Source organism: Dicentrarchus labrax, unplaced genomic scaffold (genome assembly GCF_905237075.1).
Source record: "Dicentrarchus labrax unplaced genomic scaffold, dlabrax2021, whole genome shotgun sequence".
In the NCBI taxonomy this organism is placed as follows: domain Eukaryota; kingdom Metazoa; phylum Chordata; class Actinopteri; family Moronidae; genus Dicentrarchus; species Dicentrarchus labrax.
In genome coordinates, this window is record NW_026136723.1 from 21,511,965 (window position 1) to 22,015,428 (window position 503,464).

Sequence of the window (503,464 nt, forward strand, 5' to 3'; positions counted from 1 at the left end):
AGATTAAAGTTATCGTTTAAGATCCAAGAAACACTTTCATGTCTTCTCTGTGAAATGTCCCCCCTCTTTTTTACTTTAGTCTGTTGGAGTCAGGCTTAATCCCTCAGCACTAGTTTTGGACCCAAACACTTTGTGACATAAAAGCCTTTCAATTACAGTGTAAAATGCACTTCTTTAAACATGAAACAGCGCCACACACTCTTGGCTTAGAAAGGCATTAGGCCACTCAATGGAGATGAATGAAATGGTATCATTTTATTCCACTTTAATGGCCGATCTCTGCTTCTTGGAACTTAAAGCTAAAATTACATCATGGGTCTCTGTTAGCAATTACTTGATTTATATCAGAGCTCAGCTATGTTTTAAACAGGCTGAAAATAGCTTTAGTTAGGTCTTTGAGAGCAGTTTATGGGAAAACATCACTTACTGTAGATGGAGGCTATATGTTCTGCTCTCAGACAATGCCACTTGTTGTTGTGAGAGTTTTGGTTTTAACACCAGTTTCATTTGTTCTCTCTGTCTGTGGTTGACATTTATTATTGTAAAAAGTGTTTCCATATTGTCATAAAGCTGGTCTTCAAACAGTAAGACTTTCTCTTTTTATATGTTAGGCACATCTGGGTGAGCTCTCACTGTTTGTTTTTCTTTTCTTGTATTTGTTTGTTAGGACACACTGAGAGCTCTACTGTTGCTCCCAGCTTCTATTCTCAGTTTGTTATCTCAGGAATGCTAATTAATGTCAGATATTAATTTGATATTGCTCTCCGTGATAAGCCCGTATGAGACAGTATTCCTCATTCCCAAACATTTCAGGTATAATTTGATGAGCTCCATTCATGACTGACTTCTGATTTAATCTTGCAAACACTACTACATTCCAGTTCAATTAAAAAGCCAAACATCGCTGTCATCGTTCCCCAGCAGCTGTGCAAAGGCAGGACAGATGCGTCCCAGAGCCTCTCCCAGTAAGCAGTTGGGATCCATCCATGGCAATTATAATCCACCACAACAGTTGGCTGAGTGTAATTCATTATCTTAAGGTAAGCATGAGCGCATAGTTTAATACAGGATTAAGCTAATTAATGATCATCAGCCCATTCTTGAATAAATATCACAGCTGTGCTCCTCCACACTTTAACTCATTCATTTCTACCCCTGCATGCTCTACCCTTACCACCCAGCAGAGGCCACTGTGGCCAAGCTCCCTTCACATCTCTCTTGCAGGCTCACCAAGGGACCTCAACTTGATGGAAATTGGCTAACACAACACTCAAAATGACAAAAATGCCTTGTAATGCAACACCATAGCTCTGCTGTAAATGAAAATTTGATGTCTGTCAGAGTGTTGGGTTCATGGTCATTTTTGAGGCTGTAGATTGTAGCGCTGTCAAGGAAATATCTTATTAAATGTCCTGCAGATATGTTCAGGATTTTTTAGACATTTTCTCTACTCCTACATGACCTAACTTTGCATCTGCTACTGAAGCACTGCCAGCTATTTAGGTGGTGACTACAGAAGATCACAATTATGCAGACAGCTACACAAAGGAGGCATGTCACATTTAGCATTTAGCAGTATTTGTCCTTAATAAGGTGAGGCAAATTGCTTTTACACGAGTGGGAATTAGTGAGGAAAAGTCTCAAAACTCATGACAACACATGCTAAAAGAGGAAATACCTCTTTAAGCATAAAGAGTTGACCCATGTGACAATAAAGCTCTTCAGAGGTCTGTTTAATTCCCAGTAAGCAAGACCTGTTGTGGCATCCAAGCAGGATCTAGTTTAAATGATGTTCAGACTATTTGGGTCCAGGTAGGGTACTGTTCTATTGATGTGGGTCTCAGGTCTGTGTTAAATGGAACTGACAGGACTCACCGTCCGCTCTGACAATATGGTGCATCATAACAATCAAGAACATTGTTTTTAGGCAAGATTGTGAACTATGAATTCAAGTAAAAAGGACCACAAATGCTTGCTTGTATTTTTTTTTTTTTTTTGTGCCAATATGTACTTTGAAATAGTTTGTGGTTGCTATAATCATTCTTACTGTTCATACTGGCCTTTTGGAGATGCTTTCATAATGTGCCTCCAGTGTAACTAAGTGATGGGAGACAAATCTACAGGCCTTGTTCTGTTCCAAAATACATTCCAAAGTTTATCTGAAGCTAATTTAAGGCTTGAGCAGTCTGAGTTTGACAAATCAAATCAAAAGTTAGTCTTTTTAATACTTAATTCTCTCACTCTTCCTCTACCACAGCTTAGGGAAACCGTGTCCCGGGAAGCACAAAGAGGGAATTCTGTACTCAGCAGACTAATTTGGGAAGATACTCACATAGTTCGACTAACAGAAACTGCTGCAGTCTCAAACTGAATATATTCTTGTGCAGAGCGAGGAGGACAGTGTGATCATTTCACAGCCAGAATTCCAGTGACTGATAACTCTTTCAATATACATACTGTATGCGCATGTCAGTACTGTTTTAAGACCGACTTGAAGAAATGTGAAACTAACCTAAGTGGGTTGACCACATTTTCGATTGTAGACAAAAAACAAAGACAAGATTGGAAAGGGCCCCCCTTTTCTGTCTGTTTTTGTGTGTGAAACCAAATGTGTGCAGGACTCAAAAGCATTAGCCTTCACTAAACTGATATGACAGCAGAAAAGTTATTGTAAGGTTGATGTGAAATGTATTATTTGTTTATTTTAGTTTAGTATATGGACTTCTGTTATATAACCGGAGGTGCAGGCTCAGTGCTCTGTAGAGTCTAGTGCATTACGGTTATGACTGCAACACAATAGTACCAGTGTTCTTTGATAAAGCTGAAGCCCCTTGTGTAACATCTTCTGTTGCTGCAAATTGAATGTTCCTGCACAGAGGCAGGAGGGAGTGTTTGCTTGCACTTACCATAATAATCTCTTTCTCTCTCTGTCATTGCATTACCTTTCACTTTACCGCGTGAGGACACTCCAGTGAGCAAAAACAATAATGACCGTCTGCGTATAAACAGCAATTTGCACAGGTACAGTAGCTTGCCGTTCATAGAGCAGCTACAGGAACAAGATGGATGGATTGACCAACAGAGGCTGAGAGGCAGTGTGTCTCCCCTCTGAACACAACTAATGTCCCGTAAGGAAGCAGGTGTGTGTGTGTGAGGGGAGGCGGATCGGGATTGAAAAGGATAGGTAAAGCTTAATGGACCCTCTCAGCATCTCTCCTTCGATTGTTTCCAATCCGTAATTTTGTTTTCCGCATGAAAGTGACAAGCTCGGGCGCCTCAGTGAGTCACAGCCATTGCTGCATTCAACCAAAAAACACCCTGGAAAAAACACAACCATTTGTCTTTGAAATTATCTAGCAAATGGAGTTTTATGCCTGTTTATTTTGTGGGGTGGTTTTTTTTTGTGAGGCAGGGAGAAAACGCAACACACTTGTCTGCTAAATCTCCTAACAATCTGCAGATCCACTGAGATGGAGCGACATTAATGATTTAAAGCAAGTTCACAGGCAACCAGTCTTTGTAGATAAACACCAAAGCCATTGTTTGCTGCAGCAGGCAGAGGCAAAACATTTGTCGGCTCCAGGACTGTAAAAGAAAAGACTGTATTCTCGAGTCTCAGAAGTTTTCAAGACCACTCCTAACCACATTGTCTTTGTTGGTAATGGGCTTGAAGCAGCAGCCTGCTTTGTTTCACGCAGTGAAATCAGGCGGTAGACAATTTGTCTAAAATGGAGAACTACATTTAAATAACAAACAAGCTTGAACAGCCAAGAAATATAAAAGAATTTACAGAATAATTTTACTTCAAAATTAATTACATTGCACACAGGGTTCTTCCAGGATAGTTTGAGTGTTTACAATCACAGTGTATAGTAGAGATTTATGGTGCCAGTATGCAGGAGTTTAAGATTGTTTCATCCTTGGTTGCTTTAATCCTTCTGTCATGTTTTAATAATGTGTGTAAAATAGAAGTTGTAAACAAGGAGTATCAAATCAATGTAGAGTGTGTGTATCAGAGAGAATTCGTACAAGGCGCTATGATGATGATGAAATTGGTGTGAAATCACAGACAAAAAAAAAAAAAGCACTTTGCATTTCAACAGCAAATCCTCCCCAGACAGACGTATTTGTTCTGTCGATGTTTTTGTCAGACGTCCCAGTAAGAAGACATTTGAAGTAAATCCCGTAGTCTTTCTGCTGCTTCTTCAGGTGAAATATCACTCCCGTTACCAGATGCCCTGACCCAAGCTCAACCCTCGTAGCGTGAAGCATGGGGTCGGCTGTGAAGCCGACCCCATGCTTATGTGTTGTCAGCGAGACCCTATAGACTGACATAATAAACAAATAAACTTCCCCGAAAATCATCATTCACCACATCTGCACCCCGGCCCACAAAATACATACATAATTAAAAACTGCAAAGTTTCACAGTCATACGTTCTTTTTGGCTGCAAGAGTAAAGAAAGAAAAACGGCAAAGGAAAATCAATGACCGCAACAGACACATTCTTGAAGTGTCAGGGGTTAAAAGGAGCCCTTTGGGTTGAGTGCACATGCTTCCAATTAGGTCTCAAATAGGCAAGAGGAAACAGTTGATTTAGGAATATTACTGAAGAATGACTTTAATTAGCCTAGAGACTAAGGGGCCCTGAATGTGGGTACCACTGTCGGCACCAAACAAGGCCAGACAGCATTAATCAGCAGCACCAACAGGGGCTTACTGAGGCTGAACTCGCTGGAAACGAGACAACTTGGGGTGATATTTGTTTATCATTACCCTTCTGATAAATCATATCTGTTAATGACAAGTTGAAAGAAGGATGATAAAAGAAAAGCACATGGAGGAGGCAGTATTGTATGAAAGGAACAAAGGTTCAACCCTCCTCATTGCTTTTTTACTCTGCAGTGGAAACCAAGCTATTGTCACTTCACTTTCAACTGGCACAGCTGGATTGTGACTGTGACTTTCAAACCATCAATAGGCTCATTTGAAAGGCAAATACAGCTGAATTGAATGTCAGTGTATCGCTCCATGCAAAGCCTCATCTTATTAGATTTGCGAAGGCAGTGATTCACGCTCTCTGAATATTTCAGCATTCAGTGTTATCATGTTGAATTAGGCTTGGTTTTTAAATTTTGTCAACCAAAACTGTATTTGTTGGCTTATTAGGCACTAACAGTTTGTGGTGTGTTTGAAATGTTCCGCTGAAGTACTTGGAAGTATTTTGAGATAAAGACTGGAGGGGATATAAGGCAAAGCTTATGATAGTTCTGTAATCTGTCATCACAGCCGATACTTTTAACTGTTACTTTGAATGAATCAGCATTTATGGGGTTTCGGTGTCTTTCACAAGGACACGCTGGCTTTCATGAGTGAAACGGTGTATTTTGAGGTAACTGTACTGTTTAAATTTTCATTTTATGCAACTTTATACTGCTACTACCGTCACAAGTTACATTACAAGTTATGAGTTTATATACAAAGCACATGCTGACTTTATAAAATAATGATGCACTGTTAGAGATTAAATTACTCAATAATATACAAAATAACCAACTTTTACTAAAGTAAAAGATCTGACCTCTGAATTCCTTCCCACCTGTCATTTAATGCAACTTTGTATTTCTACTACATTTATCTGACAGTTTTAGGTATTTTACAAAATAGACATGTTACGAAGAGCCAATAAAATATAATGCATGCATTACATACATAGATTAAATTACCCAAAAGTTTATAAATTAGACCTATAGCGATTAATCTATTAATCCATTAGTCGATTGACTGACTGAATATTAATAAAGTGGTTTTAAGTTGTGTGTGTGCGTGTGACGACGTGTTTAAGAAGACACAACAGTGGCAGCTGCTAAGGTGGTTTGGGTATTTGCTGCTAGCATCAGTTATATCAGTTACATGGTCAATCCAATCACCTGCCAGGTATTTTGCCTGCCCTTTTCCAAACAGTGTCCAACAATGACTTCTTCCCAGATGGTTATGTATAACAAATCATCTGGCACAGTCAGGTTATCCAACACTGCCTGTGCCCCATTACGCTAAGATCTCCCTCAGTCACAAATCAAATCTGTCAGCCACATATAAAGCATTTCTTTTATGTCAGTCACACCCTCCTGCAGGTATAATACTAATCATCACTTTATCAATTCAGTGTTATGTATTGCATCGGCAGCTCATCCGAGAAGTGCTTTGCTTTCAAACGAGCCACCTGAAACTAACTTTCCATGCATTTACATTCAAGCGCAGACTTAACCAGGTAGAGATCTACCTAAGATGACTCTGAGTAATTATGTAGCAATTCCTCAGCTGACTCAGTGAGCAAGTGGAAGAAGCAGCGTAATAACACCATTATGGGGTTTTGACAGCCTCTCTTAATTGATTGATGCACAGCAACTAACTAGTGATTACCATGCTGTGTGCTCACATGAATCATCTCACGGGGGGGATGCTTTCACATGCCACACATCACACTCCATAGAGTGGGACCACGTGGCATTAAAATTCACAATTACGGGAGGGTGTTAATGAATCCACAAATGCTTGAATATTATCGCGTGTGTGTGTGAGAGTGTGAGAGAATATGCTGGTCCATTATGTATAATAACCGCAGAGGTTCCTGTCAGAACATTTTGTCTCTTCAGTTGACTTCACACACTAACTATTTTATAAAAACCTGCAAAAACCTTTTCCTTGCATTCTTTAAATACATTTTCTTTTCTCAGGGGACTGGGCTCTCACAAGATTGAGGAACAAGTGGGCTGAGAGCGAATGATTACAGTGGCTTACCAAGCACAGTTAGAATTGAAGAAATGGATATGGTTTTACTCGGCCCCCTCTTCCTGATGCTGAGCATGTCATTACATTTCCAAAGGGATACATCATGGTAAAAAAAAACAAACCCAATTGTTTATAAAATGACAAAAGGTCATGAGCGTGTTTTGAACCTCTGGAGGTGGTGTTATTTTAGCCCAGTCATCAAGAGCCCCTACAGCTGATGGTTCAGCTCAAGTGCACGTGGTCAAGCAGGTCAAAGTATCAGGTGATACTGTGGCATGCTGCTGTTAAAGGAAAGTTTGACATTCTGGGAAAAACACTTGTTCACTCTGCTGAATATGACATTACAGGCAGGAAATGGTTAGCTTACCTTGACATAAGAACTGGAAACGGGTGATACAGCTGGCCTGGCTTTATCTGAACAAAATCCACTCGCCTTTAATGAATGTTTCTTCTATTTCTGGTTTTACAGGGGATAATGTGCCCAGCTATATCGTGGCCAGGAACAGTGACTTCCTGCAGTCTTCTTCTGTCAATTAAATGAGATGGTGTGAGATTAGAGGTGCTAGTAAAAGGGTTTAGTTACTCTTGGATAGAACCAGGCTAGTTTACCCCCTTGTTTCTAATCTTTATACTAAGCTAATTGAACTGCCTCCTGGTTCCAGCTTCATATTTGACACATTGACAAGAGAGTGATGTCAATCTCCTCATTCCCGGGAAGAAAGTTAATATGCCTCTGTACTATTTCTTAGTAAATCTACTTGTAAACACACACAAAACAACAAATGTACTTCATTGTGTTTGTAGATAGATCCTAAAATGACAAAGCAAGAAGTCTAATAAATACTTATAACCCAAACCTCGAAGCCCATCAGGACACGGTGGCATACAGCAACCATATCCCCTCCATTCATGTGCACTTTGTCCTACATATTTGTATATTTCTCAGAAGAAGCGGCTCCTCGGCACTCAAATGCTTCCAGATGTGGAATGCCACAGATAATCTGTCTTTTTGGATCTCAATGAGAGTGGGGTGTCTTGCAGAAGCTGAAGGTCCAGATCCAGTTCCCAGATTGTAGACCTACACGTGCGAATGGTAAGAAGTAGAAATGCACACGTGGGCACATGCATACCCCCTACACTACGCAAACACACCAAGGAACTCAGCCTTGAAAAGAAGTCAAAACTTTTGACTACTTAAATTTGAACAAATGAATACACAGAGACATTTTTATGAGACAAAGCCCAGTTTTTGACATAAAATACACACATAAATAGACATTTAGGTTCTGGCCCCTTCACTCTTTCCAATTCAGTTCCTCAGTGGTCTTTGTTACGTCACACATACTAACAATACACACACCAAATACAAAATGGCATTTGTTCACAGAAAGACAAATGACTTCCTTGTGTTTAAGTTTAGTATAGTGAAAAAGTCATACATTCTATAAACACTGTCAAGATGGTAAGTTTTCCTTTTTTCTGTTTTACACTTTGATTAGTATTTATTCATCCCGGTGTATAGTTTTTGAAGTGGTGTTTTGCTGATGGTTAACAGATGCTTACAGAGAGACAGATAGGGAACACAGGAAGCTCTCCCTGTTGAATGTGCATCATCAACAACACACACACACACACACACACACACACACACACACACACACACACACACACACACACACATTACAAACATGTCTCTGTGAGCAATGTGTTTGACAGTGATGGTTGCCAATAAAGCAAACATCTACAATGCATAGCAACGCAGACATGGGATTTCTGGATGTTTAATAAATGCTATTGACTGATTGGTTTTGTTTGGATTTTGAGGGGAAATATTCAGTATAGCATTTCATTACAGTTGGGCTCCTGGAGCTCTAAATGGCAAGCCTCCCATAACCAACATAAACAACCAATCCTGTAAGCCGGGTGCCAGGCATCACAGTAACCTAGAATGTATATGGCAACAGAACAGAGCGGGCACTCGGGCAAGTCGTCATCCAATCAGAGTAAAGTTTTCCAGACTGGAAAAAGTGTCCGGCACAATTATCATAGTTTAGACGGAAAAGCAGTTTAGCAGCAAACTGAACAAAAACTTTAGAAAAAAAGCTCCGTCACGAACATAAGCGAGTAGAGAATTAATGTCATTACTGTACATGTGGGTATTTTTCTGGCCGCAAAAACAAAAGATTGGCTTTGTCTGAGAGACCATTCATGTTCAAATTTCCCTGGCACCAGAGCAGTCATTACAATGTTTGGCAGCAGGTCGCCTTTATGGACGAATTTTAGAGCGCGATTCACATCCATAGAGGGGAATACCAGTCATCCACAATGAGCTGAGCTGGAAAATTTCCTAAAGTAGCCTCTTTAAAACAGCCATTCAGGCCTGAAAACACATCCACATCCTCTACCAACCTTTTGGCTCTTTCGTGTGAGGCTGCATGGGACGGTGAAGTATGTTATTGAAGGGTTCTCTTGTGGTAGAGGAGGCAACGTGTCAATAAGACACCAGATTGCAGATCATAAAGCATAACAAAGCTCACATTTCTGAAAACAGTCTGCTTCTGCTTGAGGGAAAATTGAAGCGTTTTCAGAGAGAAGAGAGGGGTAGAAAAAATATTCTGTTGGATGTTGGATTCCAGACTTCGTGGCTCACTGTTGTCTCTGCAGAAAGCATAGCAAGATCTGGGGCTCCGCTGCATAATCGCCTCTAAAGTCAAATGTCAAATTACTTGGTGGGTAACTATCCATAACTATATCAGAGTAGATGTAGTCTGACTTACAGTATAACTTCTGTATACTTCTGGTTGTGAAGTTCACAAGGTCGTTTTTTATGTGGCTCCCAGTGTTAACTTAACCCCACTCATCTTAGTTACTGTGCACTGCACAGATGCAGTTTTCAGTGATAAAGATAACAGATATGTTACCACTCGGAAGTTTTGAATTAATGGGTCCTTGATCTGAGACAAAGGTAGACAAAGCAGCTTCTCATTTCTTGCCTGCGATTTGTTAGTTGAAATGGCTCGCTAGCAGATTTTATAAGCCATATATAGCTAGATTTAAGCTAATGTTAGCACCATCATTTGGTTGAAAATGGTTTGGCTTCAAGCTGACTCATTTTAAAATCAGAACCCTGTAAAATATGCACTTGATAGCTACGTACATCGATATTGTGCTAAATGCGAAAGCTCTATGTTGCAGGCAGAAAGTCAGCATCCACAACGGTTGATGATCCATGTCGAAGACATTGAAATAAACAAGCAGTGTTGTTCTTCTTTAGATAGTGTGATAAGGAAAAGCATAAAATAAGATTATTTCATTCTAACGTAACCCTTAACGTAAGCTGCTTAGCTAACTGATGTTTCTTGACAAACTAAAAGCTAATTCGGGCATATATTATATTCACAATATTTTCTGTTTTTATCAGTATTCTCTGTCCAGTCATCAATTCACAGTTCAAGCTTCCTGTTACTTTTTCATCCTCATCTTCCCTTGCACCCTCTATACACCTCTCCAAAAACTATTATCTTCAATCTTTGCCGTACTCACGTTATTTTCCTCTTATTCTCGCTGTTGCATTACTTCTTGTTCTCTCAACATGTTTTTCATCCCTCCTATTGTGTATAGCCTTGTCTCATCTGATAACTCGCTCTGCTCTCTCCTCCCTAGCCTCCTTCCTCCCCTCTCACAGAGATGTGAGGAGCGCTGCTCCGGGTTCTGGCCCTGGAACAAGCGGTTGCCTTGTGAGGCTCTGTTTGCTTTGCGAGGTGTTTTCTCACATAGCAGCGTTTCACGGCCTTGCCTGGCAGATCACACCTCTCTGTGTGTATGCCTGTGTGTGTGTGTGTGTGTGTGTGTGTGTGTGTGTGTGTGTGTGTGTGTGTGCGTATGTGTGTTTTGGGATAGTCTGTATAAAGTACTTAAGCTTGAGAATTCATCTATAGTTTGTTCGCATCCTTAATTGCATAGACATAAGCCTGCATCTGTGTCTGTTTTGCTGCTTCCTTACTATATGCAGCATGTGTGTGCGCATATGTTTATTATGGCGAGTTGTGTATGTTTGGAATGAGAGTTGCCCCTGGGTAGTGCGTACCTAAAGCCTTGCTCACTGGGTAACTAATGAACCAAGGCATGCCTGCCTTCCTGTTTTCTTAATCAACAAACATTTAAGGGAAATCAGCGGGTCTTTACAAGGCTTTTTCAGAAAGACTTAGAGGGAAAAACACCATCTACCTTTAGTGGTCTCAAATGAAAACCAGGAGAAAATGCTCGGAAAAATGTACTGTGATAGTGATTATATCTCATGCTCTCAAAAACTGGCTTTTGTGCTAAATCAAGAAAGATTTAAAATTCTTCTTTGCAGCTGAAAATGAGTTTATCTGTGAATTATGCATATATATTTCATAAAGAGCTCCAGCGAATAGATAGCTTGACACTTTTGGACCTGCTAGAAATTGATAAAGTGTAACATTTTAATACAAAAGCAGTTGTGATTTTCCACTCTCTCTCTTACAGACCCTTACAGTAAGAATCCAGTCAAGTCAGAAAGGGGTGCAGCTGCTGGTTTTCATTCTGAGGTACATTGTATTGATATTGATATGACCCATAGCGTGAAGTAGCAAAAATATGAGGAATTTGGTATTAAAGCACATCTGAAAAGAGTCATCTGACTAGAGATGATATTAAAAGCTATTCTACCTGTTTAAACAATGATGTATTACTCTTTCCACATGCACAGTTGGAGCCAGGTAGCAGATGGCTGCCAGAAATGTTCCATACTTGGAGAACTCACACATTGTTCAAAGTCTCTCTTGTTTTGTTAAAGAGCTTTTGGGGGAGTTTTTCCTGATCCGAATCAAGGGTCTAAGGAATACAGGGTGTCATATGCTGTACAGATTGTAAAACCCCTTGGGCCTGATTTTGTGATATTGGGCTATATGACAAAAATGCTCTTGTCTTGACTTGGTTCTGTTACTTTCTTTGCTGAGCATGCACAGTATTCTTCAGTTGTGCTCTTTTCATTAGCTGCATGTCAAACACAGACTTCTGTTATGTGGAGCCGCTCAGTGGCTGTGTTGCTGGCTCAGCAGCATCTCCGCAGACGTCAGGTATTACTCTTATTTTGATCATACACGACCATGGGCTTTGTTTTGTACCTCTTCAAGCTGCAAAAATCCATCAAAAGTATGATTAGAATTTGAAATGGTGGCAAATTTGTCACAGTGTGTCAGGATTGATAAACACATTTTATTCTCAGTCCATATAGACACAAGCGTCCTTTTTTTACAGCACATTATCTGACATATATTGTCCATTCACATTTTTTCATTACACATTTGCTCAGAGCCAGCTATAATATTGATTTTGTCCTTTTTGCCAACCCCTGTCCATGCTGAAGGTCATGCTGCCTATTGATTTTGCCTCAAAATGTTACCACAGGGTATTGACAGCGACTCAGATAAAGACATTTATATACTCTGCTAATTTAAAATGCACCATTATATTGGAAACCGCTGACCTCACCTTAGCTATTGAGTTCATTTTCGGAACATACAAATGTGTTGAATAATAGTTGGGAAATGGTGTGTTTGCCTACACATGTGCTGTATGTGTGTCTATCTGCAGTGAGACAGCAGCCATATGAGGCATTAACAGCCACTGCAAATGCATTTTTCATCTGTCTGGACTAAACATATCAGAGATCCTTGTTAACAAACGTTGTACTGTATATGTCTCAGTGAGAAAAAAAAAGAGTAACACATTACATCACTCCCAAATCATGACACAGAGCCAGTGAGGTTCATCGAACAAAAAAGTATTCCTGTATGATGTCTGTTTATCACACCTGCCTACTCGACAGCCCTGGCCTCTCCTGAGATGTCTGAAGCGATGCTTTCAGAGATGTAAGCATTCCGAGACTCAACTCAATCTCAGGACATTTAGCACAAAATGACCTGAGGGATGGGATTTCCCCAAGATAATCTCTGAGGCAGGAATGGTAGGAAAGTGCATAACCACTTGTGCTTGCTGATCTCCCCTGACATCAAAAATACCTCTAGTGTCAAAACAATCCAAACTAGCAAGACTCAAACCTCACTTGCTGAGGATTACATTATGTCCTAAATTAAACTGTGTTTTTTAATTTTAATCTTTGATAAATCTGGTTCAATCCCACATCTACCCCTCTTATTATGTAGTTATAAGGAAAGATGAAAACGCAGACAAACCCTTATGCAACTTGAATTACAGCACCACCATGACCCCCCACTGATCAGCCTCTGCTGATTGCAGGTTTCCGGATTGGCCACAATAAGTGCTTATTTAACAGGGGTCGAAACATGACTTTGGCAGGGTTCTTGGTTTTTATCAGTGTCCCTTAGCACTGATATTTGGTATTGCTAAAATGAAAAGTTTGCATCATGTTTTAACCCTTGTGTTTGGTGGCCCACACTTTTGTATAAAAATAATGATAATGCCAAATGAACCTTTTCTTTCCTAATGTAAAGCATTAAAGTGGTACCTTGCTATTTGCCAAAACTCATTATGGACAAAAAGATGAAAACCATAAAGCAATGTTTACATTTTTAACAACCTTATGAGGGTTGCATAAACAAGCATATACTCTGAACAACACCCCCTTTTAATACAGCACCACCTTAAATGACTGAAGCTTTGGCTCTCCTGAAGAAAACATTAGATCTTTAAGGAGACTGTAATCTTCCTCCAATTAATAAATGAAAGAAACATTAAATGCCATATTATTTTCTACGAGGTTTTCCACCATTTGAAATGTCAGTGGTGCTCTTTATCTGCACTGGTTTAATGGTACCCAACAGGAGGATTGGAGCTCCCAGCTGTTTATCTTACTGATCATTTTTGTGTAATGATGGTGGATAGAAACACAATAATTCACATTTTCACTTGCTGATTTTCTGAAAGAACTTGGTTAAGATTGGCAGTACAATTGGATGGAAACCTACTTATTAGATGCCCTTTTAGACCCCTTTAGTACAAAATGTTATAAAATAGAACAGACATCTAAATCAACTTATTTGAGAAGTTGTCCATAAAAAGTATTAACACAAATTCCAGTTGCAGACTTTTGGAGAAAAAAAAAAGAAATTTGTTTTCCCAACTTGAGAATTTCATATAGTTGTTTCCAGTGGAGAGGAGCCATCTTTACGGCAGCCATCTCATTCTGGCTCTGCACTGATCAACACTTAAATGTGACAACCTACAGGTTCATACATCACAAGTTCCCATTTTAGAAACTTTTGCCCACACATTTTCCTTCGCCCTTTTTCTCACAACTTGCACCTCTGTTTTCCGTCTCACACTTTCTGTCTGTCAGCTCTCTCTCTCTCTCTTGCTCTCTCTCGCTCTCTCTCGCTCTCGAAAACACATATATACACAGGACTTTTCCTGTACTCAACTCCCCTTCCCAGCAGAGTGATGCAGCTTTGCTTTTATGAGATACCAGAGTCAGGGCTTGTGGCAGGATGACTGACTGGCTTGTAGAGAGGACAGAGGAACCATTTTGTGCCCCGCCGCCTGGCTGAATCCCTTTTAAAATATTCATTCATAAACTCTTGGAGCCTTTTACTCCACATCAAACATTCGACCCATAGGAAAAGCACTGAGCTGATGCATCCAGAGAGGAAAACAAAAATACAGAGTAAACAGGACCATGGGTTAAAGACCAAAATTAATCTAAATATTTATGCACTAAATATACTCTGATATATTCATTGTGTTTTTAGGGAAATGATTTGGACCAAAAGTGAGTCAACAGGATTTGATTTGGGAAAATATGCCAAAGCTGCTAAAACTGCTTACTCATTTTGCAGAACAGCTGTGTTTATCTCTGTGAAACAGTTCAAAACAATTAGATGGGGGTGTTTTTACCATGAAATAGCAAAGTGGATACAATTTTTATTTATATGCATACATGGTTAAACACGTGTATATAGTATTCATGCAGTTTGAAATAAGTGGGAAATATCAGATTATGTTAACTTAGCTTGCATTTTGAATAACAGTGTTATGTGTTGGTGTTTAATTCTGCATGTATCTGGTCCACCAACCAGCACTTATTTTAGTGAGAAATATAAACTTTTTAAACAGTTGGTCTCAATCCCACGGTCTTCTCCCACTAAGCATTGCTACAACAGAGGCTGAGTGAGTTTAGGAGACAACATATAAAGTTTGTATGGATATACAGTTTATCTTCATGGGTTATACTGATGCCAAAATGACAAGAGTACTATTGACATATGACACACTTTATCTTTATGAATTGTTAATGTCTTATTTCTTAAAGGGAGTTTGGCCTGATAGAGCGTAGGGAGCTTTACAAACTGCTATATATATTTATATAAGGTTTTGTCAACACTACAGAGACAGTTTAAAAAGATTGTCTTACATTGACTGCTGTTAAATATTGGTTTGATAAATGATTTAATAATGCGTGTACTGATACTAACGGTGGCTGATCAGGCTAATTATCGTCTAATTGTGTTCAGTTTCTAATGGCAGTACACAGTAAGTGGTTACCCCATGTGTGCATTTATATGTCACTCACTGCGCAAAGTACAGAACCCAATGAAAAACTAATATTTTTAATGTTTAATAATGTAATAACTGAGCTTTATAATTAAAGAGCAGCTTTACTGGTCATGATTGAAGGCTCTGTATTTCAGGAAATGGCACTTCCATATGTCGATTAAAAGATATTCCTGCCAAGATTATAGCATACCACCTCCTCTCCGCCATGGAGCCCTGACACAGGACAGAACACAGAATCGATCAGCAGAAAAGCACAATATAAACAAATCTTGATGTGATATGTAGTCTGTGAAACGTTGAGCAACATCAGGTGTTGCCAAATAGGTACAACCTGAGCCATACGACCTCCTCTCAACCATGAAGGCCTGGGAGAGGAAAGGCAACACAAACAGGCCTTCGGATAGGAGAGACAGACAAAGCACAAACAGCATATATGCAAACTACAGAGAGGGGACAGGCTGAAATGTCCTGGGGGACAATGATCCGGATCCAAATGTCTGGATGAGGATGTGAAAGCCTGCCATTACAGAACCCTTTGAGCTTTACAGGTGCTCGTTGACCTATTTTGTTACTTTGGACAGAGCTAGGCTTTCCCTGTTTCTAATCTTTATGCGAAGCTAATCTAAGCTGCGGCTGGCTCCTGCTACACTGGTTAGCTTTATTGTAGTAGACAAGTTTAACTAGATGAAAAGCAAAGTAAGAGCTGGAACACAAAAATGCGGCTGTTTTTTTTTTAAATACAGAACTGCTGTATTTCATCTTTTTTCTTCTTCTATTTTTCTGTCCTTGTCTCCCCACAAAGGACTCCTCTTTACAGAAGCTTCTCTGACATCTCGAATGTCAACCAGACTAACTCTGTGCTCACTTACTGCTCGGTTGTGCAGTACAGAGTGCCTGGGTGGCAGTGGGATCTCTTTATAGACAATATTACGCTTTCTGTACTGCATGTCACAGCTAATAGACCCCAGCGTGACAGATATATGAGTGTGAGGGCGGGCCAGACACGGGGGGGGAGGAAATGGAAAGGAAATCAGGGGTGATTGTGATTAAAGCGAGGCCCAAGATGAAAGGGAGGAATGCATGAGTGTAGGAGGGCAGCACAGTAGGGGGGCAGTGAACCTGACTGGTCAGTCATGGCTGTCATTCTAATGCCAGCCAATAAGACGATCATCTGGAGCCTTTTTCTTCAGTTTAAAGCTATTTAATGTAGTTTAGCAACAGCTTTTGTACTAAATACGTTTTAAATGAACCGCTCATGTGATGTGAGACTGGTTTAGCAGTAAATGTTACACTTTGTCATCATATATGAGAAGAGAAAAGGGTGGAGGCAGTAAAAAAAGCCTCCGTAAAATCTACATTTTTGTGTTTTTTCACAGTTGCATGTTCCTGAAAGCACCTTGGCCTATTTTTTATCCATGGCGTCAACACAGTTTGTCACGGCAGGGGCACCAAACATGCAGGCTGCCAAAACATCCCATTCTGGATGGGGTGTTAGATGGCTCCCCCTCCCTCTCCCCCTTCCTCCTCCTCCCCTCCTGCAGACATCATAAATCACCCAATGTCTCTTCGAGGTTGACCTGCTGATGAACCACTGGCTTTTAAAGAAGTCATTTAAATAGCTAAAGCAGGGGCCACACACACACGCACACACACACATTGACATGTACCCACTTCTGTGAGGTCAGAAGTTTAATATTTAATACCTTACTACTGTACTTCTACAGCTACTTACAGTGCAGCTGCACCAATATAAGCAAATAAAAGCTTCAATATGGCAACAGCAGTGACCTGATGTAAATAAAGTAGGTTAACTCAGAATTGGAAAGACTCACGTTTGTCAGCTGGCCACTGTTTGCTTCAAGGCATGTGGTTCATATTTCAATCAAAAAGTAATTTGCTTGGATACAGAGATGGTATCTCACCAAACTCTACTTTTATATATTAAAATTTTGTCTGTGAGTGAGTATTTTGTTCTGGCGGACAGAAACAATGTGGGAAGATCAGGCGGGTCACCTTCAGGTCATAGCGGCGAGGGGAGTTGAGAAAGAACGGTAGAAACAACAGCGAGCAAAAGTCAGAAAAATAGACGCGGCAAGAGACCTGCAGAGAGAAACAAACATCCCGAGAGAATAAGTGAGAAAAAGAGAAGAAATAGAAAACCAGAGGAGTGAAAAAGCAGACAAAATGTCCCGTGGCGAGGCCTGCAGGAAATGAAGTCAACAGTCTTGGAGAAATGAGAATGGGAAAAGCAGCTGTGGGGTCGCAGTCCTCTGCCTCTCTCCCCCCAATCTGTAATGCCTCTGAGGGCCAACTCCGCTAACACCACTTGGTTAAACCAGAAAATGACACTGTAGTTGACGACAGACTGTAATGAAGTGCTGATTAGACTGTGATTCTGGCTTTCCTTGTACCACAAGTGCTATAAACTGTTGATATAAGCTGTAGAAAATCAACAATACTATACTCTCGAGGATCGAAAGCTTTCATTGTTATTAAAATAATAAAATGTCAACTTACTATGGGACAGATTTAAAAATAGAGGCTTACAAGAGTTGAAATGAAATATATAAGTGTGGAAAAAATAGATATGCACACGTTGCCGGCTGGGATAATTGGATTATTAGACTTTGTTGCAGTAAATCCCAGCTTAAGAATTTTCATTAATGACATTCTGAGGTAAACACTTATGCAAATGTCAAATGTTTTCAAACTAGATTACAGTGAAATAGGGTTGCGTCCCGTGTCCTGTCTCTGGTGTAAGATTTTCTGCCCTTGATTCAAAATGTCCACAATCCAAAGAGGATTAAAAACATTGTTTGTAGCATGGAACAACAACAACAACAACAACAAAAAAAACTGCTGCAAAGAAGTCTCAACAAAGAGTATAAGAATGGAGGGATGGTTAGGGTCTTTTCAGTTGAGGATGAGCCCACACAGATGGGCTGGGACAGAGGGACGACTGATTAATGATTAATCTACCTTGGCCACAACAGAGAAGATGCAAACATGGCCCAAGAGGAGAGCCACTTCAAACTCTGGCAGAGAAAGGAGAAACACAGGCAAATATGCCATCATTCAGCGTGCTCACTGGACCCCGTGCACATTGTATCCTTAAGTGACGGACCAGTGAAAAAGAGAGCTATTTAAGGCCTTATAGAGAACATGCTTAAAGTGAGTGGGTGGTGTGGTGTGTGTGGATGTATATGTGTGTTTGTGTGTGAGGGAGATTGAGAAAGACCTAGGTTTATGGGAGCACACATAACGACGGAGGAGCTATCTTTTTTTAGTTTAGTTTATTTTAAGTTCTAAGAGTTGAAAATTATTAAAGGCCTCTGTTGATGTGATCTGTTGGATTTTAATTCAGTTTTTATTATTGTCATATGAGAACTTGAAGTTACTTAAATGTAGTGAGTTGGAAGAATTCCACTCTATTATTAGGCACTGCTGTGGAGTTAAGTATTATTGTTCTCATCATTATTATATCATTATCATATCACCTAAAGCACTCTTATAGTATATCATGTAACTTGACTACGCATACCCTCTCACCTCTGGATAACTTGTTCCTAACTGCAGTAGTTGTGTGGGGGGACAGTCGTGAGCGTAGCAGGACGACTCCGGTTTGAGCCAGAGAATACTGTGCCTATCCGATCCGTCACATCAGTATCAGAGCCACCACATTTCAGCGGCTCATGTGATAACCCACTTTAACTTAGTGCTGAAGCAAACAATCGACAGAAAATTTATTGTTTTTTAAACAAAAATGCCAAATAAGCTTCTCAAGTGTGAATATTTGCTGCTTTTCTTCGTCTTCCATCGTAATTAACTGAGTATGTTTAGGTTTTGGACTGTTGGTTGGACAAAACCTGAAGATGTTGCTTCTGTTTTTGGAAAATAAATAATTTTTTGCTGTTTTCTGACATTTTATAGGCCAAATATTGTATTTGTTAATGGTGAAAAAAAATCACAGATTAATCGACAATGAAAATAATCATTAGTTACCTACAGTAAAAACTTTAATGTGTTCTGTTAAGCTTCATTCATTTGTAAACTAAATTCCATCTGTTGTACAATTCAAGCATTGTAATGTCAAGGTGAAACCTTCGCTAACATTCCATTCAATTGACTGCAAATTTTAGGCGCTTTTTACCAAGTCATTTTGAAACATTGCATGGAAGAAATAATATGTGATTTGTTGTTTAACAAAGCTTGCTAAAGCAGAACAGCTCCAAAAATAAGGACTGATCTCATTAGCAACTTTGAGCTACTGGAGTGAAAAAGAAAACACTTACAGGAGCTGTGTAATGTTACCTTAGCAGATCTGCTTTGGTTTGTGAGAAAAAGGGGGAAAAAAAGACAGAGCCATGTACTGGTGAAGGGGTTTGGTGAACAAATGCAGGAGCATGTGATAAAGCAGAAAGACAGATAATGGCAGGTGCAGCCCAGCTATGATCACCATTAATGTTGGGGCAGCTCAGCACTGTTTAGGATGTCTGTATTTGTATTAAATACCACTATACCATTGTATGTGCTATATATACAGTATATAGGACGTTTAACATGATGATTTGTAAAATTTTAACTAGGGGTAATGCGTTATTGTGATGATATCTCATTAATTGTCCAGAACAATATCAATATCAACAATATATTTTTAAAAATGCACAAAACAGTGATTGATAGTGACACTTACAGCCTCATTACAAAAGAGCAAGGTTTGGTGTGCTTTAGAGCTGCAGAATTGTTAATAAAGGTAACTATTTCTCCAAGAGAAAGTATATCCCAGTAACATCAATCCAGGATTAGCGAATAATCGAACAGAAAAGTCTCGAAAAAGTGGAGGTGAAATGCTCTTCCTTCAGCTGTAGGATAATGAATCCACCGTGGATTTTTCTCGTTACTGCTTCTGTATCCTTCATCCGACAGTGGAGTTTGCTACAGCAGAGCTGAGGTGATTACTTCTCTTGGAGATGGACAAATCATGAGAACAGATTGTGATGTGGCCCTGCCAGCTGAGGATAGCAATAAAATCTGTGGGAAAAAAAGAATGGAGGTGGAGCGTGCAGCAGTGGGGATATGAGGGTGTTCATATAACAGATTAAAATCAAAACAGAAAGACATTCAAAATGAAGCCGAAAGGATCAGACTCCAGTCGGTGTTTGTGGTTTGATGGACTGTCAAAACACTTTTCGTGAGATTACCCACCTGTCACAGGAATGCTGTCGTGGACGTTATACAACACTGATAACATAATAGGATTCCTGTTATGAATTTTAGCTGTGCCTTCGAGAGGAAAAAAAAACAAAAAAACAACCCAGAAACACTTTTCACTATTATTTAGCTCTCTGTCTGTCTTCAGTGCACCTGCCAAACCGAGTCCTCAGTATGCCGCCCTGCCAGGACAAGCAGCAGCTGAGCCTCTCGCTGCTTACCTGCGTGAATCCCAGCAAATTGCACTCTATTTATGCTGATTTATTACGCCTTTTCACCAGTTATTAGATCACCGTGGCTCGCAAAATATTACTGCAGGTTTTTTTTTTTCCCCTCTCTCTCTCTCTGCCTCCTTCCCTTCTCTCCCTTTCCATCTGTTCTCACCAGTGGCTTCTGATCAATCTGAAGAGAAAAAGCTGCTAAAACTAATATACCCTCCCTGTCAGCCCAGCGCAGAGAATGCCAGATGCCAGCATCTCAGCTCTCTGTCATGTGCAAGCGACTGTCAGTCATAATCATTTTACAGATCCAAAACCAGCTCTCGCTCATGTGATATGTGTGCAGTTTTACAGTAGGGGGAGTTAACTGAAAATAGTCATCCATTACAGAGTAGCAAACATAGTGTTTTGATTTTTTGTCTTTTGATTCCTGAGCACACTCGTCCCTTCAATATTAGCGATCACATGTTGAATCCTGTCAGTCTCAATCAGTCCTTGCTCTAGATGTTTTGCCTCCCACTCCAGAGTCTTCCACTGCTTCTGAAGAGCCTTCCACTTCCATCACAGTTAAACTCCCTTGTCTCCCAACCCTTTGCCTAGTTAGGGATGTGCACTCATAATAGCGGTTCCAATACGTCAACTCAGGGCAACCGCTTGTACTGGCACTCTCATTTTCCTAAGTTGTTAAATCTGTATAGCTTAGTGTGTGTAACTCATTTTTATGTAACGTGAGATCAGAGATTACTGTGGCACTAAACAGTGACTGGTCAGTCCGCTGTGACTGAACGCAAAGCACAACAGCAACACCAGATGGATATGTACGTGATCTGGCTGTGTTGTTGCTTTAAGTTATTCCCATTGTAACCGCTCACTGTGATGCAGAGCAACGGTGGGCTACGCACGGACAACTTAAATAACAGGAATATCCAGGCAACTTCTATTTCACCTCGTCTCATTAAGGAATAGGACACTACTCCCGCCCTGTGTTTCTGTGTATTCACTCAGTGTGATATAGAGCAGCAGAAGGTTTGCAGCGGAGATGGCTTCATTAGATGTGTGCCACTGAAAAGGAAAATGCTCCTTAACCCCGTCTTCAGTCCAAACAACATCAGAAACTTGCTGGAGAAAACACAAGCAGCTTGTCACAGTTGCTGCGGGGCCCCTCCGGAGCTGACATACCTTTGGCTGCTGCATGCGTAGGCTCAGTAGCTACAGCCTAACCCCTGTAAAGCCCCATTATGTAAATGTTCTGCCTTAAAATAACAGCTTCAAAATCGTTTTGATGCTACACTGATTTGTAAAAGGTAAACTGTGAATGTAAATGTTGCCTCTGTCCCACTCTGTGTTCTTGCACCGTGGAACTTCGGGCTGCATGTTGGGACAAGTGCATAACGCTTTATTGCACTATGTCACACACACCACCAACTATGTCACTGATTTTAATTAAACTAGAGCGTCCCTATCAGCTAGTTTCCAGCCTGCATCTCTGTAGACCAGCCTTCTGCCTTTGTACTCATAGCCTCTGTTGTCCAGTTCCCCTGTGTCTAAAATCCTGGCCTGTAAATTTGCTGTGCCCATTTTGGGGCTTCTAAGCTTGGTGTCTTATGGGCTTCATGTTAACTCGTGATACCTGGGTCCAAGTGGGTTTTGTGAGGCCTCAGCAGGCATTATTTTGTTTCTCTGCTGCTCAGCATTTCAGCTTCTCTGCCTACATTATTACTTATTCTGTTTACCCGTTAATGATGTCTTTCCTGCCTGCACATTTGTGTTTGATAAGTTGGTTTTGGATCCTCATTTCTGTTGCCTGTGACGGGATTTTTCAGATATCAGATGTCATGTTATTGCTTTTATAAAAATATTCTTTTTTGTTTGTACACTGTATACTGATCCTTTATACCACTGATCCTCAGGTTCTGAGGTGTTACATTTGTACAAACTATTCGGCTATTCTACTATGAACACACAATCTTATTTCATTTGCCTCAACTTCCAATATTTTATAAGCCACGGAACACATTGGTCTTTATACAGTACTCCTTCTTGTCTGTGTTGTAACAGTAAACTGGCAGGAAATTGGAAGTGACAGAAAGGTGTGTCTGAGTGGTTGCAGGTCATTTTATTGATGTCAGACATGTAGTGAATAAATAGGGAGGCTGACTCAAGCCCCTTGGGATCCCTTTTCTGTGGTGTCGATTGGAGGAAGGAGCATACTCAGATCTATACAGCAAAACCGGACGTGTGTGTGTGTGTGTGTGTGTGTGTGTGTGTGTGTGTGTGTGTAGGAAACAGTCAAGTTAAACTCTAAAGCCTCTGAGGTCCCATGGGGTCTGCAGGATTAGACAAAGGAAACCAACGGGTACCCAGGAGACTTAAAGTCCCATTTATAGCCCTCACACACACACACACACACACACACACACACACACACACACACACACACACACACACACACACACACACAAAAAAAAGTGACAGTACAGAATCAAGCAAGTCGTCACACTTACACACACACCTGTGCCACACTGTGCACTGGGGTCGTACAAGGGTGCAGAAAGCAGACATGTTGTGTCTGGTGTTCTACTTTTTTACGACAGGTCCACTGTAACAGACATCCTCCTTTTCAGGGCCATTGTACTGTGACAGCACACACACACAGACACAAAACTGACTTGAAAAATATCTTAATCCTCTATCTCTGACTTCAGATTCTTAGCTGGCCAGGTTGGCAGGCTGTGCCAAGTGCACACAATATCATAAAGCTCATATTACAATATTGCGGTTACAAAGTCTGCCACCAGTAAGACCAGAATCTATGGTTTAATACACTCGCCTGTAGACTTTAAAGCAGCTGTGATCAGTAATTTTATATCAACAATGGATCACACAACTAAAGGGGCCATTCATAGTGATGAACACACAGAGAATTAGCACTTGACTCTGCAGTTACCCTCAGCCCACAGCACCTTTCAACTCATTGCTCATTGTTCTGCCCGCAACTTTACTGTTTCGATTCACTCTCACGGCTCTCATAGTGTTATTTTTTCACGACAGTAGGCAGTTGTTCTCCGTAAAACAGCTCTAAAAACCGACCGTACACTACCTGCACAGCACCAAACTGCAGACAGACAAAGTTAGTGACTAGCTGGTGAACATGGTGGACCATTTACTAAACAGCCAGAAATTTAACTCAGGATTGGTGGAGACCAAAAACACAGCTAAAAGGAGAGTGTATTTTCAGGTGACCAGAAACACAACAAATGAATGCTAATGTTGCTGCTGGATGTGTAAATAAGTGACTGCGGAACAATGGTTCTGTGTAAGACGCCCTCTAGCGCAGTCAGGTTAACTAAATATTGCAACATGGTTAATTTCCAGTTCTTTACCAATATTCAACGTTGGTTTCTTCTAAGCGTGAAGTTAACGCTAACTAAGTGTGTCTGGTGTCCACACCTAAGCCAATCTTAACTATAGTGGTCTTAGATCAGAAATGCTTTTTAAAAAAAATGTAATAGTGATTTGTAAGTTTTAAAAGACACTAACAAAATGATGTCACCCTGCTGATAGGCGCATCAGATCAGAAAACGCTTGCATGTGTTGTTCTGTTTGATTTGGAGGATTGTTTTTCAAATCTACAGGTGGCTGAATATTTGAGAAACACTATTATACAGTGTGTGATTATATGTTGAGATTAAATAAGGATAACTCTTTTTTTCAAATGTTGCAACACACTCAAAGGGATTAATGACACCATGGGTTATGAAACCTGCTCGTCATTTAAAGCGCCTTTTAAAGCACTTTTCTTGTCTGAAGTTAGAGGTTTTTGAAATGACAGAAGTGCCACAATCAGACTCAACACACACCCTCTTAAGACCACCTCATATTAGTGTCATTGAAACATAAAAAGCCAGTTGTGTGACATGAGGACAATACCTCCATGTGGTGAACTCCTCAAACCCACCCGCTGCAATAAGCCTACATCCTGCCATGGCATGTTGCTGCAGCACACAGATCAGATGGGTGTAATTCACATTGAAATTCAAAGATTAAGTATCTGCTTTTGTCTCAGTGCTGCACTAATATAAATACACTTTCATCAAAACAAGACACATTAAGCTTCCCATAGTGATACATGGAAAAGAAAAAAATCTGACAATAAAAAGCTGCCCTGTAGTGAGGCAGTAAGTCGATGAGTCATGGGTCCGGGAGATTAGACAGGAGGTTCTGTGCTGCTTCAGAGGGGATTACAGAGCATACATTCCAGGGCAATGATCTTTTGAGTTCACAAAAAAAGAAAAATTGAATGGTCATGTATGAAAAGACACTCTCCTCCATGAACCCTGGTGCTGTTCGAAGTGTCACCTTCCTGACAGCAGTCAACTCTCTCTGTGATTTAGCTCACTCACCAAAATGTATTAGACTGCAAAGTTCAACTGGTGAAATTCAATCCCGCAAATCTCCCCCTTCCCCTCAGCTGTGCAGGGATACGTGCGTATGCAAACACACACGTATGCGTACATGTATGTATGTATGCAACTGCTCACAAATAAACACACCTTTTCCGTTTCAATCCCACTCTCCCCTTCTCTTTCAAAATATAAGCGGCTTTCATGCTGCAACTTATGCAAGCTGAATGTTTGCGTCTGATATTGAGATTAGCAGTGCTGCTAAATGTGCTACCGCTGGCCTACCATGGCCTATTCTGGGTGGATGCACGTCTCTGTTTTCAGCAGCCAACAGCCAACGAACACCAGGCAGACAGCTCAGAGACAAAACAATCCACCATTATTAATGAGGACATTTTTCACCTCACTTAGAAAGGTAAATATACCCTCTGAATGCTAAGCCATATGTGCCGCTTCAGAGTACCTAGATCAAAGAGCATTCAGTGATTCGGTTTGACATCAGGACAGCCCCTGAAATAACAATGATCAGACTGGGAATTATCACCCACAAATTGCACTTGACTGGTTAACAAACATCACATTTAATATGCTTATAGTAGCTGCTAAACTATGAGATTGCTTCAAAAGGGATCATATGATGATCCTAAGCAAACAAACAAGCGCTTCATATCTTTACAGTGGGACTTTTAACTATTGTATGCATGGAGTAATTGGTTTCTAACCCAGTTACTCAAGTTATCTAGTAGGTAAATGTTATTACTTTTTACACCATGAAGTCTTGAGGATGAAGTTTATATTATTTTATGAGAAACTGTGTTTAGAGACCTGCCTTGCTCTAATATTAAAGAAATATTTAAATTTTGGAAGTAGGTTTTTTTGCAGAGTTGAGGCCAGGGTATGCTTGAAATGAAGTAGTTCGAAAAGTGTCAACTCACCATGACCAAAGGTAAAAGTGTTCCAAAAGGCCAGACACCAATGTCAGGAGGAGACGCAATCAATTGTACAAATTGTCTACAACGTCTAACTCTTGGGCAGCCTGTCCATGGAGGCATTCATAGTGTAGTACACACGAAGAGTGATACAAGTAGTGTGAAGTATGAAAACATACAGCTTGAAAGAGCTTGAAGTTCAAACCCTACTCTACTTTCCCTCTGCACACCTGACCAATTCCAGTGTGAAATAGGCAAACTTGTGGGATATCAGTTTTAAGTTACAGAAAGTGTCAGATGTAGCTCCACAATTCCAGTGTCAGAAAGGTTTGTGGGTAGTTTCAGAAGCTATTGTTGATCCAACAAGCACTCAATTTGAAGCATACTTACACCTTTAGATGAGAAGGCCGATACCTTTCTAACTAAGTATGTAAATAAGTATGTTTGGTATGGTGTCCTCGCTGGTTGCCTGGCAACCTCTATGTGCCAACAAGACTCCAGCGAAACTGGACCTGGCCATGTTAGTGAGCTTTAGAGGCGATGATAGGTGCATTTTTAAACTTTGGACCAGGGTAGGCTAGCTTGTTCCACCAACTTCTTGTCTTTATGCTAAGCTAAGCTAACCACATCCTGATTCCACCTCTGTACTTAACCCACAGGCATAAGAATGGTATTGATCTTCTTATTTAACTTAGCAAGAAAGCAAATAATATTTCTTTAATCATTTTCAAATTGTTCCTGTTTTGTTGTTTGTTGCATTTATGCAGCATAGGTTGATATACTCATTAACCTAGTGTTGAATTAGTTGCAAGTCAATTGTAATCTGCACACAGATAGTTGATCCCACACAACCTCACACACTAACCATCTACTCTTTCACACAAATGTACTCTGACCTGTGGTTCTGTATTGAGCTGACTGTCCAACGTCTCATGGGACAGTAGCAGTACATCCCAAGATTTGACATTGCGTGAGGCACTGACTGCACACTTGGCTGCATCTGGTATTTCTGTTATACCCAAAGACCCCAGTGCCGGGACTACACAGTTTCAAATTCTGGACTCTTTATTGTCTATTGGATTTCTATGAAACGCACATTCATTGTAGAAATATGACTCTCAGTAAAATAGAAAATATAGACACCACAGGCAAAATGATACAATAATTGAACTGAAAAACAATAAAAGAGAAAAATATATTTTGCCCGGAGCCATAACTTCACATAACTGACAGTTATGTTGACGGTGGACTTAATGACAAAACTCTGGAAAGAAAGGTAAAAGTTCCAGCGAGGACAAGGTGGTGAATGTCTTTTATTCAGGACAAGTCAGCTGATCTATTCTGAGCATTTGCTTCGCTGCGCAAGTTAGCAGGAAAAAGCACAGATCGATTAAGAGTTGTCATACTTGTATTCTCTAAGGCTACCTCCAAATGTCTCGCTTTTTGTCAAGGGCAACAACACATTTAGCTAGCATGTACCCTAGTTTCCCTCTCCCACTGAGTGCTTTGAGGGATAGCAAAGTGCTCGAATCACAATGCTCCATGAGAAATTTAACTTATGGATAGAACCATTATATCATGTTTCAACAGAGAACAAAGAGATTAATTAAAATCTTCAATATTGGCAATAAATCACATTACTCTTTCTTTTTGGATGATGTTATCAAATTGTAAATGTAGACTGCAGCCCTTAGCTTGCAAAATGAATAGCTAAAAAATATAGTTTTGAATTACTGATGTTAATTCCTACCTGTAGGTACAAACTGACGCTGGGAACACACAGTGCAGCTCCAGGCCATGGTGACATTTTCACAGACGCAAGCTAGAAGATTATATTAACAGCACACGTCGACCAGATCCATCTTTAAACCAGCCCACCATCCCCACTAGCCCAAGGCCACATGGCTTCTTAACAATGAGAGGCCTATTACAGTGCAGGACGGTAATAAAACCGTCATGGTTGTTAAATAGCTGGGGTAAGAAAGAATAAATGTTGAGCAAAAGCTAGTAATGATTATGGTTTTCACTGTTTTTATTATGTGTTCCAATAAGACCTTGTAAATTGATTCAATTGAATTTGACATTTGTGGACAATTACTTAAATGAGTATTCCAGTAAAAATGGTGATTGAAAGATATAGAGAAAAATGTCATGAGGGGAGTCTGAGTTAGATCTGTGTGGTTCTAGCAAGAGATAAGAACAGGCTTGTGTTTCAGGTTACTTTGAATTGGAAAATGTATGTGGTTTCTAACTGCAGATATTTACTGCTGTGTGATGAAAAGGAGGACTATAAGTTTAATGTGCATTTACATCAAGTAAATCATTTGAACAACAAAATGGGTCATTTTGATTTTACGGCCCACAACTTTACTGTTTGGTTGAGTCTCTCAGCTCTTGTAGCGCCATTTTCGGCCACAGCAGACAGCTCTTAAAACCCACTATACATGATCTGTTTAGCACCAAACAGCTGACAGACAAAGTAAGCAACTAGCTGGTGAACATAGTGCAGAATTTAGCAGCCATACCCATAGAGTCCCTCAAGAGTCACTGGACATCAAAACAGAGCGAAAGGAAGAGTAAATCTTGGATTTCTATTCAACAGGTGGCCAGAAACATGACTCCAGATCAATGCTACTGTTGCTCCATATCTGCTGGATGGGTTTTATAGGAAACTGTTTACCAAGAAGCTTCCACCTTTGCTACTGAGAGAAGACGGCCATTATTTGGAAGATAAAACTATACATAGCGCACATCGTTTTAAACATTTCAACAAACTCAATGCTGTTGAGTTTCTGGTGGGAGAAGTCTTACATTTAGGTTAGACTGTTTCTCAGATATGAGATCCAGGAAGTCTGGAAAACAGCAAATATTTTATCCTTTGTTGCAATCACAAGGTAAACAGCACTTATGTGATTGGTCACTACAGGACTGACAAAACTTACATAACACTATTCACAAAACATAGAAAAAGCTATCCCTGTCATATATTGTTTAAAATGATATGACAGAGGTTGAATAATACATCACAAGGACAGACACTATCTAAATAAACAGCACTCTTTCAGCACTCTTAGTCCGTCTCTGTCAGAACCAAAATCCTCTCATTGCAGGTGATTAGAAATAAATATTTATACCAACAGCTGGTGCTGACACAGTGTCAGCCATGGTGTCATGGAGGTCAGAGTTCAAACTGGCTGGAGCCACGGAGACACTGAGCCTGGGTCATCATTGGTCACAGCACAGGAAGAACTGATGGACGTCAGTGAGTCATTAGTCAGTCTTTAAAGGAGGGGTTGTTTGAGGGTCAATTAGTCAAAGGCATCAGTATTAATGCAATGATTTATGACAAAACAGTCAGACACACAATGATATCATTTCCCTAGTGTATGCTGAAAAATAAATCAAAGAGTGAACAATTTTTTGCCTCAAAGTTTTTCAGAAACAGCTTTTGTAGTCTGGCCCAACTTCTGTGTTGCAATGATTTGTAAGTTATTTTGGGGAGTTATGGTTAAAAATACCACCTACTACAGACATTTTCCTTCACTGTCTGAAGATGTGCCACAGCATATTCAGTAACTTCTTTATCTCCCAAGGCGCCACCGCAAGTTATGTTTAGAGCTTGAGTCGAAGTCACACAGAGGTTACGACCCCGGACAGACAGCGGGGTCACAGCCCGAGTGACCTGTCTACATTTCCTCCATATACATGTTATTATTCAGGTATGCAGGGAGGAGGCGGGGATCGGGTTACAGTGGACTACCCATTCATCAAGGCGATGGAGAGAGAGTGATAAAGCGATAGAGACGGAGAAACCAAAGGATGATAAATATCAGCAGGAGCCATCTATGAGCCGCAATCGCAGCAGAGACCCAAAAGCCGCAATATTAAACACACAGTGAGGGGGGGGGAATCAAAAAGTACAAGGAAATGAGAGAGCGATGCCGTGAAAAAACGACACGGATAACCAGCCTGTCGAACCTGAGACTTATTGGCACAAATCAGTGTCGTCAGCCGCCTGGCTTAAGCTGACCACAAGACCTGCAAGCTAATTTATAGATCGGTTTAGGTTTTCCGCGGCTGCCTGAAAACCCTCTCGCTCTATTATGAAATCCTTTGGGAAAGGAGCAGTTGTGACTGGAAAGTTATTAGCCCATTCTTTTTTTGCCATCTGGATTGTAACCCTACCCTTTTTACAGAGTATTCAGATTGGAAAGGTTTTATGTTCTTTATTCCTAGCCGCTGTATAAGTGAGAATACCCATGAATGCGTCCTTAACTAAGTGGCGGTTTATACATAATGCTCTCATGAGAATGCATACAATTGAAGCACTCTCACAGTAATGCTTTGTTTATTCTAGAGCATCTCTAATGCTTCTTCTCCAACATACATTCGGTGCCTCTTAAAAGCCCCCAGACTGCAAATTTAGGTGCAGGTATATGAATATTCAAGATCCAAACAATTTAAGTACTTTATGAATAATGCCGGCTGTATACAAAGCCATTTCCTGACTCATTGTCATTTGTCATACCCCCGCAAACCCCTCTGCACTGTTTATTGCTCTTTCTCTGTCTCTCGCCATCTGCCTACAGGGCAAATTCAGAAGACGGCTTCTTCTGGAAGATAATAGACAGATTTAAACACTGCTCACTGTCCTGGCTGACTGCCCGAGCCCCGGAAGACTTCAGGGGCTGGAATTTAAAATCCCAGGATAAAGACAGTGAGAGAAAGGGAGGGTAAGAAGAATGAATGTCAGGTGTACGAGGTAACGACAAAAACAAGACGTAGCAAGAGGGATGATGAAAAGCAGATATTAAGTAGGAAAAGCTGAAAGGTACACTTGATGATACTTGTGCTGTGACAGTAACAGTAGTTCTAGGGTTGGGCGGCGATACAGTAGTTGTCATAGCAGCAGTGGTTTTTGGGTGCGACTGGTTCCAAGAGACACTCATTAATTCTTTCCATAAACAGAGTTAAATGACTGACAAAGATTAGCAACTGCGTTCTGGTTCAGGACAAAAAGTTGAGGGTTCAAGTCCATGCATAAAAAGATGAACTTAAACATGCATTTTGGCAAGAAACATCCAATCACAGTGTTGACAAAATGTCTGTGATGCATTCAGAGATGACAGCGCTTTGTTTTGTTCCAAACTGCAACAACACACTTTAAATTGCTGCTCTGATTCATGTCTTCGACTGGGTTCTTCTCCATGGCAATGGGTATCGTAGTATTTAGAGCCATTCGCAATGCCAAACTGAGATAAGTTGAAAATAATTCAAACTGATGGCCGTTTTCAGGCTATAGGATCATTATATCTGAGTTAAATAATATTGAAGATATTGCTGAACTTTCTTTTTGTATAGAAGGTAAAAGCTGACTGAATGAGACAGAGCCTGAGATGGGAAATGTGCAAACTCACTAATGCTCTCCTCGCTTGGCAGCCACCACAAATGCACCCGTCTTTATATCCTGAACCCTCTTTCAACTCTTCTTTCCACCCCGCTCGCTGCAGTCCACCAACCACAGTACAATGAAGATGGAGTGTTGTTTCAGTCAAAATATTAACCTACATAGTAACCATCCAACTAATTGTTGTGGTATACTGTTTTTGCAGTCAGCGTACAAGAAAAACAACACACTGGACTGTTTGTGGAAATGATACAATATTTCATACATCAGTCAAACTCCCTAATGTCGCTGCCAATTAACCACAAAAAGAAAGGAAAACAGTTTTCAAAAATGATAGTTATTTTTTGTTTTCTGAGATGTCCCTGGAACTTTTTTTCCAGCAGAATAAGTATGTAGTATCGTATGTGGTATTACTCAACATAAACAGTGTCCATGTTATTCTAGACCATCTTCATTTCTTCCACACATTCATTTTCATAGGGACTACTGCTTCGGCAGAAAATAGTTTCAAGTTGTTTGGGTGAACCAACCCTTTAAATTGACCTCAGATGGAGTACCACCTCTTTACGGATGCAAACATATCTCCATATATATATATATATATATATATATATATATATATACACAGTACAAACATACACATATGATGTTTTGTACTGCAAATATATAAACATAGACATTCAGTCTCTTGCTTACAAAGGCGTATTAACAGCATGACACAGTTCCCCTTTATATTAATATAAAGCATGCGTGGTTGTGCTTGTAAGTGCAGCTTAATGTTCTTATTCTGCTGTATGAATTCTATAGCAGAATACTTTGCAGTACCCCTGTGCACAAGCGTTTCTATAGTAATATGCATACAGCCCAGAGTAATTATCCATTGGAGGAATTATGTATGTACTTAATGAATGTTTGTGTGTGTGTGTGCGCGCGTGTGTGTGCGTGTGTGTGTGTGTGTGTGTTAGATGTCTCTAGGTAGACTCTCTTCAGCTAGTGGTCCCTTGCAGTCTCATTAAATGCGGTCTCTGGCAGAAAGCGTAGTGCTGCACATTCTCAGGGTGTGGTGTCGCTGGCTTAAATTTCATATTTCTATGTGTATGTGTGCATGTAGACATGTGTTTGGGTGACTGTTAATTAGCTGTAGATGCCATTCTGCGCTCTGATTGATCCCATAACCATTCACTGGCTGGCCTTTTACCAAACTCATACTCTGGTTTTAATAACTTGAACATACACGCGACCCAGTTTTTTAACTGCCTGTTTATTTCTACACAAGTGTTTGTTCTGCAGTGTGTGTGTGTGTGTGTTTTATATGTGTGGCAGGCACAGATCTTTAAATAAAAATGTACAACACACTGAAAAGGAGTCTGGACATTAATGTAAAGCAATGCTGCCATAAAGAAACTGAACAAGCGGCCAAGGTAATTTGAATCTGAAAGCCTTGTGAAATGCTGGCAAGGAAGAAATTATTATTTAATACAATCCTCTTCCTGCTTCATTCCTAATGCTTTATTCTTGTGTTATTCTCCCGCTTGTGTCTGTTGAAAACCTTTCCCTTGTCTCTTTCGCTTTGTGTCCCATTTTCCTCTTCACTCCTCCTTCCCTCTCTTCATCTCTTCTTTGGCTGGCTCACCTCAGTAGAAGTTCATATTTTTCGTGTGTCGGTGTGGAGACTGCCACTCTGGCGCTACTTGTTGGGAGCATCTGACAAAATAGAGCCACAGCCGTGGGTGTCGGCGGCCTGTGATGTCTGAAGCAGCAGAGTATGAAGCTCTCAGAGAGCAAGAAATTGTTTGGCCTGTGACAGTGACACTCTGAGACACACATGCACTGTTTAGATAGGAGAAATTGACAACGCTGTCCTTGCTATAGCTGAAATTCTGTGACAATGCAGGGCTATAAGAAAGTCAATAACTCGCTTTCTCTCAGTGTCTATATATACAGTCTGTATATGTATGAGTTATGATCAGGACAACCAAAGAGTGATATTTCCCCATATTCCCCATTTAGGGAATATTATCTAAAAATAAACATAAATTTGTATAGCATTAGTTATTTTTTTCTGCTTTCCTGTCTTGTTAATGGACTCACAACCCCCGAGATTTATCTTGTGAGAATCACTGGGGGATACATTTCCTTACATTATATAGCAAAATATACAGTAGGTCTATATTGGAAATATAATATATTCACATACATATTCCCTTTTATTTACCATATAGATCTGAATATAATAAGTGTTGTCAGTCATATTTTGTACAATAATTGTTCATAATACATTATTGCCAAAATATTGGCACGTGTTGTATTTCCACATATTCAAGTCTATCTGTAATCTGTTTTATTATAGGTTATAAATATATATACAGTGTGGGTGTTTATGTGCAGCTGTATGCGTGTGCACCCTTGTGCATGAATTACTGTACATGAACATGTACATGTCATTTATGCACGCAAGCTATCCATTTATACTTGAGGTACAGCCGAGAACTGTCTGTATTGAGTGAACAGTTTGAACCAACAAATGAGCTGTATTTCTCCGGCAGGCTAACAAGTGAGTGACCTTGGATAGAGCCGATGTTTCTGGAGAAACATAAGGCAAGCATTCTGAACTTTGCAAATCTATGCACTTGGTTAGTTTAGAGATTAGTATTAGATTAAGATTTAAGTTGCGTATTCAGCCATATTTTGTTTGGAACAGACTGTAGGAGTTCTCTTTGAAGAAGCAATATACCCTTTATAGCTAGCTTGTATTTGATACTCACAGGTTTTGGGGGGGTATCATCACTGCAAAAGGATTCAGAGTTATGTGTATCTAAAAGCTGTCATTTGAATACACCTAGCTAAAACTAATGCAGTCTACTGCTCTGTAATAAATCCTGCCTTTGTGAAGTACAAGGCAGGATTCAGTACCACAAAGTAGAACCTCCAAAATGCTCATAAAGTTGAATCAACACTCTTTAAACCAAAGTTTTAGACAAAAGACTTAGTACAGGGCTGTTGTATTAGACTTTGTATTGGTTTTAATAAGGTGCCTCTAATAAACTGGCAGCTGACTTAATGTGTGTGCGTGTAGCCCGTCCACTGTCTATGTGTATCTGTGGTACTATGAGATTTAGACAGATACAATTGCTGCATGTGGCAGGAAGTGCAGCCCAGGTGAGTTGAAAAGTGCAGACAAGGTCAGTGTAAACAACCAGTGAGCAGCTGTGGCAAAAGACTAACATGACTAAAAAGGTGAGGCGCCAGCTCGAGCCGCATCACAGCAACAGGGCACATGCACACACATATATTATTGAACAACTCACAACCACACATACGTAAGCATGCTGGTATTCAGACATACACACACACGTCCACACACATACCAGGTGTGCACTTGACACATGGTGATAATGGCAGGCAGGCATGACTAATACACAGAGTCTTACTGGTGAGAATAGGGGTAAGCCTGGGCATATGGAGATCATCACTCACACCTAGTGATAGCGGTGGGAGAAGATCTATGGTTTTCAATGAGGGCCTGGGCTCCGGCCACTCAGTGCCAGAGCACATTACAGGCAATTGCTTATTCCAAATAAGCACACCAAGAGCTGATTAAAGGAGAGAGGTTGAGAGGAAAAACACAGATGGATGGCTGAGAGCAAGAGAGTTAAACCGCCTGAATCTTTGTGAGGAGAGAAACATCACACCTTCGTTAGTGGTTGCTCCCTCATCTGATCCAGGAATCGAAAACGAAGCAGGTAGAGTCTGATGGGACCAGAGAGGTGTCGTCCCAATTTATTTGACGGCGCCTCAGCTTAGTCACCGGCATTTTAAACTCGCCTTTTATCTTCAGATCCATCCTTTCCACAAAAGGGCCCCATCGCTCAGCGACCTCCGTGAATAAGATAAGCAAGGAAGATCAGAGTCAGATGAGCAGAGGAGAGGAGAGGATGAAAGGATTAAAGATAGGAAGAGGAGGGGAATTGTTAGATCTATATGTATAAGAAAGGTGCTGTCATTACACAACGGCCCTTGCTAGGAATATTCAGGATGAAGCAGCTCTTACACAGCGGGGCCATACAGTTCTAGCTTTGATTTGCAGGCAGGAGCTATAACACACTGTCACAAAAAGTAGACAATTTTTGCATTCTCATGCTCACACATCATTCTCTCCCATGAATTATGCTCATATGTACATATTTAGCTTTGGAAAAATATTTTTTGGGCGATGCATATTTGTTTTTGGAAAGTCACAAGGCCAAGACAAAAGTATGAATGTCACAATTATGTTTTTTTTTTTAAATATCCTTATCTTTTAATCTTTCAATAGATGCTGGAACTGAGTCTGATTTCATTTTTATTGTTTGCCACACTAGAACTTTGGCTCTGTAGAACTGTCTGTTGGTCAGTCCACCACTTTGACTGAAATATCTCAACACCTATTGGATAGATTACCATTACATTCATGGTTCCAATGCAATGAATTACAATGACTTTGATGATCATCTGACTTTTCCTCTAACGCCACCACAAAGGTTGGAAAGTGTGCTTAAGACTGAAATGTCTTGACTACTAGTGAAATATTTGCCATAAAGTAAACATTGAGTTGTCCACTGACTTTTTGTCTAGCACCGTCATCAAGACACAATTTGAGTTTGTCATATACCTTTAAAAACCTTCCCATCAGTTTCAGTGTAGTTTTTGGTTAGTGCTAATTAGTGGTGTTAGCATGCTAAACTAAGATGGCGAACATGGTAAACGGTACACCTGTTAAACATCAACATGTTAGCACAGACTCACACATCCGCAGCATGGCAAGACTCTTAGCATTTAGATTATATTTTTAGCACTATGTTTGGCAGCAGAATAGCCGAATAGCTGAATAAGTTTTGTATGCCGTGGTATTTTGGATTACATCTGCAAAGAGGAATTTTACTGATCTGTTGTGGCAGGGAAGTTTGGAGAGGATTTCGACAGCTCCTCCGCATCTCCAGCATAAATACTTTCAACCAACATCAGAACTTTTCAGTAACAGTAAACCTGCAAAACACCACAGAAAAAAAAACAAAAACATTCAAAGCTGCTGCAAACAATGTGTAGGGGATATATATATATATATTTTTTCTGCAGATAGAACATTAACATTTACTTAGCTGTGAAAAGTTCAAAATTACGTAACACAAACACCAGCTGCATGTCCTCACACACAACCGGTTTAATCACATGCTTCACCCTAACAGTACTGTAAGTTCCGGTCATGCCACTAAAGGTCATAATGTGGGCGATTCACTGTTCTCTCATTATCTATTTAACATCCAAACAAACTCCATTACTTTGGTACATACAATGCACATCATTATTCCTTGTGTTTGACACAGAATGGCGTTTATTGCTGTCTAAACAGAGGACGGAAAACACGTATTTCTCCTGTTGTAAACCAGATTTTAATAAACAGGCCAACCCTGAGGTTGTCATGGGAGCAGCATAATAAGCCCTGACAGCACTCCTAATAGGAAACATCAGTCTCCATCCCCGTGTTCAAGGGTATGGCCTTTGTTAGCCAGTTGGGCCTAATGGAGTAATTGCATTGCTCTGATTCTTTCTACAGTTGATCAGTGAATTGGCTCAAAAAGCCTTCTCTGTTTACCTGCACAAAACAACTGTCTTGTTAGGAATTATGATCAAATACCTTCTGCTTCTGTGAGTGTTATATAGAGGTTTGTGCACGAATAGCTGCTCAGACCATCATTTGTTGTGATGCTTTATTGAGACGTCAATTGAACTTATCCCGATAAACAGAAATCAGCAGCTTGTTTATGTTTCCTTCAGTCTAGCACCAGATAAAGAATTAATTTGTTCCACTGGTGTACCCTACGTCTATATCTGCCTAATTTCCCTTACATTCGGTACAAATTGCAATCTGTTAATGATTATGTTAAACAAAATATTGCTTTTGTCACAGTATGCCGACCTCCATGCAGTATCCATAAATAGATACAGGAAAAGAGGGGGGAAAGCAGAAAAATGACTGTACCAGTGTTGCCCCTGTTGTCTGCACTCAGATGTTTGTGATTATGTTACGTACGTACTCCCATATAGTTATATACTGTATCTCTATATCTCTATCTCTACTGTATATCTAAATGTATCACAAGAATAATTATAAATATATATCATTTATTAGTGTTTACCGGTAATTATGATTCATTAGTAATAATAAAAATCATAAATAAATCTATGTAAATTGATTAATTTTGATTTAATGATGCTGTAATATCATTTACAGTACAAGAAATACATTGTATGATTAATAAGTGTTTTTCTCCTTTTCTAAAGGAGATCTCAATTACAAAGTGGACTTTAAAAAAAGCTTTCAAATTGGACTTTTGTTATTACATTTAGTAATAGGCCTCTAATTTTCCATCTCACAATTCCTTTTCTTGCCTTTCTTTTTAGAGTTTTGAGTTTTTGAATTGAGAAATTGAATTAATATATAAACGCATGGAAACAGGTAAATGTAATAATGTTTTTATAAATATAGAAATGTAGTCATTGAATCGAAGCAGACACTGAACAAGCCCATATTTATTTTGGTGGCACACACTACACTCCATACATCTGTACCTGATTTCCCCCTACTGTGTGAACTTCCACAACCTGCAGCCACAACACTGAGTCACCCTACAAGATTAAATTGGTTGTTAACCTGTTGGGGGTATTATCAGTAGGATTATGTCTGTTTCCCTGCTGCATTAATTCAAATGTTAAATAAGTCAAACTTAGGGGAAACAGTTTCAAGGGAGTTTGTGATCTATACAAAACATCCAATGATTAAATTCTAATTTCCAGTTAGTGGTGGACGGACTGTTATCTGTTTCTACAGGTTTATCACTGCAAGCACAGCGAGGGAAGATGGGGTTGGGGGGGAGGGATTAATGTGCTCATTATAGGAAGGTTTCGGCTTATTTCAGTTTTGACGCTGATACTTGTAATCCAGCATTCTGCTAATGACGCTACAGCTGTCCTGATTGGATGTTTTTAATTGCTCTGTCGTGTCCTAAAGCTTGTTGCTGTGTGACAGTCCATATCCAGCATCTATAAACATTTAGCTATAAATTCAATGTGTGCACTGCTGAAAAAAAGCTGAAAAATGCAGGTGTTTAATGCAAAATACTTCTCTTATGTCTACTAAATATGTTGTGGTTATTATATTATTATTATGTATAATCATCTAAGAAAGAAAAAGACACTGGTCACACAAAAAACACTAAGGCAAACAATGAATCCAGTATTGAAGAAAAAGTGCTGCTGCTGCATGTCACATCTAGTAATACCCTCATAGTGCAGGTTAACAGCAGGGTGATAATGGAGCCGACAGGGTTGAAGGGGAGAGCAGGGAGTACTTTATCAAGGGTTGAGGGGGAACAGCAGTGACGATATAGAGGTGGCGGTGAAATTTGAGGGACAGAGGAGGCAAGAGGAGAAAATGTTCTGGGATCACGAAGGCGAAGGAGGAGATGAAGGAGGAGGTGAGGGAGTTTGCTGAGATAACAGCGGTGATGGTGGTACATGGTGGGAGCAGAAGAGTTTATCTGAGCCGCTGAATGTCCTCCATTGTTGAGGTCCCAGCATTCTGGCCTCCACACAGATGTGCTTCAGAGGACAGAGGGGAGGGGATAGGGGAGGAATTTGACAATCTGCAACGCTATCTTTCAATCTTCACCCGCAGCTGCTACCAACCGACATCCCTCCTCCCGCCTGAGTATGTGAAGCCATTTAAAGTGTCACTCAATTGACATGGTTATAACAAAACATAAGCAAGCATGCAAAGAAAGCAGTGGAAGTGCTTTTGATAGAGCAAGATATTTCTTATATATCATCTTTTATAAAGGGTTTCCAAGTTTTATATCTTTATTAATGTTGTTACTAACAATCATATACCACCTTTCAAAATAAAGTTATTTACAGTAACAAATTACATTTTATAAAAAGTAGATCCAAAACATAAGCTGTAAAACAGGTGATATAAAATAACTCAACTCCCAATAAATGATGACTGGGTGCTGAATTCTCAATAAGGTACACAGACTAGACCAGAGATTGTTGGTGCTGCTAGTGCTGAAATGCAAGACGGTGTAATTATAATAATGAATTATTCTGATTTAGAGTCATTCAACTGCAGGAAATTTTTGGACATCCAGTTCTTTATTTCAGTGAGGCAGGACATAATACATTGGTGGTACCAGGCTTCAACGGGACAGGCGGTTGCGTATCATCCTCGTGGCAATGAAAATAAATATAATGTCCATGCATGATTTGCCCCAAGGGTAGCATTTATATAGTAAAGAAGATAAATAGATCATTAATTACTGCTTTATAGATCTTTTATAAACCATTAATACGTTAATATTATTTAATAATCATTAAAGCAATAGCAAGGATAGGGCCCAAATGTATATAAAACAGGCAGCAGAATGACATCAGTAGTTTATTTGATGACAAGATACCCTTTTCAGTGCAGACGGCAGGTAGACCGGTAACAGGCAGACAAGTAGATATCTTTTGGTCCGGGAGACATAAGCCTGAGAGCAAAAAACATAAGGCAAGACAGGAACGTTAGTAGGACAAACTGACATAGGAACAAAGGACCTGGGCCGGTATAGAGAGTGCTTAATCAGGGAATGAGGTGCAGGTGGGCAGATGGGCCTGGAAGCTCAGGTGAGGGGAATGAGGTGATTGCAGGGCAGATTGGAGTGGCAGGATCTGGAATGGAAGGAGAAAAGTCTGGGGGAATCTGGTGGATAGGTAAAAAATAAGGGCACGGCCAGACGTGCAAATTCTCCTCTCTTCCTCGCGTGGAGTTTGACCGGCATAGTCACATCTTCAGCAAATAGCGAAGAAGGTGTGCGTTTGGCTCGGTAGGCGATGATCACTCCCCGGTATTCGCGCATGTGTGACTGTGCCGTAATGCTGATGGGGCCTAAGGAGATTGAGATGTGGCTGAAGAGAAGGATAGACAGTCAGACATTAAGACACGCTTTAGCCTACTTCAATCCTAAGGTTTGACCATCAGGAAAAAACAGGATTCTCAAAAGACTTTTATTCGCTTAAACTGACTCAACCTCTGACTTCCTGTACCGCATGTACTGTCGACCGGTTTGGAAGAGGATATGACAAATCTCATTGAAAACCACCTGCCAGCTGAGCCCCTGTCCTATAATAAGTAACTTATTTTGTCCAGTTGCTATGGACACAGATGGCACAGAACTAGACCGGGGCAGTGGTAATAGACAGAGGAGGTTGGTGGAAATGTGAATCTGTATGTGTGGATAAAGGGCAGTTACTGTGACATTGCTGTCACTGCTCTGATAATAGGCTGCTGGCTGGCAGGTAACAAACAGCAAACACACATGCAGTGTCAGTCGCGTGGAAGAAAAACATTGAAACAGGGGAGCAGAAAAATATTTTCCCAGAACCATAATCAGAATGTGCATAAAACTTTATTCCCCAGGTTCAGAAAATATACAAAAGAAGGACTTTGAGAACAGTGACAATGGCAAAATCACGGTAACAGCATTGGGAAAAGCAACAAAAGGAAAGTCAAGGAGAGGATAGACACACAAATACACTGCAAAACAGAAAATTACAAACAACCTGGCTTTTGTATGAAATAATAATAATAATAATAATAACAATAATAAAAGGTACAAGCTCATTTATTTTGCATTATACAGTACAACACAAGGTTGCACAACAAAAAGAAAGTTTTAGTTCTTTCATGCAAAACACATAGAACATTGCATCTGGGAGAATGTAAGCAGCAGCAGCAAGATCGTTATGATAATATTATGGGTGCTCCAATCAGGGTTTTTCAGGCTGATCACCGATCACTAGAAGCAGTATTGGCCAATACTGATCACCGACCACTGCGTCTGTTTCAAGCCTTATGTTTATTGTGTACTGTTATTTATTATTATTTACTATTCTTAACAACATAGTATATTAAATATTAATGAATGGACAACAGTGTATTCATTGGAAGGCGACATGTTCATCATGACACAACGTAAACCGCAGCCCTTCTCTGAGCTTAACAGTGTTTCCCACAGAATGACAGTGGAACTGTGGAGGGGTATTTCTATAGGTCAGTTCTTATTTCTCCTTTTTAATTCTTCTTATTTTGTTATACTTAGTTTCTTGAAGTTTCTTAAATTGTTGATATATTGCTATGTGTTACTTTTAACCGGAAGTAGAGATTGTTTTATTTTGCAAACTGTATGTGTTGCACTTCTGCTGGGTGCCATGCTATAAAGTGTTGTAAGACTGTGTCAGGAAGTAATTTTCCTCTATACAAAACAATTTTCCTGTGCAGTGAGGGATTATTGTCAATATGTCCAGTGTGCTTACTTGATAAACCGTAAAAAAAAAAAAAAAAATGGGTTAGATAATCTGGCTGAACTGTTGACTAGTTTCTGACCTGTCTGACCATCTGCATGCCCGTGTTTCTTGCCCTGTACGACTTTGTTCTAGTGTTGTTGGTAGATCTCAGCCATTACTTTGGTAATAATCAAATAATTATAATCATCAAAGCAACAAAATTAGGACCCAAGAAGTAATAAATCTGAATTTTTCTTAATAAAATGCACAAATTGCAAATATAACTGTCAAGTATTTAACTTGATGCTTTCTGGAAAAGTGTAGAACACTCCGGGTAAACAAAAAGCACCCACCCTGATATCATACTACTAAGGTGACCATATTGGGAGAATTGGGTACTGTACAAATAGTGTTCACTTTGTAGTTGTCAGTTCACTTAGATTTTTCAGTGGTTTCATACACCATTGTAAAAGTGTGTCATTTTGCAACTGCTAACAATAACTTTCAAACCAGACAAGTTTTTAATACAAGGTAGAGATCCCCTGTGGCATGGAAACATCCAGCATCACCACACAGTAAAGTGGGTTATTTGTTTATTGCAAGTTTGTCATATAATACTCTATCTAATCTCTTTCAATCCCTGTCACCTGCATTTATTATTAGTTTAATTATCGCGGGTTAACTATTTAACCCAGAGAAAATAATGTATTTGCCACCTACGCTTTGTATGAGCAATCAATATAATGAACAATTAGCAGTGACAGCAGCAGTATTCATGACGTTTTATCAACTTTTTGGACATATACTAACGAGTTGTTGTTTGCGAGTTTTGTTTATTTTTCATTGCGTTAATGCCGGCTGTTTTTACTAAATGATTCTGCTGTTTCATTATCTTAATCTTCTTGACAACAGAGTCCTGTTCTGTTCTATTCTAAGCTTTATGTTCATTCCCTCTGAACAGGATGCAGTGTGGTTAGAGCTGTAGAGGAACTATACTATTATGAGAATCCTGCTCGCTATACCATAACATAGTTACAAAGGAGGAAATACATTTACATACATTTACATAAAGTTATACTGTGGGGATTATAGTGCATCTCCTCTCCCTTATAGATATGAAGTGCTGCTGAGGGGATTGAGCAAAATGAACAAGCCTAATGGCACAATTAATGTTTTTGTTAAATGGGGGGGGGGAGAATATATAACCATTTATATATTATATTACATATTATTTAATTCCTCTAATGTGTGCACATATGAACACATTAACTGGTGGTCCATGTAGCGAGACCAACTGCTCAAGAGGTTCAGTTTGTGCTCAAAATGGAGGCATTGTTCCCGAGCTATCCACTGTGATTTAAATGTAAACCAGGAAGCGCTGGTGTTTCCTTGGTCCTGTGAGTCCATCACATGGTTAGCACAGTTGTTCCGTTTACACGCTGTGGCCTCAGCAGAGGATTAGCTGTACAATAACAGTCCCTGTGTTACTCACACACACACACACACACACATACACACACACACACACACACACGGATACACATGACATACATGACACAGGAATATCCTATAATGAGAGGAAAGGACAGACAAAGTGTTGCCACCTGTTAAAGATCAGTTCAAGGCCCCAGCCTCACTCTCCCATCAGCCTCTCTTCCTTCTCCCTCTTCACATGGAGAAAACAACTATTACCAAGTCACCTTGAGCTCTGACACTTTACTAGACAACTCCCTATTCTCCTGTGATGTCAACTCTGACCTCATGACAGCGCGGCTACTGTTTAACTAACACAAGCATGTACGAGGTGACATACAGGACATACGCTAACAATTGGATAACACCCCCAGCTGTCCTGTCGCGCTCACCTTCACAGCTGCTAAGCCTTGGTGTGTGTACATTACATTAGGCTAAGCCATGTGAAGTATTGTGCTTATGTTTGTGTGTGTGTGTGCATGAAAATATATACGCGCAACCACGTGTGTGTATTTTGCGAGCGGCACGTGTATTTCAGCCTCGTTGCCACAGCTATCCAAAGCAGCTTTTGCAGTTGCCTTTGACTCCTGCGGTCAGGGGAAGTATGTGAGAGATCATTTGCAGCACATACACACACACACACACACACACACACACACACACACACACACACACGCGTAGATACACGCTGACCACACACACTAACAGTAAAAAAAAAAAAGAGAAGAAATAGAGGAAGATATGGAACAAAGAGAGGAGAGGAGCAGATTGGGTGCTAGAGTAGAGAGGAAAGGGGCTCACTAAGCCATGCCGCTCGGCTCTTTAAGGGATGTTGAAATGAATATGAGTCTGCCACGTAATCAGCTTATCCCGGGACCTTGCTCGGTGCCTCGCTTACGCAACGCTCACACCATCTGAGAGCCTTTCATTTAGTTTTCATTTAGCGGGCTGAGAGACTGATATACCACATCCACTGGCTGGCCTCGCCACAGCTGGGCTCAGCCACATACATCCTGCTCTAATCACGCCTGCTGCTGTATAACTGTGCGTGTGTGGGTGGAATTGAGCTAGGCAAGGGGTTATGAGAGGTTGTGGGGCTTTTGCTTGAGTGTTTTTATTGTTCATCTGCAGATTGTGTGTATGTGTGTGCGTGTGTGTGTGTGTGTGCGTGTGTGTGTGTGTGTGTGTGTGTGTGTGTGTGTGTGTGTGTGTGCGCGTGCATGCTGTATGTGTGCCGCATCAGCTGCATCCTGCTGCCAAACCAAGTGCATATTTCAATCTTTTCGTCAGGACTGAAATGCTACATGTTCCTCTGATTCCTTCAGTGCATCCCTGGCTCGCTGCTTTAATAAGTAAAGAACCAGGCATGTTCTCAATGTTCTCTGCCTCTGCATTAATGCATTTATTTGCTTTAAACAATGGCATCATCTACGCAAACCTTTAAATAGACAGAAAGTGAAACACAAGCATCTAAAAAAATTCTTAATATTTGGTCTATTATACACAGCAGCAGGCAGACTTTTCTGTTTTTATGATGTGTATCTGGAAGCAACAAGACATGATTCAGGATTTAGTATCTTGTTACACATTAATTAGAACTGGTTAGTACTTGACTATCTTTCACTTCTTTTTGGCAGCAGCATGGGTGAAAGCTTCCCTTTTGGGATACGATTTATTCTTGGCTCTAGCTGCCCTTTTCACTTTATTTTTTAATGAATTTAACATCACAGATACACGGTTTGCTCCTTAACCCACTGAGCAACCGTGATGCTTTGCTTCAGCTGCTTTTATGAAACTACCTAAAACCCATCTTCTCCACAAGTCCAAATGAGCACTTCTTTATTACATCGTTCACAAAAGCACTGTCAACACTGACGTCAACATCTAAACTAGAACATATATGACATTTAAAAATATAGTTGATAATTATCTTTTGCATAAATACTTTAACGTACAAGGAATTCATGTGCTAGGCTTCCAGAATACAGTAGTAAAAACATGTTTCTGCTAGGCACAGGCCTTAAAACAAGTCTTGGATCAGAAAGCCACTTCTCTGGTAATTGCTGGACTGGATAAGCAGCATGCTGACAGGGACAAAAAAGTACCTCAAACCCGTATTTATCCAGTTAAAACACACATGCACAAGCTCCTTCTTAGCAATTGCCATGCTTCATCATTTAATACTAGCTGCCTTGTACAACCAAGTCAACGTTAGTGTTTTGCTTGGTGGCTTTAAAGTGTGACTATGTATCAACCACAAGAGGTAATAACACAAACTCATCTACTCGTGCTTCTGTCACACTTTCACACCTCTTTGCAACTCCTTGTCACTTCATTCATTTATATATCTATATTTGTAGTGACTAAGACAGTTTCACAGCCAGTAACAAAGAGCTGAAACAACTGACTTTATGATTTTAGTTATTTTGGGGGGTTTGAAAGTTACAGACTTTATTCACGGCCGGATTAAAGCGCTTCGGGGGCCTCCGGGGTAAAAATGAGCCATGGGCCCTTACTGTAATTTGTAATCCAGCCTTGTGTTTTTGCCCTTAAGCGAAAGGAGAGAACTTTCTAACCACATTCCTCAGACAGTGAGGATATTCAAGCCTGCATCCTTTTTGCAGCAACCATGCTTCTCTAACAGCTGTATTAGAGAGAAACTCTCAAGTACACCTACACTACTAATGTATCTAGAATTTGAGTTAGTTTGGGACATGATGAAGTTAATGTTTGTGTACCCACTTTCCTTCAACCCACCATCTATTTCTACTAAAAGTGACACATTTCTTAGAATGACTATTCAGAGTCTCGAGAGACGGGGTGCTGCTACTGCCACTGCTATGTGGTCAACTACAGCAAATATTTTGGTTTCTACTGCAGTATGATGTACTTCCTCTTGGGTATTTGTTAGAAAATGTGAGACATTTGCTCTTTGACTGTGTGGAACTGAAACTTGACCTTTAACACTGCTACAGTACAGCAAGTTCTGATGCACCTGCAATGAAGATTTGCCAACTTGTCACGCAAAAATGACAACAAAAACACTCAAATGGACCCATAAATGCATTGGCAATAGTACTAAAAGAACTCAAAGTGCCTTTTCCCCTTTGGTAGACAAGACAGATAGGAAGAAAAGTATTGCAGATAACAACGGAAAGAGAGAAAAGGAATTTTAAGGACATCTTGTACCATCTTTACCTGTGAAGTACAGAAATAACCACACAGATTTGATTTTGCTGATGCCAGACTTCATTAGTCTTGTGTATTTCCATTTGATCCAAAGTGCGATCACATCCGTCCTCATTAGAAAGCGTCTCTGTATGACATAACACATGTCACAAATCTGCTGCCCTAGCCCTGCCTGTCACACAGCAGTGATTAAAAAATCCTCAGTCCACAGAGATCTATGTGTGCCTTTGTAAACTGTGTGTGTGCATGTGCGTGCGCAGACACTGTATGTTTATCTTGATTAATGTGTATCCCGTCCTCGCATACAGTCATGAATACCAGCGATTCTCAATTACACACTTGAAGTCTTCCCTATTACACTATGTGAAAACACAGCTGTACTTTATGTGAAAGTACGCAGATAGATCATGTAAACAGGTCTTCAGTGTGACGCGTCCTCTACCACAAACCATTATGACACCTTTCTTCCAGTAAATGCAGCTATAGCGTTTACCATAGGTGGCGTATTGCCTATATAGCTGACAGCACTTGTATATGCACGAAGCACTGATGCAAAACACAGATGAAAGAGAATTAATTTAAGTGGAATTTCCCTTTTAAACTGGAAACAGAAACCCAGACTCATCCTCTGTCCTCCGCTCCACACAAGTGTGTCTGAAGCACACCCTCATGGTATGTTGATTGGATGTAATACAAAACCTGAGAGCTTTATTAGGGTCTGTTAGGTGTGCAGCCTAGACAAGGAGTTCTTCAAGTGATGGCGCACCCACGTCTCTTGTCTAGAGGAGAAACAAAGGAGCCTTTCTGTTCCCCGGGCAGTTTACCCCACTCTGGTAACAATAGAGACACGTTCCTCATCTGTGTGTGTATATACAAGGCCCGACTCTCAGCAGTGAGCCTCAGACAGTGGGATGAACTTCACAAGGTAGTCTTGATATGAAAGCATAGAGAGCAGGTATTTCTACCAAAGAATATAAATAAAAATAAAAATAACAAAGTAGCTGGAGTCCAATTATACAGACTAATAAATATGCAGTCCTATTTTTTAGTGTGTTATAAAAACAACACGCAGGGAGTACTTTGATCCTACTGGTTTGTTGGTGCATTAATACTCGATTGAAGGTTAAAGTGCATTGGTATTGGGGTCTCTTTGAAAGTAAACAGGTTGAAGGTTGTGTTTGTTTGAGAGATCAAAGTACCGGCGACAGATATCAGGAGCAGTCAGGGTACAAAATATGTAGATATTTTTTCATTTTTTCTAAACCTTACATTTTTAATGAAAACAAAACCCAGTTTTTAATATTATTTATGTTTGGGGGATGGCAATAGCTAGTGTGTTTACATTCAATAATTACATATTAGATTTCATTGTTAGTGGCGGAGTCCACCATTCCAGCAGGAGATTCAGATTGCATTTAAGATATTCACAGGAAATGATGCAGCATGTAATCCAGTATTACTGTTTGTAAGCCCCCTCAGAATTCTGGGTTCTGTAGAATAAGATTGCATTTGCTACCAGTAACAACAGGCTTTCCAAATCAACAAGGCCTGAAATCTTAAGGAAGTTTCATCATCATCATCATCATCATCATCCCTGAAATACCTGAAAATATTGCAAAAATTCAAAATTCTATTCAATTCAGTTGTATTCAAAAAAGTGTTGAGCAGACTTTTGTTACCCTACAGGTGCAATCACTTTATTTAAAAGTTTACAATACAAATAAGAATATTTGAAGAATTTGGTGACATTTACCAGAAAAAGAGTCCTGGCCAAGACAGGCAGCTGTAAAAGTGATTGTAAAAAGGAACAAAAGGCAGACAGACAGTATTACAATATAATACATCCCAAAGAAGAAGTGCAGTACAAGCTGTGCATGAAAATACATTTTCAGTTTAAGCACAGACACCCAAACAATTCTGTCTCCAGGTCTTTCAAAATGGAATTAAAAGCATTCAAAGAAATGAAGTCATGGAGTATGACTGCACTATAATCAAGAAGTCAGATTTTGTTTTACACAAGTTGGTTACTCTGGAAACAGGTTGAAAGTATCCTATCACAGACCGGTTTTAAAACTTTTAGGACCAAACAGCAGACAAAAAAATGACGATGATGATGAGATTAAGATTTTTGCAGTGTGGTGCTATAAAAATAACAATAATAAATCAGTAATCGAATTTTGTTTTTGGAAATGTTTTACTGTTTTTCCTTTGGACCCAGATTTACACCAATATAGTTTGATTGTATGTTAGTGACATGGTTGTCCTCGTGTGTATGAACTGGACCAGTGAAGGTTAAGAGGAAGAGGAATGATGAATATAATTTCATCAAAACCATGGAGATGGCAACAGAGAGAGGACAGACGACGGAGAAGAGCAGTGAAACTAAAAAGAATCAAATTCCAGGTCCCTAAACTTCAGCTTACCATGCTGAAACTAAATGGGTGTATGGCCTCCCATTTCATAACACTGTGTAAATGCCTAATTTGGTGCTAATAGGCCACTGTCTGTTTTTATAAGCCTATGCCTGCAACCACTAGAACTTTACAAGGGAGTGGTTTTGTCTAAGTGCCTTTGCAAGAAATGCAATTTTCTCTAAGAAGGGTATAGTTAGATGGGTGTGAGGGCGGTGGGGGTGAGTGGGGGGGGGGTAAACTGGTGCTATGGCTCAGGGTGGAGTCAAGGTCCAAACCACTTAAGCAATTCTTGACTAAAAACAAACTGTAATCTGTGACTAGGCCCAAACATAACATTTGAGAGCTAAACAGAAAGTTGGAGCTCAGAATAGTCATTGTGTGAAATGACTTCAGCGCTACAGTACTATTTACAGTATAAGTTCTTCATTCTTCATTCGACACAACACTGGAAAATATTGCAGATGTATATTGTCCTGTGTGTTAACTGCAGCAGACCTTATAGAATACAGCAAGGGTAACAAAGCAAATTGTGACAAATTGTCCACTGGCAGCAGCAGAAACAATGAAACATGAAGTAACATTAGTGTTACATAAGGTTATTATTTCATCTTTGTGTCCGCCTGGGCAAAATATTCACTCTTCTAGGGAATTATCTTGCTTTAAAACTCCTAAGGGCTTTATGTTCACTTGCTAGTCACTAACTTTGTCTGTCTTCTGTTTGGTTCTGGTTTTGGTGCTGCAGCTTTTTTGCTGGAAACAGCACTGTGAGAGTGGTAAAACCAAAATGGTAAAGTTGTGGGCTGGAAAACCAAAATAATGCGCTGAAAGACGCTAAACCCTAAAACGCTCCATTTACATCACATTTAAGTCATTTAATGCATTGTTAAAACAGAAATATTGATCAGCTTTAAAAAAAAATAGGATTATGTGATGTTGCGTGTAGTCTTTGTCGCTTTCTTTTGGTAAGATTTCTTATTTCTTGCCGGTGAAGAAACGGCTGTAGTACAGTCACCAAATGGTTAATCACACTCCACTCCACACCCTGACATCTCAGGCCACATGGTATCATAGCCTATTGAGAGATATTTTCTATATATAGTGACATAAAGATAATGCCACCTTATTTCTTCTCTTATCATTCCATGGTAGCATTCCTCAAACATTAGAGATGATACAAATTAAATGTATCTCTAATCCTGTGTTTTAACTGCTTGGAGGACAATCCGGGATTCCTGGACTTGTTTGTCCTTTATATCCTGAACCATACTGCACCTACTCCACTGCTGCATCTACTAGCATCCCAAGTAAGAGGTATCTATAGGGGTGAACATTTCTCTGAACAACTTGGCATCTTAATATAGATTCATGTGCATCAGACTTGGTTGTTCTGCCTTGGTTTTACAACCGAGAGAGAGAGAGAGAGAGGAAGGAATGGCGGGAGGCAGGGGAAGAGACAAAGCAGAGCGTTAGAAGATTATCTGATGTTCCTGTGAAATGAAAGAAAAAATATATTCATATTTTCACGGAGGTAAAGGAATAAAAGAATATTCACATTCTAACACCCACTCTTTCCTACACTACAAATGTGATTTACAGTCAGTCGTTACCACTAGCTTCGGGTAATAAGAGAACTGGGGAGCTCAGAAATGCATTATCATAAATAGAGGAGTGCTCGGTACCTGAAAACACAGAAAAGTGCCATTAAAGAGCGTGTGAACTCTATGACATATCTGAATAACTAGCAATAGAGAAGCCAGGAGCACATTCAACTCTCATTCCTCTTCTTTATGAAATGTGTCATTGTGTACAACAACCGCTGCTCGTCAAAGTAATTGTTGTGAAAAATGAGTAATATACTCCGACTAGAAGAGAAATGTGCAGAGCCCATCTTCAGCTCTGTGGATTATCAGGAGTCTCCGTCTTGCACAAGAGGTGAACGTATTTATTTTTCATGATGTTTTGGAGGTGAAAAGTGCATCGCAAAGCAATAAGTCAAAACCCGGAAAACAGCCGTGCCTGTGAGCGTGCGTGGGGTGTGTGGATATGTATGTGACAGTGTGTGTTCAGCTCCTCAGATGACGTTGCTCGACTCCTACCTTCGCTGCAAGTTGTCATTTATTTTCTTTTTTTTCTGTCTTCATTTTGGGTATAGGGCCTCGTTTCTCATAGAGTCTCAAATCTAAGACTTTAGAAATGATCGGAATATAACAAGTATCTCCTAACAGCGAGGCTAAAGACGTTTTCAGAAGCTCTTGAATCTGCAGGGAAAAAATTAAAATGACATGTTACTGAAATTCATATTGTTTTGTTTGTATTTAAGTTTTTCATAAACGCTGGTGTTCTCTGATAAGTGAAGTTCTTTTAAAATGAACAATGATGTTTAAATGATAAAACGTAAAACTAAAATAAAACCCACAAAAATGTATCGAACCATTGTTTGCGATTTTTTCATTGTTGCCCTCTCTCCTTCCTAAAGGGATTTTTTTGGGCCCTGGAAAATATTTTTTAATAAATAAAAAAAAAAAAAAAAAAAAAAATTAAAAAAAAAAAAAAAAAAAAAAAAAAAAAAAAAAAAAAAAAAAAAAAAAAAAAAAAAAAAAAAAAAAAAAAAAAAAAAATTTAAAAATAAAAAAAAAAATAAAAAAAAAAAAAAAAAAAAAAAAAAAAAAAAAAAAAAAAAAAAAAAAAAAAAAAAAAAAATATTAAAAAAAAAAAAAAAAAAAAAAAACCATTCATTGACCCTCTTACACTAATCATCGATCTCATTTCTTTTGACATAGAGAGCATTCTGTAAACTCTTTAAAAGACACACAAAAGACTTTCCCTGTCTCAAATGTAACACCCGCCTTTCTAAACAAGATAACCTGTCATATATTATGAATCCTTTTCTTTTTCACACCCAGACACCTATTCACCGTAAAATGTGACTGCATGGCTTCACTTTATCGCACAGGTCTACACATGTCAGGAGTGTGTGCATGTGTGTAAGGCAGGTAATTGTGTTGTTTGTGCTGAAAGTCCTCTCTTTTTGACATCTGGCTTCAGTGTGGTCCGTAGTTTGGGTGACAGGTACATTAGTGCCCACATACTGGCTCCAGGGTGGGAAACTAAATAAGGAACAGATCAATCATTTGGTCCTTTGTGTGGAGCTTTGGAGAAATGGTGTTTTCCAAGTCGCCTTACCTTTGTAGATTAGTCACAAATCGTCTATTTCCTAACAAAAGCTTCCTGTCAAAATCAAGTAAGGTTAAAGTAAAAACTGTAAAACAGTTTTTACTTTAACCAGAAGCAAGATTCACTGTAACTTGTGCTACTGACTCTCTATGTCATACTGTAAGGCCTACCAACATTGACATTTGGCATTTTCTCCCCCTTTTTTCCAAAAGGCCTGTTAAATCGGTTATGTACCGTGGTTATGTTAACACTCAACGTCTGCGAGTCCTGTTGTGCTGTTAAGTTTGTATTCCACTTAAAGAGTAAGCTGGCAGCAAGCTTTAACTCTGCCCATGAATGTATTAAGAAGAACTTGATACCACATTCAAAAATGGCGCCCCATTCATTTCTGGTTGCTCACTGGGCGCGTTAAGAGATAAAGCTTTGGGCTCCCATGGCTAATACGTTTTTGGTACCCTGAAACAGTGCAAATTAGTTAACCCAGATTGCTAAAGTTAGCACTGATTGCTACAAAAACATTCTTCGTTCATGTGTCAGCGCCATGTTTGGCCCATAGGTTACAAAGGAGAGAAGTCTAGCTAGCGTTAGCTCTCTTATGGGTCTAGTTGTGATGATAGCATATCATCAGATAGCAAATAAGTACAATTTACACCCAATGAGTACAATGAGCCAAAACAAACACCAAGAATACACACACTGATTTAAGATTGACTTCAGACAACTACAGGTTCAACAAAATCCAGCAAGGGTTCAGTATTAAATAGACAATATTATCATTCAAATCTCTTATTTTAAACCTCCCTGCCTTCTAAAGGATTAGACATCCGCAAAACCAAGGCAGCCAAATAAATATTTTAAAGCACCTAAAGTTAAAATCTCATTGGTAGACATATTCATGCCAACTCGAATATGGACACATACTGAACAGCTCACTTGATAAATACATCATTTAAAATGTCTACAGCCTAAAAATATGCCTCAGTGAATCATTTATGGGTTGACAATCAAAGTTGTTCTCCAGGCATGAGGCAGCACGACATGACTCAAAAACCTCAGACAACTTGGTGAGCAGCTGATAGAGAAGAGAGGGAACATTAAAAGAAAAGGAATTACAACAATCTTTTGCTTTAGTCAACCAGAAGAAAGTTTTTTTTCCCCCTGTGGTTTTTAAATTTAGGTTGTTACTGATTTTGTGTCTCATGATCTCTTAGACATTTGGGGTACTGTTACACAAACCATAGCCAAATAACACCTCGAATTGTTGTCATTTTATATATAACAGATTCTCAAGAAGAAAGAGCATCAAACCTTTGTCATATGTTCTCTGTAGAAAGCAAAACAGATTTATTTTTAGTGGTTTGATTTGACTGTTGCTTGCAAAAGATGGACTATGTATGCAAATTCCACGTCAGATAGCAGGATTAGCTTCACATTAAGTAACAAGACCTGGAGCGTTTGTGATTAAAACGTCCTTCAAAGACCTCCTTCACACTAAAAGAAGTGCACGCAGGGTTTCTGAACTGAGTGTAAAAAGGTAGATAGACTAAGAGAGAGGGAAGGGCGAGGGCGGCACGCTCAAGCAGGCAGAAGCAGAGTGAACCATAGCGCTGCGCTAATGTTTTCTTTCAACCCATTAATCTCTCGCTGGCCACGCCGCAAAAACAGGGCCTGGATGAGAAGGGGGCTGTAATCACACAGACTAAGCTTGCCAGTGGCTGACTGACCGTCCATGCCCTCCTGTCCCCTCCATGAAATCCAGAGTAAAAATCACGCATGCCAGCCACTGCTCCAAAAAAACACAACAGCACAGTGTTCAAGGCAAATGGTGACATAATATAATTAAAGTCACAGTCTAAACTAACTGCATGTGGCAGAACTGTAGGTTTCTTCTGGAATTTTGAAACAAATTTTAATTAAAAGGTTCCCCACTGGAGTTTTCTTGTCTACTAACACTAGATTCAGTGATTCCAGTGGTGGAATGTAACCAAGTCTATGTTGTTGTGTTGACCTTGATTTAAAAAGTAAAAGTCAGATAAAATTCAACTTGGATAGTTTTTTTTGATTAGTTTTGGTTCCCCTATCATTGTTAATGATAAGGCTAAAAAGACCAAAAGAAGGTGGGTGCCAGAAAACGTTTGAAAACCACTGAACAAAGTACATTTACTCAAGTACAAGTACTTATTTTACGCACATACATATATTTTTGTATATATTTGTATATATGCACACATGTATGTAGTATGTAGTACATGGGCTAAAACCTGTAGTATGGTCCTTTAAATGACTGCTACACACATCACATAATAATAGTTGACATAACAGAAAATATTGCAATCTGAAGTTAACTTCCCCTCACTTCAGATGCAAACCATGTGCAGCACAGTATATCTTCCTTTTGATAACACATGGCCTTAATAGATTGCTTCAGGCAGGAGTTCATAGACTGTATTATAGCGGGAGCTCACCACAGTGGAGTATACATCAATTAGCTGGGAGAGGAGTAAATGGAGAGCTGCTGTGTACGAGAAAGCAAGAGAAGAGGATGACCTGCAGGAAGAAGAGGAGGAAGAGGAAGCGCGTGGGAGGGTTGGATTGATGGGTGGACAGCGGCGAAATCGCCCACGGAGCCACTTTGTTGAGATAACAGAGTAGTATCAGTGCTGCAGGATTATGGGAGGGGAATCACTATCTCTTCTTGGATGCTGGGGGCAATGCTTGTGTTTTTCTGAATGTGTGTCTTTGATACATATAGATACATGTACCTAGGCAACCCATGGCAAAACACACATGCAAGCACCACCGACACCACACACACACACACACACACACACACACACACACACACACACACAGACACACTCATTTCTTCTTTCCATACCTTCCCCCAGCCCGCAACCCCCCCATCCTGCAGTCATGGGCTTCAAAGTCCTGCAGCTAACGGGATGGGACCACCACGGTTATTTAAGTAGAGACATGATCCATGTCCTGATCATAGAGGAGGACAGGAGGTGAAGGGGGTTGCTGAAAGGGGAGGTGGCAAAAGAAACCAGTTGCAGGAGAGAGGAGAAAAGAGGAGGTGAAGATCTCACATGGAATTGACAGACAAAAGGAAGGAAAGCGAGAGGGAGAGATGGAAAATGGGAAGGGAGAGGAAACGATGGCATGTCTTTGGAGAGGTGCTGGTCCCTTTTGAAGAGGACACGGGTGCTGCTCAATCACAGCAAACTTCAAAGCCTCTTCATTAAAGCCTTGCCTGGAGACGGGAGCCCTCCCTCTCCTCTCCCCTCCATCCTCATCCTCCTCATCCTTCTTTTCTTTACTGTCTGTCTCATTCACTCGCTCTTTCTTTCCTGCCTCCACTCAGCCATTAAAAACAGCAGGTAGAGGAGCAAGTGAAAGAGAAGAAGAGCGAGGGGGAGACAAAAGGGCACAAAGGGAGAAAGATCAGCCATGCAGGCAACAGAAAGCCACGGCTGTTGAGTCGAATGGGCAATGTCTTTTCTTAGAATCTGTCTTCTTTTGTTGTTGCTCGAGCTCAATCAGCAATGTTGTCTTGCTCTTCTTCTTTACGGCTTGAATGGTTGAGTCAGAAATGGATGAAAAGGTGTGCACAGGCTTGACTGAAGAATCAGAATAGAAACAGAGGCGAATGCTTCACAGTGCTTGAAGCCTGCTGTAGCAGGTGATGTGTCACATAACTTATCAGCTGTCACATGAAAACACAATGCTCCCAAAAAGTCAATCTCAGGACTCAAGAATCATGAGATTTGTCAATGCGTTTGACTTGGGTAAAAAAAAGTCCTGCGTATTAATTAAAATTCTGACTCTGCTGCCAATTAATAATCACTTATTCATCATTTCACTTTGCATATGTGTCACCAATTTGAATTGGTGATATGTTACGTGTTTGGTGCTGCTGATACGTTTGATCAGTGTTTTCAGACATGCATTGAACACATCAGGTCCAATCGGTGTAACGATGAAACACATGCCATGCTGAGGAACAATTCAGAGAGCAGCACAGTTGATCATTAGCAGGAAGAATACTACACATACAGTGCATCCCCCTGAGAAAACACACTGCAGTCTACAGATAGTGAATCAAAGAAAAAAAAGTGTCATTTTGCTCTGATCGGGCATGCAGGCGTGGACATCTGTCAGGCGGAATCACGAAAAGACAAGTTTTCTCTTGCAAATAGAGTCCCTGTCTGTCACAAATGATGAAAATGCATCAGTAGCCATGATGGAAGCAATGACAGAGAGATGTTAAAGCGTAGACAAAATCTAATCAGAGAATGATATAGCTGAAATGCCAGGAGCCAATTTTTGTATCACTACTTGAATGTTTGCTCAGGCTGTCACATCAGTAGCATTCTGCGTATACGATTCAAGCGCTTGTCAGCTCCACTAATCAGAAGTACAGTAATATTGGCATCAAAGCTGTTGTCAGCATTTAATATTTATCTAAACCATTACAGAAGCTTCGGGTAAGAATTTTGATTCAAACATGTAATATATATTATTAGCTTAGGGCTACAAACACAGCTTTTTAGCAGTTGAAACAGGCACAAAAGATGTTTTATTGTCATGTTTCATTTACCATCTAATCAAATATGACTTACACCTATCTCTAACATTAGGCAGTACATATAAAAACTTCCACAGACGGAACTAAGCCCAAATCTGGCTGATGAGGCCAGGATGCTCATTAGGTGGCGGTCCATATCTGACGTCAGATGTCGTGATTTGAATGCCTGATATATGGAAGACCTTTAGTGAGCACAGTGTCTCTGAGGCCCAGCAGCTCCACAGGTTCTCCGCAGCTTTTAACCACAGGGAGCACTGGACAGATCATTAACAGTCAGAGGGGAGCCGGGGCTGTTAATGATCTGTCCAGTCTGTCCTCACCAAAAACATCCTTGCTTCACAGAAGTGGCTTGCAGTGTTGGCCACGCATCACTGCATTGATCACCAGCAGATTAATGTGACAGGACTTCTCTGTAGCCCAGCTGCCACCAACTGCTGTCGTCAGGACAGTTTCTCCACACCAGTACAAATTAGTGATTAACATATTAATTTAAAGGGAAGATTTGCCAATTTTGCAACTTGTTTTGTATCATTACAATGTGAGTAGTATATGCAAATGAAAAATATGCAGCCTTTTGCCTCTCTTGAGCTGACTGTCAGTGGAGGCGGGCATTGAAATAATGCGAAGTACAATCTTTAGTTCGAACAACAACCCTAGAGTGTATCTGGCAGACATTTGCTGGCAAATGAGCAGGGAGCTCTGGGTGCAGGCAACATGGGGGTTGTTAAAGGTCCAGAGTGTAACATTTAGGAGACTCTATTTGCAAAAACAGAATATAATATTCATAGGTAGGTTTGCCTTGGTGTATAAACATAAGAATCATTGTGTTTTTGTTACCTTAGAATGAGCAGTCTATATCTACAGACGCTATATATCGCCTTCCATGGAGTCCGCCTTGTTGAACTACCATGTTTCTAGAGTAGCCCGGAAGAAGCAACCCAAACACTAGTTCTAGATATGGGTGTTTCGGTTTTTTGCACATTTCACAGCCAGTGAGTTTCTCTAACACCCTTGGAAGGGGATAGTAAAGCAACAGAGTTATGATTTGCAGCTACACCAATAGATGCCACTAAATCCTACACACTGGACCATCATTCATGTGCACATACTGCCCACATAGGGGTGGGCGATATGGGCAGAAAATAATATCTCAATATTTTTGGGGATTTTGGCGATAACGATAATCAGTCGATATCCTTTAAATTGTCATTAGAATTGTCTGAGTTAGGACTTGTGTCCACCAAAAGCGTTTTTAGCGCTGAGAGCGCTCAAAAACTCATTTTCTAAATCATCTGAAGTACCGGTAGCTTCAGGGACTGGAGGTGCTTGCATTTTCTCTCTACCATCACAACACGCTGCTAAACTGTTGCAAGGAGGATGCTAGCGAGAGGTCACGTGATCACGTCATGTGATCACTAGTTGTGTGACTGATGGTGCTATCCATTGGTCTCGTAAATTGCCCGAGAGAACGTGACGTAATTGCCTGGCTTGTACCACTTATAGCGTTCCAGTTGTCTTTGGGCATTACGAGTCAGAAAGAAGTCCAGCAGCTGTCTTGTTGTTGCTTGTGGCTCATCTAAACAGAAACACTAACATTTCAAGTAATTCCGTTATTGCAAGTCTTACATTTCAATAATATTTTGCCCTTTTCACCTATTGCACGCACAACAACACCGTGCAATAAATTGGTGACCGGACTAAAGCAGCAATGTAAACAAGTGTGTAGGAGCATTTAAAATCAACATTAAAACGACCAACGTACTACAAATACAAAGAAAATACATCTCAATATGGGCGCAGCCATCTTTGTTTTGCGGGTCGTACGTTCCTCCTCGTTTAGCTCGGTGTACTGTGAGGTACCCCGAGCTGGACGGCTGAAATTACGACCAAAAGGGGGTGTGTCTCGGTGAAATGTCGCGAGATAGCTGCGAGATTTACACTTTCCAACTCGGGCTGGGGGTTTACGAGACAAATGGATAGCACCATGAATCCTGCCATGCTGTAGAGAGCGTTGCTGCACCGTGTATTAAGTGGATGTGAGGAGTTTCTGTGTGTGTTTCAATGTTTTTGGCGAAGTAATTTAAATACTCGATAATGGAAATTTGCACATCGTCAAAACAACAATGACGATATTATCGCAAACGATATATATTGCCCACCTCTATGCCCACACTACAACGATACAAATGGTTGAAAATCTGCAATTTTTTCCTTTAAGCATTATGAGATATTTAGTCTGGCTACTACACTGGTGTATACATAATCCCCACTTTTCCCCATTTAGATTTGACTTCAAAGACACATCCCCTTCCTTGCCCCCTGGTTTTAACATCCTGGGAAGATGATTTATTTGGAGATATGAGTCTTTCATCATATTGCGCTTCAATGATTATGAGAACAAAGGCAGCAGTGCAAAGCCAGGTCTTCGAAAAGGTCTGCCGGAGTTCAGCGACTGAAAAGTATCCTCTTTCTGTGATGAATATATAATCAAACAATAAAAACGATGGGCTCAGCATGTTGTGACTTTACTGAACCGTCTCATTGAAATGTATGTATGTTTTATTATAAGCGTCTTTGAACATCAAAACTCAGCTTCTCTTATTCAGCCTTGATCTTTACGGGAAGAGTATAGACATGTCTGAAGTCATTCACTGTGCTGCTACACAGAATACTTAATGTAGTGAACAGTGAAGGAGTGCAGATGCAGTCTATGTTACAGGGCCTTAACACTACTAAAAACCGTAATTCAAACCATCACCAAAATAAGTATTCCAGTCCCAGAAAACGGAGTGTTCCCATGGGCTCTGAGCACAAATCCATATGACTTTTCTTCCCCGTAGCTTCAGATCTAATTAGTATATAATGGTTATAAACGTTCCCATCACGGGGACTCTAATCAAAAACAAAACTTCCATTTTCCCTCAATGGACCTCCAACGAGTGGGCTGCATTTAAATGAAATGATGGTAATATCATGTTGCAGGCTATAGCGGGGAAGATGAGACGTCTAGCAATTGGAAGTGTGTGTGTGTGTGTGTGTGTGTGTTCATGAGGGTACTGGGGGAATGAAATGATTTCCAAATCCTATCAAGAGGAAGGAAGGTGGCACATTGGCATTCATTATCAGGCAGCGTTTAATCAAGAAACTCTGTGATTAAGTGGCAAAGTGAGCAGCTCCTCGTTTCTCTTAATTGAGTTTGTCGTGTTTGTGTGGAAGGTTATATTAGCCATTTCTAAATTGTACCAGTCAGAGTTTTGTAACATGCATTATCCAACCAGCAAATCTGTTTAATAGCTATCCCCTTTAGCTTCTGGTGGTTTCTGAGAGAGCTTATTTTTAGCCGGTGTGACTGTAAGGATGGCAGTGTTGGTCTGTTAGATGGTCCACAACCTTTGTCCAGAGTTAAATATCTCAACAACTATTACATTGATTAGCATTTATGGACCCCAGAGAATGACTAGTGCCACCACAAGGTTGACATTTTGGGGTTTTAATGAACTATCTTATAAACTATAAGATGGTTTGCCATGAAATTTAGTACAGACATTCATGGTCCCCAGAGGATCAATCTGACTGACGTTGGTGATCACTTACACCTTTCCCTTTAGCTTGCCAAAATGTCAAAATGTCAACTTATCCAGTGACATATACTGACCTAAAATAAGTACACAAATTCCTGTTCCCCTCAGGCTAAATGGTAATAACTTTGGTGATCCCTAAACGTTTCATCTAGAGCCATCATCAGGTCAAAACATTACTTTGTCGAATACTTTGGTTTATGACCGAATACCTGCAGAACTAATGACGATCCCATCAGCTTCAGCTGTACTTTGTGTTTAGTGCTAATTAGCAAATGCGGTTGTAGACTCCTTGTCCTTTTAATATCTTGTTCAATGTCTTGTTGAGAAAGTAATAAGTAGAAGAAAATAGGCAGAATTAGATATTTTAAATGATCAGAGATTTAATACGTCCTCATTTGTATATTCTGCAGGTTCATGGTAAATGGTACAAGAGCTGAGTGTTTGTTGGGAGCTCTCCAACATTCAACAATGTAGCCTGGATACTTACACCTCTGACTCATGCCAATAACTCTAAATCATGTCAGAAAAACTGGGACAGCTGGAGGCTTTGGAGCAGAATGTCTAGATTTTATTGGCTCACAATGTTCCTAAAAACATTGCTGAAAATTATACTTCCTCTTTGTTTGAATAACCACGTAGAACATGTTTTGTCGAAGCTAGGGAGTGGTCATCCTTTGGGGGGAAACATACTCTTACAGTATGTACTCCATTATGCTTTGTGTGCTCACAAGATGTAATAACTATAACATTTACCTTTATAAATGAGTCTAGGATTTAGTGGCATCTAGCGGTGTAGTTGCAGATTGCAACTCTGGCGCTTCACCCTTCCCGTTCAAGCGTGAAGAAGAAACTATGGTGGCTGCGAATCATGTGACAAACACAAACAGCCCGGTCTAGAGTCAGTGTTTGGTCTGTCTGTTCTGGGCTACTGTAGAAACATGGTGGTTCAGCATGGCGGCCTCGATGGAAGGTGACCCACGGCCTCTGTGGATATAAAAAGCTCATTCTAAGGTAACAAAAACACAACAATTCTTATTTTCAGGTGATTATACACAAATTAAAACATAGTTAGGACTATTATATTCCATTTGCTGATAGATCCTCCTATAAATGTTACACACTGGAGCTTTATTTGTGAAATCAGTTTTAATTTGAGTGAATCCACTCAAACAATGTGAGATCACAATATCCTCTTATTCCTTCAATCCTTTATCTAGCCTGTTAAATTACAGCGACCCACATTAAAGTGGACCAAAAATTGGAAATTGGAAACTAAATCAAAACGTAATTCTGCTATCTGAAAAGTGTGCTTATTAAACAAGATTAATGTTTCAGAGAGATGGAACTCTAGAGCACTGTTGTTTCATGGCTTTGATTGATTTCTGCGTCATGTTAGCGTTTTTCTAACAAAGTGCTAGAAAACCTCTTTTCTCTTAATCAGAGATGTGTGTTAGTAGTAGTGATTAAATTTTTCTTCTGTCCCAAATGTTCTGTTCTTTATGCAGCAACGATGGCTTAATTGCTTAATGTTTAAACAAACTCAACAACCACAACCTTACAATAGCAGTCATCCATTGCACTCCCAACCTGGACCAACTCTGTTTACACTTGCAACCAAGGAATTAAAATTGCTAAAATTCCCCGGTGGATCATCCCAACTAAGCAAAATCGTTGCATAATTAGTTTATGCTTCCCTGCCTAATGTAAAAAGCATCATTAAGCTTTAAAACTTCAAGACCCAAATTACCTTTTTTATACATGACTCAGAGCTTTTAAAAAGTGGAACAATATTAAAGTAGATGGAGATTGAGCCCACACAAAACTGTACAAATTCAACACATTGAAGCAGTTTCTTCACAACATTTAGATATGATTTACCTCCTAAGCATATTTACTAAAACCTCTGATCCTAAGAAGCACTCAGCTGAGCTCACCTCCCTCGCAGAGGTGAATTACACTAGCTCTAAGACTGCTTTGCTTTTAGGAAAGGTGAGGATATACTGTTCATGCTGTTATCTGCCCTGTCCTATTTGACCAGTCAGACCTTAAATCCAGTAGGACATTCTGCAAAAGAATGCTTAGTTTGACTCAGGCAGGATAGAGAAGGGGTTTGCCAGTGCCAAGTGTCTTAACAGCAGAGGCATCCAAATATTAATTAATAAAAAAATATATATAACTAATATTGTTTTGTCTGAATATTTCTTTCAATCCCAATTTTATTTAGCTTTCCACCAACACCAAAGGCTTACCGGTATGCTTGTACAAGCCACAAATATGTTTTGTAGCTCTAGATTTTTGGGGGGTCCGAAAAATGGCTCTCTTGATGGTACAGGCTGCTGACCCCTGAGTTGGTGCAATGAGAGTCACAGTCAAACTGCTTTGTTTGAAGCTGTAAAGCACCGTGCACAAGTGGTTGCAGCTGGTAGAGTTGAGACTGAGGCTTGTGGCAATGACAATGATGACCAGCACCAGGCAAGAATATAGACTTGAGGTTGGAGCTTGGACCAAGACTTGAGCTTCGTCATACTGTAATTATCACAGTTGTATTTGCCGGGCTTGTGCATGTGCATTGGCGTGATGCGGTGCAGTGTTGTGCCTGCTCGCTATGCTGCTGTACTCTGTGTTTGGGTCAGCGAGGCGCTACGTGTCCACCCTGGTCGGGACCAGGCTTAGTCTCCAGCCATGAGCTCTTATGAGGCCTGACAGCCTGTTTACCTTGGACGCCATTTCCTTGACGTTTCTGCATGGTTTGGCGCTGACTACCAGTTGATGGCTGGTGGCTTTATTGAATTAGCTCTGCAGCTACAAAGGCAGAGAATGAAGAAAAGAGACAAAGGAAAAGCTAGAAAGTGAGCAAAAGAGTAAAAGAAAGAAGAAACGGTTTTAAAATTGTAGTCTAAAAGCCATCCACCTTTATCTTTGACTAAGTGTGGTTTACATTCATGTTCTTTCTCCTGACCTAAACACATACTGACCCCTTACATTAACCTAAACAAAACGCAAACAGCATATAAATCCTGGTTGCACTTCAACACAAACTGGAGAGCAAACGCGTGCAACTCAGCCGCATAGAGTGGAACAGACAGATTGGGAAATGTTGGTTACTGCATCGGCTTCAATATAAATGGCTTCTCCTATTGGTTCCCTGCTGCACCACCTCCCCCCCTATCCTGGTGGGGTGTCTTGTACAAACTGCCTCTGGGTAAATATCACATACCATATTAGAACATAGTGACCCGATTCCTTAGAAAAGAGTAGAAAGAAGAGTATTCACTTAAAACAACATGTCGTGAACCAGAGGTAGCTTTATTCTGTCCCCGGTGATCTGCCTCCCCTCAGGTTAGATACACGAACAGGCAAAATGCATGAACATGGATACACTAACACACTCATCCAGATACACACACACTTTGAGTATGCACGGATGCATGTATGTTCAGTTCCTCTCCTCCATTCTCATCTTCAAAGAGAACATCACAAGGTGGTATAGGCACACATGGAGGTCTTTAGGGCTTTCTTGAGTAAAGGCCATTGTGATGAAGCAGCCTGTAAAATCACGAGTCAGTATGGATCAAATGTCAAAGAAATAGCAGATATTCTATGCATGTTAGTTTTGCTGCAACTCTTTCGAGAGACGGACTTCAGCACATCAGGGTGCAAGCCCTGACGTGTTCTATGCAATAACTCTGAATAAATAAAGCAGTTAACGAGAATAAAATTGCCCTCTTGAGAGTTTTCTCAGAGTAACATGTCAACCTCTCTGGTTTCTCTTTCCACTTATGGCACCACTCAAGATGTGCAAACCTGTGGGAGATTAATCCCCACCGTTACTCTAATCTACCTCAGTAACAGGGCGAGATTAAGGCACTAAAATGATATGGTGGAGCACATTACCACATAAAGATTATTCATCTGCACATTGATAATCCCCTTTGACTTTAAGTAATGTTAAGAGTGCGAATGTGCTGCTGAGTATTAAAGGCAGACCTACTTTTTAAATGTTCCGTGTTCTATTTATAGATACAGAGATACTTTTTTTGATGACAGCATTGCTGTGGGGTATTTTTGGCTTTAGGGTAACCATAGTAAGAAAGGCTTACCTTTGAATAATTAGCCAAATGAGCTCTTTGTTGGAGACGTTTTTTAAAGTAGTTAATGAGCCGTGCAGCAAGGCGTCTGCTCTCAACTTTTCAGACAAAAACACTTGGTAATAGATCCCTGGAGAAATCTCTGCTTTATTGTATTTATAATAAAAAAGTATATAATAGTAAACATATGAACTTAAAGCTGCAAATGGAAAGCTGAGTTCTGCATACAGACTGGAAGCAGAGGGAAAGAGCCAGCTGTGCAAAGTTTTAAAAAATCTACCAAAGCTTTTACACGTTACATCTGTTCTCAACTTTTTACAAAAAAAAGGGAAATCTTTTCTCAAAGGTATTTATAAAAAAAAAGAAAACATATTTGATACCACTCTCATGTCTGTCCGTTAAAAGTCAGAGCTAGGAGTCGATTAGTTTAGCTTAGCCGTAGTCTAGCATAATGGAATTATATGGAATTAATGACTGGGAACCAGGGAACGCGCTAGCATGGCTCTGTCCAAAGTGAAAAAAAAGGTGCACTTCTAAATCTCACAAATTAACATGTTGTATCTTGCCTATTTAATCTTTTTTCATTTTACTCCCTTGTTTCATCAAGAAACTATGGTGACGTGAACGCCCCTATATAGCACCAGTGTTTGGTTTGTCCCTTCTGGGCTACCGTACAAACATAAACAATAAAAACATTATGCATATGATATTCAACTTCTTCAAATAGATTGCCCTCAATGTTACAAAAGCTGATGGTAACATCTTAAAAATGCTTGTTTTGTCTAACCAACAGTTAGAAAACCAAAGATTTCATATTTACAATTATCCAAGACATATAAAAGCAGCAAACCCTCAAATTTGACAAGCTGCAATGAAGTAATAACTGACATTTTTGCTTTTTTACAACTTAATGCATTCTATAAACTGTTTGCAATTAATTTTCACACAAGTCACACTGGGAGTTTTCCATCAACTGGAAATTTAAAAACACTTGAAAGACCCGTAACCTAAGTCACCACAGAGGTGCTACATCCTTCAAGCTCAAGATTCAATGCTGATTTACCAAGATATTATTATTATTAACTAATCAGGGAGGGGAAAAAAACAAGTGTGGTTTTAAAACAAGATGGCAGACACAGTTGGATATTAGGCCACAATGTTTATTCAGTAGTGTTGTTTCAACTTATAGGTACAATACTGTCAGCTTTTGTAAGACTAAAAAAAAGTTACCATTACAGTCATCCATGCTCACAGAATGCCAGTCAAGTCGTTTACACCCCTCCTGTGTGTACACACCTGCCACATGCTCACCTCGAGCAAGTACATTTCCAAATGGTAGGCACTTTGAAGGTTTAAAACATTTGTGAATATACATTTATATATATTTATATATCTTTTCATATACTAATAAGCAATTGGACTCAAAGGTCAGGTCTCTAATAGAAAGAAAAAAAACAACAAAAGAGTGAAGAAAAAGAGAATGAGGAAACAACATGATGTGGCCATGGTGGAGGGGGTGGGGTATGAGAGGATGGTGGGAGTAGAAATACTGTGAGTCTTTGGGTTTTTCAGTATAGTTCAGTACCTTAAGTTCTATGACGAGAACGGACAACAAGAGACGGGGGTAAAGAGGATGGAAGTGGACAACCAAAAGGATCCTAGACAGACTGAAACACGAGGGATAAGAGGTAGAGGGATGAACAGCTCTGTGTGGGTGGTGTTAGGAGTTTAGACAATGTGACAGCATCTACTGTATCTACTTCACATTACTGTACAGCTGAAAAAGGCAACTTCACAAACCTGCCGGACAAACGTGTCTCTTCAGAGCAAGTTAATGTAATGTTAGAAAAAAAAAAAAGGAGAAGACAGTAACTTGTTTTTATTTGATGTAGCTACGTGGCTATTTTGTAACAGCTATTTTGTGGCCTTTTATTCGGTTTAACTCAATTGGGGGATGCAAAATGGCATCAAAACAAAACACCTTGTGGAGGTTTTAAACCTGGTAAACAACCTCATCTCTCAACAGAGGCTCTTTTGAAATGCCTGCGCCTGACTGCTAAAGAAACATGAATAGCCCTCAACGTGAGTGTCTTGTCAAAGACTATTCAGACATAACACTGGAGTCTTACATTTTCTGTGCAGCCTTATTTATCAGTCCCTCTGAGAGAAACTGGGTTTCGGGGCGGGGGGTTCTTGTGGGGTTTGCTGCAGAGGTATGTGCTCTACATGTGGGGAATCAGTCCTGGCCTGGTTTTATTTGCGTCCAAGCAGTAGCAGGCCTTCAGTGAGCAGATCTTTGGGCCTAAAAGCATCAACACTGGGACTCGGACAATAACACCAGGCTACCCGGGTGGCTCCATGCAGCTGAGAAAGAGAGTGAGTGGGGGGGAGGTGGGGGTAGTTGGGGGTTGACAACTCGACTGGCCGTGCTCCAATCTGATTAAAAAGAAGGTGGGATTGAGGGAGGTTAGGGTAAACAGAGAGGGGTGCTAGCAGAGTTTGGGTGCAGTCAGTAAACTCAGGGGACGCATCGGGGAGGGAGGTGGCTTCGGGCCAAAAACACCACAAGCCATGGAGAAGAAAATTCACCCCAAAACACTTTGTACATACACACAAAGCTGCAGGACAGCACTGGGAAGCAAAAGCAGTGATTGTGCAATGTGAACGAGAATGCATTTAAATAGAAAAGAAGTTCAGCGAGACATAAAACAGAAGTGAGATTTGTGATTTTTCTTGAGCCCTGACACACTTATTTTTATCTTTTAAAGACCTGGTGTGAAAATAAAATGCTGTCGAGAAAAAAAAAAAAAAAAAAAAAAAAAAAAAAAAGGCTACACCGAGGAGAGAACAAACAAATAAACAAGACATAATGATACGCTCACGCTTGACTAAAAAAACTGATGAGAGCAAATAATAAACATTGTAACCTGAAGGGAGAACATTTACATTGACCATTAACAGCGTTAATATGAAGACCAAAGAGCTTCATCAAAACTACAAAGGCATTTTTTTTAACATCAGAGAAAAGATAAATTAATGTAATACACCTTTAGAGATCAACATCAGACATGCTAGGACAAAAGAAAAAGAAAAAAATGAAAGTAGGATTGATACAGAATAATTATATTCAATTATTTCCACTTTAAATTTTTTTTTCTTTACAAATAACATACTGCTACAGTTAAAAGTAGTCAGCGACTAAAAACAGCTCCTTTGACAGAAGACAGACGCGATTAATTTCCTCGCCTTTACAGATCCTATTTTTATTTTTTCAGCCTTTTCAAATAATACACAAAATGTTTAAATACACTGAGATTCGCCATAAAATGAGAAATGCTTGGTTTTCATTTTTAAAAAAAAAAAAAGAAGAAAGAAAAGAAAAGGTCTTAATTACAATACTCTATGCAAAAGCTTTCCTTTATGCTATTTTTCCTTAAATCAAGTTGTTTCTTGTTGTGTTTGAACAGGTTCGCTGTTGCCATGGACTGTTTCTGACAGTCACTCGCGATTTGTCGTTCTGATGACGGGGAGGGGCCAACTTTTATGCATAAAACTCCTTGGTTGGGGCCTTCTGATAGGCTGCGCCGGAGGGCTTCCTCTCTCCCAGGTCATAGCTGCCCTCATCCTTCTTCCTCATGCGGTAGACCAGGAGGAGGATGAGGAAGATGGCGAACAGGAAGCCGATCACACCACCTGCAATAACAGCTGAGAGAGGCAGAGACAGAAAAGGGAAGGTAACTATCGATGCTCAGACTGAATGCGTCCTAATGAGTGCACTCTTCTATCTTGTGCAATCAATTACAACACACGGTTCATTTTAGCTGTATCTGCTATTGTTGTAAATTGTTGCAGCACATTTCAGTTCCGATGCCAGCAAATTATCAAAACTGAAGGCTTATATGTGGTGAAACTAAATGGCAGCCGTCGCAGCTGATTGTTGAAACCCTCAATTTATCTTGAGAGATACAAAAGTCAACCAGTCTCTGTGTCGTTTCACGTCTTCTAAGGTGTGTCCTGTTGGTGAGTTTAAAAGTTAGTGTTCCATTTATAGGATATTATGGCTCTGATCCTTGATTGGTACACAGGGGCGTGTTGTCCAAGCGTGGCTGAGTCGATGGTCTGTATTCCAATCAGTGACTGCCGACTGGGGCTTAAGAGGAAGAAGCTGATGGTATTGGTTCCATTGCTTAGCAGTCGAATAAATCCAATGGGGACAAACAAACAGCAACCAGTCCAGCATGACTTGAAGTAAATCCTATTTCTATTCCCGAATTGGCTGATAAATCTCATCGCAAGTCTTAAATATTGACAGTGACGCAGAAAGACACCCAGCCATAAGATCCTTCATTTCTGATGAGTTCTTCTGGTTGGATGATTATAAAAACCTTTCATATATAATATATATATATATATATATATATATATATATATATATATATATAGATAGTCATCCTTTTAGGGATGGAATCATTTTTGTAGCAGACTTTATTTGGGGAGTTTGTGACAAATTATGATGTTGGCACTGTAATGATATGTGCAAGAGGTCATGTTCTTGTCTGAGAAATGTTTCACCACACGTCTGGGCTGGGTATGTGGTGCCAGATCTGGTGTAGGGTGTTGTGGGTCAGGTGTGACCATGCATTGTGCCAAGCTGTGACAATCGTGCAAGGGTGAACTGGCTGATTTGTTTGTGGATATTTTCAAGAACTTGGACATCCTAGATCCATAAACCCAGCAGATATCCATGCAGGGCCGTCATTGTTGGGTTAAACTTCCATAAAGGACACGTTGTATGCTACACCACCAACAGCATTAAGGTATATCTGAATAAAGTCCACCTGGGCTGTATTAAGAAATGCCCCCCCCCCCCCTCCAGCTTTGACCCTGACTCTCCTCACTAATGCTCCTAACTCGCCACATGGGCCAATTTCACTCTCCCTCCCAATTATGCCTGTATGGGTTTTTTTTATAGCTTCCTAATCTGTTTAAGGTCTCTCCTGGTGCTACAGTTTGCCCTCTGCTCCACTTTACATTTCCACATGTTGACTGGCCTCACAGCCCCATGGGTAGAGATCATGGCACACACCCTGCTGCTGAGGCTCCAAGAAGCAGTAACGCAATGCAGAGCGAATGAAAATTAGATTATGATTATAGAAGTCATGAGGGAGATGAAGAGTAATAGTTATAATCTAGAAGAAGGGTAGGACGTGCTAGAGAAAGGAGAGATCAGCGAACGCGACCCAGGTATAGGATATATGTATTTACTTTAAGATTTATCCGAAGACTTTTTACAGGCAGTGCTCTTTCTTTCTACCACAGTCCAACAACAATATGCAAAAGATGAAACGAGACCATCAATAGGAGAGAGATGTGAGCACAGTTCTCATCTAACTGAGCCTGTCCTGATTTGTCCTTGTTGATGTTGTTTCTGCATATTGCCAACACCAGATGGATATCACAACAAAGTAAAAGTGAGGTGCCAATCAATGTTTGCTTCAGACACGCAGGGAAAGAGAGACGGCATCAGAGAGCACAGTGATTCCGAGTTTGATAATTTCCTTTCCACCCTCTTATGTATTCAAAGCGAGCGACACACACACTTGAAACACCCACAAGGCTGTGAACTCTGCAAGGTCCCACGGAGGGACGCAGATGGAGTTTATTAAAAGTAATTATTTTCAGAAGTGGTTCAGGTGGGGTAGACATTAGTCATTTTTTTCCCAAGATTTCCGAGACTGAGCTGAAAAATATCGACGTGTTGTAACGTATAGGAATTTGAGAAACATTAGACAGCAAACTAAATAAACACAGTTAACCAAAATATATTGGTTGAGCATCAAACTGAAAGCTCAAGTCTTCAAATATTAAAGGAATAATTCCACATTTTGAGAAATATGCTTTCTTTTCAAGTTATGAATATGAAGCTAAGGCTGAGAGAAGTTTAGCTTAGCTTAGCATACAGACTGGAATCAGGGGAATTGTGTAAAGGTAACAAAATCCCTCTAGCAGCACTTCTAAAGCTCAGTAATTAAGAAGTTGTACCTACGTTGTTTAATTTTTACATAAACCAAAGTGTAAAAACAAGGTGTGGTTTTACAGGGGGTTATGGGCCATTTCCCCCTGTTTTCAGTCTTTGTGCTAAGCTATGCTACTGGCGGTAGCTTGATGTGTACCATACAGACAGAGTGGTAACAATCTTCTCATCTAACTGTTAGCAAGAAAGCTAATATGTGCATTTACCATGTGGAATTATTCCTTTATAATAGCCCTCATTATATCTGGGCTCATTTGTCACATTAAAGAGATCTGGGCATTGCCTTTGATAAAAAAGTTGCCATGCAATCCAGCCGATGTCCAAATATATTACGAGAACTTAATTTAGAGCACAAACTGAAGTACAATGAGACACGTATTTCTACTATTCATTTGACTTAAGCAATTTCCAAAGAAGAGATGTCTTTATTACGACACATACCTGCCAACACCTCTGTCCTTTGGAAGAGGTTTTCAGTGCGGACCTCGATGGCCTCCTGGGGTGAGCCGGGGGCACTAGTTGTACTAGTCATCTGGTTCCTTTGCATGTCCTCTGTAACTGGCACTGGTGCCTGCATGAGAAGAAGGAAGACAGGAAGAGAAATAGAAGAGGAAGAAGAGAGATTAAGGTTGTTTTATTGCCGGCCGACTTTTCGCATTCTGTCCTCCAATATTCCTTTTCTGCGTGTTTAGATGACTTGAGTTCATTCAGGTGTTCAGGCATAATCCCTAAATTCCTCCCCTGGTACATTCATAACTTAATATTTATGAAATTTCTTGACATTTTGGGAAATATGCCTACGTTCTTGCTGAGAGTTAGATGAAAAGACTAATATCACTCTCATATCTGTCAGTTCAATAGGAAATTAAAGCCAGCAACAGGTTAGCTTAGCTTAGCATAAAGTCTGGAAACAGGGAAACAGCAAGCCTGGCTCTGTCCTAAAGTAAGTAAATCCACCTACCAGCACCTATAAAGCCCACTTATTAACAGGTTATATCTGTTTGTTTAACTACACAAAAACTGATCCGTAAAAAAAAAGATAATTTGTGGTTCTACAAGACTCCGGGATTCCACTGCACTTGGCCAAGAAATACTCCCACAACAAACAAGATATAAACAACTGAGATACATTGTGTTAATTAGTGAGCTTTAGAGGTTCTGGTTGGTGGATGTTGTTACCTTTTGACAGAGCCAGGCTAACTGTTTTCCCGTTTCCAGTCTTTATGTTAAGCTAAGCTAATGAGCTGCTGGCTATAGCTTCTTATACAACATAGACATGTGATGGGTATCAATCTTCTAATCTAACGCTTGAGAAAGCAAATAAGGGTATTTCAGTAATAAAAAGGTTTAACTTTTTTTAACAAAAAAGTGAGGGTTTCACTGGTCCGCAAAATGGAACCTGGCCAGTGAGCTATAGAAGCAGGTCAGAGAAAAAAATGGAACAAATCCAGATTGCCCAAAAAGATTAGTGGAAGGCTAAAAAGAAAAAAAATAGGCTTAAAAACAAGCCAGTGACCCCAAGGTTTTTTTTGGAGTCTAGGAAAAGAAGCAAAGTATCTGGAATGGACCTGGGCCCATGTATCCCATGCGTTTTTCCAATAACACTAGAGAAGGGAGCAAAGAACCAAAATGGAACAGAGCCAGTGTATTTGGCTAAGGGAGTAGTGGCAGGGGCAAGAGGAAAAAAATGGAACAGGGCCAGGTAGGCTTGGCTTAGAGGGTTGAGACCTTGATGACTAATCCCAAACAGATGTAGTATCCAGTACAGTACAGTAAGAGTACAACACAGAAGTGAGATCTAGGATGGTTCCAGAATATGTGATTATGTCCGAGAGAGATGTAATCCTCCATAATTTGCAATGGAGCGAAAACATTGAGAATTGACATGAGCACTTGATCTTTATCCTGAAAGCAACCTCACGGTTCCTGGTATTACTGGGGATTTGATGCATACTAGGTCAGGCAAAGACATAGCGAGGTACTGTGTCGCTCTCTGTCAAGTCAGGAAAGTAAAAAATGTGCCACCATGATTATAAATGATTTTAAGTTGCATAATGTCATAATATAATAAACTTGGTTACACTAAAGCACATGGCAAGAGGTTCACACTAGAAGACATGTAGAAATTGTTTATGGATGGGATATCTTAATAGATTTCTATATTTTTAGTAGTTAAACATACTTTAAAAAATTGATTGTGGACCTTTTAAGCCGTTTAGAACACCCTGTACTGCAATACATCAGGGCATTAACAGTATCACACAAGTTGTCAAGTACAAAATGTCTACTTAAATAAATAATTCAGCATTTTGGGAAATGTGCTTGTTCACTTTCTTGCCAAGTTTTAGAGGTAGATTAAACTCTCATGTCCTGAGAGAGAGATGTTTAGCTTAGCTGAAGACTGAAAGCAGGGGGAAACAGCTAGCCTGGCTGCTGCGTATGGGGCTGTATAACATTATCACCACCAGGGTGTCCAGGTGGTCATAATGTTATGGCTGGTCGGTGTATATAATCATCAGATTTTTTAAACTCTCAAATATAAATGTCGGTATCAGCCCCAAAAAGCCTGTATTGGTAGGGCTACACTTCTTACCTCTGTTCTGAGTGGTTTCCTGGGTGTGCTGTCCCCGGCCTTTTCTCTGACCGTGGCTGTCTCCACCCTTGGGGTGAAATCTTTGGTGGAGTCCTGGGTGGGTTCTGCTGCATTGGGCTCGATATAAACCACACTGACAGTCACTGTTTCCTCAATCACTTCTTCACCTCCACCTGGGAGAAAGAAGGCGACAGGTAAATAATGTCTTTCCATTAAAAGGGCAGGTTGCAAAACGTTTGCTCGGTAAATCTGCAGCACGTGTAGGGGCAATAATTCACTCAATTTATAAATAAAGTAAGAAATGTAAAGATTATTTTGTGTGTATGTGGAAATATGGGCATGTTATCAATATTTTATGCCCACAGTCATACAATTTGTCTTGCTTAACTTCACACTCTGTGGATTTAATTGTAATATATTATTTACAGTTTGAATCTCCTATAGAATACAGAGTGGCAAGCAGAGAGCTATTGATCACAGTCCTGTCTCCTTTCACCTTGCATGACCTTCTCTCACTGCAGTTAAACAACTCTCTCAGAAAGAAGAGTTACTTTTGACAAAGGAACGAGCGTTTTAATGGTGCTTAAAGCGAGTAGAGCAGAGAAGCTAATAAAATAAAGACATGTAAAATTTGCACACTTTGCTCACGGCAGTCTGGGTGACAAGGCAATCTCAATTGAAATCGAGGGAGAGAAAGAGAGGCGGTGAAACAATAGACAAAGAGAGTAAGAGAAAGGGGAGAGAGGTGGAGGAAGGAAGTGATGACACAATTTTAGTCTGCTGGTGAAAGATGGAAAAACGTAGTGTTCATTAAAACGTACCTGCAGACTTGAAAATGAATGTCATCACGCCTCTTAGTAGTTGCCTGCTGAGCTTGCTAGTGTATGTGTGTCTTTACCCAAGGCTGCGTGTGTGTGTGTGTGTGTGTGTGTGTGAGAGTTGTGTGTAAATGGGACTTACCTGAGCCAGACCCTGAGTTAAAGTCGTCATCATCTTCAGGGTAGTATCCTCCTGAGCCTGTGTCATCCAGGTACAAGTCATCAGTCTGAGAGGAAGTCTTGGCTGCTTCTGCTATCTGCAAGACAACAAGGTGACAATGTGTTGAGGGTTAATGCTGGTCTGCTTACACATGTCTATTTATAGAAGTCCATGTGAACGTTTTCATTCTGCACCACATCACAGCAACAAAGTGAAAACCTTTTGAATGTTTCCGCATATTTGCTGTTTACTGAAATCACGCATTGGTTGTTTCAGTATTCACCACAGACAGACACTAGACTCTCTGATTCTACATTTTAATTCTAGCATTTAAATCATTAATCGCAGCCTCTTTTGCTTTGACACGACACTTCAGTTGGTGATTATTTCTTTAATTGGCAAACATAAAATCCTTTCAAGGCTTGTATCATTAGTCCACTTTAAATAGCACAAATATTTCACTTTGTTATGTGTGTCTGCATAACAATCTGTCTCTTGTATCTGCTATAAAGTAAGATTTAGTGCACAATGCAGACACAAATGTTAAGCTGAGTGTATGGCCTTAGAGATAGCTAGTATCAATAGATCAGATCTGAGCTATAAGAGCTTCCCATCAAACAAGACTAACTGAGGGATGCTGTACTTAGAAACACTGGTACTTTGAGCTAAATGCTAACTTTAGGATCCCAACATGGATGCTACATTGCTGATGTTTAGCAGGAAGTTGTTTACCATGTTAGTTTAGTGTGTTAGCATGATAATGTTTGCTATTAGTACAAGAACTTGTGTCAATCCATCCAGGAGAGGTTGAGGTATTTCACTGGATGAGTGTAAACTCATCTTCAGGGAACCATGAATCAGAGTATGAAATGAATGGCAATGCATCCAATAACTGTCGAGCTATTTCAGTCTGGTCCAGAGTGATGTTCAGATCAACGCTGCCATCCCTAGAGCGACACTGCTAGAATACTCATTCTATGACTTTAATGAAGTATGGCCACACAGGTAACTGTCCAATCAGAATATGTTGCCTCTCCCACAGCATCGTTGTCTAGACAACAAGCCTGAGTGGTGGGAATGTTTGTGTTCCGGCTTAATGGAGTGATTGGATGAAAAGACCACAGTTTAACAGTGCCTGTTTGTTCTAAAGGCACCTCCTCGCATGGCGTATAAGTTGGGGTTTTAATGAGAAATAAGATAATAGAATTGAGTTTTTGCTCTAAGTGCCTTTCTAGAGGCAGATGTATATTCGACACTTAAATATGACAGCTGTTAGTGTGTGTAGGGTACACGTAACTATGTGTTGAGTTGAGTGTGTGTGAATAGCTATAAATGCATCCATGGTAACATCCATTCAACTCCTATTCTGTGGTCAGCTTCTATACTGATAGTCTTGCTTGAGAAAAAAAAGAGAAAGTACAAAAGAGACCCCACAATATATCATCCCTGTGTGTTTGTGTCTACTGCACCCATTAAGCTGGTTGCTACAGTTCCTGGTCTGCTTTTAGGATGCTGTACCGATAAACCTGAGGTTGAATAAAGTTGGACTGGAGGAAATAATCAATTGGCTTGGCAGGAAATAAATGTTTTTTGTTAACCTTGAAGAACAGGCATGCAAGGGAAATAATCTCTTTCCTGTTTTATACATTATTTGTTTGGACGTGACTTGTAGGGTATCAGTGGTTTATATTTTTTCTTATTATATGATGTGTTAGGTATTGCTGAAGTTAAAAATAGTTAATAGAAAAATCCCATCATAATTTCCTAGAGATCAACATAGCATCTTCAGGTTGCTTGTTTTGTGGCCAGCAGTCCAAAGCCCTTATACATTCAATTTATAGAGATATAAAACACATTTGAGAAGCTGGAACAAACAAATATTGGGGCAATTTTGCTTGACAAATGACTTTAATGGTGAACTGATTATCCAAGTTGTTGCAGATTCATTTGCTGTTCACTTAATGGATGAATCAACAAATCATTTTAGCACTAAAAGCGAGAGCAGAGAAAATGTCTTCTTTCAGTTACACCCCTGCTGCATCTCAGCATTTCCAATTACTCTTAGTATTCTGATGTGAGTGTGTTGAGTAGTGCTTTTAAGTCATTGTATATGCATATGTGTGTTTGTGTGGAGTCATGAAAGAGAGGCCGGGCATTCTCCATAACAAAGAAGCAGGGAATACACACAGCTTACAACTGTGTGAAAAGGGAAAAAGAAAGACATGAGAGATGAAACACAACAATACGCATCTCCATCTCCCCTCTCTCAACTGGCTCTGACTTTTGTAAGAAAGGCCTTTCACCGCTGAGCCGCCTGATCAAAGAGAGAATTTGTTCAAAGCAACTTTATCTTAACCTTTCTTGCCTTCTTCTCCTCCAAACACAACCCCCTCCCCACCTCTAGAGCAACAGCCGGCAAACCAATTCATCCTCCCATGCGGTCCACAGGTCTTAATGCATTGGTGATATGAGCACAATGAACCAAAAGGAGGGAGGCCACAGATCAAATGGTGACAAAGGGCACTAATGAGATAGAGGCCACACACACATGCACGCATGAGCGGACAAGGTTTACAAATGTATGCAAGCATTCATTGATTATGCATACACACACATTAGAGTGAGCAATTGAGCATATAACATGACATCGCACAGACATGCATGGAAACGTGTGAAGAAATGCGTAAAGAGTAGTAACGTAAGTAAGTACGAAGCTTTAACTGCCCCTTGGGCCCATTAAATGTAGATTTCAAAGATAATGTAATTATAATGAAAACACTTTCTCCTGACTTGTTAAATGAATAAATGGATGAATATATGCATAGTGATGCACAAGCAGGTAGCTAATTTGGTTTTATTTTTTCTTTCTTTATCCAAGAAGCCCTTATGATACAGTATAAGGGCTGCAACTAACGATTAATTTAATTATCAATTAACCTAGTGATTATATTCTCAATTAATCATTTGGTGTAAAGAATGTTAGAAAATAGTGGAAAATGACAAGCTCCCAGAGTCCATGTTAGGCTCTTGAAATGGCCTGTGTTCAACCTGTAGTTTGAAAACCAAAGATATTCAGTTTACAATCATATAAGACCAAGATATGAAATGCAAGTGCATTGTATTTATGGTAGCGACAGAAAGTTTACAGAGTTCACAAGATTTTCTTTCTTAATGGAAAGAAAAACGCCAAAAAAAACACGAAAGCATCTCACAAAAAAGACCTTGGATATTATGCACCCAGACAAACAGAAGCTCAGTGATAGTAGGACCTGTTCATTTCAGACCCCTTTGTAATCTTCATGTTTCAACAGTTTGGACAAAGTGTGTATGGATTAGAGAGGTTCAACTGTACAAGCACCACGGCAACGCCAAATCAGTGCAGATCTGAGAGGAGGAAACAGTCTGTTTGACCTCGATAAACTTCACTGACTTTATCGGACACACAGGGACATGCACAAACTAGCAAGCATGCGTACACAATATAAACTTGATAAAGCTGACTTTCTCTATCACCAACACACACACACACACGAGCCCGATAAACTTCACTCTCTTTATCAATCCACTGACATTTACAGGTAGTCTCTGCTTCTGGGCTTATCGGACTCTGAGCTGAACCAGACATCAATCCGCCGACAAGTTAAGCAGACTGGACACTGAAAAACCAGTTAGCTGACAGATGCAGCCCTGCAGAGGACCCCACTTTTATAAGGTTGCTTCGCTATGGCAGTGGCTGCTCTAGCCTAAGGAGCAATTATCTGAAAAAACCCTGCAGCAGTGTTATTTGGAGAAGGGCAATGAGAGCTTGTAAAATGGATCTTGTTGGAAATATCTAATTTAGCAACTTATCATTTCTTTTTTGGCGGTGGATGTTCTCCAATGATGGAGAACAATTTCTAAATCCCATCTGAAAAAGTCTACTGACTCATACCTCCTTAGTTACCAAAACCTCATTCACTAAATATAAAACCTAATGTGATATTAAAGTTTTGTGAATCCATTAAAATAAAAATTTAAGACGTGCAGTAATTTAGTTTTGAATCTTAAGTAATAAGCAGCCATTAATTAATGTAAAGTAATTATTGTAGCGAAGGGATCTTTAACTAAGCTTTCTGAAGGCTTACTGGGTTGCTGTATTGATAGTAAGACTGTTGTATATAGTTGGCGAGGAGGATATGCTGTACAGTACTGTATGTCACATTATCATGTGGAAATTGAGGCGCTTGTTTGACTTTTATCAGTGAAAAAAGTACACAGAAAATCAATGATAATCCACAGTAATTGTTAATAACTAATCTTTGGTGTCTGGTTTTCACTGATTTGTAATTTCCGCTAGTCCAGTGTCCTTCTTCCGTGGAAAGAAAAAAAAAAAAGAAGAAGCCTTGGAGCACTGTGGCAGAGAGAGAGAGGAGGCAAACATCTCCTGAGTAACAGTGCATGTGCAGTATAGTTTAGATACACAAAGGATAACATTCTCAAAGCGACATGTCGCCTTGGTGTGCAGCAACACAAAAAAAAAAGGGAGGCCACGTTCATACCTACATTAGCCCTATGCAAAGTCGTCCATCAAAAAAGTTTAACCCGGCTCAATGTTTGCTGCAGTGTTGGCCAACCAAACTGGTACAAACACTTTGTAATAATAACGCAGTATTTCTGCTGTTTACCCAGAGTTGTATCATCTTTCATAGTATTAAAAAGAGGTTTTTTATACAGTGTTATGGTGTCTGATAAACATTCAAACTCACAAATCTAGTACTAATGGTGTTTCATTGTGCACTCCACTAACGCAGCTCGTTGCATTCTTATTATGGAATGCAGTCACATCACTGATCTCTTGAACTTTAAAAAGTCCAGTGTGTAACATTTAGGAGGATTTAGTTGGCAGAAATGGAATAAAAATAGTTAAAGGCATGTTTTCATGAGTGTATAATCACCTGAAAATAAGAACTGAGGCAACCATGTTAAACTGCCATGTTTATACAGTAGCCCAGAATGGAAAAACCACACACACACAAAAACACAGACACACACACACACACAGACACACACACACACACACACACACACACACACAGACACACACACACACACACACACACACACACACACACACACACACACCAGTTGCTCCTTATTGGGTAATGATGTTGTTGCTGCCGTTTAACTGACACTATCAAGTCATTTCTCTGACTTATTGACTCTTCTCTTGTGCCACTGTTAACACTATTATTCTGTAATCGTCACTTACCACAGCACAACAGCATACCTGATTCAAAACAGGTAAATCTGCATGTATTTAACTGAGTAATCGAGTCTTCTGATAATAAGTGAAGATCTATTCGACAGCCTAAATTATCAAAGCAGTGACCATTATTTCAAATTCTAGTTCCAATCAGCTTTGGTGTGGCCTTGCTGGAACTAACTTTGAACATGGGAAGGTTTCGCCCTAATGATGAAGACACACTCAAGGCCACATATGGGTATAAGCACACACACTGACACACAAAGACAGCCTCATTTGGACACCCTAACAAGCAGATCCTACATAGTCAGACCAAGCTCAGTGGTAGTGAGGGGGAAAGAGACATAGGGACCGCCACAGACAGAGCGAAGTGAAAGTGAACAAGAAGGAGGGTGAGCTGCCATAATGAGCGAGTAGCTAGCAATGTATGCCCTCTATTAGCCGTGAGAAGAGCTGCCGTTACTGGCATCCCTGCCCGCTAATGAACTAATAAGCCAGCGGGAGGGCAGCTTCCACACTGTCGGTCTGTCTGACTGCGTCTCCCTGTCACTCTGTCCGTTTGACCTGTAGACCCAACAAGACGGAGAGCTGCAGACCAAGACTTGGATGACAGAGAAGAGTCAGAGAAGGAAGGGCTGAGGAGAGCAGAGCGTGAGATAAAAGAGAGAGTGGGGGTGGACACAAAAGGGAAGAGGATGAGAAATAACCCACTGCTACAGACAATCCTGTAGCCTGGAGGTTGCTCTGCTAAAAGCCTGTCAAAATCACCGTGCCCATGCCCAGCAGGGCTTGAAAGGCACTGGGTCTGCATGTGCTCGCAGTGTGTGTGTGTGTGTCAATGTAATATTTACATCTCTCCCTCTTCTCCCTCTTGGATGGAGAGAGTGATGGGATTCGTATGGGAGGAAAATGGAGTCATCTAGAACTAACCCTGGGCTCCTGACTTTCTACTGTTGACACACCACTCTCACTTCTAACACAACAAATATTAGCTCAACTCCAAGTCAGACTAGAGGAAATAGTGTTCCTCAAAGGAATGCAGACACACACACACACACACACACTTGAACATCTGCGTGTCCATGAAAGCGCCCATGGGACACACATATGTGCCAACACAGACGCACACACACACACACAAACCCTTATCCAGCTCTCACATCTCAAAGGCGTGAGACGAATACACAGACACACATCATAACAGGGACTTCAGAGGGAGGGAAAAGGGGGAAAACAAGTGCGCGGGGGCTGGCAGACAGACAGACTCAGATCCTCCTTAGTTGGTCTGATGCTGTCTCTGGTTCTTAACTATTTCCTTAAGTAAATCTCCGAACTGCAAGGAGCTTAGAAAGAAGCAAAACCGATAGAAAACAACATCCCTGTCTGCATTGTTGCTTACAGTAGGTATTGTGCTTCACAACAACGCCGGCCCCGTCTCGATTTAATAGGGATATCTACAGTAAATGCACCAATATCAGCTAGTACATCTACACGTCGGCACCTCTAAATCTCATTTATTAACACATTATATCTAATTCTCTGCTCCCAGTCTTTATGCTGAGGCTGCAGCTGGTTAGCTTAGCATAGCATGAGACTGAACTCTCATGTGTGATATAATATAATTGTATAATGTGATAATAAATTATTATATAGTAGAACACAGTAATGATATAATGATATATTTATGGGAGGTTATGTGCTGGACTATTTCTTTGCCCCTACTCCCAGTCTTTATGCTACGCTAAGCTAACCATGTCCTTAATTTATTTCCCAAAATGTTCTCTATTTAATATCACTGTAAATTGATATCTTTGGGGTTTTGGACAATTTATCAGACAAACAAGCTCTTTGAAAATGTTACTTTGACTAAACAATTAATTGATAATAGTTAGGTGCACCCTCATTTTTGGAGGCACACTAGAGGCTCTCTTTGCCTCTATTTGTTAAGGTGTATTAACTTTCCTAATATCAAGGTGCTTCATATGCATACTGTGCTCTGTGGAGTGTGCCATCTGTTTTGTTCTGTCCTGTGCAAGAAATCTGTTCTCATTATCACAACCAGATGAACAAATATCTGCATCTATGAGAGAACTCAATAATATGTGAAGGGGAGTGTGTGTTTGTGTGTGAGAATGAGAGACGGATAGGGAGAGAGAGAGAGAGAAAAAGAGCCTGTTAATACCTAATTAACAAAGTAAAGGTGGCAGATTGGCCTGCTGGCTTTCACTTTATCTGTTCTACTTGGCCTGCCACAGATCCATACACAAGGTCAATACAGCAACACAGTCTAGCCGACAGCAACACTCGGGCCTGTTTCACTCTGCTGTCGACAAACCAAACTCCCTCCACAAGCCCACTCCCTTCTTCCTCCCACTGCCTCATTCTTGACCTGGACTTTATCACTGCACAGCAGACAGGACACTCAAAAACAGCAGAAAAGAAGAAGAGGATGCAGGGTGAGAGGGGTGTCTCAAAGGGACAGGTAGAGAGAGGTAGAATTGTGTAGTTAAGTGGCGATAAAGAGCCGTGACACTGGCCGAGATGCTAGTCCTGAATGTATTTGTCCCCACTTTGAATTTTCAAATTTAGTTTCCAAGATATCCTGTTTTTTCAGTTTGTTGTGGCGGCAATACTACCCTACACATGATCCCCTGTCACTGTTGCTGTGGAGAAGAAGCTGTAGCTGCTGAGTTAATCCAAAATTGACCCAGAATCAGAAAGTTGATTCATTTAAACTGCAGACTGTATTATTGGTTTTCTAAAACAGCATAATAGTGAGGTTTCCCCTGCCTTTAGCAGCACACAGAACAGAAATTCAAGCTCTGTTAATGCAGGTTCCGTGTCACAGCGCACCTTGGGAATCGTAGTTTACTTGTCATTGTCTGTTTTTATGTAGACAAGCTTATTTCTGTTTGTCAGAGAGCCGGTTAGTGCGGCTGTTCACTTTTTGTGATGATTATTCAACCGAGAGACTTTCATGCCCATTCAACTAATAGAAGTGCTCTATCTGTGAATCACGTAACAATGCCACCAGGAGAGTATTGCTCATTTTAAGCATTAATGTCAGGTGACTTGCAGTTGAAGCACTTTCAAGGCTATAAAGAAAATGTCTCATTCTTTGATAAAAATATACAAGACACTTTACCTAAAAAATGTAAAGACAAGGTACAACTTCCACATAAAATGAAGACATGAAAAATATTTTGTCACCAGCAAATGGTTTGAGTTGAACATTATGTTGCTAGTAGCAACCGCAGATGGCAGAGTACAACAGCAGTTCAACTGACATTGTTACATCCATTTCTATCTACTCCCCAAATGCCATTGTTAGAGCATTATCTGCAGGCACTCTTTTTATAATAGTTTATTTGAGACTTGTTAATTCAACTAACTTTTCTGCATTCAGTTTAATGATTAACAAGCTAACAAGTTTATGTGCACAATAATAATGGTAAGATTACACAGACTTCTGATGATAGATTCAGGAGTTTAACTTAGATTTTGCGATTAATATGAGATTAACTTAGTGACTATTGTGTGGATCTTTGTTCTCAATTGTATAGAAAAAGTGTTCTGATATCACTTAAACTGTGATTTAAAGGCTCTGGTTGGCTTCTTCGCCATAGCTATAAACCTGGTATACTCATTGGTATGACATTTAGAGCAATTTACCATACCAAACAGACAAAAAAATCGAATCTTCTCAAAAACAAAGCTGAAATAAATACAATTTGTGGGCATAGTGTCATTAAATTATCCTGTGTTTTTGTGTTCGGAATACAATTTGGAGAAAACCGTCAAATGATTTTAAAAGTGGTGAAGAAAACCAGAGGAATGGAGCAAGTGCCTCCCAGATGCTTGGAGAAGTGGACAGTAGGAGAGGAGTGACAGAGGAAGAGGAGTCCAGGAGAGTTTGATGGCTATATAGGGCGACAAATTTTGTTTCCCTGAATTCATGCAGCTCAGGCCATCAACAGCATAGACAGCTGCTGCCTTCATGGAAGAAGTATGAATAACAGCTGGATCTGTGATGATGTTATTAAAGAGACAAAAAACCATGACAGGAGGAGTTGGCAACACCCAAACATTAAATTTGTCCTTCCAACATCTGCTGATAACTGAACAAACTGCCGATAAGATAGACAGAAAAAAGGTCTCTGTAAGTCGTGTGTGTGGGTGGTGAGCATTGTTTGGAAAATGTAAATAGGAAGAAAAGGAAGTAACAGCCACCTACAGGACTGTGGGAGAGGATGTCCAAACTGTAACTCTAACAGGCCAGAAAAGGTTACTGTGTGTGTGTGTGTATGTGCATGTGTGTGTGTGTGTGTGTGTGTCTGCCTTTATGCTCTTTGAACCCACTTTAACTTTTATTGCCCTCCCAGGGATCATAATAAGGAACTAATTGATAGTCTTTGAGCCGCGGGCTGAAGAGAGGGGGAGTTCCTGCAGGAAGTCAACACAAATCAAACTCTCTCTGAGCCCTTAAGGCCTGGAGCTACTCCAGCAGAGTTGTGGTGGGTAACAGTCGCTGTGTGCATGTGTGTGCATGTGTGTGTGTGTGTGTGTGTGTGTGTGTGTGTGTGTGTGTGTGTGTGTGTGTGTGTGTGGGTGGAAGAGCGACACAGACAGTGAGCCGAGAAAGGAAATACAAAAGAGATTGCAACTGAGATAAAGAGACAACAATAGTCCTCAGTTGACATCTACCGTCTATTCCTCCGGTTGTTGCACCCTAACCTAACCACACAAGATTCTGCTTTTGACCAAATGACTTAATGCATTACAGCTATATGAGACACGAAACAATCAAACACATCAATATTCTACCAATCTTGCACGCAAACCTCTAAATATTTTACAGATACTTACAAAAAAATTCAATCTAAATGCTGAAGTCAACACACTACAACAGCTTTATTGTGTCTCAGAGGCTCAACACTGTACAATATGCTATGGAAATTTCATCCCCCGACTCTTTATTTTCTCCCTCCTCCAAAAGGGTGAGATCACGTTGCCTCGGTAGGTGAAAGGCCCCCCTTCAACAACCTGAGCACATGCTGAGCATGTGGGTGCGTTGGGCTCAGATTCATATCGTCTCCTATTCCAAAACAAACGGCCGTCTGACACAGAAAGGCATACGCCACATTCCACAGGGCTCAAGCCCCTCCATAAGGGGGTTGGCAGGAGCAGGAGGGGTTTCAAGCTCAAACTTCCAGGGGTGCATGCGCCATACTTTGCTGTGTGCAACTTATGGCCTTCCTAAAAGTGAAGGTGGACCACTGTCAAGAGAACGAAGCCAACAGTCAAATGATCTTACTAACAAGCTCCATTGTTGAGCAAAAACTATAACGAACACATCAGTGAACATCACTGTTGCACTGACTTCTATGTTCCTTCATTACAAAAAAAACTGCTCTGAAGTTTATTTTGTCAAATCTTACTTATTACTTAATAAATAGTTGGAATTGAACAACTTAAATGTTCAAGAAATTATATCTTTGGGATTGCTGATGCTGTTGTGGTAGGGGGTAAAAACAACTGCCCGGCGTTTCTAAGGGGTATTGGAAAGTTGGCGGTTTTAGTGTTAAGGAAAGCCTTTTTGAAAAGTAAAAGTCTATATTCTTGACCAGTTTTTAAAAAGGTTTACGTCTTGTGTACAAATGAAATGGCTTGGGGGTGACACAGACAGACAAGGGGAAAGTCAGAATGTATTGGGAGACAGACTACCACATTTTTGGTTTTGGTCAGAAAGAAGTCACAAACTCACACTGAACACTAGAACACAAACACTTCAGTGTCGCTCAGACATCCATCAGTCCCAAAGAAACAGAGCATGTGGACATCCTGTTGGAATCCTCTTTTACTTCCTGTCAAATCCAAGTCCAATAATAACTTGTGTTTTAGCCCTAGATGTTTGAATGTCTTCACCAGCTACTAAGTACTTGCTGACCCTCTTATTTTGCACTGACCAGGTGATGTACGGTTAGCTTGCATGCTGGCAGCTGTAGTTTTACATCACTGAATTAACTATATTAATTGGGAATTATGAACCACAAAACGTCTCACTATCATTTAGAGCTCCTCGAGATAGATTTAGAATTGTAAAAACTTCTGTGATCTCCGTCAACTCAGGACGACGGGCCGACAAGACTTTAACATGGGCGTGTGAATGCAGTTGAAACGATGAGTTACCCTTTCGTTTCTCTGACACTGCCCCCCGCACTGTCATTAAAAGGAAGAGGCCAGCCTTTTTACCAGTGCATTAGCAGAACTTTATGTCCCCATAAAGATTTAAGTAAACGGTCTAAGACTGCGGGACAATGCAGACTGCAGCAGGCTGAGCGGCTCAGGCCTGTTAACAAACACACACAGACTTTCTGACAGGTCACCTACCTCTATGTCTCACGATTTGAGCATTTTATGCCCACAGAGAGAGCATAAGAGAGATTTTTGGTTGATGGACAGAGTAAAATAATGAACCATCCACATACTAACATTGCCGTGCTGGCACTTTGTTTTTACTTGCGTTTCTTAGCTTTAAGTTCAGAGAGCTTGAGAGGGGCCTACTCTAGTTGTATATTACTCTAACTCATACCATGTAAACAGTGTACGTGGGTTGAATCGTAACCCTTCCTACCATAACATGCTGCTTTTGAACCAGCACCACATGTTCTTGTGTTTTTTCCTTCCCGCAAACCAGTAAGACACAACACGGAGTGGCTATGATTTCCTCCCCTGCAGTATTGCTTCCCAACAGGAAGAAAGTCAATTTCATGGTTTACAAGAAAAACAGACACATGCTGACTGACCACTGACGGCCAAGAGTGAACAATGGTGGCCTCTTTCACTCTCACCCCTACCTGTCCCGGGTTGTTTACAGGCAAATGAGTGTAACAGTGGAATAATCAACCACCACTAAAATTTAGAAGATTATGTGAAAAATAAAAGCCTTTCTGTGAGTGCATCAGTGTAAGAATATGGATTTTCTCACATGCTGCAACACATTACAGCTGATTTACTTCATAAATCAAACCACTAAATATTTCACCGCTCTAATTAAAGGCAGTCTGATCCTGTCAAGTGGCCCTCTAGAGGCCCCAGATCAGATTTAATGTAAAGTTAATGTAAACCTTCTCACTGTGAAATTTCTCCCTCGCCACTGCCAGAACTCATAAAGAGGGGAACAATGTGGAGCTCATGTGGCTTCAACATGGTACTATTTAGAGAATACCTCAGTGCTGTGGCATCCAGCTTCATGGACCGTAACAGGCTTTCTTTCTGCCTTCTGCACAAGAAGGAGCACTGCAGATTCCCAGGCCTAGCGAGCTCTGCTGCTCCATTCTACGAATCCGCCCCTTTCTCTCCTCACTCCTGTAAGCCTCCCTGCCTGCCCGTCCACCGGTTGGGAATTGGGGAAATTCCTCAGCTCCGTTAAACTTCTGATACGCACGGGAAAGCTTAGATTCTTTGTCAGCTGTGAAACTCTAGACACTGGGAAATGGGCTTCACCTTCCAGTCATCTCTGGTGCTGAAGAAGAGGGGAAACAGAAAGATTTGCTGCAGCACGACAGCGTTCTTCCCTCCAGACAGGAGAGAAATATGAAGCTTAAGAGAAAAGCTGAGCAGTGTAGAGGAGAGCAAATGCAACAAGAGATTTATATAAAACAGGTTTCATATTCTGTATCTCAAAGACTCAAATAACCCGAAAGCACTAAAGCGCAGCATGGGAACAATCTGGAGTTTCTCCATTTAGCTGGAAGTGATAGCACTGCCCATATCATGAATACCACATATCGGAGGCTCAAACCACTCGCAGGGACTTAAAATGGAGTCCAGCCATGTACACACAAATGTGAGCAGCTGTATGAATAAGAAACAGTGCTTGTTTAACAAGAGCTGATAAATGGAAAGAGGTTCCACCCCACGACTGGAAGAAGAGAAGATCCCTTCCTGGTCTCAAACTGTCACTGACACTCTACACCAGGTACAAGGTAAGTGTCTTTTTATCCTGAAAATAACTCCTTAATTCACCAATTTAAACAAATGAGCTTCCTTTTCAGAATTAAACCGTGTAGGGGTGATGATCTTGACTTTTTGTGTAAGACCTGACATAGGTAAGAATAGGACAAGATGGAGGCTAAACTATATTTTAATTTAAAATCTATTTTGGTTTAGAGCATATATTTTCATTATCGATTCATTTGCAGATTCTTTTCTTGATGAATTGATTAATCATGTGATCTATTAAAAAAGAGAGACTGTCATTTCAGCTCTGATTTAGTTTAAGTTTAGATGAGACAAACTCTAGAACTAGCTAATGTTTTCATGAAAAACTCAGTTGTTTGAAGGAAAAAAAGTTCTAGCTCTAATATGAACAACATTTCAATTACAAAAATACCTTTGATGGCAATCCAAGTTTACAAGGACTTGGAGGGCCACGGGCAACCTGTGTTTGTATGACCGTCAGTCTTCAAAGCAGCTCGCAGACTGAAGGATGAAGAAAAGCAAGCGAACAACAAAAAGAGAGGACGTTTGAATGCCCCAGGTAAAGGCAATTAAGGCTGACACAAACAGAAACACACAAACACACTCTTTCATATCACATCACCAACTTCTTCCTTTAATTAAGAGCCACCTCTGCCTCTCATGGCAACATTTAGCTGCTCTAAAGAGGTCTTTCCTGCTCCGTCCTCTCTCATTTTCCACCATATCGTGGCTGAAAATGACTAAGCCTGCAGTGCCCACTTAACCTGCGAAGAACATTAGCACTGTGACAAAAGCTTACTCTTTAAAAAAGGTCTCTGTGACCCTCCTCCTCTATTCACTCACTCTTAATATAACATGAAACTAATGGGCATCTGGCCCTCTATCGGTGCAGCGTTCTCATTTCTCTCTTGGCCCCCGAAACTGCAGATTTTCGGCTGTTCGCCTGCATCACATTAATACTCCTATAGCTTAACTTTCAGCCCACAGGTGCACACTATATAAGACCTAGCCTTTCGTCTACACAAGAGCAGGAAATTAATAGTTATGCTGCTAACTTAGCAGATATTCTCCAAGGAGCCGCAGTGTATATTAGAGAAAGGAGAATATAGAACTTGTATAACATTCCCCGTCTCTGCCTGTACCAGAGTTCTCATCTTTCAGGCCTGCTATGTAATACTCAGCTCAGTGGGCAGGAATGTGTGCGTATACATCCACCTCTATTTAAATGCATGTGTGACTGTTATCTACCTCTCTGTGCCAACAGACTTCTTGCTCCCTTGATGCAAGTGTACAGGGTTTGGTTGAGTACCATGTGGCCCAGAACTGAAGCTCTGCTGTGTTCAGCTGCTGTCAGACAGACAGACAGACTCTCCTGGTTTAAAAGCTGGGAAGGAGGGATATTTACAGAGGGTGCCAAGACCATCTGTAAGTGAGTGCGGGAGAGAAAACAGGTCCCTCTTTATCTCATGTCCTTGGACCAGCCTGCTAAGGGGATAGGGGGTGGATGGATGGAAAATGTTTCCACAATTACTTGAGGAAGCTAAAAATCAAACTTATGGAACAGTATTCTGTATATATTACACGCCTGGGAGTACTTGAATAAATAAAGCCATATTGTAAAAGGTTCTCTCACAAATTTCAGTCTATATCAAATCCCACAGCATTCGTCAAAATAAATGTCCAAGCCTAAACAGCGACTTTGTTGAAAGCCAATGAAATGTGTGTAAAAGTAATAAGTCACTGTAAGATCTGCGTCTCTTACTGACGAGGAAGTCTCCAATTATAGACACCAGGCGCTCGTTGTCCTCTGACCCCCACCAGTGACACCAGTGCATCACTGGTCCGCATATCTGCACTCTGTTGGTATTTGACTTTGACATCTGACCACTTCCTATTCGTTTCTGGAAATGTTCCGCCTGCCAAGTCGGCAGCATCGGAGAGCTGTGACATGCTGCCAGAATGAACCATGAACACCAAATATAATGCAGCCTGCCTCAACCTCTGAAACAACTGCCTTTATTTCACACTCAGTGCCGTTTCTTTTTTGGATTTGTGGTTGGACTTTTTTGCCACTTTGCCACCAGACTTTTTTTTTGCTGACAAACAAACTGAATGACGGTGTGATTTATGTCCATACAATTATTCAAGATGGATGTTATGTTAACCGTTTCTAGCTGATGAAAGTGTTGGAAACCAGGCTCCTGTATATGTGGAACATTTCCAGTTCAGTGTTTTTAAGTGTTTTGGATGCATTTATAAATCAGGATATCACATGGATTATGAGATGAATGGAATTATATTTTATTTGCATTAGAAAGCACACTCCTAAATAAATATAGCCACCATAATTCAACAACAGTAAAGGCTTCAAAAGCTTCACAGGGCTCCCAGTTGAGATCTATCACACTGTTTGTTATATAAACCTCTGCTGTGCATTCATACACCTGTGCCACAGGCAGAAACACGTTTTCAGTGCAGTGCCTTGGGTACATAAACACACACACACACACACACACACACACACACACACACACACCTCAGATATATATGTACACGTGAACCCAAGAGCTGCCACATATATAGACACACAAACTATAGACCAAGTTGCTTTGACCTGGGCATTGACTCTATCTTTATACAGTGCACACATACACAGCTCTCTCTTTCTGTAGCTCTCTCTCTCTCTCTCACACACGTGCACACACACACACACACTACCTCTATCAGGTCGTCAGTGTGTCAGTCAGTGCTCTGGAAAGGGATCAATGCAGTCTTTCAAGCCTCAGCGGGCTTACAATATCAACTGTTCCTGCACTAACACAGGTGCTGCTGCTGGATGAGTAAATTGAAATGAATATTTGTGTGCTCATGCAAATATAGTGGATACACGAGTGTGTGTGTGTGTGTGTGTGTGTGTGAGGTAATCTCTCTACACTCACATTATACATAATATACAAGTATCATAATCACCTGAGAGACACATGGGGTCAGTCAGAGCCCCGTGTTCAGAACCGCTGACTGCAGTTTGTCAACAAAGCATGCACACTACTGGAATGTGTTTTGTTTGAACCCTATCACTATAATTAGGCTTTGCGTATGCGTGTGCATTTGTTCCACGATGCCAATGCATGCTTTGTACTTGTACTCTTTGTTCTTGCACCGAGCAGTTGTTCCAATTGCTGGTCATGTAAACTACATGCTGAAGACCGCATACGCAAAACGTCTTTTGAGTTCAATCCGATGGAAACAACTACAGCGTGGTACTTCAGGCGTTTTGTCCTAAAGTCTCCTATTATCTGTTCCACCTCTGGCATGCGCATAAAGTCTAACATAAAGGGGGACTGCTAAGTGTTTTAAACTTGGTGCCCTTAATCTTTGAAACAATGGCATGCACATAGTTTCTGGCTCAAGAGGGGGTGCATGTCATTAATCACCGATCATGTGCTCCAGACTACGAGCTAAGCTAATCAACTTGTCTTATAACAATCAAGGGTCAACTCACTTCCAGCCCAGTCGAACAAGAGAGCTGGAAGATGTAAATTAGAAACACTTTGTTGCATACAAGAGAGACCAATTAGTCTCTCATTTGTCAGGAAACTGAATATGCAGAGAACTATTTTTCATATGTTATAATGTACGATATTATTATTCAGTTACATAACAAAGATAACCTGCAATAAAAAACTCTTTTTTGGCAGGAGTAGATGGATTGTTAGTGGTTTCTGTTAGTGGCGGCTGCCACAGTGCACTAGCGCTCCATGTCACAAAACGCGTCTTGCACACCTCACGCAGTCTGGTTTTCTCTGTCACTTTGTCAATGGAAGGGCATGGTTTCCATCAACGCTGCCTCTTAAAAGCCTGTGTGTTTCTCTTGTGTTATAAAATTCCCCGGGCGAAGTGTGTGTGATCGTGTGTTTAGCATCTGTGCTCACATATTGCATTGTACATGCACAACAAAGTGTGTGTGTGCTTGATGGATGAACTCCGTAACCAGTTTTAAATTTAATGTAGTCCAGCTTTTCCCCATTTTAGCATATCTTGGTCAATGTACTGTACGTGTCTCTGACCAAACTGTTGCCTAGAAAAGGAAAAACCCAGAGCTCTTCATTGCCAGGTCATTAACACCACAACATGAAAGCTCTCTGGAGGGCTGTAGGGGTCAAAGTTTGCCCCATGTCTTCCTCACCACATAAAATACAGGAGATAAAAGGATGGATTTGAGGAGGAGGAGGGGTACAGTGGCCCTTAAAATTCAATGCACTGCAACATTGGAAAACACAGACAAAACACAAGCAAATGAAGAAAACATCTTTAACATTTTGACATCACACACATTTAGAAATTTAGAAAATAAATAGAGTAGGAAAACACAAGAAAACATAGAAACCTGCTGCTAAAACAGAAGAGATAACCAAATATAGGCATGCTGCCAACACAACAGAAATGAGTTACAAAACCAGAGACACATTAAAAAGTAACTAGCTATCATTGGTGTTGGAAAATTATGCTATTCAAATTAGCCGTATGCTAACTACTAGCCAACCGATTCAAAAATTGAATTTGATAGAAACTAAAGAATTTCTTATTCCTCATTCCCATTAGGTGAATTGAATAGTTGTGTAACTCAGTACTGTACTATGACTTGCAGCAGTTCTGCAGTTGTGTTGGTTGTCTTTTCTCTTTTTTTTAAGAGTTTAAAGTGAGATGTGCTTATTTTATTTAACCAAACAAATTGAAATTGTTTTCCAGTTTCCAATGATCTGGTTTTATCCATTTACCTGGTGCATTTTAGAATTGAAGGTTGAATCGTAAACATGTAAGTACAGGAGTGGAAATCCAGATAACCAAAGTTTACAATCAAATACACCATATTTTTATGCCTGTTATGGCCATTTACGCACTTAAAAAAGATGTGCTACATTCCTCCATCCAGGACGCCAATCTCTCACTGCTGCCAGCTCTCACAAATAGAGAGAAGCAGATGGGGCAGAGGCATGCAAGGCGGAGGAGGTGGGGAGGGGGGAGAGCGATTTTGCTGCTTTGTTGGCTGATCTGGTTGAATCCTTGTGGTGCAGCGATTGAATTCCCATCCAAGCCTGTTCCTTAAGAGGATTTGGACTCAAGGGAGTCGGCAGGCCATACGACTACAGTGTGATGGGAGGAACTCGTGATGGGAGTGATGGAGGAGAAAGGGTGCAGGAATAAAGAAAGAGGATTGGAAAATTGCAGACAAGTAAATAAGAACCTGGAAGGTTACAGGGTCAAGGGTAAATTCGGCTCTCAGTATAGGCAAACGTGTTATCGCTTGTAGCAGGGATAATGTGTTAGCTATTTAAAGTTGGGGAAGGAAGCAAAGATGGTGAGAAAGGTTAATGAAAGGAGTCACACACATTAGAACTAATATCAGGAGAGATGGAACATGAAAGAGAAAGGAGACAGTCACAGTTTAAGGAACAGATAAACAGAAGCATTACAGAGGCATACGAAGGGATGAGATGATGGGAGAGGAGTGGCAGGTGGTGATCTCTGATCCCATTATCCAGGGCTAATCCTGACCAGCAGTGAGCATGTTTGCATGTTTGGTAGTTTACGTGTGTGTGTGTGTGTGTGTGTGTGTGTTTTAGCTGTTGGCATGATGCTACAAGTCGGTCAATCAACCTGTAGCCAGATTTGAGGGAAACATTTAGAGTAAGTTTTAAATTTAGAAGGAAACTGTGTAGCAACTTAAAAGACAATGCACTTGCACATAATACAACTAAAAAGAGAAGACTCTCAATTTAATAAGATAAAAAGCATGACACGTAACAGGAGGATTAACAGTTAGAATGGGCAATGTGGTGCTTGTATGTTCAACTATAACCATCTATTCATGGGGACAAGTTAGCAATTTTGTCGTCCTACCAATTCTTGTTTTTGTACAGTATACATTTTTTGATATTTTAACAAGCAATTTCTTCTTGCTACTTCTTTCTCCTTGTGTTTGTCTGCTCTCCATCTCACCCTCACTCACAAAGCAACTGGCTTCTGACAGCTCGCTGCTTGTCAGATGAAACGGTGCATGTCTCAGCTTGCATCCACAAAAAATAATAAAACTCAGGAGTAAACTTTTGGTTGAGAAACAGCAGATACAGTGTGATTGGGTGAGTCTGACGCTCGGTGCATGAGCACTGGCAGCCCTCAGTGAGAGTCCTAAGTGCCATCACCTACAGTACAGCATGCACAGGGTTTATTAATTGCTAGCCAGTATGTCTGGGGCACAATGTGTCTATGTAAAAAAAAAAAGAAAAAAGAAGAGGAAATGTACAAAGATTAATAAAAAAGAAATTAGAGTTGTTGTATTTTTTATGTTTATATGAATAATAATCAGATTTTCTTCTAGACTGAATCCTATCTTTCCATACTATGATCACAATAAAATAAACACTGTTATATAGATTAAACCAGAATTTTGCAGTTCTGTTACAGAAGGAAAAGGACCTCATTCAAAATTACATCTGTAATAATGCAAAGGTAAAGCCTTAAGGTCCAGCCATGAAACAGCTTTATTCAATAGTATGTTGTGCGGGTCACTCAATATGCCAAATTCTTTAAATTTCTTCTTTCCTTTAAAAAAAAAAAAATCTGATATCATTTATTCAGTGTTTTTGTTTTTCAGCAGCCACCATTTCCCATGAGCCTTAGACCAGTGGTTCCCAACTTTTTTCCTTAAATGACCAGTGTGTAGGATTTAGTGGCATGTAGTGGTGAAGTTGCACATTGTAACTAACTGAACATCACTTGTGTCTATATTTGACAATATTTGTATATATACACAATATAATTATCAAAGGTTGGGAGCCAGTGCCCTAGCATCGCAGGTTAAACATCACCAGCTAATGACGCAAGTCAATGACAGAGATTACAGCTACAATGTTAGGAAAATGCCATAGAAGAAAGTGTTGGTCCCTATTATGGATATGACACAGATATTACCACAATGTAAGTGCATTGCCACGCTGGTAAATTTTCATGGGAGATGTAGTTTTTAACCCAAACCACGAACTTTTCTTAAACCTAACAAAGTCGTTTTTTTGCCTAAACCTGATCAAGCTGTGATTGTTTCACAACATTAACCGTGTGTTTCTTATCGTTACCATGATGACGAAGGTCACCTGATTTCATCCTTACTCCAGGGAGAGTGTGTATTTTCAGAAACAACGGTCCTGCAGAGCATGTATTATTGCTTTAATCAAATTGAATCAAATGAGAACTACTACTTTCAATACATTGTTATGTTTGAAGAGGGTTTTATCTTTTGGCTCTAATCCAGTCTGGCCAACATTTCACATGATAAAGTCGGATGACTGCAGTTGCAGATGTAGATGTGCAGGTCATTATTAGTGTCATGCAAAGATGTTAAGCCTAAAAACAAAATGTCTGTCCAAAGACACTGTAATCCTTTATTATAACCACCAAGACAAATATAACATCAACCACTGACAACTAAATTACTAACACATTATCATAAAAATCGAAAAATATTAAGGATTCTGTAAAATGCTGTCAGGTGCTAATTTGAATTCAAATTTACGAACAACTAATTATAAACTCTTAAGGCGTAAAGTGGTCCTGTGGGGTGACGCTCTGAATATAAGCAGTACTGTAATGTCTCCAAAACAGCTCGGATATCCTCTACTCAAGTGATAATTAAATTATCAGAGTCTGCTTAAACATTTTAGCCTTTCCATGGCAGGACATCTCTCTCCAAAGTTGAACATCACGACAACTATAAAAGGGCAGCTCTCGGTGGGCTCCAGTATGAATAGTGACTAGATTCAACGTGGGCTAAGCATGACTCATGTAATTGCGCATTAATGACACGGTCTAATTATGGGTGCAGGAGCTGAACTGCGTGCCTGGCTCAGTGTAGGGTCCACAACCACACAGGTTTTTAAATTTCTCGTCTCCATCAATACGGAAACTTTGACCTAATATTTCCTTTTAATGCCGTGTAAACTGTAAAGCAGTAAAGTGGGTTACCTTAAACAGTATAGTCATTGACACTAAGCTCTAATTGAACAGTCACACTAAGGTACCTATATCTATATGATGTCTCGCTTCAGATTTCAGGCAGAGGGGATAGTAGCCACTGTAACAGGGTTACCTGTGTGGATTAACTGTGTCAGAGTCACCTGAGGTTCATCTGGCAGATGCTGAAGATTAGTCTGCTGTGGCTAGAGAGCGCTTTAGCCCTCTTAGCAGTGTCGTCCAGAATACTCAACTGCTACACAGTCTGTTCATGTAATGGTGTCAATGACACTTTGTTTGTGAGTTACAGGCACGGACACAACTCGCAAGTAGAGCTGAAACAATTAGCAGATTAATACCTAGTTGTTCTACAGAAACATCATTTGCTAGCTTCAATGTTTTTATTTTACAAGCAAAACACTTCCAGCTTCCCAAATAGGATGATTTCCTGCTTTTCTTTGTCATTATCATTGTCAATTGAATATCCGGTCACCTTGGACTTCATAGACTAAAATGCTGCTTGTTGCACCCCTCATTTCAAGATTTTGAACAGAAGGAAGTATCCTAACAATAAAACAAATCCAATGTTTAACAAAAGGTTCGACTGCACACATGCTGCAGCAATTTAGGCCAAACTGTAGCACTTCCTTTAGTTCATAAACCCGCCATTTCACCAGCATGAAATAACAAATGTGATTTTATTTGGAGAATACAGTCTGCCTTAGGGATCAAACACCAATCACACGGGGAGGAAGTCATTGTGATGACATCTGTGTGTCTCTTTGTGTATGACTGATGTTTGACAGAAACACCGCATCTCCGTCCGCTCAGTTCCTGTGCTTGTTGAAACAAATTGCCCCACAACAAAAAAGGAAAAATGCTTCCATGTCTTACATATGCACGCCAGCTGCTTGATGCTCTATGCATTCCATTCTTCTCTTATCAACCAAACAACAAAGAGCCCACAAGTAAGCCCAAAAGAATATAAGTAAACAACTCCCATCATTCTGGACGATATCCTCAAGGGTACATTACATGTTGCAGCTCAGCTTTGATTAGCCCCTAACTGGAAAGCCTTTTCTGAAGATTGCCTGCTTTTTATATTCTAAAATAAACTAAGATCACCCTCTCCCACTTTTGAGGATAAGGTGTTCATCCTTAGTGTTGCAGCATAACCATCTTGTCTTGGTTTCTTGGGGAGAGTTTGTGTGACAGTGTCATGGCCTCTGGCTCATATTTGAAAATGATGGGGCGAAATTCTTATTCACGTTCCATCCTATGTAAATAATTGAATTCTGGCAACCAAAATAGGCCCAGTACTTGAACCACAGCTAGGCTGCATTTTCAATCTTTAATGACTTTGTGGAAGAATAAGCTGGGACTTTGAAAGAGTGCCAATTTATCAAGACAGAAAACACACTTTCAGCGGAGGGAACACACAATTAGCAAGCAGCCAAATCCTTCACGTCGTTTGGATGCAGAGACAGAGATCACTAACAAAACTCAGCAGCTAAAATTGGCTCTTAATGCATCTGCCAAACCTCTGCTCCCTTCCTCACAACATAGCCTTTCCCAATTCTTTCCCCGTGCTGTAATTCTGCAAGAATGTGTGGTTTCTGAAGACTTCAGTCTGGCTTTCCTGAAAGGTCCAGAAACAACACAAGATGCTGGCCGACTGGCGCTCCACCCTGTGCCCCAGGTTTCACTTCACCACCTCCTTGCTGATGGAGCTGAGGATGCTGGGGTCTCAAGGGAGGCATCATAAATGGTTGTAAGAAAATCAAAAGACAAGTTTAGAGACAGCTGCGATGGGAACCTTTGAAAACAATAAGAGATCAAGCAAAAAACGTAAAGTAAAAACAGACAAAAATATGCTTTGAAAGCTGGGGGCAAGAGGTTGTGGTGGTACATCCCACACTAAAGAGGAGCAACAATCAAAAACCCACCGTGCAACAGATGCTTCCAGCTGCCTTTGCACTGCAGGTCTAACAAAACTTGTCATAAAACCTCTTGTGGTCACCAAGTCACACATAGCGAAGTGCAACCACACTAAACCAAAGCAGAGGCTGCATCAGTACGAAATCATCTTCAAAAAAGCCTCTTCAGTCGACTCCTCAGAGACCTGTGTTGATGCAGGCAATGTGTAGGCAGCACTGTTTGCCATACACAGATGTGGGGAGGTCAGTGGAGTTCATTAGATCCACACTGTAAGAGCGGGATACCATAATCACACTCCACAATGACTATAAAAAGGCAGTCTCTAAAGCAGAAGAGAGCTTAAGTAACAGCGGTTACAATGTTTTTCTCAGTGACAATGAAATATGTTCATCAGAACAGTCAGACTATTACAAAATATTGGTAGGACTCATGAGACAAAATGAATGGTCAAGTCAAAGCAACCATGGTTGAGACATTCAGTTTTCTTCCCATTCTTCCATAGCATGTGTTATTTAGACTTTCCCTGCCTCCAAATGCCTCCTAGTTTGTAAAGCAGCCCAAATACAGATATTTTCTCAGACTTGACAAAGATCCTCCAGAGCCATAGCAAACTATTATCATCATTTTAAAAGCAAGGATGACAAAAAATACCTAGTTTCAGATCTTCAATCTCACGAATTTGCTCCTTTCTTTGTGTTATGTGACAATATTTTTTTTAATGTTAGTTGGACTAACAGGAAAAAAAAGATGTCACCTTGAGCTTTAGGACATTGTCATTTTTCATCATGTTCTGATAATAACAAGAACATTAATAGATGATGAAAATGTTGTTGCAACCCTCATATTGATGGCACTTAATTATTATTATTAATATATAAGTCCAACAATTGTATTGGATGGAAATCCTTCCTCATAAAACATTTGGAAGGCAAATTTAAAAGAAAAAAAACATCTGTTTTGATCAGTCGCTAGCAATCTTGTTTTTCCCCGTCTTTGTCGGCACATTGCTGCACTTTATATTTATATAAACCACCAACTGTTGATAAGTGTAAAATGGGCAGCATGACCGAGTCTCCAATGTATGTCACAATACACCATACAGGGAGCCACTAATAAAAACATTACTCCATAGCGCTGCTAATGGTGAAAAACTCCACAGGGTACCTTTAAGTTTGACTGAGTTCAACAAAGACACTGAGAAAATGAAGAAAGTGGTTCCAGTGTTTGCTTAAAAAAACATTTCATGGGTTAATTGAGCAGCAATACTGCATATAAAAGACAATCACAAGTTAGCCAAAACGCAATGAGGCTTAAAGCTGTTCAAAGCTTCTGAAGATCTCTCGTTCTTTTTACATACACCATTTAATTCTTTGAGATGAATCTGAAAACCCCTACAGAGACCGCATTGGAAAGCCAATAGGCTCTAGTGTCTGCTTGCTACCCGGACAGAAAGGACATCCTGCTGACTCTGTGGGGTAGCGGCCATGCAGCCATCCCACTCACCCACCCAAATCACTTGATTAAACAAAATTATCATCATCAAAGTAATCAAGCTTTGCACCCTGCCTGCCCGCTTCCATTATACCATGAAAACCGGTTTAAGCATAGCATGGAAACGATAGAGATTATAAGTGAAGCTATGACCTTGGCTGATGTCACTGTCAAATGGGCTTATTTTTGGGAGAGTGGAAGTAAGACGGAAAGAGCCAGAGAGAAAGGGGTGAAAGCAAGAGACAGACCAAGATAGAGAAATCCAAAAAGAGACAGAGTGTAAATGAGGTCAGCGCGAAAGCTGGTTTATGTCCTCAAATTTCTGTAGGTTTTTTTATTTGACGCTAATCATGTGTTTGAAATCTTCCGTTTCAAATTTCCAAACCCCGAGCGCAGTAAAAGCCTGCAACCTCAACACAGCCGACCATGCAAAAATAGATTTCCAGTAAAGGGGTCAAAGGGTCAACCATGTACCTGACTGTGGACAAGACACGTTCTGACTGGCAGCTTCTGTTTGTTTAGAGACCTCTCCCTGAAATTTTCCACCCATCAAGAGGGCTGTGTGGTCGCGCTCGAAAAGGAGAGCGCTGGCAATGAGCGTGTCAGCGGTATTTGCATTTAAAATCAAAATGGATTCCATCTGACACGGTTTCTCTGGTCTAAAGCCTCTCTGGGCTGAATAATAAACCCAATCCCTCGGTGTAATGGAGGAGTGACTGCTGGGGCGCTGAATGCTGCATGGCGCTCTGCTGAAAGGGTTTACAGTTGGCGTTGAGAACACAGATGGCTGTTAACAGAATGCATTAGTAAAGATTAACTCGCCTGGTAGAATCGCTACATTAGTGCCTGTGATCATGTTAACAACTACGGCAGAGAGACAGTGTGTGGCATGATAAGGCGTGCAGTTTGACCTGGGGGCTGCGCAGTTAATTGTGTCTGTCAAATTTACTTTAGAAATTTATTTTTTTGTATAGAATATCAAAATGTCATACAATGTAGAATACCCACTGGAGTTGCAAACAGCAGTCAAGAAGAAAGGATGCAAACTGTGCCAGCGAATAATGTCATTCTTATGTGGATATAATGAAGTTTGGACATGTTTGTAGCCCAATAAGTCATGCATGTTATACATTAGATGTAAGAAACTAGAGCTGGAGCAAAAAATGCCAAAAGAAAGTATAAACAACATTAAGGCAACATAGATTCTGGTTTCTTTCATACAGCACAGGAGTTCACAGGTTTTACTTTTTTGCACTGCAAATCATTTTTGGGGAAAGAATGGTTAAGGTATGCAAAAAAAACAAAAAACCTGTTTTTTTTCAGATTGCAGACTATAAATTAGTTTCAGACTTGGTGTGAAAAGGCCCTCAGGACCAAATGAAACTCCGCTCCAAGTATTTTCTTTTTAAATTTTGTGCCCAGCAATGCCCCCTTTATATTTGCCCCCTTTTTCACTACTATTAGCTCATTCAGTCTTACAGTGTGAGTCACCGTCTGGACCGGTTCGATGATTTGGTCACAGTTTAGATATTCAAACACCGGATGTCTGCCACAACAGGAACATCTGGATACGGATCTAGGGTCTTGACATCACGGCTCCTCCAAATCAAAATAAGGAAATGAAGCAAACCTCAGCCAAGTCAGCCTTTGACATTAAACTAGGATTAAAAACTAGAACATGAAAAAACTACTGAAGACTCCAATGGGGTTATTTTTTGCCAGGAATATGGAGACGGATGCACATTTTTTCTAAGCATGGAAAAAACTGTCTCATTATTAAATTACAGGTTATGTGCTCAGAAGGAAATTATTAAGGGCTGGAAGCATTCAGGAGTCTGCTGAGAATACCCACGTGCAGGCAGGGATGGAAACACATCTACTTCCTGTTTTTTTTGTGATCACTCAATAATGAATATTCATTAGCGCTCAATTGGTGCTTTTAAAGTCACTGCTTTTCACTGAAATGGGATGAGTTTACACACCAGCATACATTTGGAGGAAGAAGTGCTATGTGCTTGGTGGGGAGTTCAGTAATGAATTCCCTTCTCCAGCTCATCAGCTTCCCCAAATATCCTCTGGAGTCTTAAAGGTTTCTCATGAAAACAAATTAAGTGACTGCATGGAGTATAATTTGCGGTTTGTGATACACCCTGCATAGAAAGCATGATTTACGCGCTTTAGCTCCTTCTGTGCTGTTTTGACTCGAGATCGGGGGAATAATGGAAACACCAGACATTAGAGGTAAATTTTTCTGCTTGGAGGAACGCCAGCGCAGATATCAATTTGGCGCCTTTTAGAGACGATAAAGCGTGCTCGTAAATATGAGTGAGCACAGATGTGTTAAATGTGCCGTGCCGTTTTCCACAGCAATCTTGGGAGTTGGATTGGAAAAATCTAGCTGACGTCATGGCTTCAAATATCTTTGGATAGTATACAGATGGAACGCATTTGGCCCCAAGATCATTGTCTATTCAGCAGAACAAAGTCGACCGAGACCGTTTCACAAGCGGCATTTGATTTCACTTCATCCTTTAACGAGGCGACCAACAAAACCTGAACTGACCACAACTACGCTAATGATATTTAATACAGCTTTAAAGGAAATGGAGTAAAGTGGCAAGCTGCCTAATGTCAGAATTCAGCTTTACAGTGCGTTGCAGCAACCCCATAATGTACCATTCTTATGTGCTTTGACGTCTCTGGACAGAAATAAATTCCACCCGACATCATTAGAATAAGGTGTGAGCTGAAACCATTAATCATTGACAGAAACTGAAACTGCAACTGCTTTAAAAACCGATTCATCATTTCATTCATTTAAATACTTTGCTTCTCAAATGTGAGGATTTGCTTTTTTTCTTTGTCTTATATGATAATTAACTGAATATCTTTGGGTTTTGGACTTCTGGACAGTTTTTCATTAGTCTCTGACATTTATAGACAAGAGAAAATGATCCGTTAATTGATTGATGACAATAATCATTTGTTACAGCCCAGTTTAACAAAGCATGGCTGAAAGAAAATCATTTCTGTAAAGTTACACCAGATTGTTCATGTTTAACCAGTGTCCAGCTACAGTTTAACGTGCTGCAAGTCAAAGCTATACTTTTCCATGACTGCAGAGTATTCCATGTTCATTTTACAGTAACAAGCCTAGATGATATTCATTTTCACCTCTCTCAACACATGGCATCACTGTATTTTCACAATTGCCAAATAGAATTAACTGATAATGGTTCGATAAGAGCGTGCTACAATACATTCAATTCTTCTTTTTTTTTTAAATCATATAAGAGAACAGTGAAAGCATAAAATTATCATTCAGTAATTACAAAAATAATAATAAAGGAGAACAGCCTGGACAAATTCCTAAAACTCTTACAAACTGTTACCAAAGCAGACCAGTCCATTAGTCACATACCAAGTACCATTAGTAGCACTCCGTTTACCACATGGGTTGGTCTCCATCATTTCACCCCCCGCCAAGTTAGACACTTTTCACACCTCACTCAGCAAAGACTCCAGACAGGTCCTGTCTGGCTTGGGAAAACCTGAACACCCAAAGGGAGGAAGGGGCTCACACTTTCCCCCCTCCCCCCCAACACTCCTTTTCCTTCATCTCCCAATTCTTTTCCTCCTACCAACTGAAACTGGAAGGCAGCAGGCAGTAAAAAAAAAAAAAAAAAAAAAGAGCGAGAGAGAGAGAGAAAGAAAGGAAGAAAACAGACGTCCTGACACAGGGTTTTCCCCATTTCTCTTTGTCACAACCACAATCCCCACCGCTGCAGTCCTGCCAAGGAAGTTTCCATTTGCTAAGCTAATTAAATAGAAGAAAAAGAGACGAAAGGGGCTGGGAAAAGAGGAAGAAACGAGAAAGAGTAATGTTCCAGGTCTAGGATGTCTAAATATTTTCATCCAAAATTGCCACAAGCACATGCAGAGGATTTTGTTGTCCACTGTTGCAGCCTATGACAGTCTGCTAGCTAAGGTGGCTGTGGCCCAACATAAACCAGTGCTGCTGTCGCCGGTTTTTGCTGCAGCCACATCTCCCTAATGTGTTTTCCCTATGCCCTGGTGTCTGGGATGACAGTGTATTTTAAACATGTGGCTATAAACTCTTACACACACACCCTGAGGGACATTAAAAAAAGGCATGGATGCACCAACCGGCACACACACACACACAAACATATGCACAGTCAACAGAGTTCGACTATTTGTGAGTCTTTACTAGTATGCACAAGTCCCTGCCAAAGTGAGAGCCTCTTCCAACTCGTCAACAAGAGAGAGAGGAGGAGGAGGAGGAGGAGGAGGAGGAGGAGGAGGAGGGAGGAAAGCAGCTCCTTTCAAACACACATAAGTCCTGCAGATGTTAGCAAATTCAGCGCAAGCACTCACATCTTTTAAGGGGAGGGAGAAGGGGGAAAAAATGGGGTGTATTTTGTGTGAGAAAAAAAAAAGAAATATATATCCTTTCCCTTCATTCTTTCCAGCTGCCTGAGCGGGAAATATAATGCCACTGTTCTCAGCCTAATTCAAGGCACTGTGGTAATGACAGGCAGCATCTTTGACCATGCTAGCAGAGAGAAGTGGCAAGAGGAGAGCAATGTAGAGAGGAACAGACAAAAACAACACGGGGGGGGAGCATGTGTGTGAATGTGTGTGTATCTACTGGTGTGTGTGTGCGCCTACATGGGGACAAAACAGGAGTTCATGCGTGTACACAGATGGATTCAGGGTAAAAAAAAAAAGGGGGGGGGTGTAGTGGTGGTGGTTTGCTGTTGTGCTTTCAGTGGACCAGCAGCCCCTGCCCCCTGCCTTCTGTAGAGTCCATTAGTGATTGCATAATGCTTGGCAGACAGGGTCCGAGTGAATGCACCCCCTGAAGGGTCGGACACCAGTGAGGAGGTGGGTTGCTCTGCAGCGCAAGAAACTCGATGTTCCCATGTGTGTCAGTGGTAGATTTATTAGAGAGATTAAAAAACGAAAGATTGCTGTGGCTTTTTTCACAGTCAGACATAACATAGGCAGTTTAATACAGAGGAGCTGGTTGTGTCTTCAGTTTGAGGAATTCTAGGTTAATGCAAAATAAAAGAGCATCATTAAATATACAGCAGGAGACGCTGCAGTCACAGCACAGCATCTGGCCTCTGCTTCTATGTGGCACTACATCCTTTCATTTCTCTGTTCCAGCATTACCCTAATATAACATAACTTGTATTACTCTGTATTCTTTATTTGTTCATTTTTATCCTTGCATATGAATCCTTGCTGCCCATCTTCCTATACATTTACTCTCTTACCCTCTTGCATACCGAATGACAGAAAAGGAGGGTAAATATTTTGTTCTCCACCTGCAGGCAGGCATTTTACTTATTCATTATAAAGTAGATTGGAAATGAAGTGCTTCAGATGAAGCATATTGCTTTTATCGCTGGAGAATGAGGAGAAAAATTCCAATGTGTACACCTCATTCAGGCTCTGAAAGCCTTTTGCTGTGCAGCAAAACGAGTGAAGCATTGCATTCAGTTCAGTAGCCTTGAAGAGTGCGTCGGGAGGATTAAACAAGCTTTTAGGATTCATATAGCTTTCATATAAATTTTACAAAAAAGGAAATAGCAGTGTGGGTTATTTGGTATTGGTGCATCGAGGATAGTGATAGACTAATTTGGGCCAATTATCTGGCATTTTCAGATAATCAGGATTGGCCGACATCTGTGCTCACAAGGCCAATAAATAAAACATGTCTTCAGACACATTTGCAGGCAGCCTTGTCAGTGTGGCGGTTATGCAACAATGTTGGTGCTCTGGTGAATTTTGGGAGAGTGGAGAAAAAAAGTTGGTTTCAAGTGCTGTGCTATAACTTTCAAGCAACCTGCTGTAAACCCATGCCTGAATTTCCTGTAAAACAGACGATATCGGCAACATATATTGGCCATTGGCAACCCAGTTCTCTAAATATTGGCGTCCGCCGTTGAAAATCCGATATCGGTCGACCACTGATCTAGAAGTGGATGATGCACGTGGATGTGGTTGTGTTTTACAAGTTATTGTCTGGAAAAATGCACTGGACAGCCTTAAGTTGAGAGGAAGGTCAGATTTGTGCGTCTCTGCTGTTCATTTCATTACGAGCAAATCAGCAGATACAAAACTAGCATTCAAGCCAGAAAATGAAACTCGAATACCGCTGTGGGACTTAGATAATACATCCGTCACAATACGCAGCCGGCACCTTTTCCCTTTCCTCGAAAATCCATCAAAAGGCTTCAAGTTGAAGTCTTGTATTTGGTGCCTTGGCCTTTTCACCCTTGAAATAATATAAGGGATTTTCTCAGGCTTAGCGTCTTTTCTTTTTCACTATTTGAGGGTAGTTTATCATAGCGATCCGACCTCAGTTTGCCCTTTAGAGAAAAGACTTAGCCAGCTTTCACCCTGCATCATGTTCATGAATGGGGTCAGTCTATAACACATTCACAGGATGAAAAAATAAACAGATATGTGAAATCTTCCTTTTGTTGGCTCAAAAATCCTCTGAACCTGAAGTCATTCCGTGTAATTTTGAGTCACTTTCTCCTCCATCTTCCTATTTCTCTCTCTTTCTCTGCCTCTTTTCTTCCGCCACGCTCTAGTTTTCCTTGGGAGGCAGGCTCATCCCAAATCCAGCCCTCCTACTGAAGTGATTCTTTTGAGTCTAGTGCGAGACAGCACTCAGAACCCCCCTGTAAATCACAGACGTAAAGGGAGGTGAACAACCCACGCTTCCCACCAAAAACATGACACAAATTACAGACCACAACATCTGGTGAGTGGCGTGCACCGAAACCCGGCAGGGCGGACTGCGCACGTACAGCCTCTCAGCCCAGTCGAACTCTTCCTCCTTGTTCACAAAAGTTCTTGCAAGCGGAGGAGTAGAGAACGTCACGAACACCGAGAAGAGTTGCAGAAGAGAACAGACCATCACAGTTCCACACGCGCTGTGATGACCTAATGAGAGATATGATAACACATTCTGCAAAACAGTATTTTCCTTCAACTAGAGGCTTGAACATGAGCAGAGACCTCACATGTTGCATCGCTGTCAGAGCATAACTAGCCAAATAAGATGGTAAGCACGCATGGCAACATTAAAAGAAAGCAGAAGAATGATTGTAAATGGTTTCTAGACAAAAGCACAACCGTTTTATACGACCGCACAGGACTGTGGGTGACTGAAAAACATCTCTGTGGTTCACTAATTTGTTTTTGAAAGCCAGGAGCAGTGAGTTTTATCTGAAAGTTTCCAAAAGCTGCTGAGAGTTACACTGTATCCCTGTGATGTGATGGGGTAATTAAAGTACAGACAGATGTGCCTAAAGCAGGTTATCAACCACTTGTCAACACCAGCGCCAATATTGAGAATCAATGTCACGTGTCAAGTTCCAGTGAGGCCTTCAGGGGACACAGATAAAGGGGGAGGCAGATATTGATCAGGTTGAAGTGTATGTCTGTGTGTGTGTGTTTAAAGTTCTCTATATGATGATGGTCAAGCACACCAATCCTGTTATATTCCTTGTCATTGAATACCTCATATTATGTCAAAATAAGGTGGGTTTTTAAAAAAAGATTATGGGATATTATATTCTAAATGACACATATATATATATATATATATTGTAATGTGATAAATAAAACTTCGGTGAAACTCTTAAGTGTTTGTTCTACTCTAATGGTAACTTTGAGGCTGTAATTTGTGTTACTGTAGCGCTGTGCTCTTATATTTGCAAATTTATGCCGTGTGCAATGGGCTAATACACGATTAAGTTGAAGTTAAGAAGAGATCCTAAGTACTGTAAACAGATACACAGCCCTGGTGTTAAAAAAGAATAACAAGAAGATAACAGAAAACATGTAAAAAATGCACTCTGGAGGGTGACCTCATGCACAACAATGAGTCATTAAAACAACAGTGTCTGAATCAGCTAATTGGACAACAGAGGAGGAGGCACTGCGCCAAGCGACAAGTCACAACCCACAGAGAAACAACAGGAGGGGACAATAATGACAGGGGCTGCACATGAAAGTGCCAAAATCTGTCATTCCAACAACCCGGCCAATTTGCAGGGTGATGCACACACAGTCAGGAGGCACGACACCGACTTGAACCTGAAACTGGCTCCAGGAAACAACAGCAGCAGCAGCAGCAGCAGCAATATGTGGGGTTTAAAAAGTCAACAAGGAAAAATTGAGAATGAAAGTTAGGATATTGCTCTGGAGAGCTCGATTCATTTAACTGTCAGAACCATTCGACCATTGCCACTGAAGAAGAGGTAGAGGGAGATTTATCCTCTAGTAAGGTGGATGGCTCCAATAATGATGACATTTACTCAATAATGCATCTGTTTCAGTGAGTACACACCTGCACAGCTGTCATAGGAATCAACCTCACAACAAAACACTGTCATACAGCTAAAACACTGTTATAGTAGTCGTCTGTGTGGTTCTCATATCCTTCGTTTCAGATGTCAGATAATCTAAAGCATTCCCATTTCATGTAATACTTCTAAAGCGCCCATCTAAAACGTGTCTTTAATGGGTATGCAATTACTTCAAAGCTTATTTTATTAATATTAAAGCTACAAATACAAGCAGCTTGAGTAAACTTCAACCATATTGGACCCTTTAAAGCATCCATGTTAGAAAAAATGAAAAACTGCAGCTGAACACCTATTGATTGGCAAGCAGTGAGATAAGTAACTGACCTCCGCAGCCTTTAATCCACACTCGCCATGCATATTTCAGTATATCTTATATGATATACAGAAAAACTGCTATAGGCGAAGTCCTGTGCAAAGTGGCAGCTATGGGGCCTCCCTGCTTGCTTGTCAGACAGATTCAATGGGCTGTCGGACTTCTCGGCAAACTACAAATTAAAACGTTTCTCGTTGTCTACTCCATCATATTATAGCAGCCCTTAATGAAAATAACACACACACACACAGAACAAGATTTTCCTCAAACTGTGTGTGTGTGTGTGTGTGTGTGTGTGTGTGTGTGTGGGGGAGGGGGGGAAGCAGCAGCGACTGGTCCGTACGTGGACCCAAGTTGTCCCCCCACAGCTATCTCCCCGTTTTAAGTTTGCTTTCCAACAACTTACCGTTTCCCCGGAGAGGAAGACGGTCAGCCCGAGGGTCAAAATTATCCAAACGTTCCTCATTATTCCTCTGTATTAATTAAAAACGCGTTGTTACGAGCGAAATGTCAAATCTTTCCCCCTCTTCTTCTTCTTCTTCTTCTTCTTTCTCCCTCTCGCTTTCCTTGCACCCTCCGCTCCAACTCCTGCCGCTTCTCTCTCTCAGGAGTGGGATCCCACCGGATACGTGTTGCGTTTTGGTTATTCCTCCCCCCGCGGCTCTCTTCTCTCTCTCTCCGGGGGCACTTCTCTCTTTTTTTCCCTGCGCAAATCGGACAAAATACATACAAAACAAAACGCGGTTTTAATTGCGAAGTCCTCCGCGCGCCTTGTGTGTGACAGTGAAATCCGCACGAGACACCTAGCTCTCTCTCTCTCTTTCTCTCTCTCTCTTTCTCTCTCTCTCTCGCTCGCTCTCCCTCAGCGCTCACTTGGAGTAACGAGGACAAAGTGTGTGTGTGTGTGTGTGTGTGTGTGTGTGTGTGGCGAGGCGAGGCACGAGCACGGCTGACGCGCTGCTGAGTGCGTGCGCTCCTTTCGGCCATGTCACCGCGAGACGGAGGGAGAACGTGCGACAAAAGTAGCCCAAAAAGGAAATAGTCAATAGCGCAGCCATTGAAACAAAGTACAGTTTGTTACTTATAGGAAATAGTGATTGTTGTATTGTTTTTTCCTTACGGGGGAGGTCTGATAACAAACTCCCCGAGGTAAAAAAAAAGCCCCACAGCTAATTGAGCCATTTATCTCCACGTGTTAGATAACGCTCATTAATTGCACCCTAATGAGGATTCCACCATTTCAGTCAGCCGCTGCACTAATTTACAATCGAGTGTTTGTTATGCAGCGATGCTATGATGAACACATCTGATTACTCGTTTATTGCTGCTGTTTCAGCGAGTAATGGAATCAATGCAGCACTTTTTGTATCTGTGAGTCAAGCACACAGCATCCTGTTAGAAAATACACCACATAACGGAGATGGAATAGAAACACTATAAGGAGTTATATTAGTTGTATGACTAGGAAGCCCCCCTCCCCTCCCCCTCCCTCCGTCCCACTGAGCTCAGCCATTCATGGGCAAAGTCTCCCCCTGCTGGTATAAATTGATAACCCCCCCCCCCCATTATTATCTACACAGAACACCATGTCATTCATTAAGGTGTGCTTGAAACTAGAGTACCCATAATCTTAGTTTTTGTAAGCTTTATCTTTTATTTTTTCTTGTGCAATTGTGTCATATGTTTGCAAATGTTCCAGGGTTTCTAATCATAGGCTGGATGTTTGAGCGGTTTTAAGTGGGAAATGATTAGGTCATTTGAACTGATTCTGTACAGACCATTAGTAAACTAGAGCCTCCTTGCTAACAGCTGGCAAACTGCCTCACTGTTCAAAGGAACTGATAAGTCAGAAGTGAAATGTCCTGCTGGACGGCTTTCTGAGGGGCAGGGGTGAAAAAGATTTAAAAGAAAAAGGGCAACAGCTGCATGGACTGCATCACTTTTTCTCCACCCATGATCCAAACCCATGGTGTTTCACTTAATGACACACAACGATTAACTGTCCCTTTACGGGTTGATAAAATTCACCTTCTTCTAAATAATTTAGCTTTTTCTGAGCTCATGCAAAGTTGACTTCTCACAGGTAAGCGTCACTACAAACATATGATCTTATACAATATGATGAATTGCTGTAAATTAAACTACCCAACAGTATATAAAATTAGCTCAAACATCTACAGCAGTAAAATGCAGCAGTAATATTAACCAAAAACATCATATGTAATAGTAAATCACAAACAGAGACCACTTTTAGGCAGAATGAGTAGTGCCCTCTCTCCCCTGTTTTCTTTGTAAAGCTCTGCATACAAACCCTATTAGAAGTCTGTAAGCACGCACACATACATATGCTTCACAGTTTCTAAAATGAAGCCTTTTTTTATAGGTTACTTAATGTACAAGTTCACAAAACTAAAATTACAGGTACAAATCATTTTCAAGTACATCTTTTTAAATTATATTTCACTAATAATTATAATCACTTCACCTAAGACGACCATTAGATGGAAGTTAACTTGCGGTGCACTTTAATGTGCAACTAATGCATGATTTGAGAGGCAATTTTGTAATTATTCAATTCATTTTAAAAAGGTGTGATTTTTCCACGGAGCAGCCTTCAGAAAAGGTCCACTGATTACAAGCTTGCCCGCACAATCTTCCACCTCACAGTCAAATTTCCAGATCACTAAAATCCATTCAGAACAGTGGAAAACAGCATTTTCCCAGAACCCTTTGAAAACCACTAATCCCACCCGATAACAGTCTGCCCTTTGTGCAAAGTAAACCCTAAACTCTCCTGATCACAAGTACTGCCAAACTAAATTCCTTCCAGGCACCATCTTAGCCACATATATTGCAGTTCTGCATACAGAACACACTCTGTAGTGTAGAGGAAATCGTGCATTGGTGGTGCCTTACATGTGTATATGCTCTTGCCTTGGTGGTAGACTGAAGCATGCATTAACCTTTAACACTCAGATGGTGAGAGATTTCGGTTCACAGCCAAATTATAAAGTTTTACTAACAAGTGCCAGTGCTGGGATTTCATTTATTTTGAAGAAGAAAAACTTTCAAGAATTTTGAAAGGCATCTTAAATCATCCTGACAGCTGATTAACAAGAATATTTCTGTGTGTACAATGAATCATCAATGTGCTGCTTTTATGCGGAGATATCAACCGGTATTCGCTGTTTGATTTAAAACCAAAACAATTTGTGCTTTTTCAATGGCACTTGACTTTTTCAACTTTTCACAGCAAAGAGGGAATGCAATCAATGGATAAAGACACTCACTAAGTTCACTGTTGTAATGTTTTGAAACCGAGTGTCAGGGACGATATTAGGTGGTGACATCAGGTAAAAGAATGCTCTGTTGAGAGTTGAAAAACTAAAATGAAAGCTCCATTAAAGGGCAATTCAACTACAAGTCAACACAAGTACAAGTACACAAAAGGTAGTTCTATAAAGTTAAAGTAATAGTTTGACATTTTTGGAGACAGCTTAATTTGTTTTCTTGCCAGAGTTGGAGAGACAGATATCAATCTCACATTTATTCCGTAGCAGATATGCACCTGTACAGTAAATATGTAGTTGCAAGCTTAAGTAGGAGTCTGCTTAGCATAAAGACTGAAAATGTGGAAACAGCTCTGTCCAAAGGTTAAAAAAAAAAAATCTGCCTAGTAATATTTCTAAAGCTCACCACACACATTATACATCTTGTTTGTGTAAAAACAATTTTCCAGTCCATGGGGGATTATTTAGGAGGTGGATTTTGTTACCTATGGACAGAGGCAGGCGAGCTGTTTCCAGTCTTTGTGCCATGCTAAGCTAAGGTTAGCAGCTGCTGGCTCCAGCCACATTCCCACACAGATTTTGTGGTATTGATCTTGTCACTTCACTCTTGGCGAGAAAGCCAATAGTGTCCACTGCCACTGTAGCACCTCTTTGATTATTCAGTCAGGCCAGGGAAAAGGACGTGTTAACTGATAAGGCAGGTTTCACTCTGTCAAGTATCTGACTGTTTGCCTGGTATTAGCCACACTGTACTGGAGGAAGAAGACAAGGAGAACAATTGAGGAGACAGAGAGGAAAAGTGAAAGTAGCCATCAGGGGACAAAGACAAGACAGCAGCAAGAAGAGGGGAGAAAGTAATAGGTCCCATTTGGTCTGAACCATTATCTTTGTCCTCATGAAAGTGTCCATCCTCTATGACATCAATAGACAAGTCATAGTCACATAAGTGATAAAAAAAAAACAGGGGAGTGCTTGACGCAATCGTTTTGGGTGTAGAACAGTGTAAATTTAACCCAAGAGCGTTTTTTAAAACTAATTTAAAATATATCTTGTGACCCATCCCCCACCCTAATGCACAAGCTTCCCAGGCCTCCTCCTCCTTCTCCTCCTCCTCAGAGGGCTTAACTCTACTCCTGGTGTCCCAGATTATGCAGCCAATTAGGGCGAAGGCAAAGCCCCTTCTGCTACCAATCCTGGCTAGAGAGTGATGTGCTAGAATGTGTGTGTGTGTATGTGTGAAGAGGCACTAGTTCATGATATTGTTAGCCTGCTGTGAAGCAGCGCAAGAACACAGAATGACTCAGTGGTCTAAAGGGAGGCCTTCAATGATCTAAATAAAAAAAGGTGAACACTGATCTGACAAATAAACTCTGCGTGAAGACTGAATAATTCAATTTCCCACATACATATTATTATCCAACATGAATTATGCATGCAATGTGCTGGACTTCCTACATTTTCATATGAAATGAATATCTTTCAGACTCTGTAGTAAGCGCAGACCTTCAAAGTTGTTATGGATTTCATTATATTTTATTCAACAGCACCACCAGCTGGCAAATAAGACACTGATTTAAATTCAGAAGCAAATCCCAACAAATACTATGTGTGTGATGACAGTCCAGGGAGGTGCTTTTGAAAATGAACCACACATGAGCAGAGTGGAATGAAAACTCAGCCACTACTTTCTCTCTGTTTTTGACCTTGTGGGCTTTGCTGGGGAATGCATTTGCACATGAAGTGTCTGTGTAATGCCAATAAAAATGCACACTCTCACACACACAGTCATTCAGTGTCTGAGGTCCCTGCCTCAATGGTAGCTGCAGAGCTTCCCGTGTTCATGTGGGTGGTGCTGCCATATCTGGCAAGGCCTGTCGACTTGAGGGACGACCTGCTACCTCCGATATGGATGCCAGGACGATCCTCGCTGTTGTTGCTAACGTCACTCCCCGGTTCATGGTCGTCATCTCTGTTGCTTTTCTGTTCTCCATAGGGTATCAGGGTACTGCAGCTGAATTGGCTCAATGGCTTGCCAAGAATCCCAAAGCTGATAGTAAATAAATAAAAAGAGATTGAACATGGAGTAAACTGGATTCACTTTTGTTTGTTTTCCACAACAAGCCATTCTCTCGGTGCAAACTTGGCATAAAAACACCCATGAAATACACACAATATCTGTACATATGTGGAAATGATTATCATTCAGTAGATTAAAGCTCTGGTTAAGTTAAAATGTTCTTTAATACAATATGACACTGGGGAACACAGATAATGGAGTAATGTAGAGTGGATGTGACCGCACATAATCCCAAAAGTGTTCAGTTTTGCCGTATTAAAATGAGTTTGTTTTGAGTAATTCTGCCCCCTAGTGGCCAAAAGTCTCTACTATTTGTCATGGTCGTACACATACAGTGGCGGTTACCATTATTTTGGGTATGGCAGCAGTGAAACAGATACATCATACACTTGATCATATATTCTATGATGTTGTAACCACCTGACACTGGCCAGCTGCTGGTTGAGCTCCTCCGCCAGGGCCTTGGTGTCACAGTGCTTGGCCTGCAGCGCGCTCTGCCTCCTAGCCCGGCTGCCGAGGAACAGATGGGGTGACCGTTCTTTGGGCGAGGGCAGCAGAGATACCATCAGTGGGGATCGCTGATTAACTATACTGCTGAGGGCCGGACGCCTCTGGGACGTTCTGGGGGATAAAGCCAAAGGAGCAAGGGCAAAAGAATGTAATGAATTTATTGTATATAAAACACCCCAGGGAAACGTGAATGCAACAAAAGAGACAGAGGTCAACAAGTGTGTACACATTTCTCTCCAATACAATTTATTTGCTCAAATGAGAGTAAGAAAATAACACAGTTAATCAAACCAAATAGTATAATGCTATCCTCAAGATCCAGGTTCTATTCTCGAACAAACACAAAACATATATAGTCTCTTTTTTTTTTTTTATTATACTTGTTTCAATGTCTGAGAGACAGCTGGAAGCGGTGCTAAAGCTCATCCAAACCATGTCATGTACATCCACCCCGAGGAGGAGAGCAAGCTTCAAGCTCAGCTTTTGATTGTTTGGTCTCAACCTGACAGCAGGAAAGAGCAGTGGGCCTCTGACAGCTTACACAACTGCCAGTCTTGTGTCAGACACAGCAATAAAACATAAAAACCGGCTGTCAGGCCGTCCCTGATATCGGACAAAGCTATGAATCTGTCTACATCAATCATATTCCAGTATGAGGTCTGACATGACATCCATCAAACGCACATAACTTCACTGCCATTAGTTCATTAAGTTATTGTATCTATAATATGTTGACTTGAAGGGAGACTTGTTAAATATATTGCTCGTTAGACAACAAATAATATTAGTTAAATATATAAATAATATTTTTATGTTAACAACGGATCGCATTACCTATTTCTATATGAATGTCCTCACTGGTAGTGGTTAAAAACCTGTTGTATGCTACTTGTCCAGCACCAAAATATCAAAGTTAGGAAGTATCTACTGAACACAGTGTCGCATTTAGTGTTCCTATTGGCAAAAAGTGTGTTCAACGATCATCAACTCAAGGCAACAAATGTGGAAATGTGAAAATGTGACTGCCTCCAAAGGTTATCCGGTACTGAAACTTTACTTACCACTCCAGAGAGCCATTACATATTAAAGCATACTCTCTCAGACTGGCCTGTAGGGGAAGAATTTCCTTATGGGCCATCAAAAATGTATAAGATAAGTTCACAGAGATATGACCCTAAAGAGCAGTGAAATATGTAGTAACTGAAGATGCAAAAACTTTTTGTCAATCAAAAATCCAGCTACTCTTAAAAAAAACATACTGCCGGCCGGTGATGGTATGACACGCCACCTCAACCCAACCTTTACTTCACTTTGGCGTACCTATGCCTGAACGGGCCATTACATCCTGTCTCCTTGGGGTCAGCCTCTCCCGTCTTCACTGAACCATTAACAGTAGCGAAGGTCATTCCTGAGTCTCCATCAGTCCTGTTCTTCACTGCCGTGGTAAAGGTGTCAGAGTAAAAGAGACGCCCCACCTCCTCTTGGATGTCCCTCAGGTCCTTCCTCCCGAACGTCACCCAGGCGACGCAACAGAAGAAGCTGTACAAGCACTATTAAACGGAGGTGGATGGGAAGAAAATGAGGGAGAGTGAAGAGTGTCACCATGCGTTCTTTACACTCAAATTAATTATTTCCTTAATTCATTCGATAGTTAGACATTCATGTATTCTGTTTATGGATTCGTCCCTTAATTCTGACTAAAAACCCAGGTGGCCACTTATTATGCTGTGTTTTTTTAAAAGATCACGACAGCTATTTCTGTCCAAAAAAGGTCACATACAGAGCACGCAATAAGCTGCTGCCGTTAGCGTGATATTTCTCTCCCCCGTCCACCCACCTGGCTAAATACTGAAGAGAGCCTGTCATAGCAAAGCACCTGTGTTGAGTCAACATCTCCTACCACTGACTAATTCATTAAGGCCACCAGGCATAACCAGCACTCAATGTTGTTCTGTTCTGCTCACTGCCGTCTGTATTCACAGATGGTGAACTGGCTTTCACTCTGACAACTGAAGGCTCAATTTTTTCTTTGCAGAAGAGGCAATGTAGTTTTCAATGTTTTCAACAAGCTGGTTTTGCAGGGAGAGAACTTTCAGGTCAGTTACGAGTCAAATTTATCAGATTAAAAAAAAAAAATAGGGGACAAATTAGGATCACTAAACACAACATTCACGATAACCTTACAAACATTCTTATTTGCAATTACGGTGATTAGTACCTTTGTAGCATATTGTAGTATTCTCATTGAACCTACCGCATGTAGCAGCCATTCTGTGCTGTTTGGCGACATCCGGCCCCTGGGAAAACACACAGAGAGCTCGGTATAATGGGGCCAACTGTGATTGGTTGACTTCTACTCATGGATGTTGAGATGATAATTTCAGAACCGGGTCTAACATTTTGGTTCAGAATCTGGGAGTTGTATGACTATATTCCAAACAGATAGCTATATTTCAACAGTATATAACTTTATTGAAAACAAAGGTTTTTAAAGAGAACCCTGAAGACCAATATTTAAAGTCAGAGCTGAGATGCAACTGCTCAACCAGTGCCCATAGTTGATCAAATATAAGTCAGAAAATCAAGAAACAATAAAGAAATAATAAAAAAGAACTGAGAGGGTCAAAAGACATCCAATAATACAGCCTTAAAATCTTCAAAACTAATGAAAGAATGTAGTATGAGACCTTGTCTGTAGTTTAATTCATTCATATACAGTACAGATATATACAGTAAGGTTAAGGAAAGGATATGTTACAACACTTTCATGTATGTATGTACATTGAAACAGTTTTTGGTCACTGTAGTTCTTCCTCCTGCTCATACTGCCCCTAATAAGATCCTTTCTTGATGTGATTCCAATGCAAAATCCACCCTCCTTGTTTGGTTCTGGCCTTTTTCAGTATCAAACTTCCTCATCGTCTTACTGTCCTTCCACTGCATCATGACAAGGAAACGTTTTTTAGGGAAAGCACAGAGTGGAAATCTGGTACTAAAAAGACTAATTTGGAAGATACCTACATGATCTGTCTAAGTCAGACGGCTGAAGTCTCATATTTGCTTCGACTTAACTCCAGAAGGCATTTTTGCACGGAAGAATTTTGTCCTCCATCTCCTACACTTGATTTGCATTGTAAAGCGACCTCTTCAAGGGCACTATGGACAGTCAATGTCGTATCAAGATAGATTTAAAAATCCTGTATGTGATTATTATACTGTACGCTATAGTAACATTCAACATTTACTGTAAGACGTTTAAATGAGAGAAGTGATGTGATGTACAGTAGCTTTGATGAATATCAGAAGATCTTTATCTTTCTTGTTAACTGGAAGGGCCATACAGCTTTGAAATATAAAAAAAAAAAATTTTTTACTGCTACTATAAATGTATAGTATTATATGGCTCTTCACAGATCTTACTTTGGGCTACAGCGTTGGTGATGGCTTTTGTGTCTTACTCCATTCAGATGGCATACAAAGCATACACAGATTCCAGAAATGAACCTAAAATCCTGCCCTTATTTGGGATTTCACACGTAAATGCAATCTTGGCTAAACCTTTTTCAGTGGCTTCCTCAGATCCTCTTGGGAACACGTTCACTGCCGCTATCTTATTGTATGACGAGTGATGCATCCCGGTTACTAGACAACTGTGAAAACACTGCAGAGGATATCATACTTTTTCTGTCTACCACCTGTTCTGAATCTGAACAAATACTCACTTGTAACATGGTGTGTGTTGATGCTGTTCTATCTCCAGGTCCATGATTAGGCTGAAGTAACAGACAGCCAGCTTCTTTTGAGCTATCTCCTTTTTGGCCAAAGCCTTCGCCATCATCCGGTGCTCTGTGAGGATGTCTACACTGGCAGGTTGGGTAGAAAGGGAGAGCGGGTGTAGAAATACAGGACAGAGAAGAAAGAAAAGAAAATGAAATAGATTACACAGACATTGGAGGATACTGCTATAAAAATACCACAACATTACAATAAGAATACTTACGCCATTAAAGGCTTAGGTTTATTCTCCAGAGACTTGTGTTCAAAGAAACAAGTCAGGTAAAGGAGGAGAGCAGTCAGGACTTCGTCAAGCTCTTTACTCCTGGACACAGACAGGCAATTAGAATCAGTGTACGGCTTATCTTACCCATACAGTGTACAACAATGCAGAACTGTATGTATGTATGAAAACATGTCTCTGCCTTCCTTACTTTAATACTTTCAAGAAGCAGAATGGAATGGGAAGCGAATAATTCTCCTGCAGCAAACTGACAGCCACCTCTACAACACAGAGGGCAGAGATCAGAAAAGGGTCAAAGGTCATCTAGAACCACCTAGGTATAGAAACATGATTGATTTTATATTAAGATCAATCATTCATGGATCTTAATTGTATGTTGCACAATGAGATAAACCTCAGTCTTTTTGGACGGGCACTCCAGGCATACCAACGCAAGCTCTCAAGTAGTGTTAGTAATCATAAATGCACACATAACAAACTCCTACTTGTTCGGGAATTACCAGTACAGGAACCAGAGAGGAGCAGCTGACTCAAGTCATGCAATACCATGTAATATTGTTAAGAGTTCAACAACATATTGACACTTGCGTTTAACATCATCAGTGGTGACGTGGTCCCCTGGCCTCTTCATCACTGAGGCCCTGTAAGCATTCAGATGAGCAGGACTCAGGCTCTTCCTGGTGCTTTGGCGCCCTCTTTGGTTCAAGGTACAGATCTCAGCCAACCTGAGGAAACAGCAAAGATGAACATGTGCAGATCAGTCACTAAATATGAAGAGCAAAACATCATAACAATAATAATACATTTTATTTGTAAAGCACTTTTCATAAAAGAATCTCAAAGTGCTACAGAAACCAAGAAACAAAATAATAATAAAAAAACACTAAGAGCAATAACACATTGAAATCAGCAACCAATAATAATACAAGTGATCAAATACATTAAGAAAAACAAAAAATCTAAAGGACAACTGCCTGAACAAGAAAGTTCATGTGCATTTACAAAAAAAGAGGCATCCATCATGGCTCCATTCAATCTGCCATGTGAATAATAATACACACAGCTGAACAACATGAACAGATATTCTTAGAAAAAAGGGCTTTCTGAAACGTGTTGACCCAGGCATTACCACTCTGCTCGCTGATGAAGATCGTTAAAATTCACATTGGTCTGCCTCCTTTTCGTCAAAACACCCTCCTCGGTCGGGCCAGAACTAGGAAACAGAGAAGCTGTTTTACATTGTAGTTTAAAGACGACCCCGCTGGCTGCTAGCAGGTGCAGTATCATCCTAGCTAGTAATGAATTGTGCTCACCTGACAAACTCCACAGTTCGAGCTTCTTCATCCCACACCCAGCGGCCTGGAGCAGGGACACTCACCTGAGAAGGTAAGCTGCTTCTTTAATGTCTAACCTTATGGTGAACTGTAAACATGTATCACTAACGCTGCTAATAAGACGCTAAATGAAGTTTAGCTGCAGCGGTTGTGATAGTTACCGGGTAAAAGTAGAACGATATCGATACATTTTTTAATTACACATTGTCTTTAAAACTGTCTGTGTTAATGTGGGAACTTACTTTTCCCGGCTCCTCGGGATATTTCGGCATTTTCTGTGAGCAGAACTTTCTACAGGTTAGCTTTGCGTTTCTTCCTCTTTGCCAATGTTAGGCACTGTATCCAGGCAACAGCCAATAGGGGAAGAAGTTGGCTCCGTGACGCGTTGTTACGTGACGCTTTTAAATTTAATCTAAACCTCAAAAACACATGTAAGTGATTAAAGTTTGCTATAAACATTACTTATGCTGAGGGTCTCAGAAATATAATATGCTCTGGCCTATATGTGTTGTATATATTGTATATATGTATATATTGTGACAGTAGAACCTTTTACAGTACAGAGTTGTGCAACTTTTTGTTCATGAAGGGTTAATATAAAATGTTTTGTAACTATAACTTAACTATACCATGCTTTTTGTAGGTTACATGACATTTTAGTTCATATGTTCACTTTCTTAAACTTATTGTTTGGAGTTCTGTGATAGACAATTCAATTAATGACACTTTGGGTGACTATTTAATATCCTATCTAGGGGCTATACAAACTCAAAAAGCTCTATATATGTGGGAAAATTACAATTATATGTTTTTGAGTATCATTTTTTTTTTTTTTAGTATCCTCTCTGTTTTAATTTCCATGTTATTGTGTCTGAATTTTATATCTTGCATCACGTTTTCTGTTTTGTTGTAAATACAAGTTGAGTTTTTACTCAAATATTAATATTCATGTATAAAAAATGCCCACAGACATTTTGTTATGAAACAAGTTTTAATTTGTCAATCAGTCAAAACTTTACATGTTACAGTTCTTAGGCTTTATGAAAATGAATGAGTTTAAAACTGTATTTAGAAATTCTCTTGACATTTTATTTCCATGCACCTTCACTTGATGTCTTAAGCATTAAAAAGAATACATCGGCAAAACACGCCCAAATCCTATGTTTGCAATAACGTGCCCATTATCAGGTTTTCTAAGCTCGCTAAATTTACAAGTTAAGATTTAAACGCTCTTTGGAGTGATGAGGTGTACATTTTCGGTTAAGTAATCCAGCCCCCAGGCTCGGTGTCTGTCTGTCAGGGCATCCACTGACTGCAGCAGTTCCATATCACAGCTGTTCCCTGGGGAAAAGAAATGCACCATTAAAAAACCGCAAATTAATCTCAGCCTCTATTGTCTATATCTAACAGGTATCCAAGTATCACTTCCTACAGTAAATTAATTTCATGTATTTCTACGTTTCGTGATTAGGTACAGACACACACTCACCAAACAGGCTGTGTACTTGTTCATCAGGCACAAAGAAGGGAGGACCTGAAAGACAGATAACAAATTGTTTTTTATGTTTCAGCAAAATAACAACCCCCTGCAGACATTTTAAAATCCAAAACAAATGAAAATAAACAGCAGGATATTTCCTTTTGTTCCAAGACCAGGAACGTGTATGACTCTACACAGTTACCTGTATATAATTCAGGATTGTACAACAAAGTGTCCAAAAGGTATCTGCAGTCTTTGGCCATGAGAGACATTATGAGAGCAGCATACCTGTGGTATTGGGAGAGAGAAGGTAGTAAGACAGCATGAAGTATATGTATGGTTTTATTACAAATATGGGTTATATCTAATAAATTACCTAATGTTAATTTCCTAGAATGATTTCAAAATTCTGCATTCAAATTGTCTCAAGACATTTTAATTTCATTTTAGAGTGATTAGGTGTCATGTTTTTCAAATGATGAACATTAAGTTTTAAAATCTAATCTCAAATCAAATCAGATCTCAATGGAGGGTTCAATCAAATCTTACTTTTCTCTGTCTCTTGGGTTGATGGCCACTAGAGATCCCCTGTCCCAAATTGCACCAAACTCTCCCTCAATGGAACTGTGGAAAGGAAAAACAGTTTACCCGTGCAAGTAATTTAATGTCTTTAAAAAAGGGATACAAACATATAGAATGTACATACCTGGAAAAGTTGTACAGGTCACATTGATATAGGGAGATATTTCTCTCTGAGCTCTGAGGAACAAAGACAACATGGATTAACAATTAAGGCCACATCTGTGTGTACATACAGCATGTTTTTTTCCCTCAGTGCATTTGAATCTTTAAGTGTCTCATTAACTTGACTCTAAAAGTGTGTTTTAGTCAATTTTTAGATAGATAGATAGACTTTATTAATCCCCAGAAGGAAATTGGGTTGTCATAGTAGCCACGTACATTAAAATACAATAGAATAAAATACAACAACAGAATAAAATACTTAGTTAGAAAAGATAAAAAAAGATAAATAGGTAGGTAGTAAAAGAGTTGTAGTTGCAAGATGGTGGTAATAGTACTGATGACATGATGGTAGTGTTATTGTTCATAGCAGTATATAATAACAGTATATAATGATAATATTAATATTTATAATAAAATAATAACAATATGTATATATGATATGATGACTGAACAGATATACACGTATACACATAGATATTATACATTAATATTTTAACTAATATGTGCAATGCATAAAACATTTGCACAACCTGAATGGATTTAGTGGTCTTTAGAATAAATGTTAACTGTAAGTATGACATGAGTTATGAGTAAAGAATATGAAAAGCATGTTGAGCTCTCCCTGTTTATGCATATGTATAGTTCACCCACCTTGTAAACCTTTGCTCCAGGTATGGCAGGGACAGGCTCCTCACTGTAGGTCATGTTGTTCTCCTCAAAGAACTGTTTTACAGCCTTTTCAGATATCTCTACCCCGACCACTGAGTGGCCCATGTCAGCCAGCCTGGGATTCACACAGGAAGTAGAAGGAATTTAGGAGTGCGCTGTAGTCATCGCTGAGAAAATGTTTCATTGTATGGTGTTCAAACACAGCAGAAATGATAAGTGAAAGTGTAAACAGCAAATAGGATCTGCCTTATTGGATATGGTATGCTTTTCTCATACCACTTCATGTCTACAGCTTTCCCACAGAGAGGGAAGAAGAAGCGAACTCCTGTCCGTCCGGCGAGAACTTTATCAATGTTGCTCTCCAGCATCCTGTTGAAAACAGCAAAACAAGAGACATTCCCGCGTATGTTCTTCATTGAAAGACACTTAAAAACATGCTCTCTCCGAATGGGGTGGCGATGTTCGGACTGAATCAGCCCAGTTCTCATAGTCCTCAGGCACCTTGCAAACAAGGGATTTTTATGGGATCACTGGAGGGGTGATGTGAATTTTACAGTTAATGTAATGTTGTTAAATCACACATGCATTTGAAAGACTTTTGTTTTCCCTAATTCCTCTGAGGGGCTAAATAAAAGTGGGGCCTTTTACTTGTGCACTTGAGGCTGATGGAAACCAATCCTGTCCGCCTGCCAGCGTTCCTCCCATTCTCCGAGCACCATGACCCGATCCGCCTGTGGTGCCAGCATGCTGGTTATGTTTGCCTGACTCCAACTACTGAGAGATAATAAAGAACAGAGAAATGGAGAGAACAGCATTCGTATGTGTCTGGAGACAGGGGTGAGTACACATGATACACACAGTCACACGTTCCCCCACATAAACACATGTGAAACAGCTGCACTGTGAATGTATGAAATCTCTGAGGGGGGGGAACAAGCCTTTAGAGAGCAGTTAACAAGCTTGTAGGGTTACAAAACCGTGATTCTGCTGACCCCAGAGCATTTGACTTTATTGGTAGATCATTAAAAGAGAATCAGCTGCAGCCAGAACAGGCAGAACTGAGGTCAAAGGTCATGTACATGTATACACAGTAATCCATGCCCTCTAATGTTCAAACACAGAGCAAAAGTGGAAAGTTGCAGCTTTTTCTGTGATTGTATCTGAAGAATAGAACTGGTCCAGCTTGTTAAATAATATGATAATGATAAAAGCGTTGTACTGTCACGTGAGTAACCAAACTGACGTCACGCGGCTTGCATACATAATGCTTGAATAACGTGAGAGGTTTTTATATATATATAAATATATATATATATAAATTAATTAAATAAGACCGATACGCTATGAAGAATAAAATCAATCAATATGAATTCAATAAGTCAGATTATGATCAGAAGCGATTAGACTTGTTGATCATCTCTCTATCGCGCTTACCCAGCAGCAGCCTGGCACACAACCAGCCACAGAACTCTTAAGAGAAACTCGGAATCCCACATATTAGTCAATTGTAAGCAGAGCGTACCTTTCCTGAATGCACACAGCTAATATTTGTTCAGCAACCCAACAGCGGCGGCGTTGATCATGTAACCGTTTTCATCGATACACGGACAAGGTAGATGGGTGGTTAGTGTCCTGGGTTCAGTCTGTCAGGCGACCCTCTGAACGCGCTACCTGTGGTTTGTGTTCGACAGCCGGGGCAGGGGATTGAATAATCATCGCCTGACAGGTAACGCTCGGGGATTAAAATCTCCCATATTAACCGGTTTTACTTCTGGTTTGGGAGGAGCCTGATGCTGCATTCACTAACGTGGGAGATATGGAAGATACCAGCATCCTATTCCTACTTAACAACGTTGCCTCCACTTTTAAATGCTTGCCCCATCGGCCTGGGGAATATTGGGTATTGGGTATCCTCATATATAAGAGCATGCACTCAAACAGGAAAGGAAAAAAAAATCATCTTATGCCAAGTAGGATAAATAGAAATTGCTTTTGTTAGCTGTGTTCTTCTGTGGAGACAAAGGTCTGTGAAAGGGTGCTTGGTAGTTGTTCAAGGATTCAAGGTTTATTGTCATTTACAATGCAAGGTTGTAGAATGAAATTCAGATATAGTTTCCTTTATGGTACCTAAAAAAAAAAATACAAATTGATTAATGAGTCATAAAAAAAGCTAAATGATAGGGCTAATTTGATATCACTCCATAGAACTTGATATCAGACCCCATGTTTTTTTCACACAATGCTGCTGTTGTCACCTCACACTGCTAACACAGTTGCTAACCAAATCCTGTTAATGTATAATTTGCAATAATCATAATCGATGTAGACTCATCTTATTCATCCACCTAGTGCCAGCAAACTAAACTGATCTGGAGGAGAGTAACCTTGAGCATTTATTCTTGGCCTTATTAAAAAGAAAATCTTAACTCAGCAAATGTTATCTTTGTTGTGTGGACTAATTGATTAGTCAGTTGACAGGAAATGAATCAATTGTTCTGATAATCGATTAATCATTGAAGTGATCTTTCTAACAAAAATACCATGCATTCATTGGTTCCAGACCCTTACATTTGAAATATGTGTCCTAAACTATAGCAGTAGTAGTAGTAGTAGTAATAATAATAATAATAATAATAATAATAATGTATGTAGCCCTAATTTCAATTGTCAGAGTTAAGTACAATTTATTTATTTATTTTCAATTATGACATTTTTATTCTTAATGCACTTATTTTTTCTTCTTGTTCTGTAACAGCATGCTGCAACCACATTCAGACTGTGACAGCTGTCACTAATCCTCAGAAAGCCTCTGCACTGTTGCTCAGTGATTAGTCTCGCCTGCCCAGTCTGCCTCTCTCTCCCCTGTTGGTTCGGTTCAGCGCTGCGCTGGAGCCAAGAGACAGACCCACAGATAACACACCCTCCCAAAGCAGTGGGAATCAGAGTGAGGGGAAGGAAGGGAAGGAAGGGAAAGGAGAATGACTGTATCCGGACACAGAGCGGCGCAAGAGTCTCAGAAATGCCTGTTTTCACTGTGTAAATGAGGCGCCCTGTCACTCTCAGCTCTGTTTCCAGTGATATTATCATGTTGCTGCACATTAAACGCCATGACAATTAGGCCGTCACAAGACTCTCTACAGCAACACGACATAAAGTATGTCATAGAAATGAGCTGCTCGTGGTGTATTTTAAAACAACCCAACATTGATTCTTAACACCCAGTTAGCTCTTCGGGCCTCCCATTGCAGATCCTTAATATGTGGAGCTCCTATAGGTGTGTATGTTGCTAAAATAAGAAACCCTGTTACTTAATTGAAATTCAATTTTGAGTTAAAATGCGTTGCATCACCTATTATCATCATTATCAGCCTATACCCGACCCCTCTTGACTCATGGAACCGCTAAAACACAGAAATCCTCCCATGACTGGTGTCCCTCATTCAAACGTGATAATGGTTGCCCGGTGTTAACGGGGATGTATTTGCAACCACACTTTCCGCAAATGTGACAAGGTTGTTATCAGCCACAATAAACAGCGGACAACATTTAAAGGGGCCTTCAGAAATGCGACGCCCCTCCACGCCGGTTCAATTCCTGTGCGTAATTCGGTGTTTCCAAAGCGCTCCAGTTGCGCGGGGTCACATCCAGATGTGTGTGTTTTTCTTTACGGTGCGACGAAGACGTCGAGGAGCCTCTGAACCAATCACTACCGCCCGGGGGCGGGTCGTGTGTGGACTGTTGTGGATATGGAAAATGGACAATTTAACACGCACATTCATCATTCATATCCCGACGGGGGAAACCTGCGCTCGGACGCTGAATTGATTCGCAAATGCCCGGTCGTGGCGTGAAAAGGAAAATTACGAGAGAGGGAAGAACGCGGTACCGCCACCCGGTAAGGGGGAGCTCTGTGTCGGGGAGAAGTCGGAGCGCAGTGGGGATCGTACTGGGTGATTTCTGCTGTCTATGTTTAGAGGCTGTGTTCATTGTTGATGCATCTGACTAATAACCGATGTTTCTGATGAGATTATTGGCTACATTTCCTGCATTCAGAGTTACAGAATATTCCCTATATGGCTCACATGGATCTGATCCTTTGGTCTACAGGCATCAATTTACAATTTGCTCATAAAACTACAACCAAAACGCTTAATTGCCCCCCTCCCGACAAAGCCTGTGGTAACAGCACAGGTTGCGATGGTGAAATTAGGAATATGTTTGTGTAAAGCGCGTTTTTCCACCCTCGGGCAGCCCTGTGTCAGCTCCGGCTGTGTTGTTCGCATGGCGCTCAGCAGCAGCGCACCTTTGTCACTCGCGGTGCTCAGATGTTGAAAGTGTTGGAAGCAGCCCCTCAACGATCAGACGAAAAAAAGGGAAAAAAAAAGGCAAAACTAGAAAACCTTATGTTGCACTGTTGCGACTGTGTGTTGGTAAAAGAACGCCCTAAGGTCACTGATGGCTGAACTCACTGTGTAAGTGCAACAGGGGAACCTTTGGCTTATGATGGGACCACCAGCCTTTAGCCTGTTTGATAGACACAGCCTGTTTCCGTGGATCTGTGTGGCTGTTGGAGCAGCGGGGGAGCGATGATGTGCGGTCCACGGTGCTCTGAATGAGAGAGAGAGAGAGAGAGAGGTGCATGCTGGATAATAGCGGAGGACCGGCGAGTGAGAGATCTGGGGGAAAATTTGGAGGACAGACACGAGGGGGCGGCGGGACACTCCGCCTAAGGTTCTCCTATTATGGACGCGCCCGGTCGGTGCGTATGTTTGCTCTATGTCAGCCGTGTAACTTAATCATATCGGAAGGCTCGTAAATCGAGAGCGGGGTGGAGAAGTTGGTGTTTGGAGCCTCTACAGCTGGTGTCATCGGCGGACCGAGCTGTAGTGGCGCCACCAGAGCAGGACGCTCAACAGTTCAGTGTGCTGATTCTGCTCTGGGAGGGAGGGAGGGAGGGTTGGGGGAGGTGGTGGGGGGGGACTGGAGAGTGTGAACCTCCCAGCCCAGAACTGGATGAACCTGCCGCCACCTGCAAGGGATCTCAGTATCACTCTGTGACAGGTAGGCTCAAAAGGTGGCATGTTTTGACACCGAGACTGCCGCACGTTGGACTGAAGTGGCGTTCAATTGCTGTGGGCTGTTTTCACAGCTTGACTGATGCATTTGTGGACCTAAATAATGAACTGTAATTCTAAAGCTGTTGTTGGTATCTGTGCGTACTCTGGGTGCTTTTTCTAAGCCTTGCACAAACTCTGTGAGCTTTGGGAAAAATCTGCAGCACACATTGAGATCTTTTTTTTTTTCTCCCACTGGACAGATGGGCTGCGGGTTGCACACTACTCTGCTACCATCCAAGAATATTAAATAATGTCGCCACTAGTTCAGCTGTCACACTGTGTGTATAAGTGTGCATAATAGTGGGAAGTAACAGACTTATAACACATTAATCGTAAAGTACGCTGAATGTTAAGTGTTAATATACTTTGTATGCATATTTACTGATGAAGATCAGAGTGAACAGAACACAGAGACAGTGGCAGTATGAGGCATTTGGGGAACAGCAGGTTATGCATATCTAAGAATATTACATGACTTCCTCTTAGGTCCTCCGTCAGGCAGCGCAACAAAATTAAATTCTGAAAATATAAAGTATTCCTTGAGAGCTGTAGGGAATTTCCATTTACTTGAAAGCTAATTTGAAACGCCTGTCTGACACCTTAGTTTTACATTAAAAAGAAATCCACTACAGGCCTGTATCTTATTGATGCAGTCCAAATAAAAAATAAATAAAAAAAGCTTTGTTCTGGCTTGTCTTTCTCTTGGAGGCCTCTCTTGCATTCAAGATATAGTGGCTAATAGCTCAGGAAGGAGCAGAACATTACCTGCTTTCACATCCCACTAAGTGCTCCATGTATTAATGAATCCCAAAGAAACAAACAAGGCTGCCCGGGTTCGTTGCAGCAATTAATTACAAGTCTCTAGTTATTTTTGATGAAAAAAAAAATAGCGACTTCAGTGATCCAAATAAAGTGCTGTCATTATTATGAATGCGCAGAAAAGGCTCTCTGGGGGAGGGTGGATCCTGATGGCAAGCTGTACATGGATTTCATCTGATTTATGAAATGACTTTATTGTAATGGCAACCCCCTCGTCTTAATGGGATTTTGCATTCATGATGGTTCTGTAATACCCTCCGTGGTGATTAAGAGAAGCTCAAATCTTGTCTTTCTGAAGCATTGTCCAGAGGTAGTGGGCATTTCCATAATCAAGGCATTCATTAGAATGGTTGAGAATATCAGTGTGCTATTAACCCTGATGGCCACTGTGCATAGTGATCATGCATACTCATGTACTTTTCACTGTGCTCGTGTAAAAACATGTAGTAATAATCAAGTTTAAGAGTAAAAGAATGGGATTAAAAATAAAAACAATGCATCATTAGTATATAGTACAGTGTTATACATACAAGTAGTGGAGTGGAGTAGAGGAACAGCTTTTGAAATCAATTTATTTTACTCTCAAGATCCTTAATCTTTTCAAGCCATATTCTGCAAAACTGCTTTAATCTCACATGTCAGGGACACTCTACTAATTGAACCCTGTCTGGAATGTGCCCCATTTTCCTTATCCCAGTCAGATCGTATATCATCCCTGCGTTGTCAAGGTCAGATTGTTTATAGGCCGATCTGATCCGAGTACTGCAACAGGAATGCCTCCGGGCCGAAGCTGCAGAGATAAGATGAGTTGCAGGTTGGATGCACTGCGAGCAGGACCAGTTAATAAGGCAGATGGATTTCACTACATGCCGTTTCTGCTGTGTGTGTTGTCAGGTGCACAGCCAGGCACCCTGAACACGAAGCAGTGCACTTGCTGTATCAGTGTCCTCAGTAGGCTTTTCCAGTGCTCGGAGCTGTGTGCCAGTGGTACCTATGTTCTCTATGGTCTCTGTGTGATGCAGCCTGATCTGCACGTTTTTCTGGGACTGTAAACAGCTTTGCCAAATTCAGAGTGCGAGCTTGAACCTCCTAATAACTGTTCCTACCCATCTTCTTCATTCTGTTAATTAGCCCTTGTGGCGTTGGAGAGCAGCATATTGTTGAGACATAATTAATCAACCCGGCTTGTAATTATGCTGGGTTTGGAATGTGAGCGCGGTTGGGAGGCTGGTTGCGTTGCAGGGCGTTCAGCTTGAGGTAAACATCTTATTAACCGTGTCAGAGTCCCTTAGCCCACGTGGAGCAAGTACAGTTTTATTAAGGTGGAGAGGAACGTGCTGTTATCCATTTTATGAATATGGCGTCGTAAAAGAACCAGCACTTGATTAAGTTTATGGTCATTATGGTTCAGAGGTGGTCGAACTAATGGAAAAATACTCCGGTAGCTGCGTGGAGACAGCAGGAGAGAATTTTTTTTTTTTTAAAGAAGCCATTTGTTCAGCATAGACCAAAATGCACATATGCGTGTGTGTGTGTGTGTGTGTGTGTGTGTGTGTGTGTGTGTGTGTGTGTGTGTGTGTGTGTGTGTGTCTGCTTATATATGCGTATGGTGTGTGGGAGTGTTAAAAGCGCCTCGATTTCAAAGGGCAACTAGGTGAGGAGAGAAAATAGAACATGGATCACATCCCGGTTGTAAGCCTTTAATGCAGGTCTGTCAGGGGAGACAACACCTATTTTCTTTATACGCAGCAGGATTTTTACTCTGGCTCCCCACAGACTGACTGATACGACTACAGACAAACCTCATGCTCAGTGACGCCTGCTTAGGTTGTACACAGAAAGAGATATAAATGCAACCCCGCTGTTATGTGGGCATTCACATTTACAGCAATAAAAACACAGTTAATGAGCAAATACACAAGTTCCTGGCTAGACCAGCCCGTCTGGTCACTGTAATGAAGAACCATGCACTAACACAATGGTACCCAAACTGAGGGTTGGGACCCCCAAAGTATTCGCAACAGATAAATTTGAGGGGTCATGAGATGACAAAGTGGGTAGGAAGGCAGAAAATATGTGTATTGTCAACAAAAATATATCCTCATATCCTCAGGCCCTTAAAGGTTTCATCCTTAAGATTTTTCTTGAAATCATACCTTATTCTACTTGGTAGATTTAATTGTAAATGGTAGAGTTCCGCCATTACCACGCTGGGTTCAAGTAGCCTTCACATGCATGAGGGATGTACAGGAAACAATGCAAGATGTAACTCAGCGTAATCTTATCTCATCGATAACGGCTAACCAATGTACTGTTCACTCTCTATACACTGACTCAGAGTTATATCAAGTTACTGCTAATGTAAAACCAAGATTTCCTTCTGCTGCTTCCTAAAGCTTCACATTAAAAGCATCGAACTGGCGAAACACGGGATGACTTTTATTATAAATCGATAACTGTCTTTTTCTGCATTTTCTGACTCAAACTCACTACAGGCCTGTATCTTATTGGTCAAGATATTTGTCCACATGATAAAACAGATCCTGAATCTTCCATATATGACAGTAACTCAAAGTTGTGCAAAGGTCTTGTGCCTTTTGCCTTTTCTGTTGAATTTCAGACAAAGTAGCAGCCAGAGTGTTTACTGCTTCCATAATTAAATACCGCTTACCACTGGTGGCGCCAAATCAACCAGAACTGAAATCTTAGACATTACAAGTTAAAGCCATTAATGAATGAAAAACTGTCTTTGTTTGACCTCCATTCGGTGACCTATGCAACCTGTATTGAGGGGTCACAAGTAGACTAGGGTAGGCAACATTGGAAAGACTAGATAGAGATGGCTAGATTTTGAAAGTAGATACAAACGGAGCTATACATTTTGACTTTCTCTGGCAGGTGGCAGGCAGAGTGCACAGAGGTAGGTAGACAATGAATGATTGGTAGGGCTTATTACAGGCCTGTGACTGCCACAGATTTCATTTAATTCTTTTCAGAGCGTTTGATTTATTGATGTCTGGTGGGATGTAAAGAAGAGAATCTAATAAAAACATGCTTCTGAAATACATTACCCTAGCTTTAAGGGGTCACAAGCCAAAAAGATTTAGAACCACTGCAATAACACAAACAACACAGCGTGGCTATCTTCTGGTCCCGTAATGACAGAGTCCGAGGTTTAATTTTAGCTCGACCGAGCCTTTCACCTCACCACAAGATTTGAGTTTTCTTCAGAAAACTTCATTTTGCTGAACTAATATGTCGCCAGCTCTAGGCCAGCAAAAACAGACATGCCAGATGTGTGTTTAAGTATACTTTAAACACACGCAAACACACATGCACACACACTCAGAGCCACAAAAAGCCACTGAAAGGCCCGCTGCCACTGAACACTGGCATTTGTACAGTGTAATCACCCAGGATTTGTGTCAGTGTATAGGCTTCCATCCTTCAGGTGGACTGCCTTTACAAGCTAACCATATCATTTTGGATGGAATGGAAATCTCATTTTACCAGGCATTTGGCTCATCCAGTGCCAATTTGCAACCTGCTCTATGTCACTACACAAATCATTTCAGACATAATAATGCTGCTGCTTCTCATACACTGGCAATGACTCCACTACCCGGAGAATGACAGTAATGGTAGTGGATTTCATTTTGAGCGTTTACAATGTCAGTTGTGCTCAGCACTGGTGCTGTGGCCAGAAAACAGCAAATTGAACAAATAAGGAGAAAGCCAATCTGTCCCTGAAAGGCAGAAATCGCTTTATAAAAAATATCCCATTTGGTGGAAGAAAATCACAAATTGACAAATGCTGATTTTCTTGCAGAAGGCCATCATCGGTGACATCCATTTCAGAGCACGTCAGTTTTCATTTTCTATCAAAGCCTGCATAACCACAGTTGAATAAGCTGCTGTGTAAACACAATTCAAGGGAGACAGATGGGATGACAAATTTCAATTCTATTTCCCTGAATGACTTAATAGTGTCGTTCCCTGGAAAACAGTGGCAGGTAGAAACTGTTGAGGGAAGCCCTTAGGGCCCTCAGAGAGAAAAAGATCCCTGGCAGGAAGTATAGGGGTTGGGTCCAGCTGTCATCCATGAAATATCGATCATTAAGTCCCTCTCCCCCTTGTCATTCTCTCCTTGTAGGCCACTTTAATGTCCTTCATGCTCACCTTTTATCCCCCTTGACTTGTTTCTCTCCTGTCCTCTTAAGTACTGACCTTCCCATGTCCTCCATGTTGGACTGTATTCAACAGCTTCAGTCCAGCTTCAGAAAGAAATTACATTTAGTAAAGAAGTTCAGCTTTTTAAAGTTGTATTCCTTAAAATTTCAGTCCTTGTATTAGTAAGTGCAATTTAATCCTGCAGCAAACATCAGCCAAACAAACTCACGTTATTTTAATAAAGTCAGTCAATCATAATAATCAATAATAATTGTAACTGTGATCTGATTTTAGGCTGCATGTAGCATGAGTAGTTTTCGGTACAACCAACAGTAAAGTTGGTTACATTACTGAGAAATATGAGGTGTGCAGCCTGATTCCTCTCATCTTACAGCTAAAATATTGATAATAAATTGATAGATAGTATCAAAAATGGGGTTTGATTTCAGGATTCTAATAACATATAGTATGTTCAGTAGGAGAGTACGTCAAAGCTGAAGCATTTTAGAGAGTTGAGGTGCACAAACAACTTGAGAGGTACTCTCTTTGCTGCAAGGATATGGAACATTGTGAAGAAAATCTGGTTTGTCCTGCTGTCATGGTACACGATCCACCTGCCACTTTATGTTAGCTGATTTTAATGCAGTCTACATTATTACATTTTTTTTCTCTTTGCAGTGTTGACACAATTTAATTCCTTGCTCAGTACACTCTAAATGAACCTTCCTAGACGATTCTTTGCACTCAAGGCGAGCAAATGATCAAAGAATTGTTGGCCTTGCAGAGTGTATTTCTCATGTCTGTGATTAAGTGTTTTGTGCCCCTTACTTCATCCCGCCTCCCCCGGCCCCCTTTTTAGGATGAAGCTGGAATAATTGAAAAAGGAAAACAGCAGAAAAATGGTATTGTTTCTACGTCAAACCCTCCAGTCGGCTTAGGTAGGGTAGTAAAAGGAGGTGAAAGGAGAGGAGAAAATAGAAGGAGGGAATCGTGGAAGGCAGCACGTGTACTGTAGGAATTGAGGGAAGAAGGTATAGATGGGAAACAAATGACGAGGGGTGGAACTGTAGGGCTCTGAATCCTGCTCTCACCTTTCCTTGAACCCCGTCCTTCCACCTTCAGGCCCCTTTATTCAATGAGCCTTGTGGCTCTTTCCAGTGCTAGTCACCCAACCATAATGATCCATCATTGATCCATGACAGAGGGACTTCTCTCACCACTTAAAGCCACTTTGTGTGTGTGTATGTGTGCATCCATATGTGTGTGTGTGTGTGTGTGTGTGTGTGTGTTTTCTTGCTAATTTGCAGCTCCAAAGATGTTGTCAGGCCCGTTCAGGTCTGGGCAAGCCCCAGAGTTTGACTGGGTTACATTCATCATTATCGCTCCGAGTTAATGGCCACACACTGCCGTTGTACAGTTTGCCCGTGCACACAAGTGGGATGATAGGGATCAACATAATGGTGTTTAACAGAAGCTTTTACACACCTGGAGCTGTCAGGCAGAGAAATGAGGGAGTGGATTTTTTTTTTTGTGGTTAGATATTTAAAAATAGGTAGGTTCATGCTGTAATATCCTGTAATATTATCTTCAGTGATTATCTTCAATTCACATAAATCCTCAAATCCTCCTCTAAACCTGTAACACCACATTGACTCAGTAATTTCTCAAGTATTGTAATTTTTTTGATAAATTCAAATCCGAGCATTGAGCTTCTATTATTTGATAACTTACATGAACATGGTGTCAAGTGAAGGTTAAAAATAAGCATGTCTTATTGTGAAATTGCAGTTAAGGCATGGGAATGGAAACTCCTATTGTTGATCCAGTGGTAACATACAGACCTCAGTGCACTTAAGTCAATGTAAATATCCTTAGTAGACTGTTATTTTCGCACAGCAATGATGCCAATGGCATAAGATTAGATAAGGCAACGGAATAAATTCTTCATGCCCATCATCATTACCATCATCATAATGATACCCTCCATCACTTTTCTATTACACCTTCTTGCCATCACTATCAATTATCCCCACAACCACAAATCACCAGGACAGAGCTCGTACATCTCTCACCGGAGTGTATCCTGACGAAGATTGAGGTGTAATTGTGCGCTGGTGGCAGGGGATATAAAACTCGAAAAAAATAAAGAAGGGAAAATCAATGCCTTAACTAAAGGAGCAAGTGAATTATTGATGAGGAGAATGTAATGGGATCCCAAGTGTCTATTTCTCCCAAACTGGGAGAAATAGACTGGGATGGCTTGCTGCTCAGGCTGCTACAGTCGTAGTCAGAGAAGTAGAAACAAGGAAGGTGCCAAAAAACACCCACGAACATCTCCACAGGCAGATTATCTTACCTGAATTATCTGGTGCAGTTTAGCTGGGGTCATTCCTATGTTCCCAGGGTCCTATGTTCCCCAGATTTATATGACACATAATGGGAACATGGCAAAGGGCCTCAGTTCTAGAGGTAGAGATAGGGTTAGGGGATTAGGGACCCTTGGATTATAGATACAGCTAATACATATTCCAACCCACAGGCAACCCTAAATTCCCTAGTTCCAGCCATTAATTTGCGCCACCCTTGCATTACTGTAAATGTACTGTTCATGATTTTGCCATCTATGGCGTCAAATCCCACATCGTTCCTCACTTCACCTCTCTGTCGGTTTGGTGTCCGTTCAACACAGCTCGATACTTTTCCCGATTTCGCATTAGCAAAGAGAGCAACAATAGATCAGAGAGACAGGGCTTTCCTGAAATGCACTATCGGAGAACAAGGCACAGCTTGTTGAGTTTGAACAGATCATAACAGATTGGATATTGGATTTTTTTCCCCCCACTGTCTGAATGAAAAGTGACATTCCTAGTAAGTACATGTAGGTCTGCAAGCTTATCTTTACTGATTAATCTGGGTATTCATTTTTTGATTAATCTGGATTGATATTGATTCATCAGAAATCGACATGAAGGTAAAGGTGACATATTAAGATTTTTTAACACGTCCAACCAGTCGAAACAATTTAATAATTCACAGAAAATCCTCACATTTGAAGAGTTGGAATCAGCAGTTTTTTGCTGGATAAAGGACGTCAGTTATAAATTGAGCCATTTTGCAGCAATTCACAACGTTTCAACACCACTTGAAGATACAAAAACATTCACAAACACATTACAGTGCGCACAGTTTGTGTTTCCATATACATATAGATACTGCCGCATCTACAGACAAACAGACAAATATATGTAACACTTATGTAGAGCATTAATCTGTCCCTGTTGAGCGGTGTAATAACTCTGCGTTTAGCTTTATATCTTTAGTCGTTGGATTTAATTCTGATTTGTGGATTGAAGAAGTTGTAGGACCGTCAAGTTAAAGGACCCCCGCTGAAAACTTGTGTGGATAAACTGAAAAGCCACGGTGGTCCAGCTTAATACAATACAGTCTTTCTTAATTTCTCCAAAGCTTTCACACATAAATCCTTATTTCCTTCCTTACTATCCTTTTGAGGGTGGAGAAATCAGAGGATGAATTGTTTACCCACATCACCAGTGTGCTGTTTGTTTTATTGCAAGCAGAGAAGGCAGGCATCACTTCTGCTTGGCTGGAGAAGAGGTAGAAACGGGGAATGTCAATGAGAGGTAGAGAGAGAGAGCGGCCAGGTGAGACCTGAAAGCTGCCTTTGTGTGGCAGTTGGCAGTACGAACACTGCCCTTCACTGTGAGGTGTTCTACACACACACACACACACACGCTCAAGTGTACTGTACATGTTGGGGAGTTATGGGGGGATGTTTGGCAAAAATATGAACGCTGAAAAACCGTTGCAAATTTACAACTGTAACAAAAAAGAATTCACTCAGACGCTCCAAGGTGAACCAACGTTTCAGTGCCATAAAATGGCTCTGTTTTCCTTCTGCGTTTCCACATCTCCATTTCAGATGCTAAACACTCTCTTATTTTCTCCTCCACTTCACCTCAACTGTATCTGGCTCAGTTCAACTGAAGCCTGAAGAGCATGATAATATCTAGTCCTGTCTGCTGCTCCAGGTTTAACATACCCCCGCAAAAGACTATTCCAGAAGTCAGTACACATCACAGCACATGTAAGCCTGAAAATATTAATCTTTTTCACAGGAATATGGAAGCCAGAGAGGGACAGAGATAAAGGGAAGGTGGACTTCATGAAGATATGGCTCTGATGTGTGGCTAATCAGGGATGGATGCCTTTTTGTGAGAGTTTCTCATTTCTCTCTTCATGAGCTTAAGCTGAAGAGGGATTTTAACAGTTTAAAATTCTCTACTGCCTGTGAAACATTACCCAGCTGTGCTACTGTATTGCTATTTGATTACATGTGTGTTTGTGTGTATTGAATGTGATTGGGGTTGCATATTACATACATCTGTTCAAAATGAAAAGCGAATGAAAGCTCATACCCATTGGACTATCAAAACTGTTAGCGATGGCATCTCTCAAGACAGCAGTTCTACAATTAATCACAGATTACACCCCGTGTTGGTTGCAGAATGGCAACTCTGTCTGTGCACTGATCGGTATTCTTGTTTGTTTGCTTCTCCCCAGGAGGGGCCCTGCAGACAGGAGTCGCGCCAGGCACCATGAGGCTGCAAGCTTGGCCTGAGAGAGCAGCGAAATCCCCCTTCATCACTCTCAACCAGGCTGGGCAGCGTAAGAAATGCACACAGAAGCACCAGCAGCAGCAGCGCATGCCACGGCAGAGACAGGCTAATACACACATCTGAGAGTACAGTGAAGAGCAAATGGGGAAGGCAGAAAGAGGGTGAGTGAGGGGAGTCAGTAACTCAGATTGCGTCATCCTAAATGGCAAAGTGGACTGGGCCACACTCAGAGGCAGTGATGTCCTTGTTAACACATTGTCCTCCGTTAGAAGCTCCTTGTTAGAAATCACAAATCAGCCCCCCGCCCCTGTGAGGCCACCGAGCTGAGGGGCAGAGGAGGAGAAAAAACAGAGGACGAGAGAGAGATAGAGCGGAAAATAGAGACTGTGACAGGCCCCCATGCAGGCCCGTAAGAAGTATGTTCTGCTGGGCTTGTGTGCGTGCTGCTGGCTGGTCCTCTTTTACTGGGGCGGAGGAGTCCAGCTACGTCTGTTCCGGCTGCTGACACGGCAGCGGGGTGAAGTGGTGCGCCCCTGGCCCAACTGGACCGACAGGGCCTTCCTGCCCCGCTATGCCCACCTGGATGAGCTCCAGACGGACCCCGGGACGGCCGAGTCGCCCCGCCAGCGCCGGCAGGCATGGTCGGCCATTTATAAGGACAGTCGCTGCCGCATGGAGACCTGTTTTGACTTCTCGCGGTGTCGCCGTAGAGGCAGGGAAGGGTTCAGAGTGTATATATATCCATCAGAGAAAAATGACCGCGTGTCAGAGAGCTACAGGAAGATCCTGACGTCTATAGGTGAGTCACGGTACTACACATCAGACCCCCGTGAAGCATGTCTGTTCGTCCTCGGGATAGATACCTTAGATCGGGACCAGCTATCAGGACAGTTTGTGCCCAATGTGGATGAACGTATACGTGGTTACCCGCTGTGGAATGATGGCCGGAACCACCTGATCTTCAACCTGTACTCAGGCACCTGGCCTAACTACACAGAGGACCTGGGCTTCAACATCGGCCAGGCCATATTAGCCAAAGCCAGCCTCAACACAGAGCATTTCAGGCCGGGCTTTGACGTCTCCATCCCGCTGTTCTCAAAGGATCACCCGCAGAAGGGTGGAGAACGGGGCTGGCTGGTGAGGAACACCATACCGCCACGAAGAAAGTACCTGCTGATGTTCAAAGGAAAGCGTTACCTGACGGGCATCGGCTCAGACACCAGAAACGCCCTACATCACATCCACAATGGGAAGGACATTGTGTCGCTGACGACGTGCCGCCACGGAAAGGACTGGGAGAAGCACAAAGATGCCCGCTGTGACCATGACAACCTGGAATATGAGAGGTAAGACAGGGGTCACATGGCCAGTGGGGAGGGCGGTAATGAGGTGCCGTTCAAATGAGAAGCGAAATGTGTTGCTGTACAGGGATTTAAAGGAAACCGTTGTCAAGTGTAATATTTTTTTATTAGGAAATACACCATGGTGTTGTTCCATTTGCCTTCTTATTTGAACTTTACATGCTGTTTTATTGGTCTTTTAGATGTCACTGATTTTCTACAAGCCCTGTGAGTGGTAGCTTTTGAGTCCCAGTGGTTATTCCAGTCTCTCTTTTATGGTTGCACAATTTTTGACTATTTAGGTTTATGATGTTTGGCAGTTGCTTTTGAGATCAAAGATTTTAGACACAAACTCAAGTCTCTGGAAATTTAGATTCAGGTCACTATTTACAGCAATTCTTCTATTCTTGTCTTATGTATTGTTAAAAGTAAAGCAAACAGTGGTTGTAATGTATTCAACTTGTATAACTGAGCTCTTCCATTATTCAGAGTGTAAATAAATCTTACAGTATGATAGACAAACAAATAAGTATTCAGCCAAACTTGCATGCGCATACAGTTATTTCCATTTTGTACTTGGGTGTTTGTAAGACAAAGAAATAAACATAGCCACGGCTAATTAATTACGACGGAAACTACACTGGGTAATGAGCCAAAGCAAAGGTCACAACAAAGAATGGCTTTGTGAAATCTCTGATTTCCTCAGTGAATAAACTGCTGCTGGGTGTAAGGTGTAAATGATTATTATTTTTTGAATCATTCTGTTCATTTTTATAAATATTCTCTTGCTGTTGTTGTTGCATGGAAGAAGAGCTTGCCATTTCCACTTTAATGTAAATTATATTGCGGAGTTTACTGATTAGATGGTGGGTGGAGTGGATAAAAGACATTGGGAAATTGGATTCCAGCTACATCTGCAATACTTAGGGCAACAATGTATTATTGAAACCAATTACTTTCCGCATTTGACCTTTGCTGGGTTTGAAAACAGTTTGTACAAAGGCATATATTATTGCACAATATATATTTCCACATCATTCCTATGTACAGGCCTTTTCACAGAGTGGTTTCAAGTATGTGAGCACCATTGTTGAGTTAATAAAAGCGTTAGGAAACACCCATCTGCTATTACATGTTGCAGCAGCTTGGTAAACATGTCTCATCCTCCGAGTACTCCTACTGGCTTATTAGAGCTCAGACAGTGATTTAAAAACAGATGGAAATAGATGCACGTACTCAAAACACACAATAGGAACTTTTTGTAAAATGTCATTCACATTATGCTGTGGTGTAAACTGTGTTGACACTGCCTCAGATGTGTTGGATTTAGCAGCTCAGTGTTGCAGTGCGTGCAGACCCTGAATGGTGAGGGTGGAGGTCCTGTATGTTGGCGGTGGGAGTGAGGAAGGACTACTGAAGTTTTATGCAAAGTCATTATCTTCTATTATTCTATTCTGTAGTAATTACATAGTTGATATAGACAAACTATACCGCCCTGTAATCCCTCTGTTTCACTCATACTTGCTCAACCTACTCTTTGCAATAAAAGTCTCTGAAGCTGAAGTGCTGACAGGGCTCCTCATTATAAAGTCTATGCGCCTGTCCATTCATACATGGATACCCAGAGCAAGATAGTTTGATGGTGCAGAACATCCGCAGACAGGAGAAGATGGATTTCAGTGAAAAAACAACAAAGAAAGAATGAAAATAAAGAGTTAGAGCCACACCAAACTGTCTATTAAATTTCCCCCTGACATGGTAGACTCCTTCACAGTGTATGACTAAGAAAAAAGGACTATCAACAAAGTCATTATTCCATTAAGTTTGGAGGTAATTAATCCCTCAGCTGATTCGACAAACAAAAACCTAAATAAACAGTAATGGAGGATTGAGGCACTTTTATAGGAAAACTAAAGCTTTAAAAATGTTCTAGGTCTCAGATCAAACAGAATTTGTCTGTTTTATTGCCAAAACTCGGCAAAACTAAGTTCGTCCGTGTGCGAATAGCGTGGCGCTGAAGGCTTAATGGCGTTCTCGTTGGTGAATTATTCAAACCGCTAACGTGCTAGCCAGCCGAGAACATGCTAGCACTAGTTAGTCAGTCTGACCGTTAGTGACGATAAGTTCACACACACATTTGTAACTGTCGAGTAATACTCCAGCACAGGAGGTTTGAATTTATGAACTTTCTTCACCTTTAAGCAAACTAAAATGTAAGTGAACGTTCAGCAGTAGTCTGAAGCTCAGAATTCTTTTCATTATTAATTCATTTGCTTATTATTTTCTTAATTTACCTATTAATTGTTGAGTCCATTAAGGTTCAGAAATTCATCCATAATTTAAACACATTTCTATAGTATTTTTCTGCCATTTGACAAATGAATGTACTGTTTAGCAGACCTAAGATCATTAAAGTCAGAAGAACTGCAAACTAGAAATTTTACTCCGGCACATTTCTATTATTTTTATTTTATTTTTTTAAACTGCGTCTGTATCACTGAAATGCTTCTCCTCTGTAGGAGTGACTGAAACTTTTCTGGCACAAGTGAAGCCAACTGCTAAACCCCAATTTAGACCTAAGCCTCTGGGAGGTGGAAGTTGTTTTCAGGTGCTGTCAAATGAATGCTCAAAGCAAATGCCATTAAACGACACAATATGACTTTTCAAATATCGTTTACCTCGGGATCAGCAGTTACGAGGCGGTTCTGATCCAAGCACACTCCTCGCTGCCGTGGCCTGTAACTAGCTAGGGTTGTTTACATTGGGCCGGGCAGCAAAAGGGATGGAGCTGCTCAGCACTGTATGAATGAGCTCATTTATTCCACACAGCCCACTACTCAGACACCCGGGTGGGCAGGGGGTGTGTGGGGGAGGATGGGGTGGGTGGGGAGGTCCCATGTGGTATTCTGCAGTAGATTTGGACACGGCAACGGCTCCGAGGGTGTAAGGGTGTGAATGGGGGAGGCAATGTGAGGGACAGCTGCTGTTTGTAAGAAAAACACAAAAAGCTGGATGATTTTCTTCCCCCCCTCTCTCCCCTTTTGTATGAAGTCTCTTTCTCTGGAAACGAGAGGCATTTAGCCTGGGAGAGAGAGGTGTGAAGGAGGGATCCATCTCTCTTTTTTGCATCCTTTGAATCGCCCTTGGGAAGAGAAGAAGGGGATTTCAGAGGCGAGAGCATGAGAACCTGGGAGACCGTGAAATACAAATGAATGGAAGAAAAAGAAAAAGAGGACAATAAACAGACTGCACGAGCAAGGTTTCTGTCGGAAAACCAAGTTGGGGCCAGGTAGAGACACGCCCTTGCCCTGCCATCTGTCTACTGTTTTGACATATTCTCCCTCTCTCTTATGTCTTTACTTCAATCTCTCGATACTTTCCTTTCACTCCCCTCTCTTCTGTTTTTGCCAAAAATCCTGCACCTGAAAAGCCGGTATACTATAAATAATAGCCCATGTCACCAAGCGAGCATGTGTCCTGTGTGTGTGACTGTCACTGCTATATATGCATAAGACTGGGTGTGTGTGTGTGTGTGTGTGTGTGTGTGTGTGTGTGTGTATGTGTGAGAGAGACTGTGTCACGGTCAATGAGGCTCTTAGAAGGTGGCACCAGGTTAATGAGCACATGCATCTGGTACACCAGCAGATTAGCCCTGAGGGACCTGGACAAGACAGCAACCAACAGACAAAGGGCACGAGGAGGAGGAGGAGGAGGGGGGGACTCAGATGGACAGATAAACAGACTGTCATGACATTAATTGTCTGCCCAAATAAAAACATGATCATCCCACCCCCTGTCTTAGACAAATTTGAAAATGAATAGGGCTGTAAAGTAATTGTCTCCAAGACACACACATTGTTTTTTTTACACTGAACTTCATATAGTTTATTTTATTTTTTTATAGATAGGTAGATATTGCATAATAATAATAGTTCATAATAATAATTATTATTTAGTTTGAGTTCTTCTATACCCCTTTGCAGGAGACACTGTAACACTACAGCAATGTGTGAAAAAACACAGCTCCCTTAGTCATTGCAACTATTATATTTTTTATAAAGTAATCTGGTGGCAATTTCTCCAATTAATTAATCGTTGAGTCCAGAACCTAAAGTTATTCAATTTACAATGATATCAAACAGATAAAAGCAGCAAATCCTCACATTGGACAAGCGGTTTAACTGATAAATGACTTAACAATTAATCGATAATCAAGACAGTTTCCGAAGGATTTTCTGTCGACTAGTCATTTCAGCTCTAATTCATTTCAATGAGGCTACTGAGTAGATGCATTAGGGGAGCAAAAAAGTTTAACCTGGCCCAACCTTTGCAACAATGCAACATTATCCAGCAAGATGCTCCTCCGGCCAATCAAATAAGAGCAAATTTGTTCGATTACTTTTATTATTATAAACCGCTGTGCAGTGTTTGGTGTCTGATAAGCCTTCAAATGAATGGATCTATTACTCAAACTGATCTATTACTCCTCCTATTTCATTGTCTGTCTGTTAACTGGAACAACCCGCCCATACCAATGCAGCTCCTTATGTTTATTTAATGCAGACCTGTTTCCAGTCAGGATGGCCACTATACATTGGTCTACTAACCGCACATTGCAATACATATGAGCAAGACGGGCTGGTTTACCCAGGTAGCAGGAGGCATCATGTACCTGAGATTTCTGCATTTAGTCCAATACAGTGGACAGGAATGGGATTTGCGGTCCTCACAGCATTGAAAACAGCAGTGGCAGCATCCGTTTTTTCTAGAAACAGCATCCCAGTTACTCTCTAATCCACAGACCATTCTATTTTACAGGTTTCTTAGTGGATATTCCTGTGTGGTCTGTGGATTATCCTGAATCATCCATAACAAAGACGTCTATTCACCAAAACAAAGTAGTCTGCAACTCAGGAAGACATGCAGTCCCCCACTAAGGCTGACTGCTAGTGCAGGTTTAAACCGCATCACTGCCAGTCACTACTGAAGACGGCAGTGTAAAGCTGTCCTACTCTCTTAAAATATTTATGTTACACAAATGTTATGTTACTTTTTCTTCTTTTTTTGATGGAGTGCTGAATGGTTGCCTAATGCACTATTCTTTTGACTTTCTGAATCAACGATAATATCCCATGGTTGTTAGCAAAATATTTTTTTAAAAACAAATGAAGTTTAAATACTTTTACCCCTGCCATTTTCTATTAACCTAATTTTACTCTTTTAAAGTGCGGAATGATTGGTAAATGGTACCCAAAAATCCCATTAAAACCTGCCATAGGGAAAACGAAATCTGAATAGGAACAGAAGGTGCCTGGAAATACTTTTCTGGTCTATTGAATTGGTGTGTAAGTTTTAGTGTGTGTGTGTGTGTGTGTGTGTGTGTGTGTGTGTGTGTGTGTGTGTGTGTGTGCGCGCGTGTTATGGGTTATGGATGATATGAGAGAAAACAGAACAAAGTAGCAAAGAGACAAGTTGGAGGTAGGACACAGTGGTACCCAAGGCAATAAGAGCAGCAAGAGCAATGAAGAAAAGGAGAATGTCATGTGATAAAGATTACAAAAAAAATAGGAAAAAAAGACAGAGGGATACCGCAGGCAACTTAAGGAAAAAAGCGAGAATGAGACGGGGCAGGAGGAAGGGAGACAAAGGGAGAGAAAGATGGAGCAGAGAAAGAGGGAATTGGAAGAGAGGGGATACTTGAAGCAAGGGAGAAGCTGTGCTGCAGTCTAATGGCCTAGTTTCCCTCACTTTAGAGAATTCTCTGAGAAAGGGAAGAGAAACGTGCATTGTACAGTGAATGTAAATGAGCAAGAGTGTGAAAAAACAGAGAGGGGAGGAAGAAAAGCGAGGGATATTTAGGAGATACAAAAGGTACGCCAGAAAACACAAAGTTCTCAGGTCCCTTTTCGGACCGGCTAAGAACCGAGTGTGTGTGTGTGTTTGTGAGAGGGAACCGGGGGTTGAACGGAGACGGACAGGATGGGAGTGAGAGACTGAAGTGACGGGGAGGATGCGTAATGGCAAAACGCTGTACCCCTGTGTTTGTCTGAAATGGCCTCAGTGTATAAGGGCTGGTGCTGGAAACCGATGGGTCATTATTCATGACCCTCCTTGAAAAAACTCAAGGTTGTTGAAAGAGAAAGAGTGAGCAATCAGACTTTAAAAACCTGGGTAGCAGTTCAGGATGAATGCAGCATACTAATCAGACAAAACACAACTGGAGGACTGCAGGGGAGAGCGATTTAAGAGTATATTGGCTACGGTAAAAGTTAGAAGGAAATGCTTTAGAAATGCTCCCATGCATATGTAATTTTGAACAGGAAACTTGAAAACTTTAGTGCTGTAAAATGCCCTACAAAGGATTTCAATGAGGTGCGTGAACACTGATTGAGAATTGGAAAGGAAACAGTGTCATTGTTATCTGCCAGGAAACATAAAAAAGCCCCTTGTTACGTTGTTACTACTTCCGTACATGCACAATTTAGATTAATATGTGGGTGTGTGCACGAACGGTTGCGTACGTGTGTGTCCGCATCTGTGAACGGTATACGAGAGTGTGTGCGATTTGAGATTTTGGTAAACCAAAAAAGAGGCGCTGCAGCCCACTGTAATTAGGGCCTGTGAAATTGTACCTCTGAAGATGCTGTGGTCTGAGTGTGTGTGTGGTTTGTGTGGTCCGTCTCTGCTGTCTCTGTTTAGAATACTTGGAAATGAGAGGCAGCCTTGTGATTCTCTGGCACTTGTTCACTTCGTCCTCCGTTCTTTTCCTCCTCTCCATCTTTCTAATCCCACACATCAGTCTTCCTCCCTCACTGTGCTTCTGTGAAGTCTGGTCAAATATATTTTTAAAGGCAGCAAGGGCTTGAAATTAACCTATTTCTCACTAGCCACTGATGGATTTAGTTTTTCTTTAAATCTGCTATAATCTACTTTTTTTTTTTATCGAATGACAGCGTGTAATCTGTGAGGGGTCCCACATAGAATTATCACCCGACTCAGTAGTTCCCCCTTAGCTTTATTTACCATTTTATGTATGCTCCCTGCTCGACAGCCAAAACTAGCAGCTGGAGTTGGTGGAGACCAAAAATGAAGCTAACAGGAGAGTAAAGATCGGAGAAACACAACTCTGAATCTATGCTAATGTTGCTTCAAATCTTTTGGATGTCTTATAGTTTGCTAGTAAGTTCATCATGTCAACTTTATACTGCTTGTTTCTGTTTTCCCTAAATTGGCTAAAAATCAGTCAAAAGAAAATGCATCATTGATTGTCTGTTACTTAGCAACTAGTTGAAATGGAAACCGTTAATTTTCATTGGTTGAAACCAATAAATACTTTATGTCAACCACAGTGGGTGCATGATCTCAGTGGGTTCAATATGACCACAGGACTGAATACATTTAATAATCATTGTCAATGGTGATGAGGTTGATTTCGGGGTAAATCTGTATCAGTTTATTATCTACCAGACCACAGTTTTATGTTGCCAAGCCATTTTATGTTTATTTCTGCAAGATCATAACTACATACTCTTTTGACTATTCAACTTTAATGAATTCTGGCAGACAGATAATACTCAGGCATGGAATAACTTGTTAGGTTTTGGGTCTGACCTGAATCTGAAAATTCTTTGTTTATATGATTATGTTTTAGCCACAACTGTAAGAGAGCAAGACACTCGATCTCAAATCCAAAAGGCATGTTTGCAAGGTCACAAAATCAAATTTAACTTCACTTCAAATGATGGGAATGATGTCTTTGGCTGTAACATTGACTTGGAAGAGTGTTCAGTGTTGGCGGAGGTTTGCGCTCACTCAGAGTCTTCTGCAGCTCCCCAGAACGCTCATCTACTCATCTGCAAGGCAGAAAAGCACAGCTTTAATTCCACAGTCTTGCGACAATTCAAGTTTGTAGTAAAACGCAGGCTAGTCACAACCTGCTTGTCATTTCTCATTGAATGTTTTTGGTCAAATCTTCATCCTGTCATTGTTCTCTCCACCGCAGCTCACAGTTCAACATCATGAGTCATATTGGTAGCCTCCGACTGCTATTTCAGTTTGAGTTTCTCGTCAGTCTCGCTCCTCCATTTTTTGAAATAGGTTATAATTTATCCGTCTAGTCTGAGTGCATTCAGTGTGACAAACACTTGTTGTTTACAAGACACACGGGCAAAACCAGTGGCATTGGAACCACACAACCACATGATGTAATCAAGGTCTCAACGGTTTTGTGTTGCACAAATTCTTCAACAGTGTTTTTCATACGGTAGACATATCTGCCACACCCAGGCTTTACCTACATTTTGATTGCTAATTGCTGTGACCTAATGTCTAATTGCATGCATACACGCACATGTAAGGACTGCAGTTCGCAATTATTATTTCTCTGTCTCTAACTCACGCCTTTTTAGCGTGTATCCTCTGCACAACCCCATAACTTTTCTCCCAGCATCTTGTCGTCGTCCTCCTTCTCCTTTCACTTTTTTTCACGCTGTACTGTACAAAGTCCTCCTACAGTTGACTGCAAGCCTCCTACCATATTTCTGAATTCCAGTATGCATAATTTAGCAACAGACCCTGCTTCTCCATGAAGGCAAACTTTTCTGACAGCACAGACGTCTGTAGTGTTACACACAGTTTTCTTGCACGCCATTGTGTTACATGCACATGAATGCACCTAGGCGTGCATGCCAACACTGACGAACTATCCCCTCTTTGCTCTCACTTGCTAATCTATGCATTCCTGCATGCAAAAGGTCAGGAAAAGTTTTACAGTATATGAGCCTCGGAGTGTCAAACAAGGTTTCTAATCCACTCTGTAAGAAGCAAATGTGTTAAAGCATGTGGCCCTCCATAAGAAGCCTTACAGCCAGTCACTGCACCATGTTGTGCTACTACCTCAGTGCTAAAACTAAACCAAAAAAAGTGTTGTTAATGCATGATATTCAATTTTGGGATGAAACCTTTGGTTTGTCAGTAGATGCAACAGACCTGCCTTCATTTTTTTGGTCTTTCCATTCCAAAAATCATAGAATCTAGACATATTATGCAGCTAATGCAGTCCAGCTGTTTCAAATGAGCTCAGTTTACCTGTAATATCCGCTGTCTGTTGGTTGACCTCGCTGTGTTCATTTATTACAGACATATGTGAAATAAGTGATCATTTAAAAATACATCTATTTTGGACTGATCGTCTCGGGGATTTTGGAAGCAATAGTAGCTCACGAGTCACACAGGGACCACAACTAGTAAAAAAATCCTGGCAGGCATAACCTCAATTTATTTCTAAGGATTTCAGGATCTAGTTAATCCAGGTAGACCATTTGAGTGGTGCCGTGTAGTTACAGTAGGGTCCTTGTGTCAAAGTTACGACAGTAGTAAAAAATATCTTTTGTGGTCTGAGTTTTTGACTGAAAATAATAATGTTTTCAAAACAGTGTGCTAGAGCTTCTACTAAGCCAAAATCTATTTCTTCTCTAAAAAGAGCTTGATCTGGGCTGATACAATAGATGATGACTCATAGAGGAGTTTCAGTGGTTCAAATCTGGTTTGTGAGGTTATGAGGATACAAATTCCAAAGTGATGTCTGCAACTTGACCCAGCCTGATGGGTTTGACATATTCGGGTTGAATTTGGGATCATTTTCATGTGCATACTGTGAGTTTCTGGGGAACAAAAAGAAAACTGGTGAAGGAGAACTTGTAATAGCTGCCAGTTTATCAGGGTCTGGATGTTCTGTTCCTTTATTCATCTGGTTTGTAAAGATTTGGAGAACATTTTGCAACACTGCTTTTTGTCATTGTGTTCACATCAGTGCAAAGTGATTTTGATGTGATTGTTATGATTGTTTTCAATGTAAAAAAAATATTGGCTTCATGCTTCCTGCAGGCTTTGGGCTTGAACATTTTATTAGCTGGCTTGGGCTGTAATGGATCAGGCTGGGCCAGATTCAAGGCCCCACCTTTTGGTGTTGAAATCAGGGAGCTACATCCAACACTTTTTGCAACTTTCCAAAACCGACAACCTGACACCTACTTCATGCAGCAATTGGCCAAGTGTGCGGAGGATGTCGACTTCCCTCTCAAGCTCTCTTTTCTATTTGCGGACTGCAACCAAGCCTGAAATAATTTGCAGAGTAACACAAGTTTCACACTGGCAAAGCGTTCGTTTTTCACTATCACCTCCTCATTTCTCAATTACTTCAACTCATGCTTTGTTTTCTCTTTTAAACTCCAGTATATATGGCCTGGGCGTCTCCAGTCTGTCAGGTGCCTATCAGGTTTCTTAAGGAAGACCGTTTGGCCCTGGGGCTCCCTCACCAGTGTGGGTGTCCTCTTAATGGGTGCCCATTCAGCGCCCTAATGGGCCCTTTATCAACCCCGGCTAACACTACAGCGATCATAGCAGGAAAAGCCTCTGGCGACCTTGCTCGCTTTTGTCCAGGCCAACTGGAGCGTAAAAGCTTTGACAATGACAATGCAGTTGGGAGAGAAAAAGAGAGAGAGACGTGGAGAGAGACATTTCTCATTCCTTATGCAGTTAAGGAGCTGAACCTCTGCTGAGTGGACTGGATTTCACTTGTTTACTGGTTTTTGATTGCATCTATTTGACCTTTGACCTCACCACCCCATGCTGTGAGAGTATAGTGATTATGGAGGCGATGAGGATAAGCGATTAATGATATCTGGTATTTCGTGGTTTCCTAAGGTTCGAGGAATTCTATTATATCAAGAAAGAAACAGATAATGAATGTAGGGTCAAATTGGAAGGTACATTTGTTTATGGCTAATTGAGTTTTTAGAATATAAAAAAAAACAGAAAGAAAGAGATGCAGAAACTGTCAGGGTTTAGAAGTTCAGACCATTAATGTGGAGAAGAAGCTTGCAGCCAAATCAGTACTTACAGACACACAGCATTCAGACCAGATTTTGCCTCAATTAGGCTGTCCCAAACACACTCTGAAGATTTTTTCAAGCGCTTCCTCATAGGACCCCCAAATTGCCTGAGATATATGGTATAAAATTAGGTCAGAAAATATTGTGTAGTGTAAGTTTGCAATAAGATGAAAAGGCTTTTTAATAACGGCTTCTTCTTTTTTCTGGCTTTGATGTAAAATGAAGCCCTCCGATTGGCTGAGCTCGAGATGAATGACTGATACATAGTGATAATCCCAACCACTGGTGGGTTCAAAGGACTCACTAATGTGTGCTTCACTATCGGCATTAAAATGATCTATGTACCCTGTTTTTTAATAACTCTGTGGGGTATTGGGGTTAAACTGGGATTTGGATGAGAGAGCGTCTAAGAAACCTCTAGTATTTTTAATGCAAACTATTTCATAACCCTCCGTGTATATTGCTTAATTGTTTCACTCATACATCATCTTTTATTGGAGTATTTGTAGCACTGCTGGTTTAATAAGTGTGTGTTCTCATATGTGAGGCAAAGAGCCTTTTTTGTAAGCTCCATTTTTCTCTTCAGTTCATACTGTTCTTCTGCAGACTCTGTTTGGACTGACAGCTAACGTACAGGCTGTCCTCCGCTTTCTCACTCACATTTGAGCAAACAGTTCACTTCCACTTCATCGTCACTTTTGGTGTATGAAATGGCATTAGGAGTGGATAACAAACTGTTCAGAGACTTCGGTTGGAACCTGACCTGTGGTTCATGCCTCGTCGTACTTCCTGTGCTAGTGTTAAAGGAGTACACCGGGTGCTTTCTGAATTAATTAGTAAGCAGCCTGAAAAGGGCACTTGTTGTAGCAGCCTTTGCATGAGCGGAGCATACAGTTTCTCTTAACCTCTTAACTTGTGCAATGTCAGACAGGTTTTGAAACCGGACCTACTCATAAGGCCAACACCTCTTTGTTCAACACTGTTGCTCAGAGAAGGGGTGGAAACCACTGTACAAAGTGGACACAACAACTGTTCCAATCCATGTTATATTTAATAGTTCTGCTCCGGTGCATGCTAAGAATAATAATTAAGCTTTTCAGTAGTATTACCTGTTTTCTTGCCTTTTTTGCGACGTAATACACTCATCAAAAGTTGCAAAGTGCGCACATGAGTGTGTGTGTGTTTGCGTGCCAAGCAGACAGTACAGGATGTGTGCCCCAGATAAGAGCTTTTATTGTGCTACCTAGCAAATAAAGAACGTGTAGAAGATCATGAATTATTCATGAGTTCTGGTGTTGAACTCTTATTTAATGATAGCTGTGTTGGGACCGCTCTGTACCTCCCGCCTGTCTCCCCCCCATCACCTTTGATGAATGAGAAACAAGTGGAGAGGGGAGAGAGAGAGAGAGAGAGAGAGTCAAAACTTCCCCTCGGTTGCTCTCAAAATGTCTTTTGCGCTGTAGTCTCTCAGAAACTGCACCATAGACACAAACCCTACAAGCCGCAGTCGCACTTCAGAGTGTATGATATATGGCCGGCTGCACTTCCTTGTCAGATGGCCTACTACACTGAACATTCACCTACAGCACACTACAAAACAGCCTTCCTCCAAATGGCACTGCGCCGAATATACACACACTTTGTCATGTCTGCGTGTCGTGTGAAAAATGTGCTTTATGTTGCCGCCGCCTGCTCAACCTAAAAGTCTCCTCTCTAGATTAAAACCTCGGCACACTGAGCTCCTTCACACTACAGCAGGCCCTGACTCATTCGAATCCGCCACTCATTTCAGTCCTCATTTCCTTTACATTATACACACCATTAAGCATATTAAGTTCAATGCATGCCACTGCGCTGTCCCATGCTCTTAATGATATAGCCATCTGTGTGCAACCGAGTTCCTCAACAAGCAGGTGCGTCTAGGCAGGTTAGAGAAAACAACTAATGTGTCTGAAACCCTAATATAATTTAAAAAGATTGAATTTAATAAATGAACACAGGTTTCCTAGCAGCTCTGTGTGGCCCAGCGGTGATTTGACCTAAATGCTAACATCATGCTCAAAATGACAATGCTGATGTTTAGCAGGAATGAAGTTTGCCATCTTAGTTTTAATATTTTAAAAAGTACAGTTGAGGCTGATGGGAAAGTCATTAGTTTTTTGGACAAATTAAACTTTTACAATTTAGGATAACCAAAGCTTTAGATATATTGGTGGCACGCACTAGATTTCCGAAAAAAAGGAATCCATTGTTTCTTGTATCTCAAATAAAGGCTACATGCCAAAAACAAACAAATCCTGAGGGCGACATGGAGGTCTGAGCCAAATTTCATGACAATCCATCCAATAGTTCATGAGACATTTCGCTTCAATCCTGCTGTCAGCCTGCCGGATATAAGATGTCAGGGTATCGCCAAAGTTATTAGGATACACCACCTGGGACCTATCAATGTCGGTACCAAATTGTGCTAATCGGTAGATGTTGAGATATGTCACCGGCTAAGTGAAAACTTTGACCCACAGGTGACGCACGATAAAAAGTCTGGACCAAAGTAGTGACCAAAATTGCCATTCCTAGAGCTACGCCACTAAAAATGAATGAGTTCTAATGATTCATTATGTATTCCTCCAGGCTCTACTTTACACTCTGCCTCCTTTCTCGCAGTCGTTTATCTTTAGCCTTGTGTATTTATTGCCTGCTGTGATATTCTTATACCAATACTACTATTAGCTTGCTGTTGGCATCTACAATAATGACCTCTAACGGTGTGGCAGTGGCATTCAGTGTCAGTCCCAACCTTTCACCTAGTGCCAAGTGCCAGATAACACACATACATACCCCTTGCATGCCCTTACACACTCTTTCTCTCTTTCCTGTCTTTGCTTCTGTTCTTTCTCTCACTTGATCGTTCTCTCAACGCAAGATGCATGTAGTCACACACGCCCCTGCTCATGTTTCTCGCTGTGTGCCCAGCCGGCGGTGCCCTGCTCGCTCAGCCCTTGCTTCTGTGTTTCCAGCTGTCCCCTGGTTATCACTCTCTCTGTCTCTCTGCCCACTGCTGCCAGTAACCAGAGCGCTCTGTCTCTGTCTCTTTCTCTGCGTAGTGACCTTCCCTCTCTTACTGTAAGATGAGTCTTTGCATACTTTTACCCAATTTTCCTTCTCTTTGTTGTCTTGCCCTCCGCTCTCTATTTCTGCTTTATATCCTTTAGGAAAAGGGATTTTCTGTCTTTGCCTCTTTTACTTTTATTTCTGGAATTCCTTCCTTTTCTCCACTTTGTCTATCATTCTGCTGCTCCACCATCCCCCTCTGCCTTTTCGCCTGTAAGGATGTAATGTGATCAGGTGCAGTATGTGTGAACTGTCTTGGTTATTTTCACTTCAAAAAGTATATTATGTCTCTGTCTTCTCCCTTTTTTCTCTTTTATTTCCTCTCCTCTGTCCCTCTATTGCTGAAGGAGTATCGGGTCAAGTGGTGGAAGCAATCTTCAGATAGTTTCATTAAAAGTACCAATACCACAAAGTAGAAGTATTCCATTACAAGTGAAAGTTCTGCGTTCAAAATCCTACTAAGTACAAGCACAGATGTATTATCAGCCAAATGTACTTTAAGTATCAAAAGTAAACAACTTTTTCTGCAGACACTATTAGATTATTAACACTATACATAACATTGATAAGATGCATTTTACTGTTTACTTTAGCTGGTTGAGATGAAGCAGACACTTAAGTAGTGTCTAGGGCCCCTCTAGAGGATTGCAAAATAAAATCTGAGGGGTCAGGAATTGATTAATGGGAGAAAAGATATTCATTTTTGGGACTCTCTTTCTGTAATCTCTGCTTTTTGTAAAATATTGAATACCTTTAATGCCTTTAGTGCCTTGGACATTTATTTAAATGAAACCATCTGATGGGACTACACTCTTTGGTGGATCTAAAAAGACATCTGAAACGAGATGAGAAAAGGGGCCCTAACTAGACGCAGCTTTATTGGAAGGAGTCACAAGCCACACTTTTAATTGTCACTGAAAAAAGCTCTTAAAATCATGATGATGTGACATTTATTGGGGTCTGTTCCAAACAAACATGTTTTCTTACATCTGGAGAGAAGTGTAGGCCAAGGCTTTTCTGCAGCACTACAGAAATTCTTTATAATGGTGTTTCTAGTTATTTGGATAATATTTCGATTAATTGTACAGCCCTAGTAAAAGTATAAAAAAGTATATTATGAAGCTGGAAAGTACAAGTAATTTTACTGAAGTGTAGTGACTGACTGAATGTTACTTACCAGCACATTTGGGGCCATGCTCACTTAATCAAAAATCTAAATATTATCCACACTTTCCCACATACTACATTGATTTTCCAATAACGGTAAGAGCAGTAGAGAAAGTGCGGACGACATTTAAAAACATTTTAGACAATTCAGATAAACAAAAGCTGTCGCAGCAAGATGTTCTCTTCTTTGTCCAGTGCATTACCCTCCCTTTACCCGCACCCACCCAGCCTCTGCTCACTTACTATGCACATGCAAGCACTTACACACACTCTGTCACCCTCCATCATGGCCTCTAATAGGGTACAGGCTGATGGAGCAGCCAGGCCTGCTCAGCAGACAGTGGTAGAGTGAATCTATATTCAGTCTCTGCACTTCTTCCTCCTCCTCCTCTGGAGCCTGATGAACTCAAGGGAATCCATGGAGCCAATAAACGTACTGTGATCTATTGAGGCACCCTCCCTTGAATGCAATCCATACTTTGTGTGGTGAACAAGGTCCAGTGGTTTAGTGGAGGTTTAGTGCATGTGCGCATGCATTAGCAGCTCTGTGTGTAACAGTGAGCCACTAAGTGAAAGCGACAGAGTCGGAGAGAGAAAAAGAGAGAATGGATTGGGTAATGAGTCTCTGTTTTCTCAGTGTTGCGGCTATCGGGTTACTACAGGGCGACTGCAGCAGATGAGCAAGAGCGAGTAACAATGTTAGTGTCCCATAAAATGCAACTTCCCATGAGAGTGCCCTCACTGCCACATCGCCTCTTAGGTTAATGCAATGATGATTAAACATGTGGAGCTTTATTGATCCCTGTAGAAAAATTCTCTTCACTCAGAGGTCAGGGAGGGCTACGGGACAGGTGTCGGAGCTGGTAGGATCCAAATCAGTGACGGCACTGATACACCACCTCACACACACATTATCGAATACAGCTTCTACAGCTGGGTGATGCCTATTAGGGTTGCAACGGTATGAGACTTTCACAGTACAATAACCGTCTCAGAAAATATCACGGTATACAGTATTACACAGTTATTACTATTATTCATTCATTATAAATTACTACACTCACAATGACCTTTTAAAGAAATGAAAACAGAAGGGTTTTTGTAGTTGAACAAAGACTTTATTGTGCTTTCACAAAATATTTTGTATTATAATTTAAAATAACAGTAGGGTAGAATGGATAAATGTACACAGTATGATAATCAATCAATTTTCATACCACGGTGTCATGGTATCAGTATACCGCTGCAACCCTAATGTCACTGTGTTTGAATTGGACACAGGGTTTAATTTCCTCATTCTTGACTTAAGTTCAAAGCAAGATACAGTGTAATACTGCTGCAATATTTTGTCTTTAACTGCCTGTCTATTCTGGAATTGGGAATGTTGTGTAGTTGGCATCTGATGCTTGTGACCACCCTGTGCCAGCATGATATAATTTATAATGTTCAGGACTGGCATAGCTGCAAGAAAATAAGAGACCTTTTCCACACTTCTCTCTCTATGCGGTTTAATAAATCAGATAGAAACAAGATAAATCCCGTGTTCAAATAACATACTTATTGTTGTGTAACAAGCTGATTATTGACGATTAGTTCATGAATGATATAGTTGGATTAGACCAAACAAAACTTAACTTGTTATTTGCTAGCTGACTGGAAGTTAAGAGACAAAAGCAGAAGTGGAACACACACAAAAAAATAACAGGTGAGCTGCATAAGGTCAATACAGATTGGTTACTAATTAATGAAAAGTGAGGTTGAACAGTAACCTTTTTTGGGTGTAATTTCCTGCTTTCATGGAGTTTTATTTCCCCCTGTGACTGTGATGTGAGAGACAGTGACTAGTGAGTGTGATATCATTTGCACATGGATATGAAAACTCTTAAACGTAAGCTCAATAGAATAAAAGTTTAAATACAAAATATCACAAGACTAAATCCTGTGTAGCTTGGACACATTTTAATATCTGTGGAAGTCAGAAAAGGGCATCCTATTCTAAAATGATGAGAAGAAAAACCTTAATACTTCTTTAAAACAAACTATAAACTAGCCACCGGTAGCCTCTTAATTCATTAATCCTATAATCAGGCCTTCATTTGTATTGAAATGGTTTTGCTCAGTGATTATCGGCTGGAAACCCGCCATCCTGGTTCTGTGATCACCCCATTTGATTTGAGATATCACTGGTGGTATTTAAAAGTGAAAGAGACAACCACAGAGAGAAAGTGTGCTCGAGGCAGAGACAAATTATTAGTTTGTTACTCTCTCTTTGTCTTTTCCCTCCCTCAGTTCCACCATCCCTCCCTCTTTCCATCTCCTGTTCTTTCTTACGGTAATGCTCCATTGATCTATGCTGGGAAGAGATATTGCTAATTCACTGAACCCTGCTCAGCCTCTGCTCTGCCTTGGGCTGATTGCACTAGTTCATCCCTAATGTTCCCTTTTCTCTCTGAGCCTTCTCTCTGCTTCCCTCAGCTCTAACCAGGGTCCCAACCGGACACGTTTAACCCTTAAGCCTTCTAGTGCTGCGGGGTGGCTGCCGGCTAATGGCTAGGCAGACTCGTCTCTGCAGCAAGTGGTGCTAATGATGACAGCACCAGAGTACGAGTGCCAAGTGAACTGAGTTGGTAAAAGTGATGATTTGATGAGCAGCGCTTTCAGCGGTGCGAAAGTTGTAGAGGAAACTTCTGCAGCGGTTTAACTTTTTGAAATGATAAAGTACAGACAAATTAAATTTAATGACGACTCCAAACTTCTGCTTTTTTTCCCCCTCTCCGCCTCATTCTTTGCCGCTTTCATCCAGGGAATCATAAAAGTGTATGAATATCAAATGAGGTTTGGGTTCAATCATGAAGCTGCTCATTAAGTCACAGGTAGCTCTTGATTAGAATCTGTCAGCTGCAACAAAGCTGTGATTGATGCAGCAAATCATAAAAATGTACAGAAATAGAGAATGGAGGTTATTATTGGCAAGTTAATTTGACACCAGCAATTCAGAGAGAAATGGAAATGGAGCCAACTAGATAACAACTAGGGGTGAGAAGGAACAGTAACAACAAAAAATAATATACTGCGTAGATAAAAGAAAGGATATCATGAATGTCCAGGGGGTAAAAAAAAAGTCAAATATTAGTTTTCTGGTTTGTATGTGTATGTAGTTTTCTCTCACACACCAAAAACACACACATACAAGCCTTAGGCCATAATGCTCCCTCACCCTCTCAGATGTCTCCTGTCCCTTGCTCCCTCACTGCAGCATAAGGATGCTCATTCCCACCCTCATTCATCATCTGAATGCCAGGCGGGCCAACCTCTGAAGCACAGTGGCTACAATTAAACTATACCCATTAGGATTGTGCCTGTGGTAAGTTTGCCAAGGGCAAGAGACTTAAAAGGGGGAGCTCGCATCTGAATGCTGGTTTTCAGCCATTTATTGAAACAACAATAAATGGCTGAATTATTGAAACCCCCCCCCCCCAAAAAAAAGGAAGTGCTTTTGTAGACCTTAAAGCCTTGGGTACAATCTGTTTGGTTTGTATTGATATTTGCGTTCATGAAAAATGAAACTGAGCACATACAGTAGTGGGGATACAGATAAACCAAAAATGAGGAATTAAATATTTTCTGCAAGCATAATTCAGTGTACTGCACAAGGTCTATCTTGTGTGCATCAATGTAATGGTCTGTAATAGTACATCATATTTTATCAACTCCGAAGGGAAACTACTTTAGCAGTTTAACTATTTCTAAAGAAATTATTTAAGAATTAGTTCAACATTTCGAGCTTTCTTGTACCACTCTCATGTCTGTGTGCTAAATATGAAGCTACAGCCAGGAGACACTTAGCTTAGCTTAGCACAAAGACAGGAAATGGGGTGAAACAGCTAGCCTTGCTCTCTTAAAAGCTACAAAAATCTGCTTATCAGGACCTCTAAAGCTCACTAATGGATATGTTGTAGCTATTTTTTTTGTAATCCGCACAAAAACTGAAGCGTAAAGCTATTTTTTTGCGTTTGGAAGGAGTCAAGCTAGCTGTTTCCATGTTTTATTTATGCTGATCCATGCTAACCAGTTGCTGGAGGTGTCTTCATTTACCGTACAGACACAGAAATTATATCAGTCTCCTCTAACTCAAGAAATTACATTAGCATATTCCCCAGAATGTCCAAATATTCCTAACACAAAACCTTGGACTGACCGTAAAATGGCAGAATATTTAATAGTTTTTTTTGCAGTAGAACAAATTAGACCAAACAGCAAGTGGAAAAGAGTTTCATCGTGATGTCTTTGCTCCAAGTAAACCTTCAACCTCGCCCGTGCTTTTAATGTGATTTCCATAACCTGTTTGATGTTATTGAAGGGATATTTACATGTCTTTCAAAAGCACAACGTTCTCTTTGATGGAGCTATCAAAGGGAGAAGCTGTAGTGTTTTGTGAAGTGGTCAGTGTGTGGTTGGACCTTCTCTTTCTCTGACCCCCTCCAGAGAGATTCTGAGTTGTGCGGCCGGGTGGCGAGGTCTGAGAGTGGTGTTTATGGTCCTGACATTTTAAAAATGCTCCATTTAAATCTCCTTTCCTCTCTGTCTGTCTTTCCTCTTCTCTTTCATTCAGTATTCTCAAGTGTCACATACTGTATCTTCCTTTCCTTCCCTCTCCTCTCATCCTCTTTTTTTTTTTTTTTTAACATCCTTCTGCACCTGAAAATGTAAATTACGTGGCTTTAAATATGCATGCGGCGCGCTAGGTGTCAATCACCATTTTGTTTTCATTACATGTTCCTTATCTAGCCTCTCCAGATGTGCGAGAGGGATGAGAAACTGGGGAGTCAGGAAGTATTCGTGCTGCTTTTGGCTATAGTCTAGTGTCTACCAGTGAGCTCTCCCCAGAGGCTGCGGTAGTACTGCTCTTGTTTTCCGACCAAACCAAAACTCTGATTGGCTTGAGGGCTGTTCCCCGCATGCCAGTCAACTTGCCTGACTTAATTAACCACTAATCTCTCAGCTGTCAGCTTCTGAGGCGGGAGCTGGAGTGACTTCAATCTCCCGCTCTTCTCTGTACTTTTTCCCAAAAGCTTTAGGGTCCCTGTAGAGAGCACCCCAACCCAGCCCACCCCGCCTTAAACCAGCCGACATCAAATACCCGGCGTCATCCCAATTTGACAACCAGCAGACGTCAGCCACCCACAGGAAATTGAAAGCTGGTTTAGAGAAAGTGAAAAGGCACTGTAATTTTTTGCTAACGTGAAGTCAGCCGAGCCAGGAGGCAGTGGTTGACGGACAGCTGGAGAGGAATGTAATGAATTCTCCAGAATGGAGGGGGGGAGGAAGGATATTGATGTCAGCATTTGTTACAAAGGCGGGATAGTTAGTCTACGTCACCCGTAATCTGAATCCTTGATTTTCCTGTTCTGCTACTTAATGTTGCTTTTGGCAAATTTTGCACAAAATAAGTGTAATTGTTTTATTTTTCTGCCTCAGCACCAGCGATAGCTGTAGCTGGAGGTGATGCACCAAGAGTCCTTGCTGCAGCGGCCATGGGATCATGTCCGTCCTGTGGCCCTTTGCTGCGTGTCACCCCCTCTCTTTACCCCTTTTCCTGTCTATCTTCAGCTGTCCTAACTAATAAAAGGAACAAAAGGAATAAAAGCCTCCCAAAAATATATATATATTTTTTTTTATTTTGCCATAATTTTAGAATTAATAGGGCAATTTGAGATTTCACACACGTTGACTGGGGACGACACAATGAGTACCACATTTTGTATAGCTGTACTCCATAAGAATACGTTTTTACATATTAATGCATACTTGTCTAGCCAATGCATCTATGATATTACTTAATTAATTAATCAGTTCAAAAAAATTATAGAGATAACTTCCATTTAGCCAAAAATATACACTACTACACTATACTTTTTATTCAGTCTTTTCCAAGTATTCACTACATATATTTCGTTTAGCTATGAATATGTATATTTTTCTCAGACAAAAACAATATAGGTTGAGATTCAGCTCAATTCTATGTTTGCCTTTAAAATGACCACACAATTTATGCACTGACATTCTTTGGTCTCAACTTAAACTTTCAGCTTCAACTGTATTGTCCCTGAGGGAACATTTGTCTAGCAACCAGGTGAAACAGAGCAAAAACGCAGATCTAAACATAAGATACTGTACATAAAACATACTACATGTAATAGAAATATGTAAAACAATTGTTAAAACCCACCACTCAAGCTGTCATGAAACAATACATCAAGTAGCAGCATACATAAAATCTGGAGGACATCCAGCTATCTAACTTCAGTGGTGAAAAATGACTTCTCCACCACAATCCACTTATTTTATATGAAAGAAAAATCATGAGCATTTAACAGTTTGATGGCGTGAGAGATAAAAGAATTTCTCACAATGACAGAACGGTCCTTTGGTAACTCTAAATCTTTGTCCAGAGGGAAAGGCTTCAAACTGTCCATACACATGATGGAAAGGACACTGTGTTGTTTTTCTTCTGTCTACAATGGAGTTTAAAAGAATCAGTCAAGAACAAGGTGCATGTGCTGTTCTGCCTGTTCAACTTACTACAGTATGTAAACTAATTATTCGCTCACATGGTCTTTTTCAAACTGGCGTCACTGGGACAAGTGGGCGCCTTTCGGATCATACCACAGACTGACGGTCAACAGCACTTGCACTGATTCGAGGAGGTCAGAGGAAACGTTCCCACAACTTTTATTTACTGTACACAGCAGTGAGTGTTGCCATGCTTTGTTTCCAGTACAAACTTTATCCGCATGAAGTTCAGCTGCTTTTTAAAATTCCTTTTTTTGTCCATTTCGTCACCAACTTTGATCTCAGCATTCATATCAGTCTTCTAGCTTGGGGCACATTCACAAGCAATGCAGTGAAACATATTTGCATATTTGTTGGATATGCCCTTTTATGTATTCTTGTACGTTACTTCTGCACCTCTATGAGCCCACTAGGCAAGTTCAGTGAGAACATTAGCTCCAATATGTTTCTCTAATTAGATGCAATGTGTCGTTTTGAATGTGCTCAGCGGGGAGCAGTAGAAGGACCTTTTGTAGTGCGGCCACACATGCTGCACAAGTCTTGTTGTTTAATTACTGGATACCACTTCCCCAGAGGTCCCAATGCCACTCCTTTAATTCCTCACTCGCTTCTTTCATCCCCTTTTTCTCAGTCCTATCCTTGATATTCACTCCCCACAGCCAAACAGCCTCACTGGTTTCCTCCTTCTTTACTCCCTCTATCTATTCTTCTTTTAAACCCAACCACTGCTCCTCATTTCTCCTCTGCAGTACCTCTGTTCGCTATCTCCTTCCCTTCCTTCATGCTCGTCTCCTCCCTCCTTCTGGACAGACTGTTATCTGAGATGGCCGCTGGCTCATCTGTGGCCCAATTAGGCATAAACAAACATTTGGACATCTCCCTCCTGAGCACCTCCCCTGTTGCTCTATTCTTTTCCTTCCATTTTTCTCCTCACACAAGGACAACACAAGCGTTTCTTTCTCCATTATAATCAGTGTTCTCAGCGACCCTGACCGTCTGAATGTAACACAGAAAGAGCGGTATTGAAATAAAATTTGTTAGTTGAAAGAGAGAAAAATGAAGAGGTGGGACAGGGGAAAACGTGCAGTTTTACATATGAGGAGCGTTTTGGCGGAGAAGGAATAAAGTATTAGACAGAGGGATTAAAAGACAGATTTATCAGCAGAAACAGTGTCTCAGGAGCAGATGGCAACTGATGCCTCATAAGGTGTTCATGTCTTTATTTTTTTTACTTGTCCGGGGTGTTTTATATGCTGTAGTTACATAAACCATCCTTGTCTTCAGTGAGATAGCCGGGGAAGTTCTGTGTGTGTGTGTGTGTGTGTGTGTGTGTGTGTGTGTGTGTGTGTGTGTGTATAATGTCTTAAACCCAAATTACAAAAATAATCACATTTAAAAATTCAACAGCGACATCTCTTTCCAGGAATGATGTCCTTGTTACTTTGGATTTTTAATTTAAAGTTGTGGGACTGTGGGTTATCCTGCATATCCAGAACATTGTTTCCGGACAGATGTGTCGCTACTGAATGCTTTAAATGTAATATTCCAAAGCTTTGTGCAGCACAAATGAAAGTGCATTCAGATAGGCAGAAATCTCTGAGACAAACTTCAAACCACCCTTTTCTTTCGTCTTAGTCTTTGACAGTGAGGATACACACACACACAATCACACACAAACACACACAAACCTACACACACACACACACACACACACACACACACACACACACACACACACACACACACACACAAGAGTTGTGGGATATGTGGAGGAAAAGGAAGCTGCTCTGAATTCAGTGCGTGGCTGAGCTAAGGCTGCACTCAGCCGGGGGAGAGCAGGGTAAACAGAGCAGGATCACTAGATAACACTTCTGATGAACTGCGTGCGTGCGTGTTCATGCTTAGATATCGCCAGGAAGTTGTCGGACAAGCCTGCTGTGGTCTCACTTCACCTTGATCCAAAGAAATTCATAACAGGTTGGAGAGAAGGAGGCAGAGAAAGTAGTCGGTGGAATATCTTCGCTGCAATGTTTATGTGTCATCTGAGAGCTGTTTAGGAAGTCTGATAATGATTCAACTCTGTGTGTTGTTGTAATTTTAGGCAGTTTCGCAGCACTGAACTGAGACTGGGGCACGCAATTGCTGTGTGTTTGTTTATCTGTCTGAGTGTATACTGATTTATATTTGCTGCTCCTGCATGCATTTATATGTGTTTAGATGTATATAAGCTTGTGTGTGGGTGTATATTAAGGCACAAACACACAAATGTACTCCCAGCCCTTCTCTCCCCTAGAGGTGCTGTGTAGATGATTGTGTCACAGCAGGAAGAGGCTCTCTCTCAGCTCCATGTCTAATTAACTTTACGCCTCATTTTGTGTGTGTTTGTGTAGTGCGTGTGTGTGGGCCCGGCTGCGCATTGTGGCTTTTGCCGGTGCTAAAAATGAGAGCGAATTATTTAAAATGAATGTGAAATATTTAAAAGGAGACTGAAATATTGGCCTGGTATTGCCGCAGAAGGTGGGAGGCGGAGGATTCAGCAGAAAAAGGAGCGAGAGAGCTGTGACGAGTGTGTGATCATCCGGGTTAAGAGAGAAAGGGAGAGAGAATTGGTGGGGTTGTTATTTTTGTGGGATGCTGATGTGAATCTCAAAGGGAAGTTGCAGAGAATCCCCGATGAAAGCTGTTATCACTGTGTGTGTGTGCCGCTTTTTCTTGGGTTTACCAGATGTGTGTGCCTTGCTTTTAAAGGAATTACAACCCTACAGTGGTGTAAGAAAAACTCATAAGTTAATACTTCTCTGTTAAAAATACCCTGCCACAAGCAAAAGTCCCACAATGCAATGTTTCAAAAGTATAATCTTAATTTGTTGTAACTAGTAACTCCAAGTGTAAGATAGATGTAGTACAAAGTGCAATATTTCCAACTGAAATGTAGTGGAGAACAAGTATAAAGTAGCTGAAAAACTCAAGTGAAGCAAAAGTACCTTAAAATTGTACTGAAGTAGCGTACTTGAATAAATGTACTTTCTACCACTACAACCCTAACACTTATTTAAGTAGCGTTGCTTATGGTAACAGTGTATTTAAAAGTATGAACACAAGGTTCACTTAAGGGCTGAATATACTCCAAACGGACCTGGATATGCACGTGCTGTCGTCAGCCTGGAATATTCATATTTTCCATATATGCATAGTGCAAAAGTCTGTGTAATGTCATTTTGTCATGTCCACAAAGGTCTGTCATAAATTGTGGGCTGCATGTAGACAGTCGGAAAATATAAATTGGACATTTGGTTTAGTTTGTTTTTGTGGGCTTGTGAATAAACCTGTGAACTAATCTGTGTCAGACAGCCAATTTGGTATAGTATAAACTCTACTTTACTTGGCTGTTACTGGAGCATTCAACCATATAACACCACCTTCTTCTGCAAATGGAACTTTCTCAGGTGCACCTAAAAGGGTTATGATCTCAGCCCCATATAAGACCTCCAACTATCACATGACTGTGCAAGTTCCATTTGCTGAGGAAGGCCTTGGGATATAGTCATAACCGCTGGAAATAGCTATATAAGTAAACCTTGCATGAATGCACTGCAAAGCAGACATTAATCAGGAACTAAAATAAAGTCAGACGAGGAAAGACACACAAGTCAGAGAGTCAGTTAACACAGATTATCTAAACCTTTTATTTGGAGTACACAAATGCTAGCAGCAGTTCCTCATTGCACATGTACTACTGAAGGCATGGTAGGTCAAAGTTGATCCAGGAAGTCTGTTTATGAACCTTGATGGACGTTCGTCTAACCTGGGGGTCTGTGCTCATGTTACTTACTCCATCACACTTCTTTTTAGTCATGGTGCCACATTTCCAAACCTCAGCGATTCACTTTGTGAGTCCAATAGACCCGATGCTCAAACCTTTGAAAATATGATCCAAGTTATATTAAACTGGAATTACCCTTTAATACCTGACTGCGTATGTCAACTGCACTGAATGTGATCCTAGGGTCGCAGCTGAACTGTCAGGCACCAGAAAGCGGCAGATGTTTGAGGCGAGACAGCAATAACGAGAACGCCGTGTTAATGTGTTAATTGTGGCGAGTGTGTGTATCTGTGAGTGTGTGCGCGTTTGTTGTAGCGCAAGTGGGAGGTCTGTCGATAGAGGGATCACACTGACTGGGATTATATCCTCAGTATTACTGAGACATGCACAGGCTGTATATTAACAACAGCGAACTCAGTGGGGTTCAATCATTCTGTAGGGCCTCCTGTTGTCACTGGTGTATTTACTCATTAATCACATGTCCATTTTGAGTTCACAATGCACAGCAAACCCCGAGTCTGCAACACACCACCGCAGCTTGCTCGACCTGAGAAGACACACACACACTCATAGACCCGCTAAAGGAAATACAGACAGATACATAGAAAGACACACAGAGGCAGACAAACACATGGCTACGCCGCAAATAGACGCACATTAGAATACAAATACTCACATCTGCATTCATTTATAAGAGCAAAGACATAGAGAAAGACACACTCATTTCCATGCACTTGCACGCACAACTTGTACAGTAAAATATACACAAGCTTTAAAAGACACACAAAAATGACACACTGACAGATAGATAAACACACATTGACGAGACACGTGCATACAGACACCTGCGCATTCACATGCACTGCACTCCTGTGTTCATGAGGTGGTGAATCGATAAAAGTTCCTGTAACCTTCAGTCGATGTTCAACCTTTTTTGTGTTTTCAGAAGGAGACTGCAGCAGCTGTGAAGCAGCGTTACAGCTCGACATGCCGGCTGTATGCCGATGTCTGGAAAATAACACATTAAGACACAGTCATAGCTGCACGCATACTTATCGATACCGCTTTTATGTCATGGGTTATGGAGCTACACTTGGCACCCTGATGGTATAGCTTAGCTTCAGCAGTGGAAACAGTTAGCCTAACTCTGTCCAAAGGCAATAACATTTAGAATCAAAAGCAACGTTAATAACAACATACAACTAAATACAACCTTTGAACAGAACCTTTCTTAACAGTATGTTGTGTGGCTCGCTTCATAGCTTTAGATAAGGTTGGCAGGTTTTTGGAAAACGCACTTTTACACTACGTGCCACATTCACCCTTTCACACACATTGACACAGTGATGGCAAAGCCCATCGGACAGAAACGAATGCATTCATACACATTCACAGGAGCAATTTGGGGTTCAGTATCTTGCTCAAGGACGCTTCGACGAGTGGCAGGAAGAGCCGGGGATCGAACCAACAACCTTCCTATTGGTGGACGACCCGCTCTGCCTCTGAGCCACATTGAAATATGTATTTCAATAAAACTTTAATAAAAATACATAAATCTCACCTAAAAAACACCTCTAAAATAACCCTGTGTGGTCCCAGTATATTTACAGTCAACATAAAACCGATGTTACTGTCATGGAGACCAAAGTGTTACCTACATGCTTGTTACTGAAGTGTACAGCTATTAGGCCACATTATTTTTCCAGGTTGAAATGACTGCTGGCACTCTTCACCCACTCTGTGCTGTTTCAGCACATAATGACATGATTGATGTGTGTGGACTAGCAGCAGTTGCTGTGGAGCTCCAGTCAGTCAGATGCTGTCAATTGTGCAGAGGTCAGCTAAACTAGAAATGAATAGGTAAGTCTTTTGTCTCTTAGGGTTGTCTGGTTTACTGATTAGTCTAATCTGTCGAGATCTTGAGGAAATCTGCTGACAACACCGCAATAACAAGCCATTACTTACACGCAGCAAGTTATTTTTAAAGTAAATTAATTGTGTATACATTTATGCTCCTTACGTCTTCTTAACGCTGTGCGAACCTTCATTTGTCACAAAAGCTGTCACTGCTGCCACTGTTGCAGACTGCTGGGAACCCTGCTAACTCAGAGCCCCCCACATAACAAATCCTCATTTAACCCCTGCTGCTATATCATCAAGTAATCAAACAGATTTGCAGGAATTTCTTGCCTTTAACAAAAACGTACTATTAAAGAAGAAGCAGACTGGAAAGAAATGTGATGCTGTCTGGTGGACAGCTGGCGCTTTTGGAAAAACACTGATAATTTATTCTGTGAGTGTCTACATTTAACAGCCTTTTTTTTTTTTGACAGGAATACAGCTGGATGACAAGTTCTGCATTTCCAAGTATCTTGTCGCTAAAGTGAAAATGCACCCTAAAATAGAGGAGTTATAACATTAAAACAAGCATAACATTCATTACAACGCTTATGGTCGGGGTCCGTAAAATGAGCACTTATCCCTGTAAAATTATCCCAAATACTGTAATAGAATCAGCGGAGCAGCTCTCCACTGATAACATAATCAAGCCTTTTTTGTCTTTACAAATTGAGGCAGAATTGTCAGAGATCACAGGAATAATATGACAGGGGTTAATCCCCCTTCAGAATGGTTGTTTTTTTTCTCTCTCTCCCTCTCTCTGTAGGAATTATGTAGAGCCGGTGTTGTTGTTTGTTGTTTGGCTTGTTTACCAGCAACCATCCAGCCTGCCAGCCAGCGGTATCTCAATGGAATGTTCTGGAGAGTCTCTGGAGCGAGGCCAGTCCCTCCACACTGCACCCACTGTCTCCTCATCTCATTGCACTCAGAGCTGCACAAGCTGTGGATGGCACGGCCAATAAGGAAGCTTGAGACTGTGTGCATGATTTGTGTGTGTGAGAGAGAGTGTGTATACTCTTGAAGTGTCCGCACTTGTTTAGCCGCTTTCAAAACCACTGGTCATACGATTGCGCTTGTTTTATGTGCGTGTATTGATCACCAGGGGAGATGGAGGAGTTCCGATTCTTAGATATCACTCTAGAAAATTCTCTATTACACTCAAGTCCTGCCTTGAAATTGCTACTTGAGTAAAAATTACATAATTATCAGAGAAGCGGCTATAATCAATATTTATGTAACAACAGTGTATTATCACTTAAATGTGCAGCTCCTCTCAGCTTTAGGCATTAAACCGATCTAAAAGAGAGTGAATGTTGCACTTACATTCATCAGGTGGCCAGAAACCTGTCTCTAAATGAATGATAATGTTGCTCCGTAACTGCTGGAATTGTAAATAATCATAACACCTTAAAAAGGTAATGATATGCCAGTGTTGTGGTCATGTCTCCGCTGTGCCCAAGTGGCCAAAAAAAAAAAAAAAGTTTTAAGTATCAAAAGTAAAAATCCTCAATGCAGAAAAGTGACCCCTGTGAGTGCCCTATTTTTTTTTTTATATATTACAGTATATTACTGTATTAATATGGGTAGTTTATTCTTTAACAGTCAATGATGTAGCAGTTTAGAAAGGTGCTCCAAAGTTGAAGGTCAACCTGAAAATCTTTGTTTAAGGGATCACATGCAAAACATGTTGTGAGCTTAAACCTTAAATAGTTCTGAATCCACAGAAGAAAAATTGTTTGTTAGAGGTAACCAGACGAGAAGAGAGAGTTGGTTGTTGTTGACTAAATGTGAATTCCTGAATATTTTTCGAGGACTGGCTGACCCTGTCTGAGCCTGCAGTGGCAGGAGTGCTGATTATTTGTATGAAGAGAGGCTTTGAGTGCTGGTGAAAATGATGGCCTTGTTACACTGTGATATGAGAAAATACTTCTTCCCCAACAAAAACACCACTCGTGTTTGACCGCTATTGAAAATTACAGCTACACTCCGCTTATCCATGTCAGGGGTGAGCCTCATAACACTTCAGGGTGATGATACAGAAATATATACAGACTTAAAAAGCAGAAAAGGGTTAATTTCCAAAATACTACGCTGAAAACAACTGACTGATCATACATCAGTATCTCTAAAATACAGCAAATGCAGGCTGTAAATGTGTTCCTCAAGCTAGTCGTAAAAACATTTATTTTCATTTATTTTTGCTGTCAATCATTTTCTATTAGGAGCTGTATTTGTTTAATAAAATATTGAAATGAAACTTTAAAACCTATCCAACTGAACTCAACTTTTATGAAAAAGTAAACCAACAGCTCTATTAATTTTTTGTACATGACACAGTGTACTACAAAAGTAATTTCTGGAGGTAATAAGTGTAATAGTAGGGACCTGTGTGGTTCCTAATCTCAGAGGTGGAAATAGGAGCATATGGTTGTGTTAGCACTAGGCTCAGCGTATGTCCAAGGAACTGACCTTTTGCCGTCCTCCAGGAGACAACATGCTCGGACAAAACTTCAAAGGCAGAGTGACTGTGTCGCACCAGGGAGCTGGTTAACATTTGCTAACCTTTGCTGCTTCCCATGGACCAGTGATGCTGACAGTGTTTCTTGAGGAAATTTGATCACAGATAGTTCCGTTTTAGCTCTATTTAGGAGATATTTTGTTTTCTATGAAGGGACAGACACACGCAGAAGGCTGAAGCTGGACCCTGGAGCAAAAGTTCAGTCAGGTGGCAGAAGGTGACCCTAACTTGAAAGTAATGTGACTGGAAATAGCGTACATATCAAAAGATTCCATGTATTATCAGAGTGGACAGATTAGGGACTGTATGAAAATGATTTGGGGTGGGTGGAGGCAGAAAGGGTATAGCTTTAGGCAATGGTTCCCAACCTTTTTGGCTTTTGACCCATTAAAGTAAAGCAATTTCCGCTTGAGAGGCATTGTCAGCGTTTGTATGTATCTCTTGGTTATTACTATAAGTCAGTCGAGGTCAAATCTTCCCTTGGGAGGTATTGTATCTTTAATCACCATCCTGTGGATGACACATTTCTTTTGAAAACAAAAACAGCTTTGGATCAAAAAAGAACATTTGACATTAAAGGAATAGTTTGGCGTTTTGGGAAATACTGTTCACTTATTTGTTTTCTTGCCAAAAGTTGGATGATAAAATTGTTACCACTCTCATGTCTGTTCATTAAATAGAAAACTGGAGCCAGGAGTTTGCTTAGCTTAAGATAAAGACCGAAAAAATAAGCCAGTGTGGCTCTGTATAACATTCCCAAAATCCACCTACCAACACCACCAAAGCTAAATAATGCACTATATCTTGTTTGTTTAATACAAATACTAAAGTGTAAAAATTCGATATTGAGGTTTTAGTTATGTGTTTTTTGTTTTATTTGTCTTTTCAACCCTCTAAAAACTGCAGCTTGCTTTGTACAGAGCCAGGCTAGCTGTTTCCCCCTTTTAAGCTACGCTAACACCTCCTGGCTCAGAAAGCAATATGTAGCACATTCCCAAAATGTCCCACTAATGCTTTAAAATATTTGCAGTCATTATTAGAATCTCTCAGTGGAAGAGTTTCCGATAACATCCCCCCAAAAATATACATAGTTAGATACAACCTTTATAAACAGAAAAGTCTCAGCTATTAATCACAACTGGGTGATGAAGAGATGATCATGACTAAGGTCACACACACAAATTGCACAAGCACATGGAAGACAATACACTCAACTCACATACACATTCACAGAGTAGATTTGTTAGGAATTCTACAGAAATGCAGACTGCAAGCAAATGCTCGACATTCCATAAATGCCTCCCAGAGAAGTGTGTGTGTGTGTGTGTGTGTGTGTGTGTGTGTGTGCGTGTGTGTGCGTGTGCGTGTGCGTATGCGTGCGCGCGCGTGCGTGTGTGGAGAAGCTAGTGATGGTTGGATCACTGCAAAACAAGTGAGGTCACAGAGTCGGACTGTGTCCACTTCAATTGAGGTCATATGCATCGTGGTTTACTTTATCTTGTTTTTTTGTGTGTGTGTGTGTGTGTGTGTGTATTGTATGGTCACGCTGTTTTGAGCTTGTGTGAGTTTTGTTGTGATCCAGATAAGCTGGTGACTCCGTAAGAGTCAGTAAGTCGATAGTGTTTGTGCCTGGAAGCAGTAAAACTGTCTGAGTGAGCATGAATGCTGGTAGACACATGGACATACCTATCACTGTTGCCCTCCAGCACACACACACACAAACATACACACACATAAAATGCAACTGGCTCTATTGACATGACCTCTTGTGTCTGCTATTTATCTGAGCAATCTGTGTTTACGCAGTTGTCACATACACAGTCACACAGACTCCATATATCCATGTTCAGATGTATATGTACACACACACACACACACACACACACACACACACACACACACACACACCAACCCGGGGTCCCAACCACAACAAGGGGTCAAAAGATAAATTAGAGGGCCACGAAACACATACCAAGATAAGAAAGCAGAAAAAATGTAATTCTACATGAAATAGATTTACTGTTTGCTTTATTTCTTGTGATTCACTTGTTGTTGTTTTTTTCTTGTCTCTAAAAATGATACTGTAGTAGGGAGAAAAAATCAGCTCTTAGATTGACAACTGCATGCAAACACAAAACAACATGCTTTGTTGGAATGGCGTCCGCACTGTCTGAACCACACACGCATATCCTAAACACATACATTGCACTGTAGCAATCACAGTAAAGCCTGCTGGTCAGTAAACTCTCAACCTCACACTGAGCCACTCCTTCAAGGCCATGGGCTCCTTCATCCCCTGAAGACCACTGTGATTACCTCCTTACCTCCTGTCTGGGTCCGAAAAACACACGCATGGAGCCGTGTTCATGCACACGTGCTCTTGAATCATTTATTTTTGCTCATTTTGCTGCTTAACATTGCAGGCGTATCAGATAAACTGAACGTGGTCAGAGGTAAAGGTTACGAAAGAGCCGGTGAATAGTCGTGACAGTGCAGGTACATGGCAAAAGGTAAGAAGATCTAAATGCAGAAACTCAGGCAGAGCAGGTTGAATTAAAGGCTTTACTTTACTGGAATCAGTGGTCCATGAACAGGCTTACAGGCTGTCAGAATTAGGGAAATTATTCCAGAGGGAGAAAGCAGGAAGGCATTGGATGAGAACACAGGTTTCGAGATTTAGGATGGAACGCTGTGGCAACAAAGGGACATAGACGATCTGGCTAATGGAAGTAGGAAAGTGACTGATAGTATATATGATGGAAAGATGGAGTCTACGGCACATAATAATGGCACTTTGATCGGTGGCTTTCACACAACAAGGTGCCTTTGAAAACAGTGGGAAGGTGAAAGTAGGTAAAAGGGATTTCACCCCGGGCCAAATACAGTAAATACCACAAATACCTTTGATTTGTTTATTTCTATGGATTCAGAGTACATACAGCAGCTTACAGTTGTTGAGTTGGGCATTTTTAGATCTATATTCTATTATGTTTTTGCTTCAGCCCGATTGTTGAAGAGTTTCTGGACCAATATACGTAGTTTTAAGTCTTGTAACCAAAAGATGAAGATGCATCAAGTATGTTAAAAAAATTATACATGTATATATTTTCTGGCGACAGAAAAGTAGTCACCACTGTTGTTACCAAGAATTAAAAGTGCCCACATTCGGACTTAACATGCATGTACACAATAGGAGGGTATTTTTTTCCTAAACTGTAACTCTGCGGTTTTATAACTGCTGAACATAGTCCTACCACTTGTATTTGTGGCCTCAATAAACACCCATGGGAGTTTCTTTGGGAAATATTGCTGCTGTCCTTAGAGCATGAAGAATTAGTGTTTGAAATACAAACTGCTAGAAGCTGCAAGGCTTGCGCCACAAAGAAAAATATAATCCTCCACAGAAGAGAAGAGAAAAAAAAAGTCCACGGTTTCCTCGCACCGAGGTTCTTATGTAGATTACTTGAGTATTTTAAGGATTTAATCAGGGGCCGACAACGCTGCAGTGACTCATTTTTTTTCCTCAGCTGTACCGTCTAGCTCGCTAATCTGTAAAATCAGTCACAACACTGGAACCTACAGGTAGAGACAAACAAATGTGAACTCACACACACACACACACACACACACACACCAATATGCAGATCTCCCCACCCACACGTATGCCTGTTCATGTGCGACTCCCCAGGGTGGTGTCAGGGCCCTGACTGATGAAAACACAGCGGCGGTGGCGGTGTCAACGCCATAAAACAAAGGCTGCAGTGTAGATGAGCTGCCAGCCGTATACCTCAAGTGATGGATTTCACCGCGAGCACATTTGCTGCTGAAAAGGGACCATTTAGTCTCCGGTACTGCTCTTTCTTCCACCCTCCCTGCTCTCTTAATTCTTCCACTTCTACCTTGTTCTCTTGCTTCCTCTATCACACGGCGCTTTATTTGTCTTTTGCATTTTGCCGTCCTCCTGTTGCTGTGCTGTGATTTTTCCCTATACCTCCTCTCTGCACACTTTCCTTTACAATTCTCCGTGCCCTTCAGCCATCTTCAAAGCTGAATGACTTATGTTTATGACCCTTACAAAGGAACACATCTGTTCTCTGCCCATCCCATGCTGTCTGTTTCCCTGTTGTCGGCCTTCTCTTCCTCTCTGCTCCACTTGTCTGCGCACGTCTACAGTGAACCCGCCTCAGACTGTCTTTTGTCCATTCAATCTCCTTCACAGGTGAAAGGGTCACTGCAAGCTCCAATATCCTCTAAACCCTCTCTGAAATAAGGGTTGTGTGTTATCTAGTGTATATATCTTCCACAGGTGAAAAGTGTCAGGCAGGAAACGGTCAGATTTGTGCTTTATTTCAACAGAAATATGTTTCTTGTGTTGCTGTAATATCCTGTTTAGCTGGGGGGGGTTTCACCATTCTGGACTAATTACAGATTGTGTTGTTCTTTCCTTTTATATCCAAACTTCACGCATTAGTCAGACCGAATGCTTAACAATAACAGTCCACATCAACAGATCGGTGTTAAGCCAGGCTTGATCATGACTCAGAGTTTTTTGATGGTTTTCGGTGCAGCTCTCTGAAAATATGCAAAACCCTCTAAACCGTGTGACTATTAATAGAAGATGAAATATCACTGAGACAGATTATGTTCACAGCGGGGAGTCTCAGCTGAGCATTTTCCTCAACGATCTTTAGTAGTCCCACTCAACAATGCATTACAAACCCCCCACCACCACCACAACAACAATCTGGGTTAATATCATACAATTACAGTGCATATGTTTCATTTTGGTGTTTTGCAAGAAGACGATCACAGGGAATGAATATGAAAGAGACGTGTAGTAAGGTCTCCATCCTGGCTAAATATAAATAAATATAAATACTGTATGTGTACAAATAAATGTTCCACATTTTTCCCCTTAATGAGAAATATAGCACCTTCATTGCTAAGCTAAGCTAACCAGCTTCTGGCTGTAGCATCCTTAATGATCGTACATATAGGAGAGTGATTGATGCTTTTGGCAAACGCAACAGGCTTTGAACATGATGCTGGCATATTATCACCTTGTAAAGTTTATATGGTGTTAGCTTATTTACACATCCAGTGTTTCTGGCTACCCGATGAACGTAAGCCCGATTTTCACTCTCCTTTTAGCTCTGTGAGCTTTCTTGAGAAAAATATTTGGCTCTTTAGCTGCTCTACTATGTTCATTTGGTGCTGTGCAGTTAGCATATAGTGGGTTTATTAGAGCTTTTTTGCTTAAAGGACCAGTGTTTAGGATTTAGTGGCATCTAGCGGTTGCAGGTTGCAACTGCCTCACTTAACCCTCCCCTTCCATGCATGAAAGAGAAACTACACTGGCCGCAAAACCTATGAAAAACTCCAACAGCCCTATCTAGAGCCGGTGTTTGGTTTGTCCGTTCTTGGCTACTGTACAAACATGGTAGTTGTACATGGCAGCCTCCATGGAAGGCGAGAGACAATTCTTAGTTTCATGTGGTGAAAACATACCTATGGATATTATGTTCCATTTCTGCCAATAGAAATGTTACACACTGGCCCTTTAAAACAGCTGCCAGCTGTGTCAGGAAACAACACTGATTATAAAGAGTGAACCAAAACAGTAAAGTTGCAGGCCATAAAACCAAAACAGTGAGCTGAAATATGCTCTAAGGCTCCATAGAGCTGTGGCAAACTGGAGTTCGATGATAATTCTCTGCAGGTTCACTGAGAGCAACCCATTTCACATTGCACATAGTAATTGAATCCACTGTTAGGATAAACAGCAGCTTTAAAATTAGTTTTTTTTACAGCGTAACTGCAATTAATTGAAATAATCATATCACACTCCTGAGTTTGCAGGAGGAAAGTTCCCAAACAGCACACATAGTCTTCTGTGAAAAACAAAAACTTCTTTTACAGGACACCTACCAGTGATAGATATTCAATCATAAGTTCAGTCAAGCCACTTGGAAGAGTCAATCCCACTTATTTGACCGTGAAGGTTTATGATAAATGGGCAGACTTTATGAATAGCGGCTCTATTTAGAGATGGCTCCATAAAACAAGCAGCCGTCCACTGTTTTATGTTTCATCATAAAACCTAAGGTCAGTGCCGTTTGAAGTCCCAAAATGAGATTCATTCTCCGGTTCTGCAGGATGGCAGTTAATCTCTTGTGACATAATGTTCATTAAGGTAGAAAATAAGAAGGACTAGTGGTGAGCCTGGAAACTTTTGTGGTTCAGTTGGTTGTTTTAACATTACATCTATACTCTAGGGCAAGAACATACAGTGCTGTGGCCTTTATGTTAACAGTAGAGCTATTTAGGGCTTTATGAGGCCATGAAAGGTGGGCTTTTATATATATATATATATATATATATGACTGATTGCCAAACACACATACACACACACATACCAATAATCCCTATAGTCTCTGCAAACTTTCCCTCTCACTTTTTCTCTCGTCTGACTTCAAAAGGAGCCAGCACATGACAGCCATACCTATTGTAGCCCCACCTGTGTATGGGCGTTTCAACCACTGCTATTAGTACAGCTGCTTGTCTATATGCGGCAGTGTTTGTTCAGAGCTAAAATAGCTTTAATGACAGTGTGTCTGACACCGTGTTCTCAAAAGCAGCCCTATTGTCACTGATGTCTATTGTTGTCTGTTTGGCCCAAAGGTGATCCAGCAGTGACAGTGGTGCAGCTGATGGGATTTGTCTGCCTGTGTGTGTGTGTGTGTGTGTGTGTGTGTGTGTGTATGTGTTCTGTTGTTAATAGACTACCCGGTGAGCTGCCAGTTGGCTTGTCTCATCACGAAGACCCAAATCTGGCAATTCTCAGTCAGGCAGGATATAAGCAAAACATTTGTTGGCACTTTCCTGTGGTTAAACAATTAAAGGCAGACAATGACACATGAACAAACTCTTGCTTGTCTTGCTTTCGCTCGTACATTTACATGTTCAGGCTCACAAATGCGCTGTTTGCGACCATCCGTGCAAGTTCCCAACGCATTATGTTTTCAGCATGCAGCAAAGAAATCACGAGGGGGGAAGAACTGTCATTGATGTGTAAATTCACCATAAATAATTCCTCTCTCGTCTCACCCAAAAGACCATCTTGACGCGTGCTTGCTTCTGCTGCTTTCAGCTTACGCCTATCTTTCATTCCCTCCCTCCTGTATCCATCTCTCCCAACATCATTACTTATGAAGCACCGTAATGAAAGACTCTCATTTTCAGTGTTTTCTGGGAACCTCCGTCATCCGTCCTCACTCTGCGATGGGAATATTGGATAAAGTATCCAGCCGTAACGGAAAATGAAAGCAGGGTTGTGGCCTACGCACTTGCGCGGTGTGAAATACAGGAGAAGTGGAAGAGTCCTCGCCTTGCTGAGCTCTATATTTATAGGCAGAAAACCTGATTTCAGATCAGTCACGCTAGACTTGCAGCAGACACCTACTGCACGCCGGGGGAGGTGGGCAGACAGACAGTGAGCTTTCTCTAGTTCTTTCTTTCTTCTCTTGCAAAGACTGCATGCTGTGTTTCTTTTCAGTCTCTATGTACCTTTGCTTTTTCTCTTTGATACTGTGTGTCCTTATTTACCTCTTGCTCTATCGAGATTCCCCATCAAACACACGGAGTGTGCACTTTCTTCACACTGTAAAAAGTCTTATCAAGTCCTTTTGTCTACTATCTAATAGTCATATTTTCTTGAAACAAATCATTTGGCAGTGTGATGAGTCCATTTCAACCTGAACATTTTGTAGAATACAGAGTCTTTTTTTTTTTACTGTAGTGCAGCGATTTATGATACTGACGTTCAAATCTATAAAACAAGATTGCTTCGTGCCCAGCATTCTCAAGTGACTCATACAACGGCAAAAATAAGTGAGCAACAACTTATTTTGGGTTTTTTTACCACTCACATATGTCCATTAAAAAGCTACAGCCAGTAGCCTGTTAGCTTAGCTTTGCACAAATACTGGAAACAGCTAGCCTGGCTATGTAGGTACCAAAATCCACATATCAACACCTCTAAAGCCTATTAAATGACATGCTGTATCTTGTTTGTTTCATCCATGATATAGTGCTAAGCTAAGCTAACCGGCTGATGGCTGTGGCTTTGCATTTACTGTTCAAACAGTGGTATTAATTCTGTCTTCTAACTCTAGGAAAGAATGCAAATATTTCCAAAATTGTCTATTCCTTTAAAACTATATGCTTATCGGATAAATGTGCAATTATTTAAAAAAAAGACAAAGAATCTGTTGACATGCAGTGAAAGTGTGGCTTTTGGGGCTTTAAGGATCTGGGCTCTGAGGCATTGTTTTTTGCGGTGATATCATGCTGAGTCAGTTAAGGCTATTGTCTTGGCAAACAACTTGCCAAAATACAAGTTAGATTTTTCCCTCTTTTTCTCCCCTTTTCCTTTAATCCTGTACGGTCAGTCTAATCTTTACGTGTTCCACAGATACACTCCTTCAAATCAAACCGCTGTCCTTCGCTTGCATCTTTTCTCTGTCCTCCCTCAGTTCTCTCAGCTGCAGATGTCAAGATCCTTTTCCCATCTTTCTCCTCCTCGTCTCCGTCTTGTCATACGGAGGAGAGTGGGCCACTGACTCCATGGCCCTGTTCCTGTGCTGCTGTGCTTTTAGCCTAATGGACAGACAGCTGTGCTCCCATTTCTATATATAACTAACAACCCCACATGATGAAGTCTGTCACACCCTTTCTCTGGCCAATACATGTAGCTGACCAGTGTGTTAGTTGCCAAGGAAATGCTGCATGAGTGAGTGTCTGCTCACATGGGTTTGTAGTGGTAAATCCTAAATACTGAAAATGTAATCTGCAATCTTTTTGTACTCATTTTTTAGAAGCTTTTTTGCTAAAAACCTGCACTTTTTTTTGCTGCTTTTTATTTAATCGTTTTCAGCCAAACATAAAAAATGTTGTTTAATGTACAAATAAAGCTACATTAAATAGATTTAGAGAAAAGCACTTTGATAAGCCTCGCTGGAACTACTTAAAATACGGTATTTAATGTAGCTTTAATCTGCATAAAACCACAATTTTGTTATTAAATGGATGCAGGACACACAAAAAATATCCTTTTAAGTCTCTGAAATTCCAGCAGATTGTCCTCTTTAAAGGAAAAATGGCACAAATAGTTCTCCTGGCGGAAACATTTATGGTAGCCTTGAATTCAGACACATTTACAGGCCTTTAAAGTTAAGAAACACACAGTCTGAATCTTGTTATGGCACCTTCACTCCCCCCCCCATTTTGTGTAATGAAATGAACATAATTAAGGATACAAATCCTTTTATTTTTTTTATATTTACACGCTCTGTATACGTGTGTCTAGTGTTGCATTGAGGTATAAGTAACAGTGTTAAGGGATCAGCTGGTGGTGGGGTCGTATCCTTTCAGATTAGAGAGCTTAGTCCTCCCATCTCTGTGTAATTAACGAGAGATGAGGGAAGGAAACGGATAAAGACAAAGAGGCAAAGAGGAGAGTAAGTATGCATGGAGAGTGGTATTAAAAGAAGCCAGCGCACACACACAGGAACACACTCAGCAGAGGAAGGATTGTATGTAATGACAGGGTGCCTTGTGGTCAGTGTATTTGTGTACACGGTGAGCGTGTGTGCAGCAGAGCACTGAGTCCAGAACCAACAACAGATAGGATATAAAAGGGTTGGACTGGATATGTGGTTTGTCTAGCAGAGTTCAGGACCTCTATAATGTCAGCAGGGATAATAACTGGAGGTTGGCAGGAATGCAGCCGCTTGAAGCCTCAAATACTACAGACACAAAAATCTGCATGTATGATGAAGACACACATTTGGTTTCCAATCTTTTTGGACCCCTAAAAACAAAGCAAGAGATAAACTTTTGTTTAATATTGATAATAATATTTTGTGATATAACAAAGTAAAGTGATATGAGGTTCTTGTTAAAACAGAACTACTTTGGTATTGATAAGCATGAAGACCTGGTTGTTAAGTGTTATTTTGGCAAGAGAATAGCCTAAACTCTGGTCGCAGTTGTGCGTCAGGTGATTTTGGTGCTGTGTATGCTGTGAAGGGTGCAAATTAGTTTTCATTTCAAAGGTGAAAACGTGAGCTAATTTCAGTGTAAAAGACAGTTAACTGATTGACACTATAGTTCACACAGGTTGCAGCATTAACATAATCGTGTCTGCTTGCCTATTTTTTTTCATTGGTGGATTATTAGGGCACATTATAAAAAAGTCAGGATGTCATATTATAAAGCAGGTGATTATGGGAAAGTACATACAGATTAATTATTATAATTGAAGAGTTTAACTGTCACTCCTTGAGGGAACAGTCACTCAATACACTGTCACATGGGGAAAGCAATTGCATCCAAATGCAAAGAATGAAACAAAAATCACTTCTTTTTAGCCCAGCACTCGAGCCCTCAACAGTAATGACTCTTGGTAACTGAGGAAGACAAAGCTGCGTGGCAGAAAATCCATTAGCGAGTCTGCTGCTAGATAGCAAAGAGACACAGAGGAATGGTGGCTTTTGATATGGCCAGGCCGACTACACTGGAGGCATCAGAATTAACTGCCTTGTCTTTTTTTTCCTCTGCGAGCGTCTGAGAAGGCTGGCAGAAGTTATCCCCCATGTCTGAACCCCGGGTGGATGACTAATATCTGAAACACTCCCGTGGAGTTGAGGTGTGTGTGGGTGTGTGTTTGGGTCAGGGCATGACTGTAAGCGCGAAGGACAGAGGGTGGAAGGGGGTTAAGATTTTTTTGGACCAGGATTCTGGTATCCTGGTCTAATCTCAAAATCTACACAGTAATGCCAGTAAGTTTCGGTCCCTGGACAAAAAATTGGATTTTGGACTGCGTCCGTTTATCCGCCTTAGAAAGTCTCCTTTTAGCTTCAAATATAAATGTATTGCAATGCACTGCAGATAAGCAGGGCTGTTTGAAAATGAAGAAACATTTGTGATATGAATAGTTGCTTTTTTTAAAATAAATTATTTATGGGTGGCATTTTATGCCTCTATAATAGAGTAGACAGTAGAGAGCTGAGAGGAAATTAGGGGAGAGAAAGTTTGGGAATAACATGTAACAAAGGTCTCAAAACAGGGATGTTGCAGTTATACTATGTGGTCGGTGGTTGCACCTTAAGGCCTGTAAAAACAGTTTTCTCCACAATATTAAATATGCATGAGTATACAAGCAATGGTAAACTCGGAGCACACAGAAAAACACAGTCCCTTTACTCTCAGCAAGTTGATTGAGATAATACATGTTAAGGGCCTTTCAACCTCTAATCAACCCGTCATAACCACAATCCGGAGTTGTAATAGATACAGTATATCTGTGTTGACATTTGGTTCACCTACACTGTAAAACCAGATAAGTTAATTTAGCTCAAAACATTGTTGAAACTGATTACATCAAAAACAATGTTAAGTGTAACAAACTCACTTTTGTACATTGAGAACCTTAATTAACAAGAAGCTTTAGTAATTTAAGTGACACTGACTTAATTTTGTAATCGTTGTTTGTACTGTGAAAACAAAAAACATAGTAAAAAGTACTTAATCAGGAATCTTTCGGTAACTTACAAAACCATGTTAGTGTCACTTAAGTAAGTAGTAATTACTATTAATCAACATTCACTGATTTTAGTGTTACATAAAATTTGAGTTACTTTACGCATTACAGTGTAAAGTAATGTTTAAGACTCAACCCTAATTAACTTTCAGACTTTGTAAGTTTCATTGATGGATGTTCTTATTTACTGCAGAATCATTAGTGACTGAATTTACTCATCGTGTAAATCTTACTTGAGTAATATTTACATTCCATCACTGAGAATCATAGTGAATAAATAACACAGGAAACACATTTCAAAAACAGTAGTGAATTCTTTATAACCACCCGAAGAGTGAGACACACCCAAACTCCACAGCAACGCACAAGACTGACATTTAGACTGACAGTTAGATTCCCATATCTGTTAATGTGTAAAGAGCTGGCAGAGCACCAAGGAGGTCGTGGTGGGGTGGATAGTGTTCAGAGTTATACCATTTCAGTTCCACTGCAGACAATAAATCTCAAAAGTCTTACTGTAGTCACTTGTGTTTTCTTCTTCTGACTTCTTTCAAGTCTTTCCTGGAACTGTAAGCAGAATAGCTGCTTGTTTCTTTCTAAATATAAACTCCATTTACCAGTTTAGCACTGGAATTCAATTCAAAATGTGTGTAACTGTTGAATATTTCAGAATTTCCCACTGTCTCCTGCGAACACCACTGCAGCTCTTCTAAGTTTACTTTCAATCCGTTTTCTCCCTCCCTTAGATGTTAGGATTTTTTAAGTTTTTGTTACACTATGTTACCATCAAGATGCTGAAAGATGAGGAAACGGAGCGAAAGAGAGTGATTGAGATGGCTTATCTGTCCATCTGCTATTCAAACAGTGAATGAGGCTGGGAGGTAACTGTGTGTGTGTGTGTGTGTGTGTGTGTGTGTGTGTGTGTGTGACAGTTCCTTGCATGTACGTGCAACAGCTGCAGGAAAGGATTTAACATCTGGACCCACCTTCTCTTTCTCTTGTTGGCTTCTCGCTCACACACACACAACCACATGCAAACACCAGACCTGTTTTTTCCTGGAGATTAGTGAAATGAGAGTAAAGATGAAGGGATGATGAGGATGAGAAAAAGTGAAGATTATGGCCACTGTTGCTCCTATGAGACATCGCAGAGATATCCCCCCCCCTTCCCCATAAGGATGAGCGCAAGCACTCATCTCTCCCTCGCTCTTTCGGTTCCTGTCTCTCTATGTTTAATGTAAGTGGATACTAGAAGACCTCATTCCTCTGCACACTGAAACCTGAACTGTCTATTTAGCCCCCTGCCTTTCACTCTGTCTCCCTTTTCTACTTCTCTTTTTCTCCTTGCCCTTCCCATACCCTCTAATCTTTACAATTTTGTGTTCACATTTTTCACTCGTGCTTTTCTTACAATGTAATACAGCGATTGTATGTTTCAGTTTGACCCCTCTGCTCCTGCCTCAGTGTGATGGCATGTTGAGTGTGGGTTGTAGCCCAGCGCCTGACCCACTGCCTGCAGACATGAGCTGTAGTTTTGTGTCTTTCTCTCCTCCACCCCTCCCTTCCTCCTCAGTCCCAGAGGCTACAGCAGCTGGGTACACATATATTTCTCTCCCTCTAGTGTCTCTGTTATCCCTTTTTCTGTCCTGTTCCTCCCTCCATCTTTCACCCTCTCATCCTCTTCTGCTCCCAAATTATCTCTTTGTTCTACATTCAACTCTCTCTGTGTAACACATCCCAACACAGGCAGCTGCAGTCATATGGGCAGTTCGTATACATTACAGGTATTTTATTTTGTAGCAAAGAAGAAACATTAGGCCATATTATGGACATAATGTTGCATACAGTAGATATACAGCATAATCTTACTAACTCATTGTAAGTTGCTCTGGATAATAGCACCAGCCAAATAGACTACTAGTAATGTAAAAATGAAAAAAGCCAATGTTACTAACTAAAAAGTGCTTTAGGTATATAAAAAAAACCACAATACAAGTGCAGAATAGTTGAGCTGAGCATCCCATAATATGAAACATCAAGTTGCATTTTTAAAAAGGTGGGACAGCGAAGAAGGAGAGCAGCAGAGTTCCGGATATGCTATAGATTTTTTAAGGCTGTAGGAGAATATATATACTATGTAGTCGAGTCAGGAAGCGATGAAGGCATGGATGTGTCTCAGCAGCAGAGGAGGACAGGGATGAGTGGAGACAGGCTATATTTTTCCAGCAGAAAAAAAGGGGCTGTTTTTGTGATGCGATATGCACAGTGTTCGAATCAGAGATTTCTTTCTTCCCACCTGATTTGTTTTTGGCAATTGAGAGAAAAAACCAGCAACAAGTAAAAATAATGTTGTGGGTTCAGCCACCACAAAATGTCAGCCTCTTATTTTGTTTGTGTTATTCTTAATTTGTGCATTTTAAAAGGTGGAAAACGAAACAGTATTACGGTCCAGTAAACGATACACTGCGATTGTACAGTGGCAGTGATGTGGTTGAAGCTTATTGCTTTGGCCATAATTGTGTATAGATGTGTGTGTGTGTGTGTGTGTGTGTGTGTGTGTGTGTGTGTGTGTGTGTGTGTGTGTGTGTGTGTGTGTGTGCGTGTTGACATTACCAAGACAGTCACTTCTGTCACTCAGGTCTTGTTGTGCTCGATGAGGTGTACATGAGAATGAAAAGTATTGACAGTGTTCTGTTAGCACTGTGGCGGCTAATCCATAACCTTGGTCTACCACACACTTGTGTTCACGCACAGGGACAAACATGCATAGACACAGATACCGAGGCACACACACACTCTTCTGACACCTGACCTTTACAGGAAGCAGAGTGGAGATCAACTGACCAGAAGCTGCTGTCAATCAAGGAGCATCCACCCTCCCTCCTCCCTCCTGCTTCCCTCCATCCCTCGCCTCTCCGCTTTCACTCAGTCAATATTCATTAAATAGTCAGTGTTTAGTGCACGTGGGGTATGAGTGCGCATGAGGGGGTGAGGCAGAAAGGAAACGGGGGGGAAAGGCTAAGCGTGGAAAAGTTTTGTTTATTGCTGAAATAAATAAAACTCACACATACGGACAAAATGGAGGGGGAGAGGAAATGTGAGGGAGAATCAAGTCGGAGAGAGAGTGAAGCGAAGGTATATGAGTGAGAGAAAGGGATAGGGAGATGATAGGGTTGAGGAGAAGCAGATTTGTTTATTTATTTATCAGACAACACCAAACGCACACACACACACACACACACACACAAACGCACACACACACGCACACACACACACACACATAAACACACACACGCAGTCGGCGACTCAGAATGGTGCCATCTTAGTAAACACAGCTTTGATGATAGTGGTGTCACACTGAGCCCAATGCCTTGACATGAAGAGAGAGAGCCCGCTGAGGTGTGTGTAGGTGTGTGTGTGTGTGTGTGTGTGTATGTGTGTGTGACACATCGGTGAGTATGAGAGAGACTCTGTGGCCTGTGTCTCTATTTCTGTCTCTCTACGAGACTGTGGCTATCTGAGACAAAAATACGAAAAAGGATAGCAATATGAAGACATCAAGCCTAAATCTTGTGTGTGTGTGTGTGTGTGTGTGTGTGTGTGTGTGTGTGTGTGTGTGTGTGTCTCCTGACTACACAATCAACTTCTCTTATCCTTCTATGTAGATTGGCTCCATATTGGATGTTTAATATTTAATATTTATCTGTCCTCCCAGGGGACCAGGGGATTAGAAAAAGGTAGGAGGAAGCAATGTGTGCATAGACACAAACACACACACACACACAGAGAGAGAGAGAGAGAGAGAGAGAGAGAGAGAGAGAGAGAGAGAGAGCAAGTGTATACACAATCAGAATCTTTCATCAAAAAACACAAACACTCAATGTGCAATCAAAGTGCATACAAATGAGATGAAAATTTATTCAGACACGTAGCGTCAAAAACATTAAGTACACACCATGTTTGTGCAGACTGTACACACACCCACACCTCATTAGTGCTCAAACAATTAGTCGATTAATTGAATAACTGATTGATTATCAACTATGTTCTTAGCAAAGAATGTGCCAAATATATGCTGGTTCCAGCTTCTTAAACCTGCATTAACGAAGCAGCAGAAACAAGCTGTAAACACAGCAACATATTTGATATGGCAAACTTGTTTGCAAACAGTTGCTTATTTACACCTCCAGCACACACAGAGCAACATTAGTATTCACATGGTCATGTTTGAGTCAGCTCCTGATGAAGTGTAAGTCCAATATTCACTCTCACTTTTAGGTCAGTTTTTGGTCTCCACCAACTCCCGACAGAAATATAGGCCACTTAATGAGTCCCCTAACTTTGTCTATCTGCTGTTTGGTGCTGGGCAGGTAGTGTACAGTTGGGGGTTTTAGAGCTTGAAAATAGCTACCTGCTGTGTCTGGAAACAGTGCTGATGAGAGTGAGCATTGTGAAATCAAAAGTTCCTTATAGGTTTATCACTGAGAACGACCCCCTTTGCACACACATAATCCATTGTTAGTATTACAGTGTTGATTCAAAGCAGCATTAAATGTAAGAATTTCAATATCATTTGTTCATATCATCAGTTTTAGACATTGCATTTTCACAATTTTCTGTCATTTTATAATTAAAAAGAATATATGGATGAATCAATAGTGAAAAAAATTGTTAGTTGCACAATATACAGTATATTGCATTCTTAGCTCTATGCTTACACCATAAATCCACTGTTTTCATTAACATATGCACTTTGACACAGCAATCTACAGTATACTAACTGTATCTCTATTTTGTAATCTGATCTAATGTAATACACACAGCAGATCTGAACACATTCACAATGAGGGCTATCAGATAAGAATCATGTGCAAACTGCCATCCAGTGCATACAGAATTCATTCAAAGCCCTGTTTTATTATAGTGTAAGTGCAGGTCCATGCGTGTACATTACAGTACACATACTGTATGCATGCTTTCCCACATTAACATGCAGGGCGTCTAGTGGAGTACATTCCTTGCCACACACAATATGAAATGACATGCATGCAATCACATATACATGAATACACAGTGAGTCATTGTTATCTAGCTGGGTTTACTTACCAGCCAACCCCCCAATCACAGACACACTGACTCAGTTACTCGCTCATGCGAATGCTCAGTTTTTTCGTGGCTGCATGATAAGCAAAAAAGGTATTTAAAAGCAAATTATGTGTCAACCATTTCTGAATTTGTAGATTATGCAGAGGTAGCTATACCTTTAATATCTATGATTGTAAAACTCTCGACGATTACTCCCCTTGCAGATTATTTGGCGAATACCTTGTCGATTATTCAATTAATCGTCTGGTCTAATGTAAAAAAAAGTTCACAAAAATATAAATGGCAGAGGACAGCAAGAAACACACAGCCATACTGAAATGAAAGATGCTGACACAAAGGACATACAAGAAGAAAAGAAGGAGAGAGGGGAGGGTGAAGAAGAGACGCAGCATGCCAGGTCGTTTGTTGTTGGAAACAAAGTGCTCTTAAATGATTTACTTCTTCCCTGCATGTAAGTACAGTCCCTCATTAAAGAACAGCAGCCAGCAGACTTGCCTACTAGACTGCTGGATCGCAGACAGACCAAATCGTGCACAGACACACACACACACACACACGACTTCATGCACAAGCTGACTCCCAGTTATGCATTGTCAAACACACACACAGATGCATATGCACAAACACACACACAAACAGCAGGAACAGAGAGAGAAGTGGGTCAGACTAACCAGATCAGCCTCACTACATTTGCAGCATACATGGGGTCCCACTGTCTTGCATTAGATACTATACATACAGTCACGCACACACCACTTGCACACACACATAACCAGAGAAAATATGAATGTATTCTCCCACAAACATGCCCAAAAACAATGTATTTACTCCAGTAGAAGTAAACATATTTACTTTTGAGTGCAGCGCACACTCTGAGTTCCACATGTATTTACTCCCTTTGCTCAAACACATGAATACACAGAGGAGTTGCACATCGTTACAGATGCAATCTACAAATTCATTAACTCATAGCATAGCTAAATGAATGTGTTTACCTAAATCCCAAGCTCAGAACAAGATTTGGACCCTAAATCCCTCAGAAATACGTCGTGCAAATCTCTTTAACCGCCGTGACTGATATTTTCGCTTGGAGATTGATTTCAAATGTACATCAGCGCTCCAACACTGGAGATTTATATTGCTGCAGATGCACACAGATCCATCACATGCCCACACACACGTATATGATGGCAAAGCTCTATCAACAGGTGGAGTATCAGAGCCGAACCGTTGCAAACGCCAAACAAGACTGCCTTTCAGTAAACTGATGCCAGTGTTTGTGTACGTATGTGTGTTTCGAAACATTCATATTGAATACACACTCACACAAGGACATCCATTCAGATCTTGATGTCCGGGGCTGAGTGTAGCAGTGTTAAATGACGCCAACATCAGCAATGAAATCCCAATTTTCCCATCCAGAGAGCAAGAGAGGCCTGCGTCTTGTCACTCATGGAGAGTTAAATAAATGACTCAGCAAGCGAGAAGATTAATGGCAGGCATATTTTACACTGATGTTCCTCCTGCAAATAAACAAGCAGAAAGTGAGGGAGGGCGGAGGAGGAAGGAGAGGAGAGAGCAGGAGAAGGGAGGAGGAGGAGGTGTAGCGGGGTGATGAGATGAGGAGTGAGAGGAAAGTCTCCCATAAGAGCCTGTTTGTTTCCCCATCTGTTTACTGTTTCACTGTGCAGTTCTTAACCATGAGGCCGTTACACCACTCCGTCCGTTGCTGTTCCACTTAGCGGATGAAGGCGAGCATTGATGCAGAGGTTTCCATGTGGCTTCTTTTTCATAGCGCGAGTGTGAAATAGGAGCATGAAGTGGTGGTGCTCACCCGGGTGACGCATGGCAGCAGCCAGTGGGAGTATCGCGCTTAAAATTTCTTACTTTGGCACGAGTTCAGGGCCTCTTGTCTACAACACAAATCAATAGAGAACAGAGATTAGGGCATATTTACTTATGAGCTCAGTGATGGATATATTTTCCAACATACAGTAGCTATCTGTCGTGGTGCCAACATTTCTGCACGGGGGGGGGTACTCAGAAGATTTATTACTGCACATAATCTGAGCCATTATGACTAAACATCAGAAAGGAAAAGCCACAAAAATCCTGGTTTATATTATGTGTGACAGATGTTAAATATCATATATCAAAAGAAGTGTGTGTGTGTCGCCACACTGGCAGGCAATTTATTAGATTTGATTGCTATCATTGCTATATTTCAGAAGTTAGTGGTTGGTGCTTTTCTGTTGGCATCTTTCACAGATCAATATATTGCTTATCAGATTTTCTTTTTCTCTTTTGATCACTTTGCAGTTTACAAAATGTCATTTATGTGTGCTATTCTACGTGTGTCAGTTTTTAAATATTTTAAATGTGCATTGTTTGTTATTGAACCTTGTAAAAGGAAAATTCCTGTCGCTTTATGATAGATAATAAAGTTTTACTAGCTTATCTGAACATCCATCTGTGCATTAGCATATCAACACAAAATTCTCGTCTGACTTAATTCCTTATCTTACTGGTTTCAGACACACAGTGACTTTAAATCTTTGTTTTATTTTTAAGTCCAAATTCTCCCAGAAAACTTTTGTCTGTGTCTTTTTTTGGCCAACCAGAAGTTCACTCTTGAGAAGAATTTCAAATATCTTGGCATCTTTCTTAACTCAGAGAGAATATAAAAGAGCTGAATCGAAATCTATATTTTGGCAGTCAGATCAGGTCATATCTTACATTCTGTTTCTGATACATATTTTCATGTAGTTATATTTAAAAAGTCTAACTATCCTCCAATTTGGTCTCTTATGACCACAGAACTTATTGAACCAATTCTTAGACTCTCCAGTAGAGTTTGAAAGATTCATTTAAAACGTTCTCCCTGGAGGCATCCTTGAGTAGCGCTCTCAAAATCTGAAACTTTGACTCTCTATAACTACTCTATACAGCATAGGTATCCTTCCTCACTTTGCACTATCTTACCAAAACATGGGCGAATAACCAGAATGATCAGGAATTTAACCCCATACTTGTTTTTGGCTCAAGATCTTTTGTCTGTAAATATTCTAAAGTTTGGAATAAAATCCCTTGTCATATTAGAAAAACATATATATCTATATTTCCTTCTTCAGAATCAAAATGAATTTAATATTAACAGATCCTTACAACCAATATCTCATCATAGTATTAGCTTTTATAGATTTGTTGTATATATAAATGTTCTGCTGTTTTTCCTCCCTCAAAAATGTAAATACAATGAAATATATTGATTCATGTATTATAATTGTTCTTCTCTTTGCCAGGTTTGATTACCAGGAGCTCCTCCACAACTCCACCTTCTGTTTGGTGCCTCGAGGTCGACGCCTGGGCTCCTTTCGCTTTCTAGAGTCGCTACAGGTAAATCTATATTATTTATATGCGCAATACAGCATCAACAACATTCATTATTCGAGTCTTGTTTGCCATGTGATCTTGATATGACAAGAGATAGTTTCTGTAACTGAACCCCACCCAAAGGTTTGAAGTGGGTGGGGCAAAATGGACATCAAAGTGTTGTTCTTTATTTAGTCATGAATAGTTGAATCCAAGTTGTAGGCAGAGGTAACCACATTGTAATTCCCTGTGAAACACAAAATGTGTTCTGGAGACCCTGTAGAACTGTTTATTTTTATGTTTTGTATAAATCTATCCCAGTTTTAACAGTTTTTTTTTTTAATGTGACAGTATTAGCTGTTAGACCAGTAAACTTCGACTTTGGAAAAACCAAAAGTAAAAGCCTCTGCCCCATGAAATAAATTTGACTCTCATAAATCTCATGTTTTGATCACATTCTGAGCGACATGCTGACAAAGGACCGACCTGGGACCTCAATAGACCGAGCAGATCTGCTTACACATCACCGCCATTCCACTTGCTGGCTTGGTACTACGTTTCCAGGCCAAAATTCCACTTTTATAGTCTATATTTAACGTTAGCAAGCAAAGTTCAAGATGTGAAAAAAAGCTTTACAGGGCTTTTAGTTGCATGAGCCTGATTTGCCCATAACATAATCTACAAGTAATGATGATTTATATTCTTTGTAAAACGCTGCTGTGGCTCTCCAGTGTCTCTGAGGCCCACATAAACAAACTGAAATGCTAAAAAAAAAGGCTACGCACTACATGCCAACATAACACAGCAATCATCAGAACCTTAGCAGCAGCATTTCCCTCTGCACAACACAGAATGACCAAATTACACTTTTACAGGAAGCAGCTCTGATTCAATAAGATCCAACTTATATACAGTTTAGTCAACAAGGAAGTGCACAGGAAGCTGAATGTTTATGTTTCAGAGCCGTGGTTTATGTAGTCTTTTGGTTATTGACACCTTAATGGTCACATCTGCAAGTGTTTTCCCCAGACCATTGTGTTGTGTTGAGTGCAGATCTAGCCATAAAGGCTTTATTTGCTATTTGCTAGGCCTTTTAAACCCAAATGGGTCCATTAAAACATGCGGACGCACACACTTATACAAACACGGGTATCGCTCATTTAAGTCCATCAGTGAAATGTGCACAGTACACAAACAATGAAGAAACCACAAGCAGTGGAGTGAGAGAACAGTTTAAACCAGTCGGTCTCCTGTAAGCTCTCTCTCTGCCACCCAAGTCGACAGTCTCACACCAGTGCAGGAAGCAGTAGTGGCTGTTTTTAGATCTGCCAAACACTGAACTCTCTGGCTGCTACAATGTTCCCTGGCCGCGATGCTCTCCGGGGCTGTGTGTGTGTGTGTGTGTGTGTTTTTTTTGTGTGTGTGTGTGTGTGTGTGTGTGTGTGTGTGTGTGTGTGTGTGTGTGTGTGTGTGTGTGTGTGCATGAATGGTCCGGAAGCATCCATAGGAATGGCAGCCTGCCCCACCGCTGATGTCTGCTGAATGGACAAATCCAGACACAACCATCCACTTGGCTTGGCAGCAGTCATGGTCCCCTTCTCCTCCTGTCTTCCTTCTTTGTCCTCTCTTTCTCTCTCTCTCTCTCTCCCTCTCTCTCTTAGTCTTGTCTTCCTCTCTCTTTTTCCATTCAGGGCACTTTTCAGGATTTTTCTGTTGTTTTTTTTTTTTTTTTTTGGTGCCAGCCAAGCCCACAAAAGAACTGGCAATTACCAGTGTGGTAGGAAACTTACTGCCAGCTTTCCAATATACACACAGACACACATTTGCACACTTCCCCACATACACATTTACTCAAAGCCTTCCCCGTCTTCATCTCCCAATGCAAACAAACCAAAAACAACTACACAGCACATAGGCTTTCATATTACCCTACCTCCAGGCAGGGAGTGCTTGAAATGTTTGAAACTCACCCTCAGAGGGAGGGGGGAAAACTCAGGCAAGCCTCAGGCTGCGTTTCAAATTTAGAGGCCATGGATTATCACTCTGGGGGTCTTTGTGTGACCTTGCTGTGACCTGGGGATGATTCTGACACATACACACACATACAAGTCATCCTATTTGCTGGAGTGTCCTTCAGCAGGTCTATTCTCAGATGAAATTCAGGAAAATTGGATGCCCCGGTGGGCCGGAGAGAGCGTTTGATCTCCACCACTTTCGGCTGCTGCTGCTGTTCTCTGGTGGTATAATTAGAAAAAAGTGGAAAAAAAATAAAACCCAGACCGATCAACACTCCAGACCACAGTGGGTAGAAAGAGGAAGAGAGCAGGACTGGATGAGAGAGAGAGAGAGAGAGAGAGAGAGAGAGAGAGAGAGAGAGAGAGAGAGAGAGAGAGAGAGAGAGAGAGCGGGAAGGGGGGAGACCAAAGGAGGGTTCAGAAAGCAAAAAAAAGTGGAACAACATCAAAAACCTGTCAGTGAACGAGGAGATAAGGCAACATCAAAAATCCACTTCAATAAAGCATGATGCCTCTATGTATCAACCGGTTCCTTCTTATTCTCCTCCCATCCCCTCATTCCTCTCTTTTTTCCCCTCAGTTTTCCTCCTTCCCTGCATATGTCCCCTCAGTGGTTGTACCTAATTAGTACACAAAGAGTCAGCGCTGTCAGCCACATCTGTGTATGAGTGACAGTCTTTAACAAACCTCCAGGGCTTCCTGGGAAATGAGAGATTGGAGTTGTTACTCATTCCAGCCACCCTATAGGGGTCTTACACACACACACTCAGCTGCACATACATTTACACACAAGAGCATTGATCATATTATCTGCTCAGCCTGGGATATCACAGTGCCAAGCAGCTGGGACTGAACTCATACAGATTGTATTATATTAATGCAGCTGCAGTATGTCATGTTATGTTGTTTACTGCCAAAGAGGAGCCGGCAGCAAGGAAGGAAGCCAGTCAAACTGCAGCTGATCACAGATAAAGTCATATATATGGAATTTTCTGTGTGCTCTACATGCTATCAGTTGGTTTATCAGTGTCACTGCCTCTCTAAAACTCTTTAAATTCTTGTGTGTGTGTGTGTGTGTGTGTGTGTGTGTGTGTGTGTGTGTGTGTGTGTGTGTGTGTGTGTGTCTAGGCGGCTTGTATTCCAGTCCTGCTGAGTAACGGTTGGGAGCTGCCGTTCTCTGATGTCATACAGTGGAACCAGGCAGTCATTGAGGGAGATGAGAGATTACTACTACAGGTAACACACAGCGGCATTTTCTCACACTCATTCACAGGTGCACACTTAAACAGACACACAACTAGGACACCCTGATGGCTGGATTTTCCCTTTAGTGTGTCCAGGGCCTCAGCATGCCACTGGACCATTACTGTACTTTCAAAAATAAAAATAAAAACATTTGGGAAAAGTGCTATCACCAGCAGGTGGTACAAATCCAACAGAACAGAACAGCCACAATGAAACACATTTTTATTGGTGTATTTAAAAGAAGAAGTGGTTTATTGGTTGTTGTGGGCCATCTGAACAGCAGGTTTCTGTACAGTTCTACACAGTTACAGTTTTTTGGACAAAACGTGTTAAAATATTTATTATGGAAGGATGAGCAATTTTCAATCAAGTTTTATGTTGGCACATAACCCAAAAGTTGTTGTGCTTCAGTTGTGTTATAAATTAGGTCATCTTGTGTTGAGCAAACCTCGGAAGATGCTTCCAGTAATAAAAATAAATGGACAGAAAATGCAAATGAGTTGCTGACGCTGCACCACATTAATTAAAGTAAATTCGAAGAATCAATAAATAATGAAACAAGACACAAAGGCCTGTCTACAGAGGAGGTCTCTCAGCCTTGTGCTCATCCGTATCACGCGCATCTGACAGAACAGATACGCTTCTATTTTCAACCAATACAGTGTACAGTTGTCTACACATAACGGCTCATATTTCACTCGCCGTGACCTGAGGCATAGGTTTGAGCTTCAAGTCTACTTTCCTTTGTTTTATGCATGTAGGAAGAAGAAGATTTACTGTATTATTCCCCAATAGACCTTTTTCACAGCAGCCATTTTGACATGAAATAGTAGGGTAAACACAGGTGTTACAAATGATACTAATTAAGATTCTGTTTATTCAGGTCAAACTGAGTCAGGGTGCTGCTGTTGCGAATGTTGGCTCACTGGAAAGACTCTAAATGGAACAGAGCCTTATTTAGTATCATTGGTATCACCTGTGTTTACCCTACTATTTCATGTCAAAATGGCTGCTGTGAAAAAGGTCCATGGGGAAATTCTCTTTTCTCTAGATGTTTTTTACACACTTTCCCTGAACTACAATCGCCTACACACAGGGCTGAAGGACCTGCAATAAATGCCTTTACATATTGTAAATTGTAAAAAGCAAAATAATGATCCCTCTTAATGGGGTAATTTCACAAATAATCAAGGTCAGTATTTTCCTCCTATAGCATATAGAGGCTTTACGTTGGGTTAAATGTAGGCATAGTGAGTGGAAGACGTTGACCATGCACGGCTACAAAGCAGCTATAGAGAGTGAAACGTTCTATTCCAGATGTAAGAAAACTTCATTCAAAATCCCACTGACCTTTGCAACTACACTAACAACTAGAACTACACCTTTGAAACTAGCTTCTCTCAACAGTATACTGTGTGCTTGCTACAGATGTTAAGATGAGTAAGGTCGTTTTTTTCTTTGAAATGTTACATTTTGGCAGAAGAGGTAAATCCATGAGCGGGATGAGGGGCTGAGGTTAGTTCAGATGTGTATAATAATAACAGGGCAGAGAGGAGCAAAACATTGCAAACGTTTTCAGGCCAAGATTGCAACTAGAACGTTGAAAAATGACTTTACTGGAACGCATTGGTGAGTTTTGTGGATATAATGGATAAGTGCTTTAGAGCATGCCGATTTGTCTCAGAATATGGAAAGTAAACCCCAGAAAAACACTTTGGTCTTTTAGAAAGACAGATGAAAGCAATGCAGAATGAGAGATTTCACTGAGTTACAGAAACTAGCAGTACAGAGGCTAGTCCGGACGTGATGGCAGGACTGCGGCTCTTTATTACTTGTATCAAACGGTGCAGTTACAGGTTGGGGCCCTTTGAGATTAAACACCCACAGAGGCCTTAATCCAGCTTCAGTTCAAAAGCGCTCGCTCATCCTCTGTGTCTCTTCTTGCACATACACACGCACACATCCACACAAATAAACACAATGAGAAAGCCGGATCACTCTCAGCTACAACCTTTATCTCTCTCCCTCACACGAATTACATCATGTCTCCTCTGCATTGATCCGCTTCGATCTCGACCAATAGAGGACACAAATTGGCATTCAGCTAATGAGCAGGAACAAGCCCCCCCAAAGAGCTCAGAGCGGAGACATTTTCAAATGATGGCAGAATTGGATTGTATCAGCTGACCTCATCAGTAGCATTCCTGCACACCTTGAAAACACTCGCATGGAAATACACATTAAATACACACGTACAAATATTCACACTGTCTATGATCTGAGGTTAAGGAGTGTTAGGCTTTGGAAGAATAGGCCGAGTGAGGACAGACACTTCAGACAACAGCGCTGCATTGAAGCTGTCTTTCAGATGGAAGAGAAAAGAAGAAAGAGAAAGGGAGAAAGAGAGAGCAAGGTGAAGTAATAAATAAGAAATATAGGGGTATGTGAAGAGAAACTGAGAGGTTGAAAGATCAAGAACAAGAATTTTTTTAAAAGAAAAAGAGATCTAGAGACCTCCTGTTTTTTTTTTTCAAACTGCCGTTCATTAGAAAATGTGTTAGATGTGTGAAGACAAAAGGGTTTAAAGGAGCCAACTGCTCACACTTTTCTCAGTTCAACATGGCTTTCTTCCACTTTGATTGAACCGCTGAGCTTAACTGTCTTTAAGTGATTAAATCAATTTTGGTGATTTACTCGAAACCCCCAATGTAGTCTTTACTAATTAAGATCTAATTATCTGAACAACAGACCCAAACCCAAACCAGCTCTGTGTCAAATGTTTTTTTTTTTAGGGGGGAAGATTAAGCAACCATTCCATTCAGCTTACGCAATTTTGATCATTAAATGCCATGTTCTCCTTTTTTCTTTTCCCCCCTTTTTTTAAAGAAAGGGGTTGTTTTTAAAAAAAAAAAAAACACTTTTTGCCCCCCCCCCCCCCTGTTCTCCTTTTTATTTGTTTTTCCCTCATCCATTGTTTTCTCATCTTTTGTCCTCAGGTGCCATCCACGGTGAGAGCAGTCGTAAATGAGAGAGTCCTGGCCCTCAGACAGAGGACCCAGATGTTGTGGGAAGCCTACTTTTCCTCTGTGGACAAGATAGTCCTCACCACACTGGAGGTCAGCCTCGGCACAGCACACACTCAGCATAGTAGCACAATAAAATTCATCCACGTGTCTTTGCTAACCTCTGCTAGCCAGCTGGAAACATGCTCATAATAGCTTCCCGAGCTTTCTATTTTGTCTGTACCGTCCCCCACTCCCGGAATTTTGTTCTTGGGATTGTACAATATTTCATTCAAAAATTTGTTATTGAAGGGGCTCATTTCAGATAACGGTGTAGAAACCATCCCTCTTTTGTAGAGAGGCGTATAATGCGGCAGAGGAGGGTTAAATAAAAATGGATTGCTACAATAGTCCCCTCAATTTCAGATTCTTCACCTCTCTGTTCCCTCAAAGTTCAGCATTGTCAACACGTCTGCTATTGGGTCAAAATTCCACCAAAACTGAACTTAATGCAATAAAATCAATCAGAATTAATTGATATTACCTTAACTCGAGTAATAAGTCAATAGCTACAACTGGCTGTATCATATAAAATCTTAGCTTTGACCCCCTTGTTCCACCAGTAAGACTTCTCTCTCTATCGCAAACACTCATGGGTAATGTTGCTTTTGGCTGTTGAGTATTGGCTAGAACCCTAATTGAAATGTTTTATAACCCTGAATACTCCTACCATACAATTCTGCTCAGGAATGTGCAGCAACATCCAGTGAAAACATCTACAAAAAGGAAGCCACTGCTGTAAACACAGGGTTTCTGTTGAACACACAGCCTTGCTACATCTCTGCGGTTTACTGCTTGTGTGCTATCATCAGTCCTCTTTCAGAAGGGTTTTCACATTTGAATCAAACCACCCCTTCTATCGTTATGATTATGGGGTTGGATCTTGGCCCATGCTCTTCCGATCTACTCTTTTACTATCTCCGCTGTGTGTTGTACTACAGGTCCCGGGGAACATTTCAAAGCTGTCCACATCCGATCCGCCTGAAGTCTCAGAGAAATCCCCTAATGTATAGAAATGATATATTATTACGTTGGAAATATCAGTCTCAACCTGTTAGTTTCTGACTCACTGCTCACTATTATTAGACTATGAGAAATGTTTCTTTTTCAGCGCTATAGATCTAGTTCAGAGGAAGTTTCATCTTTGACTCATTGCAGGAAAAAAAACAGAGCTACTTGGTTTATTGCCCTGATTTTCATAGTTCTAGCTTTCTGTCTTGCTCATACATATATCTTTCTCTGTCCTTCTTTTGTTTTACTTTACTGTTTGAATGAGCTGAGAAGAAATGTACTTCAAAGGTAGTTGCTCCAGCGAAGAGAATGTCATTTGAAGGTTAGCCTAAGGTTTAGACAATGCACAAAAAGAAATAACAACCTCCTTATATGAGCAGTTTTGCACACAGCGCCAGTGTCAATTTTAGCAAGTAAAAAATGTGGGGAAACAACAGATTTAACCCATCTGAAATCTTAAGAAATCACACAGTGAGTGGTAGGCTTTGGACTCTGGTGTTTATAAAGGCAACTCTGGTAGCCCCTAGTGTATTTACTGCTGGGGATTTATGCTAGAGATAATAAAGGAGAGGTTCTGGAGGTTGGTGATAAGCTGCTTATATACATACAGCATGCAGAGGGGAACCTCTCCCCATGGGAGACAGCTGTGCAGTCAGCCTGAGGTCAGTGAGGCAGAGGGCTTCAGAGCAGATGCTGATGTTGCTGCTGTGTGGACACCTCCTGTTGGTGTGAAACGGGAAGTACACAGGGCATATCATTAGGGGTTGCTTGAATATGCAAACACAAGTGTATCGGGTCTCGAATTGCAGCGGAGTTTGAATTAAGCTCCAAGACACTCATCAACCGTTTTAGAGGGGGAAAAAAAGAGAATGTGTTGGAGGCTTATACTAGAAGAGCACAGCAGCCACGTCACCATGAAGGCGAACATGGTCTCTCTGCTTCTGACATTGCAACCCACATCCTTTTTTTTTCTCTCCCCAGATCATAAAGGACCGTGTGTTCTCTCACATATCGAGGAACAAGTACATGTGGAACTCCCTGCCAGGAGGTCTGCTGGTCCTACCGGAGTACTCCACTCACCTCGCACATTTCCCTTTCTACTACCTGGGATTAGGTAAACAAATACTCAATATAAATGAGCCTGCGCAACATGCAAATCGTGATTGCTCGGGATGGTGATGAGACCACAGTATTATCAGAGCTGTGGAGGTAGAGATGAGTAATCAGCACTCATAAATCTTAATGAAATATTTACTAAAGTCCTTGTTGGTATTAGTTTTAATTTTGCAAACATGTTAAAATGAATGTAACAAATAAGGTTTGTTATTGTTTCAGTCTATTTAAAGCCACATTTGTATGTGACTGACATTTATTATATTATTCTAATGGTAATTTATGGATTATGTTAAGAAACAATGGCTTTAAATTGTTCTGATAATACTTGATGGACTAATGCAGATACACTTTATTTTTCTGGTATTGAAGAGCACCTAATAAATATTCAAACCATCATATTCTTTTTTTCATTACCTTGTTCAGGGGTCATTCCAGGTCAGGAATTCACCGCTGTCATCCACGCCGTCTCTCCATTGGTCTCCCAGTCTCAGCCAATCATGAAGCTGCTTCAGGTGGTCTCCAAGTCAAAATACTGCTCGCAGGTAAATAAGACAAACTATGGGAGGTTATGGCAGAATTAATTATAATGCATTACACTGTTTCAACACATGTAAAGTCTCCCACACTATACGCTGAAGCAAAGAGCTTACAATGATATTTTAATGAGGAGTTCTGGCTATCTGTGTATGTGTTACATAAAATTCACTTTCCCTGCTGCATTAGATCATCATTCTGTGGAACAGCGAGAAGCCGCCACCCAGTCGGAGCAAATGGCCTCCCATGCCTGTCCCCCTCACTGTGACAGACGGCAGGAGGAAGGTGAGGACCAATGACGTCTGACTGACAGCATGACAAACTGTCAGTTGCTCAGTCTGTTTATGCATCTCTTTATTCCACTCTATCTCTCTTACTTGATTTCTCTGGTCCTTCTCCTTGATACATATTTTTTCTGTCTTTCTTCCTATCCATGTATATCTGACATGTCCACCGATCCGTGTGGCGTTCGCTTTCATAAATGTCACTCACTCTCAACATTTCCTGCCCGTCTCTCGTCTTTTTTTTTTTTTTTTTTACTCCCAAGGCAAAATCTATAGTGATTCACTCATCTCAGTCACTTAGCGTGATGTACTGTAATATGATCATATCTCACTTGTTCTCATAATCTCTCTAGGCACAGGCCGGACAACACATAGTCTACAGTACCAGAACTAATATTTACTACTGTATTTCTCTCTCAGACCACCAGTCGGTTCCTACCTCATGTTGCCATAGAGACAGAAGCAGTGCTGAGTCTGGACGAAGATACAGTCCTGCTGACCAGTGAGGTGTGTGTACACCTGTTATTCATAAACACACAGTAGAACTGCACACAAATCAATATTCCTGAGAAAGTTGCAGCTATGTCAAGTGTTCCATATCTTCACTCGTAGGTGAACTTTGCCTTCCTGGTGTGGCGGAGCTTCCCTGAGCGGATCGTGGGCTACCCACCCAGGAGCCACTTCTGGGATCCCCTGAAGCGTGCCTGGGGCTACACCTCTAAATGGACCAACGACTACTCTATCGTCCTTACTGGAGCTGCCTTCTACCACCGGTACAACAGCAGACTGTAGCAAACTTAATAGAAACTGCTATTAAGAGCTACATATGCATTTTTTTTTTTTATATATATTTTGCCTCTTAATATGGTCTATTTATCATCTGAAAACAGCCATGCAAGCTGATCCATGAGGAATGAGGATGTACTGTTCAGCAGGTGTATAGTTTACCATGCTAACATGTGGGTTTAGTCCTAAAGTACAGCTAAGGCTGAATGGCAGTAGTTGGATAAAGTGAAATGTTGACCTGACGATGGCGTTAAAATAAAAGTCACAAGATCACCAAAGTCAGAACCAGTTATCTTGAGGGGGACATGAATGACTGTACCAAATTTTACAGTACTCCATCCAACAATTGTTGAGATATTTCACTTAAAACCACACGTCAACCTCATGGTGGTGCCAGAGGAAAAGTCATCAGGCTTCATAATCTGGGAAACATGAATGTCTTTGGCTATAAACAGGAAAAACTGATTTCCTTTCAGAGATCAACAGCTGAAAACGAGGGACAACTTGATGAACAGCAACGGCAGCGAGCATAAAGAGATAAATCTTGACATAAAAAGGGGCAATCGTACAGGATAAAATAGAATCGAGGATAAATATGTGTATGTGTTAGCTAGAGGAAAAGAAAAGGAGCGGGTCAATTACTCAGGGATTACTTCAGGCAGTTTGATTAATACCAAAATCCTGAAGTCGATATGTGCAATGGCAGAGGGATGTGAGTTCTTATACAGAATGAATGTAATTACTCCTGAGTCAGGGTACTTTAAAAGCTGTTGAAACCTTGCAACATTTTGAGACAAAGTGGTCATTTTTTTTGTCAGCAGTTTCTATGAAAAAACATTTAATTCTATACTAATTTGAATCTTTACGCCCCATTGGTGAAGCCCACTGATATTTCCAAGGCCCATCTGCATTACCTCGTATGCCTCAAAATGTTTAACCACTTAAACAGAGAAATGACAATGAGTAGTCAGTTAAACCCTGCCTTTCTCATTGTTAGAACCCTCAGTTTAGTCTTTTGCATGCAAATTATCTAATTACTTACTGTATATTGTATTGGTAAAATGATGTGACAGCGCACTAAATGGCTTTTTCACAATAGTGCTGCTTTGCAGAAGAAAAAAAAAAAAGAACTCATTAAATATGAGAAAATCCAATAGGAAAGAGAAGCAACTTCCCAGAATCAATTGTGTCAACTTACATAAAGTTAATCGTGGTCTGTTTTAGTTCCTAAGCACAATTAAAACACATTAAAAAGAAGACAGTGAGAGGTGCTAAGTCTGACAAATGTAATGCAAAATTACCAGCTGAATAGGAAGCACTGAACTCTAGTGTCCAGTCTGAAAAACTGAAGGAATGGAGAACATATGCATTGTACCACAGGGGTTTAGTTTGTTGTGCACTATAAATATCAAATCCCACGGGCAGTGAAATGGTTAACTTGTCCCAGATACATATCATCAACATACATCAAACCATCGTCTTTTCTGTTGATGTTACCATGCCCGTTACCATACCCGTTACCATACAGGTGCTGGCTGCCTGGCCCTCCACCTGTGATAAATTGTGTTCATACATTTTTATTTTATGTGTTTAGTTGATGTGCTTGTCTATAGAGATTTACTGTACTGTGAGTGCAAGTACAAGTACTAATAATAGTGAGACAGAACATCAGGGTTTGACAAAATATCTCTGCGAGGGTAATAATAAGAGCAATGTGTAATAGAGGTGCTAGATTAGATGAGAAAATAACATTTCAGTCATTTCTTCTCTTTTTTTACAGAAGGATGCCCATGGATGATTTTATAAAAGCATGTGGCAAATGCACCATGATCCTGTAGTTAATTATTTGGTCAGGAGGTAGAAATTGTAGTCTTATAAGACAACGACTTAACTTTTGAAAATAATATCAACATGATATATAAGAAAATACAGCAGTGTCTTTTTTTGCTTGAGAAAGCTGGTTAAGTTTTGTCAACACGTCTTTGATTTCAGTGGAATTATCAGTTGCTATTCTCTTGTCAAACAGAAATATGAAACAGGGTGGTAAATCTCTCACAAAAAAACAGTTGTTACACAAAACATAGAACTAATTAAATTTTTTAACTTATAATTACTTTTTTCTTCCAATTTCTATCTTTATATGATAAGTTCATGAGCTTTGCGTTTCACAGCTGTGGACAAACGAAGCAGTTGAGGGAACTGAACCTGTGATCTCCGTGTTAGTTACTGCATGTGATTAGTGACCACTAAGGCTGATCCACTGTCCTCTTTACTTATTATATTTTAATTACAATATACTTATGCCTGTATAACACTTTGACCTGCCCCCACCCCTCCCCCAGGTACTACCACTACCTGTTCTCCCACTACCTGCCCCAGTCTTTGCGGACTCTGGTGGATCGCACCTCCAACTGTGAGGACATCCTGATGAACTTCCTGGTCTCCGCTGTAAACCACCTGCCGCCAATCAAAGTGGCTCAAAGGAAGCAGTATAAAGAGTTGCCCAGTCCACAGGTAGGTAACCACTGGGCTTTCTCAGTTGTGTTTTTAATGCTGTCGGGTCAGGACCAGGCGGTGAATAACTGTGTCTTGTTCTACCTCCTAGGGTACAAAGAGTGTCCCCTGGGCCAACCCGGAGCACTTCAACCAGCGGCAGGAGTGTGTCAACACCTTCGCCAACTGGTTTGGCTACATGCCTCTGGTCCACTCTCAGTTTCGCCTGGATCCCGTGCTCTTCAAAGATCAAGTGTCTGTCCTCCGAAAAAAGTACAAAGACCTGGAGAGAGCATGAAAATGACAGAGAAAATAGAAAGAAAGGCTGGAAAGGGCCAAGGTCTGGTCTAGTGGCCTTTTGGACAGACAAATGGACCAATCAGTGGTGGGCAGTCAAGATAGGACACTCAAGACTATTGAGATGTGGACAAAGTGGCTGAGCGGTCCATTTGATACATGGACAAGGTACAATCATCAGACAGACCCTGGTGGACTGCTCTGGACTACATACATATAAATATGAAGAAGGGCCTATAAAAGTTTAAAAGGAGCTTCAAATGATTCTCCTACCTCCATAAGTCTGGTGAGACAACGGAGTAGGACATTTAGGGGCCTTGAAAGAGTCCCTGTAATTGGGCCTGTCGCTGAGAAAGGACACTCTCTATTGGACAGCAAAAAAAAACGGAACACTTGAACACTTCCGATGTCAGTGCCATTGCTGTGACAATGAAAAAGGGAATGGCTATCTCATGCCAGATGCACCCAAGGGACTGGTATTGGTGCCATGCACTCCAGTTGTCAGTGTGTGTCTCAGCATTATTGTGCAGGGACTGTTGCCATGGAAACTGATCATTTCACATCAAGATGCTAAATGTAAAACCAATAAAATGATTTATAAATGCAAACTTATGGTGCCGTGTTAAGTTTTGTTTTCCTTATCTTTTCAAGGAAGTCCAGGACATACATATTCAGTAGAGCTGAAGGAACTAGATTGCCTTATGAGATATTTTAAGATTCTGAAGTAGCAGAGCACATCAGTGAGGATAATAGTAACTGGCTAGTAACTGGTCCTGTAACTCTGCATGTACCAGGAAGTCAACAGGGAATAATAGGAAGAATGAGATTATCAACAGTTTTCTTACAATCCTGAAAAAGTAGAAATTTCATTAATTTAGTGAGGAATTGGCCAAAACAGACTGGACTTCATACTGGTCTTATATACACAATTTAATGTACTATGCATTGATCATCCTTTAGCAGATCCATCAGTCTTAACTGTTACTGCAACTATTTTAATATACATTATGGATTAATCGGATGATTCTTTCCTCAAATTAAATCAATGTATCGTTTGTTCAATAAAATGTCATAAAACAGTAACATTTTCAAATTGCTTTTGACCTACAGTCCATAAACATTATTCAATTTGCAATCATAGAAAACCCACAAAATCCATTTGAGAGGCTGCAATATGTCAATGTGTAATAATTTCAGTTATCAAATTGTTTGCAAATTAAATTTTGTTTATTTACATGTTATAATTTTACTGTCAACTAAGCATATTCCTACTTTTTTTAAATTCTAGTTGATTGTTGAAAATTACCACAAGCCAATTTCATATTGTGTAAACATACGCCGCTCATATAAACTGAGACAAGCACATTGTCCTATACGATGGGTACACTGACAGAACGTGGCGTGTAGCTTCCACTGTTGAAATCTCAGAATTTTATTTTTATAGCAATCAATTTAATGGAGACCCTTTTGATTGAATTAGCTGTGAAATTATTCCAAATATAATTACAGCAATCAAACGCGCTGCTCAATAATGTCGTCCGTGTTTTTGTGACTCTGGGATTCTTATTGTCTTTGATGCAGTGTTGTAGTGGAGGAGACCTATACTGACAAGCGGTTGTAAAGAAAAACAAAGGGTCAGGGTCAGAATATGCATCATTATGTGTTGGTGGATATGCCTTGGTGTATTTATCACCTCCATTGTAAAGGAGCTCATGCATTCCCACATCAGCCCTCGGGGGTTGGAAATGACACAACGGAGCGCATGCTGTAAAGTCTGAGCTGGCCCATCCTGTATTTAGATGGAAGGCTTTAAAGTATATGTTCAGAAATTTTGTTTAAAAAAAAAGTTTATTTTATACAAAACAGAAATGACCCAATTGGCCTACCCCTTGTCCCACAGTTTACAAAAATAAATTCACAGGCAAGCAAGTCTCAACACCCTCAGGGTAAACAGGTGTGCTGTCTAGCACTCAGGAAGCTAATCTCATTAAGCACATGCACACACACATACACACTTATGTACAAAGCACCTGAGATACATAGCTGCCAAGGGGCTAATTTGAATTCTGAACCCATAGTGTTTTTACAACTGACAGAGCAAAAAAAAAAAAGGGAAATTGTTCCTATTGTAAACACTGTCGTAAGATCAGCTTCTGTGCTTTCTGGAAGAATTACCTGCAATGAATTCAAGTCTGTCTGGTGTCGAGTCAGCACCTGGGGGCAACACACCATGAATACTTTGTTCAAAGAGAACTTTTTTTTGTTTGTCTTTACCTGAGGCATTACAGGTTTCCACTCATTATTTAAACTGTATGAAAACAGGAGTCCATAACTTATTGACATAAACACAGAGTGACAAAATAATTGTGAAACACTTTTCAAACAAAAACTGGGTTGTCAGCTGCCTTGTACAAAGACACAATGATTCTTGGAACTGGAGTGTATCAGGTTGACTTTTTTTTTTTTAGCTTTCATGCTATCTCATTAATCATTTCCCCCACAACAATTTCAATATAATACATAATAAAACAGCAGAAGTTCTTGGGTGACTGTGAGTTTCAGTGATGAAGAGCCAGCGCAAAGGAGATGTACCTAAGTGAAAGGTCCCATATTCAAAATCATATGTAAATTCCCTTATTTCACCTGGTCTTTGCCATTATGCAGTCCTCATGTCTGCAGGGAATCGCTCTCTTAAAAAAAAAAAAAAGGAAGAGTGGATGTACTGGAATTATCATTTCCTTAGCGTCAACATGGCATTGACATCCCACAGAAGGTTTCTCATCTGATCCATCAGAACCTTCATCTCCTGGTTCTTCTGACGTACCTTCTGCAGGTAAACCAGACAGACACATGACGTTCATTAGTAAAACTCCTTAAAGTACATGAGCCAGTAGTTTGAGCATTTAACATTCTTACAGTCTTAAAGGACACCCGTTATGCTTTTCCTTAGTGTCAAATAATGAGGTAAAAAAATTAAAGTAATTCCTGTGAGCAAAAAAACTCAGCATTGGATAAGTTAGCAGCATGGCTAACCAGCCAACCACCTAAGGCTATATTATCATCAGAAAACTCTGTCAGTCACTGAAAGTTGAAAGCCAGAGGACATAAAAAGGAAAACCAGAAAATATTTTCACTATAAAATATGATCCAGTTTCACTGAAATCAGTAAATTAAGCTAAAAAAAAAGTTGTGTTCCTCTGTACAGTAATCAGTGAAGCCTGGTCCCCAAAAATAAACAAAGTTGGCCAATCAGAAGAAAGTGGGCCTATAGGTAGTAGGGGGGCTTAAAGAGACAGAGGATGAACTGAGGCGCTGCATGAAGGACCAGTATGAGATAAATAAGACCATTTTTGACGTGAATCATGCAAAGCTTCTTTATAGGAGTATCAGACTAAGAATTTAAAGCTGGAAATGAGAATAATAGGTCCCCTTTAAACAATCAGGACAGAACTCTGTTTACTCAAAATAAACATGAATTAAGAGTTATTTACAATTATACCTGCCAGGGGATTTTAAGAGTAAAAAAAAAAGACACTTTTGCGACTAAGGTCAATAAAACTAAAGAGCTTACGAGCCTCAGGCAACATTCTACCCTACTTTGCCGTTGGCTGCCTGGTGGCAAATACCTGAAATCTTCCTCCCAATGGCATAATGGCTCCAATGTTTACAAAAACAAAACCCTGCTTTTGAACAATTACTTGAGCTGCACATGATGCATGTTTTCTGCATTTAAGCCACACCACCAAGGGGTACTCTTGACTTGTGTCAGCACTGCCACCTAGAGGCATCTGCAGGGGATTTGCTCACTAAAATGTTAAATATTGTGTCTTGCTCAGTGTTCTTTCAGAGCCCAGTGGGAAGTCCACTTTAGCCTTGCCACGCAGTAACATTGTGTCACAGAAGTAAACTGTTATTTAAGAAGTTGCAGCAGTGTTGGACATTAAATGATAAATATATTTTGCTCCACCAAGAATCACTTAAATATTCGGCAACATGAGACATATTCCAGCAATGTATTGTATTTATTAGTGCATGCTTTAAGGAAGCATACTTGTATTGCAATCTAACAACAGCATAGGGTGCTATACTGTCACTTTACTCCCTTTTCCAATGGAGAGAAATGTGTGTGAAGCCCTGCTAATTATTACTTGTGACAAAAAGGTAACAGGAACATACCTCTAGAACCTCTTTTCTCTCCTGGTTAACAGCAGAACTGCAGGGCTCCACTTTGACAGAAACCAGCTCCTCCCCAACATATGGCAGTATCTGAGAACACAAAATACATACAAATGAGGTTCTTATCCCCTCCTGTTTAAAATTGCATTGGATTTTGATACTGCAAGAAGATATTGTAAGAGTGTAACATAAAGCAAAGCATACACTGCAAACACATTCAGTCAATCCCTGATCAGATGATAGAAAAAGTAAAAATCCTTTTTGTGTGTCTCACAAGCTTTATTTTATATTCGGAATAATATTTATCCCTGACCTCTGCTGGCCCCTCCTGTAGGTCAGAGGTCATCTCCACACAGCGTTCGTACAGAAGCCGGAGCTTTCTGAACAGCAGGGCGAGCTGCCGCAGGTGTTCCTGGAGCTTCCCAAAGCGGTCCTGGTACATCGCCTGGCTCTGGGTCACACCATTAGGAAGCTACACCAAAGACACACAGCGTCTCTCATCAGTTTAAGTGTTGTTTATAAGACATACGAGCCTGTGAATGGTGATGTGTTAAGCCTGCATTCAAATACATGACAATTTAGGAGTCCATGGTCCTGATGCTGCTTTTTTGCGCTTAGAGTTTTCAGTACAGGAGAAAAAAAAACTCACTCAGTTTAATGGACAAGGACAAGCTGGGAAAGGTGAGTTATACACTGAGAATGTGACAGAGAGAGACAATTAGAGACACAGATCAGGTGGAGATGGGAGAATGAGTGAGACAGATGCCGACAAGCATTCCAAGCAGATGCCCCAGAAAGGCGGATGGGACAAATGCAGACTGACAGACGACAGAATAACCCCGTAAGCAGTAAGTCCAATGCATCAGCAAGGCTAACTAAAGCCTAACACACTATCATACCAACACTTCTCTGACAGTATCGATAAAAACTGAACCGGCACCGGGAGGATTTGTTGTGGGGCTGCTGCATTGGATTAGTTTAGACTGGAAAGATGAACCTAATGAAACGGTAACTGTGTGCTGAAACATTGCAAATAATGAGATCTTTTTTCCCTCAAATGTAAGTCACTTGGTCAATAGCTACAACAGTAGATTCAACAAAATAAGAGACATCTGTGCTGATGTTTGTAAAAGCAGTCATTCACAACATAACAACATATTACCCATAGCTGAGGGGGGATTAACTAACTCGTATAATACCTGTGTAGCTCGTGTGATCTGGAAGATCTCCATGGTGCGAGTGACAATGTCCTGGACAGTCTCCTGTCCGATCCGACAGAGGAAGACAGGGGAGATCTCCCTCAGGGCTCCCTGAGGCGGCATGGGCTGCTGACCTGGGGCTGAGGCAGCACTGGGGGGCAGGTGGGGTTGCTGCTGAGAGGGCATCCCTGCCATCCCTGGCTTCTGAGGTAATGAGGCTGCCATCACCACACAAATCTATGGAAAAGGGATGAGAGTGAGTGAGTGCATGAAGGTGATCGCTTGATAAAGCGCCTGGACATTTTTGTTTACAAATGCGGCTACTCGCAAACGCTAGTTCACTAGAAAAACAAAAGAGTTTCGAAATGACAATACTAGTTACATTTACTGACGATGTAACGTTTCTCTATCACAACATAAACTGTTGGTCAAACCGTCTGTTTATTGTAACGTTACGTACTAAACTAACAATTTTTGTTTTGTTTAACTGAGCGACTAGTGGCTAAAGAAGCTAGCCTAAACAATCCAACGTGAAGACTCATACTGAGGCAAGCTAGTTGGTTAGCCACTAGCCTGCTCGCTAGCTGGCGGCGAGTTCAGAAAAAAAAACCGCTTACCTAAATTAACTTCCTTTGGATAAACGCCTTCTTCCAGATATCTCCGGCTTGCTCTGGTAATTGCGAAAACGTGGCGTTTGATTTATTGTTTTAAATAAGTCATAATGAGACCGTTCCGCTGATTTCTTTTCAGAAAGCTCCGCACGTTTTTGTTTTCATTGCGTCACTTCCTGGCTGGGGAAGGACTCATTTCCCACAATCCCACCGCTAGATGGAGACAACGGGAGATTGTGAGTAACTGCACTGCTGCAAACCCCACACTCAATTCAGAGCAGCAATCTTGACAGTATTCACAAGTATTCAGATTCCTTACATAAGCAAACGTTGCACAAACACAATGTAAACAAGTGCATGATAATTATCAGCAAATGTACTTTAAAGTACTTTTATTATTCTATATTTTACTACTGGATTAACCTCCAAAAGTGTATTATTATCAACTATTAGTCATCTATAATATAGGCTAGCATTCTAAATATGTCCTACCTTTAATGCTGTCGATTGTAGGTCTATATGCTATGATATCTTTCAATATGTTATAAGCAGCAATGTAACTAAGAACATTTCCTCAATTACTCTCCTTCTCCTATCTTACTTGAGGTAGTTGTTGTTTTGTTTTTTTACAGATTTTACATAGACAGAAACTGTTAAGATAAATTGCCCATCATTACTGTATGTTTTAAAAATAGCTTCACTTTAAATAGCTACAACATTATAATGCTGCTTACACGTTATTACATCAGTGATAATAAATGAAGGTCATAGGAGTGAGACTTGTTTCCCTGGTAGCCCAATGACATTCAGCAATGCCAAGTCGCTCATGTGTTGACCTGCTTTCCTTAAAGCTAAATCAGTGTGGTTGACTTAATCCATGTTTACATAATCAAAGGTTGCACTGGTTGTGACATGCACAAAGTTTTAAGGAAGTACATTTTGTTTTTCATGCAGTGGAGTTTATAGCTCTAAAGGTCCTTTGTTGACCTTAACGAGTATGAGTAAAAAATAACCATGTAGGTATCAATATGTGATAAACTTAAAAGACGATACAGTTTGTCCAAGAAAGACTCTTTATTTGCATCTAGTTTAAATCTCCTCCAAGGCCGAAAGGGATCAAATTAAGCATCTTGCAAAGAAACAGAAGAAGAAGAGAAGAACAGAAAAAACAACAAAAGAAAAAACTGTTAAACTGATTGTAACTCTGAAAGCTATGAGAGGTATTTCACTTTTCTTTGCTCTGTGTCGCTGCAATGAATCATCCTCTGTTTTAACTCTAAACTCTAGGGATGATTAAATTCTGCTCCCTTGCTTTGTTGTGTACGTCACTAAGTGTTTTTCTTTGTTTGTATCCTGAAGGAGATTTGGTTTGCAGCCAAACATTAAAGACATAGGTCACAGGAACCATACTGATGACAATGCGCCACATACTCAAAGAATAAAGAGTGTTAGACACATTTGAACATATTTTGACCTGACAGTTTTATTTCATTTGATGGCAATGTTCACAGCAAAGCCTCCGCATCCCCATCCTCCAAAACATACACTTTTATAGCATGGATCTTTGGCAGATACAGGAAAATAAGATTCTACTGATATTTTACAAGGTAACAACACTACACAATTGCTCTTTGCCTTTCTTTCTTTCCCTTTATAACTTGTTTGAAATGTTTTTTAATTGTGGATGTTTTAGAAGAAAGACAACTTTGCAAAGAATGTAGGGCTGAAAGATAACCGTATATATATTATTTGCAACACGTGGCCAGATCACACTCATCATCAACATCACATGTCATGTTGACTTTTCCCAATAATTTATATCACTTTACAAAACGTTTAGGTCTTTTGAGCCAAGCTAATGGCGTACTGTAGCTTAGCAACGTCAGTTTATTGGTCCACCCCTTTGGTCCTGACTGTGAGCGTGTTAGCGTTTAGCTCAAAGCACCACTGTGCTAGAGTAGAGTCTTACAGCTTGTTTAGTCTTGTTTGGTTGAGAATGAAAATCTGTAACATAATCTGTGTTCAAGGTTTTCTCCTTTTGCCTTCAGAAGCAGCAACTCTCTGAGAAATCCGGCTGGGTTTATGGATCCTTCTTCAGTTCATGGTTTTCTAAACGTTTCATGCTTTCGCCTGTATCTTTAATACATCATCCACTGTTCACTGTTATCACGATGTACTTCAGAGTTTGGCAATTTAGAGTTAATAGGAACGTGATTGTCTTTCTGAGCATCATATTAAATGTTTACAAGACCCCTCCTCCTTCTAAATGCATTCCCTCATCCTTTATGGTGGATTTACATGAACCTGCAAGGTAATAAAAAACTACTTGATGCAAACGGTAACTCATCAGATAAACCATGTCACACAAAAGCAGTCCATAACATATTATATATCAGAGCAAGACAAGGAAGTCTGCAATGCAATGTTTAATCATTGACCTTTAAGCATTCATTCTGAGCTAATCCTAATCTACTAATCCTACAAGCAGAAGAATCGAGTGTCACAAACTAAATATGCAGTAGCTCCCTGCAGTAGTGTCCAGTAGCACTGATGACACGGGTTATCAGGGGAAAGAAACATTAAAATACCCGATACCAGGAAATGTGCAGCCCGGTGATAACACAGCTGATTAAGCATCACAAAGGCTTGGCTGTGCTCTCACAGCTACCAGAACAACTCGTTACAGGAACATGTTTGTTTCCCTCTCTATCCTTGAGATTGTGCGGTGATGATCAGAGAAAAGTGTGTTATGGTTTAATGTTTTTAGTTTTAGATTGGAATTGAGTCCATACACTTCTCCTTTAATTGCCTGCATATACACGTTACGTAGTTCATCTTTGGGCTGATTTGTGGACGACAGTATCTATCTTAATCTTGAAATAACTTAACAGTCTTCTATTGAGAAACATGTAACTTATCACTTAAAGCCTTTCTGTCACACCCTTCCGCCTGACATCTTTAACCTAATAAAATCAAAATGAGAGGGATTGTCTGTTTGCGGTCCCTTAAAAATAGACAAGTGGAAGTTTTATGAGAGGATAAATTGGACTTCACAAAGTTACAAGCTCGTATATATGTCCTGTGAAAGTGAAGCACTGCTAGGCTTAAAAGTGGACACACCCACATCCAGTGTTATTCCAACATTGATACAGTTTTTGTAATGCTAATATTGAGTGGCAGTTAAAGCAATGCACTATACAAAATTTATTTTAAATTTCAAGTGCAATGAGGCTGTCACATCATTCTTAGAAAGTGATAAGATGCCAGCTACTTAAAGTACAAACTCAATATCAAAAACCAAACATCACAGGGGCACGTTCCTTTCTGATTGCTTCAGTTATTCCAACAGATCCTTCAGGTAACAGTCAACAAGAAAGGTGAAATCAAACGTGCCTTATTCCACATATTTTCATCCAAATAATGTTCACTGGGTTGGAAAAATAAACAACATTTCTGTGTTATCAGAGTAACCCTGGAAGTTGGTGATGGATTTTTGTGGTCATACGGAATTTAGGTGAGTTGCCTTATCATATAACACCAATTTTCCTTAGTTGACTTTATCTGAGCTTGGTCGAAAGTGAAAAGTTAAATATGAAGAGGAAACAATTAGTTTCTGTTTCCATCAAAATGCATTGTGCAAATCTCAAACTATAATCTTCCTATAATCTGGACAAAACTAAGGATTGCAAGTGGTTAGAACATAGAAATATAAAGTATCTGTATTAAAGAAACACTACACCAACAAACCAAGTTTCTGATAAGTTATAATCTTTAAAATACGATTCATTGAAAGGCACAAAATTTTGTGCCTTTCAAGATTTACCTAATGTTTACTTCCTAACAGATTACACTGTAAAATCTCACAATCAATAATATTATATAAACTATTCTTTTATCATGAACTTTTGGTTTCAGGTCAGCTTCAATTTAGTTTTCCCAACTTTTTTATGTTTACCATGCGGCACAGACATGAACATGAACAATCTATTAAGCTGGGATAAAATGTGGTAATATAATATATCCTGTAATATGGTACTACTGTATGATGTGGGACAGTTCCCGTAGTACTATTTCATCAGGGTTGAACTGGGAAGTAGTTGGCGTGAGGTTAAAACAAAGATTTAACCTTAGCTTTAAAACAGACATTCATTATGATCTACTTTTGATGAAATACAGTGTAAGCCTGAACCTGATTTGTGTAATCCTAATTTACATATCAAACATATTTTACTTATCCGCTCCGTGTTAGCAACTCCATGTCAAGTTGGAAATGCTCCAGAGTTTTTTTTCTGCTCAGCTCTCTCTGATGACTAACAGTTATCAGCATCAGTGTAATGGAGAGCTGGCAGGTATAAAAGGACAGACAGAAGGGTGGGGACAGCCATAAAGTACGAAGGAAACAGCTGAAGACCAAAATGGAGAAGATAGGGATGCTTGTCCTCTGTGTCTGTTTGACCTTCATGTCACTGGGCTGCACTGAGGTAAGGGACACTTTGAATTCATGATGCAAAACATGTTGTTGGACAAGTGACCTGAGTTTGTGTCCACATTCAGTAGAAAAATTACTAGTTTTTTGGTTGGTACAAGAAAACGTTTCTGTTTGGATTTTAAGTTTTACAAAGAGCAAAAGACCTCTCTTGCAAAACGTTAACACCTAATCAAGAGTGAAATACCGGTAATAAATTAAATAATGAGAATGAAAATATTTTTTTTATTCTTGACCTTGTAAATATAGGCCCATTATTTTGTAGCTGTTCTGGAGCTTTTTTTTTCTGAGCACTGTATTGACTTCCTATCACTGTTGGCTAAAAAGGGTAAATTAAAATTTCATTCTTGACCTTGGAAAGAGTAGTTGATTTTTTATTTGGAGTTTGTATATTTATTCAGCTTTTTTGATCATATTGTGTTTAGTAAAACCATGAAAATCATAAAAAAATGGTTACTTTACAAACTGGCTCAATACACATGACTACTTAACTTTATTTTTAAATAGCTTTTCAAATTGAAGTAGTTATAAGGGTTGGATTTAATTAACCTTTTGTACAATTACCTCTGAATGAGTGTCACCAAACTTGTAATGATACATTTTGTTCTACATCTGTGCGCTCTTGACCAGGAAATTTATTTATAGCTCCTCCACTGCTATAATAATTCAGTGAAACTGAATATATTAGACCTACTTTACTTTGTCAGCCCTAACTAATCCTTTCTTTTGCTTGAGGGAGCCACGGGAGTGCTCCTATTTCCAGATATACTAGATACGACCTATCAGGAAATATAAGGCATAGGTTTGAACTAGAGGGAGGATACAGATGTAGATACACTGGGTTCTGTAAGGGGGCATTAAGTGGATGGCAGACATGTATTGCAGGCCTCTACCAGCCACAGCAATATGCAAAGTGCGATTAATATCTTCATGCCTCATGTACTCAGATGGAGCAGCAGGTGCTTGACCTTTTGCATGCTGTGGCTATGATTGAGACACACTGTACTGCAGCTTTATCTGTGTCATCAACTGATAGTATAATACAGACAGGAAAAAGTAACAGCATAAATTGGTGTTAAGTGAAAGAGAGGGCAGGGTGAGAAGAGAATTTTTCCCAGTGATAAGTGCTACAGTTTATTGAATTCCTTTGTAAAGTTTCCAAATATATTTTATATTGTAACGTTTTAGTTTTTTAAAGGGTCGATTTACCCAATTTACATGTTTTCCATGCAGATACTGTCATTCTGGTTTTGTTTGCCCAGGTTTAAACAGGCCTGTGTATGCCGCTACCCCAGTACAGTAGAGGAAATTCATTTGTGGACTCATATTAAAGAAAATTAAAAAATCTGTTTAATATTTTGGGAAATATATTTTCTTTCTCCCCAAAAGTGAAATATGAAGATCAATATCAATCTCTTATCTGTGCGTCTACATACACATCTAGAGTCAGGTCGTACTAGAGGAAAAAAAAAAAACTAGATCAGAAAAAAAGAGGGTGATCAGCAAGCTTGTCTCTGTTCTAAGTAGAAACCAACCAACACCTTTGAAGCACACATTTTGGGTTTATGACCAGAAATTCTATTCTTCTCTATTGTACTGGGATGGAGGTGGAAATAATGAACATGCATATCTCAAAAACTGAGCAAATAAAACCAGATAGCACTAGTAGAAAGTGAGAAAAATAGGTTTCTATATTGTTTTATTGTAGTGAGCTTTAATATATAGATACTATACTTTACACATACTGCATTGGCCACTGATTCTTATTCTAAATGTGACTCTGGACAATGTGAACTGTGTTTTACAGGAACAAAATGCAAATACAACAGTGGCCTCCAACAACGCATATTCATCTAGTACCACCCAATATATAGCAGCTTCCACACCCAACTCGACTCACGTAACCTCTGCCAACCAGAATACTGGAACTACAAGAGCACCTCCCACCTCCTCCACCTTAGCTCACTCCAAGGCTACCATCACTTCATCAGACCGGCCCAGAAGTTCCAATGGAGCAACTCAAACGACATCCACCACGAAATCCACCACGAAATCCACCACGGAATCCACCAAGGAATCCACCACGAAATCCACCACGAAATCCACCACTCGCGATTCTACAACTGGCAGTGGGACTAACACTCCCACAGCTTCCACTACGACAGCAAAAGCAGGGTCTGCCTCTTTGTTCGGCTCCTGCAGTCACCTACTGGTGCCTGTGATCTCTGTTCTGATCTACGCTGCATAGGGCAAAAAGTGTAACCCCCCACAGATTCACCTTCCCTCAATAGTAATATTTACTCTGACTGTCTTGCATTTATCATATCAATGCTATGAAGTGCTTTGTTTGCTCTGAGCCCTTTTCCACTTTTAACCAAGATTAAAACACACAATCTTAATAAACATATCAATTATGTATAATTCTAATATAATAACACAGGATATGGAATTTCTCTGGATGTTTTGGCAAATAAAATGGTAACTGGATGTATTTTCTAATAAAACATAGCAGTTGGGAGGGGAATGGTGGGAAACTCTTGGGGAAAATGTGTATAAAACTGAATTAGTCCTGCAAGAACCTCAATTCGACTAAAACTGATGGAAATGGTAGACTTGCAGACGCAACACCATTTGCATTTTGATGCTTAAGAGAGTCTTACTTTTATTCAAACAACATCACATTCAAATTCAGGTTGTTTGTCTCAAACCACCTTTAAAGTTTTGTTTTTCTCTCATGATGGCAATGTATTTCAGTTTATCTGTATAATGATTGCAAACTGATGGCATTTACTTTTGGTGTCCTACACCTTGGTCTGAGTAGTGTATGATGTTCCAAAAAGGGCAGGGCTTTTAGGGAAAAAAATCACTGTATATTCTTGGGAGACTAAGACGAGTTCTAACAAAATTAAAACAACAGGGGAAGGCAGTTTAAATTGAAGGTAGTGATGAATTTGAACATTTTAAGTTTGATAAGTGTGCTGTTTGAGCACCCAGTTTGTGGTTTAAATGCAGTCACAGATGTATTCCAATTGGTAGTTATTGAGGTATAAAATCAGCTGTATGTTTTTTCATCCTCAGAGTAACAAACATTTTCACTGGGGTAGTGATCCCCAAGGCTGCTTCAAAGAGGGCTGGCTCACTACAGTTTAGGAATTCTGCTTCATTAAATACTTCATTCAACAAGATAAAATTGTTTAAGATACTACATATCTAAGTATTAATCAGTGAGTTTCTTATTGAATTCTACAGTCAATCACAGCCATAAAAGGTTAAAAATAACTTTAGCTAAGTGACTGGAGGCACTTTGGTGAACAAAACAGCAGAGTCAAGGTATCTCTTACATCCATATCTAGATTGATTTCAATTGGCTCAGCATGAGGTTTTGCATTTGTGGTCCATAGCTTGGGTGGAGACTGAGGAAGGCTTCCTGAATGGAAATAGGTATCAGGTGAAACATCCGAATGCCTTATAAAAGGCCAGCCTCTGGAGACACACGTTTTATAAAACAAAGACTCTCTGCAAGGATATGCAAGTGTTTGACTGAATAAAACAACGAAACAAAAAAACCCAACAACTGAATAGCTGATAAAACAGAGGTTTTAAGAAGATATCTTCAGGTGTCTGTTTGTCTCCAAGAGGAAATCGTCTCTCATCTAACATGAAGTACCTTGTCCTGGGGCTGTTTTCATTGTCTCTGCTGGGATTTGTCTGGTCTACAGAGGTAAAATAAATAAATAAAATAAAATAATTTGTAACACAAAAAGCTCTAATATAATAAATGCAGTAATACATTTGATATTAATTATTATTATTATTATTATTAGTAGTAGTAGTATTGTTATTATTATTACAATTTTGTCATTTAGATCAATGCCAGAATTCACTCTGGAGTATTTTTCATAATATAATATACAATGTTATGCTCTGTAGGATTAAATACAATTCCATATTATATCAAATCTCTGTCCTCCTCTTCTTTTTCTCACACAAAACCAGAAACCACTTAATACCACAGTGATGGCATACAATAACACCTCCAATTCAACCTGGCCATCCAAGTTGAACACCACGAACAACAACAACATCAACAACCCCACGGGAACCAATCCCATCAATACGGGAACCAATCCCACAATGATGACGGGCACAGGTGGCATGAATACAATGACCACCAAGAATGGACAGAACCACATCTTCACATCTTTCAGGCTGCTGTTTGGATCATTTGTTCTTCAAGCAGTTTGGCAATGAGCGCCCTCTTGAGGCTCAGAGCTGGAGTGAGTCTTAAACAACAACATTGTTTGATCAAATTGCAAATTTGAGCATATTTTAGAATATTATTTTAGATAGTTGTCACAAAATTGTGGTTTAGGGGATTATGAAATGATTAGTGACAGAGCCAGTTTATTAATGTACTAACATACCTTTTACAGATTGAGTGAGTCAGATTCTGCATTCATGTGAATCATAATGGATTTAAGCATGTTTTTGAGCATTTTAAGAGATTAGCAATGTCTGATATGCAACTGAGGTTGGCATAGCCTAAACCCTTTGTACATAGCATAGGCCTATTTATTGTCCTGGCCTAGTAGTTGTGTTGACCTTTGAAGCAAGAGTTTAAGAAAAATATTACTAATGATTGTATACTACGTATAATATATTATATTAAATATGAAATATTTGTATTTACAATGTATATCTAACAAAAATAAAAAGAGCATAATTTCATTAAATATATGATAATGTCAAACTGTTTTTTCTTTTTTACAGTACCCTTTTTTTAAAACCATAGTGATTAAAAACAAAGCTTCAAAATATGACATGCTTGATCTATGATATTTAACAGGTTTATATTGACAGACAGTAGTCGATCAAGAGGTTTATTTAAGAGGGAGGCTCCCCACAAGCTTTTGTTGCCCGTTATGAAAAAGACTGGACATTAATACTCCATCAGCACCCAAATATTGGACTGCAGCCAATCTGTAACAACAACTCTTCTCATATTTCCCTTAAAACTGCACATTTATTTGATCTTTTTCTTGTAATAACTTAAATATTGTAGACCTAACCATATCATCCATCATAGTGGGTTTAAAAAACATTACCACACAACATATGGTAGTACACTACATGTAAGAAACAAGCATAAATTCTGCTTACATGAGTCAGCAGCTGGAGTGACAAAGATGGTATCACTAAGTCACAAAAGGGTCATTCATGGTTGTATGCTTCTATGGAGGCTTCAGGCTTACGTAGCGTATGTTATCATTCGATTTGCAAATGCATAAAAATGAAGGGAATGACATTAATAAAAGAGTAAAGTAATAAAAAACAAACTAAAAAAATGAGCAAACTGTATCTTGTCTAAATCAATTCCAAAACATGGTGATATATGGTTTTAGTTTGTTTTTTTAAATTGACACCTCAATGTCATTTTAAAGGCATTATTATGTATGAGTTTGACTTTTGCAGTTGTTGTGAAAGGTTGTGAGGTGATTTCAGTGTGTGAAAATACAAAAAAATGTATATAATATCTAGACAAACCAAAAAGTTGTAAAATGCTGATTAAAGTATCTCAGTAAGTTTGGAAAGTAGACTCATGGTCTTAATTACTTTTTTTTATAAAAGAATAAAATCTGACTGAATGACCTTTGTCCTGCGATGCAAGCTGCCACACATCACAAAATTATATCGTCATCTATTTGTTTCCAGTTTGTCAATCATCCACCAGGAGGAACCAAGCAGGGGGAATAGTTTTCCCTGTATGATTAATCTCATAAAAAGGATTATAAATACGTAAGTATAGGGAAGTGCATTCCGTGTATAAGCCAGATGTCAACATAACAGAGAGGAAGTCCATCATGGTTATTCATTGCTAAAAAAAAAAAAAAGTAAAATATATTCCAGATAATGTATCTTAAAGTTGCCTATTCACAGTAAGTGTGAATTTGAGGTTGGGTTAAAGGAAGATGAGCAGTCAAAGAATATGAGCATCATAGCAATCCCTGGGGATGATATGATATAATTATAATTTATATTTCCTCATAACTGACCAGTCCAAATGCTAATTTTCATTATTAAAATTTAACTTATTCTTTTTTCATAACAGGAACAACGTTTCAGCATGAATGGTGAATGGTGCAACAAACTTCCTGGAACCATTGCCAGGTTATTATACTGCATGTCATAAATGTATCACCTGCCCCTCCCGAAATGTGATATTTTTGTATAAAAGCAAGAACAAAAGTTTCCTCTCAGTTTCCCAGAAATAATTAGAAGAACACCAGGTCGGGGTGGGAGAACTTTCACAGCACTACAACACACACAAGCCGACCTTCTGCGCAAAAGAAAATTTTCAGTGACATTTCTGGTGCATCTCTACCTCCTTCGCTCTCCACCATGAAGATATTGGCTCTGGGATTTTGCATACTGTTGGCATTAGAAAAGGTAACTACTTACAAACTTTTTAAATTGTTCTTTGTAAAAATAATAAGAAGAATACTTTTTTCTACTATTACTATCTTTGTATAGATTTTTTTGCACTTTGCACATAACAAGATTTAACCAACAAATAATCAAAGACCAACCAATGCTTAACAGACAATGAGTGTCTTAAAAGCAAAGTCAGTGTGGGCGACTCAGTCTGGTGAGGTGTCACATTGTCCTGAAAGGGGTCAGATGAGGTTTTTCATGTAATTTAATAGGTCTTGTACCTAATGTTTTTTGTAATGTTTTATAATTTGACTGGAATTACAAAAGAAGACAACACAAGACAAGTCTCTAATGCAATGACTTATAGGTATAATAATAATAATTGGGTGATAACTGTGGAAGCAGAAGTATTGTTGCCGTATTTTGTTTCTAAGATCGATCTAAATGATGATGACCCACCCTATTCCCAATCAGGTTCAAGAAAACGCTGCAATGACTACAACCACCTCGGCAAGCAACACTACAACTGTTGCCAAAAACACCACTACAACCTTCGCCAAAACTGTTTCTACCACCACCTCTATGCCAACGACTACAACCACCTCAGCAACCATCACTACAACCGCCGCCCCAAACACCACTACAACTGTCGTCCCAAGCACCCCTACGACCGTCGCCCCAACTGTTTCTAACACCACCTCTACGCCAACGACTACAACCACCTCAGCAACCACCACTACAACCGCCACCCCAAAGACCACTACAACCCTCATCCCAAGCACCCCTACGACCGTCACCCCTACTGTTTCTACCACCACCTCTATGCCAATGACTACAACCACCTCGGCTACCACCACTACAACTGTTGCCCCAACTGTTTCTACCACCACCTCTATGCCAATGACTACAACCACCTCGGCTACCACCACTACAACTGTAGCCCCAACTGTTTCTACCACCACCTCTATGCCAATGACTACAACCACCTCGGCTACCACCACTACAACTGTTGCCCCAACTGTTTCTACCACCACCTCTACGCCAACGACTACAACCACCTCTGCAACCACCACTACAACTGTCGCCCCTCCTGTTTCTACCACCACCTCTATGCTAATGACTACAACGACCTCTGCATTCATGTCTACAACTGTTGCCCCAGACTCTACTATAAACATGTCTACAGCGATTTCTGCGATAGCTATGACCACCCCTACCACCGGGAATACAACCACCACAGCAATGACAAAGACGTCAACTACACAAACCACCACCACACACAATGGAGGCTCAAAAGTCAAAACTTCTCTACTGTTTTGTGTTGTGCCATTGTTGCTTTACATGCTGTGCCCCTGAACAGGAACTTGCAAAACCCACCTACTGGACTAAAAGATTTAATTTCCTCTCTGTGTCAACATTTCTCAGTGTTGTCTGTGCTTGTTATGCTGTTTGTATCCACACTGTTTAATCAGATATTAACATTAAATTTAAAATGATAACATTGACGAAAAAGTCAAATAACATTGTAATAAATAATATGTAATAAAGTTTAGTATTAAAAAGTAAAGGTGAAAATAGAAAAAAGAGAAAGTGTGGCATTGCTCTCTGTTTATAAGCACCTGAAAAGAAATTCTGTATATAAATACAACATCAGGATGAAGGGAAAGGATTGTGGCAGATATTTAAAGTAATAAAAACAAATTGCACTCATAAAATATCAAACATAACTTAAATTTAGTTACATGTATTTGTATGTCCTTTAAATGCAAACACGCAAATTATGCAATTAAATGACATTCCATAAAATTGCAATACAGTAGCCTTAGAGCATCTCAAAATGTGTAGCTTTTGTTTAATCTTCAGATCGACAGATGGCCAGCAGAGCCTGTAGATGATCTCCTTTGAACTGTTTCTGTTGAACAAAAAAAAAAAACAGTTCACATGTAAAAATTACTATACCGATTCCTTAAAAGAATAAAAACACAATTTGCATTTTAAAAAGAACTCTTCTGATTTACTTTTATTCAGTTTGAAAACAAGTACACATACAGTTCATGCAAGTATTTCAAGATGTTGTATTTAGCAAGGTATTATGTGTGTGACCCACCTGTAGAGCAGTGTAGAGAGAGGTGCCTGTTAATTTATGGTAGGCAGCTCGGATACACAGCAGATCTTCCTCACAGTGAGACACCATAATCCCTTGCACTATTGGTGTCTGAAAGAGGGAAATGTTTTGTGTATGTAACAGTTATATTACACTGTAATATTTCCTACATATATAAAACAACCATTATATTTTGTGCAGGTTTGCCTTCAAAAGGACTATTGAATCACCTTTGCATATCTGTCCACTAGATATTTGTTTTTCTGTGGTCTAGGCAGAGGCAACCGGCACTGGCAATTTCATCTCCATAGCAACAAACTTTAGAGTAACTATTATAATTACGAGGCAATAATAATATATAATAACTATACCATATAGTTTTATGAATATTCTTTTATGACTAACTGATAAATAACAAAGTACCCATTCACTAAATTACCTAAGTGGTATATTAGACATGTTAAAAAGTTTTGTCATGCAGTGATGATAATAATCAATAAAGAACGATTCATAAAGTCTTTACAATGATAAATGCAATGATCAGTCACTTCATACATCCATCAATCAGTCATAGTTTCTTTTGACGATCTCATCATCAGTTACCATACATCATCAGAATACAAGATGGTGAATTTATGATGACAGCTTCTTACCTTTGTGCTTGTTAGTCTTTTGGCGAGGTAGACATCAGGGTTTTGAATGCACTGAACTGTTATGACACAAATATCAAAAAATATCAGAGGCTAATCAACGTGGACAGTGTATACTGCTCTCTCACACAGTATCTCAAACATTATCTACCTAAAACGTTCAAACCCAGGCGAAAGTCTCCTGTAAACCTTTTCTCCACAATCTGATCCACCATCTGTCCGGTCTCCAGCTCTAGTCCCATCAGCACTGTCAATGATATACAAGGTCAGGAGAATATTCATAAAACAGTGAAGAACTCCCAGAAATAAATATGTTCAAAAAAATATCACAGCCTCACCTTTGTTCAGATGGTCTGAGTCTCTAGAGGTCAGTATGTCAATCCATGGTCCTGCATCAGCTTTTTTCCCATTAAGGGATGCAGAGAGAGACTGGAATAAAAAACAACAAAACACAGTTAGGAAGGAATGAAATCTCAGACATGTCTGTCTTAGAGCCATGATCCATGCAGTGCTGCAGTAGTTTAGTGGGTACAGTATGACTGTTTTTCATACACTGCCTGGCAGACTACGATGAAAGAATTCCCTGTGTGAGAATGCCCCTTATTTCCAGGTTTATTATTAATATTTTCTGCTTGTGAAAAGGTAATAAATATATAATAAAACATTGTTGTTACTAGTTATTTGTGAAGTTCAAAGTATCCAAAGATGTACCAGCATTTTTCAGCTGGACTAATATCTGTCAGCATAACAATATATCAATTGCTTGTATCCTTACTGCCAAAATAGTGCACTGTCAATGTGCTTCATCATCTTAAAATATAGTACTGAAAGCTGCTCTTTACACCCACCTACAGATCACAACATTTGTGTATGAAAGTGTCATGAAAAATAATACCTTAATATCTCTTTGAGCCACACCAACAACATTTTCTTTCTGTTGGGAGAGAGGAGTGAGAAAACAATTTTAACTGCAATTTCAGGGCATGTCAGATTAGATTTTCAGAAGGTCACAGAAATGCTATTTTTACATTTCGGTAGTAATGTTGCCCTACCTCAATTTCATATCCAAGACAAATTGTTTTAATAATGTAAAAAAATTGGGTGCTCTATGCCCACTGTTGTAGCTTTACTGACTGTCCTCAACAAGCATTAAGGCCAACTGCTTTACTTATTAGGTTAAAGGTGATGGTAAAGGAAATTAATACTCAAATTACCTTTAGCAAAGCCAAAAGAAGCTTAGTAAAGTCTCCACTGGTCTCTCCTTTCAGTTCCTTCTCCAGGTCCTTCTTATACACTGAGGGAGACAAACGATATGAGAAATATCAGGACACAAGAGATTAAATATCTACGATATCAATCAAAACATTTTTGGGGAAAGAATAAGAAGGTTCTGTGACTTACAATCTTGGTACACAGCACTAACTTCTTGAAGCTGCTTTCCAGATCGCGTAGACAGGATCTCCATCAGTGTTTCCTCATCAGTGCCCAAACCCTGCAGACACAAAAGGAATTCATGTATACACAGAAAATACCCACGCCAAGTCCACCAAAATATGCACACAAATACTCACCGCCATGGCCTGTTGCAAGCGATAAGCCTCATACTGCAAAGGAGGCATCAGCAGTTCCAACAGTAGAACCTCCAGTTCTCCAGACAGAGCCTTCTTCAAGGCAGTTGCCAGGTCCTGGCACAGAGTCAGAATAAAAACTGATGTTTTCACATATCTCAAACATTGTATCTGGGTGTCTTTGTTGACGCTCAGTGTACCAGATCAGACAAATAAAAGGAAGTATCAACCCTAAAATATACTCTTTATTAATGGCCACAAGAAATACTAATTTGAAGATGCCTCAAATATAATTGGACCACCAACTACTGTACGAAATTGGTACTCGAGTTTATTAACCAGCAGGAATCCACAGTAACATTACCTGAAACTTTGGAGTTTCCCTTTAAGGTAATCTGATACCAACTGCAACTGAAAAGAGATTCCTAGCTGTGTGACCACAGGATTACAGTGTGTCTTCTAGATACTATCACGTCCTTGTGTAAAAGAAAATTACTTCTAAAAAAGGGAAAGGGACCAACTGTTGTGTTCTTTTGTTGATTTCAAAATATACCCATAAAACCCATACATACCAGAACATCACATAGATTCTCTACCACACACTGAACCCACATCATTTGAGGTTATGATGCCCATACTCCCTCTATAAACAAAGGTGTGTTCAAACCCTTTAAGACCAGTTTAAATAATGTTGAATCAGCAAACACTTGGAAGTTACAGATGAGCAAACACACACATTTGCGACATACAGTATTATCATTGCAACACTACATTCTGTTGTATTGTATAACATGGACTTTTTTAGGGAATATTTTTCATTGGGGCTTTAGAAGTTGAAACTATTATTCTGAATATCATGTTTCTAAAAGCTTTATTAGAGCCTTCTTAATCTTGAAAATTGCTAAATTCTGTAAGAAGTGCTGTTTTAAACATATTCAAGTCATTTGTTTCTTTACCTTTTGTGTTATTTCCTTAAAGGTCTGGGCGATCACTTGCCTCTGAGCGTTGTTCCGATTGGTGAGGATCCTCACTAGAGTCACTGCATCTGAGTCAGGTAGACAATGTTTGGACTTCAATTATGATGTAATACTGACTATTTAATGATGGGGTGTGGAATGTTAAGAGTCAAAAGAAAATATGGATTGGGTTCAGCTTTATGCAACAATGATAGTCAACAATACCACTCTACTAGCAGAAGTACCTTTCTTCTCTAGAGCTGCCTGGATCTCCATCGCATCCCGGTCAGGGTGGAAATTGGAGAAGGGTCGCACCGTTCCAAGCGTACCCCAACACATCTCCTATTTTAAAGAGAGAGAGAAACCAAAAATGTATACAAACTAAATAAATACTACAAAGACTGAAAGAAGAGTAGGCATAAGTCCTGACATAGGACCTATATTCTGTCTGTTTCTATAGAACATTTGATAACTGATAACTGGCAGGGAACATGTGGAATGTGTAACAAGAAAACAAGCAAGATGATAATGCATTTAAGCAGGCATACCATGAAGGTGATGGTAGAAGATGAGCAAAGATACAAGTCAGCTTTCATCATGTATGAATTTAAAGAATTTCAAATATTCTATACTCCTACTGTGACAGGTGGGGGGGATGGTTGGAAAATGTGTAGATTGGAAAGGCAGTTTGAGATCACTACTTACTTCAACAAGAAACACTGTACTTACAGCTAAATCTCAAACATCATATTACGCTTTAGGACAGAGTTGAGTTAGTTCAGTTATTTAAATTTAGTTAATTTAGTGGACTGTCTTTATATTAAACAAGGGTTAACCGGAAACACCAGTTCACATTGCAACATTCTAGCATGCCTGGAGTCATAATGCGCCTGGTGGCATTTGTAGATAACGTCAGAAGGTATGTAGATAATCACAGTGCACAAGACAGCTGATTATATTATCTACAAATGTGGTGTCTTGGTAAACAGAGTCATAATGCAATAGCAGAGAAAAAGTTAACTTACATAAGATTTGAAGTACTCAGGGTCCATGGCTTTGTTTAAACTGCAACAGAAAAATGTGAATAATACGGTAAATGGTCCATACATATGTAGAAACATTATAGTAAATGACATTAAACTCCACATGTATGTGGGAACTGAATTAATATACAATTACATCCAATTTGGTGATGTCAGTAGTAGTAAAGGAAAAGTTAACCTCATTCTCAATTAGATTCAAATAATCACTTGATGGCAGGTTATTCAACTAGTAGTTATCTCAACAAACAGTTATATTACATTAAGTGTTTATCTATAGTGGACAACACAACCAACATGACAACAAAAATACATGACAAGTACAATATTTTCTTACAAAATCTTATTTTTCCTACCTGTAACAGAATGCTGTGGCAGCTGTAGGAAGGTGTGGAGTTAAGAGAGTATTTTACAACCTCCTCTAATCAGCACTGTGTCTCAGTCCCACCCTTACTATGCCACACCTGCTGCAGTTCCCCCACCTGACTGTCGATTAAACACCTGACCAATCAGCGCTTAGTATCTGCACTGCTTTGTCAACACTATTGGTCTGTAGAATTACTATGACAACGCACTTGTAAAATACTGACATTCCTTGCAGAGAAGGAATCTGGACAGTCAGGTTTGTTTACAGGGGACTTTTCCTGTGATATGACTATATGCTATAGATTGTGTGGCTGATTTGGCCACAAATGATTAATCACTGTTATATCAGGCTACACAGTGTGTCCCCTTCATTAAAGAATTTATTAAGGTTTTCAAGTTATAGCTTAGCCACTTTACAGCTGTCCACCAAGATGGGGGAGATATCTGTTAAACAAGCCCACTTGGCAACATATAAGTTGTCAAGTAGGTGGGGGAGTAAACCTGGTTTCAGGGTAAAACGATTGGTGAGCTCATGTATAACCTGCTGGTTTTCTAGCTCCTGAAAACACATGAAAACTAAATTGTGTCACAAGAGCTAACAAAGGCGCTTTTTAGTAGACTGCCAGTGATAGCGATCTGATACTCTTATTCACCCTTTTCATTCAGTCAAGAGAGGACAGCAAGGATAACGAGAGAGAAGAGAGAGAGAGAGAGAGAGAGAGAGAGAGAGAGAGAGAGAGAGAGAGAGAGACAGCCATACAGTTTAACATCCACTTTCAAACTCAGCAGACACAAATTACAGGCCATATAAACTATTGTGTCTCACAGAAAAATGCAGTGGAACATTATTTGTTCATGAACAAATTTCTATCACAAAACCCAGCGCTATCTCAACTGTTTAGTTTCTACCGGCTGTCACCTGCAGAGCATAAAGAAATATGAGACCTGTGTGGTTATTACAAACAAACCTGATCTACAGCAACAGCTCATTTGTCTTTTGGTAGGATTAACTTCACTGCTGAACTTTGCCTGTGGCAACATTTGAAACATATCAAATACTGAAACCGTCAATATAAATGCTTAAAGATGCCCAATTGCAAATTTAAATGGCAGTGCGGAGAGTGGGTTACATTTCTATTGAAATGTAAGCAATGAATGAAGTTTAAGTATTGATGTAAGTGTAGTGCTTAGTGTCATCTGAAGACTAAGAGATGAAAACACATGAATTTTCAGTGAAGAGTAAGAAATGAATGCACTTGAACCGTCAGTTGATCTGAAAACAGCTGAATTGCCATTTGAAGAGTAAGAGATAAGAGCAGTTGACTTGACAGTTGAGATTCGACAAAGTCATGAAAGCTGTTTAAATGTCACTTATAGTGTAAGCTAATGAACCAATTGAATCTCATGTGAAGCTGAGGAGCTGAACTACTTTGTGTATTGTGCAGAACAAAAAGTAAGTGACTTCACACTTAATGTAAAAAACTGCAATTACACAAAACTATGAATATAAACAATGGTGTCATTACAAATACAAAGAAGAACTGTTTGAAATGCTGCATATCTCAATACAAAATATGAATATAAACAAAAATAAACATTAATACTCTACCACTAAAGGTTTTCCCATTTTGCATGTTGTGTCCTTCTTGTTGGCTTGGTGCATCTCAAAAAGCCATTATCTATAGAAATACACAACAATTACCCTGACATTCACCTTAAGTTCAAACAGGCAGTGAAACCAGATAGATGAAAGTATGAATAGATGAATGCAGGGATGGGAAGTATGAATGATTGATTGAGTCTGAGTAAACATTTGAAATAGATTAAAGAACAAAACAAAAAATACAAAGTGGAGGAAAATCCAGAATGAATGACACGTAATCGAGTTTACTGACCCTCAGATATATGCACATCCAACATTTTGTTGCTATCAGTACTGAGAGGAAAACCTGCAGAACACAAGGAAATATGAGACCTGTGTAGTTATTACAAACAAAGCTCAGCCTCATGATAGTAATAACTGAAGATGCTGCTGTGCCCTACATCATTGTACATCATCTACATCAAACCCATACTTCAATTTAAACAAAAAATATGAAGAGATCAGGAAAAATGGTTTTATCATTGCATGTCAATAATGTTACACAACTACTATGTATGACTCTCTTGAAATAAATTAGTCAGCTTTGTTTTATTTATTATTTATTTTTATTTAATATTTTAAAACCACTCCCTCTTACATAACCTTTTTACATTATATCTTAGTATCAAATATTAACATACAACTGATGCAGGTAACATACATTTTTCTGTAACAATTTGACAAAAAATACAACAAGAAAAAGAGTAACTGGACACACATAACCCATTTCATTGCACTGCACAATGCAATGTGATATATTGCATTTAAAACGGCAAAATTTCCCACAAAGCAAACATTGATAAATACAGTGCATATATAAAAAATACTTTAAAAAAAGCATAGTATACAATTCTTGCACACTACACAATTGTTTGGCTTCATTCGTCCACTATCTGTATGAAGTATTGGTAGCCACTTGCCGATTGTCCCAGGGGCAACTAAAACTTGGTTTGCTGCATAGTAAACAAAACTATAAAAGCATCAACTACAAGTGCTTCTACAGTCAGGAAATTTGCATGAGCCTGGAATCATACAAACAGGGAGATTCTAGTTTGAATAAACAAATTGTTGACATCAGATAGTCAAGGTGAAAGTCAAAGATGTGAAACTGGCCCATGCAGGGTTTGAATACAGTAGCTTATTACTTCCTCAGAAATACATTTATTCTGACTTTGTGATGAACCCAGTTGCTGCAGCAGGTCAAGGCACTTACAGTATTCTTTGTTACAGTGCCTACAGAAAATTACAGTTAGTACGAACTAACAAAAACACCAAACTTTGCAAAGCAACTGTCTGGTGCAGCTTTTCAGGGTTTGTATTGCTTCATCGCACTTTTACTGTTGCCGTGTTCATACTAGTTACAAAGGGCTATGGAGTTGAAGGCACTGGAATAAATTACATCATAAGGAAGTTGCAGTTTTGGTTCGCAGTATAAATATTCTGTATTTGTCAAGAGAAGCACTGTAGTTGCACTGCTGAGGAAAACTTAGTGAAGAGAAACATGAGGTTAGCAGGTTAGAGCAGCTCTATCTCCCACTGCTGGCTTGGCCTCTCCTCGTTCTCCGGAGAAATCACCACATGGTCCTTGTCATAAGTTTTTCCACCTGAAGAAAAGGAAAATAAACTTGAAACTGAAAAAAGTCATAATGGTGACAATATAATGGCTAAAACTCAAGCCAAGTACTATTTATTGGACAGTGATAGTTACTTGTTACCTGTGAGTAAATAAAGTGGTAAGCTAACCACTAACTAGCTAATAATATAACAATATTTTTTGCATACTTTTAATTAATTACATTACATTTTCTACCAATACTTCTGTTGCATTACTTAAGTAACATTTGAATGTAAAAAAAAATCAACCTGTAATAAAGATATTGTTGTTTTTACTTGAGTAAAGAATACTTCCACCACTGCTGACACAATCATTAGAACAGAGGGACTAGCCGTTGATATAAATGTTTAAAACATCACATTATTTTAGAAAGATCTGCTTAAGAGATTCTTAAATTTAAGCTATACCAGTTCAAGTTCATCAAGAGGCAATATGAACAGAACAAACACAAAATTATAGCGAATTCCAGCCTTTACTTTGAAGAGGGAACTTCAATTACTCTTTTTCTTTGCATTGATATTGAGCATATTCAGGGAATATTCGGTCCATGCCCATGTTTTCCACACATACCTTTGACATCCAGGACCATGCCAGGGAAATTAAGGCTGGTGATGAGGCCTCTCATCTGGGCTGTCCAGGTCTGGATAGGCTGCCGGGTCTCTGTCCACAAAACCACCTTGGCTGCTGGCTCTATGTTGCCCATCACCTGAAGGCTCATGGTTGGGGATAACTACAGCACATACATACAGTGCATGATTAGACCAGCTCAACGTTAACACAGTAAGATGACTTGAAATGAATGAAAATTTCAGCTCAGGTTTTAGTGTGCAAGCTACTGCCAGCATTACAACCTTTTAACCGTGCATTACCTTGCTCTTGAGGAAGCCGTCCTGATAGAACCAGATGTCACTCATTGGCTCCACTTCTGGGGACACCACCACACGCCCTGATTTCATCTCCTCCACGCCGCCCTGGATGGACATGAAGTGACCTCGCTCTTTGTTCTTGATGCGGAAAAAGCGGCGCTTCTGCAGGAGGCAAAATGCCAGAAATTATTGTGGTTACATAAAGATCAGTGAATCTTTTGAGTTTTTATATCAAGGTTTTAAGAAGATCCTACATATCTAAATTATGATTTTAAATATCAAGGGAAGAACACATAAGATTAGTTTAAGTTTGGCTTTTCACTCTAAGGAAGGGCTGTTATGGAAAACATATTGTTCTAGTCATGGTGTTAATTTTGCTGTTAGAGATGTTAATTAAGTACTGTGACAGCATGAAACCGATACTCCTTCACTGTTTTACCAACACTTGTATGTGGTGAAATAACACTCTGCCTACAAACTATCCAAAGTTGGCACTTGTTTGACTTTCACACTTTGAGCAAATCATCACATATAATCCAATCCAATACTATTCATGGTCTAAATCAATTTTTTTCTAAGGCTAGATAGGGCCTTTGTGTTTAGTTAGCCAACCATCAACCAGTCATGGGAAGGTTCTGGACAAGTCCAGCCAGCCAATCACAGCATTTTTGTTAATGTTAAAACTTCAGTCCAAAGTACCAAGAAGAATTTACTTCAGCTCTTCAGAGTCAACTAATACACCACTGGTGGTATGTGAGCTGCCTCTAGTGGTACACAGAGAAATCTCTGAAATATATATATATATATATTTTAAATAAACATGTACAACAATACAAAATATCAAATAATAATAAAAAAAATAATTAAAAAAAACTACAAAATCTTAAATTAAAATACTTAAACTATGATATTGCTGAAATGTAATGTAAAGTTTTGCATTTCCTGTAATATTTTGTTTCAATATTAGCCTGCTATGTAGTCATGTGCATGCACGGAGAACATGCATCCGTGATTACTTACGAGCTAAAATGTTGTGGCAAGATAATAAGCGGAGGTAAAATGAATGGTTCAAAAAACACTGCAAGGGTGGCTCAAAACGGAAATTTGTAGGAAGACAAGTGTTGACCAGAAGTACCCATTTCTCACCAGATTAGCTCTGGTTCTTCAACCAATTCTGTTCAGGAACAGTCAATAAATAATCCTCTTATTAGGAATAAACCTGCCTATGGGTCATAATGGTGGTACATGGAGAGCCTAATATTTCCTGAGGTGGTATGCGGTGTAAATGGTTTAAGAAACACTGCACTACACACTGTGCTTCATGTTGTTTCATGCAATAAAATTTCACTAGTGATATCTAGGATACATATTTTGCATTGTAAAATGTGTACTTTATGGCTATGTTGTGATGGTTGTAAAAGCATGACTTCATAACAAACCTGTCTGACTGGGAACATTGAGCCAACAGTCTGTAGTGAGCTAAACTTCGGCCAGTTGGTGATTTCAATTGGCTCCAGTAGGAATTGGCGCCCCCTGTAGTTGCTATGTTCACATATCACCCACCTGCAAAGGAAGAGAGAGAAAAATAGAGAAAAGAAGATGCAGGCATTTTAGTATTATTCAGTTTGCTGCGCCATTGTAACAGCTGACTGTCAAGGTGTTTTAACAGACATATTTACAGTGGTTTGTCATAAAAAGATGAGAAGTTGCCACCCATGAGGAGAACCAGAGGGCTGGATTATGACATGTGCCAATGCAAATAAACTTGTGCAAATGCAAACACAAACTGTACATGGCCAAACATGAAGAGACACAGAGAGGCAAACCCTTACCAGCCGCGGTTGACTCTGACAGACAGAATGTGGTTGTTGAAGCCCTCTTCAACCATGCAGAGGATCTCTGTTTCTGTGGTGATCTCTCTGCCCTCCAGACACTCAAGACCAAACAAAGAGATGGAAGGAACTGAGAATGTCTAGACAGGGAGAGATGAAGGTTCAGAGGAATACAGGGGAATGAATACAGAAGGTTTTTTTTTTTTTTTAATGAGTGCTTTCTCACCACTGGCACGGCCTTTACAGAACATATGGTGAAGCCAGGCGGACATCCCATGCTGGTTAGATTTGGGTAGTCTCCTTCAGACAAGACATACATGTTCCCGGAGTACTGTTTATTCTCATAGAACACCCAGCTGAAACACAGAGAAATTAATTACGTGATGTTTTTATTGATTCAGATCAATCATAACCTTGCTTAGCCAATAGGTAGCTCATAACAACCATCATGCATATTTTGTTATTCACCTATGCATTACTAGCCCTTCTGCACGTTATTCTTTCTTTCTATTTCACAGACTTTTTTACCTCGTTTCTCTTTTCCTTGATTAAATAGTAATGTATTGGTAGAGGTTCCTCACCTTCCCCCTGACACTCGGCACGACTTGGTCAGGAATTTTTCTGACACTGCTTCCTGGTTTCTGTCAAAGATGTGACATTCACCCTGGAAGTCTGGCTCAGAGTACAGTATTACCTGACAGACAGAGATAGAAAGAGGTGAAGGAGAGGAAAGTGAGACATTAGGTTAATATATCTATAGCCTAAAGGCTTTTATTCTTTTAATTATTTTTTTATTGTAGCCTTTCGGGCACTACTTGTACTTACTATTTAACATTTCACCTGCAACATTTAAATAAAAAAAAGTCTAAATGGAGGACAAATAACAGCATACATGTTGGGGTGTTTTTGGCTTAAGGGCCTTTCAGATGGATGGGTTAGGGTTAGGGTTAGGGATACCTTTGTGCTCATTTTCAAGGTATATTCCAGTGCAAAACAGGGGTTTTCCCTGCATGGAGCAAAGTGCAGATGTAGAATATGAATTAGCTTGTGCCAAACAGTTCAGTAGAACATTTGCACTGTGTGCTGTGGCAAACACCAGGAAAAGAAAAGAAATGGAAAACTCAGGGAAAATGTTTTGCCTCCATATCATACTTTACGTTACAAAACAAAAATCCATCTGGGCATCAGAGACATGCATCAATTAAAAAACCCATAGCCAACTATATTCTTCTCTTTTATCTAAAAATCAAGTCCCTGAACTGAGCAGCAAGTCCAGCTCACCAAATATCTCATCTAAGTGAGATAAAACTGCAAATATAATTTATTAGACAAAAAACATCACAGACTAATGACTTGACTTGAGTTGCATTATACAACATAAAACAGAGAATGTCAAGACAATAAAGTCACCTCATGCCTGATCTTTGAGCTGTCAGTTGGAGCCTGAAAAAAACACAAATAAAAATGTGATAAACATTACAAAATCAATACACCAGTTAAATCTTGCTGATAGGTTTGTGTCCTCCACTTCCCAGTGGTCCTCACCAGTAGGATGGGCTGCACTGAGCAAATGCGAGTGTCCTGAGAACCCCAGTCAGCACAGTTATTGTAGAAACCTTTCTCTAAGATGTACTGGTTCCCAGAGAAGTCTACATGGGAATAAGCTATCCATCTGGAAGTAAAACAAACAGTGAACTTGGTTATTGTATCATGGTACCACTTGAATTGGTGATGTGACAACAGGGGCACATAAAGTATTTGTCCACTTACGCCCCGCTAAGTACATGGATGGAGCGGGTGGAGGTATTGTACTCAAACAGTTCAACGTCAGCAATGGCTTCTGTCACTTCAAATCTGTTCTCCTCCTGCATGCCCTCCTGATCTTCTTCTGGCTGTTCAAACATCACCATCAAGGGGTCTGTCAGGTCCTGCAAAAGCGCAAGAAAACTGGTTAACAAGCAATCTGTGGGCATCTACATCTTGGTGATATCAATTGTCTACTATCCCTATATCTTTAAGATAATTTGGTGACAACATCATTTAAAAATTATACATAAAACCTGGTATCTTTTTGAACTCTGTTAAAGTAATTTATGTTGCGAGTCACTCTTGCAAGGTGCCATTGCCTTTTCATTGTTGTACCCATATCGTGTTTACATGGTTTACAATCACTACAAGCATTAAAAAAGTATTACAAATGCTATTTATCAGAGTGCAAATTCACTTTTTAGATCAGATAAGACCTTAACTATGTATGAGATAAAATGATGTCATAACAGAAACAATGATTCACACACATAAAGTACAGTACACATGCACAGGAACGGAAAGGAGTCCCTTTTTTTCTGTACTTTAGAGGAGGTATTACGTGGCCGAGAGTCAACAGATTGTTTCATCACCTGGAGGAATGACTGACAAATACGGATTTCATGCACAAATTGAAGTTGCCAAACTTCCATTACAACAACAATGTCATTGTTGGTTTAGTCAAGGTTGCACTGTTGCTAATCCAGCCTCCACTCATTACAGAAATTATCTCCGGACCATTAATTCAGCTTGCATACAGTGGGAGCCCCAACACTTTAATTGTTATTTATTAACAAATACTATGTACAAAGAAATATTACTTGCAACTTACCGCTCGTATCACCCTAACGGAGCGCAGCTCAGAATCACAGCCTCCCCACACCCTCCAGTCATGGTACTCTCCCTCCTCCAGTAGGTACTGGTGGCCTCGGAAGCCCTCCTTCTCGTAGCCCACCCAGCTGCAGCAACAGAGAGAGGCACAGGGTTAAAGAGCACACATAACTGATCTGATCATACTACAATTATTTTTGCCTGGGAGCGGTTTGATATGAACCTTTCTGCCTCATGCCCCACTTGAATTGAGCAGCAGTGCTACTTAACCACACTCATTAGAGATCACTAAGATATCTTTACAAGGTAAAGTAAATACATTTAAAAGCAGCACTCACATTCCTCCCATTACTTTAAGGGAGCCAACGCTGTACATAAAGGCCGTCTGCTGCCTGTCTATTCTGGTCATGAAGTCTCTCATGTTTGAGGTTATGGTCCTCGATTTCCCACTGAAGTATGGCTTGTCGTAGATCACAATCTGGAGACAAAAAGTGTGATTTACAATCACAAGTTTTTCAGCGTCAGTAATCAAAGATGCCATTCATAAGCACTTACACAGTCTCAACCCCTTGATTTAGCAGCAATTTATTAGCAGTAATATTACTTTCTTACCTTTGGTTCACTTATATTTTCCACTCTTGGTTCACCCTGTGATAAAAAAAAAGAAATAAAATCACTTAAATGGTAAATGGACAGCATTTATATGGTGCCTGTCTAGACTTCCGACCACTCAAAGTGCTTAACACTGTATGTTACATTCACCAATTCACACACATTCATACACGGATGGCACAGCGTCGGGCTGGGTTTGGGGTTCAGTATCTTTTGCGCTCATAGGGAGGAATCTGGGATTGAACTGACAACCTTCTGACAACCCGCTCTACCTCCTAAGCCAAAACTTAAAGCTAAACTTAATGCAAACAAGCATACTTTGATGCAGCATTAGTAATGAACAGAGGTTGTACCTGCTTCTGAAAGTAACACTTACTACTTTGAGTGGATGTAGTGATCCAACATAGGGCTGTTCCACGCCCCAGGCTGCAGGGTTGGAGTACCCCCCGACCTCCAGGACACGTGGTACCCCCTGGAAGAAGGGATGTGCGTACACAAGCCATCTGAGCAATAGAGAAGATAATATGAGTGAAAACAATGAAAGCAAAGTAAATCTGTTTTGCTAAAAATAAATAAAGCACTAAGGTCTTTTTACAATGCTATTTCAGTGCATGCATTTTCTCATGAGCCATAATTCAGAACTCACAGCCCAGCATTAATGATGATAGAGTTAGCCTTGATGGGGAAGCCGAAAATCCTGGCATCGTCAGATGTATCTCTGAAGATGACCTTCTTCCCCTCTGCATTCTCTTCTGGGAAAAGACTGATTTCTGGGACGCTGTAGTCCTGAGAGAGGACAGAGAACATCTGTTAATGTCATGTTGTGGAGAAAAAAAAATCAGGTAGTAATGCTGCAATCCTGAAGGGACTGAGAAATATATGCGGTTGTTGCCCCGGAGGGAACTACACTGAGTTACAGACACAAATCATAATCCAAATGTGAACAAAAGGATTGTCTCACCACCAAAACTCAACACATATGATTGGAACATGTTATTAAACCCCATACTGGCACACAGGTCTTTAAACCTGATGCTGACAGATTGGTCTTTTAATACACAGATAATATTAAACAACATCTAAGTTGTAGCAGGCAGCTACATGATGGATAGCAGAGCTGGAAAAAGTACAATTGAAAATGTGTTTTTCTCTTGGCATTACTTGGGCATTTTCAGTCAGAGCAACAGGTGCTCGCTCCTATTTTTGACACTAGATGGTGCTACTGAGTTACACATAGCATACAGTCACTGCAAAGCTACAGAGCAAAATATCTGGGAGAACTATTCAACCTTTAAGCATCAAATAATAATGTTTTACGGGGATAATACTTTATCCTACAAGAAAATGGATTTCTGAACTGTTCCACTGTAGTGTATGGTCATCATGTCATCTTGTCTCACCCTGACAGCTCTCCGAACAGATCCGACGATGAACCTCCTGGTCGGCTTGGTCTCTGTCTGCACATCGCTTGTTTCTCCATTCTGCTCTCCGTTCTGCTCTCCATTCTGCACTTCACCCTCCTTCTGTCCGTTCTGCAGCTGCTCCTCCGGAGGGTTGAAGGGGTAGGTGAGCTCTATGTCTCCCTCGTCTAGAGCGATCTTCTCCCCTTTGAAGTTAGGTTTCTCATACAGCACCCATCTGGGGGGGTAAAGGGGCAATGAAGGGGCACAAGGTTAGAAGTTATGATCTGTGTTGCAGTTCTGGGCTTCTGTTATAAAATTCATTGACACTGTTGATGTATTGTTCTGCATCAAATGGCTGCAACATTATTCTGAAATCTATCGAAACAGTGTTCACACATGGTGAGCACTGTATGTCATTACTCCCTTATGCTACTGTTTAATTTTTCATTTCACACAGTTGCTGCCGTTTTACTAAATCAAGGCTTTTAGAGAAAGATATGAGGGTTATGTTTATGTATGTTTGTATGTATGTATGTATGTATGTATGTATGTATGTAGGTAGATGAGGCTATGTCACTTTTGAAAGAAGAAACAACACTTTCTCCTATTACACACGAAAAGTTGAATTAATAAGCAATAAGACACACCAGTGACCAATTCAATACACTAACACACTTGGTGTGGTATGACCAGTACACTTACAGCTCACTGACTTAGTGACTCCTGTTACGATTCTGCATTTAGCATTATCCCATAATAATAATAAACCATCTAAGAAGTCTGAGAAGAAGTAACTTCTAACAACTCAGACATCTGAAACATGACAAGGGGCCCCAATAAACTCCTTTTTTGTAAGGGGTGACCACTGTTTTAATCTTTAAGAATGCCTTCTTCTTTTATAAGCTTATCCAGTGGTTTGAATGTAAGACGCAATCTGGAATAAAAATATTCCACTCGTAATGTAATGATTTAGAAGTAGAAAGCAGCATCAAATGGAAACAGTCACATTCAATATTTGTACGTCAGCACAGTGCTGCTTGACCAAAGTAAATCTCTTAATAAAAGAAACTAGAGCTTAGTTTAAGTCTGGGTTTAATGGGATACAACTTATTTAAAACTCTTTAATTACGGCATTAGCTGTGGTTTGGGATGTGGTGCAGAGCGTGATGAGTGAGTTGACAGTTTAATTGTCTCTTTGTAGGAAGCCAAGCAAGCGTTAGCCTGGTGTTAGTAATGCAGGTCGGAGCAGCACCATCAGTGTTACTGCAGGTCACACTGTTGGCTGTGTTCGATGAAACATTCCACATCTGAGGCAAGTGTGTATTTAAGCTCGCATATGGGTGTGTTAACTATTGAAGGCATTTGCAGGGTTCACAGTGCATCAATAGGCGTTTTGTTTTTATGCCACAGGAGTGCGTCCGGAGGCAGGGGTTAATTTAGAAAAACCAGTATTTATGACACACTTCACAGATCAAGAAAAACAAGATGTGAAGGTGTCATCCCATCTGCCTTTGCAACTTTGAAGATCTCAGGAGAAGATCTTGGGGTTAAAGTGCCAAATATGTGGCAATAGCATGAGAATTGGTATTTGTTTTTGGTCTCAATTTTAGCTGCAGCACACATATGAAGCAAACACAACCTAATTCTAGACGATAGCTGTGTACTAACTCCATACTAATTCTAAGCAGAACTTAAGTATGTAGTGACTTAATAAAGTATACTCAAGATGTCTGCATACTATACTAAATGTTTATTTCTGAACATGCTGTTGATTGACGGAAATTTAGGAGCTCCTCACAGCTGGAAAAAATAATAATAATAACAATGGTGGTGAAACGGTTAAAACCATATAAGACCATTAAATCTTCTGAGGGGTATTTTGCTGTCCCTTTGGCACAGTGGCACAAGTTTTACATAATTTCTTCTAAGTACAAAACAGTAAAGTATACAGATTTGTACACTGCAAAACAATCTACTAGTGTATAGTACTAATACTGCATGCATTGCATTGGGACACAACAAGAGACTCTTTACCTGGTTGTTTGTAGGGAAAAATCTTGGGTAGCAAACGGGTGTAAAGTGTGTGCAGTTCAACCACTCACCCTCCCCTGATGACCCTGATGGAAATGGTCTCCTGCAGCTCCCATGGCGTAGCATCAATGACGTCACCACGTACCTCGATCCTCTGGCCACACATCCCTGGCCGGTCAAAGATATACATCTAGAGAAAACATGGATAGATGTAAGAATAGATGATAGGGAGTCACGTATTTTGCTCATTTCATCAGGACAGATGTTTGCCAACACAGGTGTGAAGTCTGTGTGGCTGAAGTGAATTTCCCTGCACACTATGCAGCTCTGCAGCCTCAATAAGAGATTTTTAAAAAGGTCTTTAAGAGCTAAAGCTTTGCCAAGGGAGACAATCATCTAATAAAATATGGTGATTAGAAAATCAAGTTTAATATTAGCAGCCATTTACTAGGGCAGTGAGAATGATACACTGGTACACTGGATAACATTACAGTAATGACAAAGAATCACTGCAGGCAAGAGCTCAACCTGTGCTGCTGAAGAATCCTTTATATGGTCATGGAATTAAAGAATGAAGCCAATATCATCCAGTGGCATTAGCTCCAGTTTCCTATTCAAACATGAATCTTACATTTCATGCTCAACCCCCTAAGGCCAACCTTGTACAACAGTAAGGCAGAAGAGTTGCACAGTAGCATTAGTCCTCCTGACCAATGCATATAGCATACAGCATATGGCATTTGCAACATGATAAAGTGAAATAAAGAAATATATTTGAAACAATAATAACTGTAATACAACAATTAGTCTACATATGCAAGTAAATTTTTTTCTTCCTCTAGGAAGTTCTTTGTTTCTTGGAGGTTGAATTTTAGAACAGCAGATTCCTAAGGAAACCAGGGCACCGACGTTTAGCCCAGTCAGGTCTGAGGCCCTGCAGCATGGAAGAGTACCTAGAAGCTCAACCTAAATGTCAGCTCCACCTCCAGCATTCAGGAGCCTAGATGGACAATCTCAGTGAGAAAAAGTACGCTCTTCAGCTGCATGCAGGAGCAGGCCTGACATTTAAAAGTTAATAACGTGTTAACTTTGGCCTGGGATAGGCAAAAGTAACAGGTATGCAGTTTAACGGCATCAATCACGGTATTAAATTCCACAGAAGTTTTTGGTTATCTAGTGATGAACAAAGGGTTTAGCCAGACAGTCTGCTGCTTCTATTGAAAGAAGATTATGAAATAGAGGACTCATGTTAACCGAAAGAAAAACAAAGTAGAGTGAAAGTCTTGTACCAATGACTTTTTCTCCTAAGGTAAATCAGTTGTGTACTCAGTAAATTAATGGATGGATAACCGCATAATGCCAGACCACATGAACGGCCCGCACTGAGGTTCACAAGAAAGCCTCTGTAACAAATATCTTTAAATATTTGTTATATACTGACATTTTACATAATAGCCACTGAAAATCTAATTCCACAGAAACAGCCCTCGCAGTGATGATATTATTTCCTGGTTCCAGGTTGTAGTTAATCAGTGAAAGCAGATGTCATTGTGGTTGACAAATAATGTGGAGACTCACCTTTCCAGGACGAGGATTGAGCTTCCCATGTTCCTTCTCTTTGGTGAGCTATAGGCAAAGACAAATATATTTTAGCAAAGAATCTTCTTTTCTTTTTCCTATGTTTGACCTCCTGAAACAATTCATTGATATGATAAAACATGCAATGCTGAATACAAATTAAAATATGACAAGTAACAGAGGAATATTGTCTATGTATGTGAAAATACAAAATGCATTTCTACACCAACTGACAATTTCAAGCTTACACCCCACCCTATTACATTTATTTTAGTTGTAGTAACACAAGCCAATAAATCATTTCAGATATAAAGTGCAATAATGCCACAACCACAGCAAGCATTTACGTTACACCCAGTTTGTACCTTCGATTGTATGTGAATTCATTAATCAATTTATGACAGCCGGTTCAGCAACTTCTGGGGGTGTCAGTGAAGAGAAGTGAGAATAGTGGGAATCCCTCATGACAAAACCCATACCTCTTTGAGAGGTGGAAATACATTCCTCCCCATGTACTTGTTTAACTTGATGCTTTCTCCACTACTCCCACTGATGACAACAGAATGCGCTCACTTGAGGTCTGTTCTGACAACTGTACAATGCACCTAGTAAGTGATGAATTCAGTCACTGTTTTACTTGTCATGTACAGTATGCCTTTCCGATTCTCTTATCTCGGCTGGAATGGTGCTGGAATTTTGGGATGTTTACTTGTGCAAATTGGAATGTGTTAGCATGTTAGCCCAGAGAGATTGGTGTGTGTGTGTGTGTATATGTGTGTGCGTGTGAGGGGGATCTCAGGTATCACTTGGCCTCTACTCTTTGGAAGCTTTGTAGGAAACAGGTTATCATCTGGCTCATGTTACCAACCAAAGAGGGCCTCCTACAGAAGCTTCTATTTCAACTCATTCTCATTAGCGTTCATCCATACCCTAATTTAATTTAGCAAATGTTTTTATTAGATAGATTTTGAGAAAAAATAATGAATGTCAGCCAAATTTAACAAACCTTATTGGACACAATAGCATTCAGACTTTTCTAAACTGCAACAGAACACCATTTTACACTCAGTGAAAGCAAGCTGGGGGGCTGAATGGCTGTCTGGTGCCTTTTCAGCATTGACCTAGTAAATAAAAGAGTGACTCATTACTGTTCACAGACATACCACACAACACCAACACTAAGAATGGCGTTTCCCACCATAGAACCAAATTAAAAAAGCTTTGACTTTCAATTTCCTGCAATTGTGGTTGCATTTTGAGTCCAACATTTAAAAGAAACCTCTTTAACCCTCTTTTTTCTTGTTAGGTGCTGTGTGCTTATGTTTTAATGAACTGTCAAATGAGCAAAAGCCAATTTTCCACCTTGGCTGGCAATAAAGCTGTATTCTGTTCTATACTAAAGTCTATTTTTTTTAAAATATAATTCAGCTTTCACCTGCAGCATGTTTGTATGAATCTGAAACCAAACAGCATGGCTAATGCAACTAATGCCTATAAGTTCTCTCCATGTAGTAATATGCATTGCTTCTAATTTGAATTGACTTGTATTTACATCAAATGCAACCATGGGTGGAACAGTTTCTACTAAATAATGTTGTCACGACATGCTATCATATTGCATAAAGAATAAAGACTAAATGTCAACATTTATATTCCTCTAGAATGTCGTCGTAACATACTGTACTTTATGTTGATGCTTTTGGGCAGAAAAACCTGATCCAAACTGATGAGTGACAAACACTGAGACAACAGACAGACCTGTCTGATTGCGACACTTGAGTCGGTCTCACAGGTTTCTCTTACAGGTAATTTACAGGCAGTGTAAAACTGTACTGACTGTTTGCCTTGAAATCATAGCCTTGGTCACATAAACAACACAAACTATAAACAAAAGAATAAACGAAAATGTGAATGACAGTCATGTAATAGGATGAAAGCCTAAGATAGGGCTGAATGATTTGAGGAATAATATTTTCCTGAATAATATAAAGTAGCGATTGCAATTTTTTGTGATGATTATATAATAACTTATTCAAACTGAATTATGACATTCAAACATGTTGTTACATTTATTGATAAAAGAAGCATAGTTGGACAGTTACCTTAAGAAAGACAAACTGTTGATAAGTCTCTTTAGACAATATTTGGTTTAATATCTGACTGAGGACACTTCACTGTAACCATCCTATTTCACATTAACACTATTGCTAGCTAGTGAAATCGGCAATCCCTGGCTTAAACTTTCCCATGCTACCTGGGAGGGTGAATGCTTGCAGTGCATGCAATTTGAAAATTAGACTCTTTTAAATTGCAATTAACTCCCCAGACTAAAAATATCAAATGCAATACTGTCAATGCTTTACCTGCTGAAAGTATAAGTCTCTGTACGGTTTTCGCCTACACACTTGCTCCTTAACTTCACTATGCAGCTCAAAACAAGGTCAAACAACTACATCATTCATGGGGTGTGATGTGTTTACTGCTTCCATGATGCCAGGCTGAAACATAAACTGCAACAGAACAATTTTCCCCTTCTGTTCCCTTCCCTCCCTAGGAGCCTGGGCACAAGATCTGCTCTCCCATAAAATTAGTTACCACAGATGGAATGTGCCGTTTCAGCAAATCACATTTAAAAAAAAAAAAGAAATATGCACGAACATGTGCTGCATATACATGCACAAAGCAAATTAAACCACAGGGAAGGGATCAGATAATCATTTTGTCACCTTCTCTCTGCCCCCCCCACCCCCATTAAAATGTCTCCCTGTCAACTCTACTTCATCAAATATCAAACAAACAAGTAGAGAAATGTGAGCAAGAATACAAAAAGCAAGGTGTGGCCATGTCTCTGCAGGAACAGACAGAAAGCTGGGATGGGTGGGGAGCCCAGTGGAGATGGAAACAAAAAACAGAGAGGAGCAGAAAGTGTTCTGCCAGGATTAAGTGATTGAGAGGTCTCACACCCAGCAGCTGAAGAAGTGCCACTGGTGGTTTGAATGCATGAAGGAGTTTACAGCATATAAACCTATTAATGCAGTGACAGAGATAAGCATTAGCCCTGCAGCGTGTTCACAATTCTCTAATAGCCATGTATTTCTGTTCCAAATGCTCTCTCTTCCCAGAGTAGTTCATTTATTTTTTAAATATATACAACACCTAATCAATTTTTAACCACTTCAGTTGACAGGAGCAAAGCAGGATAAAGCTGTAAAATACATCCCTGTTCACACCCATGACATAATAGGACACTAACACACTACTTTTACTGATGGAAGCCAGTTTATTGTGTGGGTCCCTTTGAACAAGACTGTAGTAAATTCACATGTTAGATTATATAATTCTGTTAAAAAAACAGTGCCATTTAGATCAGACATGTAGAGAGATAATGAATATAAAAATACTATAGCATTATAACCATATACGCGACCTCAGATCCAGATCAAACACACTATGTCCTGGGTGGAAACCTGCAAGTAATCACAGGTAGGAATGCTTTATACAGCTTTATGCATTCGTTACACAAGTGTGATGACATTACTCTCTCTCCCTACCTTCTTCATTAGTCCTGCAGTAAATTAGTAGTCCTGACAGAGAATACAGTTTAAAACTCCTCCCGTCTCTAAAAAGTCAAAAAGTTTGTTCTACTGCAATACTATTTCCTTCCACAGAACTTTAGAAGCCCAAACCCAACATATGAAGTTAGTATCCGTCTCAGTGACCCAGTCAGTAATGTGAGCTGTGGTCATGCTGTGTGCTTTGGCCTGGAAAAATGAGCCGCTGGAGCCATACTACTGAACATCACAGAAGCAAACTAAGTATTGTTTGAACAATACTGTATGAACAAACATCCTGTGCAAACAATTGTATTTAAACTACACAAGACAGCTGGAGTCTAATGAGTAGTTACACCTCTAGAATCCAGCCAACTTGTTTTGTATTTGCATGGACAGAAATAAGACCACTTTAATGCATGGAGGAAAAAAAAGATCAACAAATGATATATTGCTCAGATGTTCATTATAAAAAAACACAATGTAAGTATCTGTTTTTACTGCCTGTCGCAACACCTCAATCTTCCCTCAGGGGTTACTTCTGTAGTTGTTGTGTTTCCTAACTTTTGGCATGCTCTCTGTACTTAATTCTAATGGTTAATGTCTGAGCGTAAAAATCAACATTTTGTGGTTTCTTTGCTGAGGCGTGAAACAGGAAAAACTGAAAGTGGCGGTGTGCTCCAGAATTAATTGGCATGTTTTGACAAAAAGAGGCCAGTAAAGAGAGAATGTGTGCACCACCATGTGTTAGTAGATATTCCCTCTCTTGCCAGTTAATCTAATTTTAAGACATGTCCTAATCAGTCAAAGCCCATCTGAATGCTTACAAGTGCATACATGTGTGAACATGAGGCTCACACCCTTTTTTTGTGTGATTTTGTGATGCTTAGTGGGAATAGCATGTACCTAACAGGGTTTGGATACCACTGACTACTGCCAATGCATGCCTACTAAAGGACCATTTTGACACTATTGAAGCACTGGGTGTTACTGGAAGCAACTGCAGCCACTTCCACTTTTAATGACGGTTGATGCTCCTCAAATATTTAAATTAAGAAGCTTTATAAATGGTACATGTTACAGTATGTGAAGGTATATGGACACAAACAAATGCCACACACAGAGGGAGTTTTTCAGTTTGTACAGCAAACCACGTATGAACCTATTGTAAGCTGACCTGTTGTTTGTCTGTTTGTTTTTTTGACAACAACAAGAATAGATCTGAGAGTGCAGTTAAGAACTGCCTAGAGAATAAGTAAACACATGCATTGTACAAAGGCATAAATATATGTAGAGGATTTTCTTTCTGATGTTTTTACCTCAGACATAGCTAGCCGCAACCTTCCACTGACTGCAAATGTCTCCATGCTGTGCATATTGGACTTATCTTTTGTTAAACAAAGTGTGAAATAAAAAGACAAACTGCTGCATCTTCCACTTACCTTTGCTTTGGAGTGAATAAAACTGCATTATTTTCTCATATAACTGTATCTGTCACTTATCATGTGAATAGTATTTAGCACTTACTTTATTACTATATTATTATACTAAGACCATACAAGTTATACTCACATAAGCATCAGGGAAGGCTCTGTATTTCGATACTAAACTCCTGTCAGGTTCTTGGCTCTGGAACTGAGACCCTCCATGCACACTGTTGATCATTGAAGTCTGCTGGACCCCCATGGTGCCCTCACTACTGAAGCTTCTGTGCAGGATGTGAGTGCCCAGTCCCCCAGTACCTACACCTATCCCTATCCCTTGTGTCTGGCTAAACATAGATAGGGGGGAGTCTGTGGTGGTAAACGGCCTTTGAAGGTCTATGGAGCCGGTGGGACTGAGGAGGCGGTTGGGACTGAGGACGTGGGTGGGACTGTTGCTGGAGGGTGGTGAGCCGATGCTCTGCTGTGGAGGCCGACTCATACGATCGTTGTAGTCTTCCATACCGGTCAAGGAGCCTGATGTGGAGGATGAGGGGTTCAAAAGGAAGGAGAAGCGCTCAAAGCGGGACCCGACTGGGTCTGTTCCAGTGCCCAGTTCAACCTCCTTCGGTCCCAAATTCATGCGATCATTTAAAGACCCTGTGTCAGGTAGGGAGCTGGTGCGGAAGAGTGAGCGATGGGCCTGTTTGTTGTCCAATGTATGATCTATGGATGCTGATCTGAGGCTTCCAAAGAGGACACTGTTGTCTAGACGGGAGCCAGTGCTGGAAGACGGAAGTACTCCGTTTCCATTGAGCACTGGGGATTGTAAGTCATCAGGAGAAGAGTCAGAGGATTTTCTCATTACAATGCTGTTGGTAGCAGATGCTCTCAGGGGCAAGTTCAGACCTCTTGTTCCAGGCTGCTGCTGGTCCTGCAGGTGATTGAGCACATGCAGTAAAGAACAGCAATACGTTAAAGGGCCGGTTCATGAAAACACAAAACAAACAAAAAAACACATGTTCCTAGAAAAGTAACTGTATAGTCATGTTTCGGTTTTAGTTTCCTAGCATTTGGGATATTTGTCTCCACCATAATGCAAAATATTAGCTTCTGCATCTTTTATCTTCTCTGTTATATCTGCAAATATAAAGAGTTGGGTGCATCAGGATAAACAGATGGTGGTGCTAATTCTCCAGTGTGGTACCATTAAACTATTGCAGAAGAAGAGGTAGAGACATAATGAAAAATGCACCAGTCAAACCTCAAATTATGAACAACCATGTTGAAAGCATGATGTACTGCATTTATGTCCGTTTCCTGTATTAACTGAGCAGTCTCCTCACTAGTCCACACAGACCTGATGTGTTTGTCTCTTTTGGGGAGTGTCATCTGCTTTGTGTACATCATGATTCATTTGCAACTTTTTTGCCTTCCATTGCACTTTGGTGCAATTTTTTAAATCAATACACCAACTTTTTGACTACAGCTAAGGAACACATTTCAGCCTTTTTTTATGCCCTAACTGAAAATGCACATAAAAACAAGGGAATGGAAACACACTTTCTGTCCCCTCTTAGAATAAACCACAGAGAGATGAGTGAAAATGAGTTTTTTGTAATTGCAATATTAACATAAATAATATAGTTATGTCCTGAACTTACATGTAGATTTTCCTGCCCCATGCAATAAGGATACAAATCATTTTATCATTGTTTAGTGAAAACAATGTTGATTTTTTCAATTGCTGTAAAGTTTACATTTTGGAGATATGAAGGTTTTCACTAAGCAAAGACAATTTACTGACTGCACGTACTATACCTGCTGGTTCAGCTTCATCAGTTCCAGTGGTGATCGAGTGTCTCTGGGAGAGGTCCTCTTCAGTCCCAGGTCAGCAGGCAGAGTGTAAAGTCCATTGAGGGGCTCAGCAGGCTTGCCAGTTGTTTCCATCTTTTTTGTGGGACTGGTGAGGAAGGCAGGGATGTCAGAGGTGACAGGGCTGGGAGCATCCTCAACAATTGGTGGCAGGGAGGAGATGAGGACCGGAGGAGGCGCACGTATGCCCGTGCTCCTCGGCCTCAGGGAAGGTGCCATGCTCTTCAGGGTATCCACCAGGCTATCCATGTCAAACTGAATGGGAGAGTCAGTGTCGGGGGAGGCAGGGGGAGTGGAGAGGGGAGCTGCAGGGTCGGGGACCAGATCCACGAGTGTGGCCTGGAACACTCCAGTAAATCGGGATGAGTCGTCGTCCACCTCCTTGAAACTGTCAGTGTAGTCGTAGCTGCTTTGTTGTGCTGAGGAGAGGCCGGACACAGGGAGCTGTTGTGAGTCCCAGCGTGACTTTATGCTCTCTGCCTCTCCCTCTCTCTGTGGCTCTGTTTCACCTGCAGGTGCAGCAGGCTCCTCCTGCTCCACTAAGCTTCTCCTCCACTCATCTTTCTGCTCTCCCGCCGGCTCGCTCTCACGGCTCAGATAAACTTCAGCCCTGTCATTCAGCCTGTCGTCAAGGGTAATGTGTTCCACTGCAGAGGGGGAGGAGAAGGAGGAGGAGGAAAAGGCGTTGCCATGATATTTGTATGTCGTAGCCTCGGAAAGAGCAGAGGAGGAGGAATAGGAGGAGGTACCAAAGTAGCTGTCAGACATTCTGGAACTCAGAGAATCAGAAAAAGAAGAATCTTCTGTTCTGTATGGTTTATACTGAGAAATCCCCTCAAATGTATTTCTCCATTTGAACTCGGGATCTTCTCCATTTAATTCAGTCACAGTGGTGCTTGTTGTGCTAAAGTCCACTGTATCCTGGCTGGCCTCAGTGGCATCAGACTCATTGATCAGAGATACTTTACGGACACGATGTTTGGATTCATCCTCTCTAGGGGGAGATGAATTCTTTATGTACAATTTGGTGCTCAGGCTGCTGTAGCCTGAATTCATTTTGTCAACCGATTCCTGGTGAGCTTTAGTGGGCTGATTTTCTGCAGCAAAGACTTCTGAAGCTGCTGTGGGTGTCTTTGAAGCTGTCAGGGACCTGGATAAATACAGAGAAAAGGGAAAAAAAAACAGGCAAAGATGACAGAGTGAGAGTCTGATTTGTTAACTGGTCCAGAGTGTATCAAGTGCTGCAGTGCCTCCAGGGTGCGGTTGTCATGTCATGCCAACAATGCAAATTATACAAAGCAACTGTCAGTATGATGTTGCATGTCAAACAAAGTTTATAAAGGCCTCATAATTGCAACAAGTGTTTGAATCATTTGTAATCTGCATTTCTGAAATGTAAAAGTTGAAATAATTGGAAATGTATTGTCGAAACTGGGTGAGTTTAAAACAATACAGTGAAACATTTGAACAATTGAACTGACAAAGGTTTCAGCTGGATTCACTTGAGGCATAAACACGAAAAACAACAATGGGTTTGTCCGAGGAGGATCATGTGCAAATAAGCACAACACTGTCAGCTGACAACTCAAGGTTACTCAAAGTCAATACATAAAGTTGAGTTTACTCGTCATGGGGAGTACTACTCAACCTGTGAATACAGTTCTATAAGGTCTTCCTTGGTTCTGGAGGGAGCTTTCTAAAGTTAAGAGTTTGGTTTGGGGTATAACTTTATTTAATTTACTTAAAACCCAGTCGGGACAAGAGCAAAAACATATTTTCATTAAAAAAAAGCCAGTGCTCATCAGTGCTGTTCTTGCCAGGCTTCGCTTGTGTCCGAACCACAGACCAATCAACATCCTTTGAGGCACTACTGGCCGCTACAGCATTAGCTACAGGTACAGGTGTGGTTTAACACTAGGTGTGTGCAACAGTGTGTGTGCGAAGTGACTGAAGCAATGGCGGCTCCTATAGAGGTTAGCCTAGATGCTGCTAGCATCGGTTGTATCAGAACTGGAGAGTATTTCTTTATTAAAGGAAAGCAAAGAATCGAACTGAAGGCTTTTCTTGATGAAAAATACGTTTTTGCTCTTCTCCCGACTGACTCTGGTAAGAGTTTGACTGGATAATATGGTCAAAGTTGTTGGTTCATTCGACAGCTCTGTGTAGCAAACTACATGGCACAGTCAGCTTAGTAATTTTGAGTGAATCATTTGACCTTTCATAGATCATTAGAACTCTTCACTCTGCATAGCAGGTAAGGCAGGAGGGGCAAGATTATAACGTAGGTTATGTTAGTATACTTAAATGGCAAAAGGTTTTGTGTGGGTGACTACAAGTAAAATGACAAAAGGTCATGAAACTAGCAAAGAATGCCCAGTGTGACTCCCTGTCTTCAAGCAGCTGAAACATATGAGCGTAATGCCTGGGGTGGATTATTCAAAGGTCATGAGACCTTAATTACCTGTGTGAATTAACGGCATTGGCTGTTACTTTAACAATAACAAACTTTGTAAAGGTCACATCTAGACATGGCATTTCTTTATTCTCCTGCAAGATATGCCATTTGAACACAGAAAAGATTACAAATCAAATCTAACTAACTACTAATCAAAATGCTTTTTTGAACCAAGTATTTGATGTAAATTAGGAAATAAATCTTTATTTCACATAAAGCATGTGCAGGTGTTGAGGACTTTTTCCAAGTGACTGTACATAGGAAGGCAAAGCATCATTAGGTGCATGGGTGCACAACATTTGAGTATCAGTGGCCCTGAACACACTCGTCTCCACACACTGACCACACAGACTGAGTCATACCCAAACTATTGGTTCAGCAGATCCAACTAAAAGGTAATGAACAGAGACGATGTTAATGATAACATTAACATGATGGTTAATTTTCTCTTGCATGAAAGAATTGATCTAGATATTTTTCAGCCAAAAGGCAGCTACTCTTTGTTGCTGAACTCTCATCTAGAATAATAATCTAGAAATACCACAAGCAGACATCTTCATATTTTCTTTATTTATTATTCAATTTACATTTTGAAAAGCAAAGTGGAAATTATGCCTTTAGTCACCGAGGTGGAAGACCTCCTGGGACATGGTGAGTACATTGCTGCTCAGAACCACACCTTTCTCTGAGGGCACTTGCACATTCTGGCAGCAATCCTAAACCTCCTCTTAGGCTTCACTGTAACATGCAAATTATGTCACCTCTGACTCAGGGAGGCAGGTGAGAAGACAGATAGGCAGATAGTTAAATAGCAGGCACATACATGTGCTAGAACATTTACCAGCCTTGATAAGAAACCCCCCCCACAAGTCCATATGTACTAGTACACAGAGTGGTGCTCAGTTTTGGGAATGTGAGCGTTGCACATAAAAGGAAAATGTCCCATGTAATTATGTATTAACATAGTATAATTTGTGGGTCTCTGTCCCGCCTGGTTATGCAATACTGAGGATCAAATAATAGCATCTGCCTCCATGTAATTTCTTAGTAAATGTTTAACTTTTCTTAACAGCAAATACTCGTCTTTCTCTACTGATTAACATCCTACAAATACATTCCAACATCTTTGTTTTACTATGGGGGTTGGGGGGATGGAGCTCAGCAGTAGTCAACATACATACTGCAGACATCACCTAAAACAACATCAAACAACAGTGTAAAGCTTTCTTTTGTGTTTGGACTGTCCCCTGTCAAGGCATCTCTAGGTCTGAGAATGACAACAATGTGCATGCAAAAGGTAGGGCCTACTGGATGCTTAGAATATTTTACTCTATCCAAAAAAACACATAGAAACATTGCTGCAAATTCAAAACACAGCACTAATAAAATTAACTTTATGAAACTATTCTACCTTAAAAGAACAACTGCAAAATATTTTTGACGCTACACTGAGCTGTAATAGGGTGAATTGTGCCTCTGTCTGTCTTACTCTGGGCCCTGTAATGCAGAACTGGAGTGACACTGGAACAGGCACCGGGAAGAGAGCTGGGCGAGTGGGCAACGTAAGGCAGAGAACACGTCAGGGGGGAATAGAGACAACTGAGGAAGTTAAGAAGACAAAAAGAGAGGCTGGCCTTTTAGTCGTTGGCAAGAACTTCACAAAATAAAAGGCTGCAAGACAGATGCCAAGTTGTTGCTGTTGGACTAGTAAGTAATATATGCTTTTTTGCTATGTATTGTATTGTTGCATTTGATGTTGTGTTAGCAATGTTAGTTTTTGATCATAATGTAATAACAACAAATGCACGTGTACAGCTGTCCATACAAGTGTATAAGTGAATTGCAGTCTGAAATTCGGGGTGCTAAATGTAATACATTTGCAGAAATGTGTCGAAATGTTGCATAACGTTGCTTTAACATTAAACATATACACTGGAAACACACTGGAAAGAGTCCATCTCAGGGTGGAGCCTTTGTTAATATTGATTTTGAACTATTGCCAGGTGGAGTTCTGAGCAAACAGATGAACTCAAGTAGAACACGTGCAGGCTGCAGCCGACTCAAATGAGTGGCCAAAAGGCAAAATGTGATTCCTTCCATAATCACAGATCTGGTCGAGTGTCTTTTTAAAATAATTCATATGGAAATATGAAAAAGTATGTGGGATACATGCTAGTACTTGTTTGGCCTCCTTTTCTCTCTACATATCTACAGGGGATTAAAGAAGGGTTCACTGAGTACACAGTAGTGCGACTTGTGATTGTTTGGATTCATGTAGGCCAACCATCTGTGTAGCTGTCAAACACCAGCAAGCCCTACAGATTGACAGACCTCAAGGAGGAGGTTCAAGTTTAAAAGGTGACTGCAACCAGAAAAACTTCACAATTATTTGGTCTTGACTGACCCATTATTAACAAGTCCAGTTGTTACTACATTTCCCTCATATCAGCTCATGAAGCATTAGCATTGACCATCCAATCCAGACAGCATGAGTTTTACACATCGTCTCTTTACAGGTCTTGAGGAAGTGAAAAATTAGTATAAAAAAGTTTTTTTGTGACAAATCTGATAAATCTCCTTGAGTGATGTCACTTGAGTCAGCATCGGTTGGGTGTGTTAACTGCAAGTTTAAAAATGAAAAAAATGTGAAGGTGTGGAGTTTACACAATGTGAACTTACCAGACCTCTCTAGCCCATTCCTCACAATTAGCAATTCATGGCCACATTGGCTGCTACTAGCGTAACACACCCAAATCTCAATGCTCAAGTTGCATTGTGGGCAATGCGGTTACTAGATTTCGTATATATATATATATATATATATATATATATGTGTGTATATGTATATATATATATATACATACATACACATACATACATATATATATTTATATATACATACACATACATACAAAGCAAGGTTGGTGGAGCACTCTTTTAGAGAAAAAATACTGTAGATAGAAATGAATTTTTTCATAAAGGTCATGTGTTTACAAGAACTAAATGTCTGTTACTAAAATGCTATATATATCAATAACAACTTGGTACTCATAATTTAGACTATTTGAAATAAGCAGATGAAGTGTGTGTGTTTGTAGCAATTACCTATGCAGTCAGAAACCTACAGCAAGTGATTTGTTTTCCTGATTTCAGTTGAAAAAGATACAGTATACAGATACAGTTCTCCTACATGGCGGCTATTTGTCAAGAGTATAACAACAACCTAAAGCTGACTCTGATGTGAGAAAATCCAAACTGAAAGATTCTATTGCTTTGATTAGTGACACATACTAAAATGGTGTAAAATGGATAGCCTCCACTGAAGTGACCTCGACAGACTCTTGGCCTAATACCTTGTTATGTTAAAAAGCAGGATTTGTGAAGATGACTTCTGTCAGGTCAACCTCCACATTCTGCACACAGAAAGTGATTTACATCATAGGTAGTTGTCTACAAGTTTGTCATTCCACTTCTGTCTCAAGTAATCTTTCAGACATTAGCCAGTCAAGTCACACATGGAAGGAAAACAAAGGACAAAGCTGACAGGCAGAGTTCTGACTAAAGACTTACAAGTGGCTCAACTGGCTTCAAATCTCATCCAACCACAAACATGTTGATACACCTGTGTCTCTTTCAGATTTTGTTAAAGAAAAAAACACTTAAAAAGGAAAGAAAGGGACTTTCATAAACTTAAGAGGTAAAAACAAAAAAAGCCTTAATGATGTGATATTGCTTCCATTTTTACAGGGGAAATAACAAAAACATGCCATTTTTTAACCACTGGACCATATGAGGTGGGTGGGAATCCCAGTCTAAATATATATCACTCCTCATGACACCACTACAGAAGAACCCTGTAGGACAGGTATGGCCTGCAAATGCCTCATCTTTCAGTAAGCATCTGTGGACTACACATACTCTTGGATTAGTCAGTCTGAGTCGGGTCACAAAGCTCAAAACACCCAATAATGTTGGACTATATCACCTAACATGTGGTGCATTAAAAAAAAGACAACATTCCTGTTGATCACTTTTGTTTTAAAAAGGACCAGTGTGTAGAATTTAGTGGCATCTATAGCGGTGAGATGGAAAATACAGCAATTCTTATTTTCAGGTGATTATTCACTAATGAAATCACACGTGATTATTATATTCCATTTCTGCCTAAATGTTACACACTGGACCTTTAAGTGTAGAGAGGAAACAACTTGTTTGTTGGCAGATTCTTAATTTAAAAAAAAAAAATGAAAGTGATGATACAGAAGCGCGCAGACACAGACATACAACTGAAAAGACCTTCAGCACTAACCACCTCCTTTGCTGATAGTCATTCTGGCATGGAGTAACCGGTATAATTCAGCCAGTTCTACCAAAGCAGAACACTGTTAAGCATATAAAAACCATTTAATGCATGAATAAAAAGATGACTATAAAGTTGAGGCTTAACAAAGCTACACTGGGTTCTTTATGATGGTTTATTTGTTTTTCTTTGGCCTTTCAACAAATCAGTTATTTTTAGCCATTATACACTGTACTACACAATCTGACGAACCTACACCATTTCCTTTTTTATGTCTGTAATATGTGAAACCCAGTGCCTTCCACTCACTAGTAAAAAATATATCTTTGCTACCATCTTGTGGTTACAAAAATAAAATATATAATGCAGCAAAGTTGCCTAATAATCTGACATACTTGACTACATGACTAAGAAGTCATACTGTCACCAATCAGCAACATCTTGATAAGTGATCTAAAGACTAAACACACCATTCCTGTTCACAAACAACTTTAGGGCAGTTTATATACTGTGCAAAGTGGATTTTTGTATTTATGAATTCTTGTGCTACATGTATGGTAAGTAAAATCCCCCCTTTGTTGTGAATACAGTGAGGGAGATTAAAGCTTTCCTTTCTGTTGTGTGAGTTAAGATCCTGCTGTGTTTACATAATGTTTCATCTTCTGCAAAGATACATCCGTCAAACCTGTCACATCATGTGCCGTAAATTCCAAAGAATACCTTGTCTTTCTCAGAAAGGAATGCAAACAAACATTTTGATAATACTTAAATAAAATAAAATTGGGAGTAATGGCAATGGCTAGTGGAAGCATTTCACCCTGCTACACTGACCATTAGCTACTTAATTACATGGACAAAATCACTCCAATAGATCCATTGTGAACTTGCCAATACACGCTGAAAAACGTTTGTGTGGCAAAATTAAAAGAGCTGAATGGAAGTGCTGTCCTAGTTCTTTGCTCATTAGATCATTCCCAGGCCACACAGACCAAGAATTGAATGGACTTTTTTACTAGTACCCTATTTTATTTCAATAAAACCAACTCTCTATTTAAATCAAGAGATCACTTAATTGTACCCTTTCTGTCAGCCATGATTTTGTAACTTTAAAATTAAACAAGAACATCCACAGTTATCACCTTAAGGAACTTTTTCTGTAATGTTCTGACAAATGTACCTTTGGTTACAGAAATGACACCCCTATTTCTCTGTGCTTTGACAAAAGAAGGGCATCAAAAAAACATGTCTATGCACAACAACGCATGCTCAAATACTCATACTGCTATGCAAAAAAGAGCAACTTTATCATATATCTTATATGATCACAACCTCAAGCTGTTTTTACTCGTAAGATCACCTTTAGCCACATTTTCCTAATTTCCTCTGAATAAAAATCTGGCATGAGACCCAGGGCTACAGGTGTCAGGACATGTTGTGGAGCTAAAATGGATCATGATCTTATGAGTAAGTCTGGTTAAAGTTGTAAGCATTTATTGCAACACCAACACACGTTAGTATTGTGTGACTTTGCTCCTGTGATAGTCCCAGAAAAATGGTGGGTGTGACACATGAACCCCTCAGCATCTAGGCACAGGCTCAGCAAATGCTAGTGCAGTTAGGGAGGCTCAGAGGTCCGAGACACTGAACCACTGTAGGCTTGAAAGGAAGCTGCAAAACGTGGTTTGTTTTTTCATGAGCAATAGCAGCTGTGGTTGGTTTGAATTCCTGTTGTTAACATTAAATTGGTATGTAGCTGTCATGCCAAAAAAAAATTCTTCACATTATCTTAGTCTTTGTCACCAAAACATAACAAAGCACAGCAGCTGACCACCAGAGCTTGGAGAAGGGGGATAGTGCAACATGGAAGTAGTGTGTTCATCCACATGTGATGAAACAATCCGTCAGTTAATCGATTAGTTGATTGACAGAAAAGGAGTCTAACAAATGTGATAATTGACTAATAATTTATGTAATTTGTTAGGCATAAATGCCAAACATTTGCTTTTCTCAGTTTTATATTATTGTAAAATGAATATATTTAAGTGTCCATAAGCAACCAAAAGACATCACTACTACTGGCTACTGATCTTTTATCCGTAGTGACCTCCGCCCTGGGACTACAGATGACATTTAGCTTTTAGCTTTATGTGGTATGATACATCTAATGTACATTGTACCTGCTAAATAAACACAAAACAAAATAAATAAACCCCTTGGGCCTCAGGGAACTTGTGATGTGCATTTGTCACTTTTTACTGACATTTCTAACCTTTAGGATTAATCAAACAAATTATTCACAGAGAAAAAAAGAATCATTAGTTTAAGCCTTGATTATGACAAGAGTGTTTGGAGATGACCTGCTTGTAAAAAACTGATTTATTTTTCAACTTTAAAGATTTAATTTATTGCTTTCTAGACATTTATTGTTTGGGAGGGACAAGTAAGGAATCACATACCATCCCTCGTGTGTACTGAGCTGTGAACAGTGTATTGTGCATTGTACCAGACCTTGAACTAACTGTATTGTTTCAGTACCACAAATCAATACTGCACCCCTTATGGTACCGAAGCATAGCTGAGGTTTGAACAAATAGAACGGAGAAGCAAAATCAATCAATTTACTGTTAGTGTTCTACTTGCTAACTCACATGGTCATGACCTGTGGACTACACATGCTCCTCGGATTAGTCAGTCTGAGTTAGGTCACGAAGCAGAGGGGATGTGACAGTGAGATCTCATAACACCAAGTGATGCTCGATTATGTCACTAAACATGTGGTGCATTAAAAAAGGATGTGTTCAATACTACACAGGTATGTTGGCAGCTCTGTTGGTAAACAACACAGCTTATCAAGTGCTGACCTCTTTATCAGAGTAAATGTTTAGCCATCACACATTACAGGGCCATATCAGATTGCGACACGGTAAGGCGACAAAGTCATGGTTTCCCATTTAACATCCATCATCTTGGCTGCACAAGTTCATTCCTTTACATTAACAATAATTACATATTACTTTGTGTGTCTAACATACCCCTTAGGGTACATTTTGTACAGCACAGTCTCTTCAGATGACAGCATTTACAAATTCTTAAAATAACTCTCACTTGTTGCACTTTCCTTATTTACGTCCTGATCTTCTTTTCTACTGACAGCAAACTATCAGTGACACACAGACTTATGTACTCTCATTCGTTTTACTCAAGATGTGTTTCCCCGCTTGACTCAAATCCTTTTTTTTCTCAAAGATAGTAAGATTTTCCACTTACCCCTGATTCAGGTCAGGTTGGGCTTCTGGCGGATGCTCGTGTCCCTCTGAAAGTGTGTCTACAGCTTTGGTATCAGGATGGTGTGTGTCTGCGTGCGGGGCTGACAGCACAACTGCTACCTGTTGTTGCATCGTCCTGGTGCTGTCTGTGCTCTGAGTAATTGTATCCACCCACTCACTACTCTGCGGAGCCCTATTGTTTTCAAGCTCTGTGGCGTCTGATTGCAACTCAGTGCTGTGTGTCAAAGTGCCTGTGACAACCTCTACTCCACCACAAGTGTCTGTGACTGCACTTGTTGCAATGTTACTGCTGGTTTCTGTGCTTTCTTCACTTGCTTCACCTCTCGTGTCTGCTTCTGTAGTAAGTGAAACTTGCTCTTCAGCCTCTCTAAATTTAGGTGTGATTTTGTCTTCCTCTCTTGCATTACTGGAAGCAGCATGTATACATTCAGAACTCCTAGTGTCTTTGTGACCCAAATATAGAATCTCCTGGCTTAAGAGTTGGTTTTTTCCATTAGGGGGGTCTTCTGTTTCCAACTCCTCGACCCAGCTTCCCTCTGACCCTTCTCCCTGCCCATGTGGCTCACTGGAGGGTGGAGCAACATCGCATACCAGTGTAATCAGTGTGTTCACCTGCTGAACCGGTGTGGCCGGTAACTCCTCCTTTCTCTCCTCCTGCCCCTCTTCTTTCAATTGTAGAAACGCTGTGGTTGCTACTTCTTTCTCCTGACTCTCTGCATCACTGCCCACAAGAAACTCAGACGTCCCAGTTTCCTGCACTTGAGCTTCTAAACTCTGACTTCTTAGTTGTTGCTGCACTTCAGTTTGGCTGCGGATGTCCTCCTCCTTTTCTTCATCGCCCATTATGCCTACCTCGTTCTGCATTTTAATAATTACCACCCTCAATTCTCCACCATGTCTATTGCTTATCACTCTTTCTACAATCTCCCCCTGCTGTGGAAACTCCTCACGCAGCCCGACAACTTCTTTCATCCCGTCTACAATGCTAATTTCTTCTCTTTCATCCACTGTGTACATCTCTTCATTCCCACTCTCTGCGTTGTCCTCTTCAGCACTGTAGTAGATCTCCATGGCACTGCTATCATCTGATCCTACACTCAGATATGTTGGACTTAAAGGCCCATCATACCCATCCGTCTGTCCTGAAGGAGCAGAAAAACTCTTTGTTGCTTCAATTTTCATCTCAAGGCCCTTCGCTGCACTCATTTTTTCAGGCACAAGAGAGGGACAGCCAGGATCAGTGCCCGTCTCGTCTGTGACTAACTCTTTGACTAGGATCACTCTCCGTATGGAGTCAGTAACCGGAGAATCTGTCCCTGGGGATGTTACATAGTCAGAAACAGGAGGGGCAGAGTTTTGAACCACAGGGACTGACCTGAGGCTGAAACGGTCTGATTTCACCTCTGAAAGGGAGCAGGTCAGCTCTGAGTAAGGAATGTTACTGCTGTCAACTGGTTCAAATTCTGAATGGTGAGAGGAAGGTAGATATCTGTAGTGGATATCTGGGTCTCTATAAGTCTCAGAAGCAGTAGACGTTTGGTAAGAGGTAAATCTAGAGCTCTCGCTAGAAGAAATCACAATTCTCTCGCTGAACGTGGCATTTATGTTAGTGTAACCACTTACAGCATCATCCATTCTGCCAGCAGAGTATATCAAATTAGTATCTGTGTGAAATTCATTAAGGGTTTTAACAGGTTCTGATTTGGTATTAAGATGTCTTATCTCGGTACAGATTAGAGGTGGAGGGGTTGAGAGGGATGAAGTTACCCCCGAGGTAAAACTATGAGGAAAAAGTGACTCATACAACGCTCCATAAACTGCATCTTCATTGACAGGACGAGCACGCTTTTCACCGCTAACAGCTGAAATTCTGGTGACAGTTTCAGGAATAGATCTTTTCTCAGCGCGAGAAATTGAGACTTCTTGATGGACAGGAGCTGAATCTGTGTTGAGAGCTGAGTTGTCAGCGTGAGGAACAGAAGATGACTCTGGAATAGTGGCGTCTACTTTGGAGTCAACACCCTCCAGGGAGGGTTTACCATTTGGGGTTGTACTGTCAGCTATGTCAGGGGCATCAGGTTGATGATGTGATAATGTAACTCTGGTGGATTCAGCAAGAGAGGTTTCTGTGTTTGTGAAAGACTGCTGGAGGATGTTACTGTCAATCGGGCTGTTGCTTGTGCAGACTGAGTCAGCAACTGCTGCTTTGTAATCTGAGGTGTGAAGCACGGTTGGAGGCCGGCTACCTGGAAGGCTAGGTGCAGTCTGATCATCAACAGCAGAGGTGGTTTCTGTATGAGTTGTGAGGGCAGATGCATTTGAATTACTTTTGGATGAGTGATCATGAACAGGAATGTTCTCTTTCTCTTCTGATGAGTCTGGATTATCCAGCTGCAGCTCAGGAATGGTAGCAATCGGTGCTCTCTGCAGTTCCTTATGCACATCGACAAGATCTGAGCCATTTGTCAGAGGCTCCTTTGCTTCTGGTTGGGTGTTTATAGCGACGGATGAATGCGACTGGTTAAGGAGAGTGAAATATGATTCTGACTGGTTTGTGGCTACAGGGGGAGGAGAAGGGATGTCAAATGTATCGCTGGTGTCAAGCTCTGGTTGGGACATACTGAACATCATCTTTGCATCGGCCTGGTCCAACTCAAGCTGACTGAGGTCCAGAGGAGGCTAGAAGAAGATCATTTACAGGTTCACTCATTAAGCAATGAAGAAATTACATTAGGTACTTTAATGAAAGGAATAATCATTTGTAGATATGGATTAGCAAGCCCCCGTTGGTACCTCTTTTTGGTACCTTAAAAGTTTTTTTTTGCCACTTTGGTCTCTACCAGCACCTGTGAAAAATATCTGGCTCTTTAGCTACTAAAGGCTTCACTATGTTCATTCAGTTGTTGCTAACTGTGTCTGTCTGGTGTTGACCAGGTGGTGTACAGTGGGGTTTAGAGGTTATTTAATGAAAACAGCTGCAACATGTGCAAAAACGATGCTATGAGAGCAATGAGAATGATTTTCATTGCCATTTCATACATTGTAATTATAAAACATGTATAAATCAATTACAGCCACTTTATAGATGGTTATGGCCATCTGGAGCAAAAAAAATCTGTTTCATTGTAAAGCAGATGAACACAGTCTTTAAGGATTCTGGAAATACCCTCAAAATAGCTATAAGTGTTGTTAAACCTTCTGGATTTTTTAAAGATTGTCCTGTGTATGTTTCATGTTTTTTTTAAAGATTGTCCTGTGTATGTTTCAGAAAAACACATAAACGATAATAAGAGACACAAACTGGAGCTATGGATAAGTCAGACAAAACAATAACTGTTAGCTATAAAGTAAGAAATTAGTCACTTGTCACACGTGAATTTGAGGAAAACAAGACTCAAGGAGTGGGGTTACCTCCTCTTGCTCTTCAATGCCCGAACTATGAAGGCCAAACGTGCTCTTAGAGATATTCTCTTCATATTTCTTCTTCTTCTTTCTGAGACCAAATGAAAAGGTCGCAAACCTTTTGGGCTTACGGAGGTCTGACTCTGAGTAGCTGAGTTCTTTGCCCTGAGAGGAATAAGAGAGAAGGATGGAGGGATAGAAAGTGATATAGGGAGAGAAGGAGGAAGAAATACAAAATGGAAGGTAAATACCAACTCACACAAAAATAAACATCTCGTTACTAATACCTACATCTAGAAAACTATTTCCTGAACCAACACTGTAAATTATGATTAATAATTGGCACCTTTTATCTTTTCATACTCATTTTTATCTCACAATCTCTACCTTTTATTGAATAAAACTTGAACTGAACATACATACCAAACATACCTTACCATGTTTAAGCCCTGCCTAGGGTTAATTAGAAACCTCCACGCTTCTTCAACAGTAAGAATGAGGATATGGCACAATGAAAAAATCATTCCACCACACAGTTCTTGCACTTGTAAACAAGAAAAAGAGTTGACTCCCTAACTTCATTCCAAGCAATAAACACTGCTCCACCCTGAGAAAATTAAAGACTAGTAGAACACGATCTACTAAACCTGGTAGCTGCTGACTTAAATACTATGGATTGAAGGGCCTGGTAAAAATATAAAAAAATTATGCAACATTACTCCTTGATAATGTTACATATCATGTAGCTGACAGTATATCATATATGTATAGCAACTAACATGTAGGCCGTGAGAGAGTTAGTTTATCACCAAATCAATTACTGAGCCTAGTTTGGGTACACTGATTTTTAAGTATAAGCCATGACCGACATAGGAAACTACTCTTTACACAGCATGTTATTATTGTTGTTTAAATGACTGAGATAAGTTTGAAGTATCTTGGGAGAGCACCTACTATGACCCAGGATTTCCTCACCAGATATTTTAAAAATATACCTACTGTAAGCAGGCAAACATTGATTGAAAAGATAGGTGATTATGGCCGCATGTTTTGTTGTGTCCGTGATGACAAAGAACAATGGAACACGAGGGTGTCTTTCACTGACATGTGTCAGGTTTTTAACTGGGTGTGCCTGCTCAAATTCTTCCCCTCTGTGATGGATACTTTAGAAAGTATGAGACACAAAGACATCAATCAAAGTAGAGACTAAGTTGAGTTTGCAGTGTGTGGACAGGATAATTCTGTTGCGGTGAAGTCTAGCACATAAGGAACCCAAAGTAGAGATACAAAGATAAATAGCCACACACAAGGGGAAGTTGTTTTTTTTTAAATGTTGTCTTATGAATGAAAATAATTTTAGATTGCTAATGAGTCTTCAAGTTTTCTTAAAAAAGTAAAAGGAAAAAAATAATAGCCTTCTCACCTAATATAAGCTGATTTCAGTGCAAGTCAACTGGTTTATAGTATTTAAGTAAGTCTCATTTGATCTGTTATAACCAGTAGATTATCACAAACTCTTCAAACTGTTACACACCTTTTCCCTTTTTTCATTAAAAAGTTAGAGTGGCTAACTTTAAGGGTAGGTTAAGTTTTATGCCAACATGAGCTTGTTAGGTAAGATGATTCATTGAAACTGATTCAAATCCTCGTATTAGGTTATTACTGGTGACATAAATATACAATGCAACTATTAAAGTAACATGTGTCACTCCTTGCTGGAGTTAAGTCCTACAGGTCTCAGCTACAAAGCAGTCAGATCTTCACCACAACGCTGCTGCTTAGTGAATCACTGGCACCTTCTGCTGGACGGAGTAAAAAGTGGTGTATTTTGGTTAATGTTACCTGTTTCTCTGTCTGCCTCTGTATTATATTATAAGCAAGGTCTGAATGCAGATAAAATTAGTTAAAATGGAACATACAATTAAAATAGTATTGTAAACATGTAGTTTGCAATGAAGATTTCACTGGTTTTGAACAGACTGTGCTGTATGTGTGTTATTTTTGGATGTATGGTGCCCTCTAGAGGGGAATGCTGTATATTGGTCACCTGTCTCTTTGTGTAACAGGTTATAAGAGTGGCTATTAAGTCTGAGTGTGGTTAAATAAGAACAATGGATAAATATGATTGTGTTTATTGGTATAGTGCATATTAGAGTTGTCTGTGGGTGTAAGTGGGTCATAGTTATGCAACCAAGACCAAGAGGGAGACTCTACGAACCATATAGATGGAATGCAGCTATCGTTGAATTCACCCAACAGGGGAGCCATTTTTTTCACAAACACTTTTTAGCCCCCAAGAATATTCATGTTCAGACAAGTTTCTTATCTAATCTTTAGGGTGCTGAGAGAAGACGCATAAAAAAAACCATAATGTACCCAACTAATAAAATAATGAATATATGAGACATATATCATCCTAAGGGATTTCTGTTATTCCACATACTGTGTATCATTAGATATAATGTGAAACACTCCAGGGACAAAAGCAAATTGAGAATTTAAGTTTGAACTTGCTAAATCATACGCTTGACATTTGTCGCCACAGGGGATAATATCAAGTTTCTGTTTAGTATCATCCTGTCAGCCTCCCAGGCTTCAGATGCTTCATCCAGATCCAAAGTAGAATGTTTGGCTTGTCTTACAGGGTATAGAGTTAAACATTCAGTCATTCAATATTTTTGTCTCACACCCTTTCCGGATCAGTGAAACCAGGTGACCATTTTGTGCTAAATAGATATTTTCCTGGCATACAGTGCAGTAGAAAACAAAAGAAAAATGAAAATGAAAGCTATACTCTATTTAGAATTTATATTACAGAAACTATCCAAGCTGTGGAATCATTATTAACTGATGAAGAAATTGGTAACACTTCACAACAAAAAGGGCAGAGCAGTAAGGGGCTTCACAGAATAGCTGACATATTTCTATTGCTCGTCATCAACACGATGGTAATTATGTGTAATCAAAGGCCATTTTTTATTAATGAATGATGATCCCCAGGATGACTTAACATTTGTTTGACTCCTCATGTGCCAGAGCGCTCCCTTAGATCGGTGGATGCGGCTCTGCAGGTTATTCCCAGATCCTGCTTTTGTTACCAAAGATGACCGGGCCCCAGACTGCATCACACTGCCTATTGAGTTCAGACAGGTGTCTTTTAGTGTCTCTAGTCTACATCAAACTTTCTTTTATAGAAAAGCCTTTAAAAATATGTTCTAAAAAAAAGGTTTTAGGTAGGGATTTTGAGAAGCAGCAACAAGAATTTTGTTGAAAGGTTTTGCTAGGAGCCTGATTTGCTGGGGTCATAGAAGAATAAGAATAAGAATAGGTTCTTTAGCCTTGTTTTTTTTTTCAAGCTTCCCTCTCTGGTTTCAGTTGCTGTAGGTTTTCATGGAAATTTCAAATGTTTAATCTGTTTGGATTCAGCTCTCTCAGTCTATAGGCCTTTTGTACAGAATATTTAATGGTATAGCAGTGTGCAAAATGATTGATTTCTGTTCATATATAACTGCTACAAAGAACAATTCTCTTCAGTCTTGATTATTGCATTTTCTCACCTGCACCCCCAGCCTTTTATTTTCCTTCCTGAAACTGCTTCTACTGAAGTTTCTACATGTTAAAGATACTTTAACTGGTTATTAAACTGTTTAAATGTAATAGTGATGTGTCTATATACAAAACAAACCAGACCTTGCCAAGTCAGATTGGGCCAGATTCCCACAAAATCAGACAAAACTCTTTACAGCCCAAAGACTGGTCAAAGTTTCACAGATAGTAGTACTTTATCCAGTTAAAATGAAGCAGAACATTTTATTTTTAATGTTATACTTCTTATACTATGGATTATACTGGGAAGGATCAGCAAAGAGAAAAAGGGACAGTGAGTCAACCTTGGTCAGTCATTCAACAGTAAGGAGAATTGTGGGACACAAAAAACAAGACTGGTATGTAATATGTCTATTCTAGTTATGAAATACATTGCGAGACGTAGAATGGAGGTATAGGTCATCGTCGACACTGTAATACAACTGGCTTATAATGTAACATTTTATGTCGGCCTTGGCACAGAGCTATATCTTGCTGTTGGCTTATTATTATGAAGAAATAGCATTACCAGGGAATGTTGATAACTTTAGCTTTCTGAACAAAAGTACTTTCACAGAGCAACTGAATCTATTAGTTGTAGGCTGTCAAAAAAAACAGCTTGACTGACCTTTGACCTGGGTGTTGTGCCATAGAGAGAGGACCTCTTGTTGTCCGAGACAATGTTGTCAGCCCAGGCTTCCCCATCCTCTGCAGTGTTACTGGGCTCAAGAGCACTGAGGGGCACAGAGTTAAACAAGTGAAATTAGAAGAGTCTCTACGAAATGAATCCACTTGAAAATGACTGTTTCCAAAAGCAGAAAAAAAAATGTGAACAGTCTGAACTTTGAAGTACTGTCTGGGCAAACATCTGACACATTTTTTATTTAGTTTTTTAAGTTATGTGAAAAGAGATGATATTTTGTGATGAATTAATGAGTTAATAAACCGTACAATAAAGCTATTGTCAGTGCTGGTACAATGATGGATAGTTTTGTTGACCTACTGTAAATTTTAAAAATTAGATTCCTGAGTGAACTGATTTCAGCTGTTGTTTTGGTCCATTAACAGTGAAGTATACTACTACAAAGAATCCAATTGGTGCATTTAAAAAGAGGGAAAATATGCTGCCTAGCAAATAAAGCAGTGAATCACTGCCTAGAGAATGCTGAACAGAACCGGCTAAACAGAGAGTGAGTTTGTTCTTAGAACAGCGTTCCATGTTAAGTGTGACGTTTGTATAGAACAAAGGTTAATTCTGTCATCAGGACAAAGTTTGTGAACATAAAAACTTTCTTTGGAGCTACATTAGCTGGTACCTAAGACAATAAACAGGTAGCTACAAGCCAAAATAAGATTAATTCAATTATTGTCCACTTTGTTCATTCGGCTTTGTTCGCTCATAAGAATTGTTTCCGACTCATGTCCCAGGACATCGGTGTCAGTGAGGCTACAGGGGCTTCAAAGTCAACAGAGAGGCTCCTTCACTAATCATGAGCTGTCATCATATCAAACATATGGTACAAAGGTTGCTATATACAAAGGCTGTTTTCCCTGTCACAACTGGATGCTGAACAGGAAGCCAAATGACAAGCAAACATTGGTAGCAAGCGCCACAATTCATGGACGACTGTGAATTCGAAAACCATGCGCACAGCAAATATGCATTTGCTCTTGTGCAAGTAGGAACTTGACCTTTTCCTGTACCCACGTAGATGACAAGTGATTTGACTTTTGTCATGTGCAAATACAGCCTTAACAGATGGGTGATGACACTGTTATATAATATGACATACGTACATGAAAAAAGACAGGCACACTCACATACACACACGTTTTGGTAAACAGCTACCAAAAAAAAGCAGGCTGCCACTCACACAAGTTATGAACCACTGCAGTGTGTGAGACAAATAACCTGTTTTGTGGTCAGAAAAGATGTCCAGAGATAAGATGATGAGTCACATCTTTGTCACTATGTAGGGGATGTCAAAAAACAGAATACCCAGAAATATGCAAACGCCTTTCACTCTGTCACCTTACTAAACCTGACAGTCTGAAATTAAATGGATCTTGAGAGTTGGATGAAGTACAACAGGATGTAACTGAGGAACGAAAGGGCCTTTTGTACTTTCCCTAGCTGCGCAGTAAAATGTGACAATGTTTGTTTGCATAAGAACAAGACTGTGAGATGAGGATAGGGAGGGGGGAGGGGGGAGCTAAAGTGAGGCCTATTGCAGTGAACTCATATTTGCATCTCTATCTACAAACTGAGGCAGACACTTGCTACAGTCAAACCGCCTGTTTTCTGTATGCAGATGCACTAAAGCGGCACCCGCACCCGGTCAGCTTGCAGGAATAGTTAAACATTTTTGGAGATATGCATTGACTTCTGTACAGTAAATGTGCGCAGCAGTTGGCCAGCTTAGCTTAGCATTAAGACTGGAAACGGGGGGTTTCATAACATTATGAACAGTTTTGCACTGAGCTCCTCTCTTCCTCTTTCTCTCTTTCTGCACACATTCATGTCCCGTTAATGCGTGTTACTAACTTCACTTCTTCCCCGGAGTTCTTGTACTTTCTCGTCTCGCAGGTTCTCATGGATCCTGGTGGAGCTGCCATGGTCCTGCTTGACTGCCATTGACTCCCATTGCTAATATCACTGATATTATTGTTTATTATTATTATTATTATTATTACTACAGATTTTATTATTACTATAATCACTGCTCATTGTCCCCCATCGTTGTTGTTGTCGATCATCATCATCATCATCATCAGTCACTACTATTAGTGTAGTTGTTGCTACTGTTGTTGCTGTGCACCTTTGTCTCTGTCTCTGTCCTTCTGTCGTTACCTTTGTTCTCTCTCTGTCTGTATGTCTCTCTCTGTCTCTATGTGTATCTCTCTCTGTCTCTCACCCCAACTGGTCGAGGCAGGTGACCACCCACCTAGAGCCGGGGTCTGTCCGAAGTTTCTGCCTCTTAAAAGGACGTTTTTCCTTGCCGCCGTCGGCAAAGGACAGAAAACCACAGCAAAAACATGCTACTTAACTGTGTTGCACTGACACTGGCCATGTGTCAACACTGGAAAAATGCTTACTTCCTCCTTTTACGGTAAAAAAAATGATTTTCTGTTTGAGTGGATAGAAGAACTGGAATTTTTATTAAATAATGTTTTCATGGTGGTTAGAAAAAAGAAGATAGAGGAGTGAGGACAATTTCTCAAATGTTAAACAAGACAGATCCTGGTTTATAGTGAAGTCAAGTTGCAAAGAAGCATTGAACACTCACACTGGTGTGGTTCTGCTGTACCTTGCTCATGGTGGGGACGGTTGGGTCTCTGTAAATAATATTATAGACCTGCTCTATTTGAAAAGTGTCCTGAGATAACTTCTGTTATGAATTGGCGCTATACAAATAAAATTGAATTGAATTGAATTGAATTGAATTGAATTGAATTGAAAGGAGATGACACACAACTATGCATTTACAGTCGGTTTAGGAAAATTATGTCACAACTACTTTGCCATTAAAAGTTTTTTAGTATCACTATGCTGCTATCTGATAAGAGCTTGACTGCTGTATTCCCACAGGAGCTGCTATCATCACACAAATATTGCCTGGAAGGGATGTATTAAAATAACACAGCTATCATTTTATGAGCAACAACTAACTGATGTTGAGACTCATCACCACAGTCATTTGCTTACTCTACTCTAAATACATATACAACAAAAGGCCGACGGATGCTGCTTTCACCATCACCCTCCTTAGTTAATCATGCAAGATAATCATCCCTTTAGGGTAGATAAGGAAACACATCCCTGCTGCAACAGCTGATGAATGCTAACGGCTGCTCAACTCACACACACACACACACACACACACGCACACGCACGCACGCACACACACACACGTCAAAGCTCAGAAAATGAAATGTTCTGCCTCAGTTACTCCAAAACTGCTTTTAGTCAGACGATGAAATGCAAAATAAGTTCAACTGAATAATATGTCAATAAATTACTAAATACCATTTGCAGAGACAGAAGTGATCCCTCCACTGAACAAAGGATTATCTATATCTTCTGTCCGACTGATAATCATGTAAGTGAGGCATTTTTTAGGCCACGGTGTCATTTGGAATCAATATCCCTAACAATAGACTGAATGGAACAGATATAAAAATTAACTCGACAGCAGTCTAACCAATTTACTACTTGAAGCCCACCATTGATTTGACTGACAAAGCTTTATCTTTGCTGAATCAATCTCTATGAAATCCTCTATTGCCATTTAACCTGGCCTGTCAATAAATGGCCAGACATAATTAAGAATAGCAAAATGCTACCTGAGGATGAATTCCAAACAAATTGTTCACATAAGACTATTGTTCAGCAAGCTAACCAACCAGTAGCACAAACAGTGTGTGAGCCAGAATATTTTCACATTTAACTCTGTAATTTAAGTGTTCAACCAAACCAGAGTTGGTAATAGTGGGAACAGCTGAAAGACCGGCCAAGATGTCTTTTTCATTCTGTGCATTCTTCTTCTACATTACCCACAATGGAACTTGAGTGCCAACAGTTCAGTTAACAGGTCAGCTTTGTGTCAAAATAGGTAGACATCATACTTTTACTCATTCTGTTTCCATGTGTCCTGTACAAGTGACTCACATTGACTGACAAAGTAGGATAAGTCACAATAACAGTTCATTGAGCAGTTTTCTGGGAGGAGTGTGTATCACTTTCAGTAACAACAGAGTTAACTTGCTTACAGTTCCTACACAAAGACAACAGGTTCCACAATGCAGTGACTCATTTTGAACTCAATTGTTCTAAATTATGTCAGAAATTTAAACACTCTTGAGTTGACACATCTCAACTTCAACTGTGACTTATATGTTGCTAACCTGCATCCAATTGCCACAATGATGGTGTGTGTGTGTGTGTGTGTGTGTGTGTGTGTGTGTGTGTGTGTGTGTGTGTGTGTGTGTGTGTGCAATTGTGTAATTGATTAGTAGTTTCATGACAATGAAATAGGCATGTGGAGTGGCAGGTTTCTCTACAGTACCTCTATTAATCCACAGCTCCACTCGGAAGGCCAACAAACCTTACCAGATACTAATACTGTGGGTGTGTTTGACTTGAGTGCTTCCTCTGTTGTTTCAAATCTCCTCAATATGACTTTGACATCGCCTTGAACTCTATGAAATGCTATGGAATCAAAAACAAACAAAATAACTTGAAGACATCTTTCTCAGACCCTGAAATCCTCAAGTCTTTGTCAGATAAAACCCTGGCCAAGGATTAAATCTAAATCCCTAACTAAAAACAAAAACAGATTTAGTCTATGTCTGGATTTGACGTTCATCTACAATGTCAATTAAGAATGCATTCATACACTGCATATCGTTTAAATAGAAAAGCTAATATAATAGCTCATTACAAGAAGTGACTGTGATTAATAATAGTGGCTTTTAAGAAAAATTATTCTGTTTTAATTAATTATACTTTTGTCCTGAAAATGAATAACATGAAGCTTGTCGTTAATTATACTCTATTATTCTAACTGAATGTGTATCCTCCATGCACTGTTGAGTTTTACCCTTGTGTAACCCCTGTGTGCAGCTCTTGTGTGCAAAGGCACTCCTTGCAGTGTCAGCTCATCATCATTTATTTTACTTTTCCCTGTGTAAACACAAGCTGTCACTCTGTCTGGTCTACAACCAACCATATAATTGTCATAGCATGTGACTTGCATAAACACACTGCCTCACCTGTGTGTTTATTGCTTATATATTGTATCAGGATTAACCAGAGCGCTGTCCCTTTACTCCTGTATAAACATTTCATGTGTCGATCACATCCAAACTGAACTTTAAAAGCGTATTTTGTATGTATGATACTGCTTAAATTCTCCACCCAACCGGCAGCTGCACACAAAATGTCTCTATAGGCTCCAAGGTGAAGTTACACTTGGCTTTTACACCACTATCACCCAGTTCTTTCTTTAGCCCAAATACCAGCAGTGATAATGAGAGAAGTATTGTGTTCTCACAATACTGTCTGGTGTTATGAGAATAATGATTGTGCCTGTGATCAATGCTTGCAAGTTGAAGTGTTAAATATCACAGGGAATTACATTTTAGCACATTTATGGTTGAAAGCAAAAGCTGATATATACTGTATATCGCCTTTATCAGTGCAGTCGACTGATAGTAGCAATGATGATTTAAAGCAACATGAAGAGTGGGTCTAGCAGTACTACACTTGTTGGGACTGACGGACCTACTGTACCTATCTGTCAATATTAGCTAATCACTAATATATATTGGTAGTAATTCAGAAAAACTGACCACTTTATTTAAAGGATCATAATTTTAAGGCAATGATTTTATTGGTTGTCTAGTTTGTTGAGCAGCCTGTATTGTTTATAACTGGGCATATCACCGTTTGGCAGATGGTGTTTCCAGCTTAATTTAGAGTTATGACTTTATTACAGCCTATAACAGCCTGCCTCCAGCACATCACATGACTAAAAGTGCTGACGGCGAGATTGCAGGGATCTGTGCTTGTATTTCGCATCTTTTTCACCTTTCATAAAATGTTATTGTTTACTGATAAAAGAAAATGGTGCCAAAATTCCAGTATCAGACAGGGTCTACTTTATTGTCACTTTGTCAATCAATCAATCGTTTAGTCATTAAAATGTCTGGAAACAGTAAAAAAAAAATCCATATCACAACAGTAGTTACCCAAAGCCAAAGTTTACGTATTAAGGTTGTTTTTTTCGCCCAACTAACAGTCAAAAAGCCAAATATATTCAGTTTAATATCATAGAAGACTAAGAAAACCAGAAAATGTCAGTATTAAGAAGAAAGAACCATAGAATTTCTGGTATCTCTTCACTTAATTGACTAACTTTCAGCTCTGCTACATGACCACGTTAATGGATGGAGGTTTTTTTTCTGGTCTCCTCAAAGAGTAAAATACAATAGATATTAAATGATGTATTTTGCCTCTGACTAGAAAATATTACATGCCTAATAAAGCCACAGTATGTTTGATTTAAAGGTCCACTGTGTAGGATTCAGGGGGGGATCTAGCAATAAAGATTTCAAGCATGTAGGAGAAACAACAGTGGCCACAAAACTCACGATAAACGTAAAAGGCCCTGTCAAGAGCCAGTGTTTGATTTGTCCATTCTGGGCTACTGTAGAAACATGGCGGTTTAACATGGTGGCATCTGTAGAAGAGAACCCGCTCTCTTGTCAAAGAAACACAAACAACAACTGTTACTTTAATTTGATTACACACTTACTTTGCTTGCTTACTTTTTTGTGTTCTGTTCATTTTACTGCCTGTTCCTGAAGAATCCTGCAAGCTTTCAGAGAGGTAAAGGTGAATTTGTGCATATTTAATTTGCTCTTTGGCACAGTTATATGACTAAGAGAATGGACTGCATTTTATGGATTTTAGTCCTGTCTAGACAGAACTGTCCTTGTGGGCTGGGCTAAGTCAATTGTAACTGAATGTTTTTCAAAGTCATATGGGAAATCTAAGGAAATTGGTTTGGCATGGTGCTGAAAATACCCCTTTTCAGCTTAATTTACCTAATTAAACCCTTTGTTATTGCCTGTTAAATGCATGCACTGACTGCTGGGAATATATGGGAGTTAGTGCACTGATGTCTCATGGAACACAAGCATGCTGGAGGCTCAGCTGACAAGGCATCAGTCCAAAACCTCACACAAGATACCTTCAGGGGTTAGTGCTGTATGACAATAAGTGCACTACAAAAACAGCAAGGGTTCATTTTAAAGCTCAAAGACTGGATGGAGATTAAAGCAACACATTTTGGCACACGAGGTAGGCCATCTGCAGCCTTATAGCGTCAGTAGCGGCTTCACGTTGCTGCCCCCTCCAAGAGAAGCCATATGACACACGCACAGGCATGAAAACGAGTCTAATGCGAGTTCACATTCACATTCTGCGAGCATACCTGAGCACCTGCTGGCTCCCGCCAGCCGGCTTCTGGGAGGCAGAGCCATTCTTCGACTTGATCTTGAACTTAAAGAACTTAAACTTCTTCTTCTCTCCCTCATTCTTGTCCACATTCTTCTCCACCACCGGCGGCGGGGCGTCCAGGCTGGCTTCGCTCCTGGAGAACCAACTTTTCAGAGACTTTCTGGATGAACTCTTCGCCATCTCTGCAAGTATAGGCGAGGTCGCCGAGGGTCTTCACACACGAGTCACAACCGCTCACTTCCCGATGATGATCCGCTGATGGAAACAGTCGGGGAGTGGAAAAGAACTGCACGGATGGCACCTGTTGACAGATGACATCTGCTCCTGCTGCTTCATTTTCTGTGCAGTACGCAGAGCTCAGGTGTGGCGACACGCCCCACCCTGAGGAGCAACACCCAGAACCCAGACAGCCTCCCAGAGTGACACTGCTTTTCGAAGGATCTTGGTCCACTACCGTTTTATGCCATAAAATCCTTCACTTTATTTACTTGAATGTCCTGATGGGTCTGTATGTTACATGCAAGTCTCCCCAAGTTGCTGGCAATCATGATAGGCCATTTAAGATCATCAAGAATTGTTATATGAAGATATAGGCTATAAGAATAAGAATTGATGGAAGCAATATGAAGATTATGTGAAGTTTATATAAAGATATATGTGAAATTTATATGAAGATGTAGTTTGTGTTTACCTTGTCGAGCTTGTTGTCCTGTCCTGTTTATTCAGCTGTATGTTTGCCTATTATGTGTATTTACACTGAGAGCGAAGGAAAACCCGGAGATGTGTGTGTTTGTTTGTTTGTTTGTTTGTGTGTCTAGGAATACTTTCTTAGAAGTAGACGTCCTGCATTTAAACGGAAAATGTTACTTAAAAGTACAATAGTATAATTATCAAAATATAAGAAAAGGTCAAAGTAGGCTTTTCCCTCATGCAGAATGGCCCTTTTTATTATTATATTATTGGATTACAGTTATTGATGTCTTAATGTGTTCATTCAACTTTAATGTTGGCAAGCTGGCAAATGTGGAGCTAACTGAAATGACTTTATAGGTAACTTGTGAATTTACCAGGGACCAATAAAGTATTATTCTTATATCAGTACATTAGTCTTATTTTAATCTCATCTTAGATGACAGTAATACACCACCATTTATTTATTGTTGTTTATATTTTGCATTGTTAATCTGATTCTACAAAGTAACTAAAGTTATCAAATGAATGTAGTGGATTAAAGTACAGTATATACCTCTGAGATGGAGTAGAATTAGAAAGTTGCAGAAAAAATGAAAATACTCAAGTAAAGTTCAAAATTGTACCTAAATACTGTAAATGTACTCCATAGTGGACACATCACACCAAGGTGGGAAATAAGACCCTGGCTTTATCAGTCTGTCCCTGACCAAATCTGATCCGACCTGTGGCCCTTTGCTGCATCTCATCCTCTCTCTCTCCATGCTTTCCTGTCTATCTTTCATAAAAGAAATAGCCTATTGCACTATTGACTACTCTATGTTTATTTGACACAGTCGGTTACTTTTACATAAAAATAAACATACTATATGCTTTTATGATAAGATGCATAACTATACTAATCTACTATACAACCCGGTATACAATCTAAAGTTGGCTCCATATTGATGAACTACAATATATTCTCTATTGATGAAAACAGAATAATATCATCTTCTCATAAAATACTGTGAAAGGAGAAACTCTGCATAATGAGTACATTTACTTTTGATACTTTAAGTACAGTACATCTTATTGATGTGTACTCATGTACTCCTAAGGCTCAATGGCTACTCGTGTAACATTTTTAATTCATGACTTTTACTTGTAATGGAGTATTGTACTTTTACTTAAGTAAAAGATCAGGTTACTTATTCCACCACTGCCTGGGAGCATTTGCAAGGACACAAACTGGAAAACTTCAGGATAACAGATATGTGTCTTATAACAATAATGTTAATACTAAGTATTACGAACTTGGCAAAAAATAAGCATCTGTGCAAATTTCCAGATTAGGTAGTTTATATAGCCTATTTTTTTTTTTAAATGTCTCCTCATTATGTATTTATACTTCCACAGTAGATCAACTGCAACACCTTGTGGTCTGTCTGCAAAGTGCAAACTGATCACAGATATGTTGCAACGCAGCACACCCTTGTATGCATGTGGCTTTGCCTCATGATGGCACTACCACCCTGCTTGAGGCAATATCAAAGACACAAGCTACTGTATAACAAGTAAAAGTCAGTTCCTGTGTGAGCTACTTGTTTAATAAGGAAATGACGATCAACTGACAATGAATGGTCAATAAAATTACACAAAAAGGACCCAAACTAAGCTTTTTGTTCCCTCTCAGTGAACTATAGAAATTACTGTCACATTAACTGTGACTTCAATATATCAATATATTCAATATATTCACATAAATACTTGTGGACACTGCAAAATATCCTCATTTTGTTCGTCAAAGACTGAAGTTGCCTTGTATTGCTTTACACTAACAGTAAATACCACTGATAGCATTAGTGATAAGGAGATAGGAGGTAGTTTTATTATTTCTTATCTTTTGAGATATGAGACTGAAATATTACATGACCTCATCTTTATAGGCATCTAAAGTCAAACAATGAATCATAGTATCCCTAACTGTGATGGGATTCCCCTGTTACAACCCTCAGGAACACAGCACTTCTTTATTTACAGATTTAAAACGGGGAAAAAAATGTTTGTCATTGAATTAAATTGCTTTTAGCTCATGGGCACTGATACAATGAATGGTCAACATAACACTGGAACCAGTGAAATAAGACAATCAGGAACCAAAACAAACCTCAACCTCAGTATTTTGAAATGACAGATTACTGAATATGTTCACATCCATGGCTAGGTCAATCTGCTTTGGGGCCATGTGGCAAAGATGAGCTGCTGGGCCCCTATTAACTCCTGCCGGTTCCTTCCAGCTACCTGTCCCTTAAATATAAGGCAACCACCAGCAACCAGTTAGCTTAGCAAGAAAACCCTAGAAACAATAAGAAATAGCCAGCCTGTTTCTGTCAAACGGGGACAAAATCCGCCACCTCCATGCAAAAGAGTGTAAAATAACAATTTGCACCTTTGTATGCTGGACTATTTTTTGGCTCTGAGTAGTTGCCAGGCAACCAGTTGGGAATGCAGGAAGTTAAGGAGATATGAGAGTGGTATCAATCTGTCCATCTAACCCTCTACCAGAGAAAGAATAAATGAGCAATGCTGCAAAAGTATCCCGATGTTAGATAAAACATTATAAAATTCCATTTAGGTTGCTTTTTCAGTGGAAACGTGATGAAGGCCCGGCAGTGTGCCCATCGATTGGACAAAACACGATGAAGTGCTCTCTAGTGTGCTAATAAACAATCCACTTCTGATTGGGTATTGTTTTACAGCCAAGCATGATATGTTTTAATAGTGCTAAATATTGTAAGAATAAGTGTCACGCTCTTTTGTTAGCGTTTTTTCTAACTGATAATAAAATTCTCTGAAATAGAATGTTGTATCATTTTTGCAATAACATATTTAAATGTCCTAGTTTATCAACAGTAGGTTAAATATTTCATTCTCAAGTATTTACAATAGAGAATGAACGAATATTCTAAGAGTTACGAGAACGGATCAATATTGTTTAAGAGCTTCTGTACGTAAGTGAACTCACTGAATATGATGACATAAACCAACATTTTTATCTTTATATGTTAAACCTTTAGACCCATTTAGCTGATTGCTACGACATCACAACGTAGTGTTATTACTCAGTGCCCCACACCCATGTTTATGGCCTTTAATGCTGACTTAAAAAAAAACAACAACCGAAAGTCAAACAATGAAATCAAACTGGAGCTAATGACGTAGGGATGAATGCAAGCAATGAATCCCAAAGATATGTGATTAAAGGCACGTACATCTGAAAACAAAAGCCTGTATTTTCAGTTTGAAAAAACAAAATGGTTTGTGCTCATCAATCACTGACAATCAGCAACTTAAAACTGAAAGGGGACGTTGTCATCAGAACAAAGTCTCTCGCTCTGTTTTTGGCAGTCAATGCACCATCACCCACATAAAACACACGCACCTGCCATTTAACATTATCATCCCTGGAATCTTTCTGTTGAAATAAAACAGAAAGTCGTGTGATGCTCAAGGGTAAAAGCAGTTCTTCTTCAGATTAAACACACGAAAGATATTTGGAGATTACCCAACTGGTTTCTTCCAAGTAAGAGGACAAGGAGACTTGCCTACAGGCAAAACCACTGCTGCTGCATCACATTTATTTTCTTGAATTGTTGCTCGGGGACTATTTAGAGTTTGGAAATGTTGCCATTTGTTATAAAAATCAGTCTTTTACGTTGTCTCTACAGGTTTCCTTGTTGAGGTCAGTGAACTCCAAACTGCTCCTTCATGTCTGGACTCTCAGCAGCTGTTGCCTAAACGCAAACGGCCTACAGCCAAGCAAACTGTCTGCAGAGATATAAAAGTAAAATGTCCTAATTAAAACACTACTACTAAAACAGACTTTGCAACTATGTAAAACTTGTGGGGAAAGGTGGTAATGTCCTCCAACTTGAGTGATTTGTGATTACAGGGTGTTTTGTTACTGTTACTGCTGATACTGATTTAGAATTTCTACTGATTTCAGTAAAAATAACTGATAATAAACTCTATCTATCTATCTATCTATCTATCTATCTATCTATCTATCTATCTATCTATCTATCTATCTATCTATCTATCTATCTATCTATCTATCTATCTATCTATCTATCTAATATGCTCATGAGAGCTTGTAAATTTCCTGAGCATAAGTGTCTCACTGTCTTTTCATACATTGAGTCACTTTAGGATTATAAGTATTTCTAAGGAAAGAAGTGGATATAATGTCACTGCCACCAATTGTGTCCAGACAATGCTTGTAAAGGTCTTGTTAACGTAATGGTAATCACACACTGAACTGTCCAGGGTAAGTGAATTGCACTTCACTCTATCAAGTGCAAGCACCAGAATCAGTAAAGTCACTGTAGCATCCATTATGTGTCAGCAAAGTGGGGTCAGGGTTCAGTTTTGATGGTCCACAGTGCTCCAGTAAAAGTAAAAGTACAACAGATTAGATTGTGGCTAGAGAGGTACGACATACTCAAATGTTTCAACCTAATAAGAGCAGTCAATCAGTACTTTACTGCACTATGAGTAAAAGAGTTGAGGCTAGTGTTTTTTGTCCCTAAGGTATACTGTTTTTTTGAATATTGAAAGGAAATGACTCAGCTTTGACATGCAATTGTACTTTGAAGCAATGATTGTTGTACGACATAATGGCACGCAACATGTATTTTACTGAGAGAAACTGGAAATGTTTCCTTCAAAGTCATAAAAGTCTCAAGTTTCTAGAGAAATACCTAGACAAGAAGCAAGTTACATGCAGGATACAATTAAAGCAAGATAACAACTTCCATGGAAATTTGGATTGAAACCCTATAACGTTTATTGATGAGAACTTCCTTGTGAAGAATACACTTAATGGCAGCACTGTGAAGGCATGGTGAATGCAAAAGCTTACATCCCTTTTCCAGTGACCTGATGATAAACTCTTGAAGAGGTAGAACAAGTTTTGCATTCACTAGATTGACTACAACAGAATAGTGGCATTGTCCAACATAACACTACTGTGTTTAGTTTTCTATTTGTGTGTTTCTTTCATTTTTGCCTGTCAATCTCTCAATGTGGCAAGTTAAAGGATGTCCTGTTGACTCTGCTATACAGCTGGCCAATGACAGAGAGAAACTGAATGATGTCTGTTTTCAAAGAATAAGAGAAAGCAACAGGATGTCTGCTTCATTTAAGACCTGTACTCTCAAACAGGCAGCCAACAGTACTCTCAATGACAATGCTCTCTCTAATTAATTTGGTTTTGACCAATTTTGATCTTTTCTAAATCATGACACATAACAGAATATACCTTAGATTATATTAGGCTCAATGATAGCATAACCAGATATTTCCCATTCATTCTAAACCGTCATACCAAAGGACAGGCAGTTATGTTTCTGTTTACATAGCTGATTGTTTTTGACTGGACAGAGCTACAGATATTTCCCAGCAACCAATTTACACATTACTAAGATCTTAAACATTTTTTTAAGTTTTAATGGTGCAACTTGATTTGGTAAATCACTAGTTTAAAACTAGCTAGTTGTAAGAATGTTGTTAGTATTTATATGTGGGGGCCTACATGTAAATTACCTCATGTTTCAAAGGATGTGGTGTATAAATAGGGCTGTCTGCAGTTTGAAGGAGACTCAACTAGTTATATATCAGAGATAAAGACATTGGTTACACTGGATGTTATAATTTTATGTTTTGTCTTTTCTCTTACCTTCATCAGAACAGTACACAGGTATTTTACATTTTCTCTAACTTTAACTATGCTATCTGCTTCAACTGCCTATTTGAACAATAGGATTCGTGTGGCAGGCTGCCTGCCAGAAGACAAGGATTTCCTGTCACCACTGCAGTTTGACTGCACATATAAATGTCTGAGGTGTTTTTATTCTGGTCAGTGGTGTGTAGGTGTCTGCTGTGGGGTTCTCCCCAATACTAGACTGAGGAGTTATTGCACAGCAAAAAGAAAAAGAAAGTGGTTAAGAGACAGAGAGAGAGGGAGACTGTGAGAGAATTACTGTAAAGAACAAACCATACTTACAGTAACTTTGCTAGAGATATTGTTGTTTGAAAGTGTGTCTCACTGCAATGGAACGACAATGATCAAATTAGAATCATATTTTGGGGTTTCATGTTTGTTCAGGTATGCCTGCTGTGCCCGTAAATACATCACAATATTGTTGTCTACCTTTAACTATCTATCCTTCAACATCCTGTCTGAGAAAAAGGTGCTCTATAATGGTAATCAGTTACTTTGACCTCAAATAAGATTTCTTACTTCAGGGCAATTTTTCTCCAATAAATGTTCTAAAATTAAACCCAAATACACAATGACATGATACTCAACACCTGCAACATTTCTTACTGTAAAAACTGTCAGCATTGGTTAGGGACAATGACTGATCTGGCATTACACTCATGATTTTGTAATATCCTGATGTAAGCAGTGCTTTTTCAGAGTTTCATTGGTAAATGACTAGTCTCATTTCCTGTATTTTCTAGGAAAGAGTTTGAAAAGTGAACCAATAAGGGGAATGTGTAGGGTGGGATTGTTGCAAGGGAGTGTGTATTGTGTTTCTGTCTACAATATACAGGCCCAATAACTATGTCATTGTAAGAGTTATGTTAAAATGACCACATGCATTTCTGGCTACTTTGATATGGTAAGTCAGTGATCCCCTATCCCATAACAAATAGCCATGAGCCAGGTTATAGTGTGATTGTAAAACCAGTTGTAACGCAGACCGCTGTTTGTTTGTTTACAAAAAAACTCCACAGGGAACCTTTACATTTTGGCCAATAGTCTGCACAAACTAAGAGAAGACTATATATTTGTAATATTTGCACTAGTGCAGGGACTGGGAAGGTGAATGTATTAGGCTACTTGTAATTAATCAACTGGTGAAAAATAGGATATCAAAATTATATGAAATAATATCACATCCCCAATTAAGGAAACACAAACAAGGATAATAGCAAGGGACCCAATATGGACACCTGGAGGACTCCACCATAGAGTGGGTCATTTAAAAAGGTGGTTTCTAGAAGTGGAAGGGCCAATTTGACAAAAGAAATTTAGACCAAAATCACTAATGCCAACAATGTTTTTCACTGATTAAAATAATAAAATCAACTTCATCAAAATAACAAAGGTAAACAAGAATTTAAACTGAATGTAAAATCAGTGATGCTTGAAGAGAATATGTCCATGGATAGATATTAGCTGACAATGACTAAATGCCTGTTCAGGCATTCAAGTCAAGTCTGCTGCTATATTTGCAAGGCATACTCACACACTCTTTCACAAACTGCAACATATATCCTGCCACACAATTCACTTGAAATGTTTTGCTGTCAACGCTGCTAATGTTGAAATAGTATTTCATAAGCCCCAGTTGTAGAAGCTCTAAGTATGTATTTCCTGCAAGGGGTGTTATTGTCGTTACTTGCCACTCTCTGCTGTGCTGAGTTTTGTTTACTTGTAGAGAGTGTCAGGGACAAGGTCAGAGCATCGTTTACATAATGATCCATTACACAGAGTTGGCTGACTGAATTCAAATAAAAGATCAGATACTTTTATTTGGTAAGGTGGGGTCAGATTGTTGAGTCTCATTCCCTGATCATCAAATATTGATGTCAGCTATTATCACTAGCAGTCTTAGGCAGTAGCTCATTCCTAATAATAATATTACAGTCATAATATTACTTTTCCCAGTAATTACTATAAATTTTCAGTAATAATATTACTGTTAGAAAATAGTAGTTACAGTATCACTTTTGTTGTCAGCCCATACTAATTTGGAATCCAACAATCCAATCACATCCTTGATACAATTTTTGTAATCATAGAGGAAACTACCTTGGAAGATGGAACCACTTATATTCAGCGGCTGGAAATATTTGAGTTACTTTGATTTTAACAAACTAAACTGGATTTCAATCGTCAATCGTGGGATTTTAGGAATTATTTCTTTCCTTTCCTCCCAGTTGCTGTATTGTTCACTATTCAAATGTATATACCAGCATGAAAACACACACAAAATACTAAACGTATAGAAACAATATCTTTAATATGCTACATCGTGTAAATATAAAAGTATCATCAAAATAGTCTCTCACATATAAATTCTTAACATCTCAGAACCTGTTTCCAAAAATAAACTACATAGACAAACATATTGTACAAAAGAAAAAATAACTACAATATGAAAAAAAGTACATTACTGGCTCAGGAGTAAAATGTTCCCATCTTCTGGTTGTGGGTAACACCAAAAGCACACAAATCTAGTTGCATTTTTATTCCAGTGCTAAGTGACAAAAATATTAACAATGTTATAAAATTGTGCTCCGGTGTTGCTTGTTTTTGTTGCCCAATGCTGAATATGAGGTACTGGTGTCTGAATTAAGATTTGGATGAAGCTCAAGTTTACAAACATTTCCAATAAAGCTTTGTACGTGAGAAATATCTGAAACATTTGAATCCAGTAAATAACGATTCACGTAGTTACTCAGCAAGTTTCAATGTAAAATCATTGCAGTAAGAAACAATAAAAGCCATTTTTCAAAGGATCTCGTACACACATTTCATACTGTGATCACATTGCATTTCTAGTATTTTGTTTCTTTTGGTGGCATTTGGTTTTGTTTAACACAGTTTGATACTTTTATTTATCAATTAGCTGATATCTAAATTAACGTGTGAGAAGTTGCTGAATAATCAAGAAAAAAGGTGTATAATGCTTTGTCTGAACCTCTTTCCTCCCTACTAATGTTAGAATGAGTTGCAAATTGATCCAAAACTGGTGCTACACATTCATGTTCTTTGATTGTAATTTTGGCAATTGCTTATTAATACATATTTTCAAAATGCCTGATTTTTCCCTTTTATATCATAAATAAATTAAATAGCTGAGGAGCAGAAAGGTGGATTGTGCTATCACTGTGCCCTGTTCCACTTGTCGTACACATGCACCCAAAAGCTCAAACACACTGTCACACAAAAAAGTAAAACGATGCACAATATAACAAGTGAAGACTCCTCCACAAGTTGTTCCTGAGTCCATTTTAGGCTTCCCTAAGAGATCAAATCCCCGTGGAAATGTCAACACATATGAAAAAAGCACTAGCATAAAAAAATCTAACTATGATACAACTAAATAAATATAAATGACTTTTTAAAGTAATAAGTTAAAGCACAAAAAAGCAAACACTTCTCTACCTGAGTGAAAAGAGTTTTAAATACTTCACAGCTTAACAACATCCTCCCTGTTTTCATTTTTTAAACTGATGTTCAGGAGGAAGTACAATCACTGAATACCCTCAGTCTTTGGAATGCTCTTCTTTTGGTGCTGCGCTCATTGGATTATGGAAGTTTATTTTCTCTGTTATTCTCCTTCATGGACAATATAGAGTTTTATTTGGCGACATCTGTTTCTGTTTTTTGTTGATGGTATGCTGTCCTTGTCCTTTTTATATTTTCTCCTCTTTCCCTTCCTTCTCACTCTCCTTCTGTCTTCACTGTTGGTCGTTTGTGGAGATGAACAACGCTGGCCCTCTCCTGATAGGCCAGCGGAGGGCTGTGGTGTGATGTAGATACAGCTGATTGGGCCATGGGCATTGTTGATGCATTAATAGCGGTCGTCAGAGCTTTCAGCAGTATGGTGGCCTCTCTCTGGTCTTCCTTCCCCTCGCCTTCCAAGGTGCGAGCCAACCAGTGCTCTACAGCTTCCTCCACCTGCGGCGCAGATGCTGTCTCTGTGAGTGTGTCGGCCTCTTGGCTTGCGTCAAACCGCTCCACCATCTCTTTCATGTGTATGTTGACAGGAGCATTGGAGTTAGCCAGGCAGCAGCTGCGCTGGTGGATGCGGAGGGAGAAGCGGTGGAAGAAGGCCTGGGCGCAGAGCTGGCAGCGGTAGGGGCGGTCACGGCTGCTGTGGAGGCGGCGGTGCAGTTTCAAGTGGATGTACTGGGTAAACTTTGTGCTGCACAGCTTGCACTGGTAAGGTTTTTCCCCAGAGTGGAGGCGCAGGTGTGTTTTCAAGTTGCTGGTGCTACTGAAACGCTTGTGACATACCTAAAAAACATGAAATGAAAGGTTAATGCTTCTGTGAGCAACATTCACATGACTAACACCTTAAGAACTGATTGTGTTTAGGTTTATTCCTAGCAGTACAGTATGATGTCATTTTGATGTTATTAATAGCATAGAATCAGGGTTGACTGTGTTATTCCAGTTCTTTCATAAAATGACAGCGACTACTTTTCTTTCTTTGTAATACCAGTTCTATCCTCACTCTTGGCACTCACACCCATAGAGTCACACTTTAGCAAACAAAGGAATAAAGATGCTATTACATAACAAGGTGTGTAGTGGCTGAATGAAAAGGTAGAAAGGTATGTGAGTCTGTGTATGTGAGTGTATTATGTTTGTTTCTTGTCTCGTGTCTCTGACACTCTCGATTTTACATTGTCATGGTGAGATCAGTAAAGGGCTTGTAATTAAGCTTGTAAAGAGAGAAGAAAACATACATTTAGGTTATGATTTTACGACATACCTGACATTCATGTGGCTTCTCCCCAGTGTGGACTAAGTGATGTTTCTGGAGGTGGGCCAGCTGAGTGAAACTCTTTTTACATAGGTTACACTGGAATGGTCTTTCACCGCTGTGTACTCGGAGATGGACCTACAACAGATCATACAAAAAAAGTAGTGAGCACTGGTGTCAAATGGCAAATTATTAGAGTTAGAATTTTGCGTCTTAAAATTGGAATACATTAAATACAATTATAATTACAAGAGAGAGGTATTGAAGCTGTTACCTTGAGGTTAGACAGCTGTCCAAAAGTCTTCGAGCAGATATTACATTCATACTTGATCTTTCCATTCTGCTTCTTCAGTGGATAGGGTAGGGATTTGTGGCCAGGGCCATTTCGTGGTGCTGTGTTACTTTTGGTCATAGCAAGGCTTAGATTCATGGCTTCTTCGCAACCAGAGGGTGAGTGCTCTGGAGACTGATGCTGACTGCTGGGTTTGGGGAGAGGGGACAGCTCTGGGGTGGCTGGGGCGCCTCGTGGTGGCGACACATTTGGTGTTAGTTCTTTCAGACCCCCTTGTTGCGACGGATGGTAGGGGAGGGACACTGGAAGTAGATTAGGCTGGCTGATGGGTGGATACGGGAGTCCATCTGTGCCTAGATAGCTGCTGTATTGGAGGGATGCCCTTGAGGGCAGCATCCCAGGAAAGGGAGGGGAGTACGAGGGGAGGAGGAGGCGAGAATAGTGCGGGCCGTAGGGAGGAAGGAGCTGGTAAGTGGGCTGGAGGGGTCTGGACTGGGGGTAAAGGGGGTAAGATGAAACAAGGCCCTCCCTGTGGCCGTAGAGACCATGGAGGTGAAGAGGGAGATTTCGGTGGGGGGATGGGAGTGCAGGATGGTGCTCTGGTAAGTATGGCTGATTTAAGCCCAGGTTGGGCTCTCTGTGTTCAGGCTGAGGGGAAGGAATGATCCCCCGGTCTTCTGGATCTCTGTTGCTCTTCTCCTCCTTCTCAACCTTTTTGCTGAAGTCCATGATCTGGTCGTCAGGTGTGTCAGGTGGAGTGTCTCTCTCCAACATCTCCACGTCTATCTTTTCCTCATCTTCATCCCTCTCTTCTTTCACCTCTTCCTTTGTTCTTTCTTTGAGCCATGCCTGCTGAGGTAGGTGCTGTTTGGTGTACTCCAATTCATGGTGTTCATCAGAACTCATGTATTCTGTGAGAAAGAAAATTAAAATGTATTGAGTATCCTCACAGAGCTGAATTAGCAAATAATATGAAACCCACATTTCATTTTTGTAGCTCATTATAATATCTATTTAATGTCTAAATTTAAGTGACAATGCCTCACACATACAAGCACACATCCGCCCACCAAAGGCACTCCCTCTTATGGTAAATGATAGTAGTTTCAGTTTTGACTTGACACATATCATAAATCATAAGGTACAGGTTTCTGTTTATCAATCACAGTAGTGCTTTTTGTGTGGGAGAATGGGTCGGTAGTGAAGTGTGTGGGAGTCCATGTGTCATGTCATATATAAGCAGTTGTACGGCAAGATTCTGAGTTTCATTTGTGCAACCTTTTCTTGGTATAGCTGTCATACCGTACTGGCCACAAGAAAATGTGAAACAGCTCTTCCTTTTTTCCTTCTCTTTCTGTTTTTCAGAAAGTCTTTGCATGTCAACTGTTGTTTCATATCATTCTACTGTGCTCATCCAGTAATACATAATACAGTTGATTTGTACATTTTGACAATTTACCAAATCACACCATAGTGTTTTGAATGCTTTAAATGTGATCTTAAATGCAGCCACTGGTTTCTTTAGCTAAAGGTGCCCAGTAATGCATTTGAAAGGCCCAAACTGATTCAAAATTATCTCTCAGTTTCTGCGTTCAGGCACTGCCGCCCCCAGCCCTCAACCGCCAGTACGTGAGCTGCATAACTAGATCGCCTTCATGATATATCAGAAAGTCAAACCCGGAAGACAAACAATGATCAAACCTGGACTTTGACAAAAGTAGGAAGGTGAATGCTTTCAAAACCTTGGTTTTAGTTGATAAAACAAAGTAATGATAACGCCTTAACATTAGTCATTAAGATGAATACATCTGGTATATCCAGTTGGCATGAGTCATCAGACTTTGTGGCAACAGAGAATCATTCAGGATGATGAGGGTATGACTGGCAATTGTACTTATGGCTGAAAACAAATGACTCACAAAGGTACTTTGACCGGGCATTATTCCCCTTAGATTTCTCCACTCTCCTTTCAATCCCACGTCATTTACCGCATCTCATGAACTACTGAGATTTGTTTGGTCTTGCGTGTGTGTGTATGTATTCTCCACGATCTTACATAATTATTTGGTTCTCTACAGTAAACCAGACAGGAAGAAATATCATCCAACTATCTTTACTGTTGGTAAAAGATAACATCAGGTCTTATTCACAGAAAGGGAATGCTGTGTTTTTTTTTCACTTTGAAGTGAAAGAATTTTGCTGATAATTACTATCATCTTCTGAAATATACCTTGCGCTACATGTTTAGTCACGGCAGATCTAAATCTGACTTTTTTTTTTATCAGATTTGGTCTGAAAAATAATTAGAATCCTTGTTTGTCATTGGGCTGACTCACCATCAAAACAACTCATAATCAGCTGTCTTTCACTCCCTCTCACTAAATCATTTTGCAGGAAGATTATTGCAAGGTCACAGGGGAATCAAGTTCACCTAACAAGATAGTGGTTATGGTTGTTTGTGAACAGAAAATCTGTCTGCAAGTTAAGTTTTATTTACAAAATGGACCCAAGAAGCTGTACTCTCAACAACTTCCACTAAACTTTGCATACATAAGCTCTTTTCCTTCCTGTGCCTAAAGATATTTGTTAGTCTACTTTTACCCCTCCTGCCTAAGAGGCCATCACATCTTAATACAAAACTAGGAAAGCTTCAGCTCCTGCTGTACTCACTTTGTTTGATGTCGACCTGCTGGCTGCAGAGCCGCTGGGCAAACTCCTGGCTGTACCACACAAGCAGCTCCTGATTTGGCTCAACTGGTCTGATGGTATAGAAGTAGATGTCCCCATTGTTCTGGCACGCCACCAGGTTCTGTTCGGCCAGAGAGCGGGCCGGGTTGACGTAACGCATCCAGTTGCTCCTGTGGACGTCGTAGCCGTCAACAAAGTTTTGAAGCTGCCCACCACTGTAAATCTGCATGAGAAGAAGAGAGAGAAGATGGGATTAAAACATGTACACCAAAACTTGACTTGTGTGTAACATAATCAGTATTGGATGAAATATTTAATATAGCAAATAGTTGAATTAATGCTCAAATTCTTAAAGTTTTAAATAATATTTGACACTACTGAAGCTGATCAAGATGCTGATTAAAATCTAAATGTTTTTTTAAAACAATCTATGGAAAATAAATTTAAATAAATCAAGATCATAAAGGAAAAAAAGTCTAAAAAATCACCTCTGCCATGTACAGTTAAATATCCTTTATCCTCTTAAGGTATTAGTTACAGTCCTTTAGTCTGTGCCCTCCTGATCTGCTCTCTCTGAGTGTTGCACTCTTGTGTCTGTTTATGCATTTGCTGTCACTATTTGAGCTGAGAGATGGAGGCGTGGCCTCTGAAAAAATCGCTGCCTCTCTCACTTCTTGAGTATTATTGTTTCTGTTTCCTCTTGTCATTTAGTTTCATAAATAGGCTACATGGCAGTAGTATACTACACTTAATTACTTCTTAAAGCATTTAATATACATGTTGGCTTATCAAAACAAGCAAGACGAAAGGGAGACATAATTCTGCCTGACAGGTGCTGGCAAGCAGCCAACAACACAGGCATGCAGACGTGCCTTTAGCAGCAGGTCCACCCTCTTCCTGCGCCCGTGTCATGAGTTTTTTTAAGACAACCACTCCAGGCGAACGTCAGACTTTCACTATTGCACTGGGACAGGAACACCCCTGGCACAGGTTTACAGGAAATAAGACCGGAAGGAAAATACGTAGGATGACAGAAAAAAGTCCTTATGGGAATTGACTCAGCAGAATAGAAAATTTCCTAAGTGACATAAGTCATGTCTGGATAAGAGAGAGATTGGAAACACAGGACATGAAGAATAAAAGGGGGGCAGAAAGGCAGGGATTGTTTGTCTGTGTGTATGAATATTAAACAATTGTCCCTTCCTCTGTGTATGTGACACTTGTTGCATATTGCCAGTAAGGCACTGATGACTGTGTAAGCGTGATTCCTTCTACGTGCCACTAGTTCACAACTTCCTCCAAAAAATTTACCAAAAACCCTCAACTCTGTGTGAAAGCATTTTTGTTTCCTTATTGACGTATTGTCATGGACTTGATGTGAAACTTCTGTATCTGAGCAACATCTGTTTTTCATGAATAATAGAGGAAGATGAATGCATGTCCACAGTTGCTCCTCGACTATTCGCGTTGATGCCTAAATGTTATTATGCAGGGGCACGCGGCATGTGTATATCTTGTATGTGTGTTTTCTTTACCCTCCAGAAGTATTTCCTGTTGGCCTGTTTGGGGACATTGTCTTTGGTGTAGATGACTCCTTGCAGGGGGCCAAAGCGAGTCCCCTGAGGGATGTATTCTTTGCTGAACACGCCTGTCACCTGGAACAAAGACCAAATACATCGTTAGATTTAGAGTCCACAGCAACTAACCCTAACCGTCTAGGTCTTCATATAAAACTCTCGGGTCACAAGAGCATCCAAAAGTTGATGTTTCACGCACTAATTAAGGAATTATCCATTTGGTAAGTTCTTCTTTTTGAGCTCTACACATATAATAATACTTATGTCCAGCAGGTTGTTGGCCTGAGTTGCAGTTGTGTCATGTTGACCCAGAAAGCTCTAGAGCCACGTTTAAACCCGCATTTGAGCGACACACTTTTGACACTAATGAGTTAAACCAATGAAGAGAATTACACTTTCTCTGACCTACTCCACTGACCTCTGACCTGCTAACCTCATAAATACCAGAGAGAGAGAGGAAGCAGTGTCACCTGTTGATTATCTTGTAAACTTAATGAATGACAATAATTCACTGATTCTAAAACTGCAAAGAAAAAGGAATACAAAGCAATTTAAAAGATAATTTATGGATAAATGATTCTCCTAGCTCTACAGACTTCTTCAGATTGTTTCAAAACCTCAAAGCCCTGATTACAAAATGTTCTACCTATATATGAGACACACCTTCATCCATCATGCGATTTCCTTGAAAAGGTGTTTCACAACTCGTGATAATGTATATTTTGAATTACACAGGAAATGTGTGAGGGATTTTTTTGTGGCATGTGCAAGCACCTTGCTGACAAGGGACATATATCAATGTATGTGGTAAGAACAAAACTTGACTTGTTTTGCACGTTACTGAGTCATTGATGAAGTAGTTTTTAAGTGAACTGGATAAGAGAACATTCGGTTGGTAAAAAAATAAATCTATGGCGATGACATACATTACACCCTCTTTATTGTGAAAAACAGCTCTATGACTCACACTTCGTAGAATTGCACAGGCTTTGGGTCAACCCTCCTTAAAACACACCCAAACACACACAGGCCTTCGGACGGCAGCATCTGCGGCACACAACCTTGTCTTGAGGAGCATTGTCTTTAACCCTTTAATACCCTCACCCAGCCTTCCCCACCCCCCATACATAAATACACACTCTTTCTTCCTGCATTGAGAAGTTATAACTCAAACTGACCATCAAAAACGATTTTCATGACCTCTTTTGTAAAGGTCAAACCTTAAAAAACAAAAAATGACAAACACCAGAACATGTTGTGATTATTTATCACACTATGAAGGATAGAGTTGGCATTAGTAAATGATGTATAAGCAGTTAATTAGAAGAACAACAGGTCACTGTGTGTGCGTGTGTGTCAAGCAGCCGTCAAGGCAAGTGAGGTGATTCTTGGATGCGATGAACCGGTGTGACAGCGACATTGTGCTTCGCTGGCGTTGCGTGACTAACACATCGCTGTGGCCGCTGCTGCTGGTTAACCGCTCAGTTTAGCCAGGTTGGGAGGAAGGGGGGAGGGCGGGAGGTCGTGGGGTGGAGGGAAGGGTGTTGAAGAACGAAAAAAAGGAGGGTGGGCGTTCTTAAGTGGACCCACGCTATCACACTCCTGAACGCCCTCCTTTTCTCCTGCCCTCCCCCAATCCCTTGTCTTTTCTTAACCCTCTAGAAATAGCTCATGTGCCCGCCAGGTTGAAGCCTGATGCCTGGCCGGCCGCCCGGCTGGCTGCCTGGCCGGCTGCCTGTCCCCAACGAAAGTTAATCATCTGGTTTTAACCTAAATCCCCCCCACACACACACTCCTCTCCCCAGCTTCTCCCTCCCGTCCATCCCCTCTGTTGCCTGTCTCTCAGCTCACTGGCACCCGTTGCTAATACCCCATCTGCCACGTGCCCCTTCCACCCTTCCTCACATTTCCTGGCACACTTTGGAATAAAAATGGGAGTTAAAGGAAGTTTAGAAAAGGCGTAAAGATGTTACGAGGAATAAGATGATAAGTGGGCTCAACAATCCTCCTTGAAGCCAAAGAGGAGCTGAAAAAGTATGGCGTGTTCATGTAAGTGTAAAAGTTAAAAAACATTATCATTGTTTCCATCCAGACTCTTTTCGATTTGACTCAAACACAAACTTTGACTGGAACAAGTGTGTCATACACTCACCTGTGGAAAAATCCCTTCCCTCTGATCCTTCCTGATAACTGTGTTAACTGTACATTTAAGGTGACACGTGTATGCACACCATCCCACCAACTTAGACAAAGGAGTGGCTGTGTTGTAAGATCATCACAGGAAATTAGTTTCCCAGCTCGCAAGGAGGAAGATTCACATGACACTAACTAGGAAGGGAAACCACTGGAGGGCCAGTTTAACTAAAGCAGATTACCGACAAGCATGTGAGTGTGCTTGTGCTTGTTTTCGTGTGTAATTTCTTATCTGAATTGTTTTTGACTCACTGATCACATATACACACACATATGACCCCTTGCTTGTTTGCCAGTAAGTGTTTGTTGTGTATATAAAATACAATTAGATTAAAATAACTCTCTTTTAATTATGATTGGTAAGCCAGCACTGTTGCATGTGAGCACAAGCAAATGGCAATCAAGTTTGGCTCCATCAAGTGTGAGCATGTGAAGCATTTTGTAAGATGTGTCGGCTGGTAAACAAGGGCTGGGGATTTGAAATTAGACCTCGAAGAGATTTTATCACCTTAGTTTGCATGCTTTCCTCATGCAGCAGTAAATGCTGCATAGAGAGGAGGAAGAGATGAGAGTTTGAGAGCTAGAGAAGAGGAACGACTACAAAAAGTGTGTGCCTTGGTCAGAAGAGAAAGAGGAAGGGGGCAGTAAAGTTAACCACAAGCATCAGAGTGTTGAATGTTAAGAGTGAACACAAAAGTGTGACATCTTTCTCTCTTCCTTTTAAGATGGCGATTCTCTCTTTAGTTGCAGTACAAAATCCATTCCAGACATGATTGCAGTTCTTTGCAGCAGGTGACATGTCTAGGCACATGCCTCATTTTACTGCACTGCAAGCCAAACAGTCAGCTGACTAAAATAGGTCAGGATAAGGATATTGCAATTACTCTTCCTGACTCACCTAAGTGGAAAAGTGCATAGGAGGTAAATAGAACTGTCAGGCGTGGTGTTGTAAAGAAGGGAAAAAAGAGAGGAGGAGCCATGATGCGATTAGATCACCTGGCGGAAACAAAGCTGATCCCTGACATCTTACTCTGTGTGTTTGTGTTTATGTCCTGAGCCTGTGAGTGCATTATATGTACAAGACAGAAGTGCAAATAAGCTGAACAATGGTTGAAACATTAGGGTGACATAATGGAAGTTAAGGTGGCCAGATGACATAAAAAGCCCCCTGACCTCAAGCTGCCAGTGGCCTCATGTCCACCGCCCCACATTCACTCACACACACACACGCTGTACACTCTACTGTATGTGTGAAGAACTCATTAGTCAGCAACTCTTTTGTTCTAAGTAACCCAATGCAGATGGCCCAACAGAATGTTATGTAACAGAGAATTAATATTTTGAAATGTAAACACTACAGCCTTAATCTGACCAAACTGTGATTGTGACTAATTTAAAGTTACTGTAGTTTGGAAGATTTGAGAGTAAACCATTCTTAATTTCAATGGGTAAACAATCTGAAGGAACTAAATTGCTCTTACCTCATTGTCTGTGCTGTATTCGAAGGTGAGGTTGCGTGGGATGGATGTCATTGCTTTGGGCAGGCTGAAGCTGGGGTCCGACACCTGGTCTGGAACAATGTAGGTGCAGTTGAGGGCAAAGTCCATCTCCCTCCACCCGGTCATGTCTCCTTGTGTGCTATCCAGCTTCATCTTGACAATATAGAATATACTGTATGTGATGGATTCAGGCTTTAGACCTTTAGTTTGGTTTGGTTCTGTTTGGTTTAGGTTGCTTTGGTATAGAAGTACTTTGGTTTTATTGGGTAGGTCCCTTGTCTTAGGTACGCTGGTTAAAGTTCAAGATCTGAAAAGGGAAAGGGAGGGAGAAAAAGTGTCACAGAAATCAGTTATCTTTTTGACATTGAGGTTAACTGACAATATCACAAACAACCTACTGTAGTAAACAATACTACAGTTGGCTGTTCTGGTCTGAGTAATCTCAGTATCCAAAGTAAACAAAATCTATGACTGTTTGAAATCCCCCGAAATCTTTTTAACCATTCTTATTATCCATTATTTAAAAATGCTTTCTGGTAGTCATTCAGTATTCAAGCAGCCAGTTCCATTCATAAAGAACAAATGAACTAACCATTTCTTATGAGGCCAAAAGGTCAGCTGTCCTTTTCTGCTCATTCTGTTTGCTTATCCATATTGTATCTATCCAGTCCTTGGAAGAAAAAAAGAAACAAGATATGACTTACTTTCACACATTCATTCAGCTGTAGGATCCTCATTTCTTTGGCTATGTCATCCCTTGGTTGTTTATTTTCTTTTCTCCTCTTTGTACTCTCTCTTCTTTCTCCAGTGTTTCTTCAGGGATTCCTCTGTTAGATCCTTTGGGTATCCGCTGTGTCCACTCTGTCACCGTCACCAGAAACTCATGAGCCTGGATTGCGCCAAGCTTTTTTAGCTCAACGCCCTGGCCAATCACAAGCCACCGTGGTCATGTGATCGAGCCATCCGACACACAACTGTTGGTTTTGGACAACAACATCAGTGACGTTGTACACTTGGCCAGCAAGTGGCTGTTGTGATGAATGTTTGCACATATACACACACACACACACACACACACACACACACACACACACACACACACACACACACACACACACACACACGTCCATGTATGCACACACAAAGAAGACATGTTAATGAATGAATAAAGGAAGAGCAGATGGCTGGCCTGTTGCCACTGAAAAACACACTCATAGACTTTTGCTTGGTTTGGCACTTAATGAGCAATCTGCTGCCACTGTATCTCCTTGACCTACATCTCACTGTAGAACATCTTTAAGACCCCTAAGACCCCCGCCACACAACACTATATGAATCCGGATCGTATAAAAACACACATGCACATTTTTTCCCCTACATTTTAAATTTAGTTCAAAAGAAAAAAAAGTTGCATAATAATAATGATGTTCTCTCTCCTTTTACGCAGAGATACTTGCCCTGTGCTGATTAGTGCTCTTCACTCGTTCACAGGGACAGATGTAGGGCAGGTCATCCCGGCACGTAAGAAAGAGACTTAGTCACCTGTCTGGTTAGCATCCCCTTTACTTTCAGACACACACACGCATACACAATCTATATGGAGCTCTAGGTCACCTCACCTGTGATCTGCATAAAGATAGCCAGGACAGGAGAGAGCAGTTAAAACAACATATGGAGGTAGAAAAAAAAGAGAATGTGACTTTTCTATATGCGGAGACGTGGCCTGTGCAAAACAAAAGCACATGTGAAGATGTGTTTTTTCATGTTAAGTGCCTTAAAACACATAGGCTTATATATGAATTTATCAAATTTATCATATGTTATAAAGGTACATTCTTTCTTTATATGAATAAAAATATATATGTAAAATTAAGATTTTCACTTGATGTTTTACGTTTCACAACTGAAACATCTGTCATGGTCATTTTTGTCAGCTGTGACACACATAAGTGTGCAGAAAATTACTAACTTCTACATTTAAATATTATTGCTGTAAGTACAGCGTGCATCTTTACTCAAATTTACTTAATGTTACATAATCTGCCGGCTGAATGTTGAAAATGTGTAAATTACTGTGACAATGCTGGACTCAATTCCTTAAATTCCTTGTTCCTAAAAACATGCACTCCTGTTCAGTTTTTAATGATAATAAAAAATAAAAAATTATGTGCCTATTATGTAATTTAAAATGTACCATAAAAGCCACAGAAAGAGATCAAATATGTCAAACAACATTTGATTTCCCGGACACACACTGTTATAATACTACACAAACCGATGAAAATGTATTTCACAAATATTGTTAAAGTGCAAATAAAAAAAAATGTATACAATATTTTCACGTACTTGAAAAAATATACTGCTTACATTATAAACTGCTGTAAATCAATATAGCTATATATTTTTTTTTTAATTATAACTATATTTGTGTCCGTCATTAACCACCCAATCCTCTCGCCCTTTCTTTCCTAACTTGGCTGGTGAAATAGTAAATTGGCTGCCATATGGCAAGACTGCTATTCCAAGAGTGGAGCTTTACTGCTCAGTGTGACATTGGGGTTAATGGTGGTGGTAGAAGGGGTGTGTGTGTGTGTGCGTGGTGGAGAAGGAGGGGAGGTGGGGATTTGGGCTCTTTCACTGGCCTGCGCCTGGCTGGGCTAATTTCTCTAATTTGCAGACAGTCTGGGCCCAGGCTCAGGGCTCAGAGGCTAAAGACCCGGCACTCCAGGATAGCGGGCTAGCCGACTCATCTCACCCCTCCACACACATCACATCCGGGACATCAGATAGTCCCAGACACACTTTTTTCTAGGAAGGGAAACCTCACTCGCAGGGCAAAGAGAACTGGGCCTTAGCACGAAGAGGGAGGGAGGGATATAACGGCACCAGATGAGTCGAAGAGGATAAGTGGAGAAAAGACCTGAGGTCAGCTATATCGAAGCTGTCTGAGACAGAGAAAATCAGACAAAGTAATGTGGCCTGAAACGTGATAATACTAATTTGATGTTACCTGTGCATTTTGTAATAGTCTGGTCTGAATATACACCTGTTGCCATGCAGTAGTCTAAGTCTGTTGCTCTGGTGTTAGTAACAGTGCAGAGAAAGCTGCCACCTGCTCTACCAAATGTTGATTTTATAAGTGAGTTAAATGAACTGCTGCTAAACCGATACCCAGTGATAGTTGTTTTGAATGTTTTGGAATAGCTTCGGTAGTTATACTGAAGGAGAAACTGTAAGGTATAATGTTGGACTAAAGGTATGACAAGCAAATTTAAACCACTACTGCTAATGTATATTTACATTCAGGAAAAAATCAATAAAAAGAAATTAGGTGGTAATATTTTGTAAAATATTCATGAAACATTCTTTACTGATTTCCACCATCAACAACAACAAAAAAAACTTCAATTTTTCATGTTCTGTTTCCATGGTGATGGCCAACCCACATAATGCTTACAAGAGTTCTACACGTGAATATATGTGATGTATCAAGTATTGAATCATTAGCTTTGCTTCAAGAACACAAATAGGGCAATTAGGAGTATAGAGTAAATAATCCTATTGTTTTCCCATCAGTTACCACTGATTCCACCAACTTGCACCACCCCAAGCCCCATTACCCATGTACCCCAAGCACTGGGCAACCAACCCATGAAAGGAGCCTTTTTTCTGAATCCAAGTTTGACGGTGTAGTTTTAAACACAATTCAAGATAAACGATCGAGTAAAGAAGAATTAAGAAATTATTAGGAAACCTTTAATAATCTTTTAACTATGTCTACTAAAATAACTAATAATTGAAATTGCAATTAAATGTTGGAAATGTTGCAATTCTTTGTATTCTGAATAAAGTTATCTATCTACACAAAAATATTGAGGTCAAACTTGACCTTTGACCCTTTTTTCGGAAGTTACGGTATTCTGCCTTTGCATTGTCTGCATAATAATAAGGGGATCTGCCAAAGCAAAAGGAATTCACTTCCATTTGATCACTCATTTGGTTAACTGATCACTATATAAAATGAGTATATGATAATAATGACATCTACATACAATTTGGTGAGCATAGTACTAGGCTAGCAGTTTGTCAAACCTAAGCTAGCTAACAAATAATTTTAGTAGATTTCCTTTTTATCTCTGCCTTTCTTGTAGTCTAACTCAATCTTTCTGACCTTTATCTTGGTGTCTGCGTTTCAAAGCCGTCTTCGCCAACAATGGGGCCTTCTTAAGAGCTAGCTCCAGCACCGCTTGCTTTAAAACATTATTCAAGCTACTGTGTACGTTAGAAACGCTTCAATGATATTAATTATTACCATGCTGAAGTGTATGCCTATGTAACACACAGGCATAACACCGTAGCTCCAGAGCCTTAACCCAAGAGTACCTTTACTCAAACTGAGTTGTTATTCTGCCTTTGAAGTTACTGTCTCCTAAAGGTAGAGTACCTTAACTCAGTTTGAGTGTTCTGAGTTATGGTATTCTGCCTTGGTTTTTCAGGGAGTTTTGGAAGTCAAAGCAAAGACAACCCAGTATTTTCTCCAAAAATACCCAACTAAATTGACTTGAGATATTTGTCATTAAAGTAGGTCTTGACAATGACAAAAATTACAATAATTAATTTTCGACCAAAATTGAAGGACTTGCAAAATAAACAATTTAGGCGTTTTTTAAACCAAAATATCAGAAACAATGGAGTCTGCATCACACTACTCTTTTTAATCATTGTGTTATTAAAACACGCACGTTATAAATGAGTGCAAACATTTCTGACAAAAAGAAAATCCTAACTCATGTCAACTTATTAACCTTTCTCTGAGCTTAGAAACTTTTCACTGTGAAAGTTGATGTGTTGTGTTGTCAGTTGTGGTGTAAGTGTTGTTCTTTCATTGAGAATGAAAGTGATAACAATCTAGTCATGGAAAAAATGACCATGAGTCAGAGTCTGAGTATACTGTCCTGTACTGGAACCATGCCACTCCCCAAAATATATGAAACTCAGGGATAAGTGATGACAATGTTTATCAGTTCAGTTGCTCTGTCTTTCTTAGTTTCTGGGTGGCCCCAATCCTTCTTGTTCTATTGGTGCTTCCCTCCCTTTGTGTTTTTCCAGTTCTGCTGTGGTAAACAGTAAGCAGCTGAGCAGCAGATCATGACAAACAAAAAGAGGATTATTTAGCTGTTAATGCATTGTTACTGTGTTACTGTAGTTGTTGTCCCTAGCAACACATCCACAGCCACATCCATGTTACCAGGAAGTATATGACCTATAGGAAGTAGCCAGAGAAACGTCACTTTTTGGGGGGTTGTTGTTTACGGAGCCTGACCAGCTTAGTTTTCCATCAGATCTCTTTAACCAGGAGGATTATCCCCGCTGGTTGAACCTTAAATATGCAAGATTACATTATTGCATTTCATCATTAACATGCATAGGCAATTGTTTTCCTGGAAGCATGTTTTGTAAGGCTTTTTTGAGTAGAGGTCTTTGGTCCTGCTGTTATCAGTGGAAAAATCCTAAAGTCAGGGTTTGTCCCTGGGTTGCTTTGTTTTCAGAAATCTTATCATCACATTTCGTTAAACTCTATTATATAACCAGAGGAAGAATGTTTTTGATCTATTGTTTGTATGTCAACAGATAAGATGCACCTTCTTCTGCTTTAAAGAAAATGTTTTTCACTTCCAGTTTATACACATCAAACAGTACAGTGTGATTTGACAAACATGTCTTCCTTGAAATAATTCACAACTTGTTTGACCTGTTACATTGCTTCAGGGGATACTGTGACTTCACTGGAAGAGGAGTGTGTAGTCAAGACAATAAAATGACAGATAATAACTGCTTTGAAGCTTATGGAAGCAATCATGTCTACATATGGGGAAGAAACGATCCTATGGTATCCAGAGGTCAAGGGGGGTCAACATACATAATCCAGGTATGATTTGAAACACAAAAGTGTCATTTTAATCTTGATGTGTAATCTTTGTCAATCCATGACGGTCCAATCCATGATGTATGGAAGATGTTTGTTACCATAAGAGGTTAAAAAAACAACAGACTTAAATCCTCCTTTTCACCATCTGTCTAAGGAGTGGTATAAGGTGTTGGGTATTGTTTTCTTCCAGCGGATTCAACCACTTCTATCGTTATTGTTAAATTCTGTGGAGCTATGCCAGATTCTTTGGAAACATGGCAAAAAAAAAACAAAAACACAAAAGTCTTAAGAAGGGCTGTTCTGATAGTGAAACTCACTCTCTGTAGGTGCCGCAGTGGGCGGTTCCAGCCAAGCTGGAGAGATAAAGAAATAGAGGGAAAGAGGTCAGTTCATTTTAGAATAAGGTCATACATTAGCCGTACCTGGATTCCCTAGATTCATTTGAAAACGCCAAGAATGCATTAACACGACTTCATTTTCTTAGTAAAGCCCACGCAAATAAAGACAGAGGCGGTTGTGGAGAAACAAGCGTGTCTGTTCAATCGACGGACCAGCAGGATAAATCTGAAAGGGAAAAGTGAAAAAGCAGCACTTGCTGCTCCCTCGTCACCACCCCTGAGGGGCCTTTGAGCACGGCCCTTAACCCCAACTGCTCTGTGGGCAACAGATCAGACTGTGGTTGTACTGGGCAGCTTCCAGGTGTGAATGTGTGTACGAATGTGATCAGGACGTTCCTGAAAAAGAGAGACTTCCTCTGAGTTAAACAAAATTAAAAAGAAAAAGACAAGGATGTTGGTGCACAAAGCATTACTGAAAATGCCAAACAGGTTTGTAGCCTAGAAGTGACTTGAAGAGTCAACCTTATATCACCTTTCTTAAACCAATCACCACAATGTTGACTTTGTGGTTCGAGGGATGCATGCTACAGATATAAAATGTACTTTCCTTTTCAAGCCAAAGCGAGGCTATTATTAGTGGATGACCAGTGCGTCGTTCTGTTGCAGACACAATGTACTGGAAAACGAGTTGCTGGAACTGGATTTATTCAGAGCATGCATGTGTGTGTGTGTCTTTCTGCCTTATTGCAAAGCGGTTGATTAACAGACTCAAAGCTGCATTGACAACTGAAAATGCAAAATAAAGAACCCATGTACTCTAACTGTGTAAGACACACACAACGCAGCCACATTACAAGTTTGTATATAGAGTTGTTAACTGCAGTTGAAATCAAAACAAACTTATAGCGTATGGAGCAAAGTGTCTTCAAATTATCTCTTTTAAAATCTGACACTTTTTTCACCTTTTGTGAGTCTGTTTATCCTTATAAGGTTAATACAAAGTGAGAGCTCACACTTTCTCACCATCTGTAGAAATAAGCCAGAGTTGTTTTTCGGAGGCTGACTGTGACAGACCAAAATAACACATCTCATTTTCACACCTCCTCTTGGTTGCATGCCATCACAGAAGAGGAAGGAAGGAGAAGGACGAGCCAGAGGCCTCAACAAACATCCTTATCTGCAACATCATCATCAGTCTGTTTACCATGTATACGGTAACTTTGAACCATATGAGAGCTGGTATAGGGGACATTTCAACACTTCTAATTTATTCTGAGAGCATGTCTGGTATTTTGAAGAGATGTTCTTTCAAATTAAGCACACACGTACACATGATAATTTCCCTCTGGACTGCTAAAATTGAAGTAAACTTAGAAACTATTTACATTATGTTTTGTTTTCTCACACAAGTTTGTTGGCTGTGTGCAATCCACGCTGCACTGTAAACTAAGCCTTTTTGTATCTTTTAATGACCCTATGAGAGTATGAAAGCAATGACAGTAATACATTGCTCATACTAATGTTAATAAAAGAACCTTGATCGTATACTTAAATGGGCTTGGTGTCCGGCCAGTGTCATTACCACAAACATTTACAGCTCATTTTTTCTCAGTACTGATATTTATCTTTCTGTCACCGTCAACTCTTGTTCACACTCTGCGGGATGGTCTCTTCTTCTTTTTCAGAAAACATGATAAGCCTTATAATGCTTGCCTTTTGCACTTATTAAGAGAGTTAATTTCTATTAAAATTGGCTTAATCAAAGCACATATGTAAGGTGTGTCTTCAACTTGATGCTGTGATTCTCTCAGTTTAGATATGTGACTGTTCACACTTGAGCTGGTAGCAGCAGAAGAGGAACATATGAATGGTGTGGCACCACTTAGGCATAATTACATACTATTTGCACTATATGCAATCTCTCTCATGTTCCTCCTTGAGTCACACACATAAAATATATCAACACAGACGCAGTTTCATTCCATTGCTTGACGTTCAGTCTCGGACAATCAGGTACATGCTACCAGCAGACATGATTTTATCCCTGGCCTACGGAAATGAGGGCCCATTCTCTGATTCATCACATTGAGAAAGACTGAGAAATGAATATGTTTCACAACCAGTATAACGTTTATGCACTTTGAAACAGGAGTTTTAAGCTGAACAGAAAGAAAATGGTATCATGCAGCAGTGGTGGAAGAAGTACTCCTTTATTTAAGTAAAAGTACCAATACCAAAATGTAAAAATATTCAATAGTCAAAGACAGTTGCATTCAGTATAATCAGCTACATGTACTTAAAAGTAAAAGTACTGTTTCATGAAAATTGACAGTGACATTTTATAACAAATCTGTGTTTAATTTTTTGACTATTCTCTAATTTTAGAGAGACCTCTTGCAGGTCTCAAAGATGTATCTAAATAAAACTATCAGAGAAGTTCAGTGGAATCCCTCTCTAGCGAAACTCTAGCGAAACTGCTAACAAGTAATCTATAATGTGGTAGGGCCCCAACCAGACACTGTCGCTGAATTTGGAACTCCCCACAATGGACCAACAAATGTATTATGCAGCATTCAGTGTGTAGTACATACCACATATTGTTTATCAAATTATTCTGCAGTTTGAAACTGTTAAATGGATTTATTGTGCAATATTCACTTGTGCTTTGTGCTAGGCCAGGCTAGGCTGGTTTCTGGTTTTGGAAAGCAGAAGTAAACAACAGCATGGCAAACTCCAGTGACTGTGTAGCATCCAAATATGCTCTAAAAAGAGAGAACCTATAAATGTGTGTTTTTATGATTTTCCAATTGCGCTTTGTCTCATTATACACTGCAACTGCAACGTGTGTTGGAGCTACTTCTCTGGCCAAAAATGTAATGTAATGACGGAATAACAACAGTGCCAGAACTAAATGTTGTGGCCCTGTCTTTCTGCTACTGTTGCTAGAGTTGCCTGCTGTGTTGGCTGCAGTGGTGTGTGTGATTACAAGAGGGGTCTGTGAGCATGACGGATGACGGAAATGGAAATGGAAACACTCAAGTAAAGTACCTCAAAATTGGAGTACAGTATTGGAGTAAATGTACGTAGTTTTCCACTGATTGAAAAAATCTACTATTCCTCAGTAAGAGGTTATGACAAATTGTAACTTGCTGCAGATGTTGTCTTTGCTGCACCTACCTAGAAATTGACCCAGTGCCAACAGATTGAGGTTTATGAGCCAGTGCGTGGTGGCTAATTTGTGAAGTATAATGCTTCTATAATCTTTCCATGCCATTCCGTTATCAGAGGGTATTTAACTAAATCCTCTTCTTTCTGAACTAATGAGACTCTACAGGCCTTAAACCCTAATTATTGCTAACTCTAGTCATCTCCTACACATGTAATTCATGTCTAACAGGCCCAAATCACATGGGCTCCAAGTAGAGCTAGGGCGACATTGGGGGTGGGCTACAGAGGGTATTGGAAGACTTAAAAGATGGAGTGATGGGGACAATAGGGATGAGATAGGGGTGATGTAAGGGTGTAACAAAGTCTACACGCTTTTGGCTTGTAGTCAACAGGTGGGCCAATGCACCACCGACCCCCCTCCCCAATCTCACAGACCTCCAGCTAAAGAGACGGACTATAGCCAAGATCTGTCTGGCAGACAGAGAGGGGGATTTCGGCACCAAATCCAGCGGATCAATAAAAATGTCTGCTAATTAGGCTTTCCAGAAACGAAGGGGGTGGGATGAGAGTGACACAGAGAAGGGGGAGAAGAAGAAGAAAAAGAAAAACATCACAACAGCCAGTGCTTTTCCAGGAGTCTAGACAGGATAAGGAAAATCCCCAGACAGGTGTGCATGCTGTGTCAATCAGGTGATCAGGTGAAGTACACTAGACACACCACCTTGCTCTTGGCCTCAATCTAATGTAGTCTTGCCAGGCATCAGGCTCGCCCTCCCTCCTTCCCTCCATCACTCTCTTCCCCAGTCAGAGGCAACCACCCAGGCTACAGCGATCAGTTTCTCTGACCCCAATCCTTCCTACTCGTCGTCCTCCTCCCACCTTTTCGTTGTCCTCCTCCTTTTCCCTGCCCCTCCTCCTTCCTTCCTCTGGACATCACCACTTTGACCTAAATCTCCTCATTTAATCTTCTTCTTCTTCTTCTCGTCTTTTGGATAACAATCAACCCCCTAATTGTCTTAATCTCGCTGGTCTTTTATTGTCCTCGGGGCGCCATGCGTACTGCAGAACAAAAACATTAACCACAGATCAATACTTGGCATCAGGCCGCAACCACCACCATGGTCTTTATCGATTATTACTAATTTAAGGTCGGGCCACACTGTTTATGAAGTTAATTAAAATAAAAAAGAGGGCGTGAGGACATATATATAATATATAATTTCTGTTTGTCAAAGAAATATTTGAGCATCCTCTTTCATTGAGAGGGGTTGATATGTTAATAGAAATTAAAACATGAACTCAAATCAGTTTGTTCTTTTTTTCGAGAGCAAATTTTAACATGAATGAATAGCAGTATCACTTTAGGTGAAGGATAATATATTTCAGATTGGAAATTAAAGAAAAATATCAGTATTTTGTGTATCTGTGGATTAAGTCCAACCTGAAAGCAGCAGCACAAGCCAGCAGTTGTAAACACCTTCTTCAAATCTCCCCAAGCCTCTTGTTATGCTCTCTAAATAAAACAAATCTGTACATTGTCAATTTCTAAAATGAGAAGCTTATGGAATAGCACTCTCAGTTATATTACAATACGGCTTTGGGAGCTGAGCCAATTATATTAGCTTCAGTGCAGCGGTAAGCCCAGGATCAAGCTAAGGTTAGGAGATGATTTGTGTATGATTTTGAAATGACAACCCGGGGACGATAATCAAAATATTCAGAACAATAACGGATTATCTGTTTCAGTGGCTGCACTCTGCACCATCTGCTGAGGCGTGGGCAGGGGGTGAATAATGTTGTTCACTGTGTGTGCGTTTACATATAAGCATTTTTTTTTTTACTTCTTCAATTGGCAACATGCAGATTAATGTATTTATGGATCTAACCACAGAATATACTTTAAAAATTTTTTTTTTGACTTATTTATTATTTTGTCTTTATTGATCCTCTAATTTACACACCTTTAGTCACACACTTTTGTATTCACCATCCTTTTTCCCCTCTCACAACATCAACATCAACAGCTCAGGCCCCCCCCCCCCACACACACACACACACACCTCCTTGGTCCCCCTCTCTCAGTGGGTGAGTCTGGAGCATCGCAGTCAGATGACACTGTCTGACTCTGCTCTTCTGTAATCTGACATGGCTAATCTAATCTCTCTGTCTTCGCAGATTGGCAAACTACCTGGGTCTCTAACAGCCAATTAGCCCGTCTGCACAGCATGCCATGCAGGCCAGGCCAAAGCCAGCCACCGTAGGGGCCCAGCCAGCCTAGTCATGTGCTGCTGCAGGGCTCAGCGATGGCTCAGGCTGTCTGGGGCCCCAAATATCTACTTCCATAACAGCCCATCTGCCTTTGGCTTGGCCTGGTCCACTTTCATCCCCAAAGGCTGCAAAGATTAGGGATCCTCCACAGACTTTGCTGCCAATTAAAGCACTTGTTGCCATACAGTTGTTAGGTAATCACCAAAGCTATGATTCATCGCTGGGTTAAGTGGGCTACTTTGGGGCCAAGTGTTGTCTCTGGCTTCTGCAAGTCAGAAAAGGTTAATTTTACTATGAAATAAGATAATATGAAATTTGAAAACATGCAGAATTTTGAGCATTTGCAGTGTTAAATGTAGCAGAGAAAAGGGTATGTTTTGTTTAAACAATGTCAGAAGGTCATAAATAAGTCATCTGAATATAACTTATCATAACATGACTTAGGAGTGGCTGTACTAAATACATTATTGTACTGTCAGCATTTTAAATTCTACTATCCATGACCTAACTAGCATGTATCGTCTTATTTTTCATGACAAAGACTGAAGCTCTATAGCTTTCTTTTTTTAAGTTGAAATATTTTTACTTTTGGTTTACTTAAAATTAATTGTTTTGGCTTAATCTGTGCATAAACAATAGAATTTGCACTGTTACTGTAACTGGTGTCCATCATATTATATACAATTATAGAGACACAGAGGTAAATACAATGAAATAAGGTCAGAGGCCTTCTAACAGCTTATTTTCTCATCAAGCCAGTCTCACTTAATCACCTTAGCTAAATTAGTTTGAAATTAGCCCTCTTTCTAACTCCCTGTCTTCCATCTTTTCCCTCCCTTCCTCCCCCTTTTCCCCTTCAGTCGTTTTCACAGCTTTATGGATTAGACAGATTACATGTCTGAAACTCTGTTTTTGTTCTTTCTCTCTCTCTCTCTCTCTCTCTCTCTCTCTCTCTCTCTCTGTTTCAGTCCTGGACCCTCCATTTTGAGGGGTGTTAATCCGGGATGCACACTGTCTCAACATGTTGTTTTACCTTCAAACTCCTTACATCTTAATTCATAATGTTTTGTACTTCCGCACATACGCTTACTATTTCGTTTTTTTTTGTGTGTGTGTGTGTGGGGGGGTTACATTGTGCAGTGCCAGAGATAGAAATTGGAGAACAGATTGTATATCTAGATCGAGAGAGAGAGAGAGAGAGAGAGAGAGACGGGAGAGAGAGAGAGAGAGAGAGAGAGAGAGAGAGAGTGTGTGAGAGAGAAATACAAAAAAGAGTAATTCATTTGACATTATCACCTAAAATCAAGTGGCTTTTACCATCAGCAAGTTACTGCACACACAAACAACTTTAACACGCACACACCAACAACAGGAACATCAACACGCACTGTCCCACACTCGTACGCACACAAACACGTGTATCAACATTCACCTACACACAACTTCAACACACACTTCCACAATCTCTGTCAAACACAAACACACACAGGGCCAAGTTTTTGTTTTATGATATTTTTTTGATTTAATCAATTCTAATGTGGTTGTTTTTTTTCTTTTTACTCTGTGATTTATGAATGCTTTGGCAACATTGTCTTTGTTACAGTCATACCAATCAAGCAAATTGAACTGAACTGGACTGAGAGAGAGAGACACGAGTAAGAGGCTCCAAAAATCTGCAGATGATCTAACTGATCTCACTATATATATATATAGATGTATACTGCACACACAAACAACTTTAAGACACACATACCAACAAGAACATTAACACCCACACACTCTCTCATACACACACGCTCGCACACAAATACAAACACACACTCACATACACACAACTTCAACACACACTCCCATAATCTCTGTCAAACACACACACACACACACACACAGGGCAAAGTTTGTGTTCTGATATTTTCTTGATTTTATGAATTCTAATGTGGTTGTTTTGTTTTTTGTTTTGTTTTGTTTTTCACTATTACTACTGTTTTTATGAATTCTTTGGCAATATTGCCTTTATTCCACTCATGCCAATAAAGCAAACTGAACTGAACTGAGAAAGAGTTCGAGTAGAGTAAGAGCCTCTGGAAATCTGAAAATGTGCAGCGGAAAGTAACAGCTGTACGCGAGCACGTTCTGTGCGTGTGCCATCACTTGCCCTGGATGACGCATCATTTCCTGTCTGAAGAAAGAGCGCAGGCGGTTAGTACAAAGCGTGTGCGCAAAAATGCTTTCACTTTCACTTCAAGGCTCCATTGATTCAGTCGAGGCGCCGCATTCAGCACAATAAAAAAAAAGAAAAGAAAGAAGAAAAGACGAAGTAGCAAAAAAAAAAAAGCAAGTGAGGGAAACAGGAAGACTATAGGAATTCCCGACATGGCGTTTAAGTATCCGGCTGCGAGAAGAGATGAGACAAAGGTCAGTTGTCCCGCTGAGTGCGTTTCTCTCTCTCTCTTTATCTTTCGGTGAAATTCTGTGGTTCAAGCAGGAAAAACGAGACCCGGAAGAGAAAGTCCGTCTGGGTGGAGGGTTAGAAAGGAAAATGGCGAATGAACGAAGAAACAAAAACAAAACTTTGCACCAAACCGAAAAAAAGTTATTCAGTGGGAATTCTTGCTGTACTAGTTACGGAAAGAAGCAACCTTTGCTCTTTTTTTTTCTTTCCAAATGTGTCGCATATGACTTTTAACCCTTCAGACACCACACACACACACACACACACACAGAAAACGATGTTGAAACGGTTTGCTCTTAACGATGCTCGTTCCGGGATTTTGGATTCAGCTGGTTTTCGTTGTGTCTCGCGGTTTGCGTTAGTTAAAGTTTCACTGACCACTGTTCCTCTGTTAATGCAGCATTCCCGTGTTTGGTGCATGCAGGGTTATAAGGACTTTACAAGTAGCCTCCTGAGTCACTATTTCCCAAATCCACCAGCACAACCCCAACCCCCTCAATACATTTTGATAAGGTGCTAAATAAAATATTTTATTCAGTTTACTATTAAAAAGAGAAGAGAAAAAAAAAAGAGAATTTTAGGCATTTGGAAATTACCATTAAACAACTGTATAGTTTGTTGCCAATTCATTTTCTCTTAATTAACATAATGTAATCATATTGAGTGATTGACTAATAATTTTGATGGTAATTTAATGAATTATTGAATATATTAATCCTCTAAAACTGTAAAATCACCAGAATGAGCCTTCAAAACCCACCATATGTCACTTCTGTGTTATTGTCAAATGTAAACTCCTCTTAAGGTACTTAAAGTCCACAAATGAGGACATGACCTCTGTGTCCTCAGTGGTAATCACGGCCCTGGGTGTATAGTTTTATTATGCCTCCAACTCAGTCCATCCATCTCACTCACATGAGTGAAATATCTCAGGAATGCCTTGAGGGAAATTCTTTAAATTTAACAGTTTCATCTACTCAACATCTCCTATCAATGGGCAAAATAGAAGAAACCTAACAAAGAGCAACAGAGTAAGGATCTCTTACCCAGGAAGGACAGGCATGCAGTCACATGTACAGAAATGACCAACATTACAGTAACCTATACAATCAAAATTACAAATATTTTGTAAATATATATGAAAATGAATCTGGGAGGACGAAGAACAATCATAGGTGTCACCAAACAGAACTGAGCCGCACAACCACCACTCCACCATTGAGACTGGAAGTGGACACACTACAAAGACTCACAAGAGCAAAGCTTCATTGTATAATGAGGGTGAGAAGGGTTATCCAAGATGGCTTTGTCCTCGTCCTCCTCCCAACCACTGCCTCTGCACTGTTCAGTTCCAACCTGATCACCTAGTTGGCCTTCCTTAACAGCTTGTTGAGACAGCTGAGCTCCGAGCCTTGATTCCACCACCTCAGCACACCACAGCAGAGAACAGAGCACAGGCCACTGCAGACGGAAAGTCTGCAGGAGCCTGTCGCTCACACTGAGGGATCCGAGTCTTGTGAGGAAGAACAGTCTGCCCTGTCCCTTCCTTAAGAGTGCTTCAGTGTTGAGTCCAGTTTAATTTAAACATGTATGTGCCACATCTCAAAGAAAGAATTCTAACTAATATCCCCTACCTATTATGAAAATGACCTAATCTCAAAAATTCTTACAATCTGATGAGGCATCTGTCATAAAAGTCACCGACTCATTTAATCCTGCAACAGATCATATTCCAGGGTAATTTTAGTTGCTCTAAGCCCTTTTTTTTGAATGCAGGGATATAATAACGTTTTCAACTGTTGACCCAGAATTTATAGACCTCCCTTGCAATAATATGTAAAAGTCCAAATTTTGGTTAAAAAAATAAAACAAATAAACTAGACACTCCCTATAGGTAAAACTACAGATACTTGCATTTCCCATGACAGGGATGAGCATATTCATCCACACAAGTGGAGACAAATGCCCTCTGAGGGCACACCTTGTTGACCTTGTAGGAACAAGAAGGTGTGTTAGAGCTCCACATCTATTGGTCAATCAAACTTTATTTATATAGGACGTTTCATACAGTTTAGTGCAGTTCAAAGTGCTTCAATGCGACAATGAAAAGACAGAATGGAGTAAAAAATAAAAAAGTTAGATTTAAGATAAAATGCAATGATAAAATGGCAATAAAATACAAGTATAACGATAGTTTTTAGTTAAAATTATACAAAAACAAAATATATAAATTAAGAAAGCAGGCAGAAATAACAAGCACATAAAACATATACATATGTGTGTGTGTGTGTGTGTGTGTGTGTGTATGTATGTATGTATGTATGTATGTATGTATGTTTTATATTTTTTTTTTTTATATATATATATATATATATATAAATAAATTAATGATTAATTAATAAAAGAAAAACTAAAGTCTGCCTTGGTCTACCGATCACATCCATGTTGGAAACAGAAATGCGTAAGATACCCCAGTAAAGAAGTGGTTGACAGCTGAAATGAAGAATTTGAGAACAGATTGTTAAAGGCTTCATATGTCTGGTGAAATGAAAGTAAATGTTTTAAATGTTCCCCATATTTGTATTGCTTTTCTTTCCCCAACATTGTCAATCCAAATATCAGGAATAACTGTCATGTTGAATCAACACATTTGACAAACAAATCAAGTGTGACGGATGTGTGTGTAACCACTTTGTTATGCCTTATTTAAATGATGCCAAGCTAAGGTGAAATTCTCTGGAATAGTAGTACAATGGAAATCGGTTGCAGCCTTTTATCATAATCCAAAGGTCCTTAAGGAATATCATTGTGCATTTGGCTGCACTTCAATCTCTAAATGAAAAATGTGGCTGGAATAATGTCTTAACTGCTAACATACTACAACAATTAATGATTAATGATGATGATGATTAATTGTCTTGGTAGATTGTTAATATCTAAACCCAATGATAAACATCAAGATGTCCACACATTTTTTTTAAGTTAATAGAAAACCACTGGAAAATTATCTTTCATTGTGATTACTGGAAACAAAAACCAGATCATTGAACAGGATTCGGTGTATTCCATTTGCATATGCACATCATTGTTTGTGCGTATATGTGTGTGTAGTAAGATCAAGTACAGTCTGCCCACTGGTGTAATGGTAGAACATTATTCATTCCAGCTCTGACAAGTTGTCAAGCAAATGATTAACCTTTGTCAGATGGAACAGGTACTCTTCCATAGAAACTTTTTGGAGGGAAGTATTGCGAAAGAGAGGCAGTTATTATTGCACCTGGATGTAATTTGTGATTGTTCCTGTTTAACTTGTGTATATATTTGCAATAGGTGGATGACTACCATGGGAGTAAGATCTGTGATCCCTACACATGGCTGGAGGACCCTGATAGTGCCGAAACAATGGTATGTGTTCATCCCTTGCAGAAAGCTGAAGCATTTCTTTTTTTTTTTTTTTACCAAAGACACTCTAAATTGAGTCCCTCCTCTCTCTCCTTTTGTATCCCAGGCCTTTGTTGAGGAGCAGAACAAGCTGACCATGCCATACCTGGAGCAGTGTGCTGTCCAGCCTCAGTTCCACCAGCGTCTCACTGAGCTCTATGACTACCCCAAATACAGCTGCCCTTACAAAAGAGGGAAGAGGTACTAGTTGAAGTTTAAAAGGATAGGTACTGCACAGACTGATGAACAACTGCACTCATGAGAGGGGGACCAACTTGGAGAACTGCAGATCTCCAAGAAAAAAACAAACTTGCTTATTGTCTTGTTATTTCCTGTTTTTATTTCCAGGTATTTCTACTTTCACAACAAAGGTCTCCAGAACCAGGATGTGCTATATGTGCAGGACTCTCTGGACGGACCTGCCACCATATTCTTTGACCCAAATAAACTCTCTGAGGATGGCACCGTGGCACTGAAAAGTAAGCCAAACTGCAGAGCACACATGCTGCATAACACATATATATATACGCAGAGAAGTAGATGCTTTAAGAACAAGACTTGCTGAATCCCTGTTCTTTTTTTGTCCCTCTCTAGTGGGCCGTCTGTCAGAGGAGTGTGAATATTTTGCGTATGGTTTGAGCAGCAGTGGTTCAGACTGGGTAACTGTGCGTTTCATGAAAGCTGATGACCTCACACCACTGCCTGATGTACTGGAGAGGGTTAAATTCAGCTGCTTGGCCTGGACTCACAATGCCAAAGGCGTCTTTTACAACTGCTATCCACGCCAGGAAGGCAAAACCGATGGTAAGGAAGAGTCACTAAACTCATGCTCCAACAAAGTAACAACACCTTTAACAAAAGCGGTCACCATGCAAAGACTATTGCAAACGTGTTCAAGACTTAACCCCTCTGTATTTCACTGAAGGCACAGAGACCACCTGCAACATCAATCAGAAGCTCTACTACCACGTCATCGGCACCAAACAGTCAGAGGACATTCTGGTTGCAGAGTTTCCCGAACATCCCAAGTGGCACAGTTCAGTAACCGTGAGTCTGTAACAATATTGATCCCTTATAATCACATTATTCGCACTGATAACTGCTCATAATAGTGAAGCTGAGTCATCGACATAACATTTTTAGAGCTTTAATTTCTTATGTTTTTTAAAATGATTAGTTATATGGCTCATTGGTTAGGGTGAGTGCACCACACCCATCAGTAGGCGTTGTGAGCAAACAAGACTTGTTATGGCATAATCATGCTCCTTTCTCTCTCTTCTTTCTCTTTCTTTGCTTTTTTCCTACCCCTCTCTCTCATTCCTTTATCTTGACAGATATCAGATGATGGCAGATATGCTGTTTTGGCCATCACTGAAGGATGTGAGCCTGTCAACCAGCTGTGGTACTGTGACCTTCAGCAACTCTCAGATGGCATCACAGGTCTGTATTTTGTGACAAACTTTTGACTAAACACCATAAACACAAACAAATCGCCTATTTTCTTGAGCAGTAGATCAAGATAACAGGTACAGAATGAATGTGTATCATATATTGCTGTTCGACTGATGTAAGACATGTAAACTAGGTTTTCAAACTCACCAAAAGTGATCAAAATTGGTGGTTGACAGCATCTATGGACACGTGTGTGTGTGTGTGTGTAATGGAAAATGTTTTTGTATAATAAAACATTATCGTGTGAAATGTCTGAGTGGAAAACAAATACATTCATCATCAACATAAATAATACAGAAAATTCTCTTATGACAAGCTTGAACCAGAGAATGTTGCTTATAAAATGACTGAATAAATGATTATTTCAATAGTTAGCAATAATTACAACTAATTTATTAGTCAGTGGACAAAAAATATGTAGTATTCTTACTGTAAGTTTACCAATGGCACAGGAGAACAAAATGACCTGTTAAGTTTGGGTCTTGTCACTGTCCTATTGTTATTGATATTTTTTCACTCTCAATATTTTCAACACATCCTGTTATGGGAGTGCTCTTTTATCAGTTCTGTTGAAATTAAGTGTCAAACTTGGATTCATTGGAAATATATTTTCATTTCTGGGGTCAGATTTTCAAGTGCCAAAGATAACAGCCTCGAGGTGCAAATTAACTGCTGCGTCAGTAGTAGTACTTGATGCCAGCAATGCCTGTGACTCAACAATTACTTCACCACTACTAGTTTAAAATCTTCCAACCGCACAGGACATTTATCCCTTTTTAGTGCAAGCCTACTGCAAAAGTGTGTTATAGGTCTTTGAAAGTCACCGTGATTCCGGTAGGTGGACAGGAAGGCATGGGGTGTTTGGTTTTCTGTTTTTTTTGTAACTAAGTATATTATTCATCTTCTCCTCCAGGCTTGCTGCCATGGGTCAAACTTGTGGACAACTTTGATGCCCAGTACTCGTATGTCACCAATGAGGGAACTGTATTCACATTCCGCTCCAACTTGGATGCTCCTCGGTACTGTCTCCTCAACATAGACATCCAGAAACCAGACAGGCAGCACTGGACTACCCTAATACCTCAGCATGACAAGGATGTCCTGGGTGAGACTGAATGGAAAATTTCAGAGACCAAACGGTAAAAGACAAAGTCAGCCATGTAGTCCACCTATACAGTATCAGTTCTCTATAGAATAAATGTAATACATCTGAATGATCACAGAGCAGTTTTTAAAACTGACCTTTGTTGGTATGACAGCTGTAGTCTTGTGTTAGAGCGTGGGAAAACTCCACAAGTCTTAGAAATACGTAAAGGGCTTATACGTGGAGTCGTAGTTCCACAATTCTGTCCTTAGAATATTGCCAAATACTTATTCGCTGTTTCGATGACAGTCCCGCCACAACAACTGGGAAGTTCTGTGTCTGTGGTCGAGGACTTCGTCAGAGGGAACTCTGCTCAAAAAGTGAAACTTGGCCCATAAGCACTTTGTTTAATTTTTTTTTTTTTTTTACTGTTGAGAGTCATTTGAATGACGGTAACTGTCCCTAGAGATCACTTAAACACTTTTCTGCTGAGACGTGCGCAAAACACATGGACCCATCATAGTGACAACATAGTACATAGTAATATTAATGTAAAATATGTCTTCATAGGAGGATTTATAATTGGTAACAAAAACTATACTTTAATATGAACTTAAAATGTCCTTATAGCTACAACTACATTATTGTGTGTTTATAAAGCATTTATTACATTTTTGTATACTACTTAAAAAGACTCAAGTAGTTGACAGTTACATCTGATTATATTCTATAGTTTTTAAAGATCTCCTTACTGTCAATATTATGTCCAATATCAATTCACCATTTTAACTCAAAGTTAGTCCTCATAGTGACGGTGGTGGTTGTGGGCATCAGGCTGTTGGGTGTAATGTCATTGAAGGTTTTTACAGTTAAGTAAAACTAAAAACTAAAACTAGGTGCTAAAAAACATGTTAGTTAACTGAAATAAAAACTAGACTAAATGATATTGTGTACTAAACTAAATACTAATTAAAACTAAATAAAATGTCTATAGGTTTAATCTTTGATAAATTTCGACAAATGTATCAAGACAGCAAGCATGAGAACGCACTGTTGCGCATATAAAATCTAATGAAAAATACAACTCCAATATAAACATATATATCAAATTTACTGATCAGTTTACTCTGTATTGTCCTTGACACCGCTCACACTCCAAGGCAAAATGCCTCTAATGGAATGGTTACTGTGTGTAATAAACAAGAGTAACCAAGTAACTTCTGTAGCACCACTGACATCTCATATTAGACTGCCCCCTGCTGTCTGTTGATGTAATGACATGTTACAGTGAATGGATATATAGTGCATACCTGTATTAACCTTTGCTCTCCCTATAAAGTAACATCTCAATTAATTGAACTGATCAATGCAGCCGGGTTCATTATGTTTGGCTTCATCCCAGCATCATGAAATTAGTTATTATTTGATAATTGAGATCAGATGAGAATGAGATTTAGCAGAGAGGAAGTTCACTTCGGTATTAACAAGAGAAACAAAGACGACCATTTCCTTTGGGTCCTGTGTTTGTTAATAACACCAGCTACACACTGTCATGCCCACTTTCCCTCACTTCCTTTTTTATATCCATCTGCAGGCTTTGTCTCTTGTGTGAACCAGCACCACCTGCTGGTCAACTATCTCCATGACGTGAAGGATATCCTACAAGTGTATGAGTTGTCTACAGGCCAGCTGGTCAGGGACTTGCCGCTGGACGTCGGCACAGTGGGCGGACTGAGCTGCAAGAAGAAACACTCTGACTTCTTCTATAAGTTCACCTCCTTCACTACACCAGGTAATTCTGTCTTCTCATAACTTGTGTTTTAGTTGTTTCATATTAGTAAAATTAATGATGTAAAATATAAATATAAAATACAATATTATAATGTCACTAATCCCATAACAACAATGTTATTTGTTTATTTATTTTAATAATTGTATTATATATCTTGTTTCTGCCGTCCAACAGTCCAAAACCCAAATATATTCAGTTTACTAATCATTGAAAATAGTAGGAAATTCTCATATTTGAGAAGCTGGAACCAGTTAATTTTTGGTATTTTTCCTTGACCAATTTGTTGCTACTGTAATGAAAACTTCTACTGCTTTAATTATACATCAGAAAATACCCAATAAGTCCCAACACAAAGGAAAGATCAAGCACTGCATAAAAATAGCCTGCTGTATATTATTGTAACTGTAGGTTGTGTCATTTAAAATGTAATTAGTATCTGTTACATCATCAAATTTTCTCATTCTATATTAGGTCAATGCCTTTTAAGATAACCCAAAACCAAGTAGAATCAAAATGTCTCCAGTCCTTTTATTTTCTAGTCTATATCTAGAAAAACTGACTATTTGAATGGTTTTGCTTATAGCCAATCACTGCAAGTGACCCACTACTGCAGCTTCAGGTAGCAGCTAACAGCTACATACAGTCAGAGGTTAAATACTAGGTATCGAACTATCAAATGAACTACTCTGTTGGTATCCTGGAATTGTAATTTTTAAATACCCAGCTCCACTAAATATGAAAAATACGTTTTTTATCTCCATGCAATTAGTTAAAACCCAGTAACCTCTAACCTGGGTGACTTTTTGTTCTGTGGTACCCAGGTATCATTTACCACTGTGATTTGGGTGAGTCAAACCCAGAGCCCAGAGTGTTCAGGGAGGTGGAGGTAAAAGGCATCAAGCAGGAGGACTATCAGACCACCCAGGTAATGTCCTTTCATTTTCCTATCTCCTCAGTTTCTGTGGACTCTATGTCTGCTCAAACTTCCCCATTTCTCTTTAGTCTTTGTACTGTCTTTCCCCTCATCTTTCACTTTATTCTGTTCCTGTTGTATCACATCTCCTGGTTGCATATTCATATTGTAACTCAGGTTTCCCAGAATTGCATTCACTACGGTCGAGGAAGTGGTAAATGGTGTGTGTGTGTGAACATCTCATTCTAGACTTCTAGAACAGAAATCATTTATGTGAAAGCTGTTTCATTTAATAGAAATTACATAAGATATGTTTTGTACAAGATAGATGTGTCAAAGGACAAACTGACTGATTTCATCTATCTTCTCTCATACATTCATAGGTTTTTTATCCCAGTAAAGATGGAACCAAGATCCCCATGTTCTTAGTTCACGCCAGGGGCCTAAAGAAGGACGGGACTCATCCTGTCTTCCTTTATGGCTATGGAGGCTTTGAGGCTTCCATACAACCATACTACAAGTAAGTAAAACTGCTCTGCCTGAAATCTCATCAACCAATGTGACCGCTCTCTTCTTTGTTATATGTTTTAGAAAGATACACATACATTATGATATGACGTTCACCAGTGAGGTTATAGAAGATTGGTGCGGTCTGATTGGATAGTACATGAGAGTGAGAGGATTGCTAGTTGTTGCCACTGTTTCCAACATACCAGCAATTGTCAGATACTTGAAAACAGTGATACAAATATAAGGGTCTACATTGTCTCTGTAAATGATAAGATGCTGGTGTAAATATATACATCAGCATTGTTTGAGAAGCACTGTATATACAGTATAGAGAGAATGAAAAAGAGGTCACTATATTGTTTATCCTTTTGCGTACCCTACACAACCGTCACAACTGCAGCACTGATGCTGATATGATTTTAATGTGTTTTTAAAGACTACATATGCATATATACCATTTCAAATTCTTTTTATGAAGCGATTGCATTTTTCCCATAACATTATTTGCACGCTTTATTTCCTCCTGTCTGTCTTTTCTGTGGACAGTGTTGCTTACCTGCTGTATGTGAGACACCTGGGAGGGATCCTGGCAGTGGCCAACATCAGAGGGGGCGGAGAGTATGGCCTCACCTGGCACAAAGGTACAGATGTGCAAGGAATGCACCCAGAAAAGCATGACAGTGTTAGTTAGAAAACATTAAACGTAAGTTTGCTATGGTCTAATTTTGTTGTATCATGTGATTGTAGCCGGTTCACTAAAGAACAAGCAGAATTGCTTTGACGACTTCCAGTGTGCAGCAGAGTATCTGATCCAGGAGAAGTACACCACAGCCAGCCGCATAGCTATCAATGGAGGCTCTAATGGAGGGCTGCTAGTGGGTAAGTACAGGTTCAACTGTGTGTGTTATGTCTTTATGTATGTAGTGTGAAAGCCCAGAGTAAGAGAACAAGAGAAAGTGAAAGGTTCATTAAAGGAAGCTATTATGCAACAGTACATTACGTGTTACATTAACTAGTTGAAATTGTGAAAATTGTGCTCTTCATTTTTTATAGTTGAAATCTGGTAATTGAGCTTTACCTCTACCTCCACCTAATTTTAACAACTCAGCTCCGTCTTCCTACGCAATTTAACCCTTGAGGCTTCTCACAATATATATATAGTATACAGCACATCTCTATGTTTTTACAGATCACTGGTCCATCGCTAGTCTTGATCACAATGCTTTGTATTCTTTATATTACATCTTTGGCTTAAACGCTAATGTCAAATTCATCTAACAGTAGTTAGCTGCTTAGCTTCAATTAATTTAGCAATTAAACAACACATTAAACAGTGCTTAGTCACATCATTTACCAACGGCTGGCTGCCATATGGCATCACAAAAACCCAACTAATGCCTTCTTCCCTGGTGTGTAAGTGGCTATTTAGGAGTGATTGTGTGCCACAGTGTGAAGTAAAAAGGGATGTGTGTTTGAGTGTGTGTATTTGTAAGCAAATAGAATCTGTAACACTGACTCTTAAATACACGCACAGCGGCATGTGTGAACCAGCGTCCAGACCTGTTCGGCTGTGCTGTGGCAGAGGTGGGGGTGATGGATATGCTGAAGTTCCACAAATTCACCATCGGCCACGCCTGGACCACCGACTACGGCTGTTCTGACGACCCGGAGCAGTTCAAGTGGCTCGTCAAGTACGACAAACACAAACACAACAGATCACTAAACTATACTTGCGCATGAGAATACGTTATAGTTACTGCTCACATCTTCATGTCTCGCTGCAGTCAGGATTTATCAGGCCAAGCAGTCTCATTAAGATTAGTTCAGACATTTTTACAAACAGTAAGTGTGTGATAAAAAATCATTAAAGAAACTGTCCAAAAATGGCAAGCAAACAGTAAAATAGTGCACTAATCCATAAATGAGTTTATCCAAGTTTCTGTGAAGAGCTACCACTCCCCTGAGGTTCACCTCCCCTTCAGCTCTCTGCAAAGTTTACAGTCCCCATTGCCCTCATTTCTCTGTCCATCATCTCACCCAACATAGCATTGCATTTCTTTGACTTTTCTGCTCCGATAGCAGCATAGATCAGCAACACAAACAGTTTTTGATGGATGTCTCTTTCTGTTTTGGTATAGTCACACATGAGAATTTGTCTTCCCGCTGGATTTTTAGGTGTTGTCTAGCAGCGCATCTCTATTCATTGCCGTCAATGTGTGTTGTCCTTTGTGTTTACTCAGTTGTTTAGTATTTTCTACTGTCTGAATCTCAGGACTTAAAGCATCCGTGAATGATGGTGTAAATAGTTATTATGTGTCGGGTGTTTAGTCTTTGCTGGTTTCAGTAATCTCGAGGTCTGTTCCCAGCTTTACACTCACCCACATGCACCAAAAAGTCACAGCAGAGCAACTGAATCACACATTAAAGTTCAGGACTCACTCCCATTACTCTCTTCTCTCTAATAGGGTTTCCTCACATTATTCCTTCCAACCGTCTTTCTCACATTCTCTCCAGGTATTCTCCTCTCCATAATCTGCCTCCGCCACCTTACTCTGGCCCTCCCTACCCTGCCATCCTGCTTCTGACAGCAGATCACGATGATCGTGTGGTGCCTCTCCACACCCTTAAGTACTGTGCTGCCTTGCAGCACGGAGTGGGTAGCAGCCCTGTGCAGCGTCAGCCTCTGATGGTCAGGGTGGACACCCGTAGTGGGCACGGTGCAGGGAAACCCACCGCCAAGGCCATCTTGGAGGACACGCACATCTATTCCTTCATCGCTGAGACACTTGGGCTTAGCTGGAAGGATTGAGGAGATAATGACAGTGAAGGCCAGTAAAGGATATACACACAATGGCTTTTTAAGGGATGAATGCTTTCTTCATTTTTAACAGTTTAATCAAAGACAAAAGAGTGTACTGGTACAACTAAAGTGAACGGTTAGAGAATGATTAAGAAAAAGAATAACAAACTGTGTGGTAAAAATCATCATCATAATCAATACTCATCATAATGCCTGAAATGACTCTTAATTGTAGATTATCTTAACCAATCAAATGCACTAAAAGATTCTGAACTTGTTTTCATACTGTAAGTTTGGAATTGAAGTATTTCAATAAAATCTCTCTTTGTACAATGATTTCTGTCTGTTATAATCCCTAATCCAAAAATTGTCCTCAATAGTAGATCTAATTAGAACTGAATTGTTCAGCACAACTGGATGCTGTCCATGTACTGCAGTGTCCCCTGTTTGAATATGTTCAGGGACTTTAGTTGCATGTCGTTCCCCACCTCTTTTTCCCCAGTTACTGTCATGTTTCAACTTTCAAGTAATGAAGGAATAAAATGCAGCATAGGCAGCATTTTATTGTTGCTGCTGGTTGAGGTAGAGCAAATTTCAACTGCTTTCCGTACAGCCAGGTGGGTAATCCGAAGTAATGCTTAATCGACATTTTGGGAAACACTCATTCTCTTTCTTGTAGAGAGTTAGATGAGAAGATAAAGACCACTTTTGTGTCAAATGTCAAAGGCAAATATGACACTACAATGAGGAAGTGATAAGTTTAGCTTGGATCGCAGCTTGTCCGTCTGAAGGTAACAGAATCTGCCTACTAGCACAAAAAGGACAAGTTTCCTTTTATTACTTTAAGATGATCATATATTGTGTATATAAAGTCTGCAAAATTGAATAAATTAGTAGGAGTAAAAAGTATAATAGTTTCATTTTAAAATGTAGTATGAATAGCATACAATTTATAAACCATAAATAAATAAGTAAAGTACCTTAAAACATACATACATTGCTTGAATAAATGTACTTAGTTGCTTTCCACTGCTGTTTAGAGCACAACAGTGATTAATGTAGAGTGCAGTTTTCACATATTCCACCAAGTGGCAGTATCGGATTACAAAACCCCCCCTTGGTTGACCCTCCACAAACACCTCAAGGTCAAAGGCTGGGTGTCAGTTTAGTGGCATTATGCTTGGCTGCTTCATTGAAAGGGATTGTGGAGTAAAAAAAAAAAAAACCCAAAACAGCAGGATGCACTAAATCCTTTATATCGTCTATAAACCCGTCTATAGGAGGGAAAATCACTGACGGAGACAAGTAGGATACATCTGTATAAAACAGTGGACGTGGAACACACAAGAATGAGAACTTATATAAGGGAGATGGACTGGTGCAGTTGTCAAGGGAGACAGAGGAGAGAGAGAAAGATGTGTGGAGATCTTCAAAGAATGCACAGAAAAAGTTGAGGGAGTGAGAGTGATGATGGACGGCAGATATATGGCGAGACAGCGAAAGGCAACATGCACACAAGCAGAGAGAGACTGAAAGTGCACTTATGGAGAGTCTCGGGAGGCACACAGACAGACGGGTGTTTAAACTGTCAAAAAAAAAAAGAGAGAGATGGAAACTCTCAGCCAGCCTCCAGTCTGCCAGCCAACCACAGAGACTGAGAGAAGTTGTCCGTTCGGTCACTCAGAGTTTAATCTCTGCTCAGTGGGAAGTTCTGATTTCGTCAGACTGAACCCGGGGCCTTATCTAAGTACCCTCTTGGTGGATAGATAGGATGGGAAAAGGAGAGAGGAAAGCAGAGAAGGCTGCAGGAGGAGGATTTGCACACAATGACTCTTTGCCTCAGGGGCAAAGTGGTTGAATGAAGCTGGGAAAAGACAAAGCCAGTAATAAGCTGGACATATGAGAGACAGAGAGAGAGAGGGGGGGTTTAAGATCATGCAGTAAAGAGGCTGTGACACTCTTCTCCCAGGAGTGTCCCAGAGGATTGGGCAAGCTTTTGCTGCTTCATTTGCTTCATCCCCCCCCCAAAGCCCACCCCCCGGTCACTTCCTGAGCTCACTCTTCCTTCTGTCTGTACACGCATGTTCACACTAGTACAAGCGCACACATCTGTTTTCCTCTGGAGAAACACAAGCTTTTACCTACAAAAGCCTCACCGTCTCACACTCGCAGGTCCCCATCCTGTCCTCCGTTTGTTTACTTTACTCCCTCCATAATGCAGGGATTAATTTCTCAAAGCCGATTTGAGCTGCGGCACGCTTCGGCAAAGAGCGGAGAGCAGAACTTTTGTGTCGGGGGAAGTTTCCCCTTCACACTAGCTTAGAGGTGGACTGCTCTCCCCTTTATGCCGCTTGCTTTAATCTTCACACGGAGCGGAGGGAGCGAGGGATGGAGGGAGGACAAGAAGGGGAGAGGGCTCTCAACACGCAGCTGGGAATCACTAATGTCTTTACAGAGGTGTCGTCTGCTTTCTCATGTGCCTCTTTGAATCCTTTTGCCTTTTCTGCTACCTCTCTGGCATTTCTTCCTCTTACATTTCTGGACATGTTTATGTCTTTTCTTTTCCAACTGCAAATGTTTCTTCCATGATAAGCTTGTATCTTTTATTATAAGTGTGTATCTTATAGTGATAATGTAGATCAGAATGTTTGGTTTGGGTAAAAAGTGAGTGAAAACTGATTTATTGTTTTGTTTACAAAATGTTAGAAAATAGGGGAAAATGCTCATTACAGGTTCTTAGAACCAATGGTGACATTTTTAAATTGCATGTTTTGTCCAACCAGCAGTTCAAAACTAATATGTCTTTAATTCAAGGGAGAAAAGTGGCAAATCCCGATTGTAGAAGCGAGAAGCTTCAAATATGAGCTGCAGCTAATGATTATTTCTATTATTAATAATTTTATAAATAGTTTTTCAATGAATCCTCTTCAGATGTGTTGTAATTGACTCATAGGTTGAATTATTTAGGGGGGGGTTAGGGTTAGAAACTGTTGGTTGGTAGAGATCCATTTTTTATGTTGTGCGACTAATTAATTTATCAACTGATCGTTTCAGTTCCACCCCAGAATTTGGGCATTTTTGCTGATTATTGAAATTATTGGTGATGTTAGGCTCACTGTAGTTTTTTAATATTTCTTTCTGAAGTTTAATTCTAAAAGGAAATCTACTTGATGAATTACTTACACCTAGCCGGAATCATATTTAGTGTATTTTAATTTCCTCTAAGTTATTCGAAGGCCTTAAACGTGTCTTGAGTGTAGTCTTTGAGGGTGTTTTGAGAAAGTGATGGTTTTTAGGTACAACAATCCATATTCCAACAATCCAGCGCGATTTGCTTTAATCTCTTGGAAGAATCCTTACCCGTCTCCCCATCCCAGTCTCATTTACAGTGAATAAACAGGCAAATCTGATTGAAGATTTACGCTCAAACCGTGAGAAGCCTGATAAAATACCAAGTAACACAAACCCCCCTCGCCGCTGAGGAGAGTTACTGTGGGATATGATGTTTGCATACTAAAACATCACACTCAAATGAATAACATTTATCAAATTGTACCGCAAGGGAAATTGACCCAGAGCAGTCAGGAGTCAAGTGTCAGGGCTATTAGAATTTCATAATTTATATTATGTAGATAAGCGACATATTTTCACAGCTATATTTTTGATACAATTTTACATTTAATTTCTATCTTATAAATTAATGCGTAAAACATTTCTTTAGAGACACTAGTTACATTCTGGATGTTCCTGTCTCTTAGACAGAATCTTAATGAACCTGCTGTGTAAATAAGCTTTTTTTGTGTCTTCATCACATTATATCTTGAACGCGAGAAAGAAATCTATGAAAAGCCTCCGATAATGAATGATCCAAATCTAGTGTTGTTGCAGCGGGAGTTCAGATGCTAAGGTCTGCTAAGCAGCATCTGAAGGAGGTGATGTTTGATTGCGTGGGAGGTTTAGAAAGCTGCAGCCAGCGATGGCTCAGAGATGAAACTCATTAAGTCTCAAACTCCAATCCTCAACTCCAATAAGACTGTAATATAAAAAGTATGGATTGCTGCTGCAACTGTACGAGATAAATAAAAAGATCTCATTCTCAAATGTATGCCCATGGACTGCCAACAGACATACAGAGCGTGCACAATATTATGCGCACACACTGACCCATGCAAGCGGAGGCACGTACCAGCACACTCACTTCTACCCACCCACACAGTTGCCCACAGCAATCCCACGCAAAGTCCATTTGCATTTACAATCATTTCCCATATGCTCAGTGATAGTATAAAGGTGGGTGTTGTGTAATAAAACAGTAAGTAATATAACCTCAGTCCCGGAGAGAGAGACTTAATGAGTTCACATGGTAGAGAATAAGAGTAAGAGAAAACCACGAACCACCAGGAGTAGGCTAGGAGAGCTAACCGAAAGTTGAATTCTGTTGTAAGTGGATACAGGGCTTTAACTTCATAGCACATAGATACGTAAGTACAAGAGGCCCAGGTAGCCTTACAGTTAGAGGAATGAGTGAGCTCTAAAGGGCCGTCGGTTCATTCCTTTGCATCAGAAGTTAAATAGTAAATGGATAATTGGGGTTTTACCAGTTAGACCTAATTCCTAAATGATAAAAAAAAAAAAAAACACCAAAACATTTACTTACTTAACTGTTGTTTACCTTTACCAGAGTTTGATATAGTAAAAATGTCTGCTGGCACTTCATGGTGAGGTCTGTATAGTGTTGAAAATGAATGTTATGTTTATATTCAGTGTTTCTCACCAATAATCCATGTATCTGTGAGGTCTAACAACTGTGTTGAGTACATTTCCTCCCTCATTAAACATTTGCAATGCTATAATTTTCATATATTAACATACATGTTTATTAGCTAGTAGTCTTTGTTGTCAACATTTGAATCGCACAAAACCAACAGGTATCAGTTATCGACTGTAACACTGTGGTCAGTGTTTAGGTATATTGCAAATCATTTTCATATAATTACTGCTTCTATCGGAGAATGTGTAAGTAAGAATGCCACAAAAGAAGCACGTAAAAAGTATTATAATTTGACTTTTTATTTGAACTGTAATGTTATGTGTGATATAAACCTTACATATATATTGAGTGATCCTAACCTATTGCAGATATGTTGCCATAAGTGTATATGTTGGGCAAAAATAACAGGAAATGTCAGTATAGACTGAAGTGCCAAAATATGAAGTAATTTAGAAACAATGTTGTGATTATATAGTTTGTCCACCAGAGGGCACTGACAAGTTTAATTCCCAATTGTAAAATGTCAGTTGCTCTTTTGGTTACAATTATTGAAAAAAGGTAAATATAATTCATTATAATTATTATATAATATATTTTTTAAACTCTCAAATATCAACATTGGCCTAAAAAAATCCAGATTACATCAAATCCCAAAATGGAAGACGAGGAGAAAAAACATTTGCTTGTATTGGAGATTTTTTAATAACACGTTTCAATATTGCAACAGCCATCAGATTTTCTTCTAACAGGTAAAAATCATCAAAAAACAAAAAAAAAAAAAGAAACTTTTTTTTTTCAGTTTTATATTCCAAACACCAGAGTTTCTTGGCTATGGCCCTAAAATTCAAACAAATAAAACCCTTACACAGTGAGCAGATATTATATTCAACACATTGTTCTTCAAACAAATTATAAAAATAGATTTAGCATTTTCAAATACATATGTACAGTATTAAACATATATCATGATGGTCACAGTAACAGAAAGGGGGATAGAGAGGGCAAACAAATAAGAGTTTTAATTCATCATGGCGACAAGGTCCAGTTTGTTGAGTGTTAGCGACTGCACGTGTGTGTCTTTGTAGTCTTGTGTGTGCGTAGTGTGTGTGTATTAAAAGGGACTATCAGTGTTTCTCCAGATATCTTAACATGTGCGTGATAACATCTATAAGGACATATGAGCTCATTTCATTTGACAAAACGGTTACAGAGAGGAGAGTACAAGGAGAAAGACCAAAAAAAAAAAAATCTATTTGTACCAAATACAAACCAGTTACAATATTCCAGTTAAAAATGTATGTAGCTTCTATTGTGAAACTGTATGATAATCAGGTAATGCCCCAATAAACTTCTTCCTTCAAGTCTTCTGTATTGAAATAGGACAGAAAAGGCGAGGGGCAGATCACTGTACAAAGAGAATTCTGGGAGTTAACTGGAAAAAAGTGCAACCACATAGCATGGCAGAGCATGATATTAACAGCAACACAAAATTAATGATAATCCAACAGCTACAAAGAAATAGAAAGTTCATATGACATTCTGTAATACTGTATCCATACTGCCACACACACACACACACACACACTGTAATGTATACAGCAAATCCAATGATAATGGAATGATAATGGACATAAAATTAACTGTATCAAATCCAGTGTTCAAGAATACACAGATACTGTGTGCTGACAGTAAAAATCATCCAGTGTTCCTCTCACTTCCTGTGTACAAAACAACTCATCTGTTCAGGTATAAACTCATAGTCATATAATAAAGCAACAAAACAAGAGGCTACAACTGCTTTTCTCAACTTGTTTTTTAAAAATACTAATTAAATAAATAAGCCTTCCCTAACCTCTTTTCTTGAGAGCTTTGTGTTACAGTCTGTAAACATAAATAAATATGGATAAATATCTGAATCAGGCCATCTTCCAGAGTTGGCCCGTGCTCTATACAGAGTATTAAACACGGCAGTGAGAGAGGCTTTGGAGAGGAGGATTATGTTACCGAGATGACATCCAGCAGGCTAAAAGGGAAAATTAGATGCTTTAAATGCACAAAGAAAACAACTTCAAAGCATAGAAGGGAAGAGGGAGATAAAGGAAATGAATAAAATAGAATCGAGAGTAGCGAAACAGACAGCGACATACAACAAATTAATTAACAATCAAACACACATGTTCAACCTTTCGCTTTACAGTTGTATCCTGCAGCTTTTGTTTAACCCCAAAGGAAAAAAAAGCAGGCTGATGTTACTGAAACTACAGTATAATCATCACCCATAACTTACTGTAGCTCTTTTCATCCCATCAGCACACCTAATATACTGAATATAGGACTATACTGTATGCTTTTGAGGCCTCATCCAACTCTTCTAACCTCAGACTCACTGGACCCTCGACATGGGACAGCACAGTCTCCTTAAGCTGCTGCTCTAAAACCAAACGTTACATTCCAGCCATGTTTAATCTCCAGAAATGTTCCTTTACCTTCTGATATGAGATCATCACCATCGAACATCACCTCCTGTTTCATGTGAAATTAGCTGTGCCAGTTCTGAGAAGAGAGTAAAATGATCCAAGGCCAGTAAAATAGTTCCTAGCTTTAACAATATATTGTTCTTAGTGAATCGGTGTTGTGGTAAAGGGAGATTCTACTCAAAATTTTAATGTTTCTTTGAGCGCTCGTCCATAACCGTGTTTGCAGCGCAGTACATCTTTGCGTCTGCTGCTGCTCAGAGGTCAGCTTCAGACAGAGCCTGTCCTGCTACAGACAATATTTCATTAGTCTTTTACTCACTAATCCAGAACCAGTGAGAAGGAGCTGACACAGTTATTGAAGGTCAAAGTGCAGGATGAGGTCACAAAAAAAAAGTCACGTGACATCACTCCTCTGCTTTCCCCCAATCACGACAGGAACGCCGCCTGTCTCTGAAGGAACTGTTAGAAAAAAGGAAGTAAGGAATAGAGGAAGGCATGAGGAAGTGTGGGAAGGAGGAGTAGATAGAGGAGTGCAGTTAGCTGAAAGTTCTGCTCATCTTTCCATCAGTTTGGGAGAGCTCTCTCTTTCTCTCCCTCTCTCCTCTTCTCCACCCCATCATCCATCTGCACATATGTCTGGGTCGCAGCAGCAGTGTGAGACTGGGTGTGTTGACTTGTTTGTTAGACCTGGACGCCACGCCCGTGCATTTGGATGACCTGGGCTCTGAGGGTCTGGATTGCAGCCAGTATCAGCTTCTGGTGCTCAAGGGAAGTGATGCCAAGGCTCAGCACATCTCTGTGGACACAGAGATCAAGATTTACCAAGATTATTAAAAAAAAATGCAACATTTATTGGACTGTATGTCAATGGCTGGGTTGAGTGACTCTATGACCACAGAGAAAAATGTGTTTCTAATAATCATATGCTCACGCTTATGTTTTAAAGCCACTGAAAAGCTCCCTTTTAAGTATTTCTCTATAACATTAAATATTCATTACTTTATCACTCAAAAACTCAGTTTATCTCTTAATTTGGACTATATAGGATGTGGTTGGATCAAACTATCATTATCATGTTAAAAAATTGCCAAAACCTCACTGGTCCTCATTATTATTATCACGTGAGCCCTGCCCACAATAACATACATTTCTATGGTAAAAATGATACGTTCATTAAAAACAACTAAGCAAAAAGCAGAAATGCTCAAAATTAAAAAGCTAGAACCAGAGAATATTTGGGATTTTTGCTTAAAAAAACCACCTTAATTAATCGATCGTCAGAATAGTTTTTTGTCTAATAACTAATCAGTTCTGATTCATCCATTTTTACCCATTTAGATTTCACTCAAGACTTTTTTCAGTTGTGCAAATATTATCTTTAATGGTAAAGATTTAAAAAAGCAATTAATTTCAAGAAATAGAGTAGACATTATTCCCAAAGTCATTTATTTATTTATGCAGCTATCTTTTTAATGATCTGTTCTCTTATTATCTCACTTAGCCGCCCTCTCTAAAAGAGGAAATGAAAGGTCACTGAGACAGAGTTGTGTAAAACCACTCACTGTACAGTCATTCGGGCCACAGACTCCAGGTAGCAGTATCCTGCGGCGGTGAAGTTGTCCTTGTATCGGCCCATGTCCACTGCATCCAGCCACTCTCCCACTGAGTTAAAGGATGGGAAGGAGGGGAGAGGCCTCTCTGCTAGCGTAATGGATGAACTCAGGGTTCTACAGGACAAGAAATAGGGTTGAAGGCGTGGAGAAAAAAAACTTTGTGGAAATAATATATACAGCCATCCGTATTACCAGACCATACCTGCGTGCCAGTGTGGAGGAACCAATGCCATCGGGAGAGCGAATGCTCTTGCTGAGGGCTGAGTGGATCTGGCTGAAGGTGGGCCTCTCTGTCCTCTCCTTCTGCCAGCAGTCCAGCATCAGCTGATGGAGATGTGGAGGGCAGTTAACTGGAGCCGGCAGCCTGAAACCATCCTCGATGGCTTTGATCACCTACGGGACGTGCAGAAGACGGAAAACAATTATATCAGGTTAGAGACTCTAGAATTAGTGTTGTGATTTACCAGTATTTGTACTATAATTGGACACATATTCAAAAGAGCATGTTTGTGACTGGTAGGGCAAGATGGGGGAACTAAGTAAGAATGTAAAAAGGTTTTGTCCTACTTAAAAAGTTGAGTAAGGTATTTAAAAGTTGCTTAGTTGCCAGGAATAGAAGCGGTTGGACTGTATAGGTCCTACTTGGATAAATAAAAGTAGAAAAGTGCTGCTGCTCTCATTTTCTCTTGTCAGTAATTACACCACCTATAATGTTCCAATGCATTGTTTCGCTGTTTATTAGTCATTTAAGTTATTTTTAAGGCAGCATCCTTTAAGGTCACCAAGCTAGCATCAACTGCAAAACAAACAGAATGTCACAGAGACTTATTGCTACGCTAAACAATATGAGCGGACTACAAATCTGCGGTAATGTCTAAAATTACTACAAAAAACTAGAACCATACAGAAAATGGGTGACTATTATTAGAAAGAGACGTTATTCCTGCAAAACCTGAACAATGCAAAATCCGTCACAACTGACTTACTTTGAATGTGGTCTGAAAGGTCACTAGACAGGATATTCAATGTCTCTTAGTGTCACTTCACAGGATATTTGATTGGGTATCACAATAGTTGGGCTCCTATCTGCAGAAAACTGGATTATATATTATAACATTTTAATTTCCTATAATACAATATGTTCTAGGCCTGTGAATAAAAACAATCCAGACAGGTTTGAAATAGGAGAGCAATTACAGAGATGAAAAAAACAGACCACAAGAGCCAGTGTTTTCTTGTACCTGACCCACTCTAAAAGATAAGCTACTAAATGCAATGATCCATCTCAACTCAGCATTTTTCATCCATTCCAGTGAAACCTCGCTGTCTTCAAATAGCAGAGCATGAAAGCCTCCCTCCACTTCCTCAAATGTTCCTCGCTCCTCCATCAAACTAATTTCGCCCCCGTCCACCACAACACCTCACGAGATTTCCTCTCAGTATATCAAGGGACATGCGATACGTCCTCCTCCTGAATCACTCTAAGAAATACAATCTCCTGAAAGGAGGAAATAAAGTCCGAGCATAATCACAAAGATGACATCCATCAGTGGCATTATTTCCTAAAACACTCTCTTCTCTCTACCTAACCACCCACCTCCCCACTCCACCATCCTCTCAGCCCCTTAAGCTCCTATCTCACTAAAGAGCATTCATAAAATGCTTTTCAGCATTTGACATTTTCCATTTAATCAAAGTCGGTAGGTAAAGGTCACGACGGATCACAGGTGGACAGGCGGACCAACAATTCTGTTATGATATAATGTATCAATTTAAAGTGGATTAATATCCCTGGCGCTCTACAAGCTTGACCTTTGCCCTCTCAATTGGAAAGTTTGATAATATAAACCAGGCTGAGAGGAAACTTTCTCCTGCTTTGTGAAAGGGCAAAAAAAAAAAAAGACACTGTAAAAAGCTAGCTTTTCTTATGCTGCTGAATAACTCATGCATATTAATTTTGGACATTCAAAAATGGAACATGCTAATAATCCGTTGCTTTTTAACTATGCACCTGCCTGCATAAAGTGTAGGTATTATTTTACTATGACAGTAATTTGAGAGGGCATTAGCATGATTAAGCTTTTGGACTTGATGAACGATAATAATTCTTGAAATTATCATTATCTTCTCATACTTTGTGTTGTCGGCTTCAAATAAAAAGAAAAATAGTCCCAAAGAATAATCTGCTCTCTGGCCTGTCTCTGAGCAGACTTGCATCATGCTTTCAGCTGCACTTTAGAAGCATGACTTCCTTCCGAAAGTAGAATAAAAACAACCTTTTTTTTAGAAGGACAAAGAGGTAGGAGTGACGAGAGCAAAACAGAGCACCCACCCACATTGACTTGGAAATTATAGGTCTGTAGTGACAAGCGGCAGGGTCCTATCGACTGGACAATCTTCAACCCTCAAATAGCAGCAAGCGCTTTACATTTCCTCAAAGAATTTTTCCAGAGGGATTTTTAACACTTTTAAGAGCAAGATGGCACCCGGGGACAGGAGGAGGCCACTAGAAGGGGGTCAATGCGTCCTTAAGAGAAAACAGGATTGGTCATGGAGCTGATGCAGACTTAAAGAGGGGGACTTAGGCCCTGCAAAAGCTTTCAGAGGTACTATGGCTTCTTGGCTTTCTTTTAATAAGATCCAAGCTGGGCATGGATACAGAGTTCATTGATAGAGGGAGGTGAAAGAGAGAGAGAGAGAGAGAGACTGGTAAAGGAATATAAAGGAAATGACTGGAGAGATTAATGGAAAGCACCCTCCTATCTCACACACACACTTACATCCTGGTTGCCCATATCCCAGTAGGGTCTCTCTCCATAGGACATGACCTCCCACATGACAATGCCGAAGCTCCAGACATCTGAGGCTGAGGAGAAGCGATGGTACTGGATGGCCTCCGGAGCAGTCCACAGCACCACACTCTTCCCTCCGTGCTGCAGGAGAGGAGCCGGAGAGGTAAGACACAGGAGTAAAAGGGTGTGGAGAGTTCACAAAAGTAACGCTTTAATATTCTCTTTGAAAAGCTTTGAACATATTTTCAGTAGATCAAAAGAATCTTTAGAGGAGCAGGTTCACCTTGAGTGGAACCAAAAAATATCCAGGGAAATAAAGCAGCTGAAATATTTTTTCTGTGACAGCTTAATTATATGACCTCAACTGAACCCGACATGACATGTGTTAACTCTCATTTGGTCCAAGGCTCATTAAAAATATCACCCTTACATGTGTCAACTTCCTACCAACGGGCTTTGTGCTGCTTTTGAGGGTCATTCATTAGGAATGGAATGTAAAATATCCAGTAAAATCCAGTTGACGTTTTAACTGCGGTTTTCTCTCACCAGTGTGGTGTAGATAGCCTCGATCTTGTCCTCCTGAAGAGGTCTAAAGCCAGATACCTTGCAGCCTAGGTTGGAGTTAACCAGCACCTGAGAGTGGGAAAACAAACTGATTAGCATTGGTTACATTCGGGGGGGAAACAATCTCAGTGTGAGAGCTCACCACCCTGATGGGCAAAGCTCCCATTGCACCAGGGACTGATTGATTGTTTACAAGAACAAATGGTCCTGTTCTTCATTTTCCGCAACATGACCACTGCATTTTGCAGTTTGACAGACAGGCTCTTTTAGGAAAATGCCAAACAATGAAATCTGGATGTGACAAAACAATTTGGACAGTATGGTCTCGTCATTTTCAGCTGTGTGTATCACTCCAAGAAAGAAGAAAAACCTGCCGGCAGGTGATTGTCAAAGACGTCTGCAGACAAGAACAAATTGTATTTTGTAACCCACCTGTGGAAACTTGCAAAAGCTTGAGACATACATCACCCTACACCCTCTCCTTTATCATCCGCTCCCACCTGCTCCCTTACCTTGTGTGCGGCCAGCCGTTTGTGGACGAAGCCCATTTCAGTGAGGTACTTCATCCCCGATGCCACCCCAGTCAGCATATCCATCAGCTGCATTACACTCAACTGGCCCTCGTGTTTCTGAGGTTAGGGGAAATAAGGAAAAAAAGAAGATGGAAAATGAGAAAAAAAGCAAAGAAGAACAGGGAGGGGGGGAATAAAAAGTAAAGGATAGTAGAGAGGAGAGGATGAGTGTACATAGTATGCATGTAGTGATCCAAAAAAACTGCGACACATCTGTTACTATAGTACAATGTTGTGCTCACTGAGCTGAATCCCTTTATTTGGAGAATAAAAACAAACAGGCCATTAATTCATATCATTATAAACCATGCTGCAGTGGTTCACAGAGCAGAGGGGCACAATAACAGTTTACACACGCTTACAGCATCTTTAAGCAGAAAACACTCCATTTGTGGAGTTAATTATGTTACATTTTCCTTATTACTGTAATAAGCACAAGTATTGCCGCCCTAGGACTGCGCAATAATAACAGTAAATTTAGGTTTATTAGAATAAAATACCTAATGGCTCAAAAACAGACAAGATTGATGAGGCTTAAATTGTGTTATTAGATGATGAGAAAACATGTCTGCATGTACATTTCAGATGAATGCATACAGATAAAGACAAAAAAAAACGTACCCTAAGGAAGGAATCTAAGGCTCCGTTAGACATGCTCTCCACTATGATCATCATGGTGTTACCTGGTGAAAGACAAAGAGAGCAGGACAGCAGAGTATACGATTAAATGAAATTGCAGATTAAAATGAATAAAATGGAGAGAATCGAGGGGAAAAAGGAAAGTGAGAGGTAATAGAGACAGAGACGGGGGAGGGTGAGAGAGAATAAAGTGAGTCTAGTCCACTTGGCAGCACGGCAGGCATTGTGCAAAGCCATTCCTCACCCAGTGAACTGTGGTGAAGTCAGGAGAACCTGTGTGCTGCCCTGGCTGTCTCAGCAAGTTTAACGACCCACAAACACTCACTCACACACGCACACACGTGCACACACACACACACACACACACACGGATCAGTACAGTCCAGGTATGCACTTTCATATACACTACACACATGCATGCTCACACATACACACTGTGCCCAGGCACAGATGGCAGGGATCCAGCAGAGCTATGAAGTGCACAGAGGAGGAAAATAAGACTGCAGCAGTTGGAGGAGAGAGGAAAGAAGAAGTGGATTATGGGAGGTTGAGACAGTTAGATGAACCTTGATAGATATGTAAACAATTTAATATCTAAAAAAAATAAAAACCCTGGTATTGTAATATCCACAATTCGTGGTTTGCCAGTATTACTGGGCTTTCAGGAAACTATTTGGAAAGGTGACCAACAACACTCAGCACAGAGACACATAAAATGTGTCATAAAATGCCAGCAATCATGTAATTAATGCGAGTTGGAGAGTGAATGTTGAATTCTATCATTTGTGTCAAATGGTTACCTGCTAAAGAGGATGTCACATAAGTTTGCAAATCCTGACAGAAATGCAGAGCGAGGAAAAACTGTGTGTGTGTGTGACAGAGTGAAAGAGAGAAGGGGGTGGGAGGGCGGAGTAATAAGTGCTCTCTCCTGCTGCACACAAACACAAATTCATCCAGTCATAGGCACTTCTAAGTCATGATTTGAATACATATTGAAAAGCAAATCCTTGAACTTCACTGTAACCGAGAGTTTCAAACTGTTTTCAGATTACATTATAATGTATGAATGCTAATACATTTGTTCAAATATACAGTGAATAGAGTTCATACCATGGCCACTGAGAATTCTGGATTCTGATTGGCTGGATTAACTTTTAGTAACCAGACCAGTGTAACAGCCAGTTTTAAACACGAGGTAAATACATTGTGGCATTGGTGCTTTTACTTACAGTATGTACCACTGCCTATAATCCTGGAACTCCCCGTAAGAAGGTAGCGCAAATGGTGGGTCATAAAAGCAACATATAGAGAAGGAAAGGGTAGAAAGGAAAGGAGGACGCTTTTCGACTTAGTGGTATGCGCCCATGTTTTCATGTGGCCTTGAATTATGGTGGGGATGATTAAATTCAGATTAAGAGAAGATTAGTAAAGAGGTGGGTGCTGTTTGCAGGTGGTACAGGGATGGAAGAGGGCTGGGTGAGGATCTGGTGGGGGGTAAGTGATGTAAAGCAGGTGATTTGTAGTCTAACAGTCGGTAGGTGTGTGTGTGTGCTCTTTGTGTGCACGGATGTGTGATTTCATGCCAAGTGAGGAGGCAAGCAAGCAGGTGTGTGTGTGTGTGTGTGTGTGTGTCAATGATAGTGAAAGAGAAAGTGAACATATGGGACTGACGTGTGTGTGTGTGTGTGTGTGTATGTGTGTGTTTGTGCACGTGATGGTGGGAGAGATTGGAGTGGATCTCAGTGCCCCGCTGGGTCTCTAGCACCAATTACTGTACCCTGCACATCTGCTGCCATCCTACTGAGCACAGTGTGTTCGGGCACCATGCCCACACACACACACACACACACACACACACCACACTGAGCATCACTGCGGCAGTAACAAAAACTTCACAAACTCTTTAAAGCTTCTCCCTTCACCTGCCATTCCCATTAACCTCTACCTCATCTTCTCTGTCTCTCATGTCTCTTTCCTCCATCTCCTCCCTTCAAGTCCCCCCCCCCCCCTCCATCCTGTTTTCGCTCTAGGACCTCAATTGCTATCTGTCAGCGGAAAATGGGCCTTGATGTAGCTCAGCTGCTGCTAGCGTATGGCATCCATCGCACCACCCTGCTCTCTACTCTTCAACCTTTTCTTCTTTGCCATCCCCCCTGTCCTGGCCTCTTCACTGTGGGCACTGACCCCCTCCATTCGTGTGATATTGAAGTGGTCGGAGTATCGCAGCGCTCCTCCCAATCCTCTCTCTCCTGTCCATTGCCCTTTTGCTACTCCTCCAGTTTTCTTCCTGTTTCTCTCCATAGTTACAAGAAGTGATGACCCCCCATCCGAACGTGTGATATTGAAATGGTCAAATTCCAATTCCTTGTTTTATCCTATTCTGCTTCCCTACAGCTTAACTTTCTTTTTCCCCATCCCTTCTTTCTTGCTAATGGAGGTGATCAGCCCCCTTTATGATACTGAAGGTGGTCAAACTGTCCCATTTTTCCTTTGATCCTTCAATACTCAGGATGTATCCCCCCCTCTATGCTTCCTTTCATCTTCACCCGCTCTCCTTTGTTTTCCCATTCTTTTCCCAGTGGTATCACCTTTACTTCCAAACTGCCTTTCACCTTCTGCTTTCTGCTTCATCTCCCTCCCATCCTCTTTACCGGTGGTGATGACACCCTCCAGCCGGATGATGTTGGAGTGGTCAAACTGCCCCAGGATGCCAGCCTCGCTGAGAAAGGAGCGCCGTTGTTTGTCAGAGCAGCCGGCCCTTAATGTCTTTATGGCCACCGGCAGCTCTCTCTTACTGGGCAGCTTCAGGCAGCCACGACACACCTCCCCAAAGTCTCCTGTAAGGGGAGACAGACAAACAATGGTCACGATCCCTTATTGATCAATGAACAACCACGGGGAACGGAGAGAGAACAGCGCAAAGTGTTGCAGGTCAGACTGATGATATGTAGCAATATCTGTGCACCGATGAAAAGAAAGTGAGAAGGAAGGTTGGTGCAGAATCAGATGGGAGAAACACAAACATATTGAGGAGGAAGAGAGATGACGCAAATGAACAGACACTATTGAGAGAGAGAGAGACAAGGAGAGACATGAAATACAAAGGGATCAAAGAAAGATCAAAGATGGGGTAGGGTGCAGGTGAAACAGTGGAACATCAAGTAAAGCCGAGGCAAATATAACAGCCAGAACAGCGGAGCTCGATTTTGGCAAAGATCAGTAAGATGCCAGACTGATTGAACTGGTTTCTTCAATTTGTCTGAAGGCAGGTTGAGGGAAAGTGCAAAAATACCTTGAGGTGCCTCAAGTTTATTTCAGCTGTTGATACTCCCTACTGTTTGCTGTCTTTGCTACTACTGAGATTTAGCTTTCTATATTTCATACATGAAATGGCAGCAAGATTAGGAATTCTTTGGCTTTTGTTACCATTTTATGGTATACTGTGGTTACACTGTGCCGTACATGCAATTGTTTTTATATTTTTCTATACACAATGATGCTCATACTCTGCTTTAAATTTGAAGGGACACTCGTGAAGATCATTTTACTCGTCCGAAGGAGTACTCCGCAGCCTGCAATAACTGCAGAATGGCTTCTGTGGCTTTGAAGAGAGCTTTCTAAAGTCTGAAAAAACAACCCTAATGTTCTCATTGGGGTTATCTCAGATTGGGCTTCAGACTTGTAAACTTTACCAGCAGCCTGTGTTATGAACTTGGGATGTGGAGTTTGATAGACATGGGAATTTACCTGGCAGGGAGGGTCTAACAAAAGATGCTATTGAGATGCATTCTGGGAAATATAGTGTCCACTGTTTTAGGAGCTTGACCCATAATGAAGACTAAAAGCCTTTGCTGTTTCAAATACTAAACTGCCAACGTATCCCTTTAAGGGAGCAAAGACTTGCAAAGACTGCGTTGTTCCCACGCCCAATCACGTACCTGTGTGCACAATTCTCTCTATTTTGATGCTCGAGTTGTCCAGCTCCTTGGCAAAGGCGTGCACGGCCTGCAGCAGGTCCTCGCAGGTCTCTGGGTCAATGTAGGTCCTCCGTGTTGGGATCTTAACTGAACACACAAACATACGATCACTCACAAAAATGTGTTTAGGACTGCACTGGTGAGTCAATACTTTCCACATTTCATAAAATCAACCGGACAGCAACACATAACTTCAAGTCCACATGCTTGTCTGTTAAAAGGAACACATTATAAGATACAAGTCTGGAGTCTGAGAAGCAAAATGTCCACATGAGGCACAAACAAATAGATAAAAGGAGCCACTCTCAGATTCAGATACCATTAAAATGCGTGTGACCAAATAAAGACAGATAGCTAGCCAATTGTTTTGTTAACATAGAGAGATATGTGTGGCCCTGGCAGTACCTCTCTCTCTCAACACAAAGGAAAACAGTTCTCATGTCTGCATCACTTTGTGATCTATTGAGGCTACAGTCAGTGGAGAAATTGGTATCTCTGCCTCCTTCAACAAAGAATTTCTCTCCATATGATTGTTGAACATTAGACTGAAATGTTGTGTCTTGCTCTTTGATCCAGAGACTGAAATCAATGCTGGAGTTTTACCATTGATGTTTGAGATAACTGAGACATTTACTTTGAAGTTTAACGTGCTTAGCCAGTTATCTGTGGTTATAATAACCACACGTAACCCAAAAATACGAAATACTTTGCAAGTAGCCGATTTTTTTCAGACTGATACAAAATGCTTCTGCTTATGTATTCATAACTTATGTATTCATAACATGTCCAATTCTCAGTTTTTGTTTGTTTTGACCTTGCGAACTCCAGAGGCAGAGAGAAAAAAACCGAGATCAAAAGGCTCTGAGTGCTCAAATCTGACTTTGGGTTTCCTCCACATGGCTTTAGTCAGATCACAGGGCTCTTCCACAAGGGCTTTTGTCTTTTCTGCGTGCCTCCAAATGTTATCTCACTAACACACACACATACACACATATGCAAAATAACAGACACACACAACATAATCTTCAGTCAGAAACTGGGACAGGACATAATAGACAGTAAAATGCTGAGGCAGAGAAACCCTAAAGCCACTGTACTTGTAGCTGGCTTGCTGCTTTGTTGTTAGTTTAAGAGTTTGGGCACTGCATGGCATTCCAAAAAACAATGACAGCTTGGCTACCTCAGCAAAAAAAGATCTACAAAAATAACATTACTCTTTGACTTCTATCTACCCTGTGACATTTGATAAATCGTCTAATTATAATAGCCACATATTGTGGGATAACAACTTCAACCTGGAATATAGAAACCTGGAGTCTCAATTAAACATATTTAAAGTGTTTCATGTTGCCCTATGCAATCTTTAAAAGGATAAAAAAGGTTATTATTAACGATTATCTTGGCTGATTTCTTTCAAGGACCTCTATAAAGCTGCTTCTGTGACACTAATGAGACAAAACAATTGGAAATTTCAGCTGACATTTAAAACTGAAAGTGTGTAATATTGACCCTAACTGTTTGACTGTACACAACCAAACAAAAACCTGGTTTCTCAATGAGCCTCTTGTTTTCTTTATCAACTGCCTATTGACCAACACTAACTAACAAATTAACTAGCCAGCAGTTAGCCAATAACCATTAACCAATGGACTGTGGTTTTCAATTAGACGACCTCTGACCCTTGTTACTACATGCTAAGGCTAATCTTCCAGGAAAAGGCCTAGTAGTTTTCCCAAAATCTGGGGAGAAGCTCTTAAATGTGATTACAGCTCTAGATCGACCTCAGGGATCCTATACGGGCTGCCTCATAACGGCTTATTGATCCAACACACACATACATGCACACGTTTGCTTGTGTGTCCGAACAACACACACACACACACACACACACACACACACACACACACACACACACAGATATGTTTGTGCACCCACATACACACATTGACAAATAAAGCCAAAAGTCCAATTATGAAGCAAATGAAACCTTTTCTATTCAAGACCGAGGCTGAGAGGAGGATCGAAGACTCTTTTCTGTCTAATAGGGTTTTCAAACACACTGTTGTAGCTTAAAACCAGCTATGTAGCACATGTACACACACACACACATAAGAGGGGATGCTCACATGCCTAATGAAATGAACTATAGGCTGAAAATGGCTGCAAACGCTCAGACACATATATGTCACGCTTCATTGGTCCTGGGGCTGATTAGTTTCAGGGTTAACTGTGTCACTGCAATGAGCGATTGAGGGGAAACTGAAGCATGTTCACACTTGGCTGCATAATCTTCAGTGGACTACAGATTGAGCACACCCAGTGCCAAATATTTTCGTTCTAAACCAAAGGCCACAAACTCTTTATAACACGCCTTGTTATCTTTCTCCATTCATTTCCCCAGACATCTTCTCTCTCTGTCTCTCTCTAACATGCAATCAAACTCTGGATGATATCTAAAAGTGGTCCGTTAATGGAGATTGCAGATGAGTCTTTTCTCCAACCCCCCCCCCAACCCCCTCCAACCCCCTCCATTTTATGTTTCTAGGTCACATACTGCGACATAAAACTAATGTTCTGAGCAGTGTCACTTATGATGAGTCTCTCCATCTCTGCCAACTCACCTCCTCATACTCCATCCCACTTCCCCTCTTACTGAGCCCTCCGCTCATTCATTTACCCTCCTCTCTCCCTCCTTCTTCCTCTTACTTCATTACTCACACACTCATTTATTCACTCATTCGTGCTCTTCCGTGTTAAACTTTGGTCACAGAGTGTGTTTTAAGACTCTTGCAGGCATACAGATGGGAAAACTTTTTAAATCAGGCTTACATGACAGTCGCTACCTTACACACTTCACATTTTCAGGCAAGGCAGACACCTGCAGCGCAGTGAGAGCATGTTGTAGTCCACATACTTGGAACAGGAAGTGGCCCAAGAGAGTGTGTGTGTGTGTGTGTGTGTGTGTGTGTGTGTGTGTGTGTGTGTGTGTGTGTGTGTGTGTGTCTGTGTGTTGGATAAAGAGAACAAAAACGTGTCTTTGTGTGAGTGTCCGTGTTCTACAAAAAAAGGTGTGTGTGTGTGTGTGCGTGCGCTTCTGTGTGTATTGCGTGCTTGTCAGCTGTTGGCATGTCTTTGTTTGGGCAGATTTAATTCCCAGCCGCATGGCTTCGGCTCATTATTCATCAGGCATAGTGCTCCAAACCTCTCCAGAGGGCTCAGCATGCTGGGAGATTAAACAACGCAAATGAGCGCGCACATGCGCGTACACACACACATACACCACATTAGAAAAAGCATTGGCACGCACACATACACACAAACAGGAAGAGATATGTCAAACTACTTCCATTCTGTCACTGTCAAACAAAAAGCCTATTGAGAGCGTTGTGAGCAGAGTTAAAAAAAGCAGCATTTACAATCTTGTACAACATCACATACAACAATATTTAATGTCCGTTTTGGAATCTCTGCTTGTCTCGTTCTGGAGCTTTTACCCTCTTTCTCTTTCTCCCTCTCCACCCCCCCTCCGTCCCCTCATCTCCAGCTCTTTATCTATCCCCTCCTCCTGATTTCAATCTCTACCCATCAACCTCAGCCGCACACACCACCTAATGGAGTGTGTCAGTGTGCTCAGAATTGGCTAAGCATGCACTCAGAATTAAGAATTAATGCCGTGGCGCCAATGCCTCAAAAGTCATCTGTTATACAGGCGCGTGTGTGTGTATTCACATGCATTCCAGCACATGGAATAGGAAAGACACCTCCCCCTAATCTCCAGAGTTTGAACACCTACAGTTATTACAAACATCTGCAATACAATAGAGTGATCACTGCTGTCACTTACACTGGAAGTAAAGTTCCTCGTCTCCCTCTTGAGAAGCTTTGCTGTAGCCGCATTGTCTGTGAGGAGAAACAAAGACAGGCATCAGACAGTGTTTTATCCCAGTCGAGAGACACAAACAAATACAAGCATCAGATGCTGTTTATCTTGGAACGTCGCAGACTGTATGGAATGTGCAATAACTGTGAGATGAGAGAAAGTGAAGACAAGAGTATTGATAGTGGAAATGGAAAGGATATAGAGAGGCATTCAGACCCCTGATGCGATGGCACTGATGAGCAACAGAAAGATCCGAGGCTGAATAAGTGGAAATCCAGCCTGATTTGACTGAGCGAGTCACAGACACACACCGAAAGGCCTGGAATTGATACTCTATTGTTGTTTCAGCCTGATGGGAGTTTTTATGAAAAAGACAAATACACATACACGGGCAACTGTACTTTCTACATGTATGTGCACACACGGTCGTTTTTTCATCCCTGGCCACCACAGGGGGTCTATAAAGGAGAGAGCTCTCTATGATCTGACTGTTGATGGCTTTTCGGCTTAGAGGAGAACTTGGCTCTTTACGCTCACATGCACACAATCCACCGAAACACACACACACACACACACACACACACACACACACACACACACACACACATACTGTAAGTGACAGATTAACAAGTGATGAGCAGACATTCTGGATGACCAGCACCATGCTTACTTGGATTAGAGAAAGGGATGAACAAGACAAGAGGGATACAGCAAAGGAATTGAAGTAAGTTTTGATGGTAAAATCTGCAGTACATCAGAGGTTCTTCTAGCAAACAGGGTGCTGATAAAATTATAACTATATCCCAGATATATATGGAACTACATGGTCATAAAGTGATTAGAGTTTTCCTCCAGTTACAATCTGAAGTACCCTTTGCAGTCTACAGCAGCATTTTAGTTTACTGTGGGGTTTATTTAAAAACACGTGTTTGTACATGTGTTTATATCTGAAAGCTTTATACCAACAGGTGAACGTTGAACATAATTATTGTGGCTGGTTGCCATGTTTTCAAGGACGCCGACTTGAGCTTTGATTGCTACGTGTTACTTGAGGACTGATGACACCGAGGTTCACAATCTATGTATAGGAAAGTCAAGGAGTGAGGCTGCCCATGCACGTGTCTACAGGCATGGGCCGTGCGTTTGAGTCAGTGTGTTATTGTGATTGTCAGAACACATCAGCACTTCAATAAACCGGTGCACAGCTGAGAGGGAGTTCGCAGACAGCCTGACGGACTCACTTTATATGTTTTAAGCATGTCTGTGTGTGTGTTCGTGATTGTTCCTTTACGTGTGTGCATGCATATGAATGTATATGTGCGGGGTTACACACCGTGTGTGTGTGTGTGTGTGTGTGTGTGTGTGTGTGTGTGTGTGTGTGTGTGCAAAGGCTTGTGTGTGTGTGTGCAAAGGCTTGTGTGCATTCACAGGATTGTGTTTTCTTTTTCTTTTGCATGTTCATGTCCCTGTGAGTGTTTGCGTGGGGAAGATGTGATCGAGGGTGAGCCTGACACATCCCTCAGCCTATGTAGCAGCAGGGTCTGAGACAAGGTCGGGACCCTGTCTGTCAAAACACACCAGCAGACACATGCAGCACAGATCCTCAGGGCAGGAGATACCAGACAGGGGAGAAGAGACAAGAATTAATAGATAAGGGAGCACCGCGGCAAAGGGAGCAAGGGGAGGGGTAAGGACATGACGGTACCAAGAGAAACAAGATGCAAGAGACCTAAGGGGGAAGAGAGGTAAGGGAGCAAATGGGGAACATGACAAGGGGATGAGGGCAAAGCAGTGGATAAATCACAAAGAAAAAATGCAAGGAAGTCGGGAGATGGAAGCAGAGGAAGTGATAAGAAAATAAGAGGTTACGGGTAAGAGGATAATTGGGCAGAAGGGTATGAAAGGAAGGGGAAATAGTTGAAGAGGCACAAAGTATAGCCCATAAAAGTACATGGTTAGGGGCAGAGGAAGAAGCAAGGAGAGAAATAAAGGATGGCAATGAGGAGTGCAGGGCAGGAACTGCAGCTAGGACATACAGCAGGAAGAGTTGACACATTGACGAGGCAAATTAGCAAAACAGCAAGCAGAATTACAGAAATAACAGATTTAAGGGGACAAGGCGAGTGATATGAAGGAAGTGAGGAGACAAGGAGTCAACCGAGGCTTGGAGAAAGGAAATAAGGAAGAAAAAGAATAATTGGCAGGGCTGCATGGAGGCAAAGTCGCATGACTTGATTCTATTTCCATTACCTCTTTTGAAATGTCACAGATGTGACAAAAATGAAATAGCAGATGCAAAGTAGCTCTTTTTGGTGGGTAGCTTCATTTTGGGTATGAATTCAACGGTAACAGTCTCCATCACATTTTTTAAGTTCATTTCAAATACAGTACTGAGGATATAATATGGAATTGGGCCAAACAGCTTGACAAAAAGGGAAGAAAAGGGAGAAATGATTTTTGGCTTATTATCATTCTCTTGGTATGAGAAAGGCTAGAAACAGAAGAAAAAGAAGCACAGAGGGAGAGAGAAGATATGGCAGGGCAATGGGGAGGAAATGAAAAGAGGAGAAAGAGGTGGGGAAAAGTAGGGAGGAGGAAGGGAGTGCAGACATGCCAGTGTACCTGGGCATCAGCTGTGTGAAGGGAGGAAGAGGAGAAAGAAGAGGAGGAGGAGGAGGAAGAGTGGAGAAGGAAGTCGAGAGCAGCACCACGCTAGCAGGAGTTACATTGGAGGAGCTCGAGCAGACACTGCTGGGAAAAAAACAAGGGAGGGGAGGGGGGTGGGGGTACGAATGTCAATTCTGACTCTTTTCATTACTTTAAAAGATGGTCAGTCAACACAACTTTGGATTGATGAGTAGATTCCTTTGTCCCTTGTCTAATCATTGGAAAATGGTGGATGCTGCCAATAAAACATGCAGTAATGATTATAGATAGTCATTACTATGAAAACATACTGTATATTCTCTATTTTGAAAATATATCCTAAAGTCTATTAAACCCTCACAAACCTGGTTCCAATTTTATGCTTTTTTACCAGAATTCTGGACCTTTTTTTTAAAATTTCACACTTCAGAAGAACCAGATGGCAGAAAGAAATTAGTGGATGCCAAAACACTGAACATTCTGGCCAAACTCTGTCGCTGTCAGCTCAGCCTCATCAAATGTTAATTTTGGCAAGAATTTTTGTTTTAGTTTTACTATTTATGTCGGATTTTTGAATGTGCATTTGATTTTAAATAAACAAATGTAATTACTGTAAACTAAACTTAAAGGTTTTTAACTTAAAATGTAAATTCACCCAAATAAAAATGACTGTATCTTGTATTACATATTTCTGTTTTTGTAAACAAATAGCATAGAAAAACCAAAACCAACAATGTATTAGTCATTCTGTAGACTCATGGGCCCATTCCCTACTCAAGATATAAATCTTTAAAAATGGGTCACAAATATATACTTTAATTACTAAAAAGGTTAAATAAAACAGCTGGATAATTATTTTAACATTATTCAAGTGTTTGTTGGGAACTACTCCTATTATTGTAAATAAGGAACCCGTCACCAAGTTGAACAGGTGGCTCAGGGGTGAGTTTTTAAATATTTTTTGGACAATAAAGGAGCTCTATAACACAAAGCTATATCAGGCTACAATACTTGTTGGTTGGATCAATTGGTCGTTGATTGATGGTTTTTACTATTTCCATGGAATTTGTTGTCAAGAATAAATATCCTTTAACTGTCCATAAGGCTAGATAGCACTATGATTAACTGGGCAACTGTCTTTGTGGATTAACTGAACCTATAAACATTTGATAAGAATTGTGTTTATTTATTTACTGAATGCAGGCATTTAAGTGCATGCAGTACTTTTTAATTATACTTTTTGAGAACTGAGTGCTGGGCATGTGCTTTCCTAGCTGCACCTCATTGGCCAAAATGCTATCTCTAGCACACAGCTTGCGGAACAGCATTGAGAAATAAACGCAGACACATCAGAAGAGATAGGGTGTAATGTATCTTTCCCAAGGGATACATTTTTGGAAGGGAACCATGTTAAGGTAAATGTGCAAAATTGACTGGCTTAGTTTACTAATTAGGTACAGCCAAGTGTTTCTGTACAAGCAAGCAATAAAAAATATGTAGTTGTTTATTCTAAAGATTCAGCATTTCCTCACAAGTCATCATGGTTTTGGATGACAAAATTACCACTAACCGTACCATATACTTATGCATCTCAAAGGCAAATTAAAATTTCTGCTCATTTTCAAGTGAATTACCATACGTGCAGCCCACACACTAGTTTTCAGGAGAGAACTTTAAAGCAAAAAAGGAACAGATGCCATGTAAATGAAGCCTATTCACTGCCTGCTTTTTCCTCTCCATACCTGAATTCTCCTCTAAAATAAAGTGCGGTTATGGAAATAATATGAATAATAGGCGAGAGAGCTGAAATAGAATCCTAGCTGACAGGTAAAGTGAAGCAAAGGGAATTTAGGCCAGCAGACACTTATGTAGGGCAAAATACATGGAAAATTAGGGAATTTCAAAAAGCCATAATAAGTTTTATCTCTTCATATGACTCTGGTTTATAAGATTCAATGCGGTGACGCTGTTGTTTTCCTACATTGCGAGGAGCTGCTCCTTGAAAATCTGCACTAGAGGGATCCCTTCTGATTGCATAAACCCCTCGGTAAAGGTAAAGACATTGTAGTTTTCGGTTTGGGTTAAGAATCGTTAACAGGTCCACATTAAAGTAATGATTTATTCGTCTGTGACTAATGAATAACAAATGGAAACATATATCCAAAATTGATACAGAATGATGATGATGATGGTACAGAGTGGAATAATGGAAGATGTATCTGGTGGTGGGGGGCTTTCTGAGACATGAAAGCACTGATCTGTATAAGACAAGCAGGAAACTACACTACTGTGCTTGAGACCTTTTCTCTTGGCCTCCCCATCTCTATCGTCTTATATTTTCCCCATCGAAACCCACTTTTTGTCACCGTGTCGCCAATGGCCCTCAATGGCCCTATGATTTGACCCTCTGCTTTAATTCCCGCTTCTTCCTTTCTCCTTGATCTCCTTTCCATCTCCTGCTCCTGATAACTTGTAACTCACTCAACAGATATAGGCACACACACACACACACACACACACACACACACACACACACACACACACACACACACACTCAATCACAAGACACACAAATGCCCGCTGGTGTGGCCAGTGAAGGGTAAATAATCCTTGTGCTGACCAGTTGAGCCTGGGCTTTTTGGAGAATGTTTGGGCAATGCCCTGGAACTCTATCAAACTCTTTCAGGGACCAATGGACTGTATGTGTCTGTGTCTGTGTGTGTGTGTGTGTGTGTGTGTGTGTGTGTGTGTGTGTGTGTGCTTACTTCCATTATTATTCCCCACATTATTTTTACTGAGTGTTGTGAATAATTTTCCATGTATATCACGGTAATGTGGCTATGACTCTTACTGAAAACCCTGGCAGCAGGGGGATGGGAAGAGTCCAAAACACACCGACTGTGCAGCAGCAAGTAACACGGCGGCCATTATTAGACACCTGTAGCATCAGATCAGCTACAGCATGGAACTTCAACAAGACACGACATATTATGATGTATCATACAGAATAAAAAATTAATATGGAATGCTGCACTGCATGCTTTGGCTGTGATTTCACTAGACTCCTAACCCGAAGAGCCAATCTCCCGAGCTTTGGTTCGCTTGAGAAATGTGTTTTATTACTATCTTTATCTTGATGTTGACAATGACATCTCATACCTCAGTGACTTTCACCTCGTCCGCTGTTACAGGTATAAGACTCAAGTGAAATGCATGATATCAAACCAGATGAGTAGTCAGTACAGTAGCCCGGATGCACCAATTGAGAAAGCAAATCTGAAAAAAGCGGAAAGAACTATTGACCGGCAGAAGCACTGGAAAATAGGAGGACATTGGTGCATTCTGGTGCAGTGTGGTATATCCACACATGCTAACACATCCCTTTACATAGAAAACAATGGGCAAGTAATCTGTTGGTGTGTTTTGGACTTGTAAAAGAAGCAGAGTGAACATGCTGCTGAGACATACCTTGCATTAAAAGTGAGACATTAACCAGATTTCCTGATTCCATAAATGAAAATGCATGCCTTAAATGTGTACGACTGCCTGTATCCCTGCCTTCATGTGTGTGCAGCGGGAATCATTTGCATGTGTCTGTGTGAGCAGACAGATCGATGTAACTGAGCCCCTCAAGCCGAGGCCGGGAGGCTGGCTGTCTTTGGAAACACGAGAGCATGGTAATTGAGGCATCTAGCCATTCCCTCTTTGTCTCTATGCAAAACATGAAGAGCAAGTTAATGGTCCAGCAGCAATGAACAATGGAGACCACTTGCAATGAATGCAGCGATGGGAGTAAAGGAGAGAAAGATAAGCATTATTATTCAGAACTGGGATGTGCACGAGGGGATGATGCTGCCTTCCCTCAAAGCAACAATGTATTTAAATACTTATGTGTGTGTACTGAGAGTTAGCACATTCTTGCATATTCTGTGTGTTTCTACTGCAGTGCTGTTGCCTTCACACAGCTGAGTATCTATGTGTCAGTCTATGCGTACATCTGCTCCCATATATTCCTTTATGGATGTTTGACTGACAGCAGTTTGTATGGGGCTCCTGTGAGTGAATAGAACCCATTTCTACACCTGGTTGACTCCATCATTGCACTGTTTTGTGTGCATCTGGAGTTGGTCCGGTGGTCTCTATATCACAATCCACTCTTTAGACAGGTAGGTGTATCCGTGGAAAAGGTACTTTATATGGCTGAGAGGTTGCATGAATGTAGAGAGTGTGTGTGTGTGTGTGTGTGTGTGTGTGTGTGTGTGTGTGTGTTTGTTTGTAGAGGAAAAGGGAATGCACACTAACTTTGCCAAAGATGCTTTCACAATGTATCTGAAAATCTCCCTGGATAAATATGAATTGAATGCTAGCCAAATGAAATGAAACAAGAAAAACAATGGTTTTCTGGCCATGGGTGTACGTGTGCAACTGTGTGGGAGTAGATATGTGCTCCCTGCTCATGTACTTGCATGTGTGATGGAGTATACAGTACAAATGTGTGTGTTTCTGTGTGGGCGTGTGTGAGGCGAGCTGGCAGATTATAGAATTGGACAGGAGTCAAAGAGCAAAGTGGTTGGAACGCCAAGCAGAAATGCACTATACCCCCTCCTCCCCTCCCTTTATCTGCTCGGCTGAATAAAACATGCAAGTATATGGCAAGATATACTCGGTGCAATAAACAAGACAATAAGACAATCAAACATGCGTTAAAGCGCCTGAGATGACACAGAATAACGGCACTGAATTGAAACAAGAATGAAAAGAAGAAAATGAAAAATTATTAATTTAGTTTAATTTATTAATGTGACACTTGCCACAAAGACTGTCAAAAGTAAAATTTCCAGTATCACAAACTGTGACAAAGGAGGTGGTGCAGATTTCTAGATCTAGATCAATTTGCACATTTAAAGTCTTAATTAACAATTGATACCAGACATAATGGGATCAACCTCCATAGCATTAAAGAATTTGCTGTTTATCAGTTAAGGTGTTTGTGTAGCATTGTGTACTTGGTTATTTATTATGTTTGGCCATATTGTCTTTAGTATTACATCGGACTATCGCCTGCTCTTATTTGTAAGTTAGCCCCAAACATAAACTTTTACAGTAGTCAAAAATGGGTATATATATTTGTCTACTGAAATGTTCCAGTTATGTGTAGAAATTGAACTGTAGTTAGGTGCAAATGGTCACTCTTAAAGTCTCTTTGGTAGTTGCTTCCTTCTCCAGTCCATCCAGAGGTATTACTGCAGAGACAATGCGGTAGCAATGAGGCTGCAAAAATCATTTAATGCCTTATATAAAGGCAGTATCTTAAAACTGTGTCACTGCAGTTTTTTAACACCATGCTACCATAACACGTAACTTGCTTAACCTAATTTTATGCTGGTCATCGCAATTCATTCATCAAGTTCTAAAGTTGACCCAAATTGACCAGGCTGCCACTTTAAATTAGAAATACAGAAATACAGCTTCTTACACCAATTGGTGCAGTCTGAATGGCCTCTTCCTTCCACTGCAAAACTCTCCAAATTGAAAGAATCTTAATTTAATAAGACTGAGCTGTAAGCTGAAAAAATAGGTCACAGTGGAGGAAGTCATTGTGGTTACCTGCAACTCTAACTTGCTTCAAGTTAAATACTGAAGTTCTCTTTAGATCTTTTTGGAAATAAAATAACAATTTTGGGCTGTCAACCCTAATCGTGTCAAGCAAGAGTTCAGGCTTCTTTAGAAACTATTGGGCTGTGTAAACCATGTGTCAGCCGTTACGCAAGTGACACTGTTTTAATCTCCCTCTCTTCTCTTTGCTGTTTCACAATTCCCACTTCTTCATGTGAAACCTAATTAGATAGCAAAGAACTCTGAACTCCTCGCCAAAAAGAAAAAAAAAAAGATCAAAGACGGTTTTGACCCTTTCAGCATTTCCCCCTTGACACAGACAGCACCATTATCAAACAGATTTTTTTATGTCACATATTAAACGATGAGTGGTTATCGTGTATTTTCAGCCATTCTCTCGCCGTCACTGCTCGTTCCTTTCACAAAGGGACTCCTCCTATCGCCGGATTACTGTAATCTGGATTATGATGGAGTGGTGTGTGACAGTTGACTGAATATGTGATTGAGTCTATGATAGAGTGTTTGTAAGCATTTGCATGTTAGTGTGTTTCTCTAACATGCTAAGAGTATTAAAATCTTAGAACGACGAAATAAGCCATAGGAAGTGCATTGCAGATGGTGAATTGTTTGCGTGTTTACGTCTGCGTATACATATCTACCTCCTCCAGATTAGCAATCCAACTCCCATGGAGAGCAGCATGATCAGGGCGGCCACGGACACGACGACGATGATCACCACTGGATTCTGTTCGCTGGATGCCAGTGCCACTAGAGATAACAAGACACACTCATCACACATATGAACAAACAAGCACTTAACTGAACTGGGTGTGCAACAATTAGCTGGGCAAAAAACACAGGCACATTTGTGCATTGCGCATGCTCGTCATCTCATGATAATGACACAATTTAACTCAACAGCATGCAGTGCACATATATTCAATTACTGTACATTAGGTGTGAACAAGAACAGGAGATGAGAGGCGATGACCTTAAAGCCCGAATTAATTTAATAGGAAGTTGTTTAGAGTGGAAGGTAAACTGACGTTTTCTTATTTTAGAAAGCCACGACCTCCTCTAGATTAATATTCTCACTTGACCCTCCTATATTACAATGTTAGAAGCATTTACTTACATTCTGCTTCACTAAATTGACTCAAAGGAACAGAAATAAAAGGACACCATGTGTTGGTGTAATGCACAATATGCTCTTAGTCGTTGTAGTAAATCTGATGGTAGTTAAGCAGAACTACAGTCACTGTCACAGCAATCTCATCTTGAAGGTCCTTTTAGTAGGTCTTTATCAACAGTTTGCCAGTTATTATACATTCTAATGCTGAACCCTGCATAAAAAGGTAGCCACACAGATTTCCAGGACAAAGCTGACTAATTAACAAAATTTCACCAATTAATTTTGGCCATGTTAGATAAACATGTTAACGGCATGATCATCATATATCAATTTTACATTTCTTATAGCCAATTTAAATACTGCTGTATTTTGTTTGTGTTGTTTTGCCAGCTGCTATTTTTAAAAGGTCAAGAATAAATTATGAACCCCAGCAGATCAAGTTCTTACCATCCTGGGACACAGCAGCCCATGCTGTAGCCATTAGTTATCTTCACAAAACTGAACATTAATCTTCAGTGCCTCAATGTAAACACTTGCCAAAGAACATACATTCAAATCTGTACGAGCTTGTGAAGTTTTTTTTTCCCCTGCACGTGCCAACTCCTACTCCTACCGTTTACTTACAATCAAACTACAAATAGTTACACCTGCCTAATGTATTCACTTGAGAAATGTCATAATCTTGATGTTAACGTGTTTAAAATCCTTTTGCCTGCCTGCGTTTTGTACACGGCCAGTAGGGGCTGCTGTGTTGCTGCCTTGTGAGATCTCAGGCCATCACTCCTTTGACACTTGATCTTGCCCGAGGCAAAAGAAGCTCACTGATTATGCATCTTCCAAAAAAGTTATTGTGCAAACTACTGTAAGACCTCTCACCCTAAAGCAAAACAAAGAAGTATGCAACCCCATCTGCTTAAAAAATAAATAATCTTTTTGTAGAGCTGGTCTTTGGCCAACAGTGGAAGATAATGCTTGTGCAGGCCAGCTCTCAGGTGAGTTGAACTGTATCATGATGTGAAGCAGCTCAGCGCTATAAAACTATGAAAGCTCAACAAATCCCTGTCCTGGAAGAATGAAAGGTTCAAAACAAAGAATTCACAAGAAGTGCAAGGCATGAAACACACACAGAGTCCCAACCAGACCTTGAGGTGGCACAAGGGACCCGGTATCAACTTGCACAAAGAGGAACCGTTTCACAGCTTACTGGTAAAATCTTGAATCTTCACACATAATCTCAGACACAGTCACATCCCCTTGTGTGGGCTGGCCAGGTGCCTACACAAACCCCCCTACCCAATCTGCCTGGCGGTGCTAAGAGGAAGGAGAGAAAGTGAGGAGACGAGAGGGGAGGAGGCGTAAAACGGGTACTCACACTCGCCAAGTGTCTGCAGCTCCAGGGGAGCGCTGTATGCTCCGTAGTCGATGGGCGGCGGAGAGGAAGAGGAGGACGAAGAGGAGGACGAGGAAGAAGAAGTAGAAGAGGAGGAGGCAGAGGATGAAGACGAGGAGGACGAGAGAGGGGAGGAGGACAGGGACGAGGAGGGGGCCGGCGTAGAGAAAGGGCGGATGAGGAAGACATATGTGGTGCCAGGTTTGAGGTTGTTGACACTGATCCGTGTGGCGGCAGTCTTCACAGTAGAATAACTCTGGTCCTTTTGTTCCTGTGGAGACATAAAGTGAAAGTGAGAGACAGAGAAAACAAAGACGGAGAAACAGGAGGAGAGAGAGAGGAAGGAGTGAGACGAGTAGGTGGAATCCATTTGTGAGATGTCTTGTTCATTTCCAAGGCACAGTTTGTAGTGCTGGGGGACGTGTGAGACGAATTTGTAACCATATGAAGGACTTTGGTAATGTTTCATTTATTGAGAGAGTGGAACAGTGCTTCAAAGAGTCGAACAAAGTTTCAAAGACTCAAGACAGTCTGTGAGGCCAAGTTCAGGAGTTATACTTATTTAACCTGCTTTCAATAAAGAAATATGACTCTGCGTGTTGGACATAAATAAAATAATCCAGGCAGTAAGAAAAGCACGACTCTATTCATTAGAGAGGTCTTTAGAAAACAAAACCAAAGACGTTGCCTATTTGTTCATCTATGTGAGTATGACTCACACCTTGCAAGAGTGGGCACAATGAGGGCAGAGAATAGGTGACACACATCAACATAATTACTCCACTCGTCTGATATCTTTGTTTTTGCCTGTTCGGTGACAATCCGTTTCCCAATCTCTGCCTGGTTCCAACAAACAGTCTTTATTGTATCTCTGCACGTCAATAAGATCGCTCAAAGTCAGGGCGAGCTTGTATAACAGCTTTGATGATAAATCTGATGTACGTGCGGGGGTAAAATGAGGTAATCATGGTGAAGCGAGTGTAAGTGACTTTTTTGAGTATGCACAACGCTCCTTGCATGTGGTAATGAGGATTGGGAGCGGCATGCATGATCTTTATTGCTTTTTTATGTATGTCCAAGAATGGAGTTGGATGAGGACGTAATAAAGAAGGCAGAGAGTCAGAGAGAGGGACCGAGTGAAATAAAGTGAGATTATGGGAGAATGGCAGCCACTGTATAATGAGTGACTCCTGTGGAGTGAGCTAATACAATATGTGGCACAGAAGAGAGAACAGAGGAGGAATAAAGAGTTCTCAGAACATGACATTTTGTAATATCAAGTAATGAAAAAACAGTGATTTAATCATTATTAGTCATTACCATTGTTAGTCATTATTGTTGTCAACAATGTGCTATTGGTTGTGATCCCGATTAAATTAAATACCTCATACATGATCAAATAAAGTGATTTTATAGATATCAGTAAGCCCATACCATAGAGCTGCATCTTGATAAGAGAACAAGAAGAATAAAGGATATACACTGAATGAGAAAAAACATATTTTATACTTTAACAGGCTACTTTCTGCAGTGTAGACGCCTTTTTCATTTCATGGTCTGTCAACAATCTTCCTGTCTCACTCTCAGTTACTCCCCATCTATCCCTTCTATCATTCATCTGATTCCATCATTCTTTCCACCACTGTGCTCTTACAAGCATCTTTCCACCAAGTCATCTTCCCCTCATCTGTCCCCAATACTCTCTCTAACCTTTTCTCTTTCTTCACACAGGCTTCTCATTCTTTCAAAATGCTCCGCCATATACCTCCTCTCATCTCCTTTCTGTTTCCTTGCCCATTTCTCGTCCAAACCTTCCCCTCTTTTTTTTTCACAACGATGTGGGAGTAGAGCAGTAACGAGCAAGGGCTTTATTAAATATGGTGAAGCATAGAGAAGAGAAGGAGGTGTGAAAATGAGTGAGAGTGTGACACAGCCAAATACAAAGTCTCGGTGTTGCCAGAAAATGCAGCGTATGAAAACGGAGAGGCGTGAGCATGACAGCTGTGGTTTACGTGCATGACAGATTTACTGTGAAGACTATGACTGTTGACGGGGCGGGCACAATCTGACTAAATGTTATGTTAAATGAGCGTGATAAGGCTGATGAAATTAGAGTTGTTGTCCATAAAAGCAAAAGAAAAAATGGCAGTAATATGGACTCAGGGTTCTACATAATTGGCCATTGAAATGCACTACAAATACATGATTTCAAGTCTGCAGTTCAAGACAATGATTTTATCATGTGTAAAAAATACCACCTCTGATTTGCTCCAAAGGTACACAACAGTCAATGTATCACTTCTTTTAGTTGACTTTGTGATAAGTCTATATACATTTGTGTAATTTGAGTATCACTCATCATGGAGTTGACCAGCAAATTAGCATGGTGCACCAAAGCAAAAGGAGGCATGAAGCAGATTTTGGTGTCATCATGGATACCAACTGGAGCGCAAATGATTCTGGGATTTTCAAGACTAATGAAATTTGGGATTTTAAAAAGAAGCAAGCATTTAGGAGACATAGAAGATCTAAGACACTGTTGAGTTGCATTATGGAAAAGGCAGAGATAGTCTAATAAAATACATTATTAAGTTATATAATGGGAAATGTAGGAGCCAGCATTTTTGGAGCCTAGAACAGTCAGGAGATCTCGGCCTCTTCCGCTGTGACTTTGACTGTTCACTTTTTAATCTCTCTTCTGAATCCCTAAACTTTATAGAAGTGCAATAATAAATCACTGAATTATCTCTTTAAGATCCCTTAAATCTGGTTATTAAGGAACTGTGACCAAGACGCGTACTGAGCTGAATATTTTACACTTAAAAATCAACTTCTCAGTGCTTAACCTTTACTGTCTTTTATTGCTTTCCTTCATTTAGTTGCTGGATTCTTACTCAATTTATATAAGTACAAACATGAAGAATTAAAGTTTACTACAGCTTACTAGTTATGGCAGTAACAGTAAGTGGAAAAAAAACAGGCTACTGTATATATAAGTCTTGATTAGTGATATTTTAAATAAAATAAAACAAAGTTATGGACAGATTTTGATGTAACATTGGATTTTACCTTCTCGTAGTATTTGACCTCATATTCAGTGCGGCTGCTGTTTGGGTAGGAGGGCTCCCTCCACACCAGGGTTATGCTCTTCTGCTCGATCTTCTCTGCTCGCAGCTCACTGATCAGTGATGGTGCTACAAAGAGGGAGAAAGAGGAGAAGAGACAGAGAGGAAGAAGATAGATGAGTTTAGTGGATTCAAGTCTCATCCAATATACAATACAATACCTTGAGGAGTTTTCTCAAGGACATCAAACATAGTCTTTACTCTCCTGTTTTTCCAGTTTTTACACAAAGCTGGACTGTGGAGGCAAAGGTCAAGGGAGGAATACAGTGAATTATTTCACAAGGTGGATTTTGCCAGAAAGCAGGCAATAATATATTTTACAGTCTCTCCCACTGTAGAGAGACATAAAAAGAGAAAGAGGACAGAAGTACGTAGAAAAGAGGTAACATGTTAATTATTGAAGCCGAGATGTGTCAGAAAACTTCATCACACTCCATGAATGGACAAACACTGCGTTTCTTTGTCTGAGTGTGTGAGTGTGTGTGCATGTGTGGCATTGAACGTTACCTGGGTCGGTACATTGAGAATGACAATAGATCAATACAGGTATGGATTGACTGACAAGTCTGTATCGACACAAGACTAACAGATGGAGACGCTCTTAATCCGAACTCCCCGTTTCCTCTCCGAGCATCTCAATTAAAGTGACCTGAGATATTTTCTTTGTGATTCAATCTAAGGGAGAGCCACGGTGAAAATTTACCCTGACAGATCCCTTATTGATCATGATAGAGTACAAAACAGAAGATGAATTATCCAGACAAAGCTTTCCGAATTCAGATGCAGTTTTTAATGGTACCGGATCGCTACGCAAAAATACAATTTCATTATCGAGGAAAGACCGGTTCTTTGTTTCTCTGTCAACAAAGGACAGGCAGCACATAGTATGATAATCAGCAAGCACCACCCACTCTTGCTTAAGTGCTAATTATGCCATGTATAATGAAGTAGCAAAATGGGTTGTCACTCAACAATACTAAGAAAAATAAAGGGGTGCAGTTAGCTTAGTCAAAAGGCCTTTCTGTTTGGGAGGAGCCGTGCCATTAAGGCCATTAGGGTTAGGATTAGTAGGAGAGGGTAAGGGGTGTTTTCTGACATTTTTTTGGACTGGACGATAATTATTGCTGTTTTTCACTTATTTTAATCGCCTTTCAATAACCCCCTTTTAAAAAGAAAAGTCCCTTTTTCTTTACAGTTTCTGTCTGTACCTGTTTGCCATCTGTTTTCCTTCTATTCTCTCTCATCCTCCCCTCAGTCACCCCATCAGTTGACTGCTCCTTTTTCTTGCTCTTCCCACTTCCTGTTCATCTCTTTCCTGCCCTTTAACCATCAATTCATCTCTTTCCTCAGTGAAAACAGCCACACTAATGAACATGTTCTGCTTGTCACTCACACAAGAGCACTATGAACACACCAAATACACTACACACACAAACACACAAAGCATCTGTGCAGTTCCTTCAATCCTCTCAAACAGCAGGATATTACATTTCATTTTAGGCAGCGGATCAAAGACACACTCAATCCGTCTGTATCTCTCTCTCCCTGTCCATCTCCATCTGTCTGTTTTTTGATGTCTCTGAAAACACAGGTATTTATCCATTATTCATGGTGACTTGTGTGATTTTTTTATTATAGAGGCAAGGTGTGTTATATATATATATATTCATATATATATTCATATATATATATTTTGTATGTGTGTGTGTGTGTGTGTGTGTGTGTGTGTGTGTGTGTGTGTGTGTGTGTGTGTGTACAGGTGTGTGTGTCTCCCAGTGAGCACTCAATCTATCATTGCATTTTATGTCTGCCGAATCAAGCTGAATGGAGGAGGAAGAATATCCAGACAGTATGACAGGCCTGCAATGTATGGTATGTGAAACTGTCACTTTTTTTTTTTTATTAAAATGTGTAAAAATGCTAATTCTGAAATCATGAAGGGAGTTCTGGTGAGCAAGTTAAAAAGTTAAACATATTTATTTTAAAATCAGTTGGATTCATTCAGTAACAGTGCACCTTGGAAGTTAGTCGTCATTGTGTCATGTTCTATTTTTATACTAATTATGAAAAACAAAATACGATAAAACACACATGTAGTAATCCATTATATCCCAATAGACCCTCATATGTATGTATAGACACAAATCACAACAACTTAGTTAGTCTTATAATATAAAGTATCAAAAAGAACTATAGTAAAATGTATTTTTAGTGGCACTGTAATTTCTTATATGCTTTAAAAGATACTGATTCCATGTATGTTAAAGGTGAAAAAACATTCAGAAGTATTCAGAAAACTTAAAATCATGCCAGTTAGTGGCATTAAGAAAGTATGAACACTTTGCTTGAAGCATCAAGTCATTCTAGGGAATACTTTCACATAATGTAAATGCAACATAAGCAAAAGACATATACAGTAAGCGTTACACTGCAGGGTGTACAAAAGAAAGGCACTAAAGGAGCAGGGAAATGCTAATGAGCAGTTTACATTAATGTAAATACACAAGTGCAGAGAAATTATTCTTTATCTCTACAGGCATTTATTATATAGTGTAGAGAAAATAGACAGCGGGCCTGCTCATTAGAAAGGAATTACTCCCACAGTACATGAAAGGCAGGGGGGGGATAAATCTAAAAAAATAAAAGTACACAGCTGAAATGGGCAGGTGGTAAAGGACAAACAAGAAACTTAGAAAAAGAGAAGAGGAGGAAGGTAGTAAGATGCCAGTTAAGAATGAAAGGGAGTGCTAACAGACACCCTCTCCCTTTCTCTAAGTTCCTGCCACACGAACACAAAAGAGAAACTCAGTGTCAACCTGCTCTCCCCATCTACAACTGCAGGCTATTGTTTGCTATTCTTTCCTTCCTTGTGTGCTGAATTATGCATAGGACTGGGGCCTGCCTCCAAACCTCAGATCACATCACAGCTCAATCTGACACATAAAAAACAGGTGTGCGCATTTTCTCCATCGATACACAATCACCAGAAGGCTCAAACACAAAAGTAATTCACCAGTTGAGGTGGTGTTTCTACACTGCAGCTGCAAAGAAGTGGGCTCTAACTTCTCTGGCAGACAAACTATCACCGTCTGAACTGTTTCTAAACCCTTGAGGTATACAATATAAACTGCAGTACATATTACTGTATATGCAGTATACAACATGTACACTCATAGATATGATCAGACTTTCATACTGAAGTGGAAATGATGACCTTTCCTAGGGCCAGACAAACTCAGCTGCTTTCCTTTGTAGCTTTGAAAACACATTTTATTGTGAAATATGAATTGACTGATGCGTGCTGCTACATCGTGTGCTGCTTCCATTTTGTTATCTACTGTATCATCTAGAAAATGTATTCTAGGAACGAAAAAAAAAAAAGAATGATGAGAAAGTTATTGTAGTAACCATCAACTTCACACACAACACACAGTAATTTTCAAGACACACACACACACACACACACACACACACACACACACACACACACACACACACACGTGTTGACGTTCATGCAAACAGGCATAAGTGCAGATTTACTCCCACCACTTCAACATACACATGCACACAAGAGTTTCAGCAAATGGTGGGTAATGCTGAGTTTGGTGCTGTATTTGAGAGGAAGAAATCGATGCAGACTGCCATCTGAAATGGCTTTTGCACTCACACATGAACATGCGCACACACAAAAACACACACAATTGCACAATGATTTTCACAAGTAATATAGAAGAGGTGATGGCCTTGTGGGCAATAAGCCTCTCCAGCTCTGCTGTGGAAGTATACAGACGACGTTTTCAAAGCCTCATCATACAGCAGAAATCACATGGCAGACTCACTGATAGGCACTCATCACAAAGATATACGGCTTCTGATACGATCTAGCATGAAAGCTTTGCTGTACACATACCAATCACTGATACAGATAATGGTCTATAGACTTCAAAGGGACACTATGATGAGAGCGAAAAAGTGAGGCAGGAGGAAGTAGAGAGTTAGATAGAGTTTGGCACGAAATGACAAACAGGCAGCACACAGCTGTTCCTCTCAGTGATTAAACTTCCACAGGCTGTGAGCACAAGCTAGCTAGGCTGGCTATCATTTAGGTTTTATAGTTTCTGATTCTTTATTTTTTCCGAGCTGTTCGTACATTTCTACACCCTTGAGACATTTGTTACAGACTCATGGTCCGATGACTCCAGACCACTAAGGGTAAAGGTCTGATCCTTTTCATATTATTTGAATGATTAAATAAATCAAAATATGTAAAAATAAATCAAATCAAAAACTTCTTCACTTAATTTACTTCACTTAATTTTTATGTGGTGATACATTTTGACATTAAAGTTCTAGCCACAGTCCACCATATTGTAAACACTGCACATCCTAATTGGTGATAAATAAGGAAGCCCATTCGTCGTACCTTGCTTTCAAAAATGTAAAACCTGGATTTAAAATCAGGTTTCTACATAAAGTTCTTATGAGTTCCAGTTCAGACCCGGTTCTCGATACTCATTCCTTGGGGTTATGTGGCAGGCTGTAGGCTCAGGTCTCTATGGCAGGTAGATTTATGAATAATCTTTGGCACAAAATGGCAGCCACTGCTGTAGGCTCTTACATCCATGTGTACAGAGGCAGCTGAGGTGCAACTGGCATCTCTGTGTCGTTATCAAAGGAGACAGGCAGAGGAGCTGCTCTCCCCAGGGGTGACAGCACAAGCACGGCTGAACATCTCGAAGTCATTCTTACTTTTCTCCCTCTTCCCCACTTCTACGGAAAATTCTCTCTCTCTCGTCCTCTCTCCTTATCACTCCATTTCCCCAACACAGCTCCGTCTCCATCTCCGTTCTCGGGGGAATCCACTATTCCCCACAGGCCTGTTTGTGCCTCTGCCTAGATGACATCCATCTTGTCAGGAGGGGGTTTCATTGTTCTACTTCTCACCATCTTTGCCACGTGTGCAACTTTACGCACTCCTGTGTGCCTACGCATATTAAAGAGTGAGTGACTGCATGTGTGTTCAGAAGTGAGGAGACGAAAATGGCAAGGGAGTGTGTAGCTATAAGTCGTAGGCAGGAATTATTGAAAGAGCCATATCAGGGCCTGTTCATTTTCAAAGGGTTAAATGGGAAGCAAGAACGTTGTTCCCTCTGGGCACAGCACCACTGGCTTCTACCTGGGGTTAAACTGATAGCGCAACGATTTATGTGACTGACAGCAGAGGAGTGGGAACATTAAGTTTATTTTGGTTGGGCTGTCCCTAGGGCTTTTTTCACCTACTGCCATAAGCATTTTTGTCAGTGGTTCCAAAATCCCAGTGGAGCGTGCATGTGCAAATGCGTTTCTTTAATAAAGTCATCAAAGTTTCAAACGGCCAAGTACGTGTGAGTTTTTTCACTCATTTTAACTTTACACTTGTCACTCGCGTCTACAAGCTAAACTTTTTCTTCACCCAAAATCAGAAAATAAAAATGTTTCACTCAGATTTGAACTATTCAAACATCCTGCTGACAGACACTTCACTTTCTGAAGCCAGAATCCACTGCTACACACACTTTCAACTATCAAATGTGGTCTCCTCTCAGACAGTCAAGCAATGCAATCCTGATGCTGACTAAATTAAAAGCACATAGTTAGAGGAGGTTTTCAGAGGCTCTTTGATGTAAGAAAATAAAAAGGTGGGAAGAGTTACATCTAGCTGTTACAATTAAATGCACTCATAATTAAAAGCAACCTTGCTTTTTAAACTACAAATCTAAATACATTTAAAAGCCTGCTACAGAATAATGGTGTGGGTAATAAAGCAGATACACTATTATAGCTCTAAAGCCTACTAAAGCATTCAAGAACAGCTTTTAGAATATTTTTTAAATAAAGCAAGCTGGTATATACATCCATCTTTAAACATTTTTTATTAATTATTCACACTTTTAAATGAATGAATGGTGACATTGTGAACTAGGAAAAAACATTAAAGCAACCTATTCTGTTCTAAATCGCAGGATCTTTATTCCACAAATCACCAGGTGGTTATAAGTGCATGCATGTGATTGCATCCAAATCTAATGATGTTGTATATAAGAGCAGCTACCCCCACCCAGGTCTCACTATCTTGCAGCGGGTCTTGCTGTTTTAATCTGTGGCTATCATCCTGCCCCAGCAGTGGAGCGCTATCTGGCAACCTGTCGCCCACTCAGTCTAATCTGGCCTATCAGCATCCAACCACCTGGACACCTCATCCCAAATGCACAAAATGATTCTGCTCTGCTCCAAATAACCCAAGTAGGAGTATACAGTAAGAAAGAGCAACACTTGGAAAGGATGAGGATTGAATTTATATTATCCTTCTTCAGAGGTGAGGTGAGCAGACGCAGTCAGAGACAGGTATTATCTGTGGTTATTACCATTCATATCAGTAAAGCAAAAAAAGGGGAGAGGAGGCATTTAGAGGGACTAAGTCTTGTCTTAGTGTAACACACGCATGCACACAAAATCACACACACACACACACACACACACACACACACACACACACACACACACACACACACACCAACACACACACACACAAATTTGGATATTTTTGTCTGAGAGGAGGAGGACTGGTGCAGGGAAGACACCTGGATACAGCTCATTTTCTTCTAAACTACAAGATTATATGTTGCAGGGACTTGATCTACCCTAAGTGTGTGCATGTGCGTCTGAATGTGTGTTTGTGCAAGAGAGAGGAGAGTCTCAGTGATGGAATGATTAAATGTGTCAGTCAGCAGGTGGGTGGGTGAGAGAAACAACTAGAACAGCAAGCGAATAAGCAAGCAGGACAAAGAGTCTCTCGCTGTTTGATATATTCAAAAGGGCCTGATCAATATAATGCAGCTGTGCAAAAACACTGGGTTCTGAATATGAGCTTACAATGAAGTGGTGGAACTTTCCTGCACATACATGCAATTAAAAACTGATAATAAATTGGCATTAGTGATCTTTGTCTAGTCAGATTAGAGGATGATTTTAAGAAAAGGAAAACATGAGGACTTGCTGTATGTCAGTAAACACCTATTACCTGTTGGGTTTAGCCTTTACTGAGCACACAAATCTGTCAAATCTGGCATCCCACACCCCTCCACCAGGGGAGAACGACTGGGGCCGACTTGCTTAAACTGCTCTTGACAGCTGCACACTGACTGATTCTGAACACTCTTTGGGCCCAGTGTGCTTTAGCCTAAAGGCAGTGGCATGGTCTGATCACGACACGTCCGTCAAGCCAGACAGCCTCAGCCTGGAGCCTCAAACAAATAAAAACACAGGCCGCACACTCTGGCAACAACAGACACACACACAAACAGAGTGGATGACCCAAGCCTGCTGCAGGAGATTGGCTGAGAAGGTGAAGGAAGCTCTATCTGCCCAGACAGACCTGCAAAAAGAGAAAATGCATGCACACATATACACTCACGTCTCCACATCCTCTTTTCTTTACTACCGACATAGTGAAAGTGCAAACTCAAGTCAAGTGCAAGTCAAACATGCTGAGAGAGAAGGTGATCTCATAGGTTAGGAGAATGCAGTGCTGAATGAAGTATTAAGATCTTTTACTTAAATAAAATGTGCAACATGGCCACGATCTGACCCTTTAGGATAATTAGAGGTGGAGCAAATTTTATCAATGTTATATAATGGTAGGCAGTTTAATCTATACCAAATCTGAATTTGTTTAGTAAACTAATAAATAAAGCAATCAAATAAATGCAGGGGAGTAAAAAGTAAATATTTGCATCTGAAATAGTGTAAGTCTGCTCTAAGGAGAATAGTTATAGGTAGCATTTCATGGGAATGCATGTACAGTTGAGTACAATTATCTCAATTTGTTACATCATGTTCTTTTTTAAATGGTGAAAAAAAGTGTGTAAATATACACAGTCTTGTATAGTGTGTATAGTATAGCATGCTGTGTATATTGTAATAAAATGAGGTAAAAGAGGCACAATGGATGAAGAGGTGTGTATGTGTCTCTGTGTGTGCAGTGTTGGTCTGATGAGCTGAACTGTCTGTCACCCACCTACTGTTGTATCAGAGTACGCTGTCATTCAGAGAGACAGCTGCATCCCTGCACAACTTTCTCTCTCTCACACACAGCAGGAAGCCGCCAACCTCCCCTCCCCTACAGCAACAAAGATGGCAACACACACACACACACACACACACACACACACACACACACACAAACACAGCCAAGCTCTCTCAACGGAGGCATGAAAAAAAGCCCTCACAAGGTATTAGATGGAGAAAATGAGAGACGAGAATGATTTTGAAGTTTGAACTTTTCTTTCTCGTGTCTTCGCGACAATGAGAGTTTGTGTTTTCACCTGTTTCTCTCCCCTCCTGAGAGGGGTATTGGAAAAAGATGTGCATCACAGACAGCCCTCGAGCCTTGTATAATACTCTGATTATGAGTATAACACTGTGTGTGTGTGTGTGTGTGTGTGTCATCCCCTACTGTACCTCCAAGCTATGTTTTTGTTACTAAGTGAACACTACAATTCCCGGAACAACAAGAAACAGCCTGTAAAATCCACATACGAACACACATACATTACTAAAGACCCAGAGAGTGCCTCTTCATAGACTCCAATTATAAGCCAAGAGGTAGGCAATTAAAATTCCCATCACAGGGTGAAAAAGCGTCTTAACTGGCTGGGCTATAGTCCTGAAAAGTAGCTTGATGACTCTATTCATTTGGTGCCTGCTGAAGCCTCACCTTCCCATCACTTCTAATTAAGGAGGCAAAAAAGATCCAAACGCCTCCATGCAGAGGGCTAGAGGCTAGGATGAGGGGAGAGACGGTGAAGAGGTGTTAAAGTGGAGAAAAAAAAGGCTATTGGAAACTAAATGACAAAGAAGCAGAGGAGCACTCATTCAGACGAGTGGGAAAAAAACAAAGCATTACTTGACAGTTTTTTTCTGTCATGATGCAGGGAAGAGGAAGGTGTGATCAAAAATTAATTCAGGTTCAAACGCATAAATACTCAAACTGAAATGCATACTCAGAAGCCAGGGTCCTTATAAAATCATGAGAGGTGATACATCAAGAGAGTCAGAGACAACTCCATCATTTTGTTTAGACTCATGTATTATTTTCCTTCCATCATTCAAATATCCAATGGTTGTTTGTGGTTGACTATTTCCAATTTAATCTACTTTATACTTCTACTCAACTACAATTTAGAGGGCAATATTGTACGTTTTACTCCACTAGATGTATTTGACAGCTGATAGATACTTTTCAGATTTTACATTAATAAAGGTCCAGTGTGTAGGATTTAGTGGCATCAAGTCATGTAGTTGCAGATTGCAACTCCCTCGGTTCACCCTCCCATTCTAAGTGCAATGGAGAAACTATGGTGGCCCTACCTAGAGCCAGTGTTTGGTTTGTCTTATCTGGGCTACTGTAGAAAAACAGTGGTTCAACAAAGGCACCCTACGGAAGCCCTAAAGGGCCATGCATCCATACATTTTATTTCCTCCATTTTCCCGTGATAACGAGTTAATTTTCTCGAGATCTCGAGCGTCTGTAGCATCCAGTGGCATTTATAGATATAAAAGGCTCATTTGAAGGTTACACACTGGACCTTTAAAAAATTATTTAATAAGCTTGCAAAGTACAATGCAAAGATTTTATCAGTGGATCCAAACCTTTTTGGCTTAGAAAAAAGCAGTGTCTGGTTGAAGCACCTTATTGTTCCACCAAAGATAGATTCCCCCTCCGACTATTTAATTTAAGTAACTGTTCAAGACCCAAAGAGGTAAAACTCTCCAAAACAAACTTTCTATGTTACTACAACATCAATATATATATATATATATATATATCAGTTTTCTGCAGAATTTGTATTTTTCTTAGCTCATAATACTGTACTTTTACTGAAGTAGGATTTTTAAATGCAGGACTTTTACTGGAGTGGAGTAATTGAGTATTTCTATATTATGCTATTGGTACTTGATCTGAGAGCTTCTTCCACTATTGATACCAACATTTCCTCCAATTGCTGCTTCGCTCAAGTTTACATTTTTATTCTCCTGCATTCTTACTCTTTATATCCTGTGCTGCTCATCTCACTTTTACTCACTTGCTCCAAGTCGTCTTTGACTTTTCATGTTCCTCTTCCATTTCGTCTTTTTTATCTCTATAGCGTACTGTCCTCCTCTCATCTCCTGACTTTAATCCACACCCAGGAACTTGTAAATGTACTCCATGTGCAGTTTTCACAGATACTTGTTTAAAGCACCAGATAGTTCAGACAAAAAAGTTTCTACAGTATGCACACCATTTTTGAAGAAATGCATGTATTCTTGCTTTGGCTCTTCACCCCATGCCTCCTTTCCCCTGCACCCAGAAGGCATCCTGCTCACAATGCTACACCGCTCACCTCTCCCCATCCCTCCACTTCTATATTCATCCTTCTCTCCTCGCCTCCCTTTATGCGTCCATCTCTCAGGCCCATGTAACTCCGCGGGGACCAGCCATCTAAAGCCCGGCCAGTAATCCTCTCAGGATATTGAAATGCCAATCCTTCCTCCTCCCTGACCCGCACCTCCACCCCATCTCTACAGCCTTCTTGCATCCCTCTCTTCTTCCCTGCCTCAGCTAAAGCGCTTTGGATGTACCACTGGGGGCCAAGACATTAAACCCAAGTGTGTTTTGATCACACACACATACACAAACACAAAATCACATATACACTGAACAATGCTGAGGCAAGATGTCATTACCGCATCCTTTCTTGCACATACACAAATCAAGCAAGAAGCAATGCACAGGGCATACAGCACGCAAGCATGGTAGTGTACACACATAAAAATGTATGGCCTGGTGCACACAGAGCAGACATACACACACACACACACACACACACACACACACACACACACACACACACACACACACACACACACACACACACACACACACACATCCATCCCTAATCCACAGCTGGATAAGGGGCCCCATGAGCCCTGGGCAAAACTGATCCCCCATTTACCCAGCCCATGCCCCATCTCCTCACGCAACCCAAGTCATGTTTCTATCCCCCTCTCTCCTCTTCCCTTTTATCCATCCATCCATCCTTGACACGCTATGCAAAACTCCCCCATTCCCCTTGGTGGCCTGGAGAGTCCTGATAAAACCCCATCTGTCTGGGAGAAATCCACTCCTCCACTGTGCATGTGCAAGAATCCGGTTCAAGGAGATGCTTTTAAAAAATTCAATTTGTATTTGGTTTTAATGGAGCGTCTTAATGTCACTAGATTTAATATGCTGTTTCAGACACTTTTCATCCACTAAGAAAGAAAATCTTATATATGCATACATGTAAATTGACCCCCTGTGTGTCTATATATGTGTGGTTGGGGTTTTTGGCCATAATATAACAACCTTTAGCACCTTCTCTCCCAATCTCAGACCATGCCCTTAAATCCTCAGGCTCTGTTGGTCCTCAGCTGCCAGCTAAGCTTTACCACCCGCTGCTAACAAGCTTACCGTGCCCAGAAAAACAAATATGGTACAGTAAGAAGAGACGGGGAAAGTTGCATAGAGGATAGAGAGAAGCACAGACATGAGGAGGAAGAGGGCAGCAGTGATTATGTCGGCGAAAGAAAGAAAAGATAGCGGAAAGAGTGGTTGCAAATGGAGAAGCAGGAGGAGGAGGGAGAGAAATTACCATCTAAGAATAGTGAATTTATGGGAAAGAGCAGGAAAGGATAAGGTGGGGGGAAATGAGAAAGGTAAAAAAAGAAGAGATTGGGATACAGAGGGGGAGTAGGAGGTAAAAAAAGGAAGCGAAAAGTAATAAAGAGATGATGAGGTAGCAAGAGGGAAAGGGAAAGTGAGTGTAGGCGTGCATGTGTGCGTGCATGCATGTGTGCTAGTATGTGTGAGCTTTGTTCCAAATCCCTGCTGCACTATTTATAAAGGTCAGCGAGTTTTGATGGTGTAAAGTCTCGGTGTGGAGGTGCACGCACGTGTATGGACACAAGGTTGAGGTCTATGCAGGAATGTCTTTTTCAATTCTGTACCTGACCTGGCTGCACATTCTGACCATTACTTCCTGCTCCTGCAGATGAGCTACCTCACTTCACAGTGCCGACAGCACCCTGATCCCTCACACCCCCACAATCTTTTGAACAAAATCTTTTGGACAGGACCTGTAGCAAAAATAAAGTCCATATGGATTTAGTTTTAGGCAGTAGATGCTAAAAGTGGGCAAAAAAGGTAAGGGTCTTTTCTCTGTTTCCCTGATAGTTTTGTTTGTCTCCCATGGTTGCAGATACCAAATGCTGAAACATAAGACTTCAGAGTAATTAGTAGTGTCTTAATTTTTTATGGATCAGATATGGATTAGACATGCCATTTTTTTTTCTTTTTACTGATGCTAAAAAAAAGAAAAAACTCTAACTGACGACATGACTTTGCAAGAGAAAGAGAGCAAGACTAACTCATCTGAAACTTTAATTTAGTACCATATTTTCCGGGATACAGTTTACTGGAAGACAATTCATTTGCAGGTTTGGTGAAACCTGGTAATAATAATACAATCTATAATAATAATAATAATAATAATAATAATATAATTCATATATCTATCTGAAGTTTTAATTTTGTCTCATATTGAAGACCATTTCCACCAGCATTACTGAAAATATATCCAATGTCTGATATAACTAGGTAGGTTCTTAATCCTACTGCGTTCCTCCAGCCCAAGCTCATGTGAAAGCAGACATTCAACTCTATACAGACTTGACCCTGAGGGAGAGTTGTCCACTGAGGAGAGCAGGCAGCAAGCAAGAGGGTTTAGGCGATCTTTAGTTAGTTAGCTGTTGATCTGATCCATGCTCTGTTGGTCAGGCGTAAAAACCACAGGTCTTTGAACAAAAGCTGACATGCGACTAAAGTCAGAAGAGGTAAGACAAGACACATGGGAAGTAATTCTAAAGCACATTGCAAAATCAGGCCATTTTTTACACACACACATCAAATGTCAGTCTAAATCCTCCCTGACACAGAAAGTCTTCTGAAACCCCTGCAAACACACTCCCCTAACCCCTTGTCCAATCCCTCTAGATGACACCGTGAGCAGGACAACTCACACCCTAATACCCCATAATAACCACAAATCAACGACATGGCAACTGCTGACAAGACAGACCGACAGGTAAGGGGAGATAAAGGGGAGAAAGGTTGAAAGAACTGCAGGGACGGGAAAAATAATCACCACAGGTTTAGCCATTTCTGATATACCGTCTCCTAACCTTGTAGCTTAGGGTTTTTGGCTAGCTAAATCCCTTTAGGGGAGTGAAGACGGCTAAGTTGTGACTTGTTAACCATGTGAGTGTCAGCCACTCTATCATAGAATTCAACTGATAAAGGGGTCAGGTGATATTTGATATTCTGTGTCTGCTGGATGTGTAAGATGGCAAATGTTTGCTACAACAACTTCTTGCGTTGGTAGTCTGTATGTCTGAGCTGTTTGTCTTTCTGCTCACGAGTGGTCAAATGTTGCTTAATGCAGCTTCAAGTTGACCATAAGTAACATCAAATACCATTAGTTTAATGCAAGCATGCTAAAAGGTGTTAGGAATAAAAAGGGGGGCAGAACTACTCTATGACCGTACTAGGAACATACTGCAGTCTCAAAGAGATCCGGTGCATACTACACACACATAAAGCTGTCCTTTAGCCTCTATGTGGTCCAGATCCAGATGTCCAGATGTTCCTCTTACATAACATTACAGTTGATCAACATGAGAATCTGGGCCACGGAAAAGCACACACATTCATTCGAAATACTTTTATCAATCTACTTAAAGCTGTTCTCTTTGTATATAGAAAGGCACAAGAGAGGGCTTTTGCTATCACAAGCAAACTGTTATAGCTCACTTGAAACTAGGCAGAGACCCATGCTGAGTGCTGCTGCCATCTCAGTACTCACATATGACTAACAGTTCTCCATTCATTATGCAGCACATTTCTCTAAGCTAATTTCCAATTAGTGGCAAAAACACACTCTGCCATTTTCACTTTCTCATTGTTTCTCCATCACCTGCTTCCTTGTGCAGCACCCTTCAGTGGTTCTGCCTTCATACTACATTGGCTTCATTATGCTTCCCAATAATATTTCTTTCAGCATTTACAAATAAAGGATTTACAAACAAAACAGAGTACATTTTTCAAAAAATATGCACAGTAGGTATGACAGGTAAATGTATGTATGCATTTGTGTATTAGAGAGTGATTTTAAGCGTTCAAGCCAAGAATGTGTTCTTGTACACTTTTTTTAGTGTGTGTGTGTGTGTGTGTGTGTGTGTGTGTGTGTGTGTGTGTTCGGTCTCTTCACACTTGAGCTCCTTCAAATGGTGTCGTTGCAGAGCTGGTTGACAGGGCTACTTTGCAAAGTGCTTTTTTTCAAGCCCCTGGCTAATGGCCTGCTGAAAGGCTTCTGCTGATGAAAATGAGATCACCTCCACCAGCAAGACTTTTTGCTCCGTCTGCAGTGACGGGGCACACTGTCAGTATGAGGAAAGAGTCTGTGTTGCTATGAGCAGAAACACAAATAAAAATCACTACTGGATGCACATTTGGTTTTGAATGCCAGTACAGTACTGTATGTTGCTGAATGCATGTTCAGAATCTACATAAATTACAAGCGTATTCAAAAGGTCACTGTGTGTATGAAAGTGTAAATAAATCTATTTATGAACAGAGACATAGACGGCCCTGGCAAGTGTACATATGCCTACGTGTGTGAATATATATGCATATACTTCATGGGCGCGTGTGTGTAGGCATAAGCAGCCCACCCTTGCTGAATTGACGACTGCCTCCACTACTGTTATAAGAAATTAATGTGCTTTTATGAAACAAAAGCTTAGAACAAATTTAGTTTTAAGGCTATTTTTTAGGCTGCCTTGTAGTAAACTGATTACAAAAGATTACATCCTGTAAGAATCAGACCCAGTTGTGAAGATAATCTTTTCCCCACAGCCAATATTAGCACAATATATAGCAAAATAACACAAATATTACTGCAACTTTCACCATTTGGAAAAGCTCCTGCAAATTCAGTCAAATCAGCATGATCCTCCTGGACTTACTGTGTAATATTCAAATTGAGAAACACATGCTGCTGTTTCTAAATATTTCAGAGACCAAAAGATCAAACTGGTACTCACCAGGCAGACTTGTTGACACGTTGACCTGGGTGTAGAACCTCTTGTTGGGCAGCAGCTCTGACACACCATTCAAGGCTTCTACGGTAAACGTATAGTTGGTGTTGGGGAGGAGATTGACCACAGTCACCGTTCTTTCCGTCAGGCCCACCTGCTGCGGCACAAAGCCAATACTTGCCCCGCATGGCTCGCACTGCCTCCCGACACACCTCCGGCACCCCACACTGTAGGTCAGATCTGCCCTGCCTCCCGTGTCGGATGGGGCGGCCCACTCCAAGATCAGAGTGGACTGCTTCAGAGTGCAGACCAAGTCGCGAGGTGGGGAGGGGGGCCCTGGAGAGGAAGGAGTAAGAAAATGGCATTTTGGTTTATTGTTTGAACCTTAAAGAATGTCTTAGTCTTTTCTGAAAACAAACAAAGAAACAGAGAGGGGAATAGACTGTATGCATTCCCTCCTTTGTAAACATCAATACTTAATCAAACACATCCTCGGTTCTGTAATTGTTATGCAAAGGATGTCATTTTTTCTAATCATGCCACTACACCAAGAAATGCAAAGCAATGCCTAATAAACACACTGGAGGGATCCCAGCAGCAGCATTATTCACTCCCAAGAAAAGACCTCAAAGACTACCTTGTAGTGTCCACTTATTGAAACTGTAAATGTGTTGTTGAGCATTTATAGAAAAAGGGTTTTTCTATAAAACTTCCCTGAGTGAATAAAAGCAATACCATGTTTCACTGTAGCATGCTACCTGCATGGTGTAGAAAGAGACAGCTCAAACATCATGAAGCTCAAGCTTAAACATTTTCACATGACTGATGGTCTAGGTGCATTGGGTATTATGGTGTGATTGCATGAGCTCAGTTTGCACATCATGCTATGATAATCCTGTTTTATCCAGGATTTGGTGTTATGAAATTGGTTTCATGAGAACCATTTGACCGTAATGGGAATAAGCAATTGAAAATGTGGACTTGTTGCTGCGATACACTAGTATATATGGCATTATTATGGTTTACCAGTGGGAGTCAAAATAAACATTTATTGGATTGAATTGGAGCAGGGATTATTGATGATGCAGTCAGATAGGAAAAACACTTGGCAATAAAACCAGGGCTAAAAAAATGTGTTGGTTTTATTGGCTTATCAATGACACTGCCTGTTATATGAAAATGTGCATGCACAAGCACGGATAACGAGTTTGTCCATTATGTACTGATGTCACCAGTGCTGCGTGGTACAAATCCTCCACTTACCATCAGTAAATAAAGGTGAGTTGCCATAGAGAAGGCCACGAATCTGATTTGATAAGCCAGATGCATCACAAGTTTGAGCTGCCAGCTGTGTATGTCAAAATTTGTGCTGGTGTGTAGATGGTAATGCATCTCTTCATTACACTTAAGTTGTCAAAGCCAATGAAATCTGGAGGAAAAATTACATCATCTGCCTTTAGACTGTCTTGATGCATCAGACTTTAAAACCTGACGTGTTTAAAATCACACATGACAAAAAAAAAGAAGCTAAAATTAAAATATTCAGTCCAGGATTTAAATTGCTGTAAAATGTCAGGCTAGAGGACTGTATCTCATCACTAAGTCAGTGTCCTGACTGACCTGTGCCTTTTCCTGCAGGTCTTTGCACAGTGGGGGCTGACTAGAGCTTAGGTCCATTAAAGGCCATGAATTTTGTATGTGTCCCTGGATGTGTGTGCATGTGCTGTGTAATGAATAAGTGAAGGTGTGCTGCTCTGTGCGTGCTGTCAAACACGTCACACACACCACAGCTGCGTCCCGCTCCCAGACACACATGGAGCACAGAGTTACATAAGCCCAGAGAGCATTCAGAGTGTGTGAACACACACAAACACACATACACACATTTGATGTAGACACAGCTGGGCCTTTTATTCACATCCCTCTCTACTTTCTTGCTTTCTGGGCCTTGCACTCCCTTTTTTTTTTCTTAAAGCTTCCATTTTTCCTCTTATCATATTTGAATCTGAGTGCTGCTTATTAAAACTTGACCTCCCCAACTCCCTTGCTCCTCTCTTTCTTGCCTTTTGCCCTCTTCCACTCTCCATCTGTCTCCATCTGCTCCAAGATACTGTATCATAGCAAATCAAAACTTCTTGATGTTGTTTTAACAATGCAATCATTAAAGCCTAAGAAGAGTCTGCACTGATGTACTTGCCTCAGTCAGAATCTAACCACATTAGCTGACATTTAATATTAAGCTATTATCAGTCCGGTTCCCATCCCGAGTGAGCTATATAATGATGTTTTAGTGTTTGTGTAATGATCAAGATGGATTCATTGAGATAGCTTAATATACATGATACACTCTCCCCTCTTAGAAAAGAGAAGAGAAGAGAATTAGAAAGAGAATTAGATCACAGATATGTTGTGATTCTAATCAAGTTTAAGATGTCCCGAAGCAGATCCAAGCTTGCTCTTGATGTTTTTGGAGTCGTTTTACACTATTGCCATTGAGCTCCATGAAAAGTCTACATTGTCTGTATGCATTTCCCCAAGTTAGAAGTTAAAACGGTTATGCTGCAACTTTATCCTTCCTCCTGGAAGTCATGGGTTCCCGACTGTTTTCAAAAATCCATTTGCAGAGACACACATTGGCAAACATTATGCATTACTGTAAGATATTTTTTATTTTAGTTATTATGTTAGTCATCGACATTGCAGTCCTGTCAGCAGTAGTCCCACTCTGCCAAAACTGAATACAAAGAAACATTTCCTTTCACTGCTTCCAAAGTTTTTCTCTTCCTCTTCACAGCCACCAGGGAACATTTAACAGTGTGCTATGATGTAAATTTTGCAAATAATCGTCATTAACACGGGTAATTATATGTCAGGAAGTTCTACAAGATGAATCTTGTTAGAAATAATGTAGCCATGTGTTTTTTTCACCTGCTTCAAAAAGGTTTGTAAAACAGTGACGAGTCTATTATTTCAAAGAGACTGCAGTAGCTTATAAGTGTGGTAAACACATTAGGGTTAGACTTCACAGGCATTAATGGCAAAAGGAAAGGAATAAAATTACACTGGTATTATTCTTTAATTGCTGAGATAATAAGGTGCGCATTTCAAACCTTCATTCATCTGGCAAAATCTCCCTTTTTTTCTTTTATACTTATAATTCTTGATTCGTCATTCAATGCCTCTCTTTCTCTTGCTTTCTCCGTCCGTACCATGCGGTGGATTAGCTGAATCTGGGGATGATCATAATTACCAAATCAATAGCGTAATTAATGTGGTCATTAGGCTGCTATAAATGTTATCGCACAGGGATCAGAGAGCTCAGCGATCAATAGTGTAATTACATCCCTCCATTGCAGTTAGCATAAAAGCTAGTATGACCACACACTTACACACACATATATATATATATACATATATACACACAAGTGAATGTGTATGTATACAAACCCACACCCCTTGTGACCCTAAGGTTTTATGGCTCTGAGTACTCTCGGGATACAGAGCCCATTATTCCTCCATCTAATTACTAAGCTATATCAATAGGCTGTTCGCCATGCAGGAATCAATAGGCCTACCCTGTATAGTCTTTGTCTTATTGGCCTTATACTGCATCTTTATTGGAGAAGAATGGTATTCGGTATGTGAGAAGGGGTGAGAAAAGGTAAGAGGTGAGGGATGAACGGATAATGCGTGGACAGTGGGGATGAGATTATAGAGTTTGTCGCTTGAGGATAGAGGGATGAGATTTCAGTTTGACAGAGGGAAGAAGAATGGGGTGATAACACGCATGGATGAAAGGATGAAGAGGAAGGAAAATGTGAAGAAGCGGTTGGCAGAAGGAAGAGTGATGAGTGGCTGAGTTAAGAAGACAGACAGAGAGAATGGAGGGAAATGTGTGTTCAGGGGTCAAAAGGAAAAGAGTGGAGGGGGTAGAAAAAGATGGGGTGGTCCGGTGAATGGGGTGGATAATGGATGTACAGCAGAAAATGGATCTGTAATGTACAGGAAAAGGCGGAGGAATATGGAGAGAATGTGCAAGGTTAAACAAAAAAATGGAGAAATGGGATGATGGGCTTTTTGGACGAATGCATAATGGGAACCTAATGTTAGAAGGAGGGATGAAGGATGTATCGGTGATAAAAGTGAAAAAGGTTAAGAGGCAGAGAAAATGGCTGCGGTGTATACTATTAGATGACATATAAGAGGGTATAAGCACAGGTCAGAAGGGGGGAAGGTCCACCTTAAAAAATAAAAAAATGTGAATGATCATAATGTGATTTCTCTGTGGAAGACCATGTCTACAAATTTGGTCAAACAAGAATTGAATTTACCCTTAAAATGTACTACATCAAAACTGTTGATTCAAAATAAATCCCTACTTAGTCTCTAGCAAATAAAACAGCAAATGTTCTATGTTTACTGATGTTATCGGGGGAAATAAGAAAAGAAAAAAAGTTTGTTTGAGCATTCACGTCTTTGTAGCTTTCAGCTTGTTTCTGTAAAAACTCTTACAACTCTGACAACCTCACAACTTTCTCTCACAGCTCAAGGCACGGATCCTGTTTTGGGGCAGATTATGGGTCAACAATCTGGGATGATTAAAAGATAAAGCTAACATGTCTTTGGGTGGATTTTTCTACATGACAGGAATGCAATACTAGAGGAGGGGTATAGGGTGAAGGGGAGGTGAAGGTTGGGGGAGATGGGATATGGAAATGGGGTGATGAGGAAGAGCAGGAGACGGGGGAATGAGGATGGATGGTGAGACAGAAACTGGGGAGAGGTGGGCGCGGGTCAGACAAAGAGGTTATGAGATGAAAAAAGGGGGAGGTGGATGAAAGGAAGCAGGGTGAAGGACGGGTTGAACCACAGGGTCAAAGTGGTCTTTAAGGATAAAAAGGCAGAAAGAGCAGATATATGAAAGGCTGAATGGGTGGGTGTGATGATGATGGGCTTAAAAATGTGAAATTGCTCACTTAATGCATATAATATAGCAATTGAGTTATTTGGTGTGACAGTCACTAGTAAAGAAAAAGGTGCAGTTTTAGAGGACACACAAATACACACATAATCTTACTTGTGCAAGGTGCTGAGGGAGTGTCCAGGGGGGTTCTGAAGTGGTCTTCCTCACACACGCACACCACAGACCCTTCCTCCTCTGCCACACTGTTGGCTGGGCAGGGAAAACACTCCTGCTGCCTGGAGGACATCTTGTAGGAGCCAGGGGGACATGCTGGAAAAGAACACACATACAGCACATTTAAATATGTCCAAGAAAGTGTATTTAATAATTCCTGCTTTCCTTTATCTTAACAAGGGAAATCCCATTGAGAGCCATATTTTAAGAGAATTGAGCACTGGGGGATGAATACATAAATCACACATTGTTATGTAAAATAAATTTAAAACCTGTGAGATATTTCTACCGAGGGGATGTTTCAAAAATCACACACAACATTTCCTCTTCTTTGCATGGAGACTTCAGTATTCCACTAAGCACAGCAACATTTTAAAGCCGTACAAAAAAAAAGCTGTAATCTCGCTTTCAAGAGAGAAAATTAAGTATGAAAGGAGAAAAAATAGAAAGCAAGTGAAATTGCAGGAAAGTACAGACAATATAATATGTATGATAAAGGGAGAAAAGTAGAGGGGACTTTGGCTTAATCCATCTGACAAACACAATTCTCACATTACGTGTGATCAGTGGCCTTGGCAAATGGCATCAAAGGCTGCTACTGGATTGATCCAGCTAGGCAAATGAAAACAAGCCAAGGCAATGTGCAGGCTCCCAGCTGTAAACCCCCCGAAACTTAATTTTCTCGTCATTTTCCACATTTGCCACATTATTTTACTTTTTTCCCCCAAATACCTCCCTCTACAGTCTGCGACGCCCAACTACTGTACACAAGAGAGAGACAACGAAAGGTGAGAATGTGGGTGAGGTTGATAAACACCCATGACCCTTACACGTGCAGCACACAAGAATACACACCATGTAACAGAAGCTTATCAATGCATGTGTGACAATAGGGCGGGGCGTAAAACATGCGCTCACAAACACACAGAGAATAAAAACAGGTTATTTTACACTCTCCCTCTATGCAGTTTCATTTTCCACTTGCTGTGGCTTTGTAGCAGGTGATAATGGGTGTGAAATCAGGGAGCCAGCTACCGCTCGATGCTCCGGTCTCTTCTCTTCTGAGACTGTATTCGAAACAGCGGGTCTACTTTAACAGCTCTGGTATGCTCTCTCCCTCTTTTCCTTTCTCTCCTCTACTCTCTTCCAATTCTCCTAATACATCCGTCTTTCTTAACCCTTCCCCACTCTTTATTGCTTTGTTTTTCTTCTCTGTTCTGCTTTCTACCTTTTTTTCCGTTCTTCTCTCGGGATAATCACTCTGTTTAACTCTCCCTCCTCCAATTAGAAACACATCCTCCAACAGGCTTTCTTTCCCATGCATTAGCGCCTGAGGTTTGAGTGGCTAGAAGGATAGGGTGATATTCAGACTGAATGGGCATTTCGTTACCACTTCATTATCCAGTCATGGCTTCTTGTTAGGTCTTGTCTGTGGGAGAAGCAACTGATTTGCTGGTTGAATAAGTGACAATGCACAATGAAGTTCCCTGATATACAAAATAATTGATATCCAAAGTACAAAACCCATTGTTTTTCTGTGTCTCACTATTGGACACTTACCAAAAAAAAAAGAGAATACTGTTTAATGACATTAAGACAAATCATTAAAGCAATCAATTAGATTTATTCAAGGTTGAAACATGTTTTTAAATAATTAGATCACAAACATGTTAAATGTATATTCTGTGGTTCTGTATGGCATGTTATGTGTATCATGAGATTTAGAACGGTAATTAACCAAGTTCAAGATAACTGTTTGTCTCACATCTTAGTCACCATCTTTATTGCCACGGTTAAAGGCTGTCATTGGCTTGGTTATTTATCCATCTTTAGAACAAGCCACTCATGAGAGCAATGGCAGACCGATTAGAGGTCTGGAATTCAGCTAAATAGTGAGTGAAGTTTTGTGGAGTAAGACGCCAGAGCATCTCTCCCACCTCCGGCAATGTGTCACACTAGAATGCAGTCAATTAGGCAGAGAGGAGACGACAGGTCTGTATGTGAGACAGGCAAGTAGAGGCGCACACAGCAGGTGCAAAGACACACACAAAGCTGTCCCAGAATGCTTTTGGCTTATGAAAGTTCATCAAGACACATGCACAATAACGAAGGGGCTATCCCACCTCTTTTACTCAGCCACTCTAACAAAACATACACACGCACAAAAGGCCTGCCATCACACAACGATTAGCAGGCCCCGTCAGCCTCTCCTGGCTCACACTAGAGTGAGTGTGCATGCGAGTGTGTTTTGCTTCTGTGCACATGTGTGTATGCCTGTGAGTATGCGTATCCAAGGCTGTAAGAACCTTGTAATCGACTTTCTAATATCTGTCATTACACAGAGAAAAGCCTCTCGCTTTCAGCTCACAGCACAGCGAAGCATGGGGACACAACAGAAACACACACACACACCCTGTCAAGCTGCTCTGGAGTAGACTTTCTTTGTTCCTGACCATGGTGCCACTATCCTTCCCTCACCAAGCCAAGGACATCAAGCGTGAATAGCACCCGAATCAAGGCAAAATTATGCATAGATCTATGAGAACAGAAATGGGTTTCGCATTTTCCACCAATCATGCTTAAAAGCAGGCTAGCCATATTCGTGGCTGGCTGCAATCCTGACTTATCTCTTCAATTCAGCGTGGATACACATTCTGCCAGCCCACCTTGGAAATGTGCGTCTAATGATAGGGGTGTATCAAGACAATATGTGCAGCTCAGATAACAAAAGGAGCTGGATTTGCACGCTGCCCATCATTCTCCACAGCAAGGCATCATTCGAAGGCACGCCAACAGCCAATGCCAGGAAAGGTCACATCAGTCAAAATGGGCCAGCAGCCATCTGCCAATGGGAGAATGTGGAATCTGTAAAATGCATCAAACAGTGATACACACAGAAGATGCTTGTAAAGAAGACCACTCCAGTCATTAGAAGACTTTTTTTTTCCTTTTCGTCCCTTTGCCTTTTCATAGCGAAGGTATACAAGTTATACTGGAAATGAGAGCGTCAGGGAGAGAAAGGGAGAGGGGATGGTTAGAGAAATAGAGAGACAGAAGGAGAGATCTGCCAGGACAGCTGGCAAACCAACTGATCAATTTGTCCTATGTGCCAACAGGGAACCTCGATTAAATGGAACATGGTAGCACATGTATACACGCGCACACACACACACACACACACACACACACACACACACACACACACACACACACACACATTTCTTCAAGGTATAATGATATAGATATGCAGCGACATGCCAAGTCCTATAATGGAGGGTGAGGTGGAGGATGAGGCAGGAGACCAACTGCTGTGAGAGATAGTTAAGACAGAGACAGAGACACCAACAGACAGACAGATGGTGTGTGAGAGACAGAAAGACGGTAGACTGTGTACTGTACAAAGAAAGGACATTAAACAGGAAGGAAGAGTGGAATCCTTCAGCTTGACAGATAGACAGGGGTAGGAAAAAAAAAAGATAAGCACTGACACGTAATGCATACAGATGAGAAACACTGAAAGAAGCAGTGACAGTGAGGTCATCTATAGTGGGAATATATGCAACAGTAGCATTGTTCAGTATGTCTGCTTGCTAAGAGCCTGTGGGTGGGAGGATAAAAAGAAAAATATGAAAGCAAACCTTGGTATCCATCTAATCAGATAAATGAAAATAAAATATTCATGATCAAAATGACACTTTTGAGATATGCCGACAGCTTCACCATCTAATGAATAAAAAGCTTAAAGGCCAACGAATCCACATTTCAATAGGCTCACAAATTACTTTAATAGACTTTTGTCTTTGTGGGAGGAATCAATTTATAGCTTGCCCTTCTCTCTTATTTTCCCTTCCCTTTCTTTGCTCTAACCTTAAACATGCCCATTAATAAATCATGAAGCACTTAATACAATAAATGTGAGCAATGAATTGTTTCTTTGCCTCCTTGACAGCACACATTAATTAATATTAATAACACTAAAAGAGGTCTGTGTTAGACATGGCACACACACACACACACACACACACACACACACACACACACACACACACACACACACACACACACACACAGCTAAACTCCCACTGTGATGCACACACATCCGCTGAAGAATAAACACAAATAGGCTCAAAACTTAAGTTTTGTACATCCACAACCAAAACACACTGGTTACAGTTTTTCTCAGTGTGATATGATACAACATATGGAAAAAATGAGAGGAACTGAAGTGATGGGATGAAAGAGAGATACAGAGGAGATGGGATGTGATTCCAGCAGGTGGAAATCAATAATTCAAAGAGCTTTAATTCAGATTGGTGCCCTCTGTGTGGCTGATGCTGATTCTGATGCTAATTCTTTTTGCTGGTAGGCAGCTTTAACGCCCACAAAATGAATTCTCATTACCATCAAACAGTTTTGAAGGTCTTCTCTACACACACACACACACACGCACACGCACACACGCACACACACACACACACACACACACACACACACACACACACACACACACACACACACACAAAACACCAGGTCAGACAGGTAGGCGGGTTGGAGAGAAATGACTGATTGGTACGATAAAGTGTTTCAGGCTGGATCAAATAATAAAATTGTGAAAGAGTGTTATGGTAACCAGATAGGCTGAGTGAGGTCGACGAGTTGAAAGTAGACTGAAATTTAACAGCATGACACCAGCCCCCCCTCCAAAAAAGCCAGTATTTAGTAAATAAAGGGACTTTGGCCGAAGAGAATGGGATTTGGATCATGCTGGACCAGAACAAAATGTTTAAAGATATTAACTCAAGCCCAAATGTAAAATAGATTTTGAATATCCTGGAGCTTAGGGAAATGGGCTTGGAGGGTTGCCAGTGTGAATCCCCAGACTAGCGGTGGAGGTCGAACAATGAATGGAAACGCTATCTCTTTCCCCAGAAACAGCTGGTAAAGCACCTTGGTCATGACACATATACTGTTCTCTCTATTGATCAAGCAAACGTCAGTGACACAGTGGCAGAATGTGTGTATTAGGTGTAATATATGTGGGGGTTTTCTAATATGATATATAAAAAGCTTTAAAATATTCTTATGTACAGCAACAAAATGTACCAACAAGACGAATTGTCTACAGCCATGCTCTGTCAGGCTTATAGGCATAGATGTCAGCATGCTAATATGCTGTTTAGCAGTTATGATATTTACCATTGTCACCATCTTGGCAACACAAAGTACACGATGCGTGCATGATGGGAATATCATTAGTTTAGTCAAATATAATCATAAAAAGTATTGGACAGTTACAAAAAAAAAGTTCCAATTCATCCTGAGCCAAACATGAATGTCTGTTGACAAATTTCATAGCAAGCCAGTCTAATAACTGTTGAATAATTGTTTGCTATAAACTCAACCTGAAGTGGTGGCACTAAATGAAATGTCTGGAGCTGAATGGTTCCCCTCTCTCTCCCCATTATGAAAATGTGTCTGTCTTCAGAGTTCCCTGATGCAAGTGCATGGGCTATTTTCTATAGAAATACAAAATTAAACATTCAAAGTTCTTTATCAAGGTGGAGCCACTCTTTAATGAAAAATATGCAGGAGCTGTATAGGTTAACTGCTTAATTATTAATAAGGCTCAGGGGGGTTTGAAATATAATATTCTGGCTTTTATACTGTAATATTTATGGACCAATGTAGAACTGAAAAAAGCCTTATGTTAAGACATTGTCCTGTGTACGGAGTCAGCAGTTAACCTATACAGGTAATCTACATTCTTCATTAAGGGGTGGCTTTGTTTCGGCAGCAACAGAGGGAGAGACAGCACTTGAAAGTGGCTGTCTCATGCCAAAAACAATATTAAATCAAGAGCACAAATTAAGTAATCTGTGTGTACAAATGATTAAATCGAGAACACAAATTACTAATTCAAGAGCGTGAATTATGAAATTGAGATTTGTTTTTCTCTGACACCTCACAGGCTCTGTAAAAAACGGTGAATTTTTTTTCCAAGTCACTATAGTTTATTGGCAGTTAAGTACCACAACTTCAGTAATCAGGCTTTGGTTTTCTAGTGTTACAGGCTGACATTAAGTGACTGATGATAAAAGCAATTTCATGACACTTTCCATGGTCTGTTCTTTGGAGACAACAATTTTCTCTTGCGCTACATGCAGTGTCATAACCTGTCTGTGCGTCTAGCTGCTTTGAAGATATGACCAAGCCCTGAATTACAGCATAAATCCCTGTTATCAGCTCAAAGTAAAGACCTCATTCAAGTCTACCCACTGACTGTCTGCTGCCTCACAGTGTAATCGGGGAGAAAGCTCTGAGCCATGCCATTCAGGTCAATGCTTTGCTTTATCATTTTATTCTCTGTTCTGCCCTGGTTACCACAGACTGACATCACACAGAGAACACAGGAGGATAACTAGCGAACAATGCCGCCAGGGGTATTAATGTCAACGGTGCTGTGTACGAGCTTTATGCTGGAGACATGTCTAATTTTGCCAACAAAGACACGCCGAATGCATACACATACAAATTCCACCACACGATTTCATACACTTGCATGAATGTAAACACCCACAGATCCATTCACTGGCTGTCTCACAGGCACACACTTAGACACAGAACATTTACCAGCACCAGAATGGTAAAAATCACAAAACAGACACAACAAAGAGCTGTTGTGTTACATCACTGCACCGAAGTGCCAGGTCTGTACTGTTTATGTCAGACAGAAAGTGCAGAAAGGAACAGACAGGCAACCATCCAGACAGAGAAACACACACATTTGTACACCTGAACCAGGAGAGGTTCAAACACAAATCTACTCACACTCGGTCTGGTATATAGGCATACTCAAACACATGCATAACCTAGATATAGCCCAACACGGCTGAGATTCATCACTTGCATTAATACATCACTTAGGCCTACATCTAAATATTGCAATGGATGGACAGGACTGGACTGGATGAACTGCAGTCAATCTTCATGAGCTGGCATTATGGTGTGTATTGTAATCCCCATGTTAAACGAGATATTAAAATGGTATGACACAAAACAAATAGAAAAATACAGTATGTCTCATATGAATATAAAAATAAACAAAAGTGTTTGCTTTTATGTGTACACATGATTAAAGGAGACAGATGGACGGAGGATATCTGTATTTATGAACACACACTGACTCACTAAGCTGAGCCGCTGACATTATACAAAATGCAACATACACAAGCACATACACACAGAAGTCAGTGACTGACTGTTGACAGAGCCTCTTCTTATTCTTTTCCAATGTTTTCACCGTTCCCTCTAATACCCGTGTCACTCTGACGTTTACCTTTCTCCTATCTCATCTTCTCAAAAAGCTCTTGACTGCTATCAGCTCTGCTCCCTGCCACATGCTGCCCCCTCCCCTGCACTGCCCCCTGCCCCCTTGTATCATGTTTGCTCTCTCCCACCCACCGTCCCTTTTTGTCTATTATTCGCTATCCCTTCTTTTGCTCCAGCTATCATTTTCACAGGATTTGTCAGAGGCTGTGGAACAAAAGACTGAGAGGAAACAATTTCAGGATATTATCGCCTCCTCCTCTCCCTTACCCGTCTCACAGACACACAAATGAATACACATTTACATGTCAGGTATTTAGCTGTTGTTCTTATCCAGAATGAGCTGTGATAAACACATATATTGTTTGGGCGATTGAACTTTTGGCTGAATTGTTTGTCTCCTGCCCATTATCCTGTTCTTTTTTTGTTGTTTTCATCAAATGCATGGGTTTTACAGAGAGTCACATACCATGCCTTTGAGACCACTTGGAACAACCTTCACATTCAAGTAACCCAAAACAAATATGACTGTTCAATGGCTTTCAGCGATAGAAAATGAAATTCCATTCACCCCTATTGTATTAGATTGAAGGCAGGAGAAGAAATGATGGCCGCAAAACTAAAGGAAAACACAAAAGGCACTATCTAGAGCCAGTGTTTGGTTTGGCAGTTCAACATGGCATACTCTGCAGAAGAGGACCCGCTCCCTCTGTAGATAAAAATTGCTAATTCAAAAGGAAACAGAAACACAACATGATTCTTATTTTCTTTCTTATAAACTAATGAAAACATACCTAAAATATTATATTCCATTTCTGCCAATAAATCCTCCTAAATGTTATAAACTGGACCTTTATATAGAAAGAAGAAAAAACATCAGAGACATCATCAGCTCAGGCCTCCAGCCTTATACCTTCACTGTGACATCATCAAACTCTGGTCTCGTGCTTTACAGCCTAATTTTCACATCGTCAAACCTCGCCATAATCATGTGACCCTGACTGTGGGATCAGTCACTGTGCTGAAGTGTGTGCCGTTTTTGTTTCCCCGTGTGTGATTGATGGCTTCTATTTAGCTCAACCACACAGGCATTTATCATTGTCCATGACCATCCTAGTAACATGGCACCTGCATGCAAACACATTTAGGTTGCAGGCTAGCCACTAGCACACACAAACACACATACACATACACAAGGAGGGGCATGTCTCAAAATGCTAATGTGCATTCGCAGACACATTGCTGTCTAAGAATTTGAAACCACACTGTGAAATGGACTGATAAGAAATAACTCTTCTGACAGACACAGAAGAAGAACAAAAGAAAAGAGATTTGGGAGAAAGATGAACAGACATTTTTTTAACACCGATCGGTCAAGCCTTGCAAGGTGGCCTGCAGGCTCTCAGCCTTCACGTCCCACCGATACCCATTATCATCATTGTCACCACCATCACATCTAGATGGACACACACTCCTCTCTGCAACATGCACAGCCTGCATGGAAAGCAGCTTGCAACAGACGACTGGTTCATTTAATATAAGGGTAATATATTTTGTGTGTGTGTATGTTTGGGCGTGTGCATTTGAGCAATAGCTGGGAGTGTCCCAGTCATTTACATTATAACCCCTTCAGCTGCAAGTCAGCAAACATGTTTGCATGTGAATGTCAGGCAATTTCAGCTGGAGCGCTCGCAAAATGAGATTCAATGTTCTGCTCTTTTTCAACAGTCATGCTGTTGTGCTGCGTGTGTGTGTGTTTGCGTGTACGTGTGCCATGTCTCCTGGCTGTCATACTTCACTAAAACACAATTCCACCTTCAAACTGAGAGTGAAGATAAGCTTAGGTAAGAGAAGTAATATTGATTGGTAATGCTGCTGAAGGTTATACACACAGCAGCCTTTCAGACACTTACATCTCTCCCCATTTGCAACGGCAATATGTAATGTCATTCTTCACTACTTCCAATTTTTCATGTATAAAAATGCATCAAGTACATGTCTACAGTATGTCTGCACCGTGAATACGCTGTATATAGCATCCTCAGAGTCAGGAAAAAGTACTGAGTGAAAAGGCTGTCAATATTTGTGCATTTATGTTGGAAACTGAAATAAAAACGAGAGCCCTCAGACAAAGAAAACAGTGAGTAATCCTGCAGTCGATTCAGATCATAATTCGCTGTGACACATACGCCTAGATCTTACATTTCCGAAACATTTAATAATATATGCAACAGGAAGCTAATCACATTCACTGGTGGAAGCATTAGAGAAGATATGGAGAGTAGAAGAGAGTTTTTGTTTACTTGCAGACCCCTCATTTGTGTGTGGGTGTGTGTGTGTTGAATATGGCCTGGTTATGGAAATTAACAGGCATAATCTTCAGCCTGCAGTCTGTTGTGACACACAGATTTCATTTGATTCTTTTGAATCAGCTATTCAAATCTGGGATGTGAACTTGAATGAGCCTCGCCTACTAATGACATTCCATTTTCCTTTGCCTTATCCGAATCAGCCATTTTCATAAAGTCTGTGACCCAGATATAGACAAATCTGCCTGATAAATTTGATTCCCAAGAGTGCAGATGGATGAGCGCTGCTGCATATCCTTAAATACAGCACGGAAGAGGAGAACGGAGAGAAAAAAAATGTAGAGCAGTTCATTCAATCTAGTATCTTGTCCAATTGTTAAACAAGAGTAGGTCAAGGGTAATCAGATAGCTCTTCAACCCTGGAAGACACACCTATTAGAGTCACTTAGAGGGGACTACGATAGAGAAAGGTGCATATCTCTGTGTGCTTATGCAGTGCAATTATATTTATGAGTGCCTATATGATCGAGGTGTGCATCTATTACAACATATTAGTGCCTAATGTGTGTGAATGAAAAAAGTGTGCTTGCGCATGGATTGCAGCAAGGGGATTAGAGGTGCATATTTTAGTTGCAAACATTTGTCTCATGACAGATTCTGTTGAGAGGGAACAACCATCTGCTAATAATAGAAGCCATTGTACATTGTAATCCACTCCAGCACAGCAGTCCTGTAATAAATACAACCTCATGAAACTTACAAATTGTATTTTTGTTCAAGGGAGGTGTTCATTTGCCAATGTGGTAATGTTTTTGCACATTATGTTGTTCTACTGGTTTGCATTATTTTGCAAGGTGTTTCTATGATTTTCTCTCTTCCAAATATGTAAATTAAGCAGACAACATATTAGAAACACCTTTTAATATGATGTTTTCTATGCACAACTACAAAGGGCAGCTTCAAAACGCACCAGTCAAGACAAATAGCTGCTGTCAACAAAGACTGAAGGCAGAATTTAATGCAGAGCTATTGTATTGCATTGTGTTACATCATACAGGTGTTCATTTTTCTCATTATCTTGACAGTGTGAGCATTCAACTCACTTCTTTATTGCTCTGTTCTGTCTGTATAACACAATAGCATAACCAATGAAAGCCTCACTGATTCAGCTCATTTTACAGCTGACCTGTATGTATGAACCAAGGCCATTAAGTCAAATCTCAATGTTCATAGAGTCCCAGGAGAGCTGCAAATCAATATATATTTTTTTCCTTTTCTGTCTGTCACACACAAACAAGTCATTTGGAAGGAATTGTGCTTGGTTTTCCAAAAAGCAGGTTTTGCTCTATAGGTGTCAAGTAGTATCGACAACCTTATATTAAAATGCTTTAAAGCAATGTACTGATCCTGAAGCAATATATGATGTAGATCCCCATTTCTCGATGCATCTTATTCAATATAATTTGCAAATCAAAAGAATGTATTTTCCCAATAAAAAGGCAGAAAGACTCACACATCTTTACTGCTGTAAAACGTCAATGTCTGACTCAAATTTGTATGATTCCTACACAGTAAAGTCCCATGTTCAGCTGACCATCTAAGGCAAACCTAATCCCTTCCTCATCGCTCATTCCTTGTGACTTTTGAGATCCAGCGCCCTGATCCAAAGTTATTAAAAAGCTGAACGGGTGCAGAGATGGATGGAGATAGTGGTAGGGGGTCACTTGGACCATAAGGCTGATTAAGTGTTTTCACTGGTGGGGGGAGTCACGGTCACAGCATACGACAGTTAAAATGTTTTTGAAAAGTGTGTAGACAGCATCCGGATGTTTGTGTGTGTGTGTGTGTGTGTGTGTGTGTGTGTGTGTGTGTGTGTGTGTGCGTGGGTGTGTGTGTGCGCGCGCACAAGACCCCATGTGATGAGGAACAGTTGGTCTATCAAGGAGATGGATGAGGTGGGCTGATCCTCCTACCCTTCCCACCCCCCACTGGGTTTAACGGCTGAGCTCTATGTTAGGGATCAAAACACACATACATAAACATGGACAACATATGCATTAAGCATGTGGAAGGCTCATAACTTCCGGGGGGGGGTTCTGACTTTTAGTGAAATAATGCTGCAATTCTTTAAAAAGAGCATCAATTTAAACTGATTTCCAGGATGTTATGTCTACCAGCATCTTAAAATTGCTGTGCCTCTTGCTGTGTTTTTGCAGTGATCACAGCAGCTTACAGTCAACAAGGTCTTCCTGCGACAATCACAGCTCAGAAATTGCTTCCTGTAATAAAAAATTTGCTGAAAAATGAAGGGGTGGAAATGAGCCACTGATTATGCACCGGAGCCCCTCTGAGAAAGGTAAAAGTTAAATCGCAGTGTTTGCACTGCGAATGGTATTTCTAAAATCAGATTTTTATCAGAATTTATTTAGAATTAGGGCGCCTGGTTAGCTCAGTCAGTAGAGCTGGAGACCCATATATGGAGTTGCTGCAGCGGCCCGGGTTCGAATCCTACCTGCAGCCCTTTGCTGCGTGTCATCCCTTCTCTCTCCACCCACCTTTCCTGTCCATCTACAGCTGTCTCTATCAATAAAACCAACAAAAAAAATCTTTATTCTAATTTATTATTATTTATTTATATAATTTATTCAGAATTGGTGTTTGTATAAGACTGTTTATATATAAACATATATAGATACAAGTATAACACACTAACATACTTATGCACCCATCCTTTCTTCAAACAATGTAACCCTGCCCTGAAATCCTACTTTCAAGGGAGAGCTGATGCATTGATGCAGTGTAATAAAATACACCGCATGTTACACACACTGCATAAATGCACATGCACACACACAACACAGACAATTAACATAGTTTAGTCCGCCTGCTGTTTGAATTAAAAATGAGCCCGTGCAACACAATCAGGGGCCACAATTAAGCTGTGAAGGTAAAGCGGCCTTGACCTTGTTGTGTAATTAACGGACTCTTCTTTCATTAATCCCCACCACCCATCCCTTCCCACCCCCAAATCCTCCGCCCTGCATCCCCTCATTCACTCAGTGCCTTCCTCCTTCTAAGCAGCCGTTTAATTAAGACATGCAAGATGGCGTCACGACGAGTCGGGGGATAGAAGTCAAGCAATTAAGGGACGGAAAAAAGAAGGGATGAAGGGCGTAAGACAAGAGAGAAAGTTAAATCTTTTTTCTATTTTACAATATTCTCGGTCCACCACGTTCACTTTTGTTTCTGTTTGTATTTTCATACCTCAATTTGCATTTTGTCCATTTCCCCTGACTGCAACTATTTTCTAAACAAATCTGTCACAACATCCTCTATTCTGAACCCTCCAACCATTTCTTAAGAAGTTGACAGAGAACAGTCATCTAATATGAATCTATGAATGACTGTTTGTTTATTGCTGCTTGAAAGGGTTTTCACTATATTCTGTGTGCCACCTTCCTTCTGGCATGTAGGCACGCACGTACACATGCATACACACAACTCTCAGAAAATACCAAGGTCTCAGCTAGGAATTATGGTCCAGACGCTGTGGCATGCGGAGACAGACTGAACCAGACAGTGAGTCATCAAGTAAAGTGACTCAAGAAGCATTACATCGCATGTGTGCATTTCTGTGTGAATGCAACGGTACGTGTATGTGTTAACTTCCAGCTTTGTGTGTGTGTGTGTGTGTGTGTGTGTGTGTGTGTGTGTGTGTGTGTGTGTGTGCGTGCGTGCGTGCGTGCGTGCGTGTGTGTTTACGTGTGTGTATCCTCATCCACAAAAGGTCTCAGGCGGGCAGAGTGCATCCGACACAGCAAGCTATTCGTAGAGCAGAGCGATGCTAACAATCTGTGCTTAAAAGAGGCCTTACTGCGTCAAACCAACTGTTCAAACAGAGCAGAGAGCAACTAAAAAGAATCACGCTGCACAAGCAGATGCAACAGACGTTCCGAGACCCACTTTACTGTGCTATTTACTGCCTCACTTTATGTTGTCACCAACAATTGTCTAATACAGGCAGAGAGCCGTGGTGAGTTTCAGCTTGAAACAAGTAGGAGAAGTAGACAAACAGGTGGCTCGAAACTCACTGCACAGTCAGATTGTACTTAAAAATGGGGGGTGAACAGTCGAAAGGAAAGTATACAAGTTTGGATATAGCAAACATCAGTGCAGCGAGGACACCTTGTGCATCAAAGGTTTTCTCTCTTTTTGGGTCTTTAAAAGACATGTTAAGCCAAGCCCCCAAATTTAGCTTTCTGTATTTTATTCCTGTTATTTTGCCAGCGCAAAGCCTTAGGGTGATCCATAATAAATATGAATAAACACTATCGGATTCATTAGCTCCTAATTAAGACCCACAAATGCCTAATACCCCAGTTTAAGCATTTCAGAGACTACGGGAAATAAACAGAGCTGTGCACTTACAGTAAGTTAAACATATAGAGCTGGTAAATAAGACTTGTCAGGCAAACCAGTGACTTAGAGGCACAGGCTGATGTTAAAATCGACTGAACAGACAGCCACAGTGCTTGTCATGATTCGGGTACAACAGGCAGACATTCACACCACAGCGGCTATCAGCACCAGTTACAATCAAACACTGACACTAGGCGGTCCAGTTAAACTGGCCTGTTTCCCACTTGTTCCTGCTGCACATCCATGTTGCTGCTGATTTTGCTAAGTTGGTCAAGTGCTCCTCCACTGCCTCTGCTTTGCTTCATTATAAAGAGATGTTGTCTGTATTAAAGTTGTCTATCATGGTTAATAGGAGCAAAGAAAAAATCTTGCAATGAACTTAAACTAAAAATGACAAAATATTACATACCAGAAACAGGAAACTATAATGACATTAGGGCATTCTGTATGAGCTGTGACAGAGAACTGACTAGCAACATGCCAGATTCACATTAGTTTTTCCATTTAACTACCATTACTGTACATGATTACTGCTAACGACACCTAGCAGCAAAGTTTCTACCAGGCTTGCATTGTTAACAGCCTTCAGTGAGGTAAATAATCATTGGCATGGGCTAATGCTTTTATGCATAAATGACTGAAGGCATATATCTGGAACCTTAGGCACATTTCCTGAGTTTGTGAATTGATGAGGGCTGCGTGAATGCATCATTAAAACAGTTAAAAGTGCAAAATGGACAGTGGGATACTGAGAGCTTCAGAGGATACGCCAGTTGTGTCTGTCAAATTTGGGCAAAACAAGGCCACATGTTTGGACACATTTGGAGAGGCCTTTGGAATGGGGGAGCATTGTAAAGCAATTTTCTTAAGACTTGGACAGATTCAGATGCGTTTGCAGGAAGACTCAAAGTTCTTCTCTGGCTGCCTTGCTACTGGCACTGTGAGAGAAGAGGCCAATTATCAAAATAAAAGCTGGTGTAGAGTCAAGTTACTTAGCAACAAGCCATTGGCCACGACTGGAGCTAAAACAGTACAAAACTTAAACATGCACATCTAGCTTTATTATATGTGCTGCTGTAACCAAATACCTATTACTCCAAGCAAACCGAGTGCACAACAGATCTGAAGTATCAATTTGAGACAGAAAGGCTTTGGGAAAAAAATAAAATGAGTCCTTCAAGAAACTTGCAAGCTAATAAAAAAGCTTTTTAATAGTCAGAAAGCAGACAGAGGTTCTGTAAACAAATTTACAGAAACTATTGTTTAAAACTCCGTAATTTTGCAAAACAAGAATAAACTCTTCCACACAGTGCGTAAAGATGACATAGGTCACGGAGGGAGAAGGCAAGACAAACTAGGAGTGTTATTTGGCTGTTGTGTGGGAGTGTTATGTGTGCGAGTGTATTGATTTGTCCTTCCCCTGAAGCGCTGTAGCACCATCCCTCCCTTTGCATTTGTTGGGCTTTCTTTTCACTCAATCTCTCCTTTCCTGTTGGCTGACACACTCCTCACTTGGAGCTCTCTATTGCTGGAAGGCGAGCCGAAGTGGACTGAGTGTAGGTGTGTCTGTGTGTGTTTGTGCGTGTATGTAGTGGTTCAATATAAACCCCCCTCTCTGTATTTATAACTAAGGCTCACTGTGGGGGCACTGCTGTAAAAAAAAGGCTGCAGTGATTATTATACAGTTCAAGTCCTTGTTTTCCATACAACCAAAACTGTATGTAGTATTGATCCATCACCATGCTTTCCAGTTATTTACTCTGGGATATTTCTGTACACAGGACAAAAGAACTGGATCATAAATGTAGTACACAATCTCATTATTGAGTTTTTGATATTGTTGTACAAATGGTGCGACTAAATGAAAAGAACTCAGGCAGGGAAAATAAACCTTTTGAGAATTATTTAAACTGTGCAATTATTCGGATGTTAATGCTGATCTGTTACATGGTTTCCTTTCACTTTCTCAAGGCAAGCATTATTTTACAATTGACCCTTCCTAAGGCCCTCCCCTCTTTGCTCTGTGCTCCAATAACTGTCGAGCAAGCCTCGGCCAGAACCTTGGTCAACTTTCTCCTTTCCTGTACTTACATATGCTATGTGCTAGATTTGTGTATGTTAAAATAACAACCAAGACTTTTGACTACAATCAGGACAATCAAAATGGCAAAATGACATGATATTTTAGATTTTGGTATATAAGGTTTCTGTGCAGAGCTGCAGCTCACCTACAGATCAAACCAGCATGCCGTATGTATTGACTCAGTCCTTCAATATCTGCTTCTTTCTGACTATCAAGACTAAAAAATATGTATGTTACGTTAGTAGATGCAGTCAGCATGTGTGTTTAGTAGTTGTGGGATTCCATAATCTCAAGGTGAGGCAAGCATACACGTGTCTTTCACGTGTCTGACCCTTTCTTGGAACAAATGTCTGAAATAAAATGTACTGGTTATGCATAGCAGAGGCCTCTGCGTAGGTGACTGAGCATATTTAGAAACCCTGTAACTTCACTGTTTTGGTTTGAATCTGCACACAAACACACACACACACAATCCCTTTCTCTACCTCTGTTACCAGCACACACTTATTCTGTCTCTACCGACTCTTCTTTCTCTTTCCCTTTCCTGCACTTCACACACACCGAGTCTTGCTCCCTGCCCTCTGCTGTGCGTTGTCCTTGTTACAATCCTGCCTTTAGCACATCAGCCGGTTGTCCTTGCACACAGGGTTGACGGGGGTACACTAGATTATGCAGCGGCAACACATACTTAGAACAGAGTGGGACAGGAGACAGTGGGATTTTTCCCACTTGCTTTCAGCACATAATGTAGTTTTGGCTTTTCCTTGTAGGGGTCATGTGTGGCCTAAACAGATCACACTGATTAAAAATGAAAAAGATCAAAAGATGAGAAGCAGAGAGCAAGAGAGAGAACAACTCGATACTTGAGAGAGGTCGGGAAGGAAGGAGGAAACAAACATGCTGTAGAGACAGTGAGTGAGAGTGGTTTTATTAGAAGAGATGAAACTATGATTGCTTTCTGGTGGGGCTGGATGGGTCATTGCTGGTAGTTTCTGTGGCGAGTCAGTCGGGGGGGTTGCATGCCAAAATACCTTCCCATCTGGATCCAAGCCTCTCCTCCCCTCCACCACCTCTGCTCCTCCTCTTGCCCGCAGTTGATCTGCATCGCTCTCTTTACTGACCTCATCCGCCCACTATCCTCCATCCATCCATCTCGCTCTTTCACCCCCCCATCACCTCTGTCCATCCATCTCCCCTCTCATTCTAACATGTTTTTTTCCCGCTCGCTCACTCTCTTTCCTCCCACCACTCTCTCCATTAATACCTCTCACTATCTCCGTGCCCTGAGGAAAGAGCAGAGAGTGAGTGGGATCACTCCGACTCTGTGAGGGACGGCCGCGATCCAAGACGAAAATGAAAACATCCGCGCTCGCTCACGCGCAAACACACACACACACACACACACACACACACACACACACACACACACACACACACACACACACACACACACACACACATTGAGTCGGGACCCAACGCACATGCATGCACACAATCATCCAGGATCCCAGAAGCAGAAACACCCACCACCATTCCCTTCTACTACTTAATAATCTGCAGGCTTTCTCCAAATATGCTTCAAGCTTTCTTGTTGGCAACTTTGAAAAATCACAGAGCTGGCAGTTTGCTTAATGTAATTTCCCTTTCGCAGGCTTGCAGCCCGTCCAATTCTATAGCTTAGATGAAATGAGCATATGCATGACATGGTTTAGTGTCACAAGAAATATATACTTTGATGAAATTGCAAGTGGAAGTTGTGCCTTTTACACATGTTGAAAAAATAATAATGATCCATGTTGAACCGTTGGGGATTGTATACAGAGTGCAGTGAGCAGTTGCCATGGTAATGAGGGAATCAATTGGAGTGTTATGGCTAAAAATGCAATAAAATGATGATTACAAGCCCTAAACTTATGTGCCTTTTTTTTTTTTTTTTTTTTTTTTTACGTGCACTTTAATTTTTACAGCACTTTGGTCAACTCTGGTTGTTTGAAATGTGCTATATATATAAACTTGAATTTGATTTGATTTGATTTAAATTTTATAAATGGAAATTAGTTTAAGGGCCTAAAGAACTTACTATGTTTTTCTCTCCCTTTAGTTACAGGTGTATGGCATAATCACTGCAGGTATCAGCTAGGTATGCCAGATATTGTTATTTGCAGGTAAGGTTAGACTACTCAGAACTGCCATGTCAGTGGTACAACACATTTTCAAAGATTATGAAAATAAGAATAAGAATTGGAAATTTGTGATTGTTTGCCTACAAGTCCAGCAGTTTTCAAGCAACAGCAAATATCTGGTTTCAGGTAGGTAGAATCATATTGACAGAGCATACCCTGCCTTATTTGATAGTGTAAAATATAAATCCAAAAGGCAATTTACCTGCATTTTGACATATCTATTGTTTTCCATTGTCTTATCTTCATTTGGGATGAATATATTGCATGGCATCAGTGAGTTTAGCTGTGGGCTACACCCGGGCCTCCTGTTTTATTAACTAATATTGTTTACATTTTGGTGAACCTGCACCACAAAAGAACAAAACAATCCCTGCACACTGTCAATAACCAATTTATAAGCCTGAGGACCAAAACAATGTTGTGAATAAAGTGAGCAAAATGTGAGAGATGTTTCGGTTCTGTCACAGTCAGAGTTCATGATCTGACTGACTGTAAGACTTTCTGCTGTGCAAGAGCTTTGTGGTAAATGGAATCTGCACCATGGAAATTAATTCTGCATTAGTTACTAGCACTTCCCATCTGCACTGTAATTACTGGATTTACAACAATCACAGGGATTACTTCTTATACTATAGACATTTGTTTGATAATTATGAGGCAAGATCAGATTTATTTTATCCTCAATAGTCATGGTTTGATAAAGTTATGACTTTCATTTCATCAATTTGGTGCTACAGGGTGCGAATGGGTAAGGATCAAGGATCAGTGATTAATATGCTTTGACATTAATTCTCTATCTATGGGAGAATGACTGGATAGATACAAAAATGCAGTCTTCATTTGGTCTCTTTATTTAGTAAGAATAATGCAATTTACTGCTTTTGAAATAAACCTCAATTGCACATAGCAAGACTCAGGCTTCAGTGCCATAGAGCAAAGCTAAGTTTTTAGCTCTTGACTTTGTGTTGGAACAGAGTACCAGCAGCATTTAGGGACAAACAGTCTGGAGTCTCAAGGACATGATGTTGTATAGAAATACAAGATCCTGCACACCAGCCCACACAGATAGATATCCATAGCAAGCGAATAAACAGTTGTAAAAGCGGCAGTTGTGTGTGGACTGGAGGCTGTAAACAACTCAAAGAGGGATGCTAAGGGAGACAGATATACAAATTGCTTGATGCAACATGACCACAACAAGACCAAAGGGAATCAAGCCTGTCTGGACCAAATCCCCTGGCAAGTTTAGCTACTTGTAGAGATGAGGTGGTGCATGGGGACAGGGAGGGACGAAGGTGGATTGCTGGAGGGGAATATAGAACAGGAAGAAGGGGGAATAAGAGGTTGGCTAAGGAAGGCAGTGTAAGGATACACAATATGAGTCCCTCGGGACAGTTTTATTGTTTAGTTTGCAGAGTTTATGGCATTTAATGTTCCCTTTCTCTCTCTGTCAGTCTCGCCCCCATGCATTTTTTCTCTTAGTCATACACAGCAGTGAAAGTAGAGACACAGAGACAAGTATACCTCCTACAAGGACAATGCCAACTTTCATATGGGGGTCTAGTTTCTTCCCTGCTAAGTGTAAGATAGCAGTTTTGTCACCAAGTGTTGTTCTGTGGATTTCAGGGCACATGACAGGCACACACACAAAAAACAAGGACACAAAGACACAGAGACACATAGTGGTTGATATAATAGTCAGGTGGGTTGCAGACACCCTGCTGCGTTTCAGAGGACAAGCTGAAACCTACAACAGTGATGAGAAAGAGGAGGGAAAGGAACGTTCGGTAAGCCACAGGAAAAGTTGAGGAGACACTCAAAACTGACTCAGATTTGACAAACTCAGTATCTCCCAGCATTCAATCTGCTTTTTTTCTCTCCCCATGTCTTTCTGTTTAGGAGTCCATTTTTGATGTAGTTGAATGTGTCCCATTGAAAGGGCTAAAATAGCAGTAAAAAGATTGTGAATGTTGCTGTCACACATACACACACTTGTTTACCCCTCCAAATGTGACAACAACAAAAGAAAAATGTATAGGAGAATATCAATTACTTGCTGTAATTGTAAAGAGATTAAAGATTGTAAAACTCTGGAACTACAAGAGATTTAATTAAAATAGTTTCACATTGGTAAAGCTGACTTTTCAGACCTCAGCTGTTAGCATTTACGTAACATGCACCCACCCACACACAGTGCATCCATCAACTTGCTATTTCATGTTTTCTTCTGTTTACACGCACTCCAATTAATGCCGTGAACCATGATCTGTGACAATTGCTTCACTGGCCAAGTCACATGCATAATTAAGTAAAACCAAAGCTCTGTGTGTGTATGCCTTGATTGAGCTGAAGAATTGGTAGTTTGTTCCTTGACTGAATAAAATTGTGTTATCAAAATCTTTATCACTTAGGGCGCCCGGTTAGCTCAGTGGGTAGAGCTGGCGACCCATGCATTGAGGCTAAGTCCTTGCTGCAGCGGCCCAGGGTTTGAATCCGACCTGCGGCCCTTTGCTGTGTGCCATCCCCTCTCTCTGCCCCCCTTTTCTGTCTATCTTCAGCTGTCACTATAATAAAGGCAATAAAGCCCCAAAAAATAATCTTTAAAAAAAAAAAAAAAATCTTTGTCATTTACAAATAAACTGATATAGAAATTCAGAGTCAAATAAAAGACATAAAAGGGAATGGAGTCAACGTGCTATAACTGGTCACAATCAGTTACCAGATGTTAAACAAATGACACTGAATTAGTCTTTTTATAATTGATCTACGAAGAAAGAGTCACAAAGGATACATTGCAATTGAAAGATCTGTTTGTATAGTTTGTGTGCGTCTTGAGTGATGAAGACTTGGTTGCATTGCCAGCAAAATTTTTAAACCTTGGACCGGGACTCAGATGATGAATGACGAAGTACTCACAAAGACAGACTGTAATTGAGCTGAATAGCCTGTGTGGGTTTTGATAAGTGAAGGAACAAGTTGCCAGCAAATATTGGACTCGAAAGTGTGCTCTTGATAACAGCCAGCGTCCCATGATCATTTTAGCATCAAGTACCACCGTAGCTTGATGAAGGATCTTATTAGCATTCACTACTTCTGTTAGCATTGCTTTTAAAAAAAATCAATAGTAGAAATTTCAAGGTAGAATGCTCATACTGATAAGCTGGAGCTTTCACAGTAACCCATTTTACTTACATACATAGTAAATTAATTACTCATTAAACACAAACAATGAACTGGATACTAATAAAGCCTTAATTTTAACATTTAAAAATTGCTACAACCCGAAAAATATTATTATTCTTATCCATCCATGTCCTCAGATGAAGAGAAAAAATGAATTCAACATATCCCCACATGCGACACACACACACACACACACACACACACACACACACACACACACACACACACACACACACACCATCTCTATCCTACTCATCCAGTCACATGTTCTGACAGTGCCAGCTGGGCAGATTAGATGGTATGACAGTTTATTAGAGAGGAAGTGACACGAGCAAGACAGGAAACAGTGCCGGCATCGCATACACAGCCAAGTCCACTTCTGCTCAACACACACGCACAGACAGAACTCTTCAAGAGATGCAGATGTCAGCTCTGTTTCACCACTAACACACAGACACACATAGAGTTGGACTTGCCGCAATATGTGCATCCACACAAAGATGCAAAATCCAGTTTATATAACATATGAAGTATTTGAAAGTCTTGCCAGCCCATCATTTCCACAAGTCATAACGCCTTAAATGAATCATAACGCCTTAAATGAATCTTATCTTGCAGCATTGATAACTGACATTTTGTATGTTGCTATGCTTTACATAAAGTTGCACTGATATAATAATATTTGTATTTGACCACATTGTGACAGGGGTTGCTCATACTGACAAACTTGTCATCAGACTCTGCAGTTTCTCTCCTATATGGAATGTTTTAATGTCTTTCAGCTTATTGTTTTAGCATTACGGCCTGCTTCAGTGTTTTGATTCAGTCTCAGTACTCTTATCAGAGTTATTTCAAGACACAGCGAGAAGCTGTTTTAAGGGAAAAATCTCACTGTACACTATGTACCCCGCACCAAACAACTGCAACTATTGCTCTGTGTTTACTGGATGTGTAAATAGACAACTGTTTGCTGACATGTTCAATATAACAACTTTATAAGAGGATGATATGTCAATGTTGCGTTTACAGCTTGTTGTCCGGCCCCCAAGTGGGCAGAAAAATCAATTAATGCAGGTTGCAGTGGAAAAAGAAAGTAATGCAGAAACATAAGAGTGCATAGCAATGGCCAAATAAGCACCAGTAATATCATGGTGAAAAAAACTGAATGTTACTCTCTAAAATATGAGTTTTCAACCCATGATGGGAAGGGGGAGTTAACTCTGCCGTTCTCACAGGGTGGAAGGAGGGTCATTCTATTACTAGACGGAATGGGGCTCAGAGCCGAGAGTCACTGTACATGGGAAGGAGTAAGGGCAGCAGAGCAGCTGGTTGGGGCAGAGCAGAGATCAAAGGCTGGTGTTCAGGTCTGGTCCACAGGCCTGGAGATAGGAGGCTGCCTTGTACAGCAGCAGCAGGGTTTTGAGTTGGCACTGAGCAGCCACAGGCAGCCAGCAGAGGGACTGAAGAAAGTGAGTGACACAGGAGAAATATTTTCCTCCAGCCTCAGCATATTATATCACATTTGTGGCCGTAAATGGAACTGGCAACAAACACAAACAATTAGCAGGAGCAGTGTTGCTAGCAGAACATGTTACGGCAAATTACTTTAGACAACGCAACTGATGTGGGCTGATTACAGGCAGCACGTTCTGATTAGTCTAACTCTTCAAAAACACACACAGAGGAGACCACAAGCCATAAAAATGTACATAATCATCCCTTATACATGATTAAACAGCTTTTAACAGTAATGTTGTTTGTTGAGGTTTCATTGTTCTTTTATTGGATAAATAAATTCCATAACTGCTGTCGCTTTGTAATGACTTGTAAACTGGAGTTGCTAATTTAATTTAATGCATTAGCTTTGCCAGGCTTGCCCAGCTATGCTAGTCTATGTACCCAAATATTCATTTCTGCTTGGTTGGTTTGCATTTGGGCATGTGTTCCGAGTGTGTGCACCCTACTGTGTCTATGAAGAGTCCTCATTAGTATTTCCTCAAGACACTTGTTGTGTTACAATGATATCTACCACTGAGAGTCGGTATAATTGGACTAGAATGGGATGTGATGACTCTAAATGGGCCCCGCACTCATAGTTACTGAGCTAAATGGCCACAAAGCCTGCTGGGTAGTATTCAAACAAAGAGAAGGCATGCCTCTCCGTGATTGGATACAGCAAGCATAGTACCTTTGTCTGAATTAGTCTGCTTGTTTTTCAGCTGACACAGTGCCAAGCCCTTAATATTTCTCCTTGCTAACACACATAGACTACACAAGCACACACACATAGAGCAAGGAGCGCTCTGTTTGTGAAAAAATCCACAATCGAAAAAATAAAATACATAATATTGTATTCACTCACTGGCACAGCCAAATAATGCATGACCTTTACTGAGCTGCAAAACCGCATTTCAGGCCCCCCACCCACACTTACACAAACACACATTTACACGAATGCAGTGAGACAAAAGACCAAAAACATGCTGAGAGATAACACACAGTGGTCAATAAATGACAAAAGCCATTCATTCCTCCATCCATCCTTCCTTTTATTTATACCTGTCTCTCATTGAGTGAATGTGATTGGCTGCTGGTGGTGGGATAGAACAGAGAAGGGGGGGGTTGCATTTGTGCCAGACACAGCTCGCCAATTAGATTGATCTCAGAATGACGGGGGTAAACAAAGGTTGCCAAGACAACAGTTGGCAGGGGATTTGACAAAGAGGCTGGGAAAGGGGGGGGCACCAATGAAATTATTCTGTCTTTTTGAGTCTGGCTATAAGGGTATGAGGCCAGACTGTGGTGGACACACAAGCACAATATAGTGACTGGTAAAGGAGATAGAAAAGAGTGTACAAACGTGTTTCTGTCTACATGTAATATAAATTACAAGTTGTCCATTACAATACTAAGCACACACATTTAATTTGAAGCCCTTACTAGTTTACAGTGTGATAACACTTCTAAAGTGTGTGTGAAGAGTCTGCGTACCTATTGATTTGGTATGAACACACAAACATGCAGCAGCAGCAGCAGCAGCAGCAGAAGGAGACATGTCGATATATAATGTGGAGAATTCACACCTAATTGTGTTTGATCGCAGGTCGCTGCAGATCAATGACAGCAGACGCCAGCCACACGTGTTGAGACACACATACAAGCAGACAGGCACACAAACACACAAACATATGGCACAAATTGCTTTTACTTTGTAAACGGCTGTTAATAAAGAGATTTTTTGAGTAATCAATTAACCAATTGGTCAATAAAATGTCATCTCAGGTTAGATAATTGTAATTCATTGCATTCAGGGTTTAGCCAAACAATTATCTCACACCTTCAGCTGTTCAGCTTTTATCAAATGCTAGAAGACAAGATCATATCAGCCTTGTTTACTGTTCACTGGTTTTCAGTCAGTTTCAGAATTGATTTTAAGATTTTACTGATTACCTTTGAAACATGTCATGGTTTAGCTCCCATTTACAGCCCCCTTCCCTATGGGCAGCCCCAGAGTCTCAGGGCTCTCCTGAATGTTCCTTAGTCCCTGCTCAAAACTAATGGTTATTTGTTTGTTTTTTTACCTCATATTATTGTCTTATTCCATTTCATTATTATTATTATTATTATTATTATTATTAGTTTGGCATTTTCAATTATCAAAAATGTTGTCACTTAAAACAACATTTCAGTTAACAACATATAACAAGCCTAAATATTCAATAAATTAAAAAAACTATCAAGAATAAAAATGTGGTGTGAAAGAGAAACTGAATCAGAGACTCTAACTTGAATGAACCCTTGGGTCAGCTAAGTTCATCCCTGACTTTGTGCGTGTGTATACGGGTGTGTGTTCTTTACGTCTGCATGACATTAATGTCATTCTGTTGAGAGTGTAGGCATGGTTGTAGTTAGAAAGCCACCCCGCTGACACATCTGTCTGTTAGACTTACTCACACACTGAGAGCAAGAGATAAAGATTTCTGTCCTCGACCTCCCCCACCACAACATGTCTGAGCATGCACGCACACACACCAAGTATATACTGTGCAGATGGAGTGTATAGCACATAATGTGTGCATGAAACATGCTGACATGTCGTGAGACTGATTGTCGGTTAGCACCCAACAGCAGGGTCAGACAAGGAGAGAGTGGGTGAACACATGGGAATTGAGGGGTGGTGCAGGGATGGGGTGCGGCAAATGAGAGAGAACGGAGGAGAGGGAATAAACATGCTTCATGAATAATTCAATCTAGGCCATAGCCCTAGAGACATTGACTTTAACACACATAAGCATACACACACACATTGGGCAGGTCACTTGTAATGGAGGGATTACTGTGCTCTCGTGACAAGTCAGATCTGATCCAGAGGAAACGCCTCAGGCAGAGCAGAAGAGGCAGAACGAAGGAAAAGGAGGTGAAATAGAGCGGAGGGAGGAAAACCCTGTTAGGAGGGCAAGTGGTTGGCAGCTATGGGTGTTACACATTTCTCATTATCATCTGTCCATCGTTTGCTTTTTCCCCCCTCTCTTTTCTCAGTCAGAGGGTGTTGATTCACAGCTTCCCTGCCCTCTAAATTGCTCTCTGATGTCGAGTGGTTTTCTTTTTAACATTAAAAACAGAGATGAGGAGGAAGAGAGAGAGCGTGCGTGATTGTTTTGATGGCATGCAACAGGCTTTTGTCTGAACTTCAGGGTACTACTTGTAAGGCACATGTTAGGAGCTGAACATCAGTCGCTGAGGATGTTAGTGTTTCACTGAAGTTGTGTTGTCCATCGCTAACCGCCAGTAAATCTGGTATTATGGTAATATGAAGGGCTGAAATGCAAAGAGAATCTTTCATCTTCTTTCGGTCCACATGACAGTGAGCGACCCTGGCTCGGTCAGATGCCTTCAGATCTACTTAAAAGTCAGATGACACTTCCAAAGCATCACTCCTCCCCGGTTCTCCTTCCTTACACCCTTCTTCTCAGGGTGTTACATGGGGGGCACACTTGTTCCTCTATTTCATCTGCCCACCCCAGTTTTCTCATAACAAATGCATAATAAAGGGCTCATTTCAAGTGCAGCCTGTGCACAAACAGGTGTATATGCCATAGATGAGGAAAGATGGAGAAAGAACATACAATTAAAGAGGCTGTTTTAGTCCGGAGCAGCAGGGAGCTTGTTTTGCTATGTGGGAGAAAACACACTTCAATCTAACAGACAGCACTGGCAGGGAAACGTGTGCACAATAAAACGCACACATGCAAGAATCAATAAATCTGTCAATACTCTCCCAAAACCCAAAGTAAATGGAAGTGGATTGCAGCTCACAGCTAAAATGCCCTTGTGTTAGTGTGTGGGCAACCCTGACCTTTGACCTTTGCAAAAGGAAATAGAATTTCCCCCAAAGGATCAATAAAGTCACTGTATGATTATTACTGACAGCCCAGACTAAACCGTCACTAACATATAATCCATAACTGCTTATATGAGGTGTACGGAAATGTACACACAGCTACTTAATTTATGCATATATGTACATACACTACATAGCCAAAAGTATGTGGACATCCAGTATTTACAGTACAGTACACTCTGTGTTCCATTTCATTCCAAATATGTAGGATGGGGTTGAGGACAGAGCTTTGTGTATTTTATTTTTAAATGGACCTTACTTTGGTCCACAATGTTGTGCATGGAAAATAGGAAAACTGTCTAAAATATCATATGAATCATGCTTTAGCTCTGTAACCTTTGCTGAACAGAAGCAACTGTGGAAGTTGCAATTACAGACACATCTGTGACATGCTAAAATAGTATAAAAAGGAGTTATTAAATTAAAAAAAAAATTTTTTTTTTTTAAAAATTTAAATTTTTTAACATTTTCCACCACTTTTTTATACCAGAACAAATAAGGCTAAAACCATGAAAAAAAAACGACAAAAACTACACGTTTGTGGAAAGTGGTGTCTCCTATACTCAGAATAAGAGAAAGAGATAACGAAGAAAGAAGATAAGTAAGAGAACCACAGTGAATGAGCTAAGTAAAATACAGCATTGTGAAACCAGAGGAAAGATTAGGGCTAAAGAGAGAGAGACAGAACCAATAAAAACAGAGAGAGAGGGATCAAGAAATGACGGATGGGTGCAGAGAGAGACAAAGATGAGAGATGAAGCGAGAGCAAGAGAGGAAGACAGAGAAATCTATACCGCAGGAGCAAGACAGAAAGAGAGGGATGAGTGTGTCCTTGACTAGTGCCACTGTTATCTTCACGCTTTATCAGTGCTGTGCTGATCTGTGCTGCAGAGTGCACACCGACAGACAGACAGACAGAGGCCATACGACATGGCTCACATCCCAGGGACATTTAGCATGGTCTATAAACCTTGCGCTCACACTCACACGTACACACAGCCAAGCTTATTCATGTACGGAGCCAGTGCTAATGGCACCGCTGTCATTATGACAGTCCAATGCAATCGCCTAGCCGTTTCTTGGTTACTGATAAGATGCACAGCCAGTCACGGATGTAAAATAAATCACAAAGACGATGGCATTTCTTTTGTTGTCTCATAGTTGAGAATGGAAGCTCGGAAGAAAAACGATGATCATGCCTGCTTTTTTAATCAATTGAGAGTAGATCAGTGAGAGTTACAAGCATAGAACAGAGCCCTCCAGCCACAACTCAGAGCCCAGTGATAAGCTTTGATGGTTGTTTTCATTCCTCAAATTGAGTGGAATAGGAATTCCAGCTCATGCACTGTCTAACAAATGCAAGAAGCCGCTTATTTTCCCCCAACATAGAGCTCCCCTAAGGAGGAGCTAATGATGGTGTTTTTCCTGGGAAGATTTCACTGACACTGAGGTGAAGGGATTGTGACAGGCACCACGCACGGCTCTGAAGAGGCTTCAGCTGAGATAAAGACAGCATGACAACGCTGAGAATACACAATGACTGGCTTGGGACTAAATGCGTAAAACTGAGATATGTGTCATTTTTAAAGTATGGATGAGCACTTGTGGGTAATTGGAATAGGCTATATGTGGGGGAGGTGGGGTGATTCCCTGTGCATGCGTGAATGCTAATCTGTAGTGCGTGTGAAGGCCACATGCCATTTTGTGTGTGTGCGTGTGTGTGAAAGGTTCAGCTTTTACATATAGCGTGTGGAACATATCTGTTGTGTGTATGCCTTTAGTTTTTGCCTTTACTCTGTGCCTCAGGATAGTTTTATGCTATAGGAGGAGATCTAGGAAGACGTTAGATGTTTGCGTGTGCGAGTCCACTTGGGATTCTGGGTTCTTTAGAGTTGCCAGGGCCTCTTCCTTTCTTCTTCTATTACAATTCCCAGATTCCCTCTTCCACTCCTAGTAGCCTAAAGCAGCACACACACATTTATCTTATCATAATGCTAATGGAATACATTCAACATAAGCTCTCTCTCTCTCCACACACACACACACACACACACAGGAGTGGAATGAATTAGTGATGTCCAAAGTCTCAAGAGTGAAATGCTGATGATGCAAGGCAGTGCTCAAAATGTCAGAGAGACAAATACAAAAATAGAGGTGGTGACTGAAGGGAGAACTAGGGTCAGTTTACCCAAATGAAAAAAAAATCTAATATTTAGCTATTCTGCCACCAACTGTTGTTTTTTTCAGTTGTCTGACATTATGACCAGGCAACTATTTACAAATATATTTCATCTACCTGCAAAATGGCCTTGTTGTAGACATATATATATATATATACACATTACATCTACACTCTTTTTTTATCTTTTTTTTTAAGAAGAGCGATTAGTTGACACACTTCCTGAAATTTGAGGCACAATGTTTGTAATTATGTGAATCCAGTTTCTGTAATCCACTTAATGTACTAATTCAATTTTCCAACACCTTTGGTCTCACTCATGGTATCTTATCTTTTTTCTTTTTTACTATCAAGATTTTATTTGTCCATGTTTAATGGAGGTGAATGGATTTTAAATGGATATATTATTTATTTTGTAGAAAAATAATCCACAGAGAACTCTGGCTGAGTGTAATATGTAAATGTAAAATAAGTTAGAAAACGTATATCTATATATTGTTTTTTGGTTTACGGATATGTTTTATGATATGATACTGACTGACAGGCCTTGAGTTGCATTTCAACTCCGTGCTGAAACCCATGGGCCTCTTTAGGTGACTGCAAATGGGACAATTATATTTTGCATGATTACGAGCATGACAAGAGCTTGAGAAGAAAACCATATATGCTGCAGTGAAGGAAACATCTCGAGAGGGAGGAAGGTATAGACCGACAAGAGTGAAGAGCGGGAAGCTGTGGAGACGGAGATTATGTGGAGTTGGGGCGGAGAGGAGAGGGGTGAAGTGTGAAGTAATGAGGCCAGAATGAGGGCTGCAGCTGTGTCGTGTCCAGCAGAACATACACAAGCACACACAGACACACACACACAAACACACTGAAGCCAGCCAGCCGTGGGGACTCGAGAATGACAAATGACAAAGTGACAAATGTGTCTTTAGGGAGCAGGGCAGCAGGAATTGAGAGTTCTGCAGGGTTAGAGGAAAACACAAATCCCACAACACCACACTGCACAGACACAAATAGACAAGAAAAGTTGACAAAGTGTGTAAAGACTGGTCACGCATATGAACATCCCATTATCTGAATGTACAGTATGTGTGTTTGATCTACATTTGTCACCATCTGTCAGGCATATCGATGCCTGTGATCGAGAGGTGACAGCACACGTCACTATGGACTCAAACAGCATTTGACAAGCATACTCTCTCACTCACACACACATACACACACACACACTCGAGAGCTGGACCATGTCAACATACTGTGTTCTCTCCTTCATTGATTTATTCTTTTTTTTTGCTTCCTCTCACTTGTGTGTTTAGTTTGGTTCCAGGGGTGTTTACAGGGCATCCTCTGGGTCAAAGATACACACGAGTGGAAGTGTGGGGGGGAGAGTGAGAGTGAGAGACTGAGCTAGACAGAGGCAGTGTGACAGAGAGAGAGAGAGAGAGAGAGAGAGAGATGGAGAGATGGAGAGAGATGGAGAGACATAAAGAGAGAGATAAAGAGGGGAGGAAGAGATAAGAGGTTTGCCACCAGGGGTTATTGCCTTTTTCACACTGTGTATTGACTCACCCTATCAGGGGGGTGGGCTTTTCTGGGTCGCACATCCACACACACACACACACACACACACACACTTTAATCTTTCCTAACTTTTGTGCTTGTATGTTTGTTGCAGTTTACAATGAGGAACTGATCAAACAGAAACAAAGTCATATGGAGCACACAGACACAGCAGCTGGCAGCTGAAGTATTCTGTGTCCATGCACTAATTGGCATCTTCCTCCTGTGAGATGCGGGGGGGGGGCCTCGGACAAACACACACACACACACACACACACACACACACACACACACACACACACACACACACACACACATACACACACCACAGCTGAAGGACGCGGGGGCATGGGAGAAAACCAGACAAGCAGGGAGAAAAGTGAAGAGAAAGCAAAGGTATCGATCAAAGAGAAGGAGCGAGCGTAAACGAAGGAGAGCAAGATAGAGACAATCACACTGTATCAGAGTGTCAGTTAGAGGGATTGGGGGAGCAATGGGGAAGCAGAGGAGGACAAGTCAAGGGGAAGACAGAGAGGAACGAGGCATAATCCCCCCATACAGAGTTTAATGGTTCGGCCCAGCGGTCGAGGGCACTGGCGGGAGGTCTGAGGATGGATCGATCCAATCCCTCAGACAGGGGTGGAAAACTTTTCGTCTTTGAAAAAGAACGGCTGAAGGGTGAAGAAGAGTGGTGAAGACAGGGAGGAAGTTGGGGCAAGGGTGAGTGAGCAAGCAGGCGCATGAGGGAAGGAGAGAGAGAAAAAAGTTGAAAAGAGACTCAAGGGGGAGAACAGTTAGGGTGGTAGGAGTAATAGGAATTATCTCTGTAATGCTGTTTGACCATGCAGAAGGCCTGGGCAATGCAGAGTGGAGAACACGCTGAGTGTGTCACCCAGAGTGCCAGTCAAACTTTAATTAGAGCTGAAGAGTACATGCATGCAGGAACAACCCTCTAGGTAGAAAGAACTGACTGATCCAATCCATACTACATTGTACATACTCACAAAGTAAACAGAAAGAAACAAAGAGTCAAACAAAAACACATGTATAACATGCACTTTCTCTATGTGACACAAGAACTTTGGTTTCATGTCCTTCCCCAAACCTTCCTTTTATCACAACTGCATTCTAACAGAGAAAATGTCTTCACTACCTTTAATTACAGGCTTAAAACACATTCATAAGATAGATGCAATACATAAGTTAGGATACTCAGAAATGCAATATTTGTTATGTGAGTGATGCTACACATGTACTTAGAAACATCTTTGAAGTTTGCCATCATTTGAATTAATTAATATATATTTTTTTATTTATCTGTATGTCCAAATATTTCCAGCACATATCTGTATATAGACTGCACTGAAAGGATAGGTTCACAAGTCTGTCTTAAAATAAAGGTGCTTATATGTACACTGCACCAGTTTTTGATTGCTGTAATCATTCCTCCTGTTCATACTGGCCAGAATTCCTTCCTTGTGTGCTTCCAGTGTAACCAATGGGGGAACCCACAGTCATCATTCTGTGCAAAAATATATTCCAAAATGTATCTCAAGGGCTATAGCAGACTGCGTGAAACAAATCAAATTAATTAATGTTAGTTTTTTTAGTATGCTGTCCAGGGAAATGCACATATAGACATATGAGCATTTTTTTAAGCCAGACTTGCAAAAATGTGTACTTTTCCTTTAGATGGCACTTTTTAACTGGAGTATGACAAGGTGCTTTTCAAAGCCTCTCATGCACCCACTCACACATACAGTCAAATATAGATTGTGACATAATTTGGGGTATAGTGGTTAGTGCTCAAGGACACATGGACATGTTAGCAGGAGGAGTTGGGCACCGAACCACCAAGCCTGCAGTTAATGAACAACCTTTTCAACGATGAATGGATACAGCAGAATGTCAAGGATATAAGGAAATGTTGATGGAACATTCTATATTTTACTACTTTCAAAAATTATATTGATTTTTTGATTTTATTTTTATGGATTTTGACACTTTTTCAGTTTTCCAAAAGATATCTGAGAAACTGCTTTTACTGGGAAGTGATTTTTAATGCACAATGCATCAATAGGGTGCTATGGATTAATCGAGATTCTGTCCTCACAGTACACTTAATGGAAGTTCACAACATCATATACACTCACCACAAAAGTAACACAGCACCACAAATGCACAACTATGTGGCAATCTCTCCCAGTGGATTTACGGAACCCAGCGATCTTTCATTTACAGCACTTTTCCTTTATGTTCACAGTCTTTTCAAAGATGGATAACATTTCCCCGCATCCCATCCATCTCCCATCACTCACTTTTACCACCGCCCCTTCATCCCTCCATCCCTTCCCTCCCCCTCCCGGTGTAAATCACATCAGTGAGCGGAGCAGAGCAGAGAAATCCCTTCTTTTTGAGGGAGGAGATTAGGAGTGAGCACAGACAACTGGATTTAAATAAAGATCACCTTCCCTACGGGGCTCATCTCTAAACTGGGAGAGGCGACGGACTCACTGTGGACATTCAATGTGTGTGTGTGTGTGTGTGTGTGTGTGTGTGTGTGTATTCGTGTGTGTGAGGCAAGAATAGTAAGAGACAGAGGTGAAGAGAGCATAATCTAGAGTGCAAAATTGCCTGAATGTGTACAAGTGTGTCTTTCTGTGTATATTTTGTCTGTGTGTGTGTGTGTGTGTGTGTGTGTGTGTGTGTGTGTGTGTGTGTGTGTGTGTGTGTGTGTGTGTGTGTGTGTGTGTGTGTGTCATGGTGATAACTGCATTATAAAAGCAATCTGCGTGGAACATCTCAACCGGAATATAAAATGAGATTTTTTTTTAAGCTGGTGGAGTTCAGAGAACAATCTGTGCACAAACACAAGTACACACATACACCTGCCTGATAACATGCAAATACTGACACCTGAAGGTCAGCTGCGGCTCTCTCCTGCTGAACTGTAATGCATTCTGGGAGAGGGCGGAGAATTTACCGTTTGTTCCCTGAGCTGGCCTTATCGGAGGTGTCACACGGAGTGAACCCCCCCTTCCCAACCCCACCCACCACACTGCTTTCGTTCTCTGGTGTTGCTGTAAATTTACTGCCTCCATCCAGCTCCCTGAGCAACCTGAACACACAGCAATTCCTGCATCACATGGCTATCACATGGCTGGTAAACCAAATACTGGACAGTTTTATAGGAACATAAAGTGTTCAGAAGGGAGCTTAGCATCTTATAAGAACTGACCATCACAGTATTGACAACACATCCATGAATCTCACATATCCATTTGCATGCACACAAACACTTACAGCAATCACTGTATCAGGTACAGTGCCAGAAAATTCAAGGGACATGTTATCTCAGCAGGCTTGTGACTAATCGAGCAAATAGTGCTGAGATTGTCAGATACTATAGTATGGATAAAACACATCTCAGAACTCACTATGAGAGACACAAACTAGACAACAGTGCTGAAACAATTAGTTGATAACAGCCATTCATTAAGCAAAAATGCCAAGCATTTCTTGAATTTGGGTTCCCAAGAAACTAGTGTTCTAGTGACTAACTCTGCACATACATCATCCTGCACGATGAAACTGCACTAATGACAGACACACACTATCAATGTTTCTATACCATTTTTCTCCTCCTGATCCTGATTCTGATACCTTCGTTTTCGGCTGATATCGAGTACCGGTACATATCCGATATGGGACACTGCTGGGAGGTAGCAGTGTCATGTTTTGGGGCTAATAAATAACGTGATATTGTGGTATTAAATCAGTGCACATACTCTACCTGATACCGCAACTTGAACACACCACACACACACACACACACACACACACACAGAAATACAAACAGCCAAAGAAACACAAACCTCATTATGCCAAAAACACTCCTATCCTGACTCACACACACACGTACAAAACTAAAACATCCAAACTTTGTACTCAGGGAAGAACAAAAGAACAAACCAGAGCTAAAATCAGAGCACTTAACATGTATTATTAATAGTGTACATTGGGTTTCCCTGAATTACAGGCCAGAACTCAAAATGAGTCACAAGCCTGTTTCTGGTAGATTGAATTCAAAACTACAAGAGTACTGGTATGTTTTCATGAGTACACGTCCAAGGGCGACACTAATACCTACTCAGCGTGGATGGCGTTGCATAAGATTATTCACAGTTTATCCTTGATTTATGTAGAATCCCTTCGCTGTGTAATCAGAGAGGCAGTTTATGCATTAATTTAGAGCATTATTGCATGCTTTTCTCAATGCCACCTCATTCATTCTTCTCTGTTTACATCGCCTTAATGAGCACAAGAGCAAATTTCTCATGTAACAGTTCTGAGGTCTTAAGCAGATTTTTTTTTTGTATCTTTTCTAACATAAAGCAGTCAGCACACTCATATGATTGAGTGGGAAACTCCCTAAATCCATCATTTTAGTTACAAGCTCCTGCACTCCTGCTCTTGGAAAATCTTATATATAATTCTTTTTCATGTCCCCGGGCAAAGTCGGCCTTGTCTAAACCCTTTCAGTGGTGGCAGTGGCCTGATACTGTTTTTGCTGGGCAAAGTGATGCATGTTAAAATTTGATGAGACTTTTTTTTGTTTTTTTGTTTAGGGGGTGAAGTGGACCTGACATGTTGAGGTCCTGACCTCAATCAAAATGAGGCAGTGTCAAGATAAGAAAGGAAGAGAGACACGCAGGAGGGGGAAGAAACATCAGGTGACCATCCTGAAAAAACCCATATGACAGGAGTGGAAAGAGAAGCAGACAAACAAAGATTGAGAAAATAAAAGCAGTGGTGAATACACAGCTACATTCACATGGACAGCAGACAGTAAACAAGAGTGAGCCCTGGAGGTTTTCTTAGCGTCAGGACTCTGGACAGGAAATAAAAGGGGAGAAGTGTTTATGCACCGGAGGAGCGGGAAGAGGGTGTAAAGTAAGTGAAGAAGCAGAGACGAGGAAAAAAAGAGAAAAGAGAAGAAGGGGACAGATAGGAGGAGAAGTGTTGTTTTGCTCGCCGGCCCGGTCCTCCTCTGGCCCATGATTCATTGCAAATGAAATGTCACCCTGGCAGGCAGTAATGCAGGCCGGCCCGCTCCCCTGCAGCCTAATTGAATTTTACAGGCACATAAACAACAGTCAGCCGGCGGAGGGAGAGAGAGAGAAAGAGAGAGAGAGAGAGAGAGAGAGAGAGAGAGAGAGAGAGAGAGAGAGAGAGAGAGAGAGAGAGAGAGAGAGAGAGAAAGAGAAAGAGAGATTATTGATGCTAGTGTTTACAGGTGGAGGCTTCTGATGTTCCATCAGAGAGTGTGTATAGGCCTCTGGGGAACCATAGCACAAAGCACACAGATGGAGGGGACGCCAAAGCAGGCCTGCCACTAACACGACTCCCTCAAGACATACGCACAAATGCACATATAACCATGAGACTAAAAGTGTCTGCACTTTGAGACATGTTTGCTAAATACTGCTTGCTTTTACCAGAATTATCAGAACCACTAGTCAAAGTTCTACAATTTGACTTTGAGCATGAGTCACCGCATTTCTTGCACAATACAAAGAAGTACTTTTTGATGAAGCTTTGTTTCACAGCTCCCAATAATTTCCTAGAAGAGAACAGATTGCGTAACTGTTTTAGGAAGGTTTCTGGAAGGGACTGTGTAATTTGGTTCCAATTATACCCCCAGAGTCATTTATTCAGCACTCAGTGGCTAAACATGCATGTTTTAACATAACGGCAATCAAGCATACAATTCAACAAAAATTGATAATTAGGTTTCCTATTATAAAAAATTCACCTTTATTTGAGTTGATCTCAGCCCCTTAACCCAGTCATTAAGAATGTGGCTGTTCTTTCAACAAAACTCCACTGCAAGTCAACAACTACTTGATTACTTTTAGAAACTAAACATGATTACATAAATACTGTACTGTACATTGTTTCTTAAAATCTAAATGAGTGCCATACACTTAGTAAATGCTACTTACTAAGTGTATGTCACATATCATTGTCTTTATGTACCCTATAAGAACAACATTACATAGTTCTTTCCAGGAAATGTTATTATTATTATTATTACGAAATTATATAACCTATAAAATAGTTCCCTACTTTATAATTTCTATGGAAATAAGCCACATGGTGACCAATCTTCCCTGACATTTCACTGTAAACTATGCTTGAGTGTGTTCTCCCTTGTTGCTTAAGTAAGATGTGCTGGCAGAGCTTTTTCTGCAGATGACAGCCACTGAAGACGGTATAGGAACAGTCAGCAGTGTCCCCTCAGGCAGCCCCGGGGGCCAGGACAATTTGTCCTATCCTGATAGAGAACATCACCTCTGTGACAGGCAGGCAGGTTGGCAGACATAGAGAAAGGCATCTGCTGCACCAGTACAGGCTGCTTCCAACACCAGTGGTCAATTTCTTTTAAAATTAAAAAAGAAATCACATGGGGATTGAAAGCACTTTTCTTTATTAGCACTATCAGATCTTTTGAAAATATGAGACATGCTTGAAATAATTTTTATCACAAGGGGTATACGACTTTAATTCCACTTAAGTCAACCCTTTCTGAAAATGACCAGTCCCTAAGGGTATACAAAGATAATCACTTACTAAACATACTAAACATGTAAAAGCTATAAAGGCACAATTAGTTCAGCAATTTCATTGTAAAAACTGACAAGAGAGGACATTTATCTTTTAGAAAATGGTATATTTTTGAACAAAATTCTAACAATTTACAAGTCCACTCCATTCATTTATGGTAGTACAGTTCACCCATGTCAATCCATTTTCTGGGAAACTCCTGTGTCAATTTCATCCTAGAGGAGATGGGCACCTAGAGGATGAAGAAAATATAAAGAGGAGAAGGTGGGAGCCTTCAGTTCATTTATTGCCACTTACAGCTCTGACACAGCCTTCTGCAGACCTCCCTGGCCAGTGCACTTACAGATACCACATACGGAGCAGCAGCCTTTTAAAGGTGAACGAAACTGTAACTCTAAAGCTAGCAGGTATGCTGTTCAGGAAATCAAGAGGAAAACTCTGCCTTTTGTCACTGCCTTCCAGAATAGGATTTGAGCTGGACTCCCACACACACAGCTCTTTGGCTTGAAAACTCTGATACTGGTGGCCAGGGACTACTGCTAGTACTATTGAATATGCAGGTTTTCAGTCATGGCCTTCCAAGCTGTAAATTGGAGCTTTAGTGACACACACTTCAGGGGATTCATTTTGTAAATTAATTTAGTTCAAGCTTGGACTTGGTTGAGCTAAAAACTGCAGCTTTTCCCCTGAAGCTCAAGGTAAAATGCAGGTAAAGGAAAACACTATGAACCGGAGAAAATGCAATATGTCCAAACTCCAAAAGTTATAGAAGTCTATAACTATATTATTATTATTATTATTATTATTATTATATTTACACCGATCAACCATAACATTATGACCACTGGCAGGTGAAGTGAATAACACTGATTATATTAGGCAGCAAGTGAACATTTTGTCCTCAAGTTGATGTTTTAGAAGCAGGAAAATGGGCTTTCAGTGACCATGGGCCAAATTGTGAAGGCTATGACTGGGTCAGCGCATCTCCAACACTGCAGCTTTTGTGTGACGTTCCCAGTCTGCAGTGGTCCTATCAGAAGTGGTCCAAGGAAGGAAAAGCGGTGGGTGCAACAGGGTCATGGATCGGACCACATGGGCCAGTCATCGCTCCCCACGTGCATTAATGAGCCTTGGTCGCTTGGTTTGTTGATACTGTAGATCCAGATCGTAAATTCCATCACCATTAATTAATGAAAAAAGTTACTACTTACTATGCTTCAATTAACATTTTGGCAGTATTTTCTTCTTAACCATGTCAATAATTCAACATTACAAAATAAATAGTTCCTAGGCATCCTGATGGCCAAGGGGTTTAAAATGCTGACCATGTAAACGCAACATCCCAAGTTCAATTCTACCCTTGTTGCATGTCATCCCCCTTTTCCCCCCAATTTCCAGTAAACTCTCAGCTATATCCTCTAATGAAGAAACAGTTTTGTGGCTCGAACGTTTTGAGCTTCAACTTTAAGCAATGAGATTATTCCATCCTCCAGAGTATATCTATTTTGAATGTGTAATCAAAACTTGCCAACGTGTCATGCTAAATGTTTGTCTTTCTATCTAACAGCTGGCAAATGTGTGTCTGTTGTACAGTCTGCCTGCCTGCTTATTCATCTTCCCATTTAACGGCTAGTCTGCTTGTTTTTGCCGTCTGTCTCTCCTCTGCCCCATCTGTCTTTCCGTCTAATAGTTCACTGGCTGGTCCATCTACCTCTATCTGGCTTACAATTGGTGCCTCATAAACTGGGATGAGATTTATCCTTGTGCCAAATGAGAATAACGACACAGGATAGATGAGGCTGACTAGATGAGATAACGTGGGGGGGGGAAGGACAAATAAAAAACAGTCAGGGAGAAGGCTGCTTGCATGCGTGTGGGTGTGTGTGTGCAAGCACGTGCATGCTTGAACGGTAAAGATGGTAAAGACTGAAGGTATGAGCTGTCAAGTTAATTGGTAGAGTAAGACAATAAATATCCATCACATGCCTTCATAACAAGCTGACACCTCATATCTTCTTAGTTATATTTTATACACGTTTCAGTTTTTTAAAAAAAAGGTAACTAATGCTTGTCAGTGAGTGACAGAAGATGTTTCAGATAATAAAAAAAAAATGCCCACACAATGTGTGTGTGTGTGTGGGTGTGGGTGTGGTTGTGTGTGTGTGTGTGTGTGTGTGTGTGTGTGTGTGTGTGTGTGTGTGTGTGTGTGTGTGTGTTTATGCTACATGTCCCTGGCTCAGCAAGACTCCAACCCTCCCTGCTGACTATGACCTTCCCTCCAAGCAGGCGGTCCTGTTTCTCTCATTCCCCACCCCCCGACTCTCTCTTTCCATCCCTAAATCCCTCCATTCTGCCGTCTCCTCCTTCCCTCCAGCCATCCATCCTTGCTCCTTTCCTCCGTCCTCGCCTCAGTCATCCCTTGATCCACCCGTCCCTCTCTCAGTCTGACTGGATGGCGCTTGCAGTCCTTGATCCAGAGCACGGAAAGAGGCTTCATAAACACACCATCCATCACCGCCGGCAGGGCCAGTTAAAACCGCATGACACGCACACCATTGATTCAGTGTGTATGTCATGTGTCTTCTGAGTGCCACAACAACACACACACACACACACACACACACACACACACACACACACACACACACGCACAAAATAATAATAAAATATGAGCATCCAGCTGTGCGTATACACAGACATTACTTGAATGAGTTTCTGTGTGTAATGAGAAGGAACCCTGAGCATCTGTGTTGACAAACATGTTTATGTGTTTTTGGTTATTTTCCATCCAGGTATTATATATGCACTTACTTACTATGAACTCACACACAAAAAAAAGATGTTGTGCGTAGGGATGCTCGATATTGGCTTTTCTGCCGATATCTGATATTCCGATATTGTCCAACTCTCAATTTCCGATACCGATATCACCCGATACCGATATATGCAGGCTATTTACACCAAAACTGTAACAACATAACATATCTCCCATTGTGGAATTAACACATTATGCCTAATCTTATTGTGATGCCCCACTGGATGCATACATAAATGCAACATGGCTTTCCAAATGTAAACGTGCAAAATAAGAGAACAACTTCAACTTTCATTGTATTAATACTGAAGAGAGCACTAACGCTAATCGCTAGCTACGCGCCAATCGCTAGCTAAGCGCTAGCTTTGGTTAATGTGTTTAATTGTATTATTCACCTGAAGGAGTGCTAATGTAAATTCTAAGCCAATTGTTAGTTTGGTTAAGGAACAGCTCATAGCAGGGTAAAATATTTAAGGTGCATTGCACTTATTTTGTGTTAATATTAAAATCATTCAGGGCTGACATTATCGGACATCCCTAGTTGTGTGTGTAATGCACAGCTTAAGTGTACACATGTATGTTGTGCATGATCGGATCAACCAATAATTCAATGCAACGTGTGATCTACTGCACACGTATACTGTATGTGTCTGTATTGAACATAACTGTGTGTATTGAGCGTGTGTGTGTGTGTGCCAAAAAGTGTGCATGTGCAGGCATGTGTGAACTCGTGTTTTCCTGTGTCTGATTTTTCAATCTGTGCAAACACGGTGATGGTTCACTGCACCGCACGGACTCTCACTGTTCCGCACTCCGCCCTCTCAGTATGTCCTGTGTGATGGATGATAGGGAGGGAAAATAACTAATTCAACAGTAGATTTACATTGTTCTGGATGGTGAGTGACAACACACAGAGGGACACAGAGGAAGAGGGGAAAGTCAACATCTTTCCAACTCCAAGTGAATTATCTGCCAGGCCAGTGGTTACATGTTGGGGGTTTATTTGTGCACATTCATTGCTTGGTTAATAACATAATAAAGGGGGACTGCAGAAAAAAGGATGCATTGTCTTTCACATCACCCATAGATGGCCAAAGTCCAGGAAACCTAGCTGGAGCAGAGTTGTGATATTTGATAGGTAAGGCACCTGTCAGTCAACCAAACACAACTACTCCTCTTTTAACCTCAAAATATGTACACAACGTACACAATCTTCCTCTAATAAATGAAAGTGGAATTCCTTACCATACTCTTCCTCTATTCAGTACACTCAGGGGTAAAGTTATAGTCTTCACTTGGTCGGTTATGACCAGCAGCTTCAATTGGCTAATGTTATAAAACTTTAGATATTGCTGTATAATGAACATCAGTGAATCAGTTTGCTCTTCTCTACTTGTGTTACTGTTTTACTTTTTGTCACTTGAGGCCAATGTTTGGCAAAAGTTATGTAGGCTTTCTTTAAAGCCTTAATGGACTGTCAGAATCTGATTTAACTACTGGCACCTACTTTTTTAGATATATATTCAACTATTATAAAAGAAGAGGGTAAGTGATTTCTCCAGTGATTTTACAATATCCTAGGTTTCCTTGGATCCACCATCTAGTAGCTATTTGAGGGACTGCAGCTCCAGGCACTTCGGCATTAGCCTCACTATTCAGCCATGGAGGCTGCCTATACACACAATATGAATAACATTTTAGACATATTTGTGTCCATGGAAAAAAGCTTTGCCACAGAAGAAAGTAGAAAGATCTTTTGCAAAAGCTGCTAGTGTGTAATCTGTAGAGAGGGAGGAATCCGTCTGGACTGTTTACATGGGTTTTTGATAAGATCTTCATGTAAAATACAGACAAAGACAAAAAGTAAGAAGAGATGTTGGCGTATGAGATCCAAGAGAGAAACAGAGAAACATGAGACAGATTCAGACGCTGGGAGTGATCTACTTTTTATCCTTTAGAGACACTACTGAAAAGATTTGTCTTTCTATTCAGATTGCTCAGTGGTGTTAGGACATCACAGAAAATTAAACGTCATCAAGCCAAGACACGAAAGCGTGTGGGCAGTCTTGCTTTGTATGTTTTTAGAGACCCCGTTTGAAATTCAAAACAGCTACAAGGTAATCTAAAGAAGTTACGTGTGTTTACGGAGCCCACGGTAAGGTAAAGGGTATTTTAGGGTAGGACTAGGTTTTAGGCTATAAATTAGACTATTAGTATAACATGGTTAAACCTGGTTTTTGCAACCCCATTAGGGTGTCCTGGGCCCCAAGGTTGGGGAACTCTTTTAAAGGATTAAGTTGAGGCTCATTTTTGGTTAAGATTAGGTTTGGTTGATGTGTTAAGGGTTTAGGTGTATGTGCACTGATTCTGAATGTGTCTGTCCACATGCATGTATATGTGATCTGCCATTCTCTCTCTCGCTCTCACTCGCTCTCTGTCCCCACCCACCTCACACCCCCAATCTCTCGGTGTGCCAGTGGACCAGAGGCTCTGCAGGAGACCTCTATACCACAGCACAGTGGAAATGTCACCCATAACACTCGCCTCAGGATGCCAATCACTTCACACTGCTCCCAACCGTGAGTGTGTGAGTGTGTGTTTGTGTGTATAAGAGAAAGAGACCACACGTCAATGTGTGTAAAGACGGCATGTAACAATTATTGATGTAGTGTGTACGCTAAATCTTCCCCATCTCTACCAGAATATAAGTGTATGTCTAGATTTATGTTTTTATGTTTTTGCTCAGTGATGTGCGAGCCTCTGAGTGCCTCTGAGTGCTAATGAGCTTGTCCATCCAAGGGGATTATGGGTTGTCTAGTCAATACGAGGACTACAGGTGTTTGTGGAACTATGCATGATTATACATCAAAACAATTTGTGTGTGTCTCTGTGTGTGCTGAGTGGTAGGCAGGCCTTGGTTAGGCGGGAAGACAGAAACAGATGGAGTGGGTTATGAACAAACAATGCACATGAGCCTGTGAGAGAGTGGGAGTAAGCCCATGTCTGAGCACGCATATGTGGCGTTGTTTGTGTCTGCACGTGCATGTGGGCATGTGTATGCTGCATGTGAGTGTGTGGATATGCAAATGCAGGAGTCCAAGATATCCTGGTGCACATTTAAATGCATATGTGTGTGGGGGGGTTGGAGCACCAAGGGGCAGGTGTCCCTGCAAATGCCATCCATTTTCATTGGGATGTGGGTTCTGCTTTGAATGTGTATCATTGTGTACAAGGGAGGGTGCATGATGGGGAGGGTGATGACAAATGACAACAAAATGAAGAAGGCAGGGGGATGGAATAGCCAAGCTGGCACAGGCTGGTATGCCAGGCTCCCTGCGCAGCCAGGGGGGCGGGCACTCTGTCCTCACGGCGGGCCCCTCAGCAGAACTGTGAATACAGCGACAACAGCCGGCGCACACAAATACACGCACACAGTCACATACGCAGAGTAGCAACAAACAGTGATGACATCACAGCCTGTCACATGCAAACACACATGTAAACCTTTGCACAAATGCACAATACAAGTTTGTGATATCTCATAGTGAGAAAAAACAGATCTTAAACCATTTTAGATATTCATCAAAGAAAGTTATCAGTCATTACAGTGATAGGATATCTTGGAGTATTAAGTCATAGGCAAGTGAATTTTCTGTTGTAGTCTTGAAGATGCTTTGCCACTCAGAGGTTTTTAGTGACTAGTGGAGAGCTACCAGCAATTTTCAAACCTTTTCTGATCAATCACATGTTGATTTCGCCATGTGACCTAATGACACATGCGACGTCAACATGTGGACAATCCAGAAAATGTTAAATGTCTGTGAACTCCTCACCAATAAGCAGAACCAATGGAGTTGTTCGAATGAGTGACAAACTATCTAAGACTCACTTTGCAAATCCAGGTACCTTTGACTTGGCACTCTTAGATACGTTTAAGATAATTTTTTCATTTCACTCCTGTGACCACAGTGAGACCTGTATGCTAAAAATAATTATTGCTTTAATACGATTCCTGTTAAGTCGTACTTTTGAATAAGTGCGTGTGTGCGTGCACCACTGCACTTGTCGTCTTTTGACCATTTCGACACAATAAGTGTGTTTCACCAAGGTTAAATGAGGGCAGACAGATCTATAGACTGATCCCACAGCAATTTTGAACAGATGGAAAGTTATTAGTGGAGGTTGAATGGGGATGGAAAGAGATGATGGTGGGACAGCAGAGCAATTGCTCAACAGTGCCTTCTCACCTACAATATATCATTTTTAACACAAGAGGAGGGATGAGCTTGAATGGCAGCCCTGTCCCATGCATAAGTGTGTACTGTACCTGTGCATATTTTTTGTGTGTTATTCCCAGTCTCCCTAATCTTTTCCCTGCAGTCGAAGAAAAATAACTCTTTGACTACTTTAAAGCCTGTCGCTACATGACACGCTTGTATGTTCACAATGTAACAGAAAACTTGTAAGCTGTCTTGGGCACCAGCGTCCCTCTGCTGTGTCACTTAAGGACGCAAAGAATAACAGTCTAACATAATAGGACTGTCTGCAGACTGAGAGGCAGCTTGTCCTCACCCAACCTTTTATGTGTGAGTGTTTCACCTAGGATTCACAATCTGCACCTCCTCTGTAAATGTGGCTGAGTGGTAGCAGCCATTTGACTTATCATTATTTCATGTAAAGGCCTTTCTGCTTATCAAGACAATATACAGCATCATTTCACCTTTACACCACCTATTAACGCATATTTAACTTAGCTTAACTTTTTACTTCAGTATACACACTAAATCACAAAATAATTTGGAGATAAATGTTGTAAAAACACACACAATATTGTTAGAAATAGCATGCTTCTTACACTGACAGTCAGCTAAATAATATGTCCTCCAAGGAGGAGAAAAAAGGGTGCTGCATGCATTGACTGCACTGTTAATCTTCCCTCATTGTTCCATGTTTGATTTATACTCTATTCTCCCTTTTGTATATCTTTTTTATTTGCTGCTGAATAGCACAATTCCCCCACTGGGATACATTCAATTTCTTATTATGCTAGGTTTATATTTTAGGTCTTTACCTGATGATTTAATCACAAGCAACTAAAATGATGGCAACTAATTTCAACTACTGGAGTGAGTAAGATTATACACAACCACATGTGCATATACATACACATACACATTGTATTGTGCCTTGGCAATATTGTAGTGGTTCTAGAATGCCCATGTGTGAAATAAAAAAATAAATTAAAAATAAATTAAATTAGAAACAGAGGAGAAAAGGGGTAGGGAAAGAATGAACTGGTATGACAAGAAACAAAGGGGTTTTATATGTCTTAATCATCTCGTTGTATGCCTTACTAACATCACGCCTGTCATTTACTTATATCCAAGAGTTTCTCTTGCAGGATATTTCCCTCCTTAACTGAATGTCTGATTCAGCTCAGTGGTCATGAGAGAGGCAGAGAGAGATGAGGCTGTCATGTCAGATGAGTTAGCAACATGATTAAGCTGGATGCCAACCTTTTCCAACTTTGATGCATTCATGTCGGCTGTGTTTAATTCATGAGTCTAGTGTGGGAGATTGAAAGTGGTAAGAGGAAGCAGAGAGGAGGATGGAGGTAACATGTTGTAATTTGCAGGTTTATCCCGTGCTCTCACCAATTCTGCCCGTGGCCAAAGTTGCCTCGTCTTTTTTCCCCCAGTCTCTTCTATTTATGATTACCCCACCCCCATGACCTGTACTTTTTCTCTGAACTTTTTCTGTTTTTTACTACCAACCTCCTCCCCTCTTTACTCTTAACCAACACTCATTTCTTCCTACTACCCCCCTCCCCCTTATCCTCCCTCTTTCTTCACTCTTATTCCCATCTCTCACAGGCACCTGTCCACACTACCACTGTGTGTGTTTGAAATCATCCACAGCTTTTACAACTCATATTTTATGCATTCTGTTCTTATGCAGAGCAACTAACAAACGCCCTTTTCTGCAACTCTGTGCATTCCCTCCTATATATTTTCTTCTCACCCGACATTTTAATTTCCTCCCATACCCATAATGTCCTCTCACTTATTTTTTCCTTTGCTTCCTTCATTTCTTTCCTTGCATCATTTTCCCTAGGTGAAGGAAGGCAGGCAAAGGATGAATGGTGAATGCTTGGCCTCCCTCCAGTTCACATTTCCAATAAGGGACAAGGGACATTTTAATAGTCCTTCTGCAAGTGTGCATGCGCATATAGGTGCATGTGTCTCTATGTGACATTTATATTAGTGTGCGCGAATGTTGGTCCAAGTGTGTATATGTGCAGTCTGCCCACTTGTTGTATGGCTGGCCAACTAAATAAATACATCAGATGCTGGGCTCAAAAGAACACATTTGTCTTTCTCCCAGGAGAATGTGAATTATTTAACATGAAAGCTGGGGAGAGAGATGACTAACAGTAGCGGGTGACGTGGATGGAGAGGAGAAAGATGGAGAAGGATGGAGGGAGGGGGGAGGACCAGATGGGCAAGGGTGGCACCGAGCCAGGGAGAGCTGGTATAAAGAAATAGGGGTAAAAAACAGTGTGATAAAAGAGAAAAGGGTGAATGAAAGAGGAGTCTGAAGCTTGAGAGGGAACGTGGGGGTGGTAAGTGATAGCAGCTTTGAAAGGGGCTTTTGTATAAAGGCACATATCAATTGGAGGGAAGCGAGGAAATGAAGGCTCAAGAAAATAAAAGCCAAAGAAGAAAATACGAGGCGACTTCTGTCTGAGACAAAAAGAGTTAGGGAGGGTTGATGAGGACATGACAAGAAGTGACAACAGACAGAGGGGGAAGATGAGTGCAACAGAGGGAGAGACTTCAGAAACATATGATTGGGCACTGGTGCCAAATTTTGAACACACACAAATGCACACACACTCACCCACTCTCTCTTCTCTCTCTCTCTCTCTCTCTCTCTCTCCCGCAAACACACATCAGATAAATCTCCAAGCTTCTCCAGCAGATTTCAGCCTGTTAACCTGACTCACCCTGCCTCACCCCATCTCGCCCTGCCACATGGTCCCCACAGGGGGCAGGGAGGGAGGTTTGGAGAGACAGAAACAGCATGTTAGAGAGAATATTAAAAAGAAAGGGGGAGGACAAAGACAGAAAAGCAAGGAGAGTGGGAAAAATAAAGAGAAAACGAGGAGGTAGAGGACAGGAGAAAGACGGCAAGCTAACAGAGGTTTTAAAGGAAGTCATAAAGCACCACTGAGATCAGTGGGATAGAAATGAAGTGCACACTTCTTTGGCAGCATTGGGTGTGCATGGGGGGTAAAATGGGTGAGGGAAGTAAAGACACGAGGGGGAAAGGGGAGGAGAAGGAAGGCGTGTAGTAAATTAGAGAGGGAAGGAGAGCGATAGGAAGGAATAGCAGGGTGGTGAATGCGCCTGGAGCCGGATTGTGGAGCAGCAAACAACAGAGATAATAAGAGAATCTGCTGAAGGCATGCGCCACACTCAGTAATTATATAGAAAGAGCAGCCTGCCTTAATTAGAACAGGATGGAGCTCCTGAGTGTGACAGAAACACACACAAAAACACACAAATACACATACACATGAAAAGCAGCATTTGCAAGGTGAATTACATAATTAATTTTTCCCCTGGTCCGTTGCTGCTGGTGGCATTTCATAATGAGACTGGAGAACATGCGTGTGCTCATCACAGCAATTACATGTAGAGCAAATTCATGAATGCGTGCAGGGTCCAGATATATAGTAACAACGCTGTGTGTGCACATGCAGGTCTTGCTGACAGAGAGCTAAAGCAAAGGGTGCTTCTACACAACAGTGTATCACTTCTGTCTGTTTTGTTTTTTTATTCTTCTTTTTTGCTTCTAAACCTTTATTACACAGGAGGAAGCTGACTGGGCACATATGCTAATTTTCAGTAACAGCCTCCTTCACATGTATACTCCTCTTCATGTTCACAACTAGAAGCTGGTCAAGTGCCACCACAATCTTCCAGTTTTTCTGAGCGACTTGGGCTTTAGTGTTTCTCATTCACTTTAGACGCCAGGATTTTCTTAATTCATTCATTTTTTTCTATAGTTTATTTGTGGTAAGTCCTAAGAGACAAAGCAAGGAAAACAGAATAGAATTCGAACACCACACAAAAGGTCTTCCTTCAGCTTTTCTACAATTAGATTTGTATTCAGTTATGATCCACAAAGCAGGAGGATTGAAAATATGATGTTCTAATTTAGAGCATGTTAATAATTTAATTCAAAGTCTTGTCTGATGCGTTTGTCAGTGGGAACTGCATTCCACTTAACAGCTTTCTTTTAAATAATTTACAGCGGAATTAAAAAAGTTAGTTGAATGTAATCATATCATTTGAAGATTAAATATCTGAATGCCTATTTATGTTGTATTTTGTGCTTGGGTCTGTTTTGTTTATTACGAAGGAAATAACAAATATAGCTAGGCATGTGGGAAAGCATCCCAGCATGCATGGGGGGCAATGGACTTAGTAGAGCATTAGTCTCACTACGTGTGTTCCTGCATTGTTATTGTATTTTGTTGTATTGTATTGTGTTCAAAAAAGTTCCCACAAAATTTGATCATTAAATAAGGAATACAATTTGGACTACTCCTTGTATCTTCTCTAATAAAGTTAGCTTCAATCAAGCAGAAATGTAATAATTATGCCTGTATCAGAATTAAAATGGCAAAAAAAGGTTAGGTAGGTTAAATTATGACAACAGATGCTATAATCTGAAGTAATCCAGTAATGCCTGGGTCTGGCGTGACTGCGTGTGGTAATAATCCTCTTCTCTACTGCACAACACTATCTGCTTACACCATTATCAGTAGCTACTCACTGGCTATTCAATATTATTGACCTGCACTGAGACACTTAGTGCATTTGCACTCACTCAGTTACACAAATAGACCCAGGTGTAAATAAGATGTAGTTACAGAACCTGCACTATATGTATACAAACACACACAGAAATTAGCTGAACATTATTGTTATGTGACGGCCTGCTTTGCATTCACTATGTTATGTTTCGCAGCAGTCAGTAATGTATGTCCTCCAAGCACATAGACATTAGCATGACTGTGACATGCAAAAAGTCCCTTACACACACTGCTATTATCACACTATGCATTTCTATCAGGCACACACAGAGACTCAATGTCTTTCTTCCACACACAAAACTACATCAACCTAAGGGGGGGGGGTGTGTGTGTGTGTCCACTGCGCAGTTGCACGTACCGCAGCATGCTACTGAATGTGTGTCCCCTTACTATATGTGTGCATGAGCAGTCCCAGCGCAATTCCTCAGTTTAGTGGAGCATTACGGCTGATCAATAGCTCTGGTGCAGTGGGAGATGTCGGGGTTGGGGCTGCATATTCATGCCATTACAGCTGAACTGAGAAATTAGGCACTACAGGGGAAGTGTGTGTGTATATATGTGTGGGTGTGGGTAGATTGCTCTAAGGGAGAATGACAGGCCTTGTCACCTAGTAGGCCGCACTCTTGCTCACTAAACTGTACCAAGGGAAGGTCGAGCACCAAAGATACCATATAAGAACTCTCTCTGTTTCTCTCTCCCTCTGGGCTTCCTGTCTTCATTGTTGCTGTCACTGGACTTCACCATCCTTGTCTGCTGGCTCCTTTGGCAACATGCCTGGCTTGTCCTATTCTTCCTTTACTCCTTCTTTTCCCTTAAAAAGTTTTTATGCTTCTCTCACTGTTAGAAATCTCATAATTCTCAGCTCAGCTTTTATTGTAGAAAAAGCATTATTGGTAATTAGAAAAAATAGGTCAAGCAACACTTTCTTTATACACAGACCAGATGCCAATATCAGTGAACAGTACTTATGTCCAACTGTCAAACACTTACTGTAGTACCAGAAATTCTGCAACACAACCAAAGTTCTGTCCCTTATCCGCCTGTTTTTTTGCCTTTGTTGTACTTCTAAAAATGCTGTAGTCCCACAGAAAAGATCAAATGAAAATAAATGAAGGAAGAATGACAGACAATATTAGCACAGGGAAATAAAATTAGGTCTCCAATGTACATAAAAAGAATGATAAATCACACTAAATCTAATTAATTAGTCTGATTAATTTTACAAATTGCATGAGTGCACACTCTCATTGGAGGTTCTTCTTTAACAAATATCAATTTATATGTGGGGAATAGAGTATGTATGTTTATTTGTTTTAATGCATCATTTATACATCTGGCCGCTTAACTCTATTGCTCTGCCATAAACCTTCTACCAACCCCCTAATCCCTGATCTCCTCCAACACTTTATACATTTGCCTCTATATAAATTGGTCATCTTTTCACTCTGACCTTGCTTGTCTTTTCATTTTCTGTCTTCTTCTATCCTCTACTTCAATTTTTTATTACTGTATCGACAGGAATACTCAGAGCAAAAGTTCAAATTTTCTGTTATTTCCTTGTCTGTCTTTATGTAGTTTAATTGTCTTAACCTTTACTGGCACAATGAGTTTAAGGTGAAAAACATTATCATTGTCAGCTGTAAGTCAGTATTATAAATCACACCCATAAAAACACATCATGGGCAGAAGAAAACAAGTACATTTCCAATAATAGCAATCAATTGCAACCATCAACCAGAACAACATCAGCTCTCATATTAAATTACCCCTCCATTACAATGCACACTGTCCAGTGACTACAACACCCACGTTGCATTGCACAACAATGCAAGATGGGGTGTGAAAGTTAACAGCAACAGTCAGGCGATCAAACTGCTGCTGCTGTATGAGCAATAGGTTGTGACAAAAGATTCCAATACTGTCCCTTTCTGTTTACGTCAGAGTGCAACACCCCACGCCACCCACTGGCTTTACACTGACAATGCTTCATGTACGTGTGTGTGTGTGTGTGTGTGTGTGTAGGCCACTCAAGCTACATGCAAATGTTGGAGGAGAGGCTGTGGTGTTAAACTCAATAGGGCACAGCCATCTGAAGAAAGAGTACATTAGTCATTGTATTCACACTCACACAAAGCCGCTAAGACTGTTTGGCCGTACGCTTCACATACCACGCCTCACATGTCGATAGGTGTGACAGGACTCTTTGGACATATGCATGACACAGGGTATCACTGTTAAATCGAGGCCCTCAGCATTGATGTTGTGAACAAAAGCAGGGATGGATTGAAATCGAGTGAGAAAGGCTTTTCTGTACTTTTATTGTGCGTCTTTTAAAAATAACGTCCACCCTATATCCATCTCTTTGTCTCAGCACTTGTTAACAGTGCTTTCTTTTAGATTTTATCTTTTTGTCACATCTCAAGTGTCTCTTTTTATATGTATCAACCTTTTTCCTCTCTCATCTTCCTTCCTTCGCTAAATCTGTTCTTCCATTCTACACAACATGAACTGCCTCGCTTCTCACTTCCAACTTCCAACTCTCCATCTTCTGCTTTCCCTTCTTTCCTTTCTCTAAATTTCAATGCGGAGTTGCAGTGAAAAGATCAACAAGACAGATGCGTGCTGTGTTTTGCTCTGAAGCGGAATAACTGGGTTAGGGATAAGCGACTGATTTAAAAGGTGTTACTTTTGAGTGAAATGCAGTAGGCTGTAACTGGGAAACTAGGCATGCTTGTCGTCGTAGGAATGGATCGTAAGATTGGGATGTTGCTTGCAACGTCAGAAATACTCGCAGCTTTCCCCCCTACAGACATTCTACAACATTTGCACACATAGAAATAAATCACACTGTCCAGGCAGATTTTTGTAAAAGTTTTAAGAAAATGGAACAGTAGTTAATTTAAAAGTTTGAAATTTCTGTTTTGTGTTGTTGTGGCAAAGAACTGAAAGACTGAAAGACTTCCCTTGCTCTTTTTCCTACCTTCACATCTGCTTTGCTAACATTTCTATGCCTTGTTTATTTATTTGGTTCTTTAGTTTTTCTTTCCTAACACAATCCATTTCTTGTTCCTTTTGTTCCCTCTTTGTTTTCTGTCCTCTTTCATCTATCCATGCATCCCACTGTCTATTTATTCATTGCCTACCTTCACAGCTGCTGTGTCCCTCCTCGTAGCCGGCGCTGCAGCTGCACTTCCCAATGGGTACCAGCCATTCCCCCTCGGCGCTGCAATGCATCCTGGGAGGACTGTCTGTGTCAACCTCAGAGTTGTTGACACAGGTGCCCCGCACCTCTACCAGCGTGGCGAAGGCCGCCTCAGCCACTGTGTCTGGGAACACTGCCAAGTTCTGGACAGTTGCGAGGCAGCGTTTGTAGTACACTCGCACAGCCACTAGAGCAACGCAGGCACCAACGTCCTGGAAAGCCAGGTGGAAGCCCTTGCGGTTTAGGTGGCCGATCTCACGCACCTCAGTGTTCAGCTTCATCTTTCTCTCACCGAGGTCACCCTGCGTGAAGCTCTCATCTGCAGCAATGGTGTCGATTTTGGTGTAACGGTCCTCTCGGGTCACACCTCCGAGGTCCCTGTCCGACTCAACGTAGAGGAGGTTGAAAGTCTCCTTGCAGGTGCCTGCCACACCGGGGATGCTGTTGCAGTCGCGCAGAGTGAACTGGAGCTCCACAAAGATGCGCTGGCCACCTCGGCGTGCCACCCAGCCCGTCTGCAGCCAGTTGTTCTGCTGCGTGGGCTCCATCACGTTGCATACCTGGTACGTCCGGATTGGCTTGTACTTCTCATCTACACCACTTATCTCTTCCCACTGGAGAGATGGAGGCAGGTGGCAAAGGGGAAAAAAGATGGGAAGAGAGACAATGGTATAGTTAAAACAACAGAGGTACAAACAGTGGGGGGGGTGAAGTGATAATATGAGGGAGTGAAAAGAACGAAAACAAAGTGAAGTGGGCAGGAGGCAACGGAGATAATGAAAAATAAAGGCAAAGGACAGAGAAAGAAAGAATACAGTCTGTTCAGGTTAAGAGCCTAATGACATAATCTGAAGTGGGTGTGTGGGTGTCTGAAAAAGCACCGGCACTCATATTCTTTAATAACGTCAGAGAGAAAATGACAAACTGCACATTCGCAGTCATTACATCAGCCCTGAGTGGTGTTTCTGAAACTAATGGTCAGACCTTAGTCGCTTTTTCAGCCAGTTTCTTTAGATCTCCAACGCCTTTGGCACTAAAAGTAATGGCATCTGAGAGGAGTGTTTGTTAAATATTCGTCACTCCCAAGGAACACCTTAGAAAGAAGATATGGTAAGATGAATGTAAGGTCTCAAATATGAGTGTAAACATGGCTTTTCAAAACAAAATTTTGGCATTGAAATATTGAAATAGTGATGGTTACATGCTGGCAGTGATTGAGATTGGGGCTCTGTCTTTGAATTGAATAACTGACAATCACTGGTTTATCTGCTGACAATAGTATAGTACGTGAAATAGACTAAAATGACAACTTGTTCACTACTGCTATATAATTATATTGATTTATTAGGGGAGGGTATTGCAATGGTCCTCTTAATTAAGGGGAGGGTCCCAAGAACAATGTATTAATGATGGAGATGACCTCTTCCCCACTCCAATAATTTTTGTACATTTGCCCACTAGGGACAAAGTTTGTATTTTCAATTTACTTTCAGTGAGAAAATATGCAATATAAAGCAAAAATCTGAAAAACTTTTCATCTGATATATTCATTTTACATTGGATTACTCCATCTCACTATCTGAATTACCAAGACTCTTTGACTTGACAGAATTGAAAGTAAACCAAATGTGAATCTATCACTCTAACTCACATAAACACACACACACACACACCCACACACACACACACACAGCAGACCAGACAGTGAAAATGGATTATCTGTGATGGTAATGTGATATACTGCACTACTGCCAAAGTTTCTAAATCAAAGTGGATGCAGTGTGTTCTCTCTCAGTTCTACTGGGGCTGGTAGGTGAGTCACACCAGTCCATTAATCTTAGATTTAGCTTTGCATGTGGTCCAACAGCCACCTCAAGGTGATAGTGATTCAACACACACTACACTAAACAGTTTATACTGTATGTGTACACTATGCTGTATATGTCAATACATGCCATTCCCAACACATGTTGTTTATATAATAGACATCTCGAGTGTGTTACGTATGGAAAGGCCAACCTCCAGGTGGGAAGTAGGTGACAAACTGCTTTGGGAGCGGAAGATTCTTTAAAAAGGCCTCCTGCATTTGTCTTGCAGTCATAACTTAGCGCTATGGTTTTGTACAAGCCAAATCGATCGATATAGAGGGGGGCAATTTATCTGTGACAGCATATCTGTGTGGCTGGTTTGGACACCGCAGTATCCTAGCCTGGATTAGCACCATCGATTAATGATAATGATGAGCTTTGGACCGGGAGTGCAAGGTGTGAGGAAGAGAGAGAATGATAAGTAGAAGAAAGAAGAGCAGAAGTAGCATGAGGAGGAGGAGGATAAAAAGGGGTGTTCTGGGCCAGCTGTTGAGCAAGAAGCTGTGTTGTGGAGCCTAGCGAGTGAACGAGCAAATAAACAACCATACAGACAATGAAAAATGCAAGTAAGTACCACTTACTCCATTGGGGGGATATGACGTCCAGCCCAGCTCTGCCTGAGTCTCTTTAGAATTCAGCAGCACCACTGCAGGAAATAAAGGGGAAAGACAAGCAGAGGTCAGTGGTCAATTTAGCAGGGATTATAGAGCCCTATGCTTTAGTTTATCAGTATAAAGACATTTGTCATCAGCAGTGTGCCATGAGTGCATAACAACAAAACATAATTAAGACTCCCTCATGAGGAAAGAGTAGTCTTAAATTTACAGTGTAAGTGCAACATGACATGTTAAGTTGAAATAATGAAAGATAGCTATTAACACTGGAGCAGGCTTGTCAAAATCTGGTGAGAGTGAACATACCCTTTGATAAATGCATTAATACCATCTGTTGAGGACTTAAGCTGAGGCTTTCAAAACAAACAGAAAGACAAAGAGTACCCGCAGTTAGCTTTCACTGGTGCAGCAGAGGAAACCCTATACTTAAAAGTCTGTGTTCTCCTTTCAGCACCATGGACAGGGAACAAGAGTGAGCTCTGAGTTTGTTCTCAAGACCATGGACAGCTAAATAAGAAATAAAGCACTGTGACAACAGAGAAAGGAACATAATTAGATTTGAATTTCCTCTATTGCTACCTGGAAGCACAATTTTGAGGTATTTTACTTGATTATTTCCTTGTTATGCAACTTATGCTTAGACTTCACTGATGTACTGCATTTATCTGTCAGTTAATAGTTACTTTTCAGATTTTCTATGTCATGAAAAAAATAAAAATAAGTAGAGCTTAAACACTAAATTTAATGGAATATTTTTAAGCAAAAACACCAAATATTCTCTGGTTCCAGGTTTTTAAATGTGAGGGTTTGATGCTTCAGTTTGTCGTATGACTGCAAACTGAATATGTGTAGGTTTTGGACTGATGGATTTTCCATATTTTTCCAACAGTTTATAGACAAAAGTGATTAATTGATCAGATTAAATCAATAATAAAAATATTCTTCAGTGCAATTATATTGTAGTACTACTACTTTTACTTAAGTACAACACATGTCCACCACTGCAAAATAGCTATGATTACAGTAACAGGTACTGGCTGTCAGAAAACCAAAGTAGCCCAGCACTTTAGCACCCTGTTCAAACCAAAGTTGGAATTACAACCAAGAGGTCACAGTTCTGGTCATGATGTCTTTTAATAGTCAGTGAAAATTGCCATTGTTTCATACTCAGTAGTATGCAGCAGGTGTACATGAAAGCCATCATCAGCACATTTATCTTAATCTATATAATGTAATATCAACATCTGTAGTGGCATATGGTGAGCTGCATTATCGCCTCATTTTTAAAGGATTTTGCTGATATTAAAGTTACCCATGCTTTAAGCTTGTCTGCTTAAAAACACCGCCACCACACACACACACACACACACACACACACACACACACACACACACACACACACACACACACACACACACACACACACACACTTTTAGGCTTGCAGTGTTCCCAACACCTACAGCCTTGAGGCAGTATGAGCTCTGACAACCAGACAAAGCCGCCCTGTGCAAAGACTGCTATTTTTCCTCCTTGGAAAGTGCTTGTACTTCCTTGTGTTACTTGCTTGACTTTTGTTTTCTACTTCAACTTTCAACCACTTCAGGAGCCTTGGCTATTGAAACCAACCTGTACAACACAGCCTAGAGTAGGCGGTTGCCTCCCTGACAAACCATTACTTCTCATCCAAAGTAACATGGCATTCTAGAAATTACTTTAACCCTGTAACACCCCTTGTTGTAAAATTACAACGTTACCTTTAGCCATTCTCAAAAAACAATCTGTTATATTTTATCTTATGTTTTACCACATTTACATAGTCATTGGGTCCTATTGTTCAGTCTCACAAGTATTGGAGGTACATTTTTATAAGCCCCCTATAACAAACAATGGTTTTTTTCGATTACAACATCTCTTTGTTTCATTGGACTAAATTCATCAGATTCTAGTAAGTAAAATGTCTTTTACATTTTTTTTGGGTTTTTTTTAAAAAAACAAAAAAAAAAAAAAAATTAGTTATTAAGAAAAAAATCAAAAAAATTTAAATAAAATTTTTTTTTTTTTTTTAAAAAATAAAAAAAAAGGGGGGGGGGGGGGAAAAAAAAAAAAACAGTTTTTTTTGGGGCCCAAAAAAAAGAATTCCCCCCCCCCAACCCACCCCCCCCAAAAAAAAAATTTTTTTTTAAAAAAAAAAAAAAATACAAACCCCTTTTTTTTTTTTTGTTTTAAAAAAAAATAAAATAAAAAAATTTAAAAAAAAAAAAAAAATAAAAAAAAAAAAAAAAAAAAAAAAAAAAAAAAAAAAAAAAAAAAAAAAAAAAAAAAAAAAAAAAAACAAAAAAAGGGAAAAAGGAAAAAAATATTAAAGAAATGGGGGGGAGAAAAAAAAATAAATTATTTTTATTTTTAAAATAAAAAAAAAAAAAAAAAAAAAAAAAAAATTTAATAAGCAGTATTGTTTGACTAAATGGCTGGTGATTGGGATGCATATTTCTTTTAGCATGATAAGTAGAGAGCATAACAAGCTGTCAAGGCAGTATGAAAGTATCCTATCAAGGGGAAATTCAGCAGCATCAAGCAATATATGCAAGGCAAGCCAAACCCATGGGGATTCAAAGTGTGGGTGAGAACTGGAATCTCTGGCATGATGTGTGACGTCTACCAAGGCAATGTCAACGGAATACGAGCCAAATCTGAACTTGGATTGTCAGGTGATGTTGTGATGAAGCTTGCTTCCCCACCCCCAAAAGGGAAAAAAACAAAAAAAAAAAAAAAAACAACACCCCCCCCCTTTCATTTTTTTTAAAAAAAACCATTAGGGAAAAAAAAAAAAGAAAAAAAAAAAAAAGGGGGCCCCCCCAAACAAAAACCAAAAAAAAAAAAAAAGAAAAAAAAAAAAAAGAAAGAAAAAAAAAAAAAAAAAAGGGGGGAAAAAAAAAAAAAAAACTGTTAAAAAAAATATGACAACAGGGCCGTCACACATCCTTTGCTTGAACTGAACCTGTGCAGAAGATTCACCACCTAAAGCCACCAGAACCTACATTGAAGTTGAGAGGCCTTACATTGTTGGTGCCTACAACAAGTACATGGGAGGTATGGATTTGTTGGACTCATTTACAGCCAAATATAAGTTCCCCATCAAATCCCGTCGCTGGTACATGTACATCTTCTGGCACACCATCATCCTCGTTGTGGTCAATGCCTGGCTCCTCTACAAGCGGGACTGCAAAGCTCTCAAGATGTCTAGCAAAGAGACAATGAACAGGAGACAGTTTCAGGCACAGCTAGCATCCTCTCTCATCCTGGTAAACACAACACTTCGAACTCCAAAGAGAGGATGACCATCTTCAGGCAAAGGGAGCCCAGCATCACAGACAGTGACATCAGAAAGCCCTCTGAATGCTCAGAAGAGACCATCCAAGAGATGTGCACACCTTACATTGGATGTACGCAAGGACCTAGTTGCACATTTCCCAGTGAAGACAGGGGGGAGGTGCAGACACTACAATAAAGGATACACCAACACCAATGCAGCAAGTGTGATGTTCGCCTTTGCTTTTCAGAGGACAAGAACTGTTTTTGGGACTTTCACTAACAATGAAAGTCAGTCATGAAAAGAAAAAAAGGAATGAAGAAGTTGCTAGAAAAAGCTAGAGTTTTGTCCTGTTTAACAGTTTTTTTAATAAATGACTAATGTGTGATTATTATTAATGTTATATACCTTTATGGGGCTAAGTAAGCAATCAACCCTGCAAATTAACCCGTAGTTGTTCTGAATTGTTGTTCAGACAACATGAGTACAAATACAGAAATTCTGCTCCCACCGAAGCCCAATGTTGCAATATTACAACATTTCTCTATAAACTTACATAAACATTATTTTTTTAAAAACTCTTTAATTTCTGCATCAAAGGCCTACTACAACAACATCTGAAAGGTAAAATAATTTTTTTTAAAGGTTTTTCTATATTTGGGTCTTACAGGGTTAATCTCATACCCACTGCTACATGACAAATATTTGGCCGTATTAACAGACATTAACAGCTGGGTACATGGACGTTCTTGTGAGAGAAAGAGTAGAAACCTACGCAGTCTGACTCATTCTGTAGGCCTTGTAAGATGTGGCAACTCAAGACCTGTAAACGTACTGACTCATGCTCTGACATGGAGGCTACAGTATGGACACAAAGATGAGCTGATGTACCACGAGAAGGATTTTTGATGCTTGCACAGAGTAGCAAGTGTCACAATACACCCATCAATACACTGGCTGAACTTTTCAAACAAGCCTGTATATTACTTGCAGCAAAAATAAACTGAGCATTTTCTAAGAGGTGTTCATTTTTTTCATCCCAAGGCAATAACTCCATCTGCTCAGGGGAAGAATATTAATAGGTTATATAATTGCTATTTGAAATTCATAAAAAAAACAACATGATCTTCAGTGTCACCACAGTTTGGATAGCCAGACCCCTTAGAGGCCAATGAGAGTGAATGGTTTTTTTTCCTTCTTTTTTGGGTTTGCTTGAAAAGGAGACACTGTCGCCTTGGCTAGCGTTCCAGGAAGCCTTGCTGGACCATGAGAGATCCTTTACTAAACACTTAATTTTATTGTTTTTGGGTTAACACTGCTGGGTGCCCAAAGCATGGTTCTGTGGTTAGCTGATAACATAGAGGCTTTTGGAGAAGATTAGAGCGGAAGAGGCCAAGGGTGGTGGAGAGACACAGAGGAAGGCTGAGGCGGGAGGCGAGGAGAGACGATGAGAGAAAATAATCAGCGGAGGAGGGTGAAGAGAATAAAAAAAATTGAGCTAACATGAAAGAGAGAAAGACAAAAAAAGTTGAGGCGGCAAGAGAGACGGAAAAAAAGGAAGAGGGAAAGGAGCACATGAAGTGCAAATAAATGAATACTCTGGGTAATACACAGAGGGATCAGTGTGCCTTAGTGAGCAGTCAGTCAGTCAGTCAGTCAGAGAGACTCAGAGGACAAAGTTGGCACTATGATCACACACTGAATACATAAGTCCTGTAATCACAGCCTAGTTAGACAGACTAATGGGCCTTTAGGGGCAGAAGGGAGAGAGAGAAGTACAGAGAGACAGATAAGAGAGAGAGAGAGAGAGAGAGAGAGAGAGAAAAAAAGTTTAGCAAAGAAAACCATAGCAGGGGAGAGAAGGGTCACTGAAAGAAGGAGAGAGGGAAAAAGTTTGAGAAAGAACATGTGACAAAGAAACAAAAGCTTTCCCTCTTGGTTACCCATAGCTCTAATAGCTGTGACACATTAGCTACTAAACACCAATTTCAATGGTTGATTCATAAATAATTGCCTATCATTATAGGGACAATGTGGCTCTGTGAGGCAATTTTGCTTTTTTTGTCCCTTTGGCCCTATTCAGGACACACAAGACGAGGCTGACTTTCATTACTAATAGATAAAACACAGTCACGGACACCGAACACATAGACATAAAGCGTAACAGAGACCAGTCTTCAACCACATTACATGGATAGCTTAAGTAAAGAGAGCATGATTTATGTAAGATGATAAGAACAGATCATCTAGTTGCTTATGTTTTGATGTAAAATTAAAAAATGAGAAGAGATGGGACAGAGCGGAAGAGCATCAAATAGCTTTCATCAGAAAGTCTACAAGAGTAGACTGCAGAAACCTTTTGAGAAAGTTCTCTTTTAAAAACGATCAATTACCATGAGAAGGCACAGAAACTGCCCCAGTTTTATTAGAGCAAACTTGCAAGTTGCAAGAACCACTTTTTTGGTTATAAGGCATACAACAGCAATGCTGAAAAGAATGTTTTGTGCACTTTGAGTGGAAAACATCTTCTGTATTTTTATGTTAGAAATGAGACCTTTGTGATGGTTTTCAGGCTGCAGAATGCATTATGGGAAGAAAGTCTTTGACCTGACCTGAAATTTTAGTTTTTATTATCATGTGTGTTGGATTTTATGCATGTGCTTGAGTGTGTCTGAGGGTGCAGGAGGTGGAGGTTTTTAAGTGATTTTTATTAGCTTTTTTCTTTGTTTTGCAGTGAGAGGTTTCATTAAAAATGTGTGCCTTGAGTGTGTTAGCCTCTCCCTACCTCCCTCATTCGCCTCATCTTTCTTCGGTTTGTGTGATGTATTAATTGAGTTGTTCAGCCTGACACACAAGGATGAGACACAGTGACGGATACAAAGCGAGCTGAGGAAAGAGGCAGCTGTAGGAGAGACGTACACTACAGCACTCAGGTCAAGTATTCAAAAGAAAGCAATGGGGTTTTTGGTGCACCAATAGCACTCAAGACGAGGCAAACACTAAAAACTGGCCTTTGTCAAGTGTGTAGCCAGCTCTTACACAGCTATTTTTTCTTTTATAGTGGTAGACAGCAACATGAAGGGAGCTCTGTCACAGAGGCCAATTTCAAGGGCTTCCAATGTTAAAGGTTCTCATTCTTTCTGCTAGAATGAGTGTGAGTGTAACTCTTGAACTAAGAGTAAAGGCAGACTTTCAAGGCTTAGTATTTAGTGTGATCACAGAGGAAAAAGAGCAGAGAGAACAAAAAGAAATGTAGTGCAATGGCTGTACTTGCCTCATAAACAAAAAGCTATGTATAAATAATGTGTGTTTTACCTCAGACGGTCTGTTACAAACAGAAAAAGCATGCCGTCTTTGCTGAACACAGCTCACAAATATACAATGTCGCACACAAGTATATTCTAACAAACAAAGACGATTTAAATCCCTCCCAGTGAAAGAGATTCATTTCATCATTCACCTCGGTAATGTTCTATAGTTTCACAGCAGGATTAACTCTGGCTGTCCTCACTACGACCTGCGGGCTAGTTATCAGCCAGCCTACACCAAGGCAGACCATGGGGCACAGGAAGCTCAACTTGCCAAAAGAGAAAGCACCGAGACAGGGATAAGCACAGGCTCCACCGGGACAACTACTGTCCAGCCATTATCCTTCTTATATAACAGGAGAGTGGAGGAGAAACTGAAACTTTTACAGGATGAAACTAAGATGAACGGTGTGAGGAAGGAGAGTAGAAAAGATAATGGTAGCTGTAGCATTGAGACTTCGACCAAAGTCAGACCAAGTCACAAAAATGGAGACCTGACTGCTGTGAGACTTGACCAATGTGAGACTAAACTCCATAAAAACTCATCTTGAGACTTAACAGAAAAAAACATTCAAGTCTAACGTTTAATAAAATCCCAGCAAAATAAACAATAACTGAGACAGTAACTAACACACATATGAATATCCTATGCATTAAAGGGACTTGACTTTGGGCAAAACGCTTAGGACTAATCTTGACTTGTGGTTTGCTACTGAATGATTTATACTTGGCTTGGTTTTGTCCTCCAAACTTGATACTCGACCTGAACTTGACTTTAGACTTGACTTGGACCTGTCACCATAACTGTAGACTTAGCTTGGATTTGCCCCTATGAGCCTTGACTTGAGACGTTTGACAGATTTGACTTGAATATGTCTCAACAGACTTGAGATTGGACTCAGACTCGTCTCAATGACTGAATACTTGCTTTGATAGACTTAACATTTTACAAGGACTAGTCTTAATGAATTGAGACTTGACTTAGTCTCGCCACAGGGACCTGATTTGGTATACTTGACACTGAGTTTTCTATATATTTTATGACTTGAAAATTACTTGTCTAAATGACTTATCACTTGAATTAAGACTTGACTTGGACTTGTCTGAATAATTTCAGACCAGACTTAAGACTGACAGACTAGAGACTTCACTTGTATCAATGTCTGAGACCTGACTTGTCTTAATGACTTCAGATTTCTGTTGGATTTTCCCCAAAACACCTAAAAACAGCTGTGATATATACCAAAATAAAGCTGAATATAAAAAATAAGTTTTCCTGGGAGACAGATGATGGAGGGAAATGTAGTTAGGTATCTAAGAGCTAAAGGATGGAGTACATATATCACATGTAAAATGAAAAATACACAGGTATGTACTGTGTAGCAGAGAGTTTTACAGGGGGTAGTTTGTTGATCCCTAAGGAGAGAAACTGGTTCTTCACTTTCCCCCGAAACAGAATTATTGAAGCAGTAGCACCCTTGAGGCTGGTTGGGATTTACAGTCTTGCTCGAGGACTCTAGAGCAGGGTGAGAACATGGGACTTGGAGGGCCCGAATCGCAACACTTCATATGAAGAATGATCTTCCTGTTTGCTACACCACCCTGCTGCTCAAAGACGTGGGCGGGAAGATAATATATAGTTCGACCGAAGCAACACAGTAATACTGCTGTAGAACAGATAAAAAAGGATAAATGGATGGGGATATGAAGTGTCACATAAAAACACAAACAGGCACATAAAAGATAAATGCTGTGTATAAACGGACACACACACAAATCAGGGACAAGCACACACACCACCTTCTGAGACAAATGATGTCAGGGAACTCACTTTGTCCCTGCCCACACACACACACACACACACACACACACACACACACACACACACACACACACACACACACACACACACAGTACCATAATAGCAATTCTAACAGCAGAGCACATTAACTCCAAACAGGGCTCTCCTTTTAACAGAGTCATTAAACTTTCAACTTCAGTAATGTGACATACTGTAAAGAGACTTGGCTGTCCTCTTTCTAAAGTCCACCATGCAATTATCTACATGATGCATGACAATGGGGTTAATGGTTAAATGCTATCATAGTACTGTGCATGTGTCTCTTATCTGTCCAATAAATCTGATATAATAAGGTGTCATGCAGTAGAAACTATATTAACTAGAGTACAGTTTACATTTTAGCAGAGTACATTTTGTTTTATTAATTGTTAATAGACAGTCTATTAAATATAAGTATTAATGCCTGTCATTAGTTTCTGAGCAATAGGGCACTGTATTTAAATGGCCTGTTTTGTCCAACCAACAGTCAAAAATTCAAAAAATATTTAATTTACAAACAAATTTTAATAGCCAGAACGACGCGCGCAGGAATGTTTTTTCAGTCATTGTGGGAGCTGCATACATGGCATTGTACATGCATGCATGCAACTTTGCTTGATTTCAGACTATTAAAAGTAAATTATTGTGCCATTACTTTGCTATAGCAAGCACTTTAAGATTAGTGCATCAGTGCCATTTTTGCTTAATGAGTAACCTCAACAGTTAATCAATGATCACAATTTGTGGTGGTTAATTTTCTGTCAGTCAACTAACTGATTAATGGTCCTGTATGGATGTGGATTAGACTAAATGGGAGAAAAGGACAAAAATGATGGGCTATGCAGAAAGCGTCAAAATACAAAACATAGGAATTCACAAAAAAAACACGCCATAAAACATGATATAGCTAATAATTCAGTTCAACAAATATAATGAAATATGACCCATATTGAGTGCATGCACTCTTGTTGAGCCAGCCAACACATCTCTTTATGTATGAGGAGGAGTAGCCTGTTGGCTGGTATCAAGGTGCTAATCCTCTCCCGGATTTATATGGTATAAGGTAAAATCCTGTAAGCCATTTCTCCTTACAGTGGAAACCAGTGAACAGATGTAAGTGCAGGTATTTTATGGTCATTATCCCTCTTTTGGTTTTAATTAAGATTTTGTGTGGCTGACTTGGGCAGACCCATAGAAAGCATAGCCTCATTAACTGAGAAATACAGGGAAACAGTTGTGAAATTAAACACCAGCAATGACAGGATAGACTAAATTTTACAAAGAGACATGAAGAAAGCTATTAAGGCTAAACCTCCATGATAGACAACAGGTGCTGTACAGAAATCACTGTTGCTTTCTTGTGGTGCCTTGATGACAGCGACAACCTTTATGAAGGCAAGGTAGAGGTAATAGTACAAGGTAGAGGCGAGGTACAGAACATTACATGGTACATAATGTCCCTCAATGTTCCAAGCACATAATTTTTTTATTTTCAAAACACTTTCACTTTCCGACCTCCTCTTCCTCATCTCCTCCTCCTGTAATTCTTAGTTTTTCCTCCCCGTTTCCCCTTCTCTCTACCTCTCTTGCAGTGCCAGTCTTGAATCTGAATGACCACCTGTTAAGACAAATCGCTTCCAGGGGGAATAAAGCGAGTGTGTGTATGCATGTTTGTGTGTGCTTGAGGGCATGAAAGAAAAGAGTCATTGAGTGAGTCAGAGAGGCAGCAAGGGCAAGGAGTGTGTGTGGGGGAAAAAATGGGAGAGGAGGAAAAAGCAAAATTCAGGCAAAGTGTGAGGACTGATTGTAAAAAGGAAAAATGAGAACGACAGGTTGAGTCAGGCACCTAAGGAAGAATAACAGATGCTATTAAAGTTATACCTGCTGCTACAGAATAAATACAAACCCGTAAGGCGTTTTTATTATAATATGTTCCCAAGCTCAAAAGGCACAAATATTCCTTCCTTTTTATTTTCCAGACAGACACAGGAAAAGGAATAAAGGAAGAAACATGCCCGACAGAATGAAAGCAGGAGACAGAGTAAAAGAGAGAGAAATACAGAGACCAGAGCCAAAAGGAACTTATTTTCATTTGTAGGTTCTTGTAAAAGATTGTAATTGGTTGTCTGGATTGATATAGTGAGAGCGATGAGAGCGCTGTCAGGTCTTATTGTTACGACAGAGTGGCTCCCAGGAACAGGTCTGAGAACAGTGCTTTACTGGCAACTACACTGAAAGTCAAACTTTTGCAAAGCAGAACAAGGCGACATGCGCAGCAAAGACTTGACTTATAAAAAATTAAAGAGCGGGTTTGAAAGAGATGGAGTGACCTATTAATGTCAGATTTACCTCTGAAGCAACTGCACTTGTCAAAGAATGTATCAGGTTACATTCAGGACACAAATCCAAAATACATTCTTCTCGTCCTTGACTGTTGGCTCAGATTCAGGCAAGCCACTTTAACCCTGGTTTTAGCAAAGGGATGGGTAGCTTAAAGGAACAAGCCGACCATGCAAGTGAAACTATTTAAGGATGGACAGAGTGGTAGACAAATGTGGAAACCACTTCAGGAACAGTCACAGCACTAAAAGCAAAGTGCTGGAAATAAAACACTGGAATATTCCATGGCAGAAATCAAGCAGGCAAATACGTTGCTGAAAGAGACTCTCATAGATGATAGATATAAATACAGAAGAGGTGGAAAAGAGCAACAGGATGACAGACATATCCAAAAAAATATAGACAAAGAGAGACATGTTTCCCTTTGTGACTCAGCTCTCAGGGTTCATGGCCTTACTGCCAATAGAGCCTAATGAGTACAAATTGGCAACAAGACACGGCTACAGAATACATTGGCTACAGAAATAGGCTGAATCTATGCCAAATAAACATTTTTGGTCAATTTTAAATAAGAAAGATGAAAGAGGAACTGACAGTTCATTTATTTCTTTGCCTCATTAGCATTTAAGGCAATAAATGTGACAAATAATTAACTTCTAAAAGAACAATTTGTGCAGCGTCAGTAGTTGTAATAAAGTCAGCAATATGGAGCTCCAATGGGGCTTCATTCAGTGTCCCTGCACGATATCCTACATAGCATAAAGCAACTCACCTGCAGCACTCAAATTACAACACTTGAGTATATGTTCATCTTAAAGGCTTTATGATCCACACACTACAATTAATACATCTGTGATCTCTTCCCAATGAAGGTGTGATGGTCTCTAATGGGACATCTTAACCCTCTATTTTAGTCCTACATGCCAGACTATGAACATCAATGACTTGTTAAAAAGTGCAACCTTGCTACCTTAAAGTAAACAATTCAAAAATTTCCATTTTTCAAATAAAAAGCATATTAGTGACACAAAGGTTTTCATTCCACTGTGTGACAAGGCCAATAAAAAGAGGCTTTTGGAAAACAATAGACCTTGAATTGAACTTGGTAAATAAAATACAGGATGCTTCTTTTGTTCCCAAATAACTCCCATTTAACACTGGGACTTTTAAAAAAAGTAACAATTTCCAGTGTATTTTTATTAAAAAACAAGCATGGCTTTGATTTCCTTTTGGCTCTTATGCAACCAAATACCCATATGTAATGTTATGGTATGCGCTGCCCTATTTGAGGAACTACAGTATGTAGCAATTCTGTAATGCTAGGCCAACAGTGAGTGTGCATATGTGTAGTGCTCAGTGAGCCAGCTTTAAATGTGCTTGCATAACACAGGGGCTCAGTGAGTTTGTGGCCACACATGATAAAGGAAGAGTGCAGTGCACATTGACTGCATGTTAGATTAATACAGACATGTCTAAAAGTGGAAACAAGTTGAATCAGAGGTTATTCCAAATCAGGTGGGCTTTGTATGTGTATACACGTGTATGGCTGCACTGGCACAGAATGATGCACTCATTCTGTACCAGTGCAGCCATGTTAGATAATTTTGCAAAACAAATTAGAATGTTGCTTTCTTACAATCTATGCAAAATTAAAAAATATCAAGCTTGTTTGCAAGTAAATCTCAAAAGGTTCTGAAAAACTAGACTGAAAATGTCACTGAGGGTAGATTTAGTGGAGGAGAAGCAAACTTTCACTGAACAATTTCTCTCGCAATGACACTCACACTCACAAACACATGATTATACTCCCCTGTTGCAGTGACAAGCTCGAGCATTAACCTTTCTGAGCGCAGAAGACTGTTTCAAATGTCATAAAAACACAGAGCATAAAGCTAAAGTGGCATGCGTGGCATTCCTGTCTGCACACACACACACCCAGCCTTAATGTTGTTACATGCACTTCCACAGGTTAATATAAGCTGATTTTATGCAATCACAAAACCTTGAATACCAGCATTTATTGAATACATGTATGTAAGTGTATGTGCGTATGAGCTATGCGCATACACAGGTAGTGAGTCCTTGTTTTAATTCTGGGAATGCCTTTCAGAGGACTGTTAAATAATAGAAGGCTGTATCTTTGCACTGTGCCACTACTTTGCACATATTCTCCCTTAGTCTCTCCTCAGTCCAGCCAGCTAGGCAGCCGGCAGACTGCATTATTTAACTAGACACTCATTCAGGCCACTGTCTTGAATATAGCCTGCCGGGGCCTTATAGTTGATGTCAGTGCAACAGAGAGCGAAAGAAAACAAGTTAAGACAGGGGAGGTGAAGAGAGAGGGTAGCAGTGTGCGTGACAAAGGGAAATAAAAGTTTATGTTTGCCATCTTCTCTTGTCATGTTCATCCTCCTGTCTGTTTTGTCCTTTCCTCTCCACAACTCTTTATCCCCTTTCCCTTTCTGTTCTCCAGTTCCCTCCACTCACCTGCCTTCACTTTATTTCATTCTTTCTGCCCTCCTCTTTTTCCATTTACCCTCCCTTGCTCCTTCCATTCCTCCCTCTCTCTTATTCATAAGAGAGGGAGGAGAGGGGAGGGCAACGCAGTTACATAAGAGCAGAGGAGCTCCAAGGTTTTGTGCTGACTTTGTTTTCCCTCTGGTTCAATTTGAGAACCACTTTAGATTAAATTAGGTCGTCTTCTTCTACATTCACCTCTCCTCGTCTCTTTCATTCTCCCCCTCCCTTCTTCACTCTATTCCGCCCTCTCTTTCTTTTATTCACTGACAGCTGAAAAAATGATAAGTACCTGCAGCGGTGATGATGTATACAGGGCTGACTGGGGGTCAACATGCACATACAACCAGAAAAACTGTTTGTGCACCGTAAATCTTTTGATGCATAATACAGTACAATCCATATGCCATCTCAAACATATCTTATATTTTTTTTATTGTTTTCCTCACAGGTAATTTTTCTCTTGATACTGCACTCACCCCAGGGTTCAAGAAGTCCATAGAACTAAACTAATGAACACACACACACACACACACACACACACACACACACACACACACACACACACACACACTAACATAACAGTATTCATTTTCTCTCTCCTATCTTTCCATAGCGCACTGCAAAGCAAACATCCCGCTGTGCAGAGGTAAACAAAACACACCATCCAGACAGTGAAAAGCAGAAACACCAACAACATTGTTTCACAGAAAATTAGGCTTCAAAAACAGATTTATACGGAGACGCATGCCTTAAAAACATGTATTGTATAAAGATGTAGGTATGAAGCCATGGATAAACCAGAAATTCCCCAAAAACAAGCTCTACAGTGGCAAAGCACCCCTGCTTATGGAGCACTTTTTTATAAAAAGCATTTTAAGGAAACAGAAATGGCAAGAGGTGATGTCAGACTCAACTCAGGACTGAAAAAATGTATGACTTTGGTTTCTGGTTTATATAGCCTATTGGATGTTACTGCAGACCAGTGTTTAGGTGTGTAAAATCTAACATGATAAAAAATCTAACATGATAAGTTTTCATTATATTATTATATGCATTATATATTTCCCTCTGGAAATTGGTTAGTAGGGGTGGTCATAAGCCCCCATGCAAACTCTAAAATTATATATAATAATAAACTAACTTCAGCCTTGTGTCAGTCTTCGTCTTTTTCCTCACACATTAGCACCTGATTGTGCCCGATTGTGGCTGTTTGTCTTTACTTTAAACGTAAACGCACGATGTGATCAATCAGCTGCCGAGCTTATTCAGACAGAACCTGAAGCATCTCTACCGGACGACGATTTGAACAATCACCTCGCTCATTAAATACATGCCCCGTCAAATAAGTGATGTATCAGCACTGCTTGTTTTCCCTAAAGCTTAATAAGCCCAATATAATATTTTATAGAAATGTAATAATTTATTTTGTTGAGCAGAGGTGTTCTTTATATAAAGCTAGGCAGAGCTCCTCTACAAAAAATTCCTGAAGGAAGCCATGATATATAGTTTATAAGGGAAAATACAGCTACCAGATGACACACAGGCAGATAGTAATGCTTCTTGTCTTACAGAGCCTTTGCACACTTACTAAATATAGGCATAGAACATCCACTGCAACAGGAGGAGAAAGGGCTATGCTTGCTTGTCTACTTTATATCAATATGTTTATGCTTTATTTCTGGTCAAGGTATTTATCTTTAAAGCAACACACTACCATCCAGATGTTTAGTAATAATGTAGATATCAAATCACAAATGTAGTTTCCGTGTGACCAGAATTCTTGTTGCTAGGTGATCCTATATGACATTACACCAATCACCCAGCCATGCTTGACTAAGAAAACCTCCTTGGGGGTGATTTGTGCCTCTACTCACCCTCTTCAATCTGAGGCATTTAGGAACATGATTGACAGTTTCCCTGGGGGAAAAAGAACTATAGGTACATATTTGCATGCATATACGTAGAGAGTACACATATGCTAACACTGTGCATCATTACCTTGCTCTCAAACTCATATCTCGTCTCAACCCTACTCCCTCCTTGGCCAATAATGTACAGTAAAAAACATTTGCTTATACATGGACAGGCAGCTGGGCTGCCTTCCATCCCCTAATAGTCTCACGTCACCTCATTTCAAATAACCTCCATCTTTCGGCCATGACATCAGTATAATGTTTTGAAATGCAGCAGTTAAACTAGGTTAATACATATGCATTAGCCATCTGGTGAGTATATCAGTAAGAATGGATTATTTCACATTCACAAGATGATAACCTCTTCTTTAAGTCCACTTAACTTTACGCTTAAGCCTACTTTTAGGATGTGTGCTCCACTGAGGCCTTGTTTCTGAAAACATATTAGTGCACATAAGAATATCTGAACAAATCCCCTGATTCTGTGACAATAAATTTGACAATGACTCTTGGATTGCTTAAATATAATAAAGGTCTTTATTAACAGCACTGAATTTGAACATTTACTGGCAAAGTGCCCAAAATTGTATCACTGAGGCCATTTTGTCACAATGAAAACTGTGCACACTGTAAACTGTGGATGATCATGTTGATTTTTCATATGCAATCTTCTTTTCAGGACAACAAATAAAACTCTATTCACCTCCATTGTATTAGGCTGGCAGCAAAAATCTTCGGGAAACATATAAAGTCAGAACCTAGGCAGATAAAACCAGAACAAACTGAATGGCTAGATACCCACAGGGATAAGGGAGAAAATGGCTTTTTGTGATTTGGGTGAACTAATCCTTTAAGCTTTATAACAGTGGAAGATGATCCTTAATACATCCTCAACATATTATAATAGCAGTGATATATTGTAGCTCTGGACCAACCACTTCTATGCAATTGAGTGACAAAGTCCACTAAATAAAGTCAGCACTTTGCCAGCTTCAGGCATTCTCCAGCTCTCTATTTTCTCATCGCTTTCTCCTTCGTCTCTTCCCAAAAGCCCCCCTCTCATAGCTGCCCTCAGGCATACATTCCTCCAATGCCTCTCCTCTTTGATTCTCTCTCTATGTCTCTCCTTGTCCTGTACCCTTCTCTTCCGCTTTTTTACCTTGAGCAACATCAGCACCTGACTTCACCCGCCATCAATTCATCTTTACTCTCTCTTCCTATCATCGGAATCTTGTCAGCACCACGTCTGTGGACCCGTACAGCCTTTGCCATCTCCCCACGGGCCCAACGCCCATTATCCTCTGAATCGATCTCTGCTGCATCGATGAACGATAGCGGCAACGGGCGCAGAAGAGATGGAGGGAAGAAGAATGGATAGACGGACGGACGAGTGAATGGAGAAAGTGAGTGTGTGTGTGTGTGTGTGTGTGTGTGTGTGTGTGTTGTGGGGGTGGTGGGGGGGGGGGGGGCTGGAGATGAAATGAGGTGAGTGACAAATTAAGCAAGTTAGATCGAGAGTAGAGAAAATACAAGAGAGGTAAAGAGCGAAGGGAGAAGATGATGGAAGGAGGGAGGGAAGGCATTGTGGACCATTCGTCAATAGCCAGCAGTGCGACCTTGGGGATCGATGGGGCCGACAGCCAATCAGTCAATAGGCTCCATAACTAGCTCTTCTAGCCAGGGACAGAGAGAAGAGAGGAAGAAGAAAAGACGGCCTGGTCATAGCAGTCAATAGGCCAGAAAAACAAACCGCCTGTCCAGTCTGACACAAGTCCAGTATAAATGGCCCAAAAAACAATGAGAGAGGAGTGAAGGGTAATAGGGATAGAAAGAGAACATGGGTTAGACTAAATGGACAGACGAGGGAGGAGATAACATTGAATGAGTAGAAAGAAAGATAGGATTCCATGTTGTGTTTGTGTGCATTCATTTGAATAAAGTCCCCCCAAAGAAAAATATTTTTCAACAATGCCTAAAAATGCCATATGTTTACATTCAAGAGACAAAGCCCTCTTGCAGCCGTAGGAATTATGAATCTGGAGTAAACAACAAAATATTGTGACTTAGTTATAGAGCCACAAAGTTTGTAGAGATAAGAAGTTGATATAGATCACCAAAAAATCTGACTTTGATATGGGAGACCATTGTGAGCTACCTATTTTATAAAGTGGTATCAGATCAAAACCAGTTTTAGAAGACTCGTACAAATACCGTCAATCCTGCTGATAGGGCTGTGGATCAGGGAAGGCTTAAACTATATGTGTCATTATGGAGGGCAACCTTTTTTTTTTTTGTATAATTTGAAAGACTTGCTATTTTTTTGTGTCTCATTTCCTTCAGAAGACACCATGGAAACAAGAAAGCCCTCCTCAATCAAGCTGCTGTCCAGATGTCGACTTTGACCTCTGTACGTGTCAATGGAAGAATCGTGAGGATTGAGATAACAAGACCAGCAACACCAAGAAAAGTGAGTCATTGTAGCACAACCTGTTTTTATCCTATAAAAAAGGCTCCGACATTTCTGTAGTAGAATAGTGCCATTGAGCTCATTCCAGACAACCACTTAATGATCTGGTTGTGCAGCTGGTGATATTAGATTCATATCAGATGGGAGCTCATCAGCAGAATCGAGATGGCTGCTCCACAAGAGACCTGCTGCACTCACTCTGACACAAAGAAACAAAAAGATAAAATATAGGGACAACACAGAGCACTGCAAAGGAAGTGCCAGTATCTGTAGAAATAGTGAAGCTTCTCAGCAAGTGTTCTATTCTTGAAAAACACATCGCGCACACACACACACCAAGGATAACTCCTTGGGAAATCATGGTTATTAATTATCAAGCCAAGCCGATAAATAAATAATGCAGAGTGGAGCAGCGGCAGTACACTGTGAGTGGTTAGAATGCCAGATTGTGCCAAACCACAGCAGCAGCAGCAGTAGGTCAGTAATTAATGAAATCAAAGAGCTGCTCTAATGAGAGACAAAGAGCACTTCCCTTACTGATGACTCCCCTCCTGGGTAAACAGGAACCCAACAGGACTGAATGCAAAAACAGACACAGTGATAGTTTGGTCTTAAATATGTCTGTGCACACACACACAGATCAGCGAACACACCTTGTAAACAGTAAAATTGCAAACACGCGGGGCAGAGACAATCACAGTTTAGTCACAAATACAAATTAACAAAATCTTTCTGGTCCTGTGAGAGGGCAGAGCCAGCTTATGCTCCTCATTTGTACCACTGGCTGGTAAGCGCTACAACCCCGTCTTCCCAACCCTCCTCCTCTTCATCCTCCCACCAGCCATTATCCCATTTCATTTCTCCACAGCCAATTGTTTATTTGCTTATCGCCGGGCAGATAATAGAACAGAATTAATCTGCTAATTCCTCATTTCTGAACGGACCAATTCTTCTGTTTATGTAAATGGACAGAAGAGCAGGACTGGTTCTACAGTGCGTGCTGGCTGGCTGACTGGAGGATTTAATTATCAGGGCTAATTACTTGTTTTCCTCTAACAGTTAACCATGGGGCCGCCACTGCCGCTACTACTACACTTCCCTGGGTTCTCATGCCTGAGGCTGGTTGCATGGGAAGGATCGGATAGTGAGAAAATTACATGAAACACGTTTTTCTTTTCTCAGCTTGCCATTTTAAATGATCAGTTTGTTGTCTGTCATACATTTTGAAAAGTGACTAATTGATGGACTGTGTATAAAGAAACCAGAAATAACCTGATGAAGGCAAGATGTAAAAAAAGTGTTTGGATTATGTCATTACTACACACCAATCTATTCACATGGAGACTGAAATGTTCCCCGACATCTTTGTTGCAGTATTATTGTAATTCAGAGTACAGCTGCGCGTCTTTCTGACTGCATATCGGTACGCATGTGTTCATTTACAAATGTGTGTGGGAATCGAGCCAACACCATATCCTCAAGACAGACATGTAGTGAGGAAGAGAAGCAACATGTTGAGTGATAAAATCTGCAGATGGGGCCTTAGGTAATTATAGTTCATCAACATGACGACTCAGCTCTCACTAATCATGCCATTAATACGCACACATACACACTTACGATATTGCCACAAAAACAGCATTTTCATAATTAGCCGAGACTAATAGGGTAGAGATGTTGGCCTGTTAAAAAGACACAAGCAGTTCTAAATTACAAGACAGCAAGGTTGTTTTTTCTTCTAAATTCTGTCAGCTACATTATAATGGTATATTCAAAAGGAATATTGTTGTAGAAACACCATTTACATAGTCTCACATTGCATGTTTTATTTAATGCTTAATGTCTTTACTAATTTTACTGGTATGTGCCTACACCTACACTTAATCCATTTTTTGGTCATTCCAGAAAGCATGAATATCTTATTGTTTAATTTTGAGGACTTGTTGGTAAAAATCCTTGTCGCAAAACATCTAACATTACTTAAACTGTTGCTAGCCACCAGTACACATTTGGATCTTTCTGCTCCACTACATCTTAATCACACACATTTTTCCTCACCATAAATGACCCTACACTGGCAAGCACTTCCATGCCGATAGGTTAAAGTCCTGCAGTTGACTTACTGATCCCTGAGGGTTAAGGGGGAAAGGTCATCTGTCTTGACCTCTAAAGTCCTCCCATACACCGTGTACCAAACAACCACAGCAACCAGCACAGAGCTCAAAGGTCACGTCTCCGGGGGTCTCGCCCTATCGAGTCAGGGGTTGCATCGACACAGCCGAGTGGTGCACAGTCCAATCAGAGCACCTGAAGTGGCTTGTAGAGGGATTTGATCAAATGTATGCACACCTCATTTTACAACCAGAAAGCCTTCAGGCGTTTTGTACCCTCGTGTGCAAATCATGGATGATGGATTGATTGAGGCTTTTGATCATGGAGGTGCTTTCAGCACCTTGCACAGATGGCTAGAAAACCTCAGGCACAGTCTGCGTATGTGTTTTAAAGAAAAATGAACGAGGACACATCCAGCATGCCGAGAGGTTTAAGCGCATTCACAGCTGCAATTTTTCAAACAAGCTTTACTTTTTTGTTGTTGTGTTTCTATATGTTCTTGTACATTGTATTTGCTATCAAATTGCTGTATAATAACCTATGGAAGCACAGTTTGGCACCATTTACTGCACACAGCATTCACTGCACACCCATACCGGAGTTTGCAGTCACTATTGGGTTAAACTGCCGCTGCTCTGGACTCCAGGGAGCAGTTAGTTGCGTGAAGGAGGTCCTTCATCTGCCACAGACAGCCTATGGCCATGTTATAGATGGCTAGAGCGGAAAGAACGGATGGAGGGAGGGCAGAAAATATCAAAGGAGGGACAGAGGTGTCGGTGGGGGGAAAGAGGGATGGGATGACAGATGATGAGGGCAGAGCAGGGTCCTGATTCGATGACAGCTGGAGCCCTTCTGAGCCAAGTAGCGTGGCACACGGCATCGCTAATGAAATCTGTGCATTCACTTTCCTAGCAATAAGAAATGGTTGAAAACAGTAAAAAAAGGAGGTATATGAAAAGAAGTAAGGAAAAATAATTAAAGATGGAGGTAGTGTGATGAAAAATGAAGATGGAGAAGAACAGACATGCGGAGAATGAGTGACAGAGCAAAAGAAAGCAGAAGACAAAGAGAAAAAAAGAAAAAGCCTCATCTCCATACGCTGTGATAGCAGGCAGATTTGAATTTAGGGCCTGTCTCTCATGGAGCCCCTATAAATAGGGACGAGGAGCAAACACCAGGCAATTTCGCTGCAACACCAAACACAATGCCTGATTGAGGGCAAATTAAAATGCAAATGCAACACTTCCATTTTTCCAGATTTCACCTGCGAGATAAGCGAAGGACCTCTGTTTCTTTCATAAAGTGTAGGGGTGTGCGTGGGTGTGTTTGTGTGTTGCAGTGTGTTTATGCACAAGTGTGTATATTTGTTTGTTTGTCAAGTTTGAAATGAGAGGAGACAGGAGGGAGACTGGAGGTGAGGTTGTATAAACAGATTAGATTCAGTATTGTCCTCTCCGAGCTGCGTTTCAATCGTCATCCTCGCCGCCTCTCCTCCTGCCCTTGTCCGCCAGCAATTTCAACAGACCTCCAACAGGCTTCAACCTGATGAACATCATGAAGAATACCAAAACACTTTTTTTTAATAGGATATTATAAAAACAATTTGAAGTGTAAAACTGATTGGAGTGGTTTACTTGACAAATTGTGGAAGAAAAAAAGTCCACCCACAAGAGTCAAAGATTCAACTTCATTTCTCCACCTTACACCAAAAAGCTGATTACAGAGAGCTAATTTAGAAGCACTATTAGCCATTTTACAGTTTTACAAGCCGGCATAAATCAGCTTTTATGAGCACAAAGTGTTTAATTGTTAACGGATTCTGGTTTAGCCTGTTTGATTGCTACAAAGCCACCACTTCACCATATGAATTCAAACCTTTCCAAGTCACGGGTCAGAAACATATTCAACCGCTGTGGTCACATGGTCTCAGTGAGCAGAAGGTTTGTAGTTCAAGCCAACCGGGCAAATGTTGACCACAAAGTGCTGCCCAGTGACCAATGGTTTCACTGTTTGAATCATGGCAGACTCACAATCCATTTCCCTTTATCAGACAGATACAGTAAGGTTCTTTAACCATGCAAGGAGAGGAATAGGCAGAAATAACATAGGGGGACAATTGAATGAAAAGGCTAAACAAAAAGAGAAGAGAGAATGACAATCAGACACATAAAATGACAGACAGATAGAGAAAGAAGGAAAGAGAGTAACTAAACCAAACAGCTTTTCCTTTAAGCCACTCTTTGACTAACTGAGCTGAATTTTTCATCAGCCTCTATTCTCAGGGGGTGGTCGACTAAAAGCAAGCCTTCCCTGTGCCCTCATGCTGTCTACGTGTGCCTGTGTATGTGTATGTATGTATGTATGTATGTATGTATGTATGTATGTAGGAAGGGTGGAAGAAGAGAAACAAGAATGACTGCTGAGGCGGCAAATGTTCATCTGTATATATCACATGTACAGTAAATTAGGATATATGACTCTTCTTGTTCTCTGTGTACATATATCTTCACCGATTTTCATAATACAAGAGAGAAAGAAACGGATGACTTGTGTCAGTTTACAAGGACATGGTAATATATTCACTATTAACTTTGACTCTGCTGTTGGGCATTTTCTGAGCTCTTGGCTACTTTTCAGTCCCAGAGCGGGCTTGGTGAGATGCAAAGAGAATGACAGAGCAAAGGGAGGGGGAAAAAGAAATGGAAAGAGGGACAGCAGCAGGGGAAACTAAGGAACTAACACACGAAAAAAAACATGGGGCACAGGTTATGTGATGTCATTTTTAAATCATCTGGCTTTATTATGCTAATCTAAGGAAACATTAATGTGCTATTTCACTTTTTCTGTAGCAAAAACTAAACCAAAATAGACTTAAACAGAGCACTCCCTACTTAAATAAATGGATGTCAGTGAAGTAGTGATCAGAATGAGTGACTGCTGAGACTCTCCATAGATGTGACTCTTCAAATTAAAGAATTTGAAATCCAGAGGCCACTTGGACAAATAAAGCTGAGTGACTAACCTAGATCATGCCCGACTCTTGGAGAAAATACTGGCCAACTACTTCTTTAACCTGTGCTGGACTTTCCCAGACTTGCATCTCAAAGAAACCATTCCTCTGTCACCAACTATTCCCTAGACTGATGCTTGAAGAAAAGTGCTCTTAGTCATCTTGGCCTCGATAAATGGCAGTTAGTTTGTTAATTGACTCAAGTCTTGTGTGGTGCGATCTGAGTCAGGCGTCTGAGTGGTGCTGCCGCTCTGCGTCATTATCAACATCCCCCAAAGGCCCACAAGGACACACATACATAACATACACACCTCAAATGCACTGTTTAAGCAAACATAATGTATGGAGGTTGAAGGCTGCTGGAATTCCCAAAGTCGGCCAATAAGTGGAGAGGAGTGAAAACTAATTCTTCAGCACAGAAAACAATTACATTCCACAAACTCGTAACCAATTTACATTCACATGTAAATCCACACAATCCTGGCCAATAAATAGACTTCATTGAATACTTTAGTGGCATTTAGTGATTTAGTGGTAGGCTCCTTCAAATGACCTTCCAGCAAAGTCCATTACTTTACCTCCCTCCAAACACACACATACACACTCAAGACTTCAGAGAGGCAGGTAATTCACCATTAAGTCGAGCCACTCAATCCCTGAAACACTGCCAAGTTCAATTGTGTGAGCGAGTTAGATGGAGTAAGAGAATGTGAAAGAGAATGAGAGGAAGAGGGAGGGAGGGACAGATGGAAAGAGCAATTGAGAGAGAGTGACAGAGTGAGTGAGAAAAATGACGAGAGGCAGGAAGGCACTTTATTCTGCCACTTCCTGTGCAAAAGCATCCCTTCCCATCTGCCCTGGAGAGAGTATCCCAGTCACCTCAGCTCCATACCAGTCGGACCATCTGACCACTCCAGCATGCATCACCACAGAGATATATGCACATAGAGACGACACGCTTGCACAGACATTAATTAATGCACATATAATCCCCTCTGAAAAGATGAGAAAAAGAAAACCCATGAACAAAAGGACAGTGAATAACTTCGCAGAACAAACAACACAAAATGGTTTTCTTGTGATGTATTCACATGCAAAAACTGGACGTTTTAGGCTGAACAGCAAGTACACAACAACAACACCATGCAAGCACACAACAGAAAAGGGAGGAACAGCCTACATCACTATCACCCTCATAATAACCCTTCGTAACCCCATTAAAATCAATTCACCCATGGAAGGTGTACCAAACACACACACACACTCACCCATACACACAGGAATGCAGCTAAGACACACTAACCCCGCACAGCAAATGTATTAAATGCGAGGGCAAACCAATTACAGAACATAAACCAATTCTTGCTAAAACACACACACACACACACACACACACACACACACACACACACACACACACACACACACACACGTCACCATACACTTAGTTCTTCTCAGCAGAGCTGTAATAACCATAGCTAGCGTTTAGCCACAGGCTGGACCAAGGGGAGATACTGAAAAACCGTGTAATAATTTCAGAGCTTAAGCTGCAGAGGAAAAGAAAAGCTTTTCAATATTTGATATCAAACATTCATTTTTCTTATTATTGCATGTCATATTTACACTACAAGACGGAAATGGAGTATGTGCTTATGGTGTTAATGCATTTGTGTGTGTATCACAAAGTGTGTGTGTATACTTCTGAGGTACAGCACAAAATTACATTGTAATTCATGCAATGTGTGCTAGTAATAAGCACCTATTGCAATAACAACATTAATGCAACCTGCATGGATAAATTACAGGTGAGATGGGGAGTAGAAAAGGCATAATGTTTATTGTTATTTGGGTTTAATTATATTAATGTAAATGCCTTGCTGTTTAGTCAGAGCATGTGAGCCAGCAAAACTAGAATACTACTTACATCTGCATTAACATCACAGTGTCAGAAACTGAAACTGTTATTTGTACCAGGCTGTAAACATATTTATTTGTGTTGTGAAGTTGGGCATTTTAATATGGGGCCTTGAAGAGATTGACTCACTTCTGTAGCCAAACTCAAGTGGTCGTTCGTGGAACTGCAATTTTTGCTTTTTCTGTGTTGGCTTAATTTGCTAGCCAAAGAAGTTGTCCCTTGGCCATAACAAATTTCCAAGTCACAAGTAATAATAAGTAAGAAATTATATGTCAGTGCCAATCTGCTAGATCCCCCTAACTGTCCCCCTAGTGGTCAAAGTTTGCTACATGCAGCTTTTTTATCCAATGCATGTTTAATTTTGGTCAGCAATATAATGAGTTTGCACATATATCATCAGGTCAACTATTGCAGAGTCAAGAATTAAGGGTATTCTGTCAGCAAAACAACTTTTTGATTACTGCAAGAAAGTCCCAGTTTTACTTTCTAAAAGTTACTAAAAGTTTCCAAGGATGATAACTCAAACTCAAATTGTCAATTTTTAAATCATGGTGTGATTTTGGATCAGATCTTCTTTTGCAAATGCCAAAGGTCAATGATTTGGCAAGGTATATTGCATGGTCTAATTTGTTGCCCAGTCAGAATGGCTGCAATGTTTTCTCTAAGACATGAACATCATGACTAGTCAGTCATGCAGAGGAGAGGGTTTTCCATCCAAGAATCTCAAATCAGATCAGAGAATGCCCTAGTTAGAAAGGGTGCTTTAGGGTTCTGTATGCCAGAATGTGGATTAGTCTTCCAGCTGAGGCACACAATTTTTACTTGCAACAGTTGGTGAAGATTTTTTTTACTTTTTCATTTGCTTGTGCAGTGCTCTTTTGATGGTTGTTAGTTCTACAACTCAATTTGCATATTTTCTTAGCAAATAAAGACTCTGTAGCCTGTAGTTCTGGCACCTGTGGTGCAAAAAGATGCACCTGCTTTACTCAATCTGTACATTTCCTGAGAAACAATGTTTTCCTCCTTTGACATGCCAGTGAGAATGATTGATGCTTTAGGCATTATTATGCATCATGTAGATTCAGAGAGACAAGATTAGACTTCAGTGAGATCTCACTGTATTAACCTACTGTAGACACAGCACAGGAACAAATGACCTTGGTGCTCTCGCTGTTTTGTTGACAGACAATCACTGGCTGCTCTCCGAAATGATTGATTAATCAAATGCCACACTCTCTGATTGGCTGGCTTTCTGACAGACCAGAAGTGGCAATGGGCATCTGGCTGACTTGATTATCAGTTGAAAAGTTTTATGATTGACTGTTGGCAGCCTGACTTAATGGCTTCCTGGCTAGCTGTCTTAGGGGTTGCTTGGTTGCCAGATTACCTGACTAAATGGCTGGTTGTCCAGCCAACCAGTTAACTGACTGATTGGCTGGTTGGCACACTGATTGGCTGGCAGACTAATTGACTTTTTCATTTACATTTATAGCTGAGAGGAAGCTGAGAAACAACAGGAGCACACTCCAGACAACCATCCTGCTCTGATGACACTCTGATTGCAATCACGACCAGGCACACAGAGAAAAACATACAAGCCCGTGCACACATACAGAGAGGGGTTCAGAAATGTACTTACGGTGTGTATAATAACATATATAACAAGTAGACTAGAATGCGAGCACACAAAGCCGACAGGAACAGTGTGTATAGCATGCACTTATAGACAAAGACAAAAACAAGAAGCACACATTCACCTATACTTTTCCAATAAGCAATATTGTTAAAAGAGCCAAATTGAAGAGAATACTGAAAGTCAAACAGCATGCCAAAGAGACAGGTATATTTTAATTGGGCTTACTGCTTTGAGTTTTTTTCAGACTGCTCTCTGCTGTTTGAGGGTCCAAAATTACTCAATGCTGCTTTAATTAACAGGGTGACTATATGACTGTTTAATAGGGGTCATAGTTATAGTTTGGCAACATCCCCTATGGAGTTGTTGGCCATTAGTTGTGCTATGGAGCAATTTCTTTTTACAAGGTTCCTGTTTTGTTTGTATCACTCAAGTGGATGCTCTTGCAAATGTTTTATGAGGAATAAAATGCACTCAACTCATTTTGTTATACACAGTACATTTTGGTGAGAAACACTCAATGTGAACATGACTCTTGTGCAGCTTAAGCATACCGTTTCCACTTTTCAACCATTCAGATATCCCCAATATTGGCTTTGTGCTACAGGCCGTATTAGGACTGAAGAATTTTGCTGAATTAATTTTTTATTACCATTACTTTTTCTTCTCAACCGCCCCCTTATTCTCTCTATACTTAATTTCCCCTTCCCCTCCCTCATTCGGACCTACAGTAAACTGAGCAGAATAAGTTTCATCCATTCCCACCCCACCACTTAGCCTTTTACAGCTTGTTCTCGCTCTCCCTTGCACTTCTGATAAACTGAGCAGATCAGGTCTCATGCTGCTATGTTAACCTTCCTTGCTACTCTCTACATTACATCCTCTGGCACCTACAAAGCTCTCTCACTCCCCGCCCTCGCCTTCTGATAAACTGAGAAGAGCAGGTCCCATGCTGGCGTGTTAACCTGCCTCGCCCACTCACCCCATTACATCCTTTGCCATCTACGCTGCTCACACTCACACTTTCTCGCCCTCAGCCCAGTCACTAACACCCTTTCATTATGGATAGTCTTCTCCGTGGGGGGCTATCACTTCAAAGACACCCTGCTTTCCTCTTCCGTGTCTGTGTGGAGAGGGTGCAGATGACGGGGTGCGATGAGGTGTACAGGAGGGAAGACTGGGGGTAGGGAGGGGTATCATAAAAGTGACTGAGCCGGAGCCCTGCGATTTATGTATTTATTCATCACCAAGGAAGCTGCGTATTAAAAGGTCGGGCAATTTTCCAGGTCACTGACCAAACCCACACAGTGAGGAAACGTGGGGATGAAGAGGACAGGAGAGAAGAGACAAGAGAGGTAAAGAGAGAGAGAGAGAGAGAGAGGCTATGATGGCAAGCTGGTAAAGGCAATATTGGCAGTTGGATGCACATCGGTGCGCTCACACCTCACCTGTGTGCGTGTGCATGAGCCAAGTTTGCCTAATCACTCCTGTATGTGTGCGCACGCTGTTTGTTTGTGTGCACGAGAAAAGAGAGTACTTCTGCGGTTTGTGTATGTGTTCACGTCTGTCTGCACACCGGCTGTGGTTAATGAGTTTGAAAGGTCAAACGCCTCTCAGAAAGATTAATGGGGTTTCCTCGGCACGGGGGTAATGGTTTACGAGGCCCAGCCGGACACATTTCCAACATGACGGTCATTACCACCACAGAGCAGAGACGGAAGGAGGGATCACAAGCAAAGACAAGGACGACACAAAACTGCTGGGCAGCAGGCAGTGGGTAGAGAAAAGCTTATTCACATGATGTACATGTGTGAATCATTCTTGTTCATGTTTGATTATGTGTTTACAACTCAGAGCTTTTAGCTTTCCAAATGAAAAGAATTGACAGTCGAGGAATGGTAGATTTTTTGATGACAAACAAGTTTACAATGTCTTATATTGGATTTTCTGACAACATTAGTTTGTTAAAGAAGTACTCAACATATTTTACAGTGTTGTAACTTGAGTCAGCATCAATTGGGGCTGAAGAAGTCTAAAAATTGAAAAATAATCTGGGGGTGTGAGTTTAGAAAGAAGTGAGCTTACCAGACCCCTGTAGCCCACTCTTCATCTCTGCTTGAGGTTGCTTGAATATGGAAATTATTTAAAATGCCCATCCCTTCTGAATATGTTAACAATGCTGCAGAGTTTGATTGAGCTCAGTTGAGCAAAATTGCAAAAGTTGTCATACGGCTGCCATTAGAAAAGGATTCAATATCTTTATGACTGGTGTGTTTCTGAAAAGTGCAAAGTTGCATAACACAGCTTTGGAAAATGCTTTAAAAATGTATAGACAAGAATTAAACTTTTTAATCCCCATGGAATCTATATTAGGAGGTGCTGGAGAGAAATGTGACTTACTGGAGAAGCATGATGTAGTATTTAATGAAAGTGCAAAGAAGAAAGAAGGAAAGTGCAGAACGATGTACATGTATAAACATGTTTAATGTAAGATTCAGATTGTTTCTCATCCTCCCCAACACACTGAAAAAAATGCAAGTTCTCGTAACATGTATCATCAGGTTAGACATGGCAAAGGACGACTACTGGACATGAAAAGCACATTAAGAGGCAGCGTTCGCAAGCCAGGCAGCCTCTGCCAGAACCAGCGAGGCGGACACTGAAACAGCAGAGTAAAGATGAAGAGGGGAGGCTAATGGCAGAGGGATGGGAATTCAGCTGTAGAGGTGTGTGGGGTCTCCATGTATGCCACGTGTGTGTGTGTTTTTGTGTGGTAGCTGGTAAGAGAGCAAGACTGTTGGGAGCATGTGAATGGGTAGATGTGGTTTCTCATCTTTAAAACATGTACATTGTATTGCCAGTTTGGTACATGGACACATGTTTCAACAAGATGAGAAGCCACTCTTGTCTGCTCACATAACCTTTTTTTTTTTTACATAACTGAATCTGGACTACTGGACAATATTGCTTCAGCTGCAGCCTATCCAGAAGGTTCAAGGTATGTTGGATGACCTTGTGCCCAAAACAGCATTTCTCCAAAACTGATCTTCACCAAGTGCCCCAAAGTTACATGTTCAAAGTTTAAGTGACAAAGATCTTGTGCTGCAGTAATGATTGTGACGAGAGCAAAGGAGGAAGTCAGGTGACTTTATAGTAGAGTACTGTGTATTGTGGTGGATGGATGACAACAGTCAGTGTTGTTTTATTTCTTTTAAGGATTATCACAGTTGTCAACCACATGGTTGTTATTGTAACCATGATGACCAAGGCCCCCTAACCTTAACAGCATACTTATTTTAACCCAAAACCAAATGATCCAATAAATATGACAAAAGGGTGTTCTGCATTAAAAATTAACTGACGATGCATGGTATTTGCATTTCATTCAGATGAAGATTCACACATTATCTTTCCAAAAGACCATCTACAAAGTGTATTGTAAGTGAGTATTATTTAGGAAAGATAGCTTACTGCATATGTACAAACTGTGTAACTGTGTATTTGTCTGGTTGTAGATTTCAGGACCTCGGTCACCTCCATGGCAGTGTGATGGGACTGCCTAAACCAGGCTCAATTGAGGCTGATGGTCTCTAAGCCAACATCTAAAAGGGAGGGCAACACATTTAACCTCTGGTAGAACACTGCCTCCACACACACACACACACACACACACACACACACCACACACACACACACACACACACACACACACACACACACACACAGGTTACAATTCCTTTTCTAGTATTTTCCCCAAAAAGGCTCAAAGCCAGTTCTTTCTTCAAAAGAAACGGATGCTTTAGAGCATGTGTGGTCAAAACTGTCCACTTTGGAGTCACACAAGGTCATTAAGTACTTGAAATGTACAATAACAGATCCTGTCCATAACTGTCCAAATCAAGCGGGATCTTACAAGCTTTAAATCCTGCTTGCCTCAATAAATCTATCCCTGTTTTTCATACTAAAGTCTAAATGAGTGGGTGATGATGTTTTCTGACAGTGAAAACAAGGAAATTAAATGAAATGCTGGGAGTGTGAGGGTGGTAGACTGACTGAGCTCCATCGAGTTGTCAGTTCAATTCCCAATATGCCCACCCACATCAAGCCTCGCATTAATGCGGTTAGTGTTTACTCTCAATGCAAAACACCCTGAGCAAAACTTTCTGCCAAGAGCACAGCTCCAGCTCGGCACAAATACACACCCATGACATTTATCAACTTTAGACACCTCAGGACTGAAAAGCCTGCCAACAAAAACTCCTCTGATCCATTAGTATCCCAACAAAAGCAGCGAAGATGAATAATGTGTTTGAGGCATTCGTAGAAAAAAAAACAGGCAAAAAGACGTCTTAACTCCAAGATGCTGGCAGTGTGGGTGGTGGGAGACATTTTTAATTTAATATTTTCTGCAGTTATGTTTTTTTATTAGACTTTTCTGCATATAACCTTTGAAGAACCTTTTGGAGAAAAGGCCCTTGAGATGTTTACATAAGGCTCTGGTATGAACGTACAAGTACATTTGCTAAAGCAGCTCTGGTTGATGCTTCATTTGGGGGCTTTAAGACTTCTTTCTTCTACTCTTAATATACGGTATCCAACGTGATATGATCCTTTTTGCTCTTTATTTTATATGAATGACCATACTCATACATACTTTCAGCTACACGCTTGTCTTTATCTTCTGTGTTGGATGCATATACTACATACCTAAATACCTTAATTGATAACATGTGAATGACAAGGGTTAAATTCTATTTGTAATGCGGAACCACTAGTCAATTAATGAACAAGCAACAAGAAATTAATCAGAAAATATTTCCAAAATTGATTAATTATTCAAGTCACTATTCAAGCCCCTAGATATTTATGATTCTCTCTGTTTAATCAGTAAGATATCAGACGTTTCCCTGAGCCAAAGGTTGCGTCTATAAACAATCCAAACTAAACTAAACATATTCAATTTACAATGATATAAACAAGAGCAGCAAATCTTTAAGTAATATTTGAGACACTGGAAACAGTGATACTTTTGGTTGACAAATTAAAATAGTTAATTTTGTGTTGATTAACTAACTGGGTATCATTCTACTTTTCTAATTTTATTTTTATTTGTCTCTCTCCTACTGCCATTGCTGATTTAAGCCTATACTCTCAGCTTCCTTTTCCATGTTGAATTACTGCTGAGATGATTTAATTATCACCCGAACAAATTAATAACATTTCAGCATATTCTCATATAATTACCATAACAACAGCAAGTTGGATAAGATGCATTGAAATCACCCAAAAAAATGGATTCAACTCTTCCCAAAGCTGCGCATTGTGAGGATGCTTCACAGAAAAGACAGCAGCCTAAAAATGTAAAACAAAAGAAGAAAATGGTGCAGAAAATGTCTTCAACATTAAGACGGAAACATTGATGTGAACAAATGTGCACAAGGCTTTCGCATTCACTCACACACACAGACACACACACAGACAGCAGCTGAAGAAGATGTTTCAGCATAAATTCATCAATAAAATGATGCGCAGTCCGTCCGCAGTTCCTTCATCTATCACGGCAGCTGCACAGAGCCCCTTCCTCACTGTCCAATATGGCTGAAACACCTGCTAAACCCCCATCTTTCCTCCCAAATGTGCACGCACACACACACACACACACACACACACACACACACACACACACACACACACACACACACACAGACTGCTCTTTTTCCCTCTCTCCAACATCCCTCCCACACACACACACTCCCACCCTTTCCTCATTCTTGCCGATCCAGCAGAATATCCCCGATGCCGTAGTAGTGTCCTTACCCTGAACAAAAGAAATCAGGTGACCCTATTGGGATCCAATAGACATGCATACTCTCTCTTACACACACAATTCATCTATCAGTATCTGTCAATGTGTTTCAGTGGAGTGGTAAATAAGGAACTGGCTGAGCTGCTGCATTGACTTGTTATAGGAACCCTTGGTCTGTTTGATTACATGTAACATACAAGAGCTGTGAAACAAAGCAGTGGTGGCAGGTTACAATTCCCTCATCACCTGCTCCGTCCCACTTGCCTTTACTCGCCTCCAATTTTCTTTCTGTCACTCCCTCATCCACTGTTCCTTGCTTTTGCTCGAGCTCAGCCTCCCCTATTCGTCACCTCTCAACCTGACACACCTCTTCTCTATTCTCTGCTTGTAATGCATCTTTTTTTTTTTTTTTTGGATGAGACTTCTCTTTCTCCCCCCCTTCCTCCATTAATTCACCTTCAGGCCCCTGTGCCTCTACCTTCCCTCCCATCTTAGCCTTCCTCTCGTCTCTCCTGAAAATGACAGTGTCCCTGAGGCCTCGACGGGAGAATGTCGCAGCGCTATGCCTGCCATCATCACAAATCACTCTGACCTTTCATACTCACAGAGGTCACAGTCATCTGATCCAACACGCACAGGTCCAAGGCTGTCCTTGCCAGCCAAAGATGGACCGATGCATTGGGCCCAGCAGTGGCAGCAGAGCAGAAATAAGCCTGCATCAATCACAGACAATTAGTCCCAATTGATGCCTGGGAGGGTGGAGTGCTACTCCATTGCCAGTCTGGCAATTGCTGGTAAACCCAATATTAGTCAATCAGATTGCTTCTAAGTACTAATTATATGATTCAGTAATCATATGACATATGAGCGGAGTTTAATAATGAATAGTCACTTTGATTATGTTGTGTTCAAGTCAGCAGTAAACAGAAATAACAGGGCCTTGCGTCTAGATATATCAGGTTTTATATCACTGGAGTTATAAAAAAAAACCAATAACAGTTAAGTAAGCAGTATGCCTGAGATGTTACAATTTTTAATTTCACTCTACAGATTGTCCCTCTCCCAACTAATAATGGAAAAAAGGAATTTCAGGATTTTTAAAATCGCAGCAACTCACTCGCCACACAGAACATTCATAATAGATGATTCTGCAAAACCTTGATATTTTTAAAGTTGGTTACTTTACTAAAAGAACTTTGTTAATGTTAGAGAAAGATTGCGGTTATGTAACGCATAACTGTGGTTAAGATATGATTAAGGTTAGACAACCAAAATGCCCGCTAATGCTTATGGACAGATTGTGGTCAAGGAAAAAAAAAATTGCATGCATTTAAAGTCTATAAAAAGATGCAAGTGGAAGAAAAAATCCTCCAGGGCTATGCAAATTGAGGTGAAGATACAACTGTTGAAAGCTGAAAACGTTTCAGCAAATTTGAGCTAATGCCGAGACCTTATGGCTCCACTTTAAAACATACGGAGACAAGAGGAAAAGGAGAAAAACTGGAGAAAAACAAAAGAATCAGAGTTCCTAGAACGTTCGGAGATCAGTGATATGCTGAGCTGTCGAACAAACGCACACAGCCGCAGGCTCAATGAGTACGTTGAGACAGAATTAAAGCTACAGTCTCCGGCGTTTAGCGTTTTCATACTCTTCCACCAACCTAAAACTCCACAACTTATACCGTTTGCTTTCCTATGCAAGACTTCCTGCACTGACACAAAACATTAGCAGTGGACATAAATTGTGTGCTACAGTATAAAACTATGCTGGCTATTACAAGCATATGGGAATTCCTTTGAACCAAACACTTTCACAAAGGCTTTATGAGGCTTTTGCAGCACTTTTAAATCTGATTTATAGACTTTCACATTGCCAGAGTTCTCTGAAACATAGTACACTTCCCAGCTATCGGTGGATATTTTTCCCAGTGTATGATTGTGACATGTTTAAGAGTTTAAATAAAACTAAAAATAAACTACCCCTGCATCACAAAGCATTGTGGTTGAAAATATCAGCTGTGAATTTGAAATGACACTTGACATGAGAGGTTTTGGAAGCACAGCGGCGTAATAAGGCTGCAGGTAAACAATAAGCTGAATGCCTGCCACGAACATAGTGCAGTCGCCCCGGCCATTCTGACACGACGAGGCATCAAACAAAGCTACGGCCGCACAAACAGGATGATCCCGCAGGTTACGCTGAGACTCTCTCGCTCTCAATCACTCCGCTCCTCTCCATCACTCTGCCTCTATTGTTCTGTACCTAGCTTGTGCCCTCTCTCGCTCTCTCAGCTTGCTGCAGAATGGATGGATGCAGAGGAAGGGAGGGAGGGAAAGAGGGAGGAGAGGGGAAGTAAATGAGATCCCGATGAGATGCCAAGGTGTGTTAGCGGTGAGGCGTGGGGAATGAGAAAAGCGACCTGAAGGGAGGGGGAGTGGCTAGATTGACTGTGTGTGAGGTGCTGGTGTGGGATAGTGGACACTCAGCTCAGAGCCCCCCCCGTAATGGTGTTTGCTAACTCAGCTCAGGATGCGGGAGGCATGTACAAGAGAGGATGGAGAGGGAGAAAAGGAGAGGAAGAAGAGGAGGATGACATATGAGAAGACAGAAAACAGGAAAACAGAAAGAAGAGTAGACCACAAACGGGAAGAACCTCTCACATAGATGCAACACAGGAAAACGCTGTTGGCACACAGGGAGAAATGAGAGCAAAGACAAACACAAGGGGCCACGTAAAACTGAATAAAAGCTACTAAAGCGCACAAAGACTGTCTGCAAAAAGAGACATTTCACGAGAAGTGATCAAAGAGCCACATAAATACTGTAATATAATATAATATAATAGGAGGTTTTAAGAGATACTCTCAAAATCCCTAACACAGGGAAGACTTATGCACTCACTTCTTTTGTTAAAGCAAAGCTCTCACAGCAGAGTTCGCACTCCAACAGAATACAGGTAGTCGGGTAGGTAAATTGGCTCAATTAATATGGATATAATGGAAGTGAATTTAAAAGAAGGAAATATTCTCCCCAGTGTTTTCTCTATCTCCCAAATCCTTACGAACAGCAAGAAGAATTGCTGCCAATACCAGCCTTCAGGAGCACATTGCTTTCACAGCAATTAATCGCTGTCACAACATCAATTAAACAAAAGCTAGCATCCAAATCCGGCTACCCAGCATTCCAGGGAACCAAATCAATCTGGCAATGAGTCCGTGTGTGTTCCATCCAATGCTTGAAAGGAAGTGTGTGTGTGTGTGTGTGTGTGTGTGTGTGTGTGTGTGTGTGTGTGTGTGTGTGTGTCGCGCGCACAAAAGAGCCCTTAAGTATCAAGAAATGTCACCCCATGCATGTGTGCACAGATGTGTATTTTACATGAGAAAGCTTGCATGCAAGCAGAACATGTACATGTCAAGTGAGTGTGTGCATTTGATCCTGAGTTTGCGTGTGTGTGCCAGTAATGCATCAATGTATGTCAATGATGTATGGCTGTGTGAGTGTGTAAGCGTGCCAAATGTACTTTTCTGGAGTACATATAGGTTAGTGTATATGTGAGTGTGTGATTGGCACATGCATGTGTGTGTATCCAAAATCCACTCGGCTATACCTTGCCCATAAAGCCCCTCTTTAGGAGGAGCCCGGGGGTCTGAAGGCATTATGTTCTTTTCCATTTCACAATCTCGGAACTGATTAGGATCACCTCCCTGGCTTCACCTAAGCCAGCCGGTGAGAAACACACACTGTGTTAGAGTTTGAGCTGATATAAGTTAGGAGATTTACAATAGCTTGGCTAACTTGTGACTGCAGAAAGTATTTATCTGTGGCAATGAGCCAGGCTGCCGGTAAACTGTTGGACCACAGCAGCTCCTTCACTCTCTGACACACTTCAGTGCAGATGCAAAGGGGCAATTAAACAAGCCAGTAATCCAAATCCCGATCCCACATCAGCATTAAATCTAGATGAACCACTCAGTGAATCCTACATTGTTCCCCTCCATTACTGCTTTGATAATTATTCTTGGCTGATGGAAAGACAAAGGAAGGAACTGAGAAAACAGCTGTACTGCTGTTTAAAACTGACAGAAGGGATACTTATTAGAGAAGAACTGTGTTGGAAAACGGAGGAGAGTTGCATGCAGCGGGGTGAGCAATAAAGCATCAGCCTAATGCGCCCTGTCGTCCGTGCCACAGCATCAGTGACTGTTAGAGTATGAAAAGACAAAGAAACCAGTTGCACAAAGATGCCGTGACAAAAGCCCACCACACAATCCAAATCTTTGTGACAACAAGACCGAGGATTTCTTTCTCATAAGGCGAACGGCTGCCTGAACGAAACTGACTTTTCCTCTCCGAATAATTCAGAAACTGGATATTAGGGCAGACAGTGGCTCTACTATGTGCCAACAGAAATGTATTGTACTCATTTTTTGTCTTTAGAACAAAATCAAACAACTTCAGTAATTTAGGTCATGATCTGAAATTTTGGACGGAATGCTGCAAATAATGAATTGTACGTTTTTTTGGTAAGCTATTGTAATAAAATGTTATAATTATATTTTTGGATTTAGCAGCAATTAAGTGACAAAAGAATCTGACAACCTAAATAAACCATGTTTGTCCCCATGTTCGGGTTATCTGGGGGGAAAACGCGCTGAGTTCCCAGAGTACAAATGCGTAAATCTGTCAGCTTTTTAAGACTCGTCTCTCCATGATCAGAGGAAAAAAAGATGTTCTCTTTCACAAGTGCGGTTTGAACGTTTAAATACTGTTTTAACTCCACTCCCCTCTCATCATTACAATGCACCTGCTTCCCCTTACAGGACAAGCGCAAATGCCAAACTATCTCCGCCACGGACATCTGTCTGTCGATCAACACGCTGCCCGCTGCGGAGACCGGTTTGGATACAAGCGAGCCAAAAAAGAAAAACATTTTCACATACCTTCCTCGGCGAGACAGTCTTCCTTTAGGTTCAGCAATAATATCCAAAGCACCGAAATCAGCGTTTTACGGAGATCCATGTTTGTCTGGCCAGTTCCGCGGGGCTCTTGTCATCTCTCTCCAGCCTGCGCGCAACGCACCGCAGCAGAGACGCACTCAGTGTTTGAGCGGAGCCGTAGCCGTCTGGGCAAATAGTGCAGGATCCAGGGAGCCACGCGGTCTATTTGATATCTCGGGGGAGGGTTTTACAGCCGAGATTGACACTGTGCGAGCGCAATGAAGTGGGATATGGAGTCGAGGGTACGGGAGGGTCGACCTATCAAGGAGCTGCAACCTGAAATCTCCGCGCCAGGTGTTTCCACTATAGTCAACAGAGTCAACCCCGCAGCAGTAGCTTTTCTGCAGACTGGCTGCTTATAGAGTGGAGGGGGTTCAGTTAGTTAGGACCTAGGTTTGTGGATGTGGTATCATGGGCTGTTAGAGAGTACAGTGTTTAGTGAGGATAACATTCCTCTGCTCAGTATCTTGGGTCTAAAGATTCAGTAGGGATGCAGGTGGTCCTCAGTTTAGTGTTATTATTATTACATTTGCACAGAGGTACAGTCTGTGATTTAAATATGACAACGCCACATCCACCAAAACTCAAAACACATATGAAGCTGTCGAACTGACTGACTGCTACCAAATCTTAGTTTAATCTAGTAAAACACTTTTTTTTATTATTAACAGTTGACAAACTCTTGAATTGTATAGTCTATTAAACTGTAATTTATATGGACAAAATGTAAAGAATCCGACATTAAAGCCATTATGTGTAGAATTACAACATCTTTGACCGATAACACTCACAGATCTGACCTGGGAACATTGGTTTAATGGTCATTTTTAAAGAAGTACAGATCAAGGACCAATGACAGGTGCTACAGCATTTACAGCAGAAGCTATAGTTTTCAATGCCAGTTCCATCCTATATATCTGTATCAGTGTCCCCAAATTCATTAAGAAATAGAAACACTGACAAGCCTACTTGGGCAAACATTCTTACTCAACATCTACAGTAACACAGCAGAATTAAATCAGTATAATTGATATAGTTGAACATTTTACACTCTTCTTTTCACACATAGTCCACAAATTGACTTGAGATAATTTCTGTAATGGAAATCACTTCCTTTCTCAGGGAACTATTGATCTGATGCTACTTAAAGTGAGCAGACATGTTCATAGTATTTCGCAGCAAGCAAATGTTATCGAGCTTTTCCACTGGGTTTGTGTGTGCCTCTTCAGACGGTAGGAGAGCAAGATAAATTGAAACATGGAGGTGCTGTTTCAAGGGTTTGCATCATTGTAACACATAGACTAAACTTAACAGTCCCTTGCTCTATTTCTCATTGTCGTAGTCACATGCACACACCGAAAGCATACACGCACGTACACAAGCATTGCAGTGAATTGATCATGGTCACAGTTTATCTTGGAAAGCAATACAGTTCCTTGCTGATTGACAAGCAGGATACTGTTTTTTTGTTTTTGTTTTTTTTTGCAAAGACAAAACTAGTGATGTGCACACAGGTTAAATCTCCAATCAATTCAGTATTTTCTGAGTCCTGAAAGGAGAGGGCTGCAGGAGATTCAAATAGCTGGTTCATTCAAAATTTCAAAAAGATTGTCGACAGAGCTCACCAAGTACATACAAATACTGTTCAATTTAATTGAATTCAGCTAAAATGTTTCTGTATTCTTTTTTTGAAATAACAATTTAGGCCAAGTGGCTCGGTAAATTACAATTCTGTTCTCGAAAAAGTCCATTCATTAGTCATTGTTTTTAATTAAATGATCTTTTTACACTGAAATGCACTGCTTCCTGAATATAAACCTAAATGCAGAGTTCAGGTTCCACTTATTTTTCAGTTTTTGATCAGTGAGTCAGGTTCAAAGGCTAAATCTGAAACTTCCTCAAAAACATAAACTGGCCTTAATGATATTGAGCCTCTTGGCAGCTCTTCAGTATGTACCGCCAGCCTTGGCTATTTAGCTACTTTTCAAACTTTAATGACGTGCTAATGAAAAGGCTAGTCAGCACACCTAATTTTCCCCTTAAGCAAGCCCTGCAACTGCCGGACATAAAACAGCTCTGTAATAAATGTAATAAGTACTTTTAATACCGCACACACTCAAACCCGTCTGTGTGCAACCTTATGCGCGCACACACACACACACACTGTACACACTCCCTCCTATGCTCCATAATCAACGGTAAGACTCATTATCATGGTTGTCACCCAGCCCCCTCTCCCTCCATCACTGCCCTCTCTACTCAACCACAGGCTCACACACACACGCACACACACACCTAAACACACACTCACACACAGATTATGGGCCATCAGCCTGACTGATCCTCCCCTGCAGGGGGGCTGGTAGCCTCAGTTCTGGGAGCTGATGAACATGATCATCTGTCCTCCTCTGTGGTCATTACTCACCAAGGACAGAGGGCAACAGCCCCATTCACTCACACTGTGTCTCTCCCCTCACAGTCCATTACCTACAATGCACACAACACTCTCCTTTGTGCTCTCAGTCTCACATCACATATCTGCCACTAACACACCTGCTAAATTTCAAAACAAAAACTTTATGTGTCACTTTTTGTATGTTTTTACCATGACTTTAAGCACTCACTGTCATTTGCGTTTTCTCATTTGAATTCTTAGGTTTAAAGGATGCTGTTTTTCCATATTAATCTGATTATAAACAAAATCAGTGAAAAGCCCAAAACCAACAATGTATTAGAGTCTGAATATTTTCTGTCTTCCCTACTCTGTCTGTGGCACTAAGCCCATCTGTTCCTTCTGAAAACGTAAAACTTTTAATCAATCAGGACCAAATTTGCTCATATATATTTTAAACTATTTTCAACTGTGCATTAAAGCACCAGAATGTAGGATTTAGTGGTATCTAGCGGATTGCAGCCCCCTCACATTACCACTTCCAAGCAAGAGGGAGAAACTATGGTGGCCAGGATATTTGTGGATATAAAAGGCTCATTCTAAGTTAAGTTAACCTAAATATTTTCAGGTGATTATACACTAATGAGAACATAGTTATGCATATTATATTCCATTTCTGTCAATAGATCCTTTACCAGTTACACACTGGAACTTCAATACACACTAGTGAGTGGTTTTGGCAGCAGGACAATAATCACAAAACAGAGAAAAATAACTATAACTGTTCTATGCCCACATTTATTGTAATGAAGGAACATGTCACAGGTGGCACAGTATGGGTCACTGATGTGTTTAAAAAGTTTTCTTTAACAGCAATTGGGGCACTATGACACAGAAGAATAGGCTATATCAGCTTTAGCTCTCCACACATGCCCACACACGATGGCTGAATTTGCTGCAACGCCCTCCCACCCCCCCACCTATGAGTTTGCATTATTGATCAGGAGCACTATCACCAGGGAAAATAAAAAAAGATGTAAATCACAACCCGGTAGCGTAGAGGGGGTGTGAGCGGCAGCCTTGAAGCAGTAAATAGATGTCAATTCCAGCCCACATAAATGTATATTCTGCTCAGTTTTGCAGGTTCATTACTATGCGACAATTTCATGCTGATGCTCGCCACTGGCCCCACCCTCCCTGCTCCTCCTCACATGCACATTAGAGAGAGAGGAGATGAGGAGGAGGAGAAGAGGGAGCAGAGTCACTTGACCTTTTCTGTTCCCTGGCTGTTTCCCAAGTCAACCAAGCAGAACGAGGGAGGAACAAAGACATAATGAGAGAAGAGGTGTGTGAGGGTTTGCATGAATACGTACATACACCCTCAGCCGTGCAAGTGACTGTTAAAGACTACATCCACTCTAAGATGGCTAAATCTGAAAATGTTTACAAAAAGACATGAGGCTTTGTAAAGTTCCCCATTCACACCCAAACACTGCACAAAACAAGAGCTAAATACAGCTACATTTCTTCTTCCAACTCTTTCAGTAAGCAAACAACAAAGCAGCCATCATCTGGTAAAGAGGCAGACAGGCTCCATCCCTTGGGGCTAAGACGTGTACCATGTAAACCACAATGTTCAATTCCAGCTGGGGATCTTTGTTGCATGCCAACCCCCATGTCTTCACATTTCCTGACCACCTGACTTCTCAACTACACATCAAGAAGAGGCAAAAATGTCAAAATAATTGTCTTCCTCTTCCACTCTATGCCCTCCATCCTCCATGATCACCTACTGTATAGTGTGTTTCAATATGATGAATAGGTTCTTCAATATGTTTTCCAAAAGCTTTGTTTTTCACCAACCACAGTTAAACACGCATCTTGCATTTTCAGATGTATCGGATCTGTAGAGAGTTTTCAAAAGCTCACTTTTCATATGCGAAGAATGTCAACTTGGTGTGGACAGAATGCCAAAACAGAGAGAAAAAATGTGTTTTCCAACTGAGTTGACTTGAACCCCATTCAGTCCAACACAGTGACACTGGTCCAACCCTCACACATACCTGAATGTACCAAGGTGTGTCAGCTGACCCTCCTTCATAACCTTCCTCTCAACCAGGGCTGGACACAGGTCGAATGCTGCTCAGCTTTAGTGAACTAGTTTCTATCACAGATAAGAAAGACAAGAGGAAGATAGAAAAAAGGAGGAGAAAGAGAGAAATAGAAGGTGCGCATGTGTGGCTGAACAAGAGAGAGAAACTGAAGCTTGATTTTTATTGGGTGATTATTGGCTGTAATGTTGTGTAATTCTCTGGTTTATCAGGTAAGTAGGGTGAGAGCTCAACACTTAAAATAGAAAAATATACAGAAAACATCTCCTATATTTTCTGTTGTTGTCTGCACTACTGGCAGTGTTTCTGTATTTGGTTGTGTTTTCTCACTTTGCAGCATTTTTTCTACTTGAGTTGACCAGACGTTTTCTTAATTTTTTTTAATTGTGTTTGTGGATTTGCATGTTTTTTCTTAAGTTGCAGTGCACAGAACTCTCGGGGTCACCGTAGATAAATTTATAAAACCACATACAGACTGGAGTCTCTCGCTAATGTTAACAACCAGTGACAGATGTCTTATATGAACCGGTCTAACGCAGGTCCAATACGTGTTGAATAGACCTGGTTTACATGTACTGTATGTCTGGACATGGTGCAGGTTTAACACCCTTGCTGTCCATCCTCTTTCTCCCCCTTCTACATAATGTCACAGTCATTTTCTGAAACCCTTTGCGATATAAGAGAAGCATAGGAGCAGTGAAGAGGGGTTGTGGTGGGAGGTGAGAAGGGAGAAAGGGAGGGAAGGAGGAGGAGAGGAGCGGAGAGTAAATGGGGCGATGGAGAGAGCGGGTGTTTGATAACAGTAGGCTACAAGTCCCAGATGTATTGTACCATAGCTGTGTTATTCCCAAGACGGGACCCTGTAAACGCTGCCAAGTGAAAAGGTGTTAATGTGTCTTTGAGAGAGATATACGCCTACACACATATACAGTACACTTACACACACATACAAGGTTGTGTCACACACACATCCCCACGCCCACACACACAGCGGCAGTGACAATAACTGATACAGAGTGTTTTAAATGGCCACAGGGGAGCGGGCGTCGCTCTTTTCTTTCTTCAGACGGGTGTGCAGAGAATCGTCATTTCACTTTATGAGAAGATTAGCTGCCAGGCGTTAATCACACCAACATTTCATAATGAAATTAGATTACAGATATGCCCTAACAATATTTCTGGACAGATTGTTTTTATTGCCTTCATTAGTATTTCTATAATAGCCTGTTTGTGATTTGTTAGTGGATTTATTACAATCATACTTTTCTTTTATTAATGTCAATGAGATAATAACCTTTACGTGCAGTTTGGCTATAAATCAGACTTTAAATGATTTCCAGGGACATCACATCATCTTGTGTGTGAAAGAGAGACCAGAGAGAGGAAAGGTCATAGTTCATGAACTGGAATCAAATCTGTAACATTAAGAGTTTACCAGGATGTTGTGGAGTCACTTTTTTATTTTTAAATCAGTCTCGTTTGAGAAGCAGGTCACACTGGTGTTCCGGTGGTGCGTTCTGGGAAAAAATGAGTAAAGCAACCCATGGGAGGACGACTGTCATTGGCTAATGAGTCCTTGTGAGGCAATTAGTTCCGGGTACAAGAGTTTGTGGTGTCATCAAGGTCATTCGAAAGAGTCACGTCAGGACGCGATGTGGTCTCAGTAGTGGAAGAAGATTCTTTGCTTCAGTAAAATAACAATACAGCAAAAACATGTAAAAATACTCAATTACAAGTGAAAGTCATTCAAAATCTTGCTATCAAAAATAATACATTTTTATAGATAAATACATAATTAAATTATTAATACTGGTGCGAAGTACCATTTTACTGACTTAGCTGGTCGAGGTGTAACTAGGTTATTTACTTTAGATACAATTTGGTGGTTTAGTCAGGCTTTAGTAGGATTTTTTCCAATGTTTATTCAAGAGTGTGGTCTTTCAATTTGAGAGCATGACTTATTGATTTCACATTCAGATTTTGTCCAGTGGTTCACAACCTGGGGGTCAGGCCTCCTCCAAGGGTCACAAGATATATTTTGGAGGTCAACAGATGATGAATGTGTTAGGAAAGAAGAATAAAAAGTTCTGCTACACAAATGTGTATTGTGTAGTTTTTCTCTTTTTTTGCTAAAATGTATCTAATTGTTGAGAGTTTTATAGCTTGTGGCCTAAAACAATTATGTCAATTATGCCCCATGTAGGCTGAGTCCTTACCGCAGCAGCCCATGTTTGATTCCAACCTGTGGCCCTTTGTCGTCCCCCCTGTCGAGATAGAGAGCTCCCCCCTTTTCTGTCTGTCTTCACCTAAAAAATCTAAATCTAACAACAAAAATGTAGGATGAAGTAACCAGTAATTGTAGCTATCAGATGAATGTAGTTGAACAAAAAGCACAATACTTCCCTCTAAAATGTAAAGTGTATAGTATAATGTATAACGGAATGGATATACTCAAGCACAATTACCTCAACATTGTAGCAGGTTTTGAGTAAGTCAGTAAGTGACAACATATTTGCAATTTAGAAGCTGTAATCTTAAATGTAGCGAATCCGTTTAGAATATTTTAGCATTCAACATACTTTAAAATACTCATTTCAAAATATAATTGATGATTAAGCAGCTTAACTTACTCGCAGTCCTGTTCTCTGGACTTTTTATGGCTGGAAGAAATTAATTCTCTAAGAGTAGACGACACTTTGTTCACACAGCACATATCTCACTCTGGAATTAGACTCTTCAGTTAGCTTGATAACACTACTCATGGATGCTGTAGCCAAAAATAAAGAATCTCATGTAATTGTGGTGACGTTACTTTTGAAGTGCGACTGTTTCCAGATTGTTTTTTATGTTTTTGCCTCTGACCTGACATTTCTGGCTGAGCACTTAGGCAATTGGAATAACAAGGTAGCACAGCAGGGTTCAATTTTTAATGCTTGTCACAAACAGGATCTCACTTACACTTTTCTTGCTTCCAATTTTCTGAAGTTAAGAGGACACGAACATTTGAAAAAGAGATTATATTAAGTATTAAGTTATCCTGAAAAGTATGAGATAGCTTTTGGCAGAAAAGATAAACATGAGAAACAAATCCTGCTCTGTTGTTACGGACCAACTTTTTATCTTTCCTCTGTGAAACTCATCTTTTAATTTTGTTACCAGAGGGGTGAAAAGAGGGAGTGGAACTGTAGAAAAAGAGGGCAGATGGACACCAAGAAAGAAAAGGTGTGGAGTAAAATGTAAATTTAGCAAGACTTAAAAAGAGCAAGAGAATGAGGGGGATGTTGAGGTAGAAAGGAGGACACAGTAATGGCAGGGCCAAGCCAACTGTCAAGTAGCCATGTGGCAGTTTGCAGATAAGACCCATGACTAAGTAATCAGGAATATACAGTGTGATCTACTGCTCGCCGACACATTCCCGGATATGACATCTGCCCGGCAGCCTCATTTCTCAACCACAGCAGGCCGGTTCTGAGGCGACTCACTCGGCAGGAACTGAATCCGATATCGTTTTTCCAAAGGATTGTTATTCCAGCTGCCTCTGCTACTGTGCCAGTATTTTTAAATATCAACACAGATAGCACAAACCTATCGTGACTTCAGATAAAGTTCAATTATACAGTTTACACAAACGGCCTTAGTTCGTATGGAGTCGTGTGTGTGTGTGTGTGTACTTCTTTAGAGGGATGATCCTTTTATATTTAAATCTGTGTGTGAGTGTATGTGTGTGGTAGTTCAGGGTTGCAGGGTGGTTTATCAGACGCTGAATACACTCTGTGCAGGTGATGGGAGATTAGGGGACGCCACTGTTTCCAATTTTTAGAGCCGAGTTCAGACGGCCAAGAAAATGGAACAACTGTGACTTCCTTTGCTTTTTCTTCACCTCTATTTCGTTTCCCATACCCGCCTTTTTTTCTTCCCGTCCCATCTCTTCTCCCTCTACATACCTTCCTCATCATTTTTATCTCCGTATCACTTCTTTTCCCCCTCCTACCTCCCTGCTTCTCCAGCTCTCCGTTTTGCTGTTGTTTCCATCTCTCTATCTCATGAAATCAAAATTCTGTAGCAGTGACATTGACACAAAGTGATGACTCTCTTTCTGCGTTTTACAAAGACAAAGTGTTTTATAGTTTCAGAGTTAGAAAGAGGATTAGAAGCTTGCCATCATTAAAATTGGAAACAAATTAAAGATTTTTAATGATATCCTCTGTCTCATCTTTACTGCAAAACAGTGTTGGGCCATGTTAGTAAAAGATGAGCTTGAACTATTCAAACATAACACAGCCAAACATGCAAAACCAACTTTGTTGGCTCCAGCTGAGAAAATAAAGCACAGCACAGTATGTGCTGCAACAGTCTGACCCACGGCATCAAATTTTGTTCTTAATAACTAGAGTGATCCCAGCAGCCATTGGCCACATTTTAGGGCTATGTAAAAAAAAAATTCTCCTCATAGAGAAAAGGTGAGAGAGAGAAGGGCATGAAAAATCAATTGATTTAAGTATGAGGGAAATAGAGAGAAAAAGAGGGAGAGAAGAAGCAGTGGACTGAGAGTGAAAAATGTGTTGGTTTGTCAGCATGGGCTAGAAACACCAGTGGGAATTCATCACAAGAGACAAATTATATTGCAGTGGTATCCCTCTTTCCTTTGCATGTGTGTTTGTGGCTGCATTTGCTGGGTTGCAAACATACACTCACATAAAGTGTGTCCATGATTTTGTGGTTGAAACCCCTTTTTTCCCGTGGACCGAGTCATATTCATGGTTATCTCTGAGCGTACACTGCACAATGACAGTAACTACATTATTGACTGTCTAACCTACACCCATTTGTACATCAAGGTGTGATTTTTTTTTACCAGCCATTACTGTGATGAACAAGCTTCGGGAAAATATATCAAGACAAAATACTTCATTCACATTCATACGGAGCCATTATTATCTGCTGAATGTGGTCCACTGTAACATTTTTCGAGATAAAGCTCGTCGTTGTAAAGTCGTAATTATTTTTTGACACCTCATCATAGCTTTGAGATGCAGGGTTCAGCTTCACTACACAAACACAAAATGTGTAGTGGTACGTGTGGCACGCTGTGTAATTAAGCAGCTACCTAATACAGGGCACAGGGTGTTTAAATTAGATTACAGCTGCACAAATCAATGGCAGTTTAATAATATCTTCACTGCTGCAATTAAGACATACAACTTTGTGCTCACTGTAGTCATAGAAACATACAAGAAATTGGCTCCTCACTCCCCTACTGCTTATCCTAATGAGTATCAGTAAAAAAAATAATGCACACACAGACACACACACCACAAGGAGCCGCTTGCATATCAAAGGAATGGATGAAAAAGTTAGTTTTTGGAAACAAAAATCAACAGAATGCTTTAGATACACATAAAAACATATTTTTTCAGATATTTCCGTAGAATGGCATAGTAAGATGACACATGGGTGTTTACAGTAAGAAATGTTATTGGAAGTACAAATATTGAAAGAGTTTTAAAAAAAAATATACAAACTTTTTATTGAAGAAGAAACATTTAGAAAACAAGAAGTATGGCGAGATGTTGTAGATTCACATATTGGTGAGTGGTCAAGCTTAGGGGGTCCAGCAGTGGCTATATAGTTGGCAGACATTAGCTTACTGTGAGGACAATTGAGGGGACAATAAAGAGAGAGAAATAAGCATGGCCAGGAGAAGAGAAAGAGACAGCTACACAGCCAGACTCCTGCATAGATGTGAGGCATTATAGAGGTCTCTGACCAGGGTCAAACTGTTTTTATCACCCCTGTTTATTCCTTGGTGCCGGATGATGAGGACTTCAAATTGCACTAAGATTGGATCTTACCAAAAAAATGAATATGAATATTATGGTTGGAGGCTGGCAATAACATCGGCCAAAGAGGTCCACTTACAGTACAAACCAATCTCATATCAATACACTGCCATAGATTGGGTTGCAGCAAGAACCGAGGCATTCATCGCTGTTATCTTGAAGCTTAACAGATGGCAGATCTTATTCTCTCTCTTTTTCTGGCCACTCTCAGAAAAAGAATCACCAGAGGTAGATTACAGTTGATAGCTTGGTGCAGAAAAGAAGCCTCTCAGTAGTGTGGGATGTTTATAATCACAACAGAAAGAGTTTGGATAGTGTTTTTCTTTCTGAAAGAAAAATAATACTTTCCCAGTATTATGTACACATAAATTATTAAAGAACTGGAACTATTTCTAACAAGATATCAGATCAAAAGATTACTTGTGAGAGTCTAATGTGAGAAAATGTAAAACCTGAAATACTGAGGTCATCAATACATGCAGTGAAATGTGCCAAATGCCATCATCCCTATGGAAGCCCAGTATTAAGGTGACATGTTTTACCTATCATCAGGGTGTGTTGTAATAAATTTACTGAGCTTTCTAATTGGTGAAAATCTAACATTCCTTTAAACTGCCTTTGAAACTAGCAACAAGCAGATACCCGACAGTTTAACACAGTCTTATATCAGCATGGTAGCTGCGTAGGTCAACCTACATTGGCTATCCCCACTGACTTAATAAGCAGTTTCATTTAAATGCCATGTTTGCCATTCCAGCTTTTCTTGCTCCACTTGTATTATGAAATGAAACAAACTACCAATGCCAACTGAACCAAGACTGTAACCTAATTTAATGTTTTTATATAGCTTTCTTACATAATAATATGTTATTCGCTGTGGTTAGGACTGGTGAAAATTGATAGTATATTAACAGTAGCTTATTGGCTTCCCCCTGCCAAATATACCAAAGCCATTGTTTGGTTGTTGTACCCTGTACAACTTACTACCTACTCGCTTTCATTAGATAATTACAGGAGCTTATGACCCCAACTTCTCACAAGTGGGAAGTCGGTGAGGGATCATGTCCTTTTTTTTTGCTACTTTGCACGCATTAAAGTATGCCTCCCCTTTCTAACAGCCATAATGTCTTCAGTATACAAAACTTTAAAAACTGCTTGTATAAGAGAACTGTCAAAGGACTTCGTCTCTGCCACTTCAGCAAAAGGTCGCTTCATCGTGTTTGAGGCTGTCTGTCAACTCTTAAAAGGAAGTTGTTGAGTCATAATATTACTGTTACTGTTGACATTACTCAACAACTTCCAAACATGCACGACTACTTGACGCTTTGCTTTATTTACAAGTACAAGATAAGAAGATGTGTCAACATCCTTCAGCTCTTCTCCCAAGCATCTCCTATGTGCGCTGACAGTGCTCAATTTTGTTAGGACAACAGCACTATTTGCATAATTGATTACACCTACAGCCTATGGAACAAGGTACAAGTGGGCCAAAGGATGAGGAGCTAAGCATATGCAAATTCAAAGCAGAATATTCATGCATTCCAATTGCGGGCCCTCTCTCCGGGATTTCTCGAGGCGTGTGAATGAAAAATTGTTCCTCAAACTTTTGGCTGAACTTTCCTTACCCTCCATTGGCATTAAATATGTAATACTGTGTTGCATGAAGCTAAATTTGGGTTGTATAGGCACAGAAACATCAGCAGTTTTTCTTTTTGAGGAGTTTTTGTAAGCTGTCTTATTTTGGCATGTTGTTTTTGTTTATATTTGCTGGTGTGACATCTGATTATACTTACCAGTGTTTCTTTTCATATGGTTCCAGCATCCTGTGTTATGTGTGTGCATGATTGTGTGCACATATGCATTTCACTGTGTGCATATGCTTTGAGATTAAATCTGTTTTTCAAATTGTTTTGTGCGTGCAATTTGCATTCGCAGGTAATGCACTGACATTTTTAATAGTTTCTTTAGAAGCTGTGTAAAAGTCACCTCTAAAAGCATGAATTGAAAAATGTGGGCGAACGAGGGAGTTAGTGTGCAAATCAGGTAAACGAATTCCTCCTTCTCAGCCCCAAATGATGAGATGAAAGGCCATATATGGGTACATGAGGACTTGGGGAATTATACTGCACTATGGAGATGGTTGGTGACAAATTAATTGAACCCAGAAAATGAATGCCCTTATTGCTTTGACCAAAAGATCAGCACAGTTTGTTACAAATTTCAGTATAACTCACTGAGTGTAAACCAAGACGTTCAGACATACAGAAAGTGCCTGGCAACAAGTTTAACCAACGTTTTAACCAACTGCACCTAAACTTCTGCAAGAAAGCTGTTGTAGTCATAGAACCTGGAGTATTGTCATGCAGCTAGTTGAGATACTTTATACATCATTCACAGGTTGCAAGGCTAAGCTATTGAGGCATTTTGTTCTCCTACTTTACCCTGACAGTACTGACATTACACTACTCAAACTGCACCATGTGAAGCTCCTTGTTTAAACAACACAATCATAGAGAAAATGCTTATGGAAATATCATCTGACACACTGTTGAAGTTTTATTTACATCAGTCTCTATCTATAGTCTAATTATGCCTTCGGGTAGACAGAAATACTGTACGTACTTATTATTCACACATACACACACACAATACACAGTCACATACATGCATAGACATGTAGCATTTGTGAGAACAAACATACACCTACACACACTAAAAAATCATACAGAACGCATGCTTACTCACATAAAGACTCATGAATACACACATTTTGTGTGATTAAAGGACTAACCCTAATTATCCATGGACACCCATTCACATTTATTTTTTTGATTGGTCACAAAACCAAATCAACAACTCTGGACCACAGCCCAAACCAAAATAAAAAAAAAAAAAAATTACCATGGCATAACAGCATCATGAGTTGTTCAAAAAGCTGAAAAGCCTGCTCTCAAAAACATTCACTGTGCAGAATGAGGTACATGCAGAGACACAATAAGAATGTCTTCACTTTACAAGTACAAAGTAGGAGACATCTTGTGTCCAGCAAGAAATGAACAAAATTTGCATATTCTATATATCGAAATTTCAAATTCCAAGCTTTAGCTGCAGGTATCTGTCCATCACAGATTCTTACCTTGCAATTACTTTTTTTCTGGCATCCTTTTTACAAACCATCTACAACAAATGCACACACACAGAGACATGCAAACACAATGCAATGCATGTATAAACCCTCCTCATCCTGGTTCACTGATGTTAGGTTATCAGAGGACACAGCAGTTTTTCAAAATTGTTAAAACACTACCTAATGTATTGAATCATTCACTCTTTTGGCAAAACTCTAAACCCATTCTCACTCACTTAAACACATGCGATTCATAAATGTTTTTATCCTCCAGCATACTGCCCCTTCCTCTCAACCTCTATAGTAGGGTAAATCTCCTACAGGCAGCAGACTTGGCCTGTGGTGGCATAGGAGTGGAGTCTTGTCAAGAAATGATCCTGCACACCAGAGGGTTTTTCTCCCCCCAGTTCCTGGTATGGGAGAAAGTTGGCTGTGATGTAGACAAAGTCCTCCGGCCTGACCCAGTACAAAGACGGGATGTTGAGGCAGAATTAATCTCTCATCTGTATTGCTTGCAGTACAGCAGCTTTTTTTTTTTTTTTTTTTTTTGCAAATGCAAAATGAGTTTACATAATATACACAATAAAATAAATTCTGTAGCTACATGCCCTGAACACTGTGTTTTCCATTTTTTTATGTAGACTGTAATGATTGCCCAGTAGTGTTTATATACTGACTGGCTGTGTGTATGATCTGAAAGCATTGTTTGATTTTGAGCACAGATAAAATGGTTTTGAGCCGCTTGTTTGAGTTTGCCAGAGTCAGAGGTTTTGTGAATGTAGTTTGAAGATTTGGTTTTGTGTTTACAGGTTTGAGAAAAGGGTGGAAAGTTTAAAAAAATGTGTCTTAGCAAATGTGAAAAATTACAAGCAATGTTGTTCAAGTCCTGTACTGAGTATTTCAAATAATCCTGTCTTCATCTCTCAATTGTTCACTTCTAAATGTCTTTCCACTCCTATCTCAATCTCTCCTGTAACATAAACCCATTCTTAATGTGGCCTCTAGTCCGTCTTGTGTGTTTATTTATTATTTATCATTTGTGTGTGTGTGTGTGTGTGTGTGTGTGTGTGTGTGTGTGTGTGTGTGTGTGTGTGTGTGTGTGTGTGTGTGTACCTGGTGCATATTGATTTAACCAGGTGCTTGTCATTGTGTTGTGCTTTTGTATTACACCACCACAGTATAGCATGTGTGTTCTGGTATTGGATTCCCTGGCAGGAGGGTGTTAAGGATACATGTGTGTCCCACAGCTCTACTGGTAACAGATCAATATTCTGAGAAGAGGAGAGGAGAGAAGAGGAGAGGAGAGGATAGGAGAGGAGAGGAGAGGAGAGGAAAGAGTATAATGTTCCTGGGGTAAAACCATCACATTTTAGACCCAGAAGAAATCCCCTGCAGCCTGCAATTTAGGCCCTCTTCAGGATGGGCCAAAATATATTAAACCAGCAGTGTGTCTGATCAAAGTTAAGCACCACCAAAACCTTGCCTGTTGGAGCATGAATACAGAACTAACAGGGCACTGAGAAATAGTTGTTCTCATTTTCTAAATGTCAGTTTCATATAGTCCCACCAACCTACTTACCTCTCAGTCTACCACTGGTCCACATCCTAATTATATAAATTGCACAGAAAAAGCCCTCTTTCTAAGCTGCCTGATTGTTCCATGAAGGATGCTATCCCTCACTTTGGGAGCATCAAAATCCCTGCAATTATGTTCCAAAAGCACTGCACTAATAGGGTTATCTATAACCACAGCGATTTGTACTTGATTGGCTTCATTCATGGTGCATAGCCAGTGCCACTCAAATTATTGCTGCATTGTATTTCTCAAAAGAAAAGGAAATCCTTCAGTTTTTAAGCTAAGGAGAGTGAAACATAAAAGTAGGAAACAAGAATCATCCTCTCAATCAATGTCTAGCAATAAAGTATTATTAAATGCTATATCCATTGGTTAAAATGCATTCATAGCAATGTGGTCAACTTTCTTTAAAGGAGTAGATTAACATTTTGATTAATATGCTTCCTATATTTTGCTTTGCTTTTGGCCTTTTTATAATTCTTGTTAAGGCGATGACTGCCATGCAATTGGTGTGGGGCAGGTAGCAGAGTGCATTTATCAGCTCTTTTTCCACTAAGAAAAGCTGCCTGCTGCTGGAAACAAGGCTAATGATTAGGGTGAGACTGAACCATACAGTAAAGTTGTGGGCTAGCTGTAAAACTAAAGCAATAGAGAGAAGACAATAAAAGTTGGAGTTTGTGGGTTTTGCCGCTGCATTACATCTAGTAATTGAATCTATTGTTAATATAAAAAACACTGACTAGAGCAGCTTTAACTAAGTGCTTTAGTGTGACTTCTATTTTGGAAACAGCTATATCGATAACATTTGCTGAGTGCACAGACAAGATTGGTAGTAATTTAACTTTTTATGTTGTCCCATACATCAGGTGGAATTATAAATGTACACATAGATGCACCAAGGAATATTAGCATTTTATAAAAATACAATCAAATGAGGTCTTTCATTACAACCCCCCCCCCCACATATCAATATGCATGTAGACACAAGCCTTCACACACACATGACTGCATAGATGTGAGGAATAAATAAAAAGTTAGGTTAGTGAATGGAAAAGAAATGACGTCACCTCAGCACAGTTACTTGAACAAAACCAGACCAACTGAACTACCAGTCCACCAAACATCCCACCTGCCTGTGGGCTGGCGACTGTCAGCTTTATAGACTGCATACACCTACAAACACACAAACACACTCATTCTGTCTCACTCACAGCCCGCTTCTCTATCACATTACTCTTCCTCCCACAGGCCAAACCATGGATCTTCATTCAGAGAGATACGGACAAAGACAGAGAACGGGATCGAGGCTACACAATGACTGCAGTGAGTCAGTGCTTGTAATGTAATTTGTCACTCCCTCTGCTCTCTCTCTGATGTGATTACGGGACGGGCTTCGGCTGGCCGTGTCAGATGAGATGGTGGCCTCTGATAGGAGAAGCAGAGCAGAAACCAGGAAGTGCTTGGCCCATTCTGCAATCTGTCACACCGGACCAGGGAATACCAGATTTGAGAACATGACGACTGCGAAGATGTTGGGCGATTATGGGGGTGTGCTTACTTCTGTGTTTGTGTGTGTCTGAATGAATTAGGTGGACTTGACAGCATTTGCTGTATATGCTCTCATTTCTCTCTCTTACACAAAGACACACACATAAATCTGTCTGCATCAGATACCCTATGTATTATCTTAGTGTGTGTTCATGTGGTGTGTATCTCTGGGAAAAGGAAATTTTATTTTACAGTTGTCCGGCTAATCCTGTTAGTGTTGCTTCTTATTTGTATGTCAGCATCTTCTCATACTTTAATGTGGAGTTTTAAGGGAAACTATGGTTCAGTTTTTTATCAGTTGTGTAATGTGTGCTAAAATTCGTCATCATGGTTTGGTTTGGTAGCCTGACTCCTGCTAAAACAGATGCATTAGAGAAACAGTTTAGACTGTATTTGCATATTTTAATATGTGAAGGGTATTTGACTTTTAAATTGTATACTTAGGGCACTTTAAGGTATATTTTGTTTTAAGCTTATCTTTTAAATTTATGCCGTTTTGTGTGTATGCCACACGCAACAACTTTCAACAACTAAAACAACTTTTATTTTGATGGCAGTAGTGTGAACTCAACTCAATGCTGTATTAACGTTTTAATGGCTGCCTTTGTCACTTGACTTGAGTTAACTCAGCTCAACAAATTCAACTCATCCATAGGATGCCACATTTTGTGACCCACTGACAGTGCTGACAAATGCAAGTGGAAGACACAGTATTTATAAATGACAGCACATCTTTGCAACCTTTTTATTTCATTTGCATGGTTATTTCGACAGCCTTTTTAAATCCGTCGGGCTTGTGGTGGTAAACACACACACATACAATTACAGTTGATGTAGTAGAAATGATTGACTGACTTTGAGGGCTGAACTGCATTTGTCAAAAGTCCATTTCCTGTTTTCTATGGAAAATGGGATCAATTTTGCGAACAAAATACATTCCTTCAGTGTTTTGCATACCAAAAACTATTATTAAGTAGTCATTTTTCCATTTTCAACAAAAAGAAAAAGAACAGTGGAAGTAATTTCTGTTTTCGCTGCTATACAGTGTCGTCTCAGCTTATTGTAATTGGCCTAGGGGAAGCATGGCATTTGGCTTCTTTGTCTTTTTCTACTGTTTTCCGGCCTACAGCAAATCGTGACCAGTATAATATTTGAGACAATCCATTGTCTGGATTTTTTCAGCTAACAATTAGTACACATGAAGGAGGCCTACAATGGCTGCCAATGAGATACAATAATCAGAAGGCCCTGCATGCATGCTTACCAGAAAGCCACTGGGGCTGAAGCTCTCCCTCTCTCTCCACATTGGCCTCTCTCACTAAAACACATCCTCCCTGATTTAATCTATTATCTCTGTCAATCCCCTCTTTTTGTCTCAATCTCCCCTCTCTCATTTCCACCACGCCATCTCTTCATCTCTCTTTCCTTCTTTCATTTTCTCTGTAAATCCTCATTATTGCCAATCCCTCTTTTTTTTGTTGTCTCTCTCACACGCACAACACTCCCTCCCCCACTTCATCTCTCTCTCTCTCTGACCGGTAGCTTAGGGGGTAGTTGGCAGCCGAGAGCACAGTAGATTGGATGGGAGGAGGAGGGAGCTGGTTATGCCTGGCATGGCTCTTCCACTTGGCAGGGGGAGCCATGGGTAAATTGGAAAGGTAACCTGCACCCAGTGCCAGTGTTCAAGGTTAGGCTGGCTCTGCATGGGTGCATCCAATTGACCCCCATCTGTTCAGCAGGGGTAAGCTGACCCAATCTCAAGTGCTAGTACCTGACCAGAGGGTATGGAGATGGTCACACACATGCATATACAAACACTCACGCCAACACTGCATGCAATAATGCACGCATGCCCTCATTTTCTGCCACACACAACCATCACATTACATGCTCAAAGTCCACTCGCACATGAAATCACCCACTGACATAAATCCACAGGAACTCATGCCATCTTCTTTTACCCCATACTCTGCTTCTCTCACATGCCATCAGATCACGCACATAATACTAAACTTCCTCTAAAGCTTCACCATGCATCATCACAACTTAATCCTTCAATGCTTACTTCATTTTCACTTCATTTACAGCAAAACAGCATCACGCTACAGCCTATAAGCATCTGTCAAACACACAAGACTTAAAATATAATGCTTAGAGAGCTATCGTGCCCATGTTTCATTCTCACACGCAGCTTGCCACAGTTAGCTTCAGATAAGGTGCGTCTTCATTTGCAGAGAGATCTAATTGCCTTGCTCTCACCCACAGGGATGTAAGTGGTGTGGTGGAGGTAGGTGGAAGTGGATGAATAAATAATGAATCTACTTGAACGCTAACTTTAATCCCTGCAACCCCCTAGTGAGCTGACCTCAGGAGGTAAAGGCACGCATACTGGTCCAAGCTAAATATACACTTCATATCTTCCTCTCACTCATTCATGCTGAGGCGCCAAAGCTTTGTGTTTTAGCTCTCACACACAGGCCTTTAGGGTTCCAAGCAAAATTAGCTGCATAACATGCAGAGCCATACCTTTAATACTGGGTGTGTTTGCTCACCTACATGCTTAGAAATACACACATGTGCACGCACTCTCCTATGGAGAACAAAGCTCGAGCATCCCAGTGTCTTTGCCAGGCTAACATGAGGCTAATATTCCAGACAGTATCTGCTGCTCTCTGCGGTAGAGAGATAACGTCTTGGCCAAACATTACAATCAACAAGCCAGAGAGGTCATAGCCTCACCTAGGATAACAACTGCAGAAAAAATGTTTATCTCTCTCTATCAGCATGTCAGCCACCCTCACCTCCTCCCCCTCCTCCTCTCCCACCTTGCCCTCAGCCACTTTCTTCCCAGTTTTTGCCCTCGCTTCCATGACCTCCATGAATGCACACAGGAAAATTATTCTCAATCCGTCAGAAAAAGCAGTAGAAAGAATTAGGGGGAAAAAAATCCAATAAAATAACAGAGCAGAGGGAGGAATCCCATTTTCCACCTGCCATTCCCAGTGTTGGCAGGATAATAGCAGGCATCCCGGTGTTGGGATAAGCTGTGATAACAAATAGCTCAATCTGCTCTGTGTCTTCATCTGCTGTTCTATCTCTTTCTCACACACAAAGCCACAGAATTATGATTAATGGTTTGGGTCGAGGCCTGTATCTGCTCAGGTATATATGAGAGATGCTCTGGTTTAGATCCTCATACACAATTCCATAGTGAGGTCATGTGCTGCTTGATTTCTAAGAAACTATAACAAAGGATCAGACAGTAGAGTATATTTTTAGATGTCAGCAGGGGGAGAAATCCACTGCTGTTGGTTTTTAGAATAAGCGAAAATGGCCCAGAATGTCTTCTTAAATTCTCTGCATTAAACATGAGGAAAATTAAAAAAGCAAAGGTCTTTTTTCAGCCCCATTATGACGGATATAGATCCAGAGCCTGGTGTGACGCAGGCTGTTCTCCAGACTATGAACGGAGTAAACGGTAATAAAATTCTTCTAACAAGGCTTTTTTATTGCCTTCCTACTGTTTTCATCTCATTTCAGACTCGCGTTTCGTGCTCCTTAATGGCCTCGGATTCAAATTTGCCCTAATGAGGCGAGGAGGAGAGGGATATGAGGGGAAAAAAGAGAGGCTGAGAGGAGGTGCGGAGTATATTCGCCACTTGGATAAAAGGTCAAGGCTTATCAGATTGCTCACAATGGACACATTGGGTCATTCACCTGCACATAAGGACTCATCATTAAGAAAATAGCTATCATTTGGTTAACAATTCGTTAATTAGTCAGTTTGGTTCGGTTAAGTTTGGAAACATGAAACAGTCTGTAAAAAAAAGTCAGTAAAGGAGTGCTGCTTGAAAGTTTGTCCTCTGGTGTCCAGGTTAGAGGGATTTTGCAAAAAACTTCAAATATTCACAGCAATGATGCACACATATTTATGTCCAAAACCTCTCTTTTGCCACTAGCAAAGGTGAATTTATGACATTTTATAATGTATTACCACCGATCCACATGTCACAAAAATCATTAACTGAGGGAGAAAATGTCAGTGACAAAGTTAATTAAAGCCAAAAGGCCAGCTTTTCTGTTAAACTTGTCCTGTATTGACAGAGATGTGTGGGACACTGACAGGCATGGACACTGAGCATTTGTCATCAATCAACTAGTGAGGACAGCCTGCTGTCATCACCTCACGGGATCCGTCAATTACATTATTTCTCTCTCTATCTGTCTCTCACTCAGCCTGTCTTTCATCTTGTGTGTGGTGTCTCACACTGACCTAAATATCTTCTGCAGCATGTTGACGACTTTACATTATGGGGAGAGAGAAAGGTCACAGAGGGGTGTAGGCAAGCACAAAAACTCCACACACGCACACAATCACATTGACTAATAAAATAAAACACACATACAAAACACAAATGTCTAGGACAACATTAACACTCTTATCTCATGTACACGTAGACACAACATCGCACACACATGCATTTTTGTGCAAACACACACACACACACACACACACACACACACACACACAGAGATCCCACCAAAGTGCAGGGATGTTTGAGGGTGGAAGTAATCTCCCATGAATATTCCATCCCAGCAGCAGCAAGCCATTTTAATTATCAGCCCCTCCCAGGCCCTCTGTGAGGTCTAGCCCAGGTAAATTAGGCTCAGCAAACACCCTGTCTTCTACCCCACCAAATTCAATATGATGTCAAATAGAGCACAGCGGTCTCTGAGCACACACAAAGCATGCACTCTGTTGCGTGTGCACAGTGCTGGTGGTGGGTCTAGAAGCTGGATGCGCGTGCATGTATATATATCTGTGTGTGTGTTTGTGTGTGTGTGTGTGTGTGTGTGTGTGTGTGTGTGTGTGTGTGTTAGATGGGGAGGGAGAAAGAGAAGGCAAAGACAGAAGACAAGAGAGACAATTGATGTGCATTGTGAATGTGATGCAGAGAGACACAAATGCATACACACACACACACACACGCACACACACACACACACACACACACACACACACACACACACACACACACACAAGCATGTGTGTGTCAGCATCTGGGTATTACTATTATGGCCATACTGTATTCCATACATATTAAGGTCAAATAGTGTTGCCATGGCAGCACAACTAATCTCATCACATATCCTGGAGCTCAGACCTAATCAGTGCTCTAAACAGTTTTCACTTCACATTTGCCATCATGTAATGTCTATTCCCAGGATTCCTATAGTATATAGCTTATTTTGCATTATGCAATAAGGTTGAGATTTTCCCCATTGCATCAAGTTTTACAGCATCTGTCAATTCCACCATATTCTCTCTCTCCTTATTTCTTTTCTGTTCATTAAACCAGTTGATGGTCTCATTAACATTATCATCTCTCATTTAAGAGAGATCTAGCCAGGAGGACAAAATAAAAGCAGTGTTAGAACAATAAATACAATACAGACAAGGTCAGTAGACAAAGAAAATATAAAATCTTATAATCATCATCTGTAATGTGCAAAAAAGCAGCAACAATATCAATTCAAAATACACACACACATGCTGAATTTGAATTGAAAAACCATCCAAAACATTAAATAACTGTGATATTTTCCAATTCGCACTACTTTTTGCATTTAGTACAAGTACGTTGTCAATAAAGCATTCTTGTGGCCTTATTTTGTAAAGGAGCCCTGTTCATAATCATAAACATTTTAACACTTTCATTATTCCAAGGTTATATTTTACTGAGATGGTGCATATTCTTAATTAAAACTGTTAAATCTAGATGATTGTTTGGGTCTCTGGGTGTATAATGAAGCTCTCATGCCAGACTTTTTCTGCGTGCACTGTGTGAAAACATGGCTGCGACAGGGTACTTACAATGCAAAGAGGGCGGATGGTTGGGTTGGGAGGGGTACCCTAACAGTTTATCTGGCCATGGTAATAAACACTGACAGGGCCTGTTTGTTGTTTCCCTACTTGTTCATCAGTGAGCTTCTCAAATTAAAACAGTGACATTCAAAACCCATGGTGGATAAAAATTCTGTTAAAAAACAGCCTGTCTGTGCTTCATTCTGAGCTCCCAGCTACATCAAAGTAACTCAGTTTGGAATCGGATCAGGTAATACTCAGGTTCTCAAGGAAAGATATCTATCATCTCTTATCTTCTTGATGTTTAATCTACCCCAAACCCCGGTTTCACTCTCTGCCTCGGCCTGTGGAACAAAATTGAGTGGAAAAAGGCCTTCACACAAACACAATCTTCAATCTTCCTGCTCACTCTGTGCCTCCCTCTCTCTCAGGAGTGATCACAGGGCCCCCTGAGTGGTGCTACCACATTTAGACCTACTAATGATCTGCTCCCTGGTCCTCCCTAGCTCTGCTACATTTCTAATCACAAGGACATCCACTGTCTGATCTACAGAGACCTGCCTGCTTGGCAGTCGATTATCATAATCAGGACAGGTCATAAGACAGGTATTTAATTAGCCACCTTGAAAAACACATCAGTACACACGGGGGCCTGGCAAGTGTCTGCAGTTCGCTCGGTGAAAGATTTACAACTGCATTTAATCTGCCGGCTTTTAAAAGTGTGAGGCCAGTTTTTCATCTGACATGGAGCGATGCTGAATAACATAATTCTACAAAGTACAGCTTTGAAGCTTTGAGGGTCTACTGAATTCAGAAGTTGTCTAATAAAAGAGACTAACTGTCCAGATGTCCTTTAGCTATAAATGTCTGTTTTATTCATTGTGGCAGGTTTGCAAGAAGAGTGTTAAAATCTTGAGCAGAGAAAACAAGCTTTTTAGAGAACAATTACTGTGTAGTAATTTTTACCGAGGCTTTAACTCTGATGTCATCATTCATCATGAACAAGTTCATATTTTAAAGAGAACAGGAAGGTGAAAATAGTTTACTTCCCTCTGTTCAAAAGTGGGAATTTCTTTCTTCACACTTCTTAAAACACTAATGTCTCTCCAACACAGTGAATGGCTGTGAAACCATGGCTTCTTAGTTGAGGTTATTATTAGTTACCGTATTGACCCGAATATAAGACGACCCTGAATATAAGACGACCCCTCTTTTTCAAGACCCATATTTGGAAAAATACTTTTTATTTGGACAAAATTTCATTTGCATAAAAAAAAATTCATTGTTTTCCTTGTACATTTCAACATCTTTGGTGTTTATCATGCGGGGGAACAAAATCATAAAATCTCTGTCTGCAAAATGTGAGAACAATAACATCCAAAAACACCACGAACAGTTTTTTTTTTTCTTTCTTTCATTAAGCTGCATCCTCCGCATCACTGGGTTCCTCCTCCTCACTTGCACTTTCGTTGTCGCTAGCTTATGCAAATGAAGGCTAACACACCCACTCCAGCCGACTTGTTTACTGTACATGCTTGTTTACAGGATCACGTTAGGGTCACACTGCACTAAATGCTGACGGAGAGAAAAGCGCTCAGATGGCGCTACCTATTGTTATACATGGGTTACTCCTTAGACCCCGAATATAAGACGAGGCTTCATTTTCAGGCATTTTTCAAGGGAAAAAATATCGTCTTATATTCGGATCAATACGGTATTTTCATTGTGCACTTCTGAACCAAAAAGCTTTTTAGAATTTTGTCATTTTGCAATCCAGTCCAGCTACCTTCAGAGCAATGGATGTTTGTTTTTAGGAATAATGGGCCATTGGATAAATGGGCTATCGGCCCAATGGGACATTTGTTGGACTATTTAGTGTGAGCAAAATGTTACAAAGCTAGCATTACAGCTGCTACTAATGTCTATTTCCTTATACATTTGTTAATTTGTTTATTTGGACCCCTTTTGGCCCAAGGCTAGTCTCCCAAGAGTCCATATATCATTGAATCTGCCTGTTATATTCTTGATTAATCAATTCATAGTGAAATTAAAAATGCCCATCAAAATCTCCCAGAGCCCAAGGTGATTTCTTTAAATGTCTTTAAAAAAGTGCCATAAAAATAACAATCAGACACTGAAAAAAAGCAGGAAAAGGCTTCACATTGTAGAAGCTGGAACCACAGTGTTCGGCATTTTTGCTCATGAAATAATTTTTTAAATGACTGATCAAAGTAGTTGCTATAGAAATAGTAGTTGTTGCAGTCCTAGATAGCAAAAAGAACAAAAATATATAAATATAAGCATTGCATGTACATTTAGTTGTCAGTTTATTAGGTACACCTAACTAAAACTAATGTAGTCTAATACAGTCCAGCAAAAAATCCTACTTTCATGAAGGTCATAATGTCCAGTGTAAACTAGAGTGGAACTAGGTGTTTATTCAACTTTATGGTCATTTTGGAGGCTGTAGAACTGTATTGGTTGATAATGGGATGTGTTTCTAAAATTTAATCTAATTTATATAAACATGCATCTATTAGAAATACTTTTCAGTGCAGCGGCACAAACAATATCCTTCAAAGTGACAATGAAATTGAATCAACACCTCTCTGAAACAGTTTCAACAAACACTAAACATTATAACCTTCATGAAGGTAGCATTTATTCCAGAGCTACTGTATTAGACTGGGTTAATTTTAGTTATATGTTTACCTAAATTGGCAACTAAGTGTATTTTGGCTTCTCTGAAACCATTTAGATACACAAAACATCTTCCTTCAGAGTCAGCCTGGGTCTATTCACTGCATGAAAATAATGTACATTACAAAGTACAGCTTAGCACATTAGCTATGTGTACATATATCCAAGTATGTTTTTCTTCTTCTTACATTACAACATTTATATACAGATTCCAATTATACACATTTTAATGAGCATAGAAAATCACATCAGTAATCCTAAAGTGACTTTTGGCTATAAGTGTCATACACAATGAAAATGCTTTAGATATAGATGGGGATTGTCGCACCTCAGTCTGCATGTGGGGGAGCAAACTGTGTAATGACTCTAGTGTGTTGTTGAATGTGATTAGTTATACTGGGTTTATACTCTCCATATCAGCCATGTTGTGTCTGTCTGCATATGTGTGTGTGTTTCTTGTTAAGTGCATGCCACAGTTCTAAATACTATCTGCTGGGACTTGGTCAAACAAGCACTTTTCTATTTTTATGGTTTAATTGTGGTTAAAATGTCAGTGGCTCCAGCCTGAACCATGCACAATGCTTTTCAATACCATTCACAGCTCTCTTGTCAGTGCTTTGTCTGTGAGACAGAACATCTTAATTGTTGCATATACACTCTTTACACCAACTATCTGGGTTCACACAATGTCATTTACGTGTTCCCTAGGTGTAAAAATTGGTCCGTAATTTAGCTGATGCGTATAGTGTCATTTGGGATTGACAGCCAGCGCTGACAGGATGAACAAAACAAAGCATTTTGTGTCAAGAGTTTCATCCAAGACTAAGATATTTCCTATTTGAAGGTTTTGACACCTTTTTTTTGCACTTATTACTGGTACAAAGGCTAAAATTGAAACGTTTTCCCATGTTTAAATCTGGCAACAATAGGTGATCAAGAAATGTGTAATGGTTAAATTGCAGTTTTATTGTACTATTTGGCAATGTGGAGAAAAAAGGGGTTTTAAGTAGCTGAGAATATTATGGTTTAAGTGTCATATTACAAAATCAACAGTATTCATACATTCAAACTCATTATGATGTGAGCTGCTTAGCTGCTATGAATATGAGTGAATTGGTGTTGTGTGTGTATACATATGTATAAGAACACATTACCGTGTGTATCAGCTCGTAACCAGTCTTCTTACGGTTCCACATATCATTATGCATTAGTGTGTTATGTTACGCTATCAGCTTCAGTAGCTGTCATATTAAGACAACGTGTGTGGCCTGTATACCTCATTTCTTATAGGGTAATATACAGCAGTTGCACACATGTATTTGTCAGAGGTAGAAACCTGGACAGCCTGGATTGCTTGTTTGACTATAAGAAAAAATGGAGAAAAAATAAGAAAACAATGGGAGGTAGAGAAAATATTAGTTCAGTTTATATTCATTTCAATTTACTGTGTCTTAGGTTCTGTTCATTTAAATTCAGTTTAGGTTTTGCTTAGTTCAGTTTATTTGCACAGGGATACACAGAGGTGAGAAATGAAACAATGGTAAGTAATAACAACCTTGGAAAATAGATTTATCACTTAAACAGGAGAGCGACTGAGAGAGAGAGAGAGAGGAAGACTTAGTGGAAGTGTATTGTGTCATGATGTAATAAATATTCAGTTTTCAAGTGGGGCAACATCCCTCCATACTCTCTCTCTCTCTCTCTTAGGTTGCTGTTCTGTACGTTTCTTGCATAAATCACTAGAGTGGATTCAAGTTCACACAGTTCAAGTATGTTACAGTTGGCATGCAAACAGAAGCTGCCTCTGGTATCCTGTGAGCGCACAGGATGCCCTGCCTGAAGCATCTGCAGTGTTTGTGTGTGTGTATCTGTACATAAAGCATCTGTGCATATTGTACATAAACCTATTCACACACAGTGCATGAATGTCTATCTCACTGCTTGCATGCATACATAAACCTTAGAGCCCATGTGTGGCGTGTGTGTGTCCTAAATATTCCAGTAGCAAATCCCTAAAAACAGATCACTTTTCAGACACTTTCCCCATGTGGCGTGATGTGTCGTGAGACCCAGTTCTGTTAGCGAGGAGACAGATTGCTACAGCTCCACTTCCCATAATCCCACTGTCACTAACACAGTACAAGACAAGTCCTCCATGTTATCATACGTATTCTCATATGGCTTTTGCTGCACTTTTCTTTGCGGATAAGATAAATAAACCACAAAGTAAATGTTAACATATTTCAGCAATTACCACAGAGTTGGAAAATGTACAGATTTGTCAAGGTAAATGAAGGAAAACACAATATTGCATAAATCTCCCACAGCACTGCTGAATTTGTAGCAGTTAAGCCTTAATAACAGTTAATGCTCTAATGTGTTATAATATGTGGTAATATATGAATAACTGAAAGGCAGTGTTAGGGTCATCCATTGTTTGGCTTTAAAATCACAGTTTTGGGGCTTTTTTTAAGATTATTTTGGAAACGATGGAGAGAGGGGTATGACATACAACCAAGGTCGCGGACTACAATTGAACCGGTCACATTGTGGAGGCCATGCGGCCATTTGGCTGCTAAGGCGCTGCACTCTAAGGTCTAAATTTATACTAAGTACGTGGGCTGACAACAATAGAGAGTCTTAAACTACATGTCATCAATTTAGAGGCACATAGCTCCGTGGACATCAGACTGGAGAAAAACAGGCCTCCGCTATGGCCTACCATTGTCTCTTATATAACTTCAAAAACCCACTTTTACTGGGTTTTCAATTATTTTACTACATACTGAAATTTTACTATGTAGCTGCAACCATATCTTTAACATATTTTAAATTACACCATAATTTAAGAGCAGTACACTGTATCTGAAACAAATGACAACCCATACTGTATATGTTGTGTAAGTGTGAAAGCTCTTGTTTTTGGAAACAATAGTCTAAAACTCAAGGGGTCCACTTACTAGCTTTTTCTGGAGCTTTCATCAACAGGGAAGGAGTCAAATTTATTAACCAGGAGTCAGATAAATATCCAGAGATAAAGGATGATCCACATCAGACACCAGTCACCAGACACCATCTTTGAACAGAAACGGGGCTGAACCTTCCACCTAATCTCAGGTCACCTGGTTACAACTGAGAAAACTGCACCCACTGAGAAAGACCACAAGAACACATACTAGAGGAGACTAGTCAGTGGACCTTAAGTTAAAAAAATATTTGTCAAATATATGTATATGCTAATATTTTGTTATTTTAACTTATATTTTAAAAAAGTGAATTGATTTAGTTACTTACATGCATTGTATAGTTTGTGGAATTTAAATTTAATTCCACTTTTTATATTTTGCAGAAAACAATACTTTCCTCTCAGGTAATTAAGGTAATCATGAGAATCCATGCATCTGTATTTTGAATTTTATTACAACAGTAACCAGGTGCTGGACAATTCCTCATGTATCATCTTGAGAAAAGTTTCTGGTTGCAGAGGGGAATCAAAAGTCAGAGGGAGAAGCCAGAAGGGGGTTTGGAGCTCGAAGACGAGACTTTTGGATAATCCGAGATAATCCCTGGGGCTGAATCTCGGTCAAAAAAGCAACATATGGCGTCAGACAAAAAGAGTGTGAAGGCAAGCAGGAGGGCAACTTCACAGCCGCAGTTCAGACCGGGACAGCTGAAATCAGCTGTCAGCTTTACAAGTCTGTGGCAAGTCAAAAGTTCTCAAACCCTTGACTCATACCAAAGCCTACAGTGACAATTTAAAAGAAATGAATTCATTGCTCCCAAGTTAATTTATGCTTCCAAGTTTAGGCAAAAGAAAATCAAAAACTTTCACACACCATAAGTTCTGGCGAGTCAGGATAAAGTCACACTGGCAAACTTTCAAGTAAATCAAACACAAATCAATCTGTGATGAGGGGAAATGATGAGACTTCAGTGGTAATTGACTTGATTGATTAGAGGGGTCCCAGCGGTGAACGAGGTGGGAGCGACAGAACATCTGCAGTGGAGCTCCCCGGTTTTTTCATCAAGAGAAATAGAGGACATCCCTTCATCTTTCAGAAAGCAGGGAGCACTGGCAAAGACAAAGAGACGGCCACAGGACAGCCGGACTGCATATGAGAGAGAGGAGGAAGAGAGGATGAAAGAAGCAGAGACTATAAAGACAGTAAAGAGCCTTCACAAGGGATTGCACTTTCTGTCCATCTTCTTCTTAAAACAAGTGTGTGGGTGTTAAGTGTGTGCACAACAACTGCCTCATTATTTGTTTCCCATCAGGGTCACAACTCTCTTCCACAGATACTGACTCCTTCCACCCACTCATGTTCTATTCATTAGCACAGAACATTACATAAAGTCTAACTAATTTACACCACACACGCATATATACAACTCTGCTTTTCACCTTTGTCTCTCTTGGTCTCACTTTCTCCCTTCGTTTCTTTCTCTCACGCCCTACCTCACGGAGCGTCCTTCCCTCTGCTAATTCCACGGACTGTTTAAAATTGTCTGCCGCTCCGATTCTCTGCCTGAGATTAAGACGGACCTTGTCTCATTAGTGCCTCATTAACACATCAGATAGCAGGCTTAACGGAGTGTCAGAGAGGGAGGGGTGGAGAAAGGGAGAACATTAAAAAAGGGGGAGTGAAAGAGAGCAAAAGAGCTTATAAAGAGATAGACACAAATGCATCTGCTGCTAAAGAAAAATAAGCTTGAACAGCCTTGTTATCCTCAGCTGCATCCTTTAGAGGGAGTTTATAGCTGTGGAGAAAGGAGAGAGAGCACCGCTGGGAGACACATGAACATGAGTAGAGACCATCCACCAGGTGGGAGGTAGGGGATGAGGTAGTTTGGAACAACATGCAATATTTATTGTTGGGACTATTGCCAAAAACGTTCTATGTAGTGGGTCAAGCAGGGAACCAGAAGTACAGCAGAGGGGGAAAAAAGGAGAGAAGGCTACTGATGATATGTACATATACGGGGCATAAAATGAGGGGGAAAAAATGGACACACAAAAAATATACACACACAATTCTGTCTCCTTAACCACGACTGTCATTAGTCTGCATATATCTATCAGCCAATGAATGAGAATTCATTGTTAGATCATTCCTAATTACATGAGCTTCCTAGTTCGTTGGGATCCCACAGCAATCAGTGGGTATGTTTGCATGACATTAACACAGGCCAAACTGGATTAGCTACCTGACATGATTCAATAGTGGTCACGTTTTTTAAGAATATTAAGAGATTTAAGTTAGAGAAGAGCTAAGATGATTACTTGATATAGGTTAGGAATAAGGACCAAATAGAAAAGGCAAAACTTCCAAAAGAATGTCTGCATGTGTGCTTGAATGCATATCAGAGAGAGAGTCCAAATCAACTTTCAGTCAACAAGTTTATTTCAGTGTTCACTTACATTTCTGTTTTCTAAAATTGTTAATTCAATTTTTACAGAGGAAAACATGCCAGCCTTAGTTGCTGTTTCAGGGTTGCTGTTTTCGAACTATATCTAATATAACTACAACTAATTTGCACTTGCTCATATGTTTAGATTACTTTCACTAGCAACATATTGTCCCAATGCAGGAAGTTGTAGTTGGCATTGTACTTGTCCGAAAAAGCATCAAGGTTGTTGGTGGATGGTTGAATGGGTGCACAAAGCACAATGACAACAGCGATTGTGGCCAGAAGGCTTATACAGTATAAACATTTTGATATTCAATGTGTGCATGAGATATGAAATTGTGGGACTAAGAGCATTTTCTCCAGTTCACACAAAACAATTAGGGAACCCCCACTCCCCATCAGCATTCCCCCTGCTCTGGGTCTGAAAACCTTATCCCCCCAGTGGTCCAAAGGTCTTGTGCCTGAGTACACACCAGAAATACCCCTATTCTAACTAACAGCAACTAATGTTACAGTTAGCAGCAGTTAGCTGTTAATTGACTTTAGCAACAAGTGACGCCTTCTGTCCATCAGGAAACTGTAACTGAGATGGAGGCATAGCAGGGGGAAAACCAGGAAACATTTTCTCCAAAATTATGGTCCAGTTTCACCAAGATCAGTGACATAGTTGACTCCACCAAAATCACATGCGGTGCAAGAACAGGATTATTGGGCACAGAGTGGGAATGGGAAAAAGGCAGTGAAGGATCAAGGTGGAATAATTACATAATGTCACTATAATCTGTGATTTTCATAAAACTGTTTTAAAGTTCAAACTGTAGTGTTATGTTTGAATGAAGGCTACCAATCTGTAAATAAAAACAGGTAATTTTTCTTAAACCTGAGCTAAACTACAGCAGTGTTGGCCAGAAAGAAGTGATTTGAAATTGAACAAATTCTGTGATATCCATGAAGTGAGCAACTATCGCTGTGCCTGCTTTTGTCAATGAAGCTCCTCAGACGCAGCCCTACTTCTTTACTGCCTCGATTTGGATATTCGGCAGAGTACCCCCTACTGTAGCCCTACAGGCTTATTCCCTCCCAATTTAAACAAATCTTTCCCTTGTGCAATTAGTAGCAGAGGCCTAATTCCTGTGTCCTCGGCTCCCACTGCCAACCCATTAACCCGTAGGCCATCACTGTGGCCGGCTCCAATATAAGTCAGCAGGCTGCAGCCTGTGGGCTTAACATAGAATAAATCCCCCACATATCAATGCGGTTTAAGCTGAGCAGGCTGATATATCTGCTACCGCTGCAGGGGGTCAGACTATGTTGGCATGATGCCAGCTGGGACAGTCAAAACTACTAATGTAGAAGTCATGATACACATGATACAGTCTCATGCAATGCAATTGTATGGTCTTATAACCTGCAGTATTTACCATAGTGCTAAAACCATTTCAGTACTAAAGTCAACACCTTCCCAAAACAGCAATCGTCAAACCACAAGGTAACAACCGTACCCGGGTACAAAAGGTCCATCAAGCTGTGTATCCAAAACCCAAAACACAACAGCACAATTGTTAGGAATAGATTAAACCTTTTAAACTTTTTTTTATTTTTTATCTGCAATAATGCAAGGTGAAATAGCTGAAATGCTTGACATACTACCTACAATAGTAACCAAGTTTACAAGGCCAAGGACCACATCATTAATTAACTACATTAGTTTGTGGAGTTGCAGTTTGTTATAAAAAGCCCTGTTCGCAGCAAGCAGATCCACTGTGTAGTATTTCACCCTCTGTGTGGAAGCAGGTCCTGGATGCTGTTAAGAGTTGTGGCTTACATTACTATCTCTGTCCTGCTCTCTCTGGTTTTAGGGAAGTTTACGCTCCGGCAGCCCGAGCCAAACTCATTATTACAAATAGCGTTATATTTGCCAAACACATTGGTTAGCTATTGCATGCCCTGTTGACCTGTCAGTAGATTAAGCTAGTAATGTTACGTTTACTACAAAAATAGAGGACACTCGCGAGCAAAGCATAGAGCAAAGCTGCCCTGGTGGCACAATGGTGAAACCAAAGCATGTGAGAAGCAACTGGTCCACTAGTTAACAAGGCTAGGAAACCGATGGCCTTCAGCTTCAAATGAAAAGCCTGCTTTTACTGTGTCTGTCTATAATGACCCACCATTATCATTGTTAAAGGTGCTATATACAAGATATGCTTTATGTTTTATATCACTGTAAATTAAGAATATTTGGGTTATGGACTTTCTGTCACACAAAACAAGCCATGTAATGACAACACCTTGAGCTGGATAAATTGTGACTGTATGTGTGAATGTATTTCTGTTTAATTTATGTGTTTATGTGCATTCAGTTAATCCCATTATTTTATGAATCTAAAGCACACTCTGCAGCCTCCACGCTGTGTCTCAAGCTGCCGAAGATAAATGCCACTGTACACCACTTCCCGATAAAGTGCTGCCAACTTTGTCATCATCGACGACTTTGTTTCTTATTAAACTGTAGTAGTTACTCAAACTGGTGGACACCCACAGTTCTCTCCTCTCCCAGTTAGACAAACAACTCGAGTTAACGTTGGTGCTATAGGACAGGGCAGTAAAGTAAATTATGGCAAATAATCACATGGCGCCAGCAGCAGTACAATAACTGCCAGACTGCCTTGATTTCTGCTGCACCTGTTATTGAATAATGACAGAACTAAACGCAGGTTCCACACCGGCCACAATTTATCGTCGCTCATCGACAGCCAGCTCGCAGAGAGAGGGTAAAAAGAGAGGGAGAGGGAGAATGAAAGAGGGAGAGGAGGGTGCAGAGAGTAATGCATAGGCATGAATAATGGAGGGAGTGTGGTGTGTGTATTCCCAGCGCTCGCAGAATTACTCTCACTTTGCAGCATTTAATCAATGACTCTCCCTCTATATTTTAAATCCCACTCTCCTTTCCTCCCACCCTTCCTCCCTCTGTAGCAGTTTTCATTTCACAGTGGGGTCATTTGTGTAGCAATATGCTGTAATATGACTGCCCTACACACATATACAGATCTACGCAAACTCCCTCTAAAAGAGAAGGGGGGTGGTTTGGGGTAATAACATCTCAACTCTGAGAGATGATTTTCTGTTCCTTTAAAATCGTGAAACAAGCCTCTCTCCTCTCCTTTCCACTGCCTCTTGAGACAGGATCATTTATTATGTGGCTTGATTTATTTTCACCTGATCAATTCTTTTGTTGTTTGTTTCTTTATTGTGGTGGTTCTGCTTTGTTAAGACAGTGAAGTGTTACCAAAATGGTGCAAGAGAATTTATCTCCAAGCACTATCAGTAGCACCCACAACAGCAGATACTTGCCCTTATAAATTAAAATGAAGAAATATTGTAAATGGAAAGCAACATTATAATATAAATAAAAACATATGAACAATTGTGGATTTATACCTCAGTTTAGCTAACATTTACCAAAACTGTTTTTAGTAGTAAAAGTAATTAAGCCCATGAGTACTCATGTCAAATAATTAGCCTGCAAAAAGTCAACCAAAGGAAAAGAAAAAAGGTGAGAAAACATTGAGACAAAGATAACAAAGGTTTGAGATTGTAACAATAACAAGCACAGTGACAAACTGACAAAAAAGGGACATTTTCAACTGCTTTAACACTGGTATTGGAATATAAATGTTATTATTCTGCTTCACTTTATGTAACTTTCTGCAACTGACAATCCAACATTTACTTCTCTCCATGAATGACCAGCTGTGCTCTCTTTTATTCTTCTTTACACAAATATCACTTTTTATGTGAACAGTGCAACACTTTAAATGTCTTCCATGACAGACTTTTCATTCTACCTCTGTTTGGAATAAATATTAACACTCCCGCCTTCCGAGATGGTCTGACAATAAGTCAAATTCATTCTTTTCAAGTATAACCTGGGTCTTACCATTATGCCAACTTTCCTACAGTGCACAGTGCAGTACAAACATGCATCCTGAGACCACCAACATGACAGTGTATAGCATTCCAACCATGGCTAAAGTCTTAGCATGTAAACATCAGACCAAAGTTTTTGCCTGGCTCTCTACTGAGTGGAATTAACTAGAAATGTGAAATAAAATCCAAAATATCACTACAAACTTGGTTTTGATGTTACAGTATAATTTCATCACCTGTTTAAGCCAGGCAGAGACAAAACCATGTTATTGATTAGTTCTGTTTGTATCGAATTATCTTGACAATTCCTCTTGAATATTTGCAAAAAGGAAGTTGATAGAAACATGGATTTTATTTTGCAAGTATATTAGAATTTCTGGTTAAAGCTTGTGTTACATTTTTCTGAAAACATTAGCAGGCTTCAATGCAACAATCCCAAAATATGACAACAAAATGTACCATATATACATGTCTCCCTGCTTGCACTGACTGGGACGAGGCCATGTAGAGTTCAGGGATGAGTCAACTGCTGCAGCTGCTGCTGTGTTGCCTTGGCAAGACAGAGATCTTCTGCATTGCCAGAGACTAAATTAACAAGGCCTCCCGTAATTAAGCAGGTTTATTGGCCCCTGGGGAGTCCCTTCTCCTCATACAATTCCCATTCAGCCTTGTTTATATCCCCTTCTTTTTCCTCTATTTTCTTCAACAAGGGAGTGTGCAATCTTTATCATGATTACACATAAATAAGTACTGCTTTGTGCACGCTGCTAAGTGTGGACACACATCGATGCATGTCCAAATACAAAGATCCTACACACACACACACTCACATATGCTGCTGATAGAAAAAGCTACTTAATCGTCCAAGATGCTTGCAATCACGTATCAGTCCAAATGTACACAAATTTGTTTGCACAAAATCCAAGACAAACATGCATAGATGATGAAAATACTTTCACACGGCAGTCGTCAAATACTCTGTCTACACAGTCCTTTGTATCACACAGACACGCTGATTACACATTACACACATATATGCAGGTTCACATGGGCGAGAGGAAAACATTGGCTAATGATGTGCATCGGATCGCCTCAAAGGTTTGGACTTGAGTCTGAACCACACATCTGTCATCCCACACGTCTCTGTTTTTCTTCCTCTTTCAATTATATATTTATCTTTGTAGTGGCTGAGTGATGCGTTGAGCCCCGATATGCCACTGATCCCAGCCCAGATCTGACAGAAATAGAACATCCTCCTTATCCTACTATCAACCCCCCCTCTTTCCCTTTCCCCCCACCCTCCGTACTCCCCTGGGGCTTATGCAAATACTTTTCCTGGCTGTGATTTCACTTCTCTTCCTTGGTCAGGTATAGTGCTTTTCTCCCTTGAGTTCTTTTGGCGGCAAGATGACAGGCTGAAAACGGGTAAACAACTGAAAAAAACCCTGAACAAACAAATGTATGTGTGAGAGAAAGAGAGAAAGATAGATAAGGGGGCGAGAGTGTTGAAGAAGAGACTAGGGCTGATGCACATCAAGGGAGGTGTCGCTTTAATCAAATCTTAGCTGGAGGTTGATTTGATGTTTGCAATATTACTTTTACTGATTTTTTCTTATGTGAGTGGATCCTCTTGGGGAGCGGAGGCTCTTTGCATGAATCCAAATATGAAAATCTAAACAGACTGGTTTTTGCTATGGCAGTCTTACAGAATCAGTAAACAGTACCATATGTTTTCCAATAGTGTTCATTTAACTATCAGATCCCATTAATGTGAAGTCATTATTTTACAGAGGTAGTCAACCCTTAAGTTGTACAGGCGTCCAGACACTGGTGGTAGTGACAGAGTAAAGACCAATAGCTGAAGATGTGGATGGATTGGATTTGGAGCCAGATTTCCACTAGACAACTGATTCTGATGAAAGCTGAATGGGGTGAAGGTGGCTCACATGAAATGGACTCTAAAATGACAGCTGACAGCAGCAGAGAAAAGTACAGTTTCGAAAGCAACAAGATGACTGGCTTGGAGAGGTAGTGGCAAAATCTGATTAACTGAAGTGTGAACTCACTCATCAGAAGATTGAGTTTTTAATCCTTAAAAATGTAATGAAATCAAAGCACATTTTTTATACAATTTATGTTCTGCATTTTTCTACAATAACCATTTCATGTACCTATTTAATTCAGTAATTATCTCTATATAGTAGTTTTTATTAGTAGTGTTGGACTCCAGCATTCCAGCTCTGGATTAAAATTTCCTAAGTAAACACTGGGGATACTGGGGAAAACAATGCATGTATGTAATCCAGTGCAATTTTATCTCATTAATAACATCTTGCTGCCACTACTTCACAATAATGAGTTAAACTAGCAAAACAAGGGGGGGGTTTATTGTGCAGCAGCCACAGGAAACACAATGTGTTTGTCGCTGTGATTAGTGCTGACTGCGGCTACAAAGCAAGATACACAAAACTGTCATTTTTATGCACGTTTTCGTCAGTGAAACGGGTTTAAATACTGCTGGGAGTAACAGAACAAGATGAAGCCACCATGGTGAGGTTAAATGAAGAGTTGCAGATGACTCCTCCAACTACTCAGCAAGGTAAACAACTTTACTGTGCCCTACTCAGAATAGATCAGATAAAATAACTTTGGACTTTTCATTGAAACAACGTACGTTTTTCTGCCTGGGCCTGTTGCGGTATTACAATAGCAAGAGATATTGCCAAATCAGCCAGGACTGAAATCTTAACAACCTACACATTGAATTTTCAAGGAACTAATCATTTTAGTAACATGTACTGGTGAACAGGTAGGTCTAATTTTGGAACTAATTATTCTCTGCCAAAACTGATGTAGCAGCACAATGAATTTGTTAATGATTTAAACTGTGAGGAAAAACACTATACAGGGGAAGTGTTAATTAGCTCTGAAAACTCCTGAAAGCAGAGTCACCTAGGTGGCAGGTTTTAAATACACAAACGCGCTTAAGCACTTGTGCATGCTTTGACAATTTCATCAGCTGTCACGCACATTTTGACGTACTCACACTAGCACTTGTTCACTCTTTTTTTACCCACACACACACACACACACACACACACAATTTATCCACACACACAAACACTGTATGTACACATACAGGCTCACACACTTCTTGCTAACACAGCCCTACGCAGCCCGCTTTGTCAGAAAAACGCGATTACAAGGACAGAAAGCGAGAAAGAGATTAGACTTACAGAGAAGCACAGACAAAGTGAAGACGAGAAAAGGGGAAGACAGAGAGGGAGGAGTGAAAACAAGAGTGCAGAAGAGGAAAAAAAAGAAGAGGGAGCACCACAGGCTACATGACATCCTCATCCTGAGGATTAGTGCAAATCTGACAGGTCGCCATGAAAACAGAGCTGGGACTGCAGCGGGCGACAGAAAGAAACAGGGAAACAAGTGCGGGGGCCCTGGGTACTGTACACTGCCAGGCAGACGAAAAACACACCTACACACATGCCAGCTAAAGACATGTCAAATGAGTAATGCCATACCTGTAGCACAGTCTAAAACCCCTAAAAGGCATGTTGCAGAGCAGACAAGATGAAAATATTTTCAGTTAAAGAGCAGGAATGTGTGTAATTTTGTCTGTGTGTGTGTGTGTGTGTGTGTGTGTGTGTGTGTGTGTGTGTGTGTGTTCTTGTGTGAGTGGGGGGGGGTTGTATACTGAGGCCAGGTGCAGGGCCTAAAGGAGTGGTTGTTGGGGGCAGTGAAAGGATAAATTACGCTTGATGCATGTGATCTCATCACTGTGTGTTTACATCATGTTGTCATGAAGCCAGAACCTGCAGTCTGACTCAACAGATGTGGACCACTGAGATAAACCTTCCCACTGGCTGAATATTACATAATTTTTTGTGAGTGAGACATACTGGTAACTAAGTTCTTTGGAAATAGAATTATTGCATAACATCAAAATATCTAAGTTCAGGTTTTAGAGCAGCAACATCACATATACAGATGCACTAAACAGTCCTCCGTCTTGCATTCATCCATTAACTATGTTCTTTTTTAGATCACACTGGTTAAAGTGCTTCATCCTCCTGCACCTGTACATTTTTTGCTGCACCTCCCTGCTCCCACATTCCATTAGTGCAACACCCACCACACCAGTTTGCACTCTGTAGTCTTTGTCAATTACCCTCTCATTTCCTCAAAGCATTTATATGAATCAGAACTCAAAAATTGAGTTCTGATTCATATAAATGCTGTGTCAGTGTGACAAACATATCAGCTTTGATGAATGTTTTCCACATAATTTCTTTGAATGCAAGACTTCTTGCTCTGGTCACAGTGCAGGATCTTCAACCACCATTAAAGGCATTCAGTACATGAACAAAGAAATCTTTAAAGGTCGAGCATGTGTGACGAGTTGTATATAACAATTTATTCATACATACAATTTATTTTGAGTTAAATATAATTCATCTGAAAAGCTAATTTCAGTTTGATATTATCACAGTTATTATAGTATCTATTTTAAAAGATGTAATTTAATTTATGGTAGTTGTGAATGTATATGAAGAATATTTAACGAGTGAGTAATACCAGAGAATGTCTAATAAGGAGAGAAGTTCCACTCTTGGTATACTTCCGGGTTCTGAACTGTTGCAGTTCCCCTCTGGTTCCATATGAGGGCGCTCACAGGATGAGTGCAGAATGAATGGAGCTCTATGCTACCCTAAATCACTTTTCATATATTTGTATAGTAATTTGAATGTTGCATTAAAGGGGATGCAAAGAAATTACACATTGTGGTGTTAGATTTTAGAGTCACTTATTTGCTTTGAAAGTCTTTTAAAATGTCATCGTCACACATTGCCCGAGATACTGCTTCGGCAAGCCTTGAGTCTCTGTTGCTTCTGCGCTCGGCACTTCCTTTTCTCTCGAGGCATCGACAACACAGACATAACGATAGGCAGATAAACGTGCCAGCAACCCAAAAAAACGTTGCTGTGTTAAAAAAAAAGAACTTGGGTGAAAAAAACCGCCATAACATTCTAGTCCTGCTTCGGATGCCATGATGCCATCAAGTGGGATCTCTGGTCGTAATCAGTCCTTCACTGACCAATCAGCGTTCATTAGCAGAATGCTAGCGTGTTATGGGCAACAACAACTCGTCCTGTAAGATATCGAAAGGACATAAGTACTCGTTCATTCAACTTTCGACCCATAACCCATGTTGAACTTGCAAAAACTACAATCAAATCTGAGATTTCTCAACGAGAATCAGGTGAAAGAGACAAATTTAGCCGCCTAGCTCCATCTGCTCCCATTAATTTTGCACTCATGGGCGATCGCCCCCAGTGGAACTCTGGTGGAACTGCAACCAAAATTCGGTACAATGGGACTTAATAGAGAGTGGCCAGGCTCTCCGTAGACGGGCTCTGGTAATACCAAGAAGAGGAATGCAGATAGGTAATACAGATCCTTATCTGTGTGGTTTAATGGTTCGTCGATCTGTTGGTAATCCCTCGGGGCTCCAGTAGGGGGATCGCGCTCCTCTTCCTCACTCAATACAGACGAGTGAAGGAAAGAGCTGCGTGTGTGTTTTCCACACCCTTCTCCCGTTACTATTCCCCTTTTTAAGGTAATTACCATTTGCAAAGCACTGTAAACTTATGAACGAATGTTGATAGTATTTTTCTTTATGTTACTCTGGTTTTAAATGCATGGAAAAGACGTTTTTGTTTACTTATTTGTGGTTTAGTTTCTTG

The 503,464-nt window shown here is 40.4% G+C and overlaps 11 protein-coding genes across 22 annotated transcripts; 3 read left to right on the forward strand and 8 right to left on the reverse strand.

Annotated features, from left to right (window-relative positions):
* Positions 1-65,532: 65,532 nt before the first annotated feature.
* Positions 65,533-108,263, reverse strand: sdc2 (syndecan 2). Its single transcript, XM_051390297.1, has 5 exons — positions 107,788-108,263; positions 73,976-74,090; positions 73,016-73,188; positions 70,864-70,993; positions 65,533-68,093 (listed from the first exon to the last, which is right to left on the reverse strand). Exons 1-5 carry the CDS (start codon positions 107,845-107,847, stop codon positions 67,930-67,932), a joined length of 642 nt encoding a protein of 213 aa, XP_051246257.1. The 5' UTR covers positions 107,848-108,263; the 3' UTR covers positions 65,533-67,929.
* A 1,058-nt stretch (positions 108,264-109,321) lies between these two features.
* On the reverse strand, positions 109,322-118,960 carry LOC127357922 (protein phosphatase 1 regulatory subunit 36). Its single transcript, XM_051390508.1, has 11 exons — positions 118,853-118,960; positions 118,590-118,654; positions 118,406-118,489; positions 117,865-118,001; positions 117,467-117,536; positions 117,259-117,357; positions 116,981-117,121; positions 115,513-115,555; positions 114,579-114,808; positions 113,169-113,369; positions 109,322-112,718 (listed from the first exon to the last, which is right to left on the reverse strand). Exons 1-11 carry the CDS (start codon positions 118,880-118,882, stop codon positions 112,457-112,459), a joined length of 1,362 nt encoding a protein of 453 aa, XP_051246468.1. The 5' UTR covers positions 118,883-118,960; the 3' UTR covers positions 109,322-112,456.
* A 622-nt stretch (positions 118,961-119,582) lies between these two features.
* LOC127357923 (probable thiopurine S-methyltransferase) lies at positions 119,583-123,186 on the reverse strand. Of its 4 annotated transcripts, none has more exons than XM_051390512.1 (9): positions 123,026-123,186; positions 122,152-122,277; positions 121,780-121,872; positions 121,486-121,618; positions 120,797-120,849; positions 120,640-120,714; positions 120,293-120,378; positions 120,100-120,144; positions 119,583-119,951 (listed from the first exon to the last, which is right to left on the reverse strand). In XM_051390512.1, exons 2-9 carry the CDS (start codon positions 122,247-122,249, stop codon positions 119,833-119,835), a joined length of 702 nt encoding a protein of 233 aa, XP_051246472.1. In that variant the 5' UTR covers positions 122,250-122,277; positions 123,026-123,186; the 3' UTR covers positions 119,583-119,832. The 4 variants fall into 4 exon arrangements, with proteins under 4 accessions (XP_051246472.1, XP_051246473.1, XP_051246471.1 ...); XM_051390513.1 differs by having other exon boundaries at positions 122,152-122,274; positions 123,026-123,170; XM_051390511.1 differs by having other exon boundaries at positions 122,152-122,274; positions 122,938-123,155.
* A 2,006-nt stretch (positions 123,187-125,192) lies between these two features.
* On the forward strand, positions 125,193-201,100 carry ext1c (exostoses (multiple) 1c). 3 transcript variants are annotated; one of them, XM_051391287.1, is made up of 12 exons: positions 125,193-125,398; positions 136,191-137,592; positions 187,580-187,673; positions 190,793-190,900; positions 193,906-194,025; positions 195,964-196,096; positions 196,522-196,640; positions 196,822-196,917; positions 197,337-197,423; positions 197,529-197,689; positions 200,045-200,216; positions 200,308-201,100. In XM_051391287.1, exons 2-12 carry the CDS (start codon positions 136,646-136,648, stop codon positions 200,491-200,493), a joined length of 2,223 nt encoding a protein of 740 aa, XP_051247247.1. In that variant the 5' UTR covers positions 125,193-125,398; positions 136,191-136,645; the 3' UTR covers positions 200,494-201,100. The 3 variants fall into 3 exon arrangements, with proteins under 3 accessions (XP_051247247.1, XP_051247249.1, XP_051247248.1); XM_051391289.1 differs by lacking the exon at positions 125,193-125,398 and adding an exon at positions 126,181-126,262; XM_051391288.1 differs by lacking the exon at positions 125,193-125,398 and adding an exon at positions 126,478-126,564.
* Positions 201,101-202,321: 1,221 nt separating this feature from the next.
* On the reverse strand, positions 202,322-206,665 carry zgc:114119 (Mediator of RNA polymerase II transcription subunit 30-like). The gene is made up of 5 exons (XM_051391297.1): positions 206,485-206,665; positions 205,868-206,104; positions 204,982-205,140; positions 204,669-204,758; positions 202,322-203,319 (listed from the first exon to the last, which is right to left on the reverse strand). The coding sequence occupies exons 2-5, from the start codon at positions 206,090-206,092 to the stop codon at positions 203,224-203,226; spliced, it is 570 nt and encodes a 189-aa protein (XP_051247257.1). The 5' UTR covers positions 206,093-206,104; positions 206,485-206,665; the 3' UTR covers positions 202,322-203,223.
* Positions 206,666-213,228: 6,563 nt separating this feature from the next.
* LOC127358304 (uncharacterized) lies at positions 213,229-218,843 on the forward strand. Its single transcript, XM_051391296.1, has 3 exons — positions 213,229-214,685; positions 214,961-217,411; positions 217,871-218,843. Exons 2-3 carry the CDS (start codon positions 217,364-217,366, stop codon positions 218,750-218,752), a joined length of 930 nt encoding a protein of 309 aa, XP_051247256.1. The 5' UTR covers positions 213,229-214,685; positions 214,961-217,363; the 3' UTR covers positions 218,753-218,843.
* A 146-nt stretch (positions 218,844-218,989) lies between these two features.
* On the reverse strand, positions 218,990-224,194 carry anxa14 (annexin A14). The gene is made up of 13 exons (XM_051391294.1): positions 224,071-224,194; positions 223,700-223,739; positions 222,920-223,016; positions 222,675-222,763; positions 221,722-221,835; positions 221,552-221,642; positions 221,365-221,444; positions 221,046-221,084; positions 220,489-220,579; positions 220,302-220,397; positions 220,154-220,209; positions 219,504-219,611; positions 218,990-219,308 (listed from the first exon to the last, which is right to left on the reverse strand). Exons 2-13 carry the CDS (start codon positions 223,724-223,726, stop codon positions 219,249-219,251), a joined length of 948 nt encoding a protein of 315 aa, XP_051247254.1. The 5' UTR covers positions 223,727-223,739; positions 224,071-224,194; the 3' UTR covers positions 218,990-219,248.
* Positions 224,195-226,265: 2,071 nt separating this feature from the next.
* On the reverse strand, positions 226,266-270,500 carry crybg2 (crystallin beta-gamma domain containing 2). Of its 2 annotated transcripts, none has more exons than XM_051391279.1 (24): positions 270,170-270,500; positions 262,801-262,906; positions 258,597-258,752; positions 255,166-257,864; positions 245,090-246,293; positions 243,420-244,202; positions 238,297-238,344; positions 236,790-236,908; positions 234,685-234,922; positions 233,931-234,070; positions 233,661-233,787; positions 233,285-233,320; positions 233,011-233,150; positions 232,674-232,800; positions 231,806-231,963; positions 231,581-231,707; positions 231,446-231,478; positions 230,617-230,729; positions 230,262-230,391; positions 230,036-230,175; positions 229,643-229,766; positions 228,207-228,365; positions 227,908-228,067; positions 226,266-227,326 (listed from the first exon to the last, which is right to left on the reverse strand). In XM_051391279.1, the coding sequence occupies exons 1-24, from the start codon at positions 270,373-270,375 to the stop codon at positions 227,238-227,240; spliced, it is 7,362 nt and encodes a 2,453-aa protein (XP_051247239.1). In that variant the 5' UTR covers positions 270,376-270,500; the 3' UTR covers positions 226,266-227,237. The 2 variants fall into 2 exon arrangements, with proteins under 2 accessions (XP_051247239.1, XP_051247240.1); XM_051391280.1 differs by lacking the exon at positions 270,170-270,500 and adding an exon at positions 269,489-269,547.
* Positions 270,501-278,941: 8,441 nt separating this feature from the next.
* On the reverse strand, positions 278,942-290,565 carry prdm1b (PR domain containing 1b, with ZNF domain). Of its 2 annotated transcripts, XM_051391291.1 has the most exons (7): positions 290,389-290,565; positions 289,667-289,991; positions 285,951-286,070; positions 284,398-284,638; positions 281,710-282,638; positions 281,445-281,573; positions 278,942-280,963 (listed from the first exon to the last, which is right to left on the reverse strand). In XM_051391291.1, the coding sequence occupies exons 2-7, from the start codon at positions 289,835-289,837 to the stop codon at positions 280,388-280,390; spliced, it is 2,166 nt and encodes a 721-aa protein (XP_051247251.1). In that variant the 5' UTR covers positions 289,838-289,991; positions 290,389-290,565; the 3' UTR covers positions 278,942-280,387. The 2 variants fall into 2 exon arrangements, with proteins under 2 accessions (XP_051247251.1, XP_051247252.1); XM_051391292.1 differs by lacking the exons at positions 285,951-286,070; positions 289,667-289,991; positions 290,389-290,565 and adding an exon at positions 284,904-285,018.
* A 13,026-nt stretch (positions 290,566-303,591) lies between these two features.
* On the forward strand, positions 303,592-316,167 carry LOC127358302 (prolyl endopeptidase). The gene is made up of 15 exons (XM_051391293.1): positions 303,592-303,802; positions 307,170-307,244; positions 307,348-307,481; positions 307,629-307,759; positions 307,875-308,084; positions 308,206-308,327; positions 308,615-308,720; positions 309,646-309,837; positions 311,411-311,608; positions 312,430-312,533; positions 312,905-313,041; positions 313,578-313,672; positions 313,779-313,910; positions 314,566-314,722; positions 315,546-316,167. The coding sequence occupies exons 1-15, from the start codon at positions 303,761-303,763 to the stop codon at positions 315,838-315,840; spliced, it is 2,130 nt and encodes a 709-aa protein (XP_051247253.1). The 5' UTR covers positions 303,592-303,760; the 3' UTR covers positions 315,841-316,167.
* A 6,716-nt stretch (positions 316,168-322,883) lies between these two features.
* On the reverse strand, positions 322,884-463,351 carry LOC127358299 (ephrin type-A receptor 7-like). Of its 5 annotated transcripts, none has more exons than XM_051391283.1 (19): positions 463,153-463,351; positions 426,005-426,069; positions 423,497-424,169; positions 371,319-371,474; positions 366,248-366,577; positions 350,970-351,094; positions 347,883-348,171; positions 346,038-346,146; positions 339,739-339,867; positions 337,081-337,136; positions 333,198-333,323; positions 331,911-332,096; positions 329,242-329,303; positions 328,561-328,677; positions 328,031-328,117; positions 327,473-327,625; positions 324,895-325,085; positions 324,642-324,806; positions 322,884-323,875 (listed from the first exon to the last, which is right to left on the reverse strand). In XM_051391283.1, exons 1-19 carry the CDS (start codon positions 463,229-463,231, stop codon positions 323,761-323,763), a joined length of 3,213 nt encoding a protein of 1,070 aa, XP_051247243.1. In that variant the 5' UTR covers positions 463,232-463,351; the 3' UTR covers positions 322,884-323,760. The 5 variants fall into 5 exon arrangements, with proteins under 5 accessions (XP_051247243.1, XP_051247242.1, XP_051247241.1 ...); XM_051391282.1 differs by having other exon boundaries at positions 331,872-332,096; XM_051391281.1 differs by having other exon boundaries at positions 331,848-332,096.
* Between the last annotated feature and the right edge of the window lie 40,113 nt (positions 463,352-503,464).

What these genes read in the sequence shown, in the direction of transcription:
- LOC127358299 (XM_051391281.1), bottom strand. Translation starts at nt 463,231, where the DNA reads ATGGATCTCCGTAAAACGCTGATTTCGGTGCTTTGGATATTATTGCTG. An exon ending in TTCACACAGCTGATGCCCAG is followed by an intron (nt 337,137 to 339,738) that starts GTACACTGGCAT and finishes TTCTCCTCACAG; the next exon opens with ACAATGCGGCTACAGCAAAG. An exon ending in AGAGAGAATTGTGCACACAG is followed by an intron (nt 332,097 to 333,197) that starts GTACGTGATTGG and finishes CTCCCCTTACAG; the next exon opens with GAGACTTTGGGGAGGTGTGT.
- LOC127358304 (XM_051391296.1), top strand. Translation starts at nt 217,364, where the DNA reads ATGAAGATATTGGCTCTGGGATTTTGCATACTGTTGGCATTAGAAAAG. An exon ending in TACTGTTGGCATTAGAAAAG is followed by an intron (nt 217,412 to 217,870) that starts GTAACTACTTAC and finishes ATTCCCAATCAG; the next exon opens with GTTCAAGAAAACGCTGCAAT.
- anxa14 (XM_051391294.1), bottom strand. Translation starts at nt 223,726, where the DNA reads ATGGACCCTGAGTACTTCAAATCTTAT. An exon ending in CTGAGTACTTCAAATCTTAT is followed by an intron (nt 223,017 to 223,699) that starts GTAAGTTAACTT and finishes TCTTTAAAATAG; the next exon opens with GAGATGTGTTGGGGTACGCT. An exon ending in TAGTGCTGTGTACCAAGATT is followed by an intron (nt 221,445 to 221,551) that starts GTAAGTCACAGA and finishes TGTCTCCCTCAG; the next exon opens with TGTATAAGAAGGACCTGGAG.
- crybg2 (XM_051391279.1), bottom strand. Translation starts at nt 270,375, where the DNA reads ATGGCGAAGAGTTCATCCAGAAAGTCTCTGAAAAGTTGGTTCTCCAGG. An exon ending in GCACAACACCCAGGTCAAAG is followed by an intron (nt 258,753 to 262,800) that starts GTCAGTCAAGCT and finishes TATTCCTCTCAG; the next exon opens with GGCAAAGAACTCAGCTACTC. An exon ending in AAAATATAAGTGAACCAAAG is followed by an intron (nt 233,151 to 233,284) that starts GTAAGAAAGTAA and finishes TTTTGTCTCCAG; the next exon opens with ATTGTGATCTACGACAAGCC.
- zgc:114119 (XM_051391297.1), bottom strand. Translation starts at nt 206,092, where the DNA reads ATGGCAGCCTCATTACCTCAGAAGCCAGGGATGGCAGGGATGCCCTCT. An exon ending in TACAGGAGGGGCCAGCAGAG is followed by an intron (nt 204,759 to 204,981) that starts GTCAGGGATAAA and finishes TTGTGTTCTCAG; the next exon opens with ATACTGCCATATGTTGGGGA. An exon ending in AGAGAAAAGAGGTTCTAGAG is followed by an intron (nt 203,320 to 204,668) that starts GTATGTTCCTGT and finishes GTTTACCTGCAG; the next exon opens with AAGGTACGTCAGAAGAACCA.
- prdm1b (XM_051391291.1), bottom strand. Translation starts at nt 289,837, where the DNA reads ATGAAGCTGGATAGCACACAAGGAGACATGACCGGGTGGAGGGAGATG. An exon ending in AATACAGCACAGACAATGAG is followed by an intron (nt 286,071 to 289,666) that starts GTAAGAGCAATT and finishes TCTTTGTTCCAG; the next exon opens with GTGACAGGCGTGTTCAGCAA. An exon ending in GACAGCTGTCTAACCTCAAG is followed by an intron (nt 281,574 to 281,709) that starts GTAACAGCTTCA and finishes GATCTGTTGTAG; the next exon opens with GTCCATCTCCGAGTACACAG.
- sdc2 (XM_051390297.1), bottom strand. Translation starts at nt 107,847, where the DNA reads ATGAGGAACGTTTGGATAATTTTGACCCTCGGGCTGACCGTCTTCCTC. An exon ending in GGAAACCACTCAGAACAGAG is followed by an intron (nt 70,994 to 73,015) that starts GTAAGAAGTGTA and finishes CTTCTCATGCAG; the next exon opens with GCACCAGTGCCAGTTACAGA. An exon ending in AAGGACAGAGGTGTTGGCAG is followed by an intron (nt 68,094 to 70,863) that starts GTATGTGTCGTA and finishes TGCCTCTCTCAG; the next exon opens with CTGTTATTGCAGGTGGTGTG.
- ext1c (XM_051391287.1), top strand. Translation starts at nt 136,646, where the DNA reads ATGCAGGCCCGTAAGAAGTATGTTCTGCTGGGCTTGTGTGCGTGCTGC. An exon ending in GACAACCTGGAATATGAGAG is followed by an intron (nt 137,593 to 187,579) that starts GTAAGACAGGGG and finishes TCTCTTTGCCAG; the next exon opens with GTTTGATTACCAGGAGCTCC. An exon ending in TGACAGACGGCAGGAGGAAG is followed by an intron (nt 196,918 to 197,336) that starts GTGAGGACCAAT and finishes TTTCTCTCTCAG; the next exon opens with ACCACCAGTCGGTTCCTACC.
- LOC127357922 (XM_051390508.1), bottom strand. Translation starts at nt 118,882, where the DNA reads ATGCCGAAATATCCCGAGGAGCCGGGAAAA. An exon ending in ATCCCGAGGAGCCGGGAAAA is followed by an intron (nt 118,655 to 118,852) that starts GTAAGTTCCCAC and finishes TTACCTTCTCAG; the next exon opens with GTGAGTGTCCCTGCTCCAGG. An exon ending in CGAACTGTGGAGTTTGTCAG is followed by an intron (nt 118,490 to 118,589) that starts GTGAGCACAATT and finishes TCTGTTTCCTAG; the next exon opens with TTCTGGCCCGACCGAGGAGG.
- LOC127358302 (XM_051391293.1), top strand. Translation starts at nt 303,761, where the DNA reads ATGGCGTTTAAGTATCCGGCTGCGAGAAGAGATGAGACAAAG. An exon ending in CCAGGAAGGCAAAACCGATG is followed by an intron (nt 308,085 to 308,205) that starts GTAAGGAAGAGT and finishes ATTTCACTGAAG; the next exon opens with GCACAGAGACCACCTGCAAC. An exon ending in TGGCCTCACCTGGCACAAAG is followed by an intron (nt 313,673 to 313,778) that starts GTACAGATGTGC and finishes ATGTGATTGTAG; the next exon opens with CCGGTTCACTAAAGAACAAG.
- LOC127357923 (XM_051390509.1), bottom strand. Translation starts at nt 122,999, where the DNA reads ATGTGGGATTCCGAGTTTCTCTTAAGAGTTCTGTGGCTGGTTGTGTGC. An exon ending in CAATCCTGAATTATATACAG is followed by an intron (nt 120,145 to 120,292) that starts GTAACTGTGTAG and finishes TCTGTCTTTCAG; the next exon opens with GTCCTCCCTTCTTTGTGCCT. An exon ending in ACAAGTACACAGCCTGTTTG is followed by an intron (nt 119,952 to 120,099) that starts GTGAGTGTGTGT and finishes TCTTTTCCCCAG; the next exon opens with GGAACAGCTGTGATATGGAA.